Below are 487587 nucleotides of genomic sequence, written 5' to 3' on the forward strand. Positions count from 1 at the left end.
GTTCAATAAGCACTCATTGGATGGATGGATGGATGGATGGATGCATGTATGGATGGATGGATGGATGAAATGGAAAGGACAGACTCTTTTGGGTGACAGTGTTGTCACATGCCTTGGGAGCTCTCAATTATTACATGCCTCCCACTGCTATCCTAAGCACTTTACAAACACTGCTTCTAGTCCTCAGAGCCACCCTAAGAGGGAGCCATTTATAGTCCCATTTTCTAGAATAGAAAACAGAGACCCATTGAGGCAACGTGCCTTGCCCAGATGCTGGTACCGTATATGAGGTGAAGACATCATAGCACAACCATCAGAGTTTGTATCAAGAGCACGGAGGAGCTGTCAAAAGCATTTCACCATTAAAAAAAAATAAAGTTTTCTGATAACCACTAGGATATTGCTGTGATGGGTATGACACAATGGTATTTTTAAACTTGATGTTACTCTTTTATTTCACATTTCGAGGGATACTGGTGTGTCACCTCTTACAACCTGAGGGCCTGTAGGTCTTGCTTAGGTTTACATCTTTGTCCAAGGGTAATTGTTAGTACAACTCCCTTTAACTCTCAAAAGTATCCCGCTGTAGTGATAGCTAATATGGCCATCCTACTTAACGTGCCTCTAGCTGGAATTAAAACCCTGGAGGCATAATCAGGTACTCACAAAATACCTGCGTGCTGTGTTGTCTGCTCCTCTCTGCTCCTCTTCTTCCCAGTGCACCCCTCCCTCATCTTTTTTCCCCTTACCTCCTCCCATTCTGCCCTGCTTTCGGATTTATAGAAGCCTCCCTCCTTGCCCAGACAAGCAGGTCAGCTGGGCTTCTCAGACCTTCCCATGCCCAGAGGGAAATGAGACCGGTTTCAGAGCACTGTCTACATCTTAAAGAATTTGGGTTCGTTTCATTTCAGATTCTATTAAATCCCAAATGCATTTGGCCAAACTCTCTCTCCCTTTATTATTATTATTTTTTAAGTCCCAGGTGCAACTTAAGGAAGACTTAATCCTTGGATTTGATTCACAAAATGTGACTTTTTACCAGATATAGGAGATCTTCTTTTAAATATATACATTAAAAATTGTTTTTCAAACAGCAGGAGGTTAGAGTTGATAGATTCAGGTTTTAAAAAAATACACAAGATTCTGAGAATTCTAAATATGGATACGTATGTTTGGGCTTTGCAGGTAGGGGTGCAGCTGTATTTGGTATCTGGGCTTAAATGCATTTTATTTTTCCGCCATGCCCCCCACCCTTCCAACTCTTTATCTTCAATTTAAAAAAAAATAAGATAATACTACTACCAAACTGAAATTGATTACATGTGACATTATTTTAGATGCATGGTTTGTGAAGATCTATGCTTTAGAAAGTCTTTTTATAGTCTGTGTTTCATGAAAGTTTCTGAAACAGAACTTTTTTTTCAGAGTTTGTACTCTACAGCATTTTTTTCTGCCTAAATCTTGAAATTGCTCTTTTTTTCTTTTTTTCCCTCTTTTTTAGTCTTTTACCGATTGGAGAGGGGAGGGAGGCATTCATGCGCCTCATACTCAGGTCCTATTTCAGAGGACAGTGGTGACTGATTTTTTTTTTTTATAAAATGTTTTTATTTTGGAATAGTTTTAGATTTACATAAAAATTTCAAAGAGGATACAGAGAACTCCTCTGTATCCCTTACCCATTTTCTCCTGTTACGAACATCTTTCATCATTATGATCTATTTGTCACAAATAAGGAGCTAATATTGGTACATTACTGCTAATTAAATCCCACTCTTTGTTTGGAGTTCCCCAGTTTTCCTTAACATCCTTTTCCTGTTTCAAATTCCCAACCAGGATACCACATCACATTGAGTTGGCAAGTTTCTTTTGATGACTCTGTCCTGTGACAATTTCTCAGACTTCCCTTGTTTTTGATGACCTTGATGGTTTTGAGGAATACAAGTCAGGCATTCTGTAAAATTCCCTCAGTGTGGGTTTGTATGATGTTTTTCTCATGGTGAACCTGGGGCTTGGGGTTTGGCGGAGGAAGACCTCAGAGATGAGGTGCCATTCTCCCCTCATCACATCAAAGGTACCTGCTGTCAGCATGATGGATCACAGAGGATATTAACTCCAATGACCTGGCCTACGTAGTGTTTCACTGTTTAGGAAAGAATTCTTATTTCTGCCAGCTCTTCTGTAGTCTTCAGATAGGCAACAGGGAAGAGGTTTGAAGTGTCTGATCTCCATCAGAACGATGAATTCTTAATCCCTGCTGCTCACTTTGTGAGTCATTTCCTGGTCTCACCTGTAATCTACAGGGTTTAGGGAAAATGCTAGAAGGACAAGGGAAACCTTCTGAGGGAGGTCTTCTTAGGTCTTAAATTCCGTGTTCTCATATTTTATTTTTATCCCACTTTATCAGTCAGAATCCTAGGAGAAGGGTGAGTAATGTGGGGAAAATATGATAAAGGAACTATTAACAAAGATGAACATGGGGTATCGGGAAACCTCAGGCTGTGGTGCAGCCCTCTAGGTCAAGGGCAGTAGGACATCTGCGTCACACCTGGATCTGAAGGGGAGAGAGGAAGGAGTGCTTACGGGGCCCTTGGAACACAAATACCCAGACCGAGTGGGGAAGCTTCCTGAAAGGAGCTGTAGTCGTCATCCACGTGCAGCCAGCCCATGACAAACCTGTAGGCAGGGAGCTGATGGAATGAGTTCTTCTTCCCTTTAAGCTTCTGAAAGTATTTGCCACTGGATGAATCTAACCTGGGCTAGAAGGCAAGCAAGCCCAGAGAAGGATGGAGAAGGGTATTGAACGTGTATCTTGGAAGGAAAAAGCAAAGATATCCAGCACACCTGTATTTTGAATGCTATGAGTTACAGTCGCATCAATACAGCTCAGCATGTACCACACCCAACGTTATTTAATATAGCTGTTACTTGTATTTGCAGAGGCAGAGGACTGTGAATTCCCAGACAGCCCCTGCCAATGCGTCATAATTGTAATTATCGCAATCTGCTACTGGGTCTTCAATCGATTCATCACAGACAAGAGATGTGATCTCTTTTCCATGTCAAAATTGGAATTATGGGCAGATAGTTGCAATAGACTCTCTGGAGCTCCTCTTCCCCATGAAAAAGTCCAAGTTCCTTCTCAAGTGGGTGGAAAATTAGTCCAGGATACTCTAAGGAGTCACCCAAGACTAGGGTGTGTAATTCCATGGGAACACAAACCATTTCCCTAAGATGCATTGATGTTGCATTGAGACTTAACATAGAGATGGAGGGAGGAGGCAGGGACTCTGAAGGACTGGGTCAAGAAGCAGACATTTAATTGTCTTTATCAAGGTCCCACAGAACAAAACACCAAGCATAATGGCAAGGGGGAAATTTGAGGTCCCCTGACAAGTGAGTTAGGAACCTCACGTTACAAGAGATAGGAAATTGTCCATTTCATAAAAATGACTCCATCTTAAATAGAGTTCTAGAGGGAAATGAGTAATTAAAAAAACAAAACACTTTGTAGTGTTGTTTTCCATTTGACAAAACTTCAGCATTTCTTATGTCATTTACAGCATTTTGGGACTGATGTTATTCTGCCCATCTCAAAGATGAGGAAAAAGAGGTTCAAACTCGTTACGTACCGGATCCAAAGTCACATCATCCTACCTCTGGGCCAGATGCATAGTTGACACTCAGCAAATAAGTCTGAAGTAGTGAAGCTTAATTAGCGTGAAGTGCTGAGCTAATCTTCCAGGAAGCACTGCCCAACGCTCTCTACCTCCTGGCACAGCTATTGGGCACAGAGAGAAGTCAGCCAGGGTTCCTTTTTCTTGTTCTCGCCAAAGAGACTCATGTGGACACCTGAATGAAAATAATTTTTATATCCTCTCACGACTATCACTCATTTTCTATTACTTAATAAATGTGATGAATACAACAGACCGTGTAATGCCAGGTCACATTTGCAAATGGGCTGGTGTGATGTGACGGATAGCTTTGGAACCCAAGCAGGAAACAGAGTTGCTGAAATCTGTGGGTGTCGGCACCAACTGAGCTTCTGAAACATTGTTCTTTCCTTGGATGGTGATAATCTGGGCTTTTTAACTGATTAGAAAATCTACAAAGTGCCGCATGGGTTTTCAGTGTGTAGCATATAAGAATCAACCAACTGTTGGACTTTAGCAAGCTTTTCCTTCACTCTTCCCAACTTGTTCTAGCTTCTCTCTTCACTCTGAGGACTAGCATGTTGAAAATAAGCTCACGAGCCCTCATCTGAGGGATTAGAAAGAATCACCTGGAGGATATTATCTATACTTTTGCTGGGAACTAAGAAACTTGGGAAAAGCCATAGCAAGCTACACGGTGTTTATTTTGTTGAGCACTTTACAAAGCATTTTGAGTATTCCAAGGAAAGAGGAACTGGGTTCTTTAAATACCATGCCATGGTGAGTATAATGCGAAAAGAGCCTGGGATCAGAGTTAGACAGTCCTAGGTTTGATATTGAATGTATCATTTATTTATTTATTTATTTTTAAAGTGTGGGCAGTTTTATTTTTAACCTTTCTGTGTCCTTTTTGAGAAAAGTAATGCTTCCAAACTCACCTTGTAGGGCCATGATCCTCATTAGCTTCACATTAGAATCTCCTGGGGGAGTTTTTTAAGAAAAATATGGATGTGTGAGTCAATTAAATGCCTATATGTGGAACCTAGGTATGTAAAAAATGCAACACAAATGTGCAGCTAGGATCCAAAACTGCTTAACCAACCAGAATGGAAGGGTTAGTTGTTCAGGGACCCAGAAAATGGCAAGGTTTACTCTCAACCTCTTGCAGATGGGGAAGTTGAAGCTCAGGAGATTTCTAAGTTTGCCCAGAATCACCCAACTAAGAGCAGAATTCAGGTCTTCTGAAATCCAGGTCAGCATATTTTCTACAATATTATAGCCTTAACCTGAGTTGCTCAAAAGCTACCCAAAGCAGAAACCAGAGTTGGAGAGACTCATGCTTTAACAATAAATAATAATACTAAATAATAAATGTTCCTAGAGGCAGCTTGGCGGTGAGGTTAGCCTATACATTGGCCTGTGCTCTGGTTTCCAGTAGGTCAGATTTGGCTTGGATCTGGCTTGAACCAAGAGTCCCCGAACCCATGTCCATCAAGTTCAGGCAGGCGACGAGCCTGGCACAAAGCAATACAGAGAGAAGATGGGAGCCAGGATGAGACACAGGGTCAGTCTTTTACATTCACATTTTTAGCAGATTTTAAAGCAAGCAAAACAAACTGGTGAGCCGAATTCCCTTATAGGGTGCTGGGTTACAAGCCTCAGTCCCCATCGATGTATCACAAAACATAATCTGAGGTTTTAGGAAGACCTTGACAGCATGATCTGATCCAGAGTTCTGCCCTTAGTCTGATATTGCTGGATCATTTTTTCTGGATCCAGGGGAACCAGAAGCTGGCGATGTTGAGTACCAGTCCAAGCTCTCCAGGTGACCGAGTGAGAACCAGAACAGACTCCTGTCTCAGGCTCTTCTGGGTGCTGCCTCGAAGCCCGGAGTTACACACAGAGGTTCAGACCCTGGTGACACCACTTCCACGCTGGGAGACTGTGGGTGAGTTATTTTCTCTTTACTAAGGCTTATTTTTTTTTCTACTATAACAATTAGAATGATACAACTAGCTACTTCACGGTGTTGTTACAGGGATTAAATGCAACAGTGCATGTGAAAGGTGTGGCTCGGTGCCGAGTACAGAGTGATGCTTGGGATAGCTGGTGCTTTCGTCATATTGTTGTTCTCTTGTTCTGCGTCGCTTGCCATCCAAAGTAACGATCATTCCCAGTTCTTGATGCCTTCATGGACTGGGTATTTTCACTGGCCCTCTCCCCTCCTGCGAGCCTCCTCTCTTGGGCATCAGGCTGCAAATGATCCTTGAGGTCGCTCTGTGGTGGGCTCCATACGTGGTGAATTCTAATCTGCAGTTTGGTGTTGGGAACAAGGATATCACAGCCTTAAGCCTGACTGGTATGTAACTGAGGCCAGGGACCTGGTATCTGGCCTCTCAGGGATAGGGCAACTCCTTGTAATAATGTATCCATGAGAAAAAGAAAAAAAAAAAAAAGGCTCTAAGAGGAAAAGGAAATAATGAGAATCAGAAGCTTGAAAATGTTCAGAGCTCCCGGACCCTGGAAGCAACGACATACTTTTCCCATAGCCTGAGCGAGAAGAGTTGGGCTTAGAAAACTGGCTTGTCTCCTTTTTGTCTCTGGCTCCAGCCTCTTGCCCCGGCCTCATTCCATCTGTCAGCATCCAGTAGACTTCAGGAAGGGTATGTAAGCACAGAGTGTTGCAGGAGGACACATTCTCTAAGCCTCTCCAGGCAGCCCCCACGATCTGTGAGAGGGACAGTCTTTGGTGTTTCTGAGCAGGATGAGGCTTCCAGGGACTGTGGACTATGACTTGAAAGAAATCTCCTGTATCCCATTCATCAGATCCAGCCCCCTGGGGAGGGAGGGGTAAGCTCTCACTCCCCTTGGTCACCTTCAGACCTGGCTGCAGTGTTACAGACCATCACTCAGCCTCTCGCCCATCCCTCGTGCGCTCCTCGTCGATAACCACAAGGTGGCGCTGCAGATTAAAGCGAAATACCGCAAGCCTCCTTTCCGCGCCCAGGTGAGGCTTGGGCATTCCGTACCTGGGAGTTGAGAGGACATTATCCTGGTCTGCTCATTTTACAGATGGTGACACCGAGGCTCAACGACAAGGCATAACCTGCCCAGGGAAGTACAGTGTTGAACATAAATCTCCTAAGCACTAATCAGGCAGGGAGATGCATTCCCCGTTGTTAGGTGCCCAGATCATGGAATCTGGCCTTCAGTGAGGTGAAATGTGAAATACATCAGTGTGTTTTTCTAAAGAATAATTTCCTCTATTAAAGTGGGTAGGAGAAATTAGAAATGTAAATGCCATGAGGACAGGGGTTGTGCCTACTCTGCTTGCCGCATATAAGATCCTGGGGTTGGTTTATAGAGTATTATTGATTTATGGTTCCTAATTTATGTTAGGTTCCTTCCCCTTTATAGTTTTTCCATCCTCAGGCTACTTTCTAGAAGTTAATGGGGCAAGGTTACTTCCCCCTTTATCTCGCATTTACTCAGTAAATGGTTATTGGGTGAGAGGTGAGACCTTGCCAGGTGCGGGGGCTGGGCTCTGCACCTCCTGGGAGCCTGGCCTTGTGTTCGGTGCTTTGGAGATGACCAATGACAGAGGGACACTGAGCGCACTGTCCTTCTCTCAGAGATTGACTGCTAACTCACTCGTCGACTGGGGGAAGCCGTGGAGATTGAGCAGGGACATTTGAAATGCCTGTCCCCTTAGCCTTTTCCTCCTCCTTGGCTCTTCCCCAGAACTCAGGGCCCAGCTTTGCTTCTAACTCTTGGGGAAACCAGTGGCCTCTGATGTCCAATGGCAAAGTCCAGTCCCTGGATGGGCCTGGTGCAATCACTCTGCTGTGCAGGTTGATCACTCTCTGTGGGTCAATGGAGATAAGTCACCTTGCTTCGGGCCCCAGGTCGCTCATGTCTAAAATTCCCTCAAAGCTGAACATGCTATAGTTCTAGGTCAGCTAACACCCTCCTCTCGTGAAGCTTAGTAACAACAGAACCTTCTCCCCCACTGCTTCTGTTTGGGTTCCTTTGTACCAAAACATTGGCCATCCACAGAGGGGTCCCTGATGACTGAGTCTGGAATGTGTATTCTTTGGAAAGCTCTGAGGTTGGACTTGAGGGAAAAAGATATGCCATCACACTGTTTTAGAAAAATTCTCTCCCATCAGAGGAAAAATCCGTGATTCTCAATAGGAACGGCAAAAACTCAATCATCTGCCGAGATGAAGTTGCATTCCTGGTTTGTATTTTTATGCTCATATAAGCTGAATGACCTCACTCGGGACCCTGAATTCCTTGGAGTGATGATCAAGAGTAGATCAGACTTTCTGACTCACAATTTAAAAATCCCTGCAGGTAGAAATCCCTACAGTATGAAAAACCACCAGTGTTGGAGAGGGATACTAAATTCAATCATCCATTTCCAGGGTTGGGTTCAAAATCCTTGCCTCCTGAAACTGTGCTTTAGGTGTGGTCTCTCAGGCCATGAGGGGTTTTTTGCTACCTCGTCGTCCCCACCTCACCTGCCATTCTCCTAACTTAGAGCCCTCTTCATTCTTTCTCTGATTCGTCACAGGACAGTTTCCAGGCCCTTCTTCTACTCTAGTATCCAGTGTCCTTTACAGAAGGGGGATGGCCAGAGCTGCCTGGTCCCCCGTGTGAGCTCCCCCATGCAATTTCTTAGTGCCCGTTACTGGGCTAGGCAGGGCAATGAGGAGATGAAGGAGACATGGCTGGCATCTTCGAAGAGCTCATTCTGCAAAGCCAAGGTATCCAAACCAAGGTATCCAGTATGGGTAAACACAGGAAACGGAAACAAAAGGCCCCAAGAGGTTTAACATAGTTTTCCAAGGATGGAACAGAAAACAGCACATATAACAGAGTTCTTAGCACATCACTTGTATTGTCAAGCTTCTGGATGTTTTTATTCTGTTCCTATTATTTAATTAAAATGGGTATCTGCACTTACTGCCAGTGAATGTCGCCGACCTGAATATTAAAGGCAAATGCATTCTCAGCGGCCAGGTGAGTCACATCCTTCCTTTTGTTTGCCTCCTTTAAGTCTGAGATGGTTGAATACCCAGAGCAGAAATTTTGTTTCCTTAATCCCTTTCTTTGGTGCGGATCGACACAGCTGCGTCTCAGGGAGAGAATGGCGTTGGTGCCCGACCCAGGCTAGACGGAGGTGGTGGATTCCTCTTGCAAAGGAACTCACCCCTGCAGCAAAGGCTAGTTTCTCCGTGATTGCCAAGTGCACTTGTGAGGTGAGCAGGCTGAGGTTCGCGGGCGCTCTGGGGACGCGGGGCCATGCTGCTGGGGGGGGTGATAGTGAGCTCCTCCTCTGTGTCTGGTGCTGAGCCCTGCTCTGGGCTCTTCACGACTTCAGTGGGGCGGCGGTGGGTAATTGCCCGGCTAATTCAGGTGCCCCTCTGCTTTTCTGTAATTACAGTAGAACCCACGGCCTCCCTTACACCTGTAGCAAGCGCCTCCAGGTACAGGGCCAGGTACAAAGTCAGGTACAGGTCCTGGGCAATGTCTCGCTTCCGCGTCCTGACGGCCCCGCGCGGCCGGTGTGGCGATACCCGTGTATAACCATGGACACTGAGGCTGTGAGATTGTGAGAGCCGGGTCCTAGATCTTGCAGGAAAGACAAAGCAAAGAAACAGAGGCTGAACTCAAACCCAGGGCCTTTGACCTCAGGGCCCTTGATGAGTCTTCACACCCCATAGCTGCCTCCAAGACCCACACCTTCATGTGTACTGGGACTACTTTCAAAGCCCTGGTCACATAAATCTAGCTCATTGACTCTGCACATGGACTATATGGGATTGCTGTGAGTGTCCCTGCTTTACAACCAAGGTGCACAGCTTTCTTTGATTGTTTGCCCTTCATGTTTAGGAAAATAGGACAACCATATGAAGTTGAAAGATGGAACTCGTGTGTGCGTGTGTATGTGTGTAAGTAAGTGTGTGTAATCAACACAATGTCTCCCCCGCTCCAAGTTCTAGAAAACACAATGGAGCAAAATCAGAGTAAGCCCAATTTCCTCTGCTTTTCTATTCCAGGACAGTGAAAGTTTCCATTCACAAAAATATTCCCAAAGCCCTGTAAGATCTAAAACGTCGAACAAAATTTACATTATTTTTAATATAATTAATATCCCCTGAGTGAAAACTAGAATTACGTGGTTTGTAAAGATGCTAACTATGGAAATCAAAGTTCGACTCTCCCCGTTCACTGTAATTTGTGTTTATTGACAATTTACAATTGACCAAGAGCTTTTGCAATGTATCTGTTGAATTCTTCCAATACAGGGTAGATAGCTTCACTTCACAGATGTGGAAACAAAGGCATAGAGATGATCGTAAATTTCCCAACTGCTGACTGACAGGGCTCAGTGACATGGAACTCGGGTCTGCTTGACTCAGAATATCATGTGCAAGTTCTTGTGATTTTCCATACGGGACAATTGCATCTTTTCTCCTCTGCCTCTGGAAAACACTCCTGCCAGATATTGGTGAAGGTCTCAATGGCTTTAGTTTAAAAAGGGTCTTAATTTAAAAAACAATCAGGTTGCTGGAGATGAGTCACAAAATAGGTAAGGAAGGAGGCCATAGTCATTCTGTCAGCTCAACTTAAGAGTCAGCTTCATATGATGCACTGCTGAGTGGTCAGAACTACCAGCTTAAGTAACCTTCACTCCACTTGGTGGCTGGGGGGGGCCTGGATTTACCAGGCAACTTCTGGGTGCCTCTATGTGGCTGGCACCGACCCAAGCTGGAATAAACAATGTGAAGGAAAAGATGAAAATCACCAAAACAGTTCACCCTAGAGTTTGATAGATTTAAGAGCATTGCAGAATTAGAAAGGGCCTTAGCCACCTTCCAGTCCAGTGGTTCCCAGAAAGGGAAGTGATCTGCCTAAGATCCCACAGCAGGTCAGTTACAAAGCTGGATCTGGTCCCTAAGGAAGATTCTTTCCCGTGCATCCTTCAGTGAAGATTCACTAAATCCCCATCCCCTATCTGGCACTAAAGACACAAGAAATGTCAGTCATGGACCTGCCCTCCAGGTCAAGTAGGAAACAGAATTACAATACATGCCCCAAAAGGCTAGAATAATATACAACAATAGTAGCCAACATCTATTATGTGGAATATCTAATACTTGTCATGACCCCAAGAGGTGGATGTGTCCTCGTTTTCAAGATGTGAGAGGAATCAGGAATGCGGAGGTTGAGTACTTACCCAAGGTTATGTCCAGTAAGAATGGAACTAGGATGATGAGTACAACAGAAACTTTGGGGAATCAGACAAGGAGAAATGCCTACATTATCCTAGGAGATCCGGAAGCAGTGGGGACTGAACTGGATTTTCAAGGAAAACTAGGACTGGCCGGGGAAAGAGGGAAAGGGATATTAAGGACTGTGATGGGGTATAATAGTATTGGGTGGTAAACTGTAATGAGATAAACACATCGTAAACTCTAGAGCAAGGAGTAAAAAAAATAGAGTTATATGCTGGGACCAATACTGGAGGTAAAAGGTAATACTAAAAAATAGTCATTTCCTTCAAGAAAAGTAGAAATGAGTGGGGCAAAGGAACAAAAGGCAAATTAGACAAATTCTAACATGGTAGACTCAAACATAACCATGTCAATAGTTACATTAAATGGGAATGGGGAAGTTGAAAACACTCCAGTAAAAAATTCAGAGATCATCCTACTGTAAACAAAGTAAGATACAACCAGTTGCTGACTATAAGCAATGCACTTTAAGTTTAAAAACACATACAGGCTATGAAGTACAGAAGTACAAGAAACAAAAGTACAAAGAGTAAAAGGTACAAAAGGGTAAGATATGTACACTGCAAATGATAAGAAAACTAGAATGACTATTAACATCAGTCCAAATAGACATCAGAAAAATAACTATTTCTAGAGATAAAGAGGGACATTTTGTAAAAATAAAGGTAGTTGAGTCGATTCACCTAGAAGACTATCTTAAACGTGCACACATGTAACAGCGGAGTTAAAAATGCATGAGCACCCCCTGATAGGAATGAAGAGAGAAACATGCATATGCATGCTGCAGCTTTCAACATTCTGTTAGTAATTGATAGAACATGGAGACAGAAAATGAGTTCGAATGCAGGAGACCCAAACAACACTGTTAACAAACCTATTCTAATTGGCATTTCTAGAACACTTCACCCAGCAACAGTAGAAAACATTCTTTTCAGGTGTGCATAGACCATTCACCCAAATCAACAATTTACTGGACAATCAAGTATCAAATTTTAACTGATTGGATAAAAAAAAACAAGGGTAGCTTTTAGATCTGCTCTTATCCTTACCATAAACTGATTACATATGCATTGTCAGTAGATTTATTAAATTAATAGTATTACAGTTCAAGCCTATTATTCTGTTAACTCACTGTGTGACTGTTGGCAAATTTCTTTGTATCCCTTGACAGTTTTTCTGAACATAAATGTCTAGTGTTAACTAGACAATGTTTCCTTAAGTTCTTTTCCGCTGTTATTTATGAAACCAGTGCCTATTACATACAAGGGCATTGCAACAATTATTTGGTCAAAAAATGTTAAGTGAATTAATAAGCAATTGTCCTGATTTAAGAGATGCTTAACAGTACTCTGCTGCATTTCATCCCTTACATTTCTGGCTTTTTTTTTGTTTTTAAAGATTTTATTTGTTTGACAGAGAGACACAGAGAGGGAACACAAGCAGGGGGAGTGGGAGAGGGAGAAGCAGGCTCCCCGCTGAGCAGGGAGCCCTATGTGGGGCTCAATCCCAGGACCCTGAGATCATGACTTGAGCCGAAGACAGATGCTTAACGACTGAGCCACCCAGGCACCCCATCTTTCTGGCTTTAAATGTGTCTTCATTCCAAAATGTAGTAGACGAGGGGATAAGAATTTCATGTCCTTACTTAAATACTTACTCCTACTTAATTTATTGTGAACTATAATGGATATGTGGATCCAGTACAATTTTCAATTATCTGCCTATTAGAGTAACAATAATAATAAATGACAATAATATAAGCATTGTTTGCTAGAGCAGTATATAAAAAATATGATTTATACTCTATACAGAATGTTATTAATGTTAGTGAAATGTGAACTAGCAATAATGGAATTCATGTAAAAATTTCACAATATTAATTGATTTTGTCCCAATCCACATATGATATCTTACAAAGTCCATTTTGCTGTTGAAGACATGAATTCTATATAAAGCATCCCTAACAAGGTGCTGATTGTTTTAAGAATAATTATATATGTCACAATTTTGCAACTATTTTTCACCTAATCTCAAAGTGAAGAATATTTAATTCTGTATTCTTCAAAGTGTGATCCCCGAAACCATAGTCACACAGGCTATAAATGCTAGAAGGAAAGAGAGAAGGGAAGAATACCAGTTTCAAAAAAGTCTTGGAAACAATGACTAACACAAATTCACAGGACTTTATAGATCTCTTAATATCTTAATGTGGATTATAAACATCAAAATGGTAGGGAGAGGGACCATTGCATTAAGGGCTGCAAAACATTTCCCCATGCTTAGTGTAACAAATGACTGCAAATTTAGTGGCTTACAACAACAGAAAATTATTCTCTCCCAACTCTGGTAGGTAGACGTCCACAACACTGTATATCCCAGGGCTGCCCTTCCTATGGAATATTGGGAAGAATCTCGTCTTTGCTTCATCCAGCTTCTAGTGGCTGTTGGCATTCCTTGGTGTGACCGTGTCACTCCTACCTTGTCCCTCGTGACCGCATGGCCTCTTCTCCTGTGTGTGTCTGTTGAATCTCCCTCTGACTCCCTCTTGAAGGATAGTTGTCCCTGGATTTAGGGCTCACCTAGATAATCCAGGACAAGATCCCCCTCCCCAGATCCTTCGTTTAGGTACAACTTTTGCAATAACAGTAATGTTCACAGATTCCAGGGGTTAGGAGGTGGGCATATCCTATGCTCAGCCTACCATACCGTAGAAACATATTGTGGAACTTCTCTTTTGTTCATTCATGTATCGCTCAACAAATATCTTTTGAGCTATGTGACTCCTATATGTGAGGCATGATTCTTTTTTTTTTAATAGTATTTTTTTTAAAGATTTTATTTATTTATTTGAGAGAGAGAATGAGAGAGAGCACATGAGAGGGGGGAGGGTCAGAGGGAGAAGCAGACTCCCTGCTGAGCAGGGAGCCTGATGTGGGACTCGATCCAGGGACTCCAGGATCATGACCTGAGCCGAAGGCAGTCGCTTAACCAACTGAGCCACCCAGGCGCCCCGTGAGGCATGGTTCTAAGCACTAGAAATTCAGCAACAAATAAAACTCTGTCGGAATAAACTGAAAAAAACAAAACTCTGCCTCTAGTCAATAAAGTGTGCTTTTGAAAATGCTAAAGAGTCGTTAACACACTTGAAAATACATACACTATGAATACATTTTTCTTTCCTTTCATTCAGTGATTCACCTAATTTAGAAGGTATTGTTTGAATTCCTCATATTTATCAGGCATTAAGATACAGAAGTGGGTGAATAAGACAAGGCTTCTGGCTCCACAAAACTTGGATCTGCTTGGGAATATAGAAGCATAAAAAGCCAAACCCAGAGTAATAAGAGAGTCTACTAGGAATATAAAGCAAGAAAAAAAATTACTTGAAAAATTGAGTTGTCAGGTGGGCAAAATGAAATAACTGAAATAAAGTTCTCATGAGTGAATGACAGCTTGGATACAGCAAAGAATAAAGTAGTAGACTAGAAGATCAGGTCAAAGAAGATTCCTAGAAGGTGTCAGAAAGAGCTAAAAAAAAAAAAAAAAGATGGGGGGAAAAAGCAGAATGTCAGTATCCTTGTAATAGAAGTACCAGAACGGAGTAAAAAAATGGAGAGGAGATCACATTTGAATAAATAACACTTGTGAATGTCCCCAAATTAAAAATAAATAAAGTAGCATTTCAGATAGAGAATTCTCAAAGTGCTAAATAATGTGGATAAAAAAAAATCAAAACAAGCAGGACACAAAGAAATAAACAACCAATCATAGGGCATAAAATTAATGGCCAGAAAAAACGTGATCCAATTCTGAAGGGAAAAAAAAAATAGATGATTTACAAAGGAGTAGGATGGTAGGTCAAAATCAACATTCTGTGTGCAGTACTGGATTCAAGAAGAGAGTGGAGAAACCCTTCCAAAGTGTTTTTTAAAAGCACTTGTATATCAAGTTCCAATGCAAACATGAAATAAGCTAAGCCATACAAAGTCTCTGAAGTTTCAGTACAAAAATACTGTGTGAAGACACTTTTATAGGCAGTCATATAGCAAGTAGATAATCAGTTCTCTGAATGAAACCTAGAAATAATTTAAGTACCTTAGAAGTTCTTGTCTTAATCAGTGATAACTCTCCCATAAACAGTAGAGGAAAGGAAAGGCAAATACATGGGAATTCAGACTAAAACTCCCATTGGGAGTTTTCCCTATGAGGGAATGGAGGGGACAAGATCAAGAAAGAAGAGAATGGGCTCAACGTTTGTCTTGATCAGAGGAAAAAAATACACAGTGGAAGTCTTAAGAATTGATGAGAAAATTAAAAATGAAACAATTGTGATTCTTCATAAATTGGTTCTAAATTTTCAAGAATGTTTGAAAGAATGTGTAACTTTCAACACAGCAGAATAAAATTTACCCACTGGACAGTAGAAAAGGTGAAATAAAGAGAAAGAAAGCATGGCAAAGAGTACAAAATAATCTTGCAGAGTGGCATCATTACGAGTAGAGTGATGCATTTAGTGTATACCGTTTCAATTCATTGCTCAAAAGCCAGAGGTTTTCAGATTGTATTTCTTATGCCAAGATCTACTAATTTGTTTGCTTTAATTAAAAAAAAAAAACAAAGGGATATAAATAGTGTACACAAAAGTATAGAAATATGCCTATGACGATGTTTACCACTGGAGGCTGAAGTAGCAATTTAATGACAGATAAATATAATTTGAGATAAAAGTGGACATAAGACTAAAAGAACAGCATAGTTAGAAGAATAGATAAAAAATGTAGTGTTCATAAACATACGTGCACTTAGCTCAAAATTCATAAAGCAACACCCGCAGAATTACAGGGAAAGATAAATGTGCCAGTAATTTGTAGGTGGAGATTTTAACATTTTCTTCTAATCAAGTAGACTTCTAAAAGTAAGCAAAAATATTTTAAATACTGCAAAAATATAATTAGTAGAATACAAACCAATAGATACATACAGAATCGTATACTCAGCAGAGAATATGCATTTTTTTCCAAGGACATTTGAAACATTCTCAAAAAAATAACACGTGAGAGGTCACAAAGTGCTACTGAATAATAAAAAGGGAACAAAAAGTGCAATTCTTAAAAGGGCCTCAATGAAAAACACATTTATTTTTTAAGTTAAATTTTTTTTTTATTATGTTAGTCACCATACTGTACTTCATTAGTCTTTTATGTAGTGTTCCATGATTCATAAAAACACAGACATTTAGTGAGCTCTCTGAAGGTCTGGAGAAAGAATACTGCAGACCGAGAGAACATATACTCTCATATACCTAGCTGGTTGGCAGATTTTTAAAAGTCAGAAAGCATTGCATGTTGCTGGGTATGCAGGGGGAGGTTAGAAAGCATTGCACGTTGCTGGGTATGCAGGGGGAGGTGATGTGAGAACCCACCCTTCTGGACTGCAGGGGGGACCTGCACTGGTATGGCCTTCCTGCACAGCAAATCTGGCGGTACTAAGTGAAATCGCATACGTACATGTCCAGGGACCCAGGAATGCTGCTCTTGGGTACCTACTCCAGAGAAAGCCATACACAGGTCAGTCAAGGCACATGCATGATGCACTGATTCGTAAAGTAGGTGTGGTAGTGGGGAAATAGAGCCAATTGAAATGCCTACTACCAAAATGGTGGATACATTAAAAAGGAGAGGGTGTTTATGATGGAGTAGAGTCACAGAAGAAATAGATGCACGTAGAAAGATAGGGTTAGATATTGAAAACAGAGCATTTATTGAATCAATAAATAAACAGGAAATTTATCATTGTATTTGTGTAATTGAAAAATGTATACACATATACAGTATTTTTCAAGGTTGATGATACATCTAAGGAAACATCAAATACACTAGGGTGGATGCTTTGGCAAAGGAAAGAGAAGGGAGGGAAGGGAGAGGCAATGAATGGAGCATAAAATATAAAGTAAAATAAATCAAGTGTGGGCCTTGAAAGAATCAGTGATAATTACCATGAAATGAAGAGTAATATTGACTCAATTAAATGCCTCATCTGAGGTTGAAAATAAAAACAATGCAATGTAATCCAACAAAAAAAGCTGAAAATAAAATTATATAAGTAGTATGTAAAGATAAAAGCAAGAGGCACAGACTAAGAGCTAGGAAGAAATAGGCCAACGTATTTATAGTGGTAGTAGTAGTGTGTGCATGTGTGTGTATGCATGTGTGCTCACACATGCACATACACTTCTGGTTGGTGGCATATGGATGTTTTATATGGTTTCTAGTATTTTCTTTATTTTTCACGTTTCCTCCATTGAGCCTCTCTTCCTTTCATAATCAGGAACAAGGAAAAAAAAAAAAGACACAGAAAAATTTGTGCCTGAGGCATCTATAGTCCATTCTGGCATTTTGGTTTTTAATGTCATAACATATGAAAGAAACACAAAATGAATTAAAAGAGATCAAACAAACAAAGAAAATGGCTGATGAAATTATTAAACCAAATAGTGAAGGAAAAGCGAAGTTCTCAATTGTTGACATGCACCACCCCCACCCCCACCCCTATCCTAAAACTAGCACACAGGCAGACCTGAATGCATCTCAAGGCTAGTTGAGATGTTCCTGGAGCATGTGGGAAGCTCAGCTTCTTCCTCACACTATTTTGTTGAAGAGTTAAATAAGGAGCCTTTGGCTCTCTCCTAAAAGGGCCTCATCGTTGAGACTAAAGTTTAAAAGGAGTATCATTACTAAGCCTGCAAAAATGGTCATGCCAATGATGAGATGGAAAAAAACAGACATGTGGCACTTTCTAAAGAAATAATAATTTTTTTAAAGGGTAATTCCCTGAAGTCAAGTCTTGGATATTTTTAACTTCCATGAGCTATTTAAAAAATCAGACTTTTGAACCTAAATCAGGAAATCCAGTTCTGACCCTTGCAATTATGCTGCCTTGAGTCACAGAAAGATAAGCCATGGCCATCTTGGAATTCCAAGAAATTCACAAGTTTAGAGCACTTCATCCTAAGAGATGGCACTAGGCCTTTTAAAATCAGGATGAAAGCAGTATATCCTGTTTCCTCTTTGGTATCCTTTGGTACAGGCATAAATCCACTAGGACTGTTCTGGGCTGAAAGCTCTAAGAACTATTTCCCAGTGATAGAATTTCCTTTGTCTCAATAACAGAAGTATCACAGTTTATGCTACTTTAAGAAAAGTTTAAAATTTTCTCATCTCTCTATAGCAATTCAGTTCTCTTCCTCCTCCTCCTTTATTCTTTCTTTGTCTTTTTATTTCTTCATCCCTTTTTATGTCTTTTCTTCTTCTCCCTCCTCTTTCTCTTCTTTTCTTTCTTTTTCATCAGAATACTAAATGCTGAGTGAAATACATTTCAAGAAGTAGTGCTGATGCATCAAAAGGAATGAGATCTTGCCATTTGCAACGACGTGGATGGAACTGGAGGGTGTTATGCTGAGCGAAATAAGTCAATCAGAGAAAGACATGTATCATATGACCTCACTGATATGAGGAATTCTTAATCTCAGGAAACAAACTGAGGGTTGCTGGAGTGAGGGGTGGGGTGGGAGGGATGGGGTGGCTGGGTGATAGACATTGGGGGGGGGTATGTGCTATGGTGAACGCTGTGAATTGTGCAAGACTGTTGAATCACAGATCTGTACCTCTGAAACAAATAATACAATATATGTTACAAAAAACAAAAGATAGCAGGAGGGGAAGAATGAAGGGGGGAAATCGGAGCGGGAGACGAACCATGAGAGACGATGGACTCTGAAAAACAAACTGAGGGTTCTAGAGGGGAGGGGGGCTGGGAGAATGGGTTAGCCTGGTGATGGGTATTAAAGAGGGCACATTCTACATGGAGCACTGGGTGTTATGCACAAACAATGAATCATGGAACACTACATCAAAAACTAATGATGTAATGTGTGGTGATTAACATAACAATAAAAAATTAAAAAACAGAAGTGGGAAAAAAAAAGTAATGCTGATGGTCACCTATGGGGCAATTATGATGCCATCAATTTCATTACTTTAACAGACATGTGTATTTATTGTTAACTATTGCCAGTAATTGGGTGTACCATTTTCATAGACATGGCTAAGGCCTTGGATGAATCCTATCCCAAGATGCTCATAAATGGTGTGGGGGTACTAATTGCTTATGTATCTCATATGGAATAGATACTATGCTAAATTCTTATAGCATTTCATAAAATATTACAAACACCCCATGTGATACATCTAATCTAGGATACAGATGAGCAAACTGAGCCTTAGAGAATATAAATTTTACCTGTTCACAGAGTTAAAAAAAGATGGAGATAGGAACTAAATCTGGATTTATGTCATGTCAAAACCAGTACTATTTCAACTCTTTTGTATTGCTTCTGAGAGAAAGCAGGTAGCTAAATTAAGTGGCAGAACTTAGGTTTAAGACCCATTTATGTCGAGTATAACTGACTTGCCACTTTAATACATTGATTTTTTTTTAGAAGATTTTATTTACTTATTTGAGAGAGAGAAAGAGAGAGAGAATGAGTAGAGGGGAGGGGTGGAGGGAGAGAGAGAAGCAGACTCCCTGCTGAGCAGGGAGCCAGACTCAGGGCTCCATCTCAAGACCCAGAGATCATCACCTGAGCCGAAGGCAGACGCTTAACTGACTGAGCCACCCGGGTGCCCCAGCACTGATTTTTCTTTGTAAAATTATTTCAGCTTACCACAGAATGGTATATTATTTTTAACATCCAGACTTTGAAACTTCCCATATGTGTTTCTTCAGCTAGACAATGTATAGAGCATGTTGGATTAGATAAGTGTCTTCCAAGAACTTAAACTTTATACAAATAACAAATTCGTGTGAGTGTTCATGTGAGCCCATTATAAAATAATGACTGGCAATTTCTTCTCAGTGATATACAGAGAATAGCATTTAAGTTCAGTCCAAGAAACATTTACTGAGCAGCTATTATGAGAAGTCTTTGGAGACACATTGGAGACTAAAATCATCTCTGGTCTCAAAAGGAGGAAATACACAAAAACAGAGAATCACAATTAATTTTGTCCCATACCAAATTAGGAACAAGCCCAGGGAGTCTAGCCAGCACAATAGAGGGGTCCCTAGCCCCTCCCTGGATCTACAGGGTGGAGAGAGCAGTAAGGAGTATTCCCTATAGATTGTGATTGATTCTGAAACTTGAATAACAGAAAAAGTCAGCTGGATGGAAAGAAGAAAGCCCTTAGAGGAGGTATTGTGAGCTAAAGGCCCAGGGTCAAGGAACACATGGGAAATTTAGAGGGCTTTGATTGTATTGATTTATCTCAAGCATAGAGGTCTTGTAGGAGGCTAGTGAGAGAGAAGTTTGAAAATATAAGTAGGTATTTTCCCTGTAGAAGGTCCTAAAAGGGAGACTAAGGAACAGGACTGAATTCTCTGGACTGGGGTGGGGTGGGGGCATTGTGATAAGACTGTAATTGGGAACCATGTGATAAATGACTTTCTCCTCTACTGTACAGAGGAGGAAGCTGAGTCCCAGAAAGAGAAAGTGACTTTTTCCAAGTCCTGCATCTACTTAATTGGCAGAGCCAAGTCCAGAATTCAGATTCTTTTGTTTATTCATTCAGCCATTCAGTAATAAAATGCCTATAACAGTGAGAAGGATAATGCAAGACAGAGTCCTGCCCTCATGGGTTTACCTACCCCTAGGTAATTTTTTCCAATTAATGTGTAATTAATATATAATGTTACGTTAGTCTCAGGTGTACAATATAGTGGTTCAACAATTCTATACATTTCTCCGTGCTCGTCAAGGTTAAGTGTATTCTTAATCCCTTTTATTGATTTTACCCACCCCCCACCCACCTTCTCTCTGGCAACTACCAGTTTATTCTCTGTATTTTAGAATGTTTTTGTTGTTGTTGTTGCTGTTTATCTCTTTTTTTCTTTGTTTTGTTTTGTAAATTCCATATAAAAGTGAAATTCCATGGTATTTGTCTTTCTCTGACACTTTTATTTCACTTAGCATTATACCCTCTAGGTCCATCCATGTTGTTGCAAATGGAAAGATTTCATTCCTTTTTATGGCTGAGTCATATTCCATTGTATCCATTGTACCACATCTTCTTTATCCATTCATCTATCAATGGATACTTGGGTTGCTTCCATACCTTGACTATTGTAAATAATTCTGCAATAAACATAGGGGTGCATATATCTTTTCAATTACTACTAGATATTTTTAAATAACTACCATTTATTGAGCTATTACTATATACTGGAAATGGTGAAGAGCCTTTAAGCCATCTCCTTAGTCTCTCATCCCCTGATTCCCTCTAGAATCTGAATTTCTAAGAGTGGGTAACCTTTGTTCCGTTGAGTGTTTCCAGAGTCTAGAACTCTCCCTGGAACATAGTAGGAGCTCAATAAATATGTCTGAGTAAAATAAGTCACTTTATTAATTGGTCCTTTCATTATTTCCATTTTTTTTCATTAAGATAAGGTATTTTGCTGACTTCCAGGGATCTTGGCTTCGGTTATGTCTTCCCTATCCACATTCCCATCCACTCCACTCTCTGGTAGGCTGGGGAAACAGCGACAAATATAATCCCATTTTAAAAGAGCTTGATCTTTTTCCCCAAGGCTCTGACACAATCCCCAGATGTGCATGGAGCCAAATGTGTGTCCCAGCAGCCTCTTCTAAGGAGGAGGGCATGGTCGGATCCCATGGCATAGCTGTGCAGGTGGTACCCATTCTAACACTGGGAAGACAGGACATTGAGGGGCTGTTCCACGTTGGGACAGGATGTTCTTATGGGGGCAGATTCCCAGGGGACTCTGGAAGAAAGGCTACATGTGCGTCTAAGGGTGGCTACAAGACCCGACCTCCCAAGGCTGCTGGCCTAATGTGGAGACTCAGATGTGTGCTCTGGCAAAGCACATGCTTCTCCACTTTAACTTTGTGCACATGCTACTATTTAAACTCTCTATAGGTTTCATCTGGGACCCAAAGTTCCTTTTACAGGATTCCAACACACAATTGGGACCACTTGACCTCCCCTTCATCCCCCACCCTTCTCCCTCCACCACTTCTCCCCACCAGTCCTCTGATTTTTCATGAAATACTATGTTTAAAATAATAGAAGAACATTTGGAATACTACTGAGTCATAGGGTCATAAAATCATGAAGAATCAAAAAAGCCCTTGAACCCAATGTCCCACTGAATTCAGGGGAAATGATCCTTTTGAAAAGTATCTTAGAACCTGGAGAGTTGAAGTGATAAGAACAAAGTCAGTGCTTTATTAGTGAAATGCTTAGTTTTCATCTCAGTGACTAGACTAGGCACACCTACCTCAGAGTGCTCAGAAGTTGGTAACACCCTGGTTTCCTCAACCTACTGGCTCCAGAGTCATCAGTGGGGTTGAGGATGGGGAAAGCGAGAACAGCACAGTTTTTAATTTGAGCTCAGCCCTGGCTGTTGAATGAATAATTTACAAAGTAATGGGTAAGACTTTGCAAATAAATGGAAAACTTGATGTAAACAAAATCATAGTGGCCCCCTGATCCCTTTCACCACAAAAGTTTCTGGGTTTTTTAAAGTGCCTAAAATACATAGGACACAGATGATCAGAATCTATTGAATTATCAAAAAAATATGGCAGAATTTTGATTTTTGATAAGCTGATGAATGTAAAGTGGTCTGCTTTGATGTTGTTATAGTTGTTTCTGTTTTTTGTATTTTTTTAAACCTTTTCCCTGATTACTGGTGAGATGGAGCATATTTTCATAAGTTTTAGGCCATTATAGGCCATTAAGTTTTTCTCTTCTGAAATTATGAAATTGGCTATTCACAACCTTTGCTCATTTTATTTGACCTATTGATATTTTAGATTTTTTTAATAATATGAATATGAATCCTTTATTTATGGAATATTTTTATAATATTTTTAAGACAGCTGCAGCAAGCCCATGAAAATATTATTTTCTCCAAAAGTCATGTTAGGTTGTTACTATTTTTTGTCCTTGAAGAAGATGATGAGGGATGATAAATAGCATTTTGATTGCATGGAGTCATCTCCTTGCAATCTCCATGAATGAATGAGCCTGCATATATCCACTCTTTTCACTGAAGGAAGTGCCCCATTTGTGGTTCTAGACACCTCCCTCATCTTCTTTCTTTGGGGACTGCAGGTTGCTTGTGGCCACCCCATCACTGAGTTCTTGGGAGAAAGACAAAAGGAGCTCAGACCAGAGCCTACATTAAATTCAGTGTCTCTTAGTAGGAACAGTAAGGATGAGACAAAAACCGATGCATAAGGAGATGTGTAATTGGCAAAGGCCTCTTCATCATTGGATCTTATCTCTTCAGCTCTTCGTAGTAATAACCTTAGTGCAATCTCCATTTCACAGAGAGGGAAATTGAGTTTGGGAAGGGTATTTAAGTTCACATAGCTAAAATTTAGCAGGGCCAGGGTTTAATATTCTGATCTTCTAGTTCTAGATCCTTCTGTCTGCTATTTGAGGGCAAAGCCTGTGTTTTGATGAATTGTTGTATACTCTGCTTCTGCTAGTGCATCAGTTTACTAACAGGGCCACAAAATGTATTTTATAGTGTAAATTGTTAGTCCTATAGAAACTGCATTAACTTTCCCAACCATTAAAGGGTCAGGGGATGGGGAGCAATGATCAGTAAATTATAAGTGAAATTCTCTATAATCTGTTACCCAGATGTGCATCAATAATTATTATTCAAACAAGAACCCCTTGCTCAACACAAACCCATGAATTGCCATTTTAATAATAATAATAATAATAATAATAATAATAGTTGCTTTCTCCCTTCATCACTACCTGGCACCTGTACGTAGACCATACAAAACTGTTCACTTCCCTCAAATACACATTTTGACATCTATATTTTGTTCTCAGAGTGAAGAGACTTCTGGGCTACTGGCAGGGCCAGTAGATTCTGAATTTTGGATTGTAATGCTCCCACAAACTGTTGCCCAATGCCCAGCTCTCTGAGGTCTCTGCTGCCCCTGAGACCCTGAATAAAGCCCAATGATCAGCCAGTTTCCAGAATCCATTCCTGCCAGGTCCCATCTTTCCATGGTAAACATCCATCCATCCATCCATCCGTCCATCCATCCATTTTCTCTCTCTCTCTCTCTCTCTCTTTGGAATGCCATCCTTCCATCTCATCTCTGCTTATGGAATACCACATTAAGACTTGGATAAAATGAAAAATGAAAGTCTTTTCCAGCTACTAACCCCCTTTCCCTTTGCGTATACAAATGGCACTCTATAATTCATTGCAGCCAGCACACTATAGCAGCTAGCTGGGAATGTTTTACCTACCCTATGAGTCTGCAGGATCCTAGAGGGAAGGGGCTGAGAGCCTTTTGTAAGCCTGAGCTGTGCTTGTGTTAATGCACTTGCTCCCTCCTTGGTAATGGTGAGAGCCATGGTCGTGTTGCAAAGCATATGCTATAGTTTCCTGCACATGAGAGATGCAGCTTCTGCTCAGGCTCTAAGCCACAAGTGATGACCACAAAGGCAGTTTGCCACACTGTTCTCATCACCTTAGCGGAAGAAACACTGATCCCAAAGCAAAGAGAATCATAGAGCATCCAGGGTCAACAGAGAGCTCATTCATTTAACACATGTCTATGGAGCACCTTATATGTGCCAGACACTGTCATAAGGGCTGGAATGCAAAAGTGAGGGAGGGCCCCAGTCTTAAGATGCTTACTACCAGAATGTGGAGATAGACAATAAACCAAATAAATGAGTAAAATACCAAGTGTGTTGAATGCAAGAAATGTTATACAGAAAAATAAAGCAGGGCAATGGATTCAGTGATAAGGTTAAATAGGGTGGTCAGAACAGGCCTTGTTTGGAAGGAGTATTTTGAGCAAAGACCTGAGGAGGTGAGGAAGTGAGTCAGGCATATATCTAGAGAATGTTCCCTCTCGGCCGAGGAACAGCAAGTGCAAAGGCCCTGAGATGAAAGCAAGTGTGGTGTGTTTGAGGACGGGCAAGGAGGCCAGAAACACTGCTGTAGAGAGAGAAAAGAAAGGGTTATTGAAGTCTTGGGGATGCTGATCAAAGAGAGCTTTGTAGGTCATTTGGAGGACGGGCTTCTGCTCTGCGTAAGATGGAAAATTTAAGATGTTTTTTAAGCTAAGGAGAGATGTCATCTGATTTATGTTCTAAAAGAATCACTCAGTCTGCTCAGCTGAAAGTAGGGGGATGGACTGGCAGCAAAGAGACCGGTTAGGAAACTCCTAGAGCAATCCAGCAAGGGAAAGTGACATCTTGGACCAGAAGGAGAGCTGCAAAAGGGAAAGAAGTGAAATTGACTCTGTACTCACTGATGGAGTAAAAATAGGGCTGGGGGAGAAAAAAGTGTCCAGAGGAGCCCCACAACAGCAGTTTGGAATGGTCCTCTCCTGAGATGGGGAACATGCAGGAGAGATTTATTTGTGGAGACATGTACGTGGAAAGGATGAATAGTTTGGTTTTAGCCATGGTAAGTTTGGGGTGCTGATTGGACATCCATGTGGAGATACTGATCAGGAGTTGGCTGAATACACAAGTTTGAAGTCTGGGCAACAGGTCTGGGCTGGAGAAATAGATGTGAGATTTATCAGCAGTACAAATATCCCAGCCCACCCCCACCCCCCACCCGTTGCCACCCTCTCCAAAACTGAGCCTAGGTGAGAAAAGGCTCTAACGCTGAAACCTGGATATGTCAATGCTAAGAGAGTCTGATACAGAGAAGTTGTCACAGGACACTGGGAAGATGTGAGCAGGAAGAGCAAGAAAAGTAAGGAGACTATGGTATCCTGGAAACAAGGGAACCAGATATTTCAAGGGAAAGTCATTATAGGATAGTGCATTAACAAGCTGGCCACAGCTTCTCATGAAAACACAGCCGGTTGCTTCGTCATTTAGGGCCTCGCCAGGGAGGTTCCATGTGGAAACTCTGCATCTCAGAATAGCCTGCCAGAGGGAGGATGGAAAATGGAGAAGGGAACTTATGTACCGGCATCCTTGCAGCCTTCTGCTTGTCCATTGGCAGAAGTCCTTGCTGTGGGCATTACTTCCGGGTTGTACCACCCAGCCCATCTAGGGAGCCCGAGGCTCCGTGGATCCTGCCAGAGCTGAAACTCCTGTGCCTCTGACCATGGTGGGCCCAGTGGAGGCTGTGGACAAAGCCAGGCTCCACCTGGGGAGAGATGAGAGCTGGGCTTTGTAACCATAAGGTTATTCTGAGCCATCAGCAGGGTCTTTCTGGCCAGGAAGCAAGGCAAGTGGTGTTCAGCGCCATGTGGATATGGAATACATCTAAACTGGGTTTGTCCCTGTTGTGAAGGAGTAGGATGTCTACCATGGCACTGCCGTGACTTTCTCAGTTCCACCAAAACCAAACCCTTACTCATGTGTCATACCTAGTCCAGGTGACAGCTCATTCATAACGCCTTCTGAAACCATGTCAGCCTTTCTTCATCTCTTTTTTAGTGCCCGCACTGGGCAGTCAAGGATTTGATTTCAGAGTCAAACATTTTGAGGTTCCAGGTTGGGTTCTAGGAGCTACTACCCTGGTGAACCATCTTTCCTCTCTGGGTACAAGTTCAATCATGAGTAAGCTAGAGAAGATTCTATTTGCATATGGTGTCACCTGAAAAGATTTAATTGGGTTACAGCATGTATACATCATTGTCTTTACTCCATCTTTGTTCTGTGAGATCCAGAACGTAAGGCCAAGGATTACACTTTTTCTTTTATCTGTCCCCCATATTTCCAGCACAGTGATAAGCCACTTAATGAAAATGTTGGGCCTGACCAAACTTGGAAAAGAAAAAAAAAAATTACAAATTCTTTGCTTTAGATCCTTTTTGGAACTCAGCTAACCATAAATAAATAAATAAACGCATGAAAATAAATTACAAACCCAACTGCATGCCTTGATCTGAACTATGTGTTTGACGTTAAAAACAGAGCCTCCCTCATTTAAAATTGAAATATGAAACACTGTGTGTGATTATTTTGCCCCCTGTTAAAGACAGAGCCACGGTCACAGAAATAATTTAATATACTGCATCGCATTTCCCCTGCCATTGTGCCAATTTTGATTACACGTTTCCAGAAGCTCCTGTTTATTGTGGTTCTTTGAATACTACCTGGCCAAGGAGATAAATGGCTTGTCTGCCCCAGCAGCTCTGGCCAGGAATCCTCAGCTGCTACACATTGTCAGTGAAAGAAGGCCCTGGGTGATTGTTTGCCCTGGGGGTCGGTGTTCTGGAACCCTCTGGACCCCCCCCCAGCTCAGCATCTGTAGCTTATGTGTAAGAGCCAAGAGACTGAGAAAGATGTTGATGCAGGCGACACACCCAAAACAGATTTAATAAAAGACCTCATTCCTTTCCACTATGTTTTTTTTGTGAGCTATTTCATGGGAATTGCGCTTCAGAGATCCATGGAGCCAGCGTGGGACAGCGACAACCACTGGCAGTGAGCTGACAGTCTTTTCAGGCTGACTCCTGGTCTACGCACAGGAAAACTAGGAAAGTAGAGACCTCTCCCACCCACAGGCTTTCTGCACTGGTATAGGAGTGGGCACTAGAAAACACGCTGAGTACAGAGACTTGAATTCTAATTCTAATTTGCCCATCCATCCACTACTACCTGAGCTACGTCTGTTTTCCTGTGTGGGGCTCAGAATTCCTTTAATAAACTGAGGAAACTTGAAATTCTGAGTCCTTCTGGTTCTACTCTCTTGCAATACTCCATCACTACCCTCTGTGCAGGGGAACACGGTGTGAGATGGGGAAAGCAGCATTCAGCTGGGGAGCCACACACCCTCATTCTCATCTGTTGTAGTCTTTACTGCCATCTAGCTGTATGATTTTACCGAAGCTGTCCCCTACCTGAGCCTCAGTTTCCCCAAATGTAAAATGAGGAAGGGACCGAGCAAATCTGCTGAACTCTGTTGGGATGTCCTGGCATCCCGTTTCATTTTACCCTGTGGTTGCACAGGAAGGCTGTAGCCTGTACCCCATGGGTCCCACACCAAGGGAGAAGGAAACCTGTGGAAACTTCCATCAGGTATCCACAGATGCTTCCTTTGAACCCCCGCTTCCCCCATTTTCTCGTTACTAGAACTTCTACTCCAGAGAGACACGATTAGCTCACAGTCCTAGCTGTAGGGATGGAGAGAATAGGGATGCCCTGAGTTGAATCAAAACCTGCACCTTGTCCTGTTTTTATTTTTGCTCTTACTGGTGTAGGAGTATGGGGTAGAGAGTGGGGGCTGGAGGTGGGTTCCAGAGCCCACATTTACGTTCTGATCCTTCTATTTATAAAGTGCTGTCAGTTCACATGTGTATTTAGTGTTCCCCAACCCCACCCCCAATTACATTTTGGGTTCCAGCCCAAACACATTTGTTCAGGTTGCTCCCGTTATCTAGAAAACCTGTGCACCTGTTCCTGACACAGTCTCTTCAATAACAGGTAACCAGGATCATACTATTACTACTACTACAACAACAATAAAAAAAACCCAGCTATCACTTATTCAGTAATCATCATGGACAAAATAATGCTGCCTGATCTACACTGCCATCTCATTTATTTCTCACAACTACCCTGTGGAGAGGTTTTATTTCCTCTACGTTACAGATACAGAGACTGAGACTGATGGAGGCAAAGTGATCCTGTAACTTTCAGTGGCTGAGGACAAACTTACAGTCTGATGTGTCTGAATTATCTGTCTTGCTCTGAAGCCAGCATCCCTTGTGCTGCTGTTTACTTATGGAGATGGATCTTGCCCTCAAGATCCCCTAAGGTTAGATTCCATGGCTAGATTTCTCTGTATCTCTCCGCTTGCCTGGTGCATGGTAGGTACTCAAGAGACTGGATTCTGGTCTCATTGAATCACATCAGATAGGAGGAAAAGATGTTAAAGAGATGTTAAGAATCTTCTCAAGGTCACCCAGTTAATGTAAATGGCAGAGCTGAGATTCAAACATGAGTCCGTAAGACTATAAATTACATGAGATTCTGTATTCCCACAGGGTGCCTGTACAAACCTGGAGCTTTTTTCTTTTTTAACCTTTTGGGGGATAAAAAAGCATCAGGTTGTAATGAGGGTATGGCAATCTGGGGCTAGCAAGTAAAAGCAACCTGGATTCAGAGGTTTCTGGTGGTTTCTATGCTTGTGTTTTGTTAACAAGATTGGAGGGAGCGGGGTGCAAGGTGGTAGAATTGTTGCTGGCACAGAATTCATTTAGCTTCTACTTGAAAGTCTTCTCTCTTTTAAATACATATTGATTAGAGGCCAAATACCTCAGTTCTATTCTTAGCCCAGCACTTTAATTACAATGGATTCTTAGTTAAGCCTGATGGTTCAGTTCTCTGCCATCCTCTACCCCACCTCTTTCTAACTTACATTTCAGAAAAACATACTGCAATGGCTTCTTTAAAAAAAATAAAATAAAAATCAAGCAAAATGTATCACAGTCATGTTGAAATTATAACCTTAATGACCCACAGAGCCATTTTCCCTGGGCTGATTTTCAAAGCCAAACTTTAAAGATATAGTTGTATAATATTTATAGTTCTATAATAATATTAATAATAATGGCAAGAATCATCTTTTGGCATCTGCTATGTGCCAGATACTGTGTTAAAGCAAGTATATGCATCATTTTATTCAATCTCATCAACATTTTATTAAGAAAGTACTATTCCTATTCCTATTTTACAGGATTGGGGTTTAGAGAAGTTAAGGAATTTGCCCAAGGTCATTCAGCTAGTGAGTGAAAGAGTCTGGAAACTTTCTGGCCCTGGAGGCTGAGTTCTTAATTATTAACATCAACTGATTCTCTTAGTGAAGACATGGATGCTGGTTCCAGAGCCATAGATTTGGGCCTCAGAGGGGCTACCCCACAAGGGGAGACACCCATCAGCTTAGCGGAATAGGAAGTGTGTATGGGAGTGCCTTTGATTTTTTTTTTAATGGGTTAAAATTTAAGTGAGTTTTCTAGATGTCATAGAACTTTACAGCAGAGAACAGACCTCAGTGACAACCAGCAACAACCAGATATTAATGCCTCTTTCACTTCACTATCCCTGCACAGTGACTCTGCAAAGCTCTTGCAGTGCCCTGATATTCTGTGAGGTGGCTTATTCAGATGAGGAGCTTTTAGCACAGAAAGATGGAATGTTTTGCCTCAGGCCACAGAGTTAAAAGTAGCAGAGCCAAGAACCAGATCTTTGTCTACATGTTCTAGGTAGAGGGCTTTCTTTTTTTACAGATAAGGAAAGAGTTTGAGGGATTGATGGATTGATTTAGAAGGAGAGCGAGTGGGGGTACAGGGAGAGGGGCAGAAGGAGAGAGGGAGAATCCTAAGCGGGCTCCATACCCAGCGCAGAGCCCAGTGCCTGATTCAGGGCTCAGTCTCACGACCTTGATATCATGACCTGAGCCGAAATCAAGAGTTGGATGCTTAACCTGTTACAGAACCTGGACTGGATCGCCTGACGGAAGAACCAAGCGGCACTCGGAGATCTTGGAGGATAGGGGGTTTATTTAATGCCGGCGGGCTCAGAGGAGAATGATCTCCAAAGGTCTGAGCCCCAAGCACAGACAGAGGGGGTAATTTATACACTTCTGCTTCTGCGTACTTGGCACTTTTGTAGCGCACAGGAGGCAGAGCAGGGAGAAGAACCCGGAAGAGCCCCGGGGCCGGGACTGGGACTCCCTTGCTGGCTCGGTTGGCCATCTTAGGACACAGATTTTTTTTCCCCTTCAAACTGACTGAGCCACCCAGGCACCCTGAGTTTGAGGGATTTTTAAGTGTCTTGGCCAAAATCAGTCATTTGTTAGCAGAGTCAACTCTGTTGCTAGAGACACCAAGTAAAAATGAGAGCAAAAATGTGCTTTGGGTAGGTTATCAGAAATATTATAACATCATTAAGTCCTCTCGAGAACTGGAAGCTATCATATACAGCAAACTGCAATCTGTTATGTGCACAAACCACTATCAGCAAAGATCTAGATTACGAAACTGGCTTTCCAGGACTGATATTATATAGCTCCTTCTAGACATAGGGAAAGGATCCAGAATTTCCTTTCCTCATTAATACTCGGAAACGAGATCCTAGAAGCTATGAAAGTCAAGCTTTAATCTTGCACAGTTTTGTCTACAAGATTCTGAGATCTATCCCCGAGTGCCTTCAGGATGATAAAGCTGCATTGTGAGTATGAATTCAAACAATGAGAACTACTCCGTGTGAGTACATCTACCAAAATCTGTATTCCAAATGGAATCCAGATCACAAGGGAAGAAGGCTGAGATGCAGCATTATTTACATCACAAGTGATTATTTTTCTTTCCATTTTATAAATTTCATTCTAGAATGAAACATTCAAGTTGTGGAAATAGAAGAGATCAGTTTCTTAGTGACATCCATTGGTAGGCTGAAACAAGATAAAGACAGAGCCCTGGGCTTTCTCATGGAAGCTCATTTGAGATGTCAGTTCCAGGCTTGGTTTGTAACTTAGATTTTGTGTGTGTATGTTTTTTATTCTATCCTGGTGATTTTTTCTGGACTGAATCCACTATTGTGGTTTTTGTAAAAAAGAGGATAGCTGGAATAAAATGCCATGGTATGTATAGTTTGCTATTCTATGTGGGGAGTTGGAAAGTGAAGAGGGACTTAAAATAGCATGGGGCTACTCCATCCAAGCAGAGGCTTAGGGGAGGGGTAGGGGAGGCCCTATCTGGTGGGTTGGTACAGAGGCCAGGATGGTCAAGGTGCCACACCTTGGTTACTTTCTCTGTGTCAGTCTGACTCCCTGTTGCTCCTCAACTACAACAGGCATGATTCTGCCTCAGGACCTTTGCACTGGCTGTTATCTACACTTGAAATGCTGTTCTTCTAAGCTGACTCCCACACTTTCTTCAGCTCTCATTCAAAGGTCATTTTTCATTTTCTCAAAGAAACTCTGACCATCGTATTTTAAAATGCAACTTGCCTCCTTCCTTAAAATTGCCTTGTTTTCTCCCATTGCACTTATAACTTTCCAACATATTTATTTATGTGAATTGTTTAAGTAAATAAATAAAATGCATTTATTTATCTATAGGCATTTACATATTTATTTACATATTTACAGATTTATTTAAATATGTATTTATTTAAATTATTTAAATACAATTAGAAACAACTTAAAAACATACATAAATACCTTTTAGAAGATGCATGCTGGAAGAAATATGTGCTCCATCTACTTTGTTCACCCATGAACTGAAGCACACACAGCAGGTTTGACACACACTATAGGCACTCAGATATTTGTTAAAGAAATGATTGTTTATTTCAATATTGCCTCCTTCAATCACCTTTCATTATGTTTGCAAAACCTATCAATATATTGCTTTAAAATTGTATTGGTTTAAAAGGCCCCAATTTTGAGAACATGCTCAAGGGATGTAACTGTACCTGCCCCCAAGTCATTTTAGTTTTTTAATTATTATTTTAATTCCAGTATAGTTAACATACAGTGTTATATTAGTTTCAGGTGTACAAAATAGTGATTCAACACTTCCATATATCACCTGGTGCTCATCACAAGTGCACTCCTTCATCCCCATCATCTATTTCCTCCATCCCACCCACCCACCTCCCCTCTGGTGACCATCAGTTTATTCTCTGTAGTTAAGAGTTTGTTTCTTGGTTTGTCTCTCTCTTTTGCCTTTGTTGTTTGTTTCTTAAATTCCACATATGAGTGAAATCATATGGTGTTTGTCTTTCTCTGACTGACTTATTTTGCTCAGCATTATACCCTCTAGCTCCATCCATGTGATTGCAAATCTCAAAATTTCATTCTTTTTGATGGCTGAATAATATATATTTATAAATTAATAAATATAATATATATATACACACACATACCACGTCTTTATCCATTCATTGATCGATGGACACTTAGGCTTTTTCTATGATTTGGCTCTTGTAGATAATGCTGCTATATTAAGTGTGTTATTCAGGTTACACAGATAGTAAATTCAAGTCATTTTAGGGTTTTTTTTTAAGATTTTTTTTTTTTATTATTTAGAGAGAGCACAAGTGGAGGGCAGAGGGAGAGGGAGAGAGAATCTCAAGCAGACTCTGCACCGAGTGCGGAGCCTGATGTGGCACTCAATCGCACGACCCATGAGATCATGACTTGAACTGAAACCAAGAGTTGGACGCTCAACTGACTGAGCCACCCAGGCGCCCCCAAGTCATTTTAGTTTTATAGATAATATAATTTGTCAAACCAACCAAAACACATTTTACAAATGGATGAGTGTTAAACTGATGTTATGTGATCTTCAAGGGGAAAGGGAGGGGAGACAAAGGTACTTTGCCTATATTGCCTTCTGAGAGCCAGGCATTGTCAATCACCATTTTACAAAGGAAAACCTGAGTTTTTGTAAAAATTAAGTGTGTTATGCAGGTTACACAGATAGTAAAAAGAAGAAGCATGATTCTGATTGGTTATTCCTGACTGTAAAGCCCATGGTTAACTACAATATGCACCATCTTCAAACTATATAGACAACTTGTGTGTTGGACACTGTGGGATGCTACACTTATAACCATCATTAAGACCGAAGGACTTACCTGCCCCAATGTTGAGACTGCTCATCACTGTGAGCACTCTAGAACCAGTAGTCTTCCACCATGGGGGAGGGGGGGCTCCTCAGCAAAGGTTGCAAGGTCAAGCCATATCCAATGACTCTTCATTGTGGAGTTCAAAGGCCTGGCCCCTTTCCTCATGTGGAGCGACTTGGCAGGGCCACCCAGCTCCAGGGCTCCCTGTGGGGTCAGCTGAGGCCTCTATTATGACTGAATCATATCTCAATTCCTCCCTCTTCCCCCTTCTAGCACCTTCACTCCCCTACAAGTGTATCTCCCAAAAGTGCCTCCTAATAAACTTGTGACATGGTTCCAGGGAACCTGCTCAGAGTCAGTTTATTAGACGGTATCGTTGGATTTAAACGAATTGCAATGATAGCACCAGTAGCCTCCTCCTTAAATCTGCTCTCACACAGCAGGGAGTCTCCAGAACCCACAGTTCCACAAAAGTGGAGGCATTCACTCTCTCTTAACTTCCAGAAGCAGGTTGGAAAGAAAGATTGTGATGTATAATTTCACCCTTATAGGATCATCTGTTTCCTCCATTAGCTTAGTCTGAGATAGCAGAGCAGTTTGATAGACATCAAAGCCAGTAAGAAACTGCCCCCGAAAACTCCTCCATACAATAAATGAGGCTTGCTATGTGCAGGGTGTTATGCTCATTACACTTGAAAAAGCCAAAGATGCATAAAATTACCCTTGAAAACTCTTCCATTCAATGAGTAAGACCTATGATGTGCTGGGTATTAGTGCATGACACTCAAAGAGAATCAAAGATGCATGAATTTAGTTCTTGCCCGCAAAGAGCTCTGGGTTTAGAGGGTGATTTTCTAACTTGTATACATTGGAACCACCCATAGAACTTGATGAAAACGTCCATGATTGGTCTTGGAATGGCACCTAGGAATGATTCCTACTTAATTTTTATATTCTACTACCAGTGGTCCATGAACCACTTGTGGAGAAAATCAAATCCTGTAGGTGATATAAAAGATGCATTGCTTGATCTACGCTGAGTGTAAGGTATGGTAGGCTCTGTGGTGGAGAACATATACTCTACTAGGGAGAGATAATGTTCCAATTAATCTGTATACATTTACAGAGAAACCGTTATGTGTCAGATACTATGATAGGCTCTGTGACAGTACAAAGATGAACAGCTCATGGTTTCTCTTCTCAAAAAGCTTCATCAAAGCTAGATAAGAGTCATTAGTATCTGCCTTTATTTACTTACCTATTTATTTCATCATTTAATTCATCTCTCCACTTCGTAAATATTGACTGAATACCTACTAAGTGAAATGAGCTATCAAAATGACAAGGAAATATGTGATAAGAACCTACCCAGAAGTACCAATATCTTTCTATGGGAAGTTTGACAGTTTAGCTTCCATATACTTTTCAGTATTTAAGGTCCGGCTAATTAAAACGCTTCCTATGGCAATGAACAAGCAGTTGTCTTGAGGGGGTACTCACCTGATATAATGATACTTGTAACCATATTAGGACCATCCTAATTCCCTTTAGTTCATAAACTGGGGGGGAGGAGGGAGAGTAGTAAGAGTTCCCTCTGGTTTGCCTGACTCAAATGAGCCATTTTTGAATTTGGAGAATTTCATAATCGTCAGTCTCACTGGCCCGTGCTAGCAGTTTTCTGGATTTCTAGGAAAATCTCTGGTATGTGTCATGGTGAGGAAATGCTCAAACAAGGAAAAGGGGTAAATGAATAATCATGATCATTTAGAAAGAATTCACCAAGAAACAGGGGTCTGTGCGGTGTAACTGCAGACTTGCACAATGCATTTTCAGGAAATACCAGCTCCATGACAGGTGGGGCTGTGCTCTCCCCTCACCCGCCCAAGGCAGGCAGCAGGAATCCATTCTAGCTCTCTTTCCCAAAGAGGCAGAGGGAGCCACAGAACCCTTCTAAAACCACAGGCTCCAGATATCCACTCCCAGTTAATTATAATCGGCACAAGAGATGTTATCTGGTTTCCATTCCTAATGCAGTGGCTTGGATTTGAGAGTGTGGAGTTTTGGGATTTGGGTCCAGTTCTTCTTGCAGGTTCTCTGGACATCAGTTTATTAGTCTTTCTGGTGGATTACTTATCTTACTTATGCATCTGTGTGTTTAGGAAAATCAAAGGTGAGAAAGTACAGGAATCGGCATTGAGAAAATAAAGTCCGAACTGCTCATAAATAACAGGACTCTACTTAACATGCCTTCCTCGACCATGTGCTCTCTCCTCCTGATGCTCCTGCCCTCCAGCAATCTAGTTTGGGGGCCATTTTGAACTTCTGTCATTTTTCTGAATACCCTTCAACTCTGTTACTTGTATCTTATGATAAATACTCTTCCCTCTGCCTGGGCAAACTTCTCCCTCCTCTCCTTACCTCACCCTGTACCCATGACCCAATCCCAAACTACTTGAATGCATGATTTTTCACTATCACTTGAATACATGATTTATTCCAGGTCACTCTTCAGCTGTACTGGTCCTCCTTCTGGGAGTTTTACATCAGTCTTGGGTTGGACTCTGTTCCTCCACAGCCCCCATTAGTACCCTCAACTTGGCCCTCCCCTTCAACTTCTTTGTGTGCAAAGACTATATACCTCTTGATCTCCATTCTTTCTATAGTGCTTTGCATGTTATCAGCACATAGTAGTTGCTCAAAAAATACTTTTGGTGAATATAGCAGCAAACATTTGTTGCTGTTAAGATGAGCATGATGATTATATCTCCCTTATTTTATACTAGTCTCTTTTTAACTGTTTTCTGCCTTATTCTATATTTTATGTAATCTATATTTAATAAAAGCACTTAGTTATTAATCAGCTAATAAAGTAGAGAATAATTTAACAGAGACTCATAAAGAACCAGGGAGGTTTGATTATATGTTTATCCCATTTACATTTACTGAGCACTTTCTATGTGACAGAAAATGGAGAAATTAAGAAAAAAATGGCACCATCTCTTTCATCAGAGAAATCAGTCTAGCAATGGAGATAGAACTAAAGTAATTGACTAAAATGACCATGAAGTGGGTGCTAATCATTTGTTCATGTTAATTGAATGCTTACTCTATTCCAGGCACTGTTCTAGGCAGTGGGACATACAGGTGAGCAAAACAAAGCACTGTCCTCAGGAAGCTTCTGTTACAGAGCTATGAGTAGGAGAAATCTGAGGAGATAAGAAGCATGTGGGAGGAAGAGCCTCATTCCACCTGGGATGGGAGTTCAGAGAAGGCTCCTATGAGGAGGTGACGTTTTTGCCAGTCTGAGTGGAGTGAAACATACTAACCCCTATGGATGAAAGAATGCTCATTTAATTATGGAACATTAATGCCCGATAGATGTGATTGGAGGAGCAGAGTCCTTGGCATCACGTAGGTGCTTGATAAATGTGTCATTCTGGATTAATAATCCCAATCCAAAAATGAGTAGAAAGCGGTCCTTCCCTTAAGGATCGTGCATTCTAGCAGGGACAAGGATGAGGTACAAGATGTGAATGAGAGGGGAGGCTGACAGAAGATAGAGCTGACGTTCTGGAACTCACACATTCCTCTCCTCCCACCATCTTCCCGAGCACCCACTGATCCTTCTGTCCCCTTCTCTGAAAATGAATATTCTTCTTGGGAGTTCTAAGTTCTCTGGTGTATCTGTTTCCTTTGCTGGGTGCTCCACCTTGGCCTCCTCCCAAATGTCTCCTGCAAATGTTTATTTTTATAAATGTTGCATATACAAGGCAGGAGATAGGGAAAGGGGTGAGCCAGAGTCATTTACGAAAGCACTTTGGCGCTGTGCTCCGGAAATCATTTCTGCAGGAGGCTGCCATGGACACAGTGCACTTATCCTCAGACCTCCTATCCCTCCTACCAAGCAGAAGCCATTGCAATTTTTATTTACAGTCAGAAGCTTTGTGGAGTTCTAAGCCAAAAGGCTTCTTTCCTGAAAAGCCTGTAGTGGACTCCAACATTCCATCCTCACCTTAGATGAGAAGGTTTTTCTATTTGATCCAAACAAATAACGAGGTACCTATCTGGGCCAGAAGGAGAATTGGGGACCTGATTTATCCCCGTCAATGGGTACCTAATGGGTGTCTACTTGAGCCTATGCTTTCCCAGGCACAAGACATAGGATCCTGAAAGGGCAGGAAGGGCATTGAGGACATGCCACACATCAACAACCTCGACACACAGGACTTCATAAAATCCTCATGAAATAGATATTCCTATCCCACTTTACAGATCAGGGAAGGATGGAAGGAAGAACAGAGGGAGGGCTGTAGGATTTGAGGGTCTGTAACTTGTGTGATGTTCCACAGCTGGTGAATAGGCTGTCTACCCATTTTCCCTCCATCACCTCCCATCAAGCTTTTGCCTCCACCTCTCCACCAAAAAGTGTTCTCAGCCAGGTTATCACTGACACCCACATGACTAAATCCAAGAGTCAATTCTCAGTCCTCATTTTGGCTGACCTGTGAGCAATATACAATTCACTTCTTCACCACCTCTTCATAAAACACTTTCTTCACTTGGCTTCCAAGACATCATACACACTCTCCTGGTTTTGCTGGCTCCTCACCGCCAGGTCTTTCTTTCTCAGTCTCTTAGCTGACTTTTGCTCATCAATCTGATTTCTTGATGTTGGACTATGTCAGAACTCAGTCTTTGGGCCATTCCTTTTCTCTGTTGACATTTACTCCCTGGGTGATGCCATTCCCTGTCATTGCTTCAGATATCATCAGCACGCCAACCACTCCTTTTGCCCCCCACCCTGGATGGCTTCTCTGAGCTTCTGATTGGTATATACAACAGGGTACTTGATATCTCTTATTGGAAGTCTCCATCTTTTCCCATCAAGCCTATACATCTTGGACAAGATATATGGTTTGAGTTGCCTTCCAAATACATCCTGGATCCAGAGCCAGTGTTTGCCATGCCCATGGTTACTAGCCGGGTACAAGCCTCCATCTTCTCACACTCAGATTACTGGTGGTCTTCCTCCCTTTGCATTTGCCCTATAAGCCTGGCCTCAACTCGGTGGCCAGTGTGGTCCTGGTAAACCTGTCAGTTCTCTCCAATGGCTTTTTGTCTCACTTAGACTTAAAGCCAAAGTCTTTAAAATAACTGACAGGGTCTGACTTTTCTGGCCTCATGTTCCTTTTCTGAACCCCTCACCCATCCATCCCACCCACTCCCCAGACATTCTGTTCCAACCCCACGAGCCTCTTTGCCATTCTCCCTGCCTGGAAGTCTGCCCCATAAACATCTACACAGCTGGTTTCCTCACCTCCTTCAGCTCTTCATCTGAATGTGACTTTCTCAGGGGGGAACTAGCTGTCTACTTAAAACTGCATCCCTACCCCAGCATTTTCTTTCTGACTCCCTTATTTTATTCTTCTCTTAGCACTTGCTACCATCATATATTCTGTATGTCTTATTTGTTTATTCTCTCTCTCTGTACACACACACACACACACACACACACACACACTAGTAAGTAAGCTCCTTGAGGGTAAGGCTTTCTTCTAGTTTTCCCACTGCTATATACTACCTATTGGAGCCTCAATTAATATTTGTTAAGTAAATAAACACATAATGGGAAGAGAGGTATCTGTGAGGTTTGGTATAGGCAAGGAAGGTTTCCTGGAAGAGGTGAGAAAAATTTTGTTGAGTACTTACTGTATGCCAGGCAGGCACTAAGTTAAACATGTTACATCCGTTACCTCATTAAATCCTCCTGACAACCCTCTGAAGCAAATATTATTGTTATTTCCATTGTACTGGTTAGAAAACTGCAGTGTCAAAGGCTAACTCACATCTTCTCAAGATCACTAGAACGATTTGTATAGAAACCCATGAGCCAGCTCTTTTTCTCTCTGGTTGCCAACCATGGGGTACAATTTTAGAAATCTCTCATAGGAATGGAACTATTCTGCTTGAATTAAAGAAAGAAATCAAAGGAAGTTACATTTAAAAAGAAGTGTTTATTAAGGCATTTGTTTATTTGTTCAGGAACTATTATGATTTAACTCTCATAACAATTTTATTATAGTATGGGCTGTATTCATAGGGGAGAAAAATGAATGGCGGATTCCCTGCCCTCAATGAGCCCACTATCTAGCAAAGCTGACATTAATATGAAATTATAAGTGTCTTAAAAGCTTTGTGCTTTAGCAGCACAGAGGAGGGAGCAATTGATTTAATCAGGATGGAATTAGATAAGGAAGGCCTCAGAGAGATGACATCTAAACTTGACCCTATAGGTTGGGGAAGACTTCGCATTCCAGTCATGGCTGCAATAGGAGCAAAGGATGGAGCCATGGCCCCCGTGTGGACCTACTCAGAGGGAAGAGTTTTAACAGGGGAGAGAAAGGTGAATCTGGGACTTTGCCCTAAAGGCAATAGGAAGCTATGGCCAGATTTTATCTGTGAAGTGGCCTGGTCAGATCTGTGCTTTGTTGAGATGGCTCTTACTCTCATCATGGATCATAGATGGAAGGAGAGAAAAAAAGGGCAACAGGATGCTGAGATAGGGGGCCTTGCAACCTCCAGGAAGAGATGATGTGGTCAGTGTGGTGGCAGGCAAAGTGGGGGTCATGATGTAGGTACACATACTTGAGGGTTACATCAGTTGCTCTTAGGCTGTCATTGAGATCACCTGGGAAGCTTTCAACAATTTTGTTACTTAGAATTGTGCTACTCTGTAACTCACACCAATTGAATCAGAATTTCTGGGGGTGGGGCAGGGTGTAAATAGTTTATACTAGTTGTAACCAGATCATTCCATTATGTAGCCAAGTTTGAGAACCATTGGCTTATGAATTCTATGTCTGGATGACTCATTGGTTGTCACCAGGAAGGAGGAAGGGAGACTAGAGAAGACAAGATTTTCCAGCCCACATGACTTGGGGAAAAGCTATTGTTTCACTATCTTTTCTAAGGAATCAGACCAGCTACAACGGGTACTTGATGAGTAGCCTTGGGAAAATGACATACTTCCCAGCTATAAAGAATGGGAAAATTACCTTATGGAATTATCATAAGGTTTAAATGAGGTGATACATTTAAAATGCACACGATACCAGGAAAATGGTGGGAGCTCACAATTTTTATTTTATTACTTATTTAATTCTGTTACACAAGAATGAGTCTACAGGAAAAGGAACGGTTTCCAGCTGAGGGATATGTATTTGGTTCTCAACATACTGTATTTAAAGTGTCTGTGGGCTACCTAGTAGTCATTTGGAAATAATACTTTAGTGTTCAAGAGTTCAGAGCCATAGGGGCAAATTTGGTACTGTGTGATACGGGGCTATTGCTCAAGCCACACAAAGATCCTATCACTCAGAGGGAAAATGTCATGAGGGAGGTGGGTGGCAGACTAGTATATTGGGTTGGTGCAAGTCATGTAAGCCTCAGTTTCCTTCTCTGTAAAGTAATAGCACGTTTCAGGGCATTTCTGGGAGAATTAAATATGATGCAGGTAAAGCACATTAAACATGTGGACCATTCGAGGCATCAGAATACAAAAGGTCAGAAGAGAAAAACGGGAGAGAATTTTCAGAAGAGCAGCTTGTCAAGGAACAAAAGAGTACCTTCCAAGTTGGAGGGAAGGAGCAATTATGTCAAATACATAAAATAAATCATTTTGGGCCACAGTGTTCTCATTGGTATAATGAGCCCTTGCATAAAAGGGTATTTACATAAGTGTTAATTTATTGTCCTCCTTTGAATATGAGCTTCCTAGCATTGAAAACAAGAGGGGAACACAATCAGTTACCAGTTTCAAACGCTACTTTTCAAGAGGAAGCAGTTATTTGCTGGCTGAAAGGCTGAAATCAGTTTCTTTCCTGGTTCCTCATTGGAGGATTAACGTGGGCATTGATGGGAGGTGTCCTCTTCAATCTCTCTAAAATTCTCTTTAGAATGAGTTTTATTAGGCTCCTTCCCATAAAGTGTCTGTGTTTACATTGCTCCATAAATGCATATTTACTAGGGACCAGATGATCATAATAGTGTCATATATTACCATAATAATGAGATCAGCCCACCATTTAGCGAGCATTTATTATGTGTCAAGCATTATGCAAAGTGCTTTATTTACAATGTTTTTAATGCAGCCCCAGAAGAAGCAAGAGGGCAAACATTATTAACATGTTTCCCACGTGGCAAATTTGAGGTTCCAAGAAGGTGAGTGACCACTCAAGGTCAAACCAACAATATGGCTAGGGTTTAAAACCAAGTCAACCTGCCTCCAAGGTCTGTGCTTTTAAAGCTACTCTGCTCCAGAGTTTGACCTACTATTTTGTAAACACAGTTTGCAGTATGATGGGCTGAGGCAGAAATCAGCTGATTTTTATCAAGGAGGGAGAAGTGGTTCTGAAACGTGCAATGAATTTCCGAGGGTCCCACGAGTTCTTGGATGGAGATGCCATATGCTCAGCCTCCCCCAGGTAACATTGTATTATGTTCTGTACTGTCAGATGTAATGCTGGCTGACATGAACAGAGAACAGAGGTTCTTAGGTTCCCTTCCCTCTGTGGGCGGAAGATAATTTCAGAAAGGTCTAGAAAATGTCAGATTGCTTTAGTTATAATTCCTGACCCCTATGTGATGAAAACGAATGTTGCTATCTGTGTATTCTTTGTGCACAGATTGCCAGTTTTTCTTTTAACAGGTGTCAGTGGCAAGTTCTCAGATGATCTGGATCAGTGACACACAACCAGGGTACACCCTCAGGGTAGCTTTGTCAACCAACCTACTTGCTCTTTACAATCTACATCCTCTGTCCCTCCTCACTACAAAGAAAACCCCTCCTGCACTTCAAACTGCAGAGCCCTGCCAAATACTCTGTCCTCATCAATCTCCATCCAGATGCCAGCAAAATGACCCCGCAGACAAAGGCAGTGAGTTAATAAATCAGCATCCTTTTAAAGAATTTTCTTTTAACTGACACAGAGAATCAGAATGGCTACCTTAGTGAAAGAGGCAATGATATAATACAGCATATTGTTCAGACCCTCGGGACCTACCCACAGTCCCAGTTTCAAATCTGCACAGGGCTATTTATTTCCTACGTGACTTAGAGCCAAGTCCCTTACCTTCTGAGAGTCCGCTTTCTCATTTTTGAAAAGGGCAGATTAGTCACACCTGTCTCCTATGATGGTTGGGAATGCTGTCCCAGGAAGATTGTGTGTTTGCATGTGGAGGAGCGCCTGTAAGCAAACATTTCTAGGTTCCCTCCACCCCATAGTTATCTGACTGGGACAGAGAACTAGTAATGAGCTCAGTAACATCCCTGTTTTCTCTGGGATCTTTCTGTCCTCTGAGAACACGGGCTCTTATCCTCTGGTGCGCATTGGACACGCCTGAGAGGCCTGGGGACACCCAGAGCTGCTGTGACCAGGTGGACAGCTCTGGCTAATTCTGGAAGACACCACTGCACCATCTCAAACAGCTCTTCCAGTAAGAAAGCCAACTTTTTCCCTTCTGTCTACCCCATTCCTTTGTGTAACTTGGTTAAAGAACTTCAAAACTTGAGAGACTTCTGAAAAATCCCAGCAAGGCATAAATGAAATCATGTGAATCAAGTGATTAGAATGGTGCTCTTGGTTCTGTTTGGGAGGCGTGGTTTCAGGTGTACTCCCTTCTAGTGGGGACTTTATGAGGCCTGAGAGCCAGCATTCTAAGTGACATACCTCTTACTCATTAATAATCAAAAATTAATTATTGAAGAGCTGGCCAGGTGCAAAGTTCTGTGTTTGGGGCTGTGTATAATGCAGTGATGAAAACATGAATCTCATCCCCCAGGAATTACTACTCGGTGAGGAAAGGAAAAAATAAAATGCATATTTGTATAACCAGGTAGGAATGAAAATATACCTCCAGAGTCAGATGAACTGCTGTGGGACGCTGGAACATAGCAGGTGAAATGAATGGTTTTTATTCAACGAGGAAGTTTTTTATTACTATGAAATTGCAATGAGGTCTTGAGTAAGGTCCTTCTTTGGGCCTTGGGTTCCATATCTGAAAGTAGAAGAGGATCCTTGAATGACATGGTCTATTAGTGTATTCCAGGGGCCGACATGCTCTCATCCACTCTCCTAGTATCTCAGAGGGCTGTCATGCAGGGAGGACCCTTAAAGAATCCCTGTCATGTCATGGTGGCCTGGAGACATGGTGAGGAGCAGCCCTACCTCCATGTGCTCACTTTACTGCTGCACGATTTCATTTTATCCTAGAACATCCCCCAGCAAACTGATTCATGCATCTTCTTGATGGCATAACACTGCTCACAACCTCCTGGGTCCCATCCTCACTCTGTCTTTAGTCAAAACTAGAACCAACTTCAAACAGAACAAGATGTGTCCCTGGTCTTGCCCAGGCAAACCATAATGGGGCAACACCAAATTTTGGCTCCGTTTATATATAAGCAAAGACTTCCCAAAAATCCCAGGGGAAGCCCCACCCAGGGGTGGAGAAGTTGGCACTTCTATACTTCTCACCAGGAGAGGGGGAACAGTGGGTTGGAAGGAACACAGACTAGAATCAGAATAGCCCAACTATTTAGTTTAGTACTGCAGTTGCCCAATTCTAAGAGATTAGGGGATCCAGCCAATCTCTCTCCCTAGTTACCTTAACTACTGAATGGAAATGAACAACCAGCACCCACACTCCCATTCCTCATGTGGGTGACCAAGTTAGGGTGAGAGAAGGAAAAGAGAGGATGATGCTAACAGTGATTATTTCTTGAGTGGTTACTGTAGGTAAGAGTAGGAAAAGCTGTGATGATGGTGATAGTGATTATTTGTTGAGTAGTTACTCTATGCCAGGTACTGGTATGAGTACTTTATATACCATTGCACTGAATCTGGGAAACAACACTCTGAGGCAGTTATATTATTATCCTAATTTTACACATGGGGAAACTGAGGCACAGAGAGTTGCAGTCACTCACCCAAGGTCACACATCTAGCAAGTGGCCAAGCTGAGACTGAATCGCTGTCCCCCGAGCCTCTGCCCTGGACTGCAGTTCTAGAACATCACTGTAAGGTCCATGTGTAACAACTCAAGTTTTCTCCATTGGTTTCAGCTTCTTCGTCTACAAAATGGCTCTTTTCCTCAAAAGCAATCCTTTTCTGCCTTATCTGCCTTCTCCCCTCCATTCTACTAGCATTGCCCTGGCCCAAGGTATTTTTTTGCCTCTCATCTCACCTGGACACTCTGAGGCTGCTTCTTACCCATCCATCTTCCACAGTGGAACATGGTGGACTTCCAACACTTACCAAACAAATCTTTCTCATTCCAGCCCCACAAGGACCTTCAGCCTCAGCCCTTGTCACTTTTTAAAAATATACTTTATTCTTGGGGCACCTGGGTGGCACATTCGGTTAAGCCTCCAACTCTTGGTTTCAGCTCAGGTCATGATCTCAGGGTCGTGAGATCAAGCCCCGCGTCAGGCTCCACCCTCAGCGTGGAGTCTGCTTGGGTTTCTCTCTCCCTCTCCCTTCGCCCCTCCCCCCATATAAAATAAATAAATCTTATTTATTTTATAAACAATATAACAATTATTTTATAAACAATAAAACAATAAAATATACTTTATTCTCTATTCAAAGTACGTTTTTGCTGCTTTCTAACAAGTGGCGTAGTTTTCCACGACCCTGTAGCTTAGCCTGTGTTACTCCAGCCTGGTTAATGCCCCATCCCCAGTGCACCCTTACCCTGATAACTCCTCTTTATCCTCTACCTGTATGTAAGTCGTCGTGGATGTCAGCTCTATAGAGTGCCTCTTCTGGTTCTCTGTATCCAGCTTCATTCTTCCTGTGTGTTTCCATTGCAAGCCGCATAGACCCTTGTGACATCCCTCCATCCTATGTCCATATTTCTGGTCATTTGCCTTATCAGTTTGTCTGTTTCATTAGAGAAAGAATGGTGCCTTACTCATCATGATATCCTGTTCCTAACTCCATTATATGTGTTGAATGAATGAAGTAATACATAAAGAAACAGGTGAAAGAAATTCGGGTTCAAAATCATGGAAATTAGAATCCAGTGCCCTTGTTTGCTTTGTGCTTCAAAGGTTTTTGGAAATTTGAAATACAGTTGACCCTTGAGCAACACGGGTTTGAACTGCATGGGTCCACTTATATGCAGATTTTAAATGTATTTTCTCTTCCTTATGATTTTCTTAATAACATTTCCTTTTCTCTAGCTTTATTATGAGAATATAGTATATAAGGACACCTGGGTGGCTCAGTCTGTTAAGTGTCTGCTTTCGGCTCAGGTCATGATCCCAGGGTCTTGGGATCGAGTCCCATATCGAGCTCCCTGCTCAGCGGGGAGTCTGCTTCTCCCTCTGCCTCTGCCCCTCCCCCTGCTTGTACTCTCACTCTCTCTCTCTCTCAAATGAACGAAAAAAAATACAGTATATAATACATAGAACATACAAAATATGTGTTAATTGATGTTTGTTATCGGTAAGGCTTCCAGTCAACAGTAGGCTATGAGTAGTTAAGCTTTGGGGAAGTCAAAAGTCACAAGTGGATTTTTGACTGCAGGGAGGACACCCCTAACCCCACACTGGTTGAGGGTCCGCTATACAGAAATGGTTAACGAAGAGGAAATTGCAGCCCACATTAAAGTCATGAAAATTCCACTCTCCTTATTAGACTTTTGCTTTCTGAAGACAGAAGTCGTAGTGCCTGAATGCGGTAGGACATTTAGCAGATGTGCTTTAAGCATGTCACACATCTGTCTCAAAGTATTAGAGCTGGATGGATTAATAGTGCATTAATAGCCCCACCATAAAATACTGTATTTTAGATAACAGGAAAGAAGCCCTTTTGCCCTTGAGTGCACTTTGATGTGCACCGAGGCAACGAGAGTCTCTCAAAAGCAAGGAAGAAAAAAAAAAGCTTCAAAATTTTTTGTAGCAGGGAAGATCGAAACACACCAAGTCCACCTTATTCAGAATACTATGCAGCTTCAAATCCACTGGAGACCCTCAATAAATATTAATTGAATGTGAGTTGAATTAAGTAGAAAACCTAATAATGACTCTTGTTTTTCTCCTCAGAGGAATTTAGAGAGCACTAATAGCCGCCTGTTACCTTCAGATAATGGAAATTTCTAGGTGTCAGCTATGGAGAGAGAGGGCAAGCGGGGGCAAGGAGGAAGAGAGAGATCTGGGTTCAAATCCCAGTTGTGCCATTAAATGACTGTGCATCCTCATGGGATTTACTCACATGAGTGTTGATTTGTTTGTCTATAAACTGGAGCTATTGGTATTACTGCTTGGGTATTATGGGGTTTTGTGAGGATGAAATGAATGGGTATTTTTTTTTAAAAGATTTTATTTATTTATTTGAGACAGAGAGAATGAGAGGCAGAGAGCATGAGAGGGAGGAGGGTCAGAGGGAGAAGCAGACCCCCTGCTGAGCAGGAAGCCCGATGCGGGACTCGATCCCGAGACTCCAGGATCATGACCTGAGCCGAAGGCAGTCGCTTAACCAACTGAGCCACCCAGGCGCCCCCCCCCTTTTTTTTTAAGATTTTATTTATTTATTTGAAGAGAGAGACACAGCGAGAGAGGGAACACAAGCAGGGGGAGTGGGAGAGGGAGAAGCAGGCTTCCCCCTGAGCAGGGAGCCCGATGCGGGGCTCGATCCCAGGACCCTGGGATAACGACCTGAGCCGAAGGCAGACGCTTAACGACTGAGCCACCCAGGCGCCCCTGAATGGGTATTTTTAACTCTTTAATTAGAATCTACGTTAAAGAAATCTCTCAAGTATCCATACAAGTAATATCGACGTACTATGTGCCCACATGTGAACATTCTCTGACTTATCGGTCTCCTGAATCATCTTATGTTTGCTGTGGAAATCTCATGGCTTTTGCTCTCTCTTGCTTTCTCTCTCTTGCTCTCTTCATTTAAGTACACCTTATTAAAAATAAGTGATTGTCCCTTCCTAGATTTCTCTTTCTGGGCTAATGTTAGGGAATCTATTGTCCTATGCTAACTTGAGAACTGTATTTTCACCTCTGAACTTCTCCAGGTTTCTGACAGCACCAGTCAGTTATGTGGGGGATATGATTCCACCTCTGGACTAAGGGGTTTCTTGGGTTGGGAACTTTCAGTGCTAAGATTAGGAAAGTCCCAGGCAAACTGGGAACAGGCTGGTCACTCTATGTCCTAGCTTTGGCTCAATTAAAAAATAGATTCAAGGGTTCTATAGGGAACAAAACCCCTTTTCCTTTCCTCTCCTCTCCTCTCCTCTCCTCTCCTCTCCTCTCCTCTCCTCTCCTCTCCTCTCCTCTCCTCTCCCCTCCCCTCCCCTCCCCTCCCTTCTCCTCTCCTCTCCTCTCCCCTCCTCTCCCTTCTCCTCTCCTCTCCTCTTCTCTTCTCTTTCTTTTTTTAGAAAGAGAGTACTCACGCAAGTGGTGGTGGGTGTGTGTGCAAAGGGAGAGGGAGAGAGAGAGAATCTCAAGCAGGCTCCATGCCCAGTGTGAAGCCCAATGCAGGGCTCGATCTCATGACCCTGAGATCATGACTTGAGCTGAAATGAAGAGTCAGGTGCTTAACTGACTGAGCCACCCAGATGTCCCCCAACTGCCTTTTTAGAGCTTATCATATGGTAATAAGAGTCAAAAAAGAAAGTACATCCTATGGGTAAGTCAGTCCAAAAGAGGGGGAACTGCCAGTCCAGCTAGAAACAGTGATCTTTAAACACCATAATATTGAACCCTAATTGTCCAGTAGAATAACAGGGCTCATTGGAAGTCAGACTCTTCCCCATCTCATTGATCAGAGAAGAATGAGTAAGAGACACAATGAGTAAGAGAGAGAAAGAGGGTCTGGCATGTTTTTCTTTTCCAGAAGTCCCTTCATGGGTCTGTGAGGAACTAGGAAGTGGATTTCTTGGTTTGGACACGGTGACTCTTACACGTCCCTACCTGATAGTACATACATAATACATGAGGCAGGGTGAGAAGTGGGGTCAGCATGAAATTGGGACACCAGAAGACTGAGTCAGAGTCCTGGCACCCAGCCGTGTGATCTCAGGCAAGCCATTTACTTTCTCAAAACCTTAGTTGTTATGGGGAATTTAATATATAACCTTTTCAAAAGAGCCTTGCAAAATACTGCATGAATGTGTTGGTTCATATTATTTAAAGCAGAAGTTCTTAACTGGAGGTAATTCTGCCCCTACCCCTCCTTGCCCCCTGCTGGGGACATTTGACAACATCTAGAGCCATTTTGGGTTGTCATACTTGGTGGAGGATGGCGCTGGCAGCCAAGAGACAGAGACAGGGGATGCTGCTCAGTATCCCAGCCTATAATGTAGAGGGAAACCTCTCCTGGCCTGCCAACAAAGAATCACCCAGACCCTAACTGCAGAGGTTGAGAAATCTCCATTCAAAGGTTAATAGATACTAATTATCTTTGCTACAACATTTAAAGGTAGCATCTGAATAAAAAACATTCAGGGGCATTTGTTTTTTTCTTACATGACCAATCAATAATAGCCATTAGCAACTGGATTCATCTCTTAGTCTCTTTTGATGTACCCATATCAGGAGTGAAGATACCATGATTCTTTGATTTAATGGCTTTTCAAAAGAATGCATGTGTGTGCATGCATGCGTGCGTGTGTATATGTGTGTTCAACATCCCCTTCGAATATTTTCTGGCTTTACCTATAAAATAACAGGTTTTGAAAGGTCATAGCAGGCCTATGAGTCTGTGGAATAATATTTTATACTGTCTTTCTCTCTGGGTAAAAGACACTCTCCATCACCTCTTACAACTATTGTACAGTTACCAACATTCATAGAATTTTCGCTTCTCTTTTTTCCTTCTTTTTAAAGATTTTATTTATTTATTTGAGAGTGAGAGAGAGCATGAGTAGTGGGGAGGGGCAGAGGGAAAAGTAGCATCCGCACTGAGCAGGGAGCCTGCCGTAGGGCTCCATCCCAGGACCCTGAGATCATGACCTGAGCCGAAGGCAGACATTTAACCAATTGAGCCACCTGGGCACCCTACAATTTTCACTTCTCTTAGTTGATTCTTAGAACACCCCTGTAAGGTAAGGAGGAAAGTATTATCTCCATTTAATGAGTGAAAAACCTGATACCCAGGAGTCCCATGAAGACTTGCCTCAAGTCACAAAGTTATTAATTACTGAAGAAGGATTTTTTGAATCTCAAAACTAGAAAATTAGCAGCTCTACAGCAGCCCATACAGATAAACATTTGCACTAAGATTTTGTATTTGTTCTGGCTCAACATCTCAGTGAAAATCAGATGTTTATCAGGCATTGACATTCAGTTTGAGGATAACCCAGGTGACACAATTCCTGCCATCAAATTTTTGGATACTTGTAAAAAATTTTTATTTAAATACTGGGTGGATATAATAATGTAAAGAAAAATTTTGTTGATTTTTTTTAAGTTACTAGAGGAAACAGATGTTCAAATGAATTTGCTAGGAATCTGTGTCATCACATGAAAGTTAATTAAAAAGTTAACATAAATAATTAACTCTTTTCCACATAACATATGCTGTATCCTCACACAGGCATATGCACAGATACGTTTTATATTCCCAGTTGGATTTAAAGCCCCTTGAAAGTAGTGACCTTTCTCACATCATGTGTAGGATGCTTCCCAGCTCATATTTAGGTCCTCATTTAAAGAAAATGCATGTAAGGGTAGGGAAAGTTAATGAATCTATTGAAAAAATGGTCTAGAAACCCAAGGAAGGACTACATTGATTGATAATCCCATTTAAAATGTATGGTAGGATATGGTTTTTGAGGTGTTTCCTGTGATTAACATCAACCCCCCCCCACCCCAAATCAGTAGGACTCTCTTCGGTGAGCCAAATGTATGTGTTCTTATATATGTTATCTGTCAGCATAGACTGGAGATGGGTATAACAAAGCAGGTCTGGATTCTACCCACACACCTCATAGTTTAGGTTTTTCCCTAAACCCCTTGGTACTTATGGGAGCTGATTCTTCTGGCCTCACTTGTAGGACACGATTGCTTTGAAGATCAAAGAAGAGCACCTCTGGTAAAGCTGAACCAAGAGCTGACCATGTAGTTTCCTAAACAAGCCTCACTCTAACTTAGGTGCCGGTTAGTTAATGGTTCTGCATGAACTGATGAAGCTCATCCATTGAAGCGATTGTAAACAAGCATCTCTTTAGGAAGGAGAAGGAGAAAGCTAGTGGCAAGGTGGGGTGGGGCAGATAAAAGCAGATTGGGAAAGGGGAGGAACACCGCTCATTCTTTGCCCTCTCTAGTTTTTCCCTATCAGTCATGCACAGACTCCACTTCCTTCCCTCTGCTTAGATTCTAGGTGCCCAACTTTAAAGAATTTCTTTATCAATGAAGTATTTTCATTTCCTTCCATTCCCACATGGAATATTCCCTGACCTCTCTGGGAAAACTGTCCTGGATAAATGCAAAGATCTGCCTTATCCATGTTGCCATCTGAACGCTGCTGCTGAACACTGGGAGAATTAAAAAAAAAAAAAAGTTGTCCAACACTGTGGATGGAAGCCACAATAGACTGATGGCCCCAAACCTCGCTTGAGTCCTGGACAACCAAGAGCCATCTTTCCTGTTTCCCTACGCACTGCTGCTCTAAGGCTTCCCCCTTTGCAGCTCTTTCACCCACTCTGCTTGGCTCTGAAAATTCCACCAATTGTGTCCTGGCTTTCCACAGAGGAACCTCCCTTCTCATAGAAGCTAGCACAGGGAAATTCCTGCAAAGTTCTCCCCCAAGTCTTGAAGATAAGCTGTGTCTCCATCTATCTTCCCTCTCTTCCTCCTATCACACAAAGAATGTGCTTATGTCCCTTCCTTTGTATCTAAAGATAATTCCTTTGTCAGTGCTCTGGTGAACTTCTCCAGAACTTTGTCCTTTCAACTATCCCTTCCCCATGACGCATCATCCACCCCATTCCTCTTTCTCCCACGAATCGTTCCCATCAGCCCCAAACAGAGGCTGGTTCACCCATGTTAAGAAATCGAAGTTTCTCCCAGATGTACAAACTGCACACAAACCTAAATCTGTATCTCCGTCCAATGATTAACATATTTACTTTCTGCCCTTTCCAGCCAGACTTCTGGAAGGGTTATCTACGCCTATGGTCTTCCCCTTCCCATCCTCCATTTTCAGTTTCCCACATGCCCATCTGGCTTTCTTCTCTTCATTCATTCCTCATCCCAATGGCATATGCCAATGTGTAATGTGTATTTCATAAATACTGGCTGATGAGTCAGACTTGCTCTGCCCCACCTTTCCACCATCTTTAGCCAAGTTCATCAAAGACCTCACTGTTGCTAAATCCCATTAATCTTCCTCATTCCAGACATTTATACCATAAACATTCCATACATTTCCATACATTCCATACATTTATTCTGTAAATGTTCCTTATTCCATGTTTGTTCACAGCATAGGAACTGTTCTCACTATGTCTTCTGATCTTTTTTTTTTTTTTTTTTAAGATTTTATTTTATTTATTTGAGACAGAGAGAATGAGATACAGAGAGCATGAGAGGGAGGAGGGTCAGAGGGAGAAGCAGACTCCCTGCCGAGCAGGGAGCCCGATGCGGGACTCGATCCCGGGACTCCAGGATCATGACCTGAGCCGAAGGCAGTCGCTTAACCAACTGAGCCACCCAGGCGCCCTTCTGATCTTTTTTTTAACAGTTTTATTCAGATATAATTCACACACCATAAAATTCACCTTTTTGAAAATGTACAATTCTGGTTTTTAGTATATTTACGGAGTTGTGCAACACTAACCACTATCTAATTCCAGAACATTTACATCACTTCAAAAAAAAAAAAAAAACAAACCCACGTTTTGGGAGAAACCCCCGTCATTCCCAATTCCCTTCCTTCACCCCGTCCCTACTTCCTACTTTTTCTTAAAGCTATTCTGGACGTTTTATGTAAATGAAATTAGTCAATGAGGTCTTTGGTGACTATCTTCTTTCACATACGATAATATTTTCAAGTTTCATCCACACTGTAGCATACATCAGTACATCATTCCTTTTTATGGCTGAATGATATTCCATTGTATGGATTTACCATATTTGTTTATCCATTCATCTGGATGGTTTTTACTTTGGGGCTACTATAAATAATTGTGCTGTATATATTTGCATAAAAGTGTTTGTGTGGGATATGTTTTCATTTTTCTTATATATATTCATAAGAATAGAATTGCTGGGTTATCTAGTAACTCTTCAAAATGCTTACATTTTGAAAAACTGCCAAACTGATTTCCAAAGCAGCTGTACCACTTAATGTTCCCACCAGTGATATATGAGGGTTCCATCTTCTCTACATCTTTGTCAGACTTCTTAAGTCTTTTTAAATTTTAGTCATCCTAGGTCTATCATTGTGGTTTTGATTTAAGTTTTCCCCATGGCTACTGGTAAGCATCTTTCCATGAGATTATTGGCCCTTTCTATATCTTCTTTGGAAATAAACATCTATTTAGATTTTTTGCTCATTTTTAAATTATGTTGTCTTTTTACTGTTGTTACATTCTTTTTATATTCTGCATAGAAGTCCTTTATCAGAGATATGATTTGCAAATATCTCCTATTCTCTGGGCTGCCTTTCCATTTTCTTGGTATTGTCCTTGAAGCAAAATATTTTAAATGTTATAAAGTCTAGTTTATCTATTTATTCTCTTTTCATTTATGCTTTGGTGTTGTATCTATGAAAGGTTTGCCTAATTCAAAGTCATGAAATTTTAATACTAAGTTTGCTTCTAAGAATTTTTTAGTTTTGTATATAATATTCAGGTCTATGAGCCAATTTAGGTTAATTTTTCCGTGTAGTGTGGTGACAGTTCACCTTCCTTCTTTTTAACATGGAGATCCAGTTGTCCCAGCACCATTTGTTGGAAAGACTGTTACGTGTCTATTGGTTGGTCCAGGGAATCTTATCAAATATCAATTAACTAAATTTAAGGATTTATTTCTGGACTACCAGATCTATCTCAGTGATCTATAGGCTTGTGCTTATGTCTGTACCATATCGTCTGAATGCTCCATCTTCTTTGTAAGTTATGAAATCAAGAAATCTGAGTCCTCTAACTTTGTCCTTCTTTTGAGATTTTTTTTTGACTATTCTAGGTTCCTTATATTCTCCTATGAATTTTAGAATTAGCTTTTTTTTTAAGATTTTGTTTATTTGAGAGCGAGAGAGAGCGTGAGAGGGAGGAGGGTCAGAGGGAGAAGCAGACTCCCCATTGAGCAGGGAGCCCGGTGAGGGACTCGATTCCGGGGCTCCAGGATCATGACCCGAGCCGAAGGCAGTCGCCCAACTGACTGAGCCACCCAGGTGCCTGGATTAGCTTTTTTTCTGCAAAAAAAAAAAAAAGGTATTTGAAATTTTGATAGAGATTACATTGAATCTGCATTTCAATTTGGGGAGTATTGCCATGTTCACAATATTAAGTCTGCCAATTGGTGAACATGGGGTATAGTTCTCTTTATAGGTCATCTTTAATTCTTTTTTAAAAAATGATTTTATTTGAGAGAGAAAGAGAGTGAGCAAGTGAGAGAGAGAGAGGGAGAAAGAGAGAGGAGCGGGGTAGGCAGAGGGAGAAGGAGAAGCAGACTCCCTGCTGAACAGGGAGCCCAACATGGGGCTCGATTTCGGGACTCCAGGATCATGACCTGAGCCAAAGGCAAAAACTTAACCAACTGAGCCACCCAGGTGCCCCTTTAATTCTTTTCAACAATGTTTTTTAGTTTCAGTATACAAGTCTTACACTTCTTTTTAAATTTTATTCCTTGATATTTTATTCTTTTTGATGGCATAGTAGATAAACTTGTTTTCTTAATTTTTTTTGAATTGTTCATTACTAATGTGTAGAATACTACTGAATTTTGCATATTAATCTTGTATCCTATAAACTTGCTGAACTCACTTATTCATTCGAATTCTTCCTTTTTTTTTGGATTCCATAGGATTTTCTATGTGAGTAATCATACCGTCTACAAATAGAGATAGTTTAATATTATTCCTTCTAATCTAGATGACTTTTGTTTCTTTTTCTTGACTGCATGTCCTGGTTAGAAGCTACAGGAAAAAGTCAAATGGAAATGGTGAGAATGGGCATTGCTGGCTTATTCTTGATCCTAAGATTCCAGTCTTTCATCATTAAATATGATGGTAAGTGGGGGTTTTTCATAAACGCCTTTTATCAGGTTGAGGAAGTTTCCTTCTATTCATAGTTTGTTGAGTTGTGCTATAATGAAAGAATATTGGATTTTGTCAAGTTCTTTTTATGTGTGTATTGAGATGACCCTGTGGGTTTTGTCATTTATTAATGTAGTATATTACATCGATTGATTTTTAGATGCTAACACAACCTTGTATTTCTGGAATATTTGAGTCAGGTCAAATAAAGACAAGTCCTGTGAATGGGGTACTCCAGGGAACTGCCAGGCAGATCAAATAGTAGTAAATCTCTGGGAAAGAGGCTTTTAGGAGACCTCTAGCCTCTGTCCCTGCTAGGCTGCTGGTTTCACAGCTACCAAAATTGTGAGACTGGTGGTTTGCATGGCTGCCATTTAGGAAGAAGGAGATAAGAATAGGACATGTTAAAGTACCTAAGCTCCCCACTGTTCTTACTGAGATTCAGCTGATTTTCTTCAATAAGCACTGCCAGCTTTTGATTAATTTCTAGAATTCTGAAAAAAGTTGATCTTGACAATTTTTCCAGTGTTGTCCTTGCTTTGATGGAGAAGTAGATTTTCAGAAGTCATTACACTTCCATACTGGGAATAATCGTCCTACTAATTTATCTCTCTGCTATGCTTATGAAATTTGAAGAAATATTCTTCTTAATATGTCTGACCTATAACTATTGTTTTTGTTTATTTTTAGGGTTATCTATTAGACTCTGTTTTATCATCTCCTTGGATGTCCTGTTCCATTGCTATATGGCTTCTGTCAGTGTCTCAGTGCTAGCAACTCTGTATTTGTAACTCTCAAGCCCAGATATTCCTTGTGAACTCCACACACATGGATGAGGTTCTATCAGTATCTCTTGGAGGACCTACAGGCATCTCAAACCCAATTTGTCCAAAATTAAATATGTCATTAACCTTTTCCTCCTACCTCTTATCTGTCATCCCTATGTTACCTTTCATGGTGAATGGCATTACTATATATATAGCCAAGAAAATCAACAGCCACACTTGACAATTTCCTTTCTCTAACCCATACAGAAGATCAAATGATCCTCTTATCTGATTATCCCATTTTCCTGCTTCATGACGATGTTACTCCTCCTTTTTTGACTCCCTGTTGCATATAGAATTGCATCTGAGTGCATTAGTGGTATCCACAAAGAACTTCAGGGTTAGGATTCTGTCCTCCTCCCCAGCATCATCTCTCCTCATGCTCCCAGCCACCTTGAGTTTTCTTTCCCATAATTAACATTATCTTTTGCTCGTGGTACTCTAAGAGAAATTCCTGTGTGCTTTTATTATTCTCGCATTTTTTTCTTTTTTGCTTATGCAAAATTGGATCCAGCTGCTTGCCGTTAAATGATCTTAGCACACTAAGCCTCACAGCACAGCTGCAGCATCAGCAACCTTAACTGACCCATTATTCTAATTGTACTCACCAGTGTATCTGCACTCAGCTGAACTGACCAAGGCTGTCACACCCAGCATTGCCCATGCTTTTCCAGTCCATCTTCTGGGTATGTCCTTGACAGATCTTACCAGCAAGCTCTCTCATTTCTCCTCACACTATGCTGAGAGGTTGGTCCCAGCCATCGTTTTAACCCCTAAAGAGAGAGTTGCTCTCTTGCTTTTTATGTACTTTTTCTTAAGTGGAATTCTCTCTTCCAGTCACTTCTCTCAGCAAAGGTATCAAATGGATGGGTTTACTAGCTAAAATTTATAGCTAGTCTATGGAATGCTGTTGTCCGAGAGGCAAACCCTTTTGGCACTTTTATCTCTTTTGCATCGAGTCCATGTAGACCATACCCCTTCTTTGATAATTGTAAAATGGTGCGCATATAATGGTTATTATTTATTCTAACTTTGGAAGGACTTTGGTTCTAGGTTTCTTCTTTGTTCAAATTCATGCTCACTGGGGATGGGGGCCATCTCAAGACTACCTACCTTAGTTTTTTGGATCCGACAGGCTTGTGTTGCAACCCTGTTTCCTCTTCCTTGCCAGGTCCTGACCTTGAGATAACTATTTTACCACTCCAACGTAGTTTCCTTTTTTTAAAATTTTCTTTATAGACTGAAGCAAATTCTGTCTAAATTCAGGATGATTGGTAGAGTTAACTGTGTGAATGGATGTAAAAAGCCCTAACTTGGGATCTGGCTAATGGTTGCTGCTCAGTAGACGGCAGCTTCATTTCTTGTCATTGTTGTGATTACCCACCTGTAACCTCTGCTAAGAGATTTCAGCCCCATAATCTTTTGTTTCTTCATCTTAATCCTTTACTTCCTCTGACTCTTCCTTTTAGGTTCTGAGCAAGCAGGCTGCTTGTATCTGGATCTGGCAGATCCTGAAATCTCTGCTTGGCTTTGTCGGACAAGTTCAGGCATGTACAGACATGTCCACGAGTTTCTCAGAAGGTTGACTTTGCCAAAGCCATAACACCGCTCCCCCTCCCTTCCCACTGGGTCCTGTGCTCCAAGCTGTTGGACATAAGTTCGTGCTTTCGAAACGTCAGTATTTACACAGAGTCTGTGCCTCTGATTTACCCAGCGTCCAGCTGCTGATACTTATCTTGAAATTTCTAAGTGCAAGACTGCAATCAAAGCGTCAGGGTACAGAAATGAACAAATAAAGATGTTTGGGGACTGCCTGCTTTTCTCATGCGATTTGCACATTTTTCTTGGCTTGCATAATCCGAGGTGGCTGGGACCATGGGCCCCTTCATTCCTTGGCCCAGTGGTACAGCACATGGCAATGTTACAAATACAGGAGCTGGACATGCAGGAGGGGCCTCACCCCTGCTAGGAAAGCGTCCACCTCTGTGCCTCCCAGACAGCGTTGACGCATTCAGACAAGCTGGACAAAGAACGTACAGTCTACATTCCCTGGCCTTTGAAGGGAAGATGTTGCAATGTACAGGCAATTGGAGTGTTTGCCTAATTCATCAAAACATTCACATTTGCTAGTAATACAATGCATCTATGATGAGAAAGACCCAGGGGGAGCTCTGAGGATTAAGGGTAAAATGGCTCATGTTTCCTAATTTCTACCATTCGGCTGAGCTTTGAGGCAGCAAACCCTTCATTCATGAAAGTGTTATAGTGTTGTTTAAAATGCATGGGCTTTGGAACCAGATGCATCTGTGGCTCAAACTTGCTAGCTACGGGATCTTGGGCAATATACCCTTTCTAAAGCCTCTGCTCTCATCTGGCAAGTCAGGGTAGTATAGTAAAATGAAACTCTTAGAGCTTTTATGAGGATACTTTGAGATAATGTATAATGCTTAGCAGGGTAACAGACATAGTGAGTGCAATAAATGAATCATTCACTTACTTTTTCAGCGCCTACCATGTGCCAAGCACTTTGCTGGGCATTTAGCATTTCTTTCATCTTGGAGTTGGTTGAGCATTTGAATGGGAGTCCAGAGACAGGGAGAAGCATGTTTTGAAAGAGGCAAAGAAGTCTTGAGTTTAGCCCCAGTTATCACCTCTGACTAACTAACCTCCATGGTCTTGGACAAGAAACATCTCTCTAAACTTCAGTTTCTTCAGTTGTCAGGCACAGTAACCATTTCTATTCCAAAGAGCAAATGAAAAGATATAATAGCCAGCATTCATATAGAACTTATCAGTTTCCTAGCACTTTCCAAGCATTTTAAAGTTACTGCTTTATTTAATCTTTGCAATATCTCTGGGAAGAATTTGTATACAAATTTTACAAATGAAGCCACCAAGAGATAGAGAAGTTAAATGACCTGCCCTCAGCTAGCCATCAGAAACCAGTGAGTCTCACTCCGGAGCCTGTTCTGTCCACATCACACTTTGTGTTTGGTGGACTATAGAACCCTGTATAAATATGGAGATTTATTATTGCCACTCTGGAAAATTCTACCTAATGAACTACATTTTGCTCTGATGATTGTAGGATCCGCCTAAGGGACCTGAAGCGACTGCTCCACCATGCATTTTCCCCAAGCATTTTATTGTGAAACTTTTCAAACATACAGAAAAGTTTAAACATTTTTACAGTCAACATAGATATACCTACCATCTGGATTTGACAGTTACCATTTTACTGGACTTGCCTTAGCACACGTCTAGCCATCTCCAGATTTCCCTTCCTCTATCAATCATCCATCCTATTTGTGACTCTTCAAAATAAGTTGTAGTCATCACCATACGACACCCAAATACTCCAGTATGCCTATCATGAATTAGAATTTAATATACCTTACGATTTTCCCCCCCAAAATGCAGTCTTAGTTCCCATATCCAGCATGAAGATTGGGCAACCTCAGAAAATAATTAATCTCACACTGAACCAGGGGAGAGTCTACTTTTAATATTATCACTTTATTGTTACTGCCGCTGTTGATTTTCACACCTGATTTTTCAGTACTCAGAGCCTGTCTGTTGTTAGGCTGCTTTCTTCCCTGCTCAGACCTTCCATTTCATCCCAGACATAATGACTCCTGCTCAGTTTTTCCCACTCCCACCCTCACCCTCTTGTGCCCAAATCCAACCACAGCTTGCTGTTGCCAGACCTCCATATATCCAGTGGCATTCCAGTGTTGCCACAGAGCTCCACGTGGTATTTAAGTCTCTGTCTGGCCCAGCCAATTATTACAATAACACCTTATATTTAGTTGGTGCTGGTTCATTATTTCATTCAGTAAGTATTTATCAAGAGCCTTTTTAACCAGGTGACCAGGAGAGGGGGAGGCCAAGAGTGGGCAGGGAGCACAGAGTCACAAAAGAATCAAACCCATCAGAACATATTTGTTGCATGACTTCTGTGTATGCAGCATTGCCATCAAGGAGTTGACAGTCAAGTTGAAGGAAGGAAAGAAATGCACAGGAGTCCATTGGAGGCCAGCTATGGGGAGAAGCTGGGGAAAGTTCTATGTTGTCGTGTAGTAGGTCCGTTGGTGTGCATGTCTGCCAAAGCGATGTAGAATAAGGCTGCTCATAGGATTCGACTGGGATTTCTGGAGAGAAATGAAGCTGTAAATAAATATCGGATAGACCCAGGACCATGCACCTGGGAAGGAATTGAAGAGGGTTTTTTTGAAAGGAGGAAAGAATTATATTGGGCAGTTGTTAAAATGTCTTAGGATGTATGGAGGGATTGAATGACAGAGTCAAGATGTACAGCTGGAAGGGATCGCCACCCGGATAGATTCTCTAAAATTGTAAAGATGGTTGTACCGCGAAGTTGAGACCTTTTCCAGGGCTGTCAGACCTGAGATTGTTGGGCAGCATGCTAGGTGGCCCAAAAGACAAAGGTAGGTGATAACATTCTGTTTAATTGATGAAAAAACAGGAAAAGGGGAGTTAAAGACAGGAGGTGCCAGTAAAGGGACCAAAGGGAAATTGAACAAGGAGAAGCTGACAGTCATAAAGAACCAAAGAACTATGTGTAGCAAACCTAAGAAGTTGTACGGAATAAACACAAGCTGGTGCCCTGATGCTGCTTCCTCCTACGTGTAAGAACTGCAGTTTGATGAGCCCCAATCTCCTTCGTTCTAAGAGTAGAATCAAATTTACTCTCAAGGGATAGTGTGTGGGTTAAATGAGCTGCCATGTGAAAGAGGTTTGGGACAGCACCTGTTGCGGAGAGCTTACTTATAATTTTAGTTTCTCTTTCGCACTTGGGTGCTTTCTTATACCTGAAGGGTATAGAATTGTGAGGCTGTCACAGGACCCGGACCTTTTCAGAAGTTCTAGAAGTACAAGTACGCACTGCTGTTGAGCACACATGGTAGCTTTGGGTGAAAGTTTTTTAAGACTTTTTTTTTAAGGGAAATTTAATTTTTAAAGTTGCTTTCCCTTAGTAAATGAAAGAAAGAAAGAGAGAAAGAAAGGAGAAAGAAAGAGAGAGAGAAAGAAAGAAGGAAGGAAGGAAAGGGGGGGAGAGAGAGAGAGAAAGAAAGAAAGAAAGAATGAACGAAAGAAAGAAAGAAAGAACAAAAAAAGAAAGAATGAATGAAAAAAAGAAAGAAAAAAGAAAGAAAGAACAAAAAAGAAAGAAAGAAAGAATGAAAAAAAGAAAGAGAGAAAGAAAGGAGAAAGAAAGAGAGAGAAAGAAAGAAGGAAGGAAGGAAAGGGGGGAGAGAGAGAGAGAGAGAGAAAGAAAGAAAGAAAGAAAGAAAGAAAGAAAGAAAGAAAGAAAGAAAGAAAAAAAGAAATAAGAAAGAAAGAACAAAAGAAAGAAAGAACGAAAAAAAGAAATGAAAGAAAGAAAGAAAGAAAGAAAGAAAGAAAGAAAGAAAGAAAGAAAGAAAGAAAGAAAGAAAGAAAAGAAAAGCATCAATTCACTAAGCCCAGGCACACAGCTTGGGGAGTAGAGCACAGATTGGATTTTGGCCCACACTATACTCATCTTCTCAGCCATGACAGCCCTGCCCATGTTTCCAAATAACATTACTCCGAGAGGGGAGAAGTCAGACAACCTTGATACACCAGAAAAGAGTCAATAGGTCCCATCAAAGAAGGCATTCAGGGACTGAGAAAACTTCTTGCTGGGTGGCTGCAGAGTAGAAGGAAGCATTAGAAGAACTCTAGTGCCCTCTCCACCTCTAAGATCTGGGGGCTCCACCTCTAAGATCTGGGGGCTCCGCCTCTATTCTGTGGTAACCTGAATTCTCCCACATCACACTGCCAATTCTGTGTTAATAGGGTCACAATAAAGCTGATAACCCACGTTTTCTTTTGCATTTGGAATTCCAATTCCAAGTATCTACTTGTTAACTCTCTGAAGACTGCAGGAAATGTCCTGCAGTGGGTTCACAAACAAGCCCACTCACTCCTGGTACTTTATGGTGTCCCCACGCCCTTCCCTTACTTCCCCAGGGCCCCCCTCTTTTATGTTGAATGACAATGAATCCACTGGGAGAGAGGGAATCTCGGTATTTCCAAGGACACTATTGTATCAGGATGCTCTCAGAACTGGTACTTCCAGACACTCTGCATTCTCAGACATCTTCAAAATGCTCAGGTTCATCTGTGTTCTCCCCCAGAGTGAGGAGGAGGTTATTTACACCCATTCTGTGCCATGTTTCATGTCCTGGGCACCAAGGATGCCCTCTTTGTACCTTCGTGCCCCACAATTCCTTTGAATAAAAGCTCCTTCAACTTCAGTCCCTGGACCATGCCAGCCACATCATAGGCACCCAGCTGTTCTCCCCATTCCCCTTTTCCTCTTTCTCTGCAGCCTTCCCCAACTCCACCCCCTCCAACAAGTGCAAACTACACATATAAATAAACACACACCCAGCCAGCTCTCCAGACATGTATGAATCCCAGTGTCAACCTCAGTTTGGGCTCATATTGCTATGTAGTAAATCTATCATGAGTATTTGTGAAGTCCTCACAGGATGTCCAACTGAATTGAGTTCTTGGGACACATTTTAAATGGAAAAGTCAGTGGACCCTGCTGTGCAAAAGTGCAGTCAAATAAGGACAGGTTTACTTTTAAAACATAACTTTGACACTTTTTGTTTGTTTGTTTTATAAAACAGTCTCATTTTAAACAGATTTAAAAATTCAGACCGACAAAAAAAAAAAAAGAAAGAAAGAAAAATGATGGCTGAAAAAATCACTCTATCTAGACAAATTATCTGCTGAAATTTGATTTGTATCATTGCAGGAATTTTCATAATTTATTTAACTAGGTCCAACGGTTTATAAGTACAAGTTATTTCTAACGTTTTGCCATTTTAAACTATGAACATTCTTAGAATCGTATCTTTGAGGAGATCCATGGTCACTACCTTAGAATAAATTTCTTGAAGTGAAATCAGTAACAGAGATCCCCGGAGGAGATCATTTGGCAAGTCATGCCAGCTTCAACTTCAAATGTGTCCCAAATCCCAGCACCGCTCACCAGTTCCACTTCTACTGCTCTATTCCATGTCCTCTTAACACCATCACCCTGAATCCTCTGCCCTTGACCACCTCCCCTTACATCATTGCCTAGACCCCCCTCCTGTTATACCATCACCCTAGACCACTTCCCTGAATCCACTGCCCTTGACCACCTCCCCTTACATCTTGCCTAGACCCCCTCCCATTATACCATCACCCTAGACCACCTCCCTGAATCCACTGCCCTAGACCACCTCTCCTTACACCATCGCCTAAACCACCTCCCTTTAAACCATCACCCTAGACCACCTCCCTGAATCCACTGCCCTTGACCACCTCCCCTTACATCTTGCCTAGACCCCCTCCCATTATACCATCACCCTAGACCACCTCCCTGAATCCACTGCCCTAGACCACCTCCCCTTACATCTTGCCTAGACCCCCTCCCGTTATACCATCACCCTAGACCACCTCCCTGAATCCACTGCCCTTGACCACCTCCCCTTACATCATTGCCTAGACCCCCCTCCCATTATACCATCACCCTAGACCACCTCCCTGAATCCACTGCCCTAGACCACCTCTCCTTACACCATCGCCTAAACCACCTCCCTTTAAACCATCACCCTAGACCACCTCCCTGAATCCACTGCCCTTGACCATTTCCCCTTACATCATTGCCTAGACCCCCTCTCATTATACCATCACCCTAGACCACCTCCCTGAATCCACTGCCCTAGACCACCTCCCCTTACATCTTGCCTAGACCCCCTCCCGTTATACCATCACCCTAGACCACCTCCCTGAATCCACTGCCCTTGACCACCTCCCCTTACATCATTGCCTAGACCCCCCTCCCATTATACCATCACCCTAGACCACCTCCCTGAATCCACTGCCCTAGACCACCTCTCCTTACACCATCACCTAAACCACCTCCCTTTAAACCATCACCCTAGACCACCTCCCTGAAGCCACTGCCCTTGACCACCTCCCCTTACATCTTGCCTAGACCCCCTCCCATTATACCATCACCCTAGACCACCTCCCTGAATCCACTGCCCTAGACCACCTCCCCTTACATCTTGCCTAGACCCCCTCCCGTTATACCATCACCCTAGACCACCTCCCTGAATCCACTGCCCTAGACCACCTCCCCTTACATCTTGCCTAGACCCCCTCCCGTTATACCATCACCCTAGACCACCTCCCTGAATCCACTGCCCTTGACCACCTCCCCTTACATCATTGCCTAGACCCCCCTCCCATTATACCATCACCCTAGACCACCTCCCTGAATCCACTGCCCTAGACCACCTCTCCTTACACCATCGCCTAAACCACCTCCCTTTAAGCCATCACCCTAGACCACCTCCCTGAAGCCACTGCCCTTGACCACTTCCCCTTACATCATTGCCTAGACCCCCTCCCATTATACCATCACTGCTCTAGTCTACCTCTCCCCCTCATCACTGCTATTGCTTGGCAGTTGGTTTCCCTCTTTGTACAATGACCTCTTGGGGTTTTTTTTGTTTTTTTTTTTCCTTTTGCATAACAGAATGAGAAATCACCACATCAAAAACTAATGATGTATTGTATGGTGACTAACATAACATAATTAAAAAAAATAAAGTCAGATCCTATCAATCTCCTCCTAGAATACTTAGAATTGAGTCCCCATCAATTGGGGGTTAGCATGCTAGGTGGCCCAAAAGACAAAGGTAGGTGGTAACCTACAAGTTGTTTACAAGTCTTGTAACCAACCTGGCCCTGTGAGTCTTCATAATACTGTGTGATCTAGTCCTGAGCTATTTCTGTGGCCTCCTCTCCCTGTTGCACCCTCCCCCACCCCCTGGCACATTCCACACTGGCTGTGCTGGCCCTCCCACTGTTCCCTCAAAGAAACAAGCTCATTCCTGCCTCAGGACCTTTTCAGTGGCTTCTCCTCCTCCAGAAAACTCTTCATCCAGATCTCTAATGAGCCCCTTCATAATTCATTCTAAAATAATTCATCCGCCATCACTCTCCCCACCCCATACACTTAACCCTGTCAATACTCCACTTTAGTTTTACCATAGCATAAATCCCTTTATGATATTATACACGTAATTTTCTGTCTCTGCATACTGGAATTTATGCTTCACAAGTCCTTTATCACTGCACCCCAAAAAGCTGGAAAAATACCTGCATTAGTAGATGCTCAATAAATAAGTATCAGTTGAATGCATGCATGAAAGAATAAATGTATTAATTATTCTATTAAAGCATACACATAATAATAAACCTTTTGATGCCTATTGACAAACTGGCCTTTGAAAAAGCCTAACTTCTCACTAGCAGAGAATTAAAATAGTTTTTAACTTGACTTGCCCAGATTATTTTCATGTTTATTTTCTTAATATCCCTTGAAAAAAATGTTCTTAAAAATGATGTTGATTAGGAAAAAAGTTCATTAGGTGTTTCGTCTGGTTGTAACCTTCCCTAGAAAATGACTCAAAATAAATGTGATATAAAACTCTCTGAAGAATAAACAGATTTCTTTTTTCTCATAACTGAGCTTCCTTCTGTATGTATTTAACTATGTGTATAAAGGGGGCAAATAAAAGATGATAAAAGTCAAAGTAGGTAAAATTTAAAAGGCAGTTTGGTATGGGAGAAAAAATCTTGATCCCTGGAATCAGACCTATGTGAATTCATATTCTAGAACCATCACTTACTTAGCCAAAGGGGACATTTTTTAATGCCTCCCTGAGACTCAATACCCTCATCTGTAACATGGAGATAATCATTACTTCCCTTACAGTTGGGGCCAAGTAAAAACCAGACAGGGTATTTTATTGAGCACATCTATAACAGGGTCTAATATGCTCAATAAATGAAAGCTATTTTTAATCTACATTCTTGTCATATTGGTGACTTCAGCTGTTCATTCGGAAACCTTGCAGAGAAAGGATATTGTGGGATACAAGGACTGTCCTTCAATATGTTAGGAACCATTTTTGTGGAGGAAGGGGATGCATTTAGGAAAAAGTTACAGCTTGACAGACCCTGGTCAATAAAGGAACTTGGCCTCAACAGCTAGAATGGCCCAGCAGATAAGAAACTCCTCATGAAGCAGTATACACCTGAAATCCTCAAGAAGAGCCTGGAAGGACAGTCACAGTAATATTGGACTCTGGAGAATATGCCCCCTGGACTGTTAGTGATACTTGAAGTCTCTGTATCAATGTCCATCTGGTTTGCTTGTCCGTGACAGAGATATATTTTTTTAAAGATTTTATTTAATCATTTGACAGAGAGAGAGAGAGAGGGAGAGAGCACAAACGGGGGAGTGGCAGGCAGAAGGAGAGGGAGAAGTAGATTCCATGCTGAGCAGAGAGCCCTAGGAGGGGCTTGATCCCAGGACCCTGGGATCATGACCTGAGCTGAAGGCAGATGCTTAACTGACTGAGCCACCCAGGTGACCCTGTGACAGAGATATTTAAAGGAAGAATTTTCCTATGGCCTCTCAAACTCTGCCTCTTAAATGATCTCCTCCATTGATATAGAAACTTGGCTTTGAAAGAAATTATGCTTATGAGAGAAAATGAGTTTCAACATTCCTCCTAAATACCTCGGCAGTTGGCTGCAAGTGTGCAAAATGCCAGTGTTCTGTGAAAATTCTTCTTTACTAATATAATTGCAACTCCCAAGCTCGTTGGCTGTCAGCACATTACAGTAAGAATAAAATCACTTCTTTTATTTTGGTACTCAGGAAACCCAACCCATTGGCCCCCTCTGTCCTCCCCTTTTAACTCCTTCCTGTCTTAAGTAGTGAAGTCTCGACTAAGAAGCTCATTGCTTAGAGACTCAAGAGAAGTAGGGGACTTACTGGTATTTGCCCACTAAACTGTATAGTTTTGCATTTTTTCCAAATGGCTTGCACATATGTCCTAGATAGAACATCACCAGGGTTTACCCAGCTTTCTCAGCCAAAACATGTGGTAGAAGAGAAAGAGATAGCTCCAGTCCCTGAGAAACCCTTGCTTACTAAGTGCCCTTGACCACGTTGCTCTCGCTAAATTTGCAAACATCACAATTAAGATTGCAGGGCTTGAATCACACTGACCTGGGCCCAAATCCTGACATGGCCACTCACTACTTGGATGATTTTCTTAACCTTTCAGAGCCCGAGTTAATCCCTAAAGTGACTATTACTATACTCGTTGATTCCTCATAGAGGTGTCATGACCAGTAATTGCAATACCGTAATGTCCAGTGCCAAACCCAGGGTCTAGCGTGTTATAAGAGCTCAGTAAATGTTCCATTATTATAATAATTAGATAAATATGCACTAGTCCTAGAGAAGCCTTATGCATATCGGCTAGTGTCCTCAATTCTGCATCACTAGTCGAATCCTGGATGCAACATTGCTATTCTTCCAGCCACCCCCACCCCCACCCCCCGCCCCTGAAATGTTTATTCAGTTAACAGTGGGTCATCAGAGTGCAATCCTGAGTCAAGCACTGTCCAAGCTGTTGGGGGACGCTGATCCCTGGACAGATGTTCCTTCCTTCCATGATTCTCTCCATCCTCAGACCATCTTGGATTCTTCCCTCTCTGACACCCCTCCCCCAGCCAATAAGTTACTGAATTCAGTTGATTCTGTTGCCTAAATATTTCTCCATCCCTCCCCAGCTCCTCTCACTGTCACCAACCCTCTGTTCCGCTTTGTTCACCTCTTGCCTGGGTCACACAGCAGCATCTTCACCATTTTCCTTGGGGCGAGCCTCACACTCCTGACAGCTCCTCTCCACAGTCAGTCCCAAGTGTCTTGCTCAAACCCCATGCTGCCCAGAGCAAAACTCAAAAACAAAACAAAACAAAACCAAAAAAACCCTCCTTGGCATGTCGTAGGAGGTCTTTGATCTTCTGACTCTGTTTGACCTCCAGCCTAATTTTTGACCCCTTTCCTACAAGGGCAGGCTCCGACCACACAAACCCACTTAAAAAAACCTGATAATGCGTTTGCTATTTCATGTTCTATGCTTCTGTGCCTTTGCAAATGCAGTGTCCCCTTTTTAGAAGGCCCTTCCCCCTTGCCTACTGGGAAACTTCACTCTTCAGTATTTATTTCAAATGCTACCTCTACCGGGACCCATTCTCAGAGTCGGTCACTTCATCTTGGGAGCTATCTCTATACCTTGAACCTTTTACTCTTGGTTTCTCTTAAAGAGTCATTAGTTATCAACTCAAATGTCACTGCCTCATGGCAGGCTTTGTTGTCCACTCCCTACCCCCAAACCATGGCTTTCTACACCAGATCATTTCTCCTAGGATTTCCTGCTATTTACAAATATAGTTCACTGAGTCTTATAAACAAGCTTTTGTAGAGCAACCACACAATTATATAATTATAAAATAATCAACAATGTTTCTCACACTAAAATATGGACAAAAATCATGTGTTTTATTTCTCATGCAAAAACAAAACAAATTCTTCATCATCACAAGGAAATACTGGGGTAAGAACATGCTAACTATTCAAACCTAAAATTTCTCATTTTTATCCCTATGTGAAGCCAGACCAGGAAGAAGTCACATCCCTGGACCATATTCTTTGGGCCCCCTAATGAATTGTCTTTTTGGAACTGTGATTTAGCACTATTCTCTTGGTGTTCATCCTGTCTGCTGCTATTATAAAAAACAGATGTTTGCAGAACATCTTTTGGACTCTTGATCAAAGTGCTGGTACAAACATCTTCCAATGTATTGCTCAGTGTCTTTTGTGACAGGTTTATCTCAGAAGTCAAATCCAGGACAACATGTATATCTATCTACATTTTCTTCTGCTAGATGCCAAGAGTAGATGCCCATCATGTTTCTCTCTTTACTTAGGCTTCCAGGAAACTCAATACTAATTTTGGCATTCAATTGCTCTAACTTTACTCACCAAGATTTTTTTTTTTTTACAGTATACTTCTATTTTCTCTTTCCATTACTAACTCCTCCATTTCTTTTCCAGCTTTTCACATGGGCCTTTTTTTTCCACCTACTGGTTATAGGATTTGTGACAAGGAAGTGCATGCTAGTAGAAGAAGCATGCATGTTCGAGTTACAGGACACTGAGTTTCAAGGTCAGCTATGTCTGTTGCTAGACATATTAACTTTAATGGCCTCTACCCTCCATCATCCCATCTTAAAAACCAAAAAATAATGGCATCTAGGTGTGATTTTTTTAGGAATATTATATGTTAAAAATATATGTACATAAGCATTCCTACTGTAGTGCTTGTAATTTAAGAGGGTTTTTATTTTCAATTATGTTTGTGCCTCCTCAAAACCTATTGGAATGTGGAGAATACATGGGCAGATAAATGATAAAGGGGAAAAAAACAAAGGCAACAGGATTGTCCACGATCAGGCATGTAACAGATAAGAATTTGGTCTTGGATGAGTTCATTAGAAAGCTCAACCATTGGGCTTTAAAAGATGCACAGGATGTACACACATGAGGAACAGAAAGAGGGTACTCTGGATGGTGGGACTTGCTATTTACAAATAGCGGGAGGAGAAAGAGTAAAATGAGAAAACCCAAAGGAGGAGGACCTCACAGCAAGTTTATTAACAGAAGCACCAACTATGTATTACAGTGATAAAATTAAAAAAAAAAACACTTCAGAAAGCTCCCCTACTTCTACGGTTGAGAGTCACTGAATCTACAATGAAAAGGTAACTTCTTAGAATATTAAAGGGAAAAAGGAAGGTGATATTTGGAACATTCTTCTCCCCCCCGTCAAATTTTAAACAAATGAAAATACAGAAAATATAAAAGGAGTAGCTCTAGAAAGCCCTAAGATTATCCATTCACCCTTCAGAAGCCAAGAAACAGATTTCTGGAACCATGGAGCAGAGGAGCGAGATTGAGTGCTCAGCATCAAGTAGGGTTGCACATCTGAAGAAGAGAAGAGAAAGGTCAAGGTCTCATAACAAGATAGGGGTGGGATGTGGACCCAAGTTCCTATTACCTGACTCCCTGTCCACCTTGGGACTCCCACTTTTTCTGTTCACCAGGTCCTCTCCCTCTCCAGGTCACTGTCTTGCACCTACTCTATCTAGGGATGGGAAGGACAAGTTTGTCTAAAAGCAAAATCTTTTTCTCTTCTACCTCCTGGATCTTGATCCACTTTAGTGCCAAAATTTATGGTGATCAATGAGACTGAAAAGGTCTGTGTCATGTTTGGAGCATGTTCCTTGCTCATTTGTATGGCTAGATCTGAAATACCAGAAGAAAGTAGTTTTGAGAGTCTGTTGTGAGGTTGCCAATTGAGTGCTTGGATTTAGATGAATCACACGCAACACTTTCAAATGGTTTTCGGCTGAGTACCCAAACATTTGGTTTCTTATCTACACTAATTCCAAATTTTATAAAGTTGCTGAAAGTTTATTGTGGATAAATTCATACGTGCCTGAAAAAGATGCAGCTGAAATAGGTTTTCACTCATTGGGTGGGGCTGAGACATGCCTTCCAAAGGAAAACGTGTAAGTATAATGAAGAGAAAGCCTTCTGCTCTGGCAATACCGTTTTTAAAAAATCTAGAAAGGATAGAAGAGATGATCTGTTCTGGAGATGAATAATAGCTTAATTGACAGCCGCTCTCTAGTGGAGCGTGTTGAGAATCCTGAAGCTACACTCTTATAAACCATGAGAAAGGATCATGATAGATTGGTGATGTCTGCCCCGGGCATGGAATGTATTGGTGGCAGCACCAGGTTGGACATGTGCCACTTCTGATCTGACCCTAATGCAATCCTTTCCTAATGTCAGAGAGTGAACATGACTAGACAGATGGCATCCAGGTGCAGAAGCCAGATTTTCTGACTTCTGTTACATGGGTTTTGTCATTCTTGGATAACTTTATAATTGGTAGCTTCCAGTTTGATAGAGAAGTGACTACCTGCCTAGCAGTTTCCCCATGTGTTTTATTCTTTAAGGCAAACAAACAAACAAACCCAAATTATTAGTGAATTAAGGTTTCCTTCAATTCCAGAAGAAATGTCCCAGATGGGTCCCTAAATCCTGATGTGGCCTTGTCATAGCATCTCAGCTCTAGCCACACTGGATGGGAAGAACTCGTGGATTCCTCATAGATGTTCTCAAGTTAGAAGGCAAAGCTTATTCCTTCCTGCCTTTCCTTAATTGATACTTGTTTGCAAAAAGAGTAAATAAGGCCCAGATTTTTCTTCATTTGTAGGGATGTGGGTAGCTATTTTTTCCTTGAGCCTGCCAGGTTCTATGTTATATAAAGGAGAATTTTAGAAAGAGAAGTCTTGCCTTAATGCAGGGAGGAACCAGCCAGGCCAAACATACTTGTAACACATGGGAAGAGGCTGGAGCAAGCGTGAGCAATGTTGGACAGATGTGCTGAGGAGGGACAGTGGAGGAACACAGTCCTCCCCTCCATTTTTTAATCCCTCCAGCTGATCCCACCCAAACAAATTCTTCGTAGGATTTCAGAGCCACAACTGAAGAGAAAGCTGCCCACACCTTCCACCTTAGTCTCTCACCCTCTTTTTGTTTTCTTTAGTAGGCTCTGAGCCAAATGGCTTTGAGCTCTCCCCTACTAATTCAGAGCATATTTTAGACTTCTGGGGAAGCACGCCTCTCCATAAACACACATGTACGAAATAAACATCTAATGCAGAATATATAAGAAAGCTGGGATTTTACTCCAATTTCTAGGATCCACTGTGTTTTCCAAGGAGGGGATATTGGTGTCACCTGGTCCTGTATGAATACTTTCAGGGATCATTTCTATAGTTCGTTACTAGACTATAACATTCAAATAGTAGAAGGTGAGCAGCCCAGGGGTGTGCCACATGGATTGAACCTGACTTTTGAAGATCTGAACACTAGCCCTGACTTCACACACACACACACACACACACACACACACACACACACACACACTTTGCATGTTCTTGGGCAAACTGTTGTCTCTTCTGGGCCTGAACTCCTGCTCTGTAAATTCCCTCTACTCGCCAGCCTGCTTGACCCCCGATAGCTGTTGCTGCAACAGAATATGTACTCACATCAATTGCCCAATTGTTCTTCCTGCACTGGATCATGATTGTGTGCTTGCTCTGCTAGTGTGAAGTGAAAGAATCTGGGTTTTAAAGGCAGATTTGGATTGAAATCCTGGTTCCACCCTCTCAAGTGAATGGCCTTGAGCAAGTTATTTAGCCATTTATTTGTATGAAGGGTGGAAAATGTGATGATGTCTACTTACCAAGGTTCTTTGAAGGTTAAAACTTAGAGCACATATGACAGTATCAACCTACATGTAATCTTAAGATTTAGTAAATCTTTGTTTCCCTCACACTTCCTTAACATCTAGCATAAGCCTGACATGGGGTGGGTATTCCAAAAATTGCTGTTGGAAAGAAAAAGAGAGGGAGAGGGAAGGAAGGAAAGGAGGAACACAGTGAGAAAAGGAGGAGGAAAAGAGGAGAGAAAAAAATAGGAAGGAAGGAAGGAAGGGAAACTGGGATTGGGAAGGAAGGGTGGAGGAATAGATGAAGGCAAAGGGGAAATGGTGTTAATCATGCCCTCCTCTTTAGCTTGCTAGCTCCAAAGGGGCCATCTGTGGCGTAGTCATCTCTACATCCTCAATTCCTCGTACTGATATTATCATTTTGTAACTACTCAATTAATGTTGGCTGGCCATATTGTATTAATCTTTAACATGGGGATAATGATGTATGATGTGCTTTATCAAGGGCTTCTATGAACAACTGCTGGAGCGTTGAGTGTGAAAGTACTTTGTAAATTGAGCAAGAGTACTGATAACTGACCTAAGGTCTGGTATATGATGTTAAGCTACACTGCTGGTCCCAAGTCCCCATTTGCCTAAGCTAATAAAGTGGGGACCGAGGAGACTACTTAGAAAAGTATCACCCCCTATATTAGGTACAGACATATACAGACAAGTTTCATAATGCTTGGTGTGTGTAAGGGATGAGAAGAGAGCTGAAAAGTGGATTATAAAGAAGGATTGGACCATGAGTTTGCTGAGAAAGAATGCATCATAAAAGAAAAAGAAGCTTTGGATGATGAGGACCTGGAGAGTAAAAGGGTGGGTAGAATGGAAAGAGGTATCTTAATAAGCTCTATATCACTTAGGGACTCAAGTTGCCCTTCTGTGAGACTTCCCCAAATGAGGGAAGAAATAATCTCCTCATGAGTCACCATATAGGATGGGGAGCATGGTATACCAGATGAGTAAGTGGAGATCTAGGCCAAAGAAGATGCCCATGTGTACAATTTGTACAAAGTCCACAGTGCAGAGGCTAGAGACAGTGATTTATCACAGTTTTTATGGTAGACTTCAGGGGTAGTAGTAGGTAGGTAGGTAGGTAGCCCACATTGATTACTGGACACATACGACAATATTTGAGGAAGCCAAACATTACTGTAGCGGGAAAGGGAATACAGGGCAAAGCATCAGAAGAGATAGTGGGGTTTTCTGATAAGCTGAAAGGTATTGGAAGCCAGGTTTAATGTAACTATGTCTTTTCTACTCTGAAGATTCCAAAAAATGGGGACATTTAGGTTATATAAAGTAGCATGATATATAAACAGGATTGCTGTTGTTAGTCTAAAATTCAGTGACTCTGGGTTTATATACTTCTCTGGGTATAGGAGCCATGCATAAATTTTACATCTCAGCCAAACCAGCTGTTTTCTTATTGGAGGAAAGGCAGATGGATATAGAGAAACCGAATCTTAGACTGGAATAAAAATTATGCTGGACTGAAGGAGAGTTCCTTTTCTAGGAGGACAGTATACTCTTGATGGAACATGGATCCTGGAGCATTTTTTCCACTCATAGGTGGCATTTGCCCAGATCAAGGAATATATAGACCATCAATTCAGTTGTCTAGGTTGCTCCCATAGCACTGCAGAGTACATTTCCCCAGCAGAGAAGTAAGGGTGAGTTTTCTTTTTCATCTGCTCTTCCAGAACCAGGATGACCTCAGGAACTACCTTTCATTAGAGAGAATGCTTTTCTAGGTGTTGCTTCCAGTCTGTAAAATTCAACCAAAGGGTGGGAGGTTGTCTCCTAATGGTGAGAGCATGAGCCCTGGAGCACATACATCTGGGCCTCAGGCAATACATGGATCACTCTAGGCAGAGATAACTTGTCTCTAAAATGAGGGTGGCCATACTACCTCAACAAGGAGACATTAGGGATATGTGAAATTAAAAGAAATGCAAAATAATTAGACCACTACTTAGCAAGAGTAAGTGGTCAACAAATTGTTAATATCAATAGTATTGTTTTCAGCATGACTATTGCCAACAGAGTTAAGATAGAAATTTGACAGCAGGCTTAAGGGATAATCCTACCCAACTGGAATCCTTCATTGAATGCCTCCATTCAATTCACTGAAATTTCTGAGATCTTAATATTGGCAAGGCTATTATAAGGGTTATAGAGATTATTAGGCTTTTTTTTTAAATCACAGAAGCTCAAAATTCATGAGATGGGAAGACAATTAACAAAAATACCTCTGAAATAGAGCAAAGAGTAATTACGCCCATTAACGTTAAGAACGATTTTGGCATTTCAAAGGAGGGCATTATTTCACCTAATGGGAGGGTCAGGACAGACTTCATGAAACAGTGAGGTTTTCAACAGCCCCAAAAGAAAGCATGGAGTTTGGACAAACACGGATATGAATGAAGAGGGACAGACATTTTAGTGTGAGGAAGAAGGAAGAGCAAAGATACATAGGCTAGTTTATGTGTAACCAAGGACTGAGATGAGGCTGGACATGGCAGAAGGACTTAGTTAATTCTTACTTGGATGGGCAATGGAGAATCATCACACATCTTTCTTGAATGGCCTGTGCATTCCCTATGAACACAATATTTAGTTTTGTGTCTGAATTTCTCCTGGTCTTGATATAATGACTGGACAACACCATTCAGAAATTATTCAGGTAAATGGCTGGCTGGGTGGGTGGATGGATGGATGAACAGACAAGTAACAGTTATGGGATATATGCACCAGCTGTCTTGTACTCATTTGCTTGTTCATTTATTTTTTCAGTCCATCAGCATTTAGTAAGCATTAAATAATCTGATATCAGTGCAATATGCTTGCCTTGAACTTGACCGGAATTATCCTCTACCGTGGGTAAGCCCAGGGAAGACCATCTTGCCCACCGTATGGAGAGATTAACTTTCTGTGTAGTACACTCTGTTAGAAGTCAGGGTTGTTTTATTTCCCTTAGTCATCTTTGTTGAATCATTGATTTTGATAAGAAGGAGGACAGTTCTTTAAAAATATGGACCCCCCCAAAGCCAATTTTTATGTTTCCCCAAGCACTGCAATTGAGGCCTCTCTGCCTGGCTATTAATACTCTAATGGAACAGCATGCCCTCTTACAGAGGGGAAATCAGACATTGTGCTGAGCTGATTAGAAGTGATGGCATGGAGCTTCTTCCTGAGAACGGAAGTCCTGTAACCTCAAATACCAAGGACTATAAATCTCAGCAATATATAATGGTAATTGGTTTGAAAGGCCTAATCGACGCAGAGAACGGAAGCCAAGTTCAGAATGCTCAGGACTGGAAGCTCCAGGCCTCTGCCTGCTTCCAGAAGGAGACGTGTCATTTTCTCCCTCAGTGCTGGGAAGAGCAATCAAGGATTTCAGAAGCTGAGCTTCGCTAAATGCCAGACCGGAAGCACTGCCTGATGGTGGTAGTGTGTCCAACTGAAGCTCACCTGCAGCACATTGATCTGGGAAGCTGGTAAGAACGTGGGATTCAAACCACACTGAATCCGAATCTCTGAATTTGGGCCCATTCATTAGTATCTTTAACAAGTTCCTAGTTGATTCTTATGCACAGTGATTTTTGAGGACCACTGCCGCAAATATCAGTCCCCAACTGCTCCATGAGATCTTCCTCAGTCCCCTGCTTCTGCGTTATGATGAAAATACTTCTGGGGCACTTGGGTAGCTCTGTTGGTTAAGTGTCCATCCAACTCTTCATTTGGGCTCAGGCCATGATCTCAGGGTTACGGGATCTGCCCTCAGCGTGGAGTCTGCTTGAGATTCTTTCTCTCCCTCTGTCTCTGCTTGCGCATGCTCACTCTCTCTCAAATAAATAAATAAATATTTTAAAACAGAGAAAACACTTTTGACCTTGGGTTTAGCCAACCCATGTTCAAATCTCAGGTCAGCCTCCTAGTCATTGAGTGGCTTCAGGCAAGCTCTGCTTGCTTTTTTCAAACTTCATTTCCCCTCATTTATAAAAGGAAGGAAACGAATTCTACCGGGCTAGATTCTTACAAGGTCCCCAAAAGTTAGCATATGAGCACATCAGGGCGTGGCGAAGAACCAATACTATTGGTCATGGCTGTGAAGTATGCATACATCTGCAGAGTATAAAAGGGGCGTTTAATATTCTGTATGCCTCAGTTTGAGGCTAACAAAATCAAACCATTTTGAGCCCAGAGGCAGGCAAGTGAGATATGAAGAGGACTGTAGAGACCTGGCCTTGAGTCTCAGTCCCACTCCTCATTAGCCGCAGAGGCGTAGTCCCTTGGCTTCCCTCAAACTTTAATTTGTCATCTGCAAAATGGGCATATACTATCTGCCCTACTAGTTACTGTGAGTAATAGAGATATTTACATAATGTCCCTGGCAGGTGTGAATACTAACGCGTGAAACCAAAGATCATGCCACAGTCTGGCTTGAGGTAGAACTGCTACGGCCTCTCATACCTCCAATTAGTCACACCCCTAGTATTTGGTGTCGGACAACTGAAGTCTTCTCTCTCGTGGATAATGTGTTATGCAAGCAGAACTTCAGGTTCCTGAGCTACCCTTTTCCAAACAGATAGTTGCATAGTTGCATAAGTCCCCCCACCCCCAAGAAACTGTGGAGTCATCACTAATGATAACCATTTGTCATTTAACATCTATGTAACTTTGGGGAGGTTACTGACTTGACTCACTGTACCCCTATTAGTTAGGATAAGTCACGCTAAATGCCATAATAGATAAACTTTGAAATCCGAGTGACATCCTTATCAAAGTACAAAATTGTTTACTCACATGTTAGTCAAACACAAATTAGCCAGGTTTGGGAGATTTTTAATCATGCAGGCTTTCAGAGACCCAGTCTCCTTCCACCTTGTGGCTTCCAAGGTCACTGCAGAAAGAGAAGGAAGACCATGCAGACAGAGCACAAGAGACCCGGGTGCTCACCCCGGAAGTGACACACATCATCTCTGCTTATGTTTCATTGACCAGAGCTAACGCACCTCCCCTCCACTGAGATGCTTGCAAGGGGGAGGCTGGAAAAAGTCCCTGACAAGCAGCCACTTCCTAGCATCAACTTTACATTCTGGAAGGAGAGCACAAATCTCTATCTCAGCCACTGTTACCAACTCATAAAGTTGCTGTGAAGATTAAATGAGAAAATACACATCAAATGCTTAGCACAGAGCCTGGTACATAGTATCTGATTGATAAATGTTAACTGAGGCCATCATTCTTAAAACCACAAGGTTAATTTCATGCTTTGTAAACACTAGTGGAACCCTCAGATGCTAATGACTTATTTAAACTCTGAATTGGCTATCATGATGATCTATTCTGATTTTAGTCTGATTTTAATTAATTCATTCAACTCACACTTATTGAGTGTCCTACCAAGACGGGACACCAGCAGTGCCAGACCCTTCCTATGGCCAGGCATTACATGGAGTGGTGGAGAGAGGCCATAAACACTAGGCCAATAATTACAGAAATGATTCTTTAAACTATAACTACGATAAATTACATGACAGAGAAGTACAAAGTACTAAAAAGTGCCTACCTAGAGGGCCAATCTAGGCTGTAGAACTCAAGAAAAGATTTTCTGAGACCTCAAGAATGAATAGAAATTGGCCAAATGAAGATGTGAGGGACAGATTTCAAGCAGAGGGAACAGACGTGAGCTGCGTCCTCCAGACCACACTAACTCAATCCTGGGGATCATTCAGCTTGAACAGCAGACCTCGAGCAATGTTCCAAAGCATTGTCAGCGTAAAAACACAAATAAAAGAATCCTGGTAAATACGTCCCCAAGAAACACTAACAACTTACAACTTACAAAGAAACATTAGCAACATCCAAACACATTAGCAGCTCTAAGGAACTTCCAAATGTTTTCATCCAACTACAAACATTTTTTTCTTTGGACTCTTCAGTTGTATCTTTCAGTATGTAACTTTTCTCAGCTTGATTCAAGTCACTGAATGTGTTTGAAATAGAAGTATGCTGTATGTCAAAAATAATTTGAAAAAGTGAAATACAGAGTGTGCACATTCGATCTCCTAAGCACACATACAAACACCCGCAAGGCTCTGCACACACACAGGTACACACAGAGAGTCGGGGAGCAGTATCACTGTGGTGATAAAAAGAACTACTAGGGAGACCTAAGGATTTTAGGCCCCGGCTCTGCCATTGGCTGGTTGTGTGATCCAGACCCCTTAGCCTGGCATTCAAAGCCCCTCATGGTTTGGAACATACCAAAAAATCTTCCAAAATTCTTCATTGCATGTGCCCTCTGTTACAGTCAGGCCATGTATTTAGGGTCCCTGGCATGTCCCTCATGCATCCATTATTCTGTACATGATGCGAACACCCACTACCTGCGATGCTCTCTGTTAGCAGCCTCTGTCTCTACCCTCTGCCACACACACACACACTTCTGTTCAACTCCTGCTCGGTCTGAACGTGGATCTCCATCTCTTGCTCTTGTTTTTGCTTCATTCTCTAAGATCCCATCACCATGCTTAAGCTACTGGTAAGCAATTGCTGTGGTATTTTCTATTTATGTGCCTTCTTCTCTCTCATCTGTGTAAATTCCATGGCATGGACAGTTTGTGTGTGGGGGGAGGTGGTATGTGTGTGTGTGTGTGTGTGTATTCTCAGCACCTAGTGCAGTATCTGATACATAATGGGCATTTAATGCATGTTTGTTAATCAGATGCTTTTTCTATTCATTTGTCCTCTCTGAGCCTCAGTGTTCTTACTTATGGAAATAAAAAATAATACTTGCCCTACTTAGTTCATCCATCTTCCTATTAAATGAGAAAATGCACATACAGTGCTTAGTAAAGAGCCTGTCATACAGTAAATGTGAGTGATTGATGAAGTCAGTGAACATTTGAGTGCCTACTGTGTTCTGGATCATAAGTATAAAAATACTTTGTCAATGATGAAGCCCTCGGCAAATAGAGTCATACATTCAAAAAGTCATAATGCGATTGTTACAACATTAAGAAAAATGTGTGTATACATATCTGCTTGTTTAATTATAATAAGAGGAATATGAATAACCCTGTTCATATTCTTGAAGGATAATGGGAAGAGTACGGAATGTGGAGTTTGCAAACATTGGGGTTCTGAACAAGATGATCGTACTTGATGCATAACCAGTTATGAATTCCAGGGTCAGTGGATTTAATACATTTTATATCATTGCAAATGTTTGCTCTACTCCCAGGGAAGATTAAAAAAAAAAAATTCCTGTGTTTGGCTCAGGAGCTTGCTTCTCTCCTGGCAGTGTGCATCAGACTAAATGTCACAAGAATATTTCAGCATATGTGGGTAAATATTTACACTCATTTTAAACAGATATTCCAAATTCCTTGTTGTTTTTCAGCAGAGGCCTAAACCTGGTGGTAAAAGTCATGAATAGAACTTTTTCACTCTCACTAAGTGAGAAGGAGCTTTTCAAGGATTCTTGCCTCCAGGGTGCTCTATTTTTCTCCCTCCATTCTTTTTGGGTTGAGCTGTTGGAAGGGAGAACTGGCCCTCTGCCATGGAACTCTCTACCAAGCCACTTCGAATTATTGCTCCATGGTCCCTGAGAGTCAGTAGAGATTCAGCTGTGATCACAGGGGAAAGAAAAGTATAAGGAAAGAAATATAGAAGCTATAAGAAGAAAAAGCAACTCTTGGAAAGATGCAAAATGCATAGTATTATGGCCCTGGGTTACAAATGGGTGGACAAGGACTTTGAGTTTTTTTTTTTTTTTTAATTTTTTTTTTAAGATTTTATTTATTTATTTGAGAGAGAGAGAGAATGAGAGAGAGCACATGAGAGGGGGGAGGGTCAGAGGGAGAAGCAGACTCCCTGCCGAGCAGGGAGCCCGATGCGGGACTCGATCCTGGGACTCCAGGATCATGACCTGAGCCGAAGGCAGTCGCTTAACCAACTGAGCCACCCAGGCGCCCCAGGACTTTGAGTTTTGGAGGAATGAGAAATTGTAGCCGGAACAAATCAAAGATAGCACTTTGGAGATGTAGAGAATAAAAGGGTGCATCAGTGGGGGAATATTGCTGGTTTGACAGTTTGATATTACATAAAGCTTGGGTTATGGACATTTTTCTGTTTGAGGTGCATAAAAATGCTGTGTATATGTATGTATGTATTCTAGCAATTTCCCTTGCTTTCTAAAACCCTTCAGTAGTAGAGTAGAGGCCCTTCCTTGGGGGAAAAGCACAGAGATCTCTGCTAATATCAAAGGGAGAAGCTAGGCAAAACTTCAGCCTGGTCTAATAGGATACTTTAAAACATCATTGGTGCCATGATTGCCCCATCTTGAAGGAAGAGGATACAGTTTTATGACCCTGTATCAATTGTTGGCTGCTCTATTTCCAACTGGTTTGAAGGCAAGGCTACCTCCTAGTCTGGCTGAGTAAGGAAACTCACCCTTGGCCAAGGGCAGTTCTCTAGCTGTGAGTGCTATGAGCTGTTAGCCGCCAAGATTCACAACTGCTGAGGAATGGAAGGGAATCTGTGTGGGCACCAATGGCAACTACTATAGAGGGACAAGTTAGAATCATAAAGTGCTGTAAGTCCAGAGACACAGGAACTGATCCTTTCATTCTACATTTATTGAACATCCTCTCTGCTAGTCATACTGCTAGGCAGGGATACAAAGACCAGAGAGCCATTCTCTGTTGTGCATCCTAGTATAATCAGGGTGAGAATTTTCCTTTAGGATCCAATAATGGGGAAACCAGAAAGGACACAGAAAGTTCTAATCACAAGACAGAACATACTTATTGTGTACCTGCTAATTGAGCAGTCCTGTGCTTAGTATTATGGAGGCAAAAAAAAGTGTGTAAGTGTGGCTTCCACCATTGGAAAGATAACAAATGAAAAGGACTTAATAAAATACAAGGGAAAATATACTTAGTGTCTCATAAGAATCAGGAAGATTAAGTATAGGAGAACCCAGAGGAGAGAAAGGAATCATGGAAATCTGAGAGCTGACTTTGCAGTCGACCCTTACAGGATGGCAGAATCTGAGCTTATGCCAATGGGAGGAAGATATTCCAGGCAGAGGGATGGCTTAAGTAAAGGTAAGGAGAAAAAAATATTTTCACATAAATTCTACTGTGTGATTGCCAAAGTGAAATTTTGCTACAGTACCAAGTAAAAGTAGGGAAGTCATAGGAGAGGAGCCTGGAGAAGTGGGCAACATGTAGAGGACCTTTAAATGTAGAAAAATAAGGGTTTGGGATTTGATCTTTGACAGAGTAGGTAACTGCGAGTGGATGCTGAAGAACAGAAATTCACAATTAGAGCAGTTCAGTGGCAGAGTAATTGACAATGAGTAAGGCACACACGGAGGCAGGAAAAGCTAGACCATACTCAAGTAAACTGCATCATGTGTTGGTTTCCTGTCATGACGTTGTTAAAAAAGAGCACTTTAACACAAAAAATGAACCCTCATGTAAGCCATGGACTTTAATAATAATTTATAAATATTAGTTCATCAATTAAAACAAAAGTACCACAGGAATGCAAGTTGTTACTAATAGGGGGAACTATGGGAGGACAGGGGGAGGAAGATGTGTTTTCTGTACTTTCTGCTCAATGTTTATGTAAACTTCAAACTGTTTTGAAAAACTAATTTTAAGAAAATCTTAAAAACAAACAAACAAACAAAAAATACCACTTCTACCTAGCCTTTTTACCCAGCCAATTCTGACTCATTCTTCAGACTTCCAGTTTAAGCATACCATTTCTCTTTGTTTCTCTAATGGTCTAGACCTCTTCTATAGGGTTTCAACCCACCCTGCACTTATCCTTGATTCCATCATTATTCTTATAAGGTCAATGACTAGGACTACTCTCATTACACTGTGATGTGAGCAAAAAAATACATTTTCTTATATTAAACCACTGAGATTATGCTGTTTGTTATAGCAACTAATGCTACTTACCCTAACTAATACATGTGTTCACAAAATATTGTGCATCTTATGGATCAGGATTATGTTTGTCTTTATTCACCCTTCATTTTCTAATGTCTAAAAAAGCATCTGATCTATAGGAGGTACTCAGTAAGTATTTGCTGATTGCACATGTCCTTGCAAATTATTTTATTATACTTGTGGGGATATTGTTAAGAATGTTGGCTTGAAAATAAGATAGTCCATGGCTTCAGTGTTAACTTGCCCTTTTACTTTTGTTTTGTGATATTGGCCAACTCATTTTACATCTTTAAACTCTTCTTCTACTTTGGAAATTGGGACTAAAAGTAGTTCCTATGCTATAGATTGTTGTGAGAAGTAAATATGATACTGTATGGTCTTAACCTAGGTTCCCCAGCAAACAGAGTTTGATGCAAGGACAAAGTGCTAATACTTAATTGTGGAAGATGCAATCCCAGGATAGCAAGAATGTAGGACAAGGAAAGTGACATATGGAGGGATGAACATAAATGCAATGCGGTGAATTGCTGTGCTATCCACTGTTTTATGATCAGTCATGAAGAAACACAGCAGCACCATAAGAGGGTGGATCCACTTGGTCATATGGGCCATCTCCAGGCAGTCAGTTCAGAGAATCCATACCTCAGAAAGGGTCATGTGATAGAGGAAGGAAATGGGATTCATACTCCTAATTCTAATTTTCAAAGCTGATACCCCACACTTCTGGACTGCTGTATCTAGCCCTTTCAACAGCTGTTCAGAAAACCTCATCCCCACATCTGTGCTGTGCATTCCATCCAAGTCTGGAAGTGGCAAGGAAAACTTGAAATTCAGGAAATGCTGCTTGTCCCTACGTGGGCCACCAAAGGCCGACCCTTCTGGGGTCGCTGCCGGCCTACTCCAAGAGGCAGGAACTATGCAGACCCAAGCAGAAGCAGTTGTCTGTAGAGGCAAGCTGATGACCACCCCTTGGGGAGGAGCTGTGATAGTTGAGGTGGTACCGGCAATTGCGGGCCAGAAGAAAGTAGCACTAAGAGAGTCCAGAAGATGTGTCCGAGACGACCTGCAAATAATTGATCGCAGTGTCTGGCACATAATAAACACTTACGAAATATGTTATTATTTTCCCTTCAGTTACATAGTTAAGAGCCTTATTTAAGATTACCATCTCTGTGTCAGAGAAGATAGATTGAATAGGGGGCAGTGAGACTCTCAGCAAACCTTAAAACAAAATAAATATTTTTTGATTAAAAATTGTATTGTTAGGAGGACTACGTGATGCGATCTGTATCTATACACTATACCTGTGCATACAGTATATGGTATGTGCTGAGGGCTGAGTAAGCACTCAATTTTATTTGAACTATTGGTTGAATGAATGGGTAAATGAACAATGAAAATAAATCTTTGGTAAATCTTGAATTCTAGGGTAACAGAGCCAGAAAGCATCTTAGAGATTGCTTATTCCAAATTCCTCTTTTATACAAAACAATGTGGAATCTCCTGGAGGCAAACTGCTTTCCTAAGGTCTAACAGCTCACTCGAGGGTGTTCAGGGATTATGTATAATTGCCTCATGTCCTACTCCATTGACTCTCTATTGATCAGAGTGCTGTAATGCAAAAGAATCTGATAATTGGAGGGATGCCTGGGTGGCTCAGTTGGTTAAGCGGCTGCCTTCGGCCCGGGTTAGGATCCCAGGGTCCAGGGATTGAGTCCCACATCGGGCTCCTTGCTCGGCGGGGAACCTGCTTCTCTCTCTCTCTCCCTCCGCTTGTGCTCTCGCTGTCAAATAAATAAAATCTTTAAAAAAAAAAAAAGAATCTGATAATTGGAATAAGAAGAGCTATCATTTTTCTAGTACTCAGAATGTATCAAGCACTTTTTACCTGCCTGACGTATTTACCATCCCTCTTTCTTTGTTTCAAGTGATGACGTCCCTTGAGCAGTTATTAAAAGGTAGAAATCAAACCCAAGTTTTGCTGTTCCTGATGTCCTTACCTTCTGTCCCTGCAGTACCCAACCTATAGTGCTCAATGATGAATGTCTCCTCTTGTCATTCTTACAGGATTCATGTGGGGGGAGGAGATGGATGCCCCAGAACATGTAACAGGAATTGGGCACAGGGGGAAAGCAAGACGAGTGAGTCTTGGACCACAGAATATGTAAAATTGAGATCCCCCCACCCCGACCCACCGCCTCCATCTGCTGAATTTACCTTTTTTTTTTTTTTTGCAAGAAAAAGTCCCTTCTGGGAAAGTCTAATTCAACTCCAGATACTTTTCCAAGACATTTTTAGAGCTGAGACTAGCATATCCAATTTGGCAGCACGAAGTGTGATTTTAATTAGGTCGTTTCCCTCTGGGGGCTGGGGGCTCTCTTGGCTGAACTTCATAAAGGAACCTGTGGGTGGGCAGTGTGCAAGGCGCTCAGAGGTGAGGAGCGTTTAGGACAAGCCTCCCAGAGGGGCTTGGCTGTCGCTTGTGAAATTTCCCTATTTCTTCTTCCTCCTAAATTCACTGGAAATTGCTGCACCCAGGGAGGGATGTGGCCTCCCTCTCAGATAGGAAAGGGCTTTGGAGTTCTTGGATCAGAGCCAACTAATATCCAGGGCATTTAGTTTTCAGCCACGGGACCCCTGTGTGGATCAGTCACTCAGTCCAGACAGGTGTTCTTCTTCCTTGCTCCATGGAATCCTTCTGGGGTCCGAAAAGATTGCTGGTGCCACTCCCCGAGTGAAAAGTTCATGTTCTTCCTATTCATGAAATAATGTGGTCCCAACCTTCCCTCCTGGGCTGTGTCCAGTGATTTAAGGCTTTTGACTTCTGCCCTGGAGAACAGTGCGGAGATAAATTGTTGGCTGCTGACAACGTCTCTTCCACGCTGCAGAAAGCCAGGGCAGTGCAGCTGGGTTTCTGGGTGGGCCTGGTCACTCAGGAGGGGCTGGCCAAAAGCTGCCTAGCTGATGGAAACCAAACAACTCCCAGAAAAGCTGAGACTTGAAAGAGAACCCAGGAGGCAACTCCCGCAAGTCTTCGTGGGTTCGTTGCCCTCCTTGGAAAACTAGACAGTCACCTCTGGTTTCTAGAGAACCTGAGGGAACGTTCTAAAATGCACATCCCATCACATCATGTTTCTGCTTTGAGACACCCCAAATGGGTCCCTGTTACACGCAGGTTAAAATGCTTGCCACTGCATCCAGCTTTTTTTTTTTTCCCCCCATCTTCATAGAGCTCTCTGGCCCCATTTGCTCTCCTCCAGATTTTCATCCAGACCCTTCCCTCTAGCTGCCATAATCTTTGAGATTTCTCCCCTTTCTCTGAGCAGCTCCCTTTCCCCTCCAACCCAAGCCCCTCCTGGACCTGCTTGGCTAAATTCTGTTCATTCGTCTGATCTCAGTCAGGAGTCACCTTCTCTGGAAACCAGCCTTCCCTTGATATACCTCCCCCACTCATTGGCAAAACCGGAAGACCTGACCATTTCCTTCCAGAGCGACCTGTTTGACATGTATTTTAACACTTAACATTCCCTATTATAATTGCCTGTTTAATTTACCCTCCTCCCCATCCTCCCCTGCCCCCTTTACCATAAGCTCTGTGAAACTAAAAACCAGGTTTGTGTTTTTGTATATCATTATATTCCTAGTTCAGTTGTCAGGCATATTTTAGGCACTCAATAAATGTTTGCTAAATTAATAAATGAGACCCCAGAGGGCATCCTGTTAAACCTTTAATGATCTTCATCATTTCCTGGGGATTAAATACTTAAACACTTCTCTTGAAAACTGGCAGAATCTGGGGGATTGGTGCTTTTCACCAATAATTTACAAGCAGGTCATAAGGACTGCAGGCAGTAAACCCTGAGGTTTTGTTATATTTTTTTCATAAACACCGAGTTTTGGTAATACTTTAAAAATTGATCTGGAGGATGGCAAGCACAAGTGTGGGTATTTTGTGTCAGGTCTGGAGTCCTGCTCCTAGAATTGTTCAGAGGAATACACATGAGAATGTTAATTAACGTGATTGGGCTCTTTCGTGTTCGTGATACACAACTAAGGGGCTAATATATAGGAATGTTGGCAGAGAAGAGCCTAGGCATATCCAGGGTGTCACAGGACTCTGCTGAGAAAGGGCAGGTGCCTGCCTGTGTTTTTCCAAGAGGAAACTAACCTGAGCGTGAAAGTGGTTTGGGACGGGTAGGAACCAGGGGATATATATATATGCCAAATAAATATATATATATATTTGCTTTATTTGGAACTAAAAATTTAATTCCAAAGACATTTGTATAATGTCCTCTAGTGAGTTACAGGTTAATGCCTGAGTTGGATATTCACATAGGAGACAGCAATAATATTACTCATCTTATAAATAGTGATGTTGTTTATTGAGGTCTTACATATGGATCAGAAACTAGACTGGATACTTTTATAACTATTCTCTCATCGTAGATGTGAAGGGGTTTACACATACTGGTCTAATCTCCATTGCTCCTGGGAAAATGGTGCTTCTCATCCCATATCTGAGTTCTGTGTGGATTCTCTTCCCCTGGCTGAGCAAAGCATGAGGTGGCCTCCCACCATTCATGGAAGCAGTGACATAAAGGTATGGCATGTGACAAATGCAGGCCCAGGCTGGGGCAGTGGGTGCATGGATGAATGTTCTCTGGTAGTGTTCAAGACAACAGTTCTTTGAATGTCCAAGAGTAAGCAAGCTCTCACCAAGTGGCTTTGGATTCCCAAAATTAGAACTTGGGCCTTGGGGAAGAGAAATGGACCATGAGTTACACACATTCTGTAATTAGCATTCTGAGAAGATATTTGTAATTCAAAATCAAAGCGAAAGGGACAAATGAACCCTTGGAGTTCTGAAACAAATAAAAGCTGTACAGGAGGTCCACATGGGGTAGGAAGAACCTTCCTTCTTTTTGACTAATGGAATGCCTTGTAAAAACATTTCAGGATAGGAGAGCTGCCTTCAGGTCAATAATCCTGCCTTGAATGTCTACTGTGGGTTTTGCTGTATGGTGGGCAGATCCAATAAGACTCCTATAAGCTACCCTCCCTTCTCACCCTGTGTCCCCACAGCCTACTGCTCTGAAACACAAAGATGATCGGGTCATCCCCTTCTCAGAAGCCCCAGTGGCTTCTCATCACACCCCATGTAATGAATCCCTATTTAAGTTATGAGGGCTGGGATGCCTGGCTGGCTCAGTCGGTTAAGCATATGCCTTCAGCTCAGGTCATGATCCCAGGGTCCTGGGATCAAGCCCCGCATCGAGCTCTCTGCTCAGCAGGGAGTCTGCTTCTCCCTCTCCCTCTGTCCCCCCACGCCCCGCTCATGTGCTCTCTCTCTATCTCATTCTCTCTCTCAAATAAATAAATAAAATCTTAAAATAAAAGTTATAAGGGCTGATATCCTAGGGCCCTGACTTGACCTCTCCAGCTGGATCTACCCTGGTGTACATGCCATGAAGAAACTTGTCAGCACAGTAAGGCTTTGGATTCTTCTGGCAGGAGTGGGAAGTGTTTTGAAGTTTTAAACAAGAGTCTGACATGTTCAGATATTTGATTTACTTTATTTTTCTTTCATTTGTCCTGATTGCACTCAGTGACACCAATTATATCTATGTTTTATCTCTTTTGTCTTCTATAAACATTTTTTTTCTATTTTTTAAAAAACTATTTAATTTCTTTAGTTTACTTTTTTCCAGCCTGCCTTGCATGGCTTTAACAGCTGTAATGTTCTTTTCATCGATAGAGATGGGTCTTTTAATGCAGCTTTCTCAGTGATGGTTACCTTCTTCACTTTCCTTTTATTCCTAACCTTGTTGTTTGGTTCTTTGATCTTATTGTTGTTCTTATTGTTCCTTGAGTCCTGAAACTTTTCTTGAGCTCTTAATTCATACACATTCGCATTTACACTTTATGCATGCAACAAAATATTTGGTAACAAGTATCATTTCATCTGTTAAGATTGGGGGGGGGGCTGTTCTTCAATTGTCTTTCCTTTGTAAGATTCCTTTCCCCTTTCTTCTGGCAGGTATTCCTATTCCGGATTCTATGCTGACTTTCCTGGTATTACCATCATCACTGAATAAGTTTAGTTTTTCCTTTATTGGTTTTTGTGGAAAAATAGTGGTGATGGGAGAGAAGTGCCACTGGTTACCCCTTCTAATACGCAGTTGTGTGCATGTGTGTGTGTATGTGTGTGTTTGTATGTATGTGTGTTCAGGGGGTGCAAAAAATGAGAGAGGAAATACAGTTTGTGTTTCTCTTGTTTTCATTTAATTACATTGGTTTTAGAAGAATGGGATCAGAGATACACTTAATTTTCCTTCTTAAAAATCACGAAGTGCAGCTATGTGTTTTCAAAGATCATTCTAGCTACACTAAACAGATTGAAGGGAGGCAAGTGATGAGCTGGGGTGCTGTAAGAAGACTATTATAAAAGTGCATATAAAATATGATTACTCATGGCGTTGGAGTAGAGCAAAGAGAATGGAGGTAAATCGATAAAGACCTAATGATTGGTCCAGACTTTGCCCTCTATTGTCTACAGTCTTCTCAAAGGGTGGACAAATGTTTATCCATCTGTACATTCACAAGGACCTAAACTGGGCACTAAGGAAATAACAATGCATGTTTATTGCAACCTGACAAGAATGCATATTTTAATTTTAATTAATTAAAATATTGTTCTGAATTAAATATTTTCCATTTCCCCTTAGAAACTGCTCAGGTCACATCAGGGGGTGGGATTTGTGTTAGACTTTGTTCTGGGGGGTTTCTATAAGCTTTTATAGCTGTTTCTCTGAAAGCCCTTTAATTTGGAAATAACCAATGTGATAAGTGATTTCATTCTTAATCGCCTCCACATTTTAAAATTGGGAATAATAATAATAAAATACTACTACAACTGACAATAACTTGATGGGTTTTCTGGAGCCAGGGGGATTAGTCAGTAAATGTTCAATGTGACTTTCTCATTTCTGATTTGGTCAAAACACTCCCTAAGGGAGCTTCCACTTACCCTTTTCTCTCTCCTTTCTGTAAAAAGGAACTCAGACTTGGTTAAACTCTCATCTTAGTCTCCGCATTATGGTTTTTGCTTTTCTTTATCATAGTCCCTTGCACGGAGTTTTACAATCATTGGCTTATGTGCTTGTGCCCCATTAGACCAGGGATTGTGACAATTTACCCTCCTATCTACCAGTTACCTGAATATAACAGATCTTGAGTATATTTTTAATGAACAAAATAATTGATTCCCAATGGCAGGTCATTCCTATTGTGGCTGTGGTTGCAAAGAGCCCTCCCTACCCCCTTTCTTGGACACATAAAGATTAAAGCAAGGCCACCCACAGCCTTTGATCCTTGGGTTGAACAGAGAGGTTCATCAGTAACAGAAACAACCCAAATATGCTGTATTTGGAAAAGCACGTTTCTCTGACATACGGGCTTCTATGAGCAAGAGTCACAAGCTGTCCTGTTTTGGTGAGTCATACATGGCTCCAGCATCAACCACTTGCAGAAGAAAAGGAGCAAATGGCTTTAATGCATGAAAGAATACATTCCATCAGAGAAGATACATATTTCTGAAGCAGAATACAGCATCTTCAGAAAACACAGCCTCTCTCTATAAATGTGTGAAATAAAGCAAAATTGCATTATCATCCAACAGCTAGAGGTTTTTATTTATTTTTTATTTTTTTCCCATTCCTTTAAAAGTGTAATTTGTTACTTAGTAAACTCTTTATTTTTATTTGGGAAATTGAATACTTGTAACTAACCCCATGGAATTGTGCTTTGTAAAAGCTGGCCTCCTACAAATCAGTTTCCCTTCCTTTCTCTCTAGTGGTGCCATAGCTCATCCTAGCAAGACAGTCCATTGGCAGTTGTGTTCTGAACTCCTGCAGGGCTCTCAGCAGCACGTTAAGTGATGGATGGCTAGAAAGTTGATGACGGAGGATGGGGAGGGGAGTGTCCCCATTTTACTGAAGCTAGCAGAAGACCTCTTGCCATTCCCAAAGTCTAGTGATTCTTTGATGAAAACAAGCATTTTGTAAACTAATTGTCTTTTTTTTTTTTTTAAATAACCGCACTAAATGTATTTACCAAACTAAAATTTCATCTTGGAATTTTACCCCTTGTTTACTATAATAAGACAGTTAGCTTTGTTTTTGTGAAGGCTTAGTATGTACTAGGTACTTTGCATATCATATGATTTAACTCTTATTTTAAAAGAAAAGGTTGGGTTGGGATGCCTGGGTGGCTCAGTCGGTTAAGTGTCTGCCTTTGGCTCAGGTCATGATCCTGGAGTCCCGGGATCGAGCCCCACATCGGGCTCCATGCTCCGTGGAGAGTCTGCTTCTCCTTTCCTTCTGCTGTTCCCCCTGCTTGTACTCTCTCTCTCTCTCTCTGTGTCAAATAAGTAAAATCTTCACAAAAAGTTTAAAAAAACATAATAATAATAAAAAAAGGCTGCAAATTCAGCCAGTCCAGAAGTCAGAATTATCTCATTCGGTTGACAGATTTATTCTATTCTTCTTTAATTAAATTTTTAAAATTATGAAAGCAGTCAATATATTATGTATTTTATAAAGACCAACATTATAAGAAGAGATGCGGGAGGCAGTAGTCCCCTTTTGTACCCTAGACTATCATTCTTAGAAATGCAGCCACATTTTAACACTCTTATCTTTTTATTTTTTTAATTTGAATTTTTTGTTGTTGTTGTAAGCACTTTTTTTTTACTTTTTTACAAAAGATAAGAATGTATATCTTTTCACACACATGTACATTCACACACATCCTTGAATTATAACCCTCCATGTATAATTATATCAGAATAAAACCTAAAACACTCTAACGGGTACCTGGTATATTTCTATTGAAGATCTTGCCACTGCACCAAACTTTCTTTATTCTCTTGGCTAACATTGTATTCATTTCCATAGAGTTATGTAATTATTGTACCCAATTGAGCCACCAGTTTTTATACCATGATTACATTTCTGTTTTTGTATCATTTTTTGTTCATTTGCTTTCCTTGGGGTTAATAATTATTTCCTTTTATAATTTGCTTAGATTTTAAAGTGCCTACTATTAAATTAGCCTGCATTTTCTTTTTCTTTTCTTTTTTTTGAAGATTTTAATTTTTAAGTAAGCTCTACACTCAATGTAGGGCTCAAACTCACAACCCTGAGATCAAGAGTCGCATGTTCTACCCACTGAGCCAGCCAGGCGCCACTAGCCTGTATTTTCAAATGGAACTGCAAAGTTCCTTTCAGTGTGAACAAAAACAATACTTTGTTCATCAGTTCTAGTTTTTTAAACTTGAATATCATCCTTTCAGAGTTTTCTGTCTTCTGATTCCTATGAGGGATATTTATGCCCTCTGTCTTTTTATCAGTCATCCTGAGATTTTTCATCTCCACCATGCTGGTGGCTCCCTTTTCTTCTCCTTTCCTGCACTGAGTTCAAGTTTTCTTTTCTTTTTTGCTTTTTTTTATTATTATGTTACATTAGTCACCATACAATACATCATTAGTTTTTGATGTGGTGTTCCACGATCCATTGTTTTCGTATACCACCCAGTGCTCCGTGCAGTACGTGCCCTCCTTAATACCCATCACCGGGCTAACCCATCCCCCCACCCCCCCTTCCCTCTAGAATACTCAGTTTGTTTCTCAGAGTCCATAGTCTCTTATGGTTCATCTCCCCCTCCGATTCCCCCCCTTCATTTTTCCCATCTTCTAATGTCCTCCATGCTATTCCTTACGTTCCACAAATAAGTGAAACCATATGATAATTGACTTTCTCTGCTTGACTTATTTGACTTGGCATAACCTCCTCCAGTCCCATCCATGTTGATATAAAAGTTGGGTATTCATCCTTTCTGCTGGCTGAGTAATATTCCATTGTATATATGGACCACATCTTCTTTATCCATTCATCTGTTGAAGGGCATCTCGATTCTTTCCACAGTTTGGCTATTGCGGACATTGCTGCTATGTACATTGGGGTGCATATGGCCCTTCTTTTCACTACATCTGTGTCTTTGGGGTAAATACCCAGGAGTGCAATTGATGGGTCATAGAGTTCAAGTTTTCTTGAGTTTTTATCTTCCTCTTTTTTCGTTTTTTTCCTCAATTTTTGGAGCATATCCTCTAAAAGATTCTTGGGGGAAGAAATGAATAGGAGGTAAATTCTTCAGGACTATGTATGTATAAAAATGTCTTCATGTCAAATAACACTTACAGATAATTTTCATATAGAAATATAGGTTGTAAGGAGAAACATAATAGATCCCAGGACCAGAAAGGTGAGGAGAGACGAGATAATTTCAGACCTTCTGGGCCTTGGTTAGACATCTGAAATTTATTGTGAATGAAATAGAAGGCCATCAGACAATACTGAGTAGCAAAATATATCAAAGTGTAATTTTGATTTTTTTTGAAGTATTCTTTTGCTGTCATATAAAGACTAGACTCCAGGGTATTAGAGGTAAAGCAGAAAGGCCTATTGAACATGATTGAAATAATCCAGGTAGAAGAAGCTAGTGTCTTGAACTCAGTTTGTCATGGAGGAGGAGCTGGTTGGGTGATGTTAGTATGGTATAAATAGTGATGCCACTTGCTGATATAAAGAAACCTGGAAGAGAAATAGGCTGAGAGGGCAATAAATGGACAAAAATCCAGGTGGCAACTTAGATATCTGGATGTGGAGTTTAGAAAAGTTAGACGTGCTATTTAAAGCTATGGAGCCAGATGACATTGTACAAAATAGGGGTGAGCAAACTATAGCCAATAGGTGGCCAAATTTTTGTAGGTAAAGTTTGTGTGTGTATGTATGTGTGTGCATGGGTGTGTATAAATAAAGTTTTATTGGAACACAGCCATGCTCATTTTTTAATGTGACGTCTTTGGCTACTTTCATGCTACAATGGCAGAGTTAGGCAGTTGCAAGAGAGCTCATATAACCCCAAAGACAAAAATATTCACTATCTGTCTCTTACAGAAGAAGTTTAGCAACTCCTGACCTAGGGAATAAGTATAGTTAAAAAAGAAAGAAAAGTCAAGGGTGAACTCTGGGGTTTTACAACATTTAAGGGTTAGGAATGAAAAGGTGATTTAGTAAAAGACAGAAGAAGTAGTCAGTGAAAAGATAAGTCTGATGTCCTTAGCATAGACATAGAAACTTAGCAAAGACAGTGCCTTAAGAAGAAGGGAATATTCAACTACAGCAGATGTTGTTGAGGAGTCAGTTAAGATGGGGATTGATATTTGTTCACCGGATTTGGCAAGATGAACTGTAGGGACCTTGACAAGAACTTAGTGTGGAGAGTTAGTGACAAAGTCTAATTGGAATGGGTTCACACAAGAAGGGAAGATGAAGAAGGAAGGGAAAAGAGTGAATGTGTGTGGTAAGAATGCTTACAGTGAAACCTACCCTCTTAACAAATTTTTAAATATACAATACAGTGTTGTTAACTATAGGTGCAAAACTGGGATGGAGTGGTGCAGCCAGTACAGAAAAGTGTATGGAGGTTCCTCAAAAATAGAAATCCTATATGATCCAATAATCCTACTTCTGGGTATTTATCCAAAAGAAGTGACATCAGAATCTCAAAGAGATATTTACACTGTCATGTTCATTGCAGCATTGTTCACAGTAGGCAAGACATGGAAACAATCTAAATGTCCATTGATGGATTAGTAATAAAGAATATAAATAATGTTTTGAGCTTTGAGGTAAAGACAAGCAGAAAAATGGGGTGATAACTGAAAGGAGGCAGGGATTCAAAGGAGGCGAGCAGATGGGTTTGCCAGGAAGCAGACTTTGAGGTGGACATTGGCATGCAGAAAGTTTACTAGATCATGCTTTCAGAGTCAACATCTTTGGAAGGGAGGACAAGACTAAACAGAGGGAAAAGCTGGCTCAGATGAAGTCCAACAAAAGCTTCAACCAACTCTGGTAGAGCTTTGAAGCTGGGGTGGCCCTTCAGAGATGTCCCTTGGTGAAGGGAGAGGTCAGGCCTATTTCCATCCTCACTGATTAGTCATTGGATGGAGGCAGGAAGGAGGGGCACTCTTGCTCAAAGTGGCCCCGCCCCACTGAGGCATGACAATGAGAGCTACTGGTCCGCCCAATCCCAGCAGCTGGAAGAATAAGGCTTTCATCCCGAAGAGGGACCTGAATGGCACATTCTAGAACTCATTTGAGAAGGGGCTTTAAAGTAGGGGACTTTCTGTTTTCTGTTGCAATCTATTCCATGCCTCTCCCCACCATTCTCCTTCACAGTTCTGGAAATCATGAACTTTACCTTGTGACGACAGGACACCCGGTGGACTCTATCGTATGCCTTATCTAAAAAGGATGGGAAGTAAAAAATCTATTTTACTTGCCTGGCTTGGCTCTCCTTCTGTTAAAGGACGTTAACATGACCATTAGCTTTTACTTAGAGAATTAAGAATTATTGTTTGGATCCAGAAATGCTTCCCAAAGACTGCTGATCCTCCTCTATAAAAATCAAACATAAAAGAGATTGAGTGTAATGTGAAATCAATGGCTGGTATCTTTGGCCTTTGGAAATAGGTTTAGTTTTAAAACTAAATTAGAAAGGAAGGGATTTTCATATTGCTTAATGCCTCTTGTTAAATAGTTTCTATCATGTTCCTCTCATCTAATGAATATCTCTTATTTATGGCCTCTTTATCACTTTGGAATCATAGGTGAAAAGAACTCATCAAGCCTCTCCTCCAACCATCTCCCTAGTACAACACCTGCTATAAATGATTTGGCTGGTGCTATCCATCTCTGCTTGCAGGCATCAAGGAGTAAGGATCTCAGCAGATGTTTTCTTGTATTGAGTAAAAATGGTTCTCCCTATAATTTCATCCCCCAATTCTGGTTTACACTCATAGGGTAGGTATAATTTCCCCTCTGGAGGAGAGCCTTCCAGAGATTTATGGGTAACTTGCAGTCTTCTTTCTTCCGTAATACTCCTCTTCTGCTGGCTAAAAGTCTCCTTCATATTCTTTCAATTTAGTTGGCAAATCCATACTAAGTTATCATACTAGGCCAGCCAATGGGCTAAATTCTTAGGATAAATATGTACCCTAAGCACCAGGAAATAATTTCTAGTATTTTCATTATCCCAGGTGCTCTCCTGTGTCCTTTCTAACCTAAAAATGGGGTGCTTCCTCCTGGTTAAGGATTTATTTTTTGCTGCTCTTTCTTTCTCATGTCAGATTGTCCCCATAGAACATCTTAGCTAACAGATACCATTACTGAACACTTACCCTGTGACAGGAATTATGCTAAGCACTTTACAGTCATTCTCTCATTTAATAGTTAACAAAAAACCTGGAGGTAAATACTTCTGTTATTCCTATTTTACAGGTGAGGAAACAGTCTTTGTAAGCTTGCTCAAGATCTTAGCTAGCAGGTAGCAGAGCGAAGAGTCAATCCCACCTCTGTCTGACTCTAGAAGTTGTACTCTTAATCACCAGGCTGTACTTATCTCTGTTATCATGGCTCTAACTAGCATCTAATGCCAGTCACCTGCCAAGTGGATAGCACCCCTGTTCGGGTTGAATTGTGTCTCCCAAAAAGATACATTGAAGCCCTGACCCAGGCTTTACATTCTCAGAATGTGAATTTATTTGGAAATGGGATTGTTGCAGATGTGATCAGTTAAGATGAGGTCATGCTGGAGTAGAGCAGACTCTCAATCCAACACGACTGTGTCACTGTAAGAAGAGGGAAATTTGGACATGGATGGACAGAAGATGGCCGTGAGGGGAAAGAGGCAGATATTGGAGTTAGGCAGCCACCAGCTGTGGAGCGCCTGGGGCTACCAGAGGCTGGAAGCTACTCGGAAGGATCTTCCTCGAGAGCCTTCTGAGGGAGCACAATCCTGCCAATGCCTTGCTTCTGGAATCTAGCCTCCAGAACTGTGACACAGTAAATGCCTATTGTTTTAAACCACCCAATTTATAGTATTTTGTTATGACAGCACTAGGAAATGAATACAACCCCTCAGTCAGGACTGTTCTATGCTTCAGATTTACCTCCCCAAGTGCTCCTCGACATCTTTCCATGAGGGTCTCCTAGGCAGATAGCATTTGCCATGTCAAACACTGACTTTACAAGCTTGCCTGCCCTGGGGACCATGCTCACCTTCCAGTGCCCCCTGTGCTCGGCACTCAGTGCCCATATTCCCACCTACTCGTACCTCAAAGACTGTTGTTGATGTTCCGTTCATCTTTAGATGTTTACTGCATGCCTGGTAGACACCAGACCCTGGGAGAGGTGGCAGGGACAAAGCAGAGAACATGAAAGCAGGCTGTCAGCTCCTTTATTCCTCACAGCAGTCCTATGAGGTAGGACTAGTAGTCCACCCATTTAACAGGCGAGAAAACAGGCCCAGAAAAGTGGAGTGACTTGTGTAAAATCACACAGCTGGCCAGTAGTGGGGCCAGAGTTTGAACTCAAGCAGCCTGGCTCCAGGATCTGTGGACTCAGTGACTGAGCTTTCCTGTCTCTTGGGAAGGAATAACTCCTGGCTTCAGGCATGATACAGAATTTTAGAGGAGCTGAAACATGAAGGAAATAATTATGTGAGTGAATGTAATGATATAAACCATGACGAGTGATCTGAATGAAAATTAAACAGCATTAGGTGAAAGGCTGGAGGCTCAGGTTTCTCCAGAGAAGAAACAGTGAGGCCGAGATGTGACCAGAAGTAACACTCTGCCAGGTAAAGAGGACAGAGAGGGGATTTCCAGGTCCAGGGAGCCACGGATATGTGGCCGATAATGGAATCAGACCAGACACCCCCCTGCCACGCCCCAGGTCCAGCTGGTCATGGAGTGCTGTTGAACCATTTCTCCATCTCTCTACTTGTTTTCCATCACTTCTAGACAACCGTAATGGCCCTCTGACTGCTCTCTCTGCGTCCACTCCTGATGCCCCATCAGAATGCCACACAGCCACCAAAGTTATCATTTAAATGCAAATTTTATCAGGCTTCCTGCTGAAAGCTATTCAGTAGGTTCCCCTTGCTTTCATATGGATTCCCAAATATTGGCCCTGGTGCTATGGACGCCTGGCATATTGGTCTGTCTGTTGTCCTTTCCTCCACTCTGATAATGGCAATCCGTACTTCCTGCCCTTGTCTTTGGAAAGACCCCTCTCTACCAAATACTTCAAGAGACCTTGGAAGCTCTGTCAATTACAGGATTTTGCCTTCCATATGGGTGAGCATATGACCAAGCCTTGATCAGTCTTTGAACCCTACCTCCTTAGTCACAGTGACCCAAAACAGCAGATCTCAAAATTGAGTGCCTCGGAATCACCCAGAGGGCTTATGAAAACAGATTACTGGACCTCAGAATTTCTGATTTCATCAGCCTAGGATGAGGCCTGAGAATCTGCATTTATAACCAGTTCCAAGGTGATGCTGCTGCTGACATGGGCTAAGGGTCAAGTATAGTCTAGAGGCAAGCCACAGAAATTTATATGTACTCAATAGAAGAGAGAAAAGTTGTCTACTTCCTTTGTAATCTATTGCAAGGAAGATGTTGGGAGCCACCAATGGTCAAAACCTCTCAGCCCCTAACACCTGGGAAGAGTCTATTTGCAGGATGAGATAATGTGGCTAAAATGAAAAGGAAAATAGACATAAATGGTAAGGAGAGTAAATGCCTCTAGCATTTTAGTCCCTGGACCTAATTATCACCAAAGCTAGTTTTACTCCTATTTTCTATTTTAATGTAATCAAATACATCCACCCCTACCTCCACCCCTCACCCCTGTCCCATGTACACTTTCTTAGCCAAATGGGACTTAGGGTATTTTTTTCAGTCACTTGCAAATTGCAACAAATTGAACCTGATATAAATGCATGGCCCTCAACACCCTGTCTCAACTGTTCCCAGCCTGCTCTACTCTGCTTCACCCAAGTTTGTCAGCCTTCCCAATTTCCTTTACCTTCCTCAGGGCCTTTGCACATCTGTGTGTTTATCCCAGAAGGCTCTACCCCAATACTCGAAAGATTCCTGCCTACCTAACTCCTGTTCATCCTACCTTTAGATCTTCAGGAAGTCTTCTTTTGCCAAATAGGCTAAATAAGCTAGGTCTAACCATTCACAGAACCAGCTTTAATTACCACCCAGTAAGTAAGAATATGTGTAATTAATTGCTTAATTTATGTCTTCTCCAGTGTAAATTCCATAAAGGCACAGGATTGTATCTAAATTAGAACTCAATCAGAATAGGTAAGAATCAGAAAGAATAGACAAATTGTACTTAATCAAGATTAAATTTTTTGTACATAAAAGGACACTCTCATCAGAGTGAAAGGCCATCTACAGATTAGGGGTAAATATTTGCAAATCATATAACTGATAAGGGATTAGTATCCAAAATATAAAAAGAACTCCTATAACTGGACTAAAAAGTAAGCAACCCAATTCAAATATAGGCAAAGGACTTGAATAGACATTTGTCCAAAGAAGGTATACACACAGCCAATAAGCACATGAAAAGATGCTCAAAGTTCCTAATCATTGGGGAAACGCAAATCAAAACTATAATGAGATACTGCTTCATACCCTTTAAGATAGGTATTATTCAAAAAACAAAAACAAAAACAACAAGAGTTAGTGAGGATGTGGAGAAATTGAAATGTTGGTACACTCCTGCTGGGAATGTAAAATGACACAGCTACTATGGAGAACAGTAGGACAGTTCCTCAAAAAATTAAGCACAGGATTTCCTCATGACCCAGCAATTCCACTTCTGGGTATGTACCCTTAAGAATTGAAAGCAGACTCAGATATTTGTACACTCAGATACGTAGCTGCATTATTCATCATAGCCATAAGGTCAAGGCAACCCGAATGTCCATCAGCTGATGGATGGATAAACAAACTATGGTATATACATATAACGGAATATTAATTGTCCTTAAAAAGGAAAATTCTGACATGTGCTACAACACGAATGAACCTTGAAGGCATGCTAAGTGAAATACGCCATACTCAAAAGGACAATTATTGTATGATTTCACTTTCTAGAGTAGGCAAATTTATGGAGACAAAAAGCAGAATGACAGTTGCCAGGGGCCAGGCAGAGGGGAAATGGGGAGTTATTGTTTAATGGGTACAGAGTTTCAGTTGGGGAAGAGGACAAAATTCCAGAGATGGACGGTGGTGATGGTTACACAACAGTGAAAATGTACTTCATATCACTGAACTCTATACTTAAAAATGATTACAATAGTAAATTTTATGTAGATTTTACTACAAACCAAAAACCAAAAACAAAACCCTCGATCAGCAACACTAATGCTTGGCACATAATAAGTGCTCAATAAATATTGTTCAAAAACGAATAAATGGTGAATGAATCAAAAAGTGACAAATCAATGAATCTATTAAAAGAAGAAAAAAGTAAATTTATAAATATTGATGTAGAAGGAAAAGCACAACCTCTTTGAAAGCCAAAAATAGTTTACAAGACATTATGTATACTAATATGATCTTATTTTCCTAAGAAAAAAAATATAGTCAAACATAAACACAGAAAAAAGTCTGTAAGTTTGATCCATTAATTGTGGTTATTTCTGGAGTAGAATTATGGGTGATGGACTTTTAGTTTCTACTTTATATACTTCAGTACTCCTTGAAGGTTTTAAAATAAGCACAAATTACTTCTTATATTAAGAAGCAATCAATACATATCCTTTCATTTTGAAAAATAAATGCAGAGTTTGAAATGAAATGCAACACTTTTGATGTGGTCTAACCAGAACACATTGAAGATGGCCATCACTTGCTGAGTTTGGAAGGCTGGACTTCTAATTTAAGAGGGATATATCATATGCCAGGCCCCCAACAAGTTGTTTTCTGGCCTCATGTTAATTCTGGAAAGGTTAATTACTCCCACAACCTAGCAACCCACTCTCTGGAGATTTTTCTGGACAAAGCATGGTTTTCAATACAAAAGAATGAGGAGATTGGAACTTCAAGAGACTAAGCTCAGAAGTAACCTTTTGTGGCTTAGCTATTTTAACCCTCCCTCATCCATCCCACACATTGCATACAAGTTTGTCTAACCAGGAAACCCTACCCAGGAAAATCAGGCCGCAGGTGGAAAGTGAGAGGTGGCATTAGCCTGGAAGGAAGGATGTTTTTGTTGGTGAATCACATCTGGTGGGAGCTTAAGGGGCAGCTGAGGCACCTCCCTGTCTTGATTTTGTCACCAGTGGTACATGAAGTTCACTCTGAAGTCATGGATGAGAATCTAGGGGCTATTTTGGGAAAAATGACTATGCAAAGAAAAAAGTGGATTCTTCAGTTATGCCATGGCTTTTAGTGAATAAGATGAGACCATGGAGAGTAAGTTCTGGTGTGGGTTCTTTTTTTGGAGAGTACCTAGCTGGGGAGAGGATGTTGGATGGAAAGAGTCCTCACCTGAAAAGTCAGACACACCCAGTATCAGTTCCAGGTCTGACATTAATTAGCTCTGGGGTTGTGGGCAAATCACTTCATTTCCTCGGACTTCTGTTTCTTCTGTGAGGAGTTTGAACCAGGTGTATCTTATTGTAGCAGTTAACAGCTTGATTGGGCTTCATCTCCAGCTGTGCCATGGTGTCCCAGAGTTAGTCCCCCTGCCTAGCAAGGTGCACGGAGTGTGTAGGTGTTCACAGCAGTGCCCTTCATGCCACCATAATTGAGATTGTAACCTACCCATCACATTGCTTTTCTGGTGGCAATAATAATCACGTGTGTTTGTATATATGGGCTACTCAGACTGTGGCTAGGCATGGACATGGTATGTGGACATGATGGAGTGTGCGTACTCCTTTAGGGGTCATCCTCACTGATCAATTAATGGAGACACAGAAAGGTTAATGAACTTGTCGAAAGTCACAAAGCTAGTAAGTATAACAGCTGAGATTTGAACTGAGATTGTGTATTTCCAGATCTCTTCCTCCTAACCACCATATTACACAGCCCCTCCTGAGTGAAATGTCTAAGGAATACCTCATTCTTTGGTCCTGTGTATCACAAATCAAAGCTAATGTCACATCAGAAAACATTCTTCAGCTGTGTTGACATTTGCCCTACTCCATCCCTTTCTGATAAATGTTCACACTCTAGCCACTTTTGAATAATCCTTGCTTGGAGTTTGCATTTAAGAAGAATCTGCTTGAGTCATGGCACAAGTTGATGTGCATTTCTGAAAGTGTGGGAGTTTTCAAAATATTCTAAATCACTTCCCTAAGGAAAGAAGACAGAGGAAATGAACAAGTCATGCTGATTAATATTTGAGCATAAACAATTATTAGAAACCTGCAGAGACTGTGGGCTAGGAGAATTCCTTTGCCCCCATACAACGTTTGTCAGTCATGGGGATTTGCCTTCCTCCATTTTTCCTGTGTACCCTTCGCTCAGTTTCTCTGCTCTTTCAGCCACAGACCTAGATCAGATGTCATCACAACAACCCCTGACAGCTTTCTCCCTCCTTTGCTAAACCAAAGTTGGTTGCTATTGGTTCCTTGGCTTTGCCACTTATTTGTTCCAGAGCCATCCATGATTCTTCCTTCTCTACTTATACTTGAGCTTGGTACTCAAGGTCTTTGTTATCTGGCCCCAAGTCATGATCTGTATATCATGTGCACCTATTTTTTTTTCCCTTCCCCTGTCCTTTGCTCCAACAATGCTTGATTGTTCCATGTTCACTGAACATGTTCTCTATTCTTTATGCTTTTGCATGTGCTATTCCTTTTTCCTGGGATGTCTCTCTCTTCATCCTACATGCCCGATTTTCATTTTTCCTCTAAGACCAATCCCAGTGTTAAATCTTGGATGGCCCCTTGCACTGATTCCATCTCTCAATCCTCTGAGCCCCAGTCTGCTTGGGTGGTTCCTCTTAGAACTTAACAGTTCACCTAGCTGTAGTTTCCTCACCTGCCTCTTATAAAAACAGCTTACATTGAATGTTGGGCAACCTGGATAGAGGACCCAGGTATTTGACTCCTATTCCTACATCAGGAATATGACTCAACATTCATTAACACAGAGTTGTTGAGCACCAAGAGCTGTACGATGACTAGGGGTTCTAACTCAAAGTCCATGATTTTCAATGCCCTTTAAAGCCACACCTGATCTGAATCCTCATCCCTGCTCTGACCCCCCCTCACTTCCATCCAGCCACTGACCTTCTTTCTTGTCCTTGAACATGTTCCCACCTCTGTGTTTTGTACTTGCTCCTACTTCTGCCCAGAATGATCTTTTGCTAAAACCAACCTGCCTCTTTGTTTACCTACTTCAAGTTTTTGCTTAAATTCTCCTCCATCAGGCCTTCTCTGACTATATAAATTGCAATCACCTCCCATGCTGACTCTTCCTAACCTTTGCTTGATCTCCTTTCCTTCATAATGTTTATCATTCTCTGACTCACTCTTTATTTTTATATTCATATATTATGTTTCTGCCACTCTCTTCTATTCATTGCTGAACACTTCATGCCTAGAAAAGTACTTAACATATAATAGAACTCCTATTACTATTTGCTGAATAAATGAATGAATGTAAAACTAAGCAAGACATGCTCAGTCTTTACCCTCTTGTTTCTCAAGGGCCACAGAGAGGATATAGTTGACTTAACTCCCGATCTGAGAAGTATTCTGGTAGGGAAGTAGAGGCAGCCAACTCAGAGTAGGACAGCTAAGGAAAATAAGCAAGTCATTGTCCTTGCCCTGAAAAGAGTTATAGCTTTCCAGAGGAGTAAATAGATAAATTAACACATGAATAGCAAATAATGTGAAAATGACCTTGCCAAAGGACAAAATAAAATCTCTCTTGTGCACATCTTATCCATCCCACTTGTCTATAAACTCTTTGAGGACTTGGTCCAGAGCTAATTCATCCTTTTTCCCTCACACTCCTACCTCCACCTCACCCCACCCCTGCACCATTCCCCAGGTACTTGGGTGAAGGAGCATGTAAAAAGATGCTTGATGGATGAATGAATGGATCCTGAAACAATATGTGAACACGTGGTCCCTTTCTCCCTTGAGCAATATAATATGCCAATGGTTATTTGGCTGTGAGATGATTGTATTTTCCTGTTTATCCATTTGGCTGGCACAGTAAGGCAGGGATTTCATGGTCATTCACTCACTGATATATGGCGTGATAAAAGCAGGCATCTGCCTATGAGGAACAGTTCTCCATAAAGCTGTTCTGAGAAAAACAGGTCCAGTAAGCTGAGCTCACACCCATTACTGGAGATATCTCCAAATTTATTACTGGAAGTGATATAAAGAGGAGAGTTGACATAGCCTTCTCCTGTTCAATTTCATCAATGGTAATTTGGAAGGCATGAGATCATCCAAGCCATGGAAAACTTGTTGCCCTTATCCACCCACTGGAAGGCTAATGCATCCTTCTGGAATCTCCCTTGAGATGACTCCCTTGTCTTCAGATTAATAGATGAGAAAGCTGGGGCCCTGAGGGGAAAGTGATTTGTATAAATTCACACAGCTACGTTGCAGCAGAGTCTGGATTAGAACCTGTCATCTGGTACATATTGATCACCTAACCATTGCTTGTATACCTCCAGTGACAAAACTGAATACCCACTTGAAGCTTCTAGTTTTTATACTGATGTTACTAATAGAACCAATATTTGGTAGAAAGCTGTCTCTAGCATGAGGCTAGAACAAAGTAATAGAAGTCCAGAAAAAAGCAAACAAATTAATTCAAGAGAAGATTTTGTAGCAGAATTATATACTGATCAATTTGTCTTTGCATCTATTCAACATAAATTACATATCTACCAGTGACCTACCTTAGGATACCGGGGATGCAGAGTTGAGTAACATGGCCTCTGCCCATCTGTGAAGGTGGTATAAAAATGTAGTTTTGAGGGTATTCGTAGCCAAAGTGATTAAGGAAGTTTGACTAGGACACTCATATAGTGTCTATAAGGACTGGGAAGTCGTGAGGAGGGAGGATACTGTGATTCAGGGCAACAGAGATGTCTAAGGATCGTGGTTGGCTCCTCACATGCTTAGTCTGAACACTTAATTTTAAATTTCCCAAAAGTAGGTTTGAGATTGCTTGGCTGGCCAAGGTCAAGAACTAGAGGATAAGCTCCCCCAAATCAAGGATTATACCTGATTTCATTCGTAGCTTTCCAACGACTTGACACTTAGATGATGCATAGCCCATGTATCCTAAATTGTTGAATGTGGCAAATGACAAATTACACAAAGCAGCAGAGAATTAAGGTCCAAAAATATGTGGTTTAGACTCCAAGTGTCAATAAAATGCAGACTCGAGAAATTAGTGAGGGATGGAATATCAAGAGTGGCGGGATAGGTTTTGTGCTAGTTTTTGATTAATGATAATTCTTCTTATCTGTTTGGTGATTTAGAAGGCTTTTCTATATCCATAGTATCAGTCTATCTAACAACAAACTGTAAAGTTGGTGAGGGTTATTTATTACCCACACTGTAATAAGGGCAGCCGACTCCTGAAAGGAATCACGCAGAGATAAGCCTCACATCATTTTTGTCATTATTGGAGTGTTTTAAGTGTGAGCAAAAGTTAGACAATGTAGGGGCACCTGGGTGGCTCAGTCGTTAAGCGTCTGCCTTCGGCTCGGGTCATGATCCCAGGGTCCTGGGATCGAGCCCCGCATCGGGCTCCCTGCTCAGAGGGAAGCCTGCTTCATCCTCTCCCACTCCCCCTGCTTGTGTTCCCTCTCTCGCTATGTCTCTGTCAAATAAATAAATAAAATCTTAAAAAAAAAAAAGTTAGACAATGTAGTAAATTGCTTGCAAAGATGGTTACAACAACCCCACCATCCTTATATTGTCTGCATTTGTCAATGTGTCTTCGCTACTCCTGCCATGAGGAAGTAGAGCTTATTTCTCTGCCCTTTGAATTTAAACTTGGCCATGTGAATTGCTTTGGACAACAAAACATGAGCAAACATGACAAGAGCAGAGGCTTGAAAAGTCCTGCATCAGAGCTTACACTCTTGTCTCTGTTGGAATCCCCAAACCACAATATGGAAGAATTTAAGCTCACCTACTGGTGATGCATCCCAATTAACAGCCTGCCGACTGCCATTCTTGAGTGAGGCCATATGAGTTCCTCTAGTTCTAACCAAATTGCCTCATAAATGCCAGTCATTACAAGTAACTCCAAGTGAGACCAGCAGAAGAAACACCCAACAAAACCCCAGCCCAGATTTCTAACCCATAGAATTGTGAGCTACTGAAATAGTATCCTAAGCCCCTAAATTTTCTATTCATTTTACAGTGAGTGATAACTGATGCAGAGGATATTAGGAAAACAATTCACAATTAAGGTAGAGACCCATCTTAGATTCCTTAGGCTATGAATGTGAGTGGAAGGAGAACAAAACTTAAGTAATTCCCTTGTGGTACAAAGAGGAAAAGCATGCAATTTTCTAATAAAACTAAATAATCTGGGAATATTACCCTCCCTCTGTTTATGGCCAGAGGAAGAAGGTGGATTAATCTGGAAGGTGCCCTTCTCTGTTAGGAAGGCCCCATAGCAAGTTATTTATGTAGGACCATTGTAGCTGTATACCCACTTTTGTTAAAGCAGAGGGAGCATAAATAAATCTGGCCTTAAGACATAACCTACACCTGGTCACAGTGTCCAGTAGAAGCTAGAGGGGAGCAGTGGAAGCAACGCCCTGAGGCAAAGCCCCAAGTCCTTGAAGGGGAATGATAAGAGACATGAGCTGGAGGCAACGATGGTGATAATTAAAAGTCCCCAGGGTACAACGTCCTGCTTTTGTGGCTTTCAAGACTTTGGGCCTGATGGGTCAAGAGCCACGGGTGCAGAGCATGCGCTCTCCTCTTCCACCTTTGCCCCAGGGTAATTGTAAGTACAGCCCCCCCACCCCATGGAGAAAGGCTGCCATGACAGTTCCAGTACAAACCTTGTAGGGTCAAAAACTTCCCCTCCCAACCTGTGGGAAGAGTTTCCTCCATTAGAGACCACCCCATGGTATGTCACAGCTCCTCCCTTCCAGAGAGACCCAATAATATCCAACCCTGAAATAACCCAGGGGCCTGGTCCACCTCCCAGAACCTGCCTGCTCTACCACCTTGAGAGTGTAGTTTCACTTTAATAAACTTCTTTGTGCTTGCTACTTTCCTTCTGGCTGTCTATTCAAGGAGCGTGGATCCCCACGTAAATCTTCTCATTGGGAATCCGAGGACTGAGACCTCCATTCATACAATGCAGACTCTCTTACCTAAAACAGTAGAAGAAAGGAAAAAGAGACTTTAAATAAACCACATAATTCATAGTGCTAAGACACTAAAGGAGCACTAAGAGTATTAAAACAATTACATTATTGTTTTAATTATATAATTGATACTAATATATAATATATATTTGTTAATCTGTGACTTAATTTATAATTATAGATTTTTTTCGAAATTTATTTTATAGCCTGGCAAATGGTTTTATTTTACTGGTGGACCTATAAAATGGTACTGTACAAAAGCTATTTTCTTCCTTTTTTTTTTTTTTTTTAGATTTTATTTATTTATTTGACACAAGAGAGAGCACAAGCAGGGGGAGCGAGTGGAAGTGGGAGAAGCAGCCTCCCCTGCTGAGCAGGGCGCCTGATGTGGGACTTCATCCCAGGACCCTGGGATCATGACCTGAGCCAAAGGCAGATGCTTAACCAACTGAGCCACCCAGGCGCCCCTCAAAAGCTATTTTCAAAAATTAAATTATTAAAAAAAAAAATAACATGAATTCACTTACACTTTCAGGAATTTTTTTTTTTCCAGAAATGTTTGATTTTAAATTCCATGTATTGATTGTCTAAAAGGAAACCATTTTTATCTATAAATATTTAGATAATGATTTTCTTTGTCATAGCTATTTGGTATCATTGATATTTTCTGAAGGATGCTTTTTGCTCTCAGTAGTCTTTTTACTTGTGATATTTTCCCTAAATTGCTTGCAATCTTTCTCAGCATTATGGCTAAGAGATTTAAAATTGTTGGCACCCTCAATTGACTTGTCAGTACATAAAATACTGAGAAGATGCTCTCTGCAGATACTGAGATACCTAGGAAGCACAGAGCAATTTCTGCTAAGTAGAGGAAATTATCAATTCAATATTTTTCACGTTAAAGTATGTAAATATTTGAGAGGTGCCTGGCTGACTCAGTTGATGGAGCCCGTGACTCTTTGGGGTTGTGGGTTCAAGCCCCATGTTGGGTGTAGAGCTTACTTAAAAAAATCTTAAAAAAAAATGTGTAAATACTTGAGCCCAAATATCTTTTACAGGTACTATCTTTTCCCCTCAATTGAGCCAAATGGCTTTTTCAATATTTTTACTAGACAAAAACTCATCAAATAAGTGTATCTATTTACAATACTAAATGTAGATGCTGCAGAATTGTGCATCTGCTCAGTTTCATTCCAATAAAATAACAGAATATAAATTTATCAAGTTAACAATAGGGGCTCTTGGGGCGCCTGGGTGGCTCAGTCATTAAGCATCTGCCTTTGGCTCAGGTCATGATCCCAGGGTCCTGGGATCGAGCCCCGCATCAGGCTCCCTGCTTGGCGGGAAGCCTGCTTCTCCCTCCCCCGCTCTCCCTGCTTGTGTTCCCTCTCTCGCTGTGTCTCTCTCTGTCAAATAAATAAATAAAATATAAAAACAAAAAACAAAAAACGGGCTTTTCAGGAGATTGTTGCTACAGATGTAGGTACTCCAAAATGACATTTAAGCAGACTTTCTTCCACTAACCCCCTTCAGTCCCCATCTAGCAGTTGTCTCAAAATAACCTTTAAATATCTTTTGAAGTAGATTCAGAAACTCAGCGCCTCATTTTGTTTTATTAATACGCACTTTCCTTTTTTGATTTGATTAATAATGACAGGATTTATTGCAAATTTAAAAAGCATTACCAGACAGGTAAAGCGATATGTAGCTGTCAATTTACACCATCCAATAAATAATATCCATCCCCCTAGCAAAAGCATTTTGGACCGCTCTCAATGAATGGACCGCTTGGTCTTTATTTCCCACACCTATTTCATGCATAACTCACCTCTTTATTTCTCACGAATCTGCCTATTTCCTTCATCTCCAAGCCTGTGGGCAGGGGCCCTGGAATAGGGTAGTTACACCAAGTGGCCAACGGGGGCAGCACTAGTGGATTCTTTTTCCAGCACCTGTGGACAAGGGAAGTATTCGGCTTTTCCTAGCCAGTCCTGTCACAGTCCACAGGTACTGTCTAAAAGGGAAGTGTTGGTTATTTTTAAGTGTAGAAAGTGTCTGAAATGAAAAAAGGGCTATGGATGATTGTCATTCAGACTTAACTCTAAGTTAAAGTGTACTAAAGGTGCAGTGTGTCTCACACTCCCTTAGATGAGACTGCCGTAGAATCCAGAACACAACACGGAGGTGTTCCATACCATCCCAGCTAATTTAAATACAACTCTTAATAAGAGTACTTCACTAAAAATGGAAGCCTTGAACAAATGGTAAACTTTAACCATAGGACAATAGGGTAGTTTGTCCCAGACAAATTGAATTCTATGGTCACCTTACTTGAGCTGTTTTTCTTTCCGGCATACATATTCAAACAAAGGATGGTCGACTTAAAATCCTGGTTGAAAATGTTCTCACTTAATCGGCCTTAAATAGGTAAGGGAAAAAGAATTAAAATTAGCGTAAATATCGGGGACTATAAAACGTTTGTATCCAAAGCTATAATCAGACTATCTTTTATGTGCATTTTACATATGTGAAAAACAGGTTCAGAAGGGAGGAATGACTTCCCTCACATGTGCCAAGTATGCTGTGGAGGAGTGCTGAAATACAGATCATGTAGCTCCTTCTAGTGTGTTTTTGTTTATTGTTTCACTGGGTGGTAGTGGTGTTATTTTAAGCTGTTTAAACCATTCAGGGGATGTCCCATAGACTCAAAGACTCAGCTTGAAACTCAACACCTATCATGGTCTGGTCCCCATCTATTACTTGAGGCTTCTCTTCCTTGTGCCTCTCCTTTATGTTCTTTCTTTCAGCCAAGTATGGTAATTTTCCTTTCTTGGAGCGTGTTTCATGCCTCTGTGATTTTGCCTCTGCCTAATACTTCCTTTAGCTCAATTCTTTTTTTTTTTTTTAGATTTTATTTATTTATTTGAGAGAGAGAATGAGATAGAGAGAGAGAGCATGAGATGGGGGAGGGTCAGAGGGAGATGCAGACTCCCTGCCGAGCAGGGAGCCCGATGCGGGACTTGATCCTGGGACTCCAGGATCATGACCTGAGCCTAAGGCAGTCGCTTAACCGACTGAGTCACCCAGGCGCCCCAAGCTCAATTCTTTCATTCATTTTGGAAGTATTTACTGAGTGTCTATGATACATCAGACTCTGTTGGGCATCTGTTGGTTTTTTTAATTCCCTTTTTAATTTTTTTATCATTTTATTATTTTTTTAATCATGACAAGTGTACTCCTTAATCCCCATTCCCTATTTCCCCCATGCTCCCACCCACCTCCCCTCTGGTAACCATCCATTTGTTCTCTATAGTTAAGAATCTGTTTCTTGGTTTGACTCTCTCTCTTTTCTTTTTTCTTTATTTGTTTTGTTTCTTAAATTCCACATATGAGTGAGATCATATGATATTTGTCTTTCTCTGACTGACTTATTTTGCCTAGCATTATCCTCTCTAGCTCTATACATGTTGTTGCAAATGGCAAAATTTCATTTTTAATGGCTAAATAATATTCCACTGTATATATAACTCTTCTTTATCCATTCATCTATTGGTGGACACTTGGGCTGCTTCCGTAGTTTGGCTATTTTAAATAATGCAATAAACATTGGGATGCAGGTATCTCTTTGAATTAGTGTTTTGTATTTTGGCGGTAGATACCCAGTAATGTGATTCCTAGATTGTAGGATAGTTCTTTTTTTATTTTTATTATTTATTTATTTATTTATTTTTTTTAAAGATTTTATTTATTTGACAGAAAGACACAGCGAGAGAGGGAACACAAGCAGGGGGAGTGGGAGAGGGAGAAGCAGGCTTTCCGCGGAGCAGGGAGCCCAATGTGGGCCTCGATCCCAGGACCCTGGGATCATGACCTGAGCTGAAGGCAGTGCTTAATGACTGAACCACCCAGGTGCCCCAGGATAGTTCTTTTTTTAATTTTTTGAGGAACCTCCATACTGTTTTTCACAAGGATTGCATCAATTTGCATTTCCACCAACAGTGCAAGAGGGTTGCTTTTTTCCCACATCCTCGCCAATAGTTGTTTCTTGTGTTTATTTTAGTCACTCTGCCAGGTGTGAAGAGATATCTCATTGTAGTTTTGATTTGCATTTCCCTAATGATGAGGGATATTGAATATCTTTTCATGTGTCTGTTAGCCATCTGTATGTCTGTTTTGGAGAAATGTCTGTTCATGTCTTCTGCCCATTTTTTAATTGGATTATTTGTTTTGGAGGGTGTGAGTTGTATTCTTATGTATTTTGGATACTAACCCTTTATCAGATATATCATTTGTAAATATCCTCTCCCATTCTGTCAGTTGCCTTTTAGTTTTGTTGATTATTTCCTTAGCTGTGCAGAAGTTTTTTTTATTTTGATGTAGTCCCAATACTTTATTTTTGCTTCTATTTCCCTTCAGGGGACATATTTAGAAAAACATTGCTATAGCTAATGTCAGAGAGATTACTGCCTGTGTTCTCTTCAAGTATTTTTATGGTTTCAGGTTTCACATTTTGGTCTTTAATCCCTTTTGAGTTTATTTTTATGTATGGTGAAAGAAAGTGGTCCAGTTTCATTCTTTTTCATGGGAATATCCATTCTCTTTTTCCCATTGTATATTCTTTTCTCCTTTGTCAAAGATTAATTGACCATATAATTGTGAGTTTATTTCTGGGTTTTCTCTTCTGTTCACCTATGTGTCTGTTTTTATGCCAGTACCATACTGTTTTAATTACTAACACTTTGTAATATAACTTGAAATCTGGAATTATGATACCTCCAGTTTTGTTTTGTTTTGTTTTGTTTTTTAAGATTGCTTTAGCTATTAAAGGTCTTTTATTTAAGATTGTATTTATTCATTTTAGGGAGAGAGAGCATGCATCAGTGGGGTGGGGCAGAAGGAGAGGGAGAAAGAATCTGAAGCAAACTCGACATTGAGCACAGAGCCCAACACAGGAATCGGTCCCACAACCACAAGATCATGACCTGAGTGGAAACCAAGAGTCAGATGGTCAATCAACCGAGCCACCCAGGTGCCCCCTATTCAAGGTCTTTTGGAGTTCCATACAAATTCTAGGATTGTTTGTTCTAGTATTGTGAAAAATGCTGTTGATATTTTTGTTTTGTTTTGTTTTTTGTTTTTGTGCTGGTGGCATTTTGATAGGGATTGCTTTAAATCTGGAGATTGCTTTGGGTAGTACAGATATTTTAACAATATTTGTTCTTCCAACCCCCAAGCATGGAATGTCTTTCCATTTCTTTGCATCATCTTGAATTTCTTTCCTCATTGTTTAACAGTTTTCAGAGTACAGGTCTTTCACCTCTTTGGTTAAGTTCATTCCTAGATATTTTATTGTTTTTGGTGCAACTGTAAATGGGATTGTTTTCTTAATTTTACTTTCTGCTGCTTCATTATTAGCATATAGGAATGCAACAGATTCCTGTATGTTGATTTTGTATTCTGTGACTTTACAGAATTCATTTATCAGCTCTGGTAGTTTTTGGTGGAGTCTTTAGGGTTTTCCATGTATAGTATCGTATCATCTACAAATAGTGAGAGTTTTACTTATTTCTTATCAATTTGGATGCCTTTTATTTCTTTATGTTGTCTAATTGCTGTGGCTAGGACTTCCATTACTATGTTGAATAAAAGTGGTTAAGAGTGGACATCCTTGTCTTGTTCCTGACCTTATGGGAAAACCTCTCAGTTTTTCACCATTGAGTATGATGTCGCTGTGCGTTTTTCATATTTGACCTTTTTTATGTTTAGGTATATTCCCTCTATACCTACTTTGTTGAGGGTTTTTATCACTAATTGATGTTGTACTTTGTCAAATGACTTTTCTGCATCTATTGAAATGATCATGCGGTTTTTATCCTTTCTCTTATTGATGTGATGTATCATGTTGATTGATTTGCAAATATTGAAAGTGTTGGTTTGTTTTTAATAAGTGGAGAAATGAATGAATGAATGAATGAATGAATGAGGTACCTTTATCAGTTTGAAAAATGGGTAGGAACTAGAGTGGAGTGAGACATAACATTCCAGGTAAAAGGGTTCACATGAGCAAATAGCATAGAAACAGACTGAGAGGTTCCTTTCTCCTTCCCCCTTACTCCTTGGTTTATCACAGAAAAGGGCAAAAACAAGAGTTGGAAAGTGATCCTGACCTCACACCATAAAATTAGCCTTAATGTCAGCCAGTTATGCCAAATGCCTTAATAGAAAGTTAAAAAACAGACAGTGACATGGTTACAAATGGTGGAATCACAGGTGGAACTATAACCAATCTTCAAGTACAAGCTTAAATGCTAACTTCTCCAGGAAGCTTTCCTTCACATGCAAACCCACTCCAAAATGTGTGATCTTCCCCTCTTTTTTGTCCTCCATAACAGTTTATATCCTCTGCTTTTTTTTTTTTTTGCAATTCTTCTTATGTTATGTTAATCGCCATACATTACATCATTAGTTTTTGATGTAGTGTAGAACCCTGAGTTTGTTTCTCAGAGTCCATAGTCTCTCATGGTTCGTCTCCCGCTCCGATTCCCCCCCCCTTCATTTTTCCCTTCCTGCTATCTTCTTTTTTTTTTTTTTAACATATGATGTATTATTTGTTTCAGAGGTACAGGTCTGTGATTCAACAGTCTTGCACAAGTCACAGCACTCACCATAGCACATACCCTCCCCAATGTCTATCACCCAGCCGCCCCATCCCTCCCACCCCCCACCACTCCAGCAACCCTCAGTTTATTTCCTGAGATTAGGAATTCCTCATATCAGTGAGGTCATATGATACATGTCTTTCTCTGACTGACTTATTTCGCTCAGCATAATGCCCTCCAGTTCCATCCACATCGTTGCAAATGGCAAGATTTCATTCCTTTTGATGGCTGCATAATATTCCATTTGTATACATACACCACATCTTCTTTATCCATTCATCTGTCGAAGGACATCTTGGCTCTTTCCATAGTTTGGCTATTGTGGACATTGCTGCTATAAACATCGGGGTGCACGTGCCCCTTCAGATCCCTACATTTGTATCTTTGGGGTAAATACCCAGTAGTGCGATCGCTGGGTCGTATGGTAGCTCTATTTTCAACTTTCTGAGGAATCTCCATACTGTTTTCCTGAGTGGCTGCACCAGCTTGCATTCCCACCAACAAACAGTGTAGGAGGGTTCTCCTTTCTCTGCATCCCCACCAACATCTGTTGTTTCCTGACTTGTTAATTTTAGCTATTCTAACTGATGTGAGGTGGTATCTCATTGAGGTTTTGATTTGGATTTCCCTGATGCCGAGCGATGTTGAGTACTTTTTCATGTGTCTGTTAGCCATTTGGATGTCTTCTTTGGAAAAATGTCTGTTCATGTCTTCTGCCCATTTCTTGATTGGATCATTTGTTCTCTGGGTGTTGATTTTGATAAGTTCTTTATAGATTTTGGATCCTAGCCCTTTATCTGATATGTCATTTGCAAATATCTTCTCCCATTCTGTCGGTTGTCTTTTGGTTTTGTTGACTGTTTCTTTTGCTGTGCAAAAGCTTTTTATCTTGATGAAGTCCCAATAGTTCATTTTTGTCCTTGTTTCCCTTGCCTTTGGTGATGTGTCTAGGAAGAAGTTGCTGCGGCAGGTCGAAGAGATTGCTGCCTGCATTCTCCTCAAGGATTTTGATGAATTCCTGTCTCACATTGAGGTTTTTCATCCATTTTGAGTCTATTTTTGTGTGTGGTGTAAGCAAATGGTCCAGTTTCATTCTTCTGCATGTGGCTATCCAATTTTCCCAACACCATTTGTTGAAGAGACTGTCTTTTTTCCATTGGACATTCTTTCCTGCTTTGTCGAAGATTAGTTGACCATAGAGTTGAGGGTCCATTTCTGGGCTCTCTATTCTGTTCCATTGATCTATGTGCCTGTTTTTGTGCCAGTACCATACTGTCTTGATGATGACAGCTTTATAATAGAGCTGGAAGTCCGGAATTGTGATGCCGCTGGCTTTGCTTTTCTTTTTCAACATTCCTCTGGCTATGCGGGGTCTTTTCTGGTTCCATACAAATTTTAGGATTATTTGTTCCATTTCTTTGAAAAAAGTGGATGGTATTTTGATGGGGATTGCATTGAATGTGTAGATTGCTCTAGGTAGCATTGACATCTTCACAATATTTGTTCTTCTAATCCATGAGCATGGAACGTTTTTCCATTTCTTTGTGTCTTCCTCAATTTCTTTCATGAGTATTTTATAGTTTTCTGAGTACAGATCCTTTGCCTCTTTGGTTAGATTTATTCCTAGGTATCTTATGGTTTTGGGTGCAATTGTAAATGGGATCGACTCCTTAATTTCTCCTTCTTCTGTCTTGTTGTTGGTGTATAGAAATGCCACTGATTTCGGTGCATTGATTTTATATCCTGCCACTTGATTGAATTCCTGTATGAGTTCTAGCAGTTTTGGGGTGGAGTCTTTGGAGTTTTCCACATAAAGTATCATATCATCTGCAAAGAGTGAGAGTTTGATGACTTCTTTGCTGATTTGGATGCCTTTGATTTCTTTTTGTTGTCTGATTGCTATGGCTAGGACTTGTAATACTATGTTGAATAGCATTGGTGAGAGTGGACATCCCTGCCATGTTCCTGACCTTAGGGGGAAAGCTCTCAGTTTTTCCCCATTGAGAATGATATTCGCTGTGGGTTTTTCATAGATGGCTTTTATGATATTGAGGTATGTACCCTCTATCCCTATACTCTGAAGAGTTTTGATCAAGAAAGGATGCTGCACTTTGTCAAGTGCTTTTTCTGCATCTATTGAGAGGATCATATGGTTCTTGTTCTTTCTTTGATTAATGTATTGCATCACATTGATTGATTTGCAGATGTTGAACCAACCTTGCAGCCCAGGGATAAATCCCACTTGGTCGTGGTGAATAATCCTTTTAATGTATGTTGGATCCTATTGGCTAGTATTTTGGTGAGAATTTTTGCATCCATGTTCATCAAGAATATTGGTCTGTAGTTCTCCTTTTTGATGGGATCTTTGTCTGGTTTTGGGATCAAGGTAATGGTGGCCTCATAAAATGAGTTTGGAAGTTTTCCTTCCATTTCTATTTTTTGGAACAGTTTCAGAAGAATAGGTGTTGACTCTTCTTTAAATGTTTGGTAGAATTCCTGTGGGAAGCCATCTGGCCCTGAGCTTTTGTTTGTTGGAAGAGTTTTGATGACTGCTTCAATTTCCTTAGTGGTTATAGGTCTGTTCAGGTTTTCTGTTTCTTCCTGGTTCAGTTTTGGTAGTTGATACATCTCTAGGAATGCATCCATTTCTTCCAGATTATCTAATTTGCTGGCATAGAGTTGCTCATAATATGTTCTTATAATTGTTTATATTTCTTTGGTGTTCATTGTGATCTCTCCTCTTTCATTCATGATTTTATTTATTTGGGTCATTTCTCTTTTCTTTTTGATAAGTCTGGCCAGGGGTTTATCAATCTTATTAATTCTTTCAGTGAACCAGCTCCTAGTTTCGTTGGACTGTTCTACTATTCTTTTGGTTTCTACTTCTTTGATTTCTGCTCTGATCTTTATTATTTCTCTTCTCCTGCTGGGTTAGGCTGGGTTTTGCAGTTCTTTCTCTGGCTCCTTTAGGTGTAGGGTTAGGTTGTGTATTTGAGAACTTTCTTGTTTCTTGAGAAAGGCTTGTATTGGTATATACTTTCCTTTTAGGACTGCCTTTGCTGCATCCCAAAGATTTTGAACAGTTGTGTTTTCATTTTCATTTGTTTCCATGAACTTTTTAAATTCTTCTTTAATTTCCTGGTTGACCCATTCATTCTTTAGTAGGATGCTCTTTAGCCTCCATGTATTTGAGTGTATTCTGACTTTCCTGTTGTGATTGAGTTCTAGTTTGAAAGCACTGTGGTCTGAAAATATGCAGGGAATGATCCCAATCTTTTGGTATGGTTGAGACCTGATTTGTGACCTAGGATGTGATCTATTCTGGAGAATGTTCCATGGGCACTAGAGAAGAATGTGTATTCTGTTGCTTTGGGATGGAATGTTCTGAATATATCTGTGAAGTCCATTTGGTCCAGTGTGTCAGTTAAAGTCTTTATTTCCATATTGATCTTTTGCTTAGATGATCTGTCCATTTCAGTGAGAGGGGTGTTAAAGTCCCCTACTATTATTGTATTGTTGTTGATGTGTTTCTTTGCTTTTGTCATTAATTGGCTTATATATATCCTCTGTTTTTTAAGCATTTGTTTATTTTCTTCTTGTATTTACAGTGAGTTTTTGGTTCTTGTACCCTAATATCCTTTAATGTATTGTGAGCTATCTGAGGACAAGGTATGAGGACTCATTCATTTTTGCAGTACCTGCCAACATGCCCTTAGTGTTCTGTACTTTGATTGGAAAATTTAATCGATTATTTGGATGCATTTAGCTTAACCATTTCACTCAATGGCTTGCAAAATGTACAGCTACTATTTCTTATATGTGGGTAACACTCTCCAGTCCCTTCTTATTGGCCTCCAGCCTTAACAGTCTCCATTTGGTTCTTTAAGCACACAAAACTCTTTTCCACTTAGTGTCCTTTACAAAGATTGGTTCTTCTGCCTGAAATATTAGTCTCTCCCTCTGATGCATATGTACATGCACTTGTGTGCGCACACACACACACACACACACCACATATACACCTTCTGCATGGCTGGGTCTTCCTCAGCCTTCAAGCCTTAGTCTAAATGTCAACTGCTCAGAGTGGCCTTTCTGGACCACCCCATATTGACTTCCTTTTCCTCAGCATACTGCCCCATGCCTTGACACCCCACACTTCCTTTCAGTTCATTTTTCAGTTTGTAATGATATACTTATTTGTATGAGTTTATTTATTTTGTTCATCATCTACCTCCCAACCAGATTAAAGCCCCATTATAGCACATAGGTCTATTTTATTCAGCACTTTTTTTTTTTAATTTGCCTGGTGCTGAGTACAGTATTTAACATATGGTTAATGTTCAACATATACTTGTAGAATGAGCTTCAAAGTGCTTTTACAAAACTTGCTACTTCTTCCAAGTCTTCCTACAATCCAGAAGTAGGACATGGGAGGTAGGACCATTCCTATTTCACACAGAAGGATGCTGAGCCATAAAGGAATTGTTAACACCCTGCAATGAAGGGTGTTTTGTGAAGAAGCTGTTCTAATCTTCTGATTTGTAGCCTGTTATCTACAACGCAGCCCTCCTGCTCTTTCAAAACTGGAAACAAAGTTAACAAGTGCCTTTAGCATGACTTTGACAAAGGACTTCTTAGGAGACACTCTGAGGGATCTCAAATGCCCACTTGGGCAAGCAGCCTTCAATCAGAAGCAGGCACGTTTTGCAGGCTCTGAAAGGGGAAACCTTCTCTGTGTCACAGCTGAAAGCACCACTGTGGATATTTAAAGCAAGTCCTCTTTTAAAAAATTAATGGCCTGAAAGGGGAGAGAAGAAGCTGCCTATGTAATGTGGAAAGAAGAGCTGGATGACCACAGCTCTGGTCCCTCTCCAGATGATGTAATCATCATCCTAGATAATAAATTTGCAACAACGTGGCTGAAAGAGATGGGACACAATTTCAGGATAAGAAAAAGGAGCTGGTAGCAGCAGAATCTAAAAGAAGAAATTTTTAACAATCTGGCAGGCATTTGGTTTTCGATTCTATGGGTAATTAGATTATTCAGAGAGCAGAGCAGAACCACAGTGAACTCTGGCTCTGGGAGCTTGGATGTCCCCAGCCCATTGGAACAGGCAGAGTGGCTAGAGGGCCCTTTTCTGTTATGTATCTGCTAAGCATGCCCTTCTAGCTTGAAAGAGGGGAAAAAGGAGAACACGCAACTTTTTTTTTTTTTTTCCCGGGAGTCAGTCACGCATTCAACCTGTACCATAAGTCATGACCCCAGAGGTGTTTCCCATCCATCCAGGGCCTCTCTTTCTCATTCCTTCCAGGATCTGATAATACTGACCTCTCTCTCCATTTGATCTAGAGTCTGCCTTCCCTTCCCATGTTCATGTTGATCTTGGCTATTCCACATATGCTCTGAATTACTTGAGGGTACCTTGTTTTAACATGTTTTCCATTTCATCTGTAGAGTATGAATGGGATAGAGCTCAGTTATGGTGACAAAACTATTTCCAAAGTCTTATATATCATCTAAGGAAACTTATAGATCCTCATTGCTGTAAATGTTTGACAAGGGAATGAATGAATGAATGAATGAATGAGGTTACGGTAATGAGCGGGATGATTTATTTAATTGTGAAGCACATATCATCACCTTTTCATGCCATCTCTGATGCTTTCCCAGTCCAAACGATAGATTGGCAAACAGTGGGTGCTTATGTTTGAACCTGAGTCATCTCAGCTGAGTACTTACAAAGGTCTACTGGCAAGGTCCACTTGTCTCTGTTATCATCTTCATCCAAACCACTGCCACTTCTCTCCCCGGCACACTACAGTAACCTTGTGATGGTTTCCCTATAGGCATTCTCCTCCCCTCCAATACATTTTCCATAACCTGTTTGGTGTTTAAAACTGTTAATTGGTTTTTGTTACTTCCTTGCCTAAATGCTTAAATGATTGATGGCCCATTGCTCCTTGGATAAGGACCAAGATATTTCCACGAATGGCCTGCACAGCCCTGTGTGATCTGATGTACACCTGCCTCTCTCATCTCTCCTTAAAGACGCATGACTTTCTTGTTCACTTTTTTTTAGCTACACTACCTTTGGATTTTCTTGAATATGCAAGATCCTTTCCATCTCTGAGCCTTCATATTTACTGTTCCTTCTATCTGGAATGCCCATCTCCTCACCATACCTGATTAATTCTGATTCATGCTTTAGGTTTCAATGTAAATTACTGCATCACTAAAGTCTTCTCTTCACCCATTCCCTCAGTCAAAATCGGTGCTTGTGCACAGACACAAATATGCATAATGGCTTTTCTCATAATAACTTGGCATCCCCTTACCTTTTAATAGAACATTACCCATTTATAACTGTGTATTAGTTTATATAACTAATTGCTTAATTGATTATAAGATGTGGAGGGGCAATGTTCACTTTATGTGCATTGCCTATTCCCAGAGATTAGGAAATAACATATGATCAGTAACATTTGTTAAATGAGTAATAGGTTTCATGATCCCGGAAAGTCAAAGACCTGAGTTCAATTCTGAGGAAATTTGGGACATCACAGATCACACCCCATTAACAAAGATGATGATGATGATATGATGATGATCTATGATTTACTTTTTAGAAGACTTTATTTTTGTGTGAGAGAGAGTGAGTATGAGCTGGGGGGTGGAGGTGGGAAGGAGCAAAGGGAGAAGCAGCCTCCCTGCTGAGCAAGGAGCCTGATGTGGGACTTGATCCCAGGACTCTGGGATCATGACCTGAATCTAAGGCAGACGCTTAAATGACTGAGCCAATCAGGTGTCCGATGATCTGTGATTTACTGAGCCTCTTATAAGCATTAGGCACTGAGCTAAGAGGTTACTATACATATCTCATTTAAGTTTCCCCAAAGTACTGAGAAAGCTGAGGTTCAGAGAAGTTAAGTGCCTTGCTTGAGGTCCTATAGCTAGAACATGCCAGAGCTTGGATTTGAAGCTAGCCATACCCAACTCCATAATCTTTCTTTTCTAGTTCACCCCTGGCCTCTTCTCACTATGTAGAAGTAGTTTCCCTGTGGCCTGGGAATAAATCAGCAATGCAGAAGACATGCTCTATGGGTATAAGGCAGAGGTGTGAGCCTGTGGGCAATGGAGAGAAAGTTGTGGAGGAGCATTTCACAGAACAAAGTGGGTGCACTGTGAGGGAGTGCAGGGAAACTTTTCCCTCCCTGGTTGAGGTATAAAAATGGAGCTCACTGATGTTTTCTTGACAGTAAAAACTGAGTTGTGATGGCATATTAACACTTAGAAATATTAGAACATAGGGTGTGATTTGTAAGGGAAAGCAAGATATCTGTCTTTTGAGGATCTTGCCAAATGGTTGGTGGAGAAAAGTTTAACTGCAGTCAAACATCTGGTGAATGTGTCTCCACATCTGCAGCCTTCCCTCACCCACCCCCACCTCAGCTTCAATGAAGTTCTTCCTATGGAAATGGTTATAACTACAAGAAATCGAGTATTTAAAGGGCACCTGGGTGGCTCAGTTGGTTGAGCATTCCACTCTTGATTTCTGCTCAGGTCATGATCTCAGCATTGTGGAATTGAACCCCACGTCGGGTTCCATGCTGGGTGTGGAGCCTGCTTAAGACTCTTTCCCTCTCCCTCCTGCCTCTCCCCCCCATTCATGTGCTCACTCATGCTCTTTCTCTCTCAAAAAGAATAAATAAATTTTAAAAAAAGAAAGTATTTTAAAAATCAAATGATAGCCTTCCTTTTTAACTTGTTTTTATTCTTCTGAAGCATCCTAAAAAGGACTTCATTCATTTCTTAATTGTTTAAATGTTTGGAAAATTATACATCAATTATATGAACCATAAATGTGTGTGAATGAATAAAGTTTACTTACCACTGCACTCTTTTGAGAGAAAGGATCTGATTGGTGAATAAACATCTTTGATATCATTGGAAGGAATGTTTAAACACCGTAAGAGAACAAGCTATTCTCATGCACTTTACATACCAACTACTGATAAGCTTATTACAAATCACTTCCCTTTATTTACTAAGATAAGTCCCTCGAGACACCTACTTGGCAACTCTAAGTTAAGTTAACGTATCTGCATTTATTTTAAAACTTGGAGTAATTCAAAGCATTATAGATTCATAGCAATAGGTATGTGTTAGAATTAGGAAAGCTTCAGAGTGTGTTCAGAATGCTTCTGATTTGGAAATCTATTTAAGGGCCACAGAATGTCAAGGTTCTTTCCTTTTTCTCTGTGTCTCTTTCCTGTGCTCTAGTTTCTAATGCATGACTGCTTACTGTAACTGAATGCTTGGCTTCAGAAAAGAAGGTGTTCAGAGCAAAAACATCAACCCAAAAATGAAGTTGCATATTTAGATCTTACAGTTCAATATTTTTTGTTCTAAAAAACTGACCAGCATTTAAATTTTTTTTTTTTAAGCACAACACAGTGGTAAAATGTCCATTATGCATGTACTGCTTGTAGGCACTGGAGAAATATAAAGGCTGTCTCTAAATCTCTAAAAGCTTACTCTTTTCAGGGAAGCGATATCTTGATATGTATATTGATATAGATCAATGATGATTTTGCCATCCCACCTTTGGAACATTGGGCACTATCAGGAGACTTTTTTTGGTTGTCACACTTGGGGGAGGTTTCTACTGGCATCTAGCACTTTGAGGCCAGGGATGGCCCTCAGCATCCTACACTTGCCCTACAGTTAGTTTCTAGGTTCTCCACAGCAGAGAATTTCTAGGTTCCCCACAGCAAAGAGTGATCCAACTAAAAAAGTTCATAGTGCCCCAATTGAGAAACCCTGATACACACATTGATATAAATTCACTAAAACATGAGATCATTAAGGGGAGGGCTCTTGTGGTCTTCATCTGTGAATCTCCAGCACCCAGCCAAGACTATTGCACATTTAAGCAGTTATTACATGTTGGGTCATTGCATGAATGAATGAGTCAGTGGGTGAGATTGAGGCATGAGACAGAAGGACCACTAAGCAGTATTTTATTTGTCACCAAAAAACTAGTGTTGGGAGTCAGAGTTTTTTTGTTTGTTTGTTTTTTTCATGTAGGGTTAATTTTCAGACCACTGCTATGACTACTACTTCTTCCAAAATAATTGCCTTTTGCTGGGAGACTACTGTTTTCCAGGCACTTTATGTCTTATGTGTCCAGAAATAAAGAAAGCCCAGATAGACAGCAATTCTCCATCTTCTCAATGAGAATATTAAATCTGACCAACTTAAAAATATTAATTTTACTGATATAGATTAAATAGTTAAATAGCTGCTTATATACTGTGTTCATTTAAATACATTTAAAATTATATACTATGTGAAATGATATATTAATTTAGAAGTACCCTTTTTCCACACTCCTTTTATTTCATGAAACAATTTTATTCAAACTTTTTACATACACTTTTCAATATTGCTTTGTCATTAGTAGATCATGTTTTTAAATGTCTTCCATCTAAATTTCAGATATAGAAGTTTTTAATTATTTTAAAAAATTTTTTATTTTTATTTTTTTGAAGTTTTATTTATATAAGTAATCTTTACACCCAACATGGGGCTCGAACTCGTGACCCCAAGATCAAGAGTCACATGCTTTTCCGACTGAGCCAACCATGCGCCCCAATTAATTTTTTTTTTTAACTGGAGTGTAGTTGACACACAATGTTACATTAGTTTCAGGTGCACAACATAGTGATTCCACAAGTTTATAGATCATGCTGTGCTCATCAGTAGTGTAGCCACCATGTGTCACCACACAACAGCCCCATAATACGACTCTATCTCCTGTGCTGTACCTTTTATTCTGTGACTTACTCATTCCACAGCTGCAGCCTGTATCTCCCACTCCCCTGCACCCATTTAAATATAGTAGTTTTTTTAACCATATATAATTCTATTCACTTTTTTTTCTCGAAGCCAAAAGCACTTACTCATGTATAATTATGAAAGGTTATTTTTTCTTCCTGTAGATGATTACTCAAGATTTTCACAGTGGAACTACTTAGTGTATTACTTTTTTAAAGAGCTGTTTCCAGGGCTTCTTTATTTGCACATCTTGCTATTGTAAGGACACATTTCCTCCTGCCTTGTTTTCCCACCCTCCTATCCCTATCACCCCTACCTCACCTCCCAGGATGGGGCATTTACTAAATGAGTATTTGTTACACTGAATTGCCTTTGTTTTTGGTAGCTGCTTCTGTTAGATGATTTGTGTAAGCATCTAGCCCTAGAACTGATCAAGAGCGTTACAGAAATAATGGTTCTTCCCCAAATAAAATTTGTTATTCAAAATATAGTAATTGAGGGATGCCTGGGTGGCTCAGTCAGTTGGGCATCTGCCTTCGGCTCAGGTCATAATCCCAGAGTCCTGGGATTGAGTCCTGCATCAGCCTCCTTGCTCAGTGGGGAGTCTGCTTCTCCGTTTGCCTGCCATTCCCTCTGCTTGTGTTCTGTCTCTCTCTCTCAAATAAATAAATAAAATCTTAAAAAATATATATAGTAATTGAAAGAAGATCATCAGCTCTCAGATGAAAAGCAATTCCATTTTATGAGGCACAATTTAGAGAGGAAAAACCTAACTTGGTATTGAGAAATATATAGTGCATTTTCTCTTTGAATCCTAAGGGCAACCTAGTTAGTTGGCCTGGCTATTTGCATTCTAACCTTATGAAGTTCTATGCTGTGACCATGCAAGGCCTGGGCCATATAGCTAATAGGAGTTTAAGTACAATCCACATACAGGTCTCCAGGCTAATAAAGACCAACCTGCTTACCATTTACCTCAACAAGTTGTCCTCAATGGAGATCAACTTGGAAGGTGTTGCAGGAGGAAGGTAAAAGCATAAGTAGAGGAGATATAGAAATCCCCATGACACTTCCTTTCCCAAGTTCAATTTCTTAATTGATGTCTAAGTCATTTGCTGAAATGAATAATACTTTTCTGATTTTGTACATTAGAGTTGATTCATTCAATATTCTTACAAGTTAGGAAAATGTCATTAAAAGGGTGTTAAGATCTAAGTACTAAATGCCATCGGTTCCTGAATTCAAAGTTAGACAAAAATATTTAAGATTTTTATTTAAAAACCAAACACACAAATAGAATTTTAAAACAAATTTGAGAGACTAAAATATTACTTTCATCAGGAGCCTTGGAGTAATTTTTTTTTCCAAATGGTAAACCTATTTGATATAGCTTTCCTAAATGTGATTTGAGCACTGGATTTCCTCATCAATACAATTCCTTAAACGACACTGCTGGTGTAAAGTTGGAAGACATAAAATATTTGAAGCATAGTGCACTAGGTCTGGTTGACAGCATTCATTGAGTTAGTTCCTCTGCCTTTGTTCTATGCTTTTCTGTTTATTTTAAGGTTCAGACTAATAGTGATACTTGAGGGCAAGTAGCAGGAGATGAGGCTGAAGGAAGATTTTCTAATGGTTCCAAATAGAAAATAAATTAGCATAAATATCTTTTTGGTCTGCAACATTGACATGAATGTTAGTTATCATTTAAAGAGAATCCAAAAGCTGTACTTTATAGCTCAGAAATTGGGAGTATTTCCTAAGGTCATCAGTTATTAAGTGGTCAAGCTAAAGAAAGCATATTTCAAAGAGATCGGTGGTGCTATGACTTTTCTTAGTTATAAAAAAATTCAAGGTCTAAGTCTCCAAAACCTTGATTCTAATCTAGGATCTAGAATTCAATTATAGAGCTTTGCTATCTTCAAAACTCCACCACACCCATTTTCTGGTTCCCAATTGCAAGCTGCTTAAACCTGGCCGTAGTCAACCACCAGAAGGCAACACAGCTTCCTTTTTAAACCTCACCACAGATTGGCAAGAGTGTCAAACTTTGATGCATTTCAGACTTGTTTGAGGCAGTGGTAATAAAAGACAAAAACAAGGCCATTGAGTTGCTAGCAAAATGTCCTCAGAAGGATACATCAATTCCTTAAACGCAGTAAAATAAATGTTGCCATTGGTGTCCACTGATTAAAAGAACAAGATTGCTGGAAGGGGTCTTAGAGATTACCTTTCCAATATGGTCATAATGCAAATGGAAGAACAGAGGTCCAGCAAAGAGGAGGAATTTGCCCCAGGTTGCACAATGAATCATGATAGAGCAAGAAGTAGAATTCATAGCTCTTTTTGGTCTCTAGTAATTCATTAGATATAGATACATAGGTATGTACATTGCCATTCCCAAAGAAAGCACTCAGGGCACTCATAACTTCACTTGGACATCTTTGAAAAAGCCTGTTACAGAGTTATGATCTGAATAGGAAGAAAGTGACATCACTTCTAGGACAGCTGCCCCTAGTAGGTAGCATCTAAGACCCTTGCCAAGGACACCTCCAATCTCCTTGGACATGCTGGTTCAGCTACTTGCTTGGCTGACATCAGCCTGACTCACAGCTTCAGAAATGGCAAGATGTGCACAGTAAGGAATGGGACAAACTCATTCCAAACCTAGTTCAAGTTTGCCAAAATCATCCCCCAACTCCTTTAGCTAATTGGAAATTGCTGCAGAGAGCCTACCTCCATTCTGCAGCTGAACAACAAAAGTGCCTCCACTGGAGACTTTACCTCCCAGAGGTGAGCTGAGATCACTTCTGGCAGTGTAGTACTCCCTGTTTATTTTTAGATTAATAAAATGAAGCTCATTGATTGACTGTTGGGCATACACAAATCATTTGGAAACCACAGCTCATAAGACATCTTCCAAATAAGTGTTCTTTGTTTTTGTCTGTCTTAGTAAAAAAAAAAAAAAAAAAAAGGTTGATTATTATGTCCCCCAATCTCTGAGTTATTATTTAGTTCATCATGTAAACATGCATGCATGTGAATCTATGTACCTGCTTCTGTGTGTTGAGATGACATAAATAGAATAGAGATGGGCCCTAAAAGATGCTTAGGAATTGTCACTTCTTTTTCATTTATATGTTTATTCAAGGATATTTAATAAATTACTATTAAGAGTATTTCACTACGTGATGTTATTGTGAACTGTTGGCTAAAATTATTAAAATAAGCAATAAAATCATTTCCATAATTAAACAAGTATTTATTGAATATCTTCTGAATGATAAACATTGTTACTAAATGCTCAGGACATAGTGCTAAATGAGATTAGAGTGCCAGCAATGGAAGAAAACATAATCTGGTGAGAGAGATAGCTTTGTTAAGGAAAAGCATAGTACAGTGTGATAAATGATAGAATGAGGGCTGAATAAAGTGCTATGTGAGCAGGGACAAGTGAGCTATTAACTCTGCCTAGGGTCAGTAGAGGATTCCTAGACCAGCTCGCAACTGACCTGGGGTTTCCCACATGGTTAGGAGGAATAAAAGAGTAACAAAAGAATTTTTCAGGCATAGGAAACAGACCTAACCTTCTTTATCTGGAGGACTGAAGCTTCCTGAAAAGAAAGTTTGAGAAAGCTCATAAAGATGCCTTTCTTCACCCATGGTCAAAAGAGAACCTCTGTGTCTCCAGCCCTCTTGATCTGGGCATCTCCTACATTCAAAAATTACTGCTGTAGGAAAAAAAAATATGAAGAAACCCATGTGGGTTTGGAAGGTGCTTTCCCGCTGAATCACTACTCCACAACACCCAAGCAGAACGTCGGGCAGAGGTAAAGTGGGTTTCTCTAGCCCCAGCCAAAATAAAGCCATGTTCAAACCTGAACTCTAGAGGAGAAACATGGAGACTGTGTGTGTGTCTGAGGCTGGAATAATCAACTTCACCTTTCTAAATTCAGTAGTGCCATTAGTATATGACCCCCAAACGACTTGGAACAGTAACAAAGCTGGATTCCAGGATTAAGAAAGCTGTGGGTTGAGCCCTGGACTGAGTTTTTGGAGGCCTTTGTTTCATTATTGGCTCTACCACTAACTGTCTGGTCTTGGGAAAATGGCATTCCTTTCTTGAGGCCCCACTTTTCCCTATTCAAAATGATAATCAGATTATACTTCCTTGTGTGATTCTAAAATGTAGGATTCTAAGCGTCTGTTTAGACATGTTTGCAGCCTAATGGATCTCTGTAGATTTGGAAACCCAACCATTTTGGCCAGTACACGATGGGACCTGTCTGTGCAAGAGACTGGTGGGCCCATTTCACAGACACTGACACCTCTCAGTGACTTAAGTAGATTGCATTATTTGTCTAGAGTTCTTCCTTCCCTCCCTGCCTTTGCAATGCTTTGTTGGCAGAGTGTCCTTCCTGGATCCAGTGACTTGGCAGGGGGTAAGTTTTATGACTTACTTGAGACAGTGGAAGGTAGGCAGAAGTAATAGTGTGTCAACTTCAATCTGAGACTTGAGAGGCATGGCCAATTTATGCCAGTTTTTAAAATCTTCTTCCTTCTGTCAGGAGATCAGCATGCCCTGAAAAGTCATTACTTCTTCAGCCTGGGTTCCAGAATAAAAATTTTGGAGTTGACCTGAGCCTGTCCTTAAACCTAGACCCCAGATTAGTCTAGCATAGCCCAGTCAAACACAATTAAACCCAGCCATACGATGATGTACAGATTAATGTATATACTGCAACTGAATTGCATCAACCTCTCTACCTGTGACTCTGGGATATATTTTCATTGTTTTAAGCCACAGAGACCTGGGAGTTGTTAGTCATGGAATACCATATTTCGGCCAATAGCTGACTTAATGTGCTGATCCTTTTTGGATTAGACTCCATAAATCACCCTGCAGTGCGTGGAATAGGGTACTGTATTAGTTTCCTACTGCTGCTATAACAAATTACCACAAACTTAGGGACTTATACAACACAAAGTTATTATTTCATAGTTCTTGAGGTCAGAAGTTTGAAGTAAGTCTCATTAGGCTAAAATCAATGTGTTGTAGGACTGCTTTCCTTCAGGAGGCTCTAAGGAAGAATCCACTTCCTGTCTTTTCCATTCCTCGGCTCATGGTCCCCTTCTTCTTCTTCTTCTCCCCCTCCTCCTCCTCCTTCTTCTTCGATTTTGGTTATTTATTTTATTTTAGAGAGAGAGAGAGAGAGCAGGGGGAAGGGCAGAAGGAGAGGGAAAGAGAGAATCCCAAGCCGACGCTCTGCTGAGCTCCGAGCGATGTGGGGCTCGATCCTACGACCTTGAGGTCATGACCTGAGCTGAAACCAAGAGTCGAACGCTTAACTGACTGAGCCACTCAGGTGCCCCTCATGGCCCCCTTCTTCTGTCTTCAAGGACAGCAATGTCCTTGTCACACTGCATCTCTCTGATTCTCTTTTTCTGCTTCCATCTTCAAGTTGTAAGAATGCTTGTGATTATATTAGGCCTATGCAACTAATTCAGGATAATCTTCTTCTCTTAAGGCCAGCTGATTAGCAACCTTAATTCCATCTACAGAATTAATTCCTATTTGCCATGTAACTTAGTATATACACAGTTTCCAGATATTAGGAGGTGAACATCTTTGCAGGCCATCATTCTGCTTAACATAAGAATCATGGCTAATCCTGTACTCCTAGGAAGAATAGAGTGAAAAAAGGCGTTTGTCATGGGGCTCCTGCTGATTCCTCCAGACCCCACCCTATAAATCAAAACAAACCAAAGACTAGGTCTAACAAATGTTTTTGGTGCCCCAGATTATATTCAGCCTAATTCTTACCTTAGTATGGATGTGATGAGCAGTTCTATGCATTTCTATGTCAATTCACCTCAAAGGTATATCACCAATTGCTCTACATTTCTTCCTTATGACCTTTTCTGGAACTACAGAAGTCTCCTCAGCTCCTTTGTAGGCACAGCGTTCACTAGTTGGGTGGAAGCTGATGAATAAGTGGCTAGCCCTCTCAGGGGTTATGGATGGAGGCTCACTTCACATGGTTCCTTGAAGGATCTCAGAAAGACCACAGTAATCATGAGCTCAATAATCCACCGTTGATTTGCTTGTCCTCAGTCCCTTTCTTTCTCCACTGTCTTTCCTTCTTTGTGGATCACCTCCTAAGTAAACTGCCTAATACCCAGACCTTATCTCAGACTCTGCCTTTGGAGGAAACCAAGCTAAGTTTCAACATTTGATATTGATTGAATAACTGTGTCTCAAAGTTGAAAGAACTCTAAACAACATGCAGTCCAGCTTGTGTAGAAATGTCTAGTCCAGATCTTTTGATTCAGGAAGGCCCTCTCATCCATAGTATCTCTTACTAGGGGGTGTCCAGTCTCTGCTCATGTACCACCATGGATGGGGAAACCACTGTCTTATGAGGCAAACCATCCTAATGTATGACAGCTATCAATAAAAATTTGATTCCTTGAGAAATGCTCTCATTACTTGTGGTTTAACTTTTGAATCCTTCCATAATGGCATATATTCTTTCTTACAAAAACACTCAGAGACTTAGGGACCAGAAAACAATGCAAAGTAAAACTTTCCTTTTTTATATTAAGCCCCAGGACCTTCAATTGTACTGCACAAACTCAAAAGCCCTTACTATTTATGGAATCCTCTTTGCCAATGTACTTAGAAGTCCATAGCTAAGCTGAACATAATGTTTCATGAGCAAACAAGGTGAATTGGTACAAAAAGCAGCTTCAAAAATCGACTATGTCACTTGTTAGCTCTGGGTGCATGGGGAAGTCAGCTTCACACACCCGGCCTCAGTTTCTCCATCTGTAAAGTGGGAATTGGGATAGTGATACTCCCCTCGGAGGGTTGTCATGAGGAAAAGATCTACACAATAACTACTTAGAAGAGGCTCTTAAATATTATCACTGTTCAAATAAATGATTCATTTGTTCAATTTCATTTACCTCTAACAAAGGAATGGAACATTTTCATGGCGAACATGGAAATACAGCCAGATTTACAATAAATCGTGTCTTTACTTTGACATGACTATGATATTCTACACCAAAATGACAAAGGCCAGGGCACTTGGGTGGTGCAGCCATTTGAGTGTCCGACTCTTGGTTTCAGCTCAGGTCGTGATCTCAGGGTCCTGATCTCAGGGTCGTGAGGTCAAGCCCTACCTCTGCACTCAGGGCAGAGTCTGCTTGAGATTCTCTCTTCCTTTCCCTCTGCCCCTCCCTACTGCACACTCTCTCTCTAAAATAAATAAATCTTTTAAAAATAATAAAAATAAAATGATAAAGGCCATGGTGAATTATAATGCTAAATTTCTAATGTATCCTTAAGTTTTATTTGGTTGCTGATAATATGAATCAGCTGTATTATATGGGACCAAATGTTGTTCCATGTCCTGACACTCTGTAGTCTACAAATCCTTATCCTCTTCACCCATGTCCATGTAGCACTTCCCTTATATAATAATAATACAGCAAATTTTCTTCCAAATCATCTCATGGAGGGGAAAATTGAAGGTTCAGAGAGGGAAAGACACGTATTGGCTTGGTCAACTGGTGTCAAAAAGCCAGTTGAGGACCTAGGGTAGGGCAATACTGGCCAGTGGCGCAGCAAGTGCAAGGGCCCTGAGGCTAATTCTTGGCCTGTTCAGAGTAGCACAAAACTGGTGTGCCTGTAAAGAAGTGAGTAAGGGGGATAGTGGTAATTGATGAGGCCAGAGAGGTAAGGAGGGATCAGATTCTATGGGGCTTTGTAGGATCTGGGGCAAAGTTCATAGTTTATTTTTAGTAAAATGAGAAATCATCAGAGGTTTTTGAAGAGGGGAGTAACATGATCTGATTTCTGTTTTTCAAATCATGCAGTGTTGGTAATCGACTGTGGTGAGGGGCGGTGTCCCAGGGAGACTGGTTAGAAGGTGTTTGCAGTCATCTTTGTGAAAGATGACAGGGCCTTGGACTAGCGTGATAGTGGTCACAATAAATTCGGGGCATGTTTTTCAGAGTAATGCAGTTAAGATGTGGGGTTGAACTGGACACAGGTTGTTAGGGAATTCGAGGAATCAAGAATGACTCCTCCACTCTGAGCCTGAGCCATAACAGTGGTACCATGTGTTGAGCGGGGACAACTACACAGAAACCATGGGGAGGACGCACGGAGGAAGGCAGTGGGAATCAGAAGTTCGGTTATGAGCATATGATGCGCATGATGTCTACTAGATATTCAAATGGAGATGCCATTTATGGAATTAAAAGTAGGAATCTGCAGACAGCTGGTGAGGTCACAGTCAGAGAAAAGAAAATGCACAATATTGGAGGCCCATAAAGTCAATGTGACCACCCATCGAGGAGGGACCCACTGAGGTCCAGTCTCCCCGCATGTGGAGGATGAAGAGGAAGGAGAGTGTAAAGGATGCTGAGAAAGACAGGCTCATGAAATAAAGAGACACTGAGGGAGGGTGGTAACCTGGACACTACCTGGAGAAAGCATTTCAGAGGGAGAGAGTGGTAAGTGTCAATGATGCTAACAGAATAGCTAACCCAATGGCTGAGAGCCTACGTAGTAAATATTTAGCCTGTCGAAATGCCCTGCAGGAGAAAAGACCTTTTTAACTTTCTTACACCCATTTTCGAAATCCAGTGGTCCAAACGACATTTTTCTTATTAATACCCATTACCGTGCCCAGAAATACTCAGTTTGTAAATGATGGTCTCGATAGAAAGAAAGGAGAGAGACAGATCACATTTAACTTGCACAGCCCCCTCTCTCTCCCCTTCCTCTTGAGATAGGGCTGCGAACGTTGTAAAGAAGGGCAAGATGGCATGCATCCTTGCAAACGTGTGTGGCCTTTCTGTCTGATTTCGATTAGGCAAGGCCTGGTTTCTTGGGTATAAGAAGACCTCACATGAAATTCAGCTGTGAGCAAAATCCAAACCACAGCATTCAGAGGTTTGCTTGTCACGAGCCAGGTCTGAACTTTGGCAGTGGTGCCCCAGAGAACCTTACTCAGCGTGGGCAAGACCTTGCCTGGCCTCAGTACTGCCCCTCCCTTCCCGGAGTCCCAAGGCCCACTGTTACTTAAAAAGAAGTGTCAGGAAAGATTTTTCTTTTCCAGATCATTGGCAAATGTTTGCTCAGATCTATTTTGGGGGCATTAGCTCAACACTGCTGTCTTTTCTTCCCAAAGAATTAGAAGAGCATTTCAAAAACACATTTATTTCCCTCTCTTTTAATCCCTCTGTTGCCCCCGGTACTTCTCTCTTTCTGTCCTTCTTTCTTCCTTGACCTACTTGGATGCAACATGGATTTTATCTGTCATGGCATGGAAAAGGGCTGTTGTGACTGGGGTGGGGTGGTCTCGCTCTGCTGCAAGGCTGCCCCTCGGCTTCCTTGGTGTCCATTTACATGGCAACCTAGAGCAGTGGCATCTGCTATAGAAACTTCTGTCCACCAAGTCAGCATTATGGACCTTTGCCCAATGCAGGGCCTGTGCTGACTGATCACCTACTGGATGTGAGACAGGGTCTTTGCTGAAGAACAAAGGGGAGAGGGATTGACAAATAGCGAAAATACAAGGTACAGATTTTCCTTGCCAGTTGTGGTCAGAACATTCTCACTGAATCCTTACCACCACTCTGCCAGGTTAAACCTCACTATCCCCCCATTTTACAGTTCAGGACACTGAGGCACATTGAAGTGAAGGGACTTGTCCAAGACCAGTCAGAACAGGTCTGTGAGCCCAGGCTTTCCTTTCTCTACGGCTCAGGGTTTCCATTTATGCTGACTCAATGTGGGTGAAGAGAGAACTAAGAAAACAATCACTGTCTTCCAGGAGGCAGAGGTATTTGTTTAAGAATATGAATGAATGTAAGTTACACTACCTATAACATTTGGTCAGAATAGACTTCATGCCTACCCCCTTATTTTCCATTTGTTTTTCACATTGTTCCTATCTTCAGGTGCTATGCTGGACACTTTGCCTGATCCCTGAAAATCAAAACCGCCTTGCTATGTAATGCTCTTATGTAAATAGAAAATGGGTACTTTCTCCCTTTCTTCTTGACTTCCTTCCTTTTGTTAAAATTCTCTTCTGGCGTCTTTCTCGGTGACAGAATATTTTGATGGCCATGCTGGCCATGGACACACATATCCTAAAGGAGTAATCAGCTTTTACTCCCAAGTTCTTTTTCCCCAGATTGCAAAAGCTTACCACTGTTCTAATTTGACACCTTAAAAAATCATCTGTACTGCGAGTGGCAGGAAAAGAACCTCCCTCATCATCTTAAAACAGCTCCAATTTTTTTCCCTATTTCTGGGCCAGAAGTTCTCCCTAATTTGGCATCACAAGATGAACAGGAATGGAGGAGGAAGCTTTTATTTCTCCTAGCAAAATATGATCTACTCCTGTTTTGAATCACCTTCAAAAAACTAGACATTGGGTCCTACAAAGTCATGTCTCATCTGCTTTTAAAATATGGGGATGTTGACATCTTGGTGAACTGCAGTAAATATTAGATTCTTTCGCCTGGCTTGCTTCTCAACTCCCACCAGCAGCCTCAGTCCCCAACCAGCCCTTCTTTTAATCCAAGGTGGCTAGCCACTGTTCCCTCTACACGGCGAACCTACCCAGAGGAGGGTGGAGGTGGTCTCCTTGTAGCCACTGCATCTCAGTCTCACAAAGGATAATGGCCTGGGTGAGCGTATGGCACCCTGGTCTTCCATGCATTCCCTTCTGGCTTCAGGAATGAGGCAAAGGGATCAGATACGACTGTGGAATGAATCTGAAGTGGCCCAAAATAAAAAAATAAACTCAACAGTCCAAGTTTCTGAGAAGTAGTTTATAGCGTAGCCATTTATCAAGACATCCATTTTGCATTCAGCTAGAGAAGAATGAAAGTCATGGGCTTACTCTTTCCGGAGGCCAACTAATCCTTCTTTAATGGCTGGTACAAGGATTTGTTCCTGTCCCCTAAGCTTTGGGTTCTGAAGGGCACTCATGTGTTCCACTGAATTATACCGGATATATCAAATTAATTCTATTAACCAGCTTATCCTCTAAATCTTTAACCAAGCCCTGATGCATATGCATTCACTGGTGTAAATGACTTCAAGCAATTTCAGAGATTGCTCGTTGGAGCTGTAGCTACATTGAAAGGTGAGCCAGTCTCTGACCTTACTGCATTCCACAATGTTAAATAATCGGCTAAATGGTTACAGCCCTTTTTCAAAATGGGGGACTGCATTCTCCTCTTACCCCCTCCCACTCCATTGCTGGCTTGGAATTTGCCTTTAAACCAATTGCAGGACCCAAGGACTATAATGGGCAAAGGCAAGAGATATGAGAGGCATGATCTCCACTGAAGACTGACTGTAAAGGAAATCCAAGAATGTGGTTTCTAAATCCTGCCCCTGCCTTTGCTGCCCCCGACTCCCTGCCCCTCTACCTGGTATATTCTACTTGCACTGTTTTCTGGGAAGCTTTTCCTGCCTGCCCACTGCAGCTTTAGTTAAGTGCCTCGTTGTTTTCTTATAGCATCTTGTGTTTACCTCTATCAAAACGAGTTACAGCAATAATAGTAGTTGTTAACGCTGAATCTTTACTATGCGCCAGACAATATTCTAAGTGCTTCATAAATATTCATTAACTTAATCCTTCTTACCACCCAATGGGGCAGGTACAATTATTATCTCAATTTACAGATGGGAAAACAAAGGCACAGTGTGATGCAGTAACTTGCTCAGGGAAGCAAGCCAGGAGGTGGTAGGGCTAGGACTAGCCCCAGGCATTGCAGGTTTCGTGAAAATACTAAATTGTTTATCTGCTTTATCCTATGTCATCCTCCTAGTAGTCACGAGCAGTAGAGATTATATAGTCACCATGTTCTACAGATGTAAAAGTAAAGTGATTTGTTTGAATCCATTTACCGAGTAAGCTTAAAACCAGGATTCAAATTCAGGTCTCTCCATTTCCAAAGCCCAGCTCTCCATCACTATGCCTTCATATACAATTTTATAGTTGCCTATTTTTGCATGAGCTTTCCTTGTGCGTGACCTCAATATGATTCATTTTTCTGTGCTGACCCCCCTACACCTTACCTACGATGTGCCACTTTTTATAAATGCTTGCTGTGCTCATCTGAACTGAATATATTTTGAGTCCTAGCCCTGTAAGTGTGCTTCATCAACGGAAAGGGAACTTCAGGGAACAGGAGACCATTTGTCTTAGCTTGGCCCCTGTGTTTGCTCTGTTCTGCCTTTCTGAAAGTGGATGGATATGCAGAAACTTCCATCCCCCCCATTCCCGTGAACATGCATGGAATGATGGGATGCGTGTGGTGGAACCCCATGGAGCAGTACACGACCATGCTGCTGCAGTGTGATGGATTTCTCCCACCATCTGCGGGTGGTTCGTTGTGTGCCCTGCCAAAATTGTACCAGATCGTCTCAGGGGACTGACTCAAAGATGATCAGAGACTTCAAAAGAGCCAAAGTGGTAGAGTCAGAAGGTCCCCCATTTGAGTCTGTTTTTTTAAATGTCTTATTCTGGGTAAATTACTTCACTTTGTTGTGCTTTGGTTGCTTGTATGAAAAGGGAGGATAGTATTTACCTTATAATATTTCATGGTGATTAAACAAGAAAATATTCATGAAGTATTTGACACAGTGCCAGGTACCTCATAAGCTCTTGATAAGGGGTAGCAGTTCTAATAATTATGCTGAGCAATCTTTGCTTTTCTCCTACTCCTCTCCTGGACACTTTCTTCACTGCCATATGCTGAATGTGGTGTTGTATTTGCAGAATAATTTATTAATGAGAAGCTAGAAACTATTTCAAAATAACCTTACATTTATGGAGCCCTTGCTGTGTGCCAGGCACGGTGCTGAGTACTATAGATAGATTAGAACATTTAATCCTCCCACACCCTATGAGGTAGGCACAGGCATTTCCCCCATTTTACAGATGGGGGATAAAGGCTTGGAGTAGCTAAGCCACTTGTCCAAAGTCCTGCAGTTGGAGGTCACAGGAATGGGATTTCTACCGAGGCAGGCTAACTCAGCTCCCGACCCCTTAACCAACCTGGCATTCTAACATTTCCTCCATGTAATCCTGGGTGGGGTCTCTTGTTTTTAAAATGGGTGACAAAGAAGAGCAAACACTTGGAAGGTCAAATTTACCCAGCTGTACGCAACATTTTGGGACTTGGCTTGCCAACGTGGAAATCTGTTTGTTTGCGGACCTTTATGAGTAGCGTTGTTGAGTCCCTTCACTGGCTGTCTTCTGTGTATTCTTTACAGATGATCCTCACTGAACTTTTGGGTTCTGGGAAGCAGCTGGATGGTTTGCATAACTGCCTTTGCACTTTTCTGGCACAGATGTCAAATGTTCTTAAATCTGACACAGACAAAAGTTAGTGGTGATCGATTGGACTCTTGCCACAGCACTCTTCAGGTTTTCCTTCTATCATATTTTACTACATCCCGCAGTGATGTTGGTGACCTTCGAGGCTTTCTTTGTGATCTTATTGATCGTGTAATTAAATGGTCTCTCAACGTGTGTGAGAAGTCCAATTTGGATGAAGCCCCCGCTATCTAGTTCTTAAAGTCTCAATCCGCAATTCCAAGTAGGTGCCCTTCTCAGATCATCAGCCATCATGTCGGAAATGGATGCAGGGTTTGAAAGGCTAACAGGAGGATGGGTCAGAGCCTGCATTACAGGAAACTGCCTGTCTGCATCTTCTCATATGTTTCTCCCACTTCCAGGAAAGCAGTATTCTGATTTTTAATAGTTTCACGTTCAGAAGTCAGTCCAACTGGAACAGGGAACACACATTCCAAAGCAGGCTTGCAACTTCTAAAAGGCATTTGTATTTTTGCTCTACATGGCAAAATGGCTCAGCGAGGGACCAAAAGAGTTCACGAGGAAGTCACAATTTGAAAGAAGGTGAAGGTATATTGTTGTTCCATTGATTAAATGGATAGGTTGTATGCTGCCAAGATCCAGGCCACATTTAAGAGAGGTTTTGGTTAGTCAATCTATAAATCACCCACCACTTGCAATGGTGTCACAGACTTTCATTAATGAGGCATGGAAGCATAGAGAAAAAACAACTATAGGCTAAGATTTAGGAGATACAAATTGTAGTCTTCCACAACTTCTGGTGTAACCCCTGCAAAGCCCACCTCCTCTCTGGGACTCAACTTTATCATATGTAAATTGAGAATGCAGGTCCTGAGATCCCCTTCTGTAGGAACAAGTGTCTTGTTCTATGTAAAGCCTGCACAAAGACAGCATGAGACCCTCCCTCTCAGAGCACTTCTCAGGATGCAGTCTGCATAACTAGGAGTGAGGAAGAAAGGCATGACTTTCAGCTCTGTTTTCAAGGAGAAAAACCTCACCACTCATTGGCCCAAGGGGGCAGCCAATGTTTCCAGAAGTCTGGTGTTAACTGATCTCAAATCTGAACCCTTGTGAATTATAAGGCCAATTTTCCAATCAATTCCGGCTGAAATTCAGAATGCTTGTTGAGATATAGGGGATGGTGAGAGGACTGAGCTGCAGAATTGCCAGAGATAATTCCGATTGCCATGTTCTGGACCCAGAACAAGTCCTAGTAATAATAATCATTAAAAAAAAAAAATGCTGGCCGTATTGCAGAGTAAAAGTGAGAGTAATCCAATCTGGATGTAAGGAATGCTTTCAAACCCATTTTCAAATCAGCAACAGGCAGGCAGAATTTCATTCTTGATGTATTTTTAACATCTTATAAAAAGCTTCATTTTCTGCTTTATTTGTTCTTTAAAGGTGGGGGCGGGGGGATACACTCTCAGCAGGAATGGCAACATTTTCCTCTAACCTGGAAATAGGTCACAGTGGGCTGTCTGATGCTAGTCCCCCCCCAACTAGAAGTTAGTGGCTTTGCGTTTATTGTCCTGTTTAAGGTTGGCGTTTAGGAATTAGCACTCCTCCATCCTCGTGTCAGTGTAGGACGATTCAGTGGCTCTAAGAGACGGTTAAAAATTCAGTCATCAACTTTATGACCACCAGTAGTTAAGTACTTAGGGTGTACCTGGAGCAATGATGACTTCTTTATATAGAGCTCTCATGGAGTCAGGCATCATGAGGAAATGTTATCCTGTTTCATAGTGGAGGAAACAGACTCTGGGCAGTTGAGAAAATCTTCCAAGGGCCTGTAGCTGATAGCTTCAAGATTTGAATTCAGTTCTGATTCTAGAGCTCACACTGATTCTGGAATACTGTGTCAACTCTGGAGGGTGCCTATGACCTGTTTTCTGGGACCATGAATTTGGTACCCTACACTGTTCCAAGCATCTCCATGAAGCTGCCCCAGTTGTGGTGCAGAAATAAAGTGATTGGCTAATTGACTGATAAAGAAAGCAAGTGAGTGTGGGAAGTTTTGCTTCATTTGAAATAACTTGAAATGTAGTGTATAAATAATAACGTTTTTCTAATTACAAGAGCAGTGTGTATTCCTTGTTAAAATTTTGGAAAAATCCAGAAAGTCACAAAAAACAAAGGAAAAGGTATCCCTCATCTTGCAAATATGTGAAAGTCATGGCTAAAGTTGCTTTTCCTAAATTACTTAATGGTTAGGTGCTCAAATTCTGGAACCAGATGAGCTTAGGTTCAATCCCAATTTAAGCAATTATTAGCTGAATGGTATTTGCATAGATATGATTCATCTTTTTGTTTGTTTTAACTTTTTCTTAAGAATAGCATGAGTTACATCATTTTTTTAAAAAATAAAACAAATAGCCAACACTTCTGTAACATTTGCTGTGTATCAGGTACTGTTCTAAAGCTGCACATGTAAGCTCATTTTAATCCTCAGGTAGGTTCAAATGTTGTCCCCATTTTACTGATGAGGAAACTGAGACAAAGAGAGGTAAAATGATTTCCAAAATCATAGCAGGCAAGTGGCAGAGCTGGGATTTGAACTCAGGGGCTCTAAATCCACAGCCTGTGTTCTTAAATACTACTAATACTACCCCTGGTATTATTTAATCTTACTATTGTTTCCTTCACAATTCCTATTTTACCAAACTGGAAATATACCAAACATGTTGTTTTGTTATCTGCTTTCTTCCTTAAACAATATGCCTTGAACTTGTTTCCAAGTCATTAAATACTTCTAGGGAACACATTTTTTTTTGATGTGTGCGTGGTATTCCATTGAATGTCTGAAACATAATTAACTTAGCCAAATCTCTATTGTGAAGCGTTTCAGATGTTTCTCATTTTTCACTGTAATAAACAATGCTGAGATGAACATCATTGTACATGAGTTCTCCGGTTATTTCCTTTGGATAAATGCCTAGAAACAGAAATGCACAGTCAAAAGGGTATGACGTGTTTTATGGGGATATTGGTGTTTTTTTGTTTGATTTTTGAAAAATTGCGGATCTCTCTGTAACCTCACCACATCAGGCATACTACTGTGACAAGGGAGCTATTAAAAGTCACAGAACTAGAGTTGGGACACACACATTATACGTAACCCAATATTTATTATATATAAAACCAGTGGTTCATCTGACCAGACCAAAATTCTTGCTAATTCATGGTTGGAAAATGTAATAGCCTCTTAACCTACACGTGGGGACAACCCTACTCCAGATCTGGAGACAATCTGGTTCATTGTGTGGTGAAGGCAATGGTGCTTTATTGAGCAATTACTGCATGTCAGCACTGAATTAGGTCCTATAATGATCCTGCATTGGGCAATGGGAAATAGACTTCACAGAGAGGAAATCGAAAGGTCATATGAGTCACCCAGTATCATAGAAATAGTGACAGGCTGTCAGCATGAGCATCAGGCAGGCCTGTCTTCACTTTGCCCCTTCTATATACCACCATACTACCCCAAAAGTTCAACAATTTTATACTGGGGCTCATCTGAGGAAATGTCACTGGGATCTTGGGTCCCTCCCTGTTCTTGCATCTAGACTTGAGTTTTGGTCCTTGGTCTGTTTTGCAGTTCTGTGCTCCTGCCTGTTAACCTTCACTTGAGACTACCTAACTCCAAATCTTTGCTGCATGGGTCTCCTCCTATTGTCATTCTTTCTTTCACATTCATTTACTCCCGCCATTCATTTACACCTGGTCGCGGAACAGCCTTCTTGTACTCACTTTTGTACTCCAGCTGGCATTGCGATAGAAGTTAAATTTACTTCCATTCTGCCCTTGGTTACCTGACAGGAAAGGATAATTCCATTGTGGGATAAATGCTACAATATAAATGCAGAGCAGGCCCTCAAGAAGCGCTGGGAGACACACCATTCAGGAATGTGAGGAAGGTCTTCCCAGAGACATGTATATCTGTGCTGAGCATGGCAGGTTCTACGGGATTTGCACAGTGGGAAGGTTGGAGTGGCTACCGTGAGGACAGGATGGCGCAGGTTGGGGGACAGCAAGGACAAAGGCTCAGTATGGTGCATTCTCCATATGCTGGAGAAAGTATAAGGAGTCTGGAATTGCTGGGACAGAGAGTAAGGGACGCATGTTGAAACCAGGATCCTAGTCAGAGATAGAAAGGGGAATGTTTGCTGAGCGAACTGCTGTCCATCACAGAAAAGGCTGGGATTGGGGAGAAGGGTGGAGATAGAAGATCCTAGTTAAGACTTAATGCAGAAAACAGTTAAAAAAAAAAAAAAGCTGGGGCCTGAGGTTTGGGGACTTTACTGACAAGGCGACAGTCGGCCATGAGTTCATTTATTCTCTAAGTTGTTCATTTATTCTCTAAGTTGTTCATTAAATAGGTATTTATCAGACATCTGCTGTAGGCCAGTGATTGTTCTAGATGCTGGAAATACCACAGTGGATAGAAGCAAAGTTCCCGCTCTCGTGGAACTGGCATTCCAATAGGGGTCTGACGAACAATGGGCAAATACAAAAGTGAAGGAGTTCATGTCAGGTAGGAACAAAGAGTGCAAAAATAGAGTAACGTAACAGCGAGTAGCTGGATAGCAAGGATGAAGCAGGTTGTCAAAGCAGGCCTCTTTGAAGAAATGTCATTTGAGATGGAGCCAGAAAAATGAGAAGAGCGAACGGTGCTAAGATAGTAGAAGATTATTTCAGGCCTGGTGACCAGCAGAAGCAAGAGGAACATACCCAGCAGGTTGGAGGGATAGAAACAAAGACCAGTGGAACTGGGGGTTGGGAGATGAAAAGGAAAGAGGACAGGGGTGAAGTTGGTGAGATCAACAAGGACCTGGTAGCATAAGGCCTTGTAGAATAGAAAGGTATTGGAAGTTCATTAATAAAGGGGTGATGTCACCCAAGCTGGGGCTTTCTACACACACACAGCATCCTGTACATCCCCATAGACCATCATTCAATTGTCTGTGTTCTAACTTGTCAGCTTTATGACTTTGGGAAAGTCATTTAGCATACTTACTCTGTACCAGGCATATAGCAGTGAAGGAAAGAGGCATGTTTCTTACCTCCATGCAGCCTTGTCTGTCTGAACCTTGGGTTCCTGCCCCCAAATGGTGGTGATGATAATTCTCAGGTCGTAGATATTATAATGATCAAAGACCTAGCTCAGTGCCCCATACCTGGGTATTGAGCTCTTCCCCATTCCATGATGAAAGCATCGTTCATGAGGCTCAAGGTCTTTTTCTATCTTTAGCTAGATAGTTCTTAGTTCAGCTCAGTTCCACTCTCCAGTAACAGATCCCCCATTTGGAGAAATGATGCATCCACTCTTTGGAATGCCCATTACTCCCTTAGACGTCCAAGGGCTACCAATTCACTCCCAAACCCAGTCCTGATAACCCTGATTCCTTCTTTTAAAGGGCCCATTGCAAAGTTAGAAAGACAGTGAGGATGACCAAAGGTCAGCGTGTCACTAGATATCCCTGTATCGTTGGCCAAAAGCAGTGGAACACAGGAACGTTCAGGGTCAAAGTTGAAGCTGTGGCTGGTGCCAGATGGAGAATCTCTTTGACTATTCATTTTTGTTTATGTAGCCTCTACTTGCTTCACTCACTGGAACCAGCATTATGCAGGGTCATGCAGCATACACTAGCTATTGGGAAAGGTTACTTATTACCAGCTCAGTGGTGAACAGGGGCATGTCATTTCCGATGGAAGCCATCTGAAGGCTTTTCCTCCACATACGTTCCCATGTTCAAGATTTCTTAGAAAAGTGAATGATTGCTGGTACATTTCAAGATTTCTTCTACTGGAGCAAACTCCAAAGGCTTTTGGAAGTTTCTCCCAGCCATGCTGGCTCCCACATTTGGAAATCTGGGATCATCAAGCAATCCCTTCTAACCCCTACTATGTGCCAGATGTTACATGGCAGGAAGTGGTTCACAAAAATCATATGAAATAGAATTCCGTCCTCAAGTCATTGATATTCCAGTAAGGGTGGCTTCCCACTGCCTTCGGGCTAAAGCTTAAACCCTAGTAAGGCCCAGGAGGCCCTTGGCGGGCTGCCTTGCCCCACCTTCACAGTTCCTCTGGCCAAATGAAGGCATTCTTTCACCGGATACTTCTTGTCCTTTACAAGCCCCTGCAATCATGCCTCTCTTTGAATTTGTCCCAAGTGATTTCCCAAAAGCAGTCTGCCATAGGAAAAAGAACACCAAAGCAAATCCAGGCTCTGTAACTCACTTGCTGTGTGTTCTTCAGCAGGTCAGTTTCCTTCTCTGAGCCTTGGTCTCTCTAGCTGCGAAATGAGTGGGTAGGGCTATAGCATCTCTACTCGTCCTCCCCTCACTGATATTCCAGGATTCTAAAAATAAGTGTGGAATGAACCGGGCTTCTCAAGAAATGTTACAGGATGTCTTCTCAGACCAAGAAAGAAGAAACCGCTGTCTTCTGCTCACGTACTTCTGTGTGCCCAGAGTGGTAAGGATGCGGGCGCCCTCTGCGTGCTATTTATCTGCTGCCTGCTTCCTGGTGGACCTTGAATAGCACTGATTGAGGGCTCGCTAAATGTTGTCCATCAGTTTGCACAGACGCACGCCAGCCCTGAGAGCGTGGATCGTAGTTCCAGGTTACACGTATATGTATGGAGGCTTATGCATGACACTTGACAGGTACATGAGGCCACGGAGTCAGCAGGCAAACCCAAGTTCAGGCTCCTTCCGGGACAGCGTGCAGCCTCGCTGTTGAGCCCAAGTCGTGTCTCCCAGGGCCTCCGCGGCTAAGCGGCTGCGTATGGAGAGGAGTCTGCGGCCAGCACACGTTTACTCTGACTGGCTCCCCTCTCCACAGGGGGGAGAGGCGAGCTCTGTATGTGATATAGGGAAACCACAACAAGGCAATTCCCTGGAACTATAAAATCAAATTAAATCAGGGGTTCTGGCTGGGGATTTAAACATCTTAGCCGCTCTGATTTCTCTGGAGGAACTGGGAAGCCCAGCCAACTGCTGTCATGCACTCGCTCTCCGCGCGCATTGCATGTTTTTGCCCCAGGTTTTCAATCTGGTTTAAGTTGGTCATTTGGAGAGGAGAGAGCTTCCTGGGCTGGAAGAAAAGAGTGCTCTCTGGGCTTGAGGAGGACTTTCGCCTGCTCGGCTAACTGTGCCGGGGAAGTTGACATGCTGGTGGGCTGTGAGGGTGAATAAGGACAGTGGCTTTTTTTTTTTTTATTATTCTTATGTTAATCCCCATACATTACATCATTAGTTTTAGATGAAGTGTTCCATGATTCATTGTTTGTGCATAACACCCAGTGCTCCATGCAGAATGTGCCCTCCTCAATACCCACCACCAGGCTAACCCATCCTCCCACCCCCTTCCCCTCTAGAACCCTCATTTTGTTTTTCAGAGTCCATCGTCTCTCATGGTTCGTCTACCCCTCCGATTTTCCCCGCTTCATTCTTCCCCTCCCGCTACCTTCTTCTTCTTCTTTTTTTTTTCTTTTTTTAAAGATTTTATTTATTTATTCATGAGAGGGAGAGAGAGAGAGAGAGAGAGAGAGAGAGAGAGAAGCAGGCTCCCAAGGAGCAGGGAGCCTGATGCGGGACTCGATCCCAGGACCCTGGGATCATGACCTGAGCCGAAGGCAGACGCTTAACCATCTGAGCCACCCAGGCGCCCTTCTTTTTTTTTTTCTTAACATATATTGCATTATTTGTTTCAGAGGTACAGATCTGAGATTCAACAGTCTTGCACAATTCACAGCGCTTACCAGAGCACATACCCTCCCCAGTGTCTATCACCCAGTCACCCCATCCCTCCCACCCCACCCCCCACTCCAGCAACCCTCAGTTTGTTTCCTGCAATTAAGAATTCCTCATATCAGTGAGATCATATGATACATGTCTTTCTCTGTTTGACTTATTTCACTCAACATAATACCCTCCAGTTCCATCCACATCATTGCAAATGGCAAGATCTCATTCCTTTTGATGGCTGCATAATATTCCATGGTATATATATACCACATCTTATTTATCCATTCATCAGGACAGTGGCTTCTGTTTATGGAGCATGGGCAGCACCCTGGGCCCTTTGCACCTATTAATTCCCTTGGCAAAGCCTCCATAGTGTCTCCCCAAGCTGCATTCCCAATTTAAGCATGAGAGAACTAAGATTCAGAGAGGTAAAATAACTAGTCCGAGATCAGGCAGTTAGCAAAGATGGAGCCACGTTTCAGATTCTGGATTGGAAGGCATGAACCACATTTCCTTTTAAACGACCTGACTGTATCACTTCCACTCACTCCCCATGCTAGAATGTTGTTTGGATCTCCAAAGAGAAATTAAAAAAGAATATAGTCTAACCTGCTCCAAAGGAGATACTAGTTTATAGCTGCTGAACTTTTCTTTTATTTCCTTTTCTTTTCATTGCTTTGCTTTTCCTTTCTTTTCTTTTTTTTTAGGAGGAGGGAATGCACATGTGTACTTACAACAGGTTTTCAGAATGACATGGATACTCACATAAATAAAAACAAATCCTTTGGCAGGAGAAAGTGTACCACCAAAGCAGAAGGGGCGGGGGGAAAGGGAGAAACACTGAGGTATTACATGTATTTTATATTTGATAAGAGGTGATATAGCACAATAATTAAGCTTAGGGATTAGGCAGCAGTCTATCAAGATTGGAATCTCAGACCTACCATGTCTTGGATAATCTTGGGCAAATTATCTAAACTGCCATCCTTTATCTTTTAAGAGAAAATAATAATATGGCTACCTAACAGGGTTGTAATGAAGATTAAATAAATTACTGTCTAATTAGATAAGATAGAGCTTAGAAGAGTGCCTGACAAAGAGTCATTGACATACATTCTGCTAGTATTATTTTTAACAGGATTGTTGATATATAATTCACATATCATACAATCCACCTATTTAAGATGAAAATTCACTGGCTTTTATATATTTTCAGAGATGGGGAACCATCACCATCCACTTTAGAACATTTTTATCATCCTAAAAAGAAACTCTGCTCCCATTAGCAGTTAGTGTCTATTTCCCCACAACCACTAATTTAGTTTCTGTCTCTACAGATCGGCCTATTCTGGAGGTTTCACTAAAACAGAATCATATAATATGTGGTCTTCTGTGACTGGTTTCTTTCATTTACCCTACTGTTTTAATGGTTTATGTGGTAGCATGTATTAGTACATGCATTCTGTTTTTTATGGCTAAATAATGTTCCATTGTTTAGATCTATCCTATTTTATTTATCCATCTGTCAGTTGATGGACTTTGGCTTCTGCTTTCTGGCTACTATGAATAATGCTGCTATGATCATTGTGTACAAAGTTTTTAGGGTCAAATGTGCTCGTTTCTCTTGCATATATATAGCTAGGGTGGAGCTTCTGGGTCTTATGGTAACTCTGTGTTTTACTTCCTGAGATGCTGCTGGACTGTTTTTCATAGAAGTTGCACCATTCTGTATTTCTAGCAGCAATGTGTGCAGGCTCCAATTTCTCCACATCTTTACCAACACTTATTACTGTCTATCTCTTTTATTTTAGCAATTCTAGTACCTGTGAAGTGGTAACTAAATGTGATTTGTCTTTCTCTAATGGCTAATGATGTCAGGGATCTTTTCATGTTGCTTAGTTGCTATGTGTACATCTTCTTTGGAGAAATATGTGTTCAGATTCCTGGCCCATTTTTTAAATTTGGGTTGTCTATTTACTCTTGAGTTTTTCTTTTTTTTTTTAAAGATTTTATTTATCCATTTGACAGAGAGAGAGAGGCAGCAAGAGAGGGAACACAAGCAGGGGGATGGGGAGAGGGAGAAGCAGGCTTCCCGCCGAGCAGGGAGGCCGATGAGGGGCTCAATCCCAGGACCCTGGGATCATGACCCGAGCTGAAGGCAGATGCTCAACGACTGAGCCACCCAGGCAACTCTATTTAATCTTGAGTTTTAAGAGATCTTTATATATTCTAGATAGAAGTCTCTTATCAGATATATTATATGCAAATATGCATATTACCTAAGATCGTGAGTTGCTGCAGGCTAAGGGGTTGTTTTTCCTTTGAATCATGAGCTTTGGAGTCAGTTCTCAGTTTGAATGCCCAAGATCACCAATTGCTAGCTGTCTGACCTTGAACTGGCTAAAGTGGGACTACTAATTCTAAGGCTTCAAATGTGAGGATTAAAAGAGCTAATGTGTGCATTGCATATGCCACAGTGCCAAGCATATAGGAGGCATAGAACAATCAGTATCTGTTATTATTGTACGTTGTATCAGAATTCAAAGCATTTTTGTAAAAATTGTCTTATTGGGAATAAGACAATTGGGACATCTGATATTATCTAATAAGATATTATTATTATTTTATAAAATAGATCATTTGCTTCAGGAGGTTAAGTAATAAGCCAGAGAGAGATAGCAGTTACATGATAGATCTGGAACTCAAACTTTTTTTCGGACTTGAATTTTAACACTGTACTCAAAGGAGTTGGTATGCTGTTTTATGCATAACCAGAGAATGGAAATTTCTGGGAATTAAAGCAGTAATCCAAATAGGCAGGTTGCAAGTAAATTAAAACATAATCAGTCAACCAATCAAATCATCTCTGGTCACAAGAATATCTCCTACCCCAAATTCTATCTTGTAGTATAACCTTGCCATTCCCTCATTAAGAGGTAGTATTCATTTCATTCCATTTACATCTAAACTGGCTCTTTGATTTGACCAATAAAATTGATGCTGTGTAATTGGTATGAAGAAGCCTAATTGGTCACATATCCTAACACATGGAGGAGAACCATGAGCCTTGGCTGATAGCCCCAGATGAGCTTCTAGCCAGCAGCCAGCACCAACTGCCAGCCATGTGAGTGAGGCCGTTTTGGACCAACCCCAGCCAATGCCAAGTGAAACAAAAGAATCACTCAGCCAAACCAAACTCAGAATCATGATCAAATATTTGTTGTTTTAAACCACTCAGTTTTAGGAGGAATTGTTACATGGTAATAGATAGACAAAACAACCTGAAAAGTCTCAGGTAAGGAAGTAATGTCAGAATATTATTTATTCACAATTTGTTAGAAAGAAATACATACATTTTCTACTTTACTTAACTATAAAGTAAGGCTTTGTTTTTCTGTATCTCCAGGAATGCCCAAAGAAAATCATATTTGTCTAAACATACCTCCTTGCATTCATTTATTCCTCCAACAAATATTTAATGAGTGTCTACTAAGTTTCTGGCACTGAAGGTACAGAAATGAATGAGGAAACACCATCTCCCCCTCTTGCATGTAACCTAGGAGAGGGAGCAGACATGGAACAAGTAACGTAAGTTCACACATTGGAAAGAACAAGGTAGCAGAAGGGCCATAAGAGAGAATTCTAGGCTTTTCTGCAGACCAGGATTAGTTCTCCATATCCAGGGCCACTTGCTTGGAGTGCTGAGAGGGTGGCTATTTCTATTTTGGTTCCTATTACTGCATAATAACAACCTCCTCCCCCATACCTCCACACACAAAAATAGTGGCATAAAATTTTATTATACTCATGAATTCTGTGGGACAGAGCAAAGGGAAGATGACCTATCTCTGCTCTGTGATGTCCAGAGTCTGAACAAATCTGGAGACATCTTCACTCACATAACTTGCATTTGATGCTGTCTTGCATTTGTCAGCCAGGACCTCAAATGGGCTGCCAGGCACAACCCCTCCCCATGGCCTCTCCATGCACTCTCTCCTCATGGGCTAGTTTGGGCATCCTCACAATGTGGCAGCTGGATGTCAAGAGTAAATGTCTCAAAGGAGGGCTAGGTAGAAGCAAGGGAACTTGCCTTCTATGTCCTAGCTTCTGAGGTTACAACTGTCACCTCTGTCACAGTGACATTCCACTCAAGTTCAAGGGGAGAGAACATAGTCCCACCAACTTGATCAGACTAGTGTCACAGTTACACTGCAAAAGAGCTTTTAATTTGCAAAATGGGAGAGATTATTGCAACCATCTTTGTTAAACACAGTCTGCCTAAACATATATCAAAATTATGCTGTTTTTAAATACTCAGAGATGGAAAAACATATTTACAGTCCTTAATTTGAGTAGCCACTCATCTGCTGCAGCCACCTGAAGGTTTGAGAGCGTCTGTATCTCTAAGCCCCAGAGCGCCTCAGGAGCAGATTCCAAGAGCAGTTCTCAGTAGACCCCCTTCCTGGGATGAGGACCAAAGAGGTCTGCCTCTTTATTAATGGTGAGATGAAAGAAAGTTATAGATTCTTCTAACTGACCATATCTCCCAAAAGAAAGCGACCACCCAAATTAAATTAAAAGAGAGAAGATCCATGAGGATGTATGTATACTTTGAAAAAAATAACACCTCAAACTTTATTAGATCAAGAGACCTAAAGGAGTTACTATGGATGTGAATTCCTCAAGCTATTTGGCAAATTTACCTCTAAGACACTCTGCTTAGCCTAGATTAGTTGAGTCTTCTGTCCTCTCCTCTAATCCTGGGGTGACCTACACCCACCACAGCACCTACTTAAGGTAGTATGGTTGCCTGCTTATTTGTTTGCTTCCTTTATTAGACTGTGAGCTCTCAGAGAGAAGGGACTGGATCTTAAAACCTTCTGTACCCCCAACCTCTAATTATGCCACTTCTTGCAACATAGTAGTGTTCAAAAAATATTTTCTGAATAAATGTACAAAATTTTTAAAATTAAACAGTTGAAATCATAACGATATGCCTATCGCTCTTGCTAGCTGCTGTTCTTGGGCCCAGGTTCCACTACCCCTGACTACAATATACCAGCATGATTCCCTACTAAAACTAAGACTGTGTTAGTCATTTCCCAAAATTCCAAGGTGAAAAAACAGCTGATTATAGGACAAGAGCAGGAAATAAACAAGATTTGTCAGTGCTGGAAAGTAAGGAAGTTTTCAACAAATAAGCAAACAAGCAAATGCCAGAATGATGACAAGATGTCAAAGGGACACAGAAGCCAAATGAAGGAGCTCCCAATGGTAGAGCTGAAACAATCTGAGTGACAAAATAGAGTGGTACTGTATTATAACCCTAAGTGTAAAACAAATACCCATGGTCCATACTGATGCAAATAAATGGCTAAATCAATAAATTAGGAAGAAGAGACAATTCTTCCATGCAGGAGAATTTCAAATAATTTATGTAGATCACTCGGCCCTTAAGGAGGTGGAACCTAATTCCCACTTCCTAAATGAGCGCCAACCAGAGTAACTTCTTCCCAGCGAGAACAGTATGGAAAGAGAGTAAACAAAGAAGAACTTCACAGTGGAGAAACCCCACAAACAGTACTTCAGCTTGTTGTTCAAGGTCAATATCAATAGCGATATCATGTTGATAGCATCTACCCTAATATGATAGGATGGAAGGGACACTTTACCTCTATGATTTTTCTCCCAAAAATATACAACCTCAGTCTTATCATGAAAAAAAAAATCTGACAAGTCCCAGTTGAGGAACATTCTACAAAATACCTGACCAGGACTCCTTGACACTGTCAAGGTCATCAAAAATAAAGAGAGTGAATGAATGAATGAATGAATGAATGAATGAATAAATAAATAAATAAAGTGTAAGAAACTGTGAAAGCCAAGAGGAGCCCAAGGAGACAAAATGACTAAATGTAATGCAGTATCCTGGATGAGAAACTGGAACAGAAAAGCACATTAGTCATAATATGGGCTTTAAAAGAACAAGTACTGGCAAGGGTGTGGAGAAAAGGAACCCCGGTGCACTGTTGGTGGGGATGCAAGTTGGTACAGCCACTGTGGAAAATGGTATGGAAAACATTTCAAAAAATGAAAAATTCAACTACCAGATGGCCCAGCAATTCCACATCTGAGTATTTTCCCAAGGAAAATGAAAATACTAATTCAAAAAGTTATATGTACCCCTATCTTCATGACTGCATTGTTTACAATAGTCAAGATATGGAAACAATGCAAGTGTCCATCCATAGAAGACACACACACACACACACACTCACTCACTCACTCAGTAGAATATTACCCAGCCATGAAAAAGAATAAAGTCTTGCCATTTGCAACAGGGATGGATCTAGAGAATATAATGTTAAGCGAAATAAGTAAGAGAAAGACATATGATTTCACTCATGTGAATTTAAGAAACAAAACAAACCAAAAAAAGCAACAAACAGAACAACAGACTCAAGTAGAAAGAACAAACTGGTGCTTACTAGAGGGAAGGTAGGTGGAGGAAGGGTGAAATAGGTGACAGGGATGGAGAGTATATTTATTGTGATAAGCACTGAGAAATGTATAGAATTGTTGAATCATTATACCGTACACCTAAAACTATGTTAACTATACTTCAATAAAAAAAGAAAACAAAGCATGGACTTCAGTTAATATCGGTATGTCAGTATTGGTTCATTAATTATAACAAATGTACCATACCCATGGAAGACATTAATAATAGAGGAAACTGGACTTGGGGTATATGGCAACTCTGTAGTATCTTCATGTTTATAAATCTCAAACTGTTCTGAAATTAAAAATTTATGTTAAAAAAATTCTAAAGAAACATGTATATTTTAAAACCCTGAGTTTCCCAGTTGCAGACAGAACCAATATAAACCACCATCACAGCAAAGCCAAGAGGTAAAGAACTCTTACTCTTTGAACACGCCAAAGCACCATTAGGCTACATTCTGATTCTCATGAATGAGATTGCAGCAGGGGGGTGTAGGAGGTGGGCATGAAATTGTCTGAAAACTTTTGCCTGCAGGTCTAGCGCAAAAGATTGTCTGAAGTCTGGAGCAAAAACAGTTTCCATCTATGTAAATATTAGGAAATTAAATTCCATATGTTGCATACCAGCTGCTTTCAGCTGCCACAGCTGTGCCCAAACAGTGAGCAGACAGTTTGGATTGTCAAGCAGGAGAAGTGTCATTCTTTGCAAAAGGGAAGGCAATGACTGCCAGTTGGAGGTCAAGGGGTAGTATGTATGAGTGACTTGATTCCAGCAATCTGACAAGTAAAATCACCGGACAGTTGGGAATTCCATGTGAGGTGTGAGGCTTAAAAGTTGGAAGGACTTGTTAAGGGTGTCATAGTCTTTGGAACCAGGGATTGTCTTTGAAACATATTGTTTATTCTAGAAACTCCATTAAAAATGCACGTGTGTGATGAGGACAAGGATGGGAGGAAGATTTCCATCGTAATTAAATATGAATGGTCCTTGTAGGAAAAAAAAGAACACCGTCAAATATAAAAAGAAAAAGACAATGAGGCATGCTCATTATGGATAAAATTGACTCATATGGGATAGCTTTAAAGCTTTCAACAGGTGTCCCAATCCTTTCTAATGCCTGTCCATTGGGTTTAAATGCTTTTTAAATCTGCAGATAGCACAAAACCTGGAACTGAGTTATATTTCAGAAATGAGAGGGAGAGCATGAACTTTTAGGGATTAGACACATGAAGTGATGTATAGGAGTTCTGGGTCCAGCCGTCTGGTAGAGGGTGGGGGCGGTGGGGGGAAGCTTGGAGATCGAAGAAAGGCACTGCTTCTGACAGGACTTCTCAGAATCAAGAGACATGAATTCTTCTTGGAGCTGTTCCACTGCATTTCTAGACACGTTTCTGGGCTGTGGAACCTAAAGCAGAGCTTAGGCATTGGTGTTTAAATTCCCGAGTTTGAATCCCATTTCTGTACCTTGTGAAGTCTGTGATACTTGACAAACAACTTCATCTCTCAGCACCTCGATTTCTTCTTCTATAAAATGGGTACCATGTCTCTCTCAGGTGTTGTGTGGAGAATTCAATTAGTGAATGCATTTAAAAATCTAACAAACTGGAATGCTAATCTGAAACCAACAAACAAGGATTTTTAAAGAGTTTGGGACTCTGAATTTGATCTACAGGGTATCAGTGACACAAGGTGGGAACAGATCTGTGGATTTAAGTATGGATTTGTGGAATAGGAAGCCTAAGTCAAAGTCACATTTCCAAAGTTAATGCCACCCCATTAGTCTAATAAGGTGTCCAATCATTTATGGACTCCAGACACATTTAAAGCTTGACTTTAATTCTGAATATCTCATTTTGGGAGGGATATTGACAACCTAGGGCTTCAAAGACTGAATAAGATCATAAAAATTCTGAAAACTGTTACATAGGATAGTTGCTGGAGAAGTTGTTCACCACAGTGAACAGATTATTCATGAGGGACATGTCATGAAGGGCATGAAGAGGGTAACCCTCTTCAAATATTTGGAAAATAGCTAGATAACTATGAGAACCAGTGAGTGACAAGTTTTAAGTCAACACAAAACATTCTCTGTATTTATCCTCTCTCTTCTGAAATATCTAAAACCGCTTCTTCCACCCTCACTCTCAGCAGGCGGCCTTGCTTGATATTTCATTGAGAAAATGGAACCAACCCAGAGAAAATGTTCTCTTGCTCCCCTCCTCACATCCACCAGCCTCCCTATATCTATACCAATAATGAACATTCTGACCTACTTTAGACTTGATGTTCTCAAATTTCATAGCCAAGACCAAGATTTCTGCCTCCTCAGTACACCTTACCTTCTCTCATCCAATCAAATACACTCTCAGGAAGTTCTCCCCTCCTTCCTTCTCCATCATTAATTTTCCCTCTCTCCAAAACTTTTCCTTTGAGCGTGCAAAATCATTGCTGTTTCTCCCAATAGTTTTGTCAAAAAAAAAAAAAAAAAAGCACAACAGTTTGATTCTATTTTTCCTTCCATCAACTTCCACATTTGTCTCTTCCCCTTCATGGAAAAATGTGAAAGAGTTTGCAAATTCTCTCTTCCCATTCTTTTTTGAACCTGTATCAGTCAAACTTTTACCCACATATTCCACCGAGACCACTCTTATCAAAGTGACCCATGACTGCTGTGTGGCTAACTCCAGTGGTCAATTGTCCCTCATCATCTAGTGTGACTTATCAACAGCATTTGATCTCTTTGAAAACCCTGATGCTGACCTCTTTGAAACCCTTTATTGTCTACTGGGACACTCCATGCACCTGGTTTCCTTCCTTCCGCTCTGGCCACTCCTTAGCCTCCTTTGAAGATTCATCCTAATCTCTTCCAATTCTAATCATGGAATGCTTTTCTTTTTTAATCACTACTCACTTGGGAGTTAGGCTTGTCCCATTTTAGAGGACAAGGTCTTTAAAATGCCATCCCTGTGATGCCTCTAGGTCTTTATCTGCAGCCTGCTGATACAGCTCCTAAACACTGGATTTTTATAACCAGTGGTCAACCCAACATCTCCACACAGATGTCTCATTTGGCATTAAAATTAACCTTTCCAGAACTGAACTCATAATATTGCCTCACCATACCTGCACAAACATGACTTACTCATAATTTCCTACATTATAAATCATGGAAATGGCATCATTGTCTTTCCTGAGGCCCAAAATACTTTTCACCTTGTGGTTTCAACCTCTCTACCTCTCCTCCCCTGCCTCTCTTGCCCTCTCTCTCTTGCTCTCTCTATAATCCATCAATCCTCTTACCTCTACCTTTAAAATATAACTGCAATGAGATCACTTCTCACCATGTCCACTGTTATCTCCTTCATCCAAGCTTCATATACTTTCAACTGAATTATTTCAATACGCGTGATCTGTTTAACCTACCTCCACATTGACCCCCTTCAAAATGTTCTCCACATAGCAGCTAAAGCAGTCTTCTTATGCTTAAGACATACCAAGACCCTCCCTACGGAGACTCATTTAACAATGACCTCTCTCACTCAGAGAGTAGAAGCCAATGTCCAAACCATGGCCAATAGATCTCTACATGGTCTGCTGCCCCAGTGCCCCTTTGACCCTCTACCCTAATACTCTTCTTTTTCTCTCTCTGTTTTAGCCACATTATCCTCCTCAGCACATCAAGTATCCTCTCACCTTTGAATCTTTGTGTTTGTTGCTCCATCTACTTTGAATGCTTTTCCTCCAAATAGCTTCATGGCTCACTTCCCTCAGGTATTAACACAATGGCATCTTCTCAATTTGACCCTCTCTGGCCATTTACCTCCCACACCTCCAACAATTCCTGTCCTCCTTTCCTGTTTTATTTTGTTCTCTTTAATTTTTTTTGACATTAACACATTATATGTTTCACTTGAGCTTTTCCCTGGAATATAAATGCCAAGTGGGTAACAATCTTTGTTGTTCACTGATATATCCCCAGCACTGAGAACAGCCCCTGGCAGATAGTATGTATTCAATAAATATTTAGTATGTAAATGACTAGCTAGAAAGATAGATAAACCAGACTTCTTAGGAAGCTGGTAAGCCCCCTGTCATTGGGCATACATCATTCAAGAAAGCTGAAGACAAATCTATAGGACTGGATAGGTTATGTCCAACTCTGTGATTATATGAATGAGTTACAACTTAAGGGATTCAGAGTTTGGGTGCTACTCTGTGATGCTGACATAGAGGATAAAGCAGCATGATATATGTTTACATTTTAAAAGAATCAAGAAATCGTAAGATGGGTAAAACTCCATTTTATGGATGAGCCACTTGTGTCCCAGATGTTACAAGTAATCTGCTACACATCACATGGCTAGCAAGTGACAGCAAAAAGAAGTAATGGAAATAGTTCTCTCCAATAAACCATACTTAACGCTGGCTTAAAGTCTGGATCTATGTAAAATCTTGTGGGAAATAGTTGTTTTTTGTTTTGTTTTTTTTACCTTTTCTCTCATGGTTGAAATTCAAGTAAAAGGAGACTCACTTTGCATTATTTTTGAGGGAAGGTTTCTTGCATGTGCTTTATTACCTACACAAATTATTTTTAAAAGTATTATTTTATTATAGCATTTCCTAGGAAAGAGAAAACATAGATCTGAAAGGAGTGCTGTGCTTTATTTAAGTTATTTTATATATAGAGGTGGGGAGACAGAGCTTTTGAAGAACATTCTGCTTTACTGCCCATAGTTAAAAGGTAAGAACTTGGTCCCATGCAGTTCCCTCTACCAAGAATTATAGATTTGATTGCAGGAAGGTGTGGTAATGAAGTCCAAGGTGGTGATGATTCAGCAGCTGAAACACAAACATAACTTTACAAACTCTTGAATTGGAGACCAGAGTGCATGCTTGCTTCTGTGGTGACAAGGGAGTGACCTGGGGTTTGGCTCTGAAAACCCTTGTCCCTTGGGACCTTGTGAGGAGCACACACAGCTGCAGTCTTTGAGTAGCTGAACCCTGGCAGGGGCAGAGAGAACAGCTAAATCCTCAGGCGGTGCTTCCTCTGCTTAGGTACAAAATATATTCTGCTGATGCTTTGAAATGGAAAGAAAACCACATCTTCAACTCCCAAGGGAAATCCATCATGTTTAACATCAGGAATGGTCACATCCTGGGTATAGTCCCCGAAATCTTTGGGGGGTTCAGCCTAGACACCTGGCCTCTGCTTCAGCCCTCACTTCTGGCTGGCAACATTGCTGGCCAAGTTGGGCTTGTACCCCAGTGATAATTTAAGAATCATATCTCAACCTACATCATCCATGCTGAGACACTGACTATATCTTGCCCCACTCCCTTTCTTTTTACTTTATTTTCAACCCACATGGAAAATTCTCTCTCTCAAAAAGGGAAACATCATGGGCTTCTGACATCAATATGGATCAGTGCGGGGGTCATAGTGTAGGGATTGTAATGCATTTGCTTACAGAAGTTTGGGAGGAACAAGGGGCGTGTATGTGAATCACTCAACACAAGGTGAAAATATTGGTGGAAAAATCCAGCCACCTGATGACTCTGAAATTTATTTAAATATAGTATCCATGACCCATGTTTCCAGGGAGTTTAAAACAGTGGTTTCCATTGACCACACAATCCAAATTCCAAAGAATCACATACTTAAGTGTTCTTTTATGGACTTGACACCGGAGGAGGAGAGAAGAGGGACCAAAATAGTTCAGAGTGATATGTAAATAGATTAGGCATGCTTTGTGTGTGTGTGTGTGTGTGTTTGCAGAAGCTTGTTGGCCTCGAGGGGCATACAAAATACTTGGGGCCTGCCAAAGTATATGGTTTCTTTTACATTACTTTATCATATTGGGAAATCTCTCAGCCTTTCCCTAGCATCCAAGACACAAAGAGCTTAAGACAAAACTTTGCCAACAAAAACTACCGTTTCCAATCTCACTCCTGTGGGGCCCAGATCAACACCACTTGTCAAAGTAGCTTCCTGCACCCATTGCTCACCAAATGTCCTTGGTCTTTGTTATATGCTTGGCTCACAGTTTTAGAAGCCAACATTCTCTAACGAGGGGCTTTCTGCTAATGCTGGAGAGCAAAGGGGCCATACAACAAGGGAGATTTCCTAAATGACTCAGAACTTGCAGTCTGCACTGGTCACAAGACCTGGGATTCTTCATCTATTTTGTGCTACTTTGGAGTTTTACAAAAACTTTTCTTGGCCCTCCTCCAGTTTTATCTCTGTGTTGCTGGATGAGGGTGATCTGTTATTACACAAGTTCCCAATTTCCTCTTTTCCCCCCTTCTTTGACGAATATCCTAGTAGTGTTTACCTTTTATATTTACCCCTTATGTGCCAGATTGGATTTAGGAGATTTTTGGTTTTGTGGGTTCAGCTTTTTAGAACCCATTTCTTTTTTTAATCAGATTGCATGATTTTATGTCTGGATTTTTAAGAACAATTGAGGTGGGGGTGGTGTAGTTGATCTCTCTGAAAAAAAGGAAGTCATACTATCCTGATCTACAAATTCCATCCTTTACATTTTCTCTCTTCTGTTCAAGTTCTCCTAGAAAAGTTGATCCTGGCTTTTACTGTAACTTAATTATATGTAAAGTTTTATTTGTTCATTCATTTATTCTTGGGCTTCTATTATGGGTTTAATTATTTTCTCTTCCTGATGGTCCTTCTGCCTTGAACAATTTTCTCTCTCAAACCCACTGCACTTAATAAATATAAATTGCCCCCCCCCCGGAAATAACCCATATCTACAATAATTCAATATGATTCTCGTTTAGAGTACTCAAATGTGACATTTTAGTTAGTCTTGGTAACATGAATAAGAATGAATGCCTTATTCCGTGAGGCTTAGAATAATGAAAGTAGTTGGTAACTCCAATATAATCCTCAATGGCAGTTGGCTTTCCACTATGTCCAGGGATAACCTCTTGCAACATTCATGTATTCTGTTATATCATAAGAAAGTTTTAAGTATCTCAATCCAAATTAAGTTCAGTGAACACTCCTATCTTTTTCAAATCTAAGTTTCTCACTCTGCTCTTTCGTATGAGTTCCAAAACTAGTCTTCTGTGTATTGGACAGCTCTAACTTGGATTCCCACAGGAATTTCTAACTTGGGATGTCAGAAACTGAGCTCATCTTCCTCCTCCCTCTATTCCCTATCCCAATGGATTTCCTATCCCAAGGACTATCCACAAACCGCTTAACCAGAGACCAGGAAGTTATTATTAACATACCATTATCCGGGGGGGGCGGAGCAAGATGGCGGAGGAGTAGGAGACCTGGATTTCGTCTCCTCTCAGGAATTCAGCTGGATAGGGATCAAACCATTCTGAACACCTACAAACTCAACAGGAGATCCAAGAAAAGAAGAGCAACAACTGTCTCAGCAGAAAAGCGACCACTTTCTGGAAGGTAGGACGTGCGGAGAAGTGAGTCCGAGGCGATATTCGGGAGGATAGACGGCGGGGGAGGGGCCTCCGTCGGCCGCTTCTGGCAAGTGATAGAAGCACGGAGCACAAAATCGGAACTTTTAAAAGTCTGCTCCGCCGAGGGACGTCACTCTGGTGGCTCAGCGGGGGGTGGAACCCTCCGGGACAGTGTGGTCTCAGGACCCTCGGGGTCACAGAAAGACCGGGGGTGCCTGAGGGCAGCAGGGCTCCCAGGTATCGGAGCGGGGAAGCCGGCTGCAGAGGCGGAGCCCAGGCGCGGGCTCTCAGCTGGGGTTGCCATTAACCGCGATCCGCGGCACAGTCGGGCCCCTGCTCCTCCAGCAGGGACCCAACAAGCGGCCGATCCGGGGAGACTCACCTTCCTCCCCCGGGAGGAGCCGCGCGGGAGTGCACCGCAGGGATCTGCTGGGTTTGGAGACTCCAGACCGGGTCCGGTGCCAGAGATAGAAACGCGTGGTCACAGGCCGGTTGAGCACGGAGTGCAGCTGCAGACCGGGGAGACGGGAGTGACTGACGGCTTTTCTCTGGGGGCTCACTGAGGAGCGGGCCCGAGTTCTCGGCTCCTCCGGGGCGGAGATTGGGAGGCCGCCATTTTCACTCTCCGCCTCCAAAGCTGTACGGAAAGCTCGCAGGGAACAAAAGCCCCGGAGAGCAAACCCGAGCAGATTACTTAGCCGGGAGGGGGCAAGGGCGGGGCTATTCCGCCTCCGGCAGAGACATTTGGAAACCACGGCAACAGGCCCCTCCCCAGAAGATCAGCGAGAACAGCCAGCCAAGACCAAGTTTACCGATCAATGAGAACGGCAGAACTCCAGCGCTAGGGGACTACTGCACATAGAAGTCACGGCTTTTTTACCACGATTCCTTAGTCTTTTAAAGTTAATTTTTTTTTTAACTGTCTTTTTGTCTTTTTATTTCTTTTTGAATTTTTCTTTTTCCCTTTTTCAAACAACATCTTATCAATCCCTTTTTTAAAAAAAAACATTTTTATTTTTCATTTTTAGAGTCATATTCTATCCCTTCATAGTAGTTACCCATATTTTTGGCTTATATATATAAGTTGTTCTCTCTTTAAAATTTTGAGATAGTTTCTTCTAACAGATTAAAATATACCCTAAATCTCTAGTATATGGTGTTCTCTATTCCCCTGCCTGATCACATCCTCTCCCTTTTTTTTTCTTTTTCTTTTTTCTTTTTTTAAATCCTCTTTCTTTTTTCAAACAACTTCTTATCAATTCCTTTTATAAAATTTTTTATAATTTCCATTTTTACAGTCATTTTCCATCCCTTCATCATATCAACCCTTATTTTTGTACATATATAAGTTTTTCTTTCTTTAAAATTTTGGGAGACACTTTCTTCTAAAAGACCAAAACACACCCCAAATCTAGTGTGTGGCACTGATCTATATACCATATAGATCATATTTGATCACATTCTGGTTTTTCTTTTGTTGTTGTTCTTTTGTTTTGTTTGTTGTTGTTTTTATCTTTATCTTTTTCTTTTTTTTTTCTTTTTTTTTTTTTTCTCTCTTTCCCCTTCTTATCCCACTGCTTCAGGTCTTTTCTGATTTGTTTAGAGTATATTTTCTGGGGACGTGGTTACTCTGCTAGCATTTTGTTCTCTCATTAATCTATTCTCCTCTGCACAAAATGACGAGACGGAAAAAATCACCTCAACAAAAAGAACAAGAGGCAGTACCGACTGCCAGGGACCTACTCAATACGGACATTAGTACGATGTCAGATCTAGAGTTCAGAATCATCACTTTAAAGATACTAGCTGGGCTTGAAAAAAATATGGAAGTTATTAGAGAAACTCTTTCTGGAGAAGTAAAAGAGCTAAAATCCAACCAAGTAGAAATCAAAAAGGCTATTAATGAGGTGCAATCAAAAATGGGGGCACTAACTGCTAGAATAAATGAGGCAGAAGAGAGAATCAGTAATATAGAAGATGAAATGCTGGAAAATAAAGAAGCTGAGAAAAAGAGAGATAAACAACTACTGGATCATGAGGGCAGAATTCGAGAGATAAGTGATACCATAAGACGAAACAACATTAGAATAATTGGGATCCCAGAAGAAGAAGAAAGAGAGAGGGGGGCAGAAGGTATAATGGAGCAAATTATAGCAGAGAACTTCCCTAATTTGGGGAAAGAAACAGGCATGAAAATCCAGGAAGCACAGAGAACCCCTCTCAAAATCAATAAAAATAGGTCAACTCCCCGACATCTAATAGTAAAACTTACAAGTCTCACAGACAAAGAGAAAATCCTGAAAGCAGCTCGGGAGAAGAGATATGTAACCTACAATGGTAGAAACATTAGATTGGCAACAGACCTATCCACAGAGACCTGGCAGGCCAGAAAGGACTGGCAGGATATATTCAGAGCACTAAATGAGAAAAATATGCAGCCAAGAATACTCTATCCAGCTAGGCTGTCATTGAAAATTGAAGGAGAGATAAAAAGTTTCCAGGACAAAAAAAAACTAAAGGAATTTGCAAACACAAAACCAGCCCTACAGGAAATCTTGAAAGGGGTCCTCTAAGCAAAGAGAGACCCTAAAAGCAACATAGACCAGAAAGGAACACAGACAATATATGGTAACAGTCACCTTACAGGCAATATAATGGCACTAAATTCCTATCTTTCAATAGTTACCTTGAATGTAAATGGGCTAAATGCCCCAATCAAAAGACACAGGCTAACAGACTGGATTAAAAAACAAGATCCATCGATATGCTGTCTGCAAGAGACTCATTTTAGACCCAAAGACACCCCCAGATTGAAAGTGAGGGGGTGGAAAACCATTTACCATGCTAATGGACACCAAAAGAAAGCTGGGGTGGCAATCCTTATATCAGACAAATTAGATTTTAAACCAAAGACTGTAATAAGAGATGAGGAAGGACACTATATCATACTTAAAGGATCTATCCAACAAGAAGATCTAACAATTGTAAATATCTATGCCCCTAACATGGGAGCAGCCAATTATATAAGGCAATTAATAACAAAAGCAAAGAAACACATCAACAACAATACAATAATAGTGGGGGACTTTAACATCCCCCTCACTGAAATGGACAGATCATCTAAGCAAAAGATCAACAAGGAAATAAAGACTTTAAATGACACACTGGACCAAATGGACTTCACAGACATATTCAGAACATTCCACCCCAAAGCAACGGAATACACATTCTTCTCTACTGCCCATGGAACATTCTCCAGAATCGACCACATCCTAGGTCATAAATCAGGTCTCAACCGGTACCAAAAGATTGGGATCATTCCCTGCCTATTTTCAGACCACAATGCTTTGAAACTAGAACTCAATCCCAAGAGGAAAGTCGGAAAGAACTCAAATACATGGAGGCTAAAGAGCATCCTACTGAAGAATGAATGGGTCAACCAGGAAATTAAAGAAGAATTAAAAAAATACATGGAAACTAATGAAAATGAAAACACAACTGTTCAAAATCTTTGGGATGCAGCAAAGGCAGTCCTAAGAGGAAAGTATATAGCAATACAAGCCTTTCTCAAGAAACAAGAAAGGTCTCAAGTACACAACCTAACCCTACACCTAAAGGAGCTGGAGAAAGAACAGCAAATAAAGCCTAAACCCAGCAGGAGAAGAGAAATCATAAAGATCAGAGCAGAAATCAATGAAATAGAAACTAAAAGAACAGTAGAACAGATCAACGAAACTAGGAGCTGGTTCTTTGAAAGAATTAACAAGATTGATAAACCCCTGGCCAGACTTATCAAAAAGAGAAGAGAAATGACCCAAATCAACAAAATCATGAATGAAAGAGGAGAGATCACAACCAACACCAAAGAAATACAAACAATTATAAGAACATATTATGAGCAACTCTATGCCAGCAAATTAGATAACCTGGAAGAGATGGATGCATTCCTAGAGATGTATCAACTACCAAAACTGAACCAGGATGAAATAGAAAACCTGAACAGACCTATAACCACTAAGGAAATTGAAGCAGTCATCAAAAATCTCCCAAAAAACAAAAGCCCAGGGCCAGATGGCTTCCCAGGGGAATTCTACCAAACATTTCAAGAAGAATTAATACCTATTCTTCTGAAACTGTTCCAAAAAATTGAAACGGAAGGAAAACTTCCAAACTCATTTTATGAGGCCAGCATTACCTTGATCCCCAAACCAGACAAAGACCCCATCAAAAAGGAGAATTACAGACCAATATCCCTGATGAACATGGATGCAAAAATTCTCACCAAAATACTAGCCAATAGAATCCAACAGTACATTAAAAGGATTATTCACCATGACCAAGTGGGATTTATCCCTGGGCTGCAAGGTTGGTTTAACATCCGCAAATCAATCAATGTGATACAGTACATTAACAAAGGAAAGAACAAGAATCATATGATCCTCTCGATAGATGCCGAAAAAGCTTTTGACAAAGTACAGCATCCTTTCTTGATCAAAACTCTTCAGAGTATAGGGATAGAGGGTACATACCTCAATATCATAAAAGCCATCTATGAAAAACCTACAGCAAATATTATTCTCAATGGGGAAAAACTGAGAGCTTTCCCCCTAAGGTCAGGAACGCGGCAGGGATGTCCACTATCACCACTGCTATTCAACATAGTATTGGAAGTCCTAGCCACAGCAATCAGACAACAAAAAGAAATCAAAGGCATCCAAATTGGCAAAGAAGAAGTCAAACTCTCACTCTTTGCAGATGATATGATACTTTATGTGGAAAACCCAAAAGACTCCACCCCAAAACTGCTAGAACTCATACAGGAATTCAGTAAAGTGGCAGGATATAAAATCAATGCACAGAAGTCAGTGGCATTCCTATACACCAACAACAAGACAGAAGAAAGAGAAATTAAGGAGTCGATCCCATTTACAATTGCACCCAAAACCATAAGATACCTAGGAATAAATCTAACCAAAGAGACAAAGGATCTGTACTCAGAAAACTATAAAATACTCATGAAAGAAATTGAGGAAGACACAAAGAAATGGAAAAACGTTCCATGCTCATGGATTGGAAGAACAAATATTGTGAAGATGTCAATGCTACCTAGAGCAATCTACACATTCAATGCAATCCCCATCAAAATACCACCCACTTTTTTCAAAGAAATGGAACAAATAATCCTAAAATTTGTATGGAACCAGAAAAGACCCCGCATAGCCAGAGGAATATTGAAAAAGAAAAGCAAAGCTGGTGGCATCACAATTCCGGACTTCAAGCTCTATTACAAAGCTGTCATCATCAAGACAGCATGGTACTGGCACAAAAACAGACACATCGATCAATGGAACAGAATAGAGAGCCCAGAAATGGACCCTCAACTCTATGGTCAACTAATCTTCGACAAAGCAGGAAAGAATGTCCAATGGAACAAAGACAGTCTCTTCAACAAATGGTGTTGGGAAAATTGGATAGACACATGCAGAAGAATGAAACTGGACCACTTCCTTACACCACACACAAAAATAGACTCCAAATGGTTGAAAGACCTCAATGTGAGACAGGAGTCCATCAAAATCCTAAAGGAGAACACAGGCAACAACCTCTTTGACCTCAGCCGAAGCAACTTCTTCCTAGAAACATCGCCAAAGGCAAGGGAAGCAAGGGCAAAAATGAACTATTGGGACTTCATCAAGATAAGAAGCTTTTGCAAAGCAAAGGAAACAGTTAACAAAACCAAAAGACAACCGACAGAATGGGAGAAGATATTTGCAAATGACATATCAGATAAAGGGCTAGTATCCAAAATCTATAAAGAACTCATCAAACTCAACACCCAAAGAACAAAGAATCCAATTAAGAAATGGGCAGAAGACATGAACAGACATTTTTCCAAAGAAGACATCCAAATGGCCAACAGACACATGAAAAAGTGCTCAATATCGCTCGGCATCAGGGAAATCCAAATCAAAACCTCAATGAGATATCACCTCACACCAGTCAGAATGGCTAAAATTAACAGGTCAGGAAACGACAGATGTTGGCGGGGATGCGGAGAAAGGGGAACCCTCCTCCACTGTTGGTGGGAATGCAAGCTGGTGCAGCCACTCTGGAAAACTGTATGGAGGTTCCTCAAAAAGTTGAAAATAGAGCTACCATATGATCCAGCAATTGCACTACTGGGTATTTACCCCAAAGATACAAAAGTAGGGATCCGAAGGGCTACGTGCACCCCGATGTTTATAGCAGCAATGTCCACAATAGCCAAACTGTGGAAAGAGCCAAGATGTCCATCGACAGATGAATGGATAAAGAAGATGTGGTATATATATTCAATGGAATATTATGCAGCCATCAAAAGGAATGAGATCTTGCCATTTGCAACGACGTGGATGGAACTGGAGGGTATTATGTTGAGTGAAATAAGTCAAACAGAGAAAGACATGTATCATATGATCTCACTGATATGAGGAATTCTTAATCGCAGGAAACAAACTGAGTGTTGTTGGAGTGGGGGGTGGGGTGGGAGGGATGGGGGGACTGGGTGATAGACACTGGGGAGTGTATGTGCTCTGGTAAGCGCTGTGAATTGTGCAAGACTGTTGAATCTCAGATCTGTACCTCTGAAACAAATAATGCAATATATGTTAAGAAAAAAAAAAAGAAGAAGAAGAAGAAGGTAGCGGGAGGGGAAGAATGAAGCGGGGGAAATCGGAGGGGTAGACGAACCATGAGAGACGATGGACTCTGAAAAACAAACAGGGTTCTAGAGGGGAGGGGGGTGGGAGGATGGGTTAGCCTGGTGGTGGGTATGTAGGAGGGCACATTCTGCATGGAGCACTGGGTGTTATGCACAAACAATGAATCATGGAACACTTCATCTAAAACTAATGTTGTAATGTAAGGGGATTAACATAAGAATAAAAAAATTAAAAAAAAAAAAAAAAAAAAAAAAAAAAAAAAAAAAAAAAAACATACCATTATCCCTTACCCCCAGCACCCTACCATTCCCAGAATCCTAGGAAGGCTACCTCTTCAAGCTTCCTTATATCTGATACTTCCACTGCATCTTGCAGAAACTGTGTCTTTCCTACCATTAACTTTTATTACACTGACCTCCTTACTGGTCCCTGCACTTATGGTTACACCCCTTCCACTGTATATAATAGCTGGAGCGATACTTCTTAAGCACTGATTTGACTCTGCCACTCTACAGCTTAAAACCCTTCACTGAGAAGTTCCTCATTGTCCTCAAGAGAATTTCAAGTGATTCTTTTTATTAGTTACAGGCCCATCTATCTCTTCGATCTCCTTGCCTTCCATAATCACTCTCTGCTACAAACATTCTAAACCTCTTTTAGTTCTTTTACCAGGCATGCTTTTTCCCTCAAAGGTATCCATGCCTTTCCATCCACTGCTTCTTTTGCCTTGGGATACTCTCCAGGGGCACCAACCCTGTCATCCCCTTAATACCTATGTGTCGAATTCATTTATTAAAGGATTATTGAGACCCTCATCCATGTCAACCATGAGGCTAGGCACTTTGGATAACGGATCAGACACCAGCATTTTGCTTTAAGGGTCAGAGTGTAGAAGAGAAATAAGAGAAGAGCATAAATAACTTTAATGGATGGTAAGCTGGTAAAAAGGGGATGGCATAAAAAAATAGTTACAATTGATAAAGAAATGTGGCTTTCTAACGAACAAAGCTAAGAGGCACAGGGCAGAAACTGGGTGTCAAAGGTTTTATAAGTTCAAACACAGGTAGCTCTTACACCCAAGGTAAATGCATCCTTGCTGTAGTAACAGTTGGGAACATTGGTCCATGACCACAGTTAAACATTTGTAGCGAGGGCTGTTAAAGGTTTTGTGTTTTTTGTTTTTTGGGTTTTTTTTGGACACTTACAAAAACAATGAATCTTGAGATTAGACCAGAACTTGAAGTTTAACTGTCTCATCCCCAACAAATGCTTTAATCTCCTCAATACAATTCTCTCTGTGTGGTCTTTCAATCTCTGCTTGAATATCTCTTACGAAGAGAATCCCACTCTAACTTTGAAGAAACAGAGTGCTAGATTTAGAACAAAATGTACGTTCATACTCTGCTTTACTCATGCACTGATTCATCAGAATTCAGCCACTTCAATTTACGTCTCTTTTTGTACTTTCCTATATATTAGAAATAAATGCTAGGTTACAGGGACATTAAGTGAAAAGTAGGGAGGGCGCCTGGGTGGCTCAGATGGTTAAGCGTCTGCCTTCGGCTCAGGTCATGATCCCAGGGTCCTGGGATCGAGTCCCACATCAGGCTCCCGGCTCAGCGGGGAGCCTGCTTCTCCCTCTGACCCTTGCCCCTCTCATGCTGTTTCTCTCTCGCTCTCTAAAAAATGAATAAAATCTTAAAAAAAAAAAAAAAAAGTAGGGAGATAAAGTATGTGAAAATTCTCAGCACTGCAACTGACACATAGTAGGTGCACAATAAATGGTAGTTTCTCGCACTGTGTGATGTTCTCTCCTTCATAGAATACCTGTTAAGACTTCATCCTTGCATGGCATTTCTGCTTTCATATGTGTCTAGTAGCTATAAAGTTTGCCATCTTACTTATTAAATCTAACTAACACCTCCCGGGACATGCATAATCAAGTGATTTTGGCATGTGGAATAAAATACGGCAAATGTTGTTGCTATGATCATTCAGCTGCCAGTATGTTTTACAATAGTACTCAGATGATGGGTTACATAGGAAGCTCTGGGGTAAATAAAATGAGTTTTTGCAAACTTGTAAATTGTTCATTTAACCTTACTCTTGAGGGAGAGAGAAGAAAGCCTTCACCTCTCTCCCTCTTGAAAGAATAAATGTTAAAACACCCTGCCAATTTTGCATTCAACAGCTCAGGAAGTGTTTTTTTGTTTTTCTATTTGACTTTTTTATAAAATATATCTCTTCCTAGCCTCTAGACACATTCACAGAGATAAGAGAAAATAAAAATATTGAAGTATTTTTATTGTCTTTCACATATCTTACCCTTGCTGGAATGTTAGCTTTGTAAAGATGAGAATGGTCTGTACGTTCTTCAATGTACTCTTCCCAGCAACCTGAACAGTGCTTTGCCTAGAGTAGCTGCTTGAGAATTGTTTAATAAAATAATTCTTGTGCAATTGGCTGTCATTCTTATGCCAAGTGACTACTTTAACAAAACAGTCTTCATTGTAAGCATGTTTTAGATGGGATGGAGGGAAGGGCAAGTGTTCAAGATGTATGTATGAGGCTTTTTGTCACAGCATCTTGTAGTAAACAGAAACATTTAAAAAGTGAAATAAAAATTGGAATGCTCAAAACAGAAGCTCATAGTTAACCTATAAAATAGTTTTCAGCCTTTAATACGAGGAGAGAGGTAGATTCATGGACATGAGAGAATGCTAAAAATAGTTTTGGTTGAGGAAATGTATTTATTGAATGATATACCACATTTTTTTGTTTTGAGATGGTGGGGTGTGGATAGTTTTATTTCTTTGCCTTTGATTATTTATGTATAAGATTTATATTTTATAAGAAGTCTTTTAAAAATAAATAGATCTTTTTACATGATATTGATTAGAGAAGGGTTTTCCATCAGAAGGAGAATGCTATCTTTTAAATCTGTTACAAATATGATTTTTGCAATTTGCACTCTCCCACACCAATTTCCTCCAAAACATTTTATTGACATATACCTTGTTAGACTACCCCACTTGAGCAAAATGACCTCAAAAGCTTCTAAATATTTAGCTATTAGTAATCAGTTGTGTATATTTAGTATAGTTCTCTTTGGAAAACTCTGTTTGAACACATGAGAAATGTCTTGGAAAATGACCTTCAATTGCCCTGTCCAAAATTTAAAAAGTCATAAATTCTTTCTCTCTCCACACCTCAAACCACCCCCATTCTTTAGAATGGTGTTAGCATAAAACCCACATTGGTTCTAAGGGAAGAAAAAAGGGAAAACTAGCTATTCTTTGACAGGAAAAAATAATTACGTAGTATGAAAAGTATCTTAAATGTGTGTTTTCATCATCAGAAGGTACAGAAAAAATTAATTTAGATACAAAATTTTTTTTCTGGTGGCAGAAATGAAATGTGACCTTTATTATTAGTGATACTCATAAAAAAGACAATTCCACATTGAATGCTGGGGTTTTGGGGGAATATAGGAACAAATGTATCCTCATCCTTGTTTCTTTTTTTTTTTATTATTATTACTTTATTATGTTACATTAGTCACCATACAATACATCATTCATTTTTGATGTACTGATCCATGACTCATTGTTTTCGTATAACACCCAGTGCTCCATGCAGTATATGACCTCCTTAATACCCATCACCGGGCTAACCCATCCCCCCACCCCCCTCCCCTCTAAAACCCTCAGTTTGTTTCTCAGAGTCCATAGTCTCTCATGGTTCATCTCCCCCTCCGATTCCCCCCCCTTCATTTTTCCCTTCCTTCTCCTAATGTCCTCCATGCTATTCCTTATGTTCCACAAATAAGTGAAACCGTATGATAATTGACTATCTCTGCTTGACTTATTTGACTTGGCATAATCTCCTCCAGTCCCATCCATGTTGATGTAAAAGTTGGGTATTCATCCTTTCTGATGGCTAATATTCCATTGTATATATGGACCACATCTTCTTTATCCATTCATCTGTTGAAGGGCATCTTGGCTCTTTCCACTGTTTGGCTATTGCAGACATTGCTGCTATGAACATTGGCGTGCATATGGCCCTTCGTTTCACTACATCTGTGTCTTTGGGGTAAATACCCAGGAGTGCAATTGCTGGGTCATAGGGTAGCTCTATATTTAATTTTTTGAGGCACCTCCACACTGTTTTCCAAAGGGGCTGTACCAACTTGCATTCCCACCAACAGTGTAAGAGGGTTCCCCTTTCTCCACAACCTCTCCAACATTTGTTGTTTCTTGCCTTGTCAATTTTTGCCATTCTAACTGATATAAGGTTGTATCTCAATGTGGTTTTGATTTGAATTTCCCTGATGGCTAATGATGATGAACATTTTTTCATGTGTCTGTTAGCCATTTGTGTGTCTTCTTTGAAGAAATGTCTGTTCATGTCTTCTGCCCATTTTTTGACTTGATTATTTGTCTTTTGGGTGTTGAGTTTGAGAAGTTCTTTATAGATCTTGGATACCAGCCCTTTATCTGTAGCGTCATTTGCAAATATCTTCTCCCATTCTGTGGGTTGCCTCTTTGTTCTGTTGACTGTTTCCTTTGCTGTGCAGAAGCTTTATATCTTGATGAAGTCCCAAAAGTTCATTTTTGTTTTTGTTTCACTAGACTTTGGAGATGCATCTTGAAAGAAGTTGCTGTGGGCGATGTCAAAGAGGTTACTGCCTATGTTCTCCTCTAGGATTTTGATGGATTCCTGTCTCACATTGACGTCTTTCATCCATTTTGAGTTCATCTTTGTGTATGGTGTTAGAGAATGGTCGAGTTTCATTCTTCTGCATGTGGCTGTCCAATTTTCCGAGCACCATTTATTGAAGAGACTGTCTTTTTTCCATCGCATATTTTTTCCTTCTTTTTCGAAGATTATTTGACCATAGAGTAGAGGGTCCATATCTGGGCTCTCTATTCTGTTCCATTGGTCTATATGTCTATTTTTGTGCCAGTACCATGCTGTCTTGGTGATCACTGCTTTGTAATACAGCTTGAAATCGGGCAACATGATGCCCCCAGCTTTGTTTTTCTTCTTCAACATTTCATTGGCGATTCATGATCTTTTCTGATTCCATACAAATTTTAGGATTATTTGTTCCAGCACTTTAAAAAAATGTCATGGAATTTTGATCGGGATGACATTGAAGGTATAGATTGCTCTGGGTAGCATAGACATTTAAACAATGTTTATTCTTCTGATCCATGAGCATGGGATGTTTTTCCATCTTTTTGTGTCTTCTTCAATTTCTTTCATGAGTGTGCTGTAGTTCCTAGATTATAGATCCTTTATCCCTTTGGTTAGGTTTATTCCGAGGTATCTTATGGTTTTTGGTGCTATTGTAAATGGAATTGTTTCTCCTATTTCTCTTTCTACAGTTGCATTGTTAGTGTATAAGAAAGCAACTGATTTCTATGCATTGATTTTGTATCCTCCCACATTACTGAATTGCTGTATGAGTTCTAGTAATTTGAGGGTGGAGTCTTTTGGGTTTTGCACATAAAGTATCATGTCATCTGTGAAAAGAGAGAGTTTGACTTCTTCTTTGCCAATTTGAATACCTTTTATTTCTTTTTGTTGTCTGATTGCTGTTGCTAGGACTTCTAGTACTATGTTGAACAATAGTGGTGAGAGTGGGCATCCTTGACATGTTCCTGATCTTAAGGGAAAGGCTCTCAGCTTTTCCCCATTGAGGATGATATTCGCTGTGGGTTTTTCATAGATGGATTTTATGAAGTTGAGGAATGTTCCTTCTATCCCTATACTCTGAAGAGTTTTAATCAGGAAAGGATGCTGTATTTTGTCAAATGCTTTTTCTGCATCAATTGAGAGGACCATATGGTTCTTCTCTCTCCTCTTATTAATGTGTTCTATCATGTTGATTGATTTGGCAAATGTTAAACCACCCTTGCATCCCGGGGATAAATTCTACTTGGTTGTGGTGGATGATCCTTTTAATGTATTGTTGGATCCTATTAGCTAGGATTTTGTTGAGGATTTTGGAATCCATATTCATCAGGGATATCAGTCTGAAATTCTCCTTTTTGATGGGGTCTTTGCCTGGTTTGGGGATTAAAGTAATGCTGGCCTCATAGAATGAGTCTGGAAGCTTTCCTTCTGTTTCTATTTTTTGAAACAGCTTCAGGAGAATAGGTATTATTTCTTCTTTGAAAGTTTGGTAGAATTCCCCAGGGAATCCATCAGGCCCTGGACTCTAGCAATTATTAGAAATTATTATCAACAACTATATGCCAATAAACTGAGCAACCTGGATGAAATGGATGCCTTCCTGGAAACCTATAAACTCCTAATACTGAAACAGGAAGAAATTGACAACCTGAATAGGCCAATAATCAGTAACGAGATAGAAGCAGTGATCAAAACCTCTCATCCTTGTTTCTGATATACTCTTATACTTCCTCCAGCCCTGGGAACCACCATTCTACTCTCTGTGTCTTTGAGTTTGATCCTTTTACATAATTCATATAAGTGGTATCATGCAGCATTTGTCCTTCTGTGCCTGGTTTATTTCATCCAGCATAATGTCCTCCAGATTCATCTATGATGTTGCATATGGCAGGATATCTTTCTTTTTTAGCACTGAATAATATTTTATTTTACATTTTTTCTAATTCATCCCTCTGTCAATAAACATGTAAGTTGTTCGATGTCTATTGTGAATAGTGCTGCAGTGAATAGGAGAGAATATATTTCTTTGAGATCCTGATTTCAATTGTTTTTGATACATACCCAGAAGTGGGATTGCTGGATCATATGGTTATTCTATTTTAAAAATTTTGATGAATTGCTATACTGTTTTCCATAGAAGCTGCACCATTTTACATGCTTACCAGTAGTGCACAAGTGTTCCAATTTCTCCATATCCTCACCAGCACTTGTTATTTTTGGTTTTTGTTTTGATAATAGCTGTCCTAACATGTGTGAGGTGCTATCTCATTGTGGTTTTGATTTGCATTTCCCTGATGATGAGTGATGTTGAGCATCCTTTCATACACCTGTTGGCCATCTGTATGTCTTCTCTAGAGAAATGTCTATTCAGCTCCTTTGCCCATTTTTAAAGTTGGGTTATTTGTTTCTTTTGCTATTGAGTTATTAGAGTTTGTTATATATTTTGGATCTTAACCCATTATCAGGTACATGATTTCTAAATATTTTCTCCTATTCCATAGGTTACCTTTTTCTTTTCTTTCTTTCTTTTTTTTTTTTTGGATTTAGTTTTATTTTATTATGTTATGTTAATCACCGTACAATACATCATTAGTTTTTGATGTGGTGATCCACGATTCATTGTTTTCGTAGAACACCCAGTGCTCCATGCAGTATGTGCCCTCCTTAATACCCATCACCAGGCTAATCCATCCCCCCACCCCCTCCCCTCTAAAACCCTCAGTTTGTTTCTCAGAGTCCATAGTCTCTCATGGTTCGTCTCTCCCTCTGAATTACCCCCTTCATTTTTCCCTTCCTTCTCCTAATGTCCTCCATGCTATTCCTTATGTTCCACAAATAAGTGAAACCATATGATAATTGACTATCTCTGCTTGACTTATTTGACTTGGCATAATCTCCTCCAGTCCCATCCATGTTGATGTAAAAGTTGGGTATTCATCCTTCCTGATGGCTGAATAATACTACATTGTATATATGTGCACAAAAGCAGACATATAGATCAATGGAACAGAATAGAGAGCCCAGATATGGACCCTCAACTCTGTGGTCAAATAATCTTCAAAAAAGAAGGAAAAAATATGCGATGGAAAAAAGACAGTCTCTTCAATAAATGGTGCTCGGAAAATTGGACAGCCACATGCAGAAGAATGAAACTCGACCATTCTCTAACACCATACACAAAGATGAACTCAAAATGGATGAAAGACGTCAATGTGAGACAGGAATCCATCAAAATCCTAGAGGAGAACATAGGCAGTAACCTCTTTGACATCGCCCACAGCAACTTCTTTCAAGATGCATCTCCAAAGTCTAGTGAAACAAAAACAAAAATGAACTTTTGGGACTTCATCAAGATATAAAGCTTCTGCACAGCAAAGGAAACAGTCAACAGAACAAAGAGGCAACCCACAGAATGGGAGAAGATATTTGCAAATGACGCTACAGATAAAGGGCTGGTATCCAAGATCTATAAAGAACTTCTCAAACTCAACACCCAAAAGACAAATAATCAAGTCAAAAAATGGGCAGAAGACATGAACAGACATTTCTTCAAAGAAGACACACAAATGGCTAACAGACACATGAAAAAATGTTCATCATCATTAGCCATCAGGGAAATTCAAATCAAAACCACATTGAGATACAACCTTATATCAGTTAGAATGGCAAAAATTGACAAGGCAAGAAACAACAAATGTTGGAGAGGTTGTGGAGAAAGGGGAACCCTCTTACATTGTTGGTGGGAATGCAAGTTGGTACAGCCCCTTTGGAAAACAGTGTGGAGGTGCCTCAAAAAATTAAATATAGAGCTACCCTATGACCCAGCAATTGCACTCCTGGGTATTTACCCCAAAGACACAGATGTAGTGAAAAGAAGGGCCGTATGCACCCCAATGTTCATAGCAGCAAAATCTGCAATAGCCAAACAGTGGAAAGAGCTGAGATGCCCTTCAACAGACGAATGGATAAAGAAGATGTGGTCCATATTTACAAGGTTAGCTTTTTCTTATGTTGATTGTTTCCTGGCTGTAGAGAAGTTTTTAGTTTGATGTAGGCGCACTTGTTTGTTTTTTGCTGTTCTTGCTTACACTTTGGATATCATCTCCAATAAATCATTGCCTAGATCAGAAGTTGTTTCCCCATGTTTTCTTCTAAGATAATCATGCTTTTACTCAATAAATGTTAACTGAGTGATTTGATATCAGTTCTGTCCTTTTTGGGTCATTTATGGTAGGTATGGAAAGGGGCATTGTTATCTGACCCATGCTGCTCAAGGTCATCTAGGATTATGAGATGCTGTCTGTAAGACTGTTCTGTAATCTGTGACATGTTACCACAGCACCACGCTGAAACTAAACTGTTTGCTTTGTTGAAAAGAAAGATTAGCTTGGCTCAAAGGTGCTGTTAATGGCTGTTGCTCATTAACATTATGCTCATGACAGATTTTCGATAGCAAATTAAATAAGTTACCAAGCTCAAGAAGCCCCCTACCCCTCTCCAGTCATACCCTATCGCTCCACTCCTTGGTTTCTCTTCTCACACTTTTCACTCTTTGATGTTTCTTATTTATTATTTTGCCGTGTCTGTTTCCCTGCGTTATAATGTGGCCACCACATGAGTGGCGACCCTGTGTATCATATTCAGTGACACACTCTCAGTTCTCAAAGCAGCCATGGTCACAGAGTTGGCACCTAGTTTGCAATTATGGAATATACAAACAGGTGCAGGAATATATAGACTTGAATTTTCAGGGCACTAAGAAAATCTGAAGGAACAAGGTTCTTATTTCTGTTTTCCAGATAAGACTCAAAGAGGATGAGTAACTTGCTCAGTTAGGAAACTACTGTAACTCCATATTTTGTCTCTTCTCTTTCAGCACATCATGAGTAGTTTTCCTCTTGGGTAGTATGTTAGTCTGCTAGGGCTGCCATAACGAAGAACCACAGCCTAAGCCTCCTCAAAAACAACAACAAAAAAATATTTTCTCAACATTCTGGAGGCCACAAGTCCAAGACCAGTGTGTCAACAGGTTGACTTTTTCCAGAGACCTCTCTCTGGTTCATAGATGGTCATCTTCTCCCCGTATCTTCACAAGGTTCTTCTCTCTCTAACTGTCTGTGTCCAAGGACACCAGTCATAATGGATTAGAGCCCACCCTAATGACTCCATTTTATCTTAATCACCTCTTTAAAGACCATATCTCCAAATGCAGTGACATTCTGACATACAGGGAGTTAAGGCTTTAATACATGAAGGGGAGGCACAATTCAATCTATTATAGGTGGTGATTTGAAATACTCTTTAAGAACTCTTTAATAGTCCTGGTCTATCACCAATACACCTTACATGTTAATGTCTGATCATTTTGAAAAACTTTCTGAAAGCATTAGCACCCATGGTTCTTGTACCTATCTTCCCAAGTATCCTGGGAAGATCTCCTTTTGAAAATGGAGCCAACTGTTGCTTCTTTCTTTTAAAAATGCTACTGATTGCCTGCTTTATGCCTGACGTCCTGATTAAGGGTCCAAGAGAATGAATAAGACAGGCAGAGCACTACTTTCAGGGAGTACCCAGTCTATTAGAGGAAGCAGACAAGTCCACAGATAAGGAAGAACAGGGTTTTCTCTCCTATAACAAAAAGCAACTTGATACTCTATTGGAGCATGGAAGGGCAGCCAACATGGGCTCACAGTGAGGTAAGCATTTCAGAAGAGAGTAATTCCTAAAGAGATCAGAAAGGCAAGTAACAGGTAGGAAGGCAAGGGTAGAAAGGGGTATGTATAGTGAACTGAATAGTGACCCCCCCAAAAAAGATATGTCCACTGGCACCTCAGAACTTGACCTTATTTAGGAGGAGAGTCTTTGTAGATATAATTAAGGTAAGTATCTCAAGATGAGATTATCCTCAATTAGGGTGGGCCTTAAAACCAATGACAAGTGTCCTTGTAAGAGACAGAAAAGGGGAAGATAGAGACAACAGAAGGTAAGGCCATGTGAAGTCAGTGCAGGGAGATTGGAGTGATTTGTCTACAAGCCAAGGAATGCCAAGAATTGCTGGCAGTCATCAGAGGCTACGAGAGAGGCGGGAAAGGATAGTCCCTAAAAGCCTCCAGAAGGAACCAACCCTGCCAATAGTTTGAGTTTAGACTTCTGGATATCTAAACTATGAGAAAAATACATTTCTGTTGTTTTAAGCAATGCAATTTTATGATAATGTTACAGCAGTTGTAGGAGACTAATACAATAAGCATTCTGGATGGGGAAGAGCATTGAAAAGTTTTAATGGGAAGAATCTTGGTAGGAAACCACAAGTAGTCTAGGGTGACAGAGCACAGTGTGGCTCAGTGGTGATAAGTTGGCCAGATCTTGATGGGAAAGTCACTTGGAACAAGTCACTTTCTCTTTGGGGGGAGGGGGGTCTTAATTTCCTTTTCAATAAGATGAGATGGTTGGACTCAATATTCTTTAAGAACTCTTTAAAATAATAGCACAAAGTCAAATAGATAAATTTAGGTTTTTTTTTTTTTTGTCCCCAGGAAGAGCATGCAAAAAGTCCAAAATAAGTTAAAATCTAAATTCTTACTAAGAAAATGAAACAATATCTGAGGACTCCTGCCTTTCTTTCCTTTTTCTTCCATCCGCACTTTCCACTCCACCCAGATCTTCATTAAGCCAGGCACTGGAATATAACAAGATGAAGGGTAGAAGGCTGCATGTGAACCAGCCCTGCTGGAATCAGATTTTTGGTTTTGTAGTGGCTTTTGGGACCTGTCTCAGTTCCTTCCCCATGCATAGTCCTCTGCTGGACTACCCAGCCATGGGGAGGAATGGCACACCATCACTGGCTAGAAGGTGCTCAGAGTCTAGTATGGAAGATAGGCACAGAAGAGAAGATTTCAACCCAAAGGCATACACATGGCACCAAGGAGTGACATAGAAGGGGCAGGAGAAGTCCAAGAAAGCTTCCCGGTAGAGGGGACCCCTGAAGCTTGAAGGAGTGTGGTGACTTAGGGCAGCATTCAAGCAGGTGGCTTTAACAAGAAGACACAGTCATAAGTAGGAAATGGGAGACAGAGGGGATGGATTTTTCATGACTTCACTTGGCCATTGGAGACTATCTGACAACTTCCTCTATCTGGTCCAGTTCTTAGATTTCTGAGACATCTTCTAAATATATTGTCCTTGTTAGTTGTCCCCCACCATCCTCTGTCTTTCTTCGTGTAGAACTCTCTCTACAACCACAGACTCTCCTTACTCAATCCCCAGTTCAGTCCTCCTACACCATTAATGAGGGCACTCTTTGTTCCCAGGGACAGAAAACCAACTTGAATTAGCTTATGCAAAAGGAGAGAGGTGCTTGTTTGTTTTTGTCTGATGTAACTGAGAAGGACAGAAGTTGAACTGGAAAAACTAGAAGAATGGTTTCTCGATGAAGCCACTGGCAGCTTTCAGGATCAAATCTTCCCAAGAAAAGAAAGGGAGGGTTTTTTTCCCTCCTGGTTTCAGTTGAAAAAAATATATATATATATATAGAGAGAGAGAGAGAGAGAGTCAAGAACCCTGACTGGCTCAGCATAAGCCATGTCATTGTGTTGAGGGGTGTTTCCTCTAGAGCATATGCAATTGTGGGGAGGAAAGGTAGGAGCTGGGAGAAAGGAGGAATGTGAGATAGCCACATAAAGGAGGGCAGTATAGACACAGACTCTGGGAGGATTGTAGTGAGCTGGGAAACCATCCTGATTTGTGTCACTGTACTGTTGCTACTCCCGCCCACAGCCAGCTTCTCTCTTCTCCCTTCTGACAGTGTAGCCTGTGCCTATAGGCTGTAAATCCTGGCTACCATCTTGAACGTGGACCTTGAGATCAGGCTTGACCATAGTTACTAATCTGGAATGCTAGGAGAATACTAACTTTGGGGTACACAAAACAATGTCAGAAGCCCATGCACATATTAATACCTTGGGTCTTCACACAGAGCTATTGCCAAGTCCTAGGAACCTTACTGAAACACAACCCTAATGCACATGGAAAGCTGACTTTGTGGCCCACAATGAATTAAGAGAAGACAACCAGAACTGTAGGTGAAGAATTGGGGGGCAGGGCATTTCTTGGAGGCAGGCAAGGGCAAGGGAAGAGAGGAGGAAACCACTATGAAAGTGGAAACATCAGATTCCTTTAATGGAAAAGTAAATAACTCTGCACCCCTCAGGAAGGTCCCAAGAGCATCCCTGTGTGGCCAGGAGACCTCTACTCTCCCTTCGATATAGAACACTTAGTGATGCCGGCCAGGTTCGCAATTACAGAAGAAAACCTCTTTGACCAGGGAACAGGATCATTGGTGGCTCTGAGGATACCCCCACCTACACAGCAGGTAATGACAGCCAGAAATGCCTTCTCTGGAGGGCAACACAAGGACACACTGGCCTGCACTTGAGTTCAGACCAGGTTTTTGGAATCAGATGGGTATGTGTAGATATTTTTAAGCTGCAAGACACACTGTCACCAAAAGAGCCTAAACACCTGAGCCTTTCTTCCAGTTTTCCAAAGGCACACGTCAGCATGCAGGTTTGAGTGAGGAGTATCTTCCCTTGGCCCTCAGCCCAGGCCCCTCTATGGCTGTGCCAGAGGTGGGGATGTGTGGGAGGACACAGCTCATTGTGGCAAACCTCAGCTCCCCGGCATGTCTGGCTCTGGCAACCACCAAAGGTTAAAATAATTTTAATAAAGTCTTAATGAACAGCTCAAAGCCTCAGAGTTATTCCTAGGTCAATGGAGTTTAAGGCAAAAATCTGGGATCTGTCCATTTTGGTACAGCCATTTACCGTCATGGTTCATGTCAACCACTCACGCACAAGGCATTTCCAGAGCACTAAAATTAATATTAATAGTGAGTACAATAATGTTCCCCATATGCCAAGAACTTTGCTAAGCACTTTGCAGACATTATCTTATTTAGTCCTCAAAGCAATGCTGTGAGGATGTCATCATTCCGGTTTTACAGATGAACAAACTGAGACTTAGGAAAGTTAAGTAACCTTCCCCCACTGACCTAGAGGGTAAATGCCAGGGGGTGGACTCAAATCCAAGTCGCTCCAACTCCAAGCCTGTGTGCTTTAATTGCTATATAATATGTAGTCCTTATGTTTGAGTCTGGCCCTGCGTTAATTATGGGGACTCGGAGATAAATCATATTTCTATCCTCAAATTGCTCACAGACTAATAGGATGGATCAATAAGTAAATAATAACAGTATAGTAGCATATGAATAATGTCCTAAGGCCAACTTGGAAAGGCTGTGAAAATATTGAGGGAGGGCAGTTACCCCAGTCTGGGAAATCAGAGAAGTTTTCCTGGTGGGGGTGATTCTGAGTGGGGTTTTGAAGGATGAAGAAGAGTAAGTTGTTCACACAAAACAAGAATGGAGTGATCAAGGCATAAGGAATCAAGAATTTGGTGTAGTTAGGGACCTTCCAAGTAGTGTAGTGAATTTACATTAAGCAACAGGAAGCCACTAGAGGAGTTTATTTGGGGAAAGCTCAAAGCTCACATCCGGAAGCTCAGTCTGGCAGCACTGTGGGCCATGGGTTAACAGTGAGCAAAGGGCTGAGACTCCCATTAGGAGCTGGGCAGCAGTGCACACTCCATCTCTTTGGGCATCAGTGGGCACACGGCCTGTGTGATAACTGATGCTTGTGGGCCAGTGTTTGGGTCACAACCCACCCGTTTTCCATTGTTTGCACCTTAGAGTGCCTGACTGGTCTCCTATAGGTAGGTCCCTGCGAGGTTATTCAGGCGTGGAAACTGAAAAAAAAAATCCTATAGTTTTTTTTGTTGGTTTGTTTTTGCAGCTGATTAAAACCATGTTTGACAGGGTGTAAGGAGGGAAAATACCCCTTTATTTGAAGGCAGTGTGTCAGAGGGGAGTGAAAGATTAGTTGCCTTTGTCTATACTGTGATATCCAGTGAGGATCCAGAAACTCGCCTGCTGGAATTCTTCCTGGTGCTGGGAATATAAGGAACTATCCTTGGGAGTCATGGGAGGTCTCTCCCAAAGCCCTTCCCATCTCTGATGGGACAGTTAAGCTCCCTGCATCTGCCCGTGAGCTGAGCCCACATCTTTCATCTCCCACACTCCCATGACTGTAGTGGTTTCACACCCTGCTTTACCTCCAATAGGGGAAGAAATAAAGCAAATCACTGTGATTGATTTATAAGAAAAGAAAGGTTAACGGAACCCTCTATATAGTACCTAGTTGGACAAAGACTTAAGGCAAACAACATGAAAGCGTGCAGCTCTGGGAGATGTTGGAGAAGGTAGTACAGATGATTGGAGACACAGAATTCAAAGAAAAAAGGAGAGAAGTGAACAGGTACTCCCCGTCTGCAGAGGAGGGACTTTATGTACATTGATTCTTTTAGTCCTTGTAGTATTCTTGTGAGTTGGGTATTATTAGTGCCTTTGATGGGGGCCAAAACTGACATCCAGAGGCATTAAATTATTAGTCCCCCGAGTAAGGTAGCTATTAAATGACACAGGTGAGTTTAGAACTCAGGTCTGTTAGGCTCCCCATGTCTTATTCTTGAATTTAATGCATAGGCAGGAAATCTGTATTTTTGAGGTTGGCTAATGACCTGTAGATCATTTGACAAGTCAGGTTTCAAAACTTTAATATTATTCTACTTATGAAACCAGGATTTGAGTCCTTACTCTATGTTCAACCAAATAAAAAGCGAAATGCCTTTGAGAAATCACGTCAAGAAGGAAAAAAAAAAAACCCATCCTTCCCAAAGACTCTTTATTCCCAAACAATGAAAAACACCCTAGAAATCATCAGTCTCGTCTTTTGGAAGAGGAAATGTGCCATGGGGAGGGGGGAATAACATATTGGCCTGAATTGATATTGTATCACTTCCCATTTTCAAGCTGGGCATCTTTTTTTTTTTTTTTAAGATTTTATTTATTTATTCATGAGAGAGAGAGAGGCAGAGGGAGAAGCAGACTTCCCGCAGAGCGGGGAGCCCGATGCGGGACTTGATCCCAGGACTCTGGGATCATGACCTGAGCCGAAGGCAGACGCTTAACCATCTGAGCCACCCAGGCGCCCTCAAGCTGGGCATCTTGATCATGTTATGTATCTGTTTTTCCTCTCTCTCAGCTCAGTAATTTCATCTATAAATGTTTCCTGCCTCATGAGTTAGCCACTAGAATTAAATGAGATAGTTTTGTAAAGAAGAAATGCCTGGTACAGGGCCTGGCATACAGCAGCTCGTCAGTAAATGCCTGGTGTCTTTCAATTGTCCTTGACAGGAGTAGGTGATGTGATGATTATATTGTCACAACTACTGTTATCCCTATTTCCAGGGCTACTATTGTTGCTGCTTCAGAAGTCTTTTGCCTGTAATAAAGAAATTCCCTGATTACTTCTAATGGAAATTGAATGGCTAGCTCTTTCTTTGATTCTCCCCTCCCCCACACCCATTTGGCTTTTTTCCATGGAAACAGAAGGAGACCATCAGAGAAGAAATACACACACACACACACACACACATGCTTGACAGGCAAAATGGTAGAATGCATCTGCCAAAAATCTACAACTTTACTCCAGGGGCAAACATGTGACTTTACTTTTCCCCCACCAGGATGGGCTTGTGCTGTCACAACAGAAATTGATCTTCTGTTTGTGGGAAATTATACACAGTTCCCTCTTGTCTGTACTGGGTAAAATTCAAGTCCAAATCCTTGCTCACAAATTCTGGCAAAGGTTTCCTGCTTCCTGCTTCGTATCTGCTGATTTTGTTTCCCTGCAAGTATTTACTAAGCACTTACTATGTACCAGGCACTGGGCTAGCCATGAGGAATGTCACTGAGCAAAAGCATGCGTGACCCCTGCCTTTGTGAACCTTGTAATCTGGTCATGGGGAGGAGGGGAAGATTAACATGGATCCAGAGCTCATATGAAAATGGGACTAGAGGATGCGCCTGGGTGTCTCAGTCAGTTAAGCATCTGCCTTCGGCTCAGGTCATGATCCCAGGGTCCTGGGATCGATCCCTGTGTCTGGCTCCCTGCTCGGCGGGGAGTCTGTTTTTCCCTCTCCTCCCCACTCATGCTCTCTCTCACCATCTCTGTCACTATCTCTGTCTTTATCATATAAATAAATAAAATCTTTAAAAAAGATGAAAGAAAATGGGACTAGAGCTGGAGATGAGAAAGACAAGTAGGTCTTGAATAGGTAGTGGGGGAGAGGAAAATGTCTCAGCCACAGGAAAATCATCTAATTTTTGCCCCCATTGTAAGAAAGCCTATACAGCCGGGAGAAGAAAAGGTTGACAAACTGAGGAGAAGGAATCTGAGTTAGAAGGGGCTTCAGGCTTTGATGTTGGACCTGGGGCCCAAACCCAGTGTCGTTACTTACAGTTTAACTCCATCTCTCTGAAGCTCAGGTTTCTGATCGGGTAAATGGGAATACTCCCGTTTTCTCTGTCTGCATAGCTCTCCACACCTCTGCTCCCTGGTTAATTCCCTTACACTTGTAAGGTTTACTTAAAAAAAAAAAGATTCTTTTATTTATTTGAGAGAGAGAGGGAAAGAATCCCAAGCAGACTCCCTGCTGAGTGCAGAGCTCAATGTGGGGCTCCATCTCACAACCCTGAGAGCATGACCTGAGCCCAAACCAAGAGTCACACGCTCAGCTGACTAAGCCACCCAGGCGCCCCCTGTAAGGTTTAATTTTAAATGCTTTTTCCTCAGGAAAGTTTGCTTTGACCCTCCCAGACTAGACTGGACCCCTCTAACCTCAAAAGCACCATGAAGTTGCTCCTTCCCCATTTACCTCAAATACAGTTTTATGTAGAGAACTGTTTAGTGTCTGTGGTACTCAACCTCATGTTGGGGACCTTGGGGACCAGGGACCATGCCTGCCTTGGTTATCACTTGTACTCCCAGCTTTGGGTAAACGGTTGGGCCTCAATAAATTTAAGTTTGGAATGAAGTTGAATAAAGCCACTAACCCATGCCTGGCACAGAACAGGCTTTTGGTAAATGGAGCTTGTAGTTATATTTATTTGATGTCAGTGGTAGAGAATAATTTTGAATAATAGCTAAGCTTAACCCCAACTTAGGTTTATGATGATGGCTCCTATGTTCCCTTGCCCTTCCCAACTTTTCTACTTTTGTCACCTTCTCAGAGGCAAATACCATCTGAACTTCCACCATTTTTACTGTGTTGTCCCATCTCTCACTGTCTGAACTCACTCCACTGAGTGGACCCTGAGACCCCCGAAGGCAGAAACTGCCCTGTTTGTTCCAGTGCCCCAAGCACCTGGCTCAGTAACCTTGCGGGATGAAGTCTGAGTTACTCAAACTCACCATCGATTAGAAACTATTATAACCCTGCACTGGGCTAGCACTTACACTTTCTAAAATACTCATATTCGCCCTTTCCCCTGACCTCGTATTGTACCCATTGTGTTGATAAAAGAACTGAGATTCATCAATGAAAGCAGAGTATCCAAATCCCACTGCCGTTGATTTAAATCAGGGATCTCAAATGAAATGCCTTCGGAGACCAGGCAGGTAACTTAGTGGAACACAGTGTACTGGGAGGGAACTGGGGGACCCGGGTTGGAAGAAGAGCAGCTCCCACTAATTGGTAGCAGGGCAACGGCACCAGATACTCCATTTAAAAAAAAAAAAAAAAAAAAAAAAAACAAGGAAAAATCTGGATTTTTCTATGCATCTCACCACTTTTCAATGTTGGTGCCTGACTCAAATTCTGTTAAAACACATTGTAGTCCAAACAAAACACAGCCATGGGTCAAATTCAGCCTGTGGACCACCAATTTACAAGCTACGATTTAAACTTTAGAATCGTCAAAAATGTTTACATTGCTCTTCCCAGTGGGTAGAATCTCAGAGCCTTGGATCTTGAGAGTGACTCCCAGGTATAGCCCACTGACTAACGAAATGAGAAAGGAATATCATGGGCGTTTTAATGTCCTGACTTGGCAAAATTGAAAACATGTTGCACTCCACTCTTGATTTTCTTAAATTGTGCCAGTGCACGAAATCCAGAAGCCTGGGAGCAAGTGGTTTAGCACAACCCCTACATTTTATGGGGACAAAAAGGGTCAAAGATCCCATGGCCATTACCTGTATGAGCCCAGACATCAAGGTCAGGAGCGCTGGCCTCCTGTGTGAGACGTTTCTGAACACGTTCAGGGTTACCTCCTTCCTACCTCTGCCAGCAAAACTGCCACCTCCTTAAGGGCAGGAGTCCTGTTTGCCCAGTGTTATCACACAGTAGGTGCTCTCTCAGTACCCCTGGCACACACTCCTTCCCTTCTAGGAAGTCCTGCTTCAAGGATCAAAATTTTACTGAAAACCCACATCATCTGCAAGGATTCTCAAATCCTCCTGTCAGTTAAAATGATGTTTCTCTTCCCTGAGCTCCTACAAAGTATTTCTGCACCTTTATTATAAGCTCAGCCTTGTGCTAGAGGTACTGTTGATCTGTCTGTTTCCACAGAAAGATGGTGAGCCAGTGGAGGGCAGAATTCATGTTTTATTCCAATTCTCCGGGGAAGGTACTTAACAATATCTATTGAAGTACCTGTCTTGCAGTGGCCCGACATAGCGCAGGCACACTGTGGGTATTTAATAAGGTCTTTTGGACATGCCTGGGTGGCACAGTCAGTTAAGTGTCTGACTCTTGGTTTCGGCTCAGGTCATGATCTCAGTGTCCTGGGATTGAGCTCTGCAACTAGCTCCATGCTCAGCATGGAGTCCACTTGAGATTCTCTCCCCTTGTCCCTCTGCCACTCCCACTCCTGCTCTCTCTCTCTCTCAAATAAATAAATCTCAGAAAAAAAAAAAGGTCTTTTGATTGCCCTTCTCTTTTAGAAGCTAACACAATGCTCAGAACATGATAGGCACTCAATACAATTTTTTTAAATGAATGAATGGGAAAAGACCCATCAGGCTAAACACAGATCCCTTTCTAGAGAAGCTCCAGGGAATTTCCAGGTACTTCAGATTCAGTAGTGCAAATACCCTCATTGTCGGGTTTGAAGGGGAGTTTGCTGCTGCTAGACAGTCTCTTGATAGTTGTTGGAGACAGGGTTGGGACTTGGATGAGGCACTGAAGGGGTCTGAGGTAGAAACTGAAGAAAGCATCCATTCATGGGGCCATGCAAGCCCCAATGGGGTCCTTGTGGTAACAGAGTGAGGCCTCACTTGCCTTGAACTCCCTACTCCCAGCCTCAGTCTAAGGTATGTTGTTGGCCTTGGTATCAGTCAACAAGGACGATCATAACAAAGTACCGCAGAGTGCATAGCTTGAGCAATAGGAAATGCATTTTCTCACAGTTCTGGAGGCTAGAAGTCCAAGATCACAGTGTCTGCAGGTTTGGTTTCTCCTGAGGCCTCTCTCCTTGCTTGTAGATGGTTGCCTGCTTGCTCTGTCTGTACACAGTTATGTGTCAGTGTGTTTTCTGTGTCCTAACCTTGTTGTATAAGAACACTAGTCATATGGGGGTGCCTGGGTGGCTCAGTTGGTTAAGCGACTGCCTTCGGCTCAGGTCATGATCCTGGAGTCCCGGGATCGAGTCCCACGTCAGGCTCCCTGCTCAGCAGGGAGTCTGCCTCTCTCTCTGACCCTCCCCCCTCTCATGCTCTCTATCTCATTCTCTCTCTCAAATAAATAAATAAAATCTTTTTTTTAAAAAAAAAAAAGAACACTAATCATATGGGATCTGGGCCTACTATGTCACCCTATCTCCAAAGGCTGTCACATTCTGAGATACTAGGGGTGAGGACTTTAACCCATGAATTGGGCAGGGGGCACAACTCAGCCCATAACAGCCCTCCAAGCACCACAGCTAACAACTTGTTTGATTCTTTGAGATATTCTACCTTGGGAAAGTGGCAGTTATAATAAAACCATTTACACTGTCCGTAAAAACAAAACAAAACAAAAACAAAAACAAAACAGTTCTGTGGACTTTCATGCAACTAAACAGTACTTACTCCTGCAAGAGATAGCAAAATCTTCTCTTGCTACTATCCATCCCTATACTACAACAACACCCTCTCCTCCATCCATCCCCTACCTACAGGATCAGGCAAAGAAAATTTACTATGTACTAGACATCTTTGCTGATGATATATGATTTGTGTATGTGTGTGATATGAACAGAGAGAGAAAGAAGAGAAAGGCCCACAATCATTCATGTAGCCCATGAAGTATGGCTACAGACAGTACCTAGGTTTAAGTGCTCATAAATTCTTGTAAAAATGATTTAAATTATAACAACTCCAGAAATAACTTTAACTGTAGGATGACCAAATGTTTAATTCACTGGTGGAGGTTGTCTGTGGATCCTGGCAGGTTGAAAGAGACAGAACTATTTACTTGGATCACTTTTAACTTGGACAATGATAACTATGCTAAAAAATATTTTTTTAAGTGGAAGGACAGAACAGGGAACACTTTGAAGTTAAAGATTTATAGCTCTTTGTAGTTCAGAATATTCCAGAAATGTGCTGGTGTGCTTCTTAGGACATGCATTATTCCTTGAGCTTTTGGAGTATTTCTTGGAGTCTCCAATGGGCCTGCTGCATTTTGGCAGGAAGGATGGATTGGGAGAGCAGTAAAGGCAGTGTGAGGTAAGAATAATGGCAAAAGAGGGGAGGTATTAGTTGAGTAAAGAACACCGCAACATAATGAAGCTGCTGAGAGCTACCAAACAGCTCGCCTGCAGAGTTAAGCCTGTCATGAGAGCATCATGGAGACATGCCTTCCGTACGACCAAACCATACAGACTCCCTGCCACACAACTTTGCTTGCATATTTTTTCCATCTTTGAATTGTTGTGCTACATTCTGAGTGATTTTCTAAAATTTATTTTCTGTTCTACCATTGCTTTCTTCAGTTGCATCTAAACATCTGTCTAAAACTTGCTACTGGCTTTATACATTCAGATTACGTTTAGTTCTCAGACTCTGAGTTCTCTTTTGAAAAATCCTTTTGCTTTTATAATGTCAAATATAAAACGCTATGATCAAATGCTAGGATGCATAATTATATATGTCTATGCATATATCCTTATGTATGTATATAGGCATATATACATACATATTCCCATGTACTCTTTGGAATACATAATTATGTATGTGTATGTATATACTTAAATTCAGACTGCTTTATTACCTCATGTACTTGGGGTTCTACCTCTTTGTTTGATGTCTTTTATAGTGAGTGCTTTCTGCACATGATTTTTAATACCTCATTCTCTATAGAGATTTGTTTTTGTGTCCAGGGGGAGAATTCGAATGGTCGTTCTCAGGGCGTTGGGGTCAAATGTAGTTTTGCTTTAAATTTTCAACAACAATTTAAAGGAGGTCAATTCATAATGCTTATCAATTTTCTGAGATGGAGATTGGAAAGGAAGCTTAGTTAATACACTGGACTAGAGTTGGGTCCCAGAAGATCCACTGGGTCAAGTTCAACAAAATGTGAGTCAACAAGAATACTTCACTCCAGCTGTGAAAATCTGCCTGCAGTTTACTAGCTTGTCAATTGCTTTTCTTCCTTTGGAGTTTAGCACACATTTCCCTGGTCAGCCCTTCACCTTCCACTGGATAGCTGCTGCTGACCCTTCAGGTCTAAGGTTCGATGCCATCTGCATTGGACAGTCTTCTCTCATCAATCTCCCCAAGACTGGAATGGATGTCTTTCATTACACCCTAGTACAGTGAGTCCTATACTTTCCTCCATCATGGTGTTCATTATACTCGCTGATCCTTTCTGTTTCTCCTATTATTCAGTAATTTCACTATTAAGTAAAATTCTTAAGGCTAAGGATTTTGTTTTAAAATGATGATTTAAACATATCCTCAGTATTGAGCACTCACTATACACCAGAAAGCTAAAGCAAGATTTTCACATGTATTTTACCTTTTATTATTCACAACAAACTTGCAAGGTTAGGTATTTTTATCTCCACATCAAAGATGATTCAAAGGAGACTCAGAAAGGTAAAGAAATTTTCCTAATATGAGTCAGCTGATAAATGGCAGAGACAGGATCCAAATCAAGATCTGCCCTTCATACTTGTATTCTTAATAATGTCCTATATTCTTAGGGTGCCTGGGTGGCTCTGTCAGTTAAGCATCTGACTCTTGGTTTTGGCTCAGGTCATGATCTCAGGGTCCTGGGATCAAGCCTGGCATGGAACCCAGCATCAGGCTCTGTGCTCAGCACACAGTCTCTAGAGATCCTCTCCCTCTCCCTCCCCCTCTGCCCCTCCCCCTGCTCATGCCTGTGCATGTGCTTGCTCTCTCTAATAAATAAATCAATAAATGAAATCTTAGAAAATATAATGTCCTATATTCTTTATTCCATATCTTTATCTCCAGTACCTTTGGAATAGGTGTAAAATGCATATTTTGTGAGTAAATCCATGTGAATTCCCGGGTGCTAAAATAACAAAACTTTCCAAAGGGGAAAGAACACAGGGGAAATACAATGTTCTGGTTATATATTGCTACATGTGAAACTACCCCCCCCCAAGCCTAAAAAACAACTCTTCTATTATTTCTCATCATTTTGTGGGTCAAAAATTTTGCAGGGCTCAGCTGGGAAGTCCTTCCTCATATGACATCACCTAGGGTCACTTGATGGTGTTCAAGTGATGGCTGGTCTGATCTGCAGGACAAGTTGGTGGGAATTCTGAAGGCTGGGCTCTGCTAGGTTCCTCTCCCTCTCTTCGTGAAATCTCAAGTCTTTCCTATCTGATCTCTCCTGCAGAGTAGTTAAACTTCTTACATGGCAGCTCAAAGATCCAAGAGACCAAGGCATAATCTGACAATTGTCTTCAAGGCTAGGCTTGGAACTGGCACAGCTTTACTTCCACCGTATCCCACTGGTCAAAGCACTCACAGACCAGTCCAGATTCCAGGGGAGGGGAATCACACGATGTCTTGGTGGGAGGAATGTCACAGAATGTGCAGCCATCTTTATTTCACTGCATAGAATGAATTCAATGGCAAAAGTGGTATTGGACAGTTAAAAAAAGCTCTGAATTAGTGATACATGGTGCTTATCTCTGAACTAAATCAGGTCACTTATTATCCTCTCTCACAAAACCCTGATCTTTTCTTGTCCTGTCCTCATCACAGGCTATAATATGTTTTGCTTGAGATTGCTTGCCTAAAGTCTGGTTCCTGCTCTAGACTGTTAGCTCCATGAGGGCAGGGAGCATTTCTGTCTCATATAGACCCATACACGCAGCATTCAGCAAAGGGACATATACAAAGTGGGCACTTGAGAAATACTTGTTGAATTGATGGATGGGTGGGTAGATGGGAAGAATTTATAGATGGTTCTTCTACCCACTGGACTAAGTGACTAGACCTCAATTCCCCCTCTCTCAAAAATTATCCTTGAGGTTTCTCATAGACCCAGCATTTTGTAATTCACCAGCTTAGCAATATAAGATGACTGTAAGGAAAGTATACACCAATGGCAGGATAAGGCTGCCAAGAAGACTAATGGGATCTCAGGCTCTTATGAATGAGAATGCCAAGTCCAGGACAGAGTCCACTGTTCAGTGTTCTGGCCTCTAACTGGAAACCACCTCTGCTTCTGACTACAGCACTTTTAGAAAGCTATTAACAAATTGGAAACTACCTGGGGGTCACTGTATGGTGGATTAAGGGCCTAGATGTCATAGAGAGGTTGAAGAAAGTGAGAATAGTTTGCAAAAGGAGAAAAAAAAAAACCCTTAAGGCTCATCATAAATGTATTTAAATGTTCAAGTTGCAACCTCAAGGCAGAAGAAGTGGACTTGTTTTCTGTGAACCCCAGAGGACTAACCATGACTGGTGGATAAGGGTTATATGAAAGGAAAGCTCTGCCCAACAGAAATTTCTAACCAGGGAGCTGTCTGAGAAATGCTCTAACGTTTGGAGAAAGTTGTGAGTTCTATAACACCAGAAATATTCAAGGAAAGACTCTCCATGTCTAAATATGGATGTAGAAAAAAGAATCAAAGCACAACTAATAATGGACTGGATGACCTATATCGGCCAAGTACAACGCTGGGTGGTATTTGTGGATTTGGAATCAGAGAACTAGAGTTCTAATTGCAACTCTAACATTTTGATGTGATGTCAGGCACATGACTTTACCTCTCTAAGAAGAGGCTTGTGAGAATTAATAGAATAATCCATATAGTACCTACCACATCAAGTGGGACATAGTAGACTTCTATGGAATAAGTAGAAATACCCTTTTGTTATTTCTATAGTATTATCACATGAAGGGAAGAAGACAATGAATATATCCTTAACATCTGTCTTAACCCAGACTCTGTAGATAGATGATAGGTGGATGTCTCTCTCTATATCTCCATATGTACATAAACTTCTTATCCTTTCATGACCCTATTATGTAATTTTTTCTTAAAATTCCCCTTTTACAAATGAGGAAACTGGGACTTAGAGAGTGGAAACAACTCATCCAAAGTCACATACCTAATAAGTGGGTAAACAGAGTTTTAAATCCAGATATTCTCACCTCAAGGTCCAATCTTTTGAAAATTAGCTGAAATAACCTTCTGTAAATGTGTTCCTTTATTCTAATTAGCCATTTTTGTTAAGCGTTAAACAAACATTTGTCTTGTTTTCTTCACTTGGCCAAGACTCTGGGGGCCAGGAACTGTATTTGTGTGCTGTTCATACTCTGTATCTCTAGGTTGGTTCTGGGTACATAAGAGATCTCAGTATTTCTCACACACTGTTATTTTGCTGCAAATTTATTTCTGGAGAAAATTATTTCTTATAGTATTTATTTGGGGTTGTTGGATCTGATACATCAAAAGCATAGAGTTCACATCCATGAATATTTATTTCTTTGCATGATCCTCAGCCTATCACCCCAATCTCAGTATTGAAATCGACCTCCCTCCAAGTTCATCTGTTTGTGTTTCCAATTCAAAGCATGGGTAATTCAAATTAATTTGAGGAACACAAGCTTGTCTCTTGCTAGATGTGTGACTTTGGGCAAGTGACTTAAGAGCGCTCAGCCTCAGTTATCTCATTTGTAAAGTATGCATAATAAGCCCTCTCTTACAACATTTTGTGAAGATTAAATGAGATAATATAGCACAAGAAAAGTGATGTGTTCAGCAAAATGTCTCATTTTTCTTCTGCAAACATAAGTAATCTTCCAGCCCCCTTAAAATGTAAGTAAAGGCATTGGTTCTTAAATCTAGCCAAAAGAATAGGCCATTTGTGATAAAGCTCCTTTCCAACTCGGGATCTCAGAACCTTCTACTCACTAATTCTTCCCTAGTTACCAGCTGGACGTAAAAAAAATTCAGTGGTAGACTCTGAAGTCCTAGAGGAGGTTTGAGATGAAAGGTGCCACTCTGTGGGAGGAAAGCTGCTCCAGCCACACTTGACTGTGGTAAGAACAATATATACAGCATATACAATAATTATTTGGGGATTGCTTATTACAGCAACTAATATTACTCACACTGACTTATACAACTAATAAAGGCATCTGGCACATTAATAAGTACCCCATAATTGTTATGTCCTTATCTTCCTTCTGATTTATCTAGCACCACAATATGCCAGAGTAAGGACATTTTCAAATAGGAATGCCATTATAATTTGTAAGGCTTCTCCTCTGTATGCAAAAATATATAGTTATTTGAATTTTATAACTCTCTAGAACTGGCAACGAACTACTACCTTCATTTTTCAGTTAAAGAAATTCAGAAGAATTAGGAGGAGAGGAAAACTAGTCTTGTATGACCATTGTGGGCTTGATAGCCAAGTAAGTGCTTCGTTCAAAGTTCCTCATACCTGGTAATGCAGATAGTCAATACTATTAAAACATTTCAGATGAAGACACTGATACTCAGAACAGGCCCCCAGTTTGTGTACCTGGTAAGTGATTGAGTTGGAAATTTAACTTGAGCCAGCATGTCTCCGTAATCTGTGCCTTTCTGAACACGGTCTAGCTTCTCAAAGGTCACATAACCAGACTCCTACTAAGCACATAGAAGAACAGAAAATTGTTGACACCTAACCCACATTGCCTTCCTCTGCAGACACATGACCTGCCCTGTTTTAAGTGGTTTCCTACCTATTCAAAAGATGCACATCTTTTCCATCTGCATTTCTTTTCAATGAAAATACTAGTAGTGGTTGAGTGAATCAATCGATTTCAAATATTTAGAGTTAACTGTGACTGTCCTTTTATGAAATCAAATAAACCAAAGGAAATATACTTTTGACATCCCCCAAAATAAATATATTTTTCACAAGGGAAAATATGGGTGTCATTTGCCATTAAGTAACATGGCAACAGATGGAACTCAGTGTGAGGCACAGAAATCCATGGGTATTTCCTGGTGGAGATGCTGTTTGCCAGAAGAATGCTGAATTGTGAGGCTGTTTTATAGCAATAAAAATTGTTTAAAAAGTTATTCAAACATAATTAATCTTCCCCAAAATATTCTTCCTTCCTTGGTGTTTTTGTTCTCACCAGTGTTTGAGGAAACTCTCCCTAGGTTTGAGTCATCAAACACCTATTTTGATTTTTTTTAATGTTTTATGTTTAGATACAGACATGTCATTACCCACTGAGAGCTTAGTCATCCCTTTTCGGGGTCACATTAGTGCCTCCACCCATCCCCAAGTCTAGCTTTTCAGCCTCAATTATCCTATACCAACCTTCAAATCCAGCTCATCTAGCTGCCAACTCATCCCCATAGATGGATTAACCCATCTCATCTTCATATCTTTGTGTTCCCCCCCCTTCTGATTTTCTCCCTTCATATCCCGCTTAGAAAATCCTTCCATCTGCCCACATCCAGTCTCCTTTCTGAAAAAGCTTTTACTTATTTGTGTGTTTGTTTTTCTAATAAGCCTTTACCTATGATATTGCTGTAGAGGCTCATTTACCTTAATTCTTCCAATTCCATTAGATTTTGACATGAGAAAAAAAATAAAGACACTTCTGAGATTCACTGGAAGTCAGAAGGCAAGAAAGCAGGAAACCAACATCCTTGAGTACTTACTCTGTGCCTGGCACAATGCCATGCACTTTACAGATCTTACTATATTGACTGCTCATGATGACCCTGTGAAGTAGACTGGCATATTTCTATTTAACAATTAAGAAACATAAAGCTCAAAGAGCTTAAGGAATTTCCCCAAAATTACCCAGCCATGAAATAAGTAAGAGTTTGGGCATTGAACTGAATTCTCTTTGCCTCTAAATCCCTTATACCTCCCAGGACACCATTATATTCAGCTTCCTTCACTGAGTAAACCAGGAACCTAAATACTGATAGGATAGGATTGTTAAGAAAAGGAGAAACATACATATTTAACTCTCTAAATTTTAGTATCAACCACATTATCTATCCTTGGTTTCATGGAGATTTGGATTCTAAATAGTGCCTGCATGGCATATCTGTTCCTGCTTGACAAATCAAGCATCCCATCAACTTCTTCATTTGCACCAAAAAGCTGAAAGAGTTGGTGAATTCAATGTCCCATAGGAAAGCTGTCCAACTGCTTCTGTCACTTTGAAGTCTGTGTTATATTAAACCCTAAATGAATTCTTAACACTCCAAACCCAAGAAGAAGGAAAAGGAGGAAGGGGAGAAAAAAAAGGAGGAGAAGAAAAATTGTACACTATTACTAATTTCCCTATAGCCAACAGGATCCCGAAGTAGTTATCATCAAATCGAAAACAGACACTGTATAAGAAAGCATTGCCCAGTAAAAATGATACAGACCCTAGAGCATAAAATGATTTTTTTTCCTTCTGAAGCAGAGGTTTACATTTCTATCTGGAAAAAAAAAATGCTACCAGATGCTACCTGGCAAGGTATTGACTTTGCTGCTCCTGGAACTTATTAAATAAACAACCAATTTATTTTTTTAAAAATGTTAAAGAGTTTTATTTATTTATTTGAGAGAGAGAGAGAGCACAGAGGGAGAGGGAGAAGCATATTCCCCACCAAGCTGGGAGCCCAATGAGGGGCTTGATCCCAGGACCCTGAGGTCACGACCTGAGCCAAAGGCAGATGCTTAACCAACTGAGCCACCCAGGTGCCTTTAAACAATCAACTTCTTACCAGGGCTGTTGTTCAGGTAACTCTTGTACTGGCAAAGAGTTAGCTTAGATGGTCTAACATTCTATCAAACTCTGATAGAGACATATGACATAGGGATATCAATTCTTACTCAAAATCTATATGCCAGGTATGGTACTATATGTTAAACATGAATTAACTATTCTAACACACACACATACACACACACACAGACTAAGAAGCAGATAGCTCTCATGGTCCTCATTTTAAATATGGAGGAAACTGAGGCTCAAACAGTTTGGACTACTTATCCATAGTCATAGAACTCACAAATAGGGGATTGAAATTAGGTGTTTGTGGTGAAAATTTCTAAGCTACACTGCTTAACTTAACATCTCCAAAGGTATATAACACTCTTCTAGGCTATCCTGCTATGCAATTTCTAAACTATACTGCTTAAGTTAAAATCTCCATAAATACATAAATATAACAAAAATTATATATAAAATAAAACTATGTTAAAAATATAAATATATATAACAATATATATTGGCCCAGGGCCACCCAGCAACTAGATAACTAGATGATGGAGACAGAGGCAGTCTGATTGAAGAGACCTAACCTATATTCACTCCACTGTGATGCTCTAAATAGAACACCCTCTGGACCCCATTTTCCTTGTGAAATCAGGGAAGCATAACTCCGAAACGGAGAATAGAGATGACTAAGTAACGAAAAGAATACCTGGGAGTTAAGTGACCTCAGCTCTTATTCTGGTTCAGAAACCAGATTTCTGCATAACTGGGGCAAGCCATTCTTAGTGATTTTCAAACTGCAAAGAGAATATTAGGGGCTCCTGAGCTTTAGGGTCCCTGGAGGGGTAGGAGTGGAATCCATTAGATAAAGCCATGAGAGAGATGAAGAGGGACTAAATAGCACTTGGTGAGGTCCCCCCATAGCTTAATATCACATGCTTCACATATATCTCATTTAATCTTTTCATCAACCCAGTGAAGGGGGAGTATCCTTTTCCCCATTTTACAGATTAGATAAGCAAGGCTTATGGAACCTTAATAAGAGTGTATCCACATCTTACTGACTCCAAAATCATTTGACCCATGCCACTACTCTTTAAGAGGATACTTTCTTTCTGAGGTGTCAGAGGTAGAATGGTTCTGAATTATGAGAAACTGGCCTCCTGACACTGTATCAGCCATCTTACCAGTGCAATTCCTGGGTCCCCCCAAAGTTCTACTGATTTGGGGTATCCTGGGTTGTGTCCCAGTGATCTAATTAGCTTTTTGGATAATGCTTATTAATATTGATCTTGTAAAACAACTTTGTGAAAGGAACAGTTGAGTGGAGAACTGGTAGACTCGTGCTGTGAATGCAAAAGTAACCAAGACTGATAGGGCTAGAGGAAGAAGGTAGGATATGCGTGTGTGTGTGTGTGTGTGTGTGTGTGTGTGTGTATGAGAGAGAGAGAGAGACATGGGCATGTGTATGTGTGTGTGTATAAGTATGGGGGTGGCGTGTGCATGCATATGAGTGTGGTGCTAAGAGACACTGGGTAGAGGAGAGAAAAGGGAGCCCTTTGTCTCAAGGATTTCTTTTGAGGAGTGAGTCACAGGTTCACTTTACTGTCAGGTTCTCCAAGAGACTTCCTGAATCATTCTATTCAGAGGACGTCTGCCATTATTCTCCATCACTTTGTCCTGCTTTATTTTTCTCTCTAGCCCTCTATCTTACTTTACTTGTATCTTGGTGCATTTACTTATTGTTTTTTTCCCTGTAGAATGTGAGCTGCATGAGGACAGGGATTTTGTTTTGCCCACGGCTCTACATCATACCTAAACAGAGCCCGTATCTTGTAGAATCTCAATAAGTGCTTGTTAAATGAGTGAATAATAAGGTGAGCTTCCAAAGAGGCATAATTTTGTGAGTTTTGAAAATCATTTAGAGTGGCCATAAGAGAAGGAAGATTAGGGGGCTCTGGAAGAAGTAGCCCAGTGAAAGAAAGCAGAGAAGTCTCTACTACCTGGGAACCTTAAGAAGTTGATTCTTCTCTCTGAAAATGAATTTTACTGTGAATAGACACATCTACCTCCTGGGGCGATTTTAGGGGGTTAAATGTAAAAATGCCATAAAGGATCTAGTTCAGTGATAGAGATGAAGGAGAGACTTAGTACAAGTTCATTTTTGAGGAGACGGTATAATGAAGTAAACAATCTAGAGTACAGCTCTGGAGTCATATTGCTGATATTTTTGTTCTGGCTTCCCTGCTTCTTTATTGTGGAACCTTTGGAAAGTGACTCAACCTCTCTGAGCCTTTGCCCTTTTATCTGTGAAATTTGGTTAAAATGATACCTACCTTACAAGTCATTGGGAAGAGTAAATGGCTCTGGTCATGAGACTAAGACCAGGGAAGGTTTCCTGGACAGTGTAATATATCAACTGAACCTCAAATGGTGAATTGGACCTAGCTAGGTGAAGGGCTAATGTATATTGCCCTAGACAGAGACTCACATTGGCCAAAGTATGGTTAGGAGAGTGAGCAGAGGCTGTTTGCCTAGCTGAAAGTAGTTCAGTGTAGTTAAAGCATTGGATTTAAAGGAGACACTGGTAGGATATGAGGCTAAAATGGTGAGAATGGGCACAAATCTGAAGGACCTTTATAGTAAGTCCAGCCAAGGAGGGAGCCTGGTCTATTCTAAGATCAGTAGAGTGCCAGTCAAGGTTTTGAGGAGGAGAGTGATAACTTTCATTTTGGAAGATCACTCTGGGAGCAATGTAGAGTTACTAAAAAGACTAAAGGCTAAAGAACAGTTAGGGAATGGCCATAATGATCTAGATGAGTGATGGATGATGGTGGCCAGAAAGAAGATAAATGCACTAGGGAGAGAGAAAGATGTGGATAGAGCCAGAAAGCATTAGAAAATAGAATCATAATCAAGATAGTTTGAGGATCACCTCTATGGAGCTTGCAGTGTATTCCCAGAGAATTAACAACTCAAATTTTATCAACTTAAATGTTGGCAATAATAGTTATTTGTTCAGGAGGAAAGGTAAGAGAGCTCAAATTTTTTAGCATCTTTTTCATGCTTTCTGAGGCTATAAAGTACACTTTATGTAATATTCACTGCAACAGTATGTGGTAAAATATTCTCCATTTTACAGATAAGTTTGAAACTCAGGTAAATTAACATACAAATTTGCAAGATATGAATGGGGGAGCTGAAATTCATACTTAACTTTCTTGGGCTCGAAAGCCTATATTTTTTTATTAGTGTCATGTTTCAAAAGACATAATAAACATCTTCAAGTTTCTAAGGTGCCAGCCATTTAACAAACATTATTAGCCCCTGCTATATGCCAGTCTTTGTGCTTCGTGTAGGTGTAGATAGTGATGAACTAGATAAATTCCATGACTTCAGAGAGCTTTGAAATGTGTACACACATAAAAAAATAGGAGGTGACTTAATATCTAAGAAGAATTATGGTAAACAAAAAGAGCAGATTGAGTTATAGGAAGATCATGAATTGGGGATCTGCCATATTGAATTTGAAATGCCATTCTATGTGGGGATATCTAGGATGTAGGAGTTATACATTTAGAAATAAGCTGCATATCTGTGGTATTTGAGACCTTAAAAATAGTTGGGTTTGCCAAGGGTAGGGTCTAGAGTAGTAAATTTCAATTTGCTCCGAAGTGTTTATTGAGTTTTTTAAAGAGAAGAATAGATTAGGTAGTGTTTTCCAGAGTTTGTTCACCATAGAATCCTTTTAACAAAAAAACTCTCAGAACTAGTGTTCCAGAGCACACACTCTGAGAAATTATGATCTAATCTAGCAAAGAGAAGAGGGCTCCATTAATCAAAACAAACTAGATTTTGCTCCAGTAGCAACTAACCTGCATCTCTCTTAGTGGTTTAAAATAACAAAGGTTAATTTATTGCTTATCCCTCATCAGTTGGCAGGGGGAACTTTACTAACTGTTGTTACTCAGAGAGCCAGATTGGTGGTACAGCCACCATCTTTAATATTGTTTGTCTCTGCATGAGAGGGAGGGAAAGATCAGGGAAAGAGACCTCTGGTGCATTGCAAGTTCATCCACTAAATTTCCTGGCATGGTAGAGATACATATTATTTATCTTTATAACTCACTGGCTAGGACCATTCTCCAGTTCCATTTGACCACAAGAGAGATTGGAAGTGTGATCTTACTGTGTGCCCAGAAGGCTGATCCTACCATGTGATCAGAATTATTTGGTAAGCATAAGTTACATTCATCCTAAGGAGACAACCTTAAGGAATTTCTCTACTTATAGAGCAAGAGAGAGGCTTGAACAAAAGGGATGATGAAAAAGGTTGATGAAGTATTTCAGAGTGTTCTTTAAGACACAGGTTTTCCTGTGCTCTGATCATTGAAATACTCTTTTCAGACTTCTCTTTCAAATTTCTTTCTCTTTGGAAGGTGGGACGAAGATTGCTGGAAATTCTGTGCTGGTCTAAGTTTCACTCTCATATTCTAATGTTTCACCATTTCCCCTCTTTCCAATCTAAAGTCCCTTTTTTTTTTTTTTGGATGGATTGTTGATTCACCATGTCTGGAGCCCTCACCTGTGTCACTCTTTCTTCCTGAAATCCTTTCTGCTTCCTGACATGTTTCTGGTTGATGATCAACTTTTCCTTTCTTTCATGGTTTAAGGAGGTTAGAAAAGAATCATCCAATTTGACCTTTGTGGTTTCACTCCTGGTGTTCTCTTGCTCAGACTTTGGTGCCTACCTTTAAGGAGCCCCACCCCTGGGTGGGGAGTGGACTTTCCTTCTGTCTCCCCTACTGTCAATTCTTCTCTCAAAGCTAGCCACCCTGATCAACCCATAAGCCAACTTCTTCATCTTACTTAAGGTGACAAAGTGTGATATGTACAGGATTTGGAGTCCAACAGACTTTGTAAAATCCTGGCTCTACCAATTCTAGCCATGTGACCTTGGGTGAGTTACTTCTCACTCAATCTTCCTTTTCTCATCTATAAAGGAAGTGATGTAAAACCTCACAGACCAGTTGTGACAGTTATAGAAGATGGTAGGTACTACATGAATATTGCTTCTTGTATCATTTGCATAGCTTACCACCCAAAAACTCAATGACTCAAAACATAAACAACATGTCATGGCTCACAAGTCTTTAGATCTACTACAAAGTTCTGATGTGGCCAGGCTTAGATAATCTTAGGTGTGCTCACACATGTGTTAATAGTCTACTGGTGGTGGGGCGCCTGGGTGGCTCAGTTGGTTAAGCGACTGCCTTCGGCTCAGGTCATGATCCTGGAGTCCCAGGATCGAGTCCCGCATCGGGCTCCCTGCTCAGCAGGGAGTCTGCTTTGCCCTCTGACCCTCCCCCCTCTCAAGTGCTCTCTCATTCTCTCTCTCTCAAATAAATAAATAAAATCTTTAAAAAAAATAGTCTACTGGTGGGTCAACGGGGGCTGGCTAGTCTAGAACAGCTTCACTGATTGTTTGGCAGTTTGCTAACTGTGGGCTTGGGCAACAAAGGTGACTTGACTATGTGTCTTTCAAAACCCAGCTAGCTAGGGTGGGCTTGCCTTCATGGAAGCTGACAAGGATCCAAGGGAAAAACTGTAAGTGTATAAGGCCTCTTGGGTCTAAGTTCAAAACTGGTGCAAGGTCTCTTTTGCCACATTCTATTGGCATAGTCCCCAGGCTATCCCAAATTTATGGGTTGGGGAAATAGACTCCACCTCTTGATGGGGGAAGCTGTCAAGGAGCACTACAAAGGCTGTTGATACAGGAACTTGTGGAACCTCAGAGCCATTTTTGCAAGCAGTCTGCCACAGTTCCACCTTCTTTCTTCTGCTCTCAAGTCTTTCCTATCCTGCTTTAGTTCTGGTCCCACCAGTTGTGACCTTCTTAAAAGCAGGGTCTATATGTTATATGTCTCTACATTTCACATTTTCTGAGCACAAAATGAACACAACTGTCATCACCATATTATGCTGAACTTCTTCCAGACTCCGTTTTAATCATTTTTCAATACATCACGTTGTCCTAACAACTATTCTCTTTATGATTGCAACTCTTGACTATCTTCCCATTCTCATGCACTTAGTAGGTGCCCAATAAAAATCTATTAAATGAACTTATTTTTCTTCTGCCCCCAGCTATTCTGTGGGGTTAACACCTGCTTTGTGGTTCCAGGAGATGGATACAGAAGTGAGATAGTGAGTCAATCATTCCCATCTCTGACTTCTCCCAATACCCACTTCTGTGGCTCACCTGTCTCACCTCCAATTCACCCCACAGACTTGTTATCCTGGGTTGAATTCAGCCTCCCATGAACTCTTGTAATACTTCTCATGCCCCGCAGTGCCTGTATTACTCATCTTGCTCACCCACATACCTCCTACTCCCCTCTGTTCATGTCTTTGCCCACAATCCTCCCAGGCCTTTGCTGATGTGAGTTTATCACAGTTATTTTTCAGAGAGAGATACCATAAACCTTTATGCTTAGTCATAAAGAGCAATAATAATAGCAATGTCTTTGTAGTGCTAAATACCTGTCCTGACATTTCATTTAATTTCTGGAACTACCCTGACAGATATGTGATACAGGTACAATAGTCCCCATTTACAGACCTCACCACCAAGGCATGGAGAGGGTTAGCAGCTTGCTCAAAGTCACACAATACAATGATGTTCAAGATGGGAAGAAAACTTAGGATTTATGATTTATAGGCCAGCAATGGCTCCATCCTCTTAATCAACCTGATCTATTCTGAAGTTTCATATATTTCTCCAGCTTTTTGTTTGTTCTGTTGTTCAGCTATGCTAACTCAACATGATCAAGGAACATCTAATGGACATCGGCTGTATGCCAGGCATGATTCCAAAATGGAAGGCATGCAACGTCTGTCCATCTAAGGGAAAGCATTGCTGTGTTGTATATGAGAGTGCTTTGTATTTAAGCAGCCCTGGTTTCTAGTCAAGTTTCTATCCCTTGCTTGTTTTGAGATCTTGAATAAATTTTATATATATTTTATTTTCAGGTTCTTCATCCCCTAGAAGCAGGTATTAACCTTCACACCACAGGTTTATTAGGACAATTATATGAGGTGATGGAAATAAAGCTCTGACACATAGGAGCCACTCCACAGGGCTACTATTATTGTTGTTGTTGTTAATAAATATAAACAAGGTAAGAATGAGTCATGTTAGTCATGATTGCCCAACCCTTCCCTGTTAGATCTTCATCACATTTATGTCTCTATTATTCACTCCTTGTTTGTCAACCAGAGATATAAACCTTTTTAGTTTTATGTACCTAGTTCTAGGATGACCCTTCTAGCTCATAGTGGTAATTTGAAACATTCGTGACATATCTGGATCCCTTAAGTATCTTTTTATTTTCCTTATGCAAAAGTACATATGAGCTAGAATGGTAGCGTTGGAAAATAATTGGTATCCCAAAAAATATAGGGAGATGAAACTGAGTTCTTCATCTCTAGACTCGCATGGGACCCAATTTCTGAATAGTAAACATAGCAGCATGGACTATGATGTTAAGAAGAACAGTTGGTTCAAACCCTTATGATCTACAATTCTTTAAAGTCAATTTTACACGTCTTATAGCTTTCTTATATTCTGAGATGTATTAAAAATCCACAAAAGTTAAAGACAAATCTAGACAGATCATAAGATTTTTCCCTCCAGTGTTTTGTCCTCTGCAGTGTTCTAATAATGAGTGAATCAACATCTTTGCTGGATTAGTTTAGTACTTCTTTGTTTACAAACAGGTTTGCATTTCCTTCTTTCTACTTAGCCGTCTCAACACCCACGTGAGTTAAAGTTATAGCTCACTTGTAAAGCTAGAGATGAAGAAATTGGACTCAGAAGGGTAAAATAGCATGCCCAAGTTTGTGAAGTTAATGATAGGAAAACTTAAGTCATACCTCAATAAAGGGGTTAAAAAACCAACCAAACAAGGAAGTCTGATGCATGTTCCCTGACACTAGTGCTCTTTCACCCGAGCCCAGCCATCTGTCTACCCTAATGGGTGTGCTGAGTAAGAAAAGAGGGGACCAAAGCTTGTCTGGTGAAGGCATTTCCTTCCACACTTAGCTATGCAGGAGCACTTGTAAAGCATGACTTTCTACTCGAGGATTGGAGAATTGGAAAGAACTGAATGGAACCATAGAAGACAGATCACTCTGTGAAGGAGCAAGGAAGGGACTGAATAATTCAGTGAAATTTAATGGGCTTTTCAGAATATGCCAGCAATCTGTTCCCATTCTCAAATCAGATGCCACCGAGCCAGCACTCTTCCTGTCTGTCTGATCCATTTGAGCAGCCTCATTGCGGGGACAAATAGTGGTTCTTCCTAGAAGGTGGAGGGCCCTGTCCTGATAAAATTTGTCTTTTGAGAAGCTCTTTGTAGATGCTGGGGGTTGATTTGCATGGATATTGGTGGGGCTAAGTGAGGTTGTAAGATTCTTGAGGATTCCCTCTTTTTGGATCAATTGTTATACACTAGAGCCACAGAGATGTACTAGGTAGAGGTTCCTGGCCCCGTCACAGCTAGCTCACATCTGTGATGTCACAAACCCAGTTACCATTCTGGATATCAGCTTACCATCTGAAAACAAGGAGGTCGGACTCTTCTCCCAAGCATTCTTGGAGTTACAAAATTTCATGGTTTTCGGTCACTTAATAAAGTAAAGAGATCTCCTCACGACTTGTTTGGATGAGACAATCTAATTGTATCACCCACCTTGGGCAGATTCATTTACTTGAGGCTCAGTTTCTTCATCTGTAAAATGAGCACAAAAGATAGCCCATCTTATAGACTGTTGGAAAAAGTTGAATCAGTTCTTAAATGTAAAATTCTTTGTTGCTGACCTTAGCAGCTAGCACTCAAATTTTAGCTGCCATTGTTATCACATTTAGTATTGTCTTTTTTTAATTATGTTATGTTAATCACCATACATTACATCATTAGTTTTTGATGTAGTGTTCCATGATTCATTGTTTACGTATAACACCCAGTGTTCTTTTATTCCTTTTTCACTGGTCTGAGGTCTGAGCAAGATGTAAAGTGAAATTGCATCCCTATGGACATATTGGGCCCCAAAGAAAAATGGACACTTCACATCCTCAAGGCTATCATTTGCTATGGAAAATCCACTCCCCCAAAGAAAGAGAAGTATTCAGTTTCAAGCATGAGAAAAGAGAAGGAAACAAAGATTAGTCACAGCCCTAAAATGTTCCAACGCCATCCGTGTTATTATCTCAGCAGCCAGGTATCTAGTGCTTCCACAACTATTTAGCATCATGGAGAGTTGCTGACAAGCTTCTTAGCAACGCTCTCACTTACAGGTGTATAACCACAGTATTAGCTGGGACTTCACTGGAACAACATACTCGTCTCACGACTAAGTTGAAGGGCTTTTGCTTTCAGGGCACGCCATCTGCTTAATATACAAATGCTGGCTTTGGGCTCCTCATATGTCTGTGCTAGATCACCCAAGAAGATTCAAGCTCCACTTCTCAAACACACATGGGGTTGGAACAGAGTCAGGTCCCCTTTTAGGTTGGTCTCTCCTCTTATTCTGTAGTGCTTTACCACCAAATGGGGTCAGTTTCTCACTTGCCTCATGTCCTTTTATTCAGACAGTGGAAATAGTGAACTGAAACTGTTTATCTCCTTTATTCATTTGATTACAAACATAAAACATACTCTATAAGAAAATTCAAGTAATAGATATATTCACGAAAATGTAAAATTACTTACCCAACTATATACCCCAATCTCTACAAGCTCATGCTCTGAAGGTTGGGACTATTAATGGTTGGGATTATTGTCTGTAATTTATAATTGAGGATAGATGGGGAAAAAATGCATCTGATGGAATTCATTGTATAAAGGGCATTTGTTTGTGAATATGTTTCAGTTAGAAAATGAGCTCCTAAGCAAGAAAACAGGAGCCCTAGTTATGGTAAGAAGGGTTTTGGAGGGAATAAACACAAGAGTTATGTTGTTACTCTGGAGGTAGAGAAAGGGAGAGGAGAGGGCAGGACAAAGGGGAAGGAAGTGACGAGGAAGCCAGCAAGATGTCAGGAGGCCATATCTGTTTCGATGCTACCCTATGTGCTTAAGTTAACTGTACAAATCTTCAGCAATGTCCACAAAAATAAGAAAAGACTTGGATGTGAGTTAATTCTTGGAGAGGCAGCTAAAAGGATTGAGTTTGGCATCCAATTTCAAATGAGCTATAATGAAAGCCGCATGGAAACATGGATATGGGAAAGAACATAAGGGGAAAAGTCCTGAAACCTGCAGATGTCACAGGAAGTCTTTTCAATATTAAGAGTAGGTTTGGGCCAAGGTTAACCAAGGCTTCTGGTGTCAAGGATCCTCAGCTACTGATATACATATATATGTATCTGTATGCTTTATTATTCTATGTGTGTGTGTGTATAAACATGTCTGCACATCCATATGTGCATATAATATATATACACAATCATAAAAATAGATATGCTATTGTTTTACAACTTGCTCTTTTTTACTCAGAAATATGTTAGGACATTGATTCACTGTATTTCAAAAATATTTTGTGATCACCTGCAATGATCCAGGCACTATGCTATGGGCACTAGAATCAGCCATGGAGAATCTTTTCATGTCAACTGACCTATCTATCATTCTTTTTAATGACCACATCAGATTGTATCGTGGAAAGTTTTGTTTTGTTTCATTCTGTTTCATTTTGATAACAAGTCCTCCAGTGATAGACATTCAGGTTATTTTCAGTCTTTTGACTGTTATACAGAATGCTGCAGTGTACTGGTATATTTGTGCATATGTGCAAATATTTTTGAAGGTAGCCTCCATGAAGAGGTTTGGAAGAGTCAGGGCATATACATATTTTCAAATTAAATCTACTGCCAAATTCACCTCCAAAAGGCTAATGTCATGAACACTTTCATTAAATCTCAAATAACTAAAGACTATTGTAGAAGCAGAACCCCACCAGATCCTGTGAAGAATATTGATGATGATGTTGATGATGGTGATGATGATGACATGTATCATATTCTTAAATGTGCCAGGCATTAGGCTCTATGTCTTTCAAACCTTGTGGATATTACGCATGAGGTAAAGGAGACTCAGGAATAAAAGTAGCTTGTCCAAAGATACATGGTTAGCAAATGGCAGAGCCAGGATTTGAACACTTTTCTGTCATGCTCCAAAGCCCACTCTACTACCTCATTGTATGCAGGGTTTGCCATACACGAGTATTATGGGGTATTCCACTAGGAAAAACTGCACAATAAATGAAAGGATTCTATGGCCAAATGACTTTGGGAAACATCTTACAAAGTCTGTACATTTTTGGAGATTTACAACATTCATTAACTAAGTCCTCTGGGAAGATATTCAACCAAGCCAAATAAACATTTCTCAGAGTTATTTGATTGTGGAACCCTTACATTAAAACATGTCTGTTCTGAGGAACACACCTTGAGAAATGTTGTCCTTATTGTACAGTATCTTTGTGATTCATTCCTAAAATCTCAGGCATTTTTAAAGATTTTTAAGTATCACCTACCTAAAAGATTGATATAGATAACATCCCTCCCTCCATTGTTTGCTAGAAAATCTGCATTAATGGGAGCTTACTATCTAGTGGGCCAGCTAATTCCATTTTAGGACAGCCCTATTGTTAGAAAATCGTTTCTTATATATTCAACCCATATAACCCTGTGAAACTTATTCACTGACTCTCATCTTACCCATTTGCAGTTCCACAGAGTATGCTAAATCCCACTTTTCCCTTCAAATTTTTGAAGCCAGTAATTATACCTTAGTCCATCCATCATCATCTTATTCCTATGTTTCATAGTCCAAGTTTTCCTTTCACCTGCTCTTACCTTATCATCTCCTTACTCTCAAGATGGTTCTCTCTTTAATATACTACAATTGGTCTGTATTGGCATTAAAGTGAGATGCCCAGAACTGGACACTCCGTTTCAGCTGTGGACTGACCAACAAGAATGAGGACAGAACTAGTCTTTCTCTTGCTCCAAACATTCCATTTCCATCGACACACCCAAGGTTGGAACAATGTGATTTTGTAGCCACGGCATATTAGATCTCCAACTGCACTTTATAACAATCCAACCTTCTAAATAGCTACTGATTTGGAAGGAAAGGGGGTTGTTGATGATTGCAACTTTTGAAGAAAGCAGACATACAAGTGAGGATGAAGTCTTGTTCAGTACAGCTCTGACCTGACAGTTAGGGAATACCTAACTTTGTGCTCTCCTGGCTTGAAGAGCTCTCTCTCTACCCAGAGAAGCAGATAAGGCGTGGGGGGAGAGGGGAGCAAGAAACAATATGAAGAGTAAAGGATGAATTCTAACAATTATTTGGCAAATTTGAGAGGAAGATAAAAATCTTTAAAGTATAGACCAGAGGAAAAGAATTAAAAATAATAGTAGGAAGAAAGTATAACTATTATGACAATGTTTTGCATATATCTTCTCTTGTTTGGTTTGGGTTTTTGTTGTTGTTGTTTCCACATGTCTTCTCTCTTAAACTTTATAACATAAAGGAGAATATGACCCCTATTTTTAAAGGACAAAAACTAAGGATTTGAGAGGTTAAAAGGCTTGTCCAGTTCTAATCAGCTAGTAGATTAAGAGTCAAGATTTCTGCCCAGGTATGTTCAATCTGAAAGCTCTAGAATTCTCATTCTAAGACTTTTCCCTCAAAAGCCCTAGATGAATCCTGGTGGTGTTGAGATGGAGCAGCAAAGCCCGATGAGCTCTGTTTCTGAGATGGGCCGGTGGGGAGGGCTGGGTGAGGAGCAGCCTACAGTGACCTAGAATAGTCATGACTAATTGCCCAGTAAATTGGCCCCTTCTGAGGCCTGCCAGAAAGGAAAGCTCTCAGTTCCCCAGTATGAATTAATTATGAAAACCAAAAGCCTTATAGAGAACATGTTGCAGACCTCCTGTTAGGCTGCCTTGAACTTCATTTCTAACTTTGAAATTCCTTTATGGCTTCTTGTAATTTCCTCTGATCCTGGGGATACCTCTGCCCTGATGGAGGAGTGAAACAGGCTTAGCTGCTATCCTTTTCCTGTGTACAGATTGGGGTGGGCCAACTTATTCACCTATGATTTTGATACTATCAATACGACTAATAGATACTAGTTATTGAACACTTGCTCTGTGTCATGCACAGTGTTAAATGTTCTATCCACAGCATCTCTTCCAATTATCAAAAATCATATTTTGAAGTATTATTTTTGTTATTTTAAACAGCTTTCACACAACAACAACAATTTAAAAAACAGAGGGGCAGGAGGAAACTTTTGGAGGTGAGGGATTTGTTTAGCACCTTGACTGAAGTTCAGTATTAGTATCCCCATTTCTATTGATAGGGAAACTTTACAAAGGCAACTTGCCCAGAATCCCAGAGTGAATAGGGAGTGGAGCCAAAATTCAAATACAAGTCTGTCTGAAATCAAAGCCTAGCTAACCCAGTACTTAAGCTGAAAGTGCTCAGACTTTGGAATGTGTTGTAATTTCCTAAGTCTTAAACACACATCCCAGTCCAGATTCTGATTTAGTGGGTCTATAGTGGGCCATGCAATCTACACCAGTAAGCACCACCAGATAATTCTGAGCACTATATTTGCAAAGAAAGGTTTTTGAGACTATAAGTAGCGCCCTTTCTTAGTATAAATTCTTCCCCCAGCCCCAAAATGTGAATACAATGTCCTTCTAATCAGAAGCTGGAAAGGGGGTTGGATCCATGTGTGAAGAGAGGAGAAGTGAATGAGGTTGGGATAATGAAAGAGGATGAAATGACCCATCCTGATAATCCTGACCCTCAGTGATTTCTAGAAGTTTGACTTACACCATGAGTTCTAAGCACGGTGATCTTCCTTTGCTTTGTCCACTGGCTTCCTGAGTTACTGGTTGGAACATTCCCTGGACTGCAAACAACACAGCCACGAGAAGGAAGGAAAGCAGTGAGTGGGCAGGTGCTTGGTTTACAAATCAATTGCCTCTCCCCTCCTGCTCCTACCAGACCCCTGCACCCAAGAGGAGTGAACAGAACCATGCACAAAAGGGGCCAGAAAATGAGCAGTTTTCCTGAGGGATATGAAATGTGTAACTTATGCATTGCCTGGAAATGCCATAAGAAATTAATATTTGTTACAGAAACAGTGGGGCTACATTAATATTTTAATGGTGAATGAATATTTAATCCAAAACTCTGGATGGAAAGTGGACAAGACAACCATGGCAGGAACAGTTACAACCAGCCGGTTAGAGATGTTAATGATTCATTGGCTCTTTCAGTAGGAATAATGCCACACGGTGTAGCCATTATATAATTCCTTTGAAATATTGGTAATTGACTCCTCAGAATCAAAATCAGAACTGTTGTTTATCCTTTGAGAGGCAGCATGATGCATTGGACAGTGTGAGTCTGTGAAATCAGGGGAGCCTGAAATTGGGTACAAAGGGTATGGTTTACTGGCTGTTCAACTATAAACAAGTCCATTACTTCTTTCAGCCTTATCTTCAAGATGAGACTAGCATCTACTTGATAGGTTGTTGGCTGCATACATTATTCCCTCAACTGATGTTTCCTTTGTGGTTTCACCTTATTTTTATTTGCGAAAAGAAAAATTAAAGGTGACTAAAATGTCTCTTAATTTAGCCCCACACCTATTTCTCACAGAAAGACAATGACATTTTTATTTTCCTCTTTCTTCTTGATAGTTGGACCTGTAATCATTTCACTTCGGTGGAAATTACTATGAATAGTTTGGAGAAAACTTTGTATCTAATTAAAAATCCCATTCTATCTATGACCCTGAAAATGCACTGGGACGCTTGTGTGGCTGGGTTCATGAAGCGTCTGCCTTCGGCTCCTGTCATGATCTCAAGGTCCTGGGATCAAGTTCCACGTCGGGCTCCTTGCTCAACAGGGAGCCTGCTTTTCCCTGTGCCTGCTGCTCCCCCCTGCTTGTTCTCTCTCTCTCTCTCTTTTTCTCTTTCTCTCTGACAAATAAATACATAAAATCTTTTAAAAAATTAAAATACATTGATGATACCTGTTTAAATGCACTAAGGTGTCTCCATATGGTCCCACTGTTAACGGTCACATTTATGATATAATTGCAATGAATCAACAAGCTTCTCCTAGCAGGTAGTTCTTTTTCCTCCAGGGCTAGAATATAGTCTTGTAGTGCATGGTCCCTCTCATCCCTCCTCTGTGGTCCCACTACACTTTGTTAGCTTCTTTATCCTACCCCTTAGGACTTTTCTATATTTAAATAGCTACACACACAGGTTTGGGGTCCAGTCGCCCTTAGATACTAGTCTCCACTTGGCCTGTTATTCATAGCATGATCTAGAGCAAAGCCGTCAACCAACCCCTAGGCTGGGGGCTCTTCATTTGCAATATTGAGACAATGGCATTTACCTCATTGAATTACAAGGATCTGTGAAATATGTATAGAAACTGAAATATTTTGGACCATTTCCCTGAGTCAGACTCCCTGCTTAGCAGGAAGCCTGCTTTTCCCTCTCCCTCTGTTCTTCCCCTTGCTTGTGTTCTCTCGCTCTTTCTCTCTCTCTCTCTGTGTCAAATAAATAAAATCTTTAAAAAAATTTTAAAAACTAAAAACACAATACTGAAAAACTTGATGTTTTAGGTTTAAATCTTAGGTACAAATCTAACAAATATGTACAGGATTTCTATTAGTAGCCGAAAACTAAAAAAATACTTGTAAAAAAATTTGAAGAAGGTATTGAAGAAATACCTTCAATAGAGAAACTTGCCATGTTCATGGATTGGAAAATTTGACACAGTAAAAAATGTCAGTTTTTCCCAAACTGATCTATTTGTTTAATGTAATTCCTATCCAATCAAAGCAGGATTTTTATAGACACAGACAAGCTGTAACTGAAAATTTATATGAAAGACAAAAGAACTAGAATACCTAAAATCATCTTGAATAAAATGAATAAAATTGGAGAAATGACACTACTTGATTTTCATACTAACTTTAGGATAGCTCTATTTGTAACTTCTCAAAGAACCTCCCTGCCATTTTCCAGAATGGCTGCATCAGCTTGCATTCCCACCAACAGTGTAAGAGGGTTCTCCTTTCAATGGAAAGAGCCGAGATGTCCATCGACAGATGAATGGATGAAGAAGATGTGGTGTATATATATACAATGGAATATTACTCAGGCATCAGAAAGGATGCATATTTACCATTTACATCAATGTGGATGGAACTGGAGAGTATTTTGCTAAGTGAAATAGGTCAATCAGAGAAAGACAATTATATGGTTTCACTCATATGTGGAGTATAAGAAACAGGGCAGAGGACCGTAGGGGAAGGGAGGGAAAACTGAATGGGAAGTCATCAGAGAGGAAGAAAAACCATGAGAGACTTTTAACTCTAGGAAACAAACTGAGGGTTCCTGGAGTGGAGGGTGGGGATGGGGCAACTTGGTGGTAGGGATTAAGGAGGGCACGTGATGTGATGAGCACTGGGTGTTACACGCAACTGATGGATTCTTGATCGTGACATCTGAAACTGATAATGTACTATAAGTTGGCCAATTGAATTTAAATTAAAAAAATAAAACTAACCTTATAGTTACCATAATCTATGCAGTATAGCACTGATGGAGAGATAGGCACATAGATCAATGGAACAGAATAAAGAAACTAGAAACAAATCCACACAAATATGCTCAACTCATTTTAAACGAACGTACAAAAGCAATTCAATAGAGAACAGATATTTTTTTCAACAAATGGTTTGGGGACAATTTGGACATCCATAGACAAAAATAAATAAACCACACTTCACATCTTACACAAGAATCAACTCAAAATGGATTATAGCACTAAATGCAATAATGCAGGCAACCACAAAACTCTTAAAAGAATACATAGAAGATCTTTGTGACGTAAAGCCAAGTGAAGAATTCTTAGGTGTGATTCCAAAAGCACAATCCATAAAAAAAAAGTTAAATTAGACGTCATAATAGTTTAAAAGGTTTGCTCTGTTAGAGATACTGTTAAGAGAATAAAAAGACAAGCCAGAGACTAGTAGAAAAGATTTGTAAATCACTTACTGGACAAAGAATTTGTACCCAGAATATATAAAGAATAGTCTAAATGGAACAGTGTAGAAAACAAGCAGTCCCTCTTAGAAAATGACTAAAGACTTATATAGTCATTTCACCAAGTAGAATAGATAGAAGACAAATAAGCACATAAGATGTTCAACACCGTTTTCCATGAGAGAAATGAAAATTAAAAGCACAATGTGATGCCGCTGCACACTTATTAAAATGGCTACAAAGTCTGGTAATACCAAGTGCTGGTGAGGATGCAAAGCAAGGGGACATCTCATGCATCACTGATGAGATTCTAGAAAGTTAAGTCATGCTGGAAAACAGCTTCACAGATTCTTATAAAGTTAAATATAAACTTAACCTTGTGAGCCAGGAATGGCCTCCTGAGTATTTGTCCTAGAGAGATGTCTCATTATGACACAGAAGTTTGCATATGGATGTTTATAGCACCTTTGCAATTTCAAACCATTGGAAACAACCTGGATGTCCTTCAATAGAATGGAGAAAAGAGCTGTCAAACATCTTCACAGTGGAATAGTACTCAGCAATGAGAAGGAACAGACTATTGATACAGCCAGCAACTTGGATGAATCTTAAAGATATTAGGCTGAATTAAAAAAAAAAGTATCCTAAAATATTGTATACTGTGTGATTCCATTTTTATACCATTCTCGAAGTGACACAGTTATACTGATGGACAGCAGGTCAGTGGTTGCTGGGTCAGTGTTGGGGGAACATGTGCCTACTAAGAGGTAGAATGAGGGAGTTTGGGGGGTATTGGGACAGTTCTGTATCTTGATTGTGGTAGTGGTTATACAAATTTATACGTATGATAAAATCTCATGGAACTATATGCTCCAAAAAGTACATATAAAACCTGATGAAATGTGAATAAGGTCAGTAGTTTGGGAGTGCTGTGACAATGTCAATTTCCAGGGTGTTTTTTTTTTTTTTTTTCAATATACTATGGTTATATAACGTGTTATCATTGAGAGAAGCTGGATGAATGGTATATTGGAATGCTCTGTACTATTTTTGGAACTCTGAAAATACAAGAATAAAAGAAAAATTGAATATCTTACTCATTGTCATTTTAAGTCCAGTTGATTTTTCTTACTTCCCTGTGCCCATGAGACCATGAGCTACTATCTTCTGAATGTCTTAGCAGTTTTCCCACCCTTTGCCAAACTGTCATAGAGAAGGTTTTTAACAACAACAGAAATGTGTTACTTTAGATTAAAATTCACTAGTAGCTAAGCTAAGAGCAAGAGCAGTGCTTTATACCAATGGTGGATCCTCTCCTTTGGTAAATCTTCACTGAATGTCTATTATATGCCTAATGCTACATTAGGGGGTGTACAGAGGAGAGTGAAGGGAGACAGGAGGTTATCCAGATGAAGAACCAAGAAAGTGGGATCAGATAGAGCACAAATTAGTATAATACAAAGCAGAAAGTCATTTTTGGCCAAGAGAAGAATATATTGCAAAGCAGGGATAAAGTAGTAGCAAAGCAAGTTTTAATTCATATTTTGGGGTTCTGTGTAAAATTTCACTGGGAGGAAAAAAATGTGTCCACTGATAAGAAACAGGAAAAAGTGGGGGCCAAAACCCACTATGATGTCAATGAACTGTAACCAAACTTTTTCCTGGAAGAATGCATGAAGTATACGTGGGAGAGAGGGTGTGATGGATGGCTGCAAAACAGAGAAAAGCCAATAGCCTGCACTCAGCATTAAGAGTCTGTAGTTCTGTTTAAAAGTTTCTGTTTTGTCAAGGAGGGGAAGCAACTGTATGATTCCCTGCTAGAGGCTAAACAAAATTCCTTGCATATCTAATTTCACTTACTCCCCCAAAAAACCCTAGGAGGTGGGAATTGAATGAGTAAGGACAGAAGTAACCTCTACTTGTCTTAAGCAATAGACCATTGCTGGGTGGCAGACGCAGAGGCCTCTGTAGGCCTCCACCACCTGTGGATATAGATTCTTCTAGATACCTCTGCCTCACCTGAGAATTCCCTCCCTCATATTTTCCTATGTGAACCACTCGCACAACCTCCAAAGTCCAAGTCAGGAGCATCTGATCAGCCAATTCCAGGTATGGTCTTCCAGACCAGGATACCTAATGGGATACATATCCCCACCCCCACATTGGCTCTACTACTTTCCTTCCAGACTGACACCGAAGTCCCCAAATTGGGAACAAGTCCATATCCATGGCAGACCAAATGACAATTACTTACTGTACGTACTATCATACCAGTTTGATGAATAAAAGCATCAAGGCTCAGAGAGGTATGAACATTATCCTACGAATGCATAGCTGTTTTTTTCTAACCCCTTTATTCAGGTATGATTGACATGTAAAAAGCTGTACATATTTAATGTATACAACTCAATGAGTTTGGGGATTAAGTATGCATCCATGAAACCATCACCACCATCAAACCCATAAACCATAACCATCACCTCCCAAAGTTTCCTTCTGCTCCTATTATTATTATGATTATTATTTGTGGTAAGAATGTTTAACATAAAACCTGCCTTCTTAAAAATGTAAATATCTATCTCAGTATTGTTAGCTATAGGCCCTATGCTGACTAGTAAATCTCCAAAACTTATTTCTTGCATAACTGAATTTTTGTACACTTTGACAATCTACTTTTCCATTTCCCCCTCCTACCAGTCCCCAGCAAACACCATTCTACTCACCTCTCCTGTGAGGTTGGCTATTTTAGATTCCACATGTCAGGGAGAGCACACAGATGTGTCTTCCTGTGTCTGGCTTGTTTCATGTAGCATAATGTCCTCCAGGTTCATCCAGGTTGTCCCCAGTGGCAGGATTTCCTTCTTTTTTAAGGCTGAATAATACTCCATTATATATATATATATATACCACATTTTCTTTATCCATTCATCTGTGGTAGACACATGGATTGCTTCCCCATTTGGCTATTGTGAATAATGCAATTGTGAATGTAAATGTGTGGATATCTGTTCAGATCCCTGCTTGCAATTTTTTGGGATACATACCCAGCAGTAGAAGTACTGAATCATATACTAATTCTATTTTCCATATTTTAAAGAATGGCCATTCCATTTTCCATGATGACTCTACCATTTTTACATTCCCACCAACAGTGCCCAAGGGGTCCAATTTCTCCACCTCCTCAACACTTGTTAGTTTCTGTTTTGTTTTGTTAATAGTAGCCATCCTAATGAGCCTGAGATGGGTTCCCTAGGAAAACTTTTAGTGCATGTTCAAAATGGCTCCCAGAGTTCCACAGTGGTAATTATGCTTTATTGGTTTCCCTGTTTCTTATCATACTTCTCTTTTCCTCTATTGTTTCCTTGGCTTACCTCCTGAATAAACTACTTATACCTCAAACTCATGCCTCAGGGTCTGCTTCTGGGGAACTTGAACCAAGATACATCCTTGAGATTATTTCTTATCCCCTATAGTATTTATTGACAACACCTACCTAGATCAGTTACATTAGACCAATCTGCTTCTCAGTCTTGGTTTTCCAAATGTATCTGTCCACACAAGCATCATGGGGACAGTAATATCCTAAACACTAATCAGCTCCATGAACAGAATCCACACTCCCAAAGAAGTACAGGATTCATTCAACCTATCCCATGGATATCTTTCTGTCTTTGGTATACTCAAAACCTTTGAAACTTACAACCTCAGAGGTAAGTGGGCATCATAGATCTACAGAGAAGTTGTTTTAGAACTGTGTTCCATGGATCCCCAGTGTTGTGAGGACTCTGCACATGTTTACTTTGTGCAATATGATAAATTGGTTCTACACCAAATATTAATATTTTTCAAATGGTCTAACTTGGGTTACCAAGGTCACTGTTTTTGGTACAGAACTCTGGTCACAAATTCTCCAACCATCTCTGTTAATTAAAAACTATACATACTCTCCAAGGCAAGTTTTTTTTTTTAAATGTTGTGATAGACATCCACATATCCTTGTCAATCAGTACTTTATCAATGCCATTGTATAGTAACTGCAAATTTTAAAAAATTTTTATATTAATCAAAACAGTGAGAATATTAAATCATATCCATGAAAAAAATACATTGCTGCATTTTTTTCTTATTTATATGCTGGGGGTTCTAGTACAGTTTGATTAAACATAAACCAACCAACAGTAAGATTTCCATAGTCCTAAAAGTTTATAAACCATAGATGTAGGTCAAGCCCTCATCCAACTCCTAATTTCCCTCCACAGCATCTTGATATGCATGCTTAAGCATGATGAGTTAAAGAAAGCTTCTACCTCCTGAGAGAGTCTGCTCTATTTCAGGACATTTCTAATTGCCATGAAGATTCATGGTTTTCCCTTATTGGGCTAAAATCTGCCTCCCTGCAATTTCTGCTCTTCCATCTAAAAGCAATGAGCTTCTAGACCTTGTTGGAGTTACCTAGTGTTCTCACACAAGCAGGCAAGACCCTTGCAAGCATCTGAACTCCTGAATCTTTTGGCACCCAGCAAGGACAGGGTCCCCATTCCTCGCCATTGGCTGGCAACAATCCTTCCTTCTCTAGCCCATCTGTAACATATAGGAAAGTGACGGCAAAGATATGGATTTCGCCAAACTTAATCAGAGCCTTAAGTGAATCAACAAGGGCAGGGGTAGGAGGGGAGTTAGGGGTGCAGAGAAGGGGTGGGCAACTTTCCAGCCCCACAACATATGGCAATAGTTTCATTGAAAGCTCAAAACAGTATTTTTTTCATGCAATGACATCGCCTCAAGAAACATGCAGGCCAAATTCTAATACATGAACCCTAAATCCAGTTTTTCAGATCTCCTCTTCCTCTGATTTTCCTCCCCCCCAACTCAGTGCTAGTCCCTCCTCCTTATTTTTTGAAGACTCCCTGTTCTCCTTGGAAGCTGGGACAGTATGAATGGAATGTTTTGATTTACTACAGCCCCCCCGAATTCTACTTTCCCAAATCAATTAATTTCCGCACATTCTGACAACTGAGGAGTAGGAGCAAGGGCTAAGGGGTGCAACGGTTGGGTGGTGAGAGGTTAGGGTATAGCAGGGGGTGAGGTGAGTGGGAGATCGGAGCTCCCTAGAGGGGGTTAGCCAGGGGAAGATAAATTACCCCTGTGCTTGGTGTTGAGAGAAAAGGACTGGGGGAGAGCTTGGGATCTGAGATGAGCACTGGGGGCAGGGGGATTGGCCGTCAATCAGAAGGCTTGAAAAAATAGAAGAAAAAGGCAACTTCCTTCCAACAAGAAAGGGAACTGGGGAATTAGAAGGCCTCCTGTACCTACGGCCGAGTTGCCTGGGGCCATCATTATGCTCTGTTGCCTGCCTATTTACTCCTGCAGCTGTATCTCCATCTGAGGTGGGTAGTGGTATTTCTCTAGAACAAATATTTAAGAATTCTGGTGGGGAAAATGGGAAGAGGAGCCTTTCCTTTAACATCTTCCTTTGTTTCTCTATTTTAATCTCTTTTATTTTTCTTCCTTCCTTCTTTCTTCCCTTCTACCCATTCTCCCGTTCTTCTTGCCTCTCCCCCTCTTTCCTTTCCTCCGTCCTTCTCTCCCTTTCCTCCACCGTCCCTCCCTGTCTCTCTTCCTGGCTTCCTCCCTTCTTCCTCCCTCCTTGCTTTTTTCATTCTCTCTCGATCACTCAGCCATTCATTCTTCCAAAATGTACTAAATAGCTATTCTGTGTCAGGCTCTATGTAATTATGATAAGAAAGACCAGACTTCTAAGATAGGATGCAATTCAATTGAAAAGACATTGGCTCATCAAGCTTTGTTCTAGATGCTGGACATACTGGTTTTTCAAAGAGGAACACAGCACTGACTGTGACCTCAAGAAAGGCATTGCTATGTAGAGAGAGACAGACCTATCGTTAATCATCTGTTTATTCATTGAATCCCTATGTGATGTGCAGGAACTATTGAATATTTTTGAATCTGTAGCATGTAGGACCATGCCTGGCCTCTGACTGACGTACAATAAATATTCAATGATGAAAGTAACTACATTTATTAAAACACCTGTGATGTGTCAAATATTTTGCATGCTTTGCTGTTAATCCTTTCTCCAATCTCATAACAAAGTATGGCTATTCCCATTTTATAGATAAGAAACAGAAGAGGAAGGATTAGGGTGCCTGGGTGGCTTAGGTGGGTAAGCATCTGACTCTTGATTTTGGCTCAAGTCACAATCTCAGGGTTGTGAGATCGAGCCCCGCATCGGGCTCTGCGCTGGGCATGGAGCCTGCTTAAAATTTTCTCTCTCCCTCTCTCTCTGCCCCTCCCCTCCTCTCTCTCTTTCTCTCTATCTCTCCCTCTCTTCTCCCTTCTTTCTCTCTCTGGAAGTATTATACAATTTGCCAATGTTAAACACCACTTAGAGGTAAAATTGAGTTGCTTATTTAGGTCTGCCTGATGCTAGGGCAGACTATTTTCCTGTTCTTCCATGGTACTGTTTGCAAAAATAGGTGAATAAAACACTAGGTATTTTTCAAGTTGATGAGATTAAAACCTTCCTAATTCCAGAAAGGACTCTTATCCTAATTGGGCGCCTGGGTGGCTCAGTTGGTTAAGCGACTGCCTTCGGCTCAGGTCATGATCCTGGAGTCCCAGGATCGAGTCCTGCATCGGGCTCCCTGTTCGACAGGGGGTCTGCTTCTCCCTCTGCCCTCTTCCCTCTCGTGCTCTCTGTCTCTCATTCTCTCTCTCTCAAATAAATAAATAAAATCTTTAAAAAAAAAAAGAACTCTTATCCTAATCTATCCTAGAAAATCTAGGTTGTACCATATTTTGCAATGTATGAACCAATACAAATAAATATGTAAATAAAGCTGGCATGTTCCATGTTGCACCGGCCTGAGGACTCCATAGCACAAACATCCAAATTTTGTTCCAAATGCCCACCTGCATGATTGTAGGACCTCAGCACCATCCACTTGAAGTCTCTTTCCAATTATTTTTGGTATCAACATATGCTCAGTAGTAAGTTAGCTCTTGTCCTTCTATCCTGATATTTTTGTTGGTGTCTTCTGCACAAAATTACTTGGGACAGTTGCTCACCATTAACATGGTACTCAGGACCCTGAAGGGAATAATGTGCTCCTGCTGAGGATGTTTCATCCCAGGGTCCCTGAAAACACACTACCAAAGATTTATGTATACACCTACCACATGCCCAAAGTAGATCATCAAGGAGGCTCTGCTTATGGAGTAACTGACTCATCACATGCTTCCACCACCATTTCAACCATGAGTAGAGAGCTCCTTGAGTTGCCAAACCCTGCTGCTTTTTCTAGAGTACACATTGCATCAGAGCCAAGCTGTGTTCCAGTTAGAAATGAGGAGAATGCTCCACTCCTCAACTCTGCATGACTTTATCACCGGAGCCTGAAGAAAGTTTGCTTATATGCAATAGATTGCCAGCAAAAGCTTTCATTCCTCCCTGAATCCATATCCTTTGATAGTAAGCCCACTGACTCTGGGCATGGGCCGTGTGACTGACTTTGTCCAATGAAATAATAACAAACAATGTAAGCAGAAGCTTGGAAAAGTGCTTGCAAGAGCATGCCTGGACTTGCAGACTGCTGGAGGATGAGACGTGTGAAGCAGAGGTAGTTGGCCCAGCTAAGACTATTGTAGATTTTCCAACACTCCAGTGATCACCTGAGTCCCAGGAAGACCAGAAGAACTGCCCGATCAAGATCAGTTCAGTTCAGCAGAACTTACAGACTTATGAAAAATGGCATATCATTGTTTAAAACCACTACTTTTTTTGGAGGGGAATGGTGGCTTTGTTATATAGCTTTAGCTAACTGATCTTTTTATTGTAAGTCTCACAAATGATCTCATGAAAACAGATTGTTTAGTTCTTGCCTCCAACATTTCTCTCCAAAGGGTCAGAATCCATCTGAGAAAGAAGCCTCATTCTCTACTTTCCATTCCCTATGTTCCTCCTTCCTTTCTGCCTTTTCCTCCAGAGATCTGCTTACAAAACTAATCTGTGGTGCTATCAAGAAGCAGATGATCTCTGGGGCGCCTGGCTGGCTCAGTCCTTAAGCGTCTGCCTTCTGCTCAGGTCATGATCCCAGGGTCCTGGGATCCAGTCCCGTGTTGGGCTCCCTGCTCGATGGGAAGCCTACTTCTCCCTCTCCCACTCCCCCTGCTTGTGTTCCCTCTCTCACTATCTCTCTTTCTGTCAAATAAATAAATAAAATCTTAAAAAAAAAAAGCAGATGATCTCTTACCCATTCTACTCTTCTGCTCTTAACACTTTTTCCTTCTTCCTGTCCCCACTTTTTGTATTCACCAGGGTGCCAACCTGCTCCCTCCTCCTTCACTAAGAGAAAAAGCTAAACACAAGACTCTCATATAAATTAACTCATGAAAATAGATGCCTCTGGGTTTACCAAATCTATTGCTTCATTAGGCATACATAGACAAAGCTAAATTCCCTTTAGACTAAACCAAGATCTCACTACAGAGAAAAGAAATATATGTAAATGTAATTGATATATACTAGAATATCTCTCACACACACACACAGATACATGCACGCACATGGAGATGTGACTTGTATGAATTACACACTGAGATTAAGTCAATAAGAATAAGTAAAAGAGATTGTGAAGAGTAAAGTCAGAGAAGATTATATTATGCAATAATACATTGTTACCACTAAGAGCAGACATCATTACTATTTTGGCCTCTATCATACATTAGCATCACACATAACATCTCTTAATTATAGCAGATTAAATTAGCAGGACATGGTTTAAAAATGGTTTTGTGCCTGCATCCTGCCTTATGATTTTGCCAAGCACATATGATAAGTTTTGACCTTCCAGGAACCCACTGCTGGTAGCAGGTAGTGGACTGGTCCCAGCTTTGCTAGGTCATCATGGTGGCATCAGAGTAAATCAGTCCTGCGCTTGCTGGCATATTTCTAGGAAGCTCTTTCTTATCTTCCCGACGCCTACAGACAGCCCTCTTTTCTTTGATCCGTACTTTTATTTTACCTATTACAACCCTCAACATCAAAAACAGCCTATCTTCTTTCTGTCAGCCAAAGAAAACAGGTCTCTGCATTCATGAGCAATACATTGCTTATGAAATACTTGACAAGGACCAACTCTGAGCATGTGAGTGCAGTAAAAAGAGTCGTGAATTAGGTAGGAGCCAAGAGATACAGGCTGTAATCACAGATTTGCCCCCAGCTTACTTGATGAACTTGGAGACCAGGCTGGATTTTAGTCTTCTTGTCTTTTTGTCTCCGAAATGCAGAGTTGTATTAAATCCTCTTTCATACCCTACCTTCAGAAACTAAATGGATTGATCCTGAAGTTCTCAAATTGTGCTGTAAGACATGAAGCTATACAGCTCAAGAGATTGGATCTTGGACTCCATCACTGGACTCCAAGGCACCGTGCTCCTTTGCCTGGACCACTGCAAGAGATTCCTATTTGGTCTTCCTGTTTCCACTCTTGTGTTACTATAATTCATTCCCCAGATAGAAGCCAGAGTGAGATCTATGAATAAATTAAATCATGTCCCTTGTATAAATGCTCCAGTTATTTTCCATTGAACTTAGAATAGAATTCAAACATCTACAAGGCACGATCTGGCCCACATCTCCATCATCTCCCACCACCCCCACTACGGGCCGGAAACAGGAACTTCAGTCTTACAACCACAAGGACCTGAACTTTTCCAGCAACTTGAATGAGACTGAAAGTGGACCCTCACCCAAGAGACCCAAAAAAGGATCACAGCCCTGTTGACACCTGGATTTCATCATTGTGAGACCTTAAGCAGAGCCCACTGGGCTTTTTCTGAGGCCCTGCCAAGCCAAACTGGACTTCTGACCTACAAAACTGTGGGACAATACATTGTGCTTTTTGAAGGCACAAAGGGAGTAATAATTTTTTATAGCAGCAATAGAAAACTAATATAATAAGTGACAGAGCTCCATCTGGGAAGACTCCATGAAAACAGCTATCCCCCAGTCTTCTTCCATTTCTTCTTTCTGGTTTTCCTCTCTCAGAATCCTTTATTGTTCTCTCAAATAATACAGATACTAAGACTCCAATTACTCCCAGCTTCTGGGTGAAGTCTTAATTGACAGTACTGAGCTGCATTATATATAGAGACATCAAACTTAGGCTCTAGAGGTGTCATGCTGATTTCCCCTGAAGTCTGCACTTGAAGATGCTAAGGACAGAGTGAAATAAGTCTAGTACGGAAAAGAGTCTGAAAATGATGAAACAGAAGGAACTGGGTGGGGGATAGTCATTTTCAGCTAGAGAGAGGGGAGCTCAGGGGAGACAAATATGTGTAGGGTTCTTGGAGGGGTGAGGAAACAGACATCTTTTGGTGCCAGAGAAGAGAAGTTAAACTGATGGGTACATATTCTAGACAGTTTAGTGCTCAAGAGGAAAAAAAAAAACAAAACAGCTAACCAAGAAAGGTGTTCAGGACTGCCTTAGGAAGTGCTTACACTGATGATGTTGTGAGCTCAACCAAATTGGCAGAAACTCTAGCACCTCAGAAACTCTGGTCCCACATTCTATCAATGAATAAACCAAGGCCCAGAGAGCAAGACTTGTCATGACCTTTAGTCTTTTGCCACTCTGAAATTCCATTTAAATTATTCTTGCCTTATGGGATTATGAAAGGCACATGGGCAAGACTTGCCCCCTTTATCTCTGCTGCAGACTCTGACTCATGGTACCTTTACAGTGACCTACTCCTGCTGCTCATTTGCTGAAAGGAAAACATTATGGGAATTCCAAGTTCTTCCTTATATTTCCTTTTGCACTGTGTCCAAATCCTGCTTTACCTACCAAGAGACATTCAAACTTTCCTTCCTTCCTTCATTTGAAAACCATTAGTTCCTTCCATGCTAAATACAAGTATTGTAGAAATGAATAAGATAAAATCCCCACCGTCCAGTAGCTCATAGGGAAATGGTATGGGAAGAGACCACTATACCATACTGAATCGTAAGTGGAGTGAGGAGCTCTCTAAGATGAAGGTGAAGGTGAAAGGAACAAAAAGTGCAGAGCCTGAGGCATCAAGGGTACAGCATGTTCCAAGTACAGTTGGATTGTTATGCAGGGGGCTTGGGGACAGACAGACTGATAGCAGATGAGGCTGGGAAGGTTCAGAGACCATGCATGCCATGTTAAGACACTTTTATTTTATCCTGAAGCTCATGTGGAATGGAGGCTTTATTTAAAGGAGAGAAAGGACATGGTGATATTTTGTTTTTAGAAAAAGATTTCTGGCACAAAGGAGGACCCCAATTTCCCATAATCTCCTTAGCAACATCTAATTTTGTGTTGTGCCAAAAATTATTTTCCTCACTACAATAGATTCAGTGGGTTTCTCTTTTGGCTTTGTAAGGTAAGCTACTAATCCTTGCTTTCAAAGGATACATGTCAGCAGTAATTAAAAAATACTTTTGTCGTATTTGCACATCCATATTCATAGCAGCAGTATTCACAATAGCCAAAAACTGGAAGCAACCCAAGTATCCATCCACAGATGAATGGATAAACAAAACATGATATATACATACAATGGAATATTATTCAGCTTTTAAAAAGGAAATTCTGGTACATGATGCAACATAGATGAACCTTGAAGATATTATGCTAAGTGAAGTATGTCAGTCACCAAAGGACAAACATGGTAAGGTTCCATTTATATGAGGTACATAGAGTAGTCAAATCCATAGATACAGAAAGGAGAATGGTGGTTGCCAGAGGCTGGGGGCGGGAGAAATGGATAGCTATTGTTTAATAGATACTGAGTTTTAATTGGGGAAGATAAAATTCTGGAGACGGTTGGTCCTGATGGTTGCACAACAGTATAAATGTACTTCACACCACAGAATTGTACACTTAAAAGCAATTAAAATGGCCAATTTTGTGCTATGCATATTTTACCATATTAAAAACCAATTTAGGGGCACCTGGGTGGCTCAGTCAGGTGTGTCCAACTCTTGATTTTGGCTCAGGTCATGATCTCAGGGTCATGAGGTCAAGCCTTGTTTCCATTGGGCTCCACGGCACTCAGTGGGGAGTCTGCTTGAGATTCTCTCTCTCCCCCTCCCTCTGTCCCTCCCCCTGCTCGCGCTCTCTCTCCCTCTCTAAAATGAATAAATACATCTTTTTAAAAAAACAATTCAGTGAAATTGAAGTAAGACGCAAAATCCAAATCCAGTTCAGACAGGTCCTGAGGTAGTGTTCTACACCATCCATCTTGTCATTGATTCTGCAGTTGCTGCCTTCATTCCATCTTCCTCGGGATTCCTTCTTAGATGCATGCCTTCCCTTAAATGGGATAGACTCATCCTCTTCTGGCCCATATAAAATGGAGACAGGTTCTACTGCTCATCAAACCCAAAATGACAAGGGGGTTTATGAGATCATTCCATACATCCCACGTCTTTATTTGTACCAGGAGACACACTCGGGCCAACTCTTGTCCATTTTGTTCTGCTGAATCAGGGAAATTGCATCTCTCTTATGGTGTATGATCACACTATTAGAGCCTCAGGTAGTGGGACAGCCTGCCAGAAGTCTCTTGGTCTCTCGCCTTCTCTCTCATATTTGGCATGTGACCAGGAGCTCAGGCATTTTCAAAGAGAGGGGGAGGGAACACTTGTGAGCTGAGCCAGCCCAGAGATCCAGGTTGACAACTCTTAGTCAGAAACCAGAGAGGATGTTTGCTGCAGAGTAGGACTCCAGAAGTTTAGTGCCTGAAGATGAACCCCCTGAGAAAATGGGAGGTGTGGTCAGAAACAGACATAATGAAGAATGAGAGGTAGGTAGAGCAGTCCAAGTGCCACAGAAAAAGCAGTGAACTAGAGCTGGGTGGCCTGGGGTCAAGTCCTGCTCTGTGATCTTGGGCACTTCTCTTCACCACTCTGCACCACAGGAGCTTTACTTAAAAAATGAACACATCACTCTACAGAGTTATGATGCATAGTAAACAGGATGACAAAATATAAAGTGTAGATATGGTTTAGGTGCCCCCAAATGTTACTTCCCCTCCGTTGGACATGCTATCAAGAGGTGGTCCAGTTCTACAGCATATATGGGTCTCCCCTTAACATGCATTTCTGCATCTCTCCTGCAAAAGATGACACCATGCATTTTTCCTCATGCATGTCACCATCTTGTTAAATGCTTACAGCGTGCTGGGTGTTGTGCTGACTGCACATCTTAGATCTCATTACTAGCTTTTACTTCTGATGCCCAAATTGCTTTTGAGGCTTCCTCTGATTTCTCATTTCAAGTTGATCTTGTCTTGTGGGTTTCGGACCATACTTTGGGGGAAGAATCATTGCTAGAACCCTGACTAGGTGGTACCAAATGATGCTTTCAGGTCTGTCAGAGCTTGTCCTTTCCTTATTCACCTCAGTGAGCTTGCATTCCGAGTTTTGCTGCTACCTGCTACTCTCAGTTATCTGGTAAGGGGATCACATGGAGTGGGGAATAGCCAGGACCTTGCAAGTCAGAAAAAATAATCATTTAATTTTGCCACATGATTCCAACTCCCCCTTGAAGATTTCTTTAAAGGGTATCTTCACAGGATGATTGTTTAAAATTTACATTTGAAAAGCATTTTAGATAGAGAGAGGGAGGGAAAGGACAGAAGGAGAGGGAGAGAGAATCTTAAGCGGGCTCCATGCCTAGTGCGGAGCCCAACACAGGGCTTGGCCTCAAGACCCTGAGATCATGACCTGAGCTGAAATCAAGAGTCAGATGCTCAACCCACTGAGCCAACCAGGCACCCCAAGGATTTACCCTTTTGAAGAAAAAAGAGTCAATAGATGATATTTGCTCCCCATTATGTCACATAACTAGGGACTGGCATCCAGGGATTTTAAATGTGAAAAGTCTCTTTGAGATCATTTGGTCCAGAGGTGATGAATTTAAATGTCCACCCAGGCCAGGAAGGGAAAGTGAATGAGTGACACCAGTCAGGATAGTGAACCAAGGAGACCAGACTCCATCTAAAGGGGAAGTTACTTCTGATGTCCCAAGATTAATGCCCTCTATGATCAAAGAAGGCTCTCATACATCCAGATTTTAATGTATTAACAATTAAACTTTAAAAAATATTAATCTTGGCACCAAATGTTAGTGTTTTAAAAGATACTGTGTAGGCCAAGCATAGCATGTTGGCACAGCCCATGGGCTACCATTTTGCAATTTCAGACTTTGCCCAAACCTATTGTTTTGTAAAGGTCCAAGAAATAGAAATGAATGATCCAACATTGTACCAAATCCTTCTGGCAGAACTGCAGTGAGAACCCAGATCTGAGGCGGAGCCAGATCTTTCCACACCTCCAGCTGTATTGCCCTGATGATCCCTTCACCCCATTTGAGAAGAGCGTGAAAAGAAGAAAGAGACAGCGAGTCACATTTAGAATGGAACAGCAAAACAGTCGCTGTGATAGAAAATGTGATCGCTTTCTCAAAACTTCATCAACCCAACACATTTTTGCTGAACAGTCTGCTGACCCCATACTAAGCCTGGGGGACTCTGTGAGGAAAAAGCAGGAATGGTTTCCACCTGGTGGACATCTCTCTTTAAAGAGAAAGAAATTCAAATGTTCAGGCAGTTGTAAAATGATGTCATAAGGGCTGAAAGTGGAACTTGAAAGAATTTGTGAGAATGCAACAGTGGGACCCTAAGCCCTCCTGGTGGTCACAAGCCTGAGGAAGGGAGTTCCAAAGGAGCGTCGTGGATTGATGGATAACAAGGAGGACAGCATTCCCTGGAGCATGCAACCCCAACTACACAGTTGTCAGAGGAAGAGGAAAGGTATCGTTCAACTACCCCAATGGGTAGCATTTTAATGAATTCCAGCTTTGAGTATTAGGAAGGGGCATTCCTCCCCAGTTTATTTCCAGCCTTCCTGTCATTATCTACAATGGAGAAACTGAAAGCCTGTTTGTTGGGGTTGGTGTTGGGGGAACTCAGTCTCCAAATGACATTCAAAATGTTATCATGGTTGACAGCATTTTGGAATCACAGACTTTGGAGCCAAACTCTTGGTGTGTGATTCCTAACTCTGCTGCTTACTAGTTGTGTGTTCTTCAGGGAGCTACTTCAGTTCTCTGTGCTTCGCTCTTCACCTTATAAAGTGGGAATCATAATGGTACCTACTTATAGGGTTGTTATGGGAACTAAATTGTAAAATCTCAAAAAGCACATAGAACAAATGCCTGGCACCTGGTGAGCATTTAATATGCTCACTAATATAACTATTAGGGAGGTAGGATTCAGCGATCTTTAAAGTCCTAGATTTCACTTCCTCCAGGAAGACTTCTGGGATTCCCCCTGATATAAATACACACACACACACACACACACACACACACACACTGAGACACCTCAATGCCCTGTACTGCCCTATTAAAGCACATATCATAATGTACTCTAATGTCCTTGCCTCCACTAGACACTAGGTGACACGTGGGCACATACCATGACTGTCTTCTTCATCACTTGCTCCCAGCATTCCTAGCATGAACAACTGGTGCTCAGAAAATGTTTGATGCTGTGCCCCTCCTTCTAGGAATGGTGATGAAGACTCTATGAGATCCCCAGTACAACCTCTCTGATAAACTTAGCATTGTTCCCCACCCCTGATCTCCTGAGAGTCTAATTCCCCTCCACTGTGACCCCCTCCCTCTGCCCAGATCTTTCTCTCTCTCTCTCCCTCTGTTTCACCTCCCATCAGTTCTGGAATCGGTCCCTGCTTCATTAGGCGTGTGTTCACTTTGAAGCCGTGGCTACACATGGCCACACAAACTCTGGCATCCAGGCCTCAAATCATCCAGATCCTTGGTGACCTGACAACAAAACATCTGGGCAACTGACTCATCTTGATTTTCTTTTCATCCACATGGTTTGGCACTACTTAGGCACTGCCTGAAGGTCGGTCACTGAATCCCCGATGCCGTGACAATTTTCCTCTGGTCTCTTGAAATCATCAAGAGCTTGTATACATGGGCAAGGCTTTTTTAATCAGGGACCAGCTGGTTGTGGTGGGGGATCTATTTGTCGCACCCACTATTAATTAGTAACATTTTGGAAAGCAGAACAAGCAAAGGGAAAAGGAAAGTTTACGGCCGGGAGAGAGAATTGGAAGCCATGTGTAAAAACGGTGGGCAATGAATGTTGGATCAACATGGCATGATTGAAGATTCTCAGGTGGAAGACACCTATTTCTTCTCTGTGGCTTGAGAGAGGGCAGCCATGATCAAAAGTTTCAGGGGAGATGGTTTAGATGATTTCAGACATCCTTTCAACAAGAGGGACTGAATCAGATGTTCTGTTGTCATTGTTGTTTTTCAACAAACATTTAACAAACAACTAGGTGTTCTGGGTCAGCCCCTGAGCAAGGCATGCAGTGAGCAGTCATAAAGCAGAGTTATGGCTCACAAGATTGTAGTCAAATGCAGGGGAAATGACACAAAATCAGAAAGTCCTGATAATGTGGTATTTAAGTACAGTGGCACACATGGGCTAGTGGGAGCAGAGGAGCAGGGCACCTTTTGGGGGTTTCAGACCTGCTTCTACCACCTCCTGGTGAGGTGATCTTGATCAACTACTCAACATGATGGTAGTGAACCAGGAAGGATTTAACATAGGCGATTGCATTTCAGAGAGTGAAAATTGATTTATGGGTGTTAATGTCCACCTTTCACTGTGCCCAAATTCACACAGGGCAGTCTTTTAAGTGATTGAGCTCTTGGCCATTGGAAGCGTTTAAGGAGGCCAGATGGCTTCCTGGATAAGGAGCATTTAGAGAGAGAGTCCTGCACTGGGAAATGCCAGAAGATCTCTTATTTACAGCATTTAAGACTGGTGAATTTGATTCTTGCTCTAGAACATAGAGAGTGTGTTGGAGTCAGGAAGCCATCAGCCATCGGGCACTGAAGAGTAATTCACCCCTGCCAGTGGGATGGAGAGGGCCATGCCTGATCCTGTCCTGGCTTTGGTTTCCTTATTAACAATATATAACCTAGGCCACTAGCAAGAAAGAGGGGTGAGTTCCTCTTCCTTCTCCAGTGCCCCTTACTGTATAGTTTCTTCTTCTAAAATTTTGCAACTCCTGCTCTGTCTCATCCTTCTCCTATCACCCACTCCCACTGATCTTACTTCCTAGACATATTTGAATCATTCAGCAGGCATTAGCTTTGTTCAGGTCTCACCATCCCTCACATTAATCCTCTGGCCTCTAGCAACCACCATGGTCCCTTCCTTAACCAACAGCCAGACTGATCTTTTAAAAATGCAAATTTCAAAATACCAGTCTCTTATATAAAACCATTTATTGTTTCCCACTGGCTTCAAGATCAGGTCCAAATTTGCTGAATGTCTCATAGGGGCACCTCTCTAGCTTTTGGATCAATGTGCATGTACCATTGGTCAGCCAAACCAACTGCACCTTTCAAACTGGCTATCACAGACCTTCCACAGGACCTTTGCACATGCTGTTTCCTCTGCTTGGAAATGTCAGTCCTGTCTCTATATGATTAAAATTATGTTTTCTTCTTCTTTGAAACTTTCTCTAACTTTGCCCTCTTTACCCCTCATCTAAATTAGGGTTAATCATTTGTCCCTTGAGGCCCCACAGTACTCCATGCGCACTTCTATCAGAGCAGTTATAATGCCGTATTGTACTCATTTCTTTACAAAATTGTCTTCCTCTCTAAACTGCAATGTCTTTGAGGGCCAAGACTGCATCCCAGTCACCTGGCACACTGTATTTTTATTTTTTATTTTTTTCACACAGTATTTTTCAATTAAGAAATTGAAACGGCCCAGATGACCACGTGGTGTTAAGAAAATCAGAAAATTTATATACTCATTCTTAGGCTCTTTCATTCTTTAAGTAGTTCCAGGCACTGAGCATGGAGCCAGAGATAAAAATCAAGCAACTTTCAAGATTTACCCTCATTCTTCAAGTAGCTCACAATCTCCGGACAGGAGCCTGCTAATTAGACGTATAATTAGTGTCATCATGGAGATCTGAAGAACAATCAAGTGAGGTGAGATTTTTCATTTTCCTGTGCCACCTGGGGACATGGAAAGCATGACTATCAGAAGCCATATCATGAACAAAACACTTCTTCAAGCAGGAGATAGTCCCATTCATGTTTCTGTGGGACAAGAGCCCAGACTGAGGATGAGCTGCTGACCTCTAACAAAATCTCACCTCCCCATCAAGGTGCAGATGGTGGGCATGTGGGCAGTAGCCAGTGCTCCCATCCTCCTCGGTGGAGGCTATGAGCCAGTGGTGGTCTGTCCCACCAGGGACCCTACCACGAAGGAGTAAGATTCAAGGAGTATATTCAGTCTTCAATGGGTTGCCATCTGGAGCTGTCAGACTTCTTTCCCCCAGGAAAAAAGGTGTTGTTTGGAGCTTATTAATCCAGAAAAATCACAACAACAAAAGGACATAATTACCTCAAAAATTTATCTGGGTAAGGCAGGAGTGGCAGTACCATGCATAACTTTCCCGAGAACATGACCATTCCTTGAGAAAAATGCAAAGGGCATTAACAGTCACCCTTCAAGGACAAGCAAGGAATACTAATGAGTACTTTTAAAATGACATGTTAGTCTGCATGGCAACCTTTCTTCTGCATGGTAGGGGTGTACAACACCTTGGACTGGAATCACATCATTTTCAGAAGTCATGGAATTCCTCACAGTACTGTTTACTAAGGTTGATAGCCTGTTGGGCTTATTAGTTGTCCTAAAAAAATTTTAGGCTGTATAAAGTGTTTCATTACCATATCCCTCCAAAAAGACTCAGCTGAACTAGTGTTATGCACAGGAGTTATGATAGAGGGGAAGCAGCATTTCATTCTTCAGATCTGAATGTCAGCACCGAATGCAAAGGTTCTTTTGCCATTATTGAACTAATATTGAGCCTCCCTGAGAACAGGGGGAAAAAGGACAGACCTGTATTTATAACCTGGGCACGTATGTTGCCTGGGTAGGGAGTTTGGGAGCTATGGTAGTGGACGTATCAAGGCGGTGTCTCGATTTCTTTACTGCTTGCCTGGCGTGGCAGACACATGTGTGATATGGCACAGAGAAAATGACAGCTAGAAATGCAAAATTTATCCGTTTATTTGCGTCAGATCCTAACTTCCAAGGTTATGTTCCCTAGTCCCTCAAGAGTCTGAAATTTAAGAGAGAGAGAAAGAGAGAGAGAGAGAGAAAGTTCCAATGAAAATAGAGAATGTCCTTTCTCTTTTTCACTCATGAAATATAGACTGAGGATGAATGAGTCCATTTGGATAGAATGGGATCCCTTGGAACAAATATCTGTGGTTGGAATTGCTCCCTTAAAAGTTGTGTAACTCTATCATTCCATGGGTTCCAAGCATTGGCAATAGGCTGGGTGTGGCGTGAGACACAGACACCTAACGCAGACAGCCACGTCTCTGTGCACGTACTCAGGACCAGGCGCTGTGCCAGGGCTTTTAGTGAACTATCTCATCCGTGCTTCACAAAAACACTGTGAAGTAGGTGATTTTAAGCCTATTTACAGATGAGGAAACGGAGACCAGGAGAGAGAGAGGTGAGGTAATTTGCCCAGGGGCATGCATCTTGTAAGTGACAGAGCCAGGAATTACACCCATGCTTGCTTCCAAGACCTTCTCCACATCCTTACATCGTACTTGGCCAGAGAGGGCATTTACATAAGACCACAAAGCCGGGGAGCTGCTTCTGCAGGGGCACTCCCTTGTGCGGGCACTTTGAGTGTATTGGTCACATCATCTTTAGAAGCATGCTCTGTGAAGCGAAGGGGGCTTTGTTGCTTCCATTTCTCAGAAGGTGAAACTGAGGTGCAGATGGATAGAGTGATTGTCAGGTGGATAATGGTGGGACCACTTGTACTGGTGTTCAAGGACATTTTTCCCAGGAATCGGCCTTGACGCTGAGGTAGTGGGGTCTGTCTTCTACTCTGGACAGTAGCCTGTGATTGGCTTTAGAGCAGAGTCTCTGTGGCCTGTTGGCTTTGGCTGAAGCCCTCACACAACCTCCAATGAGTTGCTTGACCTCTCCTGGAGAGCCTCAGGCTCCCCATCTGGAAAGTGGGACTAAGAATAGTGCTGACTTCAAATGGATGTCGGGAAGATTTGATGAGTTAAAGCTTAGTAGAGTGCATTGTCTTAGCACCTTAGAAATTTCAGTTATATCCTCATCGTTGCTATTGTGTTTTATTGTTCAGCAATGATAGGGACCTTCATTAGCCAAGATGGAGTAGCTCACGGATCAAGGTGCACATGAGAAACCTGGGCTCACCGCCTCTTAGCTGGTTTATCCCAGGACAGCCCCTGGGCCCCCTGAGTTTCAAACTCCTCCTCTCTCACATGGGGCTAGTAAAAGACCCCCATTCTGTCACCCTTTTTGCAGGGAGGTCCCAAGTCTCAAATGAGACCATGCAAGGGAAAACCTTTTTGCAAACTCTGAAGGGGACTGGGTATAGAAAAAGCCTGTGTTGCTAACTCAGTATCATCCTCCACTTTTTCATATCTAAAATTTCTACACAAATATGGCTCCATTGTAAAAGTAGAAGCCAAACAATACAGACAAAGCAAAAGTCCCCTTGACTCATTCCTGTTTGTTTGCCCGGGGCTCTCTTGATCTCTTCCCCCAGAGGTCACTCGGTGTGCACCATCCCAACCTGTTTCTATCACACTTGTTTTGTTTTGTTTTCTAGTTATGTAATGTTTCGCCTTTCCAATAAGCTATGCATCTGAGTGGTTGAAGACTACGTTCAGAATCCAGACTGCCCGAGTTTGAATTGTGGTGCTATCATATTTTAACAATGTGGCTAAATCATTTATTCGTTCTGGGTCTCAATGTCTTCCTCTGTTAAGCAAGGGCAGTCCTGGTACCCAACTCAGGACTTCGTTGTGAGGATTTGAACAGGTTAATGCAGCAATTGTGTGAACAGCACTCACCCCACCTGTGATTCTCCATGTGTGTTCACAGGTATTATTATGAGACAGGCGAGCTCATAAACACATGGGTCAGAGTTGAATCTTTGGCACTTAGCTAGTACCTGGTACTCAATGGGCAACTGGTAAGTATTCTTAAATCTGTAAAAGAATTCTACGTTCAGTTTTATCTGGTGACGCTGTGAAGGAGTGGGGAAAGCTCAGTAGAAAGACGACTGAACTGAGAATAGCTTGCACCACTTGAGCGTTCGCTCTGCACCACACTAGCCCTTTATGCTCAATACATATTGTCTCATTTAAGCCGCAAAGAAAACCTACAGGGTAGATCTGACAATCACTGGCCTCCTTTTCCTGGTGAGGGAACTGAAGCACAGACAAGTTAAGTCTCCTGCACCTGATCCTGCAGTGAAGATAACAGCCCAGCCAGTGTGGGCTCATCAAGAACGTTCCTTTCTCCTCAACCTTGCTTCTCTCTCCAAAGGGTTTGTTCACTGGCTTCTCCTGAGACACTGTGTGACTTGGGCCGGTAACAATCACCCAATGGTTCCCCTGCTTATCTTTCTTGGCTGACAGTCCTCTTGTACCTGAATGGTGAATGTAATGATGAGGGACATGAAGATAAGTTAATATTTCCTTTGAGACCAGATGTGCTGGAGTAGTACGGACAGTTTCGGAAAGGCATGGAGACCGTTTGGTGGCTTGAAAGCTGGCTTGCCAGGTCAGGCTACTGTCCAGAGAACCATTCCTAAACCTAGAACCCATCTGAACTCAAGCGCTGACCCACCACTCTGACCTGTGGCAAACAGTAATGTGGAGTGAGTCCAGAGTCCTGATGAGATTCCAGGAAGAACTGAGTGGGAGGGACTGCCAGGGGGCACATCATCCCATCAGCTCTTAGCAGGATTCCTATTGGAATCAGGATGATGATGATCAGCCCTCTGAGCTCAGATGTGAATTATCCACCTGGGGTGATGTTCAGAATCATTTAACAACTGATAGGTCACAGATACCAGGCAATCAGAAAGAACGTTGGCCCTAGAAGATAGAATGGACAGTTGTCCTCGAGCCCAGTGGCGCCAGGGTGTATCCCTTGGCTGTGAGACCCAGGGCTGGGTGGTTCTCTACTTCCCAAGTTTTGACAGGTCTCAAAGGGAGAAAGGGTGAGCACTTGTCCAAGTCAGCACTGGAGTTGAGTGGCCTAAGTGAGAACAGAGCCTGGATCTTGGCCCCTCCAAGAGCTCCTCACATGTCCAGTCTATCTCCTGGTCCTTACTGAATACCACAGGAACACAGCCAAGTGGAAACTGGTTGTTTCTCTAACTGACACAGCCCCTTTCTCCATAGGAGCACCCAGCTCTCCACATCTGTTGGGACCATTATCTAAGGCCATTGTTGGTGGTGCTGTTCTTCTTCTTAATTAATTCGCTGTTTAAAATTAGTGCTTTCACAAGTGGCCCAAGTCAGTCCATGTCTGTCTTCTCCCAGAACTGAGTGGTGTTCTCTCTCAACGTTCATTTTACCAGAGGTGCCCATTGACTTCTCAGTAGAGGGTGGGCCACCGCTGGTTCTCTACATCCGTGAGTTTAAGGACAGGCATGGGACACTGAACAGTACATTCCCAGTGTCTGGAAGGAACTTCCAAATTTCTCATTGCTGTAGTTAAGGCTAAGAATGTGGGCTCTGGGGGCGCCTGGGTGGCTTAGTCGGGTAAGTGTCCAACTCTTGATTTTGGCTCAGGTCATGATCTCAGGGCTGTGAGACCAGCCCCACATCAGGCTCCACACTGAGCATGGAGCCTGCTGCAGATTCTCTCTCTCTCTTTCTCCCTCTGCCACTCCCCACTTGCACTCTTTCTCTCTCAAAAAAAAAAAAAAAAGGGAACATGGGCTCTGGAGGCCATCATACCTGGTTTTTGGTTGTTATGAATTCATGCAGTGTTCTAAAACTCTTTTTCTCCTCTGTAAAATGGAGGTAATCACATTACTTGCCTCTTAGAGTCGTTATAAAGATTAAATGATATAATGTATAAGCACTCACCACATAAAAGCAAGCAATAAATTTCAACTATCTGTGACAAAGATAATTTGAGAGTGAAAAATCATGTGAGACATCGACATAGACCTTAACACAATACCAGGCACATAACTGATAATTGATAAATAATTGTTGAATGAACAAATGAAGTATCAGCACGTGCAACAAGAGATGTAGCATTACCATAGAAAGAATGGCTTGGACATGTGACTTTGGAAGAATCCCTTTCCTTCTGTGAGTTTTCATCGGCAAAGGGAGAGTGCTAGATTTAGCAGGCTGTAACGCACTTTCTACTTAAAAAAAATATATATATATATATGACGACAGGCTGGTAGGGCACATACTGACATCATCCCCATTTGCTGTCTACATAGGGTTATGTCCATGTGACATGGTAAGTCAAAGCTATGCGTGGTAGTGTTGGCTGAATGGCTTGAAGAGGAGGCATGAGAGAGTTGCAGCAGAGGAGATTAATTCTGATTGGCAGAGAGCATGAGTAAGGTTTCCTGCAAGAGCCAGAACTTTTTTCGACTGGGTTTTAAGAATCTGAAGAACGCAAGTTAAAGTGAAATGAAAGAAGCTGAGCATTGTTCTGAATGTCACACATACCTAGGAGCTACAGAGGTCTCAAGGAGTTCACCAAATGTTCATGGAGCTCCCATTCAGCATAAACCATAGAGGGTTAACCCCGTGGGGGAATCTCAAAAGGCAGAACACTCAGATCTCCTCCTCAAGATGCTTAAGATCTGGCACAGAAAAGAAGACAAGGGCATAAATCCAACAATATAGGAGAAGAAAGAAAGCTAAATAATCCTCGGGGAACGATTTATTTTAATGTTTAATAAAGAATAATGTTATGGAGAAGGTGACATTTGCACTAGATTGGAGAAAAGCACATAAGTTAGAGTTCTGATCTGGACATATATCTTCTAGCTAGGTGATTTGGGGTAAATTGCTCCCTCTTCCTAAACTTGAGTTTCTTTTGCTTTTAAAACAGACAAAGACCAACCCAATCAAGGTGTTGTCAGACTATGAACCCACAGGTGCATGCATAGCATAGGCCAAGTGCTCAACGAGTCCTGTTGCTCTTAACTGGTATGAAGGGAGTTCGTCAGAAAGCATCGCTGGATTAGTTTCCCAAGGGAAGGTCTTCACTGAAGGATGATTAATTGCACGCCTCCCATCTCAGTTGATATAAAAGTGGCCAATTGGACAGTGATTCTGCAATTTCTGGAAGAAAGAGAGTTGAAAGCATTGGCCATGTGTGACTCAGGCCTCTTCTCAAATAAGCCACAAGATACATTTGTCCTGGAAGTAAGCGGAAGGGGTTATCAAATGCTTTATTTTCCGTCAAGCAAACCATGGTGAAATGAGGAAAACGCCCACCATTGCCCATTTCTGATTTCTCACAAAACTTCCTCTTCCACAAGATTACGGAGATATTTTATTCCCATTTAAAACAATAGGAAGCTTACAGGTAGATTAGAGGCAGGCCAGCCAAGGAGTTAAGAACGTGGACTTTGGAGTCGGATAGACTTAGGTTCAAATGTGCCATAAAATCCAACCTACCGAGACTCATTACAGAAAAAAAAAAAAGAAAAAACAAAAAAACAAAAAACAGCCAGCAATGCAAAATAGGGATTTAAAAAAAAAACAACTACAGATGATGGTTTTGTGCATGAAATAATACGTAATATGTGTAACCACTCAAGATACTGCCTCTCATGACAAATTGTAGTTATTAGAATTACAAGGATAAAAATAAACATTTATAAAATCATGTTTTGGTACATATTAAAAAAAAAACGCAGTTTCAGGCAGTGATCTTCATCTTCAACTAAAATTCTAAGCAAAGAAATGTCTTCGGCACCTGAGTTGGGCAAAAAGGAACTCTTTGGCACGAGGCCGAGGACAAGGTTGGATGATGGAAGTTGCTCTTTCCGTTTCCAGTCATAAGCCCGCAGGAAGAGTAAGAGAGGACTCCAGTTCACTTCAGAGCCACCCACTTGTAGACACAAAAGCTTCCAAAAATACAAAGGAAAACACCTCGAGCCCAGCCAGAGTGGTCCCTAACCTTGCCCTCTGCAACCCCATCTCAGGAAACAGTGTGATCGCTGGCTCCCTGTTCCCCATGGCTTTGTAGAACAGTCAATGATTACACCACAGACTTAATTTTTTTTTTTTTCAGACAGAGCTTGGAGATGCTTAAAAAAAAAAAAAGTCAGAGCTGAAAGTTATTTTTTCTAATATGAGTTAAGAAGACAGAATGATAGAAAACTGCTGAGCAATGTGGATATAGACTGGGTTAAAACCTACCTCTTAGTCCTGTGAAGAGAAAAGTTAAAACATGGCGTCTAACACATAGTAGGTGCATACCATGTTATTCCTCTTGGCGTCATTTCTTGAGTTGTCAACTCTAGTCTGTGTGCTAAATTAATATAATCCAACTACTGTTGGGGAGGAAGTAAAGAAGCTAATATTTATCCAGCACCCACTGACATATGTACTAGTCACTGTGCAACATGATATCCTTCGTCTCATTTAATTTACCAGATAACCCCATGAAATCTATAAAAATGAAAAATGAGATTCAAAAGGTTAAGTGATTCTTCCTAGCCCCTGGAGCTAGAACACAGAGTGCTAGATCCAGATTGGCTGGGCTCTCCACTATTTATTTAGTCTCTGTGATTCAGGTTTTTGTTTTGCTTTTTTTTTTTTTCTCCTGTAAAATGGGATGATTATCAGACCTCCTTCGTAGGCTTGTTATGAGCATTAAATAGAATCATTCCTATAAAAAGCCTTTAAATATTGCTTGGAACCTACTGTGCATTCAACAGAGGTAAACTGTTGTTAGAATTGTTCATTTAAGCAAAGAGAAGATTTGAATCGAATTTCTTTTACTCCAGATATACTCCATATATATGGAATAATTAAATTGAATGGTTCTAAAGCAGAAGCTCTGTGCAAAGCGCTGGGCTAAGCATCATTTGGGGAAACACAAATATGAAGGCAACGGAGTCTCTGTCCCACAGGGAAAGGGGAGACCAGCAGATGTGTAATTAAGTGTGATGGTTGGGTTTGGGGATGTGCCCAGAGAAATTCAGAGGAAGTTCTGTGAGAGCCCAGAGGAGGGAGCCCTTCAGACTGGTGGGGGAGGGCTGTGGTAACAGAAAAAGCGCCTGAAGATCCTTGCCCTGGGTGGGTTCTAATCTTGAAAGAAAGACATAAACAGGACACTAGGAACAATGCAAGATCCTATCTCAGGGAGTTCCAGATTCTACCACACAGACAATGCTTGCCTAGGAATTCTGAGATGAGTGTAATCCTGGCTTGGAGTAAGAAGTTGGTGGGGCTCGGCTGGAGATGAGAGGTGACACAGAGGGTCATAAAATTCAGAGCCCTGAAAGGAAGAGAGGGTGCTCATTTATTGAGCACCTAATATGTGTCATACAGCCCATTGTCCTCGAGACAGCTCTGTGATAAGGCCACTGAGACTCAGGGAAATTCAGTGCCATGCTGAAATAGGAACCCAGGTCATAATGATGTATACTTTAAAAAAAAAAAAAAGATCTTATTTATTTATTTGTCAGAGAGAGAAAGAGAGAGCACAAGCAGGGGGAGCTGGAGAAGAGGGAGAAGCAGACTACCCACTGAGTAAGGAGCCCGATGCAGGACTCGATCCCAGGACCCTGGGATCATGACCTGAGCCAAAGGCAGATGCTTAACCGACTGAGCCACCCAGTCATCCCTGATGTATACTTTTTGATGTGTATGTGAACCACTCTTACTCATTCAAACCCGACCAAACTTTAGGATGCCACTTCGATGTTACTCTCCTAACTTCCCATAGACCCTTACATCCTCCCTGGCAAAATATCTTGCTTTTAATTATTACCAGATAAAAGGAATAAGGAAGATGCGTATCCGAAGAGTGGAGGAACAGAATTATTTTTGTTCTAAAAAGTAGTATTTAGGACAAAACTCCCCCCCCCCAAACCTGGAATTCCTTGGGTGGGAGTTGGGATGGAATTGACTAAATATGGGACGATCCAATGGAAATTACTGGCATACTTTAATAATTGGGGGCTCCATTATACTTCAGATTTGGAAGCGATCTTAGGTATCTTCAACTCCTGTTCTTTCATGTTACATAAGAGCAAACAGGTCAAACGTCCACACAGGTCAGAATTAGAACCTGAGTCCCCTAACCATCTGATGATTGCTCTTTGACTGTAAATGATGAAAGGACAGGGGACAAACCCTTGAAAGACCAAGGGATGGAATAAAAGAGGGATAGCAGCAGGTGGTATGTATCTCATATAAATAAATAAGAATGGCATGCATCGACCAGTGATTAGGGTGGGTCCTAAAGCAAGGGTTACACTTCATTCAGTCCTATTCACTCAGTTAAAAGCAAACACATACATACATGCATGTATAAAAGTCAAAGGGACTTCCGAGACAGGTGGGATAGAATAATAAATGTGTGCTCAATGAAAAGACCGGTGAAAGGCTTTACCACTTCCTCCAGTGCACTTAGGGACTGAGATCAAGAAGCGCAGGAGCTATGATACTTGAATCTGTCCCTTCGTCTTCGTGTCTGCCACAGGAGAGAAATGAACACTTGGCCTCCTGGATTTTCATTTGTCCTTAAGAACCTAAGGGGCACTTGACACTTGACAACAGCAGTGGGTTAAATGGTATTCAGGTAGCGTGTTTATAGTTTACAAGGTATTACACCCCAGAGCATATTTTGTTCTCAAAATGAATTTGTGAGATATTCCCATTTTAAAGGTAAAGAAGTGGAAGGCTAGTGAAACAAAGTGGCTCATGCGGGGCAGAGCATTGGCATGTGTTGGGTGACTGGGGACTTAGAATTGTAACTCTTGTGTTATGACTCTTTGTGGGAAAGTTGACAAAGTCCCAAAGGTCTAGGAATATTCAAAACTATTGTATACAATGACTTAGAAGCCCCTGGAAGAAATACAGTTTTCCAATGCCTAATTGCCACAATTGAAGTGATTTAGTAGTCATGTTCCAACCTCTGTTGGGGAAAGAGGGGGATTTTGCAGGATGTAATTTATGGAGTTCAACATAGATCTTTTTTTTTTTTCTTTTTTTATTAAATGCCAACCTCATGACTTTCACAGATGACTTAGAATTGCAGAAAGTGAACAATTTGCTTGGGCAAATTCCACTATCTATGGCATTGTACCCCCAAAGATTGTTTCCTTTCAGCCCAGAAACACATTTAATATAATGCCATTTTCATTTCATAACTGGAGAAACTGAGTTCAGACATTCTTGGCCTTAGACCATATGGCAAGTACTTCCCAAACCAAGAAGATCTGAATCTGGGATCTCCTGTTTTCAGAATAGTGCCATAATCCCCGCATACCACATTCCGGCTTTTATAGAGGGGAGGTCTGAGTCATTTGCTCATTCTACAAATCTGCATACTTTCACCAACACATATTCTCCACTGGTGTTCACTCTCCCTGAAGTGTTCAGGAATTATCCCAGCTCTCCGGAAGGATCTGGAGCAGCCCTGAGGACAGGAGTGCATGGGGAGGAAAGTCCCGGGTTAATGGAGCAAGTTTCACCTCAGGCTCCTAGCATGCTATCCACACGCAAACCTCACACAGAATACTTTTATCACTACATTATTTGAACATACTGGTAATTAATAATTTGTAATTCACCCCTGCTAACTCATTTTGACTTATTAAACACTTGGAAGGAAAAAAAAAAAAAAAAAAAGAACTGTTTTGCCATAAGGGGGAGCTTTTGAGTTCCATAAAGAGGGGGGAAAAAAGAACAAAAATATATTACATATATGTCCCAGTTCAAAACAGATCCACAAAGCAGCAAATGGTCAGATCCTTACCTGTGACTTGAACAGTGTCAGAGAACCTTAATTTCTTAGGTTGAAAAGAGCAGGCAAATTAATATTTTTCTCTCATTTTTTAATAGAAAACTACAATAATTTCTAACAGCCAATAGAATATTTTTAAGAGTATTCAGGAGTATTTAGAGACCTAGTTGTGCTGAGTGTAAGCTTCGGAAAGGCAAATGCCTTGGAAAATGCCTTTCCCCTGGTTGTTCCTGATGATTCCGTGAGGATTTTGGAGACAACACTTGGACTAGCTGAAGCCAGCAGTACTTGGGGGCTCAGGGAAGAGGGGGGATGTTCACCATTGCATAACTTTAAGGGAATTCTGAGCCCGGGAAAGGATAGGGAAGGCAAAAGGGAGGGGGAGAGGAGGAAGGAAAGAGGAAGAGGGAGAGAAAGGGAGTGGAGAGAGGGAGAAAAGGAGAGGGAGAGAGAGGGAGGGAGAGAGAGACAGATGAGAGAGGGAGAGGGACAGCATTACAAAAAATTTAGAGAATCAAGTTTCAAGACCCTTTCTGTGCTATAGAGAAGGATGAGGTTTACCAGCAAAGTGCAAAGGGGATCCTGAGCGAAGAGAGAGATTTTTCTCCCGCCAGGAGGAAAAATAATAATAATAATAATAAGGGGGGGTGAAGGAAGGGGGAAAAAATGCAAGCAAAACAAAACAAAAACAGGAATGTGTGTTTTGAGCAGGAATGAGAGCTGGAAGGACTGAAAGGGGGTGTGTACAGAATTTCATTAAATTGTTACTTTAAGATTGTCTTCTAAAAAAAAAAGGAGGGGGTGGAGAAGCGGGAGCAAAGGAGGCAAACGGCGAAGTAGAGGAAGGCTGGGTAGCTCGGCCTCTCCAAACTGATTGATTAGTCATGATCCCCGCAGTTTTAACAGGGACTCATTCAATTGGGAAGGTGGAGCGCTCGGGAGCAGATTAGCATACGCTTGTTTACTCATCTTCTGAGGGCTTTTTCCCCCCTCTTTCCTTTCATTTTGTGAAGAAGGAGGGAGGGGAGGGGGGACTGGGGGGGGGGAGAAGGGGGCTGTGGCTTGTGTTATAAAGGACGCAAAAAATAAATAAATTAGAGCATCTTTTGGGGGGGAGGGAATTCAGCGGATCAGTGTCTTAGAGGAGCTTTTTTTTTTTTTGAAGAGCGAGAAATCATATAAAATAAAATGAAATAAAATAAGGAGGAAGGCAACCAGCTGTTAGAGGGGGAAAATAAGGCAGATAAAGGAGCGGGGAGAGAAATTAATTACCAACCAGGAGGAGTTGGGCTGTATTTTTCAAAGGTGGGGGGAGTGGAGCACACACCTTGAGGAGGGAAGCGAGAAAGAAAAGAAAAAAGCAAGTGGAAGGGGGGGCTCGCCCAAGAAGGGTGAAGAAGCGAAGAAAGTCGAGGCGCCGAGGCTCCCAAAGCTGGCAGCTCCGGGCGGCGGTGCAGGGGCGAAGGGGGGGTGGGGGGGACCGTCGGACATGCGGCTCTGGAGTTGGGTGCTGCGCCTGGGGCTGCTGAGCGCCGCGCTGGGCTGCGGGCTGGCCGAGCGCCCCCGCCGGGCCCGGAGAGACCCGCGGGCCGGCCGCCCCCCGCGCCCCGCTGCCGGCCCGGCCACCTGCGCCACCCGGGCGGCCCGCGGCCGCCGCGCCTCGCCGCCGCCGCCGCCGCCGCCGCCGCCGGGCGGTGCCTGGGAAGCCGTGCGCGTCCCCCGGCGGCGGCAGCAGCGGGAGGCGAGAGGCGCCGCCGAGGAGCCGAGCCCGCCGAGCCGGGCGCTCTATTTCAGCGGGCGAGGCGAGCAGCTGCGCCTCCGGGCCGACCTCGAGCTGCCCCGGGACGCGTTCACGCTGCAAGTGTGGCTGCGAGCGGAGGGGGGCCAGAGGTCTCCGGCGGTGATCGCAGGTAGGCGAGGGCGCCCCGGCGGGTGCCCGGGCTTGGGTGGCGGGGCCGGTTGGGGGCTGGCTGGTGTGTCTGGGCGGGAGAAGCCCGGCTGGAGGCACCGAGGCACCCGGGCGAGCTGCAAGCCTCACTTTGCCCCATCTGCGGAATGGGCGCACTAGGAAGGCTTTTTGCCTGGTCCCTGGGGAGCAACTCAGGGAGCGATCCTGGGGGCCGGACCCGCAGTCAGTGAGGGCTGATCCCTGGGGAGCCTTGTGCCCGTACATCGTGTTCGAGATGGTCAGAGGGACCGTCTCTGTTCGGGATGGAGGGGAGGATGACCCAATAGGGATGCATGTGAAAAGAGGCCAGGGGATTATTGATTTCTTTGACTTTTTAATGGACGTGAGCCCCCACCCCTTCATTTGGGCCCATTACCCTGAAAGCCTGAAAGAACAGGGTTGTTGTGATCAGAAGGACTTAGAAGTCCTCGAAGTGCCCCAAAGTTGTTTTCTGCTTGATGCCTGCCTGTGGCATGCACCCCCTTCTCCCCTGCACACACACACCCCGCCATCCCATACCCTGGCTTTTAAAGCCCACTGCCTGTCGCTCAGGACTTGGGCAAAACCTTTCTAATGCACACCCAGCCAGTCTTCTCCAGACTGGGCTGCGAAACGGGGCGCTTTCCTCATTTGGGACTTTTACGAGCCCGTAATGAATTTGAGTTCTCCCTCTTCACCCTCCCTTTCCCTGTTCCACAGCAAAGCCCATAGTGAAACCGGACACTTTGCGAGGGTTGCAAACCTTAGAAATGCTCCAACATCCATTTCCCCCCCCTCTAAATGAATCTGTGGCAATGCCTTTAATACAACTGGGGGGCGGAAGGGGGGCGGCGCTGGAGGAGAGAAGGAAAGTTTTGCCTCTTCTGACTGAGACTGGGAGATTCCCTTCCTGCACAAACAATCTTGCCATGTCCTAGGACGTCTTAAAGTGAGAGTAGGGGTTCCCCCTTCACTGCAGCTAGGAAACGCGTGGAGGCGGTTCGCGATCCCACCCCCTTACACACACACTTTCTTCGAAGGGAAAACTGTGAGTTCTTCTGGCAGTTCTGCCTCTTTCTGTCTTGCTGTGGACTTTCTCAGATATTGTGCTGATGCACAGTGAAGCCCATTTCAGGGGACCCAAACTCTGCTGCTATAGCAAGAATCTGTCCCCAAAGCTCCCAGTCTCCCGCTCCCTCCCAAACCGAGAGCAAGAAAGTGACTTTCCCCCACATCTGACGTCATCACATGCTATTTTTTTCTCACTGTTCCCCCACAACCACCCCAAGAAGGAGAGGGAAACTGAGCTCATTCACTGTTAGCTCCCAGGTCCTAGGCACCTGAAGCGGGGTATACTGTAGAATAGAGGTAAAGTGTTATTTATAATAATAATGATGATGATGGTGATAATTCAGGGCTATGGTATGTTTACTTCTCTTTCGGAACATCGGAGAAGCACAGAGCCTACTCCTTGGGGATGATGGAAAAAAAAAAAGAGTAGATCTGATTTTTCCTAAGCTTTACCTGTCATGCTAGTGAGTTGGAATGCTTTTCCTCCAGAGGGGAGGGCCCAGGGTTATATAGGTATCATCAATGAAAAGGTAGTAAATACATTTTAAAAATATATATATATATAACACCTGGGATTCCTCAGGAGCCTGCTTTATAAATGTCTATAATTCAGACAAGGAGCCTCTCTTCACACGCGTTCTCTTGAGCACTCATTCACTCTCTCACACAAAGATTGTGCAGTAAAATACTTTAATTGGATGGGGGACATTAGGTTATTATTGCTTGTATAAAATGCCTGGCCCATTTTATGTGTGGAAATAACATTCCTCTCAAAATGAAAAAAAAAAAAAAGAAGAAGAAGAAGGAAGGAAGAAAGAAAGAAAGAAAAGGCACCGCTGTCCCGTAGTACCAGAAAGCCAGGAGCTTTTCTCCTGAGGATTCTGGTGGATTTTTTTTTTCCCTCCCCTTGTTGAGTCTGAGCCAGAATTGGCGGTGTGTAAACACCTGGCCCTGAGCCAGAAAAGACTCATTCTGCGTATCCTCCACACGGTACAGACTGTTGGACTAAAAAGAACCTGCTTCTCCTTGAATTAAAAAGCAAACAAACAGAGGTTCTTTGCAGAAGCACTTTTTTTCGGCTCCTTCCTCCGTTCGTGTAAGTTCAGGCGGGGAGAGGCAGGGCCTAGGTGGGCAGCCCGGACGCCGGTGCCCAGCCACGTCCTGCCCGCCCGCGACCTCCGGCGCCCGGTTTGCTGCCTGACCTCGGCCGGCTCCCTCCGGCTGGGCGTCGCCACTTTCGTAGGAATCCCTGGTCCCCTATCTTGAGAGAGCAGGCATCTCTCAGCAGGGAGCGCACTGCTATTTCAGGCAGAGGGTTGCTGCCTTGCTGTCAGGCCAGGCTGCCTTACATCACGCTTTGCTGCAGGATTCAATTGGGTTTCGTAAAGGTCTAATTTTACGGTGCTGTTAACCGGGTCTGTCGTCTGGCAGAGGCAGGCCTTGCTGCTCCTGGTAGGCGGGCTGTGCTCCCAGATCAGCCTGGGATGCTATTTCTGCCCCGGTTCAAACTTCACTGACACTGGTTCAGACAGGCGCGCTCGGGAGAGGCAGGGGGAAGGAGGGAAGGAGCAGCGTGCTTCTGAAGCTCAGAAAACATGCCTTTTATTTTTCCAAAAGGGAAGAAGAAAAAAAAAATATATATATATATATTAATAAATAAAAAGGGAAAGGCTGATGCAGGCAAAAACAAAGTTAGAAAGTACTTGTGTCCAGGCTTCTCCCATGGGCCCACCAATGACGGAGGGTCTTGAGGATTGAAGAATCCTTTAAGGCTACAGTGAAAAGGGGTCCGTAGGGGTTACCCGCCCCCCCCCCGCCCCGTCCCCGCAGTTCTCTCTGTAGCCAGGTAGGGAGACAGAAATGGGAGGGAGGGGTGCTGCTGGATGACATAGCTCCTGGAGGGCCGGAACTCGGTTTTAATCTCAGGCATGCACCTTCCAGGCCTTACCCCCCACACACACTGCTGAGAGAACACGTCTAGTAAACAGTATCACCTCCTGGACCCACCACCTAGGCACAGCCTTGCCTTCGTGCACGGCAATTTGGGCTCCCTTTCAAGTCCGGCGGGAGTGGGGGGTGCTTTCTTCCACACTCCTCTGCTTTTGTCCCGTAGCCGGCAGGATCCAGACCCCTGCCCCTCATCCCCAAAGGCACCCTCCCCAAAACCCTTCAGTCCAAAGAAAGAGAAAGGAGAAGAAAAAGAAAACAATAGACTCAATTTGCTCCATGGAGCAGAGACCCCGAGCAGCAGTTAATCTTGTTAAAGTTTCTCCTGACGTGTTAGATAAGTGAAATGTGGACCCCACAAGTGCTGCCCTCCTCCCACCCCATCCCTTAGTGATCCAGCATTCCTGCTCTGAAGGGGAAAGGGATTTACCTGAATCCTGTCCAACACCTCTGTTTGCCACACTTTTTTTCTTTTGTTCCAAATGTTGGACTGTTGAGTTTGCTGGCTAGTCAGAAGAATCTTTTTATTTCCTCCCTTCTGCAGCCCCCACTTCCTACTACCCACCAACCCCCCAAAAAAGAGTGCCTGCATTTCCCCAACTTCAGAAGTGCTGGAACAGGGAAGGCTGGGTTTCAAGGAGTCCCTCTATTAACATGGCTCACCCCCGAAGGTCGTAGTCACATCTAGGGTCTAGAATATTGCAAGGGTTAGAAGCCAGTTTTAGCCATCAGGTTACATACGTGAGAATCTACCTCTGCCCCTAACTGGCTGGGTGACCTCGGGTAAGCTAGTTGACCCCTCTGGGCTTCAGCTTCATCTACAACGTGAGGATAGCAGAAGTACCTCCTCATTAAATGAGCTCACACATGGAAAGTGCTCAGCACTGGACTTGGTGTATTGTAAGTGCTCCAGAAACTTCACTCTTATTATTGGGCATGATTTTCCAGAGAGCTTAGTCTTGCCCTTATGGATTGAAGACACTTAAAGGCAGGAAGGAGGCAGCTCTTCCTGGATGCCTCCAAGGGGCCGGACACTGGGCGAGGCACCTGCCTTGAGCCTTTACACTTCACCCTCTCAAACACCCTGGGAGGTGGGCATCACCTCCTTTATTTTACAAATGAGGAGATGAAGTCTCAGATAGTGGAGGTGACTTAGTCCACAGCCCCACAGGCCATCAGGGAAGCAGAGCCCGTATGTGAACTTGAGTTTTAACTGCCCGTTCCCTCTTTAGCAATCTTTCTGGGGAGAGAAGAAACAGTTCACGTTCCCTTCTTTAGCCCTGCTGCAGAATGTTCCCATTCCTTTCTGCGTTTCTGGGTGCTGACCATGGAGCTACAGATTTAAGAGGATAGAAAATGAGTCTAAATCTCACGTGGAACTCTGGATTTGACCTAGCAGGTCTGTTTTTCCTTTCATGCCAGATTAGGCAGACTGGCCTTGGGATATCTGTTGTCGGTTCCTTGCCGTGTGATTTGAATCCAGCCATTTTTTCATCTCTCTATCCTTTTGTTTCTTCATCTGTAAAATGGGCATAGTGATCCTGGGATATTGCAGTGAAGTAAACATGCAGAAAGTACCTGGCACAGTGTCAGCTCCTATTAGGGACTTGGTCAACGGTAACGGGATCCAGTAAGTAACCACATTCCCTTTTCCAGTTTGCTAACTTGGCCTTCAGGAAGTCGGGCCTATTTGTACTGTTAGGGTGTCCCCTCTTGAGTTACTGGGGGAGTTTATCTAGAGTAGACCGCATATCTCAGGGGACAGACAGACAACCCCCCCCCCAAATCCTTCCCTTGCACTTTCATTTCCTCTTCTTTGACCTACTTGGATGACCCCTTGGTGGTAAGAGCCAGAGGAAGTCTAGACCACTGGACCAATGAATAAGAAAACCAGTTAGCACTGAAGAGAGCATGCATGCTTGGGAACAAAAGGCAGACAGTGGTCATAGTGGGGTCCAGGTCACAGATGTACTGTCACATGCCTCTTGGTCCTTCCCCAGATGCCCTCAACTTATCCTTTTCCCCAAGCAGCCATTCATGTAGCCTGCTGGGGTGAGGGAGGCTGCACCACCCTCACTTCTCTGTATCGAAGAAAGCAAACTCGAAGCTCAGAGGTGTGGAGCTCGAGAATGGTTCGTGTGGTGTCAGCCTAGGCATGGACCAGGACAAGCAGCTCATTGTGCAACAAGGAAACTGAGGGCCAGGATATTTCAGGGGCTAAGAATCAAACTATATTCACAAACTGTGCCCTCTCAGAGGGGCCTGGGAGACCATATCGTTCAGTAGTTCACAACCCTGGCAACACTTGGAATTATTAACCTTTCAAACATCCCAATGCCCAGGCCGTATCCCAGGGATGCTGATGTCAGGGGTCTGGGGTTGGCCTGGGCGCTGGGGTATTTCAAAGCCTTCTTGGGTAACTTGGAAGGACCACCAGTGGGGAGAATCACTGATCTAGCTCAATGTCTCCTTGCTCTGCTGGAGGGGAAACTGAGGCCCAAAGGGGAAGTAGTATTTCGCATTTACTGAGCTGGTTAGTGGCTAAGATTTCAGAGAATTTTACCTGTCTCGGTTCTGAGTTGCCAAACACCAGAAGGGACCGTTCTTTCATTCTCAGTTCCCCTGCTGACCCCAAACCCCTGGGTGCCATGGCCCTGACATCGCATTCTTCCAGAGCCATTCCTGTGTGTGAAACTACACTCTCTCCATCAGGGGTCACCTCTAAAGTGCTAACACTCCTGTGGAGTGGTAACACTGAGTTCTATGCATTTGATTTTAAATGAATCTCTCCAAGTGGTTGGGAGGGGCGCCTCACTGCGAAGGAAGGGAAGCTCATTTCTGAGGCATTCTTCACTTTGCACTGGGCTAGTTCTGTAGGAAGGAATATGTTCCTGTTATTTCAGAGCCCCATCATCTGAGACCACTCTGAAACCAGTACTGGCTTTCACTGTCTCAGATGAGGAGGAGGGAAGATCCCCAAGTGCCCTGGGTAGGAGGACCCCATCGACAGCTGGCACGTGCCTTGTCGACCTAAGGCCAAGGGCTCAGGAATCCAGCAAATGCCTACTTCCCCCCTCAGCTGGGTCCCCTTCCTTTCTCTCAATGCCCCCGTCTCTTTCTTCTGCTGCACAAAGTCTCCGCTTCATGCCTTGATGTACTTACTGGAAATACTTAACTGAGGACTGACCTGTGGATCTTGGCCCCTTGGCTCCTTTGAAGACCTGAAACAGGGCCTCAGGAGCTCTGAGTTCAAGTACTGGCTTGGCCTCCTCTGAGCTGTGGGACCCGGGGCCTCTAACTCAACCACTGGGGCCTCAGGGGACAACATTTTGGGTATGGTTACATTCAACATCCCCCTGTCACAGGTTGTCACAGGAACTCAGTGAGCCAGTGGTGGCAGAAGCTCTTGGCCAAGATCAGAACCGGGTCCACATGTCAGCAGGAGGAGGAGGGGGAGGGGCCAGAAGGTGAGAGATGTGAGGAATTGGTGCCATCAAGGTCATTCCTGGGAAGGCGCCTTCATTATCATTATTCACATTGCAAATGATAAATAGTGATCAAGTTAGCAAATCTTTTCACACCTGTGACCTCACTGGAGCCCTTTGATGTTGGGACTTCACAGGTCCACAGAATCCTACCGCTCGCTTACTTGCTGCCTGACCTTGACAACTGCTCATTGGGCCTCCATGTTCTCAGGGTGCCCCGGGGGTGCCAGGATAGAATAGGGGCTTTCAAACTGTACCGCACAATCGTAGGGATCCCCTGGGGAGAGGCTGAAGGGCAGGTTTCTGCCCACCCCCCACTTTCCTTTCACCATATTCTGTGTGAACTGTGCACTTCTGTAAGATTCCATTTGAAGGAATGGAACAGAGTCAAACGGACAGGGAATGACATGGAGGAATTATTGTTAATTCTGTCCATGTGTGATAATGGTAATGTTATTATGTATACTTAAGGCCCCTAATCTGTTAGAAATGTGTCCCGAAGTATTTATGGGTTAAACTACATTATGTCTGTTTTATTTGTTTAAAATGCTCCAGAACAACCCAACAAAAAAAGTCATAGTGGGTGTGCTAGATGAAAGAAGATCAGCAGACTGATAACAGTTGTTTGGAACAGGTGATAGAAATGATGGGCTTCAATACATTTTTCATTTGTCCCTCCATGTATAGTTAAGGATTTCCATAAAAAAAAGTTAATAATAAATTAAGAGTTTGAGCACCATAGGAAGAATTGAAATCTTCTTAGATCCTTGTATGTTCTGTGAACTGATAGGTGTTCTAATACTGAAGTGCCCGCTTGGGGAGGGTCAGGGACTCTCCCAAGGTCACACAGCAGTCAAATGAAAGTCGGGGTGCAGTCTGGACTTCAGACACTAGGAGCTCCCTCTGCCCTCCTCTCTGCACTCTCGCAAACTCAGGTGACTGCCTATCCTGGGAGAGCCTGAGGGGAGGCTTCCCAGCTGCCTCTAGGAGGGGCCAGTGGAACCCTGCTGGGCAGTAAGAAGCTTTTGAGTGAGGACATTCTTGGCTGTATAGAACCATCTCCCACACTGTGAAGCATTTAGCATCTTTGATACCATGCAGAAGAATCCCCCAGGATCTGCAAGTCACTGTGACAATCCAAAGCATATTATGACAACACACACACACACACACACACACACATTTCCACATATTCCTATTTCTCACTTTTCTGGCTCCTCATTTCTCTCCATCTCCAATTGCCCTGGGAACTTCCTAGAAACTCCTCGAGCTCTGGGGAAATGACCTGCCTCTGCCATATCTCAGGAGAAGTTGACACTATCAGGAAACAGGGAAGGGGCCTAAGTTTACCGAGGAAGTATTTTGTAGTGGTTGATCATGGGACGCCAGAGTCAGATGGCCTGAGTTTGGTTTCCTGACTCCCACCTGCTAGCCGCATGACCTTGGGCAAGTTACTTAATATCTCCAAGCTTCACTTTTCCCATCTGTAAAATGCGGATAACACTGGCTCCTACTTCATGGGGTTGTTTTGAAGATTAACTGAGCCTCCATGTGGAAAATGCTTAGTAATGGAATCTAGACCATGGGTAAGCACAGTAAACGTTAACTCATGTTGGTGTTATGTGCGACCGACCCTTGCCACCTTGCCACACGTTAGTTCTAATTCTCTCAATAACTCTGTGAGTTGGACAGGCTTATCTCCTTTGGCAGAGCCAGGGATTGCCTTTCCCTTTTACCACGTGGGAAAGATACATTACTCTCATCTTAACATCAAACAGAAAGTAAAGTGAAAGGCAAAACAATAAACACTCTATTGTTTCGTATTACGAAAGCAATGTGTCCTCATGGTAGAGAATCTAATCAGATCAGAACAAGGGACACAGTAAAAATGTGTCCATCCCCTGCCCAGGCATCAATCAGCAAGTCATTATTGAGTTCTTGTTACATGCCAGGTACCATGTGGGGCCCTGAATCCAGAGCACTGAGAATATGAGGAAGATATCCCTGCTCTAAAGAAGTTTATGTTCAGGGATGGAGAAGGAGGTGGACGCAGAGTATAAATGAGTGAGTGACTATGTCACACATTTATGTGCTCATGAAGAAAAATAGAGAAGGAAGTCTGCGGCACATTATAGAGGTGGGGTCACAGGAGGAGTGAGATTTGGATGGGTGGTCAGGGGAGACGGTAATGCGAAGTGGCATTGAGGAAGAGTCTTAAGAGTAGACCCAAGGCTATCTAGAGAAGACCATGGTGTATTGGAGAAGGAAGAGCAGTGGATTAGGAGATGTCAGTTCTAGAGCCATCCAGTCACTAGCTCACTGTGTGACTTTGGACAAGTCACTTTCCTTCTTGGGGGCCAGTTTTCCTCATCTGTATAGTTGGAGTAGGGGTGAGTTTATCTTTGCCCTAAAGACCCTCCTAGCAGAGATCTCCTAGGATTCTATAATCCTAATCAGGACTGACCTAAGACAAAATTATAAACTTGGCAATAGTTCCAGTTTTCTTCCTGGTTTTTGGTGCATTTTCCTCCACTAGGTGGTGCCTGTCCCCCTTGAGGGCTGGGTGCCCACACACTTTCTGCTTCCTCACCCCTGGCAACACTCATTCTTGAAAAATGACCCGGTATTCCTTCTTGCTAAGGTTTCATTGTCTGACAACAACTTAGAATTTTGCTCTTCCATGGACATGTATATACTTTAATATCTCCCCAGAAAGCTTTATATCAAAAAGCAAAGTACTAATGGGTAGAATTTTAGTCAAAGACTGACTGAAGACATTATTTAGTTAATATTGGTACTTCCCAATAGCTGGAAGCCATCTCAGTCATTTTGCTAATAATCACTGCCAGAAATACCCAAAAAAACTCACTGAGTCACTTTTCTGGTGGTCACTTACTTGGCTCATGGTTAAATTACTCACATTTTATAATTTCTTACTCTACAAAAGCCATTTCAGGCAAGGTCCTGAGCATCATGGTGGCCACTGACCTATTAGTCTTGCATATTGTGTTATTCAGATTATTCCATGAAGTAAAATACTAAAACTCTATGCTCCGTGGCCATCTGTTAGCCTATTTTCCTTCTGTGACTCCCCAGCACTGTTATCAATGAAGTACCTCTTGCTCCTTCTTTTCCCCCTCCTTCCACTCTCTATGTTCCTCATACCTAACATATTTTCTTTGACTACTTAGATTTTTCTTGAAACAAGAAAAAGAGCATTTGTTTTTCAGTATTATTTGCCACAGACCCACTTCCAGACCCTGGAAGAGTAGAAGTGACCCTTCTTCAATTTTAGAGAACCTGAAAAGGTCCCAGGGTCCAGTTCATTTGGAGGAAACAGAGAGTCTAGAAGGTGGAAGGTCACAGATTGGCATCCATGGATCTAATTATGGGGAACATGTCCAGCCTTTTACCTTCAAGAAGCTCATGGTCTAACTTGGACCTGTCCCCTTGGTAGTCAAGAAGTTACTCCTGTATCTGTCCCATTCTATCTTTTCTTAATTCCTGTTCCTCTATAAACATGAAATGTGGCTGGGCAGAATATGACCACATGTGTTCATACAAAGGGGTTATTTCTCCCAATGACATTGTAGGTCTTTCAGCTACAAAGGCTGATGAAAAAATAGAAGAAGATATGATAACAGGCATATCAGGTACAAGATGGCCTTGTTCTAAGAGATGCAAAGTACCTGAGCAGAAAACCCAAGAAATGAATCCAGACTGTACTGTTCCGTGAACAGTTCATGTAGTAAGTCCCAAGAACCAAGGTGGGTGAGTCAGAAGGATGCATCGAAGCCGTTCTTTCCATAGATGAGAAACTGAGGGTCGGTGGGAGAAGACTGGTCCAAATCAGTGAGCGAGCTGGGTAAGGTCCTCTGTCCTCTGAGTCTTAGGCCAAGCCTCTGTCAGCTTGTCCCCTGACTTTGCATCCTTTCCCATCGAGTAATCACCATCTCTCTGCTGGTGAGCATCATTTATCTGCTGGCTTTGCTGGACTCCAGACTCACAGATCCACTAGACATGTTAACATGCACTTCAAACATGTCCAAAGCTGAATCATCATTTCTCCAAAATTCCTTGTGTTCTTGTCTGGTGTCACCCACTCTAGATAGATCACCCACCATACTCGGTCATCCATTTCTGTCTATCCTGCCTCCTTAACATTTTTATAGCCAATCTTCCCTCTTCTTGGCTTAAGACCCTCTGGACCTCTTGCCTTGACTGTTTCCCTAGTATTGTGATGCCTGCCTCTCTGAGCCTCAATTCCTGCACTGCACCCCTTCAGTCTCTCTCCCAATGTCCAACAGTCAGTGTTTTCCAAAATGTGAGTCTCTAGCTAGAGGCCCTTCAATAGCACTGGCATTATCTGCAATTCACCCCAGATACCCTAGGCTTTTTTTTTTTTTCCACCTCATTTTCTTTAGCTGGTGTATTTCCTGTATTCCTGACTGTACCATTTTGCAGAACAGCTTCTTTGGGTTTCTGCTCAAGACTCCCTTCTTCTGGGAAACCCTTCCTAATTGTTCCCCACCTCTCTAATCCATCTGTCTCCGCAATACCCTCTGCACACATATACCAAAACACCTGGAATTTTTTATCACATTTAATTGTGTGCATATTTGGGGTCATCTCAACTTCTCCACTGCCTCGCACAGCCTCTGGCTTATAAAGGTACTATGTACATTTCTGTTTAATGAATGCATGACTGGCTAGGAAAACCAGCTACATGTCTAATGATTCCGAGAGAAAGAGCTTAGGAACCTCAGGCATGTTGCATTACGTAACCAAAGCACATGACCTAACCCATGCGTCACACTCAAAAACATTACACAGTGGTTAATTCCATTTCCCCTTGAGCGAATAAGTCAAAAGGGAAAAGAAATCTGGCCTTCCAAAACAGAGGGGGGAGGGGGCAGTGCATTTCAATGCCTCCTCAACTCACATTTCATCCTCTCTAATCCAAGCCACATTTTAGCCTTGGTCTTCCCCTCTCCGCCCTTCGCCTGTTTGCAAAGGATTTGTTTGGTGTGTGCACCGTGGCACATAATCCCAAGCTTTGCTCTGCTCTCAGATTTCCCCCTCTCCTCCTTATCAGGTTCTTACCGGGCCTCTAGTGCCCTGGAAGTCATATCTGTTGCTTGGGTTTTCATCCATTTCCCTCCTTCCCGATAGGGGGGCCTTTCCATCTGCTTCCCTTGATCTTGTGAGACCTTGTGGTGACCTCAGGATCTGGAATCCTCTATCCGCTGTTTATATACCCTTGGGAGAAGGTACGCATTCTCAGCAGTAATGACAGTAATAAAAGCAGCAAGCTTATAATGAGCACTTACTATGGGCTGGCATTGTGCTGAGCGCTACACTTTGAACCCTCTGAATTCGGTTTAGAAAGTTACATGACTTGCTGAAGGCCCCACAGCTAAAGGGTGGTGGGACTGGGGTTCAAACCCAGGCCAGTTTAATTTGATCTTTATCCACAGGCTTAAGAGTATAGCTTGGAACACAGTCGTTGTCCAGAAAATGTTCCATGAGAGGATACATACATGCGTGGTTACGTGGATGGATGAAGGAAGGAAGGGACCGAAGATGGTGCGGTGCCCCAGTGACTAACGGAAACATTTCGAGATTGGTTATAGACTGGAAAGGGAAGGAATGGAGGGCGGGAGAGATGGAAGAAGAATCTGAATGAACATTTTAAGATTTCAAAGACAGTGGCTAAGAAATCTCTTTGGTATATGAAATATATTTTATTTGGAGGTGACTTTTGAACAAAAGACCATTGACGTCCATGAGAGCATTTTTCACTTATAAGTGGTCTGCTGGGAAATAGACACTTTTTTCAAGGCTGCTCTCTGCCAAAAACTTTTCTGAACTTCTTGTTTGGGAATCATAGCTTAGGTCCGTTCCCCCAACTATGCTCGACAGAGACCCACCGTCACCCTCTGAGGAGCGGCCTGATGCACTCTGAGCTGAATCTGAGATGTGTGTAGATGATCATGCTGCATGAACTCTGGGGTTCTGAGTAGGAGAATGACCCTGGAGTGGCAAGGCTGATTTTGTGGTGTGTTCTCACTAGACCCGATTAAGCCCCCGTAGTACCAGTAGTAAGCTCTCAAGATGACTCCTTTATAGAACAGCCCCACTGGGCTGATTAGATGTGATCTGCTAAAAAAAAAAAAAAATACCACATCTGGTTCATCCCTTTCCCTCTGCTTTATCAAATATGCTCAATATACAGATGGAGAAACTGAGGTCCAGGCAAGTTAACTTGTTAAATTAAGCTGATTTGATTAACATGAAGCAGCAAGTTGGTAGCAAAATCATAACTATAACTCAGATCTCTTGACTTTCAAATCAGTGCTCATTCCATTGGATCACTTTATTTTCCTTTGCGGGAGCAGTGGGGGTGGGAGGGATGACAGTTACATTGGTGGGTTCCCATTAGTGACCTACTAGAAAACATCATACAGCTGTTTGGTAACTTAAGCACTTCTTATGTGCCAGGCTCTGTCCTCGGCATTCTGTGAGGTTCAGTAGGAAATGGCAATCTATTAGAAGTAAACCAACCAACCTTCCTTTCTCCCACGTACCCATCCACCCACCCACCCACCTACCCACCTATCCATCCATCTATCCATCCATCCATCCATCCATCCATCCATCCATCCATCCATCCATCCATTAATGGATAGTTGTTGGGCACCCTTTAGTTTCTGTATATTACACATTGAACCGGGAGGTAGGGACTAAAAAGAAGTACAGGGCATGGTTCCATCCCTTTAGGAGTTCCCAGTCCTAGCAGCGGAAGCAGACTGGTAAACAGATACATAACCTCATGGTAACTACTATAACGAAGCAATTAATAGCGTCCTGGGGAAGCAGAGAGGCAGAAACACTGTGTTCTTGAACACCCATGTTTATTACAGGGCTAGAAAGTGTTCTGAGCTTTCAGAGGCATAAGAGGCCCCTTCCACTGGAAAGGGGCAGAGATTTTCTCAGCAAGTAGATAGTATGTGGATGTATGTGGAGTGTATGCTTTGCCTTGCATGTGGATCTATCATGCATGCCATTTTAGATGTAGAGCCATAAATCAAATTAGAACAATAAACACTTTTTGATTCATGTCTCAGCTGAGGACATTGGCCCAGAGTAGCTTTGAGGAGCATGACACTAGGAAATGATTAGACAATTCCATCCATCACCATCCAAATCAAGTCCAGCAGCCCCTTAAATCCACCCCTCATCGCATTTATCACTCTGATGTGTTTGCCTTCGTATACGTCTGTCTCTCCGCACCTGTCTCCAAGCTCCCTAGGAGCAGAGACGATTTCTGTCTTCATCTCTCTTTATTCCTTGCTTTAGCACAGTACCAGCCCTGCCCATCCATACTCCAAAAACTTTGTTGAGTGAATTGAAGATGGCTCCCAATAGGAGAGAAAATGGGGTGACTGGAAGTGGGTGCTGTGAAGGAAAGGTGCATTGAGAAATGATATCATGGACCCTAGTAAGGGCCAAGCAGTGAAGGCAAACATGTTATGAATGGCACCAGCTGTTAGGTATTTCCTCATGTCTCTGGGCTGACTAGTCACCTGTGTGTGTTCTTACCATCCTTCCCTGCCGCTCTGCCTCCCTTTCTGTCTGCTGAGCCAGCGTACCATTCTGTTAGCTTTAAGGATTTTTCCCCATGGCTTTCTATCAGCTTCTCCAGCCCCATCCCTGGAGAGAGCTGCGAAGAACCAGGTGTAACTGTGTGGGATGCACCCATGCTCCTCCTGCAACCTTCACCTGTGCCTTGGAGACCTCCCAGAATATAAGGGAGCAGGATGATGGCAGGAATCAGGTCTGCTGTGCTCAGGACACCTTCCCAGGGCCTGGCACGTGGCAGCAGTTCAATAGATATTTGTGGGGAGATTGCTGGAGGAATAAATGAGTAAATTTACAACACATCTGGACCAGTTTCCTCAGGTCAGAGATGAAGAATCAGATGTCCGGATGAGGCAAGACAATTATCCCAAGTTCTATCCCAAATTAGAGCAGAGGGTCAGTAGAGCCCAATTCTCCTGACCATTCCTTCTGTCCTGTCATGTTGTGCTGGGATTTGAGCTTGGCCCTCTTGAATTTGGTCACACAGGTTTCAGATCACTGAATCCTGCAGTTGGATAGGACCCAAACTATCCTTTTATGCCTGAGAAGTCTGAAGCCCAAAGAGGGGGAGAGGTTTGCCCAGAGTCCCACTGCTTTGGTAGTGATAACACCAAAGCTTCCAGAAAACCTCTGTGTATTGCCACATAGCCAACAAATATATAATATGTACCTGACGCTGTTAGAGATGCAGTAGTGAGCAAGATAGAGCAGGTCTATGCCCACATAGACTTTATATTCTTCTGTGAAGAGAAAGACAACAAACGAGTCAACAGTTGTAAGGTCTTGTATATTAACAATGATGAGCGATAAAAGGGAGTCATTAGAGAAGACTGGAGTAGAGGGATTTTGGTTTAGGTGGTCAGGCTGAGGTTTGAATGACAGATAAGGAGTAAGCCATATGAAAAGATAAATTAAGAGAGTTCCAGAGGGAGGGGAAGAGCACAGCTAGCACGCAGACCATGAGGCAGGGAGAGTCATCGAAGATGCTGAGGGAGCAGGTGTGCAAGCCGCTGGGAGATGGGTGTCCATGGCTCAAGGCAGTTCAGGTCATGGAATTTGGATTTTAATCCAGATGAACTAGGAAGTTACAGGATTTGGTGATCACTCTGACCTTGAAGTGGAGAATAAATGACATGAGGCCAAGAGTAGAATCTCAATTATATCATGATCAAGGTGTACATTGATTATTGATGATATTTTAGTAATGATTTAGTATTTTGGTTAATATCATTACCATGCATTTCCTTGCTAATACCATCACCAATTAAAATATCTGAAGAGCACTGGTATTTTAGATCAGCAGAGAAGTGGAGTTTTCTTGCACCCTCTGGGAGGACTTGGACAGATTTGTGAACCCTGATCCGTTTTCTGTAAAAATTTGAAGGTGTGCACATTTTTCTGGGGAGAGGCTGTCATTAGCTTCATAAAGGGGTCTGCAGTGCCCAAATGATGACTTAAATGCCTAATAGCAGGGGGCACATGAGGTCATTTCCTGAAACCTGTACCAGCTCTAAAATCTGAATACTCTATGAGAATGTTGATGTTGAGTTGTCATATCAGACTGAGGAATTGCACTTTCCTTCATCTGTACCCTTTTTGGAGTAAATAGAATTTAGGGCTTTTTTTCCTCTGAGAAGTTAGTTTATTCCTTAGAAATATAATCTACAACTTTGTTTATTCAAACTCTGGTCTGAGTTTCTCTGAGTTTAAAATAGGCAAGTACACTTCAAATGTAGCCCGAGGTGGTCCTGACCATAATTATTCACTGGATTTTATCCATGAATCTATGAATCCAAATATCCATCCACCCTTCCATCCATGCATCCATCCATGAATCCATCGATCCATCCACCCATCCACCCACTTCCTTTCCTCCCTCCTTCTCTCCCTCCCATCCGTGCATCCATGTATCCATCCAACCAACTAACCATCCACCCACCTCCCTTCTTCCCATCCATCCATCCATCCTTTCATCTCTCTAACCTTCCATCAGTCCATACCCTCATCCATCTTCTATCTGTGTAATCTTCCATTTACCAAGCTGTGTGCTAGGGCTGGGGCAAGAGTTAGAAGACTCCAATTCTTGTTCTTAGGTCACTCTGAATCCTTGAGAAAAAAAAATCCCCTGAGACACCTCCACTGAGTCCTTTGCTTCTACTAGACTACAATTTGAAAACCCCACTTTAGAAGTTGAAAACTACTTTGAAAAAATTCAGCTGCTCTGTTTGCATAGTTATATAATTATAAGTATTCCCAGTGGTGCTCTGAATCTGCGTCTAGACTACTGGAAGCTTCTTTATCAACACTAATATTTTAGATCAATAACAACTTCCACCCATAGGTCAGTAGGTGGTGGAAAACCAATAGAGAATGTGCAATAGTGGGAGGGATCTTTGAGAAAGGGCAGGCTTCATAAAGGGAACAGAGAAGGGAGCTGTCAGTCACTTAGCTCCTGGGACTCTCTTTGCCCACAACCCCCAAAGCCCTTGATAGTGATTCTGAGCCTTCATGCTCCGTGTGTGCCCCTGGATGCATGATGGAGCAGGAAGCCCTCGTGGCATGGGGTTGTTTCAGTTTCCGAAGCATTTTCGACATGTACCTATCATATTCCCACTCGCCTTGTAAAACAAGCATTTTCATTTAATACAGTGAGGTCTTTGTATTCTCAACAACAAACACATGGTCTAAGGCTGTCGGACACAACCTGCCTTTTTCTCCAACACCACCCCCCGCCCCACTCTGTCCACCCTTACAAAGCCCAGTGTCAGCAGAAATATCTGTTTACAAACAAAGCCTCCAGGAGCACAGTATCAGTAGCTCGAACAAACCTCTAAAATATGTCCCCAACTCTGTCCTTGGAATCCCTGTGAACAGTGTGTATCACTGGCAGCCACTTTCATAGAAGGCTTTTCTGTCTTTCCATCTTTCCAACTGTCTTCATGTCTGGCTTCCTCTGTCTCCTTCCACTTAATCATTAAAACCATGAGAAGCCTGGGCTGGAGAGGCAGGCGGATGCTGGCCCAGGCCTCGTGGATATCTGGAAAACCGAGCCCAGACAGGGACTGCTTGCAAACAGCGAGACGGACTCAGATACATCTAGCCTGTAGTGTGTCATCTGAAGCAGAAGCTGATTGAAGAAGGATTATTAACTGGGTGAATGTAATAGTTACATGATCATGCAGCTCTAGGTCATTTTTCAGTGAATATCAGGATTATCAGTGGTTGAAGTCACTCTTTTGTTTCTCTCTTGAACTTGAGTCTACTATACCTCCCTATTACCTTATACATAGTAAAGAGAATAGCTAACATAGGGAGCTTGTAATATGTGCCAGGTACTATTTTGAATACTTTGTGTGTATTGAGTCTTTAGTCTTTGCAGTGACCCTCTGAAATAGATACTATTCCAATGCTAGGTTTCCAGATGAGGGAACTGAGGTACAGGAAGGTTAAGTGACTTGCCCAAGGTCACACAGCAAGTAAAAACCAGTAGAATCAATCCTTAGTGTCCATTTTCTAGCCACTCCCCCACAAACATCTCTAGATCAGGTCCGAATTTCTTAGCCCCACATTCAGCTTCCTCCCCAAACATTGTTGCTTACCGTAACTTTTCCTAGTTCCTTATATCTCAGTTTTTCAACCTCGGCACTGTTGACACTTTGGAATGAATAATTCTTTGTTGCAGGATGTTTAGTATTGTAGGATACTTAGCCTTGACCCACTAGATGCAGTAGCGGTCTCCACTCCCCAGCTGTATTGCATGTATTACCAAATGTCCTCTGCAGGGCAAGATCTCTGCTGGTGAGAACCACTGACTTACATGGATTTTTTTGATTAAAGAGAACATGTTCCTAGAACACATATCCCCACCTCCACGCTTTTTCACTTTTGGTTTTCCCCTTGACCTTTCAGTGTCCTTGGCCTCCTCCCCATCAGTCTTCTCTGTTCCAGAGTCTTTCAGTTCCTCGGCATCTTTTATAGCCAGAGAGGAAATGCTAGCCTGTCTGGGTTACTGATCTGCTTTGTTTTTATACTTTTTTGTTTAAAAAATGATTGCCACCTCCAAACTTCCCATTTAAAATCCCCTAAAGATTGCACAGCAGTCTTGACTTAAAAGCTCAATTCATTTCATGCAGTCAGTGATGTTTATTGGTTCAACCATGTGTTAGGTCCTAGGCTAAGCACTCAGAGTATGAAGTCAAGGAGATGGACTACCTATATCTCGAGAACTTATGTGATAGGCTATCTGAGCAGGAGGGAAGATTCAAGATAACCCTTGTGCCCTCTCCCAGCTGAGAAGGTGGGGAAACCAAGCCCCAGAAGGTAGACAATATTTGATCAACATTTGATCAACATCAACCAGAGACCGAGCTCAAGGCTGAACTAGATCATCCTCCACCTAGTGGAACAAAATTAAAATTCTGAAGTCCTGGGGAGATCTAACTACCGTTTATCCTTCTAGAGCCTTAAAGAGGTCCTTTGGGTTGAATCATGATACATGATTTTCTGGTGGATATTAAAACACTAGAAAATTAATATCTGAAAAGTCTATCAACCCTCTCTCTTCAAAAGTTTGCTTAGACTCCATGCTTTCCATTATAGGTCTTAAGTCTGAATGACTCCAGATTGCCCCATGAGCACTGGGCAGGGAGTCCTGAGACATGAGTCCTGGCTATTTCAGCACTGTGATTCTATTGATAAGAACATGATGATCCCAAGCTAATGACTCCCCAGTCCCGCCCATGGACTCTTTCTCAAAACCACCAAAGATTCCCTGTTGTCTGTGGAACAAACTTCAGATCTCTTGGCATGCCCTTCACAGCCCTGGGCACTGTAGCCTCAGGCGGACCTTGTAATTTCATTTCCCTCTGCTACTCTGTGCACCCTCAGTTCCATCAAGAACAGAGGTCTTTCCCCATCTCCAGAGCCCCCTTCCAGTGACAGCACAGCTCCCAGCCTTTGACCATGTTCCTCCTTTTGCTGGGCGGTCTTGGCCCAACCCCTCCCACCCAGTCCCTGTTTCCCCTGCAAGGCTGTTTCTGTACCACTCATCTAGGAAAACTCCCCTGAGCCTTCTTGTCCCGTACAAATCAAGTGTTCCTTCTGTTGAGCTCCGTTTACTTGTACTTCTACTAGAACTTACTCTGTTATACTTTATGGAAAATTAAGAACTGCCCCTTGTCCTCCCACAGTCCATTTTCCCCTAGCTGGGAAGCCCAGTTTAGAAGTTACGAACATGAACTCTCATGTCTGATTACCTAGGTTCGAATCCCACCTGTATTACTTGCCAGTGAGTTACTCAGGCTTGGGCAAGTTATCTGTGCTTCTCTGGGCCTCTGTTTGTTCATCTGTAAAATGGGAATAATAATTCTACCTTCCTGCTTGGATTGTTGAGAAGGCTGCCTGAGCTAATCCATGCCGTTTACCGCAATGCCTGGGACAGAGCAAGTGCTAATTCCGGGTGGCACCAGCCATGCGGAGCGGAATGGGAATCTGCCTGTCTGGCCGCGTCCCTTCCTTATCTCATGTTGCCATCGCTCTCCTTGAAAGTCTCACCCCTGGCTGTGTGGGCCAGGATGAGGTGATGGCACGCTCACCCGAGAGAGGAGCTTTTGTTTCCAGAGCTCAGCCCACATGGTCTGGGGTGCATTTTTACATAACATGCTGTGGATCTGCGTCAGTTACGAAATGTACATTACTTGGCTCGCCCATGTGGGAACCTTCTCCATCCCTCTCAGCTCCTTAGGTTTAGCTACAGGTACGCAGCGACGCTCTTGGTGCTAATTTGTAGATGAGGATCTAAGGTCCAGATGTGGACCCAAGGCTGAGTGAGGGTCTACTAGGCGCAGCCAGCATAGTGCCTGAAAAGCAAGGTACTTTTACGGGCCAATAGAAATGGCTTAGTTTCTTCTTGAAAATCAGAAGAAAATAGTCGATATAATAATATGAAGTATATAACGATGAATCCAGTGTCTTGATTGTATACATCTTTATGCCAATGTAATTGTAAAATATAATTCTATATATTTATGGAGGAAGGGAAAAGTGCCCAGGGCCAGGAAAGTCATGATATGACCCTGGATGAAAAGGCATTTGCCCAAGATCAATAGTATGTTAGTGGCAAACCAGGGCCAGAGTTCATGGCTTAATCACTCTCAACTTAGGTATCTTATCCCAGCATTTTTAACAGACTCCCTTAGAAATGAGTTCACCATAGTCTTCTCTTTTCCCCCGATGCGAAAGTGGACCAGAGAGGGGGTGCAGTTTGCCACAGGTCACACAGCTAAGTTATGCTTTCTTGACTCCTTGTTATTACTTTTAGTATTTTACACAACCAAACCTAGTGACTATGGATGCAACCCCCCCCAATCATACAGATGGAGAAGTTGAGGTCCAAGAAGTAGAAGAGGCTTTTATCCAGTGTCACAAAGATACCACTCCTGCCTCCAAGTCCGAGCTCTTGTTCCAGTGCTCTAAAGATGATTTGAAACTTCAAAATCAACTCAAATTGGGTTTCCTCACAAGCCTTGGGCATCTTTCTTTCTTTCTTTCTTTCATTCATATATACATTCATACATTCAACAAATGTATACTGAGTGTTTATGTTCTGGGTACTATACAGAAGGCTCTAGATACAGAGCTGGTGAACAAACATGGACTCTTTACCCTCTCAGAGGCTCACTCTCTCTATTTGTATGAACAGAATCATAGTTTCTATTTTTCTTCCTTTAGAGAGTTCTGAGAAGAGCAAGTGAAATAATTAAGACTCTTTGTACTCTTTAAATCTTCAGGGAAACTTTATGCTTCCTGTATTGTTATAACCAATAGAGTATATGATCAATATAAGGAAGCTTTAAAAAAATGACTGTATGAAGAAATAGTCAACTGATTTTAAAAGAATTTTTCCTTATATTTATTGATAGAAAACATAAGGCATTGGTTAAGCACTTGACTTTGGAATCAGAGCTGAGTTCTAATCTTATTTATGTTATTACAAGTCAAAAGACCTTTGCCAAGTCAAGGAAACTGAGTCTCACTTTCCTCATCCATAAAATGGGACCAAGAGAACTTATAGAATAGTCATAATAATTCAACGAGATGATGCACATGAAGTCCTTGTCCTTGAACATGACACATCATAAATGGTGACTCTATTTTCCAGTAGGTTCATATGGCTCTGAGTAGCATTAGAACAAATCAGAGTAGTGATCCTAGGGAAAATGTAAGGAGGCAGGTATGATAATAATAGGTATTCCTGACTGCATATTATTAATTCCCACTATATCCATCCACATTGCATCAACAGGAGGACTGGTACTAGCATTAGGGATTAGCGGTCTCTCACAAGAGGGTGTCCCCTGTGTCTGGTCATGCTCCATACCCTGAATGTCTGGGTTGAACTTGATACAGAAGTTGTCCTATGAAGATGTGTTGAATGAATCAGTGAATGGGTAAGTGGATAAACCAGGCAGGACCAGGGGATGTTAACATGGGGAAATAAAGCAGAGATAAAGCAATGAAAAGCCTCAAATGTCTTCACAGCTGTCCTGGGCTAGAGGGCACAGAATAACTCTGTGGGTCCCTGGAGACCAGATCCTGGGCCACTGGGTGGCAAGGAAAGGGAGTTGATTTGGGTTCACTGAAGGAGAGCACTGAGAAATGCTCGAAGGTGCAGAGGCCTTCTTCATGTGGCAGGGTTCTCTAATTCTGAAATACGAGTGCTCTCTTGTCAAGGTGTTTACAGGTGATTCAAGCAGGAAGTTAGGTGTTAAATGGATGATATAATGACCTTGAGGGAACCTCCAGCCCTTACTATGCCTGATTCCATGAATGATAAAGGGTAAGGGCTTGGGACTGCTGTGAAGGACATAGAGGGCAGGATGGAACGGTCCTTGAGAAGTCACCGTCCCTGAGGTTTGGTGAGTGAACGGGGAACAGCTTATAGGTCTTCAAATCATCAAAATGACCCAAAGTGGGCTCTTTTCTCCGGGGTGATTCCAGCATCACTCCTTAAGTCTATCAGGGTCTGGTTTGTGCTAGAAACTGAAAATGCAGGAGATCCCCTCTCTTCCTCCTCTTCCTCCTCTCCCTCCTCCTTGTTTCTTCTTTGTGTTCTTCCACTCCTCTGCCGTTTTCTTTTTTAAAAAGTTTATATGCTCCCATCTCACTGACAACGTGTGAAAAAGAGAGCAATGCACGTGCCTTTCTATTTCAGAGAAGAGTGTCAGAAAGGATAAAGTTTAACAGCACCGAAGAAGGTGGGGGAAAAAACCTGGTCCCAGTTCTGAGGAAAAGGAACAGACATTCATATCAATAAAAAGTGTAGCTGGCATGCGTCACGTGCTATGCAAATGAGTGTTTGCATTCTCTCACTAAATCCTCAAAATGGCACTGTGTGTTAAGTACTGTTATTATCAGTTTACAGTTGAGAAAACTATCAGGTAGGTGAAGGGATTTTGCCCAAGGCTACATAGCTAACAAGCGGCACAGCTGGGATTCCGACAGATAAGACTTCACAGTACACGTGCTCAAGGTGTGTTATGAGGCTGGTGCTCATGTGCCGAGTCCTGGTATGTTCACTATCTCATTAGTTCCCCCTACAACTGGCAGAGGTAGATAGTATCACCCTATTTAACAGATGAGAAGACTAATACTTTCCCAAGGCACGTAGTTAGTGAATGGTAGAGCCGCACTGGATGCACCTTTATTGCTCTATGAAAGCCCTCACCTTTCCATGTCCACACAGGCTGCTTACATAGGAGCAAAGGAGGCAGGCTGGAGAGTCAAGAACCTGGGGGAGACACAGGTGCACCTTGAGCCCCCAAGAGCCCTTTGCCATCCCAAACTCATCATGAAGTCTGTGTATTAATAAAGCTTATGGGTTTCAGGAACCTGTAAGCATACTCTTGTCAACCTTGCCTTCCCTTTGGATAGCCTTAAATAGTTTACAAGGAAATATGCATTCATTTATCTCCTTTCTTTCTCCAATGCGTTCTGTGAGGGATATAGGATAAGACTTTTTAATCCCTGCAGTACCTGTGGGAAAGCTGAGGCTCAGAGAATTGAACTCATCCAAGGTCACCCAGCTTGTAAAGAAGGCGAGCAGACCCACATAGTCAGAGGGCTTTCAGGCAATGGTTCCCAGCAGAAAAACAAGTACAGGTGGAGAGCAGACACACTCCCTGCCACTGCGGGGACTCTTCCCACTGTCCCATGCCACCCGGCAAAGGGAGATCTGGCCCCACAGGCTCACATGCGTGGCCGACACATGGGGAACACCTGAGTGAATCCTGACCTTGTGAATTCCTCCAGAGGGTTACTCGTGGTGCTCTTGCCTCTTATACCAGGAGATGGGGACGTCTAGAACTCAGTATAGTATATGATGTATTTCAAACCTCCTCCTTCTACGGAGCCTAAAATCAATCCTTTAAGCCAAGGTGGGCCTGGAGGCATGAGGATGCTGAGGAGCAGTCCCTCAGGTACCCACCTCGGTGATGTCCCCCCTTTCCTCTGAATGCCTGGGGCCGCTGAGTCCTCCGGGGTCATTTTGGTAGTCCTCCCCCCGACTGAACCAAGTGCAGGGACCATGGGTATACTTAACCCAAATCTGTCTGTTTTAATCACTGTCCTCTGGACAGATAAAAGCTTTCCATAGGATTGCTCTCTCAAGCATTCCTCTGTGGCTTTGATACCAGCCATTAAATCATGGAAGGGAAAACAAAACAAAACAAAAAGGGACCAGCTCCAACCTTTGGCTTTTAACTTTTTTAGCCTCCTGAAAGAAACCAGATTGCTGACCTAATTCCCCCCTTTGTACACCCATCCTCCCATCTCTGCTTGTCTTCCTCTGGCAGATGTCCCACAGTGAGTGGACATCCTTAAGTTGGGAGGTCCTAAAACTGCCTTCCTTCCCTTCTACCTCTTCCTCCATGACCATACCTCTCCCACAGTGGGAACCAAGGCTGGGCTGTCTGAAGGACCCGGGACCTCAGAGTCACAGGGAGTCTAAGTGGGGGGGCGGAGGGGGGGGGCGGGAGGAGGCGCTCTATGGCCATCTGGTGTAACCCTCCTACTTCATAGGGCAGGACGTGAGGAAGCCCAGAGAGGGGGGCTGCTTTCTCAGCAACCCACAGCAGAGCAATGGCAGACTAGGCCACAAGACCCTTGACCCTGGGCTAAGAGTTATTCCCACCGAAGGGAAGCATCCCAGAGGAGAGTTCTGGCTTTAGAGTTAGTCTGGTTGTGATTCTACTACTGTCTCACTGTGATCCTTGTGGGGAATTCACGTAGCTTCTCTACACTTCAATGTCCTCTGTCAAAGGCCTGTCAGGAAAGCCCACTTCATGGGGTCATTATGAGCACTGCATGGGATCTTTGTGTCTAGCAGAGGAACTGCTACACAGAGGCTTTTAGCTAATGTTCCTTACTATTATCATTATTTAGTTGAAAATGCTGCTTTGTTACCGGCCAAAAGGACCCAGGTAGAGTATCCTTCTCCTCCCATGTCCACTCTACCAATGAGAGAAAACCAAATAATAATATAAACTTGATATACTTGTTACACTTTGTTAATTGTCCTCCCTGACAGTGCTGAAAGTTAAGTGTTGTCGGAGCTAAGTTTGTGTTGACTTAATCCATGCCGGGAGAACATCCTAGGGGGGATAAAACCACATGCACAGCATGGAGACATAGCTGAGGTCCCAATCATCTGTGGGGGAACTGAGCTTGAAATCAGGAGTCTTTAATTCCAGTCCCTCCAACCACTTAGTGCTGTGTGACCTGAGGCAGGTGACCTCACCTCTCTGAGTCTCAGCTCCCTCAGCTGTAAAGAACACCTGTTACACAAGGTGGCTGTAAGGATGAGACACTTTGGCACAGAAGCTGCTACCCACCTGCTCAACACACGGCAGGGCCTTCAGATACGCACATTCCAGCTGAGACACGGAAGCACCCCTCCCCTGTGAGGCATGTTTCCTGCGTATGGCGACCGCAACACCAGTCTTTGTTTCCTCCTGGTAAACCTTGCTTTGCTCACCCTGAGAATTGAGTAAATCGAGGCAATATGCATAACCTGGGCACCAGGCAGTGGATAATGAGATAGATTTTAGAGACATCTTGGTGGGAGAGCTTGGAGAATGTGTGGAATGATGGTGTTCTAGTCTGCCAGAGCTACCATAACATAGTATCATGGACCAGGTGACTTAAACAGAAATTGACTTTCTCACAGCTTTGGAAGCTTGGCCTCTGAGAACCAAGTGTCCACAGTGTGGGTTCCTTTTGAGTCCTCTCTGCTTGGCTTGTAGATGGCCATTGTTGCTTTGTGTCTTCACATGGTCATCCCTGTGTGTGTGTCCGTGTCCCAATTCTCTCTTATAACAAGGACACCAGCCCTACTGGATTAGGGCCCATCCAAAGACCTCATTTAAAGTTTGATCATCTCTGTATAGACCCTACCTCCAAATAAGGTCACCTTCTGAGGTATTAGGAGTTAGAAATTCAGCATACAAATTTTGAGGGGACAAATTTGAGCCCATAACAAACAGAAAGGAAGATAGGAGCCAGCCAAGAATGTGACTGCAACCGGCGCGGGGGAAGGAGAATATTTCTGTATAGACCCTGGAGGTTGGGACAAACCTGGGTCAGAAACCAATAGGTAGGAAAGCTGGGAGTAGAAGCCCAGGTGCTAGAGGACAAGCTAAGGAAGGCATTCTGAGCTCTGGAAAGACAACAAGACCCAGGCACGTCTTGGGTTCCAGGGAAGTTGGGTGAGCCAAGTGGAACAAATTAAGACTAGTAATAAAGAACCATGGATTCTCAGTCAATTTTTAGACCCAGGCAGAAGAATGACATGAAAAGCAGCTTCCTGGCTTGCAGTTCAGTTCAACGTGCTTGTGTTGGCGCTGTGGGACTTACAGAAATATTTTCGGAGGGGGGCTGTGCCTTCAAACAGCCCACTGGGCTCTTAACACAGTGCTGTGATGAAGCACCTGAGCTGGGGAATCCTATAGACCTGGATTCCAAGCTTTGTTGCCTTGGATAAACCTCTTCCCTCCCTGAGCCTCAGCTTCCTCTAAAGAATGGGCAAAACTGAGAGTTCCGTTGTGAAGGTTAAGTGGGAGAATTACTGTAAATACCCGGGACTTAACGAGTTCTAAATAAAGGGTACTATGCTCTTGTAAAGAACACAGCACTAGGGAAATGTCCCTCCTTCTTTTCCTTCCTTGATTTTTAATTTGCAATGACAAACTCTCCGGAGCACCTGCAGGGTACCAGGGTCTGTAGTGGACACTGGGCACTTTGAAATGAACCAAGCAGACACACAGATGGGAACCACAGACATTGGATGAGTAATTATAGAAGTGGTGAGTTCTCAGACAGGAAGGGTTGTGATGGATGTATGGAAGATTTGTCTGTTCCCGGAGTGGAATGGAGTGGTTGGACGGAGCTACCCTGGGATAGTGCCATTAAACTGATCCCGAAAGGGTGACCCCAGAACCCAGAGGACTCCTGGTGCAGCCCTGGCCAAGGTTTTGGGAGACTCCATAGGAGCCTTCTGCCTTTGGGCTAGCCCCTTTTACATATGCTCTTCATCTCCGGGATGAGGTTTAGTGGATAGATGGGAAGAAAAAGAGACCGTAAAAATAAGTAGGCAGCAAGCTTCTGGGGGGATCTGAAGCCCTTTTCAAAGCAAGCCTAGCTGCAGGAGGATGAGGGCACATTAGAAGGGCCAGCTGACCAGGGTTTGTGGGACCGGTGATTACCATGAGGCCCAGGGCAAGCCCCTTCCAGGTCTGGGGCCGGACCTGTCCATCTGTGCATGCCCGACACACCTCACGGGCTCTGCACACTTTTGGAGTCTGCTTCCATGCGCTCATAGCCTTGAGGCAGGCTTATGCTAATTAGATGTAGATTGTGTGCGGGATGGCCCCGTAGCCTTCATCTTGTCACATGGGGATGTGTCCCCTGGGATCAACTTCCAGCACCACACAGATGGTGCAGACTGCAGACCGCCTCTCTCTCTTTCCTTCACTATAGCTCTATCTTCCTGGACAACTGTGGGGAGGGACAAGGTGAGGGTGGGGAGGGGAGACGGTGCCCTCCAGAGTACACAGTTGTGTGTCCTCTATGGAGATACACAGAGCAGAGGGGACCTAAGCATGCAAGCATTAGGAATGACACAGGCTTCCAACATTCAAATCAACACCTATGTTGAGCTCCTTCTGCTTACAAGGAACCATTCTAGCAGTGAACAAAAGAGCTCTTAAATTGTAGGGGGGGGCATCATTTAATCCTAACGTCTCCTTTTTCAGAGAAGGGAAAGGAGGCCTGGCAGCAAGGAGGGGTGCTGTGCTTGTCCCAGGCAAGGTCATCCAGATCTCTGGTTCCAGATCCCTGGTTCTGGGCTGGTGGTACAGCCCCCTGAGTGTGACTACTGTTGATTAGGTTATTTTCATACAGAAATAAGTCCCCGTCACCATCATTGACCCCCGGCCCACCCCTGCTGAAGTTCAGTGATTTCCTTTCGCCACTTACACTCCAGATGAATATTTCCTTCGGAACTTCTGAAGCCACTGCTTCAAGGTTCTCATTTCCCTTAACGTGTTTCCTCTTGGTTCCACTGAAAAGCCTCTCTTTGCCCTTCTTCTCTGCCTCCCGGGGCTAAGCTACCTCTTAGTCCTCGGCTCTGTGTGGCAGAGTCTGGCCTTTCTCACTGCGTCTCTCTTCTCTCTCAACTGCAAACAGGGGGCTTGAGCCCGGGTCCCAAGCCCCAGGAAGGTTCTGAACTGAGGGCACCCTACAGATGTGTAAACATTTTACCTTGCTCACCCAGCTAGCCGCCTTCCAAAGGCAACAGGAAAACCAGGGACGGGAGAGCCCCTGGCAAAATAAAAGACCTGCAGGAAGAGAGCGAGAAAGAGAGAGAACGAAAGAGGGAAAAGGGATCCTGTTTCAGATATTAATTTTCTCATTAGAAGAATTTTCTCTTTGAGGGGGAGTGTTCGCCAGGGGAGCAAGAGAAGGTGAGCTCAGAGGTGGGATGGGGAACCCAAGCGTGGTGGCCCTAGGAACTTTGCCCTCACTGATCCCCATAGCAAGTGGCAACGCATAGAGCTGGGGTAGCCTGTTCCAAATCTGGAGTCAGAGCTTCCACTTTGGAAGGGTCCATGGGGAGGTAGCTTTTCACAGGCAGTGTCCTGACAGCAGCTAAGCAGACGGGATTTGTGATTTCTAAGTAGGCTTTGCAGGTGGTTTTGGGGAGAACTCGTGCTTTTTTTGAGCCTTCATCCTCCCAGCTCTTGCTCCATCAGTCAAGATGCCTTCAGGTGCCTTCTCCCTTTGGCCTTTCTGTATTGTGTTTCTCGTCATTTCCTCCTTGTCATCATTGACATCACTCCCAGACTTTCCAGCATCTTAAAAATGAGCTCTCACTTGGACGGCTACTGTATGCCAAGGATGGCATATCCGCTGTATCTTTTAAGTATGACAGCACATTTAAAGAGAGATCTAGTCAAGAAGGAGAAGAGCTGCAGAGGTGAAGTGATTTTCCCCAGACGTATGGCTAGTAATTCTTTTATCAGAATTACCCCAAGTCCAAAGATCCTGCTTGCTCTGTGCTACAGAGAACACACGCTCTCTTTTGACTCTCCCTGTCCTTTAGCCATGAAGACCTGAGTTAAGTTGATTCTGTTTGTCCTTTTTCCTTCTCTGGCTGTATTTGGCATCCTTCCTGTGCTCCTTCATGAGACATTTGCTGAGCCCCTGCTGTAGACAAGGAATGGTATAAGGTCCTAGGCAGGGTACAGATGGCCCAGCCAGAAGTCCTCACTTCAAGCCTCCAGTCTAGTAGGACTCCAAAACCAGAGAACAAGTGTCTAGTTGCCTTAAAGTAAAATGAGTGCAGAGGAGAGATGAGCATTCCTCACAGGGCTACCATGGAGAGCTTCTTGGAAGAGGTGGTTTCTGTTTTAGCCATGGGGAAACCTGGAAACACAGAAAAGCAGACTTGGACCAGGCATGTAAGGGGGACCTCATTCGGTCCCCTCCTTCACCAGATAGAGAACCAAGACCCAGAGGAGGTACTCAGTGCTTCACCAAGGTTGCCCAGCCTGTGAGAGCAGGTTGAATTTGTGAGAAGACTCCAGCCATTGCCTGAGGGACTGTTGGGCACGGAGTTGGAGGAGAGGTATAGGCCGACTTAGATGCCAAGCCAAAACTGCCCTCCGCATCAGTTGCTAACAGAGAGATTTACACAAGTTCAAGGCCCCAGTACCAACAAGGAGTAGATACCGCGTGGGCCTCCTCTGTTGATTTTTCTGGAAGCTCTCCATGCTTGTTTGGTGAATGCTAATGGCCGATGCATGCTCAAAGTTATGGTGACCACAACAGGTCTCCAGCTCAGAGTAAGGACTGTCCTCCTAAATGAGCATCTTGTATTCATTCTCATCTCCCTCTCTTTCTCCTCCCACCTGGCCTCGTACATCATCCCACGCTTAAAATATACTCTTAATTAGAAAGTCCTCTTCCCCATCCAACAGCCTGTCTGTGCCAAGGACACTGGGTATATTCCAGAAAAGCTGAGGAATGGGGGTTGGTGATTATAAAGATAATTCGATCCAGAGAGAATCTGCTAAGTGACTTCTTGGGGTTTCCAGAGTGAGTCTACAGACATCAGCCTTGCGACCTTCCCAAACACCGAGCTTGTGGCACCCCCAGGCAGGTGATGTGTTCTGGATCCTTGGTGGCTTTGATGGGGAAGAAGGAAGCCCCCGCAGAGTTAGTGCACAGGGTACTGAATGCCAGGGTCTGATGGATCGAGGAGCCACTGGCCAACCATTTGACCTTTAACCCATCCATCTCTTGCTTCCTTTAGAATCCATATCTGCCTCTGTTCACTTAACATCACCACCTTAAGGGTGTTACATGGATTAAATGAACTCGCACATAGACCTTAGTATAATACAGAGGCTTGGAAGATTTAAGTAATGAAGGAGTCCCCAGCACCTTTTATGTTAAGAGGATGCTTTTCATTTCATTCTTTTGCAAATATTCGCGGTAGTGTCAGAGAAAAGCAAGCTGAATTGGGTCTCAGGACATTTGTCAATGACTCTACATAACCTGACAGATGCCTTTCATTTTCTGGGTCTGAAATCCCTCACCTGTCAAGTGAAAAAGTTGGAAGTGGTGATCTTTAAAAACCTTTCCAGCTCAGATATTAAGCATGTCTGCCTTTCTTTGGGGCTGAATTTCAGGGCTAGCCGGGACTGACTCCTGTTAGAAGGTGGAAGCATTAGCTTTGCGGCCCTTGACCTTCGCTTCTCTGGGCCAACTTTGCTGACAATTCACTATCACTGGCCATGTGATGACTGCCAATGGTGATGTGTGCTCAAAGTTTTGGTGACTGTAGCAGGGGACCTTCTTCTCAGTGAGCATCTTCTATTCATTATTACCACCCCCCCCCCATTCTCCTCTTGCCTCCTATGTCATCCCACACTTAAAATACCCTCTTGGTTGTTTTTAATTTTTTTTGAGATTTATTTATTTATTAGAGAGAGCATATGCATGAGTTGGGGTAGGGCAGAGACAGAGTCCCAAGCAGACTCCCTGCTGAGCATGAAGCCTGACATGGGGCTCAGTGTTATCACCCATGGGATCAAGACCTGATCTGAAATCATGAGTCGGACGCTTAACTGACTGAGCCACCCAGGTGCCCCTAAAACACCTTCTTAATTAGAAAGTCCCCTTCCCCATCCAACAGTCTTACAAAATCAAAAGTGTTCAGATTCCCATTATTATTATTGTTGGTATTTTCTTTAGCTCAAATACCCATTCTACAAATGCAAATCTTTCTTATATGTTCTGTGTTCAGAGCCAATAAAAGTGAAACTGCTTGGGCTCACATAGTGGTGAGAGGCCCCCAAAGCCAGCTCGCCCATCCTCTCTGTTCCTCTAGCCCTCACCTTGCCCTAAGGCTGGTCCCAGAGTCATCATTAGGAACTGGCAGATCCTGCAGAGCACAGTTCGAGAACTGCTGGTCTAGGACATCCTGATATAAGTTTTATCAGAGAGAAGTAACTTCGTGCCCTTCTTCCATCCTTTATTGACACATCTTTCTCTCTTCGGGCCACATAGGGCTATATGACAAATGTTCTTATACCTCGCGTGACCGAGGATGGGTCGTGGGAATTCACACCGTCAGTGACCAAGGCAACAGAGACCCCCGCTACTTTTTCTCCCTGAAGACAGACCGGGCCCGGCAAGTGACCACCATTAATGCCCACCGCAGCTACCTCCCAGGCCAGTGGGTACACCTAGCCGCTACCTACGATGGGCGGCTGATGAAGCTCTACGTGAATGGTGCCCAGGTGGCCACTTCCGGGGAGCAGGTGGGCGGCATCTTCAGCCCGTTGACCCAGAAGTGTAAAGTGCTCATGCTGGGAGGCAGCGCTCTGAATCACAACTACCGCGGCTACATTGAACGCTTCAGTCTGTGGAAGGTGGCCCGGACTCAGCGGGAGGTCCTGTTGGACATGGAAACCCATGGCCTCCACACTCCTCTACCTCAGCTCCTCCTCCAGGAGAACTGGGACAATGTGAAGCGCACCTGGTCCCCCATGAAGGATGGCCACGTCCCCCAAGTGGAACTCAGCAGTGCCCACGGCTTCCTGCTGGACACAAGTTTGGAGGCTCCCTTGTGCGGGCAGACATTGTGTGACAACACAGAGGTCATTGCCAGCTACAACCAGCTCCCACGGTTCCGCCGGCCCAAGGTGGTGCGCTACCGCGTGGTCAACCTCCATGACGACAACCGCGAGAACCCCACGGTGAGCCGCCAGCAGATCGACTTCCAGCACCGGCAGCTGGCCGAGGCCTTCAAGCACTACAACATCTCCTGGGAGCTGGAGGTGCTGGAGGTGAGCAACTCCTCCCTGCGCCACCGCCTTGTCCTGGCCAACTGCGACATCAGCAAGATCGGGGACGAGAGCTGTGACCCCGAGTGCAACCACACGCTGACCGGTCACGACGGCGGGGACTGCCGCCAACTGCGCCACCCTGCCTTCGTGAAGAAGCAGCACAATGGGGTGTGCGACATGGATTGCAATTATGATCGGTTCAGCTTCGATGGCGGAGAGTGCTGTGACCCCGAAATCACGGACGTCACCAAGACTTGCTTCGACCCCGACTCTCCGCACAGGTAAGACCTGCCGGGCAGGCGATGCCCAGCTGTGAGCTGACTCGGTACCCCCGACATTGCATAGGCGAGGCGCCTGAGACTCCTAGGGGTTCTGGAACTTTGCGAATTTTCCAGTGTGCACGGCAGCTTGGTGACCGAGGCCAGGCCCTTACAGTTCTCATGGGGACGGTATGAGAGGATAGCCATCAGGACAGTATTCGCTGAGCCCCTGCTGCAGGCTAAGAGGGAAGACAGCCCTGTCTTCTCAAGGGGCTCAGATTGGAAACTGGGTGATGGGACCCGCGTACGGATAACTGTCATAATGTACGTGGTAGAGTGAGGTACAGCGTGTTATCCAGGACGTAGTCCCTAGCCACATGGGACTGTTTAAATTAGTTGAGATTAAATAAACTCAAAATCTGGCCTGAGTCACATGAGCCACATTTCAAGTACTCAGCAGCCTCGTGGGCTAGTGGCAACCATGCCTGACGGAGCAACAGGGACCACGCACCCCGGCCAAATGTTCGTTTTGTTGCACTGTGCTGGTAACGCTGGGATTAGCTGGGTCAGACAGCCTGGGTTCAGGTCTCAGCCATACTGTTTCCTCACTTGGTGACCCGTTAGAAGCCGTGTCTTCCTCTGTAAAGTGGAAGTAATAAAGCACCTGCTTTGTGAAGCTGCTCTGGGGATGGAGAGGGGGCGTATAAAGCGTGGTCTCTCTTATAGTGGCTGGCGGGCCACGAGTTCTCAGTAAGCATATTATATGGTATTACTTGTGTCAGGAAGGTGGCGTGTGCTGTGTTTAGGGAGTGCCAAGGGAGATCAAAGAGGAAAAACTTAGATACAGTTGAGAAAAGCTTAGATACAGTTTGGACATCCAAGATTGGGTTGGGGGAGAGAGGAGGGTGCTCCAGGCACAGGGACTTCGTCCCCTCCTGAGAAGAGGGTAGAAAGGGGAAGCTTCTGTCTAAGGCTTCGCGTAGCCTCTGCTTGCACTATCAACTCTTAACCAGCACCCCCAAAGAAAAGCCCAGAGGAGAACCTGTGGGTGATCTATATTCAATATGGGCCTAGTTCCAAGCCAGAGAGACAGTCAACGTCCACTTTCCTGATCTCCCAGATTCGAGCTGAACTTTTCCATTCTGTCCAGCGCACAGGACCCTGGACTTGCTGATAGCTCGAGCACATTTGCCGACCTCTGCAGGTTTTCTGCTGACTCTTCTCTTTATGTCTCTCTCAAAAGAGCGAGGGCCTCCCATGCACAGACAAAATACCTATGTGCAAAGGAATGACGATGCTGGCAGGAGAATGTCGTGCCTGGCAGCAAGCCAGAAAGCACGTCAGCTCAGCCTGCTGGCACCAGGCGGGCCCTGGACTCTCACCTTGGTTCAGAGACATGAGCAGCCTGAGTGGGAAGAAGCCTTGCTGTGTGGCCTGTTCCTTCCAGGTCACAGTGCATTTTCATCTCTGCTCTCATTTGGGCTTTGACAGAATTTGGTAAGGGAGGCAAGACAGGGGTTAGTATTTGCATTTGACTGACAGAGAGCTAGAGGAGCCCAGCAGGTACAAGGACTAGGCCAAGGTCATGGGTCAGGAGAGTCATTCAGCTAAGTCACAAATGCAAGTCTCTGAGATTAAGGTAGTGTGTGCTCTCCTGAGCTGGACTCCCAGGGGTTATCCACGTGCCCAGGCAGAGTGGGCATGGAGGAGGGCAGAGGGCCACGGATAGCTGGAAGTCATTCACCCATTTATTGGTACATTCATTTGTTCCTTCTTTCATGCGTGCATTCATTCATTCATTCGTTCATTCATACAACAAATGCTTGTTCAGCACCTACCAAGTGCCAGGAGGGTGAGTACCCTTAGCCCTATTGTGCCGAAGGAAACTCAGGATCCAGAATGCCATAGGGATTTAGCCAAGGTCAGTCAGCTAATAAAATGGAGAGCTTGGATTCGAATCCAAGTCTATTGACTCTAAAGCTCCCACTGAAGGGAGGTATTTTTAAGTCTAAGAAGCAGTAAGAGGCAGAGTTGAAGGGCAGGGGTGGCAGGCAGGGCGGCTTCACTAAAGCCTTGGGAGAAAACTGTTGAGTTGATTGGGTCAGGACCGAGGGCAGCCGGCCTTTGTGGCGGGTGCACTGTTCTGGTGTGGAGGGGCCGCGGGGGGCCCCAGGTCCCAGATACCTCACCAGCAGCAGACAGAGTTGGCAGCCTCCAACAGGCTCCTCTTTTCTAAGTCACGGGACAGCCTGCCCAGAGTGTCTGTGAGCAGCCATGTGCCAGCTCTGTGACCACTCACGCCAGAGCATTTGTTTGATGGCTGGGAAAGTCGGGAGTCCTGGGTGAGCCCCATCAGACAATGTGTCATCTCCCGACGGGGCTGGGGGTGATGGCATCTGGGCTGTGTCAGCTCCTCTGTGCGCAGAGAGAAACGTGGGGACGTTTGCAGAGAAATACTTGCTTTGTGACTTTAAGAAAAGGGAGGGAGGGAAGGAGGGAGGAAGAAAGAAAGAAGGGAGGGAGGGAGGCACCTTTAGTAGAAGCGGTGAAAATTTGATTGACATTATCTAGGGGATTTTTAATAAAGAACTAAACTTAATTCTCAAGATCCTTTCTCTCTTCCTCTCTCCCTCTCCTCTCTCTTTTTCTGTCTTAATGGGTAAAGACAGTAAAACTATTGAATACTTCTCAGTCTATGGTAAGGCACCAATTTTGGTTTTTTTCCCCCTGTATATTGCAAACCCAATACCACAAACAATGAATCATGGAACACTTCATCTAAAACTAATGATGTAATGTATGGGGATTAACATAAGAATAAAAAAAAAATGAACCCGTATAAAATGAAATACCACAGGAGTGTTAGCCTCAGAGTGTCAGAGAACTTGAAAAGTTTCTCCATTCCTTGTACGCAGTGCCCCATAGCCTAGTAAGCGGGTTCTTGCACTGTCTCCTTTGAGTAGTTCTGATTAAAAGTCATCATTCTGACAATTTATGTAGCGATTCCCTTGAGTAAAATAAGATTCCCCTGTAATGCAGCTGGGCAGACCAGTGAATTCCATCAGAGAAGTGTTTCTTTTAACATGTTTAGACTCCAGGAGAGCACCTAATCCGAGGTCAAATGTCAGACCTAGAAACATCCTCAGAGATCACTGGTCATCCCCCATCGAGGGAAACTGAGGCCAAAGCTCACACTGTCCATTAGTGGTCAAACTAGGGTTAAGGTTGCTCTGGATTTCTGACCCCTGGTCATCTGCTGTGGCATAGCTGTCCAGCCCTGTCCCGATGACATCCTGGACAGCCACAGGTCCCTGCCCCCTCACGTTCTGTCCTCACTCTTCCCAACTATCCCTGAGAGCTTGGGATTATGGAGTGCTTGAGTGAGTGAGTTTGGAAGAGAAGTGGATAATGGCCTTGGGGTTCCATGAACCCCTGTGAAACTATTAGAGCTACACTGGCAGCTAGTTTTCCATATTAAGGGGCCAGAATAAGAACAGCCAGTGAAAGATGTTTCTTTCACAAAGAGAGGGACTGGACAGTGAGTGGCAAGAGCTGTATATCATAACCACTAACCGCATTTGGCCCGGATGAGAAAATTCTCCTGGGGCCATGACTATAGGGCCATGATACATGCACTTCAAGTCTCCAGAGGCCTGTCCTGTGGGAAAGGGAACAGAATTCCTCTATATGGCTTCTAAGCCCTGGCGAGGACCGGGGGGCTGTAATTACAGGAGGCCGCTCAGACTGAGTAACAGATGACGTCATCCCCCCTCAGAATGGTGCTCCCAGGGGAGCACTTCTCTTCAGGGGAGTGAGCGCCCTGAGGCATGCACAGTGAGGATTATGGCAAGGCTGTAGAGAGTAGCCTTGATAGTCTTGGGATTGAGCCCAGCACAGCCCAACTTTTTGCTGATATCTTCCTCCCCTCCTGTTAATGGAACCACATGGTAACATTTGGTTACAGACATTTCTTGGGTATGTGTATCCCTGCCAGGCCCTCTGCTGTTCACTGGGGATGCTGCAATGAGTGGGAGGCATCCCTCACCATTAAGGGGCTTTCACTTTGGTGGGGAATCCTATTCACCCATAAGAAGCTCTGATCCATGACACCCAGTGGGACAAGAGCTCTGTGGGGGCAGAGATCTGCTCGGACGAGGGGAACAAGGTGGGTTGGCTGGCGGAGGCATGCTGGGGATGGGCAACACTTCCAGAGGTAGAGAGGCAGGCTGCATAGGCCAGGTCTTGGCAGAAAGCAGGTGATACATTCAAACAGAACAATTAAGGAGAGTTGAAGGAAGGGCTCATTTGAAGGAGAGGCTATTCACAACAGGGTAGGCAGGGTTTAGGACAGTCTTCAAGGCCAGAGTCAGTAACAGTGGGGAGCCATTTCCAACCTTGACCTGGAAGGGCAAAAAGAGAGAGTGGTTTGGGAACCTACGAGAGTGACTGTGAGCAGAGGACTCCTGGGCAGCCGCGGTAACTCTCCGTAAAGAGGGGTAGCCAACCTACTGGAGCCCCCAGGCCAGAAGGGAGCCAGGAGAGTAAATGCTATGTTGTCATTCTCTTCTGCTTTACCGTCTTCTGCTAGAAGTCACAGGGCAAAGGAGCCCATAGATGTACCCCAAAGAGGCCAGCCTCCCAAGGGCACAGAGCAGGGTGGAGAGGGATGGGTAATGGATGTGGACGAGCAAACAGCATGTCCAGAACACAGAGAAAGACAGCCCATGCAGAGGGCACAGGAGAAGCAAGGGGACAGGAGGAAGGGCTTGGAGAATGAGTCTTCCATACACCTGGGACCCCGACCATAAGCATGGGAGGGTCCGCTTTATCTCGTGGCAGACTAGTATCAGGCTAAATCCTTCCTTCCTGCTTCTCTCCCTTTCTTCACTTCCTTCCTCCCTTCTTTCCTTTCTCTTTCCCTCCCCTCCCCTCCTTCCCTTTCCCTTTCCTTATTTTCCTCCCTTTTTTGCTTCTTTTCCTCTCCCAGTAAATATTTGTTGAATGCTCCCTCTGTGCCGGCCCAGACCCTGCCTTTTGGAGTTCACCATCTAGTGGAAAAGACAGACAAGAAAGCATGCCATTGTGATCACGGGTGTGAAAGAAGGTTCCCCAGTGTCAGCCAGGAGGAGCCGTCTGTGTGAGCAGTAAACATTTTTCTATCAGACTGGCCATTTAGAAAAAGACATTCCAATGAACTTGGCCATTCTCTACAGTGGTGGAGACGAGCCAGGTAGGCAGAATTTTATCTGCAGCCATTAGACATGTCTACTAACAAGTTAGAATGCACTTCACATGCCTTTTTATAGATGAAAGGGGAAAACCTGGGTATTAAGGGAAGCCCCTGGTATCAGGAACTCCAGGGGCATTTGACTCTTTGGGCTGCATGCACCCCATTGCGAGAGTATATTGCGACAAACCCACTGAGCTTCTGTTTGGATCCTCCAAATTGCAAGCTATGGCACAGTTAGGTGAAATTGACCTTTGTTCATGAATGTCTACTTGTATACAACTGGAAGATAGAAAAAGACTTCCCTTGTACACTGTTGGCTCATAGGGAAACATTTTCTTTGTCTTCCCTTTATTATTATTTTTAATGGAATAAGGGCGTTCCCTGGGGGCCATGCTATTTTTTTTGGACCCGAGCTGACATTGCTGGAAGTCTTTGGAAAGGACTGCAGTTAGCCTTGAGGCAGGCTCCTCGACTCCTCTGCCAGCACTACAGTTCTCTTCAGTGGCCTCCCCCTCCCCTTGTCAGAGACCGTTAAATGGTTTGCCTTCCCCTATTGGGGTATCTTCTTTTTTGGGATGATCTCATGAAACATACACTTCCTTCTCCCAAGTTCTCCCCAAATCTGGAAAAGTTGCATGGAATCAGGGACTTTCTGAGCTGATAGGAACAGTGGCAGGGTCCAGCCCTCTCTTGCTATAGATGAGGAAGCCGAGCTCCCAAGAGGGGCAAGCACTGACCCAGGCCTCCCAGCGAGAGTGAGGCTAAGCTGAGAGCAAGACCCAGGATCTCATTTCCTAATTCCAAGGCATTCCTACCCTCCTCCATTGCCGTGGTCTCTTGGAAGCTTCGGATTTGCAACTTGGAACAGTTCTGTTTAGTATGGTCGTGTTCTTCCCCATCATCCATATTTTGTTAAGACACTTTCGTACCCAGGGCACTGTGGTAAATGCCCTAGGGATCCAGCCTGTGATCTGTGTCCTGAAGGTGCTTATATTCTGTGGTTTAATGACATTTTGTTACAGTCATTCAAGAGATGGTGAGAAGGCAGGTGATTCATTTCCCAGTGAACCACACAGACGATCAGGCTTGCGTGAGCTCTGAAAAAAAGGCAGCATCCCTGTGGTTTGAGGAAGTCAGAAAAGATTTTCTGGGAGAGGAGGTACACAAACAGACCACCAGAATTCACAGGCTTTGTAATGACAGAAAAGAACAAAGAATGAGGTGGGAAGGTGAGGGGAGGGTTCCAGAAAAAGGTAAGTCTACTTGGGCCTTCATGTGGTTGAATGCCATGATTTGATTTTCTGGCTGTGGAGCTCTGAGAATCAGACTGATAACAGAATGAAGGGAGGATTCAGGAGAAATCGATGCTAGCTCCGGCTCAGCAGTGTCTCTTAGCTATGCAGTCGTGGGCAAGTCTCATAATCTCCTTGAGCCTCCATTTCCACATCTATGGAAAGGGAATAATAATAATATCTGACCGCCTGGATCACGTGGTTGCCTTGAGGGTCACATAAAATAATATCCCAGCAAGAGTTCTGGGAAGAGTTAACCAGCACGCAGATGAAAGAGGGCTTTGTTATTTGTTCAGTAACTTTGTTCATTCTTTTCCAGTAATCGTGTAAGAGAAATTGCTTGGAATTTTATAATCAGAATATCAGAGTTTATTTAATGTGACTAATATTCATTAAAGCAATAACAGGAGTCAGGCCTGGTAGAGTGGAAAAGTGATATGTGTTGGAGACTGACCAGGGTCTGTATCCTGGTTCCACTCTTCATTAGCTGTCTGACCTTGACTCGTTTCTCAATAAGAGTTGCTGGTGTCTCATCTGTAAAAACTGGGTGAGGACAGCTCTCACGACAGCATGTCGTGAAACTTACACGAAGTCATCTGTGCCAAAGCCCTGGTCATAGTGTGTGACACATAGTAGGTGCAAGTCCCCTCCGTTCTCGAGTACACACACGGACCCCTCTCGGTCAGCATTGTTTTCTGGAGACGGCCTTTCTGCAGGCTCATAAAAAAAAGGCCTGGATGAAACTGCAGTACACACACTAAGAGCATTTACACAGATTACTTTCATTCTTAAAATACTGACTTTTTTGTTTTTTAGGACTGGTCACAGAATTGGTATTTTTAAATAAAGACCGTATAGCATATCAAACCCATTGAGCTCGCACACTAGTTTATTTTTGAAACGACCCAAATGTCGAACCGTGTTAGAAGACATAGTTCCGCGTGGGACGATCCCAGGCGGTGTTGGGATTGGTCACCAAGAGTGATGTGCTAATTTGGTTGAAGGTCCTAGATATTTTTTACCATCTCCAGCCTATGTGCCTGCTTGGGTGTAGATGTACAAATACCTCTCTCCAGGCCACGGGTGGCAGGGTCCCATTTCTCTGCTTCTGTCTGGGTTACCTTCATGCTTTTCATCTCAACCAAGCTCACCTTTACTCACAGGTCCCATCTGTGACTCTGCACAGTTGACTTTGGTCTTTGAGAGCAGGATACAGGGGGGAATGGAGCAAAGAGAGCTGTTCGTGGCTTCTCCACATGACGTTAAGAAGGAGCTCAAAACAGGGACTTGTGAGAAGCCGTGGAGGATCGGTATAGTTTCGAAAATAAATAAGAATATGAGTTTTGGAGACCAGGCATATTTGAAATCAAGCCACTTAAACATTTGAACCTTGAACAAGTCTCTAACTTTATCAAAGCTTCAGATGCTTCCTCCGTAAAATAGGGGATGAAAGTACCACAGTCTACCACATTGAGGAGCTCAGAGGATTCAGTGAAATCCTACAGGGGTCAGCCCTTTAGAACAGCACCCACCATTGACTGAGCACTCAAAATAACAGTGGTGGTTGTTTGGGGATTTTCCGTCTCTGGGAAATCTTCTGACCTCTTACACACATATTCCCTAATTCCCAGCCCCCTCTGGATCCTGAGCCCCCTCCCTGGAACCTTTGGGCTGGAGTGGGGGTTGGAGACAAGCTAATCCTCTCTTCTACCAAAGGCCTTTTTATTTTGGCTCCTGCAGGTTCCGTTTTAAAAAGATTGTCTTTACTCCAAAAGCCTTGCACGTGCTAAATGATACCATATTCATTGTCCCAAGCAGCACACTGCAGAAGTTTATGCATCCGCAGCATAAAGCCAAGGCATGTCTGGGATCCCAGGGTGGGCCTTGCTGTGTAGCTCTCACACATCCTAGGGAAGAAGCTGGAAACCAGGTGGGCACCCCTCGGGCGCTCAGGACCCCACTGAGCAGCACAAGAAGCCTGCTCGCCTGTCGCTCTCACCGCAGCAGGATCTGTGTCTCAGAGTCTACAGGTGAAAGTTGCAGGTGCTCCCTATCTCACCCCTTTTCCTGGAGGTGCATTTCCATTTCCAGCTCTCAGGATGGACGGATGGACGGATGGGCGGGAGCGCTTGGTGCCCTCTCGAGGGCCCCAGCGGGAGGCAGTTGGGGTTTTTCCACCCTGGTCTGGCCTCATCAGCACTCTCCTGTTTCTTTCACCATCCACTGGTGACACTGACCACTCATGACAGCCTCAGCTCAGCCAGACGCCCTTCCAGGGTGGGAAACAAAGCAGTGGGGGTTTGAGGGAGGGTGGAACGGACAGACACTGGGACGTTTTGTGTTGGGGAAACACATTCCCCTAAATTGTGCATGGCTCAGCTTGTACCTGCAGACTCACAGCTGGCCGATTCTCCACCTCCTCCGAGGGGACTTCCACAACCCCGCTCTCACTTTCTGGAAACAAAACTAGTGTGTGAACGGCAGTGCGTCGTGCTCGCGGGTTCGTTTGCCTGAGTCCAACAGGCTCCCATCTCCCGGGTTCTTTGTTTTGTTTTGTTTTTGGGGCCATTATTTCTTCTCTCCCTCCCTCTGTGCCTTCCTTTCTTTCTCTTTTCCATGCTCTCAGTTGTCTGGGTGATCTGGGGGTGGGGGAGGGCAGAGGGCGAGGAGATTGCCGTCTCCGTGTCAGGTGTCTCACGTTTGTGATGGCAGCCTTTTCTGAGTTCAGACAAACAGCACAGCCCCCAGCCTTGAGCTTGACTCCTGCCTCCCAAACTATTTGTATGGCCACAGAGGGCAACGGTGGGCGACCAGAACGCCACAGAAGCATGGGCAATCTCAGTCTCCTACAGAGGGCGGGAGAGAGGCATAAGGGAGAGACAGCTCTTTCCCAGGAGGATTCATGGTAGAAAAACATGGTTTGCCCTGTGGCTTGGCAAAACATGAGGAAGGAAGTGACTAGCTATTTCCAGTGACATCTTAGCTAGCATGGTGTAAGTCACTTCTTTTATTTTAAATTCTTCATCTGTAAAATGGGAGGGTTTGTGTAGGACAGTTGTAAGATCTGTTACTATTCATACATTTTCAAATCAGACATTGTAATCCAGGTTCCAGGCCTATGGGGACTGCAGCTGGAATACAAATGGGAAGCTTGACATCGAGAAGGTGTGAGTAAGGCTGTGTGTTGACACCAGGGACATCCAGGGGGTATAAGAGACCATCCCCCTGCCTTCAAAGTATTTACCAGCCCCTCTGACCAGTTGAGTCTGTGTTCGGTGTAGCAGTGAAGGGACAATTATACTCTCTGACAACTGGAAAGAATCTGGCTCCCAACACTCAGGTCTCTGCGGCAGCCTGATGGTGGCACCCTACCTGGGGTAGTCTACGTGTCTGCCATCTTATTTTCCCTTAAACCCTGAAAGTGGCATCCTCTTTCCAACAACCCATTTGAATTTAATGCTACTTTTGATAGCCTGACATACAATCTCAGCATTATGTCCCCATACTTAAACTTTTTGATTGTCACATGAACCTTTGAGAGCTCTCTGTTTTTAACCCCGGTAGGGACCCAAATTTGGGGATGTTACTAAACTTGTTCAAGTCATCCAGAGATATCTCCATCTACTGTAGTGACTATTTGGTTGTGTCTCTACGTGAGTCTCCTATTTGCCTACAGTCAGGCAATTCGTATGGGGCCACGGTTCAGGCTAAAATCTAGAGGTTGCCATATTGACACACATCGGTGATAACGATGTAATTTTTGCTCTGTCCTTCCCAAACAACATTATTCAGTCGGTCATCGTATAAGTTATAATGGCTTACGTGGCTCAGAATTCGAGCCAGACTAGACAGTCTACTGAAATATCGCCCGCACCCAGGACGTGGTGGCTGCCACAACTTATGAAAAGGGGTGATTTGGCATTAATAATTGTACTTCAAGTGGACGACAGACCACAGGGCTGCTGGTGAGCTGGGTATATTCTGCTTAATGTGGTCAATTCTACTATTTATCAGTTGTGGTTTTGATCCTCTAAGAAGAAAGAGAGGTGGTGGGAAGAGCTCACTTGTGGGCTCGGGAACTGCACACTCGTGTTGTGAAAACAGTAGTTTGACGTGCGATGGTCACATTACTGTTCTCGTACTTCCGAACACACCATCGTACTTTGTTATTTCTCTTTACCTGTCAAGGTATTCTTCATGTTTCGTGGCTTCCTGAAAAGAAGTAAACTCTGAGAATATGGGGCTATCAAAGCAGAGATTATAGAACCCCAAGAAAAGATCTTAGGGAAGTGACTATTCCTTCTACAGTGTGTGTGTGAGCGCATGTGCGTGTGTGTGCATGCACACCTGCGATGTGCAGTCACGGTGCTAGATGCTGGAGGCCCAGCAATGAACATTTCACAAGAAAGGTGTGATCTTGCACTCATGGAATTTTCTGCAGGTAGATAAGTAGCTAGTTGGATAATGCTTTATAGAGAAGTCCAAGGTCTGAGGGAACGCAGAGGATGGGTACTTGACTCATCGGGGGTCAGAGTCACTTCTAGGCTGAGTCATGCTAACCAAGTGAGTAGAGCTCAGCTTGCCGGGAACCAGGTGTTCTGACTCTTTGCCTTCTGCCCCAGCAGTCTCTGAAAGCCATTTTCAAAAAGGCAAATGAGAAAAATAGGAGCTGAGTAGATCCTAGTGAAAGGGTATTCATTTATCACTAGCGTCCTCTCTTCTGAGATTATCTTGTTCTTTCCTTAGGAGGATTACTCCAGTACCCTTTATTTTGTTATGTGAAGGACATTTTAAATGGTGTGGGGGGGGGCGGCTCATCTTCACATGCTTTATTTATTTGTCAGAATGTAAAATTCGTACTTCCTCCTCAGTTGTTTTTTTTTTTTTTTTTTTTTTTTTAATGACCCAAAGCTCTGAGAACCTCTCCATTGGCCCACCTACTTCTGAATCAGCACCTTCTCTTCCATCCGAATCCTCAGGATTCTCAATCCCACTCCTCTCCAGGTCTCATCCTGATCCCATTCTGCAGAAAGCTGCAGACCAGTGACTTACCTGAGAGTTGACCTTCCACGTGACTTAGCAGAGGACACAACCCCAGGGAGCCAACTCTCCTGGTGGGCCTACAGTTTAGGCAGCAATATCAGGAACTTTGAAGTATAGAATCTGAGCCTAATAAATGAGAAATACTCCAGTGGTACAAATTAGAATCCAGACCCATCATTTCACCTCCTCTTTCTCCTACCCCCATCCAGTATCACATTGTTCCCCACGAATAAATACCTTTCCTTCTTTGATAGTCTCAGACACACCTGCTTTTCTGCAAGTCCCTGCTAGGGTCTTTACTGCCATCCCTCCCTTCCGTGCATCTTCCACATTCCTCCAGAAAGGGAAGAAAGGGTCTGCTCAGAGCCTTCAGGACACTGTCCATCCTCTATAACCTGGTATACAAGACCTGTCCAATGTGGCCATTGCTGCCCTCCAGGCCTACCTTGTGGAGTTGTTCCCATGTTCCCAGCTTTGCAAGTGCACCAGATACCTTGGAAGGTCCCACCCTTCCCCTGCTCTTTCAGGCTTCCTGGCTTTCTGGAGCCCCTGCCCTTACTCTGTCTCCTACACTTGGCCCGATATCCAACCAAGGTTTGTTCTTTGTATGAAAAGCCCAGTGATGTCTTAGCCACCTTCAGCTGGGTAAGTGTCATTGTTCTGTGCTTCCCTCCCATTCAGCACCCCCTGTGTGATAACACATGTCATAAGAGAAGGTAAGATATTAATGATTAGGGATATGGTCTGAAATATCCAACAGATGAGCGGCCATATCACACCTCCTACACCTGTAGCCAGGTAGAGGGACCTTGGAAAAATGGCGTCACCTCCCTGGGTCTCAGTTTCTTCCCCTATAAACTGGGGATACTCCTACTTAACACATAGGGTTTTTGTAAAGCTTCAAAGAGATCATTTTGAAAAGTACTTCAACAGTGCCAGTGTGTCGTAAACTCCCCCAAATGGTAGGTTTTATTAGTATTATCACATTATGTTGTGATCATCTGATTATTTGTCTCACTTCCTTCATAAAACTGCTAACCCTTTGAGAGTGAAAATTGTTTCTCTTTCATATTTGTGTGCCCAGTTGCTAGCTTAGGGCATGGTTATAATAGAATCTACAAGGATTGGCGAACAAAAGAGGAACCGACCAAATGAATGATTTGCAGAGAGGAGAGAAGAAAGGAAAATGAAGGCAGGCAGGAAGGGGGGGCAGGGAATGAACGAGTGACTTATTCAATAAATGAAAGAAAGAATGATCGATTTTTCAATTGCTCTTTCATTGGTGCTGTTACATTTTTTTCTTAGACTGTGTGTCAGGCTTTTATATAAGAGCTGTTATTTTGGAAACCAATCATTCAGGATTCTGAGAATTTAATAAACTCTCCAAAGCACTTTATTTTTTTTCTGTGCCTCCTCTTACAAGAGAGGCAGATTTAGACATTTCTGACAATGAAACTAAGCAAGAGAATAAAGCCCAGATCATTAGGACCCTTCGGATAAAAACACAGAATCCAGGGTTCAGAACTGGCCACGGCTTGGGGAACGCTTGTTAATTGCAACAAGGATATGGATGCAATAAACATTCCGAGGTTTATCTTGCTTTAATGACTTGCCTTGGGTAGCTTTGATCTTTATATTTGATAATTACTTTCAAATGGTCTGGTGTGTTCTGAAATTGGAGTAGTGGTTCAGAGACTTGAGATCCTCCTTGGGAATGACGGGCTGCAATCAGAATTTGGAAATGGGCCGTGCTACAGGACTTGCCCTGTGAGTTGTAGAAACAGGTCGACCACCTGTGGAGGACATAAGCACCCTGATTCAGTGACGGGAGCAGGGTTCCCTGATGGGAGAAAGACAGCGGGCATTGGGAGCTAGGGTAGCAAAGGCCAGTTTCCTTCAGCTGCATGAGCTGGCTAAAAAGAGAATCATGCCTCTTGGGCCCTTTTCATGAGTTGGGCACGCTTCTTGCTTTCTCGCACGTTACCTCCTTAAATTTTTATGTTCTCCTGCCTAGGTTGAATTTTATAATCCCCATTTTACAGGTGAAGATAGGTTCAGAGAGGTTGAGTCCCTTCCCTAATGTCACAAGGACACTTCTTGGCAGAAGAGGTAGGACTTGAACCCTAGACTGTCTCTCTCTTAAGATGAGGCTTTTTTCAAAAAGTTATAAAGTCAGTGATTGAAGTACTTCTTGGTGTGGTAATCCCAAAAGAAAATGGTAAATACAAAAATGTGTACCATAAACTTTGATGTACTTGTGCCCTCCACTTTCATATCACTGAATGAAGACTAGACCTCAGTCCAGAACAATTCTATCTAGAACCAAGGATATTTAATTATGAAGTAGCAGAGAGTCTTACAATGTAAGACCATCTCCCATACGAATTACAAGTAGAATACAGCTCTAAGGCACTCTATTTAAATGTTATGCTGCCATGTATATATATTTTTAATTTCCCCTTTAAAAAAAAGATGTTCATGTTTCTATGGCACTCTGCTGCTTTTTCCTTTAATCTGAAAGAACTGTCACTAGCCCCTGGCTTTGAGGTGGCCCAGTCACAGCCAGGTTCATCTCAGACAAACCCTCCTAGGGTGGAGCGCATCAGCACATGGCCAGCACCATCGCTGTGTCCTGCCTGCACCTGTCAAGAGCCCCGGGAGCGGAACTTGGGCAGGACACTTCTCAAAAATCTCCTCAGCTCTCTCTTCAACAATGGGGAAGTCAGTTGGCCTCAAGTGGGAATAGAAACAATCTGGGCTCACTGTGAGACATACTTCTGATCAACCGTCTGTAAAATGGGAGAGCCTGTGTATTCTGTCTCTAGACCTGGAAAACCTCAAGCCCTCCATAATTTCACTTAAGGGACCTGTTGTTGTTGCTCTGCATTTTGAATGCAGTTCCCTTTTACTTCCCTTTCAATAAAACAAGCCCTGACAGCCCTCTCCTTGAGATTATTACAGAGTTGTACCATCTCAGGCCAGTGCATTTAGGAAATATGTTATTGGCACTCACCAGCGAGTGAGATGCATAAAGAAAATATTCTAATGACAGTGGAGTTGAGAGAGCTTTGATCTCCCTCCAGAGCTGCCCTCATGGCTTTGACATGCTGTTCTGGCAGAGGGGGGATGTCTGGGCGCCTTGGCACTCTGGGGCTAGCCCCCCCTGCAACTGACATTCCAGGGGACCCACAACCTTCACGGTAGGACCCAGGGGCGTGGGCTGTGCAGGAAGCAAAGAGACACTGAGACACCTCTCTCGAAAGGCAGCTTGGGGAGAGAGTCTAAATGAGGAGGGGCTTTCCAGTTTAGCCCAACATTTCCCAAACTCTGTTGGTTGTGCTGTTATTTTATTTTTGGCAGAGGCAGAGGTTAGGGTTGGGGGGAAAGGATTATGGTCACATGTGTCTGGGAACACTCACACGCTATCTGCTCTATTCCCATTTTGCATGTTAAAGGCTCTGATAATGCTTGCAGTGAAAAAACATATGCACTGAACATTGTTTAACAGAGCATGTCCTAAACCCATTTGAATCAGAAAACTCTTTTCCTTTAAACGCGCATCTGCTTCTTGTGGATTTAGCCCTCTGTAGACTGGGATTTGGAAAACACGGATCTAATTTACAAACTCACTGAACAGAAAGGGATTCTGAGCTGCAGACTGGACAGCAGAGTGTAGGGTCAGAGGCCAGACACTCAGGCAATGTAGGCTCTGCGCAGGGATGCTCAGCTGAGGGGGAGCCTGGGGCTGTAGTCCCTCCCATGCTTGACTCTGGAAGCCATGCACCCTGGCAGGGAACTGTGTCCCGCTGAATGAAGAGGTGATTTACTAATTCACGCAAAAGTGCTGCTACACATAGGCTAGTGAATGGAGGCTTGTTAGGCCCTTCTGTGTCCCTTCTTTAATGCCTTGGGCAAGTCACTTCACTTCCCTGAGCCTGGACTTCTTCACCTTGTTTTGAAGTTACACAATTTAAGAGAGTGGTACTCAACACCTGCTGATCAGTGGTCTGTCTGACTCGCTCACTCGTTCGCTGACTAAAGTTTTAGGGAACACAGAGATATGAAGACTTGGTCCCCACCCACTTGAAGCTCATAGCCTGATTGAGAAGATAGGTGCTCATGGAGAAGATAAAGCAAAGCAGGGTGAGAAGTACTAGAATCAGAAGGGGGAAGCTCTGAGGAGGGAGAAGTCATTGTCAGCTAGAGGCATGATGATTTTGGTGCTGTTAATAATTACCAGTGTGATAACAATAATGTAACAACAATAGCTTATGCTAATCAATGTGTGCCTTCTACCCATCAGGCATTGCATGAGGCACTTTCTTTGTGTGGCCTCTGACCCTCTGAGAGGTGACTGTCATCCTCCCATTTTATAGGTGAGGGTGGTCAAGAGTGGATTGAAGCTGGACTTTGCAGGGACGATAAGATTTAAGAGGCAGAGACTCAGGAAGGAAGGTCGTGAGGCAGAGGAGGGAAACCAATGGGCATGCGTAAGGAGTGGGCATAATCGAGGGAGCCCAGAAGCTCCAGGGATGAATTGAGGTTGAGGTTGCTGGAGGAAGAAGAAGCTTGGGTGGTGGGGATGAGATGTGGGAAGCTGAGACCCTGAGAAGCCCCCAGAGGCAGACAGTTTAGGTTTTTCCCCAGTAGGAGAAAATAGGAGACCAGAGCATAAAGGGGAGTGGTGCACAGGCTGTGCTGAGCTGTCTCTTTGAATCCTGCCGGTCTGCTAATTGTCAGAGAGGTAAAGCAACTTGCCTATGGACATCCAACTCTGAGTAGTAGTGGCACTTAAATTAATAAACACATCGAGATTTGGATTTGTATTGATTTTCATGGAGCATGGGTAATGATTTTTTTATTTTTTATTTTTATATTTTTTAAAGATTTTATTTATTTATTTGACAGAGAGAGAGGGAACACAAGCAGGGGGGTGGGAGAGGGAGAAGCAGGCTTCACACTGAGCAGGTAGCCCAATGTGGAGCCCGATCCCAGGACCCTGGGATCATGACCTGAGCTGAAGGCAGACGCTTAACGACTGAGCCACCCAGGCACCCTGATATTTTTAAATAGATTTGACCAATTTGCAATATACACATGAGGCTAACCTTCCCACGATACAAAATGGAAAGCCAAGGGGCCCTGGGCAAGTCTTTTTCCTTCTCTCTTCACCAATCTCCCTAGACTCTGATGACCCTTCTCTATTTGACCTTCTATGCTTTCACCTCCATTCGCTGGCAGGAGGGATTAAACATTCTCGAGGTAGGGGAAGAGAAGAAAATACCCACATGGACTCCTGCCACCCTCCCCGCCCCGAGATTTTCCCTTGATGCATTTGGGAGACACCCAGCTTGGCTCTGAATTGGTGGGAAGACCTCCGCCCACAGAAGGAAAGTTCTTAGCCACAGAGCTGTTTTCCTTTGGGTGGCCCCCCCAAAAGAGATGGAGAGAAGAGAGGCCTGGGGGGCCAAGAACCTGGATGGCTGCCATGGATTCTTCCTCTTGGGGGAAATGGAGGCTTCTTAAAGTGTGAAAAAAAAAAACCAACATACAAGCAAGGGAGAGGCTCCAACATCCCACATGTCTGCCTTGGGCCAGGATGAGTACCACCCCTTGAAAAGATTGGCTTCTGCAATTACAACTGAATAAACAACCAATTAAAATGTCTCTCCCGCCCCACCTCACCCCATCTCTTCCTCTCACAAAGCTTTCTCAGCCTAGAGCGGCAGGGCAAAGAGGTGACTTTGTCTAATAACATCTGTGTTCTCTGCCTGAGAGAATGCTTGATGGAAACGGACAAATCAATTAGAAAAAAATAAATAATGTGGAAAGGGCTTATCCAAGAAAATCTCTGCTTCTCTTTGTTTTCATTTGCCCACGCATTGTTTCCCTTTGCACCGTGGCCCTGCGTGAGCCTGGAAATGAGAGTGAGGCTGTGGGAAGAATTGGACACATCAAGATTTGTGCTTGGCTTTGTCACTATTTATGTGATCTCTGAACCCCTGTTCCTTCATCTGTAAGATGGGGATAAATAATAGGAATAGCTAAACACTGATTGAGCTTTTCTACATGCCAGGTATTGTCCTAAGTCCTTTATGCTTCCTTTATTATGTCCCAAATCCTCTGGGCAACCCAATGAGGTAGACTGTTTTGTGTGTATAGATACTGGGGCCCAGGCAGTGAAGTACATTGACCAGGGTGACCACACATCGGGGGGGGGGGGGAGGAGCTGGATTCAAACCCAGGACTCTGGCTTGAGAACAAGTCATCCTACCCACGATGCTGCATAACTTCAAATACTGCAGAGATGGATGACAGGTGTTCGCTAGCATGGGTGCTGGCATACAGCAAGTGCTTAATAAATGTTGGTTTTCTCTTTCCTCTTTCCTTCTCTGATCACAGAGTAGACTGGCCAAAACTCCTTATGAGGCTTCCAGGCTGAGAGGGTGAAGGCTAGGATTTCCAGGGCGAGAAAGCATGGCAGCAAGATTTCGGGTCAATATCTGAGCGTGTGGCCATTTTGAAATTGTTCAGTTCAAGCCAGACATGGCTATGACCTCTTTTGGCCCTGTCTGTATCTCTCATGTTCACCTTTTTTTGAAGAGCCATAAAAAAATTGTCACATGATCAATTATGGGCTCTTGATGATGTAAGGGACGAGGAGGGCTCTCTAGGTCTCAAATATATCCATTCCCATTGGAGTAGAGGGGTGGGTCTGTGACCTGTAGGAATGCTCTGGGAAGCACCAAGTAGCTGCTGCTAATCCCAGTGTATTAGTAAGGAAACTGAGGCCTCATAGGAAGGAGACCGGGACCTAAATATTTTAGCTTTTTTCTTTCCCAATGTAAATTCAACCCCATCCATATCTACTGAGAACCCGGTAAACAGAAATTGATAAGGCACATGCCCTGCCCCAGGGAGCCACAGACAGTGGTGGATATAGACAGGTGGAGTGATGATTTGGAATGGTGTGAATGCACGTACTTATAGGAGGTGGATGAGTATAGAAATGGTAAAGGAGGTGGAGGAGAGGTGGGAATCAGGGAAGCCTTCCTTGAGGAGCGGTACCAGCATGGGCTTTGGATTTGTTCATCAGAGGACAAAATGCAGAGCAGAATCCCTGACAGAGGGAACAGCATGAGTGAAGGCGCCACAGATGATGCATCATGGTGGGTGCCCCCAACCCACGGTGGGAGATTCAGGAGAGGGAGCCGAGAGAGATGGGGCTAGAGAGGGAGGCAGCGTCCTGGGGGCCATGCTGGGGACCTTGGACTTACTCTTTCACATACAGGAGGCCCTTCTATAACCCCAGGAGGGAAGGAGAAGGGAACTGTCATAAGTATTCTAGCAGCCAGGATTTGTGTCAACCCCTCAGGGACAGATAGCATTATGAAAAAGGAAAGGTCTGAAGCGAGGTCTGAAGCTTAAGTCTCTTTTCCCTCCTCCAGAATATAGGCATCATAATACTACCTACCTCGGTCTTATTAAGAAGATTAAAGGAGATAATCCACGTAAAGTTGGACCACATAGAAGGGCCCATCAGACATTAAGTATCATTATTCATAGGCTTCATCTCACCTACTACATCAAGCTGCCTACTTGCTTGTTTATGTATGTTTTTATTTATTGATTCATTTCCAGCCTTACTCAAGAAATGATTATCAGCTGCTCACAAGGATACATGACAGCAGACATAAAATGGAGGCTGAGAGACTCAAGAGAGGGGAGCTAGATGCCTCTGTCGATTTAGAAAATGATCCGTTGAGTAATATGCCGGTGACTGATGGAAAGCTTTAGCATTTCAGTGGTGATAGGAGAGTTCATATTCTGTGAAGGAGGAGTTCTTACTTACTGAGCACCTAGGATGTGCCCAGTCTCTTTCCGAAGACCATTTCTTCCTCTCACCAACCTGTGATCATTCTACATGTTAAAGAGCTGATGATGATAATGGAGAGTTAGTTTGCTTTCCTGACCTGTCAGTCTAAGTGGTAGCCACTCCAAATACAACATCCCTCTCCAAGTCCATTTTACAGACAAATAAATAGAGGCTTACAGCATGCAGAATCATCTGGGGGGTGGGGGCAGCGTGATGCCCAGTGACAAGAGCGTAGGTTTCCAATTCAAAGGTAGAGAGAATTGGCCCTGAAACCCAGTTCTGCAACTTTGGGCAACCTTTTTAATCACATGTGGGCCACATGTTCCTTATCTTGAAAACAGAGCAATAATGCCTCTCTGCAAGATTGGTATAGAGAGGCAAAGCAGGCCTCCTAGTGCAGCTCCATATTTGACAAATAAATGGTCTGACGTCCATAGTGAATGAGTGAAGTAGAGAAGAAGCCAAGACTAGAATGCATGTTGTCTTTTTCATGGTCTGTATTCTTGATTTGCATCCTCACTGTGTGGCCCTTTCATCAGGCAAGATAGCAAAGTCCTTAAGGGCAAAGATGTTGATTTTAAGTAAATGTACGCTCTAAACTGAACTCTGCTATTTATAAGCTGAGTAAACTTGTCATGTCTCTTCAACTTAATAAGGACTTAATTTTCTTAGCTGTAAAATGGGATCATCTCCACTTGCTTTATAATATTATTGGGGGAAGTCATTGAGGTGATGTGTATAAGGGTTTAGCGAAGTGCCTGGCACATAGTAGCTCTTAATTACTTGGGGGAATAGCTGTTATTTGAACAGTACCTTTTTTGGATGGTGATGACAGCCAAGGTTCTTTTTTTGTTACAGAGCATACTTGGATGTTAATGAACTGAAGAACATTCTTAGACTGGATGGATCAACACACCTTAATATCTTCTTTGCAAACTCCTCGGAGGAGGAATTGGCAGGAGTAGCAACTTGGCCATGGGACAAGGAGGCCCTAATGCACTTAGGTGAGAATTAGAAACCTCTTCAGGAGGAAATTGGATTAGCACAGGAATAACTTTAGTGGTGATGATAATGGTGGTGGTGATCGTGACCATGACGATGGTGATGGTAGTGGTGATGGTGAACGATCTCTTTACTGCTTTTCAGTTTACAGAACTCCTTAGCACTTCTTATCTCATCTCCACCACCAAGCATTGCTCTGAAGAAAATAACATGATATCATTAGCCCTCTTTTGCTGATGGGGAAACTGAGACCCACAGAAGGAACAGGGCTTATCCAGGGTCACACACAAGTCCGTGGCTGAGCCACATTTGGAATTCAAGTCTCCAGCTCTGTCTATTGATAGCTTTCTTCTTCTACCCCTTGCCTCTTAGCGCATGCAAATATCTTTCCAGTCCAGCAACCGCATGTTGCTGACACAGCCAGTCAGGGTTTGGCTTGAGAGATGCCAAAGAGACAAGAGAAAGTGAGCTAGTTAAGACCTCTTTGTTCCTCCGTGGTCCACCAACACCACCAGGAACTCTTCTTACATCCAAAGTATTCATATCCATAAGCCAGGCATGTATTTACACAAACCCATCACCAAGAGTCAGAAAAGACAATGGTTTCTGAACCAGGCCCTGTAAGTAAACAGTGTAGCTCTTTAATTTTGATTTTTCTGTGCTCTCTTCCAGTACATGTCTGTATGTGCATGTGTTTTTTGGTAACTTGTGCATATTTGAAAGCATAGATAAAATGTTATGTTCTTTGTTTTACTTCATATTATGCTACCTATATTATTCCACATGGTAGCAGTTTTCCTAATCACTTCCCACCCAACTTTTTCACTTAACATCACAAGACAAAAGCATCCTTCCGGGTTATTTCCATCTCTCTAAAGGTGATGTTTTTAATGACCATACAATATTCCATTGAGTGAGGGCACTACAACGTGCTCAGCCTTTTTTCCCTCGATAGAATGTTCCCGTTGTTTACACCAATGGATAGCAATGCCTCCCTTGTTGAGCATCTTCATCTGGAGAGGTTAGGGCTCAGGAGAGTGACAGTCTTGGTGTTTGCCAAGGCCCGCTGCTCCCCCAGTGATACAGCCAGGGTCCAGTCACTGTCTTCAATCTGTGGTATCCTGGAAATGAGGGACTCTGCAGCTTTACATGATAGAGACTTCAAACTCTAGAGTTAGTTCCCTCTAGACTGCTCTCATTTCCCACTTGTTTTTAAGGGAATGAAACCAATGTGTGAGTGTGTGTGTGTGCACGCAAGTGCATGCGTGCTAATGTGTTGTTGTGGTATAAATAGAGCTGGAGACAAAGAGAAATCTGTAGTGGTTCCCAACTGGGGGAATTTTATCCTCTAGGAGACATTTGACCGTGTCTAGAGATAGTTCTGGCTGTTACAAATGGGGGAATGCTACTGGCATCTAGTGGGTAGAGGACAGTGATGCTGCTAAATCTACAGATTTAGCAAGAAAGAATTATCCAGTCCAAAATGTCCGTCATGCTGAGGTAGAGAAACCCTGATGATGGATGGATAGACAGACAGACAGAGGTTGGGCAGAAAAGAACATGCAACTTAGACACACGTGAAGGTAGATGATTTGTTTCTATAGTGTGCCTGGTATGACATATGGGAATCCTACTGGCCCACAGCAATACACAGGGTTGTTCTCAGTTTTGATTCTACTTGGCAGTATGGCCTTAGGCAAGTCTCTTTCCTTCCCCAAGTCCCAGTTTACTCAGGTTTTAAATGAACAGGTTAGACTAGATGGTCTCCAAGGACAGTTCTCGACACTGAAATACTGTCCTATTGGAAAAGCAACTGAAAGGCTCTTGATCCGAGTCTTAGAAAGCTTCTAAAGTTAGAGAAAAATACTCCTGATGATTCCATGAATTTCCGAGACTGGCTCAGGACCAGGAATACAGAAAGCTATAAATCCATAGCATGTTCTAGTGTTTCAGGATGATGTCAGACTCTAACTATTTCACCTTTTAAGAGAAGCAGTGAAACAGGACTCGGGTTCTGGGCTGTAGCTCTGTGCAAAGGGGTGAGTCGGAGGGGATGAGGTAAAGCAAACAAAGCTGGCCCGGACATCAAGTCTACAGTCCTGTCATTATCCCTGGAAATACCTGTGGGGTCCTGCACCTTCCCCACCCCCTGCCCAGTGCCTCCATGTTGAACCCTCATGGAGAAACAGAATCATTGGCACTGTTGTAGCTGTTTATTTTAGAGCTCACCAGAGATGCAAAGTCACTTTTCCAAGATCACACAGCCGGGGGCAAGCAGAATGAGGGTTGCTAACTGCCCAGGGCTCCCAGCCCCCAGCCTGCCATCTCCCCATCCCAAGAAATGTTGGCCAGAAGCAATTACTCCACATGAACCCCAATCAAACCCAACTTATTAGAAGCATACATATATTTTTACCTTCTTTTCCTGCTGTGATGCCATGATCCCTGGAAAAAGCCTTGGGTAGGAAGGGGATTATGTTTCATATTATGATTGACAGAAAATAATTGAGAGAGATTTCCTGTCTCAATTTCTCTTCTTCCCTGCCTCTCTGCCTGCCCCTTCTCACACACGCACATGTGTGCACACACCCCCACACACCCTCTCGTACATCTTTATCTCTGTGCTAGAAGGCTCTGAGCAGTTCAGAATTAATAGACTCCGTGAGCCCCATGACTGAGCAAACTCACCCTCCTGGCAGTTCAACCCAAGATAAAACTCGCCCCACGCCTGCCAGTTCAAATCAACATGGCCCTGCTTTATCACCATTCTTTATAAGACACTGCTCTGCACTTAAACTCATGACTTGCAGAGTGTTTGGACCTGAATTTTAACCTTCTCTTAAACACATTTGGATTTTAAAGTTTAAATGTCTCCCTACCAGCCTATATGCATTTCTCCAGTGCCTAAAATGAACATGAAAAATGCCGTCCATTGATTCTACTGAAATCTGTTCCATCTATCTGCCTAAGCTAAGCCATGCTCAATCATCGAAGACATGGGGGGTAGACCATGACTTCTCAAACTAGAATGTACAGACGAGCCATCTGGGGCCCTTATTAGAATACAGATTCTGATTCTGTAGGTCTGCAGTAGGGCCCGAGATTCTGCATTTTTAATCCCTTCCAGGTGATGGTCCTGCTGCTTATTCTCAAGACACTCATCGAGTCTTGAGTAGTTAGATACCCACTGACCCACTTTGAGTCATGGTGCTATGCAAGCTGCTTACGTGTGCTTAGGTGGACCTCAGAAAACTTCTTTCGTTGGGCTAATGTTCAGAGATTCAACACACATGTAATGAGATGCCATATTCCAGGCCCTGTGATTGGCACTCGTGGTAGAACTCATTAAGAGGCCTGGCTCTGGAAACTAAGGATCTCAAATTCCAGCGTGACACCTTTCCTAACTCCCGATCATGAGCCAGTTACTTCACCTGTCTGGGAATCAGTCTCTCCTATTTGGGTTGTGAGTTGAGTAAGTGTGATTATACAAATGAAGCCCTGAACACAGGGCCCGAGGATACATGATAAATGCCCTAGAGACATTGGCTATAATGACACTGTCCTAATGATGAGCTCAACATGATGCTGGCCCTCATGAGTGCTCACTCTCAGAGAGGACCAGAGATGAAGAAGTGGGATTCAGGGATGGTAATCAACTTGCTCAACGTCCTAGCATTAGCAAGGGCAGAGTGAGGACTGGGACCATGGTATCTGACCATGAGGGCTCCAATTGGACTAGACTGTGCGAGATGTTTGTAAACCAGGACATGCCTTACTGTTGAAGGACAAGGTAGCAGCAGAAATGTCCACCAGCCCAGAAATCAAAGTCCTTAAATACTGATCATGCCCCTTCGTTAAGTAGTTTGAGGTCACTTCAGTTAGGGTGTCTTACTTCTTCGGCATTGGTGTTTTCATCTGAAAAATGGAAGGATTGCACAGAATGACTCTTGAGACTCCTTCCTACCCAATCAGTGGTGCATATCACAAGTCATAACAGTTCTCGGGGCCGTAGAGTCACAGGGTGGAGAAGCCTGTGGTTACTTTGGGCAGCACCCCATTTGCCTCTGATTGATTGGGTGATTTCTGCAGCAGGAAGCAGAGTGCCGCACTTGCTCAATGCTCTGGTTTTCCCTTTGCAGGTGGCATTGTCTTGAATCCGTCTTTCTATGGCATTCCTGGGCACACCCACACCATGATCCATGAGATCGGGCACAGCCTGGGCCTCTATCACATCTTTCGAGGCATCTCGGAGATCCAGTCTTGCAGTGATCCCTGCATGGAGACAGAGCCCTCCTTTGAGACCGGAGACCTCTGCAGTGACACCAACCCAGCCCCAAAACACAAGCTCTGCGGTGATCCGGGGCCAGGGAATGACACCTGTGGCTTCCATAGCTTCTTCAACACCCCTTACAATAACTTCATGAGCTACGCAGGTAGGACTCCCCGCTCAGCCAGGCGCATGCGGCTGGGTGTCACCCATGGGCTCCAGTCCTGGCTCAGAGGAGCCTTGGTAAAGCTGCTTTCCTTTTCTAAGACTTCTTCAACCCAACAGTCCCTCATCCCAATCAATCAGGATGTGACAGTCCTTGTGTGAGCTCTCAGGGGTTCATGGGAGCTGTTGCATCTGATGTCTCCTCAGAAAGACACACTTTAAGGAGCTGTCTGGGGCCCAAGGTCAGGAGACCTACATAGCAATTCTAGCTCTACCACTGGGTCACCCAGTGCCTATGGGTCTGTCACATTCCGTCTCTGGGTCTCCCTTCACTCAAGAAAATGGAATCTTCGGATCTGAGGAATCTTGGAGAAGGTTCATCTAATTTTGCAGTTGTATTTTTCTAAGCTGGTGGTTACTGCAACTCTTTCTTTATCTTTCCTTTTTTTTAACTGCAACTTTCTCTTAAATATAAAGCTCTTATACTCTCCTTGACTCTTTTATTACAAAAAAAAAAATAGAATGCTTTTCGTTTTGCAAATACGAAATTACATGAGAGGGGTACATTCTTTTCCTAACTGCGTATATCCAGTCAAAGCCCTTTTTTATACCATCAGTAATAGCATTAAGGACTCATGGTTTGGGTTCAAAGATGTCCTGTACTTCTTTTAGAATATATCAAGGCCAATTCTAGCCCTTAGAGCATTTTTGGAAAGTTAGAACAAGGCATTCTTTTCCCAAGGCAGTCTCAGCCCTCCCCACTGGCCTCTTAGACCAGGAGCCCTAGTGTAGGAAACCAATCCACAAATTGCACATGGTAGCCCAGCATCGAATTCTATTATAAGATTCGACTTAGGTGTCTCTTGACCCTACGAAAACCAGCAAGTTCTGTGAAAGCGGAGATTGTCTCTAATGCACCACTATATTCCCAGCACCTAGCACAGAGCCTGGTGCTTAATAAATGTTTGTTAAGAAGAAGAAAGAGAGGGAGGAAGGGAGAGAGGCAGAGAGGGAAGAAAATGAATAAATTCTCATAAAGGTTTAGAAAAGTGATTCTTATTAATTCTAATATTTCTCCTTGGATAACAATTTATGGTTCATAAAGGACATTAGTACACACTATCTCATTTAACTCACAACAAATATGTGGGGTAGAAATTATCCCCATTTTACAGATGGTAATACTGTGGCTCACTAAAGTCAATTGTCCCAGGTCACATATCTGACTCCAGACATTTTTTTTTCTTCTACTCCTGTGTGGCGCTGTAGGTCTCCATCTCTGCTTGAACTGGGAAAGCCCTCTTCCCACAGTTTTCCATTTCTTCTTTGGTTTTTGCCTCATTTTACATTTGAAGAGAGGATTTTGCTGCTGAAACCCCATGAATTTGATAATCCTCAATAGGTCTTCCTGCTTTCCCATGTGGGCTGATGACCTCTGGGGGCTTCTGCAGTTTAAGGCTCCTACCATTCAAACCTGAGGTCTCTGGAAGGGTCAACAGCCCAACCTTGGCACCAGAAAGGGGTCTTTAGGTTTAGGTCTTTTAAAAAGACCACAGAGCTGGGTATTTCCTAAAAAGCAGATTTCCTACTGGACTCCCCTTCCCAGCCAAGCCGACATCCCACATCCGGTGCCCTGTCCCCTCACACAGCCCTGCTTACGTTCCATTTCTGTAGCACCTTTCCTTGGCCAGCTCTACGCACATGGAAAATAAACAATAACATGAATTTGGAAGTTTGCCGGATGCTTAGGGGCCTCGGAGCTGCCACTAGCTACCAGACCCCTATAAACTAAATCTTTTTTTTGTTCCTCTTTGTACAGATCTAAAGGGTGATTGATTTACTGTTGTTTTTTTAAAGGAACCCCTCAGCTCAGTGACCCATTAACAGCAGAACTAATTCACTGAGCTACGATAACAAACTTACACCCACAAAAGCATATTCAAGGCGACCACGAGCTTTGAAATGTTTGTTTTCCTTAGGATCTCTGATAGATGAGGTGACAAAAGCAGCTGGATGAAATTCAAAATGCAGAACAGGATCGGGTTCTCAGGACCAGGGAGAGCTATGCACAGGGGCTGTGCAGTCAAGGCCAGAGGGTGGAGACCCTGCTGGGTCAACTGCTCCGAGTTCCTTCCTTCCTTCCTGGGTGCTTCTTCCTCAGGCCTGGTCACTCGCAGAGCGAAGAGTCTAGAACAGTGCTGTCCAGTAGAACTTTCTGCAAAGATGGGCATGTCCTGTGTGCATGCTGTCCAGTGTGATCACCACTGGCCTGATGTAGCTCATGAGCGCTTCGAGTATGGCTAGTGAGACTGAGGAATTGAATTGTTCATCTTCAGTAACTTTAATTAATTGAAATAACCCCACCTGGCTGGTGGATGCCATATTGGTCAGCACAGGTCTACAATCATTATTGAGTGCCTAGGATACACCGCACACTGTGTGAAGCGCCTCATAGGCTTCTCTTGTAGAATCCTCAAAATAAGGACTATTATTACTGAACCTATTTTATGGATGCAGAAATTGTGGTTTAATGTAGCTTAGGTAACTTGCCCACGGTCGCACAAGAAGAGGAAGGTAAGCCTTTTTTCACTGCAGAGACTGTGCTATTGATCAATAAACATCTGGCTCTCTTTCTGACGCTAAGGCAGGTGGGGAGGGTCCCAAGTGCTTAGCTCCAGCAAACACCAGGCAGGTGATGGGGGCATGCCCTAGTTCAGCACCAGGAGTTTATGGTCATCTTGCGCTGCTGGATAAGTCCTGGGCAGATGAAGAGCAGAAGCCCAGACTCTACTTCCTGAAGATGATAGGCAATAGGAGGCCTCCCAAGAGCACCCTCTAGTCGGGGCTTCCTCAAGAGTGTGAAAACCAGGCCTCGTCCAGCCTGCAGGAGCAGGTATCTTGTTACCATTGTTCTGCGTGTCAAAGCCTTTCAATATGCACATCTGCTTCGACCCTGCCATCCCAGCTCTTAGGAATATATCCGAAGGAAAGAAATCTGTTGATTTGTTTAAGGATTTAATCGTAAGAATGTTCTTAGCAATGTTCATTGTCCAAATATCAATTAGGTATTTACTCTCTGCCAGGCGTGAAGAAAAAAATGCTTATATGCGTGAAAAATTAGAAACTTCTTACAAGTCCAGTGAGCATGGATTGTTGAAATAAATCACAAGGCATCCATATGATAGAATATTATGTGGCTGCTAACGGTAACATAGAAGATGCAAGAGAGGTATAAACAGAAGCGGAGGAACATGGTGGTGCAGAGCACAAAGTTTGGGAGTGCAGGCACTGATCGTGAAGCCTCTGTGCATTAGCCTTTGACCTTAGGCAAGGTACTTCTCCAAGCCTCATTTACTTTCTGGATATCATGGAGGGTAATCACACCTACCTTGTGTGATAGTAGGTGTACTCATGCAGATAAAGGATTTAGAACTGTCCCTGGTACCGTAACTTGTGCTCAATAAATGATAATTCATATGATTGTTTTTTAACACTTCAATGTGAACATGGTCACAGAGCCTTGTACCGTATAAGATCTGGCATATAAACGTGTGTGTGTATATGTATATATGTATGTGTGTGTGTATCTCTCTATATACATACATATATACATATACATATATGCATATATGCATTTATACACATATTTGTATAAATGTATGTGTATATATATAAATGTATGTATATATATATGGTGTAAATGTGTTTCTGATAATGAGAATTATAAATATTCACGTGCAATATACATATACACACACATAGACCTATGTACTCAATACTAATTATATTATCTCTAGGTAATGAGTTTAGGGGGATGTTTATTTCTTTGTAACACTTTGGGCATATTCCACGTTTTACAGTGAATATAATCATTTATTGTTATTACTATTAGTATCACTATCATTATTTAATAAAAACCAAAAAGGCAGGGGCTCTTATGAAGGGCAGCTCCGTTATCGCTACACTAGACATAGGTTAGCTTGTTAAATGCCCTTTTTAGCTTTAGGAGGCGGTTACATCACTATTCCCTATGTTACAGTGGGTGAAAACGAGGCTGGCCGGGGTGGGGGGTGGGGGGGCAGCATCTTGCTCCTGGTTCCACAGCACACGGCAGCGCTGGCCCCCTGGCTTGACCCCCCGTGCTCTACAGTCTCCATGCTACAGAGGGTAGTGTGTTCTGGCGAACAAAGTTCAGTAAGCAAACTCCGGGCCGAGCCCCGACAGCATGGGGGCTGGTGCAGGCTTCCACAGTGATGAGATCCCCGAAGTCCTCTCTGCTGATAAAATGGGAACTGAAGAACAAGATGGGCTGGCTGGTCCTGGAGCTCAGATGTCGGGAGGGGAAACGTGTGGAGGCAAGAAGCCAAGAGGGGCTGACTCTAGACATGAGCTAATTGAGACAGAGCATTTGTGATAAACGGAAACCCTTTGGTCCTTCCCCATAAGATTCTGATAGCAGCAAAGTCTCTAAGTGATGTACCCTGGGACAGGCGTTTTTGGACTTCTGTTTTCAAGTTCAGATACATTTCTGTTCCCCTACCAAGTTCTGCCACCTATCTGTTTTTCATACTCTTTTTTATTGACAAACATGGAAATGGCTAATTTTTAAGTCACGAAAGGAAAATGCACTTCTTTGGGGAAAAGAAAGAAACAAACAAACCACAGTGTATGGAGGGGGGAAAATGCTGTTTTTCTCCTCTGTCCATCTTGATAAATACTTTATGTGTTCCAGCTCACTGAGTCCCCACAGCAACTCTATGGAGTGGGGTTGATTTAAATGTCCCCAATTTATACCTGTGGGACCTGAGTTTTAGAGTTACTTCCTTCTTTTGGAAAGGACTGATTAGTATTCTATTTGGTGCTTATGCCTTGACGTACATAGCCATTCCCCTATGAATAGACAGATGTGTTATTTCTGATATTTTTACCATTATAAATGATCCTTCAAAAAATAGCCTCATACCTATATTTTCCCCTGTTTGTTCATGAATATCTGTCTATCGAATTCCTGAATGTGCTATTGCTAGATCAAAGAGAATGAATTTTTTGCATTCTTATCATGGTTCTTTGTGCTCCACTCCCCTTAGCCTTCAGTGGAGTTCTGAGATGAACATTCTTGGTATCCTCATCATCTCCACCTACAGATTGGAAAACTGAGGCACTGAGGGCATGAATTCACTTGCCCATTTGACTCCGGATCCCTCACACACTGGTCTAGCTCTTTAGCCATACTTTCTTAGCCATTATCCTTCCCCTGCCTCTGACCTATTCAGTGGCTTTTCTAGAGGGTACTTTTTTTTCACTAAGAAGTTCAAAGTTCATAGGAACAAAGAACATACCTGATGATCTGGCCCTTCTTAGGCTGAGACGTCTGGACTCTATTCTCCAGGCAATGGGGAACCATAGGATGTTTGCTATCCAAGGAGTTAGATGGCTGCATGTGGACTTGAGAGAGATGTATGTGACTAAGGGTACTTGCTAAGGGACACTGGGCTCTTCTCCTTTCTCCAAAGCTATGAAAGACATGCCCAGGGTGTTGGACAAGGGACCGACTGTCAAAAATTACTAAGGGGATCATAGGGAGCTTCTATGTATAACCTCCTTTCACTCCTGTCCCTTCCCCAACCTGGATTCTCAAGGTTCCATCCAACTACACAGCACCTGCCCAAACTTATTTTCTGTTTGTTTGATAAGGCAAAGTGAGTTTATGCTGCAGGATTCCCAGTGGCAGGTTTATTTTAAGATCTGGTGAGCCCCGTGCTCCTCCATCTGGGGCCCAGCTGCGGAAACCCTGACCAGGTGGACACCTCTGGGAAGTGGTGTTTTTGGAAACCAAGCCAAAATAGTGCCTTGTTCTGCCCCTAGGGCAGCTGAATGAAGCTGGTGGAGGAGTAGACAGGAGGCAGGCTCCTTCCTTAGGAGGCGAGTCTCAGACAGTCTTCAGTCCACATTATAGAAAAGAGCGTAGGGCTGAAGGTCATTTGATCTAAAGACATTTAAGAGATTGTATTGCAGCCCACTCAGACTTGGGCTCACAATCCTATTTATCAAGCACCTGCAGGATACTTTTCCCATACAGGGTCTCATTTATGCACAGAAAGAAGTTCTCATATTGATTAGAAACATGGTCTAGGAGTCCAGAATGCCTGGGTTCAAATCTCAGATGTATCCCTAGCATTGTGATTGTAAAAAAGTTGCTTGACCTCTCTCAGTCTCAATTCCCTTCTCTGTAAAATGGAGCAAATAGTAGTATTTACTCACCAAATAGTAGGAGTGTTAAATGTGTCCAAAGCTCAGTGCACCATGCCTGGCTTATACTAAGCACACTGTGAATAGCCAAGTGACAGTACTGTCCTCATTCCCAGCATGGACACTGAGCCTGGATTGTTCCTAGGGCTGCCTGCCTCTCTGGCTGTGCTCGCTGCAAAGGACTCCATGTCCCTGTGGGCCTGCAGCTCCCTCTCCTACAGCCCCTGACCTTTCTCTCCCCATCTTAGCCCTCCAGTCTGGATGACCTCAAGTACCTCCTTCTTCAGAAGCCTCTCTGGGTCACTGTCCTTCCCCATGGTGCTGTCTCTTGTTCATCAGTGGTCAGCATCACAGACTTTCACAGTCTTCTGATAACCTTGTCTCGTACAGCAGACTCGCCTTCACTCTATACCTAGAATGGTCCCTCCTCGAGGGCAGGAACATTTTTTGGTTTCATCTTTCTGTGGCCTTTGGCCCGGAGCAGAGAATATGGGATAGATGCTCAGAAGGTTAGTTTGAAGGACAGTATCACGGCCTCCACGGAAAGCAGAGTGAATGAATGAGCGGATGAATGAATGTGAAGGAATGAGTGAGTGACTAAACAAGTGGAGGAATGAATGACTGGGAGATTTGGGGTGAGTGGTGAGGGAGGGATGGCATAAGGGAATGCATGGCTTACTGACCAGGGGTTGGGGGGGCCCCGTGGAAAGCCATTTGGCCCTTGTCCTTAGCTGTGACCTCTGGTCCACTGAGGCCCATCCACCCTCCCCTCCCTCCTGTTCCCTCTTACCTGCCTCCAGAAGTGATGACTGCACTCACTTCTTCACAGACCATTAGCTGTTGAGCACTGGAAGAGGCCAGCTCTGCATTGGCAAGGGCTAGGGGGCTGGCTGGCTGGCCCCTCCAGGAGACGTCATGCAGCGGCTTCTTATCTCGCCCTCTGCCCACTTGCAGATGACGACTGCACGGACTCCTTCACGCCCAATCAAGTTGCCAGAATGCACTGTTACCTGGACCTGGTCTACCAGAGCTGGCAGCCCTCCAGGAAGCCGGCTCCTGTCGCCCTGGCCCCCCAGATCGTGGGCCACACGACCGACTCGGTGACACTGGAGTGGTTTCCGCCCATCGATGGCCACTTCTTTGAAAGGTGAGTGTGGCCTGAACAGTGTTGATCCCTCTCTCTCTTGCCAAGACGAGGGAGATTCCGAAGGGAAGCTGTTTTCTTCGTCCTTGCTCTTGTTTATCGGGAGCCCCTAGCACCTAGAGGTGACGGGTCCATAGAGACACGGGGTCAATTTGGGAGTTGGGATAAATGAATGAGTGCTCATTGGAATTAATAAGTAAAGATGTATGCTTTCAATGAATGGATGTTTGGCTCTATTTTATTATGAAACACCTGGAAACTTTTATTGCTGGAACATCCTCTGGGATAGAGATGCTGGCTTCATCTCCATGAGCTCAGGAGTTGAAATTGCCTCTGGTCAAAGCACAATTGTGATAGATGTGTAACATATATTATATATGAAGGTGTGTATGTGTATATATTCATACACCATATGTGAACACACATACTTGAATACACTTGAATATATGAATACATATAATTAGAATCTTTGTGCCTAGGACTTTGTTGTAGAATTGAGGGTAGAATTTTTGGAAGATCAGGGATGATAAACTGAGGCACAAGAGTTTTGCTCCCCTGTCTTTCACTTACTAACTGTACTACCTTGGGCAAGTCACTTTCCCTCCTTAACTGGTCCTCTCCCACAGGAAAGTGGGCCTAATGATGCCTCAGTGGCCTGAAGGCAGGGACCTGAATCCAAAGGTCTCTTGTGGTACCTTTCAGGATTGAGACCCCCTGAGGAGCTCAAGCTTTAAGGGAAACAGATTCTGAAGAGTCAGGAAAACAGATTAAGATGATGACATCTACACTTGGCTACAATTTAGGGCTTATTAGTATTTAACCCCCATCCCAGCCTTTCTTAGGGGCATTTTGTCCAAAACTGATGATATACCATTGATGATGGTGAAAGTAATAACCAGCTAATGATTAACTAATACTTCTCTGTGGTTATGGTTGTTGCCATTTATCAAGTCCTTACTCCGGGTCATATTCTGTATTAAGGCTTTATATGCAAAGTCTCCAGTAACTATGAAAGGGGAATCATCAAGAAGGATCTGGGTGGCTCAGTAGGTTAGCATCTGACTTTTGGTTTCATTCAGCTGAGGTCATGATCTCAGGGTTGCAAGACTGAGCCCCACATTGGGCTCTGCGATCAGCATGGAGTCTGCTTGGAATTCTCTCCCTCTCCCTCCTCATCTTCCCCTCCCCTCGTTCGCATGCACACTCTCTCTCTCTCTCTCAAATAAATAAACAAATAAAATCTTTAAAAAAAAATAGAAAGGGGAATCATCTTCCTCATTTGCCAGGTAAGGCAGGAATTAGAGTGAAAGATGCTAGGAGATTTGACCAAGAGCCTATAGACGGTGCTGGGAGCTGGGCTCTGACTCACATTTTGCAACGTCTTGTCTTGGGCCGCACGTGCTTTCATTAAGTCCTTCCAAAACTTAAATTATGAAGGAGGTATTACCCCTCCCCTCAAAAGATCCACAGAAAGTGGTAAGGAGCTCTCATGTGCCTGTGTGTGTATGTACAAATACATATCAGATCATGGTACCACATTAAATTTGGGCTCTAATTTTCTCCACTGCCATCAGTCCCTCAATCTAGAACCTTTGTTTGGCAGCTGGGTGAATGTGTTCATGGGGGAAGGAAATGCACTCCCTGGCCCTCTATAACCACCTCCCCTCCGCCCGCCTTCCCCTGCCCCAGCCGCCCTCACTAGGAGCTCAGAGCTGGGTTTGGGAAATGTCATGTGACACTTCAGAGCAGACTTTCCAGCAGCCTGTAGATTTATTTATTTTTTCTGTGGCGATGAGAAGTATCAGACTTTTGGTCAAGCCTTGGCCTCAGTTCCACTTAAAAATGGAAGTTTTGTAAATGAAGCTTCCCGTGTATGTATTTAATTTGTATTTCATAAAGCAGTTATTGTCCATTAAATAAATACCATCTGATTGTTGGAAACCTATTGGAGGGTTAATTGTTGTGTAATGAGATATGTCTCTATTACATAGTACCCTCAGCTTCAATCAGTATGTTTTTAATAACCTATAGTCAGTTGGTACTTGGGGCTCATACAATAGCTATTCTGTTCAGTCTGAGATTTCATAACGGAGTTATCATATGTTAAATTAAAATGGACATTTTAGAAACATGTCTAATTAGGGTTAACAGCTACATAGACCATAGTCTATGGGTAAAGGAAGTCGATCAGCAAGTTCAATAAATTGCTGTAAAGACATGGAGCTATCACTCTCCCATGCCCTCAGAGTTTATATTCATGCAGACTGGCCTGGTGCAGAGTGCACAAGCTTTGCTGGCAAGTGGTCTGCACTCTGTTCTCAGCCCCACCACTCCTGGTCTGTGGGACCTTGTGCAAGCCATCTCACCTCTCTGGTTCTCTCTGACCCTCTGAATCTTCTTCCATAATTGTGCCCACTTTGCCTGGCTTTTGTGGGGAATCCAAGAGACGTGACATCTGTGATTTGCTAGCACATACACTCTATGCTCAAGAAATATTAGCTCCCATCTTGTACAAAGTTTCCCAGAGCTGTTTAGCTACTTGAAAATTCTCTTTCCCTACAAAATCTCTGGTGTTTTCCACTGCATCCATCAATGCCAACCTCTTGCCCCTGGCTATCCCTACGTCCTCCTGCTGTTCCTCACATCTGTGGTCTAAGAGAATACAAGGGTTTTCCTTAAGAAAACATATTCAGATCCTCCCACAGCCTGTGTCCTCACACATGGGCAACTGAATAAATAATTCAAGGCCACCCCTGGGTTTTCTAACTCCTTTATTTTTATCTGTCTTGCAAACATGTGTTGACTGAATGGTTTCAGTTATCTGAACAATTGGTGGTGGTGTATTAGAAAGAATTCTGGACTAAGACCCAAAAGACCTGGGTCTGAAGTCTTTGCAACCTCATTCATTTCCTCCTCCTCTTCAGCCTCAGTTTTCTGATCTGTAAGCCAAAAGTCATCTGGCCTTTCTCAACCAAGCTCCCTATCCCAAATCTCAGAACACAGAAAATGACTAGAGTAACTATTTTCTCAATTCTCCCAAGAATGGTGCATAACGAGTACCATTCTAGATGTGCAGGAGAGAAGTTAACTCATCACACACAGTGGGTATCTTAAAGAAACACTGTTCAATAAGACTTCTGCTGTAATGGAAATGTTCTGTATCTCTGTTGTCCAATATGGTAGCCATTAGCCAACCGGCTATGGAGCATTTGAAATGTGACAGGTGTGAAACTGAATTTCTAAATTTATTTAATTTTCATTAATTGAAATTCAAAGACCCACATGTGGCTGCTGGGTGCTGTATTATTAGCACAGACTTGAGCTTTAGGCTTTGATTCTCATGGAAGGTGGGTAAGAAAGATGATCTCTTCCAGTGTTAGCATCTTGTACTACTGTGATTTCAGTGTGTGTGTGTGTGTGTCTGTGTCTCAGTGACTGGTATTTATCCACCTATCTAGATACAGGTGCAAATAAAAATCAAATAAATGCCAAACATAAGAAAACATATACTCCCTGGATGTGTAGGATGCTGCCTGATTTTGGTAAAGCCTGTATCTACTCAATGACTTTATAAGCTATGAACTTGGCATGATTACTTTGTACTCATTATCTTCTATTTCCTAATCTGTGAAATGGGAACATCACCCACTGCCCAGAATCACACCATTGCATTTAGTTGCCTACTTTGCCTTTACTTTAGTCCTTCTTTTCTCAATCCATGTTTCCATTCAGCATGAAGACCAGTCTTTTTAAAATGTAAATTAGATCCTGTCACTCCCTGATTTAGAGTGGCTCCAGTGTCTTCCCAACTCTTTTATGTACAATCTCCGGGTGGTCTACTGGACCTCCATGATCTGGTCCTTGCCTACTTGTCCAGCTGCCTCTCTTAACACTCCTTCCTTCATTCATAACTCCTGTCACTCAGACTTCCTTTGGGATCCTTACAGACCAAGCCTTTTCCTGTGTAGGGCCTTTACACACCTGAAACTGCCCCTGGAATGCTTTATATCCACTCTTTATGTCATCCTTCAGCTCTCACCATAGACGACATCCCCTCACTAAGGTCTTTCATGACTGTTTCAATTTTAATTAGCCCAGTGTACCTCCCCCACCAGTATTCTTGCCTACATCATCCATTTACTTTCCTTCTAGAACTTAATGAACCCATAATTTTATATCTATTTACTTATCTGTTTATATACTATCCATCTGGCTGCAAGCTCTATGAGGTGTAGCTAGCACACCTGATTTACTTCCCCTTGGATTGTCAAAGTCTGGAACTTGTACAGTGCTAGCAACTAGAGGCGGTTCAATGACTACTCACTGAATGAACAGATGAAATAGTGAATGAATATGTGAATCAGTGACTGAATATGAGGGAAGGTACTTTGTGGAGCTCTGTGCAAACTAGGCATATTTACTGTCAGGTGGATGATGGTTTAGTCACTCATCAAAGTATTTATTAGAAACCTAGGATGTGTCAAGAACTGATGTACAGGGGACTATATGACCATCCTCTAAAACAGAGCATCTAAAGAAGCAGAAAGAAAGGCTCAGTGGCCATTAAGGTCCATGTGGTTCCTGACTCCATCCCAGAACTTTTATAATCCCATTGTCATCATAGAGCCAGTCATGTGACCCTGAGCAGCTAGGCATGGATTGTGGTTGTTGTAATGGAACTCCACCCTCCAGAGTGAGGAAGTCTCTTTCTCCACTCCTCATTCCCCACCTGCAAGTGTATTGCTATAATTATTATTGTTGCTAGTCCTGGAGTAATTCATAGATATTCAAAATATATAGAAAATTCAGAAAACCAGAAGGAATAAAAAGGGAAGGGTAATCATCCTATATTCATTCCACCACCCAGAAACTGCTGTTGATATTTTGTCATGCTGAAGTTATTTGGACAGCATTGAGAAGCTGCTCTAAATTCAGTTTTGAATATGATTTTTTCACTGAACATTGTATCTTACACATTTTCCATGAGATTTCATAGAATATTTTTGTAACGACTGCTTACCATTTCATTGAACATATTAATCTTAGACTATTTCATCATTCTCCTTTCACTGGATATTAATGTACTTGCAAAATTTCTACCTATGTATGATTTCATATTAACACTGATAAAGCTGAGGATGCAAAATCCACAATTTGAGAGTCTAGACTAGGTTAGTTATGAGTCTTAGCAACATGTCTCAGTGACTGGTATTTATCCATCTATCTATCCAGCCACCCACCCACCCACCCACCTATCCACTCAGCTACTCATCTGTCCATCCATCCGTCCTTCTGCATATGTTGGCCACCATATATGCAGATAATCAGGAGAATGATCTGTTCAGTTATAGGTTTGGGGATGAGCTCCCTGGCAGCTGTATGGAGGAGGAACAGGGAACACCAGCAGACTGATGCTCACCAGTGTACTCTTTCTTACCATGTGAACCCAGGGGCTACAGAGCTTCCCTATGAGGGGAAAGCTATAAGGCTCCTCCATTGCATCTTTCAGGTAGCTAAAGGATAAAGGTCCTTCTAGGAATGATGAAAAAGGTGTTGGCAGGACCATTGCATTTTGAGAAATAATGGGCTGATCCCTCTCCCCTCCTGGCAGCTGCCTTCTAAACAGATGCCAAATCTGGAGAACAAGCAAGATCCCAGAGGCTGTTGTGGCTAAGGGGAGATTGAATCCAGATACATAAGACACTTGACAGAGGAAGCCACCATAATATTCCACTTCTGGGGCTCTTCCCTTCAAGGGATTGGCTTGCCCCTTGGAAAGCTGCTAAAATGAATTAGATGTCGTGGTAAGGAAGCTGCTTTTGACTGTTAAATCAGAGGTGATTCATCCATTCCCAGAATGTCAGGCCTGGAAGGTTCTATAGGTATCATCTGGTTCAGCCAACTCATTTTCAGATGAAGGAACTGAATCGTGCCTTCTTTTTATTTAATACCTAGGACACAGGATGGTGCCTGGCACATGGGAGGTACCTGACAAACACTGTTAAAAGAATAACATTTGAGGTCAAATGGAGCTAAAGATTTTTTCACAACCACACATCAAATCCTCAGTAGAGCTTTGGATATCTGATGAAACTAAGATTAGTATGGGTAGTAAGTCCTTGGCCTGTTGATTCTGTACTGCTTGAAATTAAAGAAGTATATCTATCATCAGGACAGAAGCCACATAAGTCCAAACAAGATCTTTGCTGGGCAATGGGGAGGAATTTCACTCATGGTCGTATTCTGAAAACTTTGGCAAGGATAAGGAGGATGGGGGTAGCAAGGAATTGTTATGTCTTCTGCCCTGGTGCCTTAGGCCTAGCTGGATCAGGAGCTCATTCAACTGTTCCTAAGTCGGTGCATTTCCCTTCTTTCCTTGGCCTCCTAGAGAATTGGGATCAGCATGTGACCTTTGCCTGGAAGGGAGAATCCTGGTGCAGTATGCCATCAATGCTTCCTCCCCAATGCCTTGTGGCCCATCAGGACACTGGAGTCCTCGAGAAGCAGAAGGTAAGCCAGTCTGGAAGCTCACTTACAGATTGGGGGTGCAAAGAACAACTCTTTTGATGTAGATGGAGCTTTATGATTTTAACAGTCTTTTCTGCATACTATCTCATTGGATCTTACGATTGCCTGGCAAGGCCAATTTACTTTGTTTCTGTCTTTTCCCCTAAGCTTTATTGAGACATAATTGACATGTAACATTGTATAGGTTTAAGGTGTACAAAGTGATGATTTGATACATGTATTATTGCAAAGTGATTATACCACAATAAGGTTAGTTAACACATCCATCATCTCATACTTTTTGTTTGTCTGTTTGTGAGCTCATGTAAGAACTACCCTCTAGGCAATTTTCAAGTATATGATAGAGTATTGTTAACTATAGTCACCATGGTGTAGATAAGAACTCCAGTGTTTATTCATCATACAACTGGAAGTTTGTGCCCTCAGCCCAAGATCAAGGCCAATATTCATGCATCGATTCAGCACATGTCCTTTGAACTCCTGCACTGTCTTAAGTATGTCATCCCACTTTACATACGAGGAAACAAAGATGCTGAGATATTGAACAAGTGCCCGAGGCCACACATCTGATAAAGACATGGTGTGTATGTGTGTTTATGTGTGCCTCCAGACCCTGACGGCCTATTGGTGCACAGATCACCTTAGAATCAGCACACATACCTGGGAGAGGGGTCAAGTTTTCAGTAGTCTTTGTCTTCTTTAGTTGTTGCTAGGAAGATCCAGGACATCCACACACATGCCATAAATATCCCTTGAAGTTTTCTGCCGTGTACCCTCCTTTTTGGGATCCATCTATCAGCAAGACACTGGAGGGAAGCACCTCATCATTGCCACTGTTGGTGGGCTCTCCCCATGACCGGACCCTCCCCTTCCCGGGGGTCTCCCAGGCCCTCCTAAGGACCAGCAGTCTCTGTGCTCTCTTATGGCCCCGCTCACTGCCAGACTCACTGGGTTTTCTGCAGAATTTAAGAGAGTGCCTTTAGCACAATGCTTTGTTCCACCAGCACTTGACCCCGACAGCAGCCACTTGGAACTTAGAGAACCTCGTGGAAAGTTGCCTACTCAGTTTCCTTCCACAATATCCCCTTCTTTAGGGCTCAGTTCTAGTGCCCGAAGCCCGGCTGGCAGAGACCCCATGTTCTCCCGTGCCCTCAGAGCTTATGCTCCACCCCCCAGTGTCTCTTGCTCCTGTGCAGGCAGCTCTCGTCCATGGTTCCTGGGTGGGGACTCCAGCCATCAGAGAGAGCAGAATCTGATTCCTCCCTGAGGTTCAGCAAGAACTCCCTCCGTTTTCTTTTATATTTTTAGAAAGAAGGTTGAGAAGAAAAAGCCAGAGAATAAAGCAAGGGAGAAGGATCAGAGAGGAGAGTGAAGGAGAAAAATGACAGCACTGTACTTTGTTATCTTCTAAAGTAGCTTAAAATAAAAATGAGAGCTGAACTCGGGAACTCTAAACAAATCCATCTGGAATGTAAAGTGAGAGGGATGTCTGGGAGAAGCCCTCAGCTCAGGCCCCCAGGATCACAGGCTGTCAGACTTGGAAGGGGAGCCTGGCTCATCTAGCCCCAGTTCCCACCCAGTGCAGGAATCCCCCTGGTGCCCTCCCTCATCCAGGGTCTCCTAGCACCAGCATGTACATTCCTGGGCCTTCCATTCTAACTCCATTTGTTAGAAAGTTCTTCCTGAAATCTACAATCATGACTTTTCTATCCCAACAGAACCCACGTTGGGTTCTCATGGAAGAAAGGTCATGGCTCTGCCAGCTGACAAATTGTGTCCATGCAGAGTGAACCAGTCTCATCTATGGCCACCATAGGAGCTACGTGCCAGGCACCATGCTTGGTACATGGCCAAGAGAGAGCTGACCATCTAACAGGGGAGTCGGATGAGTAAAAGGGTGGTTCCCATCAACCATCAAGTGCAGCAAGGCCCATCATAACTGAAGCACAGAGTGCCAGGGGAATTAGGAAGAAGCTGACCTCATCCAGAACTGATACCACCCGGGAAATGTCACCACCCCAGCGAGCAAGGCACATTTGAGAACATGAAAAAAGTTTGGTATGTTTAGAGCAGTGGGTTTTTTTTTTTTTTTTCAGTGTGATCTGGAGGCTTATGGGGTTCCTGGAGACTTTTAAGGGTATCCTCAAAATCCAAAATTATTTTCATAATAATGCTATGATATTGCTTACCATTTTCACTCCCATTCTCTCCTGAGAGAGCAGTGGAGCGTTCCAGTGGCTATGTGGAATGTGATGTTATTACTGCTCTGATAGCTAACAGAGCACATGCTTATGTGTTCTTGTGTTTAAAGTTCCTCAGTGTTCATTTATAACATGGTAACTACCAGTAGATATAACCCACATTAATGAAAGCTGTTCAATAATGCTACGAGAGCTTAAGTGGGTTTGGAGCATGAAACGTGAGGTGTGGAGCAGGGGGAGTTTGGACTGGGTGTTCTATAATGACTGGATGAGGATGGGTTTATACTGAGGGCAGCAAGGAGCTACCACATGCTTTGGCGGAGGTCTGGGGCATGGTGCGATGTGTGTGTTATAAAGACTGTGGTGAAGAGTCTGGGGATGGGTGTGCTGGAGGAAAGGGAGCAGCTGGGTGGCTGTTGCAGGAATCCAGGAGAGGGATGGTGGTGGCCTGGGTGTGGTCCAAGGCTGTGAGAAATGGAGAGAAGTCAGTGGAATTGAGAGATATTTGGGAGGTGGAATCAGCAAGACTGTCCCCCAAGACTTCTCTGGCTAAAACCATCTTGGTTTGTTCTACGTGCTACATGAATGAAATAATTTTCAGACATCTCCCCACACCTCCATCCAACCCAACTGTCAATTGGATAAGTCAATTCATGGTTTGCTCCTGACCCTCTTAAAGCATGATATGCAGAGTAGAGTTCATCTGGAAGTGCTGAGCCCCTGGTTCCCTGAGCTGACTCAGGCATGCAAGGAAACCCAGCAGCCTTGGGTTTTCCTTCAGGATATGTAAATTTAGTGCATGCAGTCCAGGAAAAGACACTGTTCTTTTTTTAGAGCATCCTATTACAGGCTCTGTGATCCTTTTGGCTCAGACCCTTTTAATATCCTTGAAGAAATAAACTTTTCCATGAGCCAAACTCTGCAATTTATTTCTCAACTCATTTTCATCCTATTTATCTTTGCGTGTTTAAGTTTTTGGACTTCCCAAACTAACATAAAACTCCCAAATCCATGAGTGATGCCAGACCTATCTTTGGGGTTAGGGAAAGAGTATGGGGTGGGGGGGTGAAGAGGACTGGACCTTGGTCCGAGCCCTGCCATCAATGTGCTCTGTGCCCTTGAATGAGTCACTTAGCTTCTCTGAAGAGAGCATATCATGCACAGAATAAATGTCCTCTCTAGCTCTAATATTCCATGGAATTGTAACTTCTTTAACTCCTTGTTAGTAAGATAGAAGGTTTTTTCATTTAACAAATATTTATTGCATATCCACTATCTTCCATTAACTCTATTCCGTGAACTTCAGGTAAATACAGTCACAGAAATTCTTGCCTTTGGCCACAGAAAGTGGTTGGATGCAAAAGAAACCCTGTTTTCGTATCTCTTGAGCAAAAACTGTATTTCATAGATGAATATTTCCTGAGGTGCTCAATACCATGGACATTTGCTACCTAGGACTTTGATAGCTAAACCCCGTCAACTCAGATCTCAATTAAGATCACGTATACAAACATAATGCATTGCAATGTTGGGTTTTCCATGAGAGACGAACACCTGGCACTAGCTGTTTTCATTTTTTATATTTCTGTGAGTCCTTTCCCCATTTTTCTGCCTAGAATATTTCAGGTGTACTGAAGTATTCATCTGGAAAAAACTCGGCACCAAGTTTTTATAACTATATTTGTGTCAACAGCTGCAGAGTATATACACAAAGATATATAATAGGTGTCTGTATGGATCTTCATAAATGTAAATTTAAATCAGCATAAGTATGTATAAGTATATTTCACACACTTATATGGCCTCATTTCTAGTGGACAGCTTATATAAACATGTGACTTTTCATTTAGTCACCATATATACAAAAGGGTATGTATTAACAATGAAGTAACAGTACCTTTGCACTTTTCTTTCTTCCCCCTTCCTTCTTTTTTCCTCCCTCCCTCCTTGCTTCCCCTCCCCTCCCTTCCCCTTTTCCTCTGCCCTTCTCCCTGCCTCACAGCCATGCCTGGTCAACTTTCCAGCCTTGTTCTTTTTTGCCCCTTAGGCACTGTGGTTAGTTGTCAACTCCTCTAATGTTCCCTTGTCCAAGCCACAGGTACGATTATCTACATTAGTACAGCCATTTCTCCCCTGGTGTCACTAGACTAGAAGCTCCATGGGGTCAGAGACCATATGTGTAGAAACTTGTTTCCCTAGGTACTAGCGTAACACTGGACAAAGACCAGGCAGTCAATAATTATTCTTTGGATGGATGGATGGACGGACTGACAGGTGGACAGATAGACACATGGATGAATACATAGATGGATGGGTAGTGTCTATGACTCTGAACAGTGGTTTTTCTAAAACACAATTCTCACTTGTTTGCTTACAGTTTTTCACTATCCCCCCATCCCTCTCGGTATAAGATGCCGATTCCTTAAAATGACCTATAAGCCCTTTGTGATCTGGGTTCTGTTTAGCTTACTGGCCTCATCTCTTGCCGCTCTCCCGTTGTGCTCAAAACCATAGTCGTCTTCCTTCCCGTTCTCTCTCAGCTGTTCTCTTTGCTTGGACTACCTCTTCCTCCCAAGCTTTTCCCTATTAATTCTTCCCTATGTTTCATAACAAAGCTAAATATTTGCGAGCATTTACTAATATCCCATCCCATTCGAGTTTTACAGCACCCCTGTGAGGTAAGTATCATGAGAGTAGGTGATGGGATGAGAAGCTCTATAGCTGATGCTCTAACCCAGCTTCCATTGCTTCAAAGCTTGGCATGCTCCCTGGACCAACAGTATCACATATATTCCATTCCCCATCAGGGAGTGACTTGACCACCGGAGTCTCAGTTCCCTCTTCTGTGAAATGATTTTTGTAAGACCTGTGCCATAGACTTACTGCCAGGATGAAGAGAGCTGAGGCACGTAATGTGCTGGGTGCAGTGCCGCGTGCCTAGGGGATGGTCAGTTCGTGGAACCAGGTATGGGTAAAGGGACTGCTGCATTGGTGATGGTTGGACTCAGCACACCCCCAAGGCTCTTTTTTTACATGGAAAAATTTATCTCTGATAACCAGATAAGCACAAGCTTTGCTAAGATCTCCATTCCTGTTTATTTCCTTGAGTGTCATGTCCAGGCTCACCTTCCTGTCTTTCGGAAAGCATTTAGTCCCTCTGTTGATTAACAAGAAACTCAGGAGAAGGCAGGAGCCAAACCCATTTGTCATCTTTGCTCTCCTGTGGCTCCCACCACTGATAGTCATTTTCTCCAAGGAAGGGAGAGAGATGGCACCATCTCTTGACAGGTCCAGGAGAAAGTGTGTGAAGGGGTGGAGTGCTCACCGGGCACTCCCCGTCAGCAGGAGTCAATGCTCCATGAAGCTCTCGCTTTTTTTTTTTTTAAGATTTTATTTATTTGATACAGAGAGAGACACAGCGAGAGAGGGAACACAAGCAGGCGGAGTGGGAGAGGGAGAAGTATCCCCGCTGAGCAGGGAGCCCGATGTGGGGCTCGATCCCAGGACCCTGGGATCATGACCTGAGCTGAAGGCAGACGCTTAATGACTGAGCCACCCAGGCGCCCCAAGCTCTCACTTTTTAAACCCAATATTAACAAGATAGGAGATTCTTCATTTCACAAACATTTATTGAATGTCCACTTTGGTCACTGTCTGTGGACCAGGTGCTATATTAAATAAAGGCTACCTGAAATTGAGTGAAACAGAGGGATAAGAGGCAAAAGCATAACTGTCTTATGAGATCTTGGTGACAATCAGATGAATAAATTAATGGCTAGGGAATGTGTCTCACACAAACTAAAATGCTACCCTCAGTAAAGCTCTGTGAATAAGTGATATGTATGTGCCAATACCCCACAAAGTTAAGAAAATCAGGAACTCCACTGAGTTGAAGAGTCTACAGGAAGAAAAGCTTCAGCCTCATTAAGGAGGCTTTGACTTAAACCACTGGTCACTTTTAACTAGCCTTTGCTGCAGATAATGGATGGACCTTGCCAAGGAGTGCTGGAGAGAATCCTGTAGTCCTATCCATCTCTTCCTGCTCTGATGTGTTATATCTAAAAAGTCTTTGGAATTTTCCTCACACTCTTCCACTCCCTTTATTTCCTTGTTCTCTTCTCTTCATTTCCACTTGGTGTTTTCTCTCTTCTCCCTTGGCTGGGCAGAGACACAGAGATTGGAGGCATTTTTATAGCCTTCACTGTAGTAGCTTTCCCATCCAAAATGGTTTTCTGGTTTTCATATTGTGATTCCTATGATACTGTAACAGTACCACAAAGCCATTTCAGACAGAGATTGCCTTTTCTCTTTTGCTTTAGAAATATCCAGCATCCCACCTCCCACCAACCAGCGATGTAAAAGAAGAAAAAAAAATGTAGCTAATAGGACAATTTGAGATCTTCCATCCTACCATCACCAGCTGATCTGTATCTCTTGCTAGACTCCTTAAACAAATTAGAGCCAATCACTACACTGAGTCCTGATTACTTTTCTCAGCAGTGCAAAGGAGAGCTCTCTGAGGGTCTAGGACTAATGATCTCAGCAGAGAAAAATTCAGAAGTCGCTGCAGGCTGAGATCAGTGGGGATGAGGCATTGTCTCCCCAGGGAAAAAGTAGAAGAATCCCTCCTTCCTTCTCCCCCCCACCCCCTGCTGCCCCACCTTACCCAACCCTCCCCTTCCTGAGTCAGACTGGACAGAGCTCTGAGGAGCTCAGTGGTATGGAATGACCTCATGTGGCTTAAGAGGAGGAGAGATAAGATGGCTCCAGGGCCGCCTTCCAGCTCTGTCATTCATGGTTCTAGACAGTTTCCTCCCAGAATCCTCAGTCCAAGGGGAGAAATGATCTGTGCTCACCTCTTCTTTGCTGAAGGTTTCTGGTTCTTCTGTCATTTCATGCAGGTTGTACTGAAAGCAATACTGCAGGGATCCTAGTTTATTTTAGTGGCCTCTGCATGCAGTAGGGAGAATAAAGAGTATGAACTTCAAGATGAGACAACAGTGGGTTCTAATGCTGACCTTCACATCAAGCTGTGAGACTTTGATCAGTTCACTCCACATTTCTGAGCCTTAGTTGCCTCACCTCTGAGATGAGTCTTTGCAAGAAGTAAGCAAGTTCAGGGGACATATGGGTGTTTGGCAAATGTGTGTCCCTCCCTTCTTTCCATCTAAGGCAGCAAAGCCTACAAGTAGGATATGAAGAAGGAAAGTTGGGGCATTCACTAAAGAGTAAGATACTTATTGAATGTAGTTTTGACCAAATGTTTGGTGATTCATTCAAGATCTGTATTGCAGGGGTGGAGACGAGCTGGGTGCTATGCATACAGCTGATTCACTAGAACACTGAGAATCTTCCTTCTCCTTTCCCCTCTCTCTGAGCTCAAGTCAGGCCAGTCTCTCCTAGTGTCTACAGGGCTTTCAGGAACTCATACCCTCATCTCTTCTCCATAGGTCATCCAGATGTTGAACAGCCCTGTAAGTCCAGTGTCCGCACCTGGAGCCCAAATTCAGCTGTCAACCCACACACAGTCCCTCCAGCCTGCCCTGAGCCACAAGGCTGCTACCTTGAACTGGAATTCCGCTACCCCTTGGTCCCTGAGTCTTTAACCATCTGGGTGACCTTTGTCTCCACTGATTGGGACTCTAGTGGGGCTGTCAATGACATCAAACTATTAACTGTCAGTGGGAAGAACATCTCTCTGGGCCCTCAGAACGTCTTCTGCGATGTCCCACTGACCATCAAACTCCGGGATGTGGGTGAGGAGGTATACGGCATCCAGATCTACACATTGGATGAGCACCTAGAGATTGATGCGGCCATGTTGACCTCCATTGCAGACAGCCCACTCTGTCTAGAGTGTAAGCCCCTGCAGTACAAGGTGGTCCGGGACCCTCCTCTCCACGTGGATGTGGCCTCCCTCCTACACCTCAGTAGAAGATTCACGGACACGTAAGTGCACTCTCTGGATAGGGAGATGGTCAGATGGGTGGGCTGCAGACGAATGTAAGGAGGCTCAGAGAGGCCTGCCCTAGAAGAAGGTTCATTACTTCTAGGGATTCATAACCTGGCATTGACGGTAGAATTGTCCTAACACGGCAGGGTTGATATGGTGGGAATGGCAATGCACAAGGAACCAGAAAGCCTGGATTTTTGGTGAGAGCTCTAATGTAATGCTAACACTCCCAGACCTCTCTTAGTTTCCCCAACGATAAAATGAAAGAGGCTGAGTAAGATTAGCAACGAGAAAGTCATGTGTTATTCATGAAATTGGAAGAACTGACGTTTGCTAGTGATTTCCTATATATATATTTATTTAAAGATTTTATTTATTTATTTGACAGAGAAAGACAGTGAGAGAGGGAACACAAGCAGGGGGAGTGGGAGAGGGAGAAGAAAGCTTCCCGTGGAGCAGGGAGCCAGATGTGGGGCTCCATTCCAGGACCCTGGGATCATGACCTGAGCCGAAGGCAGACACTTAACGACTGACTGAGCCACCCAGGCACCCCTCGTTTTTATATTTAATTGAAGAAGATTCATGCACTGTGATTGCTTTTTCAGTGAGTGAAAAGGGCGTGAAGTTATAGCAGGATGTCTAGAAATTGAGCGTGTTTCCGCATATTTGCATGAGAATGTTCCTGGAGGGTGAACATAACTAGTCACAGTCCTTGTTTGGTTCCCTTTTCTGAAGTGGAAGAGAGGTTCAAACTCATTTGATCCTTAAGAGCCCTTGTAGCTCTAGGTCTCCAGGAGCCTTCTGGGATACTCACAGCTTTTATGTGAGATAGTGCTTGCCCTTAATATTCATTTCTCAAGCTATCTCTTCCTCAAACATCCTCAGGATTTATGTTTTAGGAAAGAGGCCACCTTACAGTGACCTCATTAGTGCTTTGCCTATATTGAGATCTTCCATCTTCTATATTGAGTCCCTTGATCTGTAAGATTCAGGGACTTCCAGACAGTGGGCTGAGATCTTTGCATCTTTTACTCATTTCATCCTCTCCATAACCACAGCCCAATTATCCTTCTTGTTTTACAAAGAAGGGAATGACAGCTTAGAGATGTGAAGTCACTTGTCCAAGATCACATAGTTAGAGAGTGGTAAGATCAAGGTTCTGTCCTAACTCCTAAGCCAGTACCTTCAACCAGTGTTCAATTAAAGATGTGGTTTCAACTTCTGCTTAATCTAACCGACCTAACTTGGGTACCAAGAGTCTACGAAATTAATCACCAAACGTTTGTTGAACATCTACTATGTGCAAGGGATATGGGTCGGGAACACTTTGAGTACTGGAGAGAACAATAGCTCAGAAGTCAGATACCTTGTGTTCAGCTCCAGCCAGTCCACTTACTAATTTTAGATAAATCCGTCAATCTCTCTGAGCGTTACTTCCCTCTTCTGTGTGATGAAAATGCTCAAGTCAATGGTTTCTATGCGCCTCTTGTGGCACTTTCTTTGGTTCTAAGATGATATAAGATCCAATCTCTGCTCTGTCTACGTGAAAACATTTGCTGAGCCAATCATTAATAGAAACCAAATTTTGGAGGAAACTTTTAATCTTTTTAAGAGTTAGAACCACTTTCAAACACTTTACCAGCACTCCCTTTTACATGCCAGCAATTAACGTGCACATCACAAGCAGACCCTTGCCCATTCATTGACTCAGAGATGAAGAACATCTGTTCAAGAACTCAGAGGGAACACTTGGTTTGTGTTTGAGAATGTACTTAAAATTTAAAGGATCATCTTGCCTTGAAAATATTCCATAACTCTGTCTCTTTCATCTTCTTGCTTGTCTAGAGTGGTAAAGTTCTATAAATATGCATCCACTTAAAATTTCTTTATAAAACAATGGAGAGAAGAAGTCATAGATGCCTTAAACTCTCAGTTTAAACACAGCTTTCATTTTTTGCCTGGAGGTGTGCGCCTGTAAGAGCTGACATGGGTTGGGTTGGTAAATGTGGATGGGTAGAAATTCAACTGAAGAAGTGAGAGCCCCCTGAGTTCCATTCCCAGATAGTCATGAAATTGCTCTAGGATCTTAGGCTAGTCGCTTACCCTTTCTGGCCTTCTGAGGCCTTTATCTATAAAGAGGAGGTTGTACTAGACTGGGGGTTCTCAAAGTTATATGCATGTCATGGAAATTTGGGGCATTTTAAAATCTCTTGTGTTTCCCCAGCATCCCCTCTCCAACCCCATCCCCCACTGCCCCAGGTACTCGATTAACTGGTAAGGGGGATAAAGCTGGGCCATCAGAACTTTTAAAATCTCACTGGATGATTATAATGTGGAACCATGTTTAAGAGCCACTGCCAGTTCTCAGAGTAGGGCCCCAGACCAGCAGCATCAAGACCTGAGAACTTAGGGCGAGTCCTTAGATCCCAGCCCAGACAACTGAATCAGAAACTCAAATATGGGGTCTTCCCAAATGACTCGAATGCTGGCTACAGTTTAATAGCCGCTGCTGTAAGTGATCTGTAAGGCTCAGGGACTTCCAAGGTCTCTTTCCCAATACTCATTCAATTTACAAATCTGTTTTGAGAACATTCTGTGTGCCAGAGTGTTCACTGGGAGCTAGGTATTTCAGGGATGACCCGGCTCCTTTCCTGTAGACACTCACACTTCGGTGCTGAAGCCCTTAACCACACGGTTAAAAACACCCAGTCCTGTCCCACTTTGCTTCCAGAACCACCACTATTCAGACACACACTCTTATGCTCCATTTGTTCTTTCATTCACTCAACAAATCTTTCCTAGGCCCTGCTCTGATGTTTCAGACACACGGGCTAGACTGAGGCTTTCACTGACTTCCTCTATGTCTTTCTCGAGTCCCAAGGAATTTACTGGAGACCTAGGCTGAGCTACATTTCCTGACCTGAATGTTGTCTGAGACTCTAAAAAACGTAAAACATCATTCCAAGTCAACCTACCATTTCAACCCCTTTATCTCTTGGTAATTCGAGTTCTGAACTCCAACACAAATACCTCTTTGTGTGTGTGTGTGTGTGTGTGTGTGTGTGTGGTGTATTTTGCTGCTTTCACATTTTTTCCATATCAAATAAATTGGCTCTTATACAAGTTCTATATAAAGACTGTTTTGGAGAAAAAGAGGAGAGAGGAAAAAAAATGCTTTCTTTTTCTTCCCTGACCCAACCCATTACATGATTCCCTTTGACCTTTGTCTTCATTTTTTTCTCTCAACAAAAATATTTATTCTTTCCTTTATCTATACTGGAGATAGTTTCCCAAGGTATGACATTGATGAAGGGAGAGGCTTCTGTGCTTACCCAATGGACACTTCTAGGAGACTGATTACTTTTGGCCAGGAAGAGGAAGAAATATGGAACTTCTCCATTCCATGGAAACCCATCCATTGAATGACAAATGACACTGGTGGAGGAAAAGGGGACCAGCAGCGACTTTGCCACTAACTCACCATATGTTGTTCAGACACATTGCATCGTGGCCTTGCTCTTCAGTTTCCCTCTTTGTAAAATGAGGGGGGTGACACATTAAACTCTTCTCTGTGGGTAGACATCGTCCTTAGGTGACAGGTGATTCATTCCACTTTTTTTGTAGTAAAAGGGACCTTTAAAAAGCCAGTAAAAGGGAGTTAGCAGAGACTGTTTTTAAGAATCAGTACCCAGAGGGGACCTCACTGATTCACTGGGATGCCCTAGTACAATGTGTAGTGTGTGGACAATAATAATAAAAATAACAATAATGCCAACCATTTGCTGAGTATTCTCTCTGCTTTAAGTGCCTTGCCAAATATTTATGAGGTAAAGCTCAGACGAAAAGCTGAAGCTCGGGAAAGCGATTTATTCAACCTAATACAGCTGGTAATGGCAGAGCCAGGATTAAAACCCACATCTAATTCCAAATAACACCTTCTCAACCATAACACCATATTGCCTTCTGCTGTAATAAGGCAAAGGCAGAATTCTAGAGCTCAAACATTCATCCAAGCTGGCTAAAGTTTGAGATGCAGCAAGTGGAAGATAGGATATGATTCATGAGCCACCAGCCCTCAATCAGTTACTGTGACCCACTCTGGGAGTCCAGCAACACAGTTACATGACCAGTTCCTTATGTATCTGGCTGGGAAGAAAGAACAGGGAAGCTTCTGTTTCTCAACTTGACTGCCAGGTGCTTTTGTACTGGCCACTGTGCTCCTTGGGTCTGCATAGAATCTTTAGATTTCTCAAAGAAGTAAAGACTCTGGACAAAACTAAGCTTTTTTTTTTTTCTTAGAGAAATTGAGGTATAAAGCAAACCAGAAACAATGAATAGCAGCTCACTCTTTTCATCTATGCATCTATGCATCTATCCGTCATCAATTCATTCAGCAAATATTTAGCAGTGTCCATCAGGTAGCATGTACTGTTAGGAAATGATGATACCGTGGTGCCAGGACAGGCATGGAGTCTGAGCTCATGGTGCCCACACTGTGAGGAAAGAGGGAAGCAGTGTTACCACAGTATAGTAATGCGCTGAAGGCAAAGACATAGACAAAAAGTGGCTTCTAACCCAAACTTGGAAGAGCCGACGTACAATTAAGGAATATAAACGTCCTGAGGAGTGGATTTTTTTTTTTCCTGTATGTCTGCTAGTGCTTTCCAAGTACCAAGAACAATTCCAGGTACAAAGTAGACAGTGAATATTTTTGAATGGCTGTTGAATGAAGAATGGGAAGGAGTTTAGTGGTTGAATAGAAATGGAGGAGCTGTAATTTACTGAGCACCTACTATATGTCAAGAACTTACTAAGAGTGTTACTTAAGTAGTCTCATTTGATTTGATCTGCACAGCAGCTCCACAAAGTAGGTAGTCTTCTTCCCAGGTTATAAATGAGGACCTGGCACTCAGGCTTTAAACAGCTGTCAACCTGCCTAGGGGGGTTGTATGTAAATCCATCAACTCCAAAGCTAGTGCTCTTAGTCATTCGTTCTCTGGTTGAACAGGTATGTTTGTGCCTCTCTCTTAGTATTTCTGATTTAGAACTAGAAATATTCTTAGAAGTCACTTCTCCCAATTGGCTTATATGTGTATCTCAATTAATTATTCTATTGATTTTTCTCTCACGTTCAGACCTGTTAACCTGCCAACACAATCTCTGTCTATTTTGCCTCAGCTTCTTGGCATTCTTAATACAATTCTTAGGGGAAATGAATAAGCATAAGGAAAGGATACACTTGTATGATCTGAGTGGAATTTCTTGTGAATATGAGTCCAGGTTTTATAAATCAGATCCCAGATCGGACTCTGGACTCTACATGCTGAGAAATCCCACCAATCAGCTCAAAAACTTTAGTTCATTTATCAATCCATTCACTTAGCAAATATTTCTTGATTCCCATCATGAGCCCAGCTACTTTCTAAGCATTAGGGATGCAGTAGTGAACAGAGCAGGAAAGGCCCTTGCTCTCATTGATTCCTATAATGTAGCTGGGAGACACAAACCAGAAACGATTGCATAATATCCCAGTTGGGTAGGATATAGTGACTTTAGAGAAGTGGTAAGGGAGGGCCTCTGATGAGGTGATATTTGAACAGAGACCAGAAGTGTCTCTTAGTGATTCATAATAAAGACTAACTGAACTGCCATCACTAAGTTCCTAGTCTGTTTGGAACATGGGTGTCTTATAACAGGATCCTTGGTCCTTGATCACTGTTTGGCTTGTCTTATATTTAACTGTGCTTGTGTTTTTGTTCCTTTTTTTTTTTTTTTCCTTTTCTCTCACTTGGTTCAGATTCTTAAATACAATATTTAGCATGCTCATATGTGACAGGATCAAGGTTCCATGAATGCTTGTTGAATGAATGAGTGAAGAATGAGTCAACAGTAACACAAAGTGGAACCTCTTGGAATATGGGTCTTATGCTTCCAGATCTTAGCATAACATTGACATGCGATGCCGTATTAAGCCTCAGAGGATTGGAAAAGTTTAGACCAAATCAGGGTCAACTGAAGGCATATGTGGCTCTCTCATGCTGTTTCTATGGCTCTCCAGCTGAGTCACCACTTCATTGTTTTTCTTAGTCCCACTTCTTTTCCTGGCTTTCTCTATGTCACCCAGGCATCCATTCTTTGTTCTTGTATGTGTCCATTTATTAATTCATTCATCAACCAAAGAGTGCAAATCAAATATAATTGTGTTCAGTAATACTTGTTTGGTTTAACGAGTATTTACTAAGTGTCTGTTCTGTGCCATAGACTATGTTGGAACTAGGAATAGAGCCCAGATTCCTAGCCTCATGAGCACACAGTTTAAAGGGATTGAACAGGCAAGGAATCAGGTAACTATTCTGCAACATGAAAAGCAGTCGAGGGCAAGGAGCACAGGGGGTGTGGGAAAACACAGGAACAGTATCTACCCCAGCTTGAGGTGGTTAATGAATGTTTCTCAGAAGAAGCAATGTCTAAGCTGAGACCTTAAAGATGGTTAAGAATTGATCATTGAAGAGGTTTGCCCTAGTACAGATGGTTGAAACCAGGTAGATTCTTCACAAACATTGATAAAGAAATGAATGAATGAATAAACCAACATACCATACTTTACGGCAGAAGTTTGGTCACAGACCAAACATGGAGTTTTGAGGGAGGAACATAGTCATCTGGGCTATCTATCCACTTTGGTTCTTAAATCTGTTTCACTCCTTTTAAATGCCCTACAGTACTCCATAGTGGGAATATGCTACAGGTTATTTAGCTGTACCCCTAATGCCAGGCTTTTAAATTATTTCATACATTTTTCTATTACAAACCAATGCTGTTGTCAGTACCCTTATAGGAACCTCCTTGTAGGCACATGTGAGCATTTCTCTAGAGTTGATACTGAGAAATGGTATTACTGGGTCGTCATCTGTGGGCCTTTTTCATTTTGGTGGGTACAACCTCTGGTATTCTGAGAGGGTGAACTATGTCATATCTTGCCAGCAGTGTGTGGCAGGACCTGCTGTTCCTCACTGTCACTACTACCTGGCAAAACAAAAGTGCTTTGTCTTTGTCCATTTCATGATTGAAAACATGGTTTCTCATTTATGGTCTTGTGACTGAACATCTTGAGTGAGCCTCTTTTCAAATTTACTGGATATCTGTACTTTCTCTTCTGTGACTTGTCTATGAATGTCTTTAATTTATGTCTAGCTTTTCATGTCTCTGTTTTCCCATCTGTTACACTGGGATTTTAATGTCAGTGCTCCTGCTTATCCATCAATGTTATTGGAATATAGGGTAGCATAGGTAGTCAAGAGAGAACTAGCATTTGTGAAGAAGTTACTCTCAGTGTAATCATTTATACATTGATATATTTTTCAAATGCTGATTTAGTATGCTCCCTGGCTGGGAACCATGTCACATTCTGAAAATACAATAAGGAAAACCAAACCAATTTCTGTCCTCCATGGATCCTGAATTTAGCCACTCTGTTAACCACCATCACATATGCAGATAAGCACCTACTACTAGTAGCACTAGCACTAACATCACTACTACTAACTACCATGTAGTGAATACATCCGATATGCTCAGTACTTTTATAAGCCTACTAACGAGGTATAGATATCAATATGCCTTATTTTTAGATGGGGAAGCTGAGATTCAAAGAGGTAAAGCCATTTATTTAAGTAAGATCTCACCATTAATAGATGTTAGAGTCAAGTTTTATATCTCCTTGCCTGACCCCCAAAGGCTGTTCCCGGCAAATTACTGAGCATAATCATCGCTGCGACAGGCAGAGCATAAGGTGGCATCTTGATGGATGGAGAAAGTAGATATTTCAATTGGCTTTTCTTGTTTCTAAGGAGCAATAGAATAAGAACACAAAAGAGAAGAAATATTTTCCTTTGTTTTTTGAACATTTAAGTAGATGAGGAGGAGGAGACTTGATGAAGTGTGGAGATAATCAGACCAGCGTGGTTTCCATTAATGTTTTGCTGAAATGCATGCTTCAGGTCAGACCTCTTCCTGAGTCGGTCCTTTTTCCATGCCAACCCAACATGGCCTCTCCTGCATTCTGATGTCCTGCCCCCAGGACTGATGAGCAGCATCAGGAGTAAGTGCTTTCTCTCCAAGCCCAGAATAAATACCTCTGTTCCTAGCCCAGGCTAGCAGGTTATATAGTCAGCATAATTTTACTCTATTTCTAGAAGCTGGGCATCATCTACCTATGACTCCCTCTTGTCTGTCTAAGGCCAAGTACCTCTTAGAATGAAATATGGGTTCTGGGAATATTAGAGTAAGCAAAGGATTTAGCAAAATCAACAGATCTCCACGGTCAGCAGCAGTATCCATAGAAGTGCTTGCTCTCTCCATACCTTCATGATTTTGAAAGCGTGAAGAGTTCCTGTTTGGTGCTAACACCACTGAAATGACTTAACTAAATTTCTGTGGGTCAGTCTGATGCACCACTGGACTTTAAACTGAGTTGTTACAGTGTCTCTTTAACAGATGTTAAAGAAGACCCACAGAGGCTAAGTGATAGACCCAAGGCTCCATTGATAAACTTATTCATTCACTCATTCAATAACAAGTGCCCTATTACATGTCAGTCTCCATGCTGGCACTGGGATTCTGAATCTTACAGTTGGATAGGAGGGCTGGGCTGAATAAATAGCTCAAATAAAAATAGAATTACAAGCTGAAGATTATTATTATGAGATTATAATGGAGTATAATCCCTCCTTGAATTAAGGGGGGATATATATAGAAGTCAAGACTGGAGAGGAAAACAGAGGCCAGATTATGCAGGGGGTGTGGCCAACTTTATGGAGTTTGGGTTTATTTGTTGGGAAATAGAGGAACAAACCAATCAGACCTGTGTTTTTTATAAAATTGCTCTGGGTACTGTGTGAAGAAAGGACTGAGGGAGAAAGAGAAAGTCCATCCAGAAGTTATTGCTCAAGTCTAAACTGGAGATTATGATTATTTGCATAGTGAAGTGGATGGTTTGGAGGTATGTTTTAAAGGTAGAATCAATAGTATTTAGTGATGTATTGCTTGAAAGGGTTTTAAGAAGGAGCTGTCCAATGACTTTCAAGTTTCAGGTTTGAATATTTGGAATGAGGGAAATGTTATTTCTGGAAATCAAAGAATAGATTTTAATTTAGTATGTTATTAGAGGGTGGGGTAGGTCAAGAGTCCCTTTGTAAAACAACGAGTTAGTGAAATTGGGTTGCAGTGAGTGTCTTGATAGCACCTACTTTTTGTTCTTTCGCTATTCACCCTGAGGGTAGGTAGGACGGACTGGACTTGGTTGTGCTGCTCTAATTCCTGATTTTTAAGGAAACAAATGAATAAGAAAGAGAAGGAAAATAACAGCTATCAGAGTAATTACAGATGTGGAAAGAATGGAGGAATTTATCTCACACTGTCCAGTGAGATTGGCAAGAAGAGTGGACAAAATCCATTCAGTCTGTGCTCAGAGATGATGAGAATCCTTTGGGCAGGTCTTAGTGGGTTTATGTTGTGTCTGTTCTAACAGGAACCCCAGACATTACTTTAGAGAGGCTGAATTCGAAATTAAGAGACCTGATTCGTAGGCCGGTACACAGCTGCCTAGCTGTGTGACCCTGACTGGATCCTTCCAGTGGTTTGAGCCTCAGCTTCTTCCCTTCGAAAAAAATTGGTGACGTTTCCTGTTGGTGCAGTCTTGCAAGGGGTGTCCTGAAAAAAAAAAAAAAAAAAACAGTGAGATAATGGGCTTGCAAGAACACGACGCAATCCGGGGAACCATAAAGCTTCAAATGTTCTGATTCTTTCTATTGTTTGGTTTTCATTAGGCTTGTTCTTGGCCAGGGCCAGTCTGGAGAGTATGTGTGAGAGGCAAAAACACAGACATGTACAGACACACACATGAAGCAGTTTCCCATGAAAGTCTAACCAGAGTGGCAAAGGTTCGGTGTCGGATTAGAAGAAAGGAAAGACAAATTGCACTGTAATCTCTGTAACTGAGCTAAAGAAAAAAAAGAAAAAGAAGAAAAAAAAAATCCCCCCGAAGCCCTGGCCATGGAATCAGACCTGGGTTCCAGCACTGATCTCCTAAAATCTTGCTGGGACCCTGGCCCGAGACTCCCCATCTGTGGACCCAAGCCTCCTTTCTGTAAAATGAAGGCATAGGTAGATGACTCTGCAGCACATTTTCAGCTCTGACATTCTGTTTGGACCCTCCTTGAGCTCTCATCTGCACTGAATGCCTCTAATTCTGTGAGGGTGGAGGGAGCAGATCACATGTCACATGAGCAAACAGGTCTGCACTGTGAGCTCAGAGACTGGCCATCTCTATAAAAAGCCTTCTAAGATTCACACTGGGGCTCTCAGAACTCATGGACATCCTGTCTCTCTCTTAGAGCCTGCCAAGCTCGCCCTTTGAGACAATTTCAGAATGTCTCTCTGTGTTTTTCCTGTTGGGTGGCATTTTGACTTGACAGTGAGACCCCAGAGGTGGGGACTAGGTCGTACTTGCCACATTATCCCAGCTTTTGGTGTGAGGCCAGGCATCAAGTAGATGGTCAGTAAATGTAGGTAAATTAAATGCATGCATGTATGCATGAATAAACCCTGTGACAGATCAATAAAGTCAGAAATTTATGATAATACAGATGATACATGGTATAATGGAAGCCTCTCTTTTAACTTCTAAGGTGGATTAGTTACCAGAGAATCAGAAGGGCAAAAGAGAATCTTAGAGCATGGTCCTTTCTTCTCTTGGGGCCTCAGATTCCTTATCCTTAAAGTGAAGGTATTGGGCCAGATGATGTAAGTTAGCCTTCCGTTCATCCAGCAAGTGTTTGTTTGGCTCTGTCTTTATAACAGACCATGGGCTAAGCAGTGGAGATAAATAAACCAGTCAATAAGAGAGTCCTAGCCCTCTACAAACTTCATCAAATTAATATAAGAAGTGAACAAATAAACAAGTGGTCACAAAATAGTGAGAAAGGTCATTGTGGTGAAAGAAGCAGATGGGTAGGAGCTCCCCATTCAGCTTACAGGCTCACTGAGCACCTCTGGAAGAAGGGTAGCCCCTAAGCCAAGGCCGGGGTGTTTAGAGAGGGATGGGTGTTGAGACTACTTGCTCCTGGCAGGTTGGGGGCAGGGAGGTGGAATTTAAGAAAGAGAGGTGGAGAGAAGCCAGTAATGATGGTTCTAGAGTGCCATGCCAAAGGGTCTGGGCTTGATCCTGAGGGTGGTGGGGAGCCACAGAGTGTTAGGCAAGAGGATCCTGATCAGATTTGGTTATAGGACAGGTCTTTGGGCTCTCGCGGTAAATGTAGGGGTGGAGGCACAGATTGGAAATGGTCAGGGAAGTAAGACACCGTTGTCAGAACTGGAACAGGAGACAGGCAAGGTGGGGGTGGAGAGAACTGGACACGCTGAGTACTGCTAAGGGGATGACATGCCTGGTGACTGGCACAGGGGGGAGGCGGGCGGGTGGGTCACGGCAGATACCTATGGTACTGGCATCTCGGAAACAGGGAACGTGGAGGCAGAGGCATATTTGGGTTGGGCTGAGAGGAGGACCCATTTCAGAATACCTTTTCCAGTTGCCAGCTATGAATCAGTGGCAGGAAGAGAGCTAGTGTTCACTCTGAACTGTAAAATTTCTTCCCTGTGAAGCGATGCAAGAGCAACTGAGGTGAGCTTGTGTATGTGCACGCACACGCATGTGTGTGAATGCCTGGTATGTGTGCCTATGTGCTCATGTGCATGTGTGTGCATGTGCGTGTGGTGCGGTGGGCAGACAGGACCTGTGAGTCCACCTGTTTTCATCATCCACTGATTCTCAAAGTGTAGTCCACTGTTCTGAAAAGGTGCCCCGGGGGGGTCATAGGGTTAATCTTCCGTAGCACTAATACCTATAACGTTACAAGGCATGGGCTTTGTTTTCTACCCAGGATTAATCATTCACTCATGGGCTTTAATACAAGCCAGACACCAACTCACTGTGCCTCATGCAAAGCAATGCCAGTCCCCCTCCCCACCCCACCCCCACTTTCCATGCTAATGCAGTCTTTTGCATTCTTGTCAGAGTGGGAAGTAGGTTTTTTTTTGCCCCAGCTTCAATATACTATGAACTGAAAAGTTTGGAAACTTCCATCCAAGGATGTTAGTAAAAAATACCAGGAAAGCTGAACTCTGCCATTAATTATCTGTATGACTTGGAGCAATTCATTCCCCTTCTCTGGGCTCTAATGTCCATCCCACAATTAGAAACTTGGAATAAGTGATACCCAAAGACATTCAGCTCTGTTTCTGCATTTTTATGTTTCCTTCTTTAGCTAAGCTCCTTGTGTACAAACTCAGTCTCCAAAATTTTTAAGCAGAGAGCATTCTGAAGTGCTCAACCCCACTACCATCTAGGAATTAGACTCCAAAACTCTCAGACCTGGAAGGAGCATTGAAACACTGACATTCTACTAGTGAGAGAATTGAGCCCAAATAGGGGAGGACACTTTCTCAGAGTCACACTGCCATTTGATGGCAATACAGGGAATTGAACCTTGGGCTCCTGATTCCCAATCCAGGTGCTCGTTCCCCCACATAACAGAGTGCTGGAGTTTGGCCAAACCTGGGGACTCCAATTTGAGTTCGGCTCTCTGTGATCACGGAGGTCTCTGATGATGCTCGGAGTGAAATCATAGAAAGCTGACATCGGGAACGTCATGGCAGCTGGTGCTGGTGAGGGGGGTGGTAGAGGAAATGAGAGAACACATTTGGCCAAGCTCAGGGTCCACGTGACCCTCCAAGAGCCCTCATTTCAAAACAAACTCAACCTTTTAGGTTCAAGTTCTCCCTCTCGTCAGAAATGTGACTTCCTGCTTCTAAGAAGCAAGGCTTACAAAAGGGCTTAGGAGGCTTCGTGGACATCAAATAGCTCTTACAAAATAGCGTTTTGATGAGTTAAGTGTAAATGAATCAGAAACATAAGGATTACATTTTCCCCAAGTGCACATGGGTTTCAAAATTTGAGGGGAAATGTAGTTTGCTAACTGCACGCCGGCTTTCACCAAACCCAAAGCATTCATGGGGTGGGCGGGGGGAGAGAAGAAAGAGAAGCCCAGCCCCCAAATGGTTTTAGATGTGGTGCCAAATTCAAAAATGCTGTTGGGCTTGCCCTCTGCCAGTAATAAAATTGCTGGCCACCCAGAGAGGCCATAGGGAGGAGAAAGGAGATTGCTTTCCCCACCGGCCCCTGTTCCTCAACAACTGTGTTCAGTTAGTGCCCCTCAATCACCAGCTGTCACTGGGTCCCTGCTCTCTCGACTCACTGGCCCCTGCTTGGCCTCGATTTTCACACTGTGCCGCATGCCTTGTTTACCTCCAACTATAGCTGGTGTTTTGGCTCTCAGAGGCCTTGGCGACCGGTCAGCTTGTTACAGACCCCAGCTCTGTAATCAGGAGACCTGTCCATCACCAGCAGGGGTGTTTGGGGAAGCTGTCACACATCGCCTTTGGTTGCATTCAGGAAAAACAAGAGTCCCTTACAGATCTTTCTTCTTCCCTTTCTTTAATGCTATCCAGGTGTGGCGTTTTCCCCAAACTGGCAAACGTCTTCCCTTCCAATCTGCGCCTGACACAAACAACCAGTTAAATCTTAGCACTGCTGTTACCTTATCCCAGGATTTGAAGCTCTGGATCTTTTATAATTTCCACATTGTCTTTCCATTCTTTCCCTTGTATTTTATTTCATTGCACCAAGAAAGTAGAAAATCATTTCAATTGGTGGTAAAAGATGATTAAAACAAAATAACAAAGGCCTTGGCTGAAAACTGTTAGTTTTATTAAATTTGCTACTGTGTTTTAAATTGGTACCAGGGCAGATCTTTAGACAATTATATCAAAGGCTGCTGGAGTTAATCGGTTGCATGTATGCATTTGCTCCTTCCTGAGCTGTGGACAGAGTGGGGGCAGCATTGCAAGCAGGAAAAGAATGAATTTTGTGTTACCTGGGTGGGAGGGGCAGACCCTGGCCCCACTGAGGGGGATCCGAATGCCCAGTGGACATCAGAGCCCTGCCAACACACTCCCATTCCTTTCATCCAGACTGTGGGTTGGAGCTCACAGTGCTCACCAAGAGGAATAAGTGATGGATATTGTCTTGCAATAACAAGACAAAAGTCCGAAGTCTCCCTAAGCCTTCGGCATGTTCCCAGCCACTACTTGGTCCCTGCTATGTGTTGGTGCTCTGCGAACTCTACCTTAGATTACAACCATCCTATACTTGATTTATCCTTCCCTTTGCCCTTTAAACCCTTTAAGACCAATGATGGTATCTTCCTCTTTGGGAATGACTCCTACCAGAAACTCCATACATGCTTTTTTTTTCTTTTTTATTTCTCTTTCTTCTCATTTTTCTTTTCTTTTCTTTTCTTTTCTTTTCTTTTCTTTCTTTCTTTTCCTTCCTTCCTTCCTTCCTTCCTTCCTTCCTTCCTTCCTCTTTTTTTATTTTTGAATAGAAGAAAAAAAGTGAGATCCAAAGAGGAGAACTGATTCATCCAAAATCACAACCAAAGTTAATGGAAGAACTGTAGTCATTTTTCCTGACATGTAGTCAAGGTGGCATCCACGGTGATGGCAGACTGTCTTTCAAGCTGTTTTGTTCCCAAAGGCATGTGATGCTCTCCATCCCAAATCCTTAACAACCACCTTTGCCTAGTAAAAAGTAAAACCAAAGTGCCTCTCAGCCTAGAACAGAAGTTAAGTGTTCTCTTAAGAATTCAAGGTGAGGAGCGCCTGGGTGGCTCAGTCAGTTGAGCATCTGTCTTCAGCTCAGGTCATGATCCCATGCTCAGCAGGGAGTCTGCTTCTCCCTCTCTCTCTCGTGCTCTCTCTCTCTCTCATAAATAAATAAAATCTTTAAAAAAATAATTCAAGGTGATTAAAAAAATAATTCAGGGTGATACCCAGACAACACTGGAATTAAGGAGTTTATTGTTATGTGGGACAAAACTGAGTATATGTAGCCTTAATGTACAAATGTTAAGGAATAAACTCTTTAGAGAAGACTACACACTGCTCCAGAGGCATTTAGTGAGGATATTTTGTCTTAAGTTTTAGTTCTCTTTATACAAAACAGAATATGGCATCTCACAGGGGCCATATTGAGAAGATACTCAACTTGTTCCTGCTTCCTTCATCCCGGGGGCAGTATTTGCTCTCCCTCCCACCACATACTTCCCTTCTACCTTTCCCCTTAAATCAGTTGTCTATATTGCTACCAAAATGGTCTTCCATGAAACAAGTACGATTATGTCATTTGTCTAGAAAGCCGGTGTTCTCCTCCTTTTCCTGACTTGGTTTCTCCTTCCCTTTTCCAGTCAAGCCCGAAATCCTCCTTTGGGAAGTCTTCTCAGACTCTCTCCTTCTCAGCCTGGGTCAAATATCACTCTTCTGTGCTCCCATAGCCCCTACACTTTTTAGGCTGTGTTAAAGACATCTATTTTAATGTCTTTCTTTTCCCCCAGTGGCATATGAGCATCCTAAAGACAGGACCATAGTTTGTTGATCTTTGCATCCCAGACCTATGAGAAGCTGGGAGGAGGATTCAGTGAATGCTATCTGCACAAATAAATGGATGAACAAATGAAATGATATAAACACTTTTACCCAGAATTTCAAAAAGTGGTCAAAGCCATCAATTTAATTAGCTAGCATAAAGCTAACTAGCTGGATGTACTTCTCCTATACCCCTTTTTCATGAACACTAAAGATGAAGTGATATAAACAGATTTGTGATCTTATATTCGTGGAACATAGTATGTGTTCCCATTTATACATACAAAGATACAGGAAGGGATGCTGACCAGAAAGTTCTTGGTAGCTGTCTCAAGGTAATGGAATTTGATATGATTTGACTTGATTTTCAATTCTCTTTTATAGAGCTCTAACTTGTTAAAATAAACATGAGTGATCTTTATGGTTGGGAAAAAATAAACCAATTATGATAATATGCTGTCACTTCTCAATTAAGAAGAAAAGGTCAGCTCTCACCCTAAAAATATGTTAGAAATGAAGCAACTTTCCTCTACAACTCTACAGGAGAAATATAATGTAATTCAGTCTGAGTTGCAGCCTCGTAAAAGACTTCAGGACTATGAGGAGGAGCTTGCCTTATCTTCATATAGTTTTAGCCTTTTGTATTTGGATTGGATATTAATTGGATATTAACATCTTGCTTATTAGTGTGCTTATCCAAGGAGTCAGATCAATGTCATGGAAAGGTCAAAGGTTCCAGAGTCAAACAGCATGGTTTAAATTCTGCTTTATAATCATTACCTCCCTGACCTTGGACAGATCACTGTGTTATGCTGGACCTCAACTGAACAATGCAAATGATCTCTACTTTTCAAGTTTATATTAGAAATTGTATGCAGAAATTTGGTGAAGTAGCTAATTGAAAGATATTTCCAGTACAAAACATCTATCTAGATATTCTAGATTAAAATATAACTGTTATAACTATCATCCTTTAAAATGGGTGACTGAGATCAGAAAAGCAGAAAGATACGTGGCCAGGGGCAAGACATAAAATGAAACAGAACTAGACAGGTAATCCCCGAAGCTGATGCTTTACTGTTGTAGCTGGGATAAGGGAGAACCATCAGTTTTGGCAACTGAGTGGATTGAATATTCTTGCTGATCCCATCAGAAGAGATTTGGCCCTGCAAGTTTTCAAGGTGAGGAATGGTACCTAAGGCCTTCAGAATAAGATGGGGACCTCTGAAAGTCTACATGTTTAGTGAAAAGGTGTACTAGAGGAAAAATATACATGTGCATGTTCTAAACCTCATGAAGCTTGAGGTTTGAGTTTATACTGTGCAGTATGGTCTGGAAATGCCTGAGTTGGACAAATACTGAGAAAAAAAAGAGAGAGCAAGGGAAAGAGAGAGAGAAAAAAAGGGTTCTAAATTAGTGATATTCCAGAGGCACCTAGAAGTGAATATGAAATCACTCTGGAGGAGGATATAGATTTGACCCAGGGGGCGCATGATTCCCGCAGATTAAAACCTAACAAACATGAGTTCACATGTCAAAATTGAAAACACAAAAAAAGTAAACAAGAAATCTAGAGAAGGGTCAGGAATCAATACCAAGATTTCTATTGAAGTTTGATCTTGGTAACAAGTATGAATAATAATTAGTATTTTAGGGTAAATGAGAAAAATAAATAAAATTACAAAATATAGTCTCCAAAGATTAGAAGAACTGAGAATGGGGAGGAGAGAGCAGAAACCAGGAAATCCAACAAATCCAAATGAAGGCAAGAAAGGGGGGAAATAAACATGCAAAAAAAAAAAAGGAATGATAATTGGAAAGCACAAAGAAGATGTGAGAAATAAATTTAATATAATAGTCATTCCACTAATAGGATTAAAGTACCTATGAAGGTTCTCAGGTTGGAATTAACTAAAGATAAGTTCACTGAAAGGTAAAAGGTAATGGAGTGGAAAGTATTTACCAGGCAAATACTAAGCAAAACAAATTAATATTCATCAGACAAAGGAAATATCAAGGCAAAAAATATTACTAAGATAAAGAGGTCACCATATAAATGATGAAAGGTAATTATATAATGATTTTGAGCTTAAATATTCCAAATAACATGATCTGAAAATGTATAAATCAAAAATGCCTCTTACCTAAAGAAGTGATAAATCCATAATGATATTAGGATATTTTAACACACCTTTCTCAATAATTAATAGATCAAAATAAGTAATGATCTAGAAGATTTTGAACAACACAAAAGCATGTTTCATCTGATGAAAGCGTATAGAACCTTGCCAGTGAATTAAATTATATACATATTTCTTTCTGGGATTTGTAGAATATACTTTTTTTAATTTACCATGTCACAGGCCAGAAAACAACAAATATCAAAAGAATCAGTATACATAGAATATTATTTCTTTTTTTAAGAACATTATTTCTATGAAGCAACACATACATACATAAGTGAATACATAAATAAATAAATAATTAAATGAAAAAGAGAAAACTTTTTGGTAAATTAAATATATAACCAAGAAGCAAAGTCTTGTGTACGATATTAGCAGACAGAATTCAGCAGTGTATTAAAACCACACTCATGCAAACACGCACGTTGTACCTAGGCTGGATTATCCCAGAATGAGAAGAGACTCTAATGTTAGATGGTTTCTGGATTCCAGTAATTCACAATACTAGCATATTAAATGATTTTTTTAAAACAAGATTGTCTTACTAGATGCCAAATTTAAGTCTTTTGTTAAAATCAGGTCCCTCATGATCAAAACTAAACAAAGCAAACAAAACAAAGTTATCTGGGAATAGAAAGGAACACCCTTAATCTACTCAAGGGTGTGTACTGAAATACAGTAGGTATTATGCTTAATGATAAAATATGAGAGATACCCTTTCTGATCCCAGGGTCAAACCAAGAATGCCCAGTAACACCATTGGTCCTACCTGGCACAGGCGGACAAGAAATATAAATAAAAATTCTGGGCATTGTTATTGAAGAAACAAACTATTATTATCCTTACCTGTAAGAGAATACATTAAAAATTAATAAGAATCAACAAATTATTAGAATTAACAAAATAATCTATGAGGCCATCTAAATATAATATCAATTTATAAAACTCAATTATTTTATCAGACCCCAAATATGAAAATACAATTGTAGATATGCATGTACAGGTGTATATATATGTGTGTGAGTAGATAGACAGATTAAAGCTACCATTTATTATAGTTCTCACATCTATAAATGCTTAAAGTTAGGAATAAAATATCACCCCAGTTTTTATGAAGAAGGCTTTAAAACTTTACTGAAACTATAAAAGGAGACCCAAATAAATAAAAAGATAAACTGTGTGTATAAATGGGAGGATGTAATATCATAAAGATGTCTTTCCTCCTCAAATACATCTATAAATTCAATGAAATTGGAATCAAAATCCCGACAGGCATTTAAAAAATGAAGCTTTAAATTCATATGGAAGAACATAGGGGTTTTTTGAAGGAGAAAATTGAAGTATAGAATGGACTTGTAGCATAAATCAAGACTTTTATAAAACTATGGAAATTAAGACAAAATACTATTGATAAGATGATTAGAAAAAAAAATAGTCCAATGAAACAAGATAACCCAGAAACAAACTTATCTAAGTATGGAATGATATACGGGAAAGGTGGTATTACAGTTCGGTAGTGAAAGGATTAACTATTATATAAAAAATGCTGGACAAACAGCCCATCCATATTTGAAGGGAAAACAATCATTACCACACATCACTTTAAAAACTATATTTTTTATGATTAAAGCCATATATGTGAAAATAAAAACCATGAAACTATTCAAAGGAAATAGAGGTGACTATTTTATGACCTTGGAGGAAAGAAACATTTATTCAACAAGACATAAAAAACACAAATCATGAAGGACATGATTTAAAATTTCTATTTAACAAAGCAGCATAAACAGAATGAACAAAAGAGGAGTCACAGACTTGGAAATAGTATTTTCAGTAACTTTAATTACAAAGGATTAGTATCCGTTATATGTAAATATACTTATATAGCAATAAAAAAAAAAGAAAAAGAACCCAATTTCAAAAAATCAAAAGTGATGAACAAGCAGATAATATAGCTAGAAATCTACATGGTTAACAAACACATGAAATGATACTCAGGCCTGTTAGTAATCAGGGAAAGGCAAAATGAAACTGTAATTAAATGTCATTTAATATCCATTGGATTGGCAAAAAATTAAATGTTAGGCAGAATCAAGTGCTGATCAGGACCTGGAGCATTGGGAAGTCTGCTGACAGCATGTTAACTGGTACAACCATTTGGGAGAATAATTTGGCAATGACTATATAGTCACAGATGCAATTACCTTCAACCGAGCGATACCACTTTCTTTCAGAAAATTCTTGCTCTCTGTACAAAGGAAAATGAACATAATGTTTAAAAGTAACATTACTGGAAATGAAGAGGGTTAATAACAGTAATATTTATATGCCTTCTTTGGAGAAATGTCTGTTCATGTCTTCTGCCCATTTCTTGACTAGATTATTTATTTTTGGGGTGTTAAGGTTAGTAAGGTCTTTATAGATCTTGGATGCTAGCCCTTTATCTGATATGTCATTTGCAAATATCTTCTCCCATTCTGTAGGGTTGCCTTCTAGTTTTGTTGACTATTTCCTTTGCTGTGCAGAAGATTTTTATCTTGCTGAAGTCCCAATAGTTCATTTTTACCTTTGTTTCCCTTGCCTTTGGAGATATGTCTAGCAAGAAGTTACTGCAGCTGAGGTCAAAGAGGTTGCTGCTTGTGTTCTCCTCTAGGATTTTGATGGATTCCAGTCTCACATTTAGGTCTTTCATCCATTTTGAGTTTATTTTTATGTATGGTATAAGCAAATGGTCCGGTTTCATTCTTCTACATGTGGCAGTCCAATTTTCTCAACACTGTTTGTTGAAAAGACTGTCTTTTTTCCATTGGATATTCTTTCCTGATTTGCTGATGATTCGTTGACCATTGAGTTGAGGGTCCATTTCTGGGTTCTCTGTTCTGTTCCATTGATCTGTGTGTCTGTTTTTGTGCCGGTACCCTACCGTCTTCATGATTACAGCTTTGTAATACAGCTTGAAGTCTGGGATTGTGATGCCCCCAAGCTTTGGTTTTCTTTCTCAATATTCCTTCGGCTATTTGGGGTCTTTTCTGGTTCCATATGAATTTTAGGATTTTTTGTTCCAGCTCTATGAAAAATGTTGATGGTATTTTGATAGGGATTGCAATGAATGTGTAGATTGCTTTGGGTACCATAGACATTTTAACAATATTTGTTCTTACAATCCATGAGCATGGAATGTTTCTCCATTTCTTTGTGTCTTCCTCAATTTCATTCATAAATGTTCTATAGTTTTAAGAGTACAGATCCTTGACCTCTTTGGTTAGGTTTATTCCTAGGTATCTTATGGTTTTGGGAATATTACTCAGCCATCAAAAAGAATGAAATCTTGCCATTTGCAATGACGTGGATGGAACTAGAGGGTATTATGCTAAGCAAAATAAGTCAGTCAGAGAAAGACAAATACCGTAAGATTTTACTCGCATGTGGAATTTAAGAAACAAAACACATGAGCATAAGGGAAGGGAAGGAAAAATAAAATAAGATGAAAATTGAAAGGGAGAGAAACCATGAGACCCTGAGCTCTAGAAAACAAACTGAAGGTTGCTGGAGGGGAGGTGGGTGGGGGGATGGGGTAATTGGGTGATGGGCATTAAGGAGGGCACTTGATGTAATGAGCACTGGGTGTGATAGAAAACTGATGAACCACTAAATTCTACCTCTGAAACTAATAAAAAATAAATTTAAAAAATTAATAGTAATAATAATAGAAGCAACCTATGTGTCCATCAAGAAAAGAATGGTCAAATAAAGTATGGTATATTCATACAATAAAATCCTTATGTCAGAGAAAATAATGAGCTAGATTTGCATGTATAAATATATGTGATCTCAAAAATAATGCTGGGCAAAAAAAAATGCCAGCTGTGTACCGATAAATATGGTATTAGAACGTTTATGAAATTTAAAATATGCAAAACAGTGCCTGTGTATAAAAAGTATAAAAACATTCATGGTAGAGAGGGAAGAACACACAGGTAGGTTGAAAACAGATATACAGAACAGTACATTTTATTTCTTTTTACAACAAAAATAAGAGATGAAGAAAATATGGCAGTGTTATGATTTGACAAATCTGGATAGTGAGCCTTCCAAGGACATTTTTTATAGTGTTCTCTATACTTGACTATATAATGACATATTTTCTAATTAAAACAATAATAAGGGTATGTATAAAGTCCTTTGGCACATCATTTCAGGCTCAAAAAGTGACTATTTTCCTTCTCTTCCCATTCTTGGCTGGAAGTTGGTATACAAAGTGCCTGGGTATTACCCTCTGATTCTCAGCCCAAGGCAGAAATGGAAGATTTGGGCTCTTCCGGAGCCAGAGGCATCATAGGTGGTCCCCCCACCATGTCTTCCAGCTCAGACAATCTGGGTGGTAAATCCTGAACTACACCCATTCTCAGTGCACAGTTGTAACTGCTGAGGCAGCTTCTAGCTGGTAGAAAAGATGCAACACTACATTTCTCATGAAATTTGAACTATGCACTGCAAAGCTGATCATCTTCCCAGATTTCCATTTCACTGATCAAGAAGTGGATGGTCAGAGAAAGGAAATGGCTTGTGGTAGTGGTAATGTTTAAGGCAGTGTTTGTCTTTCTCCTAAGTTTTAGAACTTTCCAAGTGGTCTTTGTATGTGGATTCTACTTGGTTCAAAACTAGGGCTTTTAACTTCTCTTCTGCGGTATTTTCTCATTCATAACCTCCCTTGCGATGGAGTTAGACCTGGCTCAAGGCCCTGCCCCCAAAGCAGTGTCACTGTGAGCTGTAGAGTAACCTTCCCAAATACGACTTTCTTCATCTGAAAGGGGTGATCATCATAATTATTCAAGGAAATGTTGTTTTGATTAAATGAGATGATTCATAGAAAGTACTGAGCATAGCGCCTGCCGTATGATAAATAGGCAACAAACGGAAATGATAATTGCTATTATTGCAGAAGAAGGAGTTTCAAAAAAGCATGACACAGTTAGTTACCCAGACTATGTGGAGAGACAGAGTGTGATCAGGGAATGGTATGATATGGAAACAATAGGGGGTCAATAAGGAGTAATCAATCTTTAGAGAGTGTTTCTTAGAAGCAGCAAAGTGGGATACTTCCATATTGCAATGGGGCTTTCTGTCCCTCTTTTCTGGTATGGGACAAGAATCATATATCTTTACTAGAAGGTAGAAAAACAGACCCAAAGAAGTGAAGTGACTTACCTATAGATTTCAGATGGGTTTTAATGGACCAATCACAATATGAACTACAAACCAACACTTTAAGAAATACGCATTTTTGCCAAAAACAAGGTCAGGTGGTGCTTAGGCTCCTTATGGATATTTATGTACATAATAATATTTTTAAGATAATGATTTCATAATCTGTAACTAAATTTTACTGAAAGATTGGGCTCCAGGCGCCATTGGCTGTCTCAGTTGGTAGAGCGTGTGACTCTTGATCTTGGGGGTGTAGGTTTGAGCCCCACGTTGAATCTAGAGATTGCTTAAAAGTAAAATCTTTAAAAAATAAATAAAAAATAAAAAAGATTGGGCTCCAGATCTTGTATACATTGCCATCAATGTGACATTTCTGAGGATAAGTACTGAAAAATCACAGCACTTAAAAATACCACTATTTTTGTTTATAATTGTCAGAAATGGAAAACTAAGGCTGATACATCACTTGAGACATTTGTGAAAGAGCAATGGCTAACTGTTAGCAATGTTTTTTTTTTAAAGTCATATAAAAGATACATAAAACAACCCCTCAAAAGTAGACAAGCGATCTCATCACATTTCTTTTTTTTTTTTTTAAGATTTTATTTATTTTTCAACAGAGAGAGCGAGCGAGAGAGGGAACACAAGCAGGGGGAGTGGGAGAGGGAGAAGCAGGCTTCCTGCTGAGCAGGGAGCCCGATGTGGGACTCGATCCCAGGATCCTGGGATCATGACCTGAGCTGAAGGCAGACGCTTAATGACTGAGCCACCCAGGCACCCTCTCATCACATTTCAATACTGCAATTTAAGTTTATTAGCTGGACACATGAAATTAATCTGAGATGCAGTTTGAGGAATTGACCATTAAATACCAGTGGAGGTTAGCTTTAAAAAAAAATAAATGACACTCAGAATTCTATGAAAGAAATCAGTAGTGACGCAATTTATCATGTTTCAGATGAAGTGGTAACATTTTAGTTCCCAACAAAGAGTAAATAGGGAGTTTGGGCTTGGTAGTGTGCCCCCATCACTGCTCTAAGTGAGAAGATTTTGAGCTCGGGGGTGGCTTTGGACCTCAGAATATTCTGATGGTGTTGGCAAGCCTGGTAAAGGGAGATACCAGGGGCTGGTTCAGACGTCAAGGTCGAGATATTGGCAGCAACAGGGATGTTGAGGGGATGACATGGAAGCTTTTGAAGTGAGGAAAAGTGACAGGGTTTAGGGTCTGCATGGAGGTGGAAGGCGCAGGAGAGGCAGGAATTCAAGTGACAGTGTAAGACTTTCCAGATGGGTTTAGGAGCAGCTAAAAGGAACAATTTGACATCAGTGGCCCACTTTTAGACCATCCATGAGATAGGTCCTAACCTCCAGCAAAGCCTTCAGAGGCCACTAGCATGTCCTTCTGAAGGGATTCTATTCTACCGAGATTCTTGAGAAAAGAGCCCTCATTTGGCATTGACTTCAACTTGGAGAAGATGTAATTTTATCATAAGAATTCTTCAGTGAAAAAACATAATATTTTTTATAGCATTGGGTTCTGTTCCCCTTTCTCTACCTTTTTACCAAGGAAGTGACTTGGGCTTCTATTGTCCTATCTGAAAACTTGGGATAACAACCCCTGCTTCAAATAGCTGCTGTCAGGTTTCCATGAAATAAGGATACATAAGCCATGCACACACAGTTGGAAGGAGGCTTATCAAGGTCTTCCTACCAATCAGATGTGTTCTGTGTGATGCTAGTGGGTGAGAAGGAGGTGTGGGTGGAAGTTATAGGGAGACAGATTTTGCCCCAGGGTAAGACAAACCTTCTGGGATCCAGAATTTTCAGAAATTGGAATAGCCATGTGGAGTGAGAGCAAGATGCAGGCACTGAGGGTCTTCTAGCCACATGACGTGGTAGAAAAGAGACTTTCCACTAAGCTGTGGCACACACAATAGGTGATGGCCCCATTTTCGTGGGTTTGCCTAACCAAGGTTACATATAGCTATCTGTCACTCCATCTCTTCTACTAAAGAGAACATAGCATAACTCCAGTGAACGAGAGCATTGACGATTTAAGCATTCATATTAATGGGTTAATATTTATTAACTATCATAGGCTGGGCACATATGTGTTTTCTATGTGTTCTCACATTCAATCTGTAGGAAACTGTTGTGAGGTCAGGTTGATGGCTAATTCAGAATAGGCTCAGAGCCGTGAAACACCTGCCTATGACTTCTCAGCTTGTCAGTGATGAAGCCAGGGTAGAAACATGTGTTTGCTTGACTCAGACTTGTGTTTATCGAGAAGCAGGAGGAGGAAGAGGGAAGGAGGGAGGACAGTGTAGGGGGGAGGACGGAAACGTTCACAAATATTAGCAGAGCACCTTAAATATTATCAGCCATAAATCATTTATGACACACATTACAAATGGAAAACACAACGTAGAGAAGTACTTTTCACACCCTCCTGCGTTCCACAGAAGTGCTCCATCTGCTTCAGACAGTGGCCATATGCCCCCAGTGGCCTGCAATGCAGCCTGAAGAAAATTTCTTATTTTATTTCATAACACGGCCATATTTGTTTAATATAAAACATGCCTCCATGTTTTAGAGGAAAATGAATATACAAGAGAATGCACGTCTTCTTTATCTTGTGCCTCCTTGTATCCCCCAGGGAAAACCACTCTCCCCACCACCACAATATTTCAGTTCTAGAAACACCACCAGAAAAAGTATACATTTGTTAGTCTAGAGGTGGATAAAATATCTAATAAACATTTTTTTTTAAAAAAAGAAAGCCTATATCCATAAATTAGCATCCCAGAAGTTTACAAGGCAACAGTTATTCGTACATTCCTATGTAAAATATCTCGAGATTTGTATGCATTTTACCTACCAAACTTTCATTGGCTGAACACTGATGGAACCCCCAGGGACTTCTGGTCTACCCCCCAATATTGCTTTCTGCTCCAGCACTACCAAAACAAACTCTCTTTTGGGTAACCAGTCCAGCATTCTCCAGAAGGTTATATTCCTCACTAGAGTCCTTCAACACTCATAAACTCATACTCATCGCTGTGTTGAGAGTCAGGAGACATTGTCTGCCCATTGCCTCTGCACCTGTTACCTTATTGGCCTTATCCAAACAGCCCCAGCCCTAACAGCAGCTGAAACAACAGATGGGCAGGAGAACTTGAGATTTTTGACATCATCCTTTTGTTTATGAAATCCCACCCCCCAACTCTGGAATCTAAAAGGAATTCTCTTCATTATCATTTTGTGGGGTTTTTTTCTCCCATGGCACTTTTATTATTATTAAAAAGTAAATAATTAATACAGAGGGAGGTAAAAAAAAGGGGAATAACATCATCCTTCAAAAATGGTCAAAAAGGAAATGGGCATTGTGATTTGGTGATGTGGAACTGACATAAATCTATCTCTGCCTTGGAGGATAATTGGCAGTAGCCAGGCTTGATGGCAGGATGAATTCAAGCAGGGAGCTGAGAGGGGCTGAGGAAGGGGAGGGAGGAAATCTGGAGTAAGGTTGAGCGCGAGAAGGGGGGAGCAGGCATTGCACTGGGAGGTCTTGTGAGCAGTGGGGAGAGCCACCAGTGCCTGGAATTGTAATTTCAGGACAGAATCCCCCTTTGCAAGGGATGAGATTATTAAAACAGGCCTGAGCTAGGGATTAGGGAGGCAGAATGCAGGCTGCTATTTAGTAGTGCATGATTGTAAGCAAGTTGATTAACCTCTCTCTGCCTCAGATTTATCATCTGTAAAATAAACATGAAAACACTAGCACACATGTAGGGTTGCTTCGATTCTCAAATGAGAAAATACATGGAACGTGTGTTGCCCCAAGCCTGACATTCAGTTAATGGATGCTGCGGCTGTTACTATTTTAGTGAAGAGTGAGAGACAGGGATGAGCAAGAGGTGGAGAGGTGGACAGTCACTGGATGTGAAGCGTAAGGAAGGGGCTTGCTCACATGTAATGGGGTTTCTGTTCAGTGCCTAAAAGGAGGCGAAAAGATCAGACAATGCCCACAGGATCTGGCATGGTACTTCCCCAGCTCTGTCTGCTTATCCCATTTCGTTTTCCTGGATGACATTCTCCCAAACACCTTCGTTATGGGCCACGCACCATCCGGTTCTTATCCACCAGGGTTATTATAAAGGTTAAATTAAAGATAAAAGTACCTGGTAATATTCACGGGTGTCTGTCATTTGACGCTAGTCATTATTGCTCTACATTTTGGCGTGGTCCATCATGCATAGGAGAGTGCCTTGACCACAGTAGACAGTACAAATTATTGGATAGCTTAATGTGCGTGTGATTTCAAATGTAAGCAAGATTGATAGGACATACTCAAGGGGATCAATTTCATCTGCCCCCAGCATTGTGTCTCTGTAGCTAATCATCTTTGTTAATAACCTCCTTTGTTTTCCAGGGATCTCAGTCTTGGCAGTGTGTACCAGTACTGGGTCATCACTATTTCGGGAAGCGAAGAGAGTGAGCCATCACCTGCTGCCATATACACCCATGGAAGCGGGTACTGTGGTGATGGCATCATCCAGAAGTAAGTAGACCTAATTAAAGAAAGGGAAGGGAGTGATGCGCATGAGGCCAAGAGAAGGTCAGGGTGGGCGCCTGGGTGGCTCAGTTGGTTAAGCGACTGCCTTCGGCTCAGGTCATGATCCTAGAGTCCCTGGATCGAGTCCCGCATCGGGCTCCCTGCTCGGCAGGGAGTCTGCTTCTCCCTCTGACCCTCCCCCCTCTCATGTACTCTCTCTCATTCTCGCTCTCTCAAATAAATAAATAAAATCTTTAAAAAAAAAAGAGAGAGAAGGTCAGGGTGCTACACAGAAGAGCTTACGGGAGACTCTTCAGTGTGGGAGCTGTGAGTTACCAGCAATTACTAGCAGTCTGTCCATTTGTCTGCAAGCAGTCTGCTGGCCTCAAAGAGAAAGCAGGGTTCTTTTTCGAATACGTATATGTAATATAATATGTGATTCTGATAGAGCTACCATTGTGCACTTACTACCAGTATGCTCTTATTCCTCGTCGTTTTATGGGTACTGCAAGGATTCTATTTGTTTTTCCACTCCAGCCGACATTCAGTTAACAGGACACAGGGCATCCAGGTCAAAACACTTTTACATTCTTTGCTAGTTAACCATTTAAATTTGTTAAAACTGCATATTTATTTGTAATTTCTGTTGTATTGTCTTATATGAACAATTTACAAAATGGTTAAAGGCTCATAAAAATAACAAAATATTCTAACTCACTATACTGTCAAAACCGTAAATAGTAAACAGTATTCCAGAGTGAATACTGAATGTGAACATAAATAAGTACAAAGAGGCAAATGAACCAGAAAGTGTAAAGACTCCGCACAAGCAGCCGAAAAGGAAAAGTGTGAGTAGAAAATATAAAGCCACAGTCTACACTGTGGATTTTATTGGGTAATCAGTCCATTTATCCCCTTGTCCACAGGGTGAGATATTGCACAACTGTGAAATAGGGGCAAGAAGCCATTAAGACTCTCACATTGTTTAAAAAAAATTTTTTTTTAAAGTAAACCTTTGAGTTTTTTCCTCCCAAATTAGCACAAAAATGTTTTCTGGCGCAAAACAGAATAGTTTTGTCCCTGGAGGTGAAAAAGAGACCAGAAACTGTTCGCAGTTAAGTTTCTTATTGCTAAAACTGTGTTCCTTATTGCTAACATGGTTGCAAGTTACACTATTGCTAAGAGACTTTTAAAACTCTGGGCCGATTTAATGACAAACGTCACACATGGAAAGGGCAAACAAGCTATTGGCAAAATCCCGTCATTAAATGGAGCTGTTGGGTGTCACATAATATCTGTGGAATTGCAGTGGCTGTTTCTGGAGGGGGAGGGGCTCTGTAAGGAGAATTCTCTTCACAGTTGGATGAAACCGCTGATGTGTAGACCATGAATCATAGGGGTAGTACATACATGAAAGAGAAGTGCTAGATGACTCTTTCAGTTCATCATTGACTCTAGTGCTGGAGGGGAAGAGCAATTTCATTTGGTACCCTTAATTTTGTGGTATGTGATATAAACTGGAAACCTGCTTGGGATGAAAGGAACGGCCAGGAGCACAGCAAGGCTAACCCAGTTGTGCAAGTAAAGCGTTTGCACATGAATACCCATCCACACAGACCTCAGAAAGCAGTTTGCTTTCTGGTCATGACTTAGCATGGAAGGAAAGATTGAATGTTATATATATGCTCAGATGATGGCCAGCATGATTTAGCTGTGCAGAGAGAAAGTTTCTGCTACCCCACAGACTGAAGCATATGAGCTGTTACAAGAAAGGTACTAATTCAAGTTTTGGGGATAAGAAAGGACTTTTTTTTTTAATGTTAACACTAGCAAGGCCAGTCATGATTATTTGCACGATTTCAAGAGGCTTGCTGAGGTGACGTATCTTGGGGGTATGCATTCATGTCTTAAATGTCCTGCAACTATAATTTCGAAGCTGAGTTGTCAAGATTTTAATATCAAGGAGATTGTATAAGGACTTTTAAGTGTGGAATTATGGTGAAAACCACCTGATTGCAAGAATTTGACTTGTCAAGCGTAGAAGAGAAAGCTCCTCATTTGTCGGAGAAGGAAGCTCATGGTGTGCTATTGTGTGCTTTTAAAATCCTCTCCAAATGCAGCAACCAAACATGAAGACACAGTTTCCAGTGCTTAATATAACACAATTGGGGAAAGGGAAGCCATTCACCATTCTTTCCCACATTAAGACATCAACTTCTGGCTCTTGACACAGCTGTTGTCTAATGGAATACTGAGCAACTGAGCAAGGCAGTCTCCAGGGAGAGTGCCCCATCCTTTGTGGGCCCAAGATTGAGCTGCGTATCCAGAATATCCAGGAAACACTTGCGGTCATAGCTGACAACCCATAATTGTGATTTGGGATTTTCTAATTTAGCACAAAGAATAAAAAAAAGAATCTCACCAGATGTGGAACCTGACCTACAACTCAGTCTGTCCATTTGGAGCTAGATATAGATGCATTGGTAAAACACTGCAAACAGTGTCATTCTTCTTGCTGATCTAAAACTATTATTATTAATTTTATTTTATTATTATTATTTATTTTATTATTATTAATATAAGTAGTGTTTTCAATAAAGTTTTTTAGTATTTTATCTAAAATTGGTATCCTACACAGATATCACTTAAGTTACCAAATAGTTGTTGACATGCTTTGTAGAAAACCAAATGCAGCTAATGGATGGTTCCCTAGGCAAAAACAAACAAACAAAAACTTTGAGGAAAAGGAGTAATGTCATCTTAGCTAATTTTCATGGGATGATATGTGCTGAATCACTATATATATTTAAGGGAATTTACAAAGATACTGAGATAGGCTCAACACTTAATGAGGCCCCAATGGATGAAAGCATTGGATGAATATAATGATAATATTCATAAATATTTATTGAGCCTCCACTATGCACAAGCATTGGGCTACACCATTATCTCCTTGGGTCCAACCATATAAAATAGGTTCTATTACCATACTTCACAGAGTATGATGTACAAAGACTAACATGGCTTTCTCAAGTTTACACATCCAGTAAAGAGCAGAACCAAGATGCGAACCCACAGCCCATGTTCGCATTTGGATTCACCGTCGCCTTGCTGTGTCACCAACAGGCCCGCAACACTAGTAAGTGAGGGAGTAGCTACGTGCTCTCTGCTGTATCCCAGGCACTATGGCAGGCATTGCGGAGCTAGGATGACAAACACTGTCATTTCCTTTGACATCGGAAAGCCCAGTATGGGGGACTGTCAGGTAAACGCAAAGGTGGTCAGTTTGACAAGTGCTAGGATAGATGGAGCCTGGTGTCTTTGGACACAGAGAAGACGGACACCCACTCCAGCTTGGGAGGTCAAAGAAGGTATAAGAAGCTCTCTATGTAATGATAGATCTGCCATGCCTAGAAGATATTTGTGGTGACACTAATGTTTTGCTTAAACCAATAGAACATACTGTTTGGGTGGTGAGGGAAGGTGGGTTAGATGAGTTCTTTGTGGCTTTGGGAAACCAGCCCAGGTTAAAAAAAAAAAAAAATCTCTCCCTAGATAATGCATGAGATAGCTAAGTAACACAAGGCTATCACCAATTTCCAGCTCTCGAGATTCACTGGCAGAGATTGGAAATATGGGCCCAGCTTGGAATATGGATCTCTCTTCTCCTCGGCCCATGCATTTGCAGACAGGAGAGAACTTGAGAGGCTCTTCAGAAATCCATGCAATGGCCCAGCCATCATAAGGATTGATTGCAAAGCACCATCCTGCTACTCGAACACCTCCTAAAAGCAACAAACATTGTCCAGTGTTAACTGCCCGAGTGAAAGGAAAAGTCTGAGGCCTCTTCCATGCTTTGACAGGTCCCAGCTGGTCTCTGGGGAGGGAGGGACAGCTGATACACAGTCTGCAGAGACCTCCCGGGACTGAGTGGGATGGGAACCTTGATTCCCTGAGCATCTATTATCTATCATGCACCGTGCCAGCCACGTAAAGTTCCATTCAATTCTTGTGCCAGCTCTAAGGAGGGGTATAGTTATTTCCATCTGAATCTGTGGGAACACGGACACTTGGCCTCTGGAATAGCACGGTCCAGTGGATTCTTCTGCAGTGATGGAAATATATTCCGTGCTCTTCTGTCCGGTGGCCACTAGCTACATACCACATACAGCTATCGAGGCTTGAAATGTGGCAGTTGTGACTAAGGAATGGAATTTTAAATTATTTTTAGTCTTTATTGATTTAAATGGTCCAATCGAGATTAGGAGACTTGTCTGAGATCACGCAGCTGGTTTGGAAAAAGAGGATCTAAACCCATGTTTTCTGTTTCTCAAAGGATGAGAATTTTCCAGGTTGGGATAATCCACTCAGTCTTTCAGCTCTTTCTCCTCTTCCTCATCTCCTCGGTCCAATTCAGAGAGCATTGCTCAGTATCTGTCCATCCCAACCTCTGCCGAACCACCCTGAGGTGATAGAAATAATTCCTAACAAAACAAAACAAAATGAACAAACAAGAGGAGACACTTTTATTTCCTAGCAGCATAGTTCCCACGGGCCTTAGAGTTTCTCACCGCATGAAATGATGCACTGGATGGAGAGAACAATACTTTCTAGTGAAAGGAAGACCAGGCCCAAGCATGTGACTGGGGGGAAAAAAAAAGTCTTTATTTCTAAGTTCACGGTTGGGGGGCGGGCGGGTAGGGAACAAGAAGGAGGGTAAGGTAGGGCATAGTGAAGAACAGAATTTATATTTCAGAAGCTCAGAAATTTCCTTCAAATCCACCATTTTAAAATGGCAGCAAGATCTCCCAGACAGAGGGGAGCAAGGTCGGTTCCTTCATCCCTTCATCCATTCCTTTCTCCCATCTGACCCAACCGACAAGATTTCGGAGAACAGGTTTGGAGGCAGGAACTCAGCTTCGTTGTGGGAAGCACAAAATAAGGGAAAGTAATAGGCATCTCATTTGGAAGAAGAAGAGATGGACACTGGGGGTAAGGGACTTCCCTGAGGCCTCTTGGAAAGCTGATGGCCTGGGGAGGGCTTTCCCGTGGCCAGCTGTGGTTCTGAAGCTGCTCTCTCTGACAGATCTCTCTTCTGTTCCCGGTCTGCAGAAGCCGAGGTGAAGAATGTGATGACATGAATAAGCTCAGTGGTGATGGCTGCTCCCTCTTTTGCCGACAGGAAGACTCCTTCAATTGTGTTGGTAAGTGTGTGTCATTTCTTGGGGCCTAGCTGGAGAAGGGGACCCTGCGGGATAGTGTCAGGCCAGTAACAGCAGTAGTGAGGACTAATGATGATTTATTCCTTTGTATTACAAATATTGACGGATTGCCTCCTGTGGGCCAGACCCTGTTTGAGGCACCGGGAAATACAGCAATGGGAAGCAAAGGAAAACAGGCAAATGCTCCTGCCCTCACAGAGCTTACATTCCCCTCCCGTGCATCACAGCAGAGGCTGCTGGTAATTCGTTTTCAAGCCGGCTTCTTCCTTGCTCTTCTTCGCACCAGCTCTCCAGGAGGGTGATTAGTATAGATTTTTAAAGGCTTGTATTCTCACTTTCACAAACCAGAGAAATGATGAAAGTGGTCCAGAATCTCATGGGTTAGAAGTGATTGGAGACAGAACCAGGGCTTGAACCTGACTCTGTCTGATTGTTAAGCACACGCCGAGCTCCTTCTGCTGCACAACCTCCAGCCAAGATCTGGGAACCCCAGTAGTTCCCTTTGCACACTCAGAACGTCGGGCCATCTCTCTGACGCGAGGGTGGAGGAAGAGCAGACCAGCTTGTGTTTAGAAAGCAAACGTCCTTTTCCCACCTTTACTGAGTCAGTTGGGAAATTTGTGTTCCTCTGGCTCCTCTAGGAGTCTGGCTGATCTTGTTGTTACAGCCCCACTTGGGAGGCCCTGGCCAGCCCAGGGCTGGTAAACAGACAGGGGTTGGGGGGCAGGGATGGAATTTTGAGCTGGCTCAGATGAGATCATACTTCCTTTAAGATGCAAATCGATACCTGAAGATCAAAGGTCCCCCGGCTAATCCCCTGGGCTGGAGGTGAAAACTAATCACAATTCATTTGCAAGTACAAAAGACAGAGGTGCTCTATCTGAAGAGAGAAGGGGCAGCTACTGAGGGGATGAAAACATTGGTGGGAAGATTTCACACTGAAAGGCAATTTTCTAGGAAGACGAAAGGGAAGGAAATGTCATCGGGTCCTTCCATTCGCAGTGCATTACAGGGACATATTTAGACCTTCTTTCTCCAGGGAGATTGTGAGCACTGTGAGCTCTTCACCACGTATGTATCATTCACCCTTAGTCCATTCTCAGCACACATGGATTGAGCACCTACTGTCTCCTTGCCAACAAGTAGGGGCTCAGCAACACAATGAGAGGTGTCCCACAGCTAACTGTGGATGGAAGAAAGGAATACGTGGAGGAAGGAAAGGCAGAAGGGGAATTTCCAGGCAGGACCTTGGGTTTTTAGATGACAGAAGGCTGTTTTCTTTGCTCTGTTGATTTGCGCATGTTCCTGGGTAGAAACTTGATGTTAGTCTGGTGGTGTGGCGAAAGGAGCCTGGGCTGAAAATTAGGAAAACCAGGCTCTAGTCCTCACTGTGCTTAAGAACTTGCCACATTAACACTGGCCAGGTTGCTTCCCTCGTCTGGGCCTCAGTTTACCTGCTGTAAACCTCAAAGGATTGGGTTAGGTGTTCTCTAAAGGCCTTATGTACACTTGACTTGTGCTATTTCCAAGGTGTGTGACTATTTCCCATGCCCATGAGCTACTTGCCTTTGTCGTCATCCTCGTGACACCCAGCATCACTCCCAGATCGTGCTGGAAAATATCTACCTATTTTACTCACACTAAGGTGGCACATAACTTAAGTGCTTCTGGAAGGAAGGGAGGATGTGGTGGTGAAAGTAGGATATGGGACCCTCAAAGAGATGCTCGGGTGGCCCTGGTGCCCACATTCTGGGGAGCTTCGGCACTATGCAGCAATACGCAAACACAAGGTAGCCTCCTACAGGTAGAAGCTCATCATCCACGAAAGGGGTCTGCAAACTCCAGTCCATGGGCCGGAACTGGCCTACTGCCTCTATTGGAAAGTAAAGTCTTACCGGAACACAGCATACTCTTTACGTGTTATCTATGGCTGCTTTCCTGCTACAAATTATTGAGCGGGTACAGCAGAGACCCTATGACCCAAAGAGCCCAAACTATTAGTAATCTGGCCTTTTACAGACCTTTGCTGACCCCTGGCTCATGGATTTGAAGTCTTTGATCATCTTGGTTATTGGAGCCTGGTGCAGAGAGGAGGTGACAGTTATGACATGGTTTGCCATTTCTAAGAAAAAGAACTGAATTTTAAGCATACAGTGGTGGGGCCTGGGAGATTCTTAGAAAGAGCACTGGACAGTGAGTCCAGTCCTAGCGGGCCTTCCCCACCCCGCCCCCCACCCCCTTGGGCCTAACTTCCCTCCTCAACTTTAGCCGGAATGACTGTTTTGGACTAGATCAGTGATTTTTAAACTGTGCTAACTGAGATGCTTAAGAGGAAAGAGGTGAAGGCGAGGGAGGTGACAAGAAGGCGAGATCTGGACTGTCATAGGTCCACTTGATATACTGTTGTTCTCTACTAGATCCTGAGTATTCTGCTGGCGATGGTGATATTTATTGAACCTCCATGATATACCAACCACATTTATAAACTCTCATTTTCATAATAATCTTTTATGGTCCTGCTTTTACACAAGAGGAAGCTGAGGCATGAGAGTGAACCAAGGATATGCAGTTAAATGGTAGAACCAGGATGCAAACCCAGAGTCTGACTTCAGACAGTGGTGAGCTACCTGCAAAAAAAAAAAAAAGGTAGCTCCTGGTCTTGTAGGGTTTTGAGGGTGAACAAGGAACACACTGCTTTAGAACAGTCTGTCTAGTGAATTAATGGACTGGAATACAGAATTGTCAGTGGCATGGATGGTGTCCAGGGAAGATTCTGTGTTACCTGGTATGTTGAGTATGGTTTGTGTTAGAGGAATGACCTCAGCTACACACCCACCCTCACCAATTAGAATTCCACTATAGAGACTCAGTGAGACACAGGACATTCCAAGAATTAAGGAGTCTATCCGGAGATCCCAACTCCCAGGACTACATTCCAAGGACAAACTCCATGCCTTTGAGTCTAGAAAACCATCTTCCCTTAAGAACAGCTGAAGAGGGGCGCCTGGGTGGCTCAGTTGGTTAAGCTACTGCCTTCGGCTCAGGTCATGATCCTGGAGTCCCGGGATCGAGTCCCGCATTGGGCTCCCTGCTCGGCAGGGGGTCTGCTTCTCCCTCTGACCCTCCTCCCTCTCAAGCTCTCTGTCTCTCATTCTCTCTGTCTCAAATAAATAAATAAAATCTTTAAAAAAAAAAAAAAAAGAACAGCTGAAGAATAGACAGTGAGTCTTTGGCTCCCACCACATGCAGCTTCAGTGAGTCAGAGAAATGGCACTGGAGTGTGGGAGGCTTTGCTGAGGTGGACTGGTTTCATCATTGTATTTGTCAAGAAAGTGGCCAAGAGAACAGGCTTGAGTGATACTGACTTGGGCGCACACCATGGCTTAGACACGCGACCTTAGCTAAACGTCAGTGTTCTCATCCAGAAAATGGTAAAAGTCTGGAGACTCAACTGTGGAAGATATTTATCAATAATTTTGGAAATTTATCTGAATCTCCTTCCTAGATTTAGGAAATAATTCTCCTTGATGTAATAATAATGAGGCAGAGCCCAAGCCCTCTACAGAAGTTGGAAATCCAAGTCTCCTTCCTTGACTCCCCTTTACAGCGTGAGCGTGGGCACAAGAGCTACACTTTCCCCCCAGTTGTTTTGATAAGGATGGCTACAACCTGTGTGTTTCCAAAGTACCAGTGACAGCATGTGACATTGGTGTGAAAGTGACCATGTTCTACTATCTTCACAAGACCAGTCCTGGGACCTCATCTTGAGCTTAGAGTTGGGCTTCGGAGTGTGCAAGCCTGGCACTCCAAGCCCTCCCAGAGAGTGTTCTATAACTATCCAGTATTCTCTGAATAGATTTTGTTTGTTTGCTTGTTTTGCTTCAGTAGGCCAAAGTTGGTTTCTGTTGATTGTAACTTAGAATCCTGACTGAAAATTATTGTCATAAGATACTATGAGGTTTGGCCCCATTCTTAGCAAGTTGGATGTGCTTGAAGTACATTAACTGTTACTTATCTCAGTGTATGCGTATGTGTGGGAGTGGGGGTGGGGGATGAGTATCAGCAACAACCACCATTTACAGTCACCCATTAGGTGTGATGTATGTCCCATGCCCCTTTCTTTAGTGTGAGCCTATGAGAGGACACTTATATCCAGATGAGGAATCTAAGACCTGTTATGATGTCTTAACCTGGCTAAGGTAACACAGCTCGTAGAGGTGTGATCCCATCTCAGACTGAGTAGAGACCCCCTGATTTTTCTACTCTACTACTCTGACCCCCATCTGAATGGATGACTTCCTTCTCTCCTCCCTCCCTCCCTTCCTTCCCTCCTTCCTTCCTTCTTTCCTCCCTCCTTTCCTTTCTTCTTCCTTCCCTTCTCTTCTTCTTCTTCATTATTTTTTTGTCACCGACCATTTAGTTGGGCCAGTGTTTTCTCTGGGTTTGGTAACACCAGTGTGAGCGTGGGTGACAGATTTATGGTGGCATTCCCATTCACTTTTCAGAAACCCACACATCCGGAAGTATTCCCAAGGTGCCAATGTGTTATTACGCAACACCCCGGGACTTCCCTTTCCCACTTTCCCACCCCAGCGCCCTTATCCCCCAGCACATAATAAGTTGCTTGTTAAAAAGAACACCACCCACAAGACCTCTTAGGCAATGCAAGCTGCATCCCCAGCAATGTGAAAATTATCTTGTCCTTTCCCCCCTTTTTAAAAAACATAATATACACCAGGCCTTAGGTTTCAGTTAAAAAATGTGGTATCAGTAAAATGATAACTCCCCACTGCGCACCCCCACCCCCACCCCAACAGACACTGGCTGGAGGCATTGTTTGGCAGCACTGGGAATTCTGTTCCTATAGCACTGAGTCATAAACCACAGCCAGGCTGCTGATAAAAGCTGAAGGAGGGAAAGTAATGCTCAAATTAGACAAAATGTGAAGCATCCCCAAAAGGGGCTCTACCTAGTGATACATCTCAAGCCAGTGCTGGAAGTGAGCTACCTTCTGAGATGACATGCAGTCCCCTAGAGGAGATGCAATTGGGGAGGACTCCTCATGCTCGGTTTTGATTTACCACCCTGTGTCCTTCAGGATGGCTGGTCCCAGGGATGAGTTTAGATATGGGGGCCTGGGCTGCAGCTCAGCATCCAGGAGCCTCAGTTTCCCCCTCTGTGACATGAGTGTGATCGGGCTGAGGACTCTGAAGCTTCTTTCCCTGTCTGACACTGGGGCATCCTCCGTGTGTCATTTACTTAAAAGCTTTGGGGTTTCAAATACTACATGATGCTGATACACAGTTAGGAGAACAAAGCAAATGGACCCCCAGGTTGTCATTCCTCTGTGTCTCTTTTTCTCGCTTCTTCCCGACTCCTTCCTACCATGCTGGGACTGCCGTGAGCATGACATTGTCTCTGGTCCCTGACATAGCATCTCTAGGCCTGTCCCAGAGCCAGGGCCAGTAACTCAGTTATCTGGGAGGCAGCTGAGGGGGAGAAGGGGAGATCAGTCCTCCTCCCCTGCCCTGTCCCTGGGAGGGGTGGGGATCACAGAGCCTTGCGGCCCCTGTGTCAGGGTGCCCTGGCCTGCTCCGAGCCAAGGCGGGAAAGGAAAACAAGAAGATGAATCGCCACGTCTTCTTGGTGGATGTCCTAATGATACTTTAGAGCAATAGTGACTAAAAAGGAAAACAGCATCTGGTTGGGGGGAGGGGCAGTGGAAGGGGGAGGCAGAATGGGCTCTGCTGGAAGTTGCATTTATTATTATTTTTCTTTCTAACAAAGTGAAATCATAATAACATGATCCACCTCTCACCTTACAAAAAAGTTAAAATTAAAAAAAAAATTAAACCTTCTCCCGGATGCAGGCATTCCTTCAGATTTTCCTCTGTGGAAAGCGTAACTTTCATCCAGTGACCTTCCTGAAATAAAGACTCCTTTGACATGAAGACATGCCTTGAAAAGAAGAGAAGTATTAGCGGTAGTGGCAGTGGCCATGGTGATCGAGGCGTGGAGGTGGTCACCTGCCAGCGAGGCCAGGAGGTGTGATGATGCGTGGACAGTGATGAAGAACATGGATTCGGGGGGTGCCTGGGCAGCGCAGTCGGTTGAACCTCCGACCCTTGGTTTCAGCTCAGGTCGTGATCTCGGGGTCATGGGTTGGAGCCCCGGGTGGGGCTCTGCTTTCGGCAAGGAGTCTGCTTGAGATTCTCTCTCCTTCTCCCTCTGCCACTCATGTGTGCAGGCTTCCCATGGAGTAGGGAGCCCGATGCGAGGCTCGATACCAGGACCCTGGGATCATGCCACTCGTGTGTGCTCTCTCTCTCTCTCCCTCTCAAATAAATCTTTTTTTTTTTAAGATTTTATTTATTTATTTGACAGAGAGAGACACAGCAAGAGAGGGAACACAAGCAGGGGGGAGTGGGAGAGGGAGAAGCAGGCTTTCCGTGGAGTAGGGAGCCCGATGCGAGGCTCGATCCCAGGACCCTGGGATCATGACCTGAGCCGAAGGCAGACGCTTAATGACTGAGCCACCCAGGCGACCCTCAAATAAATAAATCTTAAAAAAAAAAAAAAAAGAAAAAAGAACATGGATTCTGGGTGACAAGCCTGGTTCAGCCACTTTGTAATGTGAGCTTCAGTTTTCTCATCAGTAAAATGGGTTAGTAGTAGATGCTACCTCTTAGGATTGTTGTGAGGATGATACGAGGTTATATATGTAAAGCATTTTTAAACAGTCGCACCTGGTACGTGTTATATATGTGTTTGCTACTCCTGTATTCTTATTGTCGTTATTCATACCACTGATTCAGAAGTTGTATCAATCCATCCAGGAGTCCTAGGAGATAAATGATGTTATTATCCCAGGTGCCTGCAAGAGATCATCTGAGGTTCAGAGAGGTTAAGGAACTTGCCCAAGGTCCCACAGTCAGAAATAGCAGAGGAGGGGTTCACAGTCCCCTGGGGCAGGGTCTGTCCACTGAACCGTGAAGTCGTGTCGTTTTGTAGGCACCCAACTGTACCGGCTTCTGTGCTGAGAACCCTTTTCTCAAATGATTTCTCTCACTTTCCCATCAACTCGGCACATTCAGACTCATATGTCCATTTTGCTAATGAGGAAACAGAGGTGCCTAGAGTTTCAGTGGCTTTTCCTATGTACTCCAGTCAGGTGGACCCGAAAAGGAGACTTTGGACCCCATCTGCCTGCCTCTAAAGACCATGTCCTGTACCTGGACGAACTCCCAAGAAACACTAGACAGCTTTCTCTTTCCCACCCTTCCTCGTTTGGTGCCCTTGGTGCACAGCAGGAAGTGAGAGTGAATGCATAGGCCCTTCTGAGCCTTTCTCATGAGTCATGAAAACTACAACTTTCAGTTATTATCACCCTATAAACATTCCACTGCATAAACCCCCTGCCCCCGACAAAGGGTCCTCCTGTGTTTTGGGCTGTATTTTCATTTTTAAGAGCTCACCCTCCACGGACAGTAGCCACATTGTTTTTTTAGCTTAGGAGGACTTTGACAATCCTGTTGTCATGGCAATGTGGTAGGGACAGAGGAGCCTGAGTTCAAACGTCCAGTGCTTGTAATTACTCCCTGGGTCATCCTGGGCATCTCCCATCCTCTCTCTGGGTCTCAGTGTCATCTCTGGAAAATGGGCATGATTATAACTCCCCGGTTGTGTTTAGAGGAAGATGGACATCATGTCAGTAGGGTGTTTAGCTTAGCGCAATGCATGGCAGTTAGTGGGCACTTGACAATGTCAGTTACTGCCAAGTTCCCTTCCCCTTCCTCACTCCCATGTCAGTAGTGACTGATACAAAGGCCTCTGGTCCATCCGGGGGATGGGGGGTGGGCGGGGAGTGGTCCTGAGCCTGCGGTAAAAATGCGGTGGTCCCTTGTGCAAAGTGACTGCCGCCTTGATCTCAGCTTCCCCAGCTATCAGATGATGGGGTTAGCCAGATGAGCTCCCAGGGCCCTTTCAACTCTGACTTCCAGAATTTAAATCCCAGATCATTATTGTTTTTAAACTGTGCATTTTAAAAGAAATGAGGGCTTGGGGAGGAGAAAGGAATTCCTTTAACCCACAGGGTCAAAGGGAGTCACTGAGGGGACAAAGGAGCAGGAAAGAGAGGCGGTGGGGCGGAAGGCTGCCGTGAGGGGCAGGACCGAAGATCTGAAGTCCTCAACCGGGAGGTCTGATGGATGCATTCAAATACCCCAAGTCGAGTCAGCACCGGTTAGGATCAAGCTGGCCATCCAGCCTCGGACCTCGACTCGCCACCTCCTTCAGAAACCCGGGAGGCCTACCCCACAGAGAGGCCAGGCTGGAATGAAAAGAAACAGGAGGGCTCTGACGCCAGAAGGGAGGAATTCTAGCCCTCAGTCCAGGTCGGCTTCCTGACTCTCAGGGAGGGGTCAGGCTCAGAAAGGCTTGGAGCTTGCCTGAATTTGAGGAATCAACACCACACTTTGATGTGTGCCTTTGAAAGGCAGCCTGACTCCAAGGCAGGTGAATCCGGGTAGCCAAGAACAAGGGCTTCTTTATGGCCTTTGAAGTGACCAGAGACCTGCCTCACCTCCGTGTGCCTTGCTGTGTTTCTGTGCCACCGTCGTGGCCGAGGTAGCTGGGGGAGGTGGGGGGGAGAGAGAGGCCTGGGGGGGCCGGGTGTCGGGGCATTTTGCTAGCTGCTGGCTCTCTGCTCTTTCTTGGGGACCATGTTGTGTTGGAAGAGACACTTAATATTCATGAGCTGTGATCTCCACTTGAAGGGAGTGCCCTGGGGGAAATTGAAATATTAAGCAAGTGAGGCATATAGACCTAATTGTATCCTCCTTTTCTTTTTGGACAGAGAAATAATGTGCTTAAAATAAAATGATGGATGGGCAGTCAGGATTGTGTGAAAACCCCAGTGCTGTAGCCTCCAGAATAAATCAGCTCTAACATATGCAGTCAGAACCAGGCAGAAGATGGGGCAAACGGGCTGCCGGGTCCCATCATGTCATTCATTCACACGTTTCTTGGTGCCTGCTGTGTACCTAGCCCAGTGCTAGGTGCAAGGGGACAAGAGAGCAGTGAGCAAGGAAGGCCAGGGAAATGACACCAACAATTATTTGAATGCAACTGTTGAAAGTGCCAGTAAGTGGACGTGCTTGAAAGTGTGTAAGTGAAGGGTCTCCTTTACACTGGATAGGAGTGGGGAAGGGCCTCCTTGAGAACACCTACATTTAAGCTCAGACTTGAAGGTCGAATAGAATATAGACAAATTAGGGAGCTGTGAAGCAGGGTGATGGAGTAAGGAGTGCAAGAAGTTCAGACTATTAAATCCTCAAGGCAGGCAAGGGCTTGTGAGCGGGTCAGAGAAAGGCAGCATGGCCAGATGGGAGTGAAGGAGGAAGGTGAGGCTAGAGCCTCGCAAGTTCTCATCCTTTAGGCCCCTGCAGACCTCGGGGAGGCCATTGCTCCTGATAACGACATTCTGTGCCTAGCCCTGTACCAGGCACAATAGGCAAGTGCATGCTTGCATCGATCAGGGGTCAACAAGCTGCTGCCCTTGGCCAAACCCAACCTGCTGCCCATCTGGGTACATACAGTTTCATTGAAACCCACGTAGGCTCCTTGGTTTTGATATTTGCAATACAAAGACAGAGTTGAGTAGTTCTGACAGAGACCTTGAGGGCCCACGAAGCCAAAATATTTACTGTCTGGCCCTGTCTTGAAAAAGTACAACTTACCACTGGCATAGATGGATGAGTATATAGGCAGGTAAAAGAATAGCCACTTAGGGAAATCAAGGCACAGGAGAGATGAAGAGGTGAGGGTACTCCCTTATGCATCTCGCTCCTGGGCCTGTAGAAGCTTAGCTGTAATTGTATTTATCCCCCCACATTTTCCCATTAATCATGGGTTTCCCTTACCCTTCATGGAAGAAGTTAGCCCGTCCGTTCCTGTGTCCCCAGCATTCCGCTCCAGCTGGTCATTAACCGATGCGCCGAACTAAATGACACTCTGGGGCAGAAAAGAGTGCCCAGAGGAGCCCAAACTGCTCACCACTTAAAGGCAGTCCTGGATCCTCCCCGGGCTGCTGAAGGGAGCGTGTGGGTATTTACAGAGAACCTACTACGTGGTCTCATTTCAAACCCACAACACCCCCGGCAACCAGGCATTATTATCACCACTTTCCAAATGACACAACAGAGCCCCCAAATGTTTAAGTGACTTTTGAGAAAGTGTCCTTCATTCAGTAAATATTTATTGAGCTGGAAAACCACCACGCAAGGAAACAAACCTTCGGGAGCGCTGCGTCCCATGGCTGCTGGTGGCCTCACAGCATACTTAACCTCCTCTTTGGATCTCCAGGAGGCTGCAGGAAGGGGGTGGGGGGTGGGGGGCGGGCGGTGAGGTATTGCTCCAGGAGAAACTGAAGCTCGGGGAAATGAAGTGACTTGTCCGAAGCTGGTGATGGTTAAACAGCAGAGCTGGGATTAGAACCCAGATCTGCCCAGCTCCACAAGTAGAAGAGCTGGGGCTCTCCTCCAAAATACCAGACTTTAAGAACAAGTAGGAGTGGCGAGATACGTTTGTATCTTTCCACTCTTCTTCCATCTCACCGTCCCCGACAGTAGACATTGTAGTAGAAATAGCTCATGATTAATTTTATTCGTTTCATTAATTTAATGCTTTTTCTCTATTAACTCCCTTGATTAATTGCATTGACCCTCTGTGGTAGTTTTAATATTCTGCCAGCTAGAGATGGCTGGATAAGAAAAAAGCACAGAGAAGTTAAGTAATTTACTCAAGGCTTCCAGTAAGGGAAGGCTGGCTCTTAAGCCCTCAGGCTGAACTATTAATTTATGCTAACTCTAGATCATTAAGGTTATCTAATAAAATGTGTCCTCTTGATCAAGAGCTGAACAGCTTGTCCGCAAACAGATAATGAGAAGGGGAAACAATGCGTGGTGCAAAGGAATCTTCACATAACAAAAGGATCCCAGGATCTCCTTAAGAAACACTGTCTGAAGTGTTTGTTTACAGATCATTAAATACTTAACAGAGGGAGAAAGTAAAAGCGACTTTCTCTTGACTGCTACTGATTCAGTACCGAGAAGAAATTAAGATAAAGCAAATCTGAAATTATAGTAATTTTTAAGGGATTGAGTTTTCAATTTTCATTTGCCAGACAGAAAGATGAAACACTCCGCACCCCGGGGGGTCTGCAGCCCTGCTCACCAGGGCTAAGGTTACCTTCCCCCCTACCCCAGGCAGCAGCTAGGGGGTTTCGCAACAACAGCTGGAAGCCCATGTGACCAATCTCACACTCCTTTTTGTCTATGTTAAGCACCTGCTGCATAAGCTCTGTGCTAGGTAGGGTGCAGATGGGAGTGACAAGTGGCAGCCGAAGTCCTTCATTGGAGGACTTCCGAAGACACGTGTTGTTAAGGATGTGCAGGGACTGGTGGGAGGGGACCACAGGAGGAATGTGAAAGCCTCCTGGTATGGGGGGTGGGTCTGTAAACAACACTTCCTGGGCACCTGGGCTCTGTAAGACCAGGTGCCGAGCGCTGCAGCTATAAATGTCCAGAATGAAGCTTCTTTTGGGGGGTGCAGGGAGTCAAGTGGTTCCAAAAATAAAACTACTCAGAGGAAGTCACAAGATAGGTGGGTGTCTGGGTGCGATCCTGCAGCAAGGCGTGGTTTCTGGGCAGAAGCCTGACATGCCGGGGGCACTGTTGTTAAGATCAACCTCCCCTCAGTGGGATGCTCTTCAAGGGCCAACCAAGTACTCTTGGCAAACTGATCTGAAGAGAAATCAGAGTGAGTTTGGCTTTCAACACCAGTCATAACCCCAGCCCAAATTATCCGTTAAGATTGAACTACACTTTCAACCACTATTGGCAGGGCTGTAAGAAGTCCTGGCTGGGGCCGATCCCTCAGTTCAGGAGTCCAAAACCACGCCTATAACTTGAGTTCAGCCTCATTATCCATGAGAGGGCTGCACACGCGTCTTAAAACCCTCTACTTCTCCATTTGTCTGTGTGTCTTTGGCCAAGAGAACTCCTGAATGGGGAGATAGAGAGAGAGAAAGAGAGCCGACTGACCTGACCCAGGAGCACAGGGGACCGCTTCTCTGCTCCAGGCTCAGTCCACCAAGCATCTTTTTCCATCTGTGAAATGGGAGTGCTGTTCTTCACTTCACCGGGGAGCTAGGATATATCCTTTCCTTCCTTTATGAATTTATTCATCCCAGATTTGTTGAGCGCCTTTTATATGTCAGGTCCGTGCTAGGCACTGAGGATGCCAGATCTGCTGTGCTTGAGATGGTTGGTTCCTGTCCTTCAGAAAGTGTTCAATACGGATCGATTACAATGACTATGAATAATCTAGTTCTTACAAGTAGCGAACGCCCTGTACCTGAGATCAAGCAGAAAGTTAAGAATCTTTACTCAGGAAAGCCATGAGGGGGATTCTATTAAATAGCATGATTAAACAGACCCATTTCAGTGTGTTTCTCCCCTAACTTATCTGGCTCTTTCTTGAAATTTTGAAACTTCCTCTGAAGTGTACCCCTTTCCAGTTTTCCTTAACTCCTCTGGCCACGCCAAAACAGACCTTCTGCCCACGCTTTAAAATATTAGAGCTCTCCAAAGTCCCAAAAGCAGCTACTTCTCAGGCTTTACTCTCCCTGAGCTCATCATTCAAAACCAAAGACCCCAGAATCTCTGTCTTCAGTCTGGGCTTTTCTCTGGACCTCTGTGTGGACTTGTATACCTAGTTGCTCTAACTGGATGCCCCATGATACTCAAACTCAACGCATCTGATAGCAAGCATACTGATTTTCTCCCCAGATCTGCGGCAAATCCTGTTTCTCTGTCTCAACTAGTGGTGCCACTCGCCAACCAGACTTTTCCACTAGAAGCTTGGGAAACATCCTTAACTCTTCCCTCTCTGTCACTTGCCACATCCAGACAATCACCATGGTGCCCATTTTACTTTGAAAACTAACCCCCCTCCCCAAATCGGTCCCTCCTCCCTCTCCCTGCCTTCCTTGCTCTGAGTCCTCCACCTGCTCCTGCCTGGAATTTTGCAAGAGATAAAGGTCCCGGGTTCCCCATCTGGCTTGCCCTCACCTATACTCCCCTGTAGTGAGAGCACGCTCTCCTAAAATGCAAACATCATTTTGTCACTCTCCCTTTGAAGAGTCAGGTGCCCTTGAGATAAATCTAAATCCCTTACTGCGACGTTCAAGGTCTGAACCTGGTATTTGTACTTCACGCCGCAGCATCTTCTGTGCTTTATCTACTAGGTTGTTTCCCTTGGCTCACAGAGACTGGCATGTAGCCCTACTCCCCGGCCTAGGACCTCTCAAAGATTCAGCCCCTGCGTTACCTCCCAAGGGAAGCCTTCTCCAATCTGGGTAACACTCAAGGCTCTGTGTGTGGTGGTGGGAGGCCCTCCTCTGTGCTCCCATAGCATCTCGTACTGCAGGATAAAGTACTGTGTACTCAGTCATTGACTTACTGGTCCCCGTCACCAGACTCTGGGCTCCTGGAGTGTTGAGATCCCGTGTAATTCATCCGACTCCCCAGAATTCAGTCCCGGACCTGGCAAATAATTTGCGGCTCAGTAAATACAGAATAAGTGAATGAAGGACATGTTTCTTAGCAGACAGTTTTATTATTCAGGCAGCAAAGTGTAGTAGAGCTTTGTTGGTCTTTAGAGGCAGACAGACCCCTGTTTAAATCCCAGGCCCTTCTGCCTTCTCGGGGTCCTCTCTGGCAGGATGTCTCTCATTGGGATGGTTTTGTGCCCAGGCTCTGGAACTGAGTTGCTGAGTTCCAATCCCATTTCTGCCTCAAAAGTGGGGTGGGGGCTACTTTAGTTTCTTCATCTATAACGGGACCACGTCACGATATTGACACGCCACGGAGCTGCAAAGCCCTATACAAGTGTTTGCCAATAATGTTCTTTTGAGCCTCTTTCCCTTGGTATAAAGGAGAGAGGGACTCGGCCGCAGCTCTCTTTCCCCGTCTCAGTGTTGACCATGGCCCTAACTCTTTGACAAGGTCCACACGGTTTAGAACCTTAGCAGAAGGGATGTGCAGATCTGGGGGCTTTGGTGGTTACTTAGATCCCCCCACCCCCTCACAGGACTGTCTGATAACCCCAAACTGAGCTGCTTTTCAAAACCCAGGCCCAGTGCCTGCCAGCTTCCTTTTCCTGAGGGAGCCTAATTCTCTGGTAGCTGGAAAGGACTGCAGGTAGGCCACCCCCCAGGCAGAGAATTCAAAGGGAAGTGGATAGCTGTGTAAATAGCACTGCTTTACGGGGGCATTTAAGCCTGTGCTCTTTGTTAAGGGAATTGATGGCTTTGTAAGTACTGCCTCTGAAGGGAGTACTTGAGTTGAAGGCTCCCCATCTGTCCTCGTAAATTCCCTAATGGACTGTGGGCCCAGAGGCTGGGCCCCGGTGTGTTCAATCACCTGCCAACAAAAACTCGGATTCCACTTTAAAAAAAATTAAAAAAGGTTTAACCAAAACATAAGTGATTGAGCCGGTGCAGTTTAACGGGCATGGAGTAGCAGAGACAGATTGCTTCCTTTAGGGAAAGGGGACTCCTGATCCTTCACGGAATCTGTTTTCCTGCTGGACTCCATGCCAGGTGTTTTTTATACAGCTTCTCATTTCATCCCCCAAATGTCTGAAAGACAGTCCTTATCTCACCGATTGGCCAAGGAGGAAACCAGGACTGGGACGTGAAGTGTTGTATGTGCTGCTCAGGGACACCTAGCACCTTAGTGCAGGGCAGGGATGTGACCTCAGCTCCCGCAGCCTGCCCCCCCGCCCCCCCCCCCCCCACGGACCACAGCATCACAGCGTCTCGGACAGACTCAGATGAGCTTGTCTCTTTAGATCCCCCTCAGTGTCCACAGCCACACAAAGGACATGAATTGGGCAGCATGGGTGGATGCATGGGCACAGATTATGGAATCCAACTAGTCAGGATTGGATTCTAGCTTCAACTTGTGAAACCTTATGTGAATCTAATGACCTCACCTCTTTATACACCAACCCCCTTGTCTGTTAAGTGGGGATAGTAATAGCACAAAACACACTGGGCTCTTCTTGGATTAAATGACATTATAGATTGAAAAACATTTAACATTTAACAACGTGCCCAGCACGTTCCAAGTCATCTGATTATTCATTTAACCAATACACTTATTACCTGGTAGCTAATATTGTTATTGGAGAGGTAGAGGATGCTATGGGAAGACATAAGAGAGGGGCAAGCAGGCCCCTGGGGGGGAGGGGCGGATTACCAGAGAGATTTTGCAGAGGAGTTGTTGGTTAAACTATGGATAAGGATGACTGGAGACTAGTCAGAGGAAAAGCAGTGCTGGGAATTGGGGGAATAGTGTCCCTTCGGGAAGAAGCCACACTTTGAGGCTGTCAGCTGAGACTTGAGTACACTAGAGAAGAAAAGAGAAAGCTACAGAAGCAGGCAGGGACCAGATTATGCCTTGTCCATTATCATCAAGCCTCTGCTGGCAAATGTTGAATGAATACCAGTATCTTCTGAGTCAGCCGATTTCACTTTTGGCCAGGCTGCAGTTAGTTAGAGGGGTTTTCTGCTGTGTCCTCTCTGAGCCTTCTCTTCTTCAGGTTAAACATCTCCATACATAGGAGTATTGTTCAGTGATCCTGCCTACCTTGGGTCCCATTCTCTGACCATATCCTAGGTCCTCAGGGGCCCCAAACTGGTCTGCCCAGCCTTCTGAGAACCACAGGGCGCTTCTCTGATCTCTGTTCTGGAATCTATAGCCAGTTACCCAGTCTGCAATCCCATGTCTTGTTTGGGCAATCACCTTTTCCAGTCAGTAGAAACTGATCTCAGAGTGACCACTACTCCTGGGAACTTTTTCTATACATGAATAGTAATGCTGACCCTTATCATTTCTGATAAAACAAAACAAAAAACAAAAAACCAAACAGGTTTTGATGGATATTTTTAAATGTTCCAGGGTAACTCTTAAAATTCAGAACCAATTTTCCCTTCCTTCCTTCCTTCCTTCCTTCCTTCCTTCCTTCCTTCCTTCCCTCCCTCCCTCCCTCCTTCCTTCCTTCTTGCCTTCCTTCCCTCCTTCCCTCCCTCCCCTGTTTTTTCCCTATTGGGAGTAGAGACAGACATACACACACATATACAAGTTTCTGTAAGGACAAAAACAGTTCAACAATACAGATCAAAGAGCATATATTCAAATTAACATAAAATCCTCTTCCAAGGGCATAAAAGGAGCCCCCGCCATCATGTAAGGTAAAGAAAACTTACCAGAGTACAGCTCAGCCCATTGACTGGGCTTCTGCCAGTTAGCGCAGTGTGGCATATCTCACCAACTTGGAGATGGAGGACACTGTGGCTTGAATGCCTCATCTTTCTGAACTTATCTGAACCATATGGCAGGAGGATGGTCTTCGAAGTGGGCCAAGCCAATCAGGGCTCGGGTGGGAGGGATCCATTTTGACACTCTAGTTTCTTGCATGGGAACCCCACCAAGAACCAAGCATACTGCGGTCACCTTAGTCACGACCAACTGTGCCAGACTGGGGTGACTGGCTTGGTTTTCATGTGGTGCCCTGATTCATCCTCAATTCCTTGGCTACTGTTATTTAACATAGCATCCACTTGCCCAGAAGTCTCTCTTCTCTGGAAACTTGAGGACACCCTAACGGATTGCTAGGTGGCTCGTTTTACTGCATTGAAGAACAGGCATGCGTTTGTGCCCAAACTGCCTTTGTTTGGATGCGTGGTGTTTTCCTTATGGTTACATATACACATTTCTCACAGATCAATTTCTATTTGAAATTGCATAGCCCCAATATTTATATAATGAGCCTTAATGAGCCAACCCAAACCCTTGGCCTGTAGCTTTCAGTGAGTTACTTAACCTTTCTCAGTTCCCACATCTGCAAAAGGACGCACGCAGACTAGATAATTTCTAGAGACCCTTGCAGGGCTAACCCTCCATTCGTTCATTCATTCAGCACTCTGTCCTGACTGTCCTCGGTGTCCTGAAATTGGAAGTGCAGTAATGGGCAAAACAGCCTATGTTTCTGCTCTCAAGGAGCTGCCCTTCTATGTTAGGGCAAATGCAGTCATCAAGTGCACTGGTGAAGAAGTGATGTAATGCTGCATAGACAGTGAAATCCTGAGTGGGGTACAGTCTGCAGAGATGGGAGTGGAGGCAGCACTGTTGGAAGAGGGTTCACTGAGCACCAGACGTGAGGCTGAGGCTAAGACAGTGAGCTGAGCAAGCCATGTGGTGGTTCAGGAGAGGAGTTCTAGATTGCATCTGCGATAACGAAACATGCAAACAATAACACATCTGAGTGTTTGCCGTAATAGTTTAGCTGATCATTGCAGCCACTTTCTAAAATGGGTGGGAAAAGCAGTTTTGTCATTTTGTTTTGATAGACACAAAGAACAGAACCCAGAATGACGATGTGTGTTACCCGGTATTGGAGAATTGAGCTTCAGATTTTGATTTCCTGTCCTTTATTCCACCTGCTGTTGGCTAGAGCCCTCTCCTGTGTTTCTCAGAACGGGTTCAACCGCCGTTCTAGTTTTCATTTTGTTGGTATTTCCCCATCTTCAGACTGAAAACCTGGTTTAATGATTAAAGGGGGGAACATTAAGAACCAAATTCATTGTAAAATGACTCTGTTGAAGGGGATTATAGAGCTACTTGACATAACTCTTTCTAGAGAAGGGAAATCGCAGCTCAGGGAGGGGAATGAGAGAGCATCTCTTCTTGACTCCCGTTCTCTTGACCAAGCTACTGATTCTGAGAAAGTGGCCGTTCTCTTTTCTTTCTCTCTCTCTTTCTTTCTTTCTTTCTTTCTTTCTTTCTTTCTTTCTTTCTTTCTTTCTTTCTTTCTTTCTTTCTTCTTTCTTTCTTTTTTCTTACCTATTTTTTACTTATTTATTTTTGGTGTGGAGCAACGAGATCACATTACAACCACGGACACCCAATTTGCAGATGTCTACCATCATTACCCTTTTGTGCCACTTTTGTACATTCTCTGCATATAAATGCTTCAGATTGCTTTTCTCTGTTTATTATTAGCTTCTTTTATCCAAGGCAAATCTCATTCTGTTATTTCCTGCTCATACTTTTAAAGCCCTTCTGGTCCTAGGTATCACTCTCCCTCCTGTCTGTGCTTAGGATGCCTGCCTGTTTCGTGGCCACTACATAATTCATTATGGGACTGAATTTTACCTCCTCTCCCATATCATGAGATAGTGCTGGAACCCAAAAGAGACCCAGCTGAAAATCATTCAGGGCTTTGAGCATTCTTCTCTATTGAATGCCTTGTCACTTATTAGGATCACTATCTTTGCTTATCATCTTTTTAGGCCATTCAAATACCTATACTAAATTCAAGGTGATGCAAATGTATCTTCAAGTTCCAATTCATAAGACCATCAAATCTCTTTATTAAATTTCAGTCCAGTATGCACCACCTTTTCTATCCAGATGTTCCATTGCTTTGAAATTCAGTTAAGAAAGAAACTAAAACAATATTTAGGACAGATGGTGAGGCATGATGTCTCATGGGGGAAAATATTATGGGATGGTTTAGATAGAATTGGATTTTTCCCCCTAACGTGTGCTTGGATTTATAATAGGATCTCATTATAATTAATATTTTCATAAAAATCTTTCTATCGTACAATCTGCTGAAACAGATTCAAGTCAGGTTTGCGGTCTCTTCAGTACAATCAATAACAGACATTCTGAAATTCCAGAAGAACTTTGTTAATTCATCTTTTACGAGCAGCAGCTACGAGAATGGCTTTGTCCTAAGAATCAGAGATGTGAATAGAAGTTAACACTGGAGACAGCCCAGAAATGTCTCAAAATCCAAGAGCTGTACATAGTCACCCATTCATTCATTCTCAAATGTCAATTACATAATATGGCGAGACAGTTTTCTTGATCCAAAAGAAAGGTGTGCACTTGGAAACGTGCTTCCGTGAAACCTGTGTCACATGGGGCGGGGTGGGGGGGAGAAACAATAATACATAAGATTTATTTTTAGATAGTGAATAATGGTGTGAAGGAAATACAACAAGATGGTATGTATGCTCTAATGGGGATGGAGGAATTGGATGTGAGCTTACTGTAAGTAGACAAGGTTGTTATTTGAGGAAGTAATATTTTAACTGAGCCCTAAATGATGAAAAGGAAGAGGTTGTGAGAAAAGCCTGAGAAAAAGTATTCTAGGTAAAATGAACAGCAAGTTCAAGTTCCTGGAGCCATAACAAATTTGGCTCATTTAAGAAATAGATGCATGTTGAACAGGGGGTTAACTGGATGGATGGATGGATGGATGGATGGATGGATGGATGGATGATAGTGAGCGAGGGGAGCAGTAGTAGATGATCAGCTAAGGTGGGAACTTGTTGGCCGAGACAGAGACTGAATCTCACCTCATGTGTTATGGGAAACCATTGAGGAGTTTTAGGTAGGAGGATGGCCTGAAAGTTTACGTTTTTAAAAGAGCACTCTGGCTGTGCTCTGGAGGAGGGGGGATTAGGAAACAGACCGAGGAAGCAAAAAGACTAATTCAGTGAGCATTGGAGAAGTGACAGTGGCCTGGGTTAGGGTGGCAGCGATGGAACAGAATATCCCGAGACGAAAGGGTGTACGGGATGTGTCCATGGGCTTTATGTGGGGTTGGAGGGCAGTCTGAAAAAATGGGAGAGATGACTCAGATGGTTTGGTTTGGCCATTGTTGGGCAATGTTGTCATTTACTAAGATGAGGAAGAAAGAAATGTAAGGAGAAACCATTACTTCTGCTTTAGACATGATGATTCGTGATGCTTTTAAATAGATATTTAAGTAGAGATGTCACTGTAGGCAGTTAGGACTCAGAGAAGAGGTAATTTCTAAAGAAATGATTGAGCCATTGACACATAGATATTTTAACATTTTTATTATAAATGAGGACTGAATGATAGAATGTAGATAGATAGGAAAGGGGACCCAAGGCCTGGCCCTGAAGCCTGGCAGCATTTACAGAGATTTAGGGAAGCAGAAAACAGCAAATAAGTCTATGTGGGATAAGCTGAGAGCCAGAAAGAAATGGGATGGCATGTGCCATGGAATCCATGAGAGAATGCTTCGGGAAGAAAGGGAAGGGCTACTTCTTTATATGCTTCAAGGCAGTCTAGCAAGATGAGGATTTTGATGTTATGGTTTTAGCCACCTTGAGGTCAATGGTGATCTTGACAAGATTGATTTTGGTAGAGTAGCAAGTACAGAAGTTAGACTGGAGAGAACTGAAGAGTGAATTATAGGTGAGAAGGTGGGCAGTATAAGTAAAGATAACTCTTAATAAACTTTGTGAATCATGGAAAGAGAAGTGTGAAGTAGGAAACATAGAGGTAAGAAGATGTGGAATGAAAGGAGGTTATTTTATTTTTTAATTTTTGCATTTCTTTAACATTTTTATATAGGCCATATCCTGTTTTGCTGGTTTGGAAGGAGGGAATAGTGATGCAGGAAGGAAAGGGGGTCAGTTTGTGTTGGACAAGTAACAATATGAAAGAGTGACAGGTGAGGCTTCATGGAGCTAAAGATGTCTGAGTCAAGTCTTTATGGGAGACTCAGGCAGAGACTAGCCTTTCAGGCTAAAGAAATAAGGACAGAAGCTCTGAGCTGTGAATTGTGGGAAGAAACATTTGAGGACAGAGCTGTGGTTGGGAATGAGGATAGACAAGACAGTTGGAGCTAGCCTATGGAAGGATTTGAGTGCTAGGTGGGGACGTTCACATTTTGCAGAAGTCAACTAAGTACTTATTTCAAATACCATCATAGATAAATTGCTCACAGATTAATCACTTTAGGTTCATTACTCTTAGGAAATGAGGAAGACACAAACCAGTTAAGAGAGTATTGTAAGGGCCAAGTGGACAGAGGACCAACCTGTCCCCCGGACAGTGCTCTCCATGATAGGCCTGGGTGTGGGATGGGAATGTTAATGTGAGGCTATATCCAGATCCATCCTTCTTTTCCTAGTGCTTTCTGCTTGCTAGATGATGCCTGGTTGTCACAGTGGAACACAGGAAGGAATTTCTGGCTCACTTTTATATATGGCCAACCCTTGCAGGAACCAGAAACCAACTTAAGCTCCTCAGATTCAGTAGACCTAACCAGCATCTGAAACTTGTTAGCAGATTCATGATTCTTTAGAAGCCCTTCACCACCCTGTCTTCTGTACTCCGGACAGGCTGATCTGGTTGAGGAGGTTAAGGACAAATCCCAGTTTGAACAGAATTAAACAAAGTCAGCAGTGTGGGTTTGACATGAAGCCTTTGAAACATGGGCGATATAAAGTCTGGTCATTTCTGTTCCAGAGGAAACATATACCAATATTGCCACCACCATCTCCCTACCAAGCTTCCCCTTTGTAAACCTTTGGGGGTTAAGCACTCCAGTTTCCCATGTTCCAAGAAGCTATTATTTGGACACAAAGACTGTGCATTTTTTGGTCGTTTGTTGTTGTTTGGATGAATTGTTATGTGGCATGAAGCTTGTTGTGGTTGGACCCATCCCTAAACAAACAGCTGAATTTAAAAATACTATTTTTTCTGGTGTTTAAAAAAAATACGGAAAATAGTCATCATTGGACTAACTGAATATCCTAATGCCAATCACTGTTCCCTCAGCTGGAAATAGAAATGGATACTAATTTCTCAAAAGTTGACCCATCTTCACAGACAAGAAGTTTAGAAAAACTGGTAAATTCTACCATCCTTTGGAAGGTAGCCCATGATAGGAGAGCATGCATTCAAATTATTTGGTTACTCCCTGAGTCTTATTACTTATTACATTTCCTATTACTTAAAGCTGTCATCTGTATTTTTTTTTTCTCAATGGGCTAGAAACTTAGTAACCCCAATAGCTTCTCAGACTACTAAAATTTGGACCACACCAGGGATGTCGTGAAAAGTGAAAATGGAGATTCCCAAAAGGAATATTGAAACTTGGTTAAGGTAACAAATTATTTTGTCACCAGAATTATATACCGAAAACCCAGTCTGGTAAATCAGCATGGTGTAGTAGAAAGGGCTTTGTGTTAAGAATTCAAGAACAATGATCTAGTCTTGACGCTACTAGAGACGTTCTCTAAAGGCTTCAGCAAATCGCTTCAATTCTGTGAACCTCAGCTTTCCCATACAGGAAATGAAATCATTGCTTTCAGCTCCAAGATCATCATTGTTGTCATAGACCATTTATTGATCAACTGTTATGTCCTGAGTGCTTCACCAACATTTACCACTAGACTATAAGTTCCATGAGGTGAAGGTCATGGATGATTTATTTACTACTCTGGACCTACAGTTTATCACAGTACCTAGCACACAGAAGAAACTAAGCAAACATTTTGGGTTGTTATATAATCACATGTATTATTAAGTGATCTGAGCATGATAGTAAACATTCAATCCTTCAACCATTATTCAGATGAAGAAAGCAAGGTCTAGAAATTCTAAGTAATTTCCCCAAAGTCAAATAAATAGTAAATGGTGCACCTACTAAGCAAAATCAGGTCTTATACCTCACTGCCCCCTAAGAGTATGAAAATCACAGGTATTCCTGCTCAGAAAAATCTTCAAAGTCTCTCCATTTCTAAACAGGAAAATTCAAATACCTCAACATGGCATTGCAATCCTTCCTTACACTGGCCTCAGGTCAGCTTTTCAGTTCATCGTTCCAGGACCCATCATTCTCCCGTAGCTCTAACCTTGACAGCTTCCTCATATACACACACATTGGTTGAGACTCATCCAGTGCTCATACTCTTCCCTTCACCTCCCCAAATTCTTTTCTTCCTCCAAGATGTTGCCCCAAATTGTCTTCTTGGGAAGCCTTTCCCTGTTTTCCCAAGCAGTATTGATTCTACCCAGAAAGGAGGAGCCCAGTCTGATGCGTCAGTGTATCCCCAGTACCAGCACAGACACAGAGCAGATACTGGGTAAATAAATATTGGTTATCAGGATTGATTCTATTCTCCAGTTCGTATCAAGGAGTAAAGGTGATCTTAGCTGGGGATAATAATGACCCTCACTCCCGAATCTTCAGAAAGCTTTAGTGCCTCTTATTTGTTGCCCATTCATTACTGAAATGATTGCAAGAGGATTACTGCTTTCTTAGTCCCATATGGACATTATGGATATGTTTGTGAGACAGCCACTGTGGGTTTGTTTTAGAATAACTGCAATCAGTCCCAAAGTTTGAAGAAATTTTATAGCAAAGCTAGTTGACCTTTTAGACAAGATATGTCATTCCACTGGAAGAAGATACCACTGTTTTGATGAAATCTGGTTTGCAGTACTGTCATGGTATGGCTGGTAATCTCATCACAGAAAAGTATGCCAACACCTGGTTAGTTGAGAACATGCCTAAACTGGTAATAATCGATTATAAATATAATGCATCCATTGTTTTCATTTGTCATTCATCCGCTCATCTATTCCTCAACCATTTGTCAGGCACCTCCTTCATTCTAGGTCCTGTGCTGTGAGTTGGGAATACAGGGGTGAGAGTCAGCAACTTTATACCCAGAGATACCTTCTGCCTGCTGGGATAGGGCTGAAAGAGGGTCTTGTTCATAGACAGGTTGACCAAAGCTGGATGGGGGGAATCTGGGAATTGTGAGAAAGAGCACAGAGGAAGGTCATCTGATCAAGCTAGGATGGGAGTCAGTAAGAGAGAAGGGAGGATGGAGATAGCCTGCTAGAGGAGACGCTCTTAGCTGCATCTGAAGACCCGGCAGGAGTTTTAGCAAAGTGAAAAATGAGAAATAGATCCTAGGCAGAGGAAACAACCCCTGTGAGGTCATGACAGAATGATGGGGAGTGGCTGGTGTGGAAAACTGCAGGAGAGGTTCATTGTGGAGGGTCTTGTATGCCAAGCTAAGGAAGATGATCTCCATAAGCAGGGAAATCTGTCACATTATATGTGAAGCACGGCATGGGCAGAAATGGATTTGGGGTAGGAGAGTTACTCCTCAAATCTGCTAAATTATCCCCCTATCCTGAGGAATACACATTATCTCAGGCCTTGTTTGAAGAACACATTAGCTTGAGTTCGTTTTTGTAGTAGTCAATGGTTTATGACTGTCTGGTCTTCAAGATTCTTGAGCTGAGGGCTTGTGGAAATCATCCCAAGATCTTGTACTGAGCTAACAAGAGCAATTTATGTACCTGCTTCCTTTTCCAGCAATGAACTCTCTAGCTCTTTCTTTTATTCATTCACCTCAAGGATTCTAGTGGTGTTGCAAATTCGCAATTTTCTAATCAAGCTAAGTTCATTAGTGTCCCCCAGTTGGGTTGAAGTAGTTCCACTATAAGTAAATAGATTCAAGATTACCTGATGATCATGGACAGATTAGAGGCTTGAATCCAGGCTTTCTGACTTTAAGGACAAGAAGTCTTGACAAAAGCCTAAGCCCCAGCCTTTGCTTACATGCCAAGGTAAACTCATCTCATTCTCCTAAGACTTGGCTCCAAGCTCTCCAATAAGGGCAATAATGTCTGAGCATCTCAAATAGTGTCCTTCAGACAAGCCTCAGGAATGCAAAGGCAATGGCATTTCATCCTGATGCTCCAGACAGATGGAAAGTGAAAATTAAGTCAATGAGAAGCGGCATCATCTGTGTCTGTCCACTTACAGAGAGTCCATCTGCCTCAGGCTCCTGGAGCTGAGCGCATTTCTTCCAGAAGGAAAACAAAGTAGCACAGGAATGTTCAGCTGGGGATGACAGACTTGGCAATGCCTGTGCCCCACATCAAGTCTTTTAGCTGGATAGAGCAGTTTCTAAATGTGTTACTGCACAAGAGGGACTGAGTCTGAGACAAGGAGTTCTCTTATGTCAGGGGAAGAAGGGGTGAGGTGGGGAAATCATACTGCCCAGTGCAAGCCCACTGTAAGCCAGTCACCAATGGCATCTCAGCTCCTTTCCCTCCACCCTAAGACCCTGTCTAAAGAAACTTCTCAAAGGGTGCAGAGTGTGAAATATGTTTGGACAGGAGTACGTGCACTGGGAGTGCTGGATTTTAGTCATTCATTCATTCAACAATTATTTGTTGAGAGCTCCAAGGGGTTATATGATGATCAGTGCTGCCTAGCTACTACAGGGAAGGCAGGTGCCAAGATAGTCATTTGACCTTGGTATTGATTTTAAACTCTTTTCACTATAACCTTCTCAGCTACCAGCGTAAAGTGTTCAAAAAGCACCAAGTAAATGGATGTAATGAAAACGGGAAGGCCAGTTTTGTTTTATTGTATTGTTGTTGCCGTCTTTGTTTTTCCTGGCCACATATTTTTATTCCATTTCTCGTTCTGTTCTCTACAGTGCTTGGGGCATGGGAGTAGAGAGGGAGAGAAAATTCCCCAGATGAAGACTGGCAGATGTAGCTGAAGGGCCCCCGGGACTCCAGTAGCAAAAGAAAATGAATAGCAGAGTCCAAGGATGTTATTTCAAAAAGTGGCTCATGGTAGCTTTGTCAGCAGAATCTTGGAGGAGAAACCAGGCATATTTATTCTCTCTCTCTCTCTCCCCCTCTCTCCCTCCACCACCTCCTATCTCTCTTTTAACTCTGTCTCTGCCTGCCTATCTATCTATCTATCTATCATCTATCTATCTATCTATCTATCTATCTATCTATCTATCTATCATCTATCTATCATCTATCTATCTATCTATCTACTATCTATCTATCTATCTATCTATCTATCTATCTATCTATCTATCTATCTATCTATCATCTACTGAACTACCTTCCCACTTATTTACCTGCTATGCCTACCCCGACCTCTCCTTCATTCCCTGGTTCTGCTGAGTCCCAGCAGACAGAAATATGGAGGTCTTAAACATAATCAGGGAGAAGTTAGCCCTCATGAGAACTCAGCTTTAGCCCCAATTCCTGCCACTCTGAGGTGTCTTTGCTGAGAATATGAATTAAGTCATCTTAGAGAATAGATCTTCTGTGATCTTATTATAATCTTACCCTCCCTGTCTTCATGTTGGAGGGGGAGAATGTGGTATGAGCAGTCAAGCGATCTTATCCTCAAAAGGATGTGGTTTCATTATTCTGTAGCTAGAGCGTGGGGGCAGAGGGGCATTACCCTCTGAGGTATAAAAAGCCCAGGCTCCTACTTCTAGCTCTGCCACCATCTCCCTCTGTGATCTGGAAGCAGACTCCTTACCGCCTCTGGATCTCAGTCTCCCCTTAGCTAAAATGAGTGAAGTTGTTGGCATTGTACACACATCATCTTGTGAAATAAGTGCAACAACACAGGGTAAATATATTATTTCCTCCTTTTCTTTTCTTGGATGAGAAAATAAAGTTCAAAGAGGTTAGGTTAGCTTATTTAAGTCCTATAAGCCTATATATGACAGAGCTAGGATCTGAACCTGGCTTTGCCTGATGCTGAAACTTGTGCTTTTTGCAATTCCCTTGACTGCGTTTTGAAAGCATAGAGTCTGGATTAATGGCTGGTCACTCTCGGATTGGGTCTACATTTTATTATATGTTAAGTTGGCCCCGTTCACCAAGAGGTTGGAGCTACTGAGAAGTGCTGAGTCTGTCTTCTCTCCATCCTTGAGCTGCCAGGCATGCTACTGGTCACTGGAGTCCTCAGCTGGCTCAGACTCATCCTTAAATAATTGAATTATAATGAATTGATTTATTCTGGCTCTTTTGATAGTATTTCACTATGTAAACTGTTTGCTGAAATAAACAAGGGATTTTTGGAGCTTGGAAGGGGTTCAACATTCTGTTGCCCCTGAATTCACAGACTCCTTTTTCAGATAGTCAGCATCCTAGAAATCTAAGTTTTAATTCTACTTGACCCTGGCTCTTTCTATTTGGTGGGGAGGGGATGCTGCACAGTGTTTTAAGTGAGTACTGATTTCACAAGGTGATTCCATCTAACCAGCTAGAAATAAATTGACCCCTTAGAAGAAGAATCTTTTTCTCTTGACTGTTATTCTAGAATGTACAAGCATGTTTATGTCCATGTCCTATGAGAGTTTTGTGGGTATCCTGAGAGGTTGTCCTGGCTGGGACAATCATTCCTTTCTTTTCTTTTTGTTGAAGTATAATTAACATACAATGTTATTTTAGTTTCAGGTGTATGATATATTGAGTCAACAGTTCTGTACATCACTCAGTGCTCACCGTGATAAGTACAGTCACCATCTGTCACCATACAACATTATTACAGTGTTTAGGACTATCGTTTCTGTATTACAGATGGAAAGCCAGAGGCTGAAAGGTGAAGCTAATTGTGCAAAGTTATATAGCAAATCTGAGGGACAGAAGTCAATTCCTGATTGGAAATGGGGCTCCACTCTATTGTTTTGGAGTAAATAGGGGAAGGATGTCCTAGACCAACCAGTATCTTTTGGATGACCCTATGTTCCAATAAGCTTGGGATGTTCAGATTTTCCCAGGAAATGTGCCTATTGCCTGGACATAGTTTTTAATAGCATCTCGATCACTAGTTTGGATGATGATTTTAAGCGCACCTGAAGACACTGCATAGTAGGGACCAGATTTCAAGAAGCTCAGTCTTCCAGAGGAACTGCAGCATGCAGATAGGATGGCACAGTTAAGTGTTAGGGTAGGGACCCTCATAAAATAGGAACCCACACAGGCAGGGGTATTTAGTTTTGCCCTAGAAGTATTGGGAAAAGAGCACAGACGACCTGACATTTGAGTAATTGAAGGATGGACAGGGGGATCTCTTTCAGATGGCTGCATTCTGATTTCTCCTTGTGTTGTTCGGTGCAGAACCAGCAAGCCACGTGCATGGGTCCTGCCTCCTTGGAAGGCACCTGCCAACTCCACGCTTCCGTGGTCTGTGTCCTGGCCCCTGAGAATCACTGCAGCCAGCTGCAGCTTTAAGTTGTCCAACTCAGAAATCACTGCTGTGATTTGAATTACATGGGAGCCTGAGAACTCACTTGGCCTTTCACTTTAACCACCAAGCCCTGAGGAGCATAGGCCAGTAGACAGGAAGGGCTCCCAGAGGCCCGGCACGCGGACCCTCTTATCTGCTCTAGTCCAGAGGGGGAAAGGGATTTGTCTTAAGGAACAGAGCAGTTGAGTTACAGAGCGGGGACTGAAGCCAGCTCCTCCGATGTATCCGTTCCTTCCTCATGTGACACTGGGACTCTCTTCGGAGCTCAGTAAACCTGTTTGCCACTGTGAAGTTCTGTGGTGTCGGATAATGTACCCAGAACTTGGAAAGTGAAAGCCTGAATTTGAAACCAGGATCTGGCATGAACACACTGTGTGACTTTGGGTGTTATTGTTTTTAAAGAGTTTATTTATTTATTTGAGAGAGAGAAAGAGTGCATACACATGAGTGGGGGGAGAGGCAGAGGGAGAGGGAGAAGCAGACTCCCCGCAGAGCAGGGAGCCCGATGCGGGGCTCAATCCCTAGGACTCTGGGATCATGACCTGAGCCGAAGGCCGATGCTTAACTGATTGAGCCACCCAGGCGCCCCAACTTTGGGCACGTTATTGAAGACACATGGGATCTCGGTGTCCTAATCTGGAGGACTGAAATAATTAAAATAATAATGCCTTCCTCACAAGGTGGCTGTGGGGCTCACTTGGGGTATAATGAAGTGTTGGTGAATCTGTGTGTGTCCAAACATATATAGCACAGGATCTACGCTCTAAATTTTCAAGTATGCATACACTTAATACAACCGTAGGCACAAAGTTAGCTGTAAGTGCGATGTTTTATATCCTCTTGTATAACTGCAACTGTATACCCACTGAACAGTAACTCTCAACCATTTCCCCCTCCCCGCCAGCCCCTGGTAACCACCATTCTAGTCTCTCCTCCTATGAGTTTCACTCCTTTATATTCCTCATTTCAGTGGAATCATCCACTAGTGGACCTTCTGTGTCTGGCTTATTTCACTTAGTATCGTGTCCTGCAGGTTCATCATGTTGTCACAAATGGCTGGATCTCCTTTTTTAAGGGTGAATAATAATCCCTCGTGACTACTGATGATGGGCATTACAGTGCTGATGATTCTGCTCGTCTGATCCCACCACTGTGGATTTCAGCTGAGACCACAGAACAAATATCTACCCGTTCTCTCCCTTCTCTGTCCATCTCCTGCAGATGAACCCAGCCGGTGCTATTTCCATGATGGTGATGGCGTATGTGAGGAGTTTGAACAAAAAACTAGCATCAAGGACTGTGGGGTCTACACGCCCCAGGGGTTCCTGGATCAGTGGGCATCCAATGCTTCAGTATCGCATCAGGACCAGCAGTGCCCAGGCTGGGTCATCATTGGCCAGCCGGCAGCCTCCCAGGTAAGCTCCCAGCCACGTGTGACATTTCCTACAGACATTCTGCATCTCTGCTCAGCCCCTCCGGGCTGCCCTCCTCAAATGTAATGTCACTGGTCGTGGCCCCCTGACCATATCTCTAACCAAATGTAATCCTACGACCTCACAAGTACCATTTGTCAGGGATGAGACAATGGGATGGTTAAGTGCAGGGGACATCAGCATAGTAGGGTAAAGCCTGTCCTCCTGTTTCTCTACCTGTTATAATTCATATTTGGTGAAGGAATTCCATTTTGGATATGCCGCTGGAATTCAATGGGTTAAGACTAAATTCTTTTTGGGGAGTCCTGCTTTATTTGTTTGGAGGGGGGTGCCAAGTTGTGTGCTCTTTGAGCACTCACCTGTGAATTAACTCTATCATGAATTTGCTGTGTGACCTTGGACTAGTCTCCCCACTTCTCTGGGCCCCATTTCCCCCCATCTTTAAATTAGAGGGTAGTTGAGCTTGATGATCTCCAAGGACCTCCCCACTCTAAAAAGCTGTGACTCACTCCTCAGTCCCCTAATGCACTATTTATGTTCCAGGATTCTTGCCCCAGGGGACTGCCAGTTTAGTTGAGGGAACAAGAGATTGGGGCCACCAGCGCTTGTGTGATTCTAGGGATGGACGTGCTGTCCCCAGAGCCCCCTTTCCAATTATCCTGCTGAGCAAGCACCTGCCTTCTTCCGAGACTCCCATTTCCCAGAGACACGACTCAGTGCTTCCAACCGCCTGGCCTGGTGGCCATCTTCAGAGGCCAGCCTGCTCCTGGCCTTGCAGATGAGTCATTATTCGCAGCCATTCCTCTCTCATATTGCTTCCCTGACTCGGGGTGGGGGGTTCAGCCTGATGTCTAGATGAAAGAGAGATGTGACCTTCCTCTGGGGCCCAGTGAAAATCCCTGGATGAGGTACAAGATAGGTCCACTTCATTTATAAGTCGCAGTGTTTATTTGGCCATTTTTTCATTTGTCTGTTTGCTTGTGTTTACATGCATTAGATTATTTATGCGTTTGCATTTGTTTCTGACTGCCCGAAGTCGGGTGGAAGGGAGTCTTGTATAGTGCCAGCCTGGTGAATGAATGAATCAAGGAATGAATGAATGAGTGAGTAAGTGGATGTCTAGGGTTCATCCTCCCCGTGCCACCTGTGTACTTGCTGAATTTTTCTTTGGTTGCACCTGTCACCTTGAACCCGAATTACCCAGGTGCATGTCTTGCTCTCCCTAGGCTGCTCATTCTTGGAGAACAGCTTTGAGCTACGTTCACTTTTGCCCTCTCATCTTCAAGCACAGGCCAAGACAAGACTAGGTGCTCCGGAAACATGTGTTTAATTGACTGTAGATACTTCACGTGCACACACGCACACTGCTGCATGCAGATGAGCACTGCCAAGAGAAGATACTGGGGCATTACCTCTCTGTGGCGTAGAAGGTCCTGCTCGGGAACAGCAGGGCTGGCCGGCAATAGAGCCAGGAATTCCCAACTCAACACTGGCAACGGGTTCTAGAAATGTTTAAAAAACATCATTCAAACAAGGGAATTAACACACTCAGAATCTCATATGAGCAAGAGCTGAGGCAGCAGCTTGTTTCAAAACCACCCAAAGTGTTATGGCTGCTAAAGTAAGAAAAAAGAGAGAAGGAATTGTCCAGCCTTAGCACTTGAAAGGAGAATTCACGGGGCAATTATCCCAGCCTTTTAAGGAGGGGCTGTCAGGAATTATGGGTGATGATCTCTTCCTAAACAAAAATCCAATTTCAAAAAATCATTATAAATACTAGCTCTTCGATCTACAAAGAGGAGATGAGGAAACAAAATCATCCTGTTGAATTATTCATTGTAACCAATTTTATTTTAATGAAATCGACTAGGTTCCATTACTCTGGGCTTGGACATAATCTTTGTTACAAGGAGACTTCAGCTGTAACTAAATTTGCCGTAATGAGATCAGCTCACTGGAGAATACAGGGTCAGGGGAGGGGATGCGTTGCTGGCTGGGTGCAGGGCCAGGCAGGCAGCCTGGAGGGCGGCAGAACAAAAGTCTCCTGAATTCCCCCACTGAAAGCAAATGCCTAGAAGTCACTCACGCACTGCCCCCACCATGCACACGCACGCCTGTCCACGCGCACACAGACACGGAGCCTGCGTGATTCTAGGCAAGGTGTTCCCTGGAGGGTAAGGGTGGCTCCCTTCTGACAACAGAGAAGAGGAGGGGGACTATAACCATGGCCTTCATTGTTACCGTGTGTGCTGATCAGAGGAGGCTGCTGGTTAATTTTCACCCAGTCAGGGCTTCCAGTGAAGAGGTTGATGGCTTGAGAGAAGGAGCTGGGAGGTTCTTAGATGCACCACATGCCCCTCGCCTTCCCCCAATGCAATTAAGTTTTTCCTTTTTCTTCTTCCTCTCTTTCTTTTTCTGTCTCTCTTCCACACATGCATGCACGTGCATGCACACACACGAAATTCCCATGCAGGAGCCTGGGTCCCGGGGAGAGTGGGGTGGGGAGGGTCATGGAGGTGCACCAGCCACTGCATTGGACCCTCCCGCACTCTGCAGCCCATCCCGCTGAGTGGCTTCCCCAGAGCCACACAGCCCAGAAGTGAAGAATCTAAGATTAGGATCTTGCAGAAGCTGCCAGTGAGATTGGGAATATGCGGCCACCTCCAAAAGTCAGAAGTCAGTGGACACCTGGAAAACCACACTGGGAAATAGGAAGAAACGTGGCTGGGCAGATCCTATCTTTGGTGTCACTGTGCAAAATGCCCTGAGGCACTTGGATTCTCCTCTAGCAGACTCCCGGGTGCTGCCTACACCTCTGAGTTCAGGCTGTTCTCAATCCCTTCGAGGTGGGCTGTTGTGAAGTCCCCCGGTGGTCGTTCACTGGGACACTCCATTAACTTGGGGGAGGGATGAAGTGACCACGGTTGTTCTTCGTTCCTCTTTACAAGGCAGCTTTGGCCACGCTCTGTCTCCCCCCCTATACTATAAACATGGTAAAGGCAGGTGTTTGAAGGATAGGTGCCTACCTCTGCACTGGAGCCTTTGGGAGAAACCAGGGAGAGGAAGAACCAACCCCTGGGCTTGTGAGGTGTGAGGATTCTATCAAGAGGAGCAGCCCCGTCAGAAGAAGTTGGCACATTCTCACTGGGATGGCCACCGAGCTGCACTCATCATGCTTCATGAGTCTAGAGAATTTCTGAAAGCTTGAGTTTCAATTTTGTGAAAGCCCTTTGTTCTAATAATTTCCAGTCTTTCACATGTCCATTCTCCTCCAACAAGGTCCCCAAATTTGGTTAGGGCTACACCATTCCACCCCAAGCCTTGAGTCTCCTATCCAGACGTTATCGGAGCCATCAGAACCTCCGGGTGTGCAAATTGGGCTGACCACCCTCTCATAAAAGACATTCTTTGGACATTTTGGCCATGCACCTTCCCAGCCCGGCTGGAATTCAAGAAGTCCCTGAGACAGAACAAAAATGGAAATGAACCAAAGGAATGAAGTTATCTCTCTTCAGGGAACCTCAGAAATGGTTTGGGTTAAGTGCTTGCAAAAATTTCATCTTGTCCTCATTTTGTCTCCATGTTTTGCATTTCTCTAGTGCTTTACACCATAGGCTGCCAAAATGAGATGCAGATATTCCTTCATCCTGCCCCCACCCCCAGTGTTTCTACCACAGTCCATTTCCTCCTATCTAGACAGGCACCTCCCTCCTGCAGTGGCCTAAGAAGGAAATGGAAATACTGACGACCTGGAATGCGCAGGGCTCTCCAGGGATTACAGACCTTCAGTCAACCAACCAATTTATTTGGTTAATCCTTTGAGGGTAAAGCCTAGACTAAGCATTTCCAGGGCAGTGGTTTCAGGGCCAAAATAAAACCTTTCTAAGAACGAGAAGCATCCATAGGGGGACGGAGTGCCTTGTGATCTACTAAGCAGGCCATGGTAAAGCATTCAGGCTGAGCTGGTGGTTGAACGGGAGATCCCTGCCTTAGAAGGCAAGTGAGAGTCTAGACACCTCTCCTTCCTTTGTAATCAATTCTCTGATGTTCTATTCTATCCACCCATTTATTGGGCATATGGGTCCTTTGCCACTTTACCTTGGGTTGCTATGACCAGCTTCTAGGCATGTCCATAATACTTAGGGCCTCCATTAAAATAACAAATCATAATTTGTCTTGAATTATGTATTAATTCATTTATTCATTGGTTATATATATATACATATATATATTCATTGGCTATAGCAGAAATCTATTTGAATCTTAAGCTGCGGAACAAGAGTAGGTAAAGAGGGTGGAGGGGGGGTTTAATGGAAGTCACATGACTGGCTTTGCCCCTCCTCTGATTTGGGAACCTTGAGCAGATGACTCCTCTGGGAACTTTAGTTTCCTCTTTTGGAAAGTGGGAATGACAGCATCTACCTGGTGGACATTGAGAGAATAAATGTAGAGAAGACAACTAGCCCTGGTTTTTTTCCCCACTTACTGGGTAGTTCAAATGTTAATTCTCTGTCTCGGTCATGTTAGGCATCTCCCCCACACCCTCACCCAGAGGCCACAGGGACCCACACTTCTGTAGACATTCCGTTGAGTCAGACATAGTTGTGTTAGCGCCTGTCTCCCGCCACCTCAGGACTACACCAGGCATTTTAAGAAACTCCAAAGAAGCGCTGGTCCTTTTGCTGCCCTCAGAGGGCTCACCATTTCATCTGGAGGGGTGTGTCCTACTAGAGATAGCTGCCAAAGACCCAAGAGTGAGATCCGGAGGGAGTTCCCCTGAGGAAGAAACCACAGTGCTATTAGCTTACTCAGCCAGCAGGGATGAGAGCCAGCACGTGGGTAAGGAAAAGTCCTTTGCCCACTTTCCGAAGGCCTTGCACAAATTATAAAAATAACATTTATCAAGTTCATCCAGCTTCTGCCTCAAATTCCTTGAATCCTACTGAAATTGCTACAAAAGTAGGAATCGCTGCTCTCACTTCCCAGATTAGGACAGTGGAGCTCAGAGGGTTGGGTGAGCAGCTTTGGGGCTCAACCCTGTAAGGGGCAGAACCAGGGTGCTGACCACTGTGTTCTTCATAGGAGCTCAGGTGTGGGACGAGGCAGCTCCCGCCTGCCGAGAGCGACCCTGGAGAAGCAGCTGGGAGAACCGGTGTCTTTTGCATCTTTTCATACATAGTGCACATTCAAGGAACACCAAGAAAATGGAATTTGCCACACCACTACCTCAAATATTGCCCCCATTGTTTCTAGCATATGGTGTAGACTCCGCCCCACCGTTTCTGCCATGCGGTATAGACTCCACCTATAGGCATTCATCCTCTTAGGTGAAGTCATTTAAAATGTGTTTATGAAACGATGGGAGGACTATAGGACATGTCTTAAGTTGCCGACCCCAAAGGGTAAAAAAGATTTCTCAGATCTATGCCTAATTTCTTCTGGGTTATGGGAGAAAGCAAGAAGAAAGGCACAAAAAGGACAGTTGTGGATGGAAGAGGTAATTTTGCTCAGATTCCGGGTGTGTTTCCAGGCGTGTTGTAAGCCTTGTGTTCTACGCAGGAAACCCTGCAGTCAGTAAGAGACTTGCAGGGTGTGTGCACTCCTCAATGGCCGCTGAGCCCAAGCAGGAAGCAGGGGCCATTTCTCGGTGTCTTCTTCATCCTCGCGTCCCGGGAAGGGAGCCGATACCCACTGGGTTCTCTGGACACAAGAGTAAGAAATCTCCATGAGCACTTGCATTGCAGTATAGGGAGTGTGGTGGGTCCAGGGAGAGACACAGGGGAGGGAGGTGGAGATGGACAGACAGACATCAAAAAAAAAAAAAAGCCAATAAGAAAGAAGGGGGAAATTGAGAGATGCGCTTCTAAAGGTGTGCCAGGACATCCTTCAGATGACTAGAATTTAGACTTTATCCTAAGTGCAGGGGGGAGCTCTCCAGAGGTGAGAAGCAGAGGGCTGACAGAATCGGACGTCCATTGGAGGAAGAGGAGAGACATCTATTGAACACCTCCTGAATGCCAGACCCTTTACAAGGGCTTTAAAGCACATGAGCAAACTGAGAAGTTTCCCTGCCCTCTCACAGTGAAGAAACTGAGGCTCAGGGAGCCGAAGCACCTCACCCACAGCACTCCTCCCCTTTCCTTCTGCCTTTCCTCACACCACCCTACCGGCACTTCAGGGAAAGAGCCTCCCTGGGAAAGTGTGCCCAGAGCAGCAATTCTCCAGTGCTGTTCAGATGATCTGATTTGCAAAGGACAGAGAGAAATCTTGGCCTCAACCCCCCAGTGGTGAGGTCACTTCTGAGCATTCTCCTTTTCTTGCACGTACCTTCACCAAAGCGTGCCTCTCTCCTCACTGGTGAAATGGGACAGCATCTGCCCGTGGTGGAAGGAGGAGGACAGGCGAAAGGAACACATTGACATTTCAGAGAAGATTCCAAGCAGTTTTCCCAAATACCCATGGGATGTGCTTTCTCCTGGTGGTTTATGAATAATTTTTCAAGAGCACATGTGCGAGTCATCTAAGGAGACAGAACAGAAAGTCCCATGGCCCGTTACAGCCTGTCCCATTGATGTGGGGCACCAGAATCCCCTCCAGGAGAATCAGAAACAGCGCCTGCATCAGAACGGAGCCCCTGGGCTGGTCACTGTGACCGCTCTGAATTTGTCATGGCAGCCTCGGCCTGGCAGGGACTTGAAGTCGGCAGAATTATTCACGATCCCCGCAGAGGCGGCCACCACCAGACTCTCCTCCCAGCCTTCTCCCCTCCCCTCCCTCCTTCGCTCCTTCACTCCTTCTCTCTGTTGGTATTTATTCCAACTTAAGAAATGCCAGGCATCACGACTGGCCCTGAAAAGCTTTGGATGAGGAGAGTTTTAAAGAAAACAAGGTGAAATTTAGGATCAGGTACATGTGGTTTTGGGCTCTGGGGCCCACCACTTCCTGGCCCTCTCACTTGGGGCATGCCAGTTCTCTTGGCTCCTGCCCAACTTCCCATCCATAATCTAGCAGTAATAATACGTATATGGCAGGTACCTATCAGGGGTGAGACAGTGGATCCAGAACTGTGGTTTTTTTCCTTCTGAGAGCAACTGAGAGATTTTCCATTGAAATGCTTCTTCCTGCCTATGAAGTTTTAGCAGTTGAAGCATCCAGTTAGGAATGACTGAGTGTGGTTATTTATTTATTTATTTTTTAAGGCATACTCTTTGGGGCACAAGTTGAGAGAGAGACTTTGAGTCTCTTGGTCTTACTCCACTTAACGAAGAATTGACTTTGCTTCAACAGCTTCCCCCAACCTCTCAAGCCCCTATCTGCTCTGAAATGATTCTGCTCTCTGGACTGAGAATCAGTAGAATCGTGTTGTCCGCCTACTATGTCCAAAGCATCATTTTCAAAAGCCGTGGGCGGAGGTCGAGACCAAGCCGTGAACCCCGGCCCTCAAGCAGCCTGCGTGGAAGAAAGGACAGGGACCCTGAAATCGGACAGGCCAGAAGTTGGCAGGGTGCCGTGACCCATGGACAAAGGCAGCTGGCCTCAGAGGGCTGTCCGTGGAGGGGGGGGGTCGGTGCGCAGGGTGGGGTGGCGCCTGTGTGCCGAAGGGGGTCCGTGGCCAGCCCTCGAAGGCGAGCACCAGCCACGTCCTGATAGGCCGGGATGGTGCCACGTGGAGCAGGGAGGGCCTGGTTTGAGGAACGGGTCTTCATCTCTTGCTTGGCAGTGGCCTCCTGACTCGGAGCCCAAGAACAAGCATGGCTCTGTGGTTTGGGGCTGCTTCCACCGGTTTTCTGTGGAGAGCAGCCCTGGCCCTGCCAACCCAGCCCACTGCCCCTCTAGGAAGATTCCTTTGTCTTCCCTCCAAGCCTGCCCCGCTCCCGTCATCAGGGCTCCACGTCTTCTTTCCCCACTCTCAGACTCAGGACCAGACTCCTTCCTTCTTTCCATCCCTGGCATTCACTCAGGGCCCCTTGGGACCCCTCTCCATTCTTGCTGTTCGTTTTCATTTCTTTCTTCTCTTCCTTTTTTTTTTTTTTTAATTGTTTCTGTTTTAAGTGGGGGCACCGGCGTGTAGCCAGCATGGCCTTGGCTGTATAATTTAGTTTCATGTTCTGTACCCAAGAAACATGTAAAAAATGTAAACAGCGTTCACCCTCTGGGGCGGCAGTGCGCTTGGGAAGCAGCAACCAGTCAGGCTTGCTGAGCCCGCTGCTTTGGCCGTATTGAATTCTGTCCCCAAAACCACATACTCATTTCCCTATGTCTGAAAGTAAACTTTCTCAAGCCAGGCCCAAGGGATGGGGTTCTGAGGGGAGCTGAGGTTTGGCTGCGCCCAGGATTTTGTTTTTGTGTGTGTGTTGCAAGCTCCCTGCTCCCACCCCATCCCACCAGCCTTACTTTGTGAAGTCGCCTGGGTGTGTTATCTATAGACCTAGACCCAAAAAAGAGCCTTCCACCCTCTCTTCCACCCCCAGCCCTGGGTTTCTTCAAACTCCCCTAATGTTTCAGCCAGATCCAAGTCCCAGGAGGTCCCGGGTACATTTGTGCACGGTCCTTTTCCAGGGAGGGATGGGCTCCTCTGGGCTTGGGAGAGGTGTCCCTGCCCAGAGGCATGCTTCTGTGCCAGGCTGGTCCCACAGAGATTTCCTGGGCTCCTGCCCTCCCCGGGGCCCTTGCCCACACCGGACCTATCCGTGCAGCTGGTGGACAGGCGCGCTTGGCTGGTACTTGCGTCTCTCTCCGTCCTGGGTCACAGCAGAATTTGGCCAGCAGATCTGGTCTGCTGGCAGGATCCGGCTTTCAGGAATGCAGCTGCTGCCTGAGTGATAGTCAGGTCTGCAGGGCTGCCTGGGAGCAAGGGGTCCGGGGAAGCAGAGAAACCGGCAGGTGTCGGGGAGCTAGGGGCAGGGGCTTGACGTTCCAGAGAAGGTAGAAGCCTAGGAGCCCAGGCTCCAGAGCAGCTGTCCCAATAGATCTGTCAGTGCTAGTAGACATGTTCTATATGTGCACCATCTGATAGCGTAGCACCTAGCCACCTGTCGAAATGTGGCTCGCACAACCGAGCAACTGTTCATTTTACTTAATTTCCGTTTAAGTAGCCCTGTGGGGAGAGTGGGCTACCTGTTGGACAGGACTGATCTAGAGTCTGTCACATCTTGGAGCTACCACGTACAGGGAGGTCTCAGGGGGAGTTACTCAGCCTTCTCATCTGTACAGTGGGGGCAGTAAGCGGTAATCGTGAGAATTCCAAAAAATAGCACACGTAACGCACTTGGAACGGCGCTTGACCTAGAGTAACTGCCACCTGAATTCGTTCAGTTCAGTCATTGCCTTTACATCCTTTTAACCAACCTGGGGAGTAGGAACCACGTTCCCGTTTCGTAAATGTGGAAGCAGAGGTTCACACATGGAGGGACAGGAGTCAATCCGATTCTTCCAGGGTCCACACCACCTGTCCCAATCAGTTGTTTAAAAATAATATTTATCTCTTTTCCAGAGTGAGATAGGACATATTAATCTTTTTTTTTGTGAAACAGTGTCTTAAATCTTTTAAAATGTGCATATACCTTCAACGGAGGAGTTTTGCCCTTGGAGTACATTTTCCATAATTCACCATAAATATGGGTGTCTGTGGTCTCTCACCTGCCAAGCTTTCTGTATGGCTTCCTCTGGTCTGTAACATCCAAAGGCCTGAGCAGGCAGGGCCATGCACGACCCTTGCCAGCTCCTGTGCGTAGCTCACTGCCTGACAGGGGCACTCCAGGCAGAACGGGCGGCTGGCAATCCCCGGACGGGCCCTGGGGTTTCCATTTCTCCCGCCCGAGGGAACCATCGTGCACCTGCCCACCTCTTGGAGGCTGAACTATCCTTCGAGGTCTAGCTCAAATGGCGTCTCCTCCATATGGCCACCTCTGAACACCCACCCATGTGCAGCCTTCACTCTTCTGATATCACATAGCCCTCTGGAACCATCCAATGACCCAGAGCACAAGCTGCCTTCTGCTTTGCATTTCCTGCATCCACAGCTTTTCATACCAAATGCCCCGTGAGCAGCTAAGGATTCGGGCTCTGTCTTTAACATTTAAGGATTTCCTGTGCCGACCATAGGGTTTTGCTGCCTGGAAAGTACTCAGAGGGTGCTTCTGGATTCACTGAATGAGGCTGTTGGAAACAAATGTCTGCTGAGTGATGTCTCCTTTATGATTGGCTTAAATATACAGATCAGTGTCTGTAAGTGATTCCCTTGTGGGGGAGGGCGTAGTCCCCTGATACGTGCAGTGGGTGACCAGAGTGAGGGAGGGCCTTCTTAAGTCCCCTGCTTTGTCCCCTCCATTGCCGACGGGGTGCGTGCCATCATGTGAGTCGGGGGAAGGGGTCCTGAAAGCCCACCCTGGGCCCCAGACTGAAATTTTCTCTGCTGCTCTGTGCCTCCACGAGCCCCCACCGCTCCAGAATGTTAGCTACACAAGCGCATTGGTCTTCGTTGTTTCCAAGATGAAAAAGAGGGCCCAGCACAAAGTAGGCGTGTGGTAAATATTTATGACCGAAGCTGCACTTTGCTCTGTTCACAGCTTTGTGCAGAAAGTAGGAAACAGCTTCCGGAAGCTGGGCTGCAGGGTAAAGGCTCTACCCTTTTGCGTCTTCTTCTTCCGGGAGAGATTGGTGTCTCAGTGAGGTCCCAGTGAGTAGATGACTACAGAGGTTGATGGAACCATAAGGGACTGTCTTTTTGGCTTGTGAGCCTGGCTTACCCTCTGGAGGTCTCCCAGTGCGAGGCCCAGCAGAGGAGAGTATGAAAGGGAAAGAGATGGACTGGAGGGAGGAAGACTAGGTGGAGGGAGGCGGAAGAGGGATCCAGAGTTAAGGGGGAGGGGGGAGCGGTGACTCAGCAATAATAAAGGACAGTGAAGGGAGGAACCTGATGGTCATGACAACAGTTGATCACAAGGACAGGAGTCAAGTGAATGGCAGGCGAGCCACAGGGGCTCCACCCAAAGCCCCTCGCTGTTCCGGAGCATATACACCTGCCAGCCACTCTGTGAGGCAGGCGCTCACTCCCTCGTTTACAGAGGAGTAAATGGAGACTCACAGAGGTTAAGTAACTTACCCAAGTTTCTGCAGCTGGCCCAGGGGTGGGGCAGGGAAATCTCAAGTTGGAACCCAAGCCTGTCTTCCTCTACAGCCTGGAAGAAAGAAGTAGGGAGGGATGAAGTAGGGACATGTTAATTGTATGTCTAGCAGGTGGGGCATGCCAGAACGTTTGCATGTGTAAGGGTCCTTCTCCAGGGGAGGTACGAGCATCTCATTTTGCAGTGGAGGAGTGTAACCCTCCCAAAGGGTTCAAGGTCATGCTGTCAGCACAGGGCAGCAGCTGAGATCCCAGCCCACATCCCTTTGACTTTAAGATGTGTGTGGCTTCCACCACTCAGTGGAAGGTTCAGGGACATGGCAGGTGGAGGGATGGTCGAAGAGTTCATAATTGTGGGTCCCAGGTCCTGCTGCTTCTTTGACACTCTGCTTTCGTGCGGATGTGTGGGGCCTCGGCCACCCCTGGGGGAAAGCACCAGTCTGCACGCTCTCTGTCCCCCAGAGTAACCTGCTCGTGGGGTGCTGGACATGTAAGTCAGCAGTGGCCATTGGGCACTTGGTGGGCAGAGCCCCCAGGTTGCATGTCACAGTCACCGGCCCTACCTCTGAAATCTGGAGGGCCAGGCCAGAGAGCAATGCTGCCCTTGTCCTTGAGGACGAGAGCCCCTGTTTGAGCTTCAGGCTCAGCAGGACACTGTTAAAAGCCGAAGCAATCCCCGTCCTCTTGTTCCTTGCATGAGTCAGTGCCCGGCATCCTTTGGGGCCTCTTTCTAGGAGAAATCAAGCTCAAGACTGCCTGGGGAAGAGCACTGCCTGCTCTGCAAAAGCAAAACAAGGGAGCCAATCCCTCCGCGGTTTCCAGCCCTGGCTCCCCAGGGTTATAGGAGGGGATGAGGGAATCCTGAGCGCTGCAGTGAGACCCCAGGGTTTTAGGAGGGGATGAGGGAATCCTGAGCGCTGCAGTGAGACCCCAGGGACCGTGCACTTAGTGTGGCCATCTTGGCATCAGGTGGGGGTTCCCTGCAGGGCATGTGACTTGGACTTCATCGTGGACACAACTTAGAACACACAGGTCTTAATTAGGAAAGCTGGAGAAGAAGAGGAAGGAACGGGGAGCGCAAGGAAAAACAAAAAAGAATGACCTGGAAACTCCTAGTTTTATGAACTCGCGAAAGTGTTGTTCTTTCAACACACAGATGTTTTTAAGTGAAAAATCACTCCTCTGACCTTTCTTGAATAGGCCTACGTGGTCAAAACTGCCATTAACCACTGTTCAACTAGCTTGGATGTGGTCAGCGCTCTTCTGGTTAACCCGTGAACATCTCAGGGCTCCCGGAGAGAGGCCAAGAAGAGGTTTACAGGATGCCTAAGACATACCGCTTGGGTGTGTGTGGCTCTGAGCTGAGTGGTGGAGACTTCCGTGTTGCAGGACTTCGCTCCAGAGCCGGCTATGTTCTCCACTCGAGAGCCAGGAGAGAGGGCATTTTGGATGGAAGCTACCTGGAGTTGTGTTCTCTGGGCTTTGGTTCCTGATTCTCCATACATGGTTTCCAGGTGCCAGATTTAAAGCAGACAAGCATTGCCCAGTCCCATTCTAGAGTCACGGTATCTCAGTATTCTGGGCTAGCACTGGAAGTGTTTCATGCTCAGTGTACTTCTCCAGAACTGGCAATACCTCTGGGCTCTGAAATAAAAATCGTGGTGCTTCTGGATTCCTATGTGGAGTTGGTAGTGTCACAGAGAAAGTTTCATCTTTCGCCGGCAGCGTCTCTGTTCCCATCTCGAATTGAATTAATACTTCGGTTGAAGCTAACAGTGCCCCTTGATCTGATCCAGAGTCTACGCTGCTTTTACCGATCCTGATCTGTAATTGATGAAATTGCATGAATGGCTTTCAGTACAAAGACTGGGGAAAAAAAAAAAAGAGAGAGAGATTTGGCAACACAGAAAGATAGCGGCATGCTTTTAAAAAGCCGTGTGCTCAGAACTGTGCTTGCAGCAAGATCTGCATCTCGAACTTTGTCCTTCATGCTTCTGCTGTTGACATCATCTGGGAAACTGGGTTTGTCATGGCTCAGCTGTGGCCCGTTTTCCCCCTTTTCTTGCCTCTGCTCTGGCCTCTGCTCTCCAGAGCCCATGTGACGTTAGGAGTTTGCGTTTCAGACCTGGCCCTCAGATACAGATTGCCCTGGAAACTTTTTTTGTCCGTGCCCCTCCCTCAGCCCGAACATACCTCGAACACAGATCCAACCACGCTGTTCTCTGAGTATCTGCTTCTAGAGCCCCTTATCTCCCCCTCCCCCCATGGGAGCTATTTGTGAGAAGGGGTTTTACCTTTATTGCCTTTTAAATCTGGGATCCATCTCCGCCCTGTAGACCAAGGTGAATAAGGAACCTACGTGTAGTAAGTGCTATGTAACTGTACATTGAATTAAGTGAATAAGTGAATGAATGAATGAATGAATGAATGGAGAAAGAAATAGAAAAATTCGAGGTTTGGCTGGAAAAAAAAAAATCTGAGTCTCCCAAAAGAAAACTGAGATCTCTGGGAGCCCCTAAACCCCAGCCTCTCAGCCCTTAAGAATTTCAAGAAGGTCCCCGCACGCACTCTCCTAACCCCGTCAGCATCTTGCTGTTGGAGGAGGCACATGTGCCGTGAAGTCACCCGCGGACCATCTGGCTGGGGATCCCGTGTTTCCTCTGCGACGGGAGATTACGTAAGCTGGACAGCATCCTCCAGATGTTAGCAGTTTCTGCTCATTTTTTTTCCCTCCCTTCTCAACAACAATAATAATCATTAAAACAAACAGAGGCCTCATCCCCTACCCACACCCCTGAAATTACAAACAGGTGGACCCAGATGCCCTTCCCCTCCAAAGGCCTCCCGGTTCCTCAGCGAGGCCGGCCCTGCGCTGAGCCGGACAGGACAGCCAGGCGAGCTGCCCTGGGGCTTGGGCCACAGGCCTCAGCAAGGGGGACGTGGGCCGTGTCATGAGAAGTCCCTGTGCTGGGTTTTCCCTGTCCCGGGCTCCCACCCCCAAAGCCTTGGCCTCCAAGTTAAATGGATGTATTTTGGAAGACTAGGTGGCTTAAGAGATTAGTAATGAGATCCCAAGTCTTTCACTGCTGGGTCAGGAGTTCAGAGGCGGGCCTGGGTGACTGGTGAATGGCATAATTACGGAGCCGGGAGCAGGCCTATGGAGGGCCCGTGTGAAATGAGCCCAGCCAGGCCTTTCAAGGGGTGGGGGGGCTGTCAGCAGCACAAAAGCCGACCGCCGCATCCGACAGTAATCACTCTCCCTTGTTAGAGGATTTACTAGCTGGAGAAGCTGGAGCCCCTGCCCAGTGTGTCCTCAGAACGGCTGTCTGGGCTCCAGCGATGGGTACAGCCCAATGCCTGGCTCGCCTGTGCATAAGGTGGGGAGAAGCTGCTCGCCCCTTGGGGTGGGACTGTGCGGACTAACGCTTCATACTGTATGAACTGGTGACCAGTGTCATTATTCATAATTCGTAACCCGATTATGTCTCACTTGGCCTCAGTTTCCCCACCTAAAAGTAGGTAAAAGTGAAGCTCCCCTCCAGCATGACACGGGCTGCATTTACCGGAGGTGAAAGCAGCTGGGGCATCACCATCACCGCCTCATGCTCACCATTCATACACCATGGCCCTCAGTACCCTCCCCTGTATCGAGGGAGATAGACGTGGAGTACCCGGGGCCGGCAGGCATCACACCCAGCCCTCAGCAGCCTCGACAGGTGTGGCTTTGGCATGCTCCGAATCTGTAGAGTAATTGAGGGTGGTGATGCCCGCCTCCCAGGAATGCGAGGATCTGCACGTGGAGTACGGTCGCTGGTTTCAACTTGGCCTTGCCACCTCTCACGGATGCTTTCTCAGGTCCCTTGAATAAACTTTACCTTTAGAAGAAGGTTAGGGCATCCAGTTTCCGTCCCCTAGAACCATAGAATTGATCATGAATCATTTCTCCCCCAAGGAATGTAGTTTCACTGTAAAAGCGTTAATGTGCTACAGAACAGGGATGTCTTCAGTGAGTTCTACGTCTGTTCCGCTCCAAAGCCTAGCTGCTTCTCCGTGGTCATTTAGATCAGGCTAGGGGTTTGGACCCTAAACCTCAGGATTCTGGACATGTGGGAAGGTGCACAAGGCCCCAAGATCTTAGACCCCTCTGGAGTGTGCAATACCTAATGTGTTAGGGACAGACCTCGGGGGCATTGAGGGGCTAGTCACCCCAGGGCAGAGCCCCAAGGCTGGGAGGGCATCAAATGCCAAGCGATCTTATCTGGAAGTGTCTCCTGGGTGGAGGCCTTGCGGTCCACTGCTATTTCCAGAGCTCTGGGTGCTAGGAAGGAGGCATCTCTCCACTCTGCACACCCCTCTGTACACAGGAAATTCAGCTTTGCTTGATTGTCTGTCCATGCCAAATAATAAATCTCAAAATTGAAAGAAAAGCAGTCCACTCCTCCCTCCTCCTCTCTATCTCTGTAAGGCAGGCATCAAAGGGGAAGGCTGCTCTGGAGGCCTGGGGAAAGTGATAATTGTTTCTAATGGTCGCTACAAGAAAGCCTGGCTTTTCTTCCTCTCTCTCTCTCTCTTTCTCTGTGTGTGTGTGTGTGTGTGTGTGTCTTTCTGTCTGTTTCTGTCTCTATCTTTTTTCAGTGCTATTAAGTATGTAAAAAGGAGGTCAGAAGAGGGGATTGGAGATGGGTGTGTGTGTTTATCTGTCAAACCTCAGTTGCCCTTAAAGTTCTGTATGTTCAGGGGGTCAGTTTGGAATGAGGGGCCAAGGGAAGCCAGGATGGACATGGGAGTGAAGAGAGGATTCCAGTGCTCTGCAGCCAGGAGAACCTCGATGTTTGGGTTTCCAGTGTTCATATATATATATATATGGTCAAATAAGACCAGGCATGTGAAACACTTGTTAGAATGCCTGATACAGGTTTCCTCCGCTCTCCGAAAGCAGGGTGCTCTTGCGACACCTTTTGTAAACCAAATGGCATAAAGCAAAGAAGCAAATGCTGTTAATTTATAGGACAGAATTTTTGAGTGTTCCCAGACCCCCAAAATAGTCTCTTTTAGGCCTTTCTGATCCCTGAGGCCACATCTCGCTAACGAAGCCACAAAATAAATCGAGATCAAGCACAGATGCTCACAGGCACAGGCCGAAGCTCTGGTGGCTTGATCCTGAGATGCTGAGTGTAGTTCTGGAGAAGCCCCTAGTGGGGCGGCTCTCACTACTTGGGATGCACACTGCTTCTGTAAGACTTGCCGCAAACAAACCCTGAACGCCGTTCTTGCTTTTTGCCTTCTTTCATAAAAGCGAAAATCCTCTTTCAATTTCTTTTGGTTAATGAGAACAGGTACCAATTTAGGCCTTTCCCACAAGCAAAGGGGTGCAACGTGAACTTTGGAAAAGCAGGGGATATCTGTATATAGTAAAGGATCAACAACATTGTTCTTGTTGGTAATTCATTCTTTTATTCAACTAGTCTTGGCTTTAGTGCTTACTTTAGGCTTTTCACTGCCCTTGATTCTGAAGATGTAAAAGACAGTGAGCTGACAGCCAAGTTCAAGGATTGCAGATAGGTTCATCTCCTAGGCCAATCCTGACCAATGGTGAGTGGCTTGCCGTAGTGTTTTATTAAGATGGATTCTGGGGTCTCCACTCAGGGCAGCAGCATGCACCATTTAATTAATGGTGTCTGTCCCGAGCAAGGGCTTGGGGGAAGACAGCACTGATGTGTGCGTCAACTGGTTCAAGAGTCTCGAGGGCCCGCGTCCTCCCTGTTAACGATCAGCCTATTTCTCATCGAGGAAGTAGAGGTAATATTAATACCTTCCTCAAAGGGTGGTTCTAAGAATTAAAGGAAATAATGGAATCGGACAGGCTCTGCTGTGCATGAGAGTAATGGGAGAAATCACTGCAAATACCAGGTATTACTGCCATCATCGTATTTGTTGCCCGTTAACTGCGTGGGAGCCTGGGTGGTGGACAGGTCCGGCCATTTAGTGCTCATGAATGAATTCAGGGTCTCCTGGGGCCTTCTCTGTACCACGTTGCTGTTCCCATGTCCACACCCTGGGCTTCTGGATCAAATATGTCAGCCCTGAACCACGTGTTTGGCCGTGGAGAAGCCACCTTAGTTCAATATGGCAGCATTCACCGAGCCACGCCTAGTGGCCTGCACTAGACACCAGTGAAGAGGAGAGAGAGATCGGGCACAAGCACTGCCCTTGACTCAAGCATGGAGACACAAGGACAGACAAGAAACCGCAAGAGGGGTGACCAAAAGCTACTGGGGAGTCTCCACCCCTGGGGTGAGAAGTACAGGGACCTTGAATCAGATCACTTGGCTTTGACTCTTAAGCTGAGAGCAAGTGCCCTGTGCCTTCCAAACCTTGGACTCTTATCTCTCAAATGGGGACAAAAGTGCTTATTCCTCCCAGTTATGGCAAGATGATACCTGGGCAGCATCAGTACTGTGGACTGTCTCTGAGAGTCGGTGCCCTTTCCCTCCCATAGCGGAGCACTGAGGAGGGAGCACCATGTTCTGGAAGAGAGAGCCACACTGGCTTTATGGAGGTGGCTTTATTGCACCTGGCCCACTCAGTGTTATGGTCTCCGTGGCCCGACCCGTGGTCTCCCAGCCGGCTCGCCCTCCCGCCATCTCCATATCAAGGAGTCCTGCCTGTGGCCTCTTACAACCTTGCAGTTCTTGGGGACATAGCTCGGCATTGGATCTACAAGCCTGAACGTTAAAATGTGGCCCAAGTGGAAATATTTGGAAACACTACCTGGGGTGTGCGTGTGCGTGTGCGTGCGTGCAGGTGCGTGTACGCACTTGTGCATTCTCCCATGCTCCCCCTTCCTATTCCTTTTCCTCTCTTTTTCTATGAGCCCCATTCCCAGGTCCCTTTGGGTTGAAAGAGGAAATTGGAGAGGACGGGCCAGAGATTTGAAGAGCACTTCTTCCCTCCTGTGATTGACAAAAGGGCATGTAGATCTGTAAAAGCGAAATTCAATAGAAACCTCATGGCATCTCCCCTGTGTGGGAAAATACCAGAACTCCCGCTCCCCCTGCTCTCCCTCTGTCTCCCCGCCTTTGTGTACGACGTGTGTGGGTGGAAGATAAACTGGATTTAAAAAACCCTTTGAAAGCAAGACATCGTTAACTCCTCTAATTGAAAGCAGTCCTCGGCAAAGGGGGAGTTTGGAGGCGGGTGCTGGATGGAGTGGCTGGTGGTGCGTGGAGTGGACAAGAGCCCCTGAGTCCTGGGGCCACAGAGGCCTCCGTGTCTGTCAGCCCAGGGAACCCCAGTCACCACCAGACATCCTGGCTCGTCCCAGAGGAGCTTGCGGCCCGGTGGTCTCTCCCATCCCCAATGGGCCCTGTTCCCCATCTCTCTGTCAGATGTGATGGCTGGAATCAGATCTCTGAGGATACCCCCAGCACAAATATCCAGTGATCTCAAAGCTTTGGGGGAAGAACCAGCTCTTTGTCACATGCCTGAAAAGAAAAGAAAACAGAAAACACATTGCCTGAATGGCTACAGTAAATGTTTACATTACCCCTCTGGTGATCGTAGAAAGGTGGCTGTGAAATTAGCCTTCCAGAGACCAGAAACATGGGGTCCAGGAGCTGACTCAGGGGCTGACAGAACAATCCCACTTCGTGACAGAGTCTCTCTCCTGCAGCATTCACCAGGACGAGGCTGGAAGAGAAAAGCTGGCAGAATGTCAGAACTGAAAAGCCTTTTAGGGATTCATCTTATTCCGTCCTTCTGCACATGGGAAGGACGAGTGTCAGAAGAAGTAAGCAGGTGGGTCAGCTCTAGCAGTCAAGCCTCTTGCCTGGCAACCCAGGGCTCTTTCGACCACATCACCCACCCTGGGGCAGCCCTGTAGGGGCCTGCTCTGGGCTGCTGAAGCAACTTCTGTTCAGGAGAAATCCCAAGTCCATCCTCCATGACCCTGAGAGATAGGCAAGCAACGGTTTTCAAGGCGGCCTTAATCTACCATTAAGAGTGTGGGCTGAGTTTGTGCCTTAGCATTGAATCCTGGTTCCTCTAACGAGCTGTGTGACCTTAGGCAAGGTACGGGGGCCTGGAGTCCTTATCTATAAAATGGGTATAATCATAGTACCTCCCTGACAGAGTTGTCATGAGGCCTGCATGATCTAGTACGTATGGAGACCTTAACAAAGCGCCCAGCGTAGGACAGGCACCCCCTAGCTGCTACCGCTCCTGCTGGGACTCTTGTTCTCGGGGCACCTACTGCGTCCTGGGGCTGGGCAATTGGCTAGGATTGACATGAGCATGAATAAAGCATGCCTCTCACCTTGGAAGTCTTCAGAATTTCAAGGGATAAGACTGGGCTCTAAATAACCATAATCCAACCTGACAAGCGCTGTAACCAAGGTATATAAAGAGCTATATGAACACAAGAGAGAGCAATTAATTCTGCCTGGGGGGGGGGGGTGAGCAAAGGGGCTTTCAGAGGAGGGGTGATATTTGAGACTGGCTTTGAAGTGTGTGTAGTATTTCACAAAATGGGCAGCCAGTGCGGCGGAGGGGGGCAGGGGGCCGGAGAAGTCTGGGCACAGACATCGTGGTGGTGGAGTGCAGGGCATGGGAGAGAAAGCATCCCTCGGGGAGAAGGGAGCACCGCTGTGCACGTGTGCGGATGCCCACCTGCTACGTGGGGAGGGGAGGGGAGAGGAGGGACAGCCACTGGCAATGAAGGTGGTGACGGGGCTGAAACCGGCTCCCGAAGGCCTTTGCAAGCTGTGTCTGGGAAACCTCCCATCCCGTGGTCCCTGGGCAGCCATGGAGGGGGTGATAAGTAGCGGGGCAACAGGATTAGTTCTTCACGTTGGCAGGGTAATTATGAGGACCTTGGAGCAGGGAGAGCAGGTGGAACAACTAGAGGCAAGGAGAGGGGTAGCTGGTGCCTTCCTATCCATCAGACGAAGGGGAGGTTTTGACCAAGACAGGCACACAGAACATGGCATCGGAGGGATCAGAGTCTGGCTTCTGGCTGTCCTACACAACTGGATAGATGATCTTAAAGTGGTTGTTTAAAGTCTCATCAGAAAAGTGGGACGATGATTCCAACCTCTGTGAGCATAAATGACATTGTGACCTTGAGACCCGTGGTGGATGTTATGACTATGGGTGTCCTTAAGCTCCTGGGGTACTTAGGGGTCATTCCGTGCAACTACTGTATTTCACAGATGGGGCAGCTGAGGGTGGGGGAGACGTCCAGCTAGTAAGGACGTAGCCAGAACTGATCCAGGTCTCCTGTTGCCCATGGGGGGTGTTTGGTGTAAGCAAATCTCTGAAGGTGATGGGGTGTCTAAGGCATTGTGCTAAAGACCAAGTGGGAAAGCAGTCTCCTACTCCTCGGGTCCTGCAGGTGTTAAGATGGGACTGGAGGGTGGGACACGTGGGTGGCTCAATCGGTTAAGCGTCTGCCTTCAGCTCAGGTCATGATTCCAGGGTCCTGGGATCGAGTCCCACATCGGGCTCCCTGCTGAGCAGGGAGCCTGCTTCTCCCTCTCCCTCTGCCTGCCGCTCCCCCCTGCTTGTGTTCTCTATCTCTCTGTGTGTCACATAAATAAATAAAATTAAAAAAAAAAAAAGATGGGACTGGAGGGCAGTGGTTCCTCCGCTGCCATCAAAGACCTAGAGCTGGGCTTCTCCTGGAGAAAGGAGTGTCATGGGCACCTGAATTCCTGTCTGCTCTTTCTGCCATGAGTTCTTGGGGAAGAGGAAGACATCTCACTGGAGGTGGGTCTACACACAAAAAAAGCAGGACTGAGGGGCTCCTGGCTGGCTCGGTCAGAAGAGCATGTGACTCTTGAGCTCAGGGCCTTGAGTTTGAGCCCCACATTGGGTATAGAGCTTACTAAGATAATAAACTTTTTAAGAAAAAAAGTAGGATCGAGGGGGTGCCAAACATAGATGAGGAAAAAAGCACCAGTTCCTGAAGCCAGAAAATTCTGCATTTATTTTTTATTTTTTTTTAAGATTTTATTTATTTATTTGACAGAGAGAGAGACAGCGAGAGCAGGAATACAAGCAGGGGGAGTGGGAGAGGGAGAAGCAGGCTTCCCACTGAGCAGGAAGCCCGATGTGGGACTCGATCCCAGGACCCTAGGATCATGACCTGAGCTGAAGGCAGACGCTTAACGACTGAGCCACCCAGACACCCCTGAAAATTCTGCATTTAAATAGCAATTTTGCCACCTACTTGCTGTATTATGTTGTACAAGTCAGCCCACCCTTCCTTGAGCCCGGCAAAAGGAATGGTCTCAGTAGATAACTCTTCAATTCCCTCTGAGTCGGGAACTCTAAATCAGAAAGCTTATAGACGTTGCTACTTAGAGGAAAAAGGAGGAGGAAGTATAGCCAGACATTTTCTCCTGGCAATGGGGAAGAGCTGTCCAAAAGTCAATTGAGCTGCCTATAAATGGAAGTGAGTTCTCTGGCTCTGAAGTAATCAAGAAGATACTGGGTAATCCCACCTCCAACCCTGAGAATACCTAAGGGAGGGTGCTTGCCAGCCCAACCATGTCTGCTCTTTGCCTAGCATCATTATATGAATTTCTCTCCCCCCCACACACCTGAACTGGTTCACTTATTTTATTAATGTATTTGTTCATTCAGTGAATATCAGTATTTTAGTCATTCAAAATATTACTGTATCTCACCTTATTGTGACAAAAAAGTTAACAAAAGATCTACCTTTTTTTAAAAGATTTTATTTATTTGAGAGAGAGAGAGAGAACAGCGGTGGGGGGAGAGGGAGAGGAAGAGAGAGAATCCCAAGCAGACTTCCTGCGAGCATGGAGCCCGACTTAGGGCTTGATCTCAGGGCCCCGAGATCACAACCTGAGCCAAAACTGAGAGTCAGACACTTAACTCACTGAGCCTGAGGCTCAGGCACCCTGAGATCTACCTTCTTAACAAATTTCTTTGTGTACAATAAAATATTGTTGACTACAGGTACAAAAGACTTCTAGAACTGAATCATCTGGCTTACCTGAAACTTGATGTCTGTTGATTAGCAACTACCTTTCCCACCCTTCCCCAGCCCTTGGCAACGATCACTATTCCGCTCATCAATTCTGTGATTTTAACTACTCTAGATACCTCCTATAAGTGGAATCATGGAATTATTATTGGAAATTATTAATGGAAAAAGTGGAATATTTGTCCTTTCATGGCTGCCTTATTTTTACTTAGCATGATGTTCTCAAGGTTCATCTTTACTGTCACATATGGTAGGGTTTCTTTTTTAAAGCTGAATGACATTCCATTGTCTCAGTAGACCCCATTTTGTTCATCCATGAACCTCTTGATGGACCTTGAGTTTGTTTCCGCATCTTGGCTGTTGTGAATAATGCCGCACCAGACATGGGAGTGGGCGAGGCAGAAAGGCAGGTTCCAGCTGGGAGACCCCCTCTTCATGATGTGAAGAGACAGATCGTAGCATAACAGAGAGGGTAGAAGGTTGCTACGTTCATCCCCCTGACCGCTCTGGGGAGGGTTGTTGGCATCATCAGAAGGACTTGTGTGGGCAAGAGTGGATAATCTGAGGGAGAGAAGAATGGCTTATGTGAGATCTGAGAGGTGCAGATGGGGAAGAGGGAGAGGTTGGGAGAGATAGGGAGGCCACTGGAGCCAGCGACACTGGCGAATCTAGAGGAAGGGAGATAATGAGTGAGACAGAACTCGCTTCCTGGGGTTGCTGGGGGAGCTTGAGTCCCCATGGAGTGTGAGATGTAACTCTCCTGCTTGTTCCCCTATGAATGTTCAGGAAAATCTAAATTGTTCAGTAATCCTTTATGCAGTCAGACTGGCTTTTTTTGGAAGGTGCAAAGAAGTGAGTGGATGAAAACAGAGCATCCTCAGAGAATCAGTCACCTTGGGATCACACTTGTATCCCTAGTGACCAACCTTGTGGCCAAGGGCAAAGCTCTTTTTCTCTCAGGGATGTGGAGCCTGATGTACAACCATATACCCTCAGTAAATGGCTGCTGAATGAGCAGAATCCACAAGGTCTGTAAAAGTGGGAGGCTTGTGTGTGTTTCCTTCACCTTTCCCCTGCAGCCCGCTCCCCCCAGCCTCCCCAGGAACATAGATGGTTTTAAGATCAACTGGGGCTTTGGGCAAAGGTTCAGCTGGATTTGTTTGTTCCTCTCTGATCTGCTTTGACTGTCCCTGGTCAGGATCGCAGCCAGCTTGAAACAAACACAATCCAAATAGGAAAACAGGAGAATAAAATAACAGCAGTATGTACCTCTAAAGCCCTGTCTAGTGCTGATAGAGCTGATGAGATAAGAGAAAATTGTATTTAAACAATAAGAGGGGCTTTGTTCACGTCTTAGACTTCTCTGACCGTGAATGTTTTAGATGCAGAGATAAGGCCTCCCCCGACCCCCAGCACTCCAGAGATGTGCTCCACCACACTCTGCTGGGGACAGGCAGCTCAGAACACAGGGGAAAGAATTCCAAAATGATACATGTCCAATTGCTGGCCTGGATTTCAAATGCCATGGATAGTTTATGCAAAGTCTCGCACTGTTGTAAAATGTAACACAATCCACTGGCAGATCTGCCTAAGCTCCGTCCCAGTTGTTTTTGAGAAAAATAAATAAACTTGAAGACATCTTCCAGCCTATTAAAGTGGCTGCTTTGCCCATAGTCTCCTTGGTACTAGGCTTCTAAAGATTTGAATATCAGAAGTCATCACCTGCTTCTGGCCAATGAGATGTTTGATTCTCGGCACCTCTACTCTCCTTAAGATGTTACCTGTGATATTCAGGACCCACTGGTTTCTCGGAGAGGGGGAGGGGAACTTTGGCAAGAAACAGGTTTCAGTACTTTTCAATGTTCTCAAAGCAGTGAAGCTCATTTCTTAAAGGAAACATTACATGGCAGCTCAATATCTAAGACAGATGAGTGGAGATGCTACAGGTAAAGCAGTAGAGAAGGAAGGAAGCAGATCTCACATCCTGACCCGCAGGCAGACACCTCCAAGGAATCCCTGAAAATCCATGACCTAATCCAACATTCAAATGTCAAAGATAAACCAGGATCTCCTTAAATGAGGCCAGCATGCCACTGCAGAACTTTCTGGGTGACTGATCTGTGATTCTCCAAAGTTGGCTAAGTGACTTATCTTCCTCTGTTTGGGGTTTCAAGAATGAATTGATGAAGATGCTAACAGTAAGGGACACTGGATGAAGCATACTTAGAGGACTCCATATTACCTTTGCAACTTTTCCGTAACTATAAAATCACTCCAATACAAAAAAAAGCTCATTAAAAAAAAAACACTGATGATTGCAGTTGTAGATTACAACTCATGCATCATGCATTTTATCTTGAGTTTGACTAGTGAATTTGATACATGACTTTTCTACTCTGTTTTTAATTCTTCTGTACTCATTTAGCAAAATCTCTGGGCAATATATGGTCTTGCTTTGTGTGATTTTTATAAGTGACATCATATTGTAGTTGTCCATTGATGCCTTGTTCCTTTTGTTTTGCTTTGTTTTTACTCAGTGTTATGCTTTTGCAATCTCTTCACTGATGTCTTGAACTCAGGAGTAGGGCTTTCATTTTGAGTGACCAGGACCCATACTGGACCTGACATTAAATATTTCTAGTATCATCCCTGTATATGAATCTAATTCAGGCCTCTTAAGTCTTTTGCTGTATAGAAATCTGTCACATGAATATTTCTTACCTGATGCATCCCTTCCCCAACAGATGAGCATATAAACTATTCCCGATCTTTTGCCACTACAAATATTGCTAGAATAGGTATCCTTGAATATAATTTTTTTCTTTTTTCCCCTTTTTTGTTTATTTTACATGTATGTTTACTGTGATTGATATTAGATTATCTTTTGTTTTTTTTTTTTTAATGGCTTTCAAGAGCCTTAGAGTTTGCTAGGTCAGCCTTTCTCAGGTGAGTAGGGTATAGGGAGACCCAAATCCACAGGGGAGTGTTGAGAGAGACGCCACATTCAAGGTCAGAGGGAAAACACAAATGTGAGATGGCCTTCCGCAAAAGATCTGACCAATCTCAAGAACAAGCCAGTTGCTCCTAGCTTTTTCCATCATAGAACTTTTCTGTTTTCTGCTGTACGGTTTTCAGTTGTGTATGCTGGTGTGGTGCCTTGATGGATATCTACACTCATTGTCCACTGCAAGCTCCCCGCGTCTGTCTCGTCCCACAGTGCTGGGCGAATAGCCATCTCCCAACAAATCGGACTCCGATAAGAGAATGAACTGAGGGATGAAATGACATTTGGATACACAGTATGCACGCATACGCAGCACACACACACACTCTGTCTTTGGGGAATATGCCCATCTTGTCCAAGGATATGCCTTTCTCTGTCCGTAATACAGCTCTGAGCATAATGTACAGATTTGTTCTAAAAGGGCCTGCTTGCGATTCATGACTCGATGAAATCCCATCCCTGATCCTGCATTTTCTGCCACCTTCCCCAAGCAAGCTCTAAGAGTACCAGGCAGCTTAGCACACCCTGAGCATTCTAGATTTCTCCATTCCTCTGAGCCTTTTCTCCTGCTCCCTGCACCCGCAGTGCCCTTCCCCTGTGTCCGCTCTGTTCTTTAAGATCCAGCTCAGATGCCAACTCCTCCAGCATTTGTCCCCGTGAGCATTTCTCTGTCACCTCTACCACCAAAACATGTTCTCTGTTCTGTCCTTCACAGTGTTGAGGACTCCCTGTTCTACAGTAGCATGTGGGCTCCTGGAGCAGCCTCCAGTCTGTGCATCCCTGTTTTCTCCTGCGGTGCCCAGAACAAAATGGGTGGATAGTAAAGGTGCATCTAATTGAATTTAGTTCAACTGCTGAGACCCTCTAAAACATTTTTTTCTTTATCTCTTCCCAGGTGTGTCGAACAAAGGTGATAGATCTCAGTGAAGGCATTTCCCAGCATGCCTGGTACCCTTGTACCATCAGCTACTCGTACTCCCAGATGGCTCAGACCACTTTCTGGCTCCGGGTAAGCCAAAGTTTTACGAGCCTTAGAATCTCCAGCAGTGGCCCCCAGGAAGCACCAGCTCCCATGACCCTTTCGCAAGATGGTTTGTCTCCCCACTGAGGGTGTTAATTGTAAGGACAGAGAACAAAACACTTAGCAGTAGGAGGCTCCCTGAAATAGAATCCCTTCATCGCACATGGAATGCCCCTCATCCTTCTTGTTTTGGCAAAGACTTTGGAAACCTTTTGTCTGCCTGGAACCTTCTATTCATCATTCAAGGCCTTTAAGATTGTCTTCTCTTCCTTGAAGTCTTAACTGATTCCACAGAGAAGTGACTGTTCTCTCCCTTCTAGTCCTGTACATGTCCGGTCATCTGTCGGAAGGTGCTTGTCACATGGTATTATATCACTATATTTAGGCCCATCTTCCTAAGGATTATGGATTGTGTTTGCATGTCACTGACCCTCTTTGAACTCCACGGTCTGCAGAAATGCAAGGGCTGGGTCTTACTTTGCTTTGTCTCCTTGATGCCTCGCACAGAGGCTAGCATGGAGAAGTGACAAATAATAGTGATACCTTTTTTTGTGGTTTTAGGATGTGCCAGACACTTTGTTCCCGTTATCTTACTGGAAACTCGCAGCCACCCTGTGATTCAGTTATTTACTTAATATATCACTTAGAAGTGAGGGAACTTAGGCCCAGAGACGCAGAGCGACCACTCCCTGTCACACAGCTCAGCAGGTGCAGAGCCAAGTTGGGACAGAGTTTCTGAACTTCGGAGCCTGTGTTCTTCACTGCCTCCCTATTCCCATCGTGGACCCACGATGAGTGGTGCAGGCCCTGAAATGGAGGATGCTCCTTGAAACCCCTGCCCCATAGCCTGAGCGAGTGAGTGACCCTCCTGTGCCTTCTGCATTTCAGGCATACTTTTCTCAGCCAATGGTTGCCGCGGCTGTCATCGTCCACCTGGTGACTGATGGCACCTATTATGGGGACCAGAAGCAGGAGACCATCAGCGTCCAGCTATTTGATACCAAAGATCAGAGCCACGATCTCGGTGAGCACCTTCTCATGCAGATGGCTCTTGGGACCGTATCTGCCCCGGGGCGGTTCGAGGAGCAGCCGAGAGCTAGTTCTTCCTTCACCTTTCCTCTTTCTTGCTTCTCTGGCATTCTGCTTGCTTTCAAGTCAGGAGGCTTTTGTGTATTCAGAGAAGCCTGGATGTGGCAGATATGGGGATCAGGGGCCACTGTCCAAGTCCTCCCTTCAAGAGCTCCCTTCTGCCAGGCACCTTCAATCTCAGGCGCCCCATCTGATCCTCAAAAGACCCTGAGAAGGAGACTGAGAAAAGGCCCTTTGTCCAGGTGTCAGCACCTGAGACCCCCAGGAGAGGCATTGAGAGACCCCGGGGAGAGAGGAGAGGAGCCAGGTCTTTGGAATCACGGCCATGGCTCTTTCCGCTGTACCCCGAGGCATCCCCTGTGCCCCACAGTGGAACCTGTGTCTGCACACCACCTGCAGGGCTCCCCATGGGAGGAGGAATGAGGAAAGGCTGGGACTGGGAAGGCAGGTAAAGAGCCAGGTCCTGCGTGCCGAGAAGCTGCCTCCACACAGGGCTGGTGGGGAGGACGAGACCAGAGTTGTCACTTGCACACCCTTCTGTGCACCCACGTGTGCACGGGGCAGAGGGAAGAGCCCCAGCTCCAGAGCCAACGGCCTGGGCTTCAGTCCTGTCCCTGCCACTCACTCGGCTCGAGAAGGGGCACACTTCTCTGGACCTCAAAGCCCCTCATGTGGCATCTTGCTCTCTTCTTAGGCACAATGGAGACAATGGTGCCACTTCATCATCAGAGCGAGATTGAGAGAGATTCTATGAGCTATTCCTTAGGGCTGTTGTGACGGTGCCCAGCATGAGACCCGGCACTAGGAAAGTCCTGTTATCCGTCCCACATTCGCACCACACCTCCAGGTGTTTGGAATCCCAGGCCAGCCCTGAAGGCTAGGCTTCCGAGCTATGCATGCACCATTCCACAGAGAGCTCGGTTCGAAGCTCCGTATGAAGCCAGCAGGCAAAGGGTCATCACAGGGTCAAGCAGAAGCCAAGGGAGCAGGGAGAGGATTTTGTTTTGTTTTTATGTTTACTTATTTAGTTTTAGAGGCAAGGCAGGGGGACATATGAATAAGGAAGAGAAGAAAAAACCCTCTGGACTTATCTGGATTCCAGAGAAATTTCCCTAAATGAGAAGCAAATATTTTCCTAGCTGTCCTGGCACTGCAGAGAGCTCGGAGGCGTGGGGGGAGGTCCAGTTCCACAGAAGCTGCTGGGATCCCGTGACTCAGTGTCTGAGGCTTCCACGTGTCCCCGTCCCTCCCCGCAGTGTCCCCTGGCCTCTGTCCTCCGTATCCTGCCACCCCCTGGGGAGCCTTTGCTGTTCTCAGGGATCAGAGAAGGCTGCCTTCTGGATGGGGAGCTGAATGTCCCCAACAGCGCAGGCCTGCCAGGATGTGCTTAGGATCAGCCCCAAGTTCAGATGCAGAAACTGAGTTTTAGGAGCTTGCTGGAGTCACATCGTTAGGTAGGCTAAGTCGTGATGTGAACTGAGGTCCACCAGACCCCAAAGGAAGTGTCCATTTTTCCAACTCCATCCCACCCCATCGTTCCCTTCCCTCTTCTGGGTGTGCCCCTCCTCTCTGCCCCCTCCCATCCTCCTTGAAGCCTGGGGACCTGTTCCCCGTTCTAGAAAGAACCAAGGGCTTTGGGATGGGGTAAGCCTGGTCTACATGGCTGGCTGTTCTGGGCGCCTCTGGAAAACCACTTCCTGCCCTTGATTCCCAGCGTTACCTCTGCAGCCTGGCTACCGAGGTCCGGACCTCACAGGACTGCTGCTGGGTTCCTGGATTAAAAACGAGGGCGGCCTGTTGCTGTGAATGATTTGTACCATCTCTGTGGCTGACTGGGAAGGCAGCCTGAAAACTAGCAGCTCGGGCCATCGAGCCCCAAGGCAATGTGGGAGGGTGGTGAGGGCCAGCCATGCTTGTGTGAGGGGTGGCCACTGGGGGAGGGAGAGAGGCTGTGGGCGCTAGGTGAAGGGAAAGCTTAGGGGGCGGGAGGCAAAGGGATTGGAAAGATTTGGAACCAAGAGAAAAAGGCAGACAAAGAAACTTTCAATCAAACTCAAAATCCCCACTGGCCACCCAATGGTGCTTTTGTGCAGTGACATGAAAGGGTCTGGGGGCTTCGGGAAGGGCCCGTTGGGGAGGGCGTGACTGGCCTTGAGTAATGAGCCTGGCCCCTCGGCCCTCTGTCTCTCCTGACAGGCCTCCATGTCCTGAGCTGCAGGAACAATCCCCTGATTATCCCCGTGGTGCATGACCTCAGCCAGCCCTTCTACCATAGCCAGGCGGTCCGCGTGAGCTTCAGTTCACCCCTGGTTGCCGTCTCGGGGGTGGCCCTCCGCTCCTTCGACAACTTTGACCCCGTCACCCTGAGCAGCTGCCAGAGAGGGGAGACCTACAGCTCTGCCGAACAGAGGTAAGGGACCTGGGGTCTGATTGCCCGGGGCCGTTTGCTAGCCAGAAGCAGATGGAGGAATTCTGCAACTGCGTAGACATGCGTGTGGCTGTGAAAAGTCTGTGTGTTCTCCCTGCTCCATCCTCTGGCCTCTGGGCGCGTCTGCCTCTGGGCCTGGGAGGCCCACACGTCCTCTCTGGATTCCAGGGGCCAGGGAGGGAAGCAGGAATGCGCGCTGGTGGAAAGTCTCCCTCACCTGGCTCACAGTCCTAGCGCTGACAATGGCTTGCTCGTGTGGTAAACATCACTTTCCCTCTCTGGGTCTCAGCATCCACATCTGGACAAAGAGAAGAGAGGTGGATTAACTCTCCTGCAGCTCTGAAATACTGGAGTAATTATTTAGGGGGATGGAGGGAGCCTGGTATTTGCTTCATCCCAGTTCACCGTATTCCAGTGATGGGGAAATCTCTGCGTCTTCCCTAAACCCAGCTCCTGAGATCCCCCCAGCGGTCTCAGAGTCTCTGATAATGGCGTGGCCTCACTCCATCTGTGCCTCTGATCTGGTGTCGTTTATGCCCCTTGTCTGAAGCTAAGAGAGAATGGTGTTTCCTGGCAAGAATAGGAGTTTGGGTGATACTCTTACCTGGGTCTGAACGTGCCCCTTCTCGCCTGTGTGTCCATGACAAGTCATTCACTTTTCTGAGTCTCGCTTTCCTATTTTTGAATAAATGGACAATAATATCTACCCCACCAGGGGTCATGAGGGCTAAATGGTGCGCCACAGGTGAAGATCCTCTTGCAGACCATGAGACACCGTGCCAAGGTGATGTATTAATACAGAATAATTATGGCCACTTTCTGATCTGACAGGGGTGCTTCTCTGCCTCAAACTCTGCATGAAGCTCTTAGAGCTGGAGGAAGCTCTGGACATCATCTAGGACATCCAGAGGGTCCAAACTCCTGCGTTACCCTCCAGAATTCTAGGGCCCCCAGAGGGGAAGGGCTGGTCCATGCTCGCACGGCACCTCTCAAGTTTGTTTAATGAGATCCAGAAGGAAAAAGAGAGACTGAGGCGGGGATGGGGGTCTCGGTGGGCTCCCCCAGAGTAAGGCCCTCTGAAAGGCGATCCGGCCCTGCCCTCTGTACCTGGGAGCCAGGAGAGGAAAGGGTTGGGGTAGCGGGGGGAGACACTGCCTTTCCCACGCCCCTGCCACCACAGGGGACACAAAAGGTGATTGCAAAACCCACATTGTTTTGCACCCACTGTCTCTAGTTCTGTTGTGCAAAGTCTGTTGCAATCGTTCGGAGGCAAAAGAGCTCCTTAAATATAAATATAAATATATTTCATACTAAAAGGGCTTTTTCAAAATCCCTGGCTCTCCAGACTATAAAAATAAGTTGATTCTCAGAACCCAGGGAAACAATGTCAATGAGAAATGTAAATCCATTAGACCTTTTCTGCAATGCTTTCTTTCCCATCCTTAACCAGCCACCGGGACCACGGGCGAGTTGACGGAGGCCAGCACTGGCTTCTTTGAAATCTTAATTAACAGTTCCTGTGCCCGAAGTAAACAGAAGTGTTTAACCTCAGAAGCAAATCAATTGTTTAGCATTTGTTGAGTTCTTTGGTGGCAGAAGAGCACCGGGCGGGGACTCACTGGTTATATGACTATGAGCAAGTCACTCTGCCTCTCTGGGCCTCAATGTCCCCATCCATGGGATGATGGTGATGGAGTGGATGTTCTCTCTGGTTCCTTCCACTTCTGACATTCTGTGCTTCCCAAGAGCTGGGAGGAGTAAGAGGGTGGGGGAAGGAACCAACATGCACTTCATCAGCTTATATCATTATTTTATTTCATGATCACACCTGTCCTGTGAGGTGTGGACAAGAGACAGTGAGTCAAGGCCGTCCGGGCAGTAGGGAGGCAGAATCCTGCTTTGTCTGCCCCTGAAAGCCACGAGGTCCCCGTCGAAGCCAAGTACATCCAGGAGAGAAGGGGACTTGTCCTGGCTGCTCATGTGTGAGCATTTAGTGAGGGGGGCGCTGGAGGTGAGGGCCTCTGTGGCTCGGCCGTGAGCGTGGACCTGGCTGAGACGGGCTGAGCCCCCAGGGCCACAGCTACGGCGGGGGGGGGGAGCGGGTACTGGGGGCCCCTCCTGAATGCTCCAGGGGACCGGGGGTGAGGAAGGAGGAGCTGCTCCTGGAGAGCAGAAGAGGCACACACCCAGTCAGGACTGCACAAATGTGCAAATGCATTAAAACGAGCAAACTGGGAGGAGGGAAAAGAAAAATAAGCAACAACTGTAAAAAGCCACGGGATGTTTTTCTTCATTCTCAAAACACCAAGGTAAATAGCATCACTTTTTATAGTACACATTTCAGCTGGCTCTGGCAGAAACAGCCCACTTGCCTCTCAGCTGTTTTCCAGGTAGCGAGAGGGGCCGACCTTGCCTCCCCAGCCTCCAGCCCTCCGCCCCTCGTCTCCCGTCCCCACTCGTCCTCTTTCTTGCTGCCTCTGTGCCTTCTCCGCCATCTCCACCCGCTCAGCCTCCTCTCCCACCCTTTGCCCCTTCTCATCTTCATCATCCTCTCCAGAGAGCGTGATACCTAGTGGGCTGCCCGGGGAGGAGCATCACTACAGCAAAGTCAATCCAGGCGGTGTGTTCTGACCTAGATTCAAGGGTCTCCAGGCCCTGTGCAGCACTTACACTAAATTCAGAGGCCCACGAAAACAGGATCGGGTTTCAAGGGAGAGGTCCAGTGGAGAAATTCTAGCCAAATCCCAGCGCCACACCTACGGGAAGGGGGAACGTTTGGGGGGCTTAGCGATGGTGGTGAGGAAGGTAAAAGGCTTCCCGGTGAGAAAAGCAACAGTCTGGGATTGAGGCTCCTGTGTGTGAGGCTCTCTCACACACACACGTACACACGCACACACATGCACACACACTATCCTATGGGTCTAAACAGAGATTGACCAGCTTATTATAAAATTCAGTGGGCCATGTGCTTACACAATTAGTAAACTCCCTTCCTCTCTCCCTTCCCTTCCCTTCCCTTCCCTCTCTCCCTCCCTTCCTACCTCCCTCCCTCCCTCCTGCCCCATTTATTATTTGCATTCTTTCTCCCTCTACCTCAAACTCTTCCCACTTCCCCATGCCAGCCCACCCAGAGAAGGGCAGTTCGGACAGGGAGCTAACTTTGAGAAAGCCAGCTCTAGGAGGAAATAAATTCTTCATGTGACCAGATTGAGTCCTTCTAGCCAGCGTGGACTTAGACTGGGTGGGGTGGGGGTGAGGGATGGTGCCTACAGGAGCCCACACATGAATATCCATCCCATCAGATGACTATATAGGAAATTCGCGTATGAGATTTGGAACCCAGAAAGAAGCTTCTCACGGCCAGAGGCCACAGGCTCCCCCAAGTTATCCAGCCCACAGGGGGATCAGTGCCTCTTGGAACACCTGTTGGGAGTTGCCGGCAGATGGAACTGCAGTGCCTGAGCACTTGTGTCTCTTCGACTGGACCAGATGCTCCTGATTCTTCTCCAAGATGTTGTTCAACTTCTAATCCCATCAGAGTTCTCCCGGAGTTCCTCTGCTTCCTCATCCTTGTCAATAATTGGGATTATCAAAATCTATTTCTCCCCCTCCCCAAGGGCTCTGAGATTATATACCTCTGTTGTTTTGTCTTCATAAAACCGTGGTCCCTGGAAGCTGGGAGGCCTCTACCAGGTTCTCTGGTTCTGCATTCTCATTTGAGGTCCCAGCAAGGGACGTGAGCTCCCCAAAGCCACCCAGCCACTCAGCAACAGAACTGTCATTGAAATCCACTTCTCAGGCCCCTCTTCATCAGAAGTTTCAAGACTGCTGTCACATAGGCCAGATAAGACCACAAATAACTTGTGTTTGGCCCTCCTTAATCCTCTTTTTTAATTAGTCGCCAACATTTAACTACCAGGAGTGTTCACAGTAAAGACATCGGCAGATCTGGAGACATGGTGGGGCCGGTGCCTGCGGGCCACCTGAGCCAGGAGTGACCCCCTGCCACTCTGCTGGCCACCCCTCCCTCCCTCGGGAGCCCCAAGAGAGCTCGCTGCCATCCCGACCCTGCAGGCCTTGACTTTGCCTCATCGCCATTGGGCAACCGCCTCACTGGCTCCTAGGATTCCAGGGTACAAGAGCCTTCCAGGATCCCTTCCAGCAGTCGATGCATTCCTGGGCAGAAAACAAGGAGTCCTATCTTGATCATTCTTTCTCAGTCTTACTTTCCAGGGACCCTGCAGTGCTCCTGCCAAAGAGCATCTTCCCTCCCTTCCCGGTGGGGACATGCTGTCTTCTTCGCTGTCCCCATCTGAGCAACCCAGAGTGACTTATAAACCACCTTCCTGTTATTATTCCAGCTCCCCCCCCCCAACCCTCACCCCATGGTGTAGTTGCAGCAAACGGGCAGGGCGCAGGAGTTAAGCCGAGAGTCAAGGGACACGGCCAGCAGTGGGACCCACACCAGCCCTATACCGCTGGTCTTCTGTGTTCTGGTTGAGCACCATCCATCCTTTCTGCTGTGCATGCCTGGGGGCCAGTGCCCTAGGCAGTGAGGACAGCAGTGGGGAGATTGGCTATTGAATCACTTAAGGATATGCCTCTATGTGGAACTTGAGTCTGTAAGTAAATAAATTAAATATATAAATAAGTTAAATAAATAAAATAAAATAAATATAAATATATATGTGTGTGTATATAAACATATATATATACACATACATACATATATATGAAGAAAAGACAATTTATAAATATCTCATCATCTTTGTATAGGGGGAGAGTGTCTTCATCTTTGCGAGGTCTGAGAATTTCTTTGATAAAAGTACCTATGTCCCTTCCCCCATCCCTTAGATCAGCCAACTTCCTCCCTCTGAGAAGTGGCTTCTTTTTTTCCTTCTTTTGTTATTTTTATTGCTCATCCCTGATATTAAATCCTTCCCCCATTTTTTTTTTTAATGAAGCCAGCGGCTTTTCTTGTTTTCCTTGTTTTTGTGTTTCAGCCATGACAGGGCTATGTCAGGGAGGTATTTGGGAGGGGCACTTGGGGTAATGTTTATCATTTTTGGATAGTGTGTTCACACAACCCTTGCGACTTAATGGGAAAGCAAAGAGAAGAGCAGGGGCTTAGGGGACAGACAGGCAGACCTTACTGGAGTTCTGTCCACACGGAGTGGACGGGCAGCTAAGCTCACTGAGTCTCACTTTCCTCTTCTCGAAAATGGGAGTAATTGTACTGCCTCAAGGAGTTCTGGTGAGGATGCAAGTCAGGTGATGCGGGTAAAACACAGAGACTGATAGCGGGTACACATGACCTTCTTTCCCCGTTCCTCCCTGTTTTCAAGCCTGTAAGCCAGGCACACACAGATGTGCTGAAAAAGCAGGGATGCTCTGGTCCCCATAGTGTGTTCCAGAGGACATTAGTCCAGATATGTCCCATTGGACAAGGTTATCAGAGTTTGGAAATGTGTGTCATAGCACCTTCTGGAAATCCACAATGTGCATTAGAACATTCAGGGTTCTGAGAAGTCCTGCAATTGGAAAAAAAAAAAAAAGCTGACTTATTAATCTAGTGCTACCTCATTCTTCTGACCACGAAACTTTTTGGTCAAATAATTCATGTGACCAGGGGATATTTTCCTTCTACAGCAGAGAGCCAGAATAGAGAAACCACCTTTTCTTGCAGCATCATAGTTTTCAAAGTATTTCTCACACATGGGCCCTTCGATTGTACAAACGTGCTGAGCTCCATTCTGTCCTGGACCTTTGTGCATTCTCTTTACTCTGCCTGGGATTCCATCTGCCCTAGATGTTTGCATGGCTTATCCCTTCATTTCATACAGGTCTTACTTCAGATGTCCCTTCCTCATGGAGGCTTCCTTCCCTGACCTGTCTGCACATGGTGTCCTTCCCCCAACCTCCAACAGTCATCCTCTATAATTTCACCTTTAGTGCCCTCTCTGCACACATGACTATCTGAAACAGGCTTCTTTAAGACTTTTCTGGGGTGCATGTCCTTTCTCCTCAAATTCCCAGGTGGCAGGCATCTTCTATATATCCCCAGTGTTTAGAACAGGGCAGCAAGGTCCCTCTTCAAGGTCTGTTGAGTAGATGAATGAGTGGCTGACATGCCACCCTGTTGACACTCTTGAGAGATAAATTGGCTTATTACTTCCATTTTACAGATGGGAAGACTGAGGCTCAGCAGATGATGTAACTTTCCAAGGTTAAACAATTGGTAGATGACATTCCTGGGGTAGGGCCCGGATGTGCCCAGTTGCTAAGCCCTGTGCCCTTTCCATTTCAGCAAATCAGTCTTTTTCAGTTTATTCTTTTCCTTACGAAGAACATTAATGTGCAGAGAAATGGGCAGGTACATGCTGCTTCTCCCTTCATGGCGGCACTGCCCAGGGCAGCCCGGAGCCCCCTGGTCTTCATCCCAGGAATGCAGAGCGAGCATGGCCACACTGGAAGGCATAGGTCAGAGGACCAGCTTGGGAGCCGGTAGCTTGCGGAGCAAATCTATTTAAATCGGAACCATGTGGCTCTTGGCCCCCAGCGTTTACACACCGTGAACAGATGCATCCTGTGGTGTCAGAGCCCTTGCGTTGACTCCACGGTTTCGCTCTTGGAGGCCTCCCCATGTCACAGGGCGCAGAGCAGGGGAGGCTCTCAGGGACAGGAAGGGGGGCGGAGAATCCAGTATTTCCCCAAGTGTCACTTTATCCCTCTCCTGGTGCCTTTCGGAAGGGGGTCCTGTGGAGAGGCAAAGCCCACATCGGTGTGGGTCCAAGACCTAAATTGAACACTCCCCTTTTCTGAGTATTTGAAAAAAAGGGAATTTGTGATGTATGAAGGCTTTAGCTTCACCCGCACCCCAACTGGGACTCTCAGCAGGCTTCTGAGCAGAGGAGAGAGCATTGGGATGAGTAATCATCTTCCTGAGAAGCCCCCTGCAGGGTATCCTGAAATGGCACCCCGAAAACAAATGGGGACTTCCCTCTGAAGCTGGTTTGGCCACCAATTGCTCGCCTTCTCCTAGCTCTGTGTGCATACCGTGGGGTGGGCGTCCCCTAGCTCTGCGTGTTCATACCGTGGGGCGGGCGTCCCCTAGCTCTGCGTGGTCATACCGTGTGGCGGGCGTCCCCTAGGTCTGTGTGTGCATACCGTGGAGCAGGCATCTCCTAGCTCTGTGTGCATACCGTGTGGCAGGTGTCCCCTAGTTCTCTGTGCATACCATGTGGCGGGCGTCCCCTAGTTCTGTGTGCATGGCTCTCTGTGCATACCGTGGGGCGGGCGTCCCCTAGCTCTGTGTGCATACCGTGGGGTGGGCGTCCCCTAGCTCTGTGTGTGCATACCGTGTGGCAGGCGTTGGTGTAGACAAGGTCAGGGAGGCAAAGGTTAGAGAAAACTGCCCCCAACACACTTTCACTGTTCCCAATCAACGTCTCAACCTCCTCCAAGTGCTTTAAGAGCTATCGCCCGACACAGTCACCATTTAGGAAACACCGACTGCATGCAAAGTTTCTTTATTGCAACGCAGAGTATACCAGGATGAAACAGGCATTATCTCTACCCTCAGGGAAGTTCCAGTCCAAGTGTGGGGCAAGGTTAACAACAAGGACTTTGGAGTCACACGTCTGGGTGGGAACTTAAACAAGTAACTTGATCTCCCTGGTCCCCGATTTTTCCAACTATAAAATGAATAACACTTAGCTCATAGGGGTGTTGTGAGGATGGAGTGAGCTCATGTACATAAGCAATCGGTGAATAGTCACTAATGTTACTGAGTGTCTGTGTAACAGTAACATGAGGGGAGAGATCATCTAGCACAGGGATTTGGGATTTCCATTTCCTTAAGGATTAGCACACATTCCAGCACATGGTGGGTACCCAGGCCCTGTGCTGTCAATGCATGAAGCGTGAGGCCCGTGAGAGAAAGGAGGGCAGGAGGCCTGCCAGGGAGCCCCCCCGGGGACACAGGGAAGCTTCCTGTAGACATTTACATGGAGCTCAGACTTGAAGAGTGGGTAGAATTCAAATTGGAAGGAAGATTAGAACGGCAGCTATAGCAAGAAGCAAGGCGTGATCGCTGTACAACCTTACTAACAATTCATTAATCACTTTATAGTTTATAAAAGACTTCTACCTTCAGCACCTCCATTGAGCTCGGCCCAATTTGAGCGTACTCTGAAGCTCAGGGAGGGGACGTACCTTGCCCAACGCCACACAGCTTCTAGGTACTAGAACATAGACTTGTTTACACTATTAGCTACCCCGTACTGCGTGTTTTTTATGGGCCGGGAATTCTGCTCTGTACCGTTCCTGCCCTCTCCGTTGTGATGCTCACCGCACCCCTCAGAAGTGAGTCCTATCACCAAATCTGAAGAGGCTACCGTTCAGCTCGGCGCCTGGCGCATAAGAAACTCAGTGACTACTCGCTGCCATCGTGACCCCTATTTCACCGATGGAAAACCTGAGCTTCGGCAAGGTTTGAAGGTTCACAACACATACAGCTTGCTGCAAGACTCGAACCCCGGCTTATCTGCCTCCACAGACTGCCCTGTGATCAACGTTGCTGCCTCCACAGCTTTCTTCACCAAAGCCGGCCCCTCTTCCCCTCCTCTGTCTCAGCCTCCTGGAATCCGGGAGAGGGATGCCGTCAGCTTTGCTCTTCCCTCTGGCGTGCGGCGGGCCTTCAGGAAAGCCCCCTCTTACCGTCTTGTTGCTTTCCTCCCCAGCTGCGTGCACTTCGCGTGTGAGGCCGCTGACTGCCCAGAACTGGCCGTGGAGAACGCGTCTCTCAACTGCTCCAGCAGTGACCGCTATCACGGCGCCCGGTGCACCGTGAGCTGCCGGACGGGCTACGTGCTCCAGATACAGCGGGACGACGAGCTCATCAAGAGCCAGGTGTGCGCAGGTGCTGGGCTCAGAGCCCCTCTGCGGTCCCCCGGGGTTGGGGGTGGGGAGAGGCTGGCTGACCGGGTGTTGAGCATTTCACAGGGTGCCGCCACCCAGCACATGCTCAATAAATACGTGTTGATTGAATGCATCAATCCATGAATCTGGAATTTCCAAGACCAGGGTTTCTGTGCAGAATAGTGTTCCATACACACAGCACGTATCAGAGTCTTTGTTGGGATTGTAAGTGTGGAAAAGCACCTGCGGAGCACTTGGGAAGGAAACCCTCACAGGCTGAGCTCCGCTACAATGGAAGGGGCTGCTTTAGAAAGAGGTGAACCCTCTGTCAATGAGGTGTTCACTCATTCACTGTCATTGTAAAACAGATTGCAAAACATCTGTTCGCCAGGGACCAGATGCTGTAGTAGGTGCTAGAGAAAAAAACAGATGTCACTAAGATAAACCTAGGCCCTCCTCCCAAGGAGGACTGTTGCCGGGAGCGGGCAAGGAGTGAGTCATGACCTCTCAGTGTGATAAATGCCCATCTAGGCAGGTGCCGGGTGTGGTGAAAGCCCAGGGGGAGTCACCCTGGAAGAAGTGGCTTGAAAACAGAGAACCAGATAGATGGATGGGCACAGGGGTATGTTGGGGGTGTGGGGAAGAAACAGGTGCTCTGGGCACAGGCAGAAATGGTAGGAGGAGGCCTGTGGCTGAGAAAAGAGCATGCCACAGACGGATTTATTCCTCCCCCCAACTCACCCAAGCAATGAGGCTGGAGGGGCCAGCAAGGTCCACCAGTGCACAGCCCTGTTCGCTTGGCCAGGAAGTTTGAGGTTGATCTTTAGGGCCACAGGGAGCTTTTGAAGACAGTGACGTGGTCAGATCATGGTTGATCAAGGTCCTTCTGGCTGCCTGCTTGGGTGTGGCTTGGCGTCTGGCGGTGCGACCCATCCCAGGGAGAGCCCTCACGGGTCATCGGAGTTGCTCACGGAGGAGGGCAGTTTCCGGCACAAGGGCCATGGCAGTGGGTGGATTTGAGATGCGGCAGAGTGTTGCTTCAGCCAGATGCTGCTGTGGGGTCTCAGGGTGGGGGTGTGGGGAGTGGGGCGATGAAGCCCGGAGATCTGAGGTTCCAGAGCTCGGTCACTAGACGCAGCCTTTCCCGGGACCCTGCTGCCAGGCTTGTCCTTCCTGCTGCAGACACACGGGGACACTCCTTGCAGCTGGGGAGGCCGCGGTACAGAGCTTCTGGGCTGGAACAGAGTCCCGCTGGAGGCAGCTCCGGGGCCCTCAATTGCTTGTCTTAGACACCTACTTCCTTGTGTTTAACATGGCAGGTCTGAACTCCTGCGGAAACAATTAGGCTGTTTTGGCAGGGAGGGACCTCTGCTCCCTTTGATGTGTGCTCAAGAGGGGAAAAATGTCCTTTGCTTTTAAAATTCCAGATCAACATTTGGCATCCCCAATCCCCTGGGATCTGGCAGCTTCCTCCTTGAATGGCAGCCTGTGGGCTGCCCACGGCGGTCCCTCCCTTGGCTCTGAAGCTCAGCCTCACCCCTCCACCCACGCACCCCTGCCATCTTCTGGTTTGGTTCAAAGCCCTGTCGACCCTTTTCGCTTTTCCCAGGCTTGTTCTGTCCTCATGTCTACCTCTCTCATCTATCTCAGGGCAGGGAGGGGCTCTTAGAGCCATTCTGGGGTTCAGTGCCAATGCAAGAGCTCAAGGAAGGAAGGGGACTTGCCCAAGGTCTCATAGCACAGAGAACAAACATCCGGGCCTCCCGTATCCCAGGGCAATGCCCACTTGGTGCCAAACGCTGCAAAGGGTACCTGTTACCTCTTGCAGAGCCAAGAAAAGATATGACGATCGAGAGCCAGTGAACCACCTTGTGCATTTTTCACAGGCTAGTTCATGAAAGAAGTCATCAGGCCCCAGGAGGTCTGAGCCTCGAGATTCTCATCAGCCAGCACCATGGGAATACTGATCTGGGAGGCTCTGCAGGGAGCAGTTAGGCGTGCGGCCGTGTCACTTGGAGCTAATCAGTGTCCCTGAGCCTCAGTGTCTGCATCTGAAGAATGGGAACTGAGATACCTAATTCATTAAAAGCCAGTTACAGTTCAACGTGGATCTCCTGGGGCCAGGATGAGACTAGTGGGGCCAGGGTGAGGGGAGAGGTGTTCCCCACATTTGGTGTTCAGTGTGCTTATTGTCTCCACCTCTGCCTTCCAGGTGGGACCCAGCGTCACGGTGACCTGCAGCGAGGGCAAGTGGAACAAGCAGGTGGCTTGCGAGCCAGTGGACTGCGGCGTCCCAGACCAGCATCACGTCTATGCCGCGTCCTTCTCCTGCCTTAAAGGCACCACCTTTGGCAGCAAATGCTCCTTCCAGTGCCGTCACCCCGCGCAGCTAAAAGGTATGGAGGAGGGCCCTTGGGCTGGGTTTGCCCTGCTTGCTCTGTGGGAAACCCGGAGGGTGCTTCCAGGCCCTCCCCTGTGTCTCAAACACCCAGGGTCGGGCGGGCTTTTATCTGCTCTTCTGATTTCCCTCCACCAATGGAGGGAATTTATGTGCACTGCCTTGTTGTGCAGCCAAGGAGAAAGTAAAGTGTGGATAATAAGATGGTGACATCTCCTCCAGGGTCCTTGCAAGTCTTACAGAAGAGAGAAGGGAAGGAATGGAGGGGGGGAGGGAGGGAAGGAGGGAAAGATGAAAAGAAAGTAACATTTGGAACCGGCTAGGATGAGGACCCAGTAAGCCCAAGAGATACATTTTAGGATTATTGCTCTGTTCCCAGCGGAGGACATGCAGCCTCAGAGACGTTAAAGAGCTTGCCCAAGGCCACACTCTCCAGGGTGGGATCCATGTGGGGGCCCAGGTGTGTCTTTCACCAAAGCCACTGCTCCTCTTTAGGAGGGATCCACTGGGAGGGGAGCAGCTGTGGGCAGGAACTCTTGATGGGGATCTCCTGGGCAAGGCCCCGGAGTGTTGGGTGAGTGAGGCAGAGTCAGGCTGGCCTGGCTGACTGAGGATGTCAGGACCAGAAGGGTTCTCAGAGCTCGGGTCAAATAACTGATTATTTGGAAACATGGCAAAACCGAGGTCCAGTGAGAGGGAAGAAGGAACTTGAAGAAAATCACAGAGCAAGTTAGTGGTATTTCTAAAGGAACACTCTTGGCTTCCAGTCAGAATACTGAGGGTTTGACATGACGTGACATGATCTCCAAGTTATGATGGTTCGACTTGCAATTTTTTGATGGTGTAAAAAGCGGCGTGCTTTCAGTAGAAACCATACTCTGAATTCTGAATTTTGACCTTCTCCTGGGCTGCTGCTATGTGGTCCAACACAGCATCGGGGTGCTGGGCAGTGGCACCTCGCAGCTGATACCCAACAGCCATTCGATCTGCCACTTTCAGTAGAGCAGTCAATAAATTACATAAGGTATTCAGCTCTTGATTATAACATAGGCTTTGCATGAGACAATTTTGCCCCACTTTGTAGGCTACTGTAAGTGTTCTGAGCACGTTTAAGGTAGGCTGGGCTAAGCCAGGATGTTCAGTGGGTTAGGAATACAAATGCATTTTTGACTTGCAATATTTTCAACTTATGATGAGTTTATTGGGATGTCACCCCATCATATGTTTTTTTTTTAAGATTTTTTATTTATTTATTTGACAGAGAGAGAGATAGCGAGAGCAGGAACACAAGCAGGGGAGTGGGAGAGGGAGAAGCAGGCTCCCCACCGAGCAGGGAGCCCGATGCGGGGCTCGATCCCAGGACCCTGGGATCATGACCTGAGCCGAAGGCAGACGCTTAACGACTGAGCCACCCAGGCGCCCCAACACCCCATCATATGTTGAGGAAGATCTGTATACCCTTTCTCAGAGGTGCCAGGACTTTCTCCTTTCCTTGTTTTATCAGAGGGAACATGGTCCCTTTATCAGATACCCAAAATGGTATCTCACTCAAGCATGGGTCCTACCTCAGACGTGTCCGACCATCAAGCAAAGGTCCCGCCATCATTCTACTGAGTAGGAATAATGGATTCCCATGGGGTGTGGGGGGGTAGGGCACAGGTCTATGAATTCCCTTGAACTTAGATGTAATATTATGTATTCCTGAGTTTCAGGCATTTTGATGATTGGAGAGGGTCAATAGTTTCCCCAAATTTTCAGGGGGATGCAGAACTCCCAGTGATTACTGGACATGAGTTCCTGAAGGGCAGTGGCGATGTGTAATCCATTTTCCCATCGCTGTCAGCAAGCCCGGAACCTAGCCTTAATAAGACTTAATAAGGTGTTTTGACTGGATGGCTGGATAAATTGATAAAAGTAATACCACAGGAAATGTTTCTTTTAAGAAGTGAATGAAAGACCAAGTAATCTCCCTATACTACTCCAAAAGAAAAACAGGAAGCACTCATGGGATTCAGCCTTTAGTTCCTCTCATTTTTAACCCAATGTGATTTGAATACAGAAACTATAGACACTTCAGGTGAGATACTCTAAAGACGTAGGCTGGAGAGAGGTGAAGAGATAGTGGGAATTGTAAGCCCTCCACATTTCTGAGTCTTTCCCGTGGCCCAGATGTGGGGCATGTTCATGACTCCAGACCAAGAAATCACACTTCTCCTCTCAAACAGAGACCTTTGGGAAGGAGTGGTGTGTAAATTAGCATTGATTATTAGAGCCCTCACTGTGGCTTAAAATGATCCTTTTTTAAAAAAATGATTTATTTTATTTATTTTGGAGAGAGAGAGAGAGCGAGAGAGAGCGTGCGAGTGCACATGCATGTGCTCACACACTGGGGGGAAGGGGCAGAGGGAGAGGAAGAGAGAAAATCTCAAGCAGACTCCGCACTGAGTGTGGAGCCTGACACAGGGCTTGAACTCACAACACTGAGACCATGACCTGAGCCGAAATCAAGAGTCAGATGCTTAACTGACTGAGCCACCCGGGCACCCCTGCTAATAATGATTCTCAGTCGAAGTGATTCAGACTCTTTTGCTTCTCTGCTGACTATGGTGGAAGGGGGGGGTGACCCCGCTGTGGGGGCGAGGCCCCAGAGGGACCATCATTCTGATCATTGTTGATCCCAACTTTGTTCTTCCCTTGAGAATACAGAGAAGCCTCTCTCCAGTGGCCACACTGACCCACTAGGACCCACTGGCATTTCATGCACCTTGGTTGTCAGCATCATCTGGTGCTCAATCCCAGATCTGATGCTTCTCCTTGGGTCTGCAGGCAGCAAGGACTGTGTGAAGGCCCCGCTACCTCTTTCTTGACCTTGAAAATGCCCCCCTTCTCAAGCGAGGGGGTAAAGAGGTGAACAACACAACTTTTTTCCTCCATTTTTTGTTTGCTTCCCTTTCCTCCCTTCATTTTGCTTTTCCTAGTAGCTTAAATGAAGCAAAAAGAGCCCTGTCTTTAGAATCAGACAGACTAGGATTCCACTCCTGGCTCTGCCCCAGCTGTTGATCTTAGGAGAGCTATTTCATGGCTCTGAGCTTCAGTACTCTCATCTGTAAAATGGGTTGGAGGAGGGCTCACATGGAAGGGTCAGGTTGAGGCCTGAAAGAGAAGGTATGTGTAAGATTCCAGAGCCAGAGAAAGTGCTTAGCGAATACTGACCTTCCCCAAGGGGCACCCCTTGTGAGAACCTTGTGCCGTGGCCTCTCTCCCAGCCCTGACCTCTGTCTCATGGAGGCCTTAGTCCTGGGGGCTGTGGAGACACGCTCCCTCATCCACGCTCCGTCCAGGACCCGGAGGTTAAGTGTTGGCAGCCAAGCAGTTACATGTAGCCCCCTGGCAACTGGTATAACGTGGGTAACCCCCCCAAACCCACTCCCCCTTCTATTCCCAGTGAGTTTTTCTTGAATATCCCCACTTTCACTTAAATTCTGAGCCCTCTTCAAGATGTATGCAAAATATCCTGCAAACTCACAGCCTTAGAGTCCCTTCTGCCAAAGCACTTTACCAAGTGAGCCCTACCAGCACAGACAGAAGCTACAGAAACGGAGGGAAAATACATTCTCAAGTTCAACAACAACAACAACAAAACTTCAAAGTCATAAATGTTTAATTGAAGGGCTGAACATGCCACATTACTTATATCACCTCGTCAACCTCAACTCAGCTGTGTTGGGTGCATTTGGTATTGAGTGTGGAGTGGGGCTTCTAAAAAGCAAGTGTGCCTTGGAACGCCAGGCTGGCTTAGTTGGAAGAGCATGGGGCTCTCGGTCTCGGGGTTGTGAGTGGGAGCAGAGATTACTTAAATAGGTAATCTTAAAAAAAAAAATAAAGTAAGCACACCTTCCTCTTACAAAGATCTTTTTAAAAGACCTATTGTGTGCTTCTGGCTTTTGTTGGCTTTTCTGTTTTGCTTCTTTAATCTCAGATTGAAAACTCAGCCTATCCACTTGTTTCCAGAGGATACCCAATACCATTGAGCACTTCCTGATTTCTCAGACTTTTCCGAAGACAGGGATGTGAGCTGGGGGGACACCCAGCACCTCTCCCTGCAGAACCCTGTTACGACTTCCCTCATGGTAGAAATTGCACATTCTATCTTCTGTCTCAGGAGGAGACCCTTCTTTCTCTCAGAAGCAGGTGGCTGGGCCCTGGAGGGTCCCAAGGGTCTCATCAGGGCATCTTCTCCACAAAAACAGGGTCATCCCCCCACTCCAACAGAAATTCTCATACAGCCCCTAAGAGAACGCTGCTTTCTCCCTCTGTTACCTTAATGTTTGGGATGGTGAGGGTCCAGGACGTCACTGAGTCAAAACCACTGCTGAGTGCTGATGGGAGACCACTACTCAGATTCTGCCTGGGGACTTGAGGCTCACAGTAGAGAAGGGACTTGTCCATTATGAGACCACTTTTTGATGTGACCAAGGCTAAGATGTCATCTGTTAAATAATTCTTCCCATCTCTCTCACTCCTGCTCCACACTGAGCAGTTGCCCAAGTTTCGAGAGTCAAATCTGCTTTTACTTGCTATCTCAGAAGCCCTTTAACCTTTCCTAAAGTCTGTCCCTCAACCCAGAACCCCATCAAAGTCTGGAACGTCAGAGCTGGGAGGAGCCCAGGGGTCATCAAGGTGAATCATTTGATTTCACGATGGGGAAACCGAGGCCCAAGAGAGGAAGTCATTTACACAAGGACACATAGGAGTTACCATTAGCACTGGGGCAGGGTCCTGACCCTAGAAATGGTACCCCCTTGCTAGGCATGCCATTCCCACCAATCTGGTGAAATCATCTAACTTATGTCTGCCATTGGCATTCGCAAGCCTCTTCTTCATGGCAGGTGTCCAGTGTTGCAGGCTCCTTTCTCTCTCTTCTTGGGAAGGTTTCCATCACTTATTCCTGACTGTGACTGTATCTGACAACAGCCTCTTTCCTTTGAGCCTAACATGTGGAATGACAAATGGGGCCCCTTGGTAAAGAAATTTAGAAGTGACGGGCACCATTCTGGACAGTGGGCGGGGGGAGGTTCTGAAATATTATTATATGACCAGTTTTTGATTTTGAGATACTCCACTCGTCCAAATTCTCCTGATTCCGTGAGATGTTCTTTGGCTGTGCTCATGGATAAAGGCTCTGTCATGGGATCAAGAGAGCACTTAGGAGTCAGGCAGACCTGGAGGGAGCCCCAACTCTAGATTGAGGGAACTCAGTTTTCTCACCTACAAAATGGGGTTAATGACAAATTGGGTTATTAGGAGTGTCAAGCGTCCTGCCTCATGGGCTGAATTATAAACGGCTCTTAGTAGCCTTCCTTTCAGACATTTAGGGGGAGAACTAGACAAGTAAACGATCAAGATATAACCTGATTCACCCTGGCTAGAGCTGGAAGAATCCAATTTGACTGACCAAACGACATATTTTCTGGGACTGCCAAGCCCAGCTCGGATTTTCTCTTTGACTCCTTGGAGTCCAGGAGCCTAGCAATGTGCCTTCAGGACTAAAATTGGCAGAGGCTTGCATGCTTCTCTTTAATGGGTCCATCTCTTCTGCCTTGGTTTTTCCCTCTGACTTGCTACAGCCTGAGTGCTGGCTGAAGTTCCCGTTGGCTATCGTTGGGAAAACAACCATCCTGAAATCCTTGATGTCCTCCTTTCCTGCCTCACCTGGCCCCGGACCTTGTACACAGAGACCTCTTTACACATCCTGTCTTTCTTCCTCTTCCTCTTCTGTAACTTCTGTTAAGGTCTATTTCTCATCAAGAGCAATGAAACTGAATCTCCTCCCAGTTCCAGCAGCACTAGCCTTTGGCTGATGCAGCCTCCCGAGGGCTTGCATGTCCACTTCCAGTCCCTCTAGCTGCATCTGTGTTTTCTCAAAACAATACAGTGGCCAATATTCTTTCACATCCTAAAAGGTTAGAGCTGCAAGAACTCAAAGACAGCTTTGGCTTAGGGCCAGAGAGGTTAGGTGACTTGCTCAAGGTCACATGTAGATTCATAATAGCTCATGCATTTAACAAATGGTATTAAAGGCCCACTGTGTGCTTGGCACTAGGCTAGGTTCTGGCACTAAAAGAATGAAAAAGGTCCATTCCCTGGCCTTAGGATGCAGGCACCATGTAAGAGGTATTAAGAAAACCAGACGTTGGGGCTCCTGGCATTTCTCTCCTTGTAGTCTGCCCTAGGTTAATTTCAATCTTAAAGGCACTCTGGAGGAGATTTGGTCTTCTGGGTAATCTTTTGAATGAAATAATAAAAATAGACACATCTTTTTGACGCACATTTACAATTATTTTAATGCTCGTTAGAGACTGGAATTTCTTGAGACACATTCCTGACTTTAAAAGACGAACAGATGAAAGTTCAGGGTCGCATAACCTTTTGGAACCCTGTCTGTGACATCACTGTTACCCCAACCAGAAGCCCCGGGCTCAGAAATGCCTGCGCCTATTGTCCTGAGTCATGTTCCCCCAGGAAACACAGGTAGGGAATGAGATAGGGAGGCTTGGACGTGACAGAAGCATCCAGAATCTCTTTGAGAGCCAGGTTCTGCTGTGGGCAACCAGAACTCAGTCCTTTTGGGGAGCTATGGGAGACAGGGTAGAATCTTCTTCAGAACTAATGCCACTTCCAGCAGCACTGAAGCCCCAGCCCTGGGAGCTGGCCCTGTGGGACCACAGCAAAAGGCCTCTGGCATAGGGTTGCAAGTATGGGGACCATCCTTCGGGGTGTTGAGGTCAAGGCCAAGGGGATGAGGGCAGGACATGGATAGTGCGTGTCATACCCTGCTTTCTTCAAAGCCACATGGTGGGTATAGAGTAGTGACTCTAGCTGGGTCATGGAAATACTGATTCTGTGCAGCTCAGCATCTGCATCTCTTGGATTTTGTTTGTTGGCGGGGAGGGGGCATGTCCATGGTCCTGAACCACCAGTTGAGGCTTTAGCGTGGTTCTTCCTTTGACCGTGGTACACGGCTAACTCCTATTTACCCTCTCTCAGAATTTAACATTTCTGGTTTGCGTTTCCTCTCTTGATGAACATTTTGCAATTTTTTATGTTCTCTTGCCACCAAAGGACCATGACTTGCCCTCCACGACGTATAATTTGCATAGCTGATAGGGTGTGATTTTAGGAGTCCTTAACACTTTTTTCCACCGGTATTTTATCCTTCTTGGGGAATTCAGAGAGGTGTGTGCCCTGTATCTTTTATAACTTCTCTTCCCCTCTCCCCTCCTAAGTTTCTCCCATAGCTTTAGCTATGCCCGTACACCCCAAAACACTGCCCCAATCACAAAAGCAATGCAAAAAGTAGTTTGTAGTCTCTGGTGTTCTAGAAGCCTCTCTGCTTCTATGGAACCCAAATGAATCATCCTCCACTTGACGTAGAAATCTCTGCAGTTTGCAGCATCACTGTTTATCAGCACACAATCCTCTGTGGGGTTCACAGACACTAGGTTGGCTCGTGCTCACCAGATGGATCGCACTGACGCAGGAGGAGAAAGAAGACAGTGAATGGGGTCGGGGGGAGCAAGGAGCCTACAGAAAAGGGCACAGCACTCCCTGCTTCATCTTCAACCTGCTCTATTTGTCTCTAGAGTACCTGCTGCCTTCCAGCACACCAAACGGCGTATTTCTTCATGCTGTTTCTTGGGCTCCTCCCTATCACGCTAGAATCGAAGCTCCAAGAGGGCAGGGTTTGAGGGGTTTTTGTTTGTTTGTTTTGTTCACTGCTGTGTCCCAACATACAGAGTAACTGGCACATAGTTGGCATGTCCGGATGCTTGTTGGATGAATGAAGGGCTCTGTGGCCCTCACACGGCCCTCCTCAGATCAGCCAGTGAAGGCAAGGTTAGGAGGGAGGGAGGGAGGGAGGGAGGCAAGAAGGGAGGGACGGGGAAAGAAGCAAATAAGGACCCTGACAGCATTTCCCTGGACATTTTTCAGAAATGTTTCCTTTTGTCTTCTCATCGCCATGAGAGACAGGCGCAATCCTTCTCTTTCTATAGACTGGAGAGCTGGGGTTTGCCTCTCTCATTTGGCTCCCTGAGAACAGACGAAAAGGCTCTACTGAGCATAGGTAGCCAGGTTCCCATAGAAAACAACTCCTCCGTCATTAGACAACACTGATTCTAAGCTTCAGTTTGCCTTTTACTAACTATGAGGACTTGGTCAGGTCACTTCTCTCTGAGTCTCTACTCCCAAACATGCGTCATCCCGCTACGAGCCCGCTGTGAGACTAACTCAGACAACGTCCCACGGCACTCAGGAGGCAGTGCATGTCAGCTCCGCCCCTACCCCTTCACCCCTCCACCCCTCCACCCTTCCCGTCCCGCAGCCTCCCACGAGCGTCCAGCCCTGCTTGTCAACACCGTTCGGTAATAACCGCGGAGAGGAGCATTCGGTTGAGAAACGCGGGCTTCGGGTCCATCTCTAATTGTCTTGGGGAGGTTTGGGGCAGGCTGTTCAGCGATAATATATAAGCTGGCAGTGAAAAGCCCGACGCCTCGTGGTTTACTTCTTTGCACCGTAGCCTCCTGGTGGCAATCCGCACACCTGTCGGAGCTGGCATGGGCTTCAGGGGAGCGCTGCTCTGGCGAAGCTTCACTGAACGCTGGGGCCTGCAAAAAGATATCAGACCTCCGGATACCATAGTGCCATCACTTCCAGGCCCAAGGGGGGCTAAGAGATGTACAGGGGCACGGGGCCCAGAGAGGAGCGGCCAGCAGCTCGAGGTCGCCCGGCACACTGCTACGAGAGCGCAGAGTCGATTCTGATGGGAGCCTGCTTTGTCAGTTATTAGAAGGCATATGTACTTTCCCCTGTCGGCTCGGATGCCCACTGGGCAACAAGGAGGATGGATGGAAGGAGCAGGAAGGTCTCTTTCCTTTTTTTTTTTTTAAAGATTTTATTTATTTGACAGAGAGAGACACAGCGAGAGAGGGAACACAAGCAGGGGGAATGGGAGAGGGAGAAGCAGGCTTCCTGCTGAGCAGGGAGCCTGATGTGGGGCTTGAACCCAGGACCCTGGGATCATGACCTGAGCCGAAGGCAGACGCTTAAAGACTGAGTCACCCAGGCACCCCATGGAAGGTCTCTTTCCTACGCAGTAGAAGAGGTTCCGAATCGGGAGTTGGGATCCTTGAATTTTAATTTACTGTCAGTGTGGGGTGAGTTAGTCCCTGCGCTGGATCTTCTCTTTGTCACAGCGCCCTCCATCTCCCAGAGGCCCTCAGTTGGAAACAGAAGGGGCTGGAATTCCAAGAGGAGGACCCTCTGGCTTTTCAAGCTTAATGAAGCCCAGGCAGCCCATAAGTTAGCTTGGGTGTCAGAGACCCCCCTCACCCTGTCTGCTAACCTTGCCCACCTGTGTCCTCCAGGCAACAACAGCCTCCTGACCTGTATGGAGGACGGCCTGTGGTCCTTCCCAGAGGCCCTGTGTGAGCTCATGTGCCTAGCTCCGCCCCCAGTGCCCAACGCAGACCTCCAGACAGCCCGGTGCCGAGAGAACAAGCACAAGGTGGGCTCTTTCTGCAAGTACAAGTGCAAACCTGGATATCACGTGCCTGGCTCCTCTCGGAAGTCAAAGAAGTAAGTAGGGCTGGAAACACACTCTCACAGGTTCTGGGGGCGAGGAGAACCAGGTCTGGATGTCTGATTATAAGGAAGCACTCATTTTTTTTTTTTTTTTTTTTTTTTGCTGGAGGCAATACCCACTGTTCATCATATGCTGCCCTGTGAGAATCTACAGGGACATTGTTAGTAACTGCCTCCTGGCTGTGTGACCTCAGGCAAGCGACTTCACTTCTCTGGGCCTCAACTTTTCAATAATAAGATGGAGATGATAATACCAGTTACAGCATTATATTATTGTAAAGAATAAATGAGGATGTGTCTAGAAAGTGTTTGCAAAGTGCCTGGCACATAGTAATTGTTCAATAAATGGTAGGAATGAATATCATCATTGTACTAGCACCCATCAGAACACTCTAGAAGGAAGGAAGAGGACAAGAGTTGGCAGGACTTGAGTTTATTTCAGTCCACATGGAACTGAGAGAATGTCTGAAACTCTTGCTTGACCCAAGTCAATGAATTTTCTTTAATCCCTACACGTGCTCCTTACCAACTAATAGGGCAGGTCAGGGATCCGGAGTGGGAAAGGGAAATGAGAGGTCAGCTGGCTCCAGAGAAACTTGGGTGTTGGATAGGGCATGAGTCCAGCCATCTGATCCTTGAGACATCTCTTCTTTTATCTCTTCTTTGAAGACGGGCCTTCAAGACTCAGTGTACCCAAGATGGTAGCTGGCAGGAGGGCGCTTGTGTTCCTGTGACCTGTGACCCACCTCCGCCGAAATTCCATGGGCTCTACCAGTGCACGAATGGCTTCCAGTTCAACAGCGAGTGTAGAATCAAGTGTGAAGACAGCGATGCTGCCCAGGTAAGACTCTTTGAACTTGAAGTTTGGTGCTCTGGGCCCCATCCTATCTGCTTACCGAAGACCCATCTGTATCTGAAGAACAGCATCCTTCCGGATCCTCTGCAGATACCGCAGTGTCACCAATGCAGAAGCTAAGAAACTGGGTTCTGATTATCTTCTTTGGGAATCTCCCTAAGCCTTGTTTTCCTCCCTAAACACCCTATTTTGGCTCAGAGATTCTTAGCTTTGCAAAATGGTTAGTGTTAGAGCCCTTATGAAGGAAAGCATATATGGAATCCCATGGTGTAAAAACAATCACAGTTGAGTTACTGTGATAGGAATGACCAGGGTGGTTTTGCCAACTTTCCACCACCATCACCTGTGGTTGTCCCTGGAGTATTTAAAAACGCAATGCCGCCATGTCCTCAAGACATCAGTTGGCTCTGGCAGCATGAAGAGAAGGGGAACCACATTCCGATGAGAAGTATACAGTCCAGAGAACACTAGGGAAGAAAGGGAGACCAGGAGGAGATAGCAGGGTTGGGATCTTATCTCCATCCCCCTGTAACCGAGAGGAAGTCTGGCACTTGAGCCGTTCCTGCTGATGGAGTCTATGACTAAAGTTTCTCTTACTCCTTCTAAGACAGGTAGGGAATCTAGAACAGAAAAGGGAAATGGCAAATCCACCATGGTTCTGCCACGATAAACCAGCCATTTTGGGTTGATAGCCCAAGCCTTATATTTCAAGGGTGTGCAAGGACCTTCCGCCAGGTGGGGCTGGGGTTTAGCCGTCTGGGACCCAGGGCTGGCTTCACCTGCAGCCGGTTCTCATCCGTTTTTATTAGTGCCCCGCCAGTGCCAGGCCCTGCAAACCACCATCCTCAATGCCCCCTCACCTGCTCCTCACATGAAAGAGCTCCCCTCTCCTTTTCCAGCTACCTCGCTCCTCATCTTCCTCCCCAGGCCAGCCTGGGCACCCATTCCTCCAGGAACCCCCTTTTTTATTGAAGGATGGTTGACACACGATTTGTTGCAGGTGTACAACACAGCTGTGCTCGCCGTATATGTCGCTACCATCGGTCACCGTGCAGGGCTGTCACACTACCGTGGACTATCTTCCCTGTGCTGGAAGCCCATATCTCCCACTCCCACTCCCCTGCACCTGTGTTGCCCGTCCCCCCACCCCTCCCCTCTGGCAACCATCAGTTTCAGGAACTCTTTCTTGAGGTCCCTTCTACGTTTGGGCTCAGTGCCCCTGCTTGGGTTCCCCCCACCCCAGCACCGGCCACACTGCCTGTAACTCATTTCGGGTGCTCCTTCCCAGGCTGTGAAGTGCTTTACCACCTCTTTCATCTGCCCTGAGTTTTCAGTACTTGGGACAGTGCCAGACACCTAGTAGGTGCTCATGGAATGTCAAGCCATGAGAGCCTCAGTGAACGTCCAGAAAAATCTCATTTTCTAAATGAGAAAAAATCACACTCAGAGCAGTCACTCAACCACCCAAGGTGACACAGCTGGTGTCGCCCGAGTCAGAATCCAGAGCCCCCCAACTGTGGACAGACTGAATCCAATAGGCACCCCCTGAAAATCCTTTGTCGTGTATACTCTTAGATGTCTGTGTACCCAGGTCATTCCCATCCTTGCCTGCCAGGGAAGCAGAAGCCAGGGCCGGGACAAGCAAAGGCCAGAGATTACCACGGCTTCACGCAGGCTGATCAACTTCCCTCTCCCTCCCTTACATAAAACTGTTGCTAACAGTTACCCAAACTGCTGAGCCAAATACTATTCTGGCCGCGGTCATGTTATCAAACTGAAACCCAGTCTGCCTGGGGCCTGCCAAGTACCTTTCATGGCCAGTTTGTATTTAAAAGAGAGGAAAATGTAAATTTATCAGACGATTCAAGCAGTTCTGTTTGGCAACTGGCGAAGAGGCTAGACGCAAAGGAGTGGGGTATTGCTTGTCGGCTCAAAGAATGAGGGGACGCGTGCCAAATGGGCTCCTAATACAATTGACGTTTCTAGTTTGTACCGAAAATGAATTTCCTCTACCCTCAGACCAGGGGCCTGAGAGCCAAATCTAGTATTCACCTCAGATCCCCTCTTGCTGCCTGTAAACACAGCAGAAACCTACGGCCCAGAGTATCTTGAATTAAACAGCTTGTATGGAGCCGGAATTCTTTGCTTTCCAGACAAGTTCCAGATCCTGGCAGAAGAGGACAGGGACTAGTATAGGGGAAGTTCACGTACTCCGTCCCACTAATGCTAAAAGCAAATTGACAAATAAATCCAGTTCATTTGTTTCTTGGGAGCCAGTATGATGCTGGATCTGGACTCTGAGTTCGAATCCTAACTTCACCACTTACCAGTGGGAGGACTTGGGCAAGTTGTTAAACCCTTTAAGTTTCAGTTTTCTCATGGGGACGGATATAATATCACCTGCCTCATGGTTTGGCAGGATTAAATAAGGTAATGAAAGTAGAGCGTGCCTATGAGTAACCCCTGAAATTGTGTAGTATACAACCTGGGCCACCGTACATGGCAGCCCTGGGGAAGAAAAACACAGATGAACTAGCTTCCCTTTAAAGGTCACTTCTAGTGGAGAGAATCCTTGATGCTCCATGTGAGCTCCTATAGAATCTGGAGAGGCAGTGGCTTGAAAGCTATCCCTCTGTGGGTGGCTAGCCCCAGAAAATCAGGAAAGGGGGCATCTGTCATGCATGAAGCCACAGTGTGGGGTGGAGAGCTGGTATGAACCATAGGGAAACCTGACTTATTGCTCAAGTAAACCTGTACAATATATGAACTCTCTAGACTAGCAATGCCCAGTAGAACTTCCTGCTGTGATGAAAATTGTCCTAGTCTGTGCTTTTTGGTATGGTGGCCACTGGCCACATCTGGCTTGTGGAGTACTGGAAACATGGCTGGAGCGACCAAGCAACCACGTTTTACCCTCTATTTAATTTTAAACAGTTCAAATTTAAATGCAAACAGCCCCGCTAATATAGTAGCTACCATATTGCACAGTTCAGCTCTCGAATTTATAGTATTTTTGTGAACCAAGACGGAGAACCTTGGTAATAACAGCTTCTCTACTTTTAAAGTGTTTCCGGGATGCCAGACTGGTGCCCCGGACTTTCTCTCATTTTGACAACTCCCACCAGCCAGACATTTGAAAAAGAAACCAACATCCCCTTTTTCGAATGAGGGAAGAAGTCCTGGAGGCTAAGTTCTTGCCCACGGTTATGAGTGAGTGGGTGGTGCTGACGGGCCCCTCCGCCCTGCTCTTCCTACCACCCCTGAACACGTCCAGGGCATGCTAGTGGCAAAGGGCGGGAACTTCATCCCCAGACAGCTGGGGAGAAGTGCTAATTGCCCCAACATTTAATCCAGCGCAGATGCTCCTGAGCTGTCCGAGGTGATAACTCAGGCCTGGTTCCACAAGAGAAGCATGGGGGAGGGGGTGGCATTTGTAGGTGATTAGGGGAACAGCCGTCTTGTGATTGGGACAGAGTCTGTGGGAGATGCATGCCCGGGGACTGCAGCAGAGGAAGAGGCTAAAGGTGCTTGTGGACGAAGTAATGCTCTTAACAGGGATTCTAGCGGCTCAGCAAAAGCAAGACAGGAAGGGTAGGAGTGCAATCAGTAACGCACCCAGGCCACTGCATGGATCGCAGAGGTGGCCGTAAAAGCCTTCCTGCAACTAGGGGCGTGCATCTGGCTCATGCCTTTATGGGTTCTGCTGTGGATACGGCGGAGTCCTCCCACACACGACACCTCTCCAAGCAGGGGTGGTTTCCGGTTGCAGCATTGTCAAAGGTTTGCCTGGACACTCTGGGCTTCCTAGAGCAAGTTAGAAACTTCACAAGAGGTGGGCAGGACCTAGGAGATCCCCCGCTGCAACCCACTTATTTTATAGATAGGACCACTGGAGCCCAGAGAGGGGAAGACACTTGCCCCAAGTCGCACAGCAAGGCACCAGCAGACTCAGATCTTCACGTCTCTGATCTCCTAACTGAGTCATTGCCCACACCCGATTTTCTTCCAGTCCTTCCTAGTACACATAGGGCTACACGTCACCCTTGGAAGGCTCAAAGTGCATATAAGGGCACTGCCTGGGAATTAAGTAATTAATAGCAGCAGTGACTTATTGAGCATTTACTCCTTGCCAGTCACCGGGCTGAGGGCTCTACTTTATTTCAGCCCCACAGCATCTGTCTGGCATTACTGCCCCATTCTGTAGATGTGGAAGCTGAGGTCCCATGAGTTAAGGTGCCCCCCCCCCCCCCCGCCGCCATATGGCCAGGAGTGGTGGACCGGAGGTTCCCGTTCCTAGGTCAGCCTGCCTCCAAAGCTTAGCCCTTTATGTCCCACCTGCACTGCCTGGGTCTGTCCCGCTCTGAGGCTGCCCTGTGTCCCTCGGCCACTCTTTCGTCTATTTCCATTTCTGCTAAGGAGAAGAAATCTAATTCTCCCTCTCCCCGCCTCTCCCCTCCAGTGTAGTAAAGGCACAGAGGCTTAGTCAGGAGACCCGCCTCTGGCTCGGGCAATCCCCATGTCTGGGGCGTGCTGCCTTCCCACGGCGGCTACTGCCACTTCTAAAGTGTGGGTGATGCTTGAGTGGATTCTGAAGTCCCCCTAGAGACATGGCAGCAGAGTGGCCTAGAACCTTCGCTGACACTGAGAGAGCCCGGTGCTTGTGTGGAGCTCGAGAGGCTTCCCATAATCTAACTTACTCAGTCCCCGTGATGACTCTGTCAGGCAGGGGACCCCATGCCCATTTAACAGCTGAGGAAAGTAAGGAACACAGAGAGGTTAAGGAGCTTCCCCAAGTACTCACAGCTGGGCAGTTGCAGGGCTGGGATTCGAATCTATGTCGTTTGGCTCGAGTCCATGCTCCTAACCATTAACACTAGCATCATTTGAAAAACTCACTTTTTCACTTCCTAGCTGAGCCTCAGTTTCCGAATCTGCAACAAGGATATGATTTCTACTCTACTGTGTTGTTAAAAGGATTTTTAAATGCCTGTAAAACGCTTGGCACGTGATGGGTATTTGATAATATAATTATTGTATGCCTTAGTGCTTTGTGAACCAGTGTGACTAAAGAGAGTTTGAGAGAGCACACGTGCTTTTTTACAGACCTATTCATGGGCACAAAGAGGCAAAATGTTTTGCTGAGAGATGCTCTGCCCTCTTGGATGAGATTTCACCTTTGCGTGCAGAACTGTGCATTCAGAGCTGAGTATACTTGGCACGCTCCTTGCCTAGTGGTCCTGGGTTCTCTCAGATTGCATCCTCAACGTCAGGTCTTCTGTGGTCACCTGAGACTTAACATCAAGGGTTAATTCTGAGACTCTGTACTAGCTGGTAGGTAAGCCCTGAGTGCACCAAGATCTAGTCCTAAAGGGGAACTTGGAAATCCAGAAAGGCTCTGGAAAGTCTGCTGTGCAGAGGGCACAGTGAGGGCAAAGATGCGGAGGTGGGAAGCAAGAGAAATGTGCAGGAGAGACCAGCTAACCGTGAGACTAGAAGGAAAGACAGGTGCATGGCAAGGGATGGGCCTAGCCTTGCCATCTGGGCTCCACCGTGGAGACCCTGGAGTGCCAGGGCACAAGTGTGACTCGTTTGGAAGGCGAAGGTGTCTTAGCAGAAGGATGGCATACTTTTTTTTTTTTTTTAAAGATCTTATTTATTTATTTGAGACAGAGAGAATGAGAGACAGAGAGCATGAGAGGGAGGAGGGTCAGAGGGAGAAGCAGACTCCCTGCCGAGCAGGGAGCCCAATGCCGGACTCGATCCCGGGACTCCAGGATCATGACCTGAGCCGAAGGCAGTCGCTTAACCAATTGAGCCACCCAGGCGCCCAGGATGGCATACTTTTTAAACGCAGATTTAATCAGCAGCCGGAAGTGCCTGATAAACTGGGCAGGAGGGAGAGGGGCTGGAGGCAGCAAGACCAGGGCCTTTATGCTCCCCTCTTCTGTGGTGGAGCCTTCTACGGTGGATTTCTCTGTGGCGAAATTCCCTGAGCAGATTCCAGCTAGTTCTAATACGTTCTCTGCTGCAAACCGAGGTCCCCAGCCAACTCTGGCCCACGTAGTGCTGAGGTCTGCAGCCCTTCAGGGGCTGGAGGCCAAATGCATCATAGGCCCAGGCCAAGGCTCCAGGAAATTGGGGTCAATTTCCTATTCCCCCAAGGGCCCAGCAGAATCATGGGGCCTGGGGCCTGGGGCTCCAGGAGGGAGAGTCGCTTCTCTGAATCCAGGCGAAGCTGCCTAAACTCTCCCTGAGCTCACGCAGAACCTCTGGGGGTGGACTCTGTAAGACGTCCCACAGCTGCATGCTTGGGATGGGCCACCCTTGTCCCGTGGCCATCGATGCTTCCACGGCAGTTGGAAAGGCCCACGAGAGGCCCGGAGAGGGCCCCCCTTTCTCTCCTGAATCCTGTCTCCTTGCAGCTGTTTTCTCAGACGGGGGACCTTCGGCCTGCATCAGCCTTTTCAACGAGCTGATTCATTTCCTCCTGAATGCACTCATTCATTTATTCCCTCATTCTCCCATGTCTTCGTTGGCTCACTCATGCATTTATCCCCTCACCCACAGGTTCACTTGTGTCCTTGCTTATTGAACAAATTCACACCATAACTCTCCACCTATTCACCCCATCTTCTGTTAAACAGTTCTTGAATGAGCACAAATATCTACTGAGTGATGAATGAATGGACCAGGTGGTCAGGACCTGTGATGTGCTGTGGAAAGGCCCCGAGGATGCGGGGGTCTTGGGCCTTGAGGAGTTCATCCTCTAGGTGGGAAAGGATGGTAAACAGAGGCAGGGCATGTCAGAGACCTTAAGGTAGTGCACTCTGTGGGGCTAGAGCAGTGGTAGGACAGGGTCGTCTGTGCCAGACTAGGTGTCTGCGTGGGGAGAGAGACATAGCCACCAGAAGGAGTGTGAAAGCAGAAGCATGGCGGCTGGAGATGGCATACAGGGCATTTGAGGGTGCAGGCGATTTAAACCAAAGTTTGAGGTTGGTGGTGGTGCTGTAGGGAGCAAAACCATGGAGAATGAGCCAGAGCTAAGGCCATGAGGGCTCTGGAGGCCAGGCATAGGAGTCTGAGCAGAAGCCGAGGGGCACAGAAGCTAATGCATGGAGAGTAGAGCAGTCAGCTCCTCTGGCCTCATATAGGGATTCTCTTCTTAGCCAAAGTTTTACAGAGGGAGAGAATATACAGCTTGTTCTACAATGGAGGGACCCCGATCCCGAAGCCACCCATGGTTCTCCATTCTGAATGGGTAGAGGCCACCACACTCCCTAAGCTGACTTTGAAGGCCCCACCCTGCATCTGCCAAGCAGCTCATCCTCCCTTGCTTCACAAGATGAGAACCCCCAGGGAGCTCTCTGCTGCTCACTGTCCTTCCTTGCATTTGCACCTGCCCTTTGGCCTTCCAGAAAGGTCTTTCTATCCCCGTTCTGCCTGTGATTCTATGCATCCTTGAAAACTCTTTTCCATATATCACCTCCTCTACAGGGCCTCCCTGCTTGCCCCTGACAACCGATTGCTCTCCCCGTGTCCTCAGAGCACCTAGCACCGAGCACCTTCACACTGACGTGGCTGGCTGCTCACATGACTGTCTTTCTCACGGGGGCCGATACTGGCTCACTTTACTTTTGGGCGCCACAGAGCCGGGCACAGACTGGGCACTAAGAAATGGTCCTTGGATTCAGGGGCAGTTCTAAAGTATCTGCGGAGCGGGACCTCCCATGAGAATCCCAGACTCTGAAAGGGGGCTCAGCAGGAGAGGACAGTGCCTGCAAGCCGCGTGTGCCTGCCGCCTTGCGGCAGATCGAGAAACTCTGTAGTGTAGTGTAGCAACTGTGTAGGGCAGGGGAGGGCACAGATAGAAGTATCCCCACACCACCTCCGGGGGTGCCATTGCTGCTGGAATGGAATGGAATGGAATGGAGCGGAAGGAAGGAAGGAAGGAAGGAAGGAAGGAAGGAAGGAAGGAAGGAAGGAAGGAAGGAAAAGGAGAGGAAGGACGAAAAAGCTTCCGACCTACCAAGTTCACGTGTGGCAGAGCCCTCCCGTGGGGTGCTTCCTCACTGGCTGAGAGGAAACAAGCTTTGCTGTATGCCTACACTCTCACAAACAGCTACAGGACCCATGTTCGTACTTACTGTATGAGCTGGGGTGCGTTTGGTCACCTACCATCTCAGTTTAAAAAAAAAAAAAAAAATCAACACACAAAACAAATCCCTCTGACCAAAATCTCTGAAAGAGCTCGAAGCTAGGGTTCAGGAATCGTGGGAGCTAGGGTCCCTGGAGAGCTCTGAGCATGTTTGAGTCCTCAGTTTCCCCACCTGTCAAGCGGAGATGTTAACAGTGCCTCTATTTTACGGTGAGTGGGTTTCTACCGTTGTTAAGCAGTTGCTTTCCAAACACTTCCAGGGCCCTGGGGAGATGAGGAACGGTTTCCTCTTTTATTTGGAGGGGCTGATTATGGTGAGGGTGACAGTCCCCCTTGGTCACCCTGACTGTTCTTCTGTGGTGCTCAGGGACGTGGGAGCAACATCATCCACTGCCGGAAAGACGGCACCTGGAGCGGCTCCTTCCACGTCTGCCAGGAGATGCAGGGCCAGTGCTCGGCCCCGGACCAGCTCAACAGCAACCTCAAACTGCAGTGCCCGGAAGGCTATGCCATAGGTATGGTGGGCGCGTGAGGGTGGCAGTGGGAGGGCCAGGTCCTTCTGGGAGCCTGGGGCTAGTGCCTCGCTCGTGATGCCCCATGGGAGGGAGACAGAGATGAGAGAGACCAGGTCCCGTGCTCCCAGAAAGAGAGTGAAGGGCACGCATGTTGGAGAAGCCAGGGTCGGTGAGTGTGGAGAGTCAGACCGGAGTACAGAAAAGCTGACTGCCGTGTCGGGGGACACAGAAGGCTCCCAGGGGAAGGGATGCTGCTGTAGGGATTGGAAAGAGCTTGTTGGGCAGGAGATGGGCTTCCAGACGGAAGGAACCATGTGGTGCAAAGGGAAGGAGATGCGGAAGCACACGTTGTGTTTCGGAGAGCAGTCGTGGTCCGGTGTTAATCTTAAATTGTGCATAAACCTAATACTTCGTGAGTACCTATTAAGGGTCGGTCCCCACAGCAAGCACTTTAGAGGCATCGTCTCATATCTGCTCCATGACCTTTAACAGATGAGGAGATGGAGACTTGAAGGGATAACAGAATATCTCCCTTACTCTGAAGCCCGAGTTCTTGCCCTGGCACCTCTGTGGCCTCCCACTTAGAGGATAAAGAGCATGTTCAGAATCCTATTTGTGTGGCGATAGGCTAGCTCACAAAGTGCTCACAGTGAGGGGAGACAACCTGGGGTTTGATGCCAGGGATTGGCCTGGTTGAAACCAGGCGTCTGGACAGATGCATTAATCACAGGCTCCGAGGCTTTCTGGGGAAGTGGGCATGCATTGAGTCTGACCTCAGTTGAGGGCGGTGATGCTGACCTCTTGGGCTGATTCCCTAATTGACCATGATGAAAAGCCCAGGGAATTGGATGTTCTTTCTCATGGCCAGTGTGATTTATGGGATAATCACCAGGGATGTCTGGAGCAGAAGGTTATCACGCACACACTCACTCCCAGTCACACAGAGCCAATAAGTTCTGCATCCAGCAGAATGGGAGCTGTCACTTCTTATCCAGAATCGAGGCCTGTGGTTGGAGAGGGGAGGTGTGTGGGGCCTCTGACCACCGCCTCTCAAAGAGGGAAACATAGAGCCTGAGAGCACACATATGTTCTTCACCTACAAGCAGACTAGGAATCAGCGCTCCTGCATGGAGCCCAGAGCATCTGCTCCTACGTGGGTGAGAAAAACCTCCAAGTGCAAGGTTGCTGTCTCCAATGATTCAGAAGATACTTTAAGTTCCTACAGATTCACCAGTCCAAAGGACCCTGACCAGGACGGTTGCAGAGGGGTGGTATCTTGTGTCATTTGCCAATATAGGCGTTCTAGAAGGTTAGGGCAACAGGTGAAGCAATGGTCAAAAACATTGGCTGCTCTGCCCCAAAGCCATCGCTTTCTTCTCTCCATCATTCCTGATAGGTGGTTCTAGACACTTATGTCTGTGATGGGGTCCCCACCTCCAACTCAGTCAGGATACGCAAGTGAATATTCACATATACTCATGACTGGTATTAAGTGGCCCTGGGAGGGAAGATTTTCATTAAGTGACTTATTTAAAAAAAAAACAAAACAGGGCGCCTGGGTGGCTCAGTTGGTTAAGCGACTGCCTTCGGCTCAGGTCATGATCCTGGAGTCCCTGGATCGAGTCCCGCATCGGGCTCCCTGCTCGGCGGGGAGTCTGCTTCTCCCTCTCCCACTCCCCCCTCTCATGTGCTTGCTCTCTCTCATTCTCTCAAATAAATAAATAAAATCTTTAAAAAAAAAAAAACACTTTTAGAAACAGACTTCCTGCCTGTCTACCTCCACTGATACGCTCAAATATATTCACACATACAAAAATAAACACAAGCACAAATGTTTAATAACCATAGACCCAAACCCACGCATCATTAACTCACGCCTGGCACATACGCATCAGCCAAATACTGCACAAACACATCACCTAACACACACACACAGCGGCACATAATAGGCACACAGGTGTGACATTTGGTCACACACCTGTCACAAGCACATCTTATGCCCTGACACATGTTACCTGTGCAGAGAGATGCACACGGCCACTGTGTGCGTACGCCCCACGCACATGTCACAGCCGCACACGGCCTGGCTCTCGGCTCGCCCAGCTAGAGGGAGGCAGACGTGTGGCCGTAGCATTCCTTTGCCCACCGAGCTTTTTCACGGTCAAGCAGAAAGGGGAAGAAGTCAGTAGGACACTGGAACCTGGACGTCCTTCCCTTCCCGGTACCCATGTCCCCCACTGCCATGCAGATGCCCCTTTTATGAATATGGTGATCCACGGTGGCCGGGGTGGGGGGCAAATGCGGGAGCTAAGAGGGTAAAGGCAGCATGGGACTCTGGGAGACAACCATTGGGAAGGAGGGGAAACAGGTTTCCCTCCTGACCTCCAGGTCCCTCCCCTTCCTCGCCTCCAAAGACCCCCACATCAGAAGCCCAGGCTGAGCCCCTTCCTGGGGAGAGCCCACCTCACCAAGGAGGGGATTTGATCCAAGGCCTCATAATCAGGGGTGAGATGTGTGTCCCTTCCTTCGCGTGGGCTTGGGGGCTGGAGGACACGTTCTGCTGGCCCCTCCCCGGGCAGCACAGGCTGGCTTCGGTGGCAGTTAGGAACCCTCAGAAAGTTGCTTCCCCACCCCCTCTCCCCCCCTCCCTGGGAAGGAGAGGCAGGGGCCTGGTGAGATCACCCTCAGTAATGATGCCAGTTCCGGCTGGCTCATATATCACAACATAGCAGCCTGATCCTAAAGCCCCAGCCCCATGGGTGGGGGAGGAGAGCACAGGGGAGGGAGCTGCGGGGAAGGGGAAGGGGAGACGGGGCTGCCGCCGAGCAGGGCAGGGATGGCCTCCTGCGTTGACCATATCTTCCGCTTTGTGCCCCTCCTGGGAGAAGAGAGCCTTTGGCTTTTCCTCACGGGCTGCCTCTTGTTTTTGCAAAAGAAGATTTTATCATCACAGCCTTGCTTCTACCTCGCTCCCTAAATACTCCTTTAGAAAAGATCTCCTGACAAACACACAGCACTGACTTTCTCCAGCTACTTCGTGACTCCCCACCCCGCCTTATTCCCATCACTCATCTTTTTGGTATTTTTGCCCCCCCCATTTCTTTTCTCTCCTCTACCTTCCTTTCTCTTTCCTCTTTTGGGCTCCCCTGTATCCATTGCTGGGCTCGGAAGGCCGAAGGACGTGGGTTTTAATTCATGGGCCCCTAATCGCCTGCTCTGTAACCTGAGCTCTGTGCACGTCTCTAACCTGAGAAATGGGTGTGATGACAACCTGTGGTACAGCACGGGATATTCAGGAGAACGTGTGACATATGAAAACCACCTGCACGGCCAGGGATCTGCCCCCTCTTCTGGGCTGGGGGGCCCTGTGTGTTAAGTGAAGAGGTTTTAAACACTGTCCTAGGCCTGACACTCCACCCTCATCCCCTCTTCAGTCCTGTTGAGTCTCTCAGACTGAAGAGATGGACAAGAGGGCAATAAGAAGGGCCCTCATAGATAAACTATATATACATATATATGTGGGGGGGGGATACACACACACACACCCCTTTAGAATGGCTACTAGAATCGAGTTGGCTGTCTCTTGGGGTCCACTTAGCGTTCAGTGGTGGTCCAGGCATTAAGGTAGAGGAATGACCTCCTTAGGGCCTTGGTCAGATTCTGACACGTCCACTCTTTGCCCACATGAATGAGCACGGCTTGAGAGTCCTGGAGATACCTCGTGGGATAGGCTTGGTTTTCAGGAGACTTTACAATGTGTGAGGTCAGGGTAGAGAATGAATGCACCAAATTATGGTCGACTTGCCAACCCGCAGCTTAAAGTCAGGTGTCCCTCACCGAGGGCTGCTGTATACCCGCCTGTCCCTGTTTATCATCAGTGCCTTCATTTTCTCGTTCCTTTATCCACGTATCCAGTTTTGTATTCATTCTCCCCCATCTGGGTACCCATGTCCTCCTGTGCATTCACCCACTCCCTCGGTCCCTTGTCCATGGACGCATTCACGCACTCCCTGTCTCTCCCACTCATTTCACAAATACTTGCGGCCATGCACAGTGCCAGGCTCTGGGCATGGAACGGGGAGCATGGAGAGGGCTGGCCTCAGGAGTTTACAGTCCGGCAGGGAAGAGAGCCATCAATACAACAGTCACCAAGCCCATGGGAAGGGGCTAGTGCCCGTGAGAGGGCTTGGCCTGTCAGGAAAGCAGGGAGGGCTCCTCGGAGTAGGCGGCACTTGGACTGAGGTCTGAAGGATCACTAATAGTGCACTAGTTGAAGAGAAGTAGGAAGGGTCTAAAGGCACAGGGGAGGCGTGTGTGCAAGCCCTGAGCAAGCAGAAAGTGAGGAGCTAGGAGGCTGTGCTGCATTCATGGGCTCACCACGCCCTGGGCTGATGCATCCTGAGCAGTCCCTGCATGTCAGGCACCGGGCTAGGCTCATAGATGAGTCCCCCTCATCCTTGTCCATCTAGGGCATCACTGTAACTGTGGAAAGGTAGGCACAGGGATGGCGTAAGGCCAGCACTGAGAGACTCCTCGTTGCTGAATACTGCTCTCACTCAGGCGCAAAAATCAGGGCAGGCTTCTTGGAGGATTTGAACTGGGCCATGAAGAACTGATAGGATTTGACCTTGAGAAGGCAGATGGGGGTGATTCAGGGGAAGGGGTGAATGGGAGCAGAAAAATAGAGGCAAGGGGTTGTGGGACTCAGGTGGAAAACCTAGGGCAATCTGGCTGGACCACCCAAAGCGTGAAGATGGTTAATGGGAGATGAGATCGACTAGACCATGGGAGCCCACGGATGCTGGGCAAAGGGGATTATACTTTGTCCTGCTTGTGGGCAACCTTAGAAATGTTCTCAAGCAGAGGAGGGGCATGACCAAATGGGGCTCAGGGCCAATGAACATGGCGGTGGGCGTAGGCTGTTTGTTGGAGACGAGAATAGAGTCAGGGAGACCAGAGGCTGCCCCGCTGGGAGTTCACTTCTTTCCACTGTCCTCAAGGCCGGGATGGCCTGGTCCACTGGGGACCAGGCATGACAGGGCCTGTACGGTGGGAGAGCAGCCCATGGGCATCAGGGGACTGGGGGCTGAGCTGTGGCCTCACTCTGTGCTTGCCCTCAGGGTCGGAGTGTGTCACCTCGTGCCTGGACCACAACAGCGAGTCTATCATCCTTCCAGTGAACGTGTCTGTACGGGACATCCCCCACTGGCTGAACCCCACACGGGTGGAGGTGAGTGCAGGGCTGTCTCCGGTGGCTAGGGGAGGGAAGTGACCCCGTTGGACACTTGCTGTGCCCCAGTCCCTCATTAGTCCTTTCACACATGTTCAATCATCGACTTGTCACGCCTGTTCTGAGGGGTGGGCACTGTTTACGATCATCTCTCCAGGCCACCAGCATTTCACCCTTGCCCTCGGCCAGGCCTGTGCGGAGGACCTTTTATTTACTGTTCCACTGCATCCTGATGACAGTCTAGGAATAAGAGGACTGTTGTCCCCAGTTTAGAGGTGAGGACACGGAGGCACCAAGAACACACAGAAAGCAGAGTCAGGTCACAAACCCATGTCTGTCTGACCGGAAAGTCTGTACCTGTAAGGATAGCGTGATCCGGCTTCTCTAGACAAGCTCTTAGAAGGCCTTCCATGTGCCATGGCCTAGATTTCTGGTATCCTTCTCCATGCTTAACTTGTTTGGTGGAAAGCAATTAATATGTGGTCTGGGGAACCGGTAACACCCATTACTTATGAAGCACCCACTATGTGCACGTGCCCAGCACTCAACACACAAGACTGTATTTAAGACTCAGGATTGTTGTATGGAGCAGGGGGGCATTGCCTGCAGTTCCTGCTTGGGGACACTGAGATCTCAGGAGTGAGCGACGGGCCCAGGGCGAGGGCTCGAACCCGAGCCTGAGTCCAAGTGCAGTGCTTGTCCTCAATGTCTAGCTGGTGTGGCCCTGGCCAGAGGCCGTGTAGGCTCCGCCTCCTGGCAGCCGCCTCCTTGCCCAGGTCCACCTGGGGGCTGGCCATTCCCATGGTCTATGTGTCACCTGATCCATCCGTGGCCCTACAGCGGAACCCCACTCCTGCCCTCAAGGGCAGCACAGACCCTGGGCCTCATGTACCCGTTCTGGGTCCTGGCTCAACCTGGAGAGAGTGAAAGAGGGAAGCAGGGCCCACAGGGCAGTGTTCGGTGATGTCCCTCCCGGCCAGCCTTCCTGCTTGGGGCGTGGGGGGCCTCACTGTCTGCCCTCCTGCTGCAGATCCCGCTCCAGATAGCCAGGCAGAACCCGATACGAGGTGTACTATTTCTCAAATGAGCTGAGGGCATGATTGCGAGGGCTTACTCAGCACTCGGCCTGTGGTGCTGGCACTGGACTTGGACGACCCCTCCGCTCCCCTGTGCACCACAGTGTTCTTCTCCTCCCCTCCCCTCCCTCCTCCTCCCCAACTGCCCTCTGCCCTACATCCAAGTCCTGTCCCTTTTGCCTGCCTCTGTTTCCATTCTGTTTCTCTCTCCCTCTCCCAAGACATCTGTCATCTTGCTCCATGTCCCGCCCAAACATCCTCTTTCCCCTCTGTCTGCCCCTGACTCTCCCATGCATAGCCTAGGTAGCCCTGTCTCCCCGACCTCATGCTCCCCATCTGTTCTCTGCCCTTGGCATGCCTCTCCCCACTGCTAACCCAGCGCCCCACACAGATTCTCACCGAATGCCCCGGTGAATGCCGGCGTGCTGTCCATACCCAGGGGTGCGCACAGAACCCCCGTGTCAGAAGCTCAAGGAAGTTGGAGATCAAGTACAAGCCTGTCGTTGTACAGATGGAGAAACTGAGGAGCACGGAGTGAGGGGATTAGGCCAGGGTCACACCGGAAGCAGAGCCATGCCCCCCGTCCCCTGCCCTGCTCCCACATACCCAAAGGCAGGGGAATTACACTCCTACACAGAGCAGACACAGGAGACCTCCCTCATACCCCAGCCCTGGAGGTCTTCTCTGCCCGGGATTAGGACCAGTTTCCCCTGGCCCGGCTCCCACCCAGGCCTTTTCTCTGCCCCCTCCTGCCCCCGGGTGAACTCCCACCCTTCCCTTGGTGAGCCCCGGGCACTAAAGAGTTCAGTTATATTCACTGTGAAATAAATCCAGGGATTTGAAAGCCTGGGAGCCCCCCCTTCCCCAGTTGCCCATCCGCTGCCTGGCTGCCCCAGCCCCCTACCCCATTCCCTGGTCTGCCGGCCTTTATTGATGCCGGCCTACGGAGAGAGCCATAACGAGGTTCAGACCTCCCCTGGTCTCCGGAGGCCTCATTATCCAGGAGGAAAAAAATGTGGTAGAAACAGGGAGGAGGGTGAAGGGCAGAGATTGATGATTTCCAGGAATAAGGCAGAAAAGCTGGCCTCTGCTGTACCCTTGCCCCCCGTGTGCTGAGAGCTACAGAGAAACAGAGCTGCTGGTGCTGGGGCTGCCGGGCCAGGGCAGAGGCCTCCGGGGCCGGGGCAAGGCAGATGGGTGGGGGCCGGGCTCGGCTCCAAGTCCGCTTACCTTTGTCCCGAGGGAAGGAAGTGCGGGGCTAGAACGCACATTTCGTGGATGCCGCCCGTGAATCGGGCACGGGGTCATGCTTCTTTACACCCCTTCCCCTGCCCCCCACACACCCGGTAAGGCGGGTTTTTGTCTCTCCCCTGTTTCCAGTGGAGGAAGTGGAATCTCAGCGGGGGAAGCCCCTGGCCTGAGAGGATATAAAGGGAGCCCCTGGCCAGTCTAATGTACGTTGTCTCGGGGTCCCCGCGCAGTCTCTGCTGAATGCACGACAGTCATAACAGGGGCAAACCATTTACTGACCACTTGCCAGGGAACATGCTGCTGCAGAGTTAACCACTGGCTCTCCGCGCTCCCCTCCCCCTGCATTGCCCCCCCCAAAAAAAAACAACCACCATCTAGAGCTCTTCATTGCCCCCCCCCCCAAAAAAAACAACCACCATCTAGAGCTCTGATTTGTAGTATTTGCCAGTTACCATGGTGTACCCGCCTGGGTTCCCAAGTTGCCCTCGCTGCGCACAGCGCTGGGAGGGACAGGCACCACCACCTCTCGTGGGCCCACTCGAGCCGGCCGAAGCCCACGGTGGCGTGTGGGGCACGACAGCCTCTATTTTAAGTACTTTACACGGATCGGCCTATATGACGAGAACAACGCCTACTTAGATGAGTGGGAGATCACCACCGAGATGGCGTGCTGTGATGAGCGCACTGGAATGGTGACCTTTGTGAAGGCAGGCCCACGGGCCTCTTACTCACCACGGTACTCCCCTTCGTGCCTAGCTCGCAGTGGGTGCTCGCTAAATACTAAGGTTTGCGGGATCAGGTGACCAAGGTTCTAGTTCAAGCCCAGGCATCTTCTTGTGGTCTGTCCTTGGACAAATCCTACCACTTCTACAAGCTGCAGTTGGCCCATCTGTGGAATGAGAGATAGGCCTGGATCAAGAGTCACAAAGTCAGACCCCCACGGGAACCAGGCTGGTGGGACAAATGGGTGAAGCAGGCCAGGCGTGTCATTCTGTAGATTACATACCTAGGCATATTATTAATACTGGTAGCAGGATTTATTAGACATATTTCAGACAGACACGCGTAAAATAATACAAATGCCCGTGTACATTTTACCCAACTTAAGAAATGACTTTCTAAATTTTCTTCTTATTGAGATTTAATGCACATGCTGATTTTACATGGAAGGTTTGATCAGTGTCCATGTTTGTGGCCACTCCTGAAACCACTCCCCAGGTCGGGATCCCTGGCTCCCCAGAGGTCATCCCCTCCCCGTGCCAGGCAATGGCTGTGCCCCCAAGATAACGTCTACTGGGTTGGCTTATTTTTTTTTTTATTGAGGTGTAATTGACATATAAAATTATATTAGTTTCAGGTGTACTAAAATTTTTAGTTTTACTTTCATAAAGAAAAACACTCCCTTTATTTGTTTAAAGTTCTCTCCTTTGAAAGCCCCCACTCCCCCACCCCCACCACCCCGCATGTGCTGTTGGAAGTGATAGGGACACGGAGAAATCTTCCTCACATCTAAGAAAGGAGACAATACAAACTTAGTGACAGATGGCAATGTCTCTTGGGCTCAGTGCTGGAGAGACTGCAGGGAAAGGTGGGGACAGTGGTGAACTCTGGAAAACACATCCCGCTTCCCTAGGGGGCAGCTCGAGCCAAGTGTGGCAGTGTGGAAACGGGTGCTGAGTATGGCTAGATCTCCCACTTCCATCTTGAGTATAAGAAATCTGGAGTCTTTAAAATATAAAATCTCTAAATTTTTTTTTAAATACTGGCAAATAATTTTGACTCCTGTCAAGCACATTGTGTGCCAAACTGAACATTTCTGTGGGTTGTGTAGCCTGGAAGCTGTCAGCTTGCAACCTTTGGATGAGGCAGACTCCTAGCCCTGGGCATCTGGAATTCAGGGTAGCAGCCTCTCTGTCACCAGCTCTGAAGGAGCACCCCTAGTCTGCCCTGTACCTCGACTTGTTCCCGGAAAATGCAGTGCACAACCTCAGAGGCTTATAATTCCTCTAGGTATCTGGGAACTTGGATTTTATAATGGCATCTGGGCAAAGGATGGAAGGAGGGAGGAAAGAGAGGAGAAGAAGAAGAAAGGGAAGGGGGGTACTTAAGGGTAAAAAAAAAGGAAGTTACCATTTGTTATCTATCACTGTTTGTTAGGCAGGTCCAAATATGCCACCTCGTTTTGTCTCCACCATATTCCAGTGAGATCAATAGTATCACCATTTTACACAGGAAGAAGCTGAAGTTCTCATTGGGTTTTCACTGCCCAATTCACATAACTAATGCAGTTGAATCAGAATTTGGACCCAGGGCTAATTCTCCTGCATTTTGTCTTGCAAGACAACCACCTTATATATTAGGTGTCATAACTCGACACTTGCAGACAAAGGATGCAGAATTCATTCCTTGAAGGGAAGGCAGCACCACTGTGGAAGGCTCTGTCAAGAGTCTAAAGTCAGAGGTAAAATGGTTCTGAGTGAGCATGAAGTCCAGAGATGTGTCCGGAATCCAGTGATTTCTCATTCACTCATTTGGTTACTGGTTCACTCGCTCATTCAAAAACATTGATGATGTACTTCTAAATGGCAGGCATTCTTCAAACACAAGGCATTCGGGGTGGAAAATGCCAGGCTTTTAAAGAAAGCCAGAAGCTCCATAACTGATAACGAATGGCAAACATAAGCTAAATGATATCATTCATTCACAGAAAGTCCTATACATCAAGGGAAGAATTAAGGAGAAAAGAGGGCTCATCTTAGAAGGTTTCAGAAGGGGTGTCCAATATGAGCCTCAGGATGGGGAGGCTCTCTTAAGATGCTTTCTCGCATGTCTTCAGCTCTGCCTGGGGCCCCATCTTCCTGGGATTCCTCTTGGAGACATTCTGCCCCACCCCGATGCCTACTTTTCTCTCAAAGCCCCTCCACCTTTCTGAACCTTGGTCTTTCCATCAGGCCAAAGAGTAAACTATTTTATATTTACAGTTTTGGGGACTAGGGGAATGTGAAGGAGAGTATAGGGTTTAAATATAGATCTGGAAATCAGAGAGCTATGGGCTTATTTCCTGAGGGTCATTACCTGCGTGTATGGCTTGGAGCAGGTTAGTTAACTTCTCTGTGGTCTCTTTCCTCCTGTATAAACCAGACTAAAAAATAATACCTCTCCCATAGTTATGGTAAGAATTAAATAGATAAAGCTCTGAGGACAGGGCTTGTGTGGATGAGGATGATGACAGGGCTGGTAGCAGTGCTATGATGATGATGATGATGATGATGAAGAAGAAGAAGAAGATGACGACAATGACGACGAAGACGATGAAGACTAAGAAGGCGAAGAAGACAACGATGAAGATGATGACAACGAAGACAACAAAGAAGTTGAAGAAGAAGAAGATCATGATGAAGGCGGTGGTGGTGGTGGTGATGTTGATGGTCATTGCAACCAGGAAGGAAGGACAGTGTATTCTTCTTATACACCAAGGCAGGAAATGAAAGCCGTCTTACAAAACCTGGTCTGAAAGCTCTCTCACTGGGCTAGAGGTCTCATTGGCATCCAAAGGAACAAGGCTGACATATGAGGGGCATCATCTGGGATCTCCCAATTTGTGGTGTGAATAGCCTAGCTTTTCCTTCAGCTCCTGCTGCTTGCCCCCTTCCAGTTCTCCTCACATACAGAGGGGCCCTGTAGTGAGACACGTAGGGCAAGTAGCCCTAAGGAATAGCGGAAAATCCAAAAGCCTTGGAAAGATAAATAGGCTCATGTGGATAGTGTAAAAGTCCTTTTAATGAACTCACGTCAGGTAAACCTCAGCTGACAGAAACTTGTATAACTGTACCACAACACTCCTACAGATGGATTAAATTAGCTCTCAGATAAACAGGGGGAGGGATGGGCATCAAATCCCTTGTGGATCCCAACCCTGCTGTGTTCTATTACTTGAGCCATTACCAAGGGCCCCTCCGGTACCCCTGGATTTTGCCTGGGGACAGACTCTCAGACCCAGAGATGAAAGCCTGGGTAAGGTCTCCCAGAGAATGAAAACAGGTGATTCTCTCTGCTTCTGGCCCTGAGGCTGGGAAGCAGAGGGCACTAAAGTAAGCCGGAAGAAAGAAAGGAACGCTGGAGCTACTCACATTCCTTCATCTATCTGGTCAACATGTATTTGCTGTGCTCCAGGCCTGGTCCTGGGGAAAGACAGAGATGTCTAAAACCCAGGTCCTCGGTTAATCATTCCCGTACCGTTTATCTCCATGTATCATCACGACAAGCCCCATGATGTGATTTTTCAGGACCCATTTCACAGACGGGAGAACCAAGCCTCAGAGTGGAAATTTACAAAGCAATTTCAAGTTGAATTGCATCCACATCTGACATACCCCCTGCCCAAGGTCTTTCCCACATGTCATCTCATCTAGGTGTATTGGGAAAAGGTAGAAAGGTGCAGGAGGGGACTACATAGTAGACTTCACATGGCAAGACTGGTTGTCAGATCTTCAGCTTAGGATGTTTGTTTAAGACTTTAATTCTGCCTACACTAAACTGGTTTTCTAGACACTATGCTAGGCATGGTAAGGGCTCTTCTGATGTTCTAGAAGAGAGGAAGACAAGTAAAGAAAACACTGCCGATTGATAAAAATCATCTCTATTTTGAGATGTCACCATGGATTTATAACAAAAACATTTATGGGCATCCTCCATGTGCCAGTCGCCATTCTAGTTGTGGATGATCCAAGGGTGAACCACGGATGCTGTGAGGCAGAAAAGAAAGGCACCAACCCAGTCTCAGCCCGATCTTGGAGTCATGTGATTCCTTTTGTTCCAAGCTCACCAAGAAACCTAATTACAGTTGGGCTCCCGTATAGGTCTGCCTTCAGGGAGAAATTGGGCTGGTCAACATGATTTCCCATATTCTGGTCCATAGGACTGTTCATTTCTTCATTAAAATTAATCAGTTGGCACTCATCCAGGAGAGCAAGCCCTGATCATATAGACTTCCATGGCTGGTCCCTGACACTTACCTCTCATTGCAGATCTAAGCATTTGCCTCCAGGTTATTTTCATTTTATTTTTTAAAGAAATCATTGTAATCTTGGCATAAAAAGTAAGACATCTATAGCAGAATAGAGAAAGGAGCTTCTGGGAACATCATATTAGCCCCATTTCTGATGCTATTTACCTTCCTAGCTTTATCTTTCTCTTTTCACCTCCTTTAAAAATTATCCTCGTATTGGATTTTATGTTATGAGCTGCCTTAAATAATTTCCAAAATGAGTGCTCCATTTCAAATCCTGGTTTCTTCACTAAACAGCTATGAGGCCTGGGGAATTTATTCTCCTTATGACCCAAGATTAATGCCCAGCTCACTGCATGGTAACGAGTAATAAATAAGATAATACATAAAGTAATCAGCACCACAAATGAACTCAATATATTTTAGTTGTCATTATCATAGTAGTAATTATTATTATTAAAGGAGGCTATAAATAAATGCATACATGCAAACCTAGAAGCTCTGAAGGGGTTGGGGAAGGCACCACAGGGGAGGTAAGTCTTGAGCAGCAATTTAGAAGATAACTAAAGCTTCTCCAGGAGACAAGATGGGGAAGGGCATTTCAGGGAAGGAGAACCACAAGAACAAAATCACAGGGGTGTGGCAGTGTGGACAATGTCAGGGAATTGGGAGCAGGCCCATATGGCATGGTGGCAGGCGGAGACAGGAAGGGTTCTCCATGTCTCCAAGGGTTCTGAGCCAATCCACTGCTCCCAAACTGTAGTGTGTATCAGAATCATCTGGCAGTCTTGTTTTTAGAATGTGGAGTCCCAGGCCCTGGCCTCAGAGATTTGGATTCATTAGATCCAAGGTGTCTCTGAAGTATCTGCCTTCTTAATGAGCTCCCACAGTGACCCTGGTGAACGTGGTCCTCAGCACATGCTTTGGGAAACCCTGCTCCACACTATTCTCCCATCTTCCTGCTACAGCCATATATCCACTCTGCCTTTCCCCCTGCCTCCCACCTTGTTCCTAACTCCACCCATGGATCAAACATCAGCCAAGAATTTCCTGAAGGGCCTTTCTGATCACGTCTTCATCCCCCAATTCTGCTTTTCTTAAGTCCTTATTCCTGCCAGGAAGATACAGAATCGTGATGCCTACAGCAAACACAAATACTGCTGTAATCTTATGGCTCCTGTTATTGCAAGTACCTGGGCAAATTATCATGTAAATGCCAGAGTGAAGGCAGGAATTGGAAGATCCAAGAAGAGGTGCGGTGATTGAATGTGGTGCCAACGAGACAGCTTCCTCCCAGCCCCAAACCAATCTGACTGCTCTCTCCCTCTCTCTGCAGAGAGTAGTCTGCACGGCTGGTCTCAAATGGTATCCTCACCCTGCTCTGATTCACTGCGTCAAAGGCTGTGAGGTGAGTCCCTAGAAGTGATCCTACTGTTGTTAACATTATTATTATTGTTCTTATCTTAATTATGGCTGCCATTTGCTTTATTTACAGAATGCTATAAATATCCCTTTAATAGACTTCTTGGACAGGAATGAGCAACCCCATTTTATAGATGGGGAAATTGAGGCACAGAGATATCAACAAACATACTCAAAAATACATTTCATGGATAACAGAATTAGGATTCCAAGCCGGGTGTTCCTGTGCCCTAAGCTTGTGTTCAACATAATGTTGCATCTGTGAGGGAGGGAGGCCATATTGATTTTGCATCTATAACATGCCAGGCATTTGACCAAAATTATGTTTAATGTTTACAGAATCACAGGAGGCATTTTTTCTTCCTTTCCAATTCCTACTTTACTGCTGACCATTACTTGCAGGTCACTTCCTTTTGCCACACATTTGTCATTCACTCGTTCTTCAACCCCAGAAGTAATGTGGATACCTTAGACTCTACCATAGAGCTGAAAGTGAAGATCCTCTCTGACTTCACAGTTGAACCATTCCCTGGAACTTGGCTTTATGGAGATCTGTCTCTGTGTTTCAGTGACAAGCCTAGAGAGGCAAAGGGGCAGGGTACTTAGGATGCCATCTGTATTCTCAAGGGGTTATACTGCCTGTGGAACTAGGAAATATTTCTGTGCTTCCCAAGTCCCTTGTGGGTCTTCTCAGCTGGCAATGAAAAGAATCCCCAAATCCCATCTAGGTGGATGCACAAATATTTGTGCCCCGTCCCCTCAAGAGCCTACTCAGGAAAATGCAGGTGAAAGAGACTAGATTGTGCTCCAGAAAACTTTGTATTTGATGAAATTCTTAGAATGTCAGAGTCAGAAATGCTCTTCTAGATGATCTAAACCTGACTTTTTAAAGGTGTAGCCAGATCTAAAATTTGATGGAATGCCCAAACAGGAAGGATTCTTAGTGTGATCTAACCCTACTTGATGGTTATATGGAGTGGAAAATGAGGATCAGAGAGGAGATGGACTGGCCCAAGGTTGCACAGTATAAAAGCCACCGAGCCAAAGCATGAACCCAGGTCTCCTGACTCCAGGCCGGTGCTCTTTTCTCCTCCACGAGGCCACCTCCCACCCATGAAGCACCCCTGACAAGACAGTCCCTGGGTAACACTGTTCTCTCCATGTATTGGCTGGGGGCTCCCTGCAGCATATTCTCAGGACACTCGACACTCTAGTCTTTAAGAGCCCCCCCATTCTCCTAAGGCTCAGCCAGGAATGGCAAAACCAAGGCCAAGGCCCTGTGGCTGGTGCTTCCTTCCATCTCTGGATCAGTCCAGTGCTTGGAGAAAAGGAAGCTTGGATTACCTGGGCCCTCGTTCTGCTGAGTCGGCGGTCGGGGCAGCCAGTGTGACAGCAGAATTCGATCCCTCCTTTGACTCAGCACCAGGGCCTAGGAGACCCTCACCTGTCAGGCTCTGAGCCCTGCCAACGATGCTTATCGCCTTTGCCCTTGCAGGTGATCTCCTTTCCTCCTTAGCTTAGAGCTAATAGTTTGCCTCATGCCTGGGGCTGAAAAGAATGCCTGGAAGAGATACAAATGCTGGGTCCAGGGAGGAGCCAACAACCTGGAATGTCTGGAGGTAGCAACGATTGAGGAAAGGTTTTGGGACTCCTGAGCCCTCTACCCTAAGCCATGTCTGAAGTGGTCCCTTCACTGTCTCGTGCATCAGAGCTTCACTGATGCCTCTTATGTGCCCAGCACTACCCTAGGTTCTGGGAACACAGTGACCTTAATCAAGTGAAAACAGTAACTATGCTCTTCCTGAGTCCAGATGTGTGGTGTCTTCTTGCCCCTTGTCCATCCATGCATCCACGTATCCATCCATGAAGAACTGAACCATTTTACTGAATAAACATTGAAGGAACAAATGTTTGGTGAAGTTTTGCTCAAATCGCCACATGTTTTGTGAGGAAGTCTAGGATACAAAAATGGATGACACACAGTCCTGTCCATCAGGAACTCACAGTTAGTGAAGGAGATAGACAATTAAAGAAAGAATTCTAAAATATGTACCAAGAGCTGTAACCAGACCAAGTACAAGAAGCTATGGAAGCCCAGGACATCCTGAGGGTATCAGAGAAGGCATCTCGGAGGGGTGAGGTTGGAGCTAGATCTCGAAGGCTGAACTGCTTGCCTGAATACATTAGTAGTAGTAGCAGCCCTGAGAAATACCAGGGCTGGGAAAAATCTCTTAAGTGCCGGGGCTTTTCACATGTTATTCGCTCTCTCTAGACATTCTCCCTTCTCCACCTTCTCCTAATTAACCCCTCGCTCATCTTTCTGATCTCCACTGAAAGGTCATTTCCTAAGGGACACCTTCACAGAGCTCCCTGATGAGGTCTAGTCCTCTTACTCTTTTTTTTTTTTTAAAGATTTTATTTATTTATTTGAGACAGAGAGAATGAGAGAGAGAGCACATGAGAGGGGGGAGGGTCAGAGGGAGAAGCAGGCTCCCCGCCGAGCAGGGAGCCCGATGCGGGACTCGATCCAGGGACTCCAGGATCATGACCTGAGCCGAAGGCGGTCGCTTAAGCAACTGAGCCACCCAGGCGCCCTAGTCCTCTTACTCTTTAACAGCCTCGTGGTACCTGTCCTCCGTTGCTCTTATCAGAGTTGAAATTGGCCAATTAGATGTGTGATTATTGGATTAAAGTCTGCCTCCTCACTGAAGCGTAAGTTCTGGAGGAGTAGGAGCTTCATCTGTATGACTCACTGTTATAGCTTTGTCTTTAGTGCAATGTGTAACATATAGTAGGCATTCAGTAAATATGGTTAAGTACAGGGTGCATGGATAGAGGGGTGGATGGAGGCATGGATGTGGCTGCAGGGTAGCTGGTGATGAGACTGCAGATTTTTTTTCAGGGGCCAAAAAAAGTTTCATTTATTTTTTTCTCTTTTTCCTCTTCTTTCCCCACTACTCCTTTTACCAAGCCAGTTCTTTCATCCTAAGGGACATTGGTTTCCTTCCTTACTCTGTTTTATATGATATAAGAAAGATCATAAAGAACAGATCCCACAGGCAGATCTCCTCAGGCACAGAGCAAAACCAAGGGCTTATCCTTTGTTTGTTGTTTGAGCCTGTCTGCTTGGATATGAACGTAATAGTGTGTTTATTACAGCAAGTACCTGTCAGAGTCACACTTGTGTTCATAGCCATGCACATTTACACATGGACACCTGAGCACAGCTCTTGCCTGTTCTTGGTTCTGTCTTGCTAAGATTTTTTTTTAGACCCTAATAGGATAGTGATGAAATGGGATCTGGCATCATGAATTGGGAGCACAGAGCCTCGACGAATTTAGAGCAGAGATGCAAAGACCAGGGATGCCACATGGGAGGGACTCCTTGTGAGCTTGGTTCTCCCTGTAACAGGATGGGAAGGAAAGACCATTGGATCATAGGGGTTGTGCTGAGATGCAGTGGTCTTAGGCAACTGATGATATCTTTCCCATTGGTGAGTCACTGAGCATTAGAGCCCAATGTGAACTTTAATAAGAGAGGTCTTACTTTCAACTGCCTTCTGTATTAAAGGGTCACACAGTATTGCTTTTGGTGTGTGGAGGGGTACGCATATTGCTTTGAGAAACCAGGGGACTAATCCTGCCTCTTTATTTCACAATTGGGAGTCTTGAGGCCCAGAAAAGATAAGCCACTTAACCAAAATCACCAAGTAACCTCTCCAGTTGGCTGAGGTTTGTTAGACTAGAACCCAGGTTTTCTAAACCCCTCACAACTGCCTTTCCAGTATGCCAGTATAATATATGCAATTTCAAAAACATCACTAAAAGCCAAAGTTGTACCCAGTATTAAACTAGGTGACAGGGAGACAAAGATTGAGCTGGATATCGCCCGTGTGTTCAGTGAGCTCACAGTCTTACACCAGCTGCAGGTTCATAAACAGACATTAGAAAAAAAACAGTGTGCTTAGTCCTTGGATGGGGACAAAAAAGTTTTAGGGGGTTTGCAGACACTCCTGACTTCCCCATAAGATTACTCTGGATTCAGATCAGTAATGACTTAACTCTGCATCTTTTCCTCATCTTTGGGGCACCACAGAGTTGGAGGAACACGGGGAAGAAAAGCAACACATCGGTATGTGCTAGATACAGACTAGAATGGCAAAGAAAAAACAGGACGTCAACTTAGATTTAAATCACTGCTCTGGCCCTGCCAGGCTGATATTGGCTGAGTCCCTTTCTTGCTCTGAGCCTCAGAATCTTCATCTGAAAAGTGGGAATAGCAGTGCTCACCTCACATGTTGTTTGGAGAACAAAAAAGATGACAAACACATAAAGCATGTGACATCAAGGACATCTGTACTCCAATGCTAGAGGAGAGGGATCCCACAGACCATTGTGCCGAATTCCTATGAATTCTTAACATTTGATCTTGACAGTTCTTGGGCAGATTACATTCAGCTTATATTGTATTATAAATTATGTTTTTAACTACCTACTACTGGAAAAAGTAGGGGAAGGGTGCTCAAATTTTCTCATCATTTCCTCAAGTAAAATGAGTCCTACTTTAGAGAGATGTAAGTGATCTATCCTGTGGCTTTGCATACCCCAGCCTAGAAGCCTGTCTACCAGCAGAACCATAGTTGAGTTGGGGAAAACTTGGCTAGATAAGTCTTTACAAATGGTAGAAGTGATAACTTGTCCAAGGGGGTGTTGGCATCTGAGACCAGGTAGGCTGTCTACAGGGTTTTTAAAAGGATATGAGATAGCTGAACAATGGCAGGGCCATGCCCCACCCACTCCTGGATGCTAACAGGCCACCTTCCTTTTGCCTTTCTGTCCACTTGCAGCCCTTCATGGGAGACAATTACTGTGATGCCATCAACAACCGAGCCTTCTGCAACTACGATGGTGGGGACTGCTGTGCCTCTACAGTGAAGACCAAGAAGGTAGGCCCCCCTGGGCAGCCGCCGCCTGCAGGTCTCTCCAGCTTCCTAGCCAGGAGCACCCTGCATGCTGGACAACTCTGCCCATAAGCTATGCTATATTGTATTGCATTTTTTATTCTTTGAGGCAGTAGTTGAGCTAATATTATGGGCTGGGCCCTGAGCTGGGTGGGCAGGCTCGTGAATGATCTTTGCAGACTTGGTTCCTAAAGCTTGGAGCCAGGTATGGAAGCAGACAAATACAAGTGTAATCAATACTTTCAGAAGGAGAGGATAGAGCACAGTGAGGGCCCAGGCCAGAGGTTGGAGAAAGGCTCTACCGAGGGATCAGCATTGACCCTGAAGCTTAAGGGATAAGGAGAAGGAGTGGGGAGGTGTCCAGGAAAAGAGTTTCTGGGGCAAGAGACTAGCTTGTAAAATCCTAGAGGGAACTTGCATTTTTAGGGAGTATGTCTAAAATCTAGGGGCAGAGAGAAGATGGGACATTCTTACCAAGGTAAGTCATAGCCTTTGATTATTTTATAATTTCTTTGGTTTTTCACACTTGTAAAATTAGGGGGAGTGGTCTTGGTTGTGATTTTCTTCCTTTGCATATTAGGGTGCAACAGGAATGATTCCAGTGTCTTGAATAAAATTGGAACATTTGACTGTGATGCATACCCACCACTCACAAAAGAGTGGCCACCCCACTTTCTTCCTGATGAGAGTTGGGACCCCAGCCGAGAGCTAGGGGAGAGGTGGTCAGACTGGGCAACCTGGGTTGAGGAGTGCTCTGGTCATGAATGAGTTGATGGGGAGCTATTTCTGGTTTTGTACTCATCTACAATCTGAGCCAAAAAATCATTGGAGCTAATCTCTTTCTCTCTAAAGAAGGGGGAACGGTGTTCCTGAGACAGGTCGTAGTCAGTCTTGGAACTGCTATCAGTGATTATCTGGTCTAAACTTCTCATTTCCTAATGGGGGCACTGAGGCCCATACAGGAGAAATGATTTGGCCACGGTGGCAGAGTGAGTGAGAGAAAGAGAGCAAGGCATCTGGCTTGCTACCTAAGTACCTTTATATCGCATCATCCTTAAAAGAATTAGTTCCTTTAAGAAAGATGCTTTGACCCTAGAATGTGGGGATGAACAGGGCAAGACCCAAAAGAACACACTCAAACTGCATCTTTGGATAGATGACCAGGGCTGCTGAGGTTCTCTGGGGTCAGCCAGTCTTGTATGGGCAACACTTCAGCATGCCCACCCCCTCCTTTTTTTTTTTTTTTTAAACACTGGAGGTCAATACTTTCTGCTTAAATACAGTAGAATAAAATTCATTTCCTACTAATGACTTTTATTTTTCTCCCAATATGAAATAATACATATTCTACTTTTTGGAAAATCCAGAAAGCAGAAGAGAACAACAGAATCATTGCTCATCTTACAACCCGGAAATAGCCATTGCTTTTCCTTCTGCCATATTTTACTGGGTTTAAGTGTGTGGTATTTGTACCTGTGTATATCTCACTGACATTCTAGTGTGGGATCCTGTTTTGTTCTGTTTTGACTTAGCCCAGGAAACCTGATACATAAGAATGATCTGATATTATTATAAACTTTCCAGCTGCAGTTTTTGCTCTATTATTATTTATTAGAGGGTTGTGATGTATCATAGTTTATGATACAGGCTGTTCACCTCAGGCTGTTCTTTTTAACTCTTGGGTTACTTCAGTTTCTCACAATGATAAATAATGAGGCTTGTGAATATCTTTGCAGATAAATATTTCTCCAGTTCTGTTCTTTGACAATTGCCTTTTAGAGCTGACATGACTAGGATAAAAGGTGTGAGCATTTATAAGGCTCTTGACGCCTGGTGCCAAGTGAATACAGCATACAATAGTGTCGATTTGACTTGGTGGAGTCCACCATTTTCGAAAGTGAATGGACAATGAAGTTTGTGTTTTAAATAGAAGTTTGGGTAGAATTATGACACAGTATTCATGTGACACCATCAGTGTAAGAGCAGATCTGATTAGAAGAATTTTCCTACCAACTAGAATTTATATATAAAAACATAAAAAAAAAAACCTAATTTATTTTTATTGGGAGACTTCCTTAAATGGATTGCTGTTTCTACAGAGTGCATGGTAGGAACATGAAGTCATGAGACTGAGGTTCAGGTGCAGATTCCAAATGATTACAGTCACTTGAAAAAATATACATGTACACCAAATGGCCATTTTGACACTCTGTTCATACTGGGTTCAGTTGCAACAATTTCAGATGTCAGGACCCTTAGGTGTTGCCTCTTTAGTAAGGGACCCAGAGTAAGTTCTTTGCTAGTTCTGAATATGCTTCCTAGTCTTTTTTTTTTTCCTTTCCTTTTCTACCCACATTATATATGTAATTTTGGCTTTCTGGGTTAAGAGATCCCCTTCCACTTTAAATTGGAGATCCTTCTTATTGGCTGAGGCTGCAGAATGCAGATGGCCAAGCTTCCTTCATTGAGTGAGATGCATGTTCCTTGAGCATCTGGGAGGGCTCAGCACTGTACCGAGCTGTGTGCCCTGGGCAGAGTCTGGACAGACTGGCCCCTGCCCTTGCGAAGCTCGAGGCCCGTTAGGGGAGCCAGGCATCCAACCAGACACTGTAGTGCCTTTGTCAAAGGGCAGCAAAGGAAAGGAGCAGGATCTTATGGAGATCAGTGTGAAGATCAGGGAAGGCTTCCCTGAGGAAGCAATGTCTACACTGAGACCCGAAGAGTGAGTAGCTTTCCTGGAGAAGGTGAGTGGTGGTTGAAGACAGGATGGAGAGGCCTGGAAGCACTATGTGGGAAGTGTGGATGGCAGAGCCTGCTGCCTTCTCTTCTGGTGCAGATGGCTTTGCCAACTGAGGCAGTTGCCATAGTTGTTCCTTATTCACAGTATTTGGTGTTTTCTTCGGATTTGAGGTTCCTGGGAGTCTGACTTCTGGAGGAGAAAGGGATCTCAAATTAAACTCGTACTTCCTACCATTCAAATCCCCCAGTTTAACTGGTAAATAACCTCCAGCTTCTCAAATGCTTTAACACTCTCTTGTACACGCCCAGCTCCACTTCCTGCCGTAGACTGGTTTATCGAGACAGCAGGTGGAGAAATAAAGAATGAAAAAGGCACCCCTACGTGAACTGCCACAACTGTCAGACATCCTGCCAGACGCGTGTCCTCCATCACCTTCTTGAATCCCCGTGGCAACTCTGACAGGTCTCTGTTAGCCCAGCTGCCCAGGCGAGCCAGTTTGGGCTCAGAGCACTTGCAGGACGTGCTTGAGTTCACTTGGCCACTAGTGGCGAGGCCCAGATTCAAGCCCAGGCCTGCCTGACGCATGAGCCCAGCTCTTTCTTGTGCGTGGGGCCGACTCCTCAGTGTGCCTGGGCCTAACCCTCGCAGTTCTGGCTGGAGACAATTCACCGTGAACCCCGACTGCCAGGGAACCTTGGATGGGGGGCCCCTCCCTTGGCCAAGATGAAAGCGGCTTTTCCCAGCAGCAAAGACAGGGTGGGGAATGGTTGAGGCTCCCAGCCTTGCCAGCCATCCCTGACATCCCAGACAGCAGTTTCCTCTGAGTGGAAAAAAAGTCCTGCTTTCTATCTCCAGCTTCCCCAGCAGGAAGCCTCTTACGGCAGGAGAGGGGCCAGAGGCTGCCTTCCGCCCTCTCACTCCCTGCTCCGTGCTGCTGGTCCTGGTCAGTTCCTAGCTGAACTCTTGGCCCCAGGCACCCATCATGGGGCGTTCCCTGCCTACAAGCACACAGCCTGGCACTCAGAAACTCACAGGTAGGGCAGATTTGCTTCATGCACCTTCCACAGCGACAGTAATGTCATTAATGGAGCACATACTATGTGTCTGGTCATGGTTTGGAGTCTCTGTACCTCTTGTCTCACTTTGAGACGGCAGGAAAAACCGGACCAGGTAGACACAGTGGAGGCTCAGAGAGGTGAACTCCCTTGTAAGAGGTGACAGAGATGAGTGTAGGCGTTAGGATTTCCTGGCTCTGAACAATAGTCACTACTATTTATGGAGGGCTTACGATGTGCCCTGCATAGTGGTAACTGCTTTTGCAAGTGCCATCTCTTTTCATCACTCCGTCACCCTATTGTAGGTGCTGTCTTGTTAGCCTCATTTTATAGACAAGGCAGCTGAGGCTGAGAACGGCTGAGGTCCCACGGCCAGCAAGTGGTAGAGCTGAGAGGGAAACCTTGTGAGCCTGAGTCACGAGGAAGTTGCCTCTAACCCCTATTCTGAACATCTAGTTGTAATGAGCTTGCATCTTGCCTAGGCATTTTACCCTTCCCCTGGTGGGTGGTCTTCTTCCTTCCTAGTGCGCCTGGACAGGAGTGCCAGGATGAACTCAAGGCCAAGGGTAAGCACACAGCATCTTCTCCCAGATGTCCTTCTAGTGAACTCTCTAACTTAACCTCTTCCCAGTCTCCGGGGCTCAGGCCTCCTGGTCACTTGGCCCAGAATGATGTCTGTCTGCTCCCTTCATCCTTCCTCCCCTTGTTGGTCTGCCCAGACGCCAGCTGTTCCCCACATCTGCCTTGTGGGGTGACCTGGGCCCGGCTGACAGACAAAAGCAAGTGCAGGAAACCCAGTCTGACAGCAGTGACCGTTTTCCCATCCAGACACCTGTCTGCAGTGCGAGGCAGACAGGAAGGGGTGGGACTCAGCTTCTTAGCATGTCAGTTTATTATTTTCCTGTTGGAGCCTTGAGGAGTCTCGAATACAGAGATTTCCAGAATGGTTGCTTCAATAATTTACCCTCATAACAAAAAAATTTCATTTATAATTGGAATCATCCTAAGGAAGCATGTGTTGGAGGTTTAAGGGAAGAAGGGGAAACAGCCTTATTCAACATAGCAAGGTTTTGTAAGGCATGGTGGCCTGAAACACTACTTATGGTCATGGTTTAGACAGCTGCTAAGAGACTGATTCTGGAGGATGTCTGGGAAGTTGGGGTATAGTCCCAGTTCTGTGACTTACTTTTGTGACCCTGGGCAGGCCAGGCTCACCTTTGGTTTTTATCTCTTGACATTTGGATGATATTCATGTCTAAGGATTCTCCATCTGGCTTCCTGAGGGAATTGGCCATTGGTGAGAACCTGCAGGCTTTTTGGGGCAGAGACCAGTAAAGATTAGGAAGAAATTAATCCCAGAAACATCTCAGCACAGGATTGCATGCCCAACTGATGACATTAAGTGTAGGGTTGTAATATTTATTTGCTAAATCTAAGTGAAAACGTGGTTTTGTAGGGAAGGACATTATACCCAAACATAGCCCATTGGTCTAAGGAGTCTAGTCATTCTAAAAATCCTTAGATGGACAGCAGCCTTCTATGCTGCTGGGTGGTCCATGCTAAAGGGTTGGGTATTAGGCTGCAGAGTTGGTGATGTCCATCAATGGCTCTTAAATCTCAAATTAGCAAACAGAATGGTCTTCCTAAAACAAGTCTTGTGGTATCACACCTCTATGCAAAGTCCTTCAAGTGTCTCCCCATTTTACTTAGAGTAAAAACCAGGCCTCCCAATGACCTATAAGGCCCTATGTGCCTTACTTCTCCATTACTTCTCTGACCTTACCCCCTACTATCAGTACCTTCCCTCACTTAACTCCAGCCGTCCAGCCAGGTGTCCTCCTACCTTACAGACTTTGTCACTGGCTCCTCCCTTAGCCGAGAACATTCTTCTCTATTCATCCACATGATTCACTTCCCCTCACCTCCTCCAAGTCTTTGCCCAAGTGTCAGGTTCTCAATGAGCTCCATCCTGACCACCCACCTTACATTACCCCTGGCACTCACGCACCCATTTGCTTTGGATTCCACTTTTCTTTCTTTCATAACCCTGATCACCTTGGCACTATAAAATATATTTATTATCTCATAATTCTTAGCCCCTTGCTGATCAAATGAAAATTTCGTGAGGTCAAGAATGTGCATCTGTTTGTTCAGTGATGTATCAATAGTTCCAATGTACCCCACTGTTGAGCACCTGCTATGGGACAGATACTGTTCTAGGCCATGAGCAAGATGGACCTGGTCCCAACCATGCTGAGTTCATGTCTTGTGGACTAGTGGCCACATATTTAGAGTATATTAAGTGCTAACAGAGACAGAGCCAGTGAGGAGAGTCAACAAAGCTTCCTGGAGAAGGAAACACCAAAGGTGAGACATGAAAGGCATAGTAGGTCTTAGCTAGGTAAAAGGAGTAGGGGGGTGGAGGACCAGAGATTAGGATGCGAGAGAAAAGAGTGTTTCTGGCAGAGGGCACAGTCTGTGCAAAGGTCCAGACATAAGGAAGCATATTAAGGAAACCACAATTCCCTAAGTGTGGCTAGAGCACAGAATGAGAGGGGATGTAAGTAGTAAGAGGTAAGAAAATGAGCCTTGAGCAGACTTTTTAAACCAAGCCAGGGAATCTGAACCTTATCCACACAGCGTAGGAGTGTTCAATGATTCTAATCACTGAACTAGTCTAGAGGATCCTAGAAGGCTTCCTGGAAGAGGGGCTAGACATGTTTAGCTTGGAAGATTAATAAAAGACAACAGGAAGATGACTAAACAGACTACACTAATTCCTCCTTGTCCCAAAAATCACTGGCTTCTGGAGTGTTATAATTTTTCTCTATTTGAGGTGTAGCTTTGACTTTTTCATGTGGCTGAATTAGACACTCATTTTAGTTTGATCCTACAAAGGGATCAGACCCTTCTATCCCCCCAAATTATCATCCTCATAACCATTGTCAACATCATCATGACCACCATCAACACCAACATCACTGATCTCACTGTCACCCTCATCATCCACCACCATTTACTGAGCATATATTATATGCCATGTACCATGCTAAGTGCTATACATGAATTTTATACTTTACCTAAAATACTTTCAATGAGCAGGACTGGTATTACTTCCATCTTACAAACAGAGAAACTGAAAGGAAAGTAACTTGCCTAACGGCATACACTAAGTCACCAACAGGGCAAGAAATCAAACCCAAATCTCATTCCCTTTTCTCCACCTTACCCTCCACATGAGCACTGTTTCCACATTTAAACAAGCCTCTGTATTCATGGACTCCTCCATGCCCTGTGCCAGGCATGTATCTACCCTACCTCCAAGGAGCTCACAGGGAGTCCTTGTACTTGACATCACACCTTGGTCTACTGGATCTCATTAAATCTTTCCATCAACACGATGAAGTCCTTGGGACTCAGAGTGGTTAAGTGACTTGCCCAAGCTCCCACAATGGGCGGGTGGACAGTTAAGGCTTTCTGATGTTTGGCATAGGATGCATCTTGCTCCCCACACTGCACGCTCTGCTTGTGACCTCCCTGTTGAATCTGAGTCAGAATCCCGCCCCTGCCTGTCTCCCAGCGTCAGAGGACCTGCAGCCAGGGCCTTGTGGTGCATTTGCCTGGGCTGCATTCCTGAGCAGCTCTCTCACACACACACACACAGATGGAGGTGTTATCCTGGGCAACTCACCCAGAGGAGAAACTCCTGTGCCTGAGCACCATCTCCAGCCCAGAGGAAAAAAAAGAGAATCCTGGCCTTTAGTCATTGACCTGGGCTTGTTGACAGAATCCTAGAGTGGGTGGCCAAGCCATTTATGGGATAGCCTAGACACATGGTGCTGGGAATCCCAAATGTAAACTGGCCACCACAGCGTTTGTGCTGTGGGTGGTAGGTTTTCTTGGGAGGCCATCTGTGGGAGAAGGTAGGAAGCTGCTTGGGGAACCAGGGAATCTGGGAATTGGGCTCAGAGCTGACTTTACCAGGATGTGGCCCTTTTTTCTGTGCTTCAGTTTCTTCCTCTTTCAAAAGGGGACCTTGACTCCTGCTCTGCCTGCCTCCTTGGGGGGGGGGGGGCAGTACCAAGGAGTGGTTACAAACAAGGATGCAGATCACAGGCTACCTGCCAGCCAAGTGACTTACCTCTGTGCATCTTAGTTTTCTCTAAGATGTAAAAATGGGGCTAGTAAAAATAGCTACCTTATTAGGGTTGCTGGGAAGAGTGAGTGAGATAATGCACACTGGGTTAATTCAGCCAGGCACATAATAAAGGGATAAAAGGCTATTGGCTGTAAAAACATAAAGCAGCAGTCAGCCTGGCCAGGTTGTGAAGGAGGAGCCTTCTTACTCTCTCTGGCTGAAAAGCTCTCAGTGTTTGGAATGGACTTTCGAATTCTATGTCATCTAGTTAGTTACTGATGGGTAGTGAGGCCCGGGGCAAGTTTGCTTTGTTCTAAATGTTCTGAAACCTCTATTTTCTCATCTGCAAGATGGGTTGCTAACAACAGTAGTCTCACAGGGTTGTGCAGAGTGGACTAGCCAGGAGGTAGGAATTACCTGGCACATGGAAGGCCCTCAGGAAGTGCTTGTGTGTGTGTGTGTGTTAAAGTGATGTTCACTGCTGTGCACCTGCCTCTTCCAAGTCAGACCGAGGAACACCTGGGAAGTGGCTAGAGCTGCTAGTCTCTACCCTTCTGTTCCCACTTGTAGGCCCTTGATTAGGGAGGAAGCTTGTGACTAGAGGAGACCCCAGGGCAGGCTCTGAACAGGCAGTTCGCTAAGATGCCAGAGGCAGGCAGGTGGAGGAAACAAGATGCTGTACATCTCCTCTGCACTAGGATCTCTGTGAGCTGGTTTGGAGACATTACTTCATTGACTCCTCACCAGAATCCGGTGAGGTCTTTCCGAGGACCCTTGCCTTACAGTGGTTAAGACGAAGTCCCCAGGGTGCCAAGGACTTGCCAAAAGTCAAGCAGTGCCTATGTGGAGCCCACACGGGAACCCAGGCTTGTCTGCCTCCTAAACTCCTAGCAAGGGCTCAGTAAATGCAGCTGCATGCACAAGCATGCAGTGAAGACAGGAAGGCTCCAGATCTGCCCCCTGAGACCAAACCTTCTAGACTTTGTTGTATTCTGATTGGGGTTCCTTCCCTCAGTTTCCAGACATGTTCCTCTGGGAAAATGTTGAAATTGCCTGGGTTGACTTGGGGAAGGAAGAAAATGGTCATACCACGCCCACTTAGCCACGGTGGCCAGACTGGCCAGAGAAGCAAACTGGTGGTGGGGCCCTCCAGCTGATGACTTTGGAGAAGCTGAAGGACCTGGGGATGGCAGAAAGGGCAACATGCAAGACAGGGCTTATGTGAGAAAGCCTAAATTCCCACATCCTTTCTGGCCAGGGCTTGGGCCTTCTGCTTTTTTTTCTCAGACTGAGAAGGCTTTTCAGACAGACGGGAAGGTAGAGACCATTAAAATTGAATCTTAATGCACAGGTAAGGAAACTGAAGCCCAGAGAAAGGAAGTAACTTGTACAAAGTCACATAGTAAGTGAGGGCAAGAGCAGAGGCTCCCTGCCTTGGATCTGGGTACATATTCGTGCATTCATTTGTGCCTCCATTCATGAGTCCACCGAGGGCCTGTTAGGTGATGTATAAAGACCTAGGTCAACAACAGACAGGCTCCCTGCCCAGACTGAGCTGGCTGGCATACAGGTCAGAGCAGTTCAGCACAAGAAGGGCTTACATAGGATGCTGTGATACGGAACATAGGTGATGGCACCATTTCTGGTCAGACCAATGGGGGAGGAGGTGACACCTGACAGGAGGCCTCAAGAGTAGAAGAAAAGCTGGTCAGGAAAGAGGAGGGAGGGCAGAGGAACATTAATGGCTGGAGACTTGCTCAGATGGTGGTTCTCTGTGTAGGCTGTTCAAGAGTGTTGCGCCAGGGACGCCTGGGTGGCTCGGTTGGTTAAGCGGCTGCCTTTGGCTCAGGTCATGATCCCAGGGTCCTGGGATCGAGTCCCACATCGGGCTCCTTGCTCAGCAGGGAGCCTGCTTCTCCCTCTGCCTGCCTCTCCCCCTGCTTGTGTTCTGTCTCTCTCTCTGACAAATAAATAAATAAAATCTTAAAAAAAAAAAAAAGTGTTGTGCCAGCCAACAGAGGAAAGGCCAGACTCACAGAAGAGTGTTCATGTAGAAGGAAGCAACATTAGTGATCCACACAACCTCATGAATGTGTGTTCTACCACAGAAAGCCTTATCAGTTCAGTAATTCCAGTTAATCTACCACGATAATATAATTATGTTTTACTTTTGTAAGGTATACAACAGTGATCTCCTATTTTGGTGTCAGTTTTTCAAAAAAGTTTTGATTATGGGCCAAAAAAAAAAAAAGTAGGAAAACATTTGGAGTATTTGAGGAACCAAGAAGTAAATAAGCCACAGAAAGTGAGGAGGAGAAGGGGACCAGGAGAGGTCCGAGAAGTGTGTGTGATCAAATCATGCAAGGCCTTGATCTCATGGTAAGGACTTTGGGTCTTATTCTAAGAGGTCTGTTCAATTTTTGCCTATGTGAGGTGCAGCAGAAAGCATGAGTGCTAAATCAGATGTGAAATTACCTCTAATGGGTCACAGAGATGGAGAGAATTGTGCACACAGGACGTTAGAGGTAACTGGATCATTCTAATGTTAGAATGTGGGCAGGAGAAGAGAACAGATAAAGGAATGGGTTGAGTTGAGGACAAAGAAGCTGCTGAAGTCAGGGAGGTAGGAGAGAGGGATGACAGGCAGCAAAGGTGTGACAGATGGTGAAATGTGAGCTGGTGGGAAATTTGATTCAGCACATATGTATTCAGCATCAAGCATCTCCTGAGTGTTAGACCACGTGCTGGGGCTTCTGGATGTTTATTCTTGTTTGATCTTCACAACCATACGAAATACAGTGTTTTTAAAAACCACCCTTTTATAGACGTAGAAACGAAGGGTCAGGACAGTGAAGAGATTTTCCCAAAAGTGTTCAGTGACTATGAGTCAAGCAAGGATGCCAGTCCAGGTCTCCTGGCTCCCGTGATGGTACTCTCCCCACTTGACCTCAGTTATTAAATTTGGACTTGGCTCTGCCATCGGAGCCCCCACTTGGACTGGAGGATTTCTCTCTCTGTCTCTTCCAATTCTAACATTCTCTGCTTCTCTTAGAGATACGGAGGTTGTAGAAGAATACTCTAGATTAGAAGGCACAGCCTCCACAAAGGCAGGATGACCGGGAAGTAATTGTAAGCAGAAGGACTATCTGTGAGAATGCTTCCCGTTCTTGGGAACGCCTTATGAATTTAAGTTAAAGAGAGGGACAGAGTTGTGCTAGTCATGAGTATAATGAAAGGAGTAAGTAAGTAAGAGATGGAGAAATGAACAGACCTTGATTCCATTCGATGGCTCAGGCCCTGAGAAAACAAGAATGAACAAGACTGACGTAGTTCCTGCCTCACTGAGGGAGAGATGAGGGGACAGATATCTGTCATTTGATTGACCTATGTGCGAAGCATATGCCAAGAATTGTGTATTACATGGTTTTCATCTATTCCCTTATCCTTTATCACAACCTCAGGAGGTATATGCTTTCATTATTCCCATTTAATGAATGAATTAACTGAGGCTCACAGAAGTCCTCACATGCTCAAGGTCACAGGAGTAGGTGAGAGAGCTGGGGCTTATACTTCAATCTTTTCTTTTAAATCGTTGCAAAATTGCAGGAGGGGGAGTGGTTGAGAGGGAGGGAGTGAAGGAAGGATGGAAGGCCAAGAGGCAGAGAGAAGAGTTCGATATAGAGAATGAGTCCACAAGCTAGGAGGACAAAGATGTTCTCTGAGACGGTGTGAGCACTTGGAGACCCTGCCTAGGCAGGAGGCGAATGAGGTCATTAAATCCATCTGCGCAGATGGGGACCCTCTGGGAAAAGTTATATGCAAATATCATGATGCAATGAGGTGCAATCTGAAATCCACTTGCGTTAGCTCAGGCTGGGGCTCAAGCAAGGACCGCACTGTGCTCTTTGGAAAGATCATCTGCTGAATGAAGACGTTTGCTCTTTCTCTCAGTTTCTAGAAAGGAAAGTCAGCTCACGGTCACAGAGCGTGTGAAGGGATGGACGGGGACCAAAATTCAGGCTTCTGCCCCACGGTTTTTTTCCTTAGAGAGAGTGCATGCGCTTGAGAGCGGGGAGAGGCAGAGGGAGAATATCAAACAGACCCATACCCAGCACAGAGCCCAGCTCGGGGCTGGATCCTGAGATCATGACCTGAGCAGGAATCAGGAGTCAACCGATTGAGCCACCCCGGCGCCCCTCCCCCACTTAAAAAACATTTGTTTAAAAATTTTTCCCAGCTTTCATAATATATGTGGATAACAAACCACGTTGTACACCTCTCACCCTTTCTTACTCAAAATCTGCCCCTGAGAGGCTTCAAACCAAACTTTATGCAAAATCTCTATGTGAAATGTCCCCCACCAAGAGTTCAGGCCCCCTGGAAAGTGGTCTGAGCTTGCTGGGACATGCTCTTGTTGTTTTCATCCTTGCCTCCCCCGATCAAAATTCCCAGCATATGTCTGTCTTAAAAGATACTTTCATATACTTTCTTTCACTTGACCCACCACAACGGCCCTATAAGTTAAGTATTCCATTGTGCCAGTCTTATCAACCAGCTCTGGTACAGTACATTACAATTTTCACCCATGATTTCCTTCAGCCATTAGTTCCCAGGGCAAGGTGGGGCTGATAGATACCAGTTCTACAGCTGGGAACCTGAGGCTCAGAAGTAGCTTGCCTATTTTAAATACCATGTCCCAGGGCGCCTGGGTGGCTCAGTCGTTAAGTGTCTGCCTTCGGCTCGGGTCATGGTCCCGGGGTCCTGGGATCGAGCCCCACATCGGGCTCCCTTCTCCGCGGGAAGCCTGCTTCTCCCTCTCCCACTCCCCCTGCTTGTGTTCCCTCTCTCACTGTCTCTCTCTGTCAAATAAATGAATGGAATCTTTAAAAATAAATAAATAAATAAATAAATAAATAAATAAATAAATAAATAAAAAATAAATAAATAAATAAATAAATAAATACCATGTCTGTCACCTGTTACTTTGGGCTAATGCCTGCCCCTTTCAGAGAGCCTCAGTTTCCCTGTCTGTAAAAGGGTGATTGTTCTAGTACCTATCTTACAGAGTAGCCTGACCCATCATAAATGCCCTCAAAAATGAAAGCTGCTATTCTAATGATTGTGATAAAAGTTATGACATGGCTAGCAAGAAGCAGAGGTAGGACTTGAACTTGAATCTGCTGCCGACCCCCACCGCCCAATCCAGTCATTGTCCTCCTGCTCAGCACTGTTTCTCTGAAAATTACTGCATCAGACCCAACCACCTGTCTCACCTCTTCTCTCTTTCTCTCTGCAGGTCACCCCCTTCCCTATGTCCTGTGACCTACAAGGTGACTGTGCTTGTCGGGACCCCCAGGCCCAAGAACACAGCCGGAAGGACCTCCGGGGATACAGCCATGGCTAAGGAAGGACAAGGAGTTGACAAAGAATTCCCAGCGCCAGGACTCGCATCCCTTTGGTATTGATTTCACAGTCAGCTGCTCAACGGAATGGCCTCCCCACACCAGGGATCCTTAGCACCCAACCGGTCTGCCTTTAATTTCACCCAGGAAGGACTCATAGTAGGGGCGCATGAGCCAAGTCTCACCACGCTGGATGATGGAATGGAATCCCATCCCAAAGTCTTAGATGGATTGCATAGACAAGTGTGCAGTCCCAGAGCCTAAAATTCTAATTTGTCACACAACCACAACAAGAAACATGTTCTACATTTAGGAGCGTGCACATATGTGGTTAGTACACATGCATGCATACACACCCAAACAAACATCTGCGTGAGGACAGTTTGGGAGGCTGAGCAGGGAGAAACTGGAACACACTCAGTCTTTCCTTTCCCAAGCTCCTAGCCAGTAGTGTCCTTGGGAGAAAGAGTTGCAGAAACTGCCAAGGCCAAGTGTTGAGATGTCAAGATAGCTTGCACTCTGAGGCTTGGAACATGTAGGGCATGCACAATCGTGCAGTCCTTTGGGATTAGAAGTGAACGGTCTCTGATCACCTACCTTCTAGGGAAGTAGAACCCAGGACGAGGTAAAGGATCCAGGGTATGCAAAGCCCCCAAATTCTTCTGCTGCCATGGGGGATTTTACCCCAACTCCAGGGTCTGAGGCTAAGCTGGAAATGGCATAGGGTTGTGGTGTCAAGGTATTATAACAGCCCCCTGCTTGAGGCCATAATATCCCTCCAGAACCCACCCATTCCCCAAACCTTGCCTTGGGACCACATTCGCTGCTACTTTTCCTGCTGCTCTATCCTATACATTGAGTACCCCCAAGATGGTAGGACTAGGTTAGGAAAAACCCCACACAACCAAACAGTCTGCCTTAAAAGTGACCCACGTTTTCCCACAGCTCCTCACTTCTTAGCCCTTCTGCAAGAGAAAATTCCTCGTTGGCCTACATGGTGAGAAATTAAATCCCCCATGGGTGGGCTTCTCATCCTGGAAGGGAGTAGAGGGACTGGAGATGCTGAAACCCTCACTGAGAGTCCAGAATGTCTGAGCCAGTGTTAGATTTTATAATCAAGTGGACCAGTGCTAAATGTCTGTGATGTTGGGGCCATCCAGAGACTGCTGGGATAGTGGGGACTCTTGAGTTATTATCCTTATCCAAGCTTTCCCGGCCCTCCGGGCTAGATCAGGCTTTGGTGCTGAGGACCTTGCTGTGGCCCTGAGCAGCTATAATTCTAGAACAGAGAATCATCTTGGGTATGATCCATCTAAACTATGTTCTCGAGGGCCATCAGAGGGAAGCCCAAGAGTTCACAGACTCAGTCCCCAACAACCCAACATGGTCATCATGTTTTCCACATTGTCTTCCAGCTACCAGGACTCCCATCCAGACCTGTGGTTGGTGAATTCTTCCCTCTTTCCCATGTTTAGCCTCCAAAACTTAAGAGGAAGGTAGTCCAATGCACGTGGAAGGCCCTACCTCATTGGGGTCCTCTTTGCCTGTGTTCCACCAGTTACTTGTCCACTCCTTTTGAATTAATATGGGAAGAAATTAACACAGAATGAGGTAGAGAGAATGGTCAAGCTGGACATAATTTCTGAGACCTGGAACTGAGACAGTGAGGCAATAGGAGGGTATCATATAAAGACTGCTATAAATCAAGTCATCTCAAATCCAGTGAAAACAACCAACAAAAACAAAGCCTAGCATAGGAATGGGAAACCCCAGGCATACGTGCTGACCCTCCTCATTCCTGCACCTGAGGCAAGCGCTATTCATCAGTCATAGTCCTTTTTCCCTATGGGGACCAAAAATAACTTCAGGAACCTTCTTACTACCTTACTCCCAACAGCAATTACCTGCTGACCAAGAACACTTGAGAAGCCAACATACCAAAGTGTTTTTTGCACAGGTGCCCACAAATTAGGATGCAGAGCTTAAATTTTCATGGCTCGTACCATATTCCAAACCCTGAGATTAGGTTTCAGAATGGAGAAGCTGCCACCACGGTTAAGGACAGGCTCAAGTCCTTTATGTGTCCTTCTTTTACACACTCATATCTCATTTCTATCCAGAGCATTTTCTATAGTTACCAGGGCCAGTCCTTAGCAAAATAATCATAAAAATGGAAGAACTGATCCCATTTTGTACTCCTTCCAGTACCTTAGAACCCTTGCCAACTAGTAAAGCCCTCTCTTGCCCTGAATTACCAACGTGTGTTAGCTGACAAGATACGAACTAAGAAGGGTAACCATGTGGGCCCTCCCAGTTGCTCTATCATACCAATCAGTAGTGCAAAAAGCCTTGGAGACCCAAAGACGCCATCACTGATAATGGGGTTGCAGGAACCACAGAAAAACCTCACCAGCTTCCCTTCAATTGACTCTCATCCTCTTTCTGCCTTCACCCTCACCCAGTCTGTGCCCACACTCTCCAGCTGAGCAAAGCTTCCTAGAGGCTGACTTCTATCTTCAGACTCCCAGACTGAGTTGAGCAAGGAGCCACCCAGTCTCCTCCTGACCGTCATTTAAACCTGTTACTCATAAATTCGTATTTGCCAAGGATATTAGGCAAGACAGGCTATATGACGGATGGCCAGCCTCATGCCCACATGGAAGGCCCTTCTCAAAACTTAGTGAAAGAGACTCCGTTCTATTCATGCAATGCACTGATTTCTGGCTTCGTTTTCTTTCTGGGAATAAACTCATTGTCTTATCCCTTCGATTATCTCCTGTTTAGGATCATGGAGTACTCACAAGGAGGCAGATGTGAAGCACTGTTGTCTATCAGCAGCTCAGGGGCCCTAAAGCAGTTGGGGGTTCTGGGTCTGAAGAAGTATTAGCCTGTTGGCAGCAAGAAAGAAAAGATGAGGAAGACGGTTCTCCAAACCCTGTTTTGGGGAGCCTTTCCAAGCCACAACCCTAACTGCATGCCCAGAGGACTTGTATTACCCCCATATTCTGTGCCAACCACCTCTGAAGGGAAGACAGTCCCTGGGAAGTCCATTTTGGTGGCTGAATTAGGGTGTTAAGAAAGGGAGCGATCGGTGGTCATAAATAGCAGGGCTTTGAAGATGGAGGGTATCGGCTGCTACTCCTGGCTTCAGCCTGTTGAGTTACTGCCTAGACAGTTCTCTTGGTCTTTTTTCCATCTTGGCCCCTGCTTAAATGCTATTTGTTGAAAATAATTCTTTGAGACAGATTTCAGCTACCTCCCTTCCAGGTTCAATTTAACTTGGTTGTAACTGTCAATTTGTTATAGGTCTTACCTGTGTTTTAAAAAGAAAAAGAAAGAAAGAAAGAAAAAGGAAGGAGAAAAGGAAGAAAGACAACCATAAATCCAAGTTAACAGTTTGAGGTTTTAGTGTTTTGTGTGTGTGTGTGTGTGTGTGTGTGTGTTTTCTGGAACTACTTCAAGTGGGAAAAGAAAAAGGAGAAAATGATGGTAACAAAGCTGTACAGATAGAGATTGATAGAAGACAAAGAGATGAAAAGGAAATAAAAATGCATGATTAAAACTAAGAATTAAAAAAAAAAAACAACAACACTATTTTTGTGCTTCCTAAAGGGAACTATTTATTCTACAGGCTGAGTAGGTAGACACAAGCATAAAAATTTCCCTAGCAGGAGACTTAAAGCAGGATTTTATAATGCTGTTATTTTCTGTACATTGTGATAGGGTCCAGGAAATAAGGCGTCTTCCCCCTTGATATGTAGTTGTTGTTGTTGGGGGAGCATTTTGTCTATATGTTTGGTGGCAATCGGTGTTAGTAGGGAGTGGGGAGGGCTTGAAATTGGTTTTACCTGATATTAAGGGGACATAGTGTGTTGTGCTTTTCACTTTATAAAATGTTTGTATTTACCAGTAGAGCACTGGGCTTTCTAAAGACTGCACTTAGAATCACACTGCACGGTCCACTTTCCTAAAAAGCTGCTACATGACCAGACAGGTAATTCCCCTGGTTTTTGAGAAACGACACAAAAACAAACCAAGCAAAACAGCAAACATAAAAACTAAGTAGCAAAGGAATAAAAGCCTGTTCTTTTAACTTATTCAAGTTTTGCCAAATTCCTACCAATTGATCTTTAAAAGAACTGTAATGATAGCCAGGAGTTATGTCTCTAGAGAAAGAACCTGGAATTCTTGACGCCAGACTGCCGTTGGCTAGTGATCTTGAACAAGTCAACAAAGAGCTTCTCCATTTGCCTCAGTTTCTCCAGCTGCAAAATGGGGATATTACTTACCTACCTCACAGTGGGATGGCAGGGGATGGTGAGGCCCTGAGGTTCTAAAGGGGCTGTGGCAATCTGTGAGAGACACAAAGTCCGTGGGTTACTTTTCAAGAATGCACGGGCCCAGTGGACATCTACACAAGACAGGGAGTGCTCATCAGATATTTCAAGGAATAAAGCTGGAGCTCCTGGATTTTATTATCCACCTTAAGAGAGAGGCTTGTATTTGGGAATATTTCACTCATAGGTAAACTGGATTTTTCTCCCCCTATTCTGGCCTTTACCAGTTCTAGAATTTTATTAAAAGCCAATTACATCTTCCAGTGAAAAAGTCAGTTTACTGTGTGGTCTATTCAAGACTTATGGGCCATTTCCAACTTCACAGAGGAAGGGAGTCACTAAAATCTCTTCTTCTCAGACTTAAAATTCCACATTAAGTGTTCCATTAAAACAAGATATGGCATTCTGAGTGCAAACAACTCGGGGCTTCTTAAACTAATACACCAGCAGTCAGTGAGGAGAATTTTGAACAATTCTTGAGTTGCTTTCTTGGGTCTCTATAATCAATAACCTGTCCGCAGATATCTATCTATATAAAGATATTATATATAAAAATAAATTTACATATATATGCACATGTATATATAGTTGTACATATATGTGTGTATATATATACTTAAATGTAATATTTACAAAATAAAACTGTGATCTCGTCTAGAGAAAATGTATTCATATTACAAACTGCTCTTCCATATTTATGTATCATATTATACCTTTTTATTATTGTTATAATTATTATGGGTATTTCTAATTATTATGATGTTGAAATCTGTTTGGCACCTTCTGGAAACAACCAAAAAATGACTCTCCATTGAAGTGCTTACAATCTGTTCTCATGAGAATTCTACTGGCCTACTACTATAAAAAAAAAAAAAGAAAAAAAAATCTAAACACCAAAAACAAAACACAATTCCAATCCTTTTTCTGTACCTCACGCGCATAAATTTGCTGCTCCTATTTTGGGTTTTATTTTTTTTCCTGTTTATGTGTTTTATGGATCTAAGTTAAGTCTTTCAGCAATATATAAAATTGTAAATAGTAAACTTTATTTATTAAGAATGTCATCTTTTTTAATTTATATTTACACAATTGTTCATCTAATTTATTTTTTCTATACAGTTTTAAATACTCAGCCATATTTTGCTGTTCGTGATATTTTTATCCTGTTCTTGTGGATTTGTTTTTCCATACTGTTTTCTCTGGTCTCAATTACAGGTTGGATCTCACAAAAAAAAAAAAAAAATGATGTCAAAGACAAATATTTTGCCACTGTTGATTACTATACCTTAAAATTCTATATTATGAAAATATATAATAGCTTGTATGCTTCAATATGTAGCGGTGTGGTTTCTGTCTGTTGGGGAAATCTAAAGGACTCTCCTGTGGACACACTCATATGCAAGGGAACCCCATGGCCTCAGATGAGAAGATCTATGGTAGCATGAGGTTGAATTTAATATACGCCCAATCTTCTACACAAATAACTCCTGAAAAACATCTATATTTTGCATATGCAAAAACTGAAAAATATTCTCTTTTTTTTGTTATTATCGTCATTTTTTTATTATGTTAAAAATATTTTTACATGTTAAAAAAAAGTTCAATTTTCAGGAAACTGAAACAAATATCAGTACCAGCTCTATCCGGCCTTTTGGATGCTATCTTCAACGATGTACTTCCAGCCTGTTCTTTATTTTCATTTTTTTCTTGATTATTGAACGCTTAGTCATCCAGTTCATCCAATGACCCTGCAGCTGAGGCTGAAGTTGTGCTGTTTTTGATCTGCCTACTGGGTCTCATTTTTCATCATATCACCACTTAGTAGCCATGTGATCTTTGGGAAGTTTATTCAATTGCTTTAAGATTTAGTTTTCCCATCTGTAAAATGGAAATCATAAAGGGACCCACCTCATGATGTTGTTGAAGGTGGAATTAAATGAGATAAATATGTAATGTTTTAGAACTGCAGCAGGCACAGAGTATATTAACTCTTGTTATGGTGATGATGAGACGGGTTGCTCAGGACAGCTATTCATAATACATGAATTTTTCTGAGATCTCCTTATTTTTTAAGAGAATAAAACCAAGAGATACCAAAGCATTCAAGCACTTGGCACCAGCATGGCCACGGAGTAAAGAGCTCACCAAACACTGAGCTCTTGGCTGGCAGCACCACCACAACACAGGTCAAAATATGTATTGATCTGCCGGTACTTCAACATTTTGAATCTGAACAAAAGGGCAGTTTGGGGACATCCAGGTGAATTATAGGAAAGGGTATAAGTAGGGAAGTCAAGAACTACCCATGGTAGGTTTTCTAGACTCTCTACAAACAGAATCCACTGAGAGACAGGAAGGGAGGCACCAAAGATAAAATCAAAGTTACTGCTAAATGCTGCCAGATAAATGGTTATTTCCAAAGAGAAATGGTGATTAAAGAGAACATTTTACTCAGTGCTTTTCAATTCACTGTGAAGACTGAAACATGATTTAAAGAATAGTTTCATGAAAAGAGGCAAATATTTCCCGAAGAGAGAAAAAGTCTTCATATAGTTCTTTGGACCCCTTGGTTTTGTCTGCAGAGACAAAGCTATGGGGCAGAGATTTCTCTTGGTAGATAGAAGATACTAGTTCTAGTGTCTTCTCCTAACCATAACACACACACACACATACGCATGCACACAGTAATGGAGAAAGTTCACTGGGCTTTAGTTGCTTAATCTGTCAAATGGGAAAATGACTCCCTTCTCACTTCAAAACAGGCAGAGACATTCAACATTTACATCTATTTATATTTGTCACCCACATTCTAGAGCTTATAACCTTTCAGGCTTACAGAACAGTTGAGCAGAAAGTAGAGCTCCTATTGGACTTCCTTTTAAATAATGAAATATGTGGGACTGGGAAATCTAGCGATTTTCTAGGGTCAGCCATCAGGAAAATGTAAAAACCTAAAGCCATGTGATCAGATGTGTAAGTTTGGAAATTCAAGTAATATTCCTGATGACCCCTCAGTGGTTTATTGTGTTGAGGTTGCAAGATGAGAGTGGAAGGCTTTGGAGAAGGGTTTGGAGTTGGGATCTGGAATCATGACCATTTATATGCTGTGCTGTCTTGGACAGTTCTCTACCTGCTCAGTAGCCTTGTCTGTAGATGGGATTCATCATTTCTGTCTTAAACAGGCTGTCCTCAGAAAAAGGTATCATAATTTAAGTAAAGCACTCAGCAGGGGGCTGCTATATAGTAGGTCTCAGTATATGTTGCTTGTTACTCTTTTGCCCTCCCCACTTTTCCACCCCATCCTTGACTAAATATGGTTCCCATGGTAGGCTGCACTTTGCAGAAGGGAGGGAAAGAGGTACACCCAGACCAGCTCCCCAGTATTTATGTGGAAAAAAAAATGCACCACTTCTACATCACCAAGACTGAAGTTTTGCAGTGTATTCAACTTGCTTCCATCTCTATGAAATGATAAATCTCAGTTACATGCCCAAGAGACTGAACAGGTCCACAGTAAAGACCAATGAAAAATTAAAATCAATATAATTCTTCTCTCTAGCTTGTACTTTAAAAGGTTAACAACAAGAGCAGAAGTGGGGAAGGGGTGCCTTTCTTTAAGACAAAGAAATAGATTAGCTTCTCTTTTATTTCTCACAAAAGTACTGTGATCTAGGGATCATTAGTCCCATTTTCACAGATGAGAGAAACTGAGGCTCAGAGTTTAAGTGAATTTTCATAGTGAATGGCCCCAAAAGTCAAGTCCCAATCTTGTTGAGGTGTAAACACTACATTACACTGATTCTCTCTTCTCATGATTATCTTAGGTCTGTTTGGCTAAAAGCAGTATTATTTAAATATTCCAGGGACGGAAATTGTTTCAACTTAATCTCAACACAGATTGACTGGTAGTGATTGCAAGGCTGGGTTGAGAAAGGTTTGTATAATGCATCTGGGCTATAGGGGAAAGTATAATATGACCTTGGGAATGTCATCTCATCTCTCTGAACTTGTTTCCTCATCCGTGCCTTCCTATCATGGAAATGGAAGGGGCAGTGGCAGTATAAATGTTCTAGTTGCTTCTCTGTGTTTAGTACAGTTTCTTTATTTGTCAAATGTAAATTGAAGATTGGGTGGGGGAGAAGATTCTCTAGGGCTACAGCTCATGCAAGACACAGAGCCCCCTCTTCTACCTCCCTGGTCAATACTCTCTCCTTGACCAGAATGCCTCTTGTCTAAATTGATGAGAGACATCATCATCTTTGCACTATCTGGATCCCCTTGAACAAGTTACCAATTTGTACCTTGACTGGTGCTAAGTGCACATTTTTTTCCTGGAAGTTTCCATCCATGACTAGTAGAGTCTTGTTTCTTGGAATGACATTGAACTTGTCTCAAGCCTATGAGGAGAACAGGTTATGTGCACTTCTCTAGCTACCCTATCCTCTACTGACCAGTTAGGGTGGGGAAGACAGCCTATATAATAATCTTTAAAGGAAGTTCCATTTAGTGAGAAATCACCCTTATCCATTCTTTAATTTAATCCTAACAGCGATGCTGTAAACACGTATCTTTAAATCCATTTTATGGATGAGAATAGGGATCCACAGAAATGAGATACTTTGCACAAATACACAGTGAACAAGTACTAGAGCCAGGATTTTGGCCCAGGCATGTCAGATTTCTAAACCCACATTTTTATTTCTTATGCTGTCCTTTCTTCCTATCCTAATACAAATGGGAAAAGGTTTGTTCCAATACTGACACTAGCTAGAGCAAATTTCTTTTCTCTGGTCCTCAGACTTCCCATTTGCAAAATGATAGTATAAACTAAGGACCTTTCCATTTCTTACAGTTAGCGATTCTGTGATGGATAGTCTCAAAAGTTCTGGACATAAAGGTAGAGTTTATCTGAAGTAAGAGGAAGGGAGTATTTAAGCCATTCTAGTTCACTTGTAGAACTGCTGCTTTTGAGAGCATAATTTATGCCATCTTTGGAAAGGATCAGTGTTGGTTTGTAGAATGAAGGAGCACAGTCCACAGTTGGGGGGAATCTGGGCTGGCAGTTAAAGCACTTAGTAGGAAAATGTTAAGTTTATTTCTAGTTCACTCAATTTCTGCGTATCTACCTTTTCCACTTCCTTACTTCCCATATTCAATAAAGATAGGTAGAGTGTCTATTCATAAAGAGAGGCATTAAAAAGGACTCCTAGTATTTTCCTGATTAAGAAGAAGCTATGACAGTATCTAATGCCAAAGGTAATGCCCTAAGACCCAGCATTTCCACTTCTAAGAGTACACCCAAAAGAAATGCATACATATATTCACCAAAAACAACTTCTAGAATGTTTAGAGTAGCACTACGGATGACACCTCGAACTTGGGAACTCACCAAATGCCCATCAACAGTATGATGAGCAAATAAGAAGTATATATTAATACAATGAAATTCTATACAGCTATAAGAACAAATGATCTACAACTTTATGCAATAATACAAATAAATCCCACAAAAATGATGTCAAGCAAAAGAAGTAAGACACAAAAACTATGTACTCCGGGATTTCCATTTTATGAAGTACAAAAATAAGCAAAGCACAATTAATGGTGCTGGGGCAACTGCAAAAGAATGAAAAAGAATGAAATTGGACCCCTACCTCATACCATATACACGAATTGACTCAAAATGGATCAATGACCCAGATATGAAAGCTAAAAGCATAAAATTCTTACAAGAACACATAGGCGAACATCTTAATGACCTCGGATTTGGTGATAGATTCTTAGATATAGCACCAAAGCACAAACAACAGATGAAAAAATAAATTAGACTTCATCAAAATTAAAAACTTTTGTGCCTCAAAGGACACTCTCAAGAAATTGGAGAAAATATTTCTTAATCATTTGTAAAGAATATACAAAGAACTATTACAAAAAGACAAAGAACCCAATTGAAAATGGAAAAAAAAATAACTTGAATAGACATTTCTCCAAAGATTAAAGACAAAGGATGGATATAATAAAACAATGGAAAATAACAAGCGTTGGTGATGATGTGGGGAAATTAGAACCCTTGTACATTGCTGGTGGGCACATAAAATGGTACAGCCACTGTGGAAAACTACTTGTTGGTTCCTCAAAAAGTTAAACGTAGAATTGCCATATGATCCCCAAATTCCACTCCAATATATATGCTCAAAGTAATTAAAAATGGATACTCAAACCAGTACATGTACACATGTTTGTAGCTGCACTATTCATAATAGACAAAAGGTGAGATAGCCCAAATACCCATCAACGAATGAAAGGATAAGCAAACAAAAGGACATTATTCAGTCATAAAAAAGAATGCAATACTGATGTGTGCTGCAAAGTCAATAAGCCTCCAAAATATTGTGTTCAAAGCCACTAACCAAAGGTTACATATCATATGATTCCATTTATATGAAATATCAGAATAGATAAATTCATGTAGAAAGACACAGATTGATGGTTGCCAGGGGCTTGAGGAGGGTCAAATGGGGAGAAGATGTTTACTAGGTAAAGGGTTTTACTTTGGTGTGATGGAAATGTTTGGAACTAGATAAAGGAGGTGGTCTCCCAAGGTTGTGAATATATTAAATTCCACCAAACTGTTCATTTTAAAGTTGTTAACTCTGGCTGCCTGGGTGGCTCAGTCAGTTAAGCATCTGCCTTCAGCTCAGGTCATGATGTCAGTGTCCTGGGATCGAGCCCCGCACTGGGCTTCCTGCTCAGCAGGGAGTCTGCCTCTCCATCTCTCTCTGCTGCTCTCCCTGCTCATTCTCCCTCTCTCTCTCACTGTCTCTTTCTCTCAAATAAATAAATAAAATCTTTAAAAAAATAAAGTCCTTAATTTTATTATGTGAATTTCACCCAAATAATTTTTTTTATTATGTTATGTTAGTCACCATACAGTACATCATTAGTTTTTGATGTAGTGTTCCATGATTCATTGTTTGGGATACTGCAAAGGCAGTCCTAAGGGGGAAATACATAGGCATCCAAGCCTCACTCATTAAATTATTTTTTAGAAAGAGACTGGAGGGGCGCCTTAATGGCTCAGTTGATTAAGCAGCCAACTCTTGGTTTCAGCTCAGGTCACGATCTTAGGGTCTTGAGATCAAGCCCCACATCGGCCTCCCCACTCAAGAGGGAGTCTGCTTGTGGATTCTCTCTCTCTCCCTCTGCCTCTGCCCCTCCCCCTGCTGGTTCTCTCTCTCTCAAATAAAGAAATATTTAAAAATTTAAAAAAATAAAGAAACTGGAAAAAAACCAAATGTAAATAACAAAAAATAAATACAAAAATTAATAACAACAACAACAACAACAATAATAAAGAGGAGAAGGAGAAGGAAGAGGAGGAGGAAAAGGAGGAAGAAGAACAAGAGGAGGAGGAAGAGCAAGAGGAGGAGGAGGAGGTGAAGCAAGAGGAGGAGGAGGAAGAGGAGAAGGAGGAGGAGGAGAAGAACTTCAGTGCCCTTAGAAGTCAGGATAGCTCCCTTTAACCTGTGGAATCCTTCAGAGATGTAAAAAGGGTAGTCATTGGATGGGAAAAGAAAGGGGGCTTCTGAGAGGCTAGTAATGTGCTGCTTCTTGATTTGAGTGCTGGTTACACATGTCTGAGTTTATGAAATTCATCAAGTACTTATAATAAGCGTACATAGTTTTCTGTATGTTTATTATGTCAATACCAAAGTTTTTATAAAGATTCACTGGCAAAAATGCTCCCTTAGAAGGAAGACATTTTTCTGGAATATCCTTCTGAAATGGAGTAAGACCCCACTTCAGTTAAGCAGCATACACTGACTGACATCCACATTTCCCCCCAAACTA

General features: G+C 43.9%; 1 protein-coding gene and 2 long non-coding RNA genes across 3 annotated transcripts; 1 reads left to right on the plus strand and 2 right to left on the minus strand.

Moving 5' to 3' along the window:
* Window positions 1-240800: 240800 nt before the first annotated feature.
* Window positions 240801-478219, plus strand: PAPPA (pappalysin 1). Its single transcript, XM_045883010.3, has 22 exons — window positions 240801-241533; window positions 272822-273884; window positions 294163-294308; window positions 298446-298739; window positions 305942-306134; window positions 312520-312641; window positions 320311-320809; window positions 348174-348302; window positions 353409-353500; window positions 382742-382935; window positions 408989-409102; window positions 410003-410138; window positions 412400-412613; window positions 421373-421541; window positions 423763-423946; window positions 433374-433584; window positions 434260-434431; window positions 442969-443116; window positions 448237-448346; window positions 457018-457089; window positions 461951-462049; window positions 475294-478219. The coding sequence occupies exons 1-22, from the start codon at window positions 241113-241115 to the stop codon at window positions 475399-475401; spliced, it is 4890 nt and encodes a 1629-aa protein (XP_045738966.1). The 5' UTR covers window positions 240801-241112; the 3' UTR covers window positions 475402-478219.
* On the minus strand, window positions 388134-395828 carry LOC135362709 (uncharacterized). The gene is made up of 4 exons (XR_010407702.1): window positions 395416-395828; window positions 394058-394133; window positions 389281-389473; window positions 388134-388653 (listed from the first exon to the last, which is right to left on the minus strand). It is a non-coding gene; the product is annotated as an uncharacterized LOC135362709 (long non-coding RNA).
* LOC135362765 (uncharacterized) lies at window positions 475996-478671 on the minus strand. Its single transcript, XR_010407929.1, has 3 exons — window positions 478201-478671; window positions 476924-477054; window positions 475996-476108 (listed from the first exon to the last, which is right to left on the minus strand). It is a non-coding gene; the product is annotated as an uncharacterized LOC135362765 (long non-coding RNA).
* Between the last annotated feature and the right edge of the window lie 8916 nt (window positions 478672-487587).

The sequence above is a fragment of the Mirounga angustirostris genome, unplaced genomic scaffold (assembly GCF_029215605.1).
Source record: "Mirounga angustirostris isolate CCGP_5_RB_7025 unplaced genomic scaffold, mMirAng1.0.hap1 SCAF_15, whole genome shotgun sequence".
NCBI lineage: Eukaryota > Metazoa > Chordata > Mammalia > Carnivora > Phocidae > Mirounga > Mirounga angustirostris.

Coding starts and splice junctions, on each gene's coding strand:
- PAPPA (XM_045883010.3), top strand. CDS start 241,113: ATGCGGCTCTGGAGTTGGGTGCTGCGCCTGGGGCTGCTGAGCGCCGCG. Junction 421,542..423,762: donor ACGAGCTCATCAAGAGCCAG/GTGTGCGCAGGT, acceptor TCTGCCTTCCAG/GTGGGACCCAGCGTCACGGT. Junction 443,117..448,236: donor CCCGGAAGGCTATGCCATAG/GTATGGTGGGCG, acceptor GCTTGCCCTCAG/GGTCGGAGTGTGTCACCTCG.